Source organism: Rutilus rutilus, assembly GCF_951802725.1.
Source record: "Rutilus rutilus genome assembly, chromosome: 3".
In the NCBI taxonomy this organism is placed as follows: Eukaryota; Metazoa; Chordata; class Actinopteri; order Cypriniformes; family Leuciscidae; genus Rutilus; species Rutilus rutilus.
The window spans coordinates 38,596,151-39,172,866 of record NC_140211.1 but is presented as its reverse complement, the minus strand read 5'-3'; the positions used below and the strand labels follow the sequence as shown (position 1 = coordinate 39,172,866).

Here is a 576,716-nt window from a genome sequence, read left to right as displayed (position 1 = left end):
TCCCATTAAATATCATTTTAAAGCAGCTTTACAGAAGAATGCATGTTTCTTCATTACAATTTAGAGTAATCTGTTACTGTGTCAAAGTAATGTCTATATGTCAAATGTACAGTTCTAAGATAATACAAATCATGCAGTTAGCCAATATCTGAAACAATGATCTCATTAAAGCAATTATCACAAGTTGTGATTATGATTACAATATATATAGCATTTGGCAGTGGTTCATGTTGATTCAAAGTTGGTGTCATCTGAAGTCCTCGCTGGGGTTATCTCTTTATAGGCGTTGGGGAATCTGAAATCTTCGTAAGAGGCTGGATCCAAACTAGTGCTGGCGTACTCTCTATGTGTAGTTTCATCCCGAGGTAAAAACAGAAAAGGAAATGGAAAATAATTAGTGTAGCTGCGGTTCATAACATTTCAAGAAAAAACAACCATGTGCATTTGGTCTGATATAACTGGAGATCAAGGTTATGAGATGTATTATGTGAATGCTTGGCTAAAGAGATGCGTCTTTAATCTAGATTTAAACTGGGAGAGTGTCTGAACATTATCAGGAAGGCTATTCCAGAGTTTAGGAGCAAAATGTGAAAACACTCTCCCTACTTTAGTGGACTTAGATATCCTAGGTACTACCAAAAGTCCAGAATTTTGTTACCTTAAATAGCATGATGGATTGTAGGGCCATAAAAGATTGGTTAAATACACAGGAACTTAACCATTTAGGGCCTTATAGTAGCAATACTTTTAATCGAAACAGAACTTAATAGGTAACCAGAGATGATAACATTGGGGTTATATGATCATATTTTCTTGACCTAGTAAGACCTCTAGCAGTTGAATTTTGGACTAACTATAGTTTATTGAGGATGAAGGACAACCAGCTATAATGCATTACAGTAATCCATTTTAGATGTCATAAATGCATGAACTAGCTTTTCTGCATTAGAAACAGATAACATGTTCCATAGCTTAGTGATGTTTCTGAGGTGGAAGAAGGCTGTTTTTGTAACATTTGGACTATGATTTTCAAAAGACAAGTTGCTGTCTAAAATAACAGCCAGGGGTCTCATTTATAAAACTGTGCGTAGGAACCTTACTAAAAGTGTACGTGCGCCCGAAAGCCAAAAATGGCGTACGCAAAGAAATATTCAGATTTATAAAACCGTTCGTACGCCAGAACCTGCGCAGAATTCACTTTATAAATCCCAGTCAGCGGAAGATTGTGCGCACATGCGTCTCCTCCCCGAAATAACCATATATGGAGCTTACAACGCCTCGTTTTACTATGCAGATCCTCATCTGCATATCATTTGCATATGATTATTCATCCACGTGATAACGTTTAACGGTACAAGACACATTACATTAATAAAAATCATGTAGTTGCCTATCCTTGTCTTGTTTTTGAATACATAAATCAAATAGTGTAAAATACATTTCAGAGAAAGTTTTTCTCAATCTTTTCCACTGGCCGAATTGTATTTTTAATTGATTTATATTTTTAATGGAAACAGATAGGCCTTGGGCATTATTTGCACGAAACTATTTTCTCAGACAATCTGGTATTATCATGATAAGCAATTATCTCTGTGGTTAAACATTAAAGCACAGCACGCCACAGGAAAAGTGTTCAAAAACATCGCATCCACAACAAATATTTCTATTGACTGAATTTGAATATAAAAATGTTGTAACTTCTCAGTATTTCATGTTTAAGTGTTTAACTCCATTAATTTGAATGGCATATTTAATCTAAATGTTTATATCAGAAGTAAAACAGTTTAAATCATTATTTTATTTATTTAAACTGTTATTTGCGTCAGTTTCACTAAACGGCCCAATGCGCTCGCTGGCGCGGACATTTAAGAAGGGATGGATATTTGCTTCAAGTGACAGGCTTGGTGAGTGAAATAATATTTGTATTATCTTTCTGTATATGTTTAATTTTCTTTAGATTTTCTGTCTAAAAGTGACCAAAAAGACACTTAACTCCAGCTCACCATCGGTGTCGCCAATTCCCTTTGTCTCCAGAATGTGCGTACGCACGGCTCAAAGTTTGCTTAAAGGTGCGAACATTCTCCCGTCAAGTTTGTTTTTTATAGATCACAACCTTTGCGTGGGAACTGGCGTACGTACGTTTCCAGCCCCGTTTTGTGCGTACGCACGCTTTATAAATGAGACCCCAGGTCTTTAACTGTAGAGGATGAAGTAACAGTGCATCCTTCTAAATGAAAATTGTATTATAAGATATTCTGTGTACAGTAATAGCCTACCTCAGTCTTTTTTAAATTTAATAGAAGAAAATTACTGGTCATCCAATATTTTATATTTTTAACAATCTCTGTCAACTTGGATAATTTAGTCATTTCATCTGGTTGTGATGAAATATATAACTGAGTATCATCGGCATAACAGTGGAAACTATTTTCACGTTTTCTAATAATATTACCAGGAAGCAGAATGTATATTGATAGCAAAGGGTGTACAATTATCTGCCTATATGTTTCAGAAACCAACTCATAAGCACAAAGAATAACATACTTCATCAAATCATACATGAAACTCTACTCTAACGATAAAGTAGAGCAAACCTCCTGAGCTTTACCAATCGACTTGTGCTGCAATAGTAAAAAACAGACCTCTTTAGGCCAACGAAGGGAAGTAGAAATGCATTAAAAATACACAGAAATAAGAATCTACTTCTGATACTCTAAACTGAGGTACTTAAGCAATGTGCTTACTCACGTCAAAAGTACTCTGGGACGGATCAACCAGTGGAGACATGAGACCTGGCGTAAGAGACCTGACCCAGGTTTGACTGCGCAGCTGAGCCAGCACCAACCTTCACTGCCTCCAGCTCAAGCTGTCGCAGCTTCACCTGCTTGTCACCCTAAATTTCAAGCCAGCGTATTTCCAAATGCAGTTCTAGCTCAGCTGACGCGCTTTGGCTGTCTCTTGTGCCTCATATTGCAAATGGGCCAAGCTGATGCAAAAGCTGACTTTCAGTCGCGCCCCCTTTCCGGAATCAGGAGAGAATGGATCAAAGGGTGTTAAGTCGGCCTTAGCATCGGCGCCCCTCTCCCCCTCAACGTCATCAGCTCTACCGTCCTGCTTGTCCAACTAATTTACGGCAACGTCATAACATTATGGCCTATACACCAAGGCATACGTCTTTGCCATCCTCCATATCCAAAGGACTTGACATACTGTAGGAAAAACATTAAGCTCACTAAAAAGTTGTACAGGTATACTCTTTATCTCTCTCTTAATGCCAGGGACACACTTAACGACTAGCTAAAACATTCTAAGACTGAACTGAACACACTGAAAGACTGTTTCCAATGACTGGAGCAGATTTTAAACACTGACTGAATGCAGTTGTCTCTGACTCGGCACGTTTGGACACGATCAGTCTTAAGTATCAAATTACGTTCATAATCGGCCTTACAGTCATTAAATGTGTCCCCGGCGTAAGAGTTTGTCTACTCACAGCAATCGGATAGTGGTCAGCTATCAACAACAATTCCTGCTTCCTACACAAGTTGATCTGTTAATAGTGTTGGATTTAAAAATAAAGTTCTGCAAACTAAACATTGCCATAATGTTTAACCAGCAAATTAACGCTATGATACAACTCTGCATTAATACGATGCCAATACTCCATGCACACACACAAATTATCACAGATAATTACAGGGATATCTTATGATGATCCCGGACAAGCCCCCATTAAATATTACGAGCCCCGACTTCATCTAGGTTTGAAAGGGGTAACATTTAATTTGTGATAATTCTTTGTGGGATGGCAAGAGGCAAAACATAAACCGAAATAATGCCAAAAGAAGTTATTTTATTATACACACGAGAAAATAAATATACAACAGGTGAGAAGTAATAAAAATAATTGATAAGTACAAAAGAGAAAACATTATACATACAATATTAACAAATGACACAAATCAAAAATAAACCCAATGGGAAAGGGATGCGAGTAGCACCAACTTTATTTATATAGCACTTTTAAAGCTTCTTAGCACAAAGTGCTTCACAAAAGGCAAAAAGACAAGAAGTATACATATAAAACATTTTAATAAAAAATAAAAAATTTAATAAAAAACAAACAAAAAAAACCCACAAGAATCAAAATTCTTCACAAAGTAGTAAAAGCACATTTATACAAATACATTTTTAAAAGAGACATAAAAACAGACAAAGACTCCTTAGATGTTATCTCCATTGGCTACACTGTAAAAAATAATCCTGTAAAAAAACAGTAAACTATTGGCAGCTGTGGTTGCCAGCATCGTACCGTAAAAATACGGTGTGTTACTGTTAATGTTTAAACAGCTATATGCTGTTAAATTACAGTTTTATACTGTAGCTGACAAAACGGTATTTAGCTGTTAATTTCAAAAACAGTAACACACCGTATTTTTACGGTATGATGTTGGCAACCACAGCTGCCAGTAGTTTACAGTTTTTTAACAAGATTATTTTTTACAGTGTAGCTATTCCATAACATTGTGCCTTTACCGCAAAAGCTTTAACAACATTTGTTTTATATCTAGATCTTGGAACAGCCAACATTCCATGATTTGAAGATCTGAGACACCTGACTGTTTCATGAGGTCTTAAAAGTTCTGCTAAATACTTATGCGCCAAATCATTAAGCGCTTTTTATGTCAATAATATTATCTTAAAAACAATTCTAAAATGAATTGTTAGCCAATGTAGTGAAGCTAAAACTGGAGTAATATGATTGAAAGATCTAGTTTGAGTCAGTCATCTAGCAGCAGCATTTTGTACCAATTGAAGCCGTGATAAAATACTTTTATTTAAAGAAGAAAACAGGGCATTAATCCAGGCGAGATGAAATAAAAGCATGAATAAGCATCTCTGTGTCTTTAAAATTTTAAATCTGTCTCAACTTGGGAATATTTCTTAACTGATAAAAACAAGATTGAACAGTCTTCCTAATATGATATTCAAAATTCAAATTAAACACCCAAAGTAAACACCCAGATTTTTTACTACCTGTTGAATATTGGGAAAGATGTAATTAAGAGCTGACTCAATCTTACTTTTATTAGAGCCCTGACCAAATATCACTACTTTTATTAGTATTTAACTGCAAACATTATTTTTATTTTTTTTACTTTTATGTCTCCTACACATGCCTTGAGGACATCTAAGCTTGACAGATCATTAGATCGCAGTGATAAATATAACTGAAAATCATCTGCATAGCAGTAAAAATTTATGATGTTTCCGAATTACAGATCCAAGAGGTAACATATACATAAAAACATTTTTTTAAAGAAATTGGCCCCAACAGGGAGCCCTGAGGAACACCACAGTTAATTGAAGAAGGAGAGGATAAATCATCTCCAACTGATACCACAAATGTTCTATTTGACAAATAAGAACAAAACCAATCCAATGCCCTCTCTTCGACACCCATCCATCTATGCAATTTATAAATTAAAATGGAATGATCAACTGTATCAAAGGCTGCAGTTATATCTAAAACAGAGCATTTTTCAGCATTAACATGCAGAACTCAACTACACTTGACTTACTATCCAAAATACCAAAAATACAGGGAGTGGCGCTCACTTCTAACTTCTAACACTTCAAAGTCTCTAAGTGTTGCACAATGTATGTCACCTGTCTGCTTTCCCCCAGTATATTGAGAAACAATCACCATCAAAATAACAGTAGAAAAGTAGCAAAGTACTGATATGCAAGAAAATAATGACAATAGAAAGGCAACAAAGTCCTGATGAGATGCAAGATAAGACAAAATGGTACTTTATATTTTGAATAATAATAATAAAAAATAAAATAAAAACACTTGCAAAAGGTTAGATTAAACAAGAGCAACAGTGAAAGCAAACAAAGTAAGAGTCAAAACATGCTCACACTGGTGTGCTATTTAAATTTTGGTGGAAGACTTGATTGCTTTGTCACGGGAGCAGTTACATTACACAGGTTAACAATGATTGATGGCTGCGCAGGCCAATAACAGGGAGTGAAGGAGAAAAAAAAAAGAGCAAAATATTAAGGCACACCCACAGGGATGTAACAATCACAACATCACCATGTCTGTCACTTTCTCGACAGAAAGTACCCGGATGACCTACTACTTCCGGTGAGATTCTGAAGTGTGCATTTGATGGACACTTGACTATCCCATGAGGCCACGGGAGAGAATTTGTGAAGGGCAGGGAAGCGACATAATTTTAGCTGGTAGGTCACATGTTAATGACAGCATGGTGGATATAGTATGTCCAGATTACAGCCATACACACATTCATACTATAATAGAACACACTTTTTTAGCAGTCGTGACGTAATTACTTCATCAAAATAAGTACCTACACAGGAGTGTGTGGTTTCAGATGCAGCAAAAGTGTATTTTTTTGTGATCATGTTTAAGTGAGAACAGTCTAAACGGAATGGAGATCAGTTACATTTCTCATATTTAATACTGATTCCGGAAAATTAATAATTGCCTGATAAAGCAGTAATCAGAGAGCAGGAGATAAAGCACAGGATAGCATCAAATCCCAGGTCAGGTGATTAAGCTGTCAACTACAACTCAATGTATAATCAATGTCAGCATTATCAGGAGGGTGCTTCTTATTTCATTAATTGTCTATTCTCATCTGCCTTCACTCCTACTTAAGTAAAGAATGCAAGGTGCTATGCAAGCATTAAGCAATGGATGCAATACATGGGCTATGTATAAAGTGTGACATTCTTGCTCATGTTCATGTCACTTGCACTGTATGAAATATGCATAATGTTGTTTAAACTTTAATCTGGAAATTCAACATTACAGTACACTTTATTTTCAATTCAATTCAATTCAATTCAAATTTATTTGTATAGCGCTTTTCACAATACATATTGTTTCAAAGCAGCTTTACAGAAAGTGCATTTCAGAAATGTACATAGAGAAATACAGTTAGTTAATCATGTATTGATTTAGGGCATAAACATATCGCCAGCGTCGAGTCGTCTCTTCACGGGCGTCGAGTCGTCTCTTCACGGGCGTCGAGTCGACCATTTTGATGGTCATCTTTAGACCTTCTGTTGAGTAATGCTGCATTTACTGTACATGTCAAATAACTCAGAGTATTAGAGTATCAGTAAGACAACTACCCTAACCTCTCAAACATCATTAATTCAAATTTTAATTTTTTTTGTTACAAAAAGTACAAAATAGTAATGAAATGTTGACTGGTAGTGTATATATATATATATACAGTATCTCACAAAAGTGAGTACACCCCTCACATTTCAGCAACCATTTTAGTATATCTTCTCAATGGACAATATTATGGAAATGAAACTCGGATATATTTTAGATCGTCATCAATGTGCTGCTTGTATAGCGGTATAGATTTACTGTCCTCGGAAAATTACTCAACATACAGCCATTATTGTCAAAATAGCTGCAACAAAAGTCAGTACACCATTTGTGTGAGCACCATTGTTATCTAGCACTACCTTGATCCTCCTAGGCATGGAATTCACCAGAGCTGCACAGGTTGTTGCTGGGATCCTCTTCCACTCCTCCATAGTGACATCACGGAGCTGCTGGATGTTAGACACATGGCGCTTTTCTACATTCCGCTTGAGGTAGGTGAAACACAACTGTCTTGGTACTCCTCACCAGTGCGCCGCCACACATGCTGGACACCATCTGAGCCAAACAAGTGTATCTTAGTCTCATCAGACCACAGGACATGGTTCCAGTAATTCATCCTCTTGGACAGGTTGTCTTTCTTGTGTGCCAGCTTCAGAAGAAGCTTCCTTCTGGGACAACGGCAATGCATACCGACTTGGTCTGTATGGTCTGAGCACTAACAAGCTGACCTTCCGCTTCTGCAACCTCTAAAGCAATGCTGGCAGCACTCATGTGTCTGTTTTTTTAAGCCAGCTTCTGCACCTGACGCACAGCACGAGGACTCAACTTCTTTGACTGACCCTTGTGAGGCCTGTTCCAAGTGGAACCCGTCTTGGAAAACCTCTGTATGACCCTGGCCTGTACTGTAACTCAGTTTCAGGGAGTTACCGATCATCTTATAGCCTAGGTCAACTTTGTGGAGAGCACCAATTCTAATTCTCAAATCCTTAGAGAGTTGTTTGCCACGAGGTGCCATGTTGAACATCCAGTGGTCAATATGAGAGAATTGTACTCAAAGCACCAAATTTTAACTGCTATAATATGTTACGACCCTATGGTTTGTATTTGTTATATCTCTGTTGTTTTGTGAGTCTCTCTGTATGTCTGTCTAGGAACGTCATCTGATTGGTTCCTGCAGGAGGTTTGGAACGCCATCTGATTGGTTCCTGCACGGTGATTGATGCACTATCCTGATTGGTGCAGAGTGTTTTAAAAGACACGTCATCATTTCCTCTAGAGTCAGAGTGGGTTTTGTGTTTGAGCAGAGAGAGGTTTTGTGATTATAATGTGCTGAGTTTGTGAGTGTTAAGAGTTTTGAGACTGTGAGTATTGTTTGTTTGTTTGATTTGTGAACTGTTTGTATCTGAATATCTCCCCCTTGCCTGTTTACTGACACTGATTTGGACCGCCCTTTTCAGTTTGTTTGTTTGATTGTGTATATATATTGTAAATATTGGTTTTCTTTCTTTCTTTCTTATTGGCAAATCTCTGACTCTTTCATGTTGCCCCTTTTCCCCTAGACGGGGTGTAACATAATACAAGATACACAAATTTGTATGGTCCTGTCAAGCAGTCAAAAACATGAACATGATGAATAGGACATGTGTCATTTAAACAGCATACTACTATCACTTGGGGTGTACTCACTTTTGTTGCAGCTATTTTGACAATAATGGCTGTATGTTGAGTTATTTTCAGAGGAAAGTAAATCTATAGTGCTATACAAGCAGCACATTGACTACTCTAAAATATATCCAAGTTTCATTTCTATAGTATTGTCCCTTGAGAAGATATACTAAAATGGTTGCTGAAATGTGAGGGGTGTACTCACTTTTGTGATATATATATATATATATATATATATATATATATATATATATATATATATATATATATATATATATGGTGAATAATATAACAAAAATAACCTAATTAAATGTACTAAATGTCTAAAGTTACTGGATGATGTGCTCCTGTAATATCACTCTAAATCCACATGAGGTCAGCAGAACCAAATAAAAAAATATATTATCAATGAGCAGTATAAACAATGTCAATGTCTGTAATACATTTTTCATCTGGATTTTGTGAAGATATATCTTATATAGCTTTTTACATCACAAATTTTACATCTTAAAATTAATTGTTTTGATTTTGTTGGGCATTATCTGGAGATGCCTTTATGTTATGTTTTTCTAATTATGAATTAATTTTTGAAAGATAGCAACCCATAAATAGTTAATGAATAGATACCCTCACAAATGCTTAGAGATTTTTAAGGAGTCAAGTTCTCGAAAAGTATAATTCTGGTGCACATTCTTCACCAGTAACTAGATGGGGCTGTTAATAACTGTAGTTAAATTATGAATCAAGACTGGGACAGAATAGAGTGAAATATGGTCTACGAGAGAGAAGTTTCCTTCAACTCATCAACAGTTCTCTCCCTCTGTGCTGTTTCTTTATTCATCAGTCCTTCTCTCTCTCTCTCTCTCTCTCTCTCTCTCTCTCTCTGTCTCTCTCTCTCTCTCTCTCTCTCTCTCTCTCTCTCTCTCTCTCTCTCTCTCTCTCTCTTTCTTCTGTCAAACAGAAGATTGTGCATAATTGAATTCGCCCATTCTTCTTTGTTCCAATCTTTTTCCCTGTAGCACTGGCATTAATGAGGAGCTCAGGTGTCAGGGGAAAAGATGTGTGTCAGGCATTGGGAGATACCACAGTGGAGACACAGGAGGGGGGCTCAGAGAAGTGTGGGTGAGGTGAGAAGTGCAGATAATTTAGTATTAAACACAGAATTTTTATTTTTAAAGGTTTTCAACATCAGACACAATCAAACATAAGGACAGAACAAATGACCTGTGTGCACCCACATACACACACTACCACACACACCTTTTCCCATTTAACAGGTGTTTGTTGCATATCCTGAGCACTTGTGGCCGTGGGGGGTGTCATTATAGCCACTTGTTGCAGTGGTGGGTGGCCAGGGCATGTGTGGAGATCCGGATGCCTATAAATGTCACAGAAGAAAGTCCTACTGTGCACAGAACTCATTTCCTGTTAACATCCAGCTCTCTCAAGCTCTGCATTATTGATAAAGGCCACACGTATGCTTGCAAACACACACACACACACACACACACACACACACACACACACACACACACACACACACACACACACACACACACACACACACACACACACACACACACACACACACACACACACACACACACACACACACACACACACACACACACACACACACACACACACACACACACACACACACACACACACACACACACACACACACACACACACATTTATGCAAAAGATACCAAACTCTCTTGACAAGTAATTCACAAAGAAAATCAACAACAACTCTGATGAACTGCCAGATCAGGAAACGTCTTAATATTTTAGAACCTGCAAAAAAAAAAAAGGTTCTGGTAAATAAGCTAAAACTGATTGTCAAGTTGAGTCACTTCTTTTGAATGTGGACTTGTTCAGTTTAAGAAATACAACATCATGAAGTTGTTATACCAATCAATCATCTTATAGGCTTAAAGATACACATGGCAGTATGGACAATTAGTCATCAGCAGGCAGTGGATGGTGAGTTGGACAGTTGCTTGATACAGCAGCAGAGATCAAAGATCTTCCTTCATAGTGCGAGTGAATGAGGCAGTCAAGTTTACACTGTTTGAGACAGGAAATTTTCAAATCCATATGACTTTATTTTCGTCTGATGAGATCAAAAGGAAGTTTTAGGAAAAATGTCTGCAAGCTGCTCTTTTCCAAACATTGATATTGGATCGTTGCCATTTTCTTGTGCATTATATGCACTGCAGAACATATATTGTAAACGGAATTTATCATTTGACAAATAAAAACATTTTAACAGATATACTTTAAGGAGCTATTCACACAGAACATGAACACGTTTGATTGTTGTGTTCACTTTTCACATCTTTTGCAGTGTCTCACATTTGGAAAAGAGATTAGAAGGCTGTTAATGCATCTGTTCATATGTCATCAATGCAATGTTTTACCACCTTTACAGTTAATCAATTTATATTGACCCATACACACAGGAGGTGAAAGAGAAGCACATTAGATCATAGCCCATGGTCATTCATTCATTTGTTCATTCAATCTTTCTTTAAAAAATTTGGGAATACTTAAGAATACTGTTCCGTCATTAATGAACAACCACACAAGAACAAGTGAGTAATGCAATATTAACATAACTACTATATTAACTATATTAACAAGAAACTCTTATTTATTAATTAGCAAGTAATAGCACTCAGTCAAATGTGGTAGTTCACTATTATTCAGGTTCATAATTAATGAGAGTAATACACAATGTATAATTAATTCTAAAGTAAAGATCATGATAACCTACTAGTTATGACTCAAGTATTATCAAATCCTTCAGAAGGAATTATTACAGAAGGTCTAATTATTTGGAACAGTATTCTAAAGTGAAAACCATGATAACTCTCTTATGACTGAAGTCATTGAAGCTTTTGAGGTTTTTGTAGGTTTTACTTTATACAACTGATTACTTACTAATTAATAATCAGAGTTCCTTGTTGGTAAATAGTGGTTAGTAAATTGAATGTTAATGCTGCGTTACTCGTTTCTTCTTGTGTAGTAATTCTTTAATGACGAAACATTATTCTAAAGAGTTTCCAAATATTCTTTAAACCGATCTACCCATTCAAATCACCAACTGCCGCTTTAAGGGGCCATTGCATTGCATGTCTCAATTTCTTTCTAGTGAGGAAAAAATAATCCATATTGATTTGATACTATCTTATCTGTTTAGACAAAGCGGCGAGTCTGTTGTAGCCTATGGAGCTTTTAGACATTCTGAGCTGTGAGGAAAAGAAAAACAGCAGGGTGGGAGAATCGTGTTGGAAATGTCTATGGAATTCACACCTCGACTGCCCAGACATACTGTTATTTCCCAGAGTGGTGCTAGGGGCTAACACCCTTCTCAACAGCCAGAGATACAACACACACACACACACACACACACACACACACACACACACACACACACACACACACACACACACACACACACACACACACACACACACACACACACAGGACACAGAAGAGTTTAGGACACAGACCCATCCATTTTCTCAGTTTTTGTCACAAGGGATGTCTTCTCACATTTGCCTTTGTCGCACTGTTCAGAAAATGTTTAGCACGCATGCCTGTGTGTACATGTGTGCTGTTTTATATCAAAATGCTAAGGCCCAGGTGTATGCCTTTTCCCCAGAACATGCTAGTGCCTGTCTTCCCAGACTAATTAAATCGATGATGGACTATTTCACAAGGCCTAACTTGTTTACTTCTCAACATTTATAGCAGAAGTACATTACTTCTAATTCAATACAAGCAGTGAAGTGTGCAGCAAAGCCATTATTTGTTTATGTGTCTGTATATGATGCAATGGACAAAATTATTTGTATCTGTATCTGCATTTTGACATAACTAAGGGGGAAGGGTCTTAAACCATAAGTGTCAAATGAAAAGCGAAAAGCCCAAAGAAGTCAGTGAAAAGTCCATCTTTAGACTCTATTCCATTTATAACTTCCATATAGCAAGTATGTATTGTTAATCGTACATAAAACTTAATTTATAAAATGGTAAAAAAAAAAAAAAAAGTATCCCTGTGAGACACAGGAGCATGTTATCAATAACATTTCTGAGACACTACAATAAACAGGGCACAATCCAATCTTTTAAATAGGAATTCACATGATTGGGAATTTGGTTGAAAGAAAATTAGCAAAATTAGCACAAAGTTGCTCGATTTGAAAGTGACTTCACTGTGAGCTGTGCATCATGCATTGCTACAAAATTAAAATATAGGGTAAGAATTTAGTTTAGGTTTCAATTCTCACTGCATATTACTTGGATATTGGCTGTTTATTAGTACTTGTATAGCACATATTAAATGCCTTATTCTGCATGACTAGATATTCTACATCCCTTAATCCTACCCAATTCCAACCCAATACTTAACTTAATAATACCTTACTAACTATAAATAAGCAGTAATTAGGAGTTTATTGAGGAAAAAGTCATAGTTAATAGTAAGTTAATAGTGAGATTTGGACCCTAATTTAAAGTGTGACCAAAATAGGTATGAACCTTTGAGCCTGTGGTATTATCATGGCAATCCAATTTGAATTTAAAATCACACGGTGCACATTTTCTTTCATAAAGTTAATTCTTTAGTCACATTGGCTTCAAAGACTCACCACTCGCTGTAATTTCAGATATGATTATTAAAAATACAATCTGTAAAATAAAAGTCATAGTCGGATCTAATAGCCCTGTGGGCAGCGCTCCTCAGTCGCCTTGCTCCATGAATGAAGCGGGCGATCAAAGGGTGTTTCTCCACTGAAACCTCGTCAATCAGAGCGCGCAAGCCGAAATGGCGGCCACAGATACTCTGAGAGTAGCAGGACATGTTGTTTTTCCTGCAGAAACTCTAGCACTGAAACAATCTGGCTGTGGACTGGGTCTGCATGATCTATAGTAAACCACCTTTCAAAGACGCGCCACTTAAGGGCGTACATTCTTCTAGAGGAGAGAGCCTAGCCCTCAGAATGGTCTCTATTACATACATTGAAAGTCCAGCATCTCTCAGCCGGTCCCACTCAGGGGCCAGACATGAAGATTCCATAACTCGGGCCGGGGATGGAATGTATAGTCCCCTGCGCCTGAGACAGGAGATCTCTTGTGTTCGGTATCGCCCACGGCAAGCCGTCAAGGGGAGATATTATTTCTGAGAACCAGGCTCTGGTCAGCCAACGAGGCGCTGTTAGCAATAGGCATGACCCTTGTTGATGAACCTTCTGCAGTACTCCCGGGAGCAGAGTGATCGGTGGAAACGAGTAAAGATGCTTCCTGGGCCATGCGTGGGCCATGATGTCCAGACCCAAGGGGGCTGGAGGAGTCAGCGAGAAGTACAGAGGACATTGTGCTTTTTTCATTGCCGTGGCACCTGGGGGCATGGACAGACGAGGCGAGAGAAAAGGAGACAGAAGCATGAGGAGCTACAGAGACGAGAGGAAATATATATATATATATATATATATATATATATATATATAATCTTGGTCCGGTTCCCGGACACACTGCTGCTCGATCCTCAGCCAGCTGAGAGACTCACTCACGGTGCCATGCGATGGTACTGGACATCCGTTGAGGGGTGGCTCAATGCTCCTCCACCTCCTGGCGGACAGCAATGGCTCCTCCAGGCGAAGGCAGCTGGCAGCGAGTCCCCCGTTCCCTGCTCCGCCCCCATCCTGGTTGACGGACGACAGCTCGCCACAGTGACAAACTAATCTTTGTATTGACTTTGAAACACAATAATTTTGACTGTCAAAATTCTGAACTTTGAGAGAACGGTTTAAACCGCGAAGGTCTAAAATTGGACGCAACCTGAAAATAGCGGCTGTAATAACCTGACTGTCAGTCTGGGAGGGGAACATCTTGTATGGCCCCTTTGTCCAGCAGAGTTTGCAGTTCTTGTATCAGCAAGTGCACCTGTTCCGGTTTCCAATAGTGGAGACCATGCCACTGAAACGCGGAGGACGGTGTGCAAACTGTATTCTGTAGCCTTTTCCATTTTGACGCAATGACTTGATGGGTGAATTAAATATCCAGTGTCCTGGGACACGGCAGGAAGCAACCGAATATTGACCATTTCTCTGGAAATCGCTACCCCCAAAATACCAGAGGTGGCGGGGATGAAACAGCGGTGTAGTGAGGGTGTCGGAAGGACCTACTTAATATATTTTTTTACATGCCTTCTGTCAGGGGGCTACAGGGGCTTTCTGTCCTTTTTTTTTTCCAGCAGTTCAGCTTGCTGCGCCTGCCATATTGTGCAGAGCAGCACCAGCATGACCCGAATGCCTTCCCTACCAGCGTGAATGTTGTTCTGCACAGCTTGTTGGGGAGTGCTGACTTTTTAAGTGACAATGAGCTCCCAGGAGAGATAGTCCATGAACGTCTCTTCTCAGTACGCTATGGGGAATGGCTGCAAAACGCTGTGCTACCAGCACAGAACGGAAGCCGTCTTGCAAAGCCGTAGCCCAGGGACACTCAGTGAGGAGGGCCCCAGGCAGGCTACCACAGTCAAGGACTTAGAATGTCCAGAAATGGTTCGGTGACCAGAGTCTGAAGGTATGGCTATCTTAGAAACCCCCAGAGGGGGGAGCCCAGTCTAGGGCGACAGAACCCATGTCTGAAGGGCTGGGACATCCAGGTTGTAAAACCTGATAAAGGTGGACAGTGAGGACCAGCCAGCCGCCTCACACAAGTCAGCCACAGATATTCTTCTAGACCACGCCCAAGAGGAGGCCATTCCTCTGGTGGAGTGGGCTCTCACTCCAATAGGGCACTGCAAGGCCAGGGACTTGTAAGCTAGCACTATCACATCTACTATACATTGGCACAGTGTCTGCTTTGTAACTGGCAGCCCTGTAGAGGGGCCTCGGTAGCACACACAAATAGCTGCTCTGATTTCCTAAATTGGCTGGATCGCTCAATGTACACCATAAGGACCCGTACCAGGCAGAGTGGGTATGGTGTCTGTTCACCCTCAGCAGAGGGGAGAGCATAGAGCGATATAACCTGTGCTCTAAAGGGCGTGAAGAGCCCTTTAGTCACATAGCCTCATCTGGGTTTAAGGACCCAGTCTTTAGCGAGAGAAGCCGAAGGGTGGCTGTCATGAGCGGCTCAAATGGAGGGCCCCTGAGTGCCCTCAGGACAGTGGTCAGGTCCCAGGAAGGGTTTAACCTCCGAGGCGGGTTTAACCTCCTGGCCCCTCTGAGAAATCTGGCCATCAGGTCATGATTCCCAATCGACTGGCCAGATATAGGGGTGTTGTACGTCCCTATAGCTACTGTGTATTCTTTGAGCATGGAAGGAGTGCGTCTGCAGTCCAACAGCTCCTGAAGAAAAGAGGGAATGGAAGCGATCTCACAAGATATGGGGTCTATAATCCAGGCTGCGCACCAGCCGGAAAAGATAGCCCACTTCTTGCCTATAAAAGTGCCTGGTAGAAGGTGCCCTAGACTCAGAGATCGTGTTCAAGACCCTCTGGGGGAATCTTGAATGCTCTCGTCGAGAGGCCATAGGTGGAGGCTCCAAAGCTTGGGTTGAGAATGCCAGATTTATCCTTTCGCTTGGGAAAGGAGGTCCCTTCTCAGAGGGATTGGGCCAGGCCAAAAATGCTCTAAACCAGACTCCATTCCCCTGGGGGCGGTCCGTTCAGGATATCTGCTCCTGTGTTCATGGAGCCCGGCACATGTAAAGCTCGTACTGAGCGGAGATTGGAGGCGCCGTGCCAGTCTGTTCAATAGACAAGACCTGAGACCTACCTGGTAAAAGATATAGGCAACCACTGTCATGTTGTCCGACCGGACCAGGACATGATGCCTCATGAGCTCCTGCTGAAATTCCTTGAAGGCAAGGAGCACTGCCATCTTTTTCAGGCAGTTGATGTGGCAGCTCGACATTGGCGTGAGCTAACTTAGTCCCGTTAGTTCACTCCATTGTTTCTCCATTTCATGCTTCTGAGAGGGAGAGAACGGTGGAGAACGAGGGGAGGAGCCGCTTTCTTCTTTAGCCACTTTCTTGACAGAGAAATGTACTGTGTTTGTGTGTGTGTGAGAGAAAAATAAAAAGACCAATAACAGAAATAGTCGCCTGGGTCTTATAGTGTTGAGACTTCACTCATTCATGAGCACAAACACACACACACACACACACACACACACACACACACACACACACACACACACACACACACACACCCACACACACACATACGTGAGTTAACTCCCTTCTGCACATCTTGTATTCTCTGCTCATGGCTCTCGAGATCTGTGCGTGACCCTGTAGCCATCTCTCCTGCCTGAGCCGCATAAAGGTCAGTGTGTCTGCTGAGGGAAGAAAGAAATATATAAATAAATCATACAGCACACACAGGCATAAAGGCAATAAAGAAACCATCACTTGTAAGACCACTCTCGCTGCTTAAACCTTAAAAAAATAGCCACTTCCTTTCAATCTTAATGAAATATCTCATTGTGGGAATAACAAGATCTCTGAATGTGTCCTGAAAGGAGGTTCACGAGACATTGATTTGGGATCCGTTTTCATGGTGTGTGTGCTCTCTGTGCTCTCACAAGCAAGGTGGTTCTGGGTCAGATTATTTAAGTATAGATTGTTTTTATGGTTTATGGTTCAGTTCAGTTAATGTGATGCAGTTTCTCAGACCATTCTCAAGGGTGAGTCAGCGATGAGAAAAAAATAAACAAGACAAAGGTCTTCTCTCATACACATACAAACACATTTCAAATAGTGCGTATCATCCTGCTGTAGTGTTTTAATTGTGTGTGTTCATGCTTTAGTTTGATATGCTGTGTTATTGGTTGTATACTGTATGTTTGTGTGTGTGCGCTCATCTGTTGACTTAATAAATGTGATTTTCTGTGGGAGTCTGGGGTCGCTCCAGTAATGAGACTCAGTCTTGCGAGCTCATGGACTCATGTCTCTCGTCCTCCCCACAACCCCCTCAAGCCTCTCTCTCTCTCTCTCTCTCTCTCTCTCTATACTTAAATGTTCCTTTACATCCATCTGTATTTTTACATGTCTAACCTTTATATATATAAATGACCACATTTTATCTTATATGCACTGGCATGTGAGAGTGATTTTCCTATTTACCACATTAATAATGATTAACTGTGGATGTTATTAGGGGTACTTGGTAAGGCAAAAACTGAACTCAAATCATGCGATTTGTTGAGGAGAGTCATGCTATTATTGCTGTTATGATCAGACTAAACAAGCATTGTCTTTCTTCATTCTGTGGACTGAAGATATTTTGAAGAATTTTGGTTACCAAATAGCTTTGGTGGCCATTGACTTCCATAGTAAAATCCCACTGAGATATCTTCTTTTATGTTCCACAGAAGAAATCAGTCAAACAGTTTTGGAATAACATCAGGGTGAGTAAATAATGACAGAAAGACTATCACTTTAAGGTACATTTATTCACTCTTGTTAGATTGTGCTGACATCCTGCTGACTACGCACATATTTTTAGATCGAATCTCCATGTCAGGAATATTGGATCCAGTCTCTGTTCTCTCTTCTTGTCAGAAAATATCAGTTTTGTCTGGTATCCAAAACCAGCAGAGTTCAGCCCCTCATCTCGTTCCAAACCTGTAAGACTGGTGTGGAAATCTTTTTAATGAAACCTGAGAGCTTTCTTTCCCTCCATTGACAGCCTACGCAACTACCACTTTCAAGCCCCAGAAAGATTGTAAAAACATAATTAAAGTAATCCACGTGACTCCTGTGGTTTAACCTCAATTTTATGAAGCAACACAAGTGCTTTGTTTACGCAAAAAAACAAACTGTAACGCAATTCGTTGTTATGGGAAGTGTATGCGTGTTGTGTTGATGCCACAGACTGTAAAAAAAGATGGACGATGCACCTTCACTCTCTACCAATGTAGAAAAGTGAAGCCGCAAATGTCCAAATATGGCGCTGACATCTAGGAGCCCGAGTCTGTGCAGTGAAGTGGAGTCGCGGTATCAAGACCCTGCCTACACTCCCACAGAAAATGTTGATAATGAAATAAACAGTTATGGAAATGTAGAAATTTGTAAATGTAGAAAGTTGAATCTCTGAAATCCTGAAAAAAGTCTGTTGGTGCCTCAGTGACTACTTTGCTCAGAGAAGCTGTCAATCTCAGGTGTCAATCATGATGCCAAACTGCCGTTTTTATAGCATCAAATAAATAATTGAACCCAAACTTCTTTAAAACCCTTGTACGGTCTTCGTTTTGGGGTGTACACTCAGTGTCCTGGGCAACAAAATGTAATATTATAACAATATAATAGTTTTAACTTTCTGTTAAAAAAACGTTCTGTTTATTAATGTTTTTACTCCACATATGTGCAGTTTTGTGAGGATTTATGATATCTTTTAAATTTATATAAATAAATTAAAAATGTTTTTTTATTATTATTTTTTTTTTATAGGTTTTTATACAAAAACAGCTTTTTACATAAAATTCACTTTATAAAAGACCCACATTTCTAACTTTCATTCATGGGGTTAACATGGATAATTTGACATGGTTTAGTGTAAGATTTTTGCCCATCTTTTGGAAAATGCAGTTTTAAAAGTAAAGAAATTATCACTGAAGCCAGTAGATGCATGTAGAGCTCCATTATTTGCTATTTGCTATTTGACTAACTGAAAGATATCTTTTCACAAGTTTTTCCATTATGAAATCGCAATTATTGCAAAAAAAATACTGAAATGTTTCAATAATGTTACATTATGATCACACCTGAACAATATGTTACAAAGAGAAAAGTTGGATTCTTTAGAGTTTATCATTTATTTCAATCATCTGTTTTTCATATAATTCTACAAATTGAATCTGCACTTCAGTTACTAACTGTAACAGAACAAAAATAAACAGAAATGAAGGGTTATATTACATATTGAGTACAAATATATTACATAACAATATAACATTATATAAACTGAACAGCAATAACAAATGAGCAAATAAAGCAGTAACTTTTGTCTCTCTCTCTTTCTCTCTCTCTCTGTGTGTATGTGTGTGTACACTGTCAATGTTTCAGTGTCACCAATTTATTTTTGTGGTGGTTCTGCATTTTGGATTATTTTAGTTGACAAATTATAAGAGAGCAGTTTTTATAGTCTCTATTTTATAGTGTGTGTGTGTGTTTGTGCACGCGCATATGGGCATGATTATTTTGCATTGTGGATGTTTTTTGCATTGTTGGAAGTGTGCCACTTCATTTCTGTCTATGTGTGTTCTGCGTTATTTCTGATTTTGAGGATGAATTTTGTCCATTTTCTAAGTGGACCTGAGTGTGACTTTTTTTTTCACACTAACATAAAAACAGATATCATTCCAAAAAATGTATATATATATATATTTAGATCTAGTGTTGAGAACCGTACAAAGTTTCATGCCATTTGTACAAAGAGGATTTTTTTATTTAAGCAAAAGTCAAAAAGACCCCGAAAGCCGGAAAAGGGTTTTAAAAAACAAACCCTTGAATTTACATCAGTGTGATAAAAACTAGATACAATGACAGAAACCATCTTCGGATGTGTGTCAAGTCAAGTCAAGTCACCTTTATTTATATAACGCTTTTTACAATACAGATTGCATCAAAGCAGCTTCACAGTGATAACATGAAAATAATACAACAAAGCTTATTTCTAGAAGAAAATTGCGTCATCGTCCATCTTAAGTAAGGCAGATCAATAATATTGTTGAATATTAAATGTCCCCAACTAAGCAAGCCAAAAGCCAAGGCAACAATGGCAAGGAATCAAAACTCCATCAGGTGACAGAATGGAGAAAAAAACCTTGGGAGAACCCAAGCTCAGTCGGGTGCCAGTTCTCCTCTGGCCAACGAGCGAACAGTGTATGATTATGATCCAGGCAGCATTACAGGTCAGAAGTCAGATTGGATCAGAATATTCAGAATATTTATCCAGTTCCATCTGGTTGGAGTCATCACGCCGGTATGGAGATGAGTTTGTCGAGGATCAGTGCCGACGGCTGTCGTGTCGATGAGGCCTTCACAGGGCTGATGAGGCTGGCACTTCAGGGATGTGTCATGGATGGGTCCAGGTGCAGGTCCACCATTTGATCTGAATATGGCCGGGATCCGGCTGACTTCAGTAAACAGGGGAGGGACTGGTTGACACTTCAGGACTGCGTTGTCATCGTGTCCAGGCGCAGGTCCTTCATCAGATCTGGATACGGCCTGTGTAATTTGATTGTTTAGTTTGTCTCACATCCCATTCGATTACATGAAGAGGGCAAGGTTTATGAGATATACTGCATCCAGTCACCTGGGGGCGATCGAAAGGTTTTGACTTCACTATTCAGGACTTGTGAGGCACACAAGGTTGACGTGTTGTTGTGTGAATGCACCTTTGGAGATAAAAATGTTGTAAATAAAGTGGTAAACATAGCATTCACGTAGCTTCATAAAACTGAGGTTAAACTACTGGAGTCACATGGATTCATTTATTGATGTTTTTGCTACCTTTCTGGGGCTTGAAAGTGGTAGTTGCGTAGGCTGTCAATGGATGGACAAAAAGCTCTAATATTTCAATAAAAAGATCTTAATTTGTGTTCCGAATATGAACAAAACTCTTACGGGTTTGGAACGACAGGTGAGTAATAAATCATTTTGTGAATGAAAAAAGTAATTTTTGGGTGAACTAACCATTTAACTAAAAGTTTTCTATCAGCCTGGCCATGAAATAGACAAAAAAGAAGACGACAAAGTGATGATAAAATGAGCATGGTTTACTGAATAATCTTAGTTGCGTATTTATCAATTCTCAAACTTAATTTGGAGTTCATCCCTACTTTGTTTAGATATAAGCCCTATTCGCACTGGATTAGTGTTATCTGGGGACCTCGTATGATTTAGAAATTACCCACCCACATCTGAATTTCGTGTGGCGCATTCGCACAGGATACGCGAAGCCTGTGATTTTACTCGAATTTACTGATTTATCTCCCGGATATGATGTCAATAGGCTATTGCTTGGAAATGTCTTGTCGTTATAGGTCTAGCTGTATGATATATCATAAACAGAAGAATGTTCCTTACCGCATGCTGCTATACATGTCATCCATCTCCATCTAATCATTCTTTTTGTTTTTGCTCTTCTGATGATTTTCAGCTTTCTCTTTCTGCAAATTGTATAGTTGTATGGTGTATAGCGATATGACCCAGCACCCAAAATACTATCAAAACACTCCAACTCCATTCTTCACGGAAGATGGATAAAAGGCGCACAGGTAATAACAGGTAATACTTAATACGCGAATAGGGCTTTTGTCACTCTTATTCCTTACTTGTGAAGACCAGTTACCCATGAAATCCCACAAAGACTAAACTATAGCAAATAGTGTAGGGCAAGGAAAATAACAAAAAATAAAAAGTAAATTAAAAAAAGATAATTAAACACCACAGATGTATAATCTCGCTCTTCAAGTAAGGCTGCTATTAAGAATCCTTAGATCCTCGATTCTGTTTGTTCCTTCAAAACTTCAAAATGAAATCACTCAGACATCAATTATACTTCTCAAACAGGAATAAAATACAGAATAGGCCTATATTTGAAAAAAGACACCAAATCATTCATGATGTCAAATAAGCACGATTCTGTGAGCATATTGAACACTCGAATGACTGAACCGTCTGCTAAGCCTAATGGTTTTTCAATATCAAATTCATTAAAAGGAATGTTTGCCATACGTGAAAATAAAGGAAATAGACTCTGGTCACAGTTAATCATAGTGGAGCCAGGCTCTTCTGCAGATTTGAGGTGATCATTAAAAAGAGGCTGAAGAAGTGACCCGTTAATAAAAGCAGTCAGCACAGTATTTATTTAAGAATGGCCAAGTGGAGTGAACACAGGTCTACATGACTGGGGAGAGAGGACACGTGTACATACATACATTTTGTGTATTGAGGGGAAAAAAAGAGAGTTTTTGAAGATTATTTTGAAAATCATTGACGTTCAAAACAACCTTGGACCAGTTGCATGGACAAAAAACACTGATCCATTTTTCAAAATATCTTTTTGTGTGTATGTATTCCACAAAAAAGAAAAAACAAAAACAAAAACAAAAAAAAACAATGTTAATGAACATGTCTCCGGGATGTTTGTGCCACTGTATGCTGCTAACCATTTCTTACTAGCCCTCTTTCTTTCCCTTTCCCTGCCAAACCCTGACCTTTCAGCATCCCCCGAAGGACAGCCGAACCATTACAGTAATTAACTGAAGAGAGAGAGGGGGGAATGGAGGGGAAAAGAGAGGGAGGGGGCTGTTTTCTGCAGAGACAGCAACTCTTGCATGTGTCTAGCCATAGAGATGCCTGCAGTTAATGCCTAACTCGCTTTCATTACCAATGAGTGCATGGGGGCAGGCCCAATATTAATCTAACAAAGAGCTAAGGAACAGTTTCACACATCTGACAGTCAGCTGCTTATGGTCTGGAGATGGAGATGGAGACAGCAAAAAAGGAAAGTAAAAAAAAAGAAAAAAAGAAAAGAAAAAAGATGTTCAGCATGTTTACAATTGAATAAGAAATATGCTAAAATATGCTATTATATCTAACCAAGTGGTTGATTTTTATGAAACTAACACTTAAATTGTAATATGTAGGTCACATTATTTAATTTGACATAATCTGTAGATGTCAGTACACTGAAGATGGTACAGTACACTATGTACATCTGTACACAGATCCAGTATTTTGATCATAAAAATATTAATTGCATTTTAAGTGTCATGAACTGCAATTATTATTTTATGTTTCCTGAGGTGCATGTTAAAGTAGGAGTTTTACACCATAATTTCTAAATTATGCTGCTACGCGGAAGCGATAAAAATTCTGTATTATAAATTTTAAGGCTAGACAAGTAGTTTGTTGAGGGTTGATTTGTAGGGGAGGACTACACGCCTGCGCATATATATATTCAAACACACATACCTATAGACTGAACTCGTAATGTGCATGAGCACGCCATCGCCGTTCTCACTGGTTTGCGTTTTTGAAGTTTGCGCAGAGAGAACTTAAGAGTTTTCTGTTAAAATGGTGTCGTGTTAGCGGCCCCTAAGTTAATAACTAATGATCGTTGCGACGGAAGTGAATCAATCAAAACTAACTTTAGCTGGACAATAACTTTATTCTAGAGCTGCTATAAAGCCAAAACAATCTATGTTACTTTAATTTCCTATTATCAATGTAAAGCCACTTTGGAACAACACTGTTAGACATTTTATCGTATTTTTGCGGTAACTTACTGGCAGCACCATTGCCAGTAAGTTACTGTAAGTTCCCCTTTACAGTAGCTTACCTGTAAATGTGCAACCCCGATGCGCATCTGCAAAGGGACGGATGGCCTGTCGAAACGTTGTGTCGTCGTAGGAGAGGAATGTGGACAAACGTTGACACAACATATCAAAGGTTGGCTTGCTCGCTCATCCTAAAATTTCGGAATCGATCCAGTCCGCACCCCACAGAACCTCGAGTTTAATTACACATCAAACTCACTACTTCATCCCAGACAGAGGTCATCAGCATGGTTTCATCTATCAATTTCCCCAATTAAGTAATTTATGTTTGTCTCTTACCCAATTCGCAGTGCCATTTGAGTTCAGTTTAGAATCAAAAGGAGGATGCAAAAAGAGAACTGAATTCATAACAAATCAAAGCAGGGATCATGACAATACGCAAAAAAAGCATGAAGCATGAAAAAGCATCCCAGTTGGTCTTGACTGGCCTCCATACCGGTAAACCACTGATGGCTGATCTAAAAAAAAAAAAAAAAAAACTGAGAAAATGTGTGAGAAATGGTCATGAGTTTATTTAATCTAAATTTGTTCATGGACAGATGAGGAATCACCTTGTGCAACAGCAGTTATTACCAGTCGAGTTAGTTTAAATAGTATAGCTTTATTGCACATCCCTTGTTAGGGAACTCTATTAATTGCCTGAATGTACAATTACGTTAAAGGTACACTGAGTAACTTTATGGCCCTTCAAACTTAAATCTGAAATAGAAAGCTTTTGTAACATGTAACATTACAAATGTTTTTACTGTCATTTTAGGTCAATTTAATGCATCCTTGCCGAATTAAAATATTAATTTCATTCAACAACCAAAAAAATGTATAAATACTGACTGAACAGTAGTGCTTTCTATTTCAGATAAATGCTGTTCTTTTGAACTTTCTATTCAAAGAATCCTGAAAAAAAAAGTGTACAACTGAAAATAATCAGAAATGTTTCTTGATTTACACAAGTGCTCCTAAAAAAAAATTAAGTGTAGAGCCCTGCAAGTTATGCATTACAATATGTTAATCACATAATGCATCTGATAGTTAGTCAAAACATACTTACAAAGCCAAAGATGCTCAGTGCTGAGGCTCTTAAAAGAGCCTTTGGGCTGTAGTTAGCTCCTGTTGACACAGGGAAAAGAGAGAAATAGAAGAAACATTATTTTTCAGCAATGATTATTGGCAAATGACTAGCCTATATTAGCCTGACGTCGTCATACTCAATTCTAGTCAGAATGTGAGTCTGATACTTTTCCATAGAGATTTGATTATGGGGCGTGTCTCAACCAAACCAGGAAAAAAAAAACTCTGCACTCAATTGGATAGACCTACAACCAATCAGAGCAACGGAGTAAATGACGCATGTTCTTCATTCATATTTTCAACCAACAAAATGTCGCGGCTCTCTGTTCCTCTTTTAAAATGAATGCGCTGTCGATATAACAGACGCGATGGCGGAATCTACACATGATGTTTCATAAACAAAGTTCGGGAGGAGCACGTACAAATAATCAATCCAATATAAACTTGTCATCAAACAATACCATGTCTAACGTTACCCTATCTATCAGCATGAGGAAGCATATTCACTCTGTAAACTTACCTAACACTCCTTGACAGTTTTTCAGCATCCCTCCACCACCCCGAATCCTCACTCTTGTCTTGTTCTCTCACAACCAGGAATACGGGGGAGCATGGCTACCGAGCCCACAGCCCTCTCCTCGGACAGCACGTCATATACGCATTTATTCTATCGACTTATTTGTGTGAAATCTTATAAACGCATTTATTCTATCTGACTTATTTGTAAATGTGAACTCGTGAAATCTCAATTCTCCAGCAGCAGTCGTCTTTGTTGTAAACTAATTCAAATCAAGCGCTCTTTGGTGACGTACGGTGGACGATTACGTTGCATTGCTCATCTGTCCATCATCGTATAAAGCCCGCCCTGACAATTTGATTGGTCCGAACAATTTTTGTTCGGGCATAATAGCTCCTCAACGGAGCGAGTCCAGACCGAACTTCCCGACCAAAAAATATTGTGGGCGGGGTTCGGGCTGGCACCCAGGCTAAGCCTATATGTTATGAACTTGATAAATGACAGATCTAGGATGACTGCTAGATTGATCAATTACACAATCAGATGACAGTTTTACCAATAATTGGCATAGAATTAAAAAAAATATTTTGCAATGAATATTTTTCAATTAGTCTGCCTTTACATTGCTTTAAATGCCTTACTATTTTAACATGTCATATTTCGGTCCTGTGCAGAGTGAATCCAGCATTTATACGTAGCTGTCACATCTCTTACATCGTACACTTTGTTATTGAGAGTTTTCGCGAGCCTGCATAATTCGGCACTGAATAAAAACTCCTGCGTTCTCCAGAGCGCGAAAACAAGTAAGCACAAATATATGGAACGCCAAAAGGTTCAAGTTTCGCCACTAACGAAACGCCTTTCATTATCATTTTCATTCATTCAAGCAAATGGAAAGACATATGTAGTAGATTGGCGATCTGAATGGCGATCTGCCTTAAGGGTTCTGTTTTTATAACGTGGTTAGGACTAGTGTCTGGACTTGATCGTGTCATATTTTTTATTTCTTCATTGGGCACGTGTATCCCCCTTTTTCCTTTATCATATGGGTATATAGAATGATTTTAGTCTCTGTTTACATTCATGTTTGTGAAATACATTAGATTTCCCAGCAAACTTACTGGCATTGGTCTGCGTCCATGGGCAACAGTGTCGTTTTGCTCTTATAGAACAGGGGTTCGACTCCAAGGTCCGACCGTATTATTTCCTCTCCGTTTCGTTTCTTTTGTATTGGTCTGTTGCTGTATGTCTTTTAAATTTTGGAAGACTACCCGGTAGCTGACAACTGATTGAATAGCAGGCGGTAGATGCTACTTTTTACGGAAATGACAGCTGGTATAATAAGACTTTAATGCGTGTAGCAACTGTTTTAAGCCTGCTTACAGTGGCTATTGTGGGTCCGTTTCTATTGCTGATTATAATGATTTAGATAGGCCTAGATGCTTATACGATGGACGATATAGTCCATCTCGCTTTTTAAGATCATAAAACTCTGGACTTTTAGCAGTTCCGTACGTTGAACTATTGCCTTCCTGATAGTGGCCTACTGTTCATGTCTCAGACACACTCCCTCATTTTAAATTAATTTACAACAGTCAGGAAACTTGAAATACTATAAACAACCGCTGCGCTCATTATTTTCCATCTGCTTTTATGTTTCTGCATCGGGATGCCCGTCGAGATCCAGCCTCTAAGACTCTTAGATGAACCATCACCAGAGGAGACTGAGATGACGCCAACCCAAGCGATGACTACCGCTGCTCTTGACCATCATACAAGACTGTAACATATTTCACATTATAAATTATTTATTATCACGCTGCCATTTGCCTTAAAATGGACATAGATATTGCTTACAGTGAATATTATATTTTGTACTACCTTATTAGCCTACTGTTCATTCTGATGTCATATAATATAACGATTATAAGACGTTTTGTAAAACTAAATTATTCATTTTCTGTAGAATCAGAATTGCTGGCGCTATAGGGGACAATTTTGGAAAAAGGGGCTAAAGTCAAGATGGAAAATGTAATGGTCATTTTTTGCCAAGACATTCAGTAATTTTCCCTTTACCTTAAAACACACCACAATGCAATGCCTTCTCATAGAAGAAATATATTCTCATATTATAGCCTAATACATGCCCTAGTTTTATGGACTGTAAATAATAAACAGTTGTGAGATGCCTGTATTTCCATAATGGCTAATGTACATATTTTATTAGGTTTTTCTTTTAAATGTGAATTTTTAAAAAGAACTGTATTGTAGCCTATTTTTTAAAATAAAATCTTGATTTGAATTGTTTCAGTCAAACTTGGACTCAGCATTTGGAATAGCCTATTTACTGGAGTAATCTTTAAAAAAAAAAAAAAATTTATTTAAATATCTTGAAGCAGCGGGAACTGCAGACTGTTCAAGCCATAAAAAAAAAAAAAATTCAAATAAAAAAAAACATTGGTAAAAAAAAGCGTCTGGTCTGATCATAAAGTGATGGATGTTTATACCAGCTCTGCAGTTCAGCACTCTATATAGACAAGTCGCACCACGTTTATTTATACCACTTTATTCAATACAGCATATTGCTTTAAAGCCACAAATATCATAACTTCCTAGGTTTACAGTAATTGAGACATGCAAGAAATTCATTAAAATCAGAAAGACAAATGCTATTGTTTCGGCCTCAAAGGCCCCGGAAACATGGTTCGTTTAAGCCTACTTTAATCCAAACCCGATCTTCTTGGTTTGCTTCTTATTTATTAAATCCAGTCCATTGGTTGATGAAACATTGAATAAAATTAAGATAGCCTACAAACTATACAGAATGAAATTCACTTTAAAGAAAGTCTTTCTACAAAATAAACTCCTACTAATGCTGTACACTATTCATAATCAACATAAATGAAATAAAATAACAATAGCCTATAATAATATTTAAACATAAATATGAAACTAAATAAGAGTGGAGCGATCGCTTGGGCTGTGAGCGATTGAGTGTATAGTGCGCTGGCAAAGAGCGGATATTGAGCGGAGAGTCACGGTGAAAAGTAACTTGAAACTTGTTTTTTAAAGCGTGCCTTGGTTCACCCTCCGCATATCAGAAAATTCATATCTAATGCTTTATTACACAAAACGAAACTTGAAACATTATTATATTTATATGATTATCACTTGGAGAATAGCCGATAAAAAAAAAAAAAAAAAAAAATACACATCAATATGCTGTAGGATGCATATTTTATTGCTATTTGGTATGTATTGTTTTTATCATTGTGTTGTTGGAGGAATTGAAAGTTTTTGTTCCTCGTTTTTACAAAGTAGGCTAGGCAATATGTAGCAGGCGAATACAATATTAGCAATGTTAGCAATATTAATGTCCATTTTAAGGCAATGGCAGCGTAATAATAAATCATTTATATGTGAAATATGTTACAGTCTTGTATGATGGTCAAGAGCAGCGGTAGTCCTTGGTTGGGTTGGCGTCATCTCAGTCTCCACTGGTAATGGTTCATCTAAGAGTCTTCATAAGAGGCTGGATCTCGATGGGCATCCCGATACAGAAACATAAAGGCCAGGTCTACTGGATATTTCCCCCACTATCCTAGCTCTGGCCGGGCTGGGCCCTTGATCAAGAATTGTAGCAAAATGCAACACATCATGTGTCATGCGCAGCATCTCCTCCACTCGCACGCATCATCATACTAGGCTTTAAAAATATTTATTTTGTTTAAAAAATATTCTATTCTAATACTTGTTGAATTATATTAGAGTAGCCTAGTAGGCCTACTCCGGCCATTCAAAGTTCATTCTGTGTTCATTATTGTTCACGTTTGTAATATATTTGTACTTGTAGTGATTCGTCAATTTAGCTCAAAGGAATTATTAATTAATTTATAGGGAATTAGAAAGAATCATTTACAACCGAGCAAATGACTCGTTCGCGGTTCATTTGAACTGGCTGTAACTATCAACTCTGCAACGGATATAAATATCCGAACTATAGTGAAACACTATAGTTAGCAAGGTAACTTAGATCAGAAGTTTAAGACATTAAATTCGTAAGCACATAACACAAGTAATACTTCTCTTTAAAATACAAACAAGACTTTATTGATTATTCTAACACATAAAACTAATATCTAACACAAACACGCACACACACATTCATACGAGTTGCAGAAAGAAAGAGAGTGAGGAAAGAATGAGTTTTAAGAGTGAGATGATGCAATCCCAAGTTTCTATATGCACTTATAAGACATGACCTGGAACGAACCATCAATCATTAATTTAACCCTTCTATCGTTTCTTAGACAGGTTATTAAATTTATATCAATACACCAGTTCAGCTTAAGAGTCTGGAGGCTACTTGCGTATGCTTTCCCTTTTGGGGTTCCCTTTTTGGTCGGCGTAAAATGGGTTTCCCGAGTTCGTTCGTTGTCTGGTCTCCTCGTGCCTGATGTCTGGGGCGGCCAGTCATGTGGTGTGCTGGCGGATGAATGAAAGTCTTTGTTGAAGCTGGCTTTGCAGAAGAAACGTGGACTGAAATCTTGCCGCAAAACTTAACTTAGAACCGAGACTCACAACGGAAAAGAAAGGAAACTAAGAAAAGAAAGGAAATCTTGATTTGGGTTCTTTCGTCTGCGCGTTTACTGGTCTGTCTGGTCTCTTCTCCCTTCGCGCACTTTTCTAACCTTGTTGAGAACTCTTCTAAAACTTTGTTCGGGTCTAAGATTTTAAACTCACATGTTTGTCCAACCTCCTGGATCAATTCTGACCAATTAGACACTGGCTTATTTAGGAGGTGGCGTTCTCTTCACTTCTTATCATAAATCAAGCTTATCTGTGCTCTCCTTACTCTCTAAGCTCTAGCAGAGAGGACAGAGGCCACAGTTTAGACATTATTACTATTATAAGAATACGAAACATTTTACACAGATTTCAATCTTTTGAATTAAGAACATACGATCATGCTGACAGGAAGCACGACACACTTTCGTTCACACACCTAATAGTTATAACAATTATATGAATTATATGGCATCTAAGCATATTAGATACACACATATATTGTAGAAACAACATAGAATTATGTAGTTGCATGATGTTTGATTATAAGTCCATCGAAAATTGTTCTGGGATGATTTTATGTATTGTTATAGGTAAAATCTCAGTTCTCTTGTGGCTTGAAGAGATTTTACACCCTGAGTCATTCAGAGGTCCTTCAGAAAAAGGGGGTCTGTTAAGTATCTCTGTTGTGGGCTCGAGCAGCTTCTGCTGTTATCTTGATCGAGCACTGAGCTGTGCCATCTCTTTGCCAATCATTCTTTTCCAAGCTATCTCACATTGACAAGTTCTTCCTTTAGTTTGGCTCATCTCTTTGAAGCCTGCATGGCCATACAGTTCTTAGCTGGGGGTTTTCGTTGGTTAGGTAGACTGGCTGGAGCCTTCTTTTATGGCCCTAGACTGGTGATTTGGGGTCTGGAATGTTAAGTTCTGTGTGGAATTATGTTTGAACAAATCACCTGGAAGATTCATTTTGTGTTTGATTTGCCCTCAGATCCTACACGTTTTTTTATTTCTTTTTTACGTTTCTTTTTTCGGATCCATTTGCAATACATTCCAGAATAAACAAAGCAGTTTACATGCTTCGTCCTTGTTGCATTATTCATTAAGATAATAATTAATAAATGCACGCACATTTATCCGTGAACTTGATAAATGTTGCAGATATGTTTTACTATGCACAAACAAATGCCTTTCAACTTATGTGAGCAAAATTCTGTATTAAATTAATTGGCAGCAATTTGTACAAATAGGCCTACTAGGTGGTGTAGCCATTCAATTAGCGCATTTAGTTTCATATTTGTTAAAAGAGATGGCGATCGTCAACTTCATCTTTGCAGCCGACACTGACAGAAAATACTATTTATTATTGAAAATCAATGCATGCGTGTCAACGGATTTACAAATGCACATCTTGCTTGTTTCACGTAGGGATGCGCCAATCCGATACTCAGTATCGGTATCGGCTCCGATACTGCCATTTTTGCTGGATTTGCTTTGTTCTTCATGTGCACAGTAACTGAAATTTAAAACTGTTAAAAGAAAATGCTGAATAGACAATTGCATAGATAGATACTGTATAATACACTACGCATCAATATGTATTTTCTTTGTGCTTTAAACTTTTCAATGCGGACTGGACGCGCTGCGCGCTGTGTCTCATGTTGCTTCAAGTGCATCATTCTGCGCTCGGGATGTGCATAAGCGCTCTGTGCCGCACTGTATTGGAGCCTTTCATATCATAATACAGGGACGCAATGAAAGATTATTAATAGCCTTTCTTGTTCTGTCCTATCTATCATATGTTGCTACCTCATTAAACAGCTGTGCTATACATTTAAAAAAATGTCTCAATTTTATAGTAGGCTATATATAAAATAATTGATATTTTTTATTTTTGTTATCTTGTTTTTCATGAATGTATTTTACAATGATACAAAGAGCAATGTGTAAAGTTTTACCAGATTTAGTGTTACACTTATTGTCTCTAATTTGTTCCCCACTAAACATTTTTTTCACAAAATCTTCAGATTTTATACAATTATTGTGCACTCGTGATTTTTCTAGACTAAATTTTACTGCTGAATTATCCACTAATCTACTTTATAATAGCATTTATATCAGATTATGATCATATATTTTTTGTTGTTGTTGTTTTTCTTTATAATGAAGTTGTCTGTATTTAGTAGATTGTGTTTAACACACAAAATAGTGATTATCACAGAGAGTTTATCACATTTTTTATCACAACACAGAGTTATAGAAATTCTACTTGATAAAAAAAAAAAAAAAAGCCCTGGTATCGGTATCGGATCGGTATCGGTCGATACTCAGAATTTTTGGTATCGGATCAGATCGATTCTGGAAAAAATTTTATCGGTGCATCCCTAGTTTCACGCACACATATTAAGTTGAAATAACGAGATATTATGTTTAAATAACATTATTAATAATAATAAATCTTTAAGAATATTTGATTGAATGCTGAATGTTGTGCTTGTTCAATGTAATAATTGTGATCATTAAAATAATTGAATTTTAAATATTAAGTGGCCAATGTTTGCTCATTTATTAATAGTATTTATATAGCCTAATATATCTAGCACCCCCTCAGCACCGGTGCGTTAAAAATTATACGGCGCCGTCCCTGGTTATAACGGCCCATGCACATATTAAAAAATGGTCGGGTTTAAATCGATCTCGGGCTCATAATTACAGTTTTGTGTTGGGCCGGGCAGGGCTTGGACACAACGTGCACGGGCTCGGGTGGGGTCGGGCACTCGGGCTTGATTTTTTGGGCCCGATCTAAGCTCTACGATGGACTATATCGTGAAGCATCTACCTATCCAAATCATTATAATCAGCAATAGAAACGGACCCACAACGGCCACTGTAAGCAGGCTTAAAAAAGTTTCTACACGCATTAAAGCCTTATTATACCAGCTGTCATTAACGTAAAAAGTAGCATATACCGCCTGCTATTCAATCAGTTGTCAGCTACCGGTTAGTTTTCCAAAATTTAAAAAAAAAAAAGAGCAACAGACCAATACAAAAAAAGAAATGGAGAAAATATAATAAGGGTCGGACCCGTCACTATAAGAGCAAAACGACACTGTTGCCTGTGCACGCAGACCAATGCCCTACTGAAGTAAGTTTGCTGGGAAATCTAATGTATTTCACAGACATGAATGTAAACAGAGGCTAAAATATTTCTATATACCCATATGATAAAGGAAAAAGGGGGATACACGTGCCCAATGAAGAAATAAAAAATATGACACGATCAAGTCCAGACACTAGTCCTAACCACGTTACAAAAACAGAACCCTTAAGGCAGATCGCCATCCAGATCGACAATCTACTACATATGTCTTTCCATTTGCTTCATTAGATGGGCTGAACTTTGAAGAAAAGGGAGGGGCTGATTATAATATTATACAAAACGCCGCTTTTTACGCCGTCTTTGTCAGACTGAAGCGCCGCAAATTACGGCGCATTATGGATGGCCTGCGGCATCAGAAACGGCGTTGTTGACTGGATAAAAAAAAAAGGCGATAATGACGCCGATTTTGCTTTGAAAACGCCGTAAATTACTTTTCGTACTTTGCGGCGTCTTTTCGTCTTAAACGCCGTAAACACCGGCGTTTTGAGAATGAAACGCGTTTGGTTAGTGGTGAAATGTGACCCTTTTGGCGTTCCATACAAATATGCACTGGAGCGTTTGGTTTGGCAAATCTGTTTCGCCAATATATTATAACAGTATCAATCGAGGCTTCTCTTGCTTGCGTTTGAGGGTGCATAGCACCCCCATAGAACCGGGCCTGGGGCAGCGAGCGCGAAAGAGTGCCTTTGAGAAAACGGTGCTAGGCCTAACTTACTTCAAAACGCCACACATTTAACTGACGAGTAAAATATGCCATAACTGGTCGTAAAAAAAGACAGAAACCCTTTGTGTAAATATTTGATTGGGTCCATCTACTGGAAAAGGCAGTCAGTCAATTCTATGGCATTTAATGGGATATTAAAGCGGCAGTTTCGAGGAAAATTAGACTGTCCTGTGAGCTGTTATTAAAAGCCTATTAGATTTTATTATTTATTTTCTTCATAAATTTAGCTATATTTAATTTATATTGGTAATGGTTTACTTTGTAAAAGTAACTTATAAAATAAATTTGCTCAGTTGTTCTGTTCAAGTTTATATTAATTTAAAATAAAACCAGTTGTGAATTTTTGTATATATATTATTTATTTATTTATTTATTTTTGTTATTGGAGAAAATGCTAATATAAAAATTACTCTGGTCTTCTCACTAAGAACTAATTTTAAATCCTTCCATCCACGTGTTTTTTTATTTTATTTTATTTATTTATTTTATTTAACTTTTAAACATCCAGTGTTTGCACAGCTTAAAAATGAGAATGCAGATTCATGATTTTCATCTGCAGAACAAGATGGGGAAAAAAAATATAAAACATTATCATATGATATTTTAATATGCCTAAAACATAAATACAATATGCATATACAAACTTAAAAAAATCTGTCTCTTCATTTACAGTAGCACTACTGCTTTTGTGTAAACGGTAAAGTACTGTAAATTCCATATACAGTAAGTTATTGTAAATTTCATAAAAAATACCCATAATGCAGTGCATATTACAGTAGTTAACCGTAAATAATATAAGTGGTATTTTACTGGGCTTTTTTTGCGGTAAGTAACTGTAAAATTACGGCAAAGTCTAACAGTGAATCTACATTGTTAATCAATCTACAATCTACAATCTACGCTATATAAATGAAGATGACTTGACTTGACTAAATAAATTACCATTTTCTACCCTGATTTTTGCCCTCTGATTTAAAAACTCTGTTTAAAGGGGCATGTCTCTTTTAAGACTTCTCCATAAACAAAAATGATTGGGTATTATTTTTTAATATGACATAAGTATTACATGTAGAACTCTTTTGAAAGCTTTTACTTTTTTTTTTTTTTTATTACTATTACAGCTGCAGAGATTAACTAATTGTGTAAAGCGATTACATCATTTTATTTAGATCTACTCCCATAAAAGGTTGCATCACTGAGCATTATGTATGATGAGTGCACAAACACAATGATGTAATTCAATTTCTGCACTCTTGCGAATGCTTTGATCATAACAGTGCAAACACAATGCAAATACAAAATTATTATTAAAATAAATTAATATATTTATTGTGTGAAGTTTATATAAAAACTGACAATTTTGGACTTTTTTCAAGTTAGTGTACTTAGTGTACAGTTTCAGTGAAGTGATATCAAATGTGAGATGTGATGTTTAAAGAAAAATCAAGGTAAATATCACAAAGTAAATAACGTATTACTTAACTGAATTTGTTTCTTATTGTGCATTATTACTAGCCAAGCAGTAATTTGATCAAATTGTGAAAATGTTTTTATTTTTATTATTTTTTTTTATTTTTTTTGGCATACATAAAAGGTCTTAACTATGAAATAAGCCCAAGCCCATTTTGCTTTCAAAAATGTTTAAAATATCATTTTAACCACTGTCATGCCCTCCACAAAATGTTGTACAACAGTACATAACATGAGATGCGGTGAAAATGACACTCTAGTGAAATTTATTTTCAAAATCCGATAATTTTTCACTGCTGGACATTGATAGTAGATTGTTAGATTTAAAAAGTGAGGGTCTACAAACACCAACAGCAACACTGAAACATTTCTCAAAAATATTTATTTTACCTTCCACAGAAGAAAGAACATCATACAGCTTTGGAATAATATATGGAATAACATGAGCAAATAAGGACAGAATTTCCATTTTTGAGTGACCTATTTGGGTACACTACCCCAAAGTTCACAGGGCCAAAAGTGCCCATCTACAACCAAATAAGGCTCTATGTAAGTCTGTCCTGTGATATATCCAGTGTTTTTTTATTGCATTGACTGACAGAATGAGTTAATCAGTAGTAATCATCTATTACATCCTCCCCCATCTGCTCTGTTTGGAGTATCATGGCAGACATCATGCACTGAGTCAGCGGCCCTCTGATAACATTAGTGCTTGGCTTCAGGGCCGGGCAGGGACAGCCCCTCCTTCAGAGACAGAAATGTCAAGGCAATTCATCCATCCACACATACATATATCCAGCAATCTTTTTGTCTCATATGTCTGTCCTTTCAGCCTTGTATTCATCTGCGTGTTCATCCATCTGTCCATCCATGCATTCCTGCATCAATCTTCTATAAATGTGTTTTTCTCCAATGATCTTGTCTCTCTCATTTCATTTAGGTTAGGAGCCTATTTTTGTTTTGCTGTTGATTGGCTTTGGCATTGCTGACTCCTTGTAAAAAATATTTGTGTGTGTGTGTTTGAGAGAGAGATTTGTGATAGCTATGTCAGCTTACTCTCTCAAGTGGAAAGAAAAATACAGACAGCATACAGCACATAGAACCACATCAATGACAAAATTATAAATTTACAGCTACCAATACAGATGGAACACCACACTGAAATACTCTGACCAAGTTTCCGTGTGTAGCCCTTATAACCCCCTCATGCAACGACCTGGGCACTGCCTCTTGCCACCTCTCTTCCCCAGTGGCACAGTCTTTGCATTATCGCTCTAACACCCCGTCTCACAGGTGCAAGTCCCTAAACTTGCTCATAAGCTTTTTATGGGAAGTGAGAGGATGGCCCCCTACTCTTAAGAAAGTCGCTGTTGTGTTTAAACCCAATACATTTCCTGTAGCACCTCCACTCTGCTATGCCCAAATGGGTCTTATTTATCAATCTAACGTAGAAACAAGTGCAGATCAGAGCGCAGAAATCATCTTACGACGGTTCACGTGTGATTTATGAACCATTCATTTGCTGCTGTAATGAGGTTAAAGCTCAGGGAAGAAGGAGGTGAGAACCGGCGACTATTTAACACAATACTTTAATTTTAAAATAAACAAACAACAAAACGGACGACTGTCACATAAACTCCGGATCAGGTTTTATTTTGGGTTAGAGATTTCAAACACAAACTGGACCAATCAGCTGTGAGCAAAGTGACTCCTGTCTCTCTCACTCCAAATTAAAGTAGTTTATAGTGACAAAACTTTAGAGAATTTTGCTGCTAATTATTTATTATATTTAGATTATATAAATTATAATTACTTTTAATTCATATTATATATTAATATAATTACTATAGCCTATTAATTGACAAGTAATATTAAACTTTTCTTTTGAATTAATATAAATACAAAACATGTATTCATATAAAATGCTTTTAAACACACTCTCAGAAAAAAAGGTAAAAGCAGTCACTGGGACAGTACCCTTCAAAAGGGTTCTAATATGTACCATTTAGGTACTAATATGTACACGTTTGGTACCAATATGTACCTTTGAGGGACTTAAATGCACTCTTTAGGTACAAAGGTGTACCTTTTGAAAAGGTACCGCCACAGTGACAGCTTTTGTACCTTTTTTTCTGAGAGTGCAACGTGTATTCATTTGAGCTCTTTGTGAACCTATAATTATTAGGCCTATTTCTTTGATTCACATCATGCATTGATATTGTCAGATATTTTCTTTCAGCTGCCTTCTCAAACCTTCGCTGCTGCAGCAGTGTTTATTCCTGCCTTGTATACTTTTAATTTCATGATCATTTTCAAAATGATCTCTTAATCTTCAGAAGACAAGTGAACGATCCAGAGCTCCTCTGTGAGACACTCATGAGACACTCCGTGAGACCTCGCTAAGCTCCCACAACTCTCGGCCCCGCACTGCTTGCTACAGCTGCCATTACCATCTTATGAATGATCGTCCATGGAAATGCTCCCTGGTTTTTCATTCCAAATTTATTATTTAACCGCTGTGGTGGTTTAAAGTTTTTGCTAAGCTGTAATTTTAAATGTAATACGTTACCTATCCATTTATCAGATTTTCACAGGCAAGCACTGGATTCTTGAAAACTGGCATTTAAACACAATTTTTCACCTCACAAATGCATTGTATGGAATAATCAATATATCCTATATAAAAACAGGACGATATTTAATAAAGAATGTGTAGAAAAGAATATAATATGTATTTCAAAATTTATAAACACGGATAGGACTCTGATTAGTTATGAAAAATTTAGTAAGGAAAACAGTATTAATATTACTCAAAGAGAATTTTTGAGAATAATCAATGGTATTTCGCCTAAACTTCTACACCTTATCAAATCATCCTTACAATACTCTCCTTTAAAGGAAGACATTCCTCGATTAATGATAGATGGTATTGATTTGTTAGATAAAAAATGCAATAATATTCATATAAGAAGAACATTACTCTCTATAAGTAGTGTTTCTCCTAAAGCAGTGTCTTCATGGAAACGGATATATCCTTCTTTATCTTTGTCTAACATATGGTCTGTTCACAATAAGTTTGTGATACCAAACAAAGTCAAAGAAATTCACCTTAAAATCCTTCATAATTTTTACCCCTGCAAGTTATTTTTATCTAAATTTATGGATATTCACCCAGAATGCTCTTTTTGTGGATCTGAAAATAAATCAGTGATTCATTTGTTTTTTAAATGTCCCTTTAGAGTACCATTTTGGAATGAGATTTCAATGTTGATCTGTACATCCTTTAATAACCTTATTGAAAATGGTCCTGTTTTTGTCATGTAACACTGGTTCTGTTCCTTTAAATAATGCTATTAAAATCCTGTGCTTGCTTGGAAAAGGTCATATTCATAAGTGTAACGTTACAGCTTCAAACCCAAATTTTATTGCATTTTGCTCTGAATTAAAAAGTTTAGCTGAATCCCTCTGTAAATTAAATCAAAACAAAAAAGCAGTTAAAACATACCAGATTTTAAATAAGGTTTTGAATCACCTGTAAATTGAGATTAGATGAGCTTTCCTACCCCCTACTTGAGTCAAAAAGTATTTTTTTTTCTTAGTTTTTTTCTATGTATTATTATTATTTATTCTTTGTTTTAATTGCTATTGTATTTTATTATTATTTTATTTGTTGTTTTATCTGGATTTTTTTCTTTTTTCTTTCTTTTTTATTCTGTTATTCTAAATCCCTCGTAACAGATTGTTTGTTCTTATTCATTGCTAAAGGCTAACTTTCGTTGGAATATAATACTATGTTTTCAAATGTCAAATGTTACTGGCAAAATGTTAATAAAAAAATAAATAAAATAAAATAAAATGAATGATCGTCCGTTGATAAATGTTATGGCTGAAAACAATTGTCATTTGAATATCGAGCCCCTAAAAATGAATGGTTTAGAAGCCTTTCCCGTAGCATTTACGACATTGACAATTACATTATATTATATGCATACTAAATACGGTAAATAAAAAGGAACATTTACAAACATTATAAACACTATAGCCTATTTTAGTTTCCCTCACTCCACAACAAATCCCAGCAAGCAATAGCTGTCATTTCACCGTCTAGGTTAACTATAGACCCGATGTAGTCCGGCTATGAGTAACCCACTTCTAGCCAAAATAACCTTGAATTTGGTTACATGTTGTTTTTGCCAAAATAACTTATAACGATATGTATGATATTCCATAAGCAAAGTCAACAGTGATTACAAGGTGTTTGGTTTCATTTTCTATGTGGAGCCTTTGCATCTATTCTTGGGCTATGGTTAGACCCCTATTACATTTTCACTGACAGCCCAAATTATGCCTTGTTTTAGCCCAGACGTCAGGGCTATGTTTGGACGGCTATTAGACATCTCTTAAATGCAAAATTGCTTGCTGGGATCCTTTAAATTGAACAGTATTCAAAACAGAGCAAGAATTCAAAATAAATTATTTTTGTCATGACAACTCTCGGAGAGAGTGAAGAAAACAAGCTGCTGCATCAGCAGACACGCATTCATCTGCACAATGATAAACATACAGGACAGGACAGGGCAAAACACCCACTCAACAAGCAGATCTACCGTCAAGACATATGCACTGCTGCTGCTCCAAAGAGCCATGAGACCGCATGTTTTAATATCTATGTGTGCCTGGGCCTGCTTTGCCAAATGGCTTAACTCTAGTGGCCTACGACTATGTGTGCCTGGGCCTGCTTTGCCGAATGGCTTAACTCTAGAAACGAGCACTGTGTGTTCTCATTAACAATAGATATCATGTTGCAAGCTGATAGAGATAAAAAAAAAAAAAAAAACAGTAACCACCTTAACAAGTATCAAAAAAGTAAAACCCGTTGGGAGCGATAATGAATGACAGAAGCATGACTCTGACACTGCATGCAGCACACATTAGTGAAAACATTGCCCTTGGAATTAAATGAATGTGTCATTAGAGTTATACAACTAAATATAGCGGACTCGTTGAAAGTGCAAATTCTTACTTCACTTCAGCCTTTTCTCATATTCGTAGCTTATATGGCATATCCTCACAGCAATGCTGCTGCATAACATATTACGAAAAAAAAAAAAAAAAAAAAAAAAAAAAAAAACTACCTGAGGAAATAGTATGATGATTTAGTATCATTTGATATTGTCATTTCAAACCCTCTATTCTCCTATTTGTATATGTGTTACAGAACAATAGATAAATAACGGAGCAGACTCTAAAACGTGCAGCTGAAATCAGTCCGAACGCACACGCGTAAAAATCAAAGCATCACCCCTGGAAATAATGGTGTCGTTGCTGTTGAAATATTAGCTAACATTGCAATCTGATTTTTTTATACATGCGGCTGCTGCTTTACAAAAGTACTAAGAATTGCCGCGCTACCAAGCGGAATTGAAACACTCCGCGCTACCAAGTCTGCTGCACAAGCCATGGTAGGATGTATGGCTTCCGCCACTGTTGCTGAGAGACATCTATGGCTTACGCTCACGGAGATGGCTGATTCTGAGCGCACCGCGTTTCTCGACGCCCCGCTGTCTTCCGCTGGCCTTTTCGGTTCTTCTCTCTCCGAGTTCGTGGAGAGATTTACCGAAGCCCAGAAAGCGTCTCAAGCCTTCAAGCACTTCCTCCCGAAGCGCTCCGGTTCTGCAGCGAGTCGTGAAAAACAGACTCCGCGGAGCTCTCAGCCTCAGCCCCCGCCTTCGGCCACATCTTCACAGCAGCGACAGCAGCGACAGCAGCACAGCTCTAGGTCCCGCTCTCGCTCTACCAGCCGGCGCCCCGCTCAGCGCGGGCCGCGGCCGAGGATTGTGGTAAAGCCGGAAGCCCCGAAGAAGTCCTAGCACTCCTAGGAAAGCGCAGGTGTGTGAGTCCCGTTGCGGCCGGTCTCTCACCCAAGCACGCCGCTGTTTCAGTCCCAAGACTTGCGACTGTACCAGCGTTTTCTGCAAGACGCAAGCCCGCACAGTTGCCCGCTTGCCTGCACACAAAAGCCGTTTTCACGGCTACCCAGATATATCCCGAAAAGAGTGTATTTTCTGGTGTCCCGGCCACGGCCGATGGTGCTATAAATGTAGTGTCGATGCCCACTCCTCAGTGCCCATCCCTACACACAAGCACAGCCCTACACTTAGGGCTCGCGCACATAAAATCGACTCAGGTCGATTGCGCTTCCAATATAGTGAAAGTGCCCACTTCCCAGTGCCCACATACACTATGTCTCACAGACCACAGGCTCTCTGTAAAAACGAGACCTGTGCGCGCTCGCTCTGCTCAGGCAGGCAGCGCGTCCAAAGCAGTGGATGTGCCCGCTTCCCGCCCACATTTACTCGCAGACATGAGTCCCGCGAGACTCGCTCAGCCCTCCCTCACTCAGTTAAGCACTGTAGTAAGGTCGAGGACGAGCGCTCTGCCCGCTGTAATAAGCGCGCCCCCCGCCTCGAATGCCACAGGCATAACGCCTATGTTATTGCGCCCCGAAGCACCTCTGTCGCACGGCGAACAGAGCACGCTTCGCATCCAGCCCTTAGCCAGCCATGCAGAAGCATGGGCAGCGCTTCCAGGGGTTTCGGACTGGGTGCTAGGCATTATAAAGAGAGGCTTCTCGCTACAGTTTTGTCGACGCCCTCCCCGCTTCACAGCGCGCGTCGAAACTACGTGATTTTAGAAGTAGCACACCTACTTCGCGCCGAAATATCAAAACTGATAAGCAAAGGGGCGATAGAGCATGTACCCCTAGCTCAAAGCGAAGGGGGGCTATACAGCAGATACTTTCTAGTCCCCAAAAAGGACGGTGGTATCAGACCCAAAAATGCTCAAAATGCTCACGACCAGGAAAATCCTTGCGCATGTTTGCCGAGGAGACTGGTTTATGTCAATAGATCTGAAGGATGCGTATTTTCAAATACAGATAGCGTCACATCACAGGCGATACTTGAGATTCGCCTTTGAGGGTCAGACATACCAGTATACAGTCCTGCCGTTCGGCTTGTCCCTGGCACCTCGTACATTTACGGAATGCATGGACGCAGAGCTCGCCCCTCTCAGACTCAGAGGCATGCGAGTGCTGAACTATTTGGACGACTGGCTGATCCTAGCTCAATCACGATCACAGCTCGTGGAGCACAGAACCATTTTACTCGATCACCTCGAGAATCTTGGTATCACGGTCAATTGGACAAAGAGTTCACTGAACCCCAGTCAAACGATTTCGTTTCTGGGTACCATTCTGGACTCACAGTCTATGACAGCACGGCTGTCGCCACAGCGCGTGCTGCACATTCAGCGCGCAGCGAGATCTTTCCGCTGCGGCGCGACTACCCCGCTCAGGACGTTTCAAAGGATGCTAGGTCTCATGGCCTCAGCATCACCAGTTCTTCAGCTGGGCTCGCTCCGCATGCGCCCTCTGCAGTTCTGGTTGAAAGCGCGAGTACCGCGCGGAGCGTGGGTGTCCGGCCGGTTACGTCTCAAGGTCGATCAGAGCTGTGTGACAGCCCTGATACCTTGGTTGGCGGGCGACTGGTACCGATCAGGTGTAAGCCTGGGGACTTCCTCGGGAGTCAGGATGGTGTCGACAGATGCATCCACCTCGGGATGGGGAGCGCTGCTCGAGGGCAGACCGTTCTTCGGCCTGTGGTCGAAACGAGAAAAGCTCCAACACATCAACTGCCTGGAAATGCTGGCAGTGCACAATGCGCTGACGCGTTTTTGTCCCCAAATCAAGGACCAACACGTCGTAGTCCGTTCGGACAACACGGCCGTGGTGTCCTATATAAATCGCCAGGGCGGTCTGAGATCCACATCCCTGTACAGGCTGGCGAAACGCCTCCTAATATGGGCTCAGCACAATTTGCGCTCGCTGAGAGCAGTACATGTGCCTGGGCTCCAGAATGTGGGCCCAGACAGACTGTCCAGGAACAACATTCCCCTGGGCGAATGGTCTCTACACCCACAAACAGTCCGGCTGTTGTGGGAGAGATTCGGCAGAGCGGAGGTGGACCTATTCGCGTCCCGCGAAAACGCTCATTGCCCCGTGTTCTTTTCCAAGAACAACAGCGCGCTGTCCCAGATGTGGCCGCGCTGTCCGCTTTATGCCTTTCCCCCCGTCTCCCTCCTGCCACAGGTGTTAGAGCGGGTCAGGGAAACAAAATGCTCAGTGCTGCTTGTAGCACCGTTCTGGAAGAACCAAGCATGGTTCCCAGTCCTGATGCAGCTAGCAGACATCGCTCCATGGCCAGTGCCATTGAGGAGAGATCTCCTCTCGCAGGCCGGGGGCTCGATTTGGCACCCACACCCGGAGCTGTGGTCCCTTCACGTGTGGGCGCTCAACGGTTATCCGTTGACCTCGCAGAGGGAGTGATAAATACCATCACTCAGGCCAGAGCGCCGTCGACTCGGCGGCTTTATGCCTCAAAGTGGTCGGTTTTCTCCGGCTGGTGTACAGCTCGGAGCCTATCACCTCTCGATTGTGAGGTGACGGAGGTTCTCTCCTTCCTACAGGAGCTGTTGGATAAGGGCAGATCCCCTTCCACGCTCAAAGTTTATGTGGCGGCTATTACAGCGTTCTCTGGAACAACGCTGGGTCAGTCTCTAGGAAGGAACGATTTAGTCATCCGCTTCCTCAGGGGAGCTAGGAGGCTAAATCCACCCAGACCTCCTTCAGTCCCTATGTGGGACCTTTCTATGGTTTTGGCGGCCATGAAAGGTGCCCCTTTCGAGCCTATCCAATCTATTAGCCTCAAACATTTGTCTTTCAAAACAGTGTTCTTGATGGCTCTCGCTTTGGTGAAGCGCATAGGCGACCTGCACGCGCTCTCTGTGAGCCCAGCGTGCTTAGAGTTTGGACCTAATGACTCTAAGTCATACTCAAACCTAAGCATGGCTATGTGCCAAAGTCCCTCAACACACCGTTTCGGGCTCAGGTTATCTCCCTGTCTGCCCTGCCGGGATCAAGTGAGGAAGGGGACTCAAGTTTTCTTTGCCCCATTAGGGCTTTAAGAGCTTACGTGTCCCGCTCTGCTGTCTTCAGACAGACTGAGCAGCTCTTTGTCTCGTTCAGTGGACGTTCCAAAGGAATGGCTGTTTCGAAACAGAGCTTATCCAGATGGATAGTTGACGCCATAGCGCTGGCTTATACTGTCAAGGGCGTTGACTCCTCGTGGGCTTGGTCCAGCGGGATTTCCTTACAGGATATATGTACGGCGGCGGGCTGGGCCTCGCCGTCTACATTTATTAGGTTTTACAACCTAGAGGTTCCCGCCTTGCAGGCTAAGCTATCGGTGTAGCCGATTCAGCTGTCTAACTAGAACACTGAAATCGCATGCGCAACGCGCTGCCGACTGTCTTATGGGCAGAATTGTGTAAGACCCACATTTCCCACATTTAGTTCAGGTTCCCCCACCCTGTCTATGTGATGTCATATTCGCGTCTGCTGACGCAACCATATAAGGACAGAGGGAATCCCCTCTTGTCTCTAGACTCTCTCTGTGAGGTCATGTTTTACGTCTGCGGACGCTACAGTATAGGGAATTAAGGTTCCCCTCCCTTAATCCCAGACTCTTTGTGAGTCTATCTGGTGGTTATGCACTGTACACCTGGTTAGCTTCCAGTGATCGGTGTCTTTATCCCACCACGCACGGCGTTTTACAAGGGGTTCCCGTAGCGTTTTTACAAAAACGCAGTACTCGTTCCCTCTTCTAGAGAGAACCAAGGTTACGTTAGTAACCGAGTACGTTTTCACTGAAGTTCGCGTTTCTTGTTAACGCGTGCGCAGTTTGAGACGTCAGCTACTTGAATGGTGGTTTCCAAGGGTTGCTGCTGGTGAAAAGAATCCGGTAGTGGTGTGCTGCCTTCAATTCAGCGTTTCTGCAGAATCACTGGTGGTATGTATTAATCATTTTTTTATAATCGACTGTATGTTATTTGTCATGTATTATATATTGTGCTTTTCCCAAACTGATGGCCTGATCTACCAGTGTTGCCGACACTTTTAGGTGCTTTCCAATGCTGGTGTTAATGAGCGGTGTCTTGTCTATTCAATCCAGAGTGTCTGCAGAGTCACTGGTATGTATTAAAGACACACTGACGGGAATGTTGTTATTTGTACTGTAACGCTTGTTTATACACGGGGTTTGTTACCGCCGGCGCTCACTGGAAGACTACGTTTCCCATCACTGCTTGAGAACTAAAGCAAACCACGGCAACTCAAATAGCTCAAAATACACAGCACGTTTTTTTTTTCTCACTCGTGGTCACTCTACCTGCATTCCAAATGGTATAATGTTATATAGTTTAAGTAATAGTTTTTATTGTGAATGAAAATTAAATTAATAATTTAAATAAGTTGTGTGCTATATTAGATATTTTTGAAGTAGAAATCAGTTGCATGGAGTTTTTGCACAGTTGCAACCTCCTGGGGAAGTTCAACATGTCCCTTGAAAAGTACACAACACATCTCCTAAAACTCTACTGGAAAGATAATGAATGCATTTGGAGAAGAAATGAAGACTCTTTTGGACAAGCTGGATGAACAGGTAGGCTACTCTTTAAGATCCTTTAATGTATTCAAAATTCTGCAGTATTGACAGCTTTCTGAATAAGGCCATTGATGCAAGTTTGCATTTATATATACATATTGGATTTAACATATAACAGTATTGAACTTGCTACTTTTAGTAATAATTATAATGTGAAATTATAGACTTAAACAAATTAATTTTACAATTTAATGTTATTGTGTTGTAAAATTAAATCACATGGAACATAGCACTTTTAGACGACCCATTACTAAGCCAATTGTTGAAGGTTTAGTTCACCCTGAAATTATTCTGTAATCTTTTTCTTACCCATGTGTTCTAACCCATAATGACTTCCTTTCTCCTGCACAACACAAAATGAGAAATTTGGAAGATAGAACACATTTCAGTAATTTACATACAGTGACATTTGACATGTTTTCAAGGCATTTTTGCATTCATTCAAAATGGTGTCTGGTGTACAGTGGTGTTTTGCAGTATGTCAGGTTAAGCAATAACCAGTTGTTTTTTCAACCAGCATTGATAATTTACTTTGAATGAACACATACAGAGAGGAAAATAGTCAGTAAATTACTTCATAATCAGTTATCAATTTCATAAACTTCATTATAATATCAGTCTGTTTTTCACTCAAAGCAGTTGTCAAATGGGAAACAGTACATGTTTTGTTGACAAATTTCTTTTTTGATGCCAGTGTATGGAAAATAGCAATCTGTACATTCTTTATCATTCTGTACATTCTGTACCTTTACCTCCCAAATCAGTTGAGATCCATTTTATAAACAATATATATATATATATATATATATATATATATATATATATTTTTTTTTTTTTTTTTTTTTTTTTAGGTGAGTGACATTACCACTTGTCGAAAAAGAACAGCCACTTTTCATGCATGAAGACGCTACAAGTTTATTCAAGATGTGTCTGGTAAATTACCATTTTTTATTTCTTAGTCGTTTTTGAAACTATGGCTGCGTCCGAAATCGCGTACTATGTGAGTAGGTACTACATTTAAATTAGAACGTACTTCGCGACCGTTAAAAAAAGTACGTTCTATATAGCAGGGGTTCTCAACCTTTTGCAACTCATGGCCCACCAATGAGTGTTTACAAACATTCCGAGGACCACCTTTCAACATATGATAGTATGCACACAGAATAACAGAAAATTCTAAAAGTACAATGATATACTCTGCTGTTAATCTGTTATGCCACTGTAGCAGAGTCATCTATATAGATGAAAACTGTCCTTGTATCAAAAAAAGACTTTGCAGGTTTACTCAGTAACCATTCCTGTAACAATAACAGGCTAACATACCTGTAACAACAGGTCAGACACACAAGAGGGGATTCTCTCTATTCGCTGCAACACGATCTCTGTAACACAAATGTTATTTCTCGTGCCATTTATACGCCAAAAATGTTTTTTGCGTGCATATGCGTAGGATTAGGGGTGGGGAGTGGGTGCGTATTACACGCCATACAGTGCGTATCATATGCACGCGAAAACTGCGTATCATATGCACGCCAAAAAATGTTTGCCGTATGAATGGCACGAGAAAATGTTCAACAAAATTAAATTCACCCCAATTTACATAGCTATACTGTAAGTGTAATTTATCAAATACAGTTAGTGATATGACCTTGACTGTTTAAAACAATATTAAACAGCCCAGTTTTGTTCAAATGTCTCTGCAGCTTTGATGGTTTAATTAGTGCCTCATATGACAACATTTCTCCACATTCAACACCTGAATCCACATTCAACAACATTCCTCCACATGCGCCTTCGGCTTAAGGGGGTCGCACACCGGACGAGAAGCGCAGCGGCACGTCTTTAAAATTCGAACACATTATTTTCTATGAGTGTACACACACCGGCGGCGTCTCTCCGCAGCGCCAGATATGGCTCAAGATTCTGTTCAAAAACCTGTCGCGCCACAGAGCGCCATTTACATAGTTTTATATTTACTACATTATATTTGTATCAAAGCATCATTAATGTAGCCACTGACTTCACCCTGTGCTGCAAGATACATTTAGTTTATATTCAAATTTACAGAAATCAGCTGCGTGGATGAAAATGACCGGATTTTCAGGTGAGATTCTCAATTAATTCAGTTACTGTACGTCCTGAGGTAAAGTGTTCAGACTGCAGACTCAGCAACGATTGTATTTAATTGTAATTGAAAATTGAATTGCAATCATAACATAGTACAGACATTATCTTAATTTCGTAATGTCCTTAAACATAACAATATTGCTGGCCATAAACTGAGAAAGTGCGCGTGTTCGATACCTCGAGTTGTAGACGCAGCGCTGCGCTTCTCGTCCGTGTGCGACTCCCTCAGTACCTGCCCTTATAAAACCAAATTTAATGTATTCAGCGTTGTACTTTCTCACCACACACTTCGAAGCTTTTCCCTGCACAGGTCTGTCTCCCACATCTGCTTTTCTTTTCAGAAAACGATTAACGATATTACAGTAACGTAATGTTACTGCGTCTGATCGAACAAACGTTCAATCTGACATGATTGGTGTTGTGATATTTAAACCTAAATTTGCTTTTAGATAATGCATTTTGACTTGACTTGAGTGTTTTTGATCATATAAATTAATAAGAACAATTAGATAATTAGAAAATAACAAGATTTGTACATTAAAAAATAAATAAAAATAAATTTGGTGGTAGTCTACCACTGCCTACACGGCCCACCAGATGACGCTCCGAGGCCCACCAGAGGGCCGCGGCCCACCGGTTGAGAATCACTGCTATATAGTATGAATACGGGTAGTATGAATGGAATCCGGACGTACTACATGCGCTATGTTGGAAATGTCACGTGACATACGCTGTCAACAGAGCATGTCACGTGACATACGCTGTCATAACAGCGCGAAAATTTAAAGAGCCCATTCCACTGACTGCACCAACTGCGAGCGATGTTTTTAGTTCTGCTTTCATCTGTGTTCATCGCCTTCGTCGAGAGCTTTTACGGAATTTCTCAAATAACGTAAGTAGCATCATTTATTTAGCTAATAAATTTTACTTCAGAAAAACATACAAACCTGTGAACGATGACAGATGTTGATTTTTGGCAAGGAAAAAGTAATTTATTTGCTTGTGCTATTACCATCGATGAATAAACATGAATGAATCAATAGAGATAACGTTATACATATGTGACCCTGGATCACAAAACCAGTCTTATGTTGCACGGGTATATTTGTGGCAATAGCCAACAAAACATTGTATGGGTCAAAATTATAGATTTTTCTTTTATGTCAAAAATCATTAGGATATTAAGTAAAGATCATGTTCCATGAAGATATTTTGTAAATTTCCCACCTTAAATATATAAAACATTTATTTTTGTGAATGGATGCAGCACTATCGCCAATAGAAATGGACAACTTTAAAGGCGATTTTCTCAATATTCCGATTTTTTTGCACCCTCAGATTCCAGATTTTCAAATAGTTGTTTCTCGGACAAATATTGTCCTATCCTAATAAACCATACATCAATGGAAAGATTGTGTATTCAGCTTTCAGATGATGTATAAATCTCAATTTTAGAAAAAATACACATAAGACTGGTTTTGTGGTCCAGGGTCACATATGTATGTGTGTGTGTGTATGTGTGTGTGTGTGTGTGTGTGTGTATCTCTATTGATTAATTCATTGATGGTAATAGCACAAGCAGTGTGCCTGTATGCGTGTGTATGTGTGTGTGTATATATATATATATATGTATATAACGTACAGCTTGTGAAATTACCATCAATGAATGAATCAATAGAGATACATTTTTATTTAATTTTAATGGCAATTTTATGTTTAATTTTAATGGCAATAGCTCCTTTTCATTACCATTAGTGAAATAACTGAACATAAATATACAAGCTATAATTCTAGGAGAAAATTTCAATTGGGGCTTTTACATCTGATATCTTCACTATATTTATAATATATATAATATATACACACATACATATATTCAAATACATCATGCATAAGAAATGGATCGTATACATATAAATACAGACAAACTATATTTATAAATAAGCTAACACAAGAAACAAGTATCTTGTTAATTCAAATTGTATTCTAAAATAAAACTATATACACGTTTACAGATTGTGAGCCCTACAACCTACTGCCACCTGAATGCTGCTGTGCCAATTCTTCGGCTGTATTTTGAAGATGGAGCTGACCTCCGCCCCAACCTCCGACTTTCACGACAGTCCATCCAGTCCTTGATTGCTGCAGTGAAACCTGATTCCGACCATGGGTGGGAAAAAGACGTTGAGGTGCTGGTTTTCCTTTACTGGCTGGCCCATGCAGCATCATACCGGGTAGTGTCACTCGCTTTTGACATCCCGAAGTCTACTGTGCACGACATTGTGCACAGAATAAGCAAGGTGCAGAATGCTTTCCCCAGTGCAGATGACCTGGAGGCGGTGGGAGCAGGTTTTGCTCAGCTGGCAGGGTCTCCAGTTTTCAGGTTAGTAGCTGGGGCATGGCTGTCACATCCGCATCAAACCACCAGCAAGTGACATGCAGTGCTACTTTAACCGGAAGCTGTTTAATTCTTTACAGCTGCAGGCCATCACTGACCACTAGGGGAAGTTCCTCAACATTTTTGTTGGGTATCCTGGGTCGGTGCACGATGCCAGGGTGCTGAAGAACAGCCCTGTGTACACTGGCCGCCTGTTTCCACCTGCAGGAAAGTGCATCCTTGTAGATGGTGGGTATCCTTGCCTGAGTGCGCCCATCTGCCTCATGACACCATACAGAGAGCTTGTACAGAATGCTGTACAGGCTCGCTACAACAGGAAGCATTCTCGTGCACGGAACATCGTTGAGAGGGCCTTCGGGACGCTGAAAACGCGCTGGCGTTCCATTTTTTTCAAGGCACTGGAAGTCAGCCCTGCTTTTGTGCCAGATGTCGTTGCATGCTGCACGGTGCTCCACAACCTCTGTCTTCTCAATGGGGACATAGTTGATCCAGAAGTTGCAGAGGATGACGATGGCCCACCTGAACCCCGCAACACAGAAGCCAGCGCAGGAGAGCACGTGCGGGACAATTTAGCTGCAGCGGTGTCTGCACCAGGCAACTGTGTGCCTGCTCTTCATGAGCACGATTACCTGTAGGACACTTAACACAGGTTAAAATCAGTTCTTGTTCTTAGATTGACAATGTTCCAGCTTGTCTATGTTAGTTATTATGTAAATAGTTAGGTGTGTGTGTGTGTGGGCACAGCCCACAGGGTGCTGTGATGCGTACAGTGCAGTAGTTGTAGTTAGAGAGGTGCATGGCTATCTGTGTGCATCCCTCTGTCTTACAGCTCACTGCCGCTGGACAAAGCCTCTCCATCACCAAGACTCCTGTCGGGCCTCCTCGCGGCTGCACATGGTAACTGGGGATATTGCAGACCCAGGCTAATCGACAGGGGATCTCGGAGCTACAGTTGTCCCTAGAGGTGACACCCACCAACCACTGGCACACTGCCTTAGGCTGTGTGAATTTGTATACCAAATCTTTAAAATTCTAGCTACATATCACATTTTTGAGCTCAATGTTTTACAAATTATTTACTTCCATGTGGAAATCCAAAAATTACCCAAGGTTTAAAGTCCTCATCTTGTACACATGCTTTGAAAGAAACATATATTGAATTATTTTAAAGTGATGCCCTACAAATGATATTGCTAGTATCAAAGTCCCTTTAGATCTTTTAGAAACCTGTGAAAATTACCTTAATGAAGCTGCTGAAATTCATTTTCTTTCCTCATCATGACACTATAATAAAAATGTTTTAATACTTTTCCTTTTGGTGGTGCTTTAAGCTCTATTATACTACTTTATGCCAAAGTTACGTGATTTTGTTTTAAGCTTTGTATTCTGTATCCATTTAAAAGTTATATACACAAAAATAAAACAAATACATTTTACCAGTGTCTGGAGTGTGTGGGTATTTCTCTACAGTGCGGCACTTGTTTGTTTAAGCACTTTACAACTGACAGTCCAGCTACTGTAAATCCCTGGGAATTAAGTGTTTTGTAATAAAACTTGCAAAAACAGCATGACACAGTGAACTTACTAACAAATAAATGAAAAGAGAGTGTGTACCATTTGATTCCTTTATTATTTTTTTGCAATTATTTCTAAAAGCTGAAGAAATCTTTCCTCTCTCTCTTTTGTCTCCCTTTCTCTCTCTCTCACTTCTCGGTCTCTTCTTTCTTCTCTTTCTCTGGCCTCCTGTTCTAGTCTCTTCTCATGCTCTCGTCGCTCTCTTTCTTTTCTTTCCTCCTTTTCCTCCATCTCTCTCCATCGCCTCTCCTCCCTTTCAATTGCATTTCTTTCTCTTTCAGCTTCCCTCTCCTCCATCTCTCGGATCAGCTCCTCAAAATCTTTTCTTTTCCTCCCTACTCTTTCACGTTCTGACCTCACTGAGGATGGAGAGGTAACAGCAACATCCGGGCCAGATGAGGCAATAAGGGTGGGTGGTGTGATGGAGTATCTGCCCCCTATTGCAGAATACCATTTCCAGGATGCTATGTAACCAACAAATATTTCATGATATCAACACTGGTAAAGGAGAAATAAAATCGTTTTAATTTACTGTAGTTTTGTAACCATCTCATTAAACTGCTAAACAACGAACGTCTTTGTTTAAAGAAAACAGTGTTAGCTAGCTGATTTACATTAGCTCGGACTATTCCGTAATAATAATGATAAAACTATATTTTTTCTGAATTGGCTGGAAAAGGACACCCTCAATTTACATTATTTAAACTTTTAACAAGTCAATCGTTTACTTAAATGATGTTAAACAAATACAATTTAACCACAAAGAAACAAAAAAATTTTATAAAGCACTTACACTTCAATACAGCCGTGTCTCCGCTTTCCACCATTTTCAAATATAACGACGACAACTCCTCCCCCGTGGCATCATGGGATAGTAAAGTGTCCATCGTATGCGCACTTCGGAATCTCGCCGGAAGTAGTAGGTCATCCGGGTACTTTTCGCCTACTGTTTTTCGAATTCTATGATTTCGGACATACTACTCTGCTCGCGTACTGTTTTTCGCATACTATATAGTAGGGAAGTATTCGATTTCGGACGCAGCTTATGTATGTTTTACATGTACTTAGTTTATTTAAATAACAATAATGTTGTTGTTATTTAAATTTACACTTCCATTAATACCCCCCCTCCCATGAATTACTATTCTCCCAGGATACTGATCCTGTAGATCACAGCACCCAAAGGTGTAAAGATTGGAATCCTTACTGTGGTCGAAGATGATGTTGCCGCTTTTACATCACTACCAACCATAACACGGTATTAGACTATTTATATAATGAATCTAGGTCTATAGATAATATGTCGGGCTGATAATACTGACGCTGCTGTATTATCTTGTCTTTGTTTGGGGGCGCGGTTTCGAGCATGCTCGAACCGTGCGCTCTCGTCTGTGTGCCTTGTTTCATGTGCGGGGCATGTGCGGGGCATGTGCGGGGCAGTACTCCCATCACCCCATAATTGGCTAACAATGTTTTTTGGAAACACACCCCGGAAAGCTTTAATCTGCTGTATCTCCTCCGTAAATCTTATTAACGTTCTTGGGAAAGTTTAAAAACTCCAAGTCTGCTCTGAAAAACTTAATTTAGAAGTGCATTGAAGAATGTGATTTATTTATATGTCCTGATCTGAGTCCATTTAGCCTACTGTCAAATATAAGAGTTTGGTTTATTTGGTTGGTGTGAAAGAGGTTTGCTAAACTGTTGTTGATGTGACGTATGTAACTAAAAAAAACATTCACTAAAGTAACATAACCATGATCTAATCTTTTCCACACACTGGTGGCAAAACTAAAGGGAGCCGTGAAAAAAAACCTCTTTTCATGTCAAGTGCAGAATTTGGTGCTTTCGATCTTCCTTCTCATCATTATAAGAAAATGAAACAATTTTAATTTACAATCACTGAATTCTAAAAGAGACATTTAAAGTGCTTATTAGGTAATGTCTGTGTTTAGCTTCCTCTCTTCATAGCGCTTTCTAAATATTAATACTGTTGAGCACTGAGAGAGCACAGGAAGCCAGTGCTGCTGGATATTGTGGTAATTAATCCTGTGTCAAACGGGCAACGCTAATACTACGCATTCTCTCTGAACCCATAGATTAAATATGCAACAAGGAGTTTGCTTTGCAAAAGAAATCGGCACAAAGTAAAATAGTTTGCATGTGCAATTTAAATTATTTTATCAGTGTTACTTTGCTTTTGGTTGCCTTGAAGAAGCTAATGCTAATTAATTCTAACTAGGGCTGCAAAATAAGGCGTTTTCCTTTCAAGTGCTTTCAATCCTTTTTTTTTTCAACTGTATGAAATTGTGGCTTGAAGTGCTGAAATACAGTTTTGCTGCCCTGAGAAAATCTTGCAAGTGCCCAAAACAGCCTGTTGGGAAAGACAAAAGAATAAGAGTTAAAGGATTGGAACACAATGACCGTATTTTAAATACTACTTTAACTCGCTTCAAAGCTAAAAATCAAAACAAAAAAATCATTACGTTGTCTTCTATGCCACAGTATGTACAACTATCAGAAAATTGCCTCTGTCAATGTTATAATTTTGTGTGTTACTCAGTAAAAGTGGATTTTTATGCTTCTAATGTCCTCCTACGCCAAATCACACCAGTTCACAAATGCACAATGCTGCTCATTAGTATTACAACAAAATGATGGGTAATTTATGCAGGTCTCAGCTCACTGCTGTAAAGTCTCACTTGTAATAATCTGGAAGCTCAGAGGACAGATTTCAGAGATAACCAAAAAAACAACAACACTGCATTTATTCATTTAACAGCTTCCTATAAAGTCCTGCCAAGGGACTCTCATATCAAAGGTTTCCTGAGCTGCGCATGTGAGGATACTTGTAAAAGAACTTGGCAAGAACAGATTAATAGCACATTTCTCCAGTCACAATAGATATTGCACAAGACATGAATGAGTAATGCTGTCATCAACTGGATTATTGTAATGCACTGCGCTGCATTTCATTAGTGAGGTGCAATACTTGCTCATATATGAGTTTGCGATAAATATAATATCCTGCAGTAAACATATTCTGATCCAGGGTTGTACAGCATTCAGAATTAAATTGAGAATAAACATGAACTGAATTTATTTTTTATATACTAAATATTAATATGTAAGACCATAAGTCACTACAAATTATATTTGAGCATTAGCATTAAGCTGAATTAAGTATCACCTAAAAAATGTGCTTTATTGATTTCAAAAGTAATTCAGTATCAATATATTGTTGATTTTATGATTCATTGATTATTGAAATTTTATGATTTCAACTGAAATTGTTAGCGCTTTTCCATCACACTAAATGAAACATGCCATTCCATAACCAATCTGTAATCGGTTAAATTGTCTTGGGTTACTTGACTGTAACCCTGTTCCCTGAAAAAGTGGGAAGACTGCATTTGATTTAGCACTCTGGGAACACTTTTTGTGTGAATATGTGTGTAATGTGTTGACTTTGAATTTTTCTAGCCTTGGACAATGACGTCACTCATGATGCGTGCTCGTCAGATGCTATAATTAGATGTGCCACAGGTGCATCGGCAGGTATCATTTTGTCTGAAGAGCAGTCCTGGGACAACCTCAGTGCGGCATTAAAGCGCAGCATCTCGTTCCCGCTTTTTCAGGGAACAGGGTTACAGTCAAGTAACTCGAGACATTCACTTTCAAAAGCTACACTTAATGCTGCGCTTGATTCAGTGGTCTGGGAACGAGAATACCCACTGCGCTGCACCGTGTGTTCAATGTTCTGTATCCCGGGCTACAGAACATCCAACATTTCACTGGAAACTGCAAAATATGCCTTTATCCACATAAAATAGCCTATCATGCCTTTATCATACTTCTACATTCGAAAAGCTGAAGCAAAATAGCAGCCCCCAATACAGGACATTCTAGCGCTTAACGTGGCTTAATGTACTAAGACAGTCATGTTAAAAGATCAAATTCTGTACACACCTTATTAATAAAGCATATGTAGCCTACAGAATAGCACATGAGCCCAGAATACGAACGCATTGCGTTTAATTACACGTTAAGCGTTTTCCTCCCAAAGAAAATTCTTGACGTAACTTACATTTTTTTCCAATTGCTAACGCAATTCACAAAACCACACTACCAAACTGCAAAATAACTATTATATCCTGCAAAATGAAGCACTGGAACCAAAACTACATATAGCATTATCAAAATCAAACTTTTGCACGAAATGGCACACACTTCATTCATATTACCAGATTTTTGTTTAACCAACTACACACTGTTGAGCATAATGAAAAGCACTCTCATTTTTAGTATGCTTTGCCATAATACTTTTTAATACTTTTTTTCAATTGCTTAAGCACAATTTTGAAAACAGGGCCCGGTTTTTCAAACCCCTTCACACAATTAGCACAACAGTACACCAAAGTAGCACAACACCTCAGATCATTTGCAAAATGGAACACTTTCGTCAAAACTATACAATGTCTTATAAAACCTTATTTTGTTGTCATAACATAAACACAAACATCATATGGTCTAATTCTGTTTGAATCAGTTAAACGCTCCTGTGCTCAACCTAAAACACTTTTAGCATTTACACAGAGAGAGTGTAAACACCACATGACACCAATTGTGCAGACTAATGAAAATATTTATTTATTGTACTCAAGTCAGCCAATACTGAACATTTCAACAAAACATTCATAACAAAACATTTTCCAGTTTTCATACAGTATTACCGAACATACCCTTGTACTGTAAGCTTACAGTAATACTGTTACATAAAAATACAAATCCAGTTCAGTACCAAAAAAAAAAAAAAAACTAAACGTCTCTCCGCCTAGCTTAGTGTGTAAGCAATTGAAAAAAAATGTTAATTGTTCAAATTGTAGAAAATTCTTCAGATTGTTCACATGCACAGAAATATTTGCAGATACACACACATGCTGTTGAAACATTTATTTATTCAGTGATTTATTCAGTCAGTGCAACATATGCACAGCAGATATATGTTGAAAAACAGTAAGCTGAAAAAGATTGAACTGTTAACAATTAACCATTGAGGTGTTTGGCCAGGTGGCACATGTATTGGCCAATTAGCTCATGTAGTGTCATTTTGAATAGCAGTGTTTTGAAATGGCAAACATGTGACTTTATGTCAGATTGTTGTGTCTTACACAGATAACCATGTTCAGTGCATTTAAAAAGTGCCATTTTGAATTGCAACATGTGTGTAAAGAAGAAAATGTGTTTAGACTTGGAGACTTGAGAAGAGGTTTTGCTCTCTGTGTGTCAGTTTAAATAATTGTGCTGTGCATGCCATTTTAGTGTGTTAGCAAATGGAAAAAACTGTAATAGGCTACTAAGACAGTGATATTAAAATATTAAGTTCTGTACACACCTTATTAATAAACCATACTATGTACAGAAAAGCAGATGAGCCCAGAATATGAACGCAACGCATTTAATTGCGTTAAGCGTTTTCCTCCCATAGAAAACCGTTATTATAAAGAAAATGCTTAACGTGGCTTTCTATTGTATAAAAATATAAATATAAAAATGCACAGTTATAATAATAATAATAATAATAATAATATAAAGAAATACAACACTTAGCCTATTACAGATAAACGTATGATAAAGGCATGATAGACTATACATTTTATGTGAATAAAGGCATATTTTATACATGACTACACATGTCCTAAGAAAATATGCCGTTTTAACGAAATAACATCTCGTTATTACGAGAAAATATGTTATTAAAACGACATCTCGTTATTATGAGAAAAGATGTTGTTAAAACGACATCTCGTTATTACGAGAAAAGTTGTAGTTAAAACGACATCTCGTTATTGCAAGAAAAGATCGTTAAAATGACATAACATCTCGTTATTACGACATAATTGAGTGGGAAAATATGGATGTGGCAGCAATGTGCCACCATATATTACGTATTTTCGTGAATTGTTATTGGCCAAAACCAAATTCACAATAGCCGTCTCTTGCTCTTCAGTGAACATGGGACCTAGTCCACCATGAAACCTTCGCCTTTCCACTCTGTAGAAGATTCAAGAACAGTGTGAGTGTGTGCCATAAACTGTAACATAATATATACTATTTTATACAATATAGTCAGAATGTCTTCTTACAGTCAGCTAGTACAGTTTGGAAGTACAACAGTACGTTGTACAGTATGATAACCCACCAGACTGTGACCAATCATGCAGTGCACTGCAGTAAGTGGATGCATGGGTGCTAAAATATATGTATTATAGTATACTGTATGTTCTGCTGAAATAGCTATTATGTGTACATTAGAACATGTGTACATTACAGTAGATTGTTACATACCTGTTCTCATTTCTAGTTTAAATCATACCCGCCTCTGTAAATCGACTCAAATTAGGCTGGACTCTCTGTCCAGCCTCTCTCGTTGTTAATGTGGTTGATCACATGATCAGTGACATTAGCCCTATCTCATCAGAGACCACTCTCCTTGTCCCTGGTCTTTGTCCTCCTCCTCTTATCCATCCGACTTGTCCTCTTCCTCCCCTTCCAACTCCTCCTCTTGCTCCTCTTTGAACTCCTCCTCCTCTAATTCAAACCCTGCCTCGTCCTCTGGCTCTCCCTCCAACTCCCCTTACTCTGTCTGCATTGTTTGCATCCATTGTTCAAAACCTATAACTTGGACCTTTGGCCAATTTATAGGCCTATTCTAAAGCCATGACTGGTTGGTGTTAAGTAAAGCAATGAGTGTTTGCACATGTGAGGAGTTAGTGTGAGGCACTGCAGTATTAGTGTGGCATTTTGATATTGTTTGAAAAAGGAAATCAAGATACTTCCTGTTAGATTTTTGTGTGTTACATTGAGAATTGTGTGTTGTGATTTGAAATTGAAAACTGAGTCAAAGGCCAAGATTTAGTGTATGGTTTTGCAGATTTGGTGTTTGGTTCTGGTTTTTGAGTGTCAGGTTTCAGAAATTGTGTGACAAGTAAGGATTTTGTGTGTAAGCAGTTGAAAAAAAAGGGGGCTGCTGAGAGCGATGAGGACACACGAAGAATAAGGTTTTTGCCATGAACCCGTTAAAGTCACAGAGATCCTCAAGAGGGGGCAGTCTAGTCACAACCTCGAGTTAGGGATGTAACAATTCACTCAACTCACGATGCGATACACGATACTGATTTCACAATATGATTTTCTCACAATTTTTTTTTAGCAAAATTAGATTTAAGAACAATTATAAATGAAAAAAGTGTCCTTTTATTATTTCCCAGGCAAAATGTTGCACATTTCTTTGTAAAAATTAAAATATATTTTGTCAAATAATAAAACTACTCCAAGGAGATCTTCCCATGCTGTTTTCTTGGAAGGAGGTTGTTTTCAGTCTTTCTGTCTGTCTGGTCAAGAAGCTGCTCTGCGTCAGGGGGATGGACACTGGTACATTCTTCACCCTCATCCGTTAGCCTGAGTCACACATATACACACAGTATGGTCTGAAGACAAAAAGACCCGCCGATGCACCTGTGGCACATCTAATTCTAGCCTCCGACGAGCACGCATTCCAATGATGTCACTGTCCGATGCTATGAAAGTTAAACATCAATTCCATTAACGTGTTACACACATATATTCATAGCTGGTCACACAAAAAGTGTTTTCAGAGCGCTGAATCAAGCGCAGCATTGTAGCTTTTGAAAGGGAACAGGTGGAGTGGTTTGTAACTGGACCATAACAAATGCTACTGGTACTATTACCCACTATTCTTAGAACCATTCAGTCCAATGAGGGAAGAAGTCTTTTGCAAACACATAAAAAAAATTGCCATTTAGTTACACCATGAGAATTGGTGCAAGTATTTAGTCTTAAAAACTGCAGCTGTGGATGAAATCCCTGACTGCACTTCCAAACTGATAATTTCACTCTCCAGTTAACACTCATTTAGCTTCTCGTTGAGTGAGTGCTGGACACAAGACACACCACCACATTTTGTTTCACTGTCTCTCTTTCCCTCCATCTAATTAATGTAGGCTTGTTGAATTAAAAGACTATTGCCACGTTTCTTTATCTTCATCCTTTTAAAGGCATCTGAATTTAGAAGAATCAAGCTGGCAGATGTCGTCTCTTGAGAGCCATTAGTTTGTCTAACTTAGTGAGAACATGATCAAAGGCTCTTTCAATGGCCACATGAAAAGCCATATGCTGCTGGCCAGATGACAGTCAAGAGTTGTGTTCTCCCATCTCCCTCTTATTAATGTCATTGTGCCACTGCGCCGCCCCTCACCCCGACACAAATAGAGCTAATAGTGCAGACCATTTACATATGCATGTATTTTCAGGCACATCAGAAGATGATTCTTTCTCTCTCTCTCTCTCTCTTCTCTTTCTGTGTCCTGGTGTCTATATAGACCCTAATCTGAAAAGGTCACTCACATAAGATGTAGCCTCCAGTCATATTGTGGCAGAAATAAGGAACTACATTGACCAAAACGGTGAGACGGAAGGATGTATCGGGATTATTTAAGCAACAGGTGTGTGGGGTTAAAGCGGGGAAGATTGAAAGACACAAAGAGTCAACGTGAACTGGACGAGTTTGAAATGCTGGAGTTTTAAACAAGACTGAGTTATCTGGTGATTCTAAGTATTTCGCTGGCTGCACTGTGGAAGAGTGTTGGGATTATCGCTGTCTCAATTCCTGAAGGACACTCGTTCATCGGCTGTGTTTGGGCTGTGCGTGAGCTGAATAGTAGACATTTTTTTGAGTTTCCAATACAACCCATATGACTTTTAAAGGTGACTGAGGCGATCATGAAACCAACATTTTTGGGGGGGCTGGATGGAAATTTAGGAGGGTTAAAGCCCTCCTAAAATCTTTAACGAACACCATCATTGGCTGATATTTTATCTGAACTCTGACTGCTAGGGAATGCCAACGGCCATACTCTGCCATACGCAAACGCCGCCCCTGGCCATAAGCCGTTTCGTTGTGACGTCAAGACGAAACATTAGAATATTGCCCGCCCACTTATTGCACGCGCAGACACCAGGGAAAACTTGAAACTTATGGTAGATCGTATTTACGAGTTGAACGCACTTGAACGCCACCACAATGTCGTAAATACCAGTGGAGAGCTCGGGATTTTCTCTAAGCCTCTATCTTTACGAGTTGTGGGCGTGTCACTGAGAAACATAGCGGAATACCACAATACTTAAAGGTATTTAGTGATATTGTCAGGCTTTTCTATTTACAGCGCAGTAAGCTAATTGCCGGCACAGAATATGATGGCATTATAATATAACAATGCAACATGTAACGATAAAGTCGGCAGTGGCTTCATAAATTAATTAAAAACATAAAAAAACAAAGTACACCTGATGCATATTTCTTTGTTATTTATTTTCTAGAACAAGAGTTTAATAACCTTACTGTATTTTTGTGTAATTAATTAAGAGAAAGTACTCTGCCATCTTACTCCGACGAAAGTGACTTGAACGCACATGCTGTCGTAAACACGACTTCCCACCTGGTACATACGAACTTCCCAGGAGGACTTGAACGCACCATCAAACCAACAGCTGATTCCTGTGGATACTGGATAGCATCATGTCGAGAAGACGCTGTGCTCTACAATGTGAAGGTAAAGCCAGATTTTTTTACTGCCCAAGGATGAGCACGTGAAGAATCAGTGGTTAAAATTCATCTTTACCACGATATCACAGCAGTATAATCCTAAACTTTTGCTGTGTTCCCTTTATTTTACTGACGACTGCTTCTCAAATATCAAAGTTCAATACAGGATTCACAAACTGCTTGCTCTTGAAAGATGGTGTTCAAAATAGTTGTTATTCGATCTACGTCATCAATGTTCGCGGCGGCCATGTTGTTGACATAGAAACCACGGCAACTGTCAGTCTGTCAACTGACAAGCGAGGCAGCGTCGTTATCCATGGTATTATCGCTGTATTTTTTTTTTTAAACAGCGCGATGGTGTGTTGTGTAATACACGGCTGTTCTAACAACAGCAATAAGAACCCCGGAGTTAGTTTTTATGCGATACCGACTGTCAGAAAACGTGAAGGGAAGGAGACAGAGGAGTTGAGCCAGCGCAGGAGAGACTTGTGGCTAGCTAGGATAAATAGGCTAAACTTTCAGCCAAAGTCCCCACAGCAAAGTCTGTTCCCATCATTTTACCACAGGTAACGTTAGGGATATATGCCTAACAGCAAAGTCTGTTCCCAAATATTTGTTTTACCGACATTTATGTTACATCAGATCATTCACTCTAGAGCTTGGCTAATGTTATTGTATACATGCACTGTTATTGATACAGTTTCCACGTGTTCACCGCAATATATTAGGAAAATACTCTGTAAATAAATTAGTACAAGTAAAATTATTGGTTTGTTGATGGACATGCACTTGTTAATGCTGATGGTGAGGAATTATAGTTGCAACATCTCATAAAATGTACCTCAAACTGAGTAACGTTAGTGTATCACTGAGAAACACTGAGTCCTGCTCTGCTCGAGTCGTCCTTGTGATGGAGGTTCGGGTTGAATAACTACTTCTTCCAATGTTTCATCATCGGACTCGTGCTCGCATTGATATGGTCAAATCAACGTCATTGTTCGTTACTGTGTTTAGTTTACGATGTAGGAAGCCTCAGGACAAGCAGAGCTGACGTTGTTACGGCAATGGGTGGTTTTGTTTTCGATGCGCTGTACACGGTAGGCCAATCACAACAGACTGAGCTGTCTAGCCAATCAGAGCAGAGTATATCGCAGAAAGGCGGGATTTAGAGAGATTGATTCTTTTGACGAGTCGTTTGAGAGTCATTGAAAATGTGATGATGTGCAAATGTATATTATGAGGAAATTAAACCGTTTTTTTTTTTACCTTTGATGCATGTAAACATGTTGTAGGAGACTCTACAACAACATTAGGAAACTTTAAAATAGCATAATAGGGGCCCTTTAAAAGGGCTTATACTGCAAAATCAAGGCCCCCATTAGTGAGTTCAGACCACAATACAGTGAATCTAATTCCAACGTACAGGACAGTTTTAAAAAGTTCAAATCCAGTTACTAAAGAGGTTCTTGTGTGGTCTGAAAATAAGATTGAATCCCTGAAGGGCTGTTTTTTATGCACTGATTGGGATGTTTTTAATAGTGCAAACCTAGATTAAACAACTGAAGTAATAACTGATTAAATTTCTGTAAATTTCTGTACGGACAATGTGGTCACTAAAAAGCAAGTCATTGTATATCCCAACAACAAAGTTTATATTACTAGAGAGATAAAGCATTGTATTAATAGGAAAAAAGCTGCCTTTGGAAATTGCGATCGTGTAGAAATAAAATCTGTGCAGAAAGAACTGAACCAGTTATTAAAAGCTGCAAGGAAAAAACTAAAATATTTTAGAAGAAAATTATCAATCTAACACTCAAAATATGTGGAATTCGATGAAGCACATAACTAATTTGCAACCGGCTAGAAAGACTCACCTTACAAGTGACGACACACAAAAAGCTGATGATTTGAACTGTTTCTTCCTAAGGTTTGATAATCCAAATTTCGATCAAGAATGTAGTAAGGAACTGAATTCTATATCTACTACTGATCGAAGGGACAATAGGGTGTTGATTCACGATGGTTATGTTTAATCATTATTAAAAAAAAATGTGTCCAAAGAAATCCGCTGCTCCTGATGGTATTTCGTCTTTTTTACTAAAAGTCTGTGCAGAGGATTTGTGGACCGGTGTGGTCTTCTATATTTCAAAGGTATATTGATTCCAAAGTAGTTCCAGCAATTTGGAAAAAGTCTATTATAATTCCTGTGCCAAAAACGGCCCGTCCTACCGAGAACAATGAGTTTAGACCAATTGCCCTTACATCAGTGGTGATGAAGTGTTTTGAGAAGTGTATGGTGTCAATGTTAAGAGAAAATGTTAATAGTCACTAGATCCACTCCGATTTGCTTATAGGAAAGGAAAAGGAACAGGTGATGCTATCAATAGTTTGATGCACTTGGTTTTAAACCACCTTGAGGATTCCGATGCTTATGCACGAGTGCTTTTTACTGATTTTAGTTCAGCCTTCAATACTGTTCAACCACATGTCTTAATTAAAAAATGAAAGCAGTTAAATGTAAATCCTACAATTATACAGTGGTATCACTCCTTTTTAACAAATACAACTCATAGAGTCAAAGTAAATAATAGTTTATCTCAAGTAAAATACTGTAGCACTGGCGTTCCTCAGGGCTGTGTTAGTTCACCAGTTCTTTTTACGCTGTACACTAATGAGTGCTCAAGTAGGCACTCACAAAACTACATTCTGAAGTACTCAGATGATACAGTCATTTTAAGTCTGCTGAAAAAACGAGACTCCTCTTCTATTTTTTATTCTGAGATTAATTCATTTGTAGGTTGGTGTGATGCAAATGGTCTAACAGTAAATACTAAGAAAATGGAGGAAATCATTTTTGATCCCAAGTTGTTTGATCCCATAGTTGTTCATAATCAAGAAATAACACAGGTGCAATCATACAAAGTACTTAGGAGTACATATAGACAAATCTCTTATGTGGGACAAGCATGTTAATTGAGTGTGTGAAAGACTTCACCAGAGACTGTACTTTTTATGAAGATTGTGGTTTTATGGAGTTGATAGAAAAATGATGTTCCTTTTTTATCAGTATGTACTAGAAAGTGTGATTAGATATGGTCTGTCCACTTGGTACAGTGATCTTTCTGTAAAATCTACAGAAAAGATACTACATATTGTTTGAGCTTCAATGAAAATGATTGGACTGAAAGACTATCCTAGTATTCAGACACTGTGTGAACAATGTACATTAAATGAGGCAAAAAGGATTTTAAGCGACCCATCTCATGTACTCTACCGCTCTTATGAACTCTTACCATCTGGAAGAAGGTACAGAACTCTCTATTATAAATGGAACAGGTTCAAAAACTCTTTTGTACCGGTATCAATTAGACTGCTGAACATGAATTAGTAAAGTTTATTTATTTTTATGTGTATGATGTGTATATTTTGTAATGTAGGCTATTAGGTTTTGGCGAAATGCTGGCTCTGGAGTCCATTACAAAATTCCCTATCAGGGACAATAACGTATATTTAATTTCTGTGAGCCTCCTTGGCAACTGTGAGCGTTGTTACTCTCGCTAGAGAGTTATCTTACTGAAGCCTCCGCTCCCTTGAGCTCCGCTAGGGTAGCATTTGCGAGTCGTAGGCTCTCTCTGAGCCTCCTTGCAAGATGTCCTGAGTGTGGGGCGTAGTTCAGTCTCCTCTTGATTTAGAGAATCGTCATGTTGAGGCCTCCGCTCCTAGAGCTCGGCTAGGCAGTTGTTAGGCTCTTTGTGAGCCTCCTTGGCTATTGGAAGCGTCGCTAGGCCTGCTCTCACCAGAGAGAGCTATCTTATTGAGGCCTCCCTGAAAAAAAAAAAAAAAAAGCCAAGTATACTTGCAGCCAGACTAATTTAGTATACTTCAAGTGTGTTAATGACTTGTTAACTTTAAGTGTGCTATTTTGAAACAACTAATTTTGTACTAAGTATATTTTAGTTGTAATTAAATTGTAGTAAAGCATAACTTTAAGTGTATTTCATGTACCTTTTATGTTAAATTGGAACAACTTCAAGTATACTTAGTATACTTTAAGTATATATGCCTGTGTAGGGATTAATTACATGCTTGATTTAGTGATATTAAAGTATACTTTGTGTTACAAGTACATTACAAATTTATTACGAGTGTCTTCGAAACAAGCAATGTATGTATGTGTTTATTTTTTAAATATTTATTTTTGGCGTTTTTGGACAGTTGCAAGACAGAAAGTGAGGTGGGAGAGGATCCGGAAAGGTCCACAAGCCAGGACTCGAACTCGAGTCTCCAGAAGCACAATTGCGCTACATATTGGCGCACTTGCCCACAAGGCTATCGACGCAGTCGCAGACCATAAGTGTATGCTACAAATTGCACACTTTGTCTTCAATAACAAATGCACATTAATAGACAAATAATACTTAGCTATACTTTGTACAAAATGTAATGTATTTTATAAACTGAATTTTCATTTTAAGTATATTTTTCTAAAATATATTTTTAGAAAATATACTAAAGTACAATTATTTTAAAGTGTGTTAAAAGTTGTATTGTGAAAATAGGTAAAAGCATGATTCTAATATACTTTTATTATATTTAAAGATTTTTGTTAGTATATTTGCAATGTACCATTGAAAAAGGGAATATATTTCAAATACAATAAAGTATACTTTTTTTTTCACTAGGGCTCCGCTCCCCAGAGCTCCACTAGGATAGCGATTGCGAGTTGTAGGCTCTGTGAGCCTCCTTGCAAGATGTCCTGAGCATGAGCCTTTGTTAGGTCTCTTCTCGATTTAGGGAGTCGTCATATTGAGGCCTCCACTCCTAGAGCTCGGCTAAAAAACATACAAAAAACAACCGTAGGGTAGTATGCTAAGTTGTTAGGCTCTCTGAGAGCCTCCTAGAATACTGACCTTAGTGTGGAGTGTTGCTAGGCCTCAAATTAATTAATTAATGGATGGATGAATAAAGTAACATAAGCACTGTTGCCTCTTAGCAAGAAGGTCCCTGGTTCAAGATTCAGCTAAGCCAGGAAACCTTTCTGTCCGGAGTTTACATGTTCTCTATGTGTTGCCGTGGTTTTCCTCCACAACCCAAAGAAATGCATGATAGATGAATTAGAAACACTAAATTGCCTGTAGGAGCTGTAAGAGTACGAGTGTGAATGAATGTCTGTGTGTTTTTGCCCTGTGATGGACTGGCCATCCACCCAGGATGTTTCCCTGCTTTTTTTGATGTACACTCAAACAGCCACAATCTTACTGGAAGCCATGGCACAAACTGATCACATTTATGCGAACAAGCTGGCAGCAGAGAAGACACTGCATCAGATATGAGGTGAGTCATTCACCCAGGGTGACAAAAACCACACAGAAATACTTGAAAACTGAGAATGGCTCACATATGCTAAAACAACAGAAAAAAATAATGAAAGCAGAGCTAATAGCATTCTAAAGTAACTGTCTTAAAACTATTTAGTACAACAAGTATATATCTTGGTTACATCAGTCTAAATTTGTTATTTTATTTTCTGCTAGAGCTTATTAAAAAAGAATTATTTAGCAAAATAAGTTGATTTTATCATGTCATTAGACAACTTTTTTTGTGCTGCTTGTGATTTTATGAAGGGTTTTGCAGCTGAATGCTGTGCTGAAAGAAGTAATGTTGTTGTCATGTACAAAGCCTGCTTCAAAACCTGCTGCCAACTGCCTACATAGACAGTATCCTAACAGAAATGGAACCTCATAATTGACTTATTCGGAACGTTGTACATAGGTTGACACTCAGATAATGCTCCTAATGCCAAGCAGTTCCTATATAGTTTGATGCTAGCATGTAACTAAGCTAACAGTCAGCCATGTGACCTTTTTTCTCCAAATCAGTTCGGTGCAAACTCTGCCCCACCACCATTTCTAAAGATTTAATTGGTAATTTGGTTATTATAGTGCTGATTACTTACATAATGCGGTGATCGTGAGCTACGGAAGCTCTCAACTGCTGTTTTAACAGCATTTCTTTTAAGAGTGTTTTGTTGACGGCCGGTTGAGGGTGGAAGTAGTGAGTGCTTCACTGCAAAGTGTTGCTGCGGTTGTTCCCCTGTGTGCTCCGGCACTGGTGACGGGTCCCATTTCCTGAAAGAGCAACATGGATGTGTTTGCGTCTTTTTCAAGATGCCATTCCATCCGTGCGTTTCTGGGTGCGGTACCTCTGTAGTGGCCAGATCTCAGCTTGGGCCTGGTTGCAGAGGACCCGGGACCTAGCGTGGACCCGGGGCGCCCCGCACGCTCCAGGCGCTGCCAAGCCAGATGGTAAGCGCAAGCGCTCCTGAAGCGGGCCGCACAGGGATGGAGCAGAGAGTTCTTGGAGGTGGTCACCGATCCACTCCCTCCCCCCCAGTGGAGGACCGGGAGGAGTCTTTGTTTGTGTATGTCTGCTCCGCCGCTGGCTCCCATAAAAGCGGAGCCAGCGGTACCTACATTTTCAAAGAAAGAGCAATTTCCTCTGTTCCTGAGTCCTTAGAGGTTTAGACTGTTGGTGTGCGACCCTGTACAGCCTTGCAACCTTCAGCTACCTCTTGCTTCGCCAGCCGACAGTTGTGTGCGGTTCGAGGACCCAGTTTCGCCTTCTCCCGCACTCCCTGAGGTAATCTAGAAGACAGGTAAGAGTCGCACTACACACTCAGACCCTGTCTCGGGCCGCCTTCGGGTCTTTCGAGCTGGGTCCCTGTTTGTTGCCTGAAGTCTGTGGTATCCGTGGTTCCTCTGCATCGCTCAGTTGGGTCTTCAGGTCAACTGGAGAAGAGTAACTCATCCACGGACTGAGGAGCTTTTTTCCAGTTCGGAGGTCTAGAACAAGTGTCTACTAAACACTAGCTCAGGGGCCACGTATAACGGGCATGCAGTAAGGAGGGCTTGGGCATACCTCACACTGCACTGGCATTTAATTGCCTCGAGTTGGTAGCAGTTTCCTTGCTTGATGCTGCTGCTCAGCAAGATGCACTGCCCAGCACAGCAACCATTGCTCATACGCTTCCCTCGCATGTCACAACTCGCCTGCCACTTCCTCCTATGGAGTCAGAAGCTTCTGAGGTCGCTTCTTCTACCTTAAATTCCGGCCTGCTCAATCGTGCCGCCCAGGTAGCCTCACAACAGCCTGTTGCCGAAGAGAGTGGAGACTCCATCCCCAGGCGGTCCAGCTGTCTGGGATATCTTTGGGGCTGCACAGTTACATCTGTTGCTGCTCTGATCTTGTCCCCTTGCCAGTTGAGACACTGGCTTAAAGCTGACGCTGGGGCCTACGCAGAATGCGTTAATTCCCTAGTGAGCCCTCTTGCACATCACTGTGTTAAGTCAGGTAAGAAGGAGCAGGTCCTTTTAGTTGCCCCATAATGGCCCAACTAGGACCTCGTTCCCCAGACAGCCTTCCTGACTCATTCCTCTGAGACTTCTCAGGGATGGGGCACCGTTGGCACCCGTACTGAACCTGAGAAATCCAGGTTCCATTGCGGTGGTTCAGCTATCTACCTCAAAAAGAATGTAAATACTATCACTCCTGCGAGAGCTCCCTCTAGAAAAATTAGGCTTGCTTACGATCTGAAGTAGAACCTGTTCGTTGTTGGTGTTCTTCTCAAACCCCCAAGAGTGTTCGATCACTTCTGTGCTTCCTTCCTGCAGAAGATGGGTCGGAGCGTGACTGTTCCGCTCCACCCTCAAAATTATGTTGCCCTTATATTAACGCACATCATGATGCAGTAGAGATATAGGAAGTACGACTTGATCCTTGCGCCCCCTCTATACCTTCTTGGGACCTATCGCCAGTGGTCCTGCACTTTGAGACCTCCCTGGAGCACTGCATGCAGTTGAGTTAAAAATTCTGTTTTTAAAGAAACAGTTCTCCTGCTTGCTTGCTCTATCAAGAAGGTAGGGGACCTGCACACATTTCCGGTCAATGAATCGTGCCTGGATTCGAGCCGGCTAACTCTCACTAATATGAGACCACGACCTTGATATGTGCCCAAGGTTCCTACCTCTCCCTTAAGACGGGACAAGGTGGTGAGCCTGCAAGCGCTGCCCCAGAGGAGGCAGACCCAGCCCTGTCTCAAAAGTCTCAGGACCTTTCCAGCTCTCATCTGTTTCGGAAACCTGCAAAAGGGAAGGCGGTTTCCATGCAGAGGTTGATCCACTAAAAAATCTGTGCTTTCCATCATCTTAGTGAGTTTTTCCCAAGATGCACCGTGCCCACCTGGGTAGTGAGCTCCTCCAAAAAGAGAGTGTAGCTCCTTCCTGGGCCTTGACACGAGTGCCTCACTGAGAGATTAAGAGCTATGGGCTGGGCGACACCAGCACATTCGCTAGGAAATTAGCCTATGTGTCGAGCCGGTTGCTTTCCGTGGGCTCCCTTCACACGAAGCCAGCTTCACCTTAGCCCGGTTTGTAGTGTCGGCTTGCTGCACCATTCCCCTCCTATGGACTGGATAAGTGTGCCTTTTTTGCTCCAGTTGAGTTCCCTCTTCTGAACCCTGTTGTCCTCACCCCTTCGGTGTTGGACATGGCAGAGCGTTCAATGCTAGACCTAACTTGTGTTAGGTGGGGTCCATATGTTGTGATCCCTACGGCGATCCCATATGTGTATTATTCCATGGTTTGACTGACTCCCTGCGGCGAGCCTGTGTCATCACTGATCGGTTGCGTCTCCTACCTGTTATCGGCTGGAGCCACCTCAGTGACATGCCATATGTTGTACTGCCCGCTAAGTTCGCTCAGTCCATATGTGTATTCTCCACATGTTACCTCCTTCGGGCAGGATGTGGCTTCCGCGACGTATGCCTTCCAACGAAAGGTACGCTTTCCCAGTGGTCCTGTGGAACAGCAGTGACTTTCCTGGCCTAAGCCCTGTCCTATATCCGCCTCAATATGCGGGAGGATCAGGAGGCTTTTGTCTAGGCACTGGAAGGTGGCAGCACTAGTGGCGTTTTAACCCTCTGGGGTCTGAGGGGGTTTCTGGCCCTGGAGGTGTTCTGACATGCTCTGACATTTGTGCTTATTTCTGTTACTTGTGACATTGTCATGGCTAAAGTCTTATTACACTGTATTCAGCACAAATTCTGCTACAATAATATATCAGCAGCATGTATGTAAAAGTTTGTAGTTTTGAGATAATGACATTTATGCTTGGTTTGTGAAAATACAAAAAAAAAATTGTCACTGAAATAAGGTCATGAAACTCATACTTATTATTTCTTCACAAGACTTTTGAAAATTGTATCACGTAGCCTAGAATATTTGCTCCAAAACTATGTGAAAATCACCCTGACTGCTCATTCAGATAAGACAATATATTGATTTAAAATTTGTACGACGTGTTTTGTGTGAGAAAGCTTTATGCGGGAGGTGTGATCACATCATTAATATGGTTTTCACACCTGAGAAAGACAAAGACCCTCCCCTAACGGCCCTATTAGGAGCTATCAGGCCCTGTCATTCTGAGCAACCTTGCACAAAGAATGAGGAGATTTAAAAAAGAATGGCTGTTTGATTGTTTGGATTTATTTACAACACAACATAATCCAAAGATACACAACAAATGACAAAAGAGCACATTGAAAACAATGATCCAAAGACAGAGAGCTTTGTGCCATTCCTAAAAACATTGTACATACCTTTCATTTCCAAGGTGTTTGATTTTCACTTTACCATGTTCATATACAGAGACTCATGTGAATGTTGAAGTCAGCAGGACTCAGTTGCATCTGGTCCCTGAAAAAAAAAAAAAAAAAAGGTGAACATACTGGTATCAAGAGAAACTATAGGCCACGATTTTGGGAATACATTTTAGATTTTTCTGGTTAAAATTGCTTTTTAAAATTCACAGAATACACACACACAAACACACACATTTTTCCAACAATATATAATATAATGAACACCAGGTTTGTTGTGCCTTGTAGGCATAGGCTATGCGCAGTGCTGCATAAAATAATAATAACCTATAGCAGCCTATAAATCTTCCAACAGATTTCAGTAACAACTACGCTAGAGAAAAATATATTGATTATCATATGTTAATTCAAATGTTTCCATTCGTTATGATGATATGAAATGAGATAATAGTAAAAACATAAAGCCTAATGTTTGGTGCGTTTTGCTTTTCAAACGCGATCGCGCTCCAAAATATGATACATTCAAACGCACAGCATGCTCCAAAATATGAAACATTATGGTTACCATATTATACATATCTACGTTTGAGCAGATATCCACAAACACAGTATTTAACAGTAAACACGGAAGTTTATGCAACAATAACATAAACTAATAAGTAAGAATTTCTTACCTTAGGCCTACATCTTTCTTGTCTTCAAATCGCGTTCTTCTTCTTCTGAAGTAAATCCAATGTAAGCTCATGGCGCGTCTTTCAAACTCGACGAAAAGCAGAGACTTGTGAAGTGTTTTGGTGTTTTGTTTTTGAGGTAATGAGCGCGTTCGCGTTCCATGTGGAGATTTGCATGTGAATCTCTTTTGCACGCGTGGGCGTGGTCAAATTAAAAATAATGAGCAAGCGTTTGAGATACTGGACATCTTGTTGGTTTTATACAAATTACTTAAACAGAGAATATTTGTTTTCAGATTGAATCCGATCATTTAAAAGTACACACTTAAATGTTTATAAAGGTATATGGCTCATAAATGTGTGACAAGTATTCGCTGAGTTTTGTTTCAGTTTATAGACGTACGTGCTCAAGAAAAAAAAGTTCACCGCGACGGAGAGGCAGAACGCACACCCTGTTTATTTTCTTTATTTTACAAAAGCACAATGTTTTGATTTGATTGTAAGTGGACACATACAAAAGTAGAAATATCACAGATTATTTTTTCTGTATGACCATAAATGACGGAGTAATTTAAGTTTATTGTGCTACAATGTGAAGAAAATCCAGCAAAATGCGGGGGCGCGTTTGTCGACCCCAGAGGGTTAATAGGATCCCAATCTGTCGACACGTCGACTTCGTCGAACGTGAGCGACTGAAAGGGAACGTCTCGGTTACATATGTAACCCTTGTTCCCTGAAGGAGGGAACGGAGACGTAGTCCCCTAGCCACTTTTGCTGTACCACCGCTGACCGGGTTCCACTCGGCTCCTCAGCGAAAAACAACTGGTGCGTGCATCCACATCCGTATTTATACCCGCACTGCGGGGAGGGGTGGGTGATGCGATTCACGCACGCCAGTGTCCATTGGCTCGTTTTTACAGTACTCGAAGATGATAGGCTCCCTAGCGTGATCCCAATCAGTCGACATGTCAACTACGTCTCCGTTCCCTCCTTCAGGGAACGAGGGTTACATACGTAACCAAGACGTTCCTCTCTGCTGTCTCCTAGGTTTTGAAACAGAGCTATAAAGTGTTTGTTGAATGCTATAAGCTTTGACATTCCCTCGATGCTAGACTGACAGAAGTAGATATATTAGGTCCTGATTGATTTCATTACCATTCTAAACTCAGTGGCAACGTTGTTTTATTTCAACGCTGAGAGAAATAAATCTGCTTCAGACATCTGAAAGAGAAGGATTACCAGCCTACACATATACGTCAGTGTGCAGTAGTGTGCTATAAACAGTGACAATAGTGTGCTGACGTTTTGCCTTGGAGCAATGAACAAAAGGAAAGAGTGTGTAAGTGTGTGTGTCCCTGCAAATCCCTGTAACTCTGCTGAGTAATGAGAGAGGTTTAAAATAGTGAGTCAGTAGCTTTACTTCTCTCTCCCTTCTCTGCTCTAGCTCCTGCCGTGCTATCAAACAAACCCTGACAGTAGTGACCAATAAACTACATCACAACCATGACTTATGGCTAAGCTTCTGATTCATGCACACACATACACATTTGCATCCTTACACAGCATCTGCAGCTGTTTTCATCTCTGGGGAGATTTGACACAACAGGAAAGATGAGCGTTTAAAAAGTGTTGTGGTCGAAGTGTTGCAGCAGTGAGAAAGGGATACCAAACAAAGAAGGGAATGTGCAAAGCAGTGAAATCACAGGAAGTGGAGCACTCTGTGGGGTAACAGCTGCGGGACAAAGAGGGAAATGCTAATAACAGCATGCTAATAGTCTGCAAGTACTGAAGCAGATGGGCTGCTGATGTTTAACTCTTAATAGGAAGTGCTGTTAAACAGATATTGAGTCCCACTGCACTGTGAGATGGGACACAATATCAATATTTGCCTCTGTATGTAGACACCGTATGTAGTTAGCTGCACTAATCAGGAGAAGATTTATCTTTACTTTGCCAAGCAGCACCATCCTACATTATTAATATCTCCATTATTAATATCTCAGTTTGGTTGTCACTGAGTTATAACTGAGTTCGTTGTTGCTAATCTTGAACATGTTTGGCATGGCATTCATTTGAGAGAGAGCTATTTTTGGAGTCTGCTTCTAAATTTGTTGCAGTTTTATAAGAGAAAGTCAAGAAACTTCTCTTATAAAAATTAATTTCTTGCCTGGCTAGCTTTAACATTTAGCCTCTGCTGGTATACATATTACATTTAATAATTTATCAGATGCTTTTATCCAAAGCACCTTACAAATGAGGAACATCACAAGCAATGTATCATGTATTAGTCAACATTCTCAAAGTTTAATAGTGCAGAGATACAATAGTAAGCTTGCATACAAATAATAAAAGAGAGAACAAGTAGAGAAGTATATTTATGGAAAGTCCCTTTTTAGGGTAACTAGACCATTATGCCAGCAAAAAAAAAAAGAAAAGTGTGTAAATGGATTGATGGACTCTTAGTCATAGTCTGACAAAATACATTTGTTTGCAAACAAAACAATCTTAAAAATTACATTAAATTAATGTTTTTCTTTGAAGGAATTATAGCAGCATGAAATATATTTATATTTTCCCCTGTCAGTTGCATGGAGTGATATTCACATGACATCTATAGCTCAGGTAATTGGCTCAGTTAATAAATAAAAACCCACGAAACGAAGCTGGCTGCATGCTTCAGCTGAGCAACTATCATGTGTGAATATATTCTAATGCATAAATACTTTTAGTATTTTTCTAATGGGTTACGCTATGTATGACGTTACCATTCCAATCATTAACTCTATAAGAAAATATCTGTTCATGTCACTGCTGAGGGAAAGTGGATTATCCTTATGACTTATATTTCTGTCAGGAAGGAGAGCCCCTCATTCATCTTTTCAAATGTAGTGTATTTTTTTATTCTATCTCCAGAGAAAACAAGTATTTTACGGGGTGGCAATTTCAAATGAATTCATACGATGTGAATTGTTCAGAAATGTAATTTTTTTTTTTCGAAAAAACCTAAGCATGTTGGTCCACCCTTAAATTCACTTAAACGTAAGATGACAAATTGCCATGAGAGTATGTTGGTATTTACAGGTTCAGGCGTTGAATTCTGGAAAATGTTTCTTCTTTTTTCATTTTAGTAGGACTAATACATATTTTTTTATATTTTCTGGACTGTTTTCTTGAGTTGGTCATTGTCTCTGAATAATATCTTTTTATTGATTTTTTTTTTATTTTGGAACTACAGGGGCAACTAACTACTGGGGACAGTGAAATATTGAGATATTGGGTCTCTGTTAAGTGTATTTTGGGATCTCAATATTGGAATATACTCAATACTCAGAAAGACTACTTGCACTAATCAACAGAAAAAGATTCTTCTTCATTTCAAGCAGCACGAGCACCATTATTAATATCTCAAATCAAGCCCCAAGTCCCTGTCAGCTTGTTACCATGGATGCCAACTTGTGCTTGTATGCAAATTAATCTAGAGGTCAGCTTGCATCCTGGGGCATTATGGGTATTCTTGGCTTATATTTTCCAAATGGCCCTGAATTTCTCATTCTGCTTTAGCTTTAATAATTCCCTCTCACTTGTTTTCTGGTTGCATGGAAATTCCACCAGACATCCAATTAAGAAGGTATTTCTCACAGTTCATGACACCTTAGTGCTTGTGGGAGATGTTGGGCTCTCTGTTCCTGACTTCAGCTCTGTCAGAACATAATACAAGCATGCTGCTTTTGAATATCTATTCGGATAATAGAATCCCTAAATTTCCAACAAGGCACATTGTAACCAAGTTTTGAATACATTGTCTAAAAACAAAACAATACTCTAAGCTTTGACACCAATGCTTCCAATTCCCACAGTTCCAAACTTTCCACATATTCAAAGCTATCAGATATTTAAAATGAGTTTCATAAAATGTGTCAGTGACAGATACAGATGTAAAGAAAACAAAGGTCAGTCCACACATCAGTTCTCCTCTTGTTGCAATTTTGCCAGTAGACGGTTTGTTACTGTTGTTGTGAGCAGTACAATATCACTCACCGTTTTAACAAGCTAACTCTCACCCAGTCACAACAGGAGTGGCTTTTTTGCACACAGTAGTCATAGTTCAGGTGTGAAATTGGTGCAGAATTGGTGTGGAGATGTGTGAAGTTTGTGTCTTTGTTTCAAGGTGTGGCAGATTGCATCTCACAGCTTTCAATGGGCCCTCAAACCAAGGATACATACCACACACTGAGTGTAAGTGCTAAATAAAGTGGGAGGAGAAAAGTGATTTCAAGAAATGATCCAAAAAGCAGGATTTGGACAATGCAAAAGACAGAAGTTTATGACCATTATTTTCAGGCCCAAAGGCATTTCACACAATTCATACACTGTTCAATGTAAGCCTCATGTGATACATCAAATGCCACATGAAACAAAACATTGGATGACAGTAAAAAAAAAAAAAAAAAAAAACATAATTGTAAAGGACACTGCACAATAATCATGTGTTAAAAGCATGAATTAAGACAAATCAAAATATGTGCAACATGATAACGTTTTAATCTAAAAGGTCTTGCCAAAAATATGATTATAAATATGAAAAGAAATATGCAATTTACAATGCAATAATGCTTTTGAAGAAGATACATTTATAAAGAATATAATTATTTAAAATAATCCTATCAAAATCAATAATGTCTGATTGGCCTGCGTGAGCTAATAATATATCATTTTATTGAGTATTTTTTTGTAACAATAGTTCTTGGTCAAATATTAGTATACAGTAATATGATTATTATATATAATATGATGATTATATGATTTATTTATTTTATTTATTTATTTATTTATTACAGTAGGTGCACCTGTTCAACTGCTCGTTAACTAAGATATCTAATTAGCCAATCACATGGCAGTAAACCAATGCATTTAGGCATGTAGATATGGTCAGGACGATCTGCTGAAGTTCAAACTGAGCATCGTGGGTTGTTGGTGTCAGACGGGCTGGGCTGGGAATTTCAGAAACTGCTGATCTACTGGGATTTTCACGTTCAACCATCTCTAGGGTTTACAGAGAATGATCTGAAAAAGAGAAAATATCCAAAGAGCAGCAGTTCTGTGTGCAAAAATGCCTTTTTGACGCCAGAGTTCAGAGGAGAATGGCCAGACTGGTCTGAGCTGACTGAAAGGCAACAATAAATCAAATATTCACTTGTTACAACTAAGGTATGCAGAAGAGCATATTTTAATGCACAACATTTTGAACCTTGAAGTAGATGGGCTACAGCAGCAGAAGAACACACCGGGTGCCATACTGTCAGCTAAAAACAGGAAACTGAGGCTACAATTTGCACAAGCTCACCAAATTGGAAAATAGAAGATTGGAAAACATTGTCAGGTCTGATGAGTCTCAATTTCTGCTGCGACATTTAAATGGTAGGGTCAGAATTTGGCGTAAACAACATACAAAAGTTCCAGCAGGATAACGTGCCATGTCACAAAGCTCAAATAATCTCAAACTGGTTTCTTGAATATAGCAATGAGTTTACTAAACTCAAATGGCCTCAATAGTCACCAGATCACAATCCAATAGAGCACAATTGATTTGCATCATGGATGTGCAGCCTACAAATCTGCAGCAACTGCGTGATGCTATCATATCAATATGGACCAAAATCTCTGAGGAATAATTCCAGCACCTTTTTGAATCTATGTCTATTATATATACAGTACTTGTTATCTCCAGTATTTTTTTTTTTAAACAATTGACTCTTGTAAAGATCTATAAACAATGGAATAAAATACCCTTCTCTTGTTTACATTTATAACATACACTGATGAGCCATGACATTATGACCAGTCACAGGTATAGTGAATATCGTTGATCAATTCCTAACAAGGCCACATATTAAGGTCTGGTTAGATTAGATGGTAAGCAAACAATCAGTTAATGTTGCATGCAGGAGAAATGTGCAGGAATAAAGATCTGATCGACTTTGACAAAGGCCGAATTGTTATGGCAAGTTTACTGGTTCAGAGTATTTTTGAAATGGCAATGCTTGTGGGTTTCTCCTTGTCAGCAGTGATGAGAATATACCAACAGTGGTCTGAGGAGGGACAAACTACAAACCGGAAACAAGGTGTTGGGAGCCCAAGGCTCATTGATGCACAAGGGCAATGAAGGCTATGCCATCTGGTCTGAGCCAACAGAAGGTCTACTATGGCACAAGTCACACAAAATGTTAATGATGCAAGAAGAATGTGTCACAACACAAAGTGCTGTGTAGCCGCAGACCAATCAGAGTGCCCATGATAACTCCTGTCCACCATCAAAAGCACCTACAATGGGCACACGTTGAAACTGGACCTTGGATCAGTGGAAGAAGGTTGCCTGGTCCGATGAGTTCTGTCTTCTTTTATATAACGTGGAAGGCAGTGCAAAGTCGCCGTTTACCTGGGAAAGTGATGCCACCAGGAAGCACTGTGGGATGATGACAAGCCGGTGGAGGGAGTGTGACGCTCTGGGCAATGTTCTTCTGGGAAACCCTGGGTTGGACCATTCATGTGGACATAAATTTGACATGTGCCACCTAAACATTGTTGCAGACCAGGTACACCCCTTCATGACAATGGTGTTTCCTGGTGGAAGTGGCCTCTTTCAGCAGGATAATGCACTCTGCCACACTGCACTTATTGTTCAAGAATGGTTTGAAGAACATGATAAAGAGTTGAAGGTGTTGTCCTGGCCTCCAAAATTCCCCAGATTTCAATCCAATTGAGCATCTATGGGATGTGCTGGACCAACAACTTTGATCCACGGTGGCTACACCTTGCAACCTACAGGACTGCTGCAAATGTCTTGGAGCCGTATACCACAGTACACCTTTAGGGGTCTTGTAGATTCCATGCCTCGGCGGGTCGGTGCTGTTTTGGCAATATGCGGAGGACCAACAACCTATTAGGCAGGTGGTAATAATTTTTTGACTCATCGGTACATTAAGCATATTGGGATTAAATTTATGTCATTTGACTGCAGTGATATATTGTCTGCTTAACCATTTATACTGAATTTGGGCTTTTAAACATACAATGTCTGCCACAAAATTATTCTTTTTGTGTTTGGGGGTCAAAGATGGTTGGGCTTAAAGATGGTTGGGCTTTGATTTTACCTTCATGTTTTCATATCTTTTATTTTGTATAATTCTCATAGGCTGAATCCGAAATCGCTCCCTAAACCCTCATTCACTATTCCCTACGTAAGTCCACTAATATTGTTCACTTGAAGGAGTGAGCGAATTCGGACAGCCGTTGAGCGTACATCGGTTGTACACTCGTTATTGCAGTGCAATGTGGGATTGAATGAGTGCACTCAATAACGTCCACTATGGTTTCACCACTACAAATGGCTGTTCATTTAGAGGGCAATTTCGGATTCAGTCTGCGTCATGGTTCTTCTTTGTCATGTGAATCCTTGCCCTCATGTGATCATGTCATGTGCTTCCCTAGTATCATGTGTCATGTTCTTCTGATTGGTTCCCTTGTTTCTTGTGTCATGGTCTCATTGGTTCATTGTTCATTGCTTTCAGGTGTCTTGTTAAGTCATTATTAGTCTTTGTGTATATATAGCCCTCATGTTACCATTGTCTTTTGTCTAGCTTTGTTTTGTGTCATCCTACTGTTGGTAAATCTCATGTAGATAAGTCAAGTTATGTCAAGTCATTGTTTTGTTGGATTATTTTCAATAAACTGCTTAAGGGTTCATTTCAAATTGCCTTCAGTGGATGTTTGTGACAGATGGGTTCATAGTTTAATTTTTTCAGCACACTCATGGATATTTGTAACTATTTAACGTTTGTGGAAATTGATGGATAATTCTCAGGAACTACAGAAAAACATGTTATCGTATGATTCACTTTGAACAAATCAATACAAAATTGCCACCTCGTAAAATGGTTGTTTTCTCATGAGGTCAGGTTGAATTGTTTGAACTTTGAAAGCTACAGTGGTGGTTCATTTTGTAGAAAAAACAAAACAGAATCGACTAACTTTCAGAATCAACTTTCAAACTTTATCATAATCAGTTTATCTAATCAGGGTCTAGGCACATGATCTCTGTAAAGCTGACATATTGTAATATTAGAAATAAGTTCCCTGCTACTTTCAACCAGAAAGGTTAATTGTATGTTGTGTGTCCACTGAACACGAATTGGTGAGTTTAGAACTAATCAGCTCCTGCTGTGTGCCATAAACGTCTACTGATGGTTTAGTGCCCTCAGGTTAGAGAGGAAACGCTGACCATCTTCTGAGTAATTGTAATAAGGAGTAAATCCTTATAAAACAGCACTGCCAGCAGCATAGACCTCAGCACACCATCCCCACTGATTTCACCTTTTTTGCTTTCATCTCGCTGTCTGATTGACAAGATTCCTTTTATTGCGGAAACTACTGACTGTGAACTTGGAATAGATAATGGATGAAGAATGGCTGAATTAAATACTTTACATGTACACTTGTGCTTATAGTTAAAACCAAGATATTATTTAAAAAAAAGAATGCCATGATAGATCAGATACACAATTATTCATTATTTTTAATGAATAATCCAGCAAACCCCCTCACCCAATCACAAAACAAGGTCCCAAGGTGTCTGTAACAACCACTCAAAAGGATAGAACAAGGTTAAAAGACCCGTAAATAGTACGCCACCTTGCAATTATATTCTACTGTATCTGCATTCTGAGCAGTTTTGAGATAGAGCTTCAAAGTTTTTGCATTCCATACTCCTTTGTGGATAGACCCTTTTTGTCTTCTAAAAAACATCACAGTATATAAATAATTTACCACAGAATATGTGAATAACTACATTTTGACAAAAATGCCAGATAGAACCTTATAATTCCAAGGTGACGAGGCTGCTACTTAATTGAATTCATAAAAACAACCATTTAAAAGAATGTAACTAATTTGTTTGTTTGAAATGACAAACAAATTTTGTTTGAGATTGAAATATTTGTTTTCCACAAATTCTGTGTTGTGTATCTTCTGGTAACCAAATTAAGTCATTGTAATGATTTTTACTTAATTCACCTATGACGTAGTGATTTTGGATCACATGTCACTTTAAGTCTTGTTATGAGTGTATCAGATGGCCCCTCCCCCTTTGCAATATGGGGCACCAGTCAAGAATACTATACTACAATTTAAGAACACTGAAAAGAGCTGTTCAATAATTTATAATTAATGTAAACTAGAGGGAGTTGGTCAGCTGATTTATCTGAAGGATTTGTGAGAATCTGGACTACTAGTAGAGTATTTGATCATCAACACAATGAAGACACAGTTGTTATAAAATTAATTAAATGAATTAACAATAGATATGCAATAGTAAAACGGTATAAACTAATGCCAAGGTCTCTAGAAAGAGGTTTGGTAAGTTTATATTTACGTTCCACACAGTCGGGTTCTCCGTCCGGCAGTAGAGACGTCTTCCACTGGTGATGCGTGCAGTGGGAAGGGCGCAGAGTTGCAATCCAGTAGTCATTGCCACGCTGGGCTGGAGGATGCTGAACTTCGGTTGTGCCAAGAAGGTCATTAAAGAGCTGGGTCAGATGAGGGTCCTTTGCAGACTGGCTGCGTCACTGAGGAGCCGTGTGGGAGTGTCTGCTGAAGCAGAGGTCCTTTGTGGACTGGGCTGCACTGCTGGAGGAGCCGTCAGGGTCAGATGAGGTCCCTCAGTGCTGGGGCCCTTTGCAGCTATAATGCAGCCGAAAGCATTAGGTTTTGCTCGCAAAAGCTTAACCTAAACTATCTTGTAGTCTCTTTCCTCGTCAGATCAGAAACTCAGGACGTGGTGTGTCTGTTAGTGTCTCCTTCCCAGTCGAGGTGGAAACACAGAACAAGTCTTTTGCAGCGATTTTTGTGTGAGCATATCAGTGAACACCCCTGACCACTCGGTGAGTTTCACGTCTTTGTAAACGAAAGTTTAATGCGTTTTAGGAAGGATTGTTCCAGTGCACCTATGCAGCCATTGTGGACGTGGGTGGGGGGTGCTACCACAGAAACCGAAAATTCTTGGGCCAGCAGCATGTGTCCAAATTTCAATCTTAACCGTTCTATTTCATCAGAAACGATCTGAAAACAGGGCTTTAAGTGTAAAATACCGAACTTGTCCTTTAATGGCGCTTTTCCACTACACAGTACCAGCTCGCCTCGGCTCGGCTCGGCTCTGTTTGGTTTTCCACTGTGTAAAAGTTGTACCTGTACCTGCTTCCAGGTACTTTTTTTCGTACCACCTCCGGCGCGGTGAGCTGAGGCGATACTAAAATGTGACGTGAAATCATGGCAGACTGCTGATTGGTCAGAGAGAATCGTCACTATTCACTGCGTCATCATTGCACGCGCCAGACGCAGTATCCTGAATAAAAAACAGCAAAAACAAAAACATCCAAAAACAGCATACACTCGATTTCCTCCATTGTCCTGTGTGTGTAGGTAGCGGGTGTGTCTCGCGCGTCTCGCGTAAAAGATTAAGTCACGGCAGTTTCCTGCGGCGTCGCTATGACGACCAGGTACTATTGTGGAGGTACTATCTGCAATGGAAAACGGAGCGAAAAGCGAGCTGAGCCGAGCTGAGTCGAGGCGAGGCGAGTCGAGTCGAGCTGGTACTGGTAATGGAAAAGCGCCATAAGTGTCACAGCAGACACTTAGCCCCTTCCAATAGCCCCTTCAAACAGAGCATTCAAATCAGAGGCTAAAATCAGGCTAGGAAAAATGCCTTTAATTTCTAAATAAAGTAAAAATCATATTAACATTATAAGTGCACCCCAGGAAACATTTTGAAACAATAAAACTATGCAGTTCATGACCCCTTTAAATATTTTATGGGCAAACAAACTCGTTAACTGTGCTTTGCATAAATATGAAGTGTATGTTTTGCAGTTTGCATTAGTTTATGGCCTTCAAATACAGTATGTATGAATGGATTTAGATAGGTCTCTCTGGCCTCTCTGTTTGGTAACACTTTACAATAATAGTACATGAATAATCATGTACTAATACCTGAATTAATAATTACTTTACTATGAACTAATGATGAGTTAAGACATGTACTAATGAGGAACTAACCTTAACTACGACATGAGTCATATGAATTCCTGCATGAATATACCATCTTAACTACACGTTAGTACATGCTTGTTAATTAATGTATTAATTAAACTTTCGGGGTAAACTAAATCAAACTTGCTCTAGAAAATGGACACATTTTGTGTCCCAAAAGAAGAGCAAGAAACCTAACTGACTAACATCCGACTGCATTATGATATAAAGACAGTAAACCAATCCATAAAATTACCACATAAATAACCATCATCTGTGCTAACACTGATTTTAATTTTGAAAATGGCATCTGCTTAATGAATATGTTAGTGTAGGTATTTCCCTCTTGATGGCAGCAGTGGAATCACTTAAAACAGAATGAGATTAAATAGTTTTTAATGATGAATGCATCATTGTGTGTTCAATGAGTAAGGTTAAATGTAAACATTGCAAGACATCTAGTGTCATTCACTGATATTTGTGACAGTTGCTGGTGTTAAATTTATGAACAATTTTGCATTGTGCCCTTTTAGTACATCTTTCTTCTGATCTGGAACATGTTTGATTTAGTTTAAACCCGAAATGTTAATTAATACATTAATTAACAAGCATGTACTAACGTGTAGTTAAGATGGTATATTCATGCAGGAATTCATATGACTCATGTCGTAGTTAAGGTTAGTTCCTCATTAGTACATGTCTTAACTCATCATTAGTTCATAGTAAAGTAATTATTAATTCAGGTATTAGTACAGGAGGTCCTTAAGGAATTTTTATGGCAGTTCTTGCCTAAACCTTAGGAACGATTTTGGCGGTTGAGAGTCAACCTGTAGACCAATGAAAAGTCCTCTCCTTGGTGGTGGTGGGTGCAGAAGGTCCCCCTTCCTGCCCTGTAAGATGTGTCTGGCAGTTGTCTTAGCATATTATCTGATGTTGCTGAACATTTGTTTATGTTCATTCACCAAGGGTCCAGTCACAGTGTGGCACATCTTCCACACCGGCAGTTAGAGAGGGGCCTTACCATTACGAACTACCTTGTGCTTTTGTGTATTTTGTATATTGTTAATTCATTTGAATTTAATTGTTTTGATTTGTGTCTGTGTACACATTTGTTTCTGTTTTGTTTTTAGTAAAAGAATACTGAATTTGGTTGTTATTATTTTTTCTTTATTGGATTGGGCCTACTAAGGTTTTATATCTCAAGGCCTGTTGGTGGATGAACATATGCCATCCACCTGTCAGCTTATTTAATAATTTACACATTTTTCGGTAAAACTTTATAATACTGTTCCTTCATTAATGAATAACTACACAGGAACAAACGAGTAACGCACTATTAACATTCTAGAAACTACTATTAACTAACAAGAAACTCTGATTAACAAATTAATAAGTAACAGCGCTCAGTTGAATATGGTAGTTCACTGTTAGCTAATCAATAACTACTATTTTTTTTCATACCTCCCAGAAAACTACTATATACAGATTAATAATTAACATGAATAATGCATAATTTATAATAAAAGGTAATGTTAACCCACTAGTAATGACTCCAGTGTTACTACATCCTTCTAAAGGAACTACTAATCATTTGGATCAGTATTCTAAAGTGAAAAACATGATAACTACCTAATATTGATTGAAGTCATTGTAAGCTTTTGAGATTTTTGTAAGAATTTTTGGGGTGAGTGTGTGGTGTGGAGAGTGTTTTCTTTGTAGGAGCTGTGGCCTCTTTGGCATAGGAAATGGACTGTTCCCCTCCCTTCTTTGGTGGTGGTGTTTACACCGTGTGCCGTGACTGATCACTTCACTGGGGCCCTTGTGCTGTGAGTGTGAGCATGTAGTGTGTGTGAGAGGGGAACGTATATATCTTTTGCGAGGGTATGGCGAGCGGATAATGCCTTTTCTAAGTCTACCCTGAAGAAGGCGAAGGAGCAGTCTACCCTTCCGTCGCCGTCAGTCCGTGTCTATTTTTGAATGGGATTGATAGAGACGTCAGACGACAGACCGGCGGCGACGTCACGGCGGCGTCACAGTAGTAACGTATACCTTACGGCGACGTGGCGACGGCGTACGTGAGATATGTATATAAAATCATAACGTCTGAACCAGGCACGTCGCCTAATAAGACGCCTGATACACACGTCGTCCCTCAGTACGTCGCCTAATAAGACGCCTGATACACACGTCGTCCCTCAGTACGTCGCCTAATAAGACGCCTGATACACACGTCATCCCAATCTAATGTTATTTTTCCGATGTTGATAACGAAAAGTGAATAGCATGAGTAAGATTGGATTTGCAATAGGCTATATCGGGAGACATGATTTTTGTTTTGTTTAGTAGGAAGCTTTTCTTTAAAGTGAATTTTTGTTTAATATTAAAGCCTCTTAATTTTAAATTTGTCATCACCCAATTGCTTGGATTTAATAAAAAAAAAGAAGTGAATATTCTATAAACAGGCTCTAACTTGTTGGTCTTTCTACAGCCGTGTTTCAATAAATGGTCTATCTTTTCTAGACAGAAAAGTTAACAACAAAGTAATAAAAATCTTTTATTTGCAAAATCTATCCCTGCCTCCAGATACAAATGGTCCCCCTTGTATGAAAATATTAATTGGAATAGAGCATGGAGTAACCCACATACATTTTTAATTACAAACAAATTAAAAGAAATATAATTTATTACCCCTGTAACAAGATTATCTCTAAATTTATAGCCTACCGTAGACGAAAAATGCAGCTTTTGCTTTATGGAAACGGAAACGTTAGACCATTTATTCTATAATTGCTCACATAGCTCTTCTCTGTGGAATGATAGGCTGTAGCCTACAATGTTTCATTAATGGCAACAACAATGTTTCAACAACTTGGCTCAAACATAGCCTATACATTTATCTAATTTTGATATCTTCTTTTACTTTTCTGACTCAAATTTCTCTGTACAATATAATCGACTTAATCATTTTGCTTGGAAAATTATTTATTCTTAAATCGAAGTTAATGAAAAACTACGGTGACGCATTGCTGCCACATACATATAATTTTTTCCACTCAATTATGTCGTAATAACGAGATCTTATGTCGTTTTAACGACATATTTTTCTCGTAATAACGAGATCTTATTTCATTAAAACGACACATTTTCTTGGCCTTATAAGGACGTGTGTAGTCATGTACAAAATATGCCTTTATCCACATAAAATTGATAGCCAATCATGTCTTTATCATACGTTCAAAAAGCTGAAGAAATAGCAGCCCCCAACGGACATTCATGTTAAAAGATCAAATTCTGTACACACCTTATTAATAGCAGATGAGCCCAGAATACGAACATTGTGTTTAATTCATAGACTGTAAAAAATAGGTTTAATTGCATATTAGGCTAAGCATAAAGAAAAAGCTTAATGTGGCTTAATAGGCTACTTCAGTGATAAAGATCAAATGCTGTACACACCTTATTAATAAACCATACTATCCTACAGAAAAGCAGATGAGCCCAGAATATGAACGCAATGCATTTAATTACACGTTAAGCGTTTTCCGATAGAAACCCTTTATTACAAAGAAAATAAAGGTGGCTCTTAACGTTTCTTTCTATGGGAGGATGGCATTGGGGTGCACAGCAAATCCTTTAAATGGTATTCAATGCAAAACAAAAATGAAAAATAAAAGTAGCCAATAAAATAAACAAATTATTGTGGCATTAATTAGCCCACAAACAATATTTATTTTAAAGACTAAACGAATTTGTTTAAAGAAAAAAAAAAAACAGCATTGGGCGTTTATCTGTAGAGTGTTTCAGCCGCCCTTTTCAAACTGGCGCAATAAAATGCAACAGAATTTGATTTGTTAAACATGAAGGACTTATCAGTCTGGCATGGCCGCTCGCTCTAACGTTAACCTAGATAAATGTTCGCTATTATTAAGCGCATATCGAGTGTTTGTGCGGAGTGTGGAGCGCGCACTGCATGGCACACATGGACGCGCCGGTGCCATCACTCGCATTTTCCTATCAACAGTGGAAACAACTTAAATACTCCATTTCTGGTCATACAGAAAAGAATAATACATCAGTCGCAACTTTATTTGTGTAAACTCTCAACAACAAGAAAACGTTGTGCTTTTGTAAAATAAAAGAAAACGAACGCGCTTTCTTGATCTCTGTGAATTGGAGCGCATCTAAAAAATGAACCGAAAAACAGTTAGCCTCACAGACATTATCACAGACACTATCTATATAAAGTTTATAAATAAAATAAAAATGTCCACCAACGAAAAAAAATCCAATCGAAAGCAAATACGGTAGGCTACCATCTGATTATGTGATCCTGTCCGTATGAAAGGCGCATTTATTAGCCTACTTTTGCCGGTGCTTTGCAGCAAGTTTTATGCGCTTGAGCGCGGAATAGCCATACACCCAGGATTGAATATAAACGTCTGATTAGTCCTAATTGCTTAAATAAATTACTACTAGTCTAGAAAAATCCTTTAGTCTATGGCAACTCTAATCAATAGCCTACATTTAATATTTGACATTATTTAATTAGTAATTTTATCAAGCTCTTTACATTAAATAGTTGAGTTAGCATAATAAGTTCATGAACAAATAAAATAATAAAATAAAGTTTAAATTATACCGGTAACATTTCTATATAGCATTGCTTATTCCACCACACAAAGGACTGTTTATAAGGTGACAATCCGTTATACATGTGAAGATTGTATATGGCTGTATCTTGAAGATTTTTGTATTGTATCTTCTGTTATAAAGATGAAGATTGACATTTCGTTAATTTAACAAAATAAGAACACAATGTTGTTAAAAATAAACAACTTAGGCTATGTTCTGTTAGATGTGTTTTGACTACTTTTTGTTTAATTATCTATAGGTAATGAAGATATAGCCTATTAACAAAAATAAATCTTAGGCTATATATAATTAATATATTATATAAAAAAAACTTATAGGCCTATATAAAATATATTTTTAAAAAGGGCCTCATTGATTCATTTTGCCTGATTGGGGGCTGTTACTATTTTCATAAGCTTTTTGAACGTAGAAGTGTGAAAAAGGATAGGCTGTCAATTTTATGTGGATTATAAAGGCAAAAAAAAAAAAGATGTCGTGACATCTCGTTATTACGAGAAAAATATGTCGTTTTAACGACATAAGATCACGTTATTACGAGAAAAGATGACTTTAAAACGACATAAGATCTCGTTATTACAACATAATTGAGGGGAAACAATAATATGTACAGTGCCCTCCACAATTATTGAACCCCCTGGTAAATATGATCAAAATTGGCTGTAAAAAATAAATCTGCATCGATTATCCTTGTGATCTTTCATTCAAAAAATGTGCAAAATTCTAACCTTTCATTGAAGTAAAAGAATTGAAAGTGGGGGGAAATCACATTATGAAATAAATGTTTTTCTCCAAAACATGTTGGCCACAATTATTGAAACCCCTAGAATTTTTTACGAGTAAAATATCTCTGAAGTATATTCCCATTAATATTTACCTTTTTTAGTACACCAGGGTGACTAGGAACATGAAATTGTCCAGCTATGACTTCGTGTTTCACAGAAGTTTAAATATGAGGAAACACAAAGGCCAAATCCCCTTAATCATCCATCACAATGAGTAAAACCACAGAATATAGTTCTGATGCGTAGCAAAAGATTGTTGAGCATCACAAACTAGAAAGTGGCTGTAAGACAATAGCTAAAGAATTGAAAATCCCCATTTTGACCATCAGGGCAATAATTAAGAAGTTATAACCAACTAAAGATGTTATGAATCTGCCAGGAAAAGGACGTGTGTCTATACTGTCTTAATGCACGGCGAGTATGAAAGTTTGAGTGGCCAAAGACTCTCCAAGGATCACAGATGGAGAATTGCAGAGATTAGTTGAGTCTTAGGGTCAGAAAGCCTAAAAAATTTTTTTATCAAACAACCCCTACATCCCCACATGTTGTTTGGGAGGGTTTAAAAAAAAACCTCCTCGCTCATCCAAAAACAAATTCCAGCAAATTTAATTGTCAGACACGACTGGATCTTCAAACGGCACAGGGTTCTGTGGTCAGATGAGACTAAAACAGAGCTTTTTGGCAGCAAACACACTAGATGGGTTTGGTGAACACAAGGATAAAAAGTACCCCATGTGTACAATTTAATATACCATTGGATCTTTAATGTTGTGGGCATATTTTTCTGCTGGAGGTCCTGGACTTCTTGTTCAGATACATGGCATTGTGGATTCTATCAAATATCAACAGATAAAAAATCAAAACCTGACGCCTTCTGCTAGAAATCTTATAATATGCCGTGGTTGGATCTTCCATCAGGACAACGATCCAAAACAAACATCAAAATCAAAACAAAAAAATGTTGTGGAGCACAAAATGAAGCTTCTGCCATGACCGTCCCAGTCCCCTGACCTGATGAGTGGGCTGAACTGAAGAGGAGAAGCACCAACATGGATCTGGGAATCTGAAGGATCTGGAGAGATTCTGTATGGAGGAATGGTCTCTGATCTCTTGTCAGTTATTCTCCAAACTCATCAGGCATTATAGAAGAAGACTCAGAGCTGTTATCTTGGCAAAAGGAGATTGCAAAAAGTATTTAATAAAAGGGTTTCAATAATTGTGGCCAACGTGTTTTGGAGAAAAACATTTATTTCATAATGTGATTTCCCCCCACTTTCAATTCTTTTACTTCAATGAAAGGTTAGAATTTTTCACATTTTTTGAATGAAAGATCACAAGGATAATCGATGCAGATTTATTTTTTACAGCCAATTTTGATCATATTTACCAGGGGGTTCAATAATTGTGGAGGGCACTGTATGTGGCAGCAGCTATGCGTCACCGTAGTACTGCTCTTGATGTAAAGTGTAACAATTATCGTCAGTTATCCTCTTGCGCCCTCTGTTGGCATTTGTACATAATATACATATGTTCATTGTTTATATATTTCTTCATGTATTTTAATAGTGTTGTTAAATAAAATAAAATAATTAATTACTTTTAATACCCTACTTTATTTTAACCAATTATATTGCCTCATTTGTAATTATGTATTTAAGTCATACTAAAGGCTATTGTTCACTTCAGATCTATCTTTATGACCAAAAAATATATAGCCTAAATAAATAGTCGACACTGACAGCCCTAGTCTTGAACATTTGACCATGAACCTACATTGTTTAGCATTTTGTGACTAAACGACTATTTCCCTGTCTTATTTTTTCATTGTTGATTTCTTGAAAATAATAGGCTATTAAAATACTTTCTTGTCACCTTCTCCTGTAAACAATATCGTGAATAGTTTCATTTTGTGTATTCGCCCATTATGGTCAACTGTGTAAATTAAAATTATTACCACCTTCAAAAGTAAAAACTCAGACTGACACATTCCAGAATACTATGTTTATAGATTACAATTAATGAATTTATCTGTTCAACTTTAAAGTTGTTGTTAATAATTGTGCAAAAAATTGTGACTTTGATGGTGTATAATTTGCATAGCCCTCATATCCAGTAGAAAGTGAGTGAATTATAAAAAAAAACAAAACAACTATGTTCGTAAACCATTCAGAGATGACATTAATGACATACACAACTTTGTATACAATACAAAATTTGTATCAATGATATTTTCAATGTCATCAGAATACAAGAAAAGAATGATTGATTAGAAAGATAACAAAGGAAAGATAAGAAAAGCTAGGGGGGAAAATAGATATTATTTTATTGTGATGCGACGTTGGAGTCATGCTGTGGTGAGACGTTGGTGTCACGCGTCTGTGATGCGACGTGCTGTGGTGAGACGTTGGAGTCACGCGTCAGTGGTGCGACGTGCTGTGATGCGACGTTGGAGTCACGCGTTGGTTTCACCCGTCTGTGGTGCGGCGTACCCCCTTCTGTCACGTAAAAGTACACGACTGTAGACTTCGGTAAGTTATCCGTGGCATTATCCACTCGCCATACGAGGGTACCTCTTAATAGAGGCAGCCGCTTCCTTTCTTCTTACATTGTATTTGAATGTTTTTGGGGATTGTCCCCTTTTTGTGCCTTAGGTTTTTTATAAATGATAATAAACTTTCTGTAATTTTGCATAAATACCTGTGTCTCCATGTCTTCCTGTCTTAAGTGGGGAACTTGTGTGCAGATAATATTCTCTGGGGGAAGTTCCCAAGGTGGCGTAGTAAAAGATCAAAACATATGTAGTGTTCTTTGTCCCTTCAGAGTACAATCTATTTCGTTATTGAACTCTATTTCCCTTTGTCTTGTGGACACATATTTATTATGTGTTTTGTTGCCTTATTTCAGTGTTTTTTTTTAATAACCACGCATAAACGTTATTCTCTGAAAAATACAAACATGTACAGACATGTTGCTCACATATTATGGTAGCCCAGTTTGTGCTGAATACACTTTTGCTATTAATATGTTTATAAGCAAATGAAAAAAGCAAAAATGTCAAGGCATGTCAACTTTTCCAGGGCCCCAAAAAACCTGTGGACCCCAGAGAGTTAAACAGGATGAATATTTTGAAAGTGAAATCTGAAAGGTGAATATGGATTATTGAATTTGTAATAATGAAAAAAATATAACCATGTTGAATTCCAGCCCATAAAAATGCAAGCCCTTAAAATACAATGCATTAAAACGCAAGCACGGTTAATGCTATGCATGCTATTCAATTAGTGCAATTCAACAAGCTTGTTTTGTTTCAAAAACATGTGGCATTATTTTACTTGCATAGAGAAGTTAGCTGTGTTCAGACTGCCACAAAAAATAAATAAAAAATGCATATATAAATTTTATAATCCAGATTTTATCCAACAGCAAAAAAACACATAATTTTTTTTTTCAAATCTGATTCAAACCACATTTAGAGGGTGTTTGAAATGCGATTCCAATTAGATTTTTTTTACAGATGAGTCTCAATCTGGCTGCTCTAGCTGCTCAAATCAGATTTCAAATTGTCTTTTGTGTGACTCTTTACGCGACACACAACGATAACGTCAAAAACAGTGACGGAAATGTTGGAAGTATTCAAAATGCATGTCCAAAGATTTCGGCCATGACTATAGCATGGAACATCACAATATATACCAGTTTCCTCCATCGAAACTCAAGTGTTGGAGGGGGAGTTCTGCACCACAACTCGACAGGGTGCTTATTTGCAGAGCGAAATGATGCACCTCCATTTTCCTGCATCCATTTTGAAAGTCTCGTCACATATGTGGGTACGCCTATGTCATTAACAAATCAACCCATGCAGATAGGTTGGTTATGTCTGGACTCACAAATCATTCATCATCATTCAAATCACGAATCATTCAAATTCATAATGTGGACAGTCTGCCTGAAAAGAAAAAAAATCAGATTTGCCTGCAGTCAAAACATGGCCTTAGTGCACCGTATGTGCTGTTTGTTGAAGGGGTGATGAGGAGCTGGGTAAGTACACGCCAGTATTTCTCATTTCCTAATTGAGCTGACGAGGAAATTTACTTTTGGGTCTTGCTTTGTAGGAGGATTAGCTTCCCTTTAAAATCAATGGTACTTAAAGTGCCTCATTTGCTTGTTCTCTGAGCATTTTTCCCATGAGAGTGAATCAGCATCTTTCACAGATGAGATCTAAAGCCTTTGATTGTCTGCACACATGTGTTGATGTGCTATTGGAGATGAACCTATTCTCCCAGGGGCCTCACTTTCGTCTTCATGATTCACTGTTTTCACTGCTATTTAAAGACAGAACAATCCCAGGTCTTGCTTTTAAACTCTCTGGTGTGATTCAGTAGAACCTGTATACAGTACAATATTGTATCACCTACAGTATAATACAATACAATGACATTAATCAATTAGACATTCAGTAGATTGTTTAATGAAGAATGAGCAAAATTGCAATCTTGGTTACTCTCAAGCTCCCCTTTATCACACAGATCCTAATCCATTAGATTACACACCACAGGACAAATTAGAGATTTAATTTCTCAATTGTTAATGTATCAGTTGTTTCTCAATCAAATAGGGACTTTTTAAGTCTCCTGCTTTCCAGATTTTTCTCCTGGGAAACTAAAAACCCTGGTCATCTTTCATGCATCTGTTATTTGTTATCTGTGCTTGTTACTGGACTTTTGTTCTGTTTCTATCGTGTCTGCCACATTTTGTAGTCCTTTGTAGTTTTGTTCTTTGTGGATTTACTCAGTTTTGTTCCTCTGCTTTTTGTGTTTTTGTTATTTGATCTTAACAGTCTCAAACTGTGCTCAGATTTGTCAAGATTACAAATTCTGCTATCAAAAACCTGACATTTCGATTTAAATTTGAACATTTTTCATACAATGTTCCTGTCTACATTCATTTTTTAAATTCTCATATTGAATTTCAACCACTGTGTTATTTGTGTCTACTTTAGGGTTTTTTTCTTAAGGAATATTAGGAGAAATATCTCAAATAAAGTTAACATTTCCATGAAACCCGAGAACCTGAAATCTCAGTTAAAACACTTTTTCATTATAACATCTCTCCATTCACCTGAGCTGAGAAAAAAAAATTTTTTAATCAAACTGTATACTTAAAATAAATAACATAACATTTATTTTGTACATAAAATAAGTAAGATTTTTTTCTTTTTTTTCCCCTAAACCTTGTAATGGCCTTCAACATTTTACAAAGTAATGTAATGATCAGTTTAACTAAGTGACATCTGTTGATCAGTCTGTTGAGTGACTTCCAGTAAGCTCTTCCTCTTAGAATATAGCCTTCGTCTTATCATTGCAGACACTGTCCCATAATTCTGCCACTTTCTAAGGGCTGCTAACTCCTTAGAAAGTGTTTGAATGAAAGCAGCAAAATCCTCCATGGAGGAAACCGAGGGAAGTGGCTTTGGCGATCATTTAATAATGCTAAAGCTTATCAGTCAAGAACAAGCCTAAACTTAATGGTGTGGCCAGTAGCAGACAAGAGATCATTTCATACATGAGGGAATTAGATGAATGTGCCTACAAAGTGCAAAGCAGGAGGTAATTGGAATGGAGGGAAGCTGAAATTACTGTGTGTATTAATAGAAGATTGAAGGACTAATGCATGTGTGACAGTGACTTAGACAGAGAGGGGAACAGGGCGGAAGGAAGGGGTGATTTGGGTTGCAAGAGGTCGCAGCTATGAGATTTATATTATTTAACATGGAATTTAAAAAAGGCAAACAAAAGATTATTGGTGATTTGATGAAATTGGTGACATTTCCCCACTCACTCTCTCTCAAATGGTACTTGTGGGCTTGCAATATTTTGAACCAAAAAACAGAACATATGAACATATGTGTGTCACGTGTATGTTCTGTGTTTTCATTAGACTTGTTCGACCTCACACAGCCTTGCGCAGACCAATCGGTGGCTGACTTGAAGCAGTGTGTAACCTGGATGCTGATGGTCTTTCAAGGCGTCCCCATGATGGCCTGACGAATGAATGTATCTTTGAAGGAGCAGGAATGTATTCGCCAATTTTCTTTGCACCACCTGCCCGAAGTTGAGAACTCTGATTTTGTTTCCAAAGAAGTAATTCAAGCCATTTGTGACAAACATCTGCTATGTGAAACTTTGGGTGGTGGACAGTGTTCCTCTGGTTGAGTCCCTGTCCTTGTTTCCAGAAGCTGGACCAGAGAGTTTTTAATATTTTGATGGGCTTCCTGTTGTTCCTAGTATGTCTGAAGATGAAAAAACGGGAAAGGAAAAACAGAGAGCAGACCCTGCAATATGAGAAGTTATACATCAGTTACAATCTGGAGACACTTCTCCACCAACAGTGAGAAAAGAGTTACCAGAGTTTCCATTTCTGTTGAGTGTAGGTTTAGTAGTTGGAGCTGAAGAATGGGATTATTTATAGAAAGAGAACCATTGGAAGAAATTCAGTATCAGTTGGTTCTTCCAGATGAGTTCAGAAATGTGGTTCTGAAAAGTCTACACGATGATATGGGTCATCTAGGACTAAAACGAACCCTGGATCTTGCCAGAACTTGTTTCTATTGGCCCAGAATGGCAAACAATATTGGACATAAGAAAAAGACTTGCAATGATGTGTGTCGAAAAGCCTTACCAGAAAGAGCTGCTCCATTGGTTAACATCAAAGTCTCCAGACCTCTCGAATTAGTCTGTATGGACTTCCTTTCAATGGATCCAGATTCCAGCAACACAAAGGACATCCTGGTGATTACGTTTTTTTTTTTTTTTTTTTTACAAAATATGCGGTAGCCATTCCTACTCAAAACCAGAAAGCCATGACTGTAGCAAAGTGTTTCTGGGAAAATGTCATTGTTCATTATGGCATTCCTGAAACACACACAGTGATCAAGGCCCGGATTTTGAATCCAAAACTATTAAAGAGCTGTGTGAAATTTCTGGGATTCATAACGTTTGAACTACACCATATCACCCAAGAGGAAACCTAGTTGAACGGTTTAACCATACACTCTTAAGCATGTTTGGTCTTGCGTTTGGTAAGTTGGCTTTGAAGTTTGGCAACCCAGCTTTTTCAAATCAGATACTCCATCTTCTGTGGTCAGGTCGGGATCATTGTCAGTAGGGCAGAGAGATACAACCTGAGAGTCAATTTTTTGCTTATGTGCTCCAAGATGTTTCCTCATTCTACTCTCTTTTGCCGTGTTCTTGCTTTCCTCACTACGTAACTGTAGAAGCAATTCAGGTAACATATTTGGATGGTCTCAACACATTGTCCCAGCACCCTCGACAAAACTGTTTAAGCAGCTTCTCTTCTTTAGAAGAAACACCCCCTCACTTTATTGACTTGGTAAGAATTGTCTGCAACTGCTGTAAGTATAATGATGGCTTCTCACCAGAATCTTGTAGCGTGTTTAAGAAATACCTGTAGTAAGTCCAGTAAGTCTTGGTAAGCTGAAGGAAGGGCTCGTCAACCTAAGTGTTTGACTACATCTGCTGCTGGTGGCAGAAGGCTATCTAGAATCTTTCTCGATCGATGTAGGTCAGGAAAGGAAGGATCTTGCAGAATGAGCTCCACATTGTTTCTCCAAGTTTCATAGTCAACTTCAGTACTTGGCCGGGGGATTTTTCCACAGAACATTCTGAGCCTGAAAGATGTGTGTGCCTGTGAGGATGCTGTGTCGCTCTTTACAATATGTTCCACCACCATACGTTGAACTTCTGGTGGGTTTATATCAGTTACCCTGATAGTAGGTGATTACTTCTCTGTTATCATTGTTCTGGCTGTAACTGGGCTCTGAAATTGTTTGGTCAGTGCTCCTAACAGGGGAGAGGTGGTAAGGTCCATGTGGCTTAGGCTACTAGTAAAAGGTTGTGTATTTATGTTTCTGTCAAAGTTGAAATTTTAACCTGGGTTACAAGTGCATGCCGGTTAGAAATGTTGTCTGACTTGCAGCACCGAAGCAGGTGACTGTGAGGTATGCCATCAAAGTACCGCGAGAGCGATTCGAGAGCAGCTGGAGGACTCAGCCAGGGCAGTTTCTCAAGAGCAGCTGCAAGAGCTCTGATGATAACACGGCTGTTTCACGATTGGCCGGATTCACCGCATGACAACAATTACGTGTGTTTCGTGTTTATTCTCACAACTTTAGTTCCACTAATGCTTACAAAATTGTTTTTTATAACAGTAAAATCTCTTTTCATGTAGTCGCAATGTTATATTGTGTCATGTTTATCAAAATAAAACTGATTTAAAAAAACGTAGACCCCACTACATTGGTATTTAAATAGAATAGGGTAATGTTGAACTTTATTCTTGAACAAACATACACTGTATTTAGCAATACATAAAGTATTAAATGGAAACGTATCTAAAACGTCTATTGTTAGAAAAATATTACTTTTATTTAACTTCAGCTGTGGTAAAGTATGCAAACACCACGTGAGCAGTCACTACGGGAAGCAGAAATTCTCCTTCCCGCCTGCACGCGGCAACTCTCGCCAATCGGTTACATCCAGCCGCAGCCGATGTCAAACACACCTAAAATGTTCTGTTTCAGTTTGCTAATTAGTTTTGTCATCCTAGTCCCCTGCCTGTTTGTTTATATGGTTACATATTGATTTAAGTATTCTGTCCAGGTGTGTCTTGTTAATTATTTTGTTAGCCCCCTTGTTTGCCTGTGCACTTCAGCCTTCACCTTCAGTCTCTCCCTTGTCTTGTATTGATGTTGGTGTTGTTAATTTGTACATCAGGTTGTATGTGGTTGTTACTTTCTCCTGTATATCCCTGTGAGTTTCTAAATTAAATACTGTTCTTACTGTTAGGGATCTAAGGATCCCTTGTCTTCATGAGCTATCTACTACTGCAACCCGTGACAGAATGCAAGACCTAAACAAGGACTCAAGGACCCAAAAAGAGGGAAATGGCTGAAGAAAATCCCCTGGACAGTCCCGTTCTCACGGCTCTCTGCCCCGATGATGAATATCTGTATTCTCTTGGGAGTGTTTGTTTCGGTCTTCAGGACCGGCTGGCTCGGCTCCGCTCGCTCTCCCGCGCATACGCATTTGAATTCTCCATACCAATGGTTTTCCTCGGGCACATTTTGCTTATGCATACAGATTTTGTTTTAATTTTTTTTTTTTATGTAAGACTTGTTCAGCCAAGTCTTTTTCACTTCGACTTGATAGATTCACTGAGCACAATTAAATATGTTCAGTCAATATAAATTTGTAATATTAAGTGAGGGCCTTAAGATGAGTACAATGTATCTTTTTGTATGTGGGTAATTATGTGGAAGTAATTTATTGAGCCAATATGTAATTGTCAGTTTCCACAATTTAGAAAAAAAAAAAAAAAAAAAAAAATTTTTATAGTGCTCCTGTCTCCTGTGTCGCTCTTTACAATATGTAGGGGGGATATGGATATAGGACTTGGGGTTAATTAGTCGCCATAACTAAATCTACCCTTTGCGGGAGAAATATTCACTAATTGCTATTTATTTATTTATTTATTTTATTTTTTACCGGACGAGCCCGAGTCTGGTAGTGAGAATTGTGAAAAGACAACGCCTTCCCCCCAGACCGCCACCCCGGGCTGCCCAGTTTGGTTTAGGGAAGCCGCAGGAATGCAATGGCCGGCGCATGTTTTTGATGAGACTGATCCACCCCTTCCGCTATTTCTTATTCATACCACCTTCTCTTCCACACACCATCCCTGTGGTATTCCTGTTTTGGCCAACCCCATCTCTCCATTACCCTACAAAGCCCCAAGAAATCCCATCCCCCTACAATGGAGCCAAGAAGACTCGGGCTTGTCCGGTAAAAAATAAAATAAATAAATAAATAGCAATTAGTGAATATTTCTCCCGCAAGTGAGACACTGTAGTATGACAGATGTATCACTTTTATTAAGTTTTCTTTTTTTAATTCAAAATATTCACAAAACTTGTTAGCTATGTCATCAACTAACCGATATTGCGATTCTTAAATACATGTATGTGAATGTTTTGTTGTAAAAAAAAAACTTTATAATGATCACGTTAGTTAATCTATAATGCTCGATTGGCACCCCATGTTAGTTTGCGCCGCAATTCAGAGAATCATATCTGTCTGATTTACCACACGTAAATTCATCCACTTCTCCCCAAAAACGTGAAAGTAAGTGGCAGGTGAAGTGGGAGAAGAATAGAGCAAACTTTATAGTTACCTACACAATCTGTATCTGATATGAATAAAACTTGTTGTCAATTACATAATTAAAAGGATTTTTTTTTATTGCCATCAGTGTGTATTTTACAAATTATAAATGTATTGTTTTACTAGTACTTATGTGATTTTAAATGTATGAAACCTAAAATAAACATTATGTGGTTGAAAACAATAGTTGTGATATGACAAGCACTGAGCCAGCCAAGCCAAGACTGATTACACCGGTGTGATCATATGAGTCAAAGGGTTAAACTGTTACGCTGCCTCAGAAGTCTGTCCGAAATCAGTTTTGTGAGGTACCTTCGTGCGCAAGCGCTGCATGTTTATTGCCTATAAGGCAGTGAGGCAACAAGTCAGGTGCTTAAGTTTTCAGATGCAGCCCTTGTTTTGGGTTGGTGCATAGATCGTCTCTTCTTCTGCTCTTTTTCCTGTTGTGGAGGTTAGCAAACAGTGTTGCATTACCGTGCGCGTCCCCTTCTGGATTGGAGTGTGGATCACCTGTGACTGACGGTATTCGTCGTCTGACTGTATGCACTGAACCATCCGTGATGTCGTGAAGTCCGTACCGTGATGTTTCGAGAAGGGCGCATGTACTGTTATACCCCAAGTGTACATATAAAGCAAAATATCCATTAAATGTGCTATTGTAGTTTAGTGTTAGTTAGCAAAAGTTAGCGTTCCTGTTTTGACTTGGATTTGAAAAGATGCTCCACTAAAACCCAGATATCCATTTCTTTAACCCCTCACAGACTTTTTGTCAAAAAAAATTGTTAAATATTATAGAAAAATATGTTAAAATCTGAGTAATGGCAAGTTGGAATAATATGTCTATACAATAAAACTAAAGCTTTGGATAAAATCATCTGCTAAATGATTAAATGCATGCAGGACATTCATTTGCACATCCTATCATGGTAAATATGCTGTGATTTTGACAACCATGCATCGGTGACAAAGGTAACCTTCACTATTGGCTTTAAATGTCCTGCCATTTGTCCCCTTCAGAATAAGCTAACAAAAGCATTGTGAGTCACCAGCACATTTTTTTCTTTGGGGTTTTTCTGAAGGTCGCACTGTTTTTCCCCCTCTCTAACACCATTCCACCTCAGACAGGCGATAATCTGATAATCAGATCCACAGTGCACCATCAGGACAGCACTAATAATCAGCTGTATGTATGAGTGAAAATCAACCTGACAAGCAGCACTTATGTGTGAGGGGGATAAACATTCTGTGACAAGCGTGTGTGTGAGGCTTGGTGGGTGTATGTGGGGTTGGACAAGCACATTTGTTCTTTATCTTATGTGATTTACCCTTCAGTTGAGACACATTAAAAAAAAAAATTAAGGCCGGCATCATATCACGCATTATGTAAAATCAGAATCAGAAAGAGCTTTATTGCCAAAGTTTGCACATACAAGGAATTTGTTTTGGTGACAGAAAAAGCTTCCAGTACACAATACACAGTAGTACAATAGTACACAGATAGTAAAATAAAAAATAAAGGTACATGGGCCTTTACAGTTTGGGTGGATGGGACAGCATGATTTTGGATTATTGGACAGTGTTTAAAGCTTAGCTAATTAAGAAAATGATTACCCTTGCAATATAGAACCATTGCATTTGCACTGTATGCTCTAAATTGGTGTTTCCCAACCTTTTCATTTGTGCAACCCCCAATCAACCAAAAACATAATAATTTCATGAACTACAGTAGTTGGATTATGCTAAAATAAAACAACCTAATTCTGAAAATAGAAACATCATAGTTAGATTTTTATTTTTATTTTTACTGATTTTGTTGCAGTAATAATATACTAAAAAAGATATTGATACCAAACAACAATTATGATCTATCTCAGTCGCTACAATGGTGACAAAGAGTAATGATTTATGAAAACAATTAAAAATGAAATATAGAAATATATAAGGTTTCTGCCCAATAGCAACAATTTGTAAAAACAAAAGCTTATAATAAATAATCTGAGAAGAGAAGAGTGGATACATGCAGGTTTTTTTTTTAACAAATATTTCTTCTCTTTTAAAATCCACTTTAGTGCAACTAAATTCAACTATGTTTTCAACTTCTGGTACCTGGAATATTTTGTTGTGTTGTGCAAACCTGGGACACTGTAGTAAGACAATTATTTAATCACTGCATCGGCCATTTTCGAGTTACAACTCCTACTTAGACTAGCACAGACTCTAACACTGTGTTAATAATAATAAGCCATAGATTATTTTTCTCATGGGTAACTTTAACTTGAGTTACTTTGCATAAAGGTATCTTTACTTTTACTTAAAGGAGAAGTTCACTTTCAAAAAAACTTTTGCTGATAATTTACTCACCCCCATGTCATCCAAGATGTCCATGTCTTTCTTTCTTCAGTCGCAAAGAAATTAAGGTTTTTGATGAAAACATTCCAGGATTTCCCCCCATGTAATGGATTCTATTGGGACCCAAACGGTAGAAGGTCCAAATGACAGTTTAAGTGCAGCTTCAAAGGGCTTTAAACGATACCAGATGATGAATAAGGGTCTTATCTAGCGAAACGATCGGTCATTTCCAAAATAAATAAAAAAGTTTAAGTTTTATAAGCACAAATGTTCGCCTTGCTCTGTTCTGTGATGCGCGTTCGTGACGTCACGTAATACGCAATTACGTTGAAAAGGTCACGCTTGAAAAATTTCTGTCCTGAAGAAAATGTTCTTTTTGGCTTTTTAATATTAAAACACCCAGGATACGCACACGAAATGGGCATTTTAAACGATAAACTGACACAAATACATTTGAAAATGTGTATATGGTCCTCCTCCTGCACATTTGTAAACACGTCAAGCGTGACCTTTTCAACGTAATTGCGTATTACGTGACGTCACGAACGCGCATCACAGAACAGAGCAAGGCGAGCGTTTGTGCTTATAAAACTTAAACTTTTTTATTTATTTTGGAAATGACCGATCGTTTCGCTAGATAAGACCCTTATTCATCGTCTGGTATCGTTTAAAGCCCTTTGAAGCTGCACTTAAACTGTCATTTGGACCTTCTACCGTTTGGGTCCCAATAGAATCCATTACATGGGGGGAAATCCTGGAATGTTTTCATCAAAAACCTTAATTTCTTTGCGACTGAAGAAAGAAAGACATGGACATCTTGGATGACATGGGGGTGAGTAAATTATCAGCAAAAGTTTTTTTGAAAGTGAACTTCTCCTTTAACTTTGACTATTAGATTCAACATGGTCTACTTTTATGGTTCTTTTTTGGAGCTTGATAACATCATAGTTCTCTTACGAGAGGTCTCTCGTACTGCGTAAGATATCTTACGCTAGGGGAAAATCCTTTTTCCGCGAGATATTGAAGCCAAAAATTATCCTTAATTTTGTAATAATGCAAAACGCGTTGCGGCAGCATGCAGACATAGGCGAGACAGCTCGCGCGCCTATTGGCTGCTCTGCGGCAACTGCAGCAGCCTATCGAGCGAGGCCTGGCGTGACGCCAGACCCAATCAGGCCGAAATGGGCGTGGTCTAGGCCTATAAATACCGCTCGCAGGCAGCTATTATCTGATTTTTCATCCTTCAAGCGAAGCACACGCATCGCTGGAGCCGGAGAAGAAGCCGCGCCGTCTGAGAGAGAGCACCTTCAGCGGGACGAGTCACTGAAGTCGCTGGCCGCGCCGCCTTCCTGCCTTCCGGCTGCGCTTTCCGGCGCTTATATCCTTTCTATTACTCTGTACTTTTGTGTGTGTGTGTCGCCGCCGCGACACACATTCTAAAAGAGCTAGCGTCTTTTTTAAGATGCCTTCCTGCGGCTCGTGCAGAGCCACACTCAGCGACGGGGACCGCCACGTGATTTGTGTTTCCTGCCTGGGTGAGGAACATGCAGCTCTCGCGCTCGCTGACGGCGGCTGCCCTCACTGCAAGCTGATGGCAATGGCGACTCTGAGGACTCGCCTAGCCTTTCTTCACCGAGACTGCTCCCCCGGCCGCCGCGGCGTCGCGCCGTAAAAAGCGCCGTGCCCAGCGGGCCCCGGAACCCTCCCTCAGCCGCCAAAGCTCGCCGGTTCGCCCGCTTGCTTCCCCGGCTTCGTCACCCTCGCTTCCTGACGGACAGCGGCCGCCGTCTGCCGCCGCTTCCGTTGACATCGTGGATGAGGAAGCCCTGCTGGGAGAGGATGATTCCTGCTCTATCCTGGCGTCAGGCAGTGAGGATTGGGCGGGCTCTGAGGACCCCGCGCCCCCTGCCCGCATGTCTTCAGGCAAGAGAGCGTCCATCGAGACGGAGCTCATGCGAGTACTCGCACAGGCCGCGGCGAGCCTCGGCCTCGAGTGGTCTTCGCCTGAGCAGCCCGCTCACAACCGGCTGGATGGATTTTTCCTGCCTGGGGAGCGCGCTTCGCCTGCGTCCAGACCGGCGCCTTTTCTTCCTGAGTTACACGAAGAAGTCGCCAAGTCCTGGAACGCCCCCTATTCGGCTAGAGTACGTCCTGCTGTTTCTTCGGCATTCTCCGCTGTTGACGATGCCAAGAACAAAGGATACCTTTCGCTGCCGCCGGTCGAAGAGGCGATAGCGGCCCACTTATGCCCGCCCTCTGCTGGACGGCGTGCTAAGTCGGCCCTACCCTCTAAAGCTTGCCGCACGACGTCAAGCCTGCTCCGCCGCGCTTTCTCCGCCGCCGGGCAAGCTGCGTCAGCGCTGCACACCATGGCAACGCTTCAGATCTTCCAGGCCGATCTCCTCCGTAAGCTGGATGAGGAAGGGCCTGAAGCGATCTGCGTGCCGGACTTAAGGAGTGCCACGGACCTCGCTCTCCGTGCTACTAAGTCTGCAGCGCAAGCCATTGGACGGAATATGGCCTCTCTCACCGTGACTGAGAGACATCTTTGGCTGACGCTCTCGGAAATGGCCGAGTCTGAGCGCACCGCGTTCCTCGACGCCCCGCTTTCCGCCACAGGCCTCTTTGGATCCTCCGTCAAGGATTTCGCGGAGAGATTCGCAGAGGTACAGAAAGCGTCACAGGCTATGAAGCACTTCCTCCCGAAGCGCTCCAGCTCTGCAGCAGGCCGTGCGAAACCGTCTGCTCAGAGCTCACAGCCACAGTCCACTGCCTCCACTTCACAGCGCCGCCAGGCCCGAAGCGCGAGACCGCGCTCCCGCTCATCCGGTCGCCGCCCCGCTGCACGTGGCCCGCGACCTAGGATTACGGTGAAGCCCGAGGCCCCGAAGTCGTCCTAGCACAGCTAGGAAAACGACGGTGTTTGAGTCCCGCTGCGGCCAGACTCACACCAAAGTTATTCGCTCGTCCAGTTCCAGCAAATGTGACTGTTCCAGTGTTTTTTGCAGCCAACAAGTCGGTTCTGTCACCCGCTTGCCTGCACACAAATGCCGTTTTCACGGCTACCCAGATAAATCCCCAAAAGAGTGTATTTTCTGGTGTCCCGGCTACGGCCGATGGTGTTTCATGTGTAGTAAGAATGCCCACTGCCCAGTGCCCATCCCTACACACAAGCACAGCCTGTCACACAGGGCTCGCGCACATAAAACCGACTCAGATCGGTTGCGCTTCAAACATGGTGAAAGTGCCCACTACCCAGTGCCCACTAACACCGCGTTGTGCATGTCTCACGGTTTCTGTAAAAACGAAACCAACGTGCACTCGCTTCACGCAAGCGAACGATGTTTTCGGTGTGATAAATGTGCCCGCTGTCCCGCGCCCACATCCACACACAGACATGACAGTTCCCACGGGAACCGCCCAGCCCTCCCCCTCGCGGCTGACCACCGCAGAGGAGTCGAGCGCGGGCAATCTGCCCGCTGTTATCAGCGCGCCCCATGCCTCAAATGTCACGAGCGCGATGCTTGTGTTGCAGCACGCCGAAGCCTCTCCATCGCTGAGCGAGCGGAGCGCGCTTCGTATTCAACCCCTAGCTATCCATGCAGACGCATGGGCAAAGCTGCCCGGGGTTTCGAAGTGGGTGCTGAACATTATAAAAAGAGGCTATTCGCTGCAGTTTCGCCGACGCCCTCGCCGCTATGTGGCGCGCGTCGAGACCACGGTAAAAACAGAAGTAGCACATTTACTTCGAGCCGAAGTGACGAAACTATTGAGCAAAGGGGCCATAGAGCCTCTCTCTCAAGTTCAGAGCGAAGGAGGGCTATACAGCAGATACTTCCTGGTACCGAAAAAAGACGGGGGTCTCAGACCCATACTAGATCTAAGGCAACTGAACAAAGTGCTTGTGAAGCGACAGTTCAGGATGCTCACGACCAGACAAATCCTTGTGCAGATTCGCCAAGGAGATATGTTTGTGTCAATAGATCTGAAAGACGCGTATTTTCAAATACAGATAGCGTCACGTCACAGGCGATATTTGAGATTCGCCTTCGAGGGCCAGGCATATCAGTACACAGTCCTGCCATTCGGTTTGTCCCTGGCACCCCGTACATTTACGAAGTGCATGGACGCGGCGCTCGCACCCCTCAGAATGAGAGGCATACGAGTGCTGAACTATTTGGACGATTGGCTGATTCTAGCGCAATCTCGCGCAGTGCTCATGGAACACACGACCATTTTACTCGATCACCTCGAGGATTTGGGTCTCAGTGTCAATTGGGCGAAGAGCTCTCTGTTACCCAGTCAGAAGATATCTTTCCTGGGCACAGAATTGGACTCGCTGTCCATGATAGCGCGACTATCACCACAGCGCGCGGTAGACATTCAGCGCACAGCGAACGCGTTTCGCTGCGGCGCGTCTGTCCCGCTCAAGAAATTTCAGAAGATGCTAGGTCTCATGGCCTCAGCATCGTCAGTGCTCCAGCTGGGCCTGCTCCGCATGCGCCCGCTGCAGTTTTGGCTGAAAGCGCGAGTCCCACGCAGAGCGTGGGCATCCGGTTCGCTTCGCCTCAGGGTCAATCAGAAGTGCGTCACAGCTCTGAAACCTTGGAGAGCGAACGACTGGTACCAATTAGGTGTAAGCCTGGGGACTTCCTCGAGGGTGAAAGTGGTGTCCACGGACGCGTCCACCTCGGGATGGGGAGCGCTGCTCGAGGGCAGACCGTTCTTCGGCCAGTGGTCGGAACGGGAGAAGCTCCTGCACATAAACTGCCTCGAAATGCTGGCAGTAGACAACGCGCTGACGCGTTTTTGTCCCCAGATAAAAGGACGCCACGTCTTGGTCCGTTCGGACAACATGTCTGTGGTGTCCTACATAAATCGCCAGGGCGGCCTCAGGTCCAAGAACCTGTACAGGCTGGCAGAACGCCTCCTGGTATGGGCTCAGTGCAACCTGCGCTCGCTCAGAGCAGCGCACGTGCCAGGGGTCCTGAACATAGGACCGGACAGACTGTCCAGGAACAATGTTCCGGCAGGCGAGTGGTCCCTACACCCACAGACAGTCCAACTGCTGTGGAAGAAATTCGGCAGAGCGGAAGTAGACCTGTTTGCGTCTCAAGAAAACGCTCACTGTCAGGAATTTTTCTCAAAGAGCAGGAGCGCGCTGGCCCATGTGTGGCCCCGCCACCCGCTCTATGCTTTTCCCCCCGTCTCTCTCCTGCCTCAGGTGATAGAACGGATCAGGGAAGAAGGATGCTCAGTACTGCTGGTGGCACCGTTCTGGAAAAACCAACCTTGGTTCCCAGTCGTGATGCAGTTAGCAAGTACTGCCCCGTGGCCAGTACCAGTGAGGAGAGACCTCCTCTCACAGGCCCACGGTTCGATCTGGCATCCTCACCCGGAACTGTGGTCCCTTCATGTCTGGGCCATCAACGGGTACATGTTGGACTCCCTGAAGGAGTATTAAACACGATCACGCAGGCTAGAGCTCCGTCTACGAGACGACTCTATTCCTCGAAATGGTCAGTGTTTTCGGGCTGGTGCACAGCCCGTGGTGTGTCACCCACAGACTGTGGTGTGGCGGAGGTGCTTTCCTTCCTACAAGAGCTGTTGGATGGGGGCAGGGCCCCCTCCACGCTCAAAGTTTATGTGGCGGCTATAGCAGCGTTCTCAGAAACAACGCTTGGTCAGTCAATAGGAAGGAACGATTTAGTCATCCGCTTCCTTAGAGGGGCTAAGAGACTGAATCCTCCCAGACCTCCCTCAGTCCCCGTATGGGACCTTTCTACGGTTCTGGAAGCCATGAAAGGTGCGCCATTTGAGCCTTTACAGTCAATCGATTTGAAACACCTGTCTTTCAAGACGGTGTTTTTGCTGACTCTCGCTTCGGTGAAGCGCATAGGGGATCTGCACGCGCTCTCTGTGAGCGCGGCGTGCATGGAGTTTGGGCCTAATGACTCAAAAGTTATACTCAAACCTAAGCACGGTTATGTTCCGAAATCCCTCAACACACCGTTTAGGGCGCAGGTTATTTCCCTGTCAGCCCTACCGGTCCCTGATGAGGAAAGAGACGCGAGCCTCCTCTGCCCAGTCAGGGCATTACGAGCTTATGTGTCTCGCTCGTCTGGTTTCAGACAGACGGAGCAGCTCTTTGTTTCGTTTAGCGGACGTTCTAAGGGACTAGCCGCGTCGAAACAGAGCCTATCCAGATGGATAGTTGATGCTATAGCGCTGGCATACGCCTCCAAGGGCATGCAGTGCCCGTTGGGTGTCAGAGCGCACTCCACGAGAGGCATGGCCTCTTCGTGGGCCTGGTCAAGTGGGATTGCCTTGCAAGATATTTGTATGGCGGCAGGCTGGGCCTCCCCGTCTACATTTATAAGGTTTTATAACCTAGAGGTTCCCGCCCTGCAGGTCAGGCTGCTGTCGGTCTAAGTTTACCAGTATTATCTGACCTGATGCGTCAGCTCAGAATGCTGCGTCTACTGAGCACAGCTCAATGTTCGACAGTAAAAAAGTAGCAGCACGAGATGTGCCTGGGCAAACTGTGTAAGACCCACATTCCCCCATCAGTTCAGGCCGTACCCCGCCCTGTCTGTATGATGAAATTCGCGTCTCAGCGACGCTACCATATGTGGAAGAGTGCGGCTTCGCCCCTCCCTCTTCCTGGACTCCCTGTGAGTTCCCTGAGTGATTGTGCACTATATGTACCCCGGGCTTTCGCCCTTGGGTCTTTGGTGTCAGATCTCAGCATGCACGGCGTTTTGCATTGGGTCCCCTAGCGTAAGATATCTTACGCAGTACGAGAGACCTCTCGTAAGAGAACGTACTCGGTTACTAACGTAACCTCGGTTCTCTCTAGAAGAGGGAACGAGTACTGCGTATCTTGCCGTGCATGCACACGCTCTGGTTGCTTCGATGATGAAAAACCAGATAATAGCTGCCTGCGAGCGGTATTTATAGGCCTAGACCACGCCAGGCCTCGCTCGATAGGCTGCTGCAGTTGCCGCAGAGCAGCCAATAGGCGCGCGAGCTGTCTCGCCTATGTCTGCATGCTGCCGCAACGCGTTTTGCATTATTACAAAATTAAGGATAATTTTTGGCTTCAATATCTCGCGGAAAAAGGATTTTCCCCTAGCGTAAGATATCTTACGCAGTACTCGTTCCCTCTTCTAGAGAGAACCGAGGTTACGTTAGTAACCGAGTACGTTTTCATCATAGCTCCCCATGGGGCTTTTCTCACTGCGCTTAACCCCAGGTTATCGTAGTTCTAAAACACCACTTTTAACAGTCACAGAAACATTGCACATTGTATAATAAACAGTAAATTCAGCGTTTGAGAGGAAAAATGTCAAATGCTAATAGAAAACATGACAATTTGAGTGAAGAGACCGTTTCATTCTTACCTTTATCGTCCGGACTATCCATTCAGTTTAAACTCCATTGTACAGTAGGCCATACGAGGATGTGCAATAGAGCTTTTATTTAAACAGGTTGCGTGCTGCATTCATCCAATCAATGACACTGACCTTGCAAAAATGCATATAAGAACGTTAACCCAGGTTTAGGAATTTACAATCTGAAATGTCAATTTATGAATACCCAGGATTAATTGTTAACCCCAAAACAGTTATAAGCAGTGTGTAGCCTGAAGCAAGATAACCCAGGATTCAGTTTACCCTGGGTTTCGAATGACGCAGGGTTAACTATTTCAAGTGTGAACTATTTCTATTGTGTTAAAATTATCTATGTACATGTACATTCATGTACATGAAGTAAAGTTTCATTTAAAAAAATAAAAATAAACTTGTACTCTGAGAACATAAAATTCCAACTGTGCTGATAATAGAGGCTCATTTGTCAGTGTCCAATGAATCTGTTTTACATCCAGTCCAGTCTTTCACAAGTTAGAAAATAGTTGCAGAAAATAGTATGAAACAAATTTAACTTTACAAATATCTTTAGCCTCAAGACTGAATCTCACTGGTCTAGTTGCATTAACTGCTGTCAGACACATTGAAAGACATTTCTAATATATACTCTGTTGCTAAGATTTTTTATATTGACTATACTTAAACATTTGTATTATTTCTGACATTAGTATTTTTGTTATTTTTGTTTCGTATTATAAAGAATACTGAAACACAACACTGATTTGATGTGACAACCAGCTCGTGACCATTGTTTTACATGTCAGTGTAGTGGTTATGTTATGTCACATGTATTTTTTTTTCTAACAGTGGCCTACTCAATATCTGGTATCAGTATACAGTATGCATCAGTTGCTAGCAATGCAACTGTGGATGTAAGCCGCAGCGATACCAATAGACTTCCTTATACTACAACGGTGAGTAGCAGTCAGAATGGAAAGACAAGACGGAAAACTGGAAATGTCTATCATGACAACTTGCCGTAGTGTTGAACTCACAAGATGCATGAGAGAACATGAGTGACAGAGGCATTTTACACGTCACTGTTTGACACAGTACATGTCATATACTATAGATCCTTTACGAGGAAAGAGTGGGCATATATGTGTGTTTAGAAACATTTCGCACACTTTGATGAAAAATCTATTTGAAATCTGAATCTGAAACAAAATAACTAATAACTTCAAATCACTGGCTTTTTTTTAAATTCAAACTACAAAAGCAGATTTGAATTGCATTCACCAAAACACAAAAGTTGTCCAAATTTCTACAGAGAAACAGTTATGCTGAAGCAAATGTAAAATAAAGTTTGACAATGTGCCATAGTTTAAAGGAACAGTACAGACATTGTTAATTGGGGTTTTCAAGCCACACTCCAGCAGCAGTCTGTCTTAGTCTCAAGTCATTTCTAAGAATGGAGAGAGAGAGCATTATTTACATTAAAATGTCAGCTTATTTAATTTGAATAAGTTGAAATTAAATAAATTAAACCTCATTAAATTAATTAAACTGAGCCCGGAAAGGGAATGGGAAAGAAGGAAAGGAGCTATCCCTAATTTAACAGGGCATCCAACTGTCATAACAATGTATGTGTGATCTGTTGTGCAGTCTTAAAATAACCAGACCGGATAACCCTGACAGGCATCAGAGGGAGGGAAATAAAGAAAGAGAGGGAGAGAGCTGTAAAGACACTACCTGTGGCCATACACATCCAACCGCACCACTCATTATCTCTGTGTGTGCTCTCTTTCCCATTCTTACCCGTTCATTTTTCTTCAGCCATTTGTTTTTACCATGATGTTGGATGGTTACCATAATCATGCTCTCTGTCTCTCTGGCTTGCTCACCCTTTTTCTTGCTATCTCTCTACATTGAGTTAAACCATTGTGACGGCCTGGGTTTTGGCAATGGTGAGTCTGATGCCTTAGGTCTGAGCTAACACACTCACAAATATGCACACAAACATACATCAGCAGGCCATTTATTGATGTAAACTGATGGAAAAGTGCTCTTACTTGTTTGGCTTTATGCAGTGCCTTTTATTTGTTAATCATATTGCAACATGGTATTTCTGTTCACAATTGATGTATAGTTATTATAATGACAGGCCTGCTGCTGGCAATCATCCCTTTCCCTCTCTGTGATAATAGAGAACGCATGTTATGTCAAGAGACCATTCCAAAAGAGCAATATTTCTCAAACTGTCAGCTATTTAAAATATTAAAAAACATCACAATTCCCATTTATGCTTTTACATCTATATAGGTGTCTGTGTAAAAAAAAAAGAGAGTGTGATGAAGCTGGAAGGTGGAAAAGACAGAGAGAAAGTAATTAGGCAAGCGCATTGTCATTGTCAGTTGTCACATGCAAATCCAGCTCAAAGAAACATCACTATCAAAGTTCTGCCAAGTATGCAAACACAGCTGTTTTTACTTAGGCTATTGAGAGAACTGAATGATCAGCATTTTGTTAGCGTAGCATTTTAGCCTTTTTTCTTATGTCTGATTCACAAAATTTATCATTATCCTCAAAAGATGGAAGCTGATAAAAAGAAGTTTGACTGCAGAGGGAAAAAAAAATATCTTCAAATGAACACCTTGCATTTACCTTTGTGTGTACGGTTCAGTGCTTTTTAATATGCTAATGTTGGGCTGTCAGCTAATCAGGCTAATTGAGTATTTCCTCAATGTTCGGTTATCTGTGTTTGGCCATGCTGTTAGAGAGTTATTCACTTTGTTTTACACTGTTTAGAAATTAATAAAACATAGATTCAACTAGATTGATTTTCATTGAGGAAACCAAAGAATATTTCATTAAGATAAAATGGCTGAAGACACAATGAGTGACTGAAATGCTAGTAATTAAAAAAATTCCCCAAATCACCTCACTATCATTTAAATTAATCTCAATAGACACATAAAAAGATGGCAATAGACACAATGATAATTCACAATAATGTCTAACTGAAACGATTAATTTAGTATCTTTGTATAAGCATGCCTTTGGCAAAGCCCGAGGTGAAGCTGTCAGGCAGTAATTTTCAGTGAGGATGGCTTTTGGTACATGTGTCAGATGAATACAAAACAAATATAATGCCTAGTCAGACTACACAACTTTAAACGTCAGAAGCTCGCTGTGCTGTTAAGACTACATGACTTGCTGTCTGTAATCTGGAGTTTTGAAGTCGCTGTGGTGTTCACACTACGTGACACTACGTAAATGATCCGCAACAGGGGGTCACACACTACATGAGCTGACAACAACTCTGTCACCCAACGACTCTATCTGGTCCCCAAACCACATTTTGTCACGAAAACACACGCGAGGATTGGAACGGATAGTGACGCGAAACAGTTGTTAATGTTTATTTGAAAATGGACGTTGGCGTCGACGAGCCTCTTTGATGCGTCGTTGAGTACTTCCCACATAAAGATTGGTGAGCGCTGATCACCCACTATTTGCCCAACGATCACAGCACGACCTGACGGCGAGTTCTTTGACTTGCAAATCGAGCTTAAATCGGGCTTAAAAATCCTGTAGTGTGAACTTGGCATAACAGATATTTAGGAAACACAACAGACCAAGTAAGAGGAAAGAGAAAGTGTGTGTCCATTTGATATAGGTACCTATAGTCTTAGTCAGTTTATGTGACTTAAACTTGTTTGGTTCTCAGAGAATATGTGTGTGTGTGTGTGTGTTTGTGCATGCATGAATGGACTCATGAGGCCTTATTTATGTATTGAACCATGACTGACTCCCAGACTGCACTGTGCAGCCACAGCCCCATTAATATAATTAGAGCTGACCACTGTCTAGTCTGGGATATTTAAAATGTAATGAAAATTCAACTCTGAGACCCTATAGGAAGGATACCCAAATAAATTGTAAATAATGTTAATAAAGGCAATCAAATCCAATCCAAAACCAGAGCAACAGCGTGCTGTGTTTGAAAATAACTATTGAATTAAACTCCTCTGCTGCTCAAGTGCATGTTTGTCTTCAAGTTGACCACAATAGAGTACAAGGCAAAGAATGGCAGGAACATTTTATCCATGATTTGCGGTACGCTTGTTACAGCCACTGTCCCCCTGGAACAACCTAAGGTTACAGGTCTTTCTCAAAAATGGTCAAACTTTATGGATTGTTTTTCTGCTAGGCAAAACCACCAGGCTACATTGTGCAAATTGATGAATATTGTCATCTCTCGTAAGCTCATGGATGCAAACTACACTAATGGACGTTTTTCTGAAATAAAATATTTTGCGGGTTGGCAGCTGGGTCAGAAATGAACCAGGGCTCAAGGCACTAAATGTGACAAAAAAATAATATATATTTTTTTAGATATTTCCAATATGCAGGCAAAAATGCCCCTGTAGTTTTTATCTGTCATCTAACATTTGATAGATTTCATTTTATTTTGGGCCTGTCTAGAATTATCAGACACCTCTGCAGACAGCCCAGTGCCCTGTAACTGTCAACTATCAGTCTCTGAGGAGAGTGTTGTATCGCTAATGTGATTTTCCATGAATAAACTACCACAAATAGAAAACACTTCCAACAACTCTAAAAACTGAAGCAACATTACATAAAAATGTACCTACCTAATCTAACATAATGTAACAATTGTGTTCTGTTTTATTGCCATGGTGTTTTGGTTTCCCTGTCTTCCTGCATGTGTTCAGAGTTAGTTTATTCTTGCCTATTAATTGGGAAAATCTTATTAAAGACAAAATGATATTTAGTGTCCCATTCATTGACAACCACATAAACATTCACCAAGCTATCAATAGTAAGCTAGCTGACGATTCTGGAATTTCGGTCAAATATAGGCTATGTTCGTTGTGTATAATACATACAATATGCTTCAAATGATTATTCATATATGTAAATATGCACTATACTTTAACGACAAGACAAATCAATTGTGGACATTTTTTATAAAGAACACCAGTCAAAGCAACAATTGTTCTCCCCTCCGCCATGTTTAAAGTTTGTGGCCTGCCCATCTCAGGAACTTGGGATTCAAAATTATCCCCAAACTTCCCAGTGGTAAATACAAGTTGAGAGGGCATTCATGTCCAATTTTTAACTAGGAATCTCATATTTCATGAAACTCGTTAAGGCATCATAAGCCATGAGTTTACTATGTTCATTTGTCTGGTAACGTCAATGTTAATGTGGTTAAGTTACGTTCTTCTCCTGCGATTTCCTGACTGTTAGGTTTTTGGATTTATTCAAGATTCCTTGTCTTGTTGTGCTTTACTTTAGCCATAAGTGACACATAAGAGATGGACAGTTATTTCAAACATATCCTAGAAGATTGTTTATTATCTTAGTGCATTATTTACAGATACTTTTGTATTTGATGGTGGTAACAACCTAGTTACATTGTTAAGACTGAGTATTTATTTCGATGAAATGATTCAACTAAAGTATTCAACATACTTTAAAAGGACTGGTTAGAAAGATGCACTCAGAAGTATAAAACAAACAAATTAATGTCCCTTAATGTAAAATTTAATTTCTGACACTGGATATAAATTTAACATTTAATCCATCGATACAGATTTGGTGAGCACATTGATCAAGTGCCTCAATTACTGCTTCTAAACAAACATCCATAGAGTCTGAGAAAATATCCACACACGCTGAACTACACCTGCCGCTGCCTCCACTGATTTTTTAATTCTGTCACTTTAACTACACGATCATAAAGCATTTACAGACAATGAAATACAAATATAATAAAACTTATTTATTTGTTATATTTGTTACGTAACTGCTCTGAAACATACAGGTTGAGGATCCAAACACAGCTTTTATAGGGGCAATCCAGAATCATAATCCATAAAACAGGCAATAAATCAAAACCACAGAGCAAACCATCCAGATAATCATAAAAGTCTACAGCACAGGCAAATCTAGGGAGACAGGCAGAAGATCAAGACCATGAAAAAGAAACCAGAAGTAGCATTCAGAAAGTCTTCACAATGAGTAAATAAACACACTGGGTTTAAATAGGCAAACATAAACGAGGTAATGATAAACAGGTGGTAGTAATCAGAACATGATGAGTCCAGGCAATGGATTATGGGAAATGTATTTCATGAAGTGGTGGGAATGGACTAGAAAGGATCAAGGGCACTGCATCTGGGAGACATTTTATGAAAGCATTTATTAGAGAGAGAACAAGCAGAAATAAATAAATATTAAATTAATAATGTGAATAAGATAAAAGTTTAGGAAGACAATCTCTCCATTTCCCTCGTTTCCTCAAATCTCAAGTGGCGTGCGTAATTGCACCAAAGCTAATTGAAATGCAAGCCATGCCTTTGATTAAAACGTTTTTAATTGTAATATTTTTCATGCTTGGTACCCTAAGTCCTCATTATGAGCTTTGCATTAGCATTCCCTCTTCACGATTATAGCATTTCCTATTTTAAGAAAAACAAAGTAAAAAATATATGTGCATGTACAGAATCAAACAAATACTTACAGTACGCACAAAATAAGAATGTTTTGCGTGATTTCCTCTATGAATTCCTTTATGTTGATTATATACTGCTCGACCTTGAAGTGGCTGAAACACAAACACACTTTTCAAAGGCCTCAATGTTAATATTAAGGATAAGCTTGTCCATGAACTTCTTAGCTCTCCTGCTGTCTCCATAGCAACGTGACTACAGAGGATATACTTGTTTCTTCATATAAGAACATTTAGGATATGCAATAAATATCACACATTCACATATGTGTGTCTGCATACCACTAATCCTCTGCATATTTACAGCTTTTCTCAAGGTAACAAAAAAGGATGAGGATTAATTATCCAAATAGATTGAATAAATTCACCACATGAAATGCCCCCATATATGCATTCTTAAATTTGTGCTCTTTTTTGTGTGATTATTTTTGTTTATGTATATTGTAAATATTTTGTGCAGTCGATCATTCAAGACATTTATTCCTATATAGAACCCAATTGAACTGATATCTACCAGTACACTATAGCTACACCATCTGAAAAAAACAAAACAAAAAACAGCTATTCAATAATGCTGTTTATTCTAACCAAAAAATGACTTTCCATAATCTCTAATTACATTACAGTAAGTAGATGTTTCTTTAGTGTCCACTTTTCTTTTTGGAAGGTTCTTAAAAGTGTAAATTTAACTATACTATTTAAGAGTTTGGGGTCAGTATTTTTTTTTTTAAAGTGAAAGTAAAGATATGTATAATTTTTTTAAAGATTTCAAATAAATCCTGTTCTTTTGAACTTTCTATTCATCAAATAATACTTAAAAATGTAACATGGTTTACTCAAAAATATTAAACAGTTTTCAACATTAGTAATAATAAAGGATTTTTTCTTGAACATAAGATTTCTGAAGGATCGTGTGACAGACTGGAGAGTGGCGTAATGGCTGATGAAAATTCAAGTAAAAAAAAAAAAACCTTTTTAAAATATTAAAATAGAATAGTTATTTTAAATTGTAAAACAATATTTCACCGTATTGCTGATTTTAATGCATTTTTGAAGCCGAAGAACTGCCGAAGAACAATGTTCAAGAACATGAAATGAATGTGATTGCTGATGGCTAGCTCTCTTCAGGTATAATAGAGCTCTTTGGTAGCATATGTTTGTGTTTATGTGCTTGTCTGTTTGTGTACATTTCAACAATTCTTTTGAGGCTCTTTGTCTGCATTGGCTGTTTGTCTAACCGATGACAAATGTGCCATACTATTTTATTGACTCATCTCTTCTCCTCTAGGAACCCATTTAAAACCTGTGTGTGTGTGTGTGTGTGTGTCTGTGTGTCAGTCTACAATTAATCTTGATGAAGAAGATCATATTCGATATCTCACACTACAGATTAAAAAAACTTCAAGGTTTTAGTCCAGTTGGAGGCTGAATGGTCAACTTGGTCAACTTCACTATCACTATGCTAAAAATGGACATGATTTATATACTGGATGTGCGTGTATGTGTTAGTGTTGGTTATGCCGAGTTTGGCAGATATATTTGAGTGTTGCTGTCAGAAGAGATTTCATGTATTTTAGCATGCACATCAGTCATGATTAATTGGTTGACAGTGTGGATTTTAATAAGAAAGCACAGAGATGTTTGTGTTTGGAAGTGTGTAAGAACCATAAGCCTAATCTCAGCTCCACTGAAAATTCCTTTGAGACAGGCAAACACACAGTTGTGAAGTTGTAAAGTCGAAAGTGCATGATAAATAAAGTTATTGTCTCCCAAAAGAAAGAATCGACTCTGAACCGCTTAAACGAGTCATCTGTAATTCGAATACCACTGCGTAACGGTTCCACATCACTAGATAAGGCATTTGCATAATGCCCGCCTACTTTGTCTGCCCGTGAACAACTTGACCAGCCCTCAAACGTCATATACTGACAACTGCTTCTCAAAACTCTTCTCAAAGAGTTCAACGCGGGATTTACAAAATGCTTGCTTTTGAAAGATGGGTCAGTACCAGTCAGTACCCAGTTTATTTGGACCAGCTTGGTCCTCAGAATCACATGTAAGTATGAATAATTTTTTATGTATATTTTCCACCGGGTGTTCAAAATACGTAGTTTTGTGTTTTATATTGTGTACATTTCCGGCTAACCGGCTAACTCAGGTCATTAATGTCTTTCTGTTTTACTGAAATAGTTCTGCAAATCAGCTGTGGGCCACTATTACCTAAAATTGTGTCTATTAATGCAGATTGTCTGTCGTTCTTACTACTTTGAGTAAAGATAAAGGATGGAGCAAGATTTGTTTTGCAAACTTTAATGTTCATCAGTCATTCACGTTAGTGCTCGGCAAAGGTATGCACCATTATTGAAATAGTTATTACAGTTCCTGCATGTGCAATGCAATAAATTAGAAATATACACATCAATTTGATGATGGACATACACTTGTAAATGCTGATGGTGAGGAATTACAGTTGCAACATTCCATAATGTACATCAAACTGAGTGACACATCACTGAGAAACATCCTTCTCAAGTCGTCATTGCGATGGAGGTTCGGGTTGAATAACTTGTTCTTCCAATGTTTCATCATCGGACTCGCGCTCGTATTGATATGGTCAAATTGACGTCAACGTTACTGTCTTTACAGTGTATACAATCTCTGAGTTTTAGGAAGCCTCCGGAGCTGATGTTCAGTTATGGTAATGAGCGTTTCATCCGACATGCTCTGTAAGTGGTAGACCTATCACAACAGACTGGGCCGTCTGGCCAATCAGAGCAGAGTAGGCTTTCGGAAAGGAGGGATTTAGAGAGACTGATTAATCCAACAAGTCGTTTGAGAATCATTGAAAAATGTGGTGATGTTCAATGTATTTTATGAGAAAATTAAAGTGTTTTTTGACCTTTGATGCATGTAAACCTGTTGTAAACCTCTAAAACAAAAGTATGAACCTTTAAAATAGCATAATAGGGCGACTTTAAGTCATGACATATCAAATACTGTTTTCGGGTTCACTACACCCCCTGACAAAAGTCTTGTCGCCTGTCCAAGTTGTAGGAACAACAAATAATAAGATTCTAGTTGATCATTTGGAATCAGAAGTGGCTTATATTAAAGGCAAAGGCCTCTAGATTACGCTTATTTTACCAAAATAAAATCTTATCATGCCTTGATTTTTAATTATTTAATTAGGACAGAAAGGTCAGACTTTGCTTAGACAAAAGTCTCGTCACTTAACAGAAATAATGTACAGTACAGAACATACTGGACATAAGACTCAAATAACTTATTAATAAAGTCATCTGGAATGGCAAAGAAAGCATTCTTGCAGGACTCCCAGAGTTCATCAAGATTTTTTGGTTTCATCTTCAATGCCTCCTCCTTCATCTTACCCCAGACATGCTCAATAATGTTTATGTCTGGTGACTAGGCCGGCCAATCCTGGAGCACCTTGACCTTCTTTGCTTTCAGGAACTTTGACGTAGAGGCTGAAGTATGAGAAGGAGCGCCATCCTGCTGAAGAATTTGCCCTCTCCTGTGGTTTGGAATGTAATGGGCAGCAAGAATGTCTTGATATCTCAGGCTGTTGATGTTGCCATCCACTCTGCAGATCTCTCGCACGCCCCCCATACTGAATGTAACCCCAAACCATGATTTTTCCTCCACCAAACTTGACTGTTTTCTGTGTGAATCTTGGGTCCATGCGGGTTCCAATAGGTCTTCTGCAGTATTTGCAACGATTGGGATGCAGTTCAATAGATGATTCATCGGAAAAATCAACCTTCTGCCACTTTTCCACAGTCCATCCTTCCTGCAAGCTGTGGGCCTTGACAAATGCAACACGATTTTTTAGTTGTCTTCTGTTTAATGCTGGTTTCTGAGCACTAATTCGGCCATTGAGACCACTGCGTGAGAGAATTCGACAAACTGTTCTTGTCGATACAGGGGTTTCTGGTGACCAGTTGTTATGTAGCTCTGCTGCAGTCGAAAAAGGGCTGGCCCTGGACTGTTGAACCAACACACGGTCCTCTCGAACAGTTGTCTTACTGTTGTCTTGCCTGACCTGGGCCTGTCATGAACTTCACCAGTTTCTTCAAATCTTTTTCTTATCCTCTCCACTTGACGTTTAGATACATTAAAGATGTCTGCCACCTCAGCAGGAGACTTGATCTTCAGGCTCTTGATGATCAGCACTTTGGTCTGTGGTAGAATCTTTGGCATGCTGTCAGAGGTCAGGATGCATTTCAAATGAAGGTTGGGTGTGCTGGGGTTCTTCTTCTACACACCTGGGAATGTGTTAATTACAGTATTTGTCACAGATGACACTCTAATCTGTGATTAGTTGAATCCTTTAACGATGTGACAAGACTTTTGTCTAAGCAAAGTCTGACCTTTCTGTCCTAATTAAATAATTAAAAATCAAGCCATGTTAAGATTTTAGTTTGGTAAAATAAGCGTAATCTAGAGGCCTTTGCCTTTCGTATAAGCCACTTCTGATTCCAAATGATCAACTAAAAGTCAAGTTATTATTTGTTGTTCCTACAACTTGGACAGGCGACAAGACTTTTGTCAGGGGGTGTACTGTCTTACTACTGTGGATTTTTTTTCGATATAGTTGGTCATGAAGATGGCTGTTGCTAAAGTTCCTTTTTTTCCTAATATATATTTTTTTTCCTGCCTTCCCCTGGGGAGTCTGCTATGCCTTTCAGCACATGGCTGTGGATATTTGAAAATGAACTACGAGTTATTGATGCCACAGGGGATGCCTGGCTTGACGAAAAACAGACAGTTGTACTGCTTCACTGCCTCGGTACAGAGGGACAATGGATTTTCTACACATTGCCTAAAACCGGTACAACGTACTGTATAAGGATGCAGAGAATACATTGAAAGCTAACATACAGTAACTGTGAATGCCACGCCGTCTGTAAACACTGTCAGGTGCCTTACAAGACAGCTATACAGTACGTTGCTGCTTTGCGAGAGCTTGTTGTTTCATGTTCGGTGCCAGTACTGATTAAATGATTCAAAGTCACGATGAATAACAATGTGACACATGCACCTCTTGATTGTGCTTATGTGGGGAAGAGAAAGTCATGCTTTCGTTGTGGATCGGAGGGACACATACTGTAGCTAATACTGCAAACTGCCCAGCTGCAACAGCAACATGCAGGAAGTGTAAAAAGACTGGACATTACGCCAAACTGTGCCGATCAGCACAATCAAACACATGCAAGGTCCGTGAAATTAAATGACCAGAAATGACTGTACTGTACACAGAACATTCAGCTTAACTCCCAGCATTTCAAACAAAGTAACTACTGTATATCTACAGTACTTCTGACTCAAAGACTTTTGTGATGTGGTTTTTTGTGGTAGACCTCCATTTCTATCCTGCCCTACTGCACTTTTGCATGCCATTTTAGTGACGATGTGCTGTCAGAACCTACAGCCAGGCTTGTAATATTTACAAAAGCCCAAATTCCAGTGGTTGGATGCTTGTCAGCCAACGTTTCCCTACATAACCACTAAGTTCCTGCTACGTTCTTCATTATGGACAAAGGGACACCACTCATGGGGAGAGACCTAATGTCTGCATGTTAGGATTGAAAACAATCAAGTCCTGCCTCCTAATGCCCTTCCTGTGCCAGTCTTTCAGTGTACTGTTGCTGAGGCAACTGTGTTCAGATGTGCTAAAAACTTTATACACAGCATCAAGCTGAACGAAACCATCATATCTGTGTGCAAAAATCTTTATTGTCTACCACTCTCTGTTCGTAGGGCTTTGTCAGAGGAATTAATTCGCTTGCAAGCAGCTGGGGTGATAGAGTGCATTGACGCTTCTGCATGGATGTCAGGTAAGGTAAAAACGTCAGGTAAAATAAGGTTGTACGTTGACCTCAGAGAGCCAAATAAAGCAGTGATTATGGACTCTTTTCCATTGCCACACATGGATAAACTACTCTCTGCTCTAAAAGGTTCTACTGTTTTCTCTACCATTGACCTGACTAAGTCCTGATCTCACAGCCTTAATTACTCATGACGGACTGTTCCAATTTGCCGCGTTCCTTACGGACTGGCTTCAGCGCCTGTGACTTTCAGAAGATGATATCCATCCTCATGACTGGCTTGTCAGGGGTTGAAAATTACCTGGACGACATTATCATCCATGGATGTGACATTTTTATGCATGACAAAGCAATCATTCAAGGGGTCTTACAATGACTAGAAGCTGCTGATTTTCAGCTCAATAAAGACATCAGCCTGCTGTTCTTAGGTCATACTGTTTCAGCGGAGGGTCATCTTCCTGATGAATCACGTGTACAGGCGATTCTCAATGCCCCTACTCTGATGCCGCTAATGTATCTACTTTGCGCACTTTACTTGGACTTGTTGTGGTACAGTAAGTTTATTTCTGATCCACTCAACATGTTCCAACTGGTACTTCACCCTTTCAGCTCCTCTATGGCAAGCAAATGCGCACAAGTCTGTCTATTTTGTCATCTGCTCCTGTGGACCCACCATCTGACATGACTGTTCACCAAAGGGTTGTGTAGCTGCAACACAAAAAGTTGGACAAACTCCTTGTTTCCAGGAGGGTGATAAAGTGAGGGTACGGAATCCCTTGCATGTTCCTAAGGGACACAAGAAAGTTTACTGTTCTGGTCATGGTTGCCAAAAGACTGGGGGGGGGGGGGTAGTTCTTAGTGATGGAAAGACATGGAATTCTTCTCATCTCACTGCATTTCCATGCACACCAGCAACTCTGTCAGAGAACACTGCACACTACACACATGCCAGATCTAAATTTGATGTTTGAAATCATAGTTGGTTGAAGGACTATGTTACTTACAGGGGTGGACAATGAAACTGAAACATTGGACAATATGGTGTTGAGGGTTTCCTGCCTATATATGAGTTGCCAATCTTCACTGATTTTACATTCCATCAGTAGTGGCAGAGTATTAAGGTTGAATTAGCAGAGCAATAGCACAGCTGTACGTGAAATATTGCAATCCACACAACATAATGGGATTCATATCAGAGTTCAAAAGAGGATAAATTGTTGGTGGACATCTCACTGGCTCATCTGTGACCAGGAAAGCATTTTTTTGTGGTGTATCGAGAGCTATGGTATCCAGGGTTATGTCGGCATATCACAATGTAGGATGAACCACATCCAACAGGAGTAACTGTCGAAGCAAGCTGTCTGAAAGGGATTTCCAGGTACTAACCCGGAGTGTATCCAAAAGAACATAAAACCACAGTTGCCCAACTCACTGCAGAATTAAATGTGCACCTTGACACTCCTGTTTACACCGAAGTCAATATTCATGGTCGGGCTGTTATAGCCAAACCTTTGGTCACTCGTGCCAGTGCAAAATGGCAGTTTAATTGGTGCCAACAGTGCAAATCTTGGGCTGTGGATAATGTGAAACATGTATTGTTCTCTGATGACTCCAGGCTTCTGGTGCTATTTCTTCAAACGACACTCAGTAAGACAACTCACAAGACTGTTGTACATACTCCTTGATCGATAGGTTCTCCTGACAAAGACAATATTGATCCGTGATGATTTGGATTTCACTCGACTGTTGGATCTGTAAAGGGTGAAGTCTTCTGTTACATACTCTTCCGAGACTTGGGTTGAAGATCCAAATGCAGCTTTATTGACTGAAATCTATAATTGTAATCCATAAAACAGGTATAAAGTCAAAACCACAACGCAAACCATCCAAATAAAAACAAAAGTCCAAGGCACATGTAAATCCAGGGAGACAGGCAGAAGATCAAGACCATGATAGAGAAACAAGAAGTAGCACTTAGGAAAAAAATGTGTAACACCAACAAGACTTCACACTGAGTGAATGAACACACAGGGTATAAATAGGCAAACATAAACGAGATAATGACAAAAAGGTGGCAGAATTCAAGACATGATGAGTTCAGGCAAAGACTTACGGGAAATGCAGTTCATGAAGCGGATAAAAGAAACAAGAGGAGCAGGGCTCCTAACCGGTTCAAGAAAACAAAAACCAGAAATGAACAAAATTTTAACAGGAACATAAAAATTTAAATGATATTAAGTTTAAACGTTCTGAACAGAAATGCTTATTTGAAATTACCATTAACTGGTTAATAAAGTTATTTTATAGTTATGTTTAAGATTTTAATTTGGCAGTCAACCAATCATGAATTGAAATAGTATGGCCTATGCAAATGTGACGTTGACGCATCCAACGCGAGTGAAATGAGTTGTCAAGTCATCCTATGTAGGTCGCAATGCAATGTGCTAGCATTAGCTGTTGGATCGCAAGAGTTTATCCAAGGATGTTATCATGGCAGGTTATATCCAGCGTGGTATTTTAAAACCAGCAAAAATTGCAGGTTAGTGTAGAACCTCTACTATTCAAGAAATAAAAAAAAAAATTAAAAAAAAAATATATATATATATTAAACACCTTGGGCCCTATCTTGCACCCAGCGCAATTGACTTTGTACACCGACGCATGTATCATTCCTATTTTGCACAGCGGACTTTTCCCTCCACAGACGCACGTCGGTTAACTAAAAAATACACTTGCGCTCCCGGGGGCGGTTCAGCGCAAAGAGGAGGCATGTTCTGGCGCAAACGTTCCCTCATGCTATTTTGCAGGTTTAGAAAACAATTCCGCCACTGACCGAAAAAAACTAGTTTAAAGTCAGTGGCGCGTTGCGCATGTTATTCATATGCTATTTTAAGGGCGCATGCTTGGCCATAATCAATGTAGCATGTGCATACACGCAATGTAGCATACACTTTGATTCTCTCATCTACACAGAAGCAGCAGTTTTCATTTTTGCAAATCATACATTATTACGATAGATAGATAGATAGATAGATAGATAGATAGATAGATAGATAGATAGATAGATAGATAGATAGATAGATAGACAGTAAAAGCATACATCTAGCTTACACATTTACCCAAATTATCATACGCCTGTTTAACCGAAGTTAATTTGGGTGTGTTTCTCCATCCCCAACGTCACTTCTCTGTGTTTTACGGCCCTGACGAGAACGTCGGTCTCCTCGGCTGTGAACGCTCCTGGCGTGCGCCTGGCAAATCCGCCGTTATAATAGGAATCCGCCATAGAACAAGCGCGCCTGCTCTTAAAGGGAATGTGAGATGACACTCTGATTGGTTTATTTCACGTTACGCCCAAACCACACTTATGAATAATGAAGCTACTTCAGACCAATCCATTTTAGATTTGCGTCAGGCGCAAGAGTCATTTATCCCGCCGGTATAATAGCAACAGCTCCCAAGACCCGCCCACAAACTTACTTGCGTTTCGCGCTTGATACTTGCGTTTCAGATCGTTAAAATAGGGCCCATAGTTGTTAAAGTTAGTATTGTTGCTATTTGTTTGGTCGGACACTTTTGCATGGGTCGTTTTATTATCAACATTTTCCCAAAATGAAGCTCAAATGGTTTTTCACCAGCAAATATCGCAGATTTGTGTTTTGTCCGCAATTAAAAGGGTCGCATCTGAGGCAGTAAGTGCATTGCATACATTTTTTATTAACTTAGTTATAAAAGACGAAGTGTAACGCATGACTAGATGGCAAATACCAGACACTCTTCTCCGCTCCAGAAATACATAAAAAGATAATATTACAGAAGAAACGCATGAACATAAATGTTAAAATACTGATTTTGCTCTGCTCAAAATGAAAATTCTGACATCATACAGTGAGGAAAATAAGTATTTGAACACCCTGCTATTTTGCAAGTTCTCCCACTTGGAAATCATGGAGGGGTCTGAAATTGTCATCGTAGGTGCATGTCCACTGTGAGAGACATAATAAAAATAAAAAAATCCAGAAATCACAATATATGATTTTTTAACTATTTATTTGTATGATACAGCTGCAAATACGTATTTGAACACCTGTTTATCAGCTAGAATTCTGACCCTCAAAGACCTGTTAGTCTGCCTTTAAAATGTCCACCTCCACTCCATTTATTATCCTAAATTAGATGCACCTGTTTGAGGTCGTTAGCTGCATAAAGACACCTGTCCACCCCATACAATCAGTAAGAATCCAACTACTAACATGGCCAAGACCAAAGAGCTGTCCAAAGACATTAGAGACAAAATTGTACACCTCCACAAGGCTGGAAAGGGCTACAGGGAAATTGCCAAGCAGCTTGGTGAAAAAAGGTCCACTGTTGGAGCAATCATTAGAAAATGGAAGAAGCTAAACATGACTGTCAATCTCCCTCGGACTGGGGCTCCATGCAAGATCTCACCTCGTGGGGTCTCAATGATCCTAAGAAAGGTGAGAAATCAGCCCAGAACTACACGGGAGGAGCTGGTCAATGACCTGAAAAGAGCTGGGACCACCGTTTCCAAGGTTACTGTTGGTAATACACTAAGACGTCATGGTTTGAAATCATGCATGGCACGGAAGGTTCCCCTGCTTAAACCAGCACATGTCAAGGCCCGTCTTAAGTTTGCCAATGACCATTTGGATGATCCAGAGGAGTCATGGGAGAAAGTCATGTGGTCAGATGAGATCAAAATAGAACTTTTTGGTCATAATTCCACTAAACTTGTTTGGAGGAAGAAGAATGATGAGTACCATCCCAAGAACACCATCCCTACTGTGAAGCATGGGGGTGGTAGCATCAAGCTTTGGGGGTGTTTTTCAGCACATGGGACAGGGCGACTGCACTGTATTAAGGAGAGGATGACCGGGGCCATGTATTGCGAGATTTTGGGGAACAACCTCCTTCCCTCAGTTAGAGCATTGAAGATGGGTCGAGGCTGGGACTTCCAACATGACAATGACCCGAAGCACACAGCCAGGATAACCAAGGAGTGGCTCTGTAAGAAGCATATCAAGGTTCTGGCGTGGCCTAGCCAGTCTCCAGACCTAAACCCAATAGAGAATCTTTGGAGGGAGCTCAAACTCCGTGTTTCTCAGCGACAGCCCAGAAACCTGACTGATCTAGAGAAGATCTGTGTGGAGGAGTGGGCCAAAATCCCTCCTGCAGTGTGTGCAAACCTGGTGAAAAACTACAGGAAACGTTTGACCTCTGTAATTGAAAACAAAGTCTACTGTACCAAATATTAACATTGATTTTCTCAGGTGTTCAAATACTTATTTGCAGCTGTATCATACAAATAAATAGTTAACAAATCATACATTGTGAGTTCTGGATTTTTTTATTTTTATTATGTCTCTCACAGTGGACATGCACCTACGATGACAATTTCAGACCCCTCTATGATTTCTAAGTGGGAGAACTTGCAAAATAGCAGGGTGTTCAAATACTTATTTTCCTCACTGTATACATGAGTTGTTTCAAACCTGTATGAATTTATTTTTTCTGCTGAACACAAAAGAAGATATTTTGAAGAATGTCGGTAACCAAACAGGTAATGGGCCCCATTGACTTCCATAGTATATATATATTTTTAATATACTATGTAAGTCAATGGGGGTCATCAACTGTTTGGTTACCCATATGCTTCACAATATCTTCTATTGTGTTCAGCTGAATGAAGAAATTCATACAGGTTTTAAACAACTCGAGGATGAGTAAGTGATAACAAAATATACATTTTTGGTGAGGGGATATTAGAATAATCAAATGTCTAAATTAACAGTGAAACTAAAATGAGTAATAATCTCAGTATAAACATTATAGTGACTTAAAACTGGAGTCAGATTAAGTACAGAGTTAAAGTAAAATTGAAACTAAATTCTCATTAATCAAGTGAACTCTACAGAAGCGCAAGTAAAATATCTACATGCATTATACCTTCGCCCACACCATTGGATTCCGTCGTTGGGCCAATGGGTGGTCCTTACACAATAACATAAATATTTTTCTTCAGCTTGTTTGCACTTGTGCACTGATCATCTTCTGTTAACAAGGAAACTGATTAAAATAGCAAGCTTCGTTAAACAGCTGTCTGCAGTGGGTTGTTTATGAGTGTATGTCTGCGTGTGAGTTTGTATAATAATGCCCTTGCCAGTCAATAGCACTTAATAAATATCAGTAATTATGAGAAACACTGGGTTTAATCCCAGTTGGCTTGTTGTAGCCTTGCTGCTCATTGCGCTCATGTAGTGTGTGTTAATGTTCAAAATGAAAACGATTGGGTCGCATGACAAAAAAGCCAACCGAATTATGTTTTCCTCTGTTGTGTTGCATGACCTTGTATACAGTCTTTTCTCTCTACCTCTCTCATTAATAAATGTCATTTCTCATAATGTCTCGGAGGGTTTTCTGCTCAATTGTTTCTTGAATGTTGATGGGCATCAGAAGTGTGCAGGGAACTGCTTGTCTTGAGTATGAGTGCCTACATAGCCCTATTGTACAGTATATGGATGTGCTCACATGTTTCATGTGTGTATTTGTGTGTGTGCATGTGTATACCACCATGCTCATGTGCATGGGACCACACATGTACAGCTGTGAAAATAACGTCTATTTTTGGTGCCAGTGGCCCCTCAGGATATTGAGCGCTTCAGAATGGTGCTCCTTTGAAGCAGCTTTTCCTTAGCCAAAGGACACTTTCTCTCCAGGCAAAATATGGTTCAAAATACATCTAGTGATAGCCAGATCAATAAAGAATGCTGTAAAACACATGGCTCTATGTACTTGTTGTCTGTCTTATGACACTATAGCATCCTGCTTCATTTGATATCTCTAATAACAAATAAAGAAATAAAGAAATAAAAATCAGTGGTTTCTCAGAACTGATCACATTCACACAATTGGTCTCATTGGACTGTGGGAGCTTGGTGTGGATAAGCTTGCTGTGTTTGTACATAACTATAAGTATTGTTAATCAATTAAACAATTAAACAGAATTACATTAGCTTACTGATTCAGCAAATTAATTTTAATTAATTAAAATTAACTAATATAACTATTAGTGATATTAGTTCAAACATATTTTTTTCCAAACAACATTTTTTTCCAAATAACTCTACAGGTTACATGCCCTTATCCTTTATACACTGTCATTACATTTACCTTCATCCATTAATCCATTTTCTTACTGCTTTGCATTGGCTGGTGACCTGTGGCATCAGATGTTCTGTTATTGATTGGGCTATGTTTGGCTCACTGCAATCACTTTAGGTTTTGAGAACCCTGTGCCCTTTTTAAATGACACAAGATAACTTTGATGTTTGCTAATATTCTCTTCTATAATGGCAAAGATAGAAAGTCCGATGTCAGGTCAGTTCTTGAAAGGGCAGAGTGGCTAGGTGTTTGAAAAGCTTAGATTACCACAATAAAAACATGTTTGACCTTCTGAAATTCTGAAACTGCTAGCATAGGTAAGTTAATGCTTAACCCGTTGAGAAAGAAAACATACTTTCAAATAATATATTAATAATGAAATAAAAGACCACTTTGTTTCTTAACACACATAAGTACACTTTTAAGTACATTTTAAATCATTATGCTTTAACAATCGTTTGTCATGGTTTAACCCTTAAAGGGGAACTATGCAGTTTTTTTTTTTAGCTTAATTTACATTAACTGAACAGCTTCGGAGTCATTGGAATGGTTATATGACTTTTTTTGTGTTGAATGGTGGCCATTTCGCTTCCCCTAGTGCCTGTGAGCGGAAAAAACACCCTTGCAACTTTAGGCTGGCGGGCTGTCGGCCTTAGCATCAGGAAGTATCGCGTGATATCAGGTCTCGCGATGTAACGAATTTCTTTACGGCACTGCACACATACATTAATATGCAAGCCTTCTGTGTATCATACATACCTCAGTGGACATTCATCTTCTTTGAAAACAAATGCACATGACCAGAGGGAGAAGAAGGGAGGGGGGAGAGTCACCAACTAGTTTTTACGACAGAGTTGTCAAATATCTATTCCGAAGCTGTAGGGGGAGCTCTATAGAGAAACCCGCAAGCAAAAAGCATTATTACATATTTGGGTCTTTAGCGACCCGAATCTATATCAACACAAATGGGTCTCTACCTATCACGAGTTAATATAAAACTCTCCTGATATTAGAGTAACAATTACAGAAGAATAAAATAAAGCATACTTACCTTTTGAAGCTTGGAAGGGTCTGTTTGAGCAGATGTTTATACCATCATCATCACTGTCTTCGTCAGAGCTCATTTGCCAGTACATTCAGCATCTGGCTCATATTCGCGATCTCAAACATATTTTCAACATCTTCAAAATCAATATTTGATCGCTGACCACTTCTTCACCAGATCCACCATCAAGTGACAGTGACACTACTATTGCATTGTAAATCGCAGAGCCATTTCAAGTTTTGCTGATTATGTTTTGCTATTCTTTTGTTTTCTGCCTGCGGTTACTTTGAATGAAACATCACTTCATTATTGTGTACAAATATACTCAGACAGTTAGAGTTAGACACCTCGGGTCGTTAGCGACCCAATATAATTTTTTTTTTTTTTTTTTTTTTAAATGAATGGAAAAACAGGAGGAGGGTAGTGAATGACGTCCCAGGTCACTAAAGACCAGAGCTATGCGTTTAAGGGTTAAACACTTAAACAAGTCCTAATATATCATTTATGTGCACTTTTGGTACCAATATGTACCTTTGAGGTACTAAAATGCATTCTTTAGGTACAAAGTTTTACCTCTTGAAAGGGTACTGCCCCAGTGACAGCTTTTACCTTTGGAGGCTTTAACCAAATAAAACCTTCCTGGAGAAACCTGTTAGCACTCACAGATGTTGTGTAGTTAGCATTAATCAGCAGATGCTAACTAGGCCGTTCTAACCAGCCAAATCTTGATCCCTGGACTTTACCTGTCACAATGCCTAAAATAGACCACATTTATGGAGTCATCATTGAACTGTTTGTATTTTATAATGATTGCTGAATTTAGCGGTTTAAAAACAGCACAACAAAGCCGAGGTAAAAAATTCCATAAAAAACAACAACAACACACATCACTCAACCCACTCGGTGGGAACTAAAATGATCTGAATTACGGTTGTCTTGTATACTAAAGGACAGAGAGGTCAGGCCAAACATCTATTTCCTGAAACCCAAATTAAACCCTCACACACTCACACGACAGCTCATATGAACACAAGCTCCAAAATTAAACCTTTTCCACTTCCTACTGTGTTCAAATGACTGAAATTCTCCCTGCCTAGCCTCCCCCACTCTATCTTGTCTATCTTTATTTTTCACTTTTCTGGTACTTTTTCTCTAGCAAACACACATGCACAATCGTTGCTGTGGCCTTGGTCCAGTATCGCTACCTCTCAGCAAATTACCTCTGATTACTGAAAGAGCCAGTGCGCAATCAATACACTCAGCCAAGGGGAAAATCTCTCTCTCTTTCTTTTCTTTCATTTGTCTCTATGGTCACCCTTTTTCCCTCTTATTACTCATGTACATTTCAATATTTCATAAGCAGGACCAGATTAACCCTGCAGACCACATTTTCAATATTGGTTGTGGAAAAAAATAAGTAAAATTCTGTAAAATAATTTCAACATATTTATAGCAGAGCAATAACCAATATAGACATTGGAGGACTTGCCCCCCAATGTTCAGATTAGTGGTTGATCTTCCTTCATTCATCCCTTCTTCCTTCCTTTCTTCCTTCCTTCCTTCTTTCCTTCCTTTCTTTCTTTCTTTCTTTCTTATTATTTATTTTATTATTGCATGTTACTGGTCTTATTGGGAATTGCTTATTCATGTATTTTTTTACCTCCATCCATCCATCCATCTTCTTCCGCTTATCCGGGGCCGGGTCGCGGGGGCAGCAGTCTAAGCAGGGATGCCCAGACTTCCCTCTCCCTAGACACTTCCTCCAGCTCTTCATGGAGTCATAGTCCCTCCAGCGTGTCCTAGGTCTTCCCCAGGGTCTCCTCCCGGTGGGACATGCCCGGAACACCTTCCCGGGAAGGCGTCCAGGAGGCATCCGGAAAAGATGCCCGAGGCACCTCAGCTGGCCCCTCTCGATGTGGAGGAGCAGCGGCTCTACTCTGAGCTCCTCCTGAGTGACCGAGCTTCTCACCCTATCTCTAAGGGATCGCCCAGCCACCCTGCGGAGAAAGCTCATTTCGGCCGCCTGTATCCGGGATCTTGTCCTTTCGGTCATGACCCACAGCTCATGACCATAGGTGAGAGTAGGAACGTAGATTGACCGGTAAATCGAGAGCTTCGCCTTGCGGCTCAGCTCCTTCTTCACCACGACAGACCGGTACAGCGACCGCATTACTGCAGAAGCTGCACTGATCCGTCTGTCAATCTCCTGTTCCATCCTTCCCTCACTCGTGAACAAGACCCCAAGATACTTGAACTCCTCCACTTGAGGCAGGAACTCTCCACCAACCTGAAGCGGGCAAACCACCCTTTTCCAACTGAGAACCATGGCCTCGGATTTGGAGGTGCTGATTCTCATCCCAGCCGCTTCACACTCGGCTGCAAACTGTCCCAGTGCATGCTGAAGGTCCTGGTCTGATGGGGCCAGCACGACAACATCATCCGCAAAGAGCAGAGATGAAATCGTGTGGTCCCCAAACCTGACACCCTCCGGCCCCTGGCTGCGCCTAGAAATTCTGTCCATAAAAATTATGAACAGAACCGGCGACAAAGGGCAGCCCTGCCGGAGTCCAACATGCACCGGGAACAAGTCTGACTTACTGCCGGCAATGCGAACCAAGCTCCTGCTCCGGTCGTACAGGGACCGGATAGCCCTTAGCAAAGGGCCCCGAACCCCATACTCCCAGAGCACCCTCCACAAGATGCCGCGAGGGACACAGTCGAATGCCTTCTCCAAATCCACAAAGCACATGTGGATTGGTTGGGCAAACTCCCATGAACCCTCCAGCACCCTGGAGAGGGTATAGAGCTGGTCCAGTGTTCCACGACCGGGACGAAAACCACACTGTTCCTCCTGAATCTGAGGTTCTACTATCGGCCGGATTCTCCTCTCCAGTACCCTGGCATAGACTTTCCCGGGGAGGCTGAGAAGTGTGATCCCCCGATAGTTGGAGCACACCCTCCAGTCCCCCTTCTTAAAAAGAGGGACCACCACCCGGTCTGCCAGTCCAAAGGTACTGTCCCCGACCGCCACGTGATGCTTGGCCGCGTCAGCCAAGACAGCCCCACAACATCCAGAGACTTGAGGTACTCAGGGCGGATCTCATCCACCCCCGGTGCCTTGCCACCGAGGAGTTTCTTGACTACCTCGGTGACTTCAGCTTGGGTGATGGACGAGTCTGCCTCCGAGCCCTCAGCCTCTGCTTCCTCAATGGAAGACGTGACGGCGGGATTGAGGATATCCTCGAAGTATTCCTTCCACCATCCGATGATATCCCCAGTGGAGGTCAACAGCTGCCCACCTCCACTGTAAACAGCATTGGTAGGGCACTGCTTCCCCCTCCTGAGGCGCCGGACGGTTTGCCAGAATCTCTTTGAGGCCGACCGATAGTCCTTCTCCATGGCCTCACCGAACTCCTCCCAGGCCCGAGTTTTTGCCTCCACAACCACCCGGGCTGCAGTCCGCTTGGCCTGTCGGTACCCGTCAGCTGCCTCAGGAGTCCCACAAGCCAGCCAGGCCCGATAGGACTCCTTCTTCAGCTTGACGGCATCCCTTACTTCCGGTGTCCACCACCGGGTTCGGGGATTGCCGCCTCGACAGGCACCGGAGACCTTACGGCCACAGCTCCGAGTGGACGCGTTGACAATGGAGGTGGAGAACATGGTCCACTCGGACTCAATATCTCCAGACTCCCTCGGGATCCGGTCGAAGCTCTGCCGGAGGTGGAAGTTGAAGATCTCTCTGACAGGGGATTCGGCCAAACGTTTCCAACAGACCCTCACAGTACGTTTGGGTCTGCCGAGTCTGTCCAGCTTCCTCCCCCGCCATCGGATCCAACTCACCACCAGGTGGTGATCAGTTGACAGCTCCGCCCCTCTCTTCACCTGAGTGTCCAAGACATACTGCAGTCTCGGCAGACCCAAACTTACTGTGAGGGTCTGTTGGGAACGTTTGGCCGAATCCCCTGTCAGAGAGATCTTCAACTTCCACCTCCGGCAGAGCTTCGACCGGATCCTGAGGGAGTTAGAGACCTGCACTCCCGCGGTCCGAGTGCTGCGCGGGACAATATTTGATGGGTGAATGCGGGTGCGGGCGGCAAGATATTATTGTGTGCGGGTTGCGGGAAATATCTAACAAAATAAGGCGCGGAACAGCCCTACCACACAGAGGCAAAATGTCTGCTCTGCACCGCATTACTCAGGTGGATCGTTAAGTGCTACAGATATTAGTTCGTTATTAAAGAAAGGAACATGCAAAACTACAAAACCAAACAAAGGAAAATCTGATATTTGGAAATGTTTTCAGTAGTATGAAATTGTGTTTTCACTTTTTATTTAATAAATATCATATTTTCTGCATATACAGTTTAAAGAAATACAAGGGATACTTCATAAAGTCAAGTTGGCCATTCCTATTCTGCAGAGTCCAGTAAGTTCAAATTTTTTGTGGCCTCACTAACAGTCAAGAAAGACAAAATATGACCAGAATATGATCCATTTAATGCATTTCTTTGCATCTCAACATCTTTTGCAGTTTAGGCCTGTACTCCAAATGATACTACAAAAACCCTAGAAATTCTGATCATGTGTGGCTCCTTCACAGCCATATAATCTCCGACATCAGCATATGGTGGAAATCCATATATTTACTGTAGAATTCCCTGTGCAGTCAAACCATCCCCCTGCCTTTATGATTGCATTGACTGATTTGGATCACCTGTCAGTTGAACAGATAAGCTGAGCGAGTCAGGTAGCTCTGATGAGAAAAGGTATTTCCCATGATTCATCGCAAAGCAACTAATTTGATTATGCAGTCTAGGCCTCACCACACGCACGCACACACACACACACACACACACACACACACACACACACACACACACACACACAACATCAATCAAGATGCCAAGTCTTTTAATCCAGAGAAATCCCAAGTTATTCTCGCTCCTCAAGTGGCAGTTCACCCAGAAATTAAAATTCTGTTATTATTTTCTAACCCTAAAATATTTTCTTTTGTGTTCCACAGAGAAATAAAAGTTTGGAAGGTTGAGTAAATGAAGACAGAATTTAGATTTTTGGATGAACTATCCATTAAAATTAGTTTCATGTTTAGTTGTATCATGGTTATTAAACATTAAATTCTTTATACCACATATTGCTAAAAATAAAATATTTCTAAAACAGTTAGATGTATCTAGGGTACGTTTCCCGTACAAAGTCAAAACTATCTTTAGAACCTCTTTAGATTATTTATAGTACAATGCATTGCTGGAGAAATAAACTAGTTGCGACTGTTTCCCTGCACCCCCATCATTAGTACTGTTTGTTAATGACGTCGCATGCAGGTGATGGATCAACAACGCAACACAATTGATTTTATATTATTATATTTCATTTATGCAAAACAACAGAAAAACATCAAGTTTACATGCAGTATGTAAGTGCTGCACTCCTGTAGACTATATACAGTATGTGGTTTATTTACGCATTTACACACATGCACACTCTTCAAAAACAGTGATGATTGTTAACATGCAAAAAATGTATAGATTGAAATTTACATATTTAATTGTAATGAAAGATGCATGTTAGCTTGCTATTGAGCAGGTCAAGAGCTATAGTTCCAACCACACTAATTTGAGATGCTGTTTGCAAATTTTTGTTGGAACTATGGTTTCTGGAAATGGCCAATCATTGAACGACATAACTTACCAGAGTTGGCTAGCGAATGCCTTTGGAAAAACCCACCCCTGACTGAAAAGCTTTCCAAGAGTGTTCATGGATGTCCAGACCGGAGACATTGATATGATATTCAACCATATATCGCTCTCACAAACAACTAATTTTAATGAAAATTCTGGATTTTAGATGCCCAGGTAATTATATACATACATATTTTACATTTCACTCAACTGAACTTATTTATCATTTTTCAAATTACAGTGCATTTTCTCAAAAGTTCCTCACAGAAGGTGTGCGGTGATGGGGAATGCACAGAGGGAAGTCTCCAGCCATTCATTTTGGTTTGGGGAATTGAGATGGGAACATGGTTTTGAATTGCTGATAGTCAGAGAGAGCGGAGAGCTCAGCAAATGCAAAATAAACTGCTATCGAAATTGAATGCTCCAGTAGTTATTTTATTAAAAGTTTTGATTAATTTTATACAAGCAGACAATGCTGTTTAAGCATGCAGTACACAAGCAGGAGAGCTGACAGAAATTAAAAAATACATTAAGAAAGAAAGATGACAAAATGCCCAGTGTTTACAGCAATACAGTGATTGTGTGTCTTCATTGTTTGTGTATGGTTGTGGACTCTGACATGACGAGAGAACCTTAAGAGCTGGACATCATTTGAAACTGTTATCATGGCAACCATATGAAACCCTTCAATCAATATGGAAGGACACCTGGAGTGCAGTGATAAGCGAAGTCTAATTATCTGCAAATATTTCAAAAATTACTTTTAGAAGTAATTTCCTGAAATGAAACATTACATAATAAAGAATTAGCTCTCAAAATATCTTACTGTGAATAAACAGACAAGTACAAACAGCCAAGCACTGTGTGCATGTTGTTTTCACAGAGCATCCATCTTCATTTGCACACTACCACTAACCACTAGAGGACTAACCACTACCCAAAGGACACACCCTGTAACCTATTTTTATGGCAACACACCAAGGCAGGAGCAGAAGTCAGAAATGCCTGATGGAAAGATGGAAGGTTTGAGGAACCTAAATGGTGCAATAAATTATGCCAAAAAGATATACCACCCTTGCAAAAGGGTCACTGCTGTTCCGCAAGACCCACACCCACACAGACTTGTTAACACTGGGAAGCGTGCCCTTTTGTTGGAAAGGAATATGCTGCGGATGCCACATCCTGCCCGTAGGGAGGTAACATGTGGAGGATACACATATGGACTGGGCATTAACGGGCAGTACAACATATGGAATGTCGCCCAGCCTGCAGCTCTAAAAACATCTGTCAGCGAGGCACCCTGTGTCAACGCCCAGGAAGGAGCTACACTCTCTCTTTGGTGAGGCTCACTACCCAGGTGTGCACGGTACACCAAGATGATGGCAACTACTATCCAGTGGGCCAACCTCTGCTTGGAAACAGCCTTCTCTTCTGCTGGTCTCCGTAACAGACAAGAGCTGGTCTGAGGTCCTGAGGCTTTGCATTATGTCCTGTTATAACCGACAGGAGCGGAAGGCACAGAGCTGGGGCTGGGTCTGCCTCTGCCTCTGCCTCTGCCTCCTCCGGGGCAGCGCTTGCAGGCTCGCCACCTGGTCCCGTTTTAAGGGAGAGGTAGGAACCTTGGGCACATATCCAGGCCAGGGTCTCAGGATATCGTGAGAGTTGGCCGGCCCGAATTCCAGGCACGATTCGTCGATCGAAAATGAGTGCAGGTCCCCTACCTTCTTGATAGAGGCAAGCAAGCAGGAGAACTGTTTCTTTAAAAACAGGATTTTTAACTCAGCTGTCTGCAGACTCAAGGGAAGGTCTCTGAGTGCAGTAGCACCAGAGATAAGTCCCAAGAAGGTATAGAGGGGGCGGAAGGTGGATTCAGTCTCCTTGCTCCCCTCAGGAACCTGACAATCAAGTCGTGCTTTCTCACGGATTTGGATCCACTGCATCATGATGTGCAATAATATAAAGGCAACATACATTTTGAGGGCGGAGGAAAACAGCCCTCGCTCCAACCCTTTTTGCAGGAAAGAAAGCACGGAAGTGATTAAACACCCTCGGAGGTCTTCTCGGTGAGAATAACACCCTCAATGAACAGGTTCCACTTCAGGTCATAAGCAAGCCTCATTTTTTTTAGAGGGTGCTCTCGCAAAAGTGATGGTATCTACGATCATTTTGAGGTAGATCACCTAGAACCTCCGCATCGAGACATGGAGTTTCGAGACTCCTTCCTGACTTAACAGAGTGTTGTGCAAGAAGGCTTACTGGGGAAACGCATCTTTGCGTAGGCCCTGGGGACAGCTGTGTGCCAGTGTCTCTGAGGGTCTTCCGCTCAGTCGGGGAGTAAACAACTGGCAATGAGACGAGTTCGGAGAGGCAAACAGATGTAACTGAGCGGCCCCGAAGTGATCCCAGAACAGCTGGACCGCCTGGGGATGGAGTCTTCACTCTCCCTCGGCCACAGGCTGTCGTGAGGCCTCGTCGGCGGCACAATTGAGTAGGCCGGAACTTAAAGTGCAAGAAGTGACCTCAGAAGCTTCTGACTCCATAGGAGGAGGTGGCGGGCGAGTTGCGACATGCGAGGGAAGCGTAGCGCAACGGTCACTGTACTGAGCAGTACAAGCTTGCTGAGCAGCGGCATCAAGCAAGGTGTACTGCTAGCAACTCGAGGCAATGGATGCCAAAGCAGTTGGAGGCTCGCCCAGACCTAGTTTGGCGGCAGGCCAGGGTGTTTGTCACACGGAGCGTGCCGCTAGGCCACGGCCACCTCGGGACTTGGCCATGAAGCCAGTGCTGAAGTGGTCTTCATATGGAGGAAGCCAATCTATTTGTGGATGCGTCTGCCATATTCCCCAGGAGCCTTTCTCACTTCTGTATGGCACCGACTGGACATGTTCCTCTTGAGGGACATGTTGGACCGAGTCCAACTCCTTACCGGAAAAAGAGATCCTCAGTCCGTGGAAGAGTTTACTCTTTTCCCAGTTGACCTGAGGACCCAACTGGCTATGTAGCACTCGAAGGGTGGGACTTTGTACTGAGACTTCGAACCCTTGAACGCAAGAACACAGGCATGGCCTGCGTTGCGGAAGGGTAGAGATCTGAAGTACGCGTCCTTCAGGTCGAACGCTGCAGTCCAATCTCGGGGACGGAGCTTGAAAAGGGCCCGACTCAAGAGACACAGGTCCAAGATTGGCCGTAACTCACCACCTTTCTTGAGTACAATGAAGAACGGGCTCGGGAGCCAGTCTTCATATCGGCTGGAGGGACCGGCTAAATCGCATCCTTCGCCAGTAGGAGTGCGATGACCACGCACATGACAGACGCACCTTCGCTGAACACCGAAGTGTAACGAATAGCGCTGAGCATGGGCGGACGCCGGCCGAACTGAAACGTATAGCCGAGTCTGCTGGTACGGAAGAGCCAGCTGGATCCGTTGGGAGCACTTTCTAGGCTACCACAGACGTACCCAGGGTGAGGCAGCGAGGTAGAGGACATGGACCTGGCTCAGAAGGCCCGAAGGCGACCCGAAGCGGGGTCTTTGTGTGTGGTGCAACACTTACTTGTCTCTACATAACGGCAGAGAGTACGCGAGAAGGCGTGACCGGGTCATCGAACTGAACCAACTGCCGGCTGGCGACACAATACAGATTGCATTAAAGGGGCATTCCACCCATTTGAACATTGTTTTTTTATTTAAAGTGGGTCATATATGTAGTCGAAATGTAAAATAAATTTTGAATTTGGTGCCTTCGTGACCGAGGAAAGACAAAAAATAACTTCAGGACGCATTTGTATGAAAGACAACAACTCCCACAATGCACCACATTGCACAGCTCGGCAAGCCACTCCCACTAATCCAGAAAGCGCATATCTGCCTATAAGAGAAATCACTCTTCCGTCTACAAGGCTAGCTACCACCAGAGCTTGAAATTCATTTCACATTCACACAAAATGTCTAGTTAGTTGGCGAACTCATTAGTGCATTACTCCTCGTTTGTATTTCTTTCGAAAAGGTGAATTATTGCATGGTACCTGGATGTTCAGTCAGAACATACAGTATGCGGTGCGAAACTAGGATAGTTCTCAACACAAACGTCCGTGTCCTCGTCTGATTCAGAGATTTCGTCCAGGAGAAATTGTCATCGTTGAAATTCTTTGCCGCAGATGGTCAATATCTCTGTGTTCGTAGTTGCATCTTACAGTCTATGAGTTGCATAGTGAGATCACCGGTGCCACCAGTTCACCCTAACTCGAGCCAGTCCGGGCTCCTCGTCCGCGGCAGGCAGGTCTTCTGCCTCGGCTACTCTTCGCTATAATGCGGCTTGTAAAGGTAGCCACAAACACCTGATTCAAGCATCAGACTTCCGAAATCCTCTTCTTCTATATCATATTGAGCACTCTCCTCCGCTATTGTCATTACTTTACATCTGTCTCCACAGCGCCTATTAGCTTAGCTTCAAACAAGATGGACGATATTGCTTTCAGTTTCAGAGAGTAAAGTCCCACCCACTGATCTGTAATAGGTCTGTAGCGTGAGCGGGTCCCGCCCCCTGGGAAAGATGAGGAACTTGTGCTTGTAGTCTTTACAGAAATCCACCCTTTTTACACTTCCTCCAACAATGACGTCAAATGACGATTTTTGCGTCATTGTTGGAGGAAGTGAAAAAGGTAAATAGTGGATTTCTCTCGTCTCAGGGGCCGTACCCCGGAGGGCGAGGTTGGTTGTGGTGCGTAGCTCACCTATGAGAGCACGGTCTGGGCTACCCTCGTGCATGTCCATGAGTGCCTTAGAGGGGAGACGAGGATCCCTCATCAAAGAGGCTAATCTATTATCTTATCTCCCCGCATTATTGAGGCGGAGATAGGACAAGGCTTAGGCCAGGGAAGTCACTGCTGTTCCGCAAGACCCACACCCACACAGACTTGTTAACACTGGGAAGCATACCCTTTTGTTGGAAAGGAATATGCTGCGGATGCCACATCCTGCCCGTAGGGAGGTAACATGTGGAGGATACACATATGGACTGGGCATTAGCGGGCAGTACAACATATGGAATGTCGCCCAGCCCGCAGCTCTAAAAACATCTGTCAGCGAGGCACCCTGTGTCAACGCCCAGTATTGGAGGGATAGCCTTAATTGTAACCCTTCACCTCTCCTCCGTCAAGGGTAGTGAGGGTGAAGGAGCTACTCAGGCAGTCTCTGGCAGAGAAAGGTGCTGATGATGAACATGAAGATGACAGCCTTAGGGAGCCTAAGCGTGATCCCGATCAGTCGACAACGTCGAACGTGAGCGACTGAAAGGGAACTGTAATATTTTGTTTTGTTTTGTTAATTTATTTAGAAATCCTTTTGACATATTAGCACCTATTACCCTTGTACTGTAAATGTATAACTTACTGTAATCAAGTCAGATATAATTAACCCTCTGGGGACCAAAAACGCGCCCGAGCGTTTTGCTCGTTTTTTTTTTTTAGCAATGAAAAATAAACACAAAATGCTCTGTTAATTTTGATCTTTCATTTTCGTGTAATACATCAATCGATCCTGTTCAGTTTCTATTTTTTTTCTGTATACTCACAATAAAAATAAAGTGTTTTGCTTTTTGACAAATAAAGAAAAACTAACATGATGCTATTTCTGCCTTCTCTCTGTCAGTAAACTCCCATTTGAAACGCGTTCGAAAATGATCTATAACTCCGCGAAAATTCAGTCAAACAGGGAAACAGACCCACGGGCATAAAGCTTGAGATCGCAGCTTTTAAATGAAGTAATTTATATAAAAAACAAATATTATCAGCTTCTGTAATCTGTATAAAAAGAGAGCGACTCCAGTCGAGCTCATTACGAGATGATTCACAGTAATTTGACCACGCCCCGGAGAGCGCGTGCTATTCAAACGCAAATTCTGAGAACCATTTCAGTCTGTGAAACGCCCACATCAGCTGTAAACAAAGAGGCATAATATAGCCTACCTTATGGAGAAAATTTTCCGTGCTGATATGAGGAGCAGATCCCGCTGAGGAGTGAGGTAGGCTAAGTTATCCTTTCTCAAGTGTTAATGTGGAATAATGTTATGGAATAATGTTAGTGTAGGCCTATGTAAACAAAAAGATGAATCGCGTTTCTATAATATGAATCGCGTTTCTGTGAGATGAATGAAGGGTACATATTTGTAAAGACTGTTTAGCCTAAATATGAATCGCGTTTCTGTGAGATGAATGAAGGGTACATATTTGTAAAGACTGTTTAGCCTAAATATGAATCGCGTTTCTGTGAGATGAATGAAGGGTACATATTTGTAAAGACTGTTTAGCCTAAATATGAATCGCGCGTCTGTGTGTGAATAAACTGCTTTGCTAGAGCCTACTGAGATGAGTAAAAATCGACTGAAATATGTTGAAATAAAATGTATTTGTATAAGCAACGTATTAAACTGCAAATTAACATTTATAGGCTATGCCCTAATATTTCATAAAAACAACGTTACAGTCAGGCGAAGTATGAAAGACAATATTTTGTTGACTAGATTTGGGTACAGTTTTTACTGTAGAATATACTGTCACATCAAATAAGCTTTTCTGCTCATATATATAAAATACTATTTTGTCAAAAATAAAGTCATAGACTAAGATGTTCCAATGTTGGCTATATTCAAACTAATGAATACATATGATAAAATGTAGGCCTATAATCTTTTTTTTTTTTTTTACAAAGAAAGAGTACTTTTTTTGCAGAAATATTGCTGAAATTGTAATTATTGTTGTAATTGTAACCTTTTTAATAAAATAGCAAAACATATTTACAAGATAGATGTAAGCAAAATCTTAAATGGTCAATATAAGTCTTCTTCTAAATATATAGGCTATTTTGTCCTTGCATTGTGGCTCAGTCAGTGTCACACCTGAATGAATGGCTAATTATGCAGAGTCATTATGCAGAGTGGGTGGGACTGGGTAATCTAAGGTGTAAACTACTCCTCCCCCTCGCATATTGGCTTTCCAAGCAAAACCTGTTTTACACCATTTAAATCAATGTATTTTTTTTTTGTGAACGATAAAGCAAGACTATTTTCACATAATTTTGAAGCTAGAACTCGAAGAGAAAACATCCATTAGTCAAAAGTCTTGTGGGCACATATTTTGTATGAGTTTTGTGGTCTTATTTCAGCAACTTTCATTTTAATTTTTTTAAATAACCACGCATAAACATTATTCTCTTAAAAATACAAACATCTACATACATGTTGCTCGCATATTATGGTAGGCCTGTTTGTGCTATATAGAGTGAATTTACACCTTTGCCATTAACATGTTTATAAATAACTGAAAAAAGCACAAATGTCAGAGCATGTCAGAACATCTCAAGGGCCCCAAAAACAGCTTGGTCCCCAGAGGGTTAACCTAGACATACACAAAGAGCAAAGTTACATTCATAACACCCTTGCTGTAAAATTCTGTTATTTTGGGAGGTTTTAGATGATTATCACTGCTTTTCCCTACATTCAGGGCCGGCGAGTGCACTTCTGCCGCTCTAGGCGAAAAACAATTGTGCCGCCCCTAGGGCTAGTCCAATACCATTTTTTGAGCTTCGAAGCTTCGGTAGTAATGAACATCGAATATTCGAAGCTTCAGAGAGAGGGTGCTGAACATATTCTTCTGGCAGGAATCTTTATGTGTCTGTCTGTCTGTTTGCATTTTGATTATTTCGAGAACCGTTCATTCAATCGACTTCACAAGGGAGTGCAGTGTCGCATTTGGTGCAATATAGATAGACACGCGAGACGCGACACATTCAGAATTAATAAACTTTTAGTAAACTACAGAACAGCGCGAGCGGGAAGTGGCACACCTCACGCGGACAGGGCTTATATGCTCCGAGAACGGACACTGCACTAGTGATATAAAACGCACACACACAGGTCTGTTAACTTAAGCAATACTTTTAAGGTAGTCTAATATTTTTCTGACTAACAAATTACGGTACTATACGGTTATCCGGACCACACCTGACCACACGTGACCACAACCGCTCTTGGTTGGTCGTAACCCCAGTGACGGGTAGGTTTAGGGGCGGGGTTGGGGTAGGTCATGTGGTCCGGATAACCGTATAGTACCCAAATTACTGACACAGTAAAGGGTAGATTTAAATAAAGAAAAACAAAATTTAAATAAAGAAAAACAAAATTTAAATAAAGAAAAACGAAATTAAGTTAAATTAAAAACGAGATTAATTTAGATTGATAATATCGGATAAAAAGGCTAATACATTTTGTTTCTATTATTCTATTTTCCACAATGTCAAAGCAACGCAACTTAACCCAAAACACAAGCTCAGGCATGCACTTCTGTCCATACAAACTCCGCTGTTCTGCGCTCTAGCCAGAGAATACTCCCGTTACAGGAACACTTTAGTAGGCCAAGACAGAGGAAGCAAATATATTAGGTTGGGTTCCAACTGTCCATCCTATTAAAATGGCTATATAGGCTATATAAGATAATTGTAAAAAAAATATATACATTTTTTTTTTTTAAAAAGATTATTGTATTTCACCAGATTTTATAGTGTTGAACATATTCAAGCGCGAATGAGAACCGTTTCGAGGGGGATGCCAGGTGTGCACTTTTTTTTTTTTAAATTGAAATTACGGTAATGTTAGCTGTGCTAGCGGTCTCTTGGTTCTGTGGTGGACTTGAAGGCGTCATCCTTGCAAATACTCCCTGGATCAATATATTTTAACAACGGACCCCTCTGTTGTTGGTGTGCTTTCTCCTTCAAAAGTCTCCTCTTTTTATATTCGCAACCAGATCATTTTGGTCGTTTAGACATCCTGCGTAGTCCCTGGGTGATTCATGAACGGGTTCATTGCGTTTGTCACGTGACAAATGAACGAAAGACTCAGAAGGTAAAGTAATTATTTATGTTCCCTGTAAATTATTTTTGACTGCATTATAATGATTTCTTAATTCAGAATATGATCAACATTGCGTAGGTGGATGTGATCGGGGAATTTGGCTGTTAAAAGTATAACATTTAAAGCCACTTAAATTAACGAAATGACTCAAATAAAGATTCATTCATTTTGATGTACGAGATCAAACAAGAGAGTCAGTAAAATGACCGAACTTCCCATCACTCAGTCATGACTCATGAGAGCAGGGGGCGGGGCGGGGCAGCGGTAGCTCAGCAAATCATATAGCCTATTTTGTGAATTGTTCATTCCCGGTTGGCACACATTTTGCCGCCCTTACAAAAGTGCCGCTCTAGGCAATTGCCTAGTTTGCCTATGGACGCGCCGGCCCTCCCTACATTTCAACTCACTTTGGAGAAAAATACATTGTAAATAGCATCAGCAAAACCAAATGTTCCCACAAGCATAGTAATAGCAGTAAATTTTTACCTTGTGGGGGAAAAGCTTATAAATCAATTAGAATTATCTTCTTTTTTTTTTTTCTTTTTTTTTATCTAAAATAGCAGAAATGTTTCTGTGATGGTTAGGTTTAGGGGTAGGGTTAGTGTAGGGGGATAGAATATACAGTTTGTACAGAATAAAAATCATTACATCTATGAAATGTCCCCATAAAACACAGAAACCTAAGAAATAAGTTGTGCATGCTTTAACTCCACAGTTGTGTATGTTGTATGTATGTTGATATGTGTGTGTGTGTGTGTGTGTGTGTGTGTGTGTGTGTGTGTGTGTGTGTGTGTGTGTGTGTGTGTGTGTGTGTGTGTGTGTGTGTGTGTGTGTTTCTGTATTGTCAAACTACCAGGTTTGTCCAGTGGAAACTCATTAGCAAAGCGCAGTCTGTTGTTCCACTGATTAGCTGTATGTGCATGTGTTTTCATGCTTGTATGTCTCATTATGTCGCTCATATATTGTCCCCTTTTGTGATTAACTGAATTGAGAAGGGAAACGTGAGAGTCTGCAAGGTCAGCCAAAAATCGCCCCTGTTTTCAGAGACAGAGAGGAAAGAGCAAACAGATGAATTCAATAAACAACTGCCCCATTTTTAACATGAAAACAACAGCATAAACATAGGAAATAATAGCTTGGATTCTTTTTCTTTTTAAACCCAGTGATGTTTTGTGGTCTACGTTGCTTTGTTTTTTTAAACTTTAAATAAAAAGAGAGATAAAATTAACTTCAATTTTACACCCTCATGTAAGCTAACTGTCAAACTCCTCAATGGCTAACTCTAGCTTTTTATTTCCATCATGTCAGGTTCCATTCTCTTACTTTTAAATATTCTAATAAATATTCAAATTCCTGAGCTAATCTTTTATAGAAATACTTCCTTAAACCACAATCACGTTCATTTTTTTATAGTTTCAAATGGTCTTGTATTTATACAAGAATGAGCCGCATCATTCATATAGCGAATATCAATTGAAAATTCATTTCAGTGACAAAAAAGCTACAATCGTCATAGCACAACATATTAAAAAGTTATACCTAGCCCACAAGCACAACTGATGATTTAATGGAAAAACAGCAGGAGGCACATGAGAAGTGTGAATGAAAAGCTGACAGAAAGGAAGGAGGCAAAGCGGAGGAGTCAGAGAATATATTTACACAGGATTTTGAGAAAGTCTGGCATTAACCTGAACAACTGCAAGGCCTTTTCTGGGCAGTGATATGTAATAGAGGTCCAGCTCAATGCCTAGAAAAGTGTTGACTGGGCCAAATGTGAAGAGTAAAAAAAAAAAGAAAAAAAAAAGGGTTTACCAGTGCAAATTTGTTTACAAGTGATGATGCATTGTCTTTTGTTATTGTCATGTAATTTACACAAAAAAAGTATCACCCTTTAGCTCTGTCTCTCAGACTCCTTGCCTTTCTCATTTGTTCAACACCAGCCAATACATGATGTTCTGTTAAGTGACTATTAGTAATTAAATGCTAGAGCAGGGCTGCAATAACAGCGAGCCTGAGGCATAACAGCATTACAACTATTAAAATAACATCTGTAGGGTAATTCTGATGGTTATACAAGCTTTCATTTCCCTCCCTCTGACTAGAGCTCTATAGCTCAGAAATGAAGCGTGCCAGTGTTTGTATAACAGGAAGTGGCCATTTTTGTTGATTTTCACATAGCCTATAGTGCACACTATAAGGCTTTTACCACATTTTTGCTGTCTAAACCCCTATTCGGATTGGAATAGTTTTACATGGAGAAGTGGGGTAAAATAATTATTACCATAGCTTTTCAGTGATTTTAGTCCCGTCCAAATGTGCCATTTCAGAAATTACGGCGACTTTTACCTTCTGGAAAAAGGTTTGGAAAAATTACCTCAGGTAATGCTAATCCCGTCAGATTGCGAATGTGTATCCTAACGCTTCTCCTTGTGTGTTTTTTGACCAACCCGAGCTACTTTTCCGACAAAAAAACCCAAAACATTTAACAATTAAAGGGCACCTATTATGCAAAATTCACTTTTACATGGTGTTTGCACATAATGTGTGTTGGCAGTGTGTGAGCAAAACCACCCTAGAATGATAAAAATCCACCCAGTGGTTTTTTTTACAATCTCAATAAATCATAAGCACTGTCTCAGAATGAGCTGTTCTCAGATTCGGTGCAATGTGACGTAGAATTGCGCAAGCCCCTCCCACGACTCCTTGATTGACACTGCTGTTTGAGCATAGACCCGCCCTGAGTGAGCTGGACACAGAGTCCGCCATTGTTCGAAGCTGGAGCAGCTGTAGACAAGAATGTCTCCTAAGCGATTGAGGTGTGCTGTTGTTGGATGTAAGAATGAACATAGCAGTCTTCATTTACTCTCGTTGTTACTCGAGGATGGATCTGTACTGTTTGTGATCCAGCTTACAGTCTCCAGAGCGACAGGACTAACATTACTGACCACGGCAGAAATGAAAGTGAGAGCGCGCACTTTATGACAGCTCATCGAGTCATTTTACAGATATAAGGTTTACCAGTTTATTTAGCACGCACTGAAAAGGTGTGTATATATTTGTTTACTGTTAGTTGTAACGAGTGTTTTGTGTACTTCGCTGTGTATGTTGTTGATAATGAAAGGGAGAGAGAGCGAGAGTTTATGGATAAGACTTTAAAGCTACAATATGCAAGAATATTTGGCCTCTAGAGGGCGCTACATTCCAAACAACAACAACGGCGTAGCTTGATGACGATGTGAAGGAGCGTGGAATGATGGGAACTGACGTTTTAAACTCCACCGTGGATGTAAATCAGTCAGACGGGAATCGAAAAATCATGTTCATGGATGAGGCTAAGTTCTTTTTTTATAATGACATGCTTTTTGTGGCGAGGGGGGCGTGGTTCAGCGCGGTCTGTAATGGGAGAGAGAAGAGACGAGCAAGTAGGTCAAGTGCAAATGACGAACACCTGTGTCTTATTGCTCTGATCCGCGTGGAGAGACCGCTTATAAGCCGCGCTGGAATGAGAGAGAGACTGAAGAGAAAATTGGACGCAGAGAAAGAAAACCGGTGGATCCGAGCTCTCATTTTTGAACTGTTTTGTGCCGTCGCGGTTGCCACGGTGAATGTGCGTTGTGCACGACTTTTGTTTGTTTTGCTTTATTTTAATAAAGTACGAGTCCCAGTCACGTCGACCCCTGTCTTCTTCCTTCCTGACTCTTGAACCTCATCACACTTTTATTTCATTAAAATGAATTAACCGCAAGAAAAGTAAGGTTTAATACTAAATTGGTTATCATAGATGTTACTGTATGTCGAATTCATTGTTGTGATAACGCGGCGCAGTTTTACGTGTTCTAAACAATTGTTGTAAAAGTACATTCGAACATACCCACATCATTTGCCAAAATACTGATTAATCTTTATGTACAACACATGCTATATTTGTTTACATGGCCATCTAAAGCAATAATACTTCCCTTACATAAACATACATAACTATTACCGAATGCTACATTAGGAAAATATCAAATTTAGCATACTTTGTCGTCAGAACCAGCTGCAATCGGTAAAGAATAATTGTGTTCCATAACGACTGCAAGAAACAAGCTAACGTCTGTTGCTTGATAGACGCTACAACTACAACTTCCGCATTTGTCAAGGACTCCACGCAGTACGAGCGGAAACCGAGGGTAACGCGGATATGACGCAATTGACTGGCGACTCCCAGCTCCCCCCTGCTCTAACGCCCCGTTTCCTTGGTTAAAATCGCAATTTTCTCACGATTTAAAAATAGTTGGAAACATTTGGGATATTGTAAGTAATAAACTTAACAAAATATATAACACTGGCCTTGAGATTATGGGATATTTTAATGCAAAATTCTTGCATATTGTACCTTTAATACGCACTTCTTATACTGTGTTTATTCAGGTCTTACAGTGATTCTCTGGAGTAAAACTAACGCTCATCTTTTGTGTGATGTACAATAAACTTCACTGAACTCATCAGTATATTTTTGGTCATCATTCGGACGGGGTTTGCTACAGCAGGCTTGTATTAATAGTGGATAAAAGCAGATGACAATTAAGTTATAACCATAATTAAACTACACTATACCTGTTCTATCTCATACAGCATATATTCTCTGGCTCTGTGGGCATTATTGTCTGACGCCGAGTCGAAATGAACACCATTACTGAGAGTTTCTGTTGAGATTGTCCTTCTGGTTCTTCTGAGCGCGAGCTCGTGAGGCTCCGCCCCCTGTGCTGTGCAGCAGCAGTTAATTTGCATTTAAAGGGCACACACTAAAACAGCGCGTTTTTCTGAGCCCCCAAAAAATGACAATTTAAACATGCTGTAAAAAATGATCTGTTGGGTATTTTGAGCTAAAACTTCACATACATACTCAGGACATCAGAGATTTATTTTACATCTTGTGAAAAGAGTCATAATAGGTGCCCTTTAAATAATAAATAGAGCCAGATCACAAAAAGACTGCACATTTTAAAGGGACACTTCACCCATTTGCATTAAGCTTTGCATTGTTAGAAACCCAGTCATACTATTGAATGGTTGTGCAACACTCTCTCATTTTCCCCTGAGACGGGAGAAATCCGTTATTTACCTCTTACACTTCCTCCTACAATGACGCAAAAATCGTCATTTTGCGTCATTGTAGGAGGAAGTGTAAGAGGGGGGGATTTCTGTTGAGACTACAAGCACTCGTTCCTCATCTTTCCCAGGGGGCGGGACCCGCTCACGCTACAGACCTATTACAGATCAGTGGGTGGGACTTTACTCTCTGAAACTGAAAGCAATATCCTCCATCTTGTTTGAAGCTAAGCTAACAGGCGCTGTGGAGACAGATGTAAAGTTATGACAATAGCGGAGGAGAGTACTCAATATGATATAGACTAGAGGAAGAGGATTTCGGAAGTCTGATGCTTGAATCAGGTGTTTGTGGCTACCTTTATAAGCCGCATTAAAGCGAAGAGCAGCTGAGGCAGAAGACCTGCCTGCCGCGGACGAGGAGCCCAGACTGGCTCGGGTTAGGGCGGACTGGTGGCGCCGGTGATCTCACTATGCAACTACGAACCGCTACGAACACAGAGATAGAGTCCGTCTGTGGCAAAGATTTTCAACAATGACAATTTCTCCTGGACGAAATCTCTGAATCAGACGAGGACACGGACGTTTGTGAACTAGTTTCCTAGTTTCGCACCGCATATGTTCTGACTGAACATCCAGGTACCATGCAATAATTCACCTTTTCGAAAGAAATACAAACGAGGAGTAATGCACTAATGAGTTCGCCAACTAACTAGACATTTTGTGTGAATGTGAAATTAATTTCAAGCTCTGGTGGTAGCTAGACTTGTAGACGGAAGAGTGATTTCTCTTATAGGCAGATATGCGCTTTCTGGATTAGTGGGAGTGGCTTGCGGAGCTGTGCAATGTGGTGCATTGTGGGAGTTGTTGTCTTTCATACAAATGCGTCCTGAAGTTATTTTTTGTCTTTTCTCGGTCACAAAGGCACCAAATTCAAAATTTCTTTTACATTTCGACTACATATATGACCCACTTTAAATAAAAAACAATGTTCAAATGGGTGAAATGCCCCTTTAATATCAGTGTCAGGTAAGAGTAAGATGCTTGTCTAGCTTTCGCTGCTCACTTATGTGGGTTTATTATAAACAGCCACTTCTATAAATTCATGAACTTTACTTAAATTGGGTTAATAAATTAAAAGGAAATCAATAAATAATATATACATCATACGTGATGCACGCAAGCACAGCACATGACCTTCTGTAACGCCCACGTCTAGAAAACTAGTTAGTCCCGTCCGAATCGGTGTATGAAATCAGACGTCGAGTGATAAAAATTGTAACTCAAATGTCATTTGGAAAACTAGTCTCATTCGAAATAGGGCTTAAGACAAATTTCAGGAATCTTATTTTATTTTCATTTTTTTATTGTAGGGAAAAATCCTCTGTCTTAAATCTTAGAGGTATTTTAGTGTGACATGCTCACTGCTGCCCAATTAATTGTCTTTCCTAAGAATCTTAACCTCCAAAGAAGTTTGAAATTTTATGTCGCATTAACCAATATGAGCACAAAAAATGTGTGTTAAAAGAGAGAGATCGGATCGAATCGACTAAAATGAATAAATAACCAAAAATGCTGTGTCATGGATGCCAGGCCAGTAGTTATCGATGTTACTTTGTAAAGAAACACTATGCGCCATACTGAACATTTGATACTGTATGTATGCGCCGTTTCACACCGTTGCACTTTAAAACATGTTTTCAAAAGTCTTTTCAGGCCCCCAAAACGCTGTTGCATGCATGCATGCAACAATACAACAGACTGTAAATACTGCAATACAACATGTAAATGAACAGCCAAAATGCTGTTTGTTGTTGAAAACCGTGTTATGCTCCCTTAGCTTACAAATACTGTATGTGCTGTAAAAAAAAAAAGTCTTAAGATGTGTATCGTGCTATGACGTATACAATGATATTGACTATTATGTTAATGTAGTAAATATAATTAAAATATAAATTATTTATAAATTAATATAAACTGTTCGTTCATTAAAATATAATTAAGAATATAATGAAATAATTATTTATATTAAATTACATATAGGCCTATATAAAATTAAACAAACAAAAAAATCTATTATTTAAATTGTATAATGATGTGCATCTAAATTGCATAATGTTATGAAATTAATATACGGTACACTTAAAATTCAGCTTATGCCAGTGAAATATTGTTTTTAATTAGACATGTTTCCATCCACTTTTTGTGCTGATCTGTTATCGACAAAGCAACAAAACGGTGTATGTAATAACGTCATCCTTAAGTTTTAATGTAGCACAAAAGAAATAGCCTTGAGTGTGTGCCATAATATTGTGTATATCACAAATTCGGTGTCTTCTGCAATTGTTTCTTTTGAAAATGTAGCTGCCAGCCTGTTTCTACACTAAGGAAACTTCTCTGTCAGACAGCAGATGGATCTTTCTGAATCATCAGTTTCACACACACACACACACACACACACACACACACACACACACACACACATTAATGTAAGATTAGTTGTCTTCATTATTGTGTCAGTCATTCATAAAACCATATGCTCTGTAAGATAAATCTTAAGTGAGTCAAATAAGTCATATTGTTATGAGGCATATTGATATTGTCATATGATATTGCGTGTGGTTATGAGGCATATGGTTAACCTTTCCTCAAAGGCAAGCGTGGCAGCTATCAGCATAGTGATACACACCAGTTTCAGTGCAGTGAACACATCTACCTGCATCAAGTACCATGACACCTTTTCAGGACCAGTGCCAGGTGCTTCACATCTCATCTGAAGCTCTCTCATCAGCTGGGATTGATCTGCAATCAAGCACCTAAAAGGCACTTCTGTCTCATTCTCTGCTCTGACCTCCAGCTGGGAAAAAATACCTCAACACTTTTCTAAAATGACATGACTAGTCCTTATCTGGGCAGTTTGTCACTACTAAGGGGCCATTTGTACAACGTTTTAAATGAGAACTTAAAAAAAAAAGAAACTGCATTTTGGCCTTTCGTTTACCTACATGACAACACCGTTTTAGCGGCCTGCAATCCCAAGCTTTTGAAATCGGCTTTCAAAGTGCGCGTTTTTGTCCATGTGAACAACAAACCTGTGAATTTGTGAAACCGGTGACGTCGTGTGCGTATTACATGTTCAGTCTATAGGTGCGTAATGTTTCTTTTACAAAGTGTCGTTTTCACAGATCCTTGTGAACGGGGATCGTTTTGTCAATGTTGTCATCTGTATGCGAAAAACGCGTAAACGTTTCAGGTTTTAGTACATCTTGGTAGTGCAAACATACCCTAAATTCTCATTTGGCCACAAAATCCCAATTCAAAAGTTTTAAATATATTATTATAATTATTTTGCAAACCACATATCCCATTTTGTCCATTGCAGACGAAGACCCTGGGAAGGTGTTGGAACCAATGACACCTTGATGTTATCTTTGTGAACAACGCATAGAAAGTACAATGTGAAAGTGTTTTCCCTCTTTTACTTGAGTTGGAGTGTTTTGTAGATGAAAGAAAGATTAAAGTCTTTGCATAAAATAATATGAAAGAGGACACATGAATGCAAAGGTGTAACAGAGCAGAAAGATAATTAGAAGTACAGTATAGGCTGCCCCACATTTTTATTCTAAAGTCAGCTATACAGCACTTTTGTAAGACTTTTGTATCTTCTGCCTGCTCTGTTTATACGAGTTCTTCTCTGGTCTACCTAATTTATTGGGCTTTGGACTTGAATGTCTAGTCTGATGTCTGATTTAGTTTTAGTTAGACACTTTTCTCTCTAATGCTTATTCTGACAAAAAAAAAAAAAAAAAAAAAAAAGAAAGAAGAACAAAGGGAGAAAACACTAAAGAGCTAAGCACTCACTCAAGAATAAGTTTGGTTGTTTTGTGAAACAAATTCACAGAGGAATCACATTCCAGTCTTACTAATTAAATTGAAGAATGTAAAAAAGGTTTTATTGATTTGTGGACAATTTATACTCAATGTTTTGTCATACTATAGCAGCAAAGGCTTGTATTAACAATTCCCACAGAAGTCAAAAAGTAATACGCAGGTCTTCAACCTGTCAGTTACAGGTTTCATCAAAGGAACACAGGGTCTATGCTATTTTCACTCAGATTAGCCTGCAACCCACAGGTGCCCCATTGCCATGGGAACAGCTTAGGCATCAAGAGGAGGTTACCCACGATTGGCTCACCCGCCCTAAACAAGCCAACAGTGTTTCTATAGAACAATACCTGATTAAAAGTGAAGATCTCAAAGATGGAATGATGTTGTTGTTGTTGTTGTTTTTTTCCAGATGTGTAAAAGTTATTCAAAGGTCATCCACATGTCAATGAGCTGATGGGATCAACATCAAAAGGCATCGTATTTGACATGATTAATTGAAGTAGGTGCACTCATTCACAAAGCACTTCAGCTCCAATCATTGTGATTGTCATCAGATCAAGAGGTGGGATGGAGAAAGGAGAACAATCTCATCAGCCTGTTCGCCTTCATTTGGTCATCCTGTGCAATTTATGACAGGGAAGGTCAAAAGAGATTTCATCCTGCCTTGTCAAACACACATGTACTGTTCTATTTTTGGACTATATCAACAAAAAAAAAAAAAAAAAAAAAAAAAAAACTCATGTCAGTCACAAATTTAGTTGTTACAGGAATTGTATAAAAACAATATGTAAAACCAGCGTTTAAAGAAAAAGTACAGTAATGCATGTGCAAAGAAAATTATTGTTTAAGAATGTAATTTCTGCAGTACTAGTGTCACCAAACAAATGAAAAAAAAAAAAGGAAATACTATTTTTAAAACAGATTTCTCAAACACTCCCGTCATCTTTCAGGTTGGGTGGGAAATAACATAATCAGATAAACTCAAGCAATTGGTTAAACTGACTATGTGTGCTCGAAAAAACAACAGAAATATTTTTATAGTGCCTACACTTTACAACTTTAAGGGAAATCAATCTACAAATGATTGGAATAATAATTGAAAGGAATAGTTGACACGTGTATGTTCTGTTTTTTGTTTGTTTGTTTTTTTAGTTCCTGTCTCCTTTGTTCTCATTTTCCCCGCCACTGGTTTGTTTCTATGGTTGTTAATTAGTTTCCCATACCTGTTCTGTTTCTACCTTAATTACCCAGTGTCATGTTCAGTTTAGTTTTGTTCATGGACTTTCCATGATGGTTTTCATCTGTCACATGTTTCTTTGTTTAGTTTCCCACCACTCATCTGTCTCCTTGGTTACCTTCATTATTAGTTCATGTGCGTCAGCTGTGTTTAGTAATTATCCTTGTTCACTACTTCTCCTTCTCCTGCACTCCTTGTACTGTAATACCCACATTGTGTTAACGTGAGTTTCCCTGCCTGTTTCTTGAGTGTTACTATTAAAGTGTTGTTTGGATTTCATCTTCTGAGTCTTCAGCCTGTTCCTGAGTACACCACAGCGTTACACCCAGTTTGTATATAGCCTATGCCCTGAGTTCTCCTTAGTTTTTTGACCTGCATCGTCAGTGTTTTATGTGGTAGTTTTCTCCAACATTCTCCTGTTTGCGTTATGGATTACAATAAAGACTGTTTTGTTTCCAACTCTGCTCATTGTGCACGTTGTCCAGCCAACGTGTGACAATAGTTCACCCAAAAATGAAAATTCTGTCATCAATTATTTACCCTCATGTCATTCCAAACCTATAAAAATTGATATTTGAAACACGAATGAAAATATTTTTAGTGAATCAGAGTTTTTTTTTTTTTTCCTCCACTGAAAGTCAGAAGTTTGACTCATCAAATATGGTCAGCGGCAGCTCAGCCATGCTTGCATGACGTGCTAAAACAAACCTCATTAGTTCTTGTCCATCAAGCAAGCATGTTTGAGCTTCCATTTACCATATTTGATGTGCTCTGTGTATGTGTGTTGATCAATGTTTATAAAAGCCTAAATTAAATCTGTTGATCAAAAAACAAAAAAAACAATTGTCTCTCTTCTGAAGACTGGGATTAAACCGCTCAGTTTATATGGATTACTTTTAGTTTGGTAGAATGAACTTTCAATGGAGGGACAGAAATCTACTTCATGTGTGTTTTGAGAACACGTCTTAAGGGTTTGGAATGATGTAAGGATGAGTAAAAGATGAAATTTGGGTTAACTAACACTTTAACGCTGAAAAATATAGCGCTCTACTATGTACTACTGTACACCCAAAGTGCTTTACAATCAGGGGGTCTCTCCTCAACCGCAGCGACGGAAGCCACGGTACAACGGCTCACCACACACTAGCTATAGGTAGAGAGGAGAGAGAGATTGATAGAGCAATTGAGTGGATGGGGATTATTTGTAAGCCATGACTGATAAGGGCCAATGAGGGAATTTGGCCAGGACACCAGGGTTACACCCCAACTCTTTTATGAGAAGTACCATGGGATTTTTAATGACCACATACTGCAGAGAGTAAGGACCGTCTCGTCCGAAAGACAGTATGGATAATTCAGATGCAAATACTGTCTTTACAGAATTTATAACAGGTTTACTTTCAACTACAATTGAGGAAAGAGAGAAAGAAACAGAGAGAGCAAGATAGATTATCCCATGAGTCCATGTAGATTCAACCTGATCTGATTAAAAGGATGACAAAAATAGCACATCGCTCAGGCCTGCTGCTATAAGCTCAATCACGTATGTCATTAGCTTCTCTCTGCAATTTATTTTCATGCCAACAGATAATTGTCAAGAATTTCACTTAATTATTTAACCAAAATTCATAAAAAAGTGGAAGCAAATGAATGTGAGCTTGCGGGGGCGGAGTTGATGCAGCCTAAAATGATTGGAGAAGTCCAGCCTACATCACCAGAGACAAGTCTGCCACTTTCCCCCGAAGGTCCAGTAATGACATTCTGATTAAACATTACAACGTCAGAACATTGTTTAAAAAAATAAATAAACATATGCAGCATGTATTTAAAAAAAAGATACATTTTTTATGAAGAATTTAATTATTTAATTAATGTAAATGTAGTTAATTTTTGTATCGAATGACAGCACTAACGTCATACATGTACTAAACTTAATTCACGAGTTCACACTTACGTTTTGAGGGGGTAAAGTTTTATGCATATTTGGCGTGCTGTCCGGGGGGAGGGCTCTGAGCTCGGAGTTCGGCCTGGACCCAGAGTACTTCCCCCCGTATGTGTTTAGGACTAGAAGCGTGGAGAAGGGTTGGTGGGAGGATGCTGCAAAACTGTCAATGGACTGAGGTGAGACTGCTGAGTGTATATATACCTCTTACCATTGATTGCTGAGTGCTATCCACTTGTGTTAATTATCTGAACGTGCACCTCCCGAACTTTGTTAATAAAACATCATTAGTTTAAAAAGATAGTTCACTCAACATTTTTTACTTCTCTCATCATTTACTCACCCTCATTTTGTTCCAACCCTGTATGATGTTTTTTGTGTAAAATAAAGTAAAATAAAAATCATACAATGGAAGTCAATGGCATGGATGGATCAAAATATAATATTTTGTGTTCTGCAGAAGAAAGAAAGCTATACAGGTTTAAAATGACGTGTGTAAATGCTTACATCATTTTCATTTTTGGGATAAATTATTCCTTTATCATAGAGACATAAATTCAGGCTCAAGCTAAAAGTCTTAAAACAACAACTAAACCCTGATAACCCTTTATAACCTAAATCAAATGCAGATTGGACGGAAGAGCGCAATGACTCACAAACTAGCTAAATTATTTTCATTGGCCAGGTTATCTGCCTCTAAACCTGGACGAAACTTAGTTTGAACTGTGAAATCTCACTGTTATCTCCAGTTCACTCTTTACAGCCTGTGGTAGTGAGTCAGTAATGACTTCCATAGACTGAGCTGAGGGCGTCCAATTTAAATGTCACAATGGTAAGCCAAAACAACCCACTTCTTCTGCCCCATAGTCATATTTTACTCACTTGCCAATTGAGTATAATGCGTATGTGTGTGAGAGAAAGAGAAAGACAGAGGGAGAAGAGTGAGAAAGAGAAACGGAAAACAGTAACAGAGAAAAAAAAACGGTAAATAGCTGAACTCCAGAAAATAAATATTACATTTGCATCATGCCCAAAAGATATCCCATTCCAAAACTCAAATGTAAGGCCTTTGTCAGCCACACACATGCTCATTTTGATAAACATAAATCGCTAACAAGCTTCTTTTATAAGTTCACATAAATGTTATAGCAATAAATGTTTTTAGAACTATACATTGTTTCTGTCACACACACACACACACACACAAACAAACCTAAAATAATAAAAGAAAAGCCCATCATTCAATATCTGTGGTTCTCTCTTGGGAAATCATTTTCTGTAGCTCATTAAGCAATGTACAATTGTAATGTAAAATTAATTTGCATATGTGGTTTTCTGAAACAAGACAGGTTAACTCACAATCATTATTCCATGAGAGAGATTCAATAAAACACTGCTTATAACGCTGTAATGATTTTTTTTATATAAAGATCATTTGTTTGACTTTTTTATCATCTGTTGATTTTTTTGGAGCATGTACTTTAGTGACACGATTGAGGAGACTAAACAACCACTGTCTTCCTTTAATTAGTTTAAATAGATATTTCAAAAGGATCCCACAATCAAAGTGAGCAATGCTGTGACAGAAAGAGGGTTTAATGTCTGTAAGAAGTGCAGTGGAAATTGTTTGATATCAAGGTAGCACAAAAATGTTTTGTTGTGAACTTATTTTTTTTACAATTGAACAGATAAAAACTGCTGTTGTTCCAGCATCATAATCTGAAAGTTACATATACTTATTTTAATGGGTAGAGAGTATCCACCATGAATGATTTTGCCAGTTGCCATGCAGCTGAAAGTTTGCAACACGTCAACTAACTCTCATTAGAGTATTAGTAGACTAGATAGACTGTTAGGTTAGAGTTATGGTATGTTAGGGTTCAGGTTTGTAGAATAAGTTGACATGTAGTTGTAAAGTTATTTATAGTCAGTAAAATGTCTGGTGGGGGGGGGGGAGCATCAAAATAAAATGTTAGCAGATATTAGCACTAGCAGACAGTCTACTAAATATTCAAATGAGAGTTAAGCCGGGTGTACACATACGATTTACAATAGTCCTTTACGACTGTTGCTTGTCAGAATGTAGAACATGATCCCCGTGTTAAGCCATGCCATACTTTATGATCTCAGTTTTCATGGTAACACTTTATTTTACGGTGCCCTTGATACAGAGTAATTACTTAATTAATTACTTAGTAATAGACTTTGTAATAACATGTAACAAAATGTACTTAACATGTAACTAAGTTATGGAACAGCCTATACTTACAGATTGTAATTACGCACATGTAATAGGCAGCTACTGTTACACATGTGTAACAAGCCGAGTCTGTTACATATTACATACACATTACTTGTATGTAACATAAAGTAAAGTGTATCAAGATTGTACTAAAGTGCACTTCCTGTGTATCTACAAATGGTATCCATCTGAATTAACCCACTAGTTCATAGCTTAAATACATGCATTAGCTTCCTAATTACATTGCAATTACAAAATATTACACAGGTATAAGCTACGTAAAATAAAGTGTATCAAGAATGTACTTAAGTGTACTTTGTGTATACATACCTTATCCATCTCTGCCTTAGTTTGATTTAACTCACTAGTTCACAGCATAAATGCATGCAGTAGTTTCCTAATTACATTGTAATTACATAATATTACACAGGTATAAGCTACGTAAAATAAAGTGTATCAAGAATGTACTTAAGTGTACTTTGTGTATACATACCTTATCCATCTCTGCCTTACTTTGATTTAACTCACTAGTTCACAGCTTAAATGCATGCAGTAGTTTCCTAATTACATTGTAATTACATAATATTACACAGGGATAAGCTACGTAAAATAAAGTGTATCAAGAATGTACTTAAGTGTACTTTGTGTATACATACCCTATCTTTATCTGCCTTAGTTTGATTTAACTCACTAGTTCACAGCTTAAATGCATGCAGTAGTTTCCTAATTACATTGTAATTACATAATATTACACAGGGATGAGCTACGTAAAATAAAGTGTATCAAGAATGTACTTAAGTGTACTTTGTGTATACATACCTTATCCATCTCTGCCTTACTTTGATTTAACTCACTAGTTCACAGCTTAAATGCATGCAGTCGTTTCCTAATTACATTGTAATTACATAATGTTACACAGGGATGAGCTACGTAAAATAAAGTGTATCAAGAATGTACTTAAGTGTACTTTGTGTATACATACCTTATCTTTCTCTGCCTTAGTTTGATTTAACTCACTAGTTCACAGCTTAAATGCATGCAGTAGTTTCCTTATTACATTGTAATTACATAATATTACACAGGTATAAGCTACGTAAAATAAAGTGTATCAAGAATGTACTTAAGTGTACTTCATGTGTATCTATAAACCTCATCCAACTCGGCTTGTTACACATGTGTAACAGTAGCTGCCTATTACATGTGTGTAATTACAATCTGTAAGTACAGGCTGTTCCATAACTTAGTTACATGTTAAGTACATTTTGTTACATGTTATTACAACGTCTATTACTAAGTACCTAATTAAGTAATTACTCTGTATCAAGGGCACCGTAAAATAAAGTGTTACCGTTTTCATTTATGTGAAACTGTACGGTAAGACGAACGCAAGAAGACTCTTTACATCATGAATCGGGGACACTTTCGGTGAATGAGCTGCATTTGGGTGCATACTTTGGTTGTGCACAAGTGGTGGTTTGTTATTGTCTCACTAATTGCGTCATCAGGTTCTGCACTCCTATTGGTTTTTGATTTGAAGGTTGTCGAAGGATATGGACTGTTCATCAAATCTTCTGACACTGCCATAATTTCGTCTGATGTAACATTTGGTTGATACGGTCATTAATCAGCTGTCAACATGTCAAACTAGCGATCAAAGACTTCAGATTTTGGCCTAGGATCAGAGGAATTTTTTAGGATTCTCAACATTTGTCTCAGATGGCCAAAACCGTGGCCAAAATCGTACGGTGTGAACCTGGCTTTTGTTGAAATGTAGTTGCAAAGTTACTTAAAGTTAGTAGAATCTCTAAAGTGGACCGTCGAAATAAAGTTTTACCTAATGTTTATATGTATGTTTATGTGGGATGACCTGCCAAGTGAAACCTCAAAGGCCTGTGAGTTCTGAGTATAAGAACATCCACAATTACTACAATATAAAAGGTTGCTGAATGCACACACACATGCTCCTTCTCTCTCTCCACACTCAATTTTCTGGAGCTGAAATCTTTCTCGCTGCACTATATGCCTGGCCATTACAATTATTGTCATGACAACACATCAGGGTGAGACTTCTCTGCTATCAGAATGTCTATTTACTTATCAGATGGCTTTTCTCAGGAGGGAAAATAAGTGTAAAGCATGTAAACAACATCTGTCCAGTCAACCTGTTGGAATGCCTCAATTTTATCATTATAACTCAATTGCTGCAGAAGGTGATGCAAGCGCCTTGATTGGCGTCTCTTAATCCCAGCCGAGGACTCTTACACACTCTTTGTCCTGTCATTGCTAATAGCTAGATTAGGCCGGCACTTCCCCCTGGCGTGTAAAGGGGATCTCATTCATCATTCAGGCTTTTATCGGCATGTGAGGCACATAAAAAACGCTCAACAAAAACATTCACGATTGCAGAGTCATTGACAGGATTAGAAGGCATGCTTAGCAGGAGTACTGGGAAATTCTGGCACGCAAAACCATTTCATTGTATGGATGGGCTATTCGGCTCTCACATGTTGGCAATGTGCTCGATGTTTCAGTACGTTTGAGATTTGTAATCCATATTTAGTGCGACCAGAACCAATTGTTTCTCCATTTCAAAGTAGAATGGATGAGCATGTTTGCAGTCAATGAATTAACAGAATTGGCTGAATAGTGTTTCTGGGGAGGTTTGATTCTAACGTCACAAGTCTGTGTTTTTTTGGCTAGGCATGACTATTGTCTTGTTTTACAGAGGCAGAAAATTACTCTTTTTCCATCAAAATGGTATTGGTTCTCCTGCCAGAGTCAGTGCTTGGCTAGGGAATCGACAAACCTCTTAAGAACCGGGGAGCGTTTCCACTGACTTTGTTCCAGAGCCAAAGGATGAGTACGTTAGCCTACTGCATAACCTGCCTACAAATAAATGTGATGCATATCGGTCTTATGAGTTTTGAGAACATATTTTAACATCCAAAGACATTTGATTGAGCATTTTTTGCCATTACGAGCTGCTTTTTTGAAATTCTGGATTTTTCTACACAGAATAACAAATGCACAGATAAATACAACACAAATTGAAATTCTGCAGTATTATAAGCACAACTAACAAAACCCCAACCAATTAAAAAACAATAAAGCAATAAAATACTCTGCAATTAAAATTAGAAGAGAATAATACATTAAAACACAGATAAATAATTTCAAAATAATAATACAAAATTTAAAAAAAAGAATAAAAGTGGTGTTCAGCTTATAAAGTCAATAAATTGTCCAAAAACAGACGCAATACTAATTCAAGCTTTTTTTTACACCTCTTTAATACGTCAAAGGTAGTGGGTACAAGCTGCTTTTGATGAAATGGTCACCGATTAATAACCATAATGAAACTCATATCCCTCAATTCATACATTCAGTAAGGAATTAGAAATGTTTCTGTAACTCCATTAGTACATGGCACTAGCTGAGTTTAAATGACTTTTTCAGCAAAATGTATAAATTAATGCACAATATTTTGTTATAATTTCATTACCAGTTGATATTAAAGAGTTCTTAATTTATCTGTATATTATTGGTTAATTAATTGTGTGCATGCTCATTTCCTCAATACGTTTACATAATTTAACGCTCACTTTAAAGGGTTAGTTTACCCAAAAATGAAAATGCTGTCAGTAATTACTCACCCTCTTTTTTTTTTTTTTTTTGCACAAAAAGTATTCTCGGCGCTTGATAAACTTATGGTTGAGCCACTGTAGTCACTTGGATTATTTTAAACATCGTCTTTCCAAACTTTTCTGGGACAGCAAGTTTCAATAACATAGAAGCCTATGAAGGAGTGAGACAGCTCTCAGATTTCATAAAAAAATATCTTAATGTGTGTTCCGAAGAAGAACGAAAGTCGAACAACACGAGGGTGAGTAATAACTGACATAATCTTCATTTTTGGATGAACTAACCCTTTAAGTTAACCCTTAAAAACACTAAGAGTTAAATGTAATTTTTTAGCAAATTTCAACATGAGTATGCATTTTTCATAGTGTACGTTATAATGTTGCGATGGATAAACTCATTTGTAGCATTTAAAATATATATTTTAGTTTTTAGTATTTTAATTGTAATCTAATTAGACAAAATATAGAATATAAAGCAGCTTTAACATGAAAAAAAGATCAGAATTAGTAAAAAGTAAATGAAATAAACTTATGTGGATTAACGAGATGTCTGTCTGTTGAACATGCACCACACATTTCCAGTTGTAGACAGCTTTGTGATTAAAGTGTTTTTTCTTTGTTTTTGTTTTGCATTTGTTGAGTTGTTGTTATAAAAACGTATTCTGGTTTCTCTTTGGAGACCAGCAGGTTATAAGCTTCTGCTCTAGCTTCAAGGTGCTGTCCGTGGTTCTGAACAGACTCTCCATACTGCTGAATAGGACAGATTGAAGACAACACCATTAATTCTGCATAGTTATGTGTTAAAAATAGTTCCACTTGAATCTCTCCATGTTGTGTGTCTTTCAAAATGTTTCTGTGTTTTTGCATTTTTTTCCCGAAGTCCACAACAAACAAAATTACACTAATGCCTTTATACAACAGGAGATAAAGTGGCTCAATACTCCAGCATAACAAGAAAACTGCATTATGAAACACCCCCAATACCTCACAAACATGACCAGAAATTACATCAGTCTGACTCTGAATACTTTTGTCCACACATATTAGCTTTCTCAAGTCGGCCGGCAAATGTATTTCATGCCCAAATCTATTCCACTCTGTTAAACTCTGTCCTAAATTGCTAAAGTGTCAATGGGTCATCCATCAATGAAAGTCTTTTCAGCACAAATCCTCGGACACTTTCTCTTTGGTCACACACTTTCACCTTGACTCTCTTACAATCTCAGACTGGGGCAAAATGTTCTCACACTCAATGGATTCAGAGAGGGAGACAAAGCCTCTTTCTGGCCTGCTATGGAAGCTGTGCATGCATTTGTCTGGGGATTGAGGGTATCGATCTGTAGAGGGGTTATCTTAAGGCGAGGATGTGCTGGTGGTATAGCAGCTGTATAGGGTGCTTTTGAGCAGACAAAGGACGGCATGGGAAAAAGAAAGGAAGTTGGGCTTTGATTTATGGGTCTCATTGGCTAGTGGGTGTCTCTGGTGACAATGTCGGTATATGAGGATGAATGCACAAACATGCATGTGTGCGCACACACATATAGACATAGACATAACCCTACTTATGCTATCTCATGCTTGTCTCTCGCTCTGTAAAGCTCATTGCACATGTTTTATGTACAAATTATATCTCCATTCACAAGAAATGTGCATTTCTGCAAACAAACAAACATAATCACTCTCAAAAGCTGTAATGCGCATTCTCAAAAAAGCATTGGGTCTGATTAGATAACCATAATTCAAAAGGACCGCATTGTCCCTATAGAGTTGTTCTCTTTGCATGGCTGCTTCTGTAATGATGCATAATGATACATCCACATTATTGCAGATGTAGATTATATGGTCAGAATGAAGGCTGTTTGTGTGTGCTTTTGCTCAACTTGTGCTGTTACTACAGTGTTTTCAGTGTTTTCAGCATGTTTTGCAATCATTCAGTGGGATCCATATAAAAATGTTGTGTGTGTCAACACTTTACTTTCCCTAATTGCCCATGGCATGCTGGGACTGTTTAAACAAAACCCCACCACATTAGCTTCACACTGCTCGATATGTGAGAGGTTAGGATCTTTCGCACTGCTCTGTGATCAGCACTAACCACCCAAACATGGCCAACACCACTACGAGAGTGGCTGCAAAACCGAACTGGAATCAGAAGAGGGCAGTTCCTTCCGCCTTGGAGGGATTACAGCTTTACCGGAAGAGGGAAGGAAAGAAAGGTTAAGCCACTGCTGGTTGCCAGATTCAGCACCTTTCTTTTCGCAGTGTTCATGTGCGCCTCACGCAGAGGGTCTAGCCCTTTATATTAGAGCACAGTGATAACAGGACACAGAGAGGAAACAGCACAGCAATCGTTGAGAACAGTAAGTTACTTATTTTAACTAACAATATATATGAACTAAACTAATGTTTGATTTAATAACCATGTGTTTGATGAAACCCGCTTGTTCTATTTTATAGGTTTGAAGCCATATGAAATGCCTTTTTACAAATTTTGCAGAGATAGATAGATAGATAGATAGATAGATAGATAGATAGATAGATAGATAGATAGATAGATAGATAGATAGATAGATAGATAGATAGATAGTTTGAATACTTTGAATGTCATGACTAACCAAGGCATTCATACAATTTTAAGCTTTTTCTCTGGAAGTTGATAACATCTGCTAGCAGTCAGCAGCGGACTTGTCCAGGTTAACCTCAAGATAAATCTCTGTTCTGAGTGATATTTGAAATGTGCCAAAGAACAGAGCGCATTATAGGCTACTGCCTAAACTGCTTGTCTTGTCTGGTTTAAGCTGGTCTTCCAGTCTGACCAGCTGAAAAGTGGTCAGAAACCCTCAAAAACCAGCCAGCAGACCTGACAAGGATGGGAGACGAGAAATGTTGCTGTCTTTTTTAATGCTATTTTCTGTCTGTAATCTACGAGAACGTGTTTGTTTTATAAAAAAAAAAAAAATGTAGCACTTGTTATTTCTGCGCAATAGCCGAAACAATTGCATTCTTTGGTCCATCTTTGCGAAGAAAATAGGCGAGGTTTGAGCATTTCCCCGAGCGCGAGCAGCAATGCAGTCCAATCAATTACGTTTAATTCAATTCACTTAAACTTCCAGCGCGCTGCGAAAGAGAAGCATTTATTGATAATGAATTCAGAGCGCTCCTCCTCCTCCTCTCGTACTCCTGCTCGCCGCTGCGCATTAAGAGACAGCTGGCGATGAGAGGAATATCCCTCTACTCTCATCTCTGTCACCTCACTTGTGTTTTCCTCAAGCACTGCGGACAGAAAACGCTGTGCGCGGAGCTTTATAAGACACGGCACGAGGAGGATGCGGACCGCCGGGGTTTGGCCAGCGACCGTCACTCTCCTGGTCCCCTGGGACTGATTTTCGGTCAAAAATATTGAATGGGCGTTTGTATCGCCGTCTCCGCTGATTTCCGTGGATACCTGCTCGGATATTGTGTGATACGGCTTCAGGATGAAGAGGATGAACGTAAGCACTTCAAGTGTGTTACTGTGCAAGCATGCTGACTGCATTCGGTGTGTGTTGAAGCGCGGCTGAGTTTATTTTGTTTGGCATTGGCTTTACTGTACGATCAACGCGCAACTTTATCGTCTTCGGATGCGTTTCAGGTGTAATGTTAAGGCATGAAACGCGACTAAGACAAATCTATCTTCAACTCTTAGAAACAAGGATTAAGATTCGTTGTTTGCTGAGACAGACATTTATCGATTGTTCGTTCCATTTGTGCGGAGATGCAGTTCGTGACCGGGTGCGTTTACGCGTTTTTTTTTTCCTCTGGCTACATCATTAACACTGAAAATAACACACTGAAATTAACACTTTATAATGATAAAGTGAGAAAGTATAGGCTACATGCTCTAGTGTGCCTTCTTACAAAGGCAATTGCAGGCATTGCTCAAACATAAGTCATTTACAATTAATTAGAAATGGGAATCGATTCTGGATGCGATTCTGATTCCTTTTAACGATTCAGTTTCCTTGACGGCTCTTCCTCTTAGTAGGCTAATAAAGAAAAATCCGATTTGTAATTGCATTAATCGGTATGTTGCATTTCTATAATAAATATACGTAATATAGGAATTACAAAGAACGTTTGACACTGACTTTTAATTTGCCTATACTTTTAGCAAATAATTGGCCCTAACTACATTAAAGTAAAATACAATTAACTAAGTAAAATACGAATGCCATTTCATTCATTCATGCATTCATTCATTCAAATGCATACAGCTAACAAAACTCATAATGTGTATCTTTAAATAAATTAAGTAGCCTACAACATTTGGGGGAATTTCTTTCAACTTGACAGCGTTCTAAAAACGAGCTGGAAAAAGACGAGCACATTGGAACGCAATCAAGCGTTTTGACGCTTTGACCATACCCTATACCGTATAACGCCTACTACGGTCACAGAATGTCGATGGGTCACAGCTAGAATAAGGTGTAACACCGGCTTATTTGTTCGGGAATCACATTACACTGACCGCTGTGTTTTGTCCACGTTCACACAGATACAGATAAGGTTGTAAATCGTTAAGAGAATGCTAAATACGCTTACTTTTACACATCCGTTCAGTGATTTACCACAGTGACAACCTCATTTTAATACCAAACTGACTCCCCTTAATTTGAACAACTGACAATCAAGTAAACTTGTGCGGAACCGTGAACTTCATTCACTAGGCTACAATTTACGGGTATTTACTCATTTATTCAATAAGGTTGTTTAATAGTGTTAAACTATTTACGTGTTATGGACGAGGACGCCACCATTTTTTCTTTAGTCAAATAGCATTCTAACAGACGATTCTTACAATTTCTGCGATATAGCCTTTAGTAGCCTATGCTTGCACAACATGGATTATTTAAAAGATTAAAACATCTAGAAAATCTTACGAGCCATAGAAAATCTTACTCAACATTTAATAAACGAATCCAATCTAGATGCTAGTTCATCTGTCAAATCTAGTATGCTGTTCCGAATTCAGCCACTGTCACTATGGTTACGAAAATAGAGATTTGAAAAGACACTTGACATCAGTAATTTGTTTATACAGTCACACCCATTAATACATATGTTTGTTAATCCCAAACACTTGACTGTGTGAATGTAATTTTTTATTAATTAAAACAAAGCAGCTCACAAGACTACTGTTTTGGGAGTCTGGCCATGCTTTATATTTTTGATAAACTTAAAAGAACTGTATCGAGAGTAATTGTTACAGGAATCAGACTACACTGGTCGCTGTAAGTTTTGCGGTGTAAATTCAAATGGAACTGCTTCTGAATAGAAACTAGTGCTTGATTGTCAAGGTGTGGTCATGTTTACCACTGTTCAGCAGATTTCCACAGGCGAAACCCAGTCATTTTAATAGGAATCCACACAAAATGTAATGTGAGGCTCAAAGATTTCTCCACAGAAATTTGCCTGGGTTGAAAGTGCCAACTGTGCTTTATAATTCATTACACTATTGACAATAGTGAATTTTTTTTGCAAATGTGACTACATTCTCAGTCTTAAAGAGATTCCACCAAATTTTGTGTCCATACGCAACCATCCATCCGTTCCAGTCCTGGATTTCTAAAGTTGTTAAATTCTGTTTGCAGCCTCGCTGGAAGTCGCCACCCATGTGGCCGTCCGTAGTGGGCAGCAGGCAGCCCTGTCCCCGTGAATCTGCTCTGCGTAAGGCAGCCATTAGTGGGAACGTCCTTGCACTCCCACCGTTCCATGTCCCCACGGGCAGGAGCGTCCGGGTCTTCATCTGTGCCAACCCTGATGGTAAGTAGCTTTTTCCCTCACTGTAAATGTGAAAAAAAAAAAAAATACTTTGGGTTCTTCATAGTGCCACACTCAAAGAAGTCATTTAAAGGTGCACCAAATATCCTTTCCTAATAATAAGCTTACTGGAGGAACCGTTTATGGTCTTTAGAGTTCTCAATTTTGCAAATTCGCCAACTTACCTTTAAAATTGGGCCTAGAGGTTCTCCAGAAGGTTGTGATGTGATGACTAGGCACCATTTTGGAGTTCCTAAGATCAAATATCTTTCATTTCTAAATAGTTTAGACTATTCATGACAGGTGCATGAATATGTGTGTATGAGAACTTGAGAATCACCTGGACCCAAGGACCATACTGACGGCAGTGCACAAACACACTGTTCTGTCAACCAGACTGACACCTGTTAATGCGCGAGCGATGTGCTAGACGTGCTTTATCATCCAATGTGTTAATGAAAAAATTTTCAGTAATGAATTCAGATGGCAATGAGAGTTCCACATCATGCCGTTTCATAACACATGCTGCCATCCTCAGAGATATGGCCATTGCTAATGTCTGCAGGACCGCTGTCCCGTGTGCTTTGACAAGAGCAGCAGTGACAGCAGTTAGTGGAGCCGTCTGTCTCAGCACTGAACATGGGTTTCAACAGTCCACAAAAACACTGGCCAAGCAACCGTGACACAAAATACTGTGCTGCTTTACAGTCATACAGTCTCTAATATTAATATAGGGGAGCTCTTAGTCTTCAGTTTGCTCGTGGCTGTGCTTAACAGAGTGGGAATTTCTTGCTCCTATCCTGAGAAATCGGTCATCATTTCCACCATCGATTGCTCATTTTTACATCTTAAGGCTTAAACCCAGGGCTGCTTAGAATTGACCTCAGATTTAATGAGTGCCAGGGGAACTAGGCGGCACATACAGTATGCAGTCATAGATTTAAATATGGGCTGCAGGGAGACCTTAAAATAGTCTTCTAATCTAGGAGTAAACAAGCCAAGGGAAAGTATAAAATGGGTTAGGAGGGAGATAGAGAAAGAGGAATGGAGAAATGAGTGCAGAGAGGTGAGAATGAAGTGAAAGGAGGGAAGATACCGGTGAATAAATTAGATCGGCGCAAGGACGTCTTAAAATGATGACCTTTCAAGCTGAAGGATTCACGATAAAGACTCCTCTAAAACGCAGCTATAACATAGGCGACCTCGTCATATTCCACCTGTAGATGCACTCGTTCCTAATGCACATGGATGTGGTTACATGCATTATTCCTAAATAATAATAATAAATAAAAAAACAGGCCATTATTTACTGGTAAATAATAGTATCCATTATATATATATACATATATTATAATATTAATATTATAACTACTATGTACTTGCCATTTGTTACAATATACTTAACCCCAACCATAACTCTAAACATACCTCAAACTCATTAGCAGTAAATGTGGGAATTTTCCAGAATATAGCTAGACAGTAAATCCATTTTGTAGATATTTAATGTTAGAACATATATAAAGTGTGAACAAACTTATTATATGTTACTTATTTTATAATTATTTTAAATTATAAGTTGGAATGTGTCATGTTAAATACTTTCTCATATACCCTAATTTAATATGAAGAGACAATAAATAAGTCATCCATGCAATAGATTGATTTTCCTGAAAAGTGTAAACACTGTGGCTCTGTAGTGCTGTCAAACACTGTTCAGTTTGTTTGAGTATCCTGACCAGCCGATACAGCAACATTGGCTCAACCAATGTGTGAGCTTGGGGCAGGACTACTTGTTTGTTTGGCCAGTAGCAGCCATATGGCGTTTTATTGGAAAACCCGCTTGAAATGGTTGTTATTTTTTGCAGTTTTATTTTTCATTTAATGAAGCTAATTTCAGCTAAGTTAAATAGTAAAATAGTTTCCACATCCAAATACCATTCTGTATAATCACATTCAACCTTCAATGAATGTATGCAGTGCAACTTGGTCTTATACTGGAATATTGTAAATAGAGTGAGTCTGAAGCCAATTTTCTGCTGAAATAGGATATTAGAGAGATTTTGTTCTGGTCAAAAGCCCTGGAAAGTCCACTACTTGAAGATGGTTTAGAGAGAGGCAGAGGTGACGGTGTGTGTGCTGACTGAGAGAGTGTGAGGTGGAGTGTGGAATCTAATGTACTGAACCTGTAGATGCACAACTTAGAGGTGATGTCAAGGTAGAGAGTTAATGACACTTTCAGTGGCTGAACAAGCCAGCTGGGCTTTGGTGCAATGCTCTTCCCCCTTAAGCACTAGAGGGAGCAATTTATACATCACAGATTTACAAAAAGGGAGTTGGCCTTGCACACAGAGACTCATAACTACTGTTATGTCTTACTATTCTCACTCTTATACATCCCCCGACATGAGAGGAATGATTTCAATTGGTTTAGAGCTATTGGAGAAGTCAGCTCTGTGATTTAGGGGGTCTACTAGGGGCAGTTAGGAGAGCAGTTGCTGGAGTCTTGCTGAGGTTGAGATTGAGGCTTTGAGGAAATGAATGTGATAACATTTATATGTTCGTTTTTATTGTTGTTTGTGTCTTTGTAGGGTAACCAAGGGCAACTAGAGTTTTATGTGCAGGAGTTTTATTCTGCTTTAGGGACCTTGAATTTAACGCCACCGTGTTATAACAGCATGCGTGGTGTTAGCCATCGTGATTTATTATGGTGTATTCAGATTGTTTTCAATGCTGGGTTAAATGGGTTAAATCAACACATCCAATGGCCCTTACCAATCATGGCCTCCTAATAATCCCCTTCCATTGAATTGTCTCTATCACTCTCTCTCCTCTCCACCTATAGCTGGTGTGTGGTGAGCGCACTGGCGCCGCTGTACTGTGGCTGCCGTCGCATCATCCAAGTGGATCCTGACTGGATTGTAAAGCGCTTTGGGTGTACAGTAGTACATATGAAAGTGTTATATAAATGCCTCATTCATTCATTCATTCAACACAGGCTCATTGGAAAATCGTACCTGAGGCAACATTTTAGCGAAATGCAAAATATGTACCAATACAACTATAGTGCTGCGCAAAACGAAAAATACGTACCTGGACAAATACATACCGCTGCAGTTTCCAAAAGAAATGAACACTGGAGGCAGTAAAACTGCAAGCTCATTTTATCCTTTTCAAACAAAATTATGATTTTATTCATTATAATGTATATTATGATAGACTTATTTTCACGCAGCTACTTGCAAAATATTATATTATGACCTCAAAACACTTTTTACCATAGTGCACGATTTGTCAACGAATACTCTGGAGTTGGCATCACTTGACCAGCTCCATATGTTTGGCTTTTCTGACATATTAAGCTTGCTCGGTTGCTCAGCTGGTACAGAATTGTTCTTGTGATGTGAAGAACTCAGGTGCGAATCCCGTGAAACATGAGTTACGACAAAAGAGCTCAGAGACGACTAGAAGCAAGCTAAAAGGGCATGGTTGCTTCAGCAATTGCGTTTTTATGTCACATTTGCTTTTGTTAACTCTTATCAGGCAGGTTTAGGGTTTAATGTAGGTGTACAGTTTTTAAAAACGCGATGGACCAATAACCTTGGCACATTTTCTCAATGAGCCTAGGTTGAAAAAGTCACTATGTAAAATAATATTTTACTATTTCAATTTTAGGTTCAATTGAGGCTGTTGGTGGATGTCATAATGACACGCTCTGTGGCTGAAAAGCATCTCTCTTTATTTATGACAGTTTAAAAAAATTACATTGTAGATTTTTTGAGTGCTTTTAAAGGTGCATTCAGTAGTGCAGTGCAAATTTAAAAAGTTTTACGCATAAAGAAATAATCCTCTGAATGGTGTACAGTCACATTAGATGAAGACTGTTCTAGTTTTCTATAAAATGGGTTTCAAACATGTAAAGTGTGGGTCACCCCCTCAATGCTTGTCAAATGTCAACTTGGTCACGCAATGTTTCACGCTCATTTGCTGCAGCCTCTGTAGATACGCTAATAGTGTAGAGTTGTTTGCTGATGCGAAGAGCTAAAATTAGACAATGGAACACACGTATTATCGTCCTTTACCAGTCAAGACAATGGGAAAATCAGTACTTGTATGGCCTAAGCAGAAAAGGTCTCTAGACAAAACACAAGCATAAACATTGGTACGGCATACACAAGATAGAAAGATTTGAGTAGTGTTGCCCAAGTTTCCATTTTTTGATGGTTCGGTAAGGTAATTATTGTGTAAACCACTCTCTAAAATGTACTAGTATCAGTTTAATTTACATAAAACTCAGAGACAATCGTACTGCTCCACATCAGTAGATGGCAGTACAGTATCTTACACTATTGTGTTATCGCTACTTGAAGTACACATAGAACAGCAATGTTAGCGCTAGCAAAATAACTACTGAATGCACTTTTAAAACTGTAAGAAGGGTTCTTGGAGACATCAGCCAGTTAGCATTGTCATGACTTCATTTTCAAAGGCTCCAAAGTGATTAATCACATGGCATTAAATTACAGCTCAAGTGATTGGCTCAAAAACAACTCCCATGAGCAGAGATAGCAGACCAACGTCAGCTGAGCAATTGCCATTGAGATATCGTTCTTAAGCTATGATAGACATACTTGGTTGAGTCAGTATTGCTGTTTTGGGATAGTCGGACAGTTTGAACAAACCCAGCTTATATAGCACTTTTCGGGAGTATCAAACTGCTTATTTATAGTCGTATCGGCATGTTAAACGTTGATAGTATTTTAACACAGAAAAGATTAACACTCTTCACCTTTAATGCAGCATTATTTCATAAGCATTGCATTCAAAAAACACTCAAATGGCTTATAATGATGGATAATTATGTGCTTTGAATATTCAGATAATTTTTTTGCCTTTGAGCTTTTGGTAATTAGTTTACTAATGCCATGTAGCTAATGGATTGCCAACAGGAACGTGTTTTAGTCACAGATGGGATTTCACTCAGTCGTTAAGCACACTTGGTCAGGCGCCTTTGATGGGGAGCAATTCTCGTTCCATCGTCCTCCATCTTGCGACCTCACCTAATCCCTCAGAGTCTTGTGCTTCAGCATCAGACAGCTGTATCAATACTGAGCTCATCTATATGCGACCATCCGTTCAGAGCCCGTGCTGCTGGAGACACATGTGAGAGCCCCATGGGAGGGACTGAACAAAGGCTTTAACCCAGATTATAGACAGGAACAGACACAGCATTGAGAGTGAGATGCACGCTTGCTGCTTGAGATTCTAAATGACACCAATATTCATAAACTATTAAGGCGTTTAAAACGTTAAGTGACTATAAAGAAATGTCATTGATGGTAATGTGGCATCTATTTTTGCTAGACCATACATACCATTCAGTTCTAAAATGTAGGTATGTAAATATAACTTGTGGGAACAAATTCTTAATTTGTAGCCACAATTTCTTGGCTGTGTAGGGCTCTGTACATTCGAGAATATTCAACAAGAAATATGCTGCAGGACCTGATTTTATTAACTGAGAAATGATTGGCACATGAAACATTAGAATACATGCCAAAATGGAGCCAGGTGGTTGGAGGGTAGGGATTGTGACATTAGTTATTCCTTTTTGACAAAAGATTGCTAACCCAAACATTTTTGTTTAAATTCACACAGAATGCGTTATTGCGTTTAAAAAAATCTAGACATTTTTTGACCTGTTAACTGAAACACACAGAAAAGGCACAAAAAAAACCCGTGCATGATATTTCTGTTCTCTGTTGCAATATTAACTATCAGTGGAGAGCCTGATACAGACAAGTAGAAGAGAAAACTATGCTTCAGAAGGGTTGAAATAATGCATATAAAATGGCAAAGAAGCTCAGATATCCAATGATAATTAAAGCTTAGCAGACCAAGAAAGGCATAGAGCGAGTGAAAAGGGAAAAAAAAGATCCTAAAAAGTAAACCATGTGATATGTTATAATGGTCAAAAATCTAGCATCTAGCATATGTTTAGACAGAAAAACAATTGAAAATCAACAGATGATTGCAAAAATGAATTCTGTGTGTGAACAGACTTTAAATCCTGCAATGTGCGCTTAAAGTAAATTTAAAGTTCACTTTAAATGCATGGGAGCTAAAAAAAAAAAATCAAATTCTTCTATACATCTGAGATGTTTAAAGTCAGCCTTTCAGGCTTTGATTGGGGCTACAAGGCTTTATTATAGAAATTATAAGTCTTGTTCAAGTCTTTTATTTCTTACAGCCTTTCACAATGCCCTCCTTCATCTTTCCTCGCTTTCCTTCCTTTATCCATTCAATGCAATCTGGTTAAATAAAAGCTTTACTGGCACCACCCACCCCCATAGTGATTGAGCTCACTAGTTTTCTCTCCTCTTTTTTATATCTTTCTTTATCATTCTCAATCATATCAGACACTTCAAACATGCAACATGTAAGTGAAGGCCAGTGCAGCGGCTCAAATAGCCGATGGTTCTATCATTTCTCTCTGTCTCTCTATTTTTCATTGTTTCTTTTTCTTTCTCTCTATGCACATTTCAAATATCTTTGACACAATTTCCTGACTTTGAAAGCTTCAATCTGTTATGGAAATGCACTGTATAAAGTGCTCCCCAGTGCGTGGCACGTTAATTCATTTATGACTATATGAAAGTATCTACTTACGAGGTGCTTTTCCCTGGTGCTTTGCCAGTCTATACGTGTCTTGTCTACTAACTGGACAATAAAGTGGTCTAAAGATTTTCTTTTGTTCTGGGGATGGTTTGTTGCATGTGGGGAGATTATTTCAACGTTTCATTATAAGACCATAACCTTTTTAAAAGAAGCTTCCCAGTGATGTTACAGGTTTAAGCTGTTTCATTTGTGTTTATATAAAAGGTCCAAAGGTGTGGTCACTTTTACTGTTGTTTGACCAGTATTGTAAGCGAAATCCAGTCATTTCAATCATGAATTTCACGTGAGGATGAAAGATTTCCCCTTGCTTATTTTACACCGGGTTCAAGTTGGTCACGTAAATTCACCGTGTTGAACAGAAAGCTGCTTGGTTTTGAAAGTGAACGAGATAATTCACCTTGTATCTACCTTTTTGTGACCACATGTTTTTAAGTTCTTTGCTTGCTTGGATAGTCAGTTTATCGTTTTTGTTAGGGTGAAAAGAAGATGAAAGTATAGAAAGATAAAAAGCATTTATCACTGGAAAAGAACAAAACATTGCACAGGAAAACATAGTGCAAGAGAAAAGTAATAGGCTGAGACTAGATACTTTATAGGACAGCCCAAAAAAGAACTAAATGGAAAGTTATAAAAGATTTAAAACATGAAAGCCGCCAAAAATCTTTGACTGACACAGATAGAGTTGCTGTAGTGAGCTGTGACACGCTGTGTTTGCTGCCTGTACCCAGAGGGTTCAGAGCACATGATTGGCCTCATCTTCCACAGAGAGCTCCCCAGTCTGATTTTCCCGTTCTCTGTCGAAATATCAACTATCAGCAGAGAGCCTGACCAATAGCAAACTGATACTGACAAGTAGAAGAGAAAACCATGCTTCAGAATCAAGTTCAGTTACCCTTCGTTCTCATTCCAAGGTAAATCAAAGCTTAGCAGACCAAGAAAGGCATAGAGGATGTGGAAAGGGAAAGAAAGAAAGAGATGTTTGACTAAGTAAGCATCATCTACTATGCGACCTTGAAATCAGACTGTCGTCTTAGCAAAGCAAATTTCATATTCGTATAAGAGACTATTTTACGTGTCAAAGGTTTGTAATTGCAGCTTTAATTGGTTTGTGAATAGGGTACTGGGGGTGTTTGAGAGTGTTTGTTTATTTTTGCCTTGGTACTAGCAGCTGTGTACAGTAGTAAATACAGTAAGGCTGAGTATCCTCAATGTGTCAACTCTCATATTGTCTCATATTGCCCTGACTTTCTGTGACAAAGGGCATCATGTAATATTCAACGGCATCCACTGCTGCTGTGTGCAAGATTCTGAAGGCATTAGTGGAAATGCTGCTATTTTGCATTTGTATTATGTAACACTTTTGTTCACTACAAATTCATTAATAATTGAATAATTGAATGACTTTTGCTTTAATGACAGCCAGGCGGCATGAACTGCACAAGTTTGTTTGTCATACCTGATCATCAGGTTCTCCAGCATGATTTGAGATGATCTTCAACGGAAGAAGAACATTGACCATCTGAACCAAGACAAGTCACATCAATGTCTTTACTTTATCAAATTTACTTGTTTGATTTGAATACTTCTTAGTTTTATGTCATCTCGTGAACAGAAAGATTGTGTGATCACAGACGTCGTGCTTGTTTTTGCTCTGCTACTAGCAGCAGAGAACAGTAGTGACTACAGTGTAAGCCGGGGAATCTCTGTTTTCAAGCCTTGCTGGCTGCTATCCCCTGAGAAAAGAACAGTGTTGAAGTGACAGCAAAAGACAGGGACTAAAAGAGAGATGTTTGGAAGTGTTTGTATGTGATTTGCTCATAAGCATTCATGCATATGGAAAGTATCTGAGAGGGAAAGAACTACAGTGGTGTTTTGGACAGAAACACCATAGAATTGTTTGAAGTACTATGTAAATACCACGGTACATGACTACAGTATTCATTCATTGACAGTGTTGTTATTGTTAACTAAAAATTATGCTATAACTATTAAAAATGTATTAAAAAAAGGCTGAAATAAAATATAAATATTAGATGAAAAGTAAAAAAAAAAATGTTGCTTTGGCAACTAATGAAAATACAGTGTTTCTCGATTGCTTAAACACATTTCTTGAAACTATGCCTCGTATTCTCAAACCAGTAAACGCAAATCCATAACGTCTCATCCAATTCCCCAAACATCCTATTTTCAGGTCAAAATGAAGCTCTACACTCCATTCACTCTTGCTGAAAAACCAAACTTTGCCCTCAGGCGTCACACACAAGCCCTCACAAACACACACACTACAACATAGTCTACACACTGGTGCAATATATTTAAAACAACATTTCCAAAACTAGTATGTTGCTAGTGGTCCCCCCCCCCCCCCCCCACAAACCTTTCACATGATGAACACCAAAGACACAACCAATGGATACATTGGCACATTTTTATTCATTCATGTACTACACAGTACAACCAACGTTATCTCACGACCAATTCGTACGAATTCGTACGATTTGTCTAAACCCACGTGATGGGTAGGTGTAGGGGCGGGGTCAGGGGTAGGTCATTCGTATGAATTCATACGAATTGGGCAATTCGTAAAATATGTACGATTTAGCAAAAATCTAATTCGTACTAATTCGTACGAGTGAGGTCGTATGAATTCATACGAATTAGCCACCTCGTAGAATTCGTACGAATTGCCGTGAGATCAGGCTGGTACAACACACACACACACACACGCACACACAAATATATATATTATTCCGCCTCAGCATCCCGTCTTTGGTCTGGGTCAGGCCAGAGAATCTCGTCCACATCACTGGCCCTAGCCAGGCAGAGGGGTAAAATCCTCTTGCATGCCTGTTCCCCGCTGGCACACATCAACTGAAATATTTGACAGGCTTCTTCCATTTCATCGTCTCTGTGTCCTGGAACAATAGAAGTACTGATTACTGTAACTGTAACACATCCTTTTTACAAAATGGAAGCATTCAGAAAACTCTCTCTGTATGTGAGGCAATTTGATGCGTTTCTTTTGACAGTTTTTTCCAATTGCTAACACACAATTTTGAAAACTAGGCTGGTTTTATCAAAATACTTAACACAATTCACAAAACCACACACTTTCAAACTGCAAAATACCGAATATATCCTGCAAAATGAAGCACTGCAACCAAAACTACATATAGCATTATCAAAATCAAACTTTTGCACGAAATGGCACACACATCATTCATATTACCAGATTTTGTCTAACCAACTACACACTGTTGAGCATAATGAAAAGCACTCTCATCTTTAGTATGCTTTGCCATAATACTAAAATAGGTCAAATTGTAGAAAATTCTTCAGATTGGTCACATGCACAGAAAGATGTGCAGACACACACATGCTGTTGGAACAAAATTTTTTTTTTTTTTTTTTTTTTTTAACCAAACAAGTCAGTGCAACATATGCACAGCAGATATATTTACATTGGACTGAACAAAAATATGCTCATAAAAAACAGTAAACTGAAAAAGACTGAAGTGTTAACAATTAACCATTGAGGTGTTTGGCCAGGTGGCACATGTATTGGCCAATCAGCTCATGTAGTGTCATTTTGAATGGCAATGTTTTGAAATGGCAAACATGTGACTTTATGTCTTATGCAGAGAACCGTGTTCAGTGCATTTAAAAAGTGCCATTTTGAATTGCAAAATGTGTGTAAAGCAGAAAATGTGTTTAGACTTTTGGAGACTTGAGAAGAGGTTTTGCTCTCTGTGTGTCAGTTTAAATAATTGTGCTGTTTAGTCATTTTAGTGTGTTAGCAATTGGATTTTTTTTTTTTTTTACAGTAGTATAGTGCAACAGCTACAGTACATGTATGTATTGTAACAGCACATAGTACAGCTCTCAAAAGTTACAGAGCAGTCTGAAGTAGATCTACTGTACCTGTTTTTCTCCCGGAAGGTTCTTATGATTGAGGCGACGGTGAAGAGACTCAAATTTGGCCTTTCTCGTAGCTCAGCCTCCCTCATAGTCATACCATGGACAAAGACATGGGCAACTAGAGTGTCTTGTCTCCTTGCCCTTGCCCTTGCCCTTGCCCTTCACCTTCCTCCTCCTCCTACACTCCAGTGTCCTCAACCTCTTCCTTCATGTCTTTCTGGATCCATTGTTCCAAAACTGAATGAACTCTGACCCTTTTTTCTATCTATTGAAGGTTCTGATTGGTGTGTGATCAATTTTGACTCTTAAGGCCATTGCACACTGAGTCCGAAATTCGCATCCGAAATTTTCGCACGTTAAAAAAAAAATTCGACCTCATGTTATGTCAATCATGCTTGCACACTGTCTACGAAACTTTCGTCCGTAAAAAAAAAATTCGGATTGGGTTCGATTTTCTGCGTTTTTCGCATCCACAGCCAGTGTTTTGTGAGGTTTTTTTAAAATTCAGAGCCACCGTACAAGCGAACGACAAAATCCAGAATGACGTCTGACAAGTTGATACACTTCGTCTCGCAGCACAAGTACTGTATGAAAAACAAAATGCGGATTACAAAGACACTGAATAAAATATAACCTGTATAGGCCTACAGCTGTTCTGTCTGCCCAGCGCTTCTGCCGGCCGCGTGTGTGTGTGTGTGTGTGTCCGTCCATAGACATACTGCCAGTTTCTGTTCAGGATCGATTGGTTCACGGAAATTGGTGGTCTTTTTAATATGTGGCTCCAGTATCGCTAGCAAAGCATCAAACTGTTCCACTGACATTCTGAGGTAAATTTTGAATCGTTTGGGATAATTTCGCAACTCCTTGATAAGGAGGTGAAACTCTCCTTCCTCTCGGCGCAATCTCAGGATTGGATGGACCCAATATTTCCTCTTTCTTTTTCTCTTTTTAAGAAGAAAGAGGGCAACAAATTCATCCTCACTTCTTGACGAATCCATTTAGTATTTTTTGCGTTTTTTTCCGCAAAGGTTTAATAAATACGCATCGGACTCAGTGTGCAAGGTTTCTGTGCGTGACGAATTTTACTGCTGACGAACACGAAAAAACGCATACGAAAATTTCGGACTCAAGGCCATTGCACACTGAGTCCGAAATTTTCGTATGCGTTTTTTCGTGTTCGTCAGCAGTAAAATTCGTCACGCACATAAACCTTGCACACTGAGTCCGATGCGTATTTATTAAACCTTTGCGGAAAAAAACGCAAAAAATACTAAATGGATTCGTCAAGCAGTGAGGATGAATTTGTTGCCCTCTTTCTTCTTAAAAAGAGAAAAAGAAAGAGGAAATATTGGGTCCATCCAATCCTGAGATTGCGCCGAGAGGAAGGAGAGTTTCACCTCATCAAGGAGTTGCGAATTATCCCAAACGATTCAAAATTTACCTCAGAATGTCAGTGGAACAGTTTGATGCTTTGCTAGCGATACTGGAGCCACATATTAAAAATAAGACCACCAATTTCCGTGAACCAATCGATCCTGAACAGAAACTGGCAGTATGTCTATGGACGGACACACACACACACACGCGGCCGGCAGAAGCGCTGGGCAGACAGAACAGCTGTATACAGGTTTCAGTGTCTTTGTAATCCGCATTTTGTTTTTCATACAGTACTTGTGCTGCGAGACGAAGTGTATCAACTTGTCAGACGTCATTCTGGATTTTGTCGTTCGCTTGTACGGTGGCTCTGAATTTTCAAAAAACCTCACAAAACACTGGCTGTGGATGCGAAAAACGCAGAAAATCGAACCCAATCCGAATTTTTTTTTTACGGACGAAAGTTTCGTAGACAGTGTGCAAGCATGATTGACATAACGTGAGGTCGAATTTTTTTTTTAACGTGCGAAAATTTCGGATGCGAATTTCGGACTCAGTGTGCAATGGCCTTCAGTGTGCAATGGCCTTTAGTGGGTAATTGTATGCTAATTTAGCTGAAGCTGTACTGACTTGAGTGAACAATATTGGATGCTATTGCTTTCTAAATGACAACATGGTCTAGGCAATGAGAAATTAAGGGATTTGTGTGTAGAGTTTTGCAGTGACAGTTCAACAAATCTGACTCATGTGTCAAAACAGGGGAATAGTGTTTAAAGTTTAGGGAAATGGGTGTGCTTTTTGATAAATGGCGTTATGGTTTTGAAATTTTAGTTCAAAAGCCTGGTTATAGTATTTAAGCAATCAAGAAAAACTGTAAGTTGAAGTACTAAAATAACAAACTAAAATTGAAATCTTTTTTTTTTTAAAGCATTTTTTTTTTATGTAATAAAAAACAGAAGCTAAAAAATTACAAAAGTATAACAAAATTACTAAAAGAATGAAACCAAATATAAATATATATATATATATATATATATATATATATATATATATATATTAAATATATTAAATAAATCTAAAATATATATTCAAATATAAAAATAAAAGCTAATTCAAAATATTAAAACTATAGCCTACTATAAAGTATGTAAATAATAAAAAAAAATTATATGAAATGAAACTATGATATAATATCAAAGACCATCACTGTACCTTGTTATTATTTTTTAAAGCATTTTTTTTTATGTAATAAAAAAACAGAAGCTAAAAAATTACAAAAGTATAACAAAATTACTAAAAGAATGAAACCAAATATATATATATATATATATATATATATATTAAATAATATATTAAATATATTAAATAAATCTAAAATATATATTCAAATGTAAAAATAAAAGCTAATTCAAAATATTAAAACTATACTATAAAGTATGTAAATAATACAAAAAAAATATATGAAATGAAACTATGATATAATATCAAAGACCATCACTGCACCTTGTTATTGACACACTTTTTTTGTAATTGCACCTTTTTTAGAAGTCTGAATAAATCCATATACAGATTAAGGGGCAGATTTACTAAACAGGGCAAATTAGTGTGAGAGCGCAATTCCAAACCAGCGCAGATGGGAGTGGAAAGTTCTGCACGTGATCTACTGACGACACGCAAATTAAAGGACACAGACGCAGTCAGATCATTTCCATAATGACCAACGCAATCTACCAGGTAGCGTCTTGTTTAAGACGTGCTTTTTGGGGGCGCTAAATAATGGCGCAAACACCAGTACATTGATGAGCGCAAACCTTAGTAAATCACCTTGCGTGATTAATTTAAATACTCTCCTCCCATAAATTTTGTGTCTGAAAAGGAAACTCCTACAAATGCACATGCAATAAGGTCAGCTGCAAAAATAACCCTGTCCACGTCTTTTCAGTGCTAATTATTCACTGCGTGTCTTTAGTAAATCCTGGCAGTAGTTTTTTAACACCAAAAGAGGGTTTGCGCTGGCGCAAGCTATTAGTAAATCTGGCAACTAAGACTTACAAACAAAGATGTATGAATATTTACAGACGATTGTTTTCCCTTTCTGAATATTCATGTTTGTTTGTGTTTTGTTTGTTGTCACAGATACAGAAGCAGAGAGAAATGCTCTGAAAGAACATGTCTATCCCAAACTACGAGACTTCTGCAGGGAGAACTATGGCATTGAATTTCAGGTAATACAGCCGTAAATACTCTACAGCAACCATTAAGCTCAAGACAAACAGATTTCTTTCTCTTTTTTCTTTCCAAACCTTCTATCTTTTTTTATTTTACTCTGTGGGCTGGAAAGATAAAGTTTCTCAGGGACTATTATGTGATCTCAGCACTGATATGCTCATGTAAGGCGAAAGCATGTCTCTCTTATATTCGCCCTCGGGAGCATGGCCCGGAATCCATCTCTCTCTTCCCCTCCTCTCCTCTGGAGTTATATTTACAATGCAAATGTTTGTTGTCATAGAGAATGGAGCAGTGGGGAGGTTTCCATCATGCAATTTGATAATTAAATGCTTAGAAGAGGCACCGTGGCCATTGGCGCAGACAGCGTGCTGAGATTTAACTGAGGCTATATTGGTGTGGGGCTTGACCTGATTTCAAGACCACCCCCTCAAGTAACAGATCTTCATGTATAAGTCTATGCCTTGTTAAATTCAAACCTATTCTGTGCTTTTTTTTTTAGATGTAGCTGACATTGATGCTTAGTGACATTTAGATGTAGTAACATTGAAAATTGTGATAATCCTTCATTTTCTTTCAAATTGTAAGAAAAACTCTTTGCATTTTTGTAGTTTGTTTCGTTTCTGTAATATTTTGTCTGAATTTAAATAGCTTTAATGATAAAATGTGTATTGTCACAATACTTTCTCTTGTCCCAACTTAATTTGCAGAAAGTACAAGGAACCCTATAGTGAACAATCATGCTGAACAGTATGAAAAATGGATATTATTTTTGAAATTGGCCTAAGATTACATTTAACAGTGTCATTAAATTATTGGTGATGAAATGGAAGTAGCAATAGATCTTTTCTTTCGTATGACATACGTCTGAATGAAACGGATTATCGAAAAAATAAATCAAATGTGTTGTCGATTTGAAGGAGACAGAATGTGAGCTTGCAGTCAATTGCAATTAAGGGCAAGTTCAAGTCACAAGAGAGAAGTCTGACGTTTCACCAGAAGAGTTTAGACATTTTGATAAAAAATAATGAGGTAAATAAAATAAATAAACGCACCAATTAATTGTTCACAATAAGATCAATAACATGCATCCTTAAGCCCCATTCATGCTGCAAGCAGCACATCAAAATGACGTGATCCCATTCACCCATTTCAACAGAGAGCACGTGATCTCTTGCTTTTTTGAGATCTTTTTAGTCACAGTACCAAAAAAGTCTCTATTCCAATTTCGGTACCACAACCACCAGAAGTTATTGAACACATGTGAGTACAGATGTTACCAGATGTTACCAAATGGAACATTAAACCTTCCAAAAGTCCAGTAAACATAGTTATTCAAGACAACAGGTATTCAAGTTATTCAAGACAATCAGTAATAAAATAAAGAACAAAGAAACAAATTACAAGCAATATTACAAAGACACAAATGAGGTAAACAATGCTTGTTTTTTCCGAAGTAGCCTACCTAACAGCAGCATTTAACAATAGCAAGTTTTCATACAGAAATGGAAAAGAAAGTAATCAGAAGTACAATAAAACTAATTCAATTATTAACATTGTCTTAACAGCATGATTTTTCAAAATAATACATTATTACCGATTCAGAAATTATATTATATATATATTGTTATATATATATATATATTATATATATATATATATTATATATATATTATATTGTATTGCCAGTAAAATAGCTTTATTGTGAATTTCTTTAGTCTAACATGCTCAGTTCTAAATGGCTTATTAAATCTAAAGTTATCCGTCAAGTGCAGTGAGGGTTTTCTCTTTTTCTTGTCAATATGGTTTAGTTAATGCTAATATCTAGTTATTAACTAGTTATTAATTAGTTCATGTAATTATTATAGACAGCAGCAGTTATTTTAGGCTGCATTTTCACTGCACATATTTGACGCATCCGTTTTTTCCCATCTGTTTACATAGACTTAAGACATAAATGGCTGTGTTTACATTAATACTTAATCTGTTTCATCCCGCTCCTTTTCGGACATATTGTAATTATTGTTTATAATACTTTATAGATATTGTTTTTTTCTTCGGTATGTTGCAACATACTTATTGTATTTTTATCTTTTATTTTTTATCTTTTCTTGTTTAAAATAACATAAAGAAAGAAAGAATACTTCAAAAGGACAGGTGTTTTTTATAATGTGCGTACTATCCGCTTAGCTCAAGATTTGTGCTATACCACCATATGCATTCAAGTTACACATATTTTTACTTCTTGCTTTCCCAGGGAATTGAACCCATGACATTGGCATTGTAAGCGCCATGCTCTAATGTTTTAGCTACAGGAATACAAGTATTACATATCTGGAAATACTGGTGACATTAACAAACCATCTGTAGCATTAAGTGACCTGGTTTTATCATTTTCTCATCCTTCAACGTATATGAGCCGTTCTATCACTGCTAATCCTTTCATGATAGCTTAGTCACATCAGGTGTGACTGATTTGAAAGTGAGATGAGACATCAAGGTCAGTCATCTACCCCAAATTATTCATTGATCCATTGTGTTATACATGTTTGGGGTGTTGAATGAATCCATCAGATATCTACAGTAGCCATAGTAACTGGTCAAATTAAAATTTCTTTAACTGTCATGTTCTATTGCTGAGACTCAGATCTCAGTGTTTATAAGTTGGATTAAATGATTATATATCCAATGGGCTTATAACAGAACATTATAGTTTTTGGCCTAATGTTTTGATAATCTGATATGAGACATTTAGGGCCCTATTTTAACGATCTGAAATGCAAGTATCAAGCGCGAAACGCAAGTAACTTTGTGGGCGGGTCTTGGGCGCTGTTGCTATTATACCGGCGGGATTAATGACTCTTGCGCCCGACGCAAATCTAAAATGGGTTGGTCTGAAGTAGCTTCATTATTCATAGGTGTGGTTTGGGCGTAACGTGAAATAAACCAATCAGAGCGTCATCTCACATTACCTTTAAGAGCAGGCGCGCTTGTTCCATGGCGGATTGCTATTATAACGGCGGATTTGCCAGGCGCACGCCAGGAGCGGTTCAAAGCCGAGGAGACCGACGTTCTCGTCAGGGCCGTAAAAGACAGAGAAGTGACATTGTATGGGGATGGGAGAAACCCACCCAAATTATTGTCTATTTTTTCACATCTTCATGGACACAACAATGATTTCCCTCGTGTGTTAATATTTTTCCTTATAATAATGTGTGGTTTAGGGTTAGGGAGTGCAAATGCATTTCCTAGTTTACCGACGTGTGTCTGTGGAGGGAAAAGTCAGCTGTGCGTGGGTGCAAAATAGGAATGAAACATGCGTTGGTGTACAAAGTCAATTGCGCTGGGTGCAAGATAGGGCCCTTAATGTTGTTGATTACTTCTGCACTACAGAACTTTCGTTTTGTGGCCTGATCATAAGGTCTAATTTATATTTCAAAATTAATTCAAGAGTTTTTTTTTTTTTTTTTATCTTGCACAATGTTGCATCACAAGTATGTGTCTTGTTTTAAGGAGGTTTTTATTATTTTACTGGATATGTTGGTCAATAAATTGGCCAAATAATTGTTGGCTAATAAATTACTCTTTTGCATTTAATTTATCACATTTTTATTTAATATAAACTGACAGGAAAGCAAAGTTATTGTCAGAGAGGAGAGGAAAACAGTGAAACGACTGGGGTGAGAGAGAGAGAGAAGGTGAGAGAGATAAATGAGAGACAGACATAAAAAGAAGAGAGTTCTCTCAACCAGAAAATATGATGTGGCAAATTGCGATTCTTTCTGGTCACCGTTGTTTGATTCTATTTCCTGTGACGTCCCTGAGAGGGATGGATGCTGGATTGAGTGTGGCTGTATTCATGTGTGAGCTTTGTGTGTGTGTGTGTTCATCTATGGAAGGCTCTATCCGAGTCCAGTCACAGCACACATGCACACAGTAAATCCCTTTAGCAGTGGTGGGATATCAGGCCTGAAAGCGCTGTAACATGACAGTGTGGGACCTTCTCAGATGTGGGGAACGAATTACAGCATAAACCTTCTTTATATGACAACTTATAATGATAAGACTTTATTTTTTTGTTAATTTTTTTTTTTTACACAAAGCATGCATATCGTGTTTACTCTTGGTTTTCCGTTTCTATGTATTTTAATCAATAATTTATGGTTTATTACAGTTGGTTATATGTTATGAGATTTTACCCTCACCTTAACTGATATCATGATATCTAGATATCTGATTGCAAAATATATTTCTTTATATTAAAGGTTAACCGAAAGTTGTTTTTGCCTATTTTAATAACTAAAACTGGAACATATGGCAGATTGTTTTTGATCACAGATTGTTTTTAAAATCAATAATATCAATTCAAACTTTCTACTTAATGAGAAAATTAACAATAATGACTTATTAAAATAAATAAAATACATAAACATTTTGATAGTCCACTTTAGACATTCTGCTAACTATTAAAATGACAAATTCCAGTCATTAGAGTATAAGTAGACTGTCTACTAATATCTGCTAACACTTTATTTTGATAGTCCACTTTAGACATTCTGCTAACTATTAAAATGACAAATTCCAGTCATTAGAGTATAAGTAGACTGTCTACTAATATCTGCTAACACTTTATTTTGATGCGTATGTTGGATGATCATATAGTTATGTCTCAAAAAGACTCAGTGATTTTAATTAATCTAAACAGGGCTAACTGATAGTTCAACAAAGTGACAATCAGTGCCATTAATCTGTAAAAGGGACCCCCTCGAAAACGAGATGATACATCTCAAGGGGTTTATCGTAATAATAAACAAATTTGACACAAAAACGGTTATCAGTCGACCTCTAATGTAATAATGGAACCCAAACTATTTTAAAATCTTTAATTGTTTATTTTCCTGCAAACACAACAAAGCTTAAAGAGATAAAAAATATAAGATCTCTTTCCCCCATTTGACCGTCTCGCTGGCCACAGAGGTTCTCACTGTCTTACTCAAATCTCAACTGACCATTTGAACAACTGTGTAATCTGTTCACTAACTCCTGATTAGCTTCCAGTCAACTTGATCACATCAACACAGGCCCAGTCTTCACACATCACACACACACACACACACACACAAGCACAAAGTCCTGTTTTCATTCTAACAACACTTCTTAATGATGGGCTCAATAATCCAATGAGAGCGCAAAAGAGCTGTAGGCACTTGCACATTGCTGGTAATACTGTTTGGCTGCCATGACGACGGCGAGGTTTGATTACAGGGTTGGAGTCAAGTCTAAATGTGTCAGGTAGCTTACTGAACCAACTGATATACATACAAACACATGTATAAATAGTTGGATTCGCAGAAGATGCTGAAAAGCATATGAAAAGCATTTGTATGTTCATACAGTTTTTGAGAGTGATAATGGTAATTAGGTTTATCTTGCTGAACACAAGACTGATGCTTTAAGTTGTGGGGCATGGTGTCACACTACATTGGGTAGCATAGAGGGTCACAATGGAACCTGCAATTAAAGGCACACTATGCAAGATTTGTACCTTAATATAACAGCTTCAAAATCATTTAGATGGTAAACGAACTCGTAGTAGGGTGAATCATCCCGGTAGCATGTGTCGGCCGACAAATCTCGCGAGAATCACGACTTGTTTTACGGCACGACGTCACATACATCAACAACAAATGAAGCAGCCTCTATGGAAGACACTAGCACGCATTTCAGACGTGAATCATGGCAGAGTCGACGAAGAAAACGAAGAAAGCGCGGTCGGAAGAGTGCAGAGACGGCACTGCGTGAGTGGTATTTACGACAGTAACGTTAAATACAAATACTTCACCGCGACTCTAGGGGTCGCTGTTTGAGAAAAACGGAAACTGCATAGTGTGCCTTTAAACGCTTGAGTGACCAAGAACATCGCAATATATTTGTATATTGGGATGTTCTTGGTCACTCAAGCGTCACTAATTCCATCGATTCCTCCGTTCTCATTTTCTTTCCTTGCATCCTAAATGGGTGGAGCTAAAACACAAGGAAAGGAAGCAAGGACAGGATGCAAAAATTAACAATGAGAGGCACCCAGTTTTTTTTTTTACCCTGTCCATTTTGTAATTGCATGTTATAGATCTTATTGTGAACTATGTATATGTAAAAAAAAAAAAAAAAAACTATTTGACCTCTAATGTCAGATCTGCTTCTGTGTCTTGTGCTCTGTATGACTTTTATGTTGAAGTTTCTCTGTGCCTCGTTTCTGTGTTCTTTCCTGTGTCCTGTTTCATGTGGCCAGGTTATAGTGTTGTAGTTTTTTCCATATTCATTAGTCTGCTCCAGGTGTGTTATTTTACCTTGTTAAGCTCGTTTACCCCTCTGTTTATTAGCACTTGTATTCTCTGGTTCTCTGTCGGTCGTTGTTTTATGTCATGCTGGTTTTCTGTGGTTCCCCGTGTTTTCTTTGTTTTTCCTCAGAGTGATTTTGTTCCTGAATTATGTTATGATTGTTTATTTTCATTAAAAGCTCCCTGCATTTGGATCCCTCATCTCTGCCTGCCGTCTTTGATTCCTCAGTTTCCCGTGACACGTAATGTTTAAAGCTACTATGTAATGTTTGACCATCTAGCAGTTAATGCATAAAACTAAACGTTAAGGAGGAACATTGTTTTGGTAATTACGTGAGTTGTGCTTTGGCTTCGCTATTCTGCACGAATTAATCTGATGGCTTGAAGTGCAGCGCTGTGCCCATGGTTACAGGCTGTCGCCGGCCAATGTCATTGTTCCCATTCGAAAGGGAAACACTATTTGGGAGATGGTTTTATGTTGTACTCGCTCATTATTAAAATTTTGTTCATTTAAAAAAAAGTTACAGTGTAGGCTAGCTTTCATTAAAATGCCATAACTCATAATCTCCAAGTGAAATGACAGACTTCTCTGATGACGTATGGCAGAATTCTTCAATCATTTAGTACCCTTGAACCCTGCCCCTCCATAATCAACTTCATGCTTGCATTTATTTTTAAGTGCAACAGCCAAATCTCCAAATCCAATCAACAACCAATGAATAAAACCAAGACCCTGCCCTATATATATATATATATTTATTTATTTTTTTTGCAATAATTTGTTACATCTGGATGTATGCCAAAATATGAAAAGAATATCTGTCGCTATTTCCGTTTAATCACGAACTAGACACAAACTACTGCTGGAGAAAATGCCCAATTGGACTTTTGACGCCAAACCTTATAGTTAGAGATTATATATAATCTTTGAATGTATAGAGATTGTGACAACTGGTCCTACTCTCTCCTATATCTTTTGTTATGTTATTGTGATCAAATGAATATCCTTTAGAACTTTCCTGTGGAACTATTGGACTTTATGACATCCTGAATACGTGAGTTAACCCAGGAAAGTGTACTGGGGAAAAAAGCATAGAAGCAGTTTGTGCCAGACTTAATTGCCTTGCTTGAGGTTATAAAGGTGGTAGAGTTCCAGTCCAAAATTGTCATGCCCTTCACTCGCTAACTTCCCTCCGCCTCGTTCACTCGGATGTGATTGCTTACGTGACATGATTGCCCACTACTGGCGGAACCTTTGCAATAGGCTGAATTGAAACGTGCTAAGCCCTTGATCACTTAGAATCCACTATGGGGTTGATTTATTATAAAAAAATGTACCTTACGAAATTGTTTAATGCAGCATTCTATATGTATATAGGTGTGTTTGAGTTGTTTAGTTAAAATATATATATATAATTAAGATATCATAGAGTTTTTGGTGGGGTAAATTAAACGCAATATGCGTTGACGTCACAATCCTGTTGCATTGTGGTATCAAAATCGAGGGCGCGAGGGTCTGTCCATATAAACTTCCCTCGTCCACTTCACGAAGTGAAACGCTCTTCAAAATGGTGGCTGGGATTCCCCCGAGGGGAAGTGCTTGTGTTTAAAAGTGGACTGGAACACAGCCCTATGCAACCATCATTTGGTGGCTCATTCGCACTCCTCAGCAGGCTATGAATCCAACCCCAACCCCTCTGGTCACCCTGGGAATTCATGCCCTGTTGTGTAAGTGCTCCATGCTGGTGAGAGCACATTGGATATGTCAGCACTCATTGGTGCTTCAGCAGATGAGAAGGTGAGAAAAAGGGATGGAAAATAACCGAAGGGTAAACAGAAAGAGACAGAGAGAGACAGAGATGAAAAGCTAGAAGGACCGAAATACAAACGCTCATTCATCTCAGGGTTTGGAGGTCTTGCTGTTGGCTTGTTGATCTTTGGATTTGCATGGAATTGAGGTGGGCTTCTACATTTTCAGATGGAATGCATCGATTAGCCATTTGCAGAAAAAAAAAAGAAGAAATCGGCCATTTAATTCCAGGCATAACTCTCTCTCTCTCTCTCTCTCTCTCTCTCTCAATCTAAATTGAAAAGGCAAGCAGGCTAGGCAGCTGGTTGCCATAGCAGTAGTCTAATTGCAGAGGCACTCAAGGGCAGTGCATTGTGGGTAGTATGTGAGATGAAATGAAGGCATGGAGATTGGTGACTGCTCCAAGGGGTTGAGGAACATGGTTCTCTCTCCGGGGTGGGGGAGCTAACAGCCTCTTAAATCAGGGGACTTCTGACATGCCTTTTTATTCCTTGCTTTCTGCCTTTCTCTATCTTACTCTTCTCATTTCCCGGCGTGCCTGTTTCCCTCCAACTTTTGCTCTCATAGATGGTTGTGCTCCTTCTTATCTTCTTGTTTTAAGCGTAAGATATAGTGTTCGACTACCATACACGTTGGAGTATCATATTTCTCTTTTAATTGGCCCTTAATGGGGGCCATCAGAGGACTCATTTGTCTTCTCCTAAAGTGATACGTTCATGTAGAGACAGAAGCCAGAAGGATGATAAATCATAACTCTTCTCAGGAGAATCTGTGGGCCTTTTCATCAGGCTGAAACTGACAACTGCATTGTAAAGATGTTTGTATCCTCCTCTCAGTCGTTTTGAATCTCATCATGAAATCTGCTCATAACTTCAGGATATCAAACTATTTGACTCTTGTGGTGTTTACCAATTAGATGAACATTTTCTATTTTGCAGAAGTTGTGATCGCCGCAGGAGGCCATGCCAAACCGAATCTTAGATTACAATTTTTGCTTACTGATACAGTATATCCGTTTGTAGTCTGTGTAATTATATATGAGTCAGTGTGCTAGTTCAGAATAAATGAAAAAAGAGCAAAAACTATTTTCTCTCTCAAAGTATATCATACCCCAGTTCAAGGTGATTAATTTAATTAGTAATGTGTTACAATGTAATACTAATGTATAACATTCTGGACCTTATTGGAGATTTGGTTTTTGTTTCATTTTTCATAAAAAATTGTGTTCAGAACCTTATCCATATATATTACTACTATTGTAAGCCTAAAATAATGATTTAGCTGGACGGTTGACTTAATAATTAACGCCTAAGTAACACTATGTTAAAAAAAGACATACATATAAATAGACATAAAAAATAAATTACATTTCAAAACATTAAAACAGTAAACCATTTTTTTTTATTCTAATACAATTTCACAGTATGTTTTACTGTATTATTGTTTAAATAAAAGCAGATTTGGTGAACATAAGAGAATTCTTTCAACAACAAAAAGAAAATCTTACAGACCCCAAACCGGCTGTCTATAAATAAACAATAACTAACCAATATGGCCCTGATATACAGTATTGTTTTCCCCTACATTTTTGTAACAGTAAATTCATGTCACCATTAAGTAATCGATAGCATGTCACCAGATGCCTAGCCATTTTAGTTCAACCAGATTGTTCATAACAGCAGATTTTTTTTACGTTTATTTCTCCAGTCACATGCAAAGACGTGCCTGTTCTTTAATTCAAGGCTGTTCTGTGGGTTGTTTTCTCTGATAGTTTTCTGCATGCTTTCATTCCCTTTCATTCCATCTCCAAGGTATCATCAGAAAGTTCTCTGTATAATCGTGAAAACCGAGCAGAAAAGAGAAGAAGAAGCGCGAGACGTGGTTCTTTGAAGACAGATTATAGATGCAGTGAAGCCTGAAAGTATTAAAACCTGTCAACAACAGTGCTTGAGTTGTTTTGTCTGTGAATTGTCCTATGGTTCGGTTTGAGAGACTAGTTTATGGTTACCTAGTCTGATGTCGCTTCAAATGTCTTACCAGGGCAAGTTTCGAATTTAAATCTAGAACTTTTGCAGCATTGACATTGATACTCTTTTACCCTTTATCACCAGCCATTTGGGATTTATGGAGCATTATGTTTGCAAATCCTCAGTTTGAGCTGTGCAATTATGTAAATACAGTCATATTTGCCTCATGTTATGAAATTTTATGGCCAGAGCCCTCAGTAGCTGAGTAAACCTCATCATCATTTCTATGGATGCACTATTAGTGGAAAATGACAGCTTTTCAGTCTATTTTACTCCACGCCGGGTTGTAATATACTGTGTTTAATGATACTCATTATGCATGTGTTTTCTTTAAAAAAACATGATTGTGTAGTCCTATGTGGTTTAGATGTGGGCTTTAATGCATTAAGGAAAGCAATAAAACAGAAGTCAGTATCTGAATTAGTTCTTTGCTCATGATACCATTTAAAATTGAGCTGTTTTCATAGTTCATAACAATATGATTAGGTTGTCATTTACATATATGGGCATCATTAAAGTAGATGACAGCTGTCGTAATTTAAAGAATCAGTGGCAGACGCTGTGTTCATAAAATATTTCTCATGTTAGCATACAGGGAATACGCTAATACGCTATGGTGGATTTTGTTAACTCATCCACTCATTACAAAACTTATGCTTTAGGTCCCAAAAATATCATTGTTTTGCTGAACATCACAGCTTTTTTAGTGTCTGTCAGCTCCTTGATTCATTTTCTCAGGTTTGTTTTTTGAAAAGCATCAGATGCAAGCTAATTATCTCCCTGTGTCCCTCTTTCAGTCATTCAGTGAAACCTGAGCAGGATGTGTTTGTCGTCTGTGTTGTCATGTCCAGATGTTTGGGCTTCTAAACCTTCTATATACCTTGTTATCAGTCTTTCCCGGGGGCTGTGCTGTCACACTCTAATTGCTTGGTTAGTTAATAGTTAAGATCCATCAAGCTCAATGTGTGTAAGTGTTTGTGCACGAGTGTCAGCGCGCGTGCATGTGTGCGTGTGCGTGCGTGTTTGTTTGTGTATGTGTGTGTGAAAGCATGACTGATTGCATTCACTCTGTTCTCCCACCACTTACTCCACAGCCAGCAGCCAAAACACAATCCAGCAAAGTAGAAAACTTCTGGCTAGTCTTTACTGTGATCTGCCAATTACAAAGCATGATCAAACCTGACCATGTCACTTGAAGCCTATAAGTTCCCTTATGAAAAAGTTTATTCAAGTGAGCTATAAGTTTACTTCTTTAAAACTAAAAATACGTAGGGATATTTTCAGTCTACTTTTTATGTATTTCTCAGAAATATAATTTATGTGCTTCTCATAAATATACTTAAAATTGCACTTAAGTATACTTAACTTTAAGGGCCCTATTTTAACGATCTGAAACGCAAGTATCAAGGGCGAAACGCAAGTAACTTTGTGGGCGGGTCTTGGGCGCTGTTGCTATTATACCGGCGGGATAAATGACTCTTGCGTCTGACGCAAATCTAAAATGGGTTGGTCTGAAGTAGCTTCATTATTCATAGGTGTGGTTTGGGCGTAACGTGAAATAAACCAATCAGAGCGACATCTCACATTCCCTTTAAGAGCCAGGAGCGGTTCACAGCCGAGGAGACCGACGTTCTCATCAGGGCCGTAAAACACAGAGAAGTGACATTGGGGATGGGAGAAACCCACCCAAATTAGCTTCGGTTCAACAGGCGTATAATAATTTGGGTAAATGTGTAAGCTAGATTTATGCCTATTTTTTCACATCTTCATGGACACAACAATGATTTCCCTTCGTGTGTTAATATTTTTCCTTGTAATAATGTAGGATTTGCAAAAATGAAAACTGCTGCTTCTGTGTAGATGAGAGAATCAAAGTGTATGCACGTTGTGCACACGCTACATTGATTATGGCCAAGCATGCGCCCTTAAAATAGCATATGAATAACATGCACAACGCGCCACTGACTTTAGACTAGGTTTTTCCTGGTCAGTGGCGGAATTGTTTTCTAAACCTGCAAAATAGCATCAGGGAACGTTTGCGCCGAAACATGCCTCCTCTTTTCGCTGCACCGCCCCCGGGAGTGCAAGTTCACTCCTTAGTTTACCGGCGTGCGTCTGTGGTGGGAAAAGTCCGCTGTGTGCGGGTGCAAAATAGGAATGATACATGCGTCGGTGTTCAAAGTCAATTGCGCTGGGTGCAAGATAGGGCCCTAAAAGTTTAAGTATATTTGGAATATACTTGTACTCAATCTTGATATACATAAAAGTATAATTAAGTATTCTAATTATACTTGGCTTGTAGAAGTGTTTAATCTTTTGATTGAGTAGCCTATTAAATACTTTTTTTCACATAGTTTTACATACTGTCTTATAAATTTGCATCATTTGAAAATATTGATTTATAAAGAAAGCAGATATGTTCCTAATTCTGAGTATCTGGATTTTTGTGTTGGCGAGTCCACTAGTAATGTACATAGGAATTAACTTCAAATAAGCTTTACTCTTTCATTGACTGAATTTCAGTCAATTTCAATCCATTGACTGAATTTTCCGGCTATCCATGTTTTCACTGTTATATGGTAGGGGGCACTATTTCGCATATCCTAGTACATTATCTCTGGATCAAAACACAGATGAAGAAGAAGCAGAAATAAGTGATAGAAGATTGCTTACACAAATGTAAAATATCACGATCATCAAACATTAAACAGCATATAAGTTCAAAACTGCCTAACGTTAGCGAATGAAATATCGAACCCATGAAGAGGAAAAGACTGTGAAGCTATGTTGCTATCCTGTTGATGGATGCAACTACTCCCTCTATTTTTTTTTTATCATTGTTCTGAATCCGATCCGGACATTGTATTTGACAAGAATGCGAAAAAATTTCTCAGCGTTTGTTTAAAATGTTGCTTTTTTAAAGAAACGTACCTACATTCAAGTGTTGATAAAAAAGAATGCAGGAAGCTAGAATGAAATGTTTTTAAAATGAAAAGAGTTATACAGTTGAAGTTATATTTCAAGTATAAAAAAGTAATACCTAAATAAAAACTTAGTAGTATATTTTAAGTGCAAAAATAATATATAAATAGTAAACTATAAGTATGATGCTGTTCACTTAAAGAAATCGTTTCGGGTTACGACTGTAACCCTCGTTCCCTGAGAAGGGAACATTGGGGAACACCTTCAGCATGACGCATCTAAAGCCTGTATGGAACTAGTCCAATCTTGATTGGTGTTGCGTCATTACGTCACTCGTGACGTTGCATGTGACGGTGATGCAGAAGCTATAAAGGGACGCCGGATCACAACAGCGTCAGCTTCTGATTGGTCGAAGCAAGTCGTTCTCAGGAGCGCAGGAAGTGTGGCCGAGGGACACAGCGTCTCGTTCCCTTCTCAGGGAACAAGGGTTATAGTCGTAACCCGAGACATTCCTTTTCGAGGGAACTCGCGCTGTGTCGAAAGTCGACACATTGGGGAACGAAATGCCCACTGCGCCACACTGAGAGATACACGCCCTGGTGTGAAGCAATCTGGCACACTCAAGACGAGAGAACTTGTGAACCCAGTGTAGAGGGAAGATCCAGACTGTAATGTCTTATGAAGGTGTGTGGGGAGGCTCAGCCAATGGCATCACAGACCTCTTGAAGGGAAACCCCTGCTAGCAGGGCTTTAGAGGAAGCCACTCCTCTAGTTGAGTGGGCTTTTATCAGAAGAGGCGAAGGCAAGTTGCGCGCCTCGTAAGCTGAGGAAATAGCCTCTACTATCCACCTGCTGACAGTTTGCTTAGAAGCAGGGGAACCCTTTCTAGGTGACCCAAAACACACGAGCAGCTGGTCCGACTTCCTCCAGCCCGAGGACCTGTGTACATAGGCCTCCAGAGCTCGGACCAAGCATAGCAGATGTAATCTAGCTTGATCATCCGACACATGCGGTGGAGGATGAAATGCCTGTAGAATTATAGACTGTGCCACATTTGTCAGCACCTTAGGCACATAGCCGGGTCTAGGGTGGAGAATAGCTCTCACTCTGCCAGGAGCGAACTCGAGGCAAGAGGGCGAGACGGATAGCGCCTGCAGGTCCCTGACTCTTTTTAGGGACGTAATAGCCAGCAGGAAAGCTACTTTTAAAGATACAAATTTCTCAGACACCTCGTCCAAAGGTTCGAAGGGTGCCAGGGATAACCCTTCAAGAACCACTGTCAGGTCCCAAGTGGGGACCCCCCACGACAGGCCTCATCCTCCTAGCTCCACGAAGGAAACGTACTATAAGTGGGTGTCTCCCCAAGGTGCCCACCCTTAGAGGCATGTGGAAGGCAGCTACAGCTGCCACATAGACCTTAAGCGTGGACTGGGAGAGCCCGTCAGAGAAGCGACTCAGGAGGAACTCCAGCACTGAAGCCACTGGGCAGTTAACTGGGTCCAACTGATGTTCTCTGCACCATAAGTTGAATACATTCCATTTTAATGCATACAGTTTCCTCGTGGAGGGGGCTCTAGAGTTTAGGATAGTCTCAACAACCTCAGTTGAGAGACCAGCATTTACAAGTTGGTCCCCCTAAGGGGCCAGACCCACAGCTTCCACAGCTCTGGCCGAGGGTGAAGTATTGTGCCCCCGGTCTGAGAAAGAAGGTCCCTCCTGATCGGGATTTGCCACGGAGGGCCTGCTAGAGGAGCTATAATGTCTGAAAACCATACTCAGGCCGGCCAGTACGGGGCTACTAGGAGCATGCTGATCCTGTGCCGCCGGACCCTCTCTAGATCCCCTGGGAGCAGAGCGATCGGGGAAAATGCGTACAGACGTTGCCTCGGCCATGCCTGCACCATGGCATCCAGTCCCAAGGGAGCTGGATGCGTGAAGTAAAACCAGAGTGCGAGTGAGTGTTCTCGTGAGAAGCGAACAGATCCACTTCCGCCTGACCGAACTCCCTCCATATCAGCTCCACTGTCTCGGGGTGGTGTCTCCATTCCCCGGGCCTCAGCCCCTGCCTCGACAGGATGTCTGCTCCCACATTTTTGTCTCGGGAATAAACATTGCTCTGATTGAGAGTAGTTTGCCCTGGGACCACAGAAGAACCTGATGTGCCAGTCTGCATAGAGGGCGCGATCTCAGGCCCCCCTGTCGATTTATATATGAGACCACCGACGTATTGTCTGTTCGCACTAGAACATGATGGCCTCTGAGGTCCAGAAGGAAATGTCTGAGAGCCAGAAATACTGCCAACATCTCCAGGCAATTGATGTGCCACGAAAGATGGTGGTCCTTCCAAAGACCCCTGGTATAGCGGCCTTCCATGACCGCTCCCCAGCCTGTGAGGGACGCATCCGTGGTCCCTATTTTTCTCTGACACGGTGCTCCCAGCACAGGGCCCTGGGACAGGAACCATGGTTTCTTCCACATGACCAAAGAACGAAGGCATCTGCACGTTACTTTGATCGTGCGAAATGGGTTCCCCCTCGGGGAAAACCCTCTGGTCCTGAGCCACCACTGCAGGGCCCTCATATACAGCAGGCCAAAAGGAATCATGTTGGACGCTGCTGCCAGAAGACCCAGAACCCTTTGAAAATGTTTGACAGTGATGGCCTGGCCTAACTTGATACTCGTTACTGTGGTCAAGATGGTGTTTATATGAGCAGGAGACAACTGTGCCCGCATCGTAACTGAAGCATTTATTAATCTAGATTCATGTTAACATTTACAAGTACTAATTAGGGCTGCACGATTAATCGCAATTTCCATGTAATCGCACTTAAATCGAGATCGCTTATCGCGATTTTAAAATCGCAAAGGCTGCGATTATTTTTTATGCGCAGTTTGTCATTGATGTACGGCTCTGTAAACGCTGCTCCATCTGAAAGCACTGTGAGTTTGAGTCACTTATAACGTGCATTTGAAAAAAACAACACGAGTCAAATATATTTCCAAACACGAGAATCATTTATGAACCTCGTTTTAATAACATGCAACATTTAATAACATGCATTTACTCCAAACTCACTTCATAAGGACAGTTGAGCTCCTCCTTCTGTGAGATGATGAGCTTCTGACACAGAATAAGGCAGTCGTGCATTTATAAGTCATGTTTAATCAAAGCGTTTCAATATTCTGACTATTCAGCTACAGCGACAGAGATTTCCTGGAATGATGCGCCGTTATTGTACTTCTGCGGCGGGGCATATTTAGCGTGTTTGCGTGAGAGCGCCCTCTGGTGTTCAAATGGGGCAGTGTTTACTACCGATCAGCCGCACTCCACTGACAAGCTGCGCTTAAAATAATCGCAGCCTTTGCCAAATCGCGTGCGGTTTTATTGCGATTAATCGTGCAGCCCTAGTACTAATGCATTATTATTAATTATTATGAATGAACAAGAGGCATTAAAGGGGTCATATAATGCCGTTTTTGTACAAGCTAATATGATTCTTTAGGGTCTAAATTAAAAGTTTGTAATATACTTTAATTAAAAATTCTCATTAGTATTGTAAGAAAACACTAATTTTACCTGGTCAAAAACAGCTCTGTTTTCAGCACACCGTTTAAGTGCATGTGTCTTTAAATGATAATGAGCTTTGCTCACCCCGCCCCTCTGTTCTGTGGGCGTTTTGCTACAACAACACACGTGGAGTGTTGCCTTGACAACAGTTGAGGGTATATTTTGAAGAATGGCAGCGGGAGTCTCTGAGGACACTGTGCAACCGTATCAATTTGAACCGGAGTCGGAAAACAGGACGTTTCTGAATGGTTGGTTAACGTAATGTCACTTTGATCTATCTTTGTATGTACTGGCAGGGTAGTGAGATACGAACGCTATGTGTTTACTGATGTATACTTTAGTTCATTGACAGACTGATGTTACAGCTAACGTTAATGGTCATGAAAAACTTTTTTTCGGTAAATGTAGGCTTGTCCGTTTAAAAAATAACCAGTCTGTGAGACTATGACAGTTATTAGGCACATAAACAACACATACTCAGACAGGAGCTAATACCTTTTTCAATGTTCTCGTTTATAAAGCAGTCTGGTGAAATGATTCGCGCAAACATGAAAGCATTGACGTTGATCGTGGGGAATATTCCCTTCGAAAACAAAACTCAGTCACTGCGTCTTCAGCGGTTCGGATTTAGGAACATCAAAATGACTGCTGTGTCCCTTATTGCACCCAAGAACAGAACACCACAATCGCTTAGACGCCATTCTGCTCATAGACAGTGCTCCAGCGTATCAACAATGCGGACTATGATGACAGCTCGCTCACGAGCGAGGGCGGGTCTGTGTTGAAGCGCAGCTGTCAATCAACAATCGTGGGAGGGGCGTCCGACCGTGTGACGTCACAAGGTCGAACAGCTTGATTTGAGACAGGGGAAAACATATAAGAAGAACACTGGATGGATTTTTATCATTTTATGATGGTTGTGTACAGGCACTGCCAACACACATTTCAGTACAACCAACTTGTAAAAGTGCATGTACCATTATATGACCCCTTTAACAATAAACACTAGCATATTTATTAAATGACCTATAAATTAACATGTAATTAACACTGAGTTACACACTGTAAAAAAAAGAAGCTACATATTTTCTAGTTTATGGGACCTTTTGATTCACAAATACTAAGAAATGTGAATTCCTCGTGTAATGTGAAACAAATACTGTACATAAAAACAGATGTTAGACCAACAGAATCCTCCCAAATGTTGTCCCAAATAGTGAAACAGTTGTCTGAACAAATAATGTTATATTGAACAAATATAGCTGAAATTTTAAGGGGTTGTGAGTTCCCAGCATGCACTGAAGCATGAATAAATTATGTGTTTACTGTTGTAGGATACAGTTACTGTCTGATATAGCCTACTTGCTCATTCAGAAACAAAGATGTCATAGCTTACTTCACATGTGAAATGTCCTATGAAACTATAATATATATTATACATCAGTTTGTTACTAGTTTAAAAATAAGAAATTTGTAGTTGCCTTCACAAATTTATTGGTCAACCAGGCATTTTACATTTAGTGAATAAACAAATTAAAATTGACAAAACAAAGTAGTGTTACTTACAGTAGGAGTTAATAAAGTCAGTCATTGAAATACGGTAACTTACAAATTTGAATCTACATTTTTGCAAATCTACTTTTTTTTTTTTACTGTAGTAAATGCTGCAAAAACTACATTTCCATTAGTTAATCATTTAGGTCATGAACTAATAAAAAAAAAAAAACTTTATTGTAAAGTGTTATCATTTTTCATGACAGTGAGGGAAAATTTGGATGGATTGAGGGGGAAAAATTGCCATGGATTTTCCCCTTGACATTATAATGTATACTTACAGAAGCAAGACATTTTTCATATGAAGTATTTCTCTCTTCTTAGAAGTTTGATTAGCATAGAGAGCTTGAGTGTAGAGTTCACATTATGTAGGGAGTCTCTTGTGCTTTATGTGCTCTTGGATGGAAGCCATGATTGAATTCGTTAAATGAAGTCTGGAAGGAAGGCAAGGCTCACAGTGGCTTGGTTTTTGCCAGCCGAGCAAAAGAAATGTGTTTGGGGTCCTAAAGAGCTATGTGAATGACACCAGAATTTTATTGGACTTGCTTTAGATTGTGAGAAAGAGAAAGAAAAAAACGTAACCAGCATAGACACATTAAAACAACATCAAATTAAACAAATCACACTCATACTCACACATTGAACAGACGTGATCAGCACACACAGAAACACATACTTGATTACCGAGTCCTTCAGCGAGACGCGCTCGCATGCGTGCAGCAGGGAGAGATTCCCCCTGAAGCGTGTTTGCCATTTGAATTATCTGCGCCAGTGACATTGATTCTGACAAATGTGTCCAGGGATATTCCTGTGTCCTGTCATACTGGTGCTGAGGAAATGTCCTGTCTCTCTTCATTAAGTCCAGTACCACATACACACACAAAGACAGGAGCCATTTTTCTATCTCAATTTCTTGTTCCTCTATTATTTTGCCATCAGTTCAGGTACAGCTTTTTTGGTGTGTGGATGTAAAAGTGTGTGTACGTGTAAAGTATCTGTGTTTGTGTTTGTGTGTTTTAAGCAGCTAATTTGTGCTTCTGCATGTACACTTGGGCAAAAACAGCTGAATATATGAAAAGTCAAGGCCAGAATTTCTTAAATGTTTAAATTTCTTTTTACATGACATGCTAAAAAACACACAAAAAAAAACATTTATATCATGGCCACGGATTAACAATTAATTCCCACGAATAGGCTACTAATACGTCAGCACATTTTACTAATTTGTTCCCTCGTTTTACTAAATCGTTGTCACTTAATAATTTGTTCACTTGTTTTAGTTAAATCAAAATGAAGGAACGAATGAACTCATGGGAACTATTTCTTAGTTCGTGGCCACGGTTTACTAACAAGTTCTTAATTCGTGGGAATGAATTCCTAATTCGTGGCCACAATATATTGTTTTTCCCCGCATGCCATGTGTGGGGCTCCATACTTCTCTGTCCAAACACCACTGCAAATTAATCACAGTCATGCTCCCAAATATAATGAATCATACAAACTTTTGGTTTCTATGAAATTGGCCTATAAATAACAACCACTTTTACAGTACAAATACAATAAATAAACTACCGTTCAAAAGTTTGGGGTTGGTAAGATTTTTTTAATCTTATGCTCACCAAGGCTGCATTTATTTGATCAGAAATACTGAATACAGAATACAGGAAAAAAATATATAAAACAATAAAATATTGTTACAATTTAATATAATTATAATTATTTTATTTTTTTATGTGTAATTTATTCCTGTGATGGCAAAGCGGAATTTTCAGCAGCCTTCAGTGTCACATGATTCAGAAATCTTTCTAGTATGCTGTTTGGTGCTCAGAAACATTTCTTGTTCTTAACAATGACAGTTGTGCTACATCCTTGCTGAATAAAACAAAAATAATTTCTTTCACTAAAATATCTTCCTTAATCAAAATTTTGGAGAGGAAGTGTACCATAAATATGTTAAAGAAAATTCCGTCTGGATATTATCTGTCATAATTTTTAAATCACTTAATAAAATTCAAAACAAAACAAAATGACTTATTAACATAAAAGAAACAACAAAATAAATGCCACAGGTCTGTGGTTCCCTCTCTCTCCCTTCCACTTTGTCATTCTTTCTTAAGTCCTTCCGTAGCTCCTCCATGGAACTCGAGACCAGCATGCTGTGCAGCGCTCATTTCTCCAGCTCTCAGCCTTGCCCTGCTTGCCAAAAACATGAATAATGAGCTAGATGTGAAATCCCCTTTAAGATGTCTTTCTATCCTGGTTTGTAGGGTGGGTGGGTACAGTATACACTGATTACATTATAAGCAGTCACAGGTGAAGCAAATATCGTTGATCATCTCCTAACAAGGCCACATTTTACGGTCTGGGTAAATTAGATGGTAAGCAAACAATCAGTTCTTGTAATCAACATGTTAGATTCAGGAGAAATGGGCGGGAATAAAGATCTGAGTGACTTTGACAAGGGCCAAATTGTAATGGCAAGGAAACTGGGTCAGAGTGTCTCTGAAATGGAAAGGCTTGTGGGTTGCAGTTACACCTCTTCATGACAATGGTGTTCCCTGGCAGAAGTGGCATCTTTCAGCTGGATAATGCACCCTGCCACTCTGAGTGCCAAGAGTTAAAGGTGTTGTCCTGGCTTCCAAATTTTCCAGATCTCAATCCAATTGAGCATCTGTGGGATGTGCTGAACCAACAAGTTCCACCTTGCAACCTACAGGACTTGTAGGATCTGCTGCTAATGTCTTGGTGCCATATACCACAGAATGTCTTCTTGTAGAGTCCATGCCTCATCGGGTCGGCGTTGTTTTGGCAGCAACAGCATATTAGGCAGGTAGTCAGAATGTTTTGGCTCATCGGTGTATGTGGAGAAATGAGTTCAACTAATTGAATGAAAATGATATGGCAGCTCAGCATATTGTTCTTCATAATAATCAGTATAAAGGATAACCCTTTTGAATGGCTTTGTGTGAGGTTCTTCAAAGACAAACACTCAGAATTATTAGCGGCTCTTAATTGTGAGCAGTAAGCAGGAAAATGTGTCTCAGCATGAGTGTAGTGTTTAACTGACTGCAGGAACACATTCTCAGCATTGCTCTTCTTGTTACGTTCCCCTCTTCCTTTCTTTCTTTCTTTCTTTCTTTCTTTCTCTCTGTCTCTCTCTATCTCTTCCCTCATTCCTCTCCCTGTGGTTCCTTTTAACGTGCTAATGTGTGCTGAAAGAGTGTGGAAATTCATACTCTCCCAGGCATTCATTACTCCCCAGATCTTTCTTACTTGGTAATAAAAAAGAATTAGGCATTAGTTAAGAGTGTTGATATACAGTAGGTCTACGGAAATGTTCTCTCTCTAAATCCTATGCCCTTTTTTTTCTCATTGAAAAGAAAAAGAGTAGCCAGAACATTTTGCTAAACTTTTCTTTTTGAGTTCAATCATTTTTAGAATGAATTTAATGAAAGTATTTTATATCTTGCAAGTTGCAACTGGAAATTGTGTGTGTAATGTTTAGGTAAAAGTTTGTAATGTTTCAGTGGCTAAATCTTGATGTTTTAAATATCTGTGTATGTGTGTTTCCCAGGTGGTGGACCTGTACTGGGGCATTGATCCAGAGGAGTGGGATAGTCCGGAGCTGCAGAGACTACGGATGAAACTACTGGAAGAATGTCTGAAGACTGCAGCCGGTCCATGCTTTGTTGTGGGTATATATGACATTTCATCAAACCCTAAACCAGCAACGTTATGAGGGAACATGTTTTAAATCCCTAATACATCATCAAAAATATAGAATTGGTGGTATTTTTGGTTACGGTTACGGAAACTACAGTTACCATGGTGAATACACAATAATAACATGGGCTGTTAATAAGACATAAGACATATGGACACTCATCCTGATGAATGAACATCATACCTACATGCAAATCCTTCCCAGCTTAGACACAACGTACCACTTATTTAATTTATTGGTGCTTTTCGTACTTTTCGTAATTGACAATGTAACTACAATGTTGCATGCCTGTAATTTTAACCGCATAATGCTTTCTGCGTGAACCGGCCATAACAATTTAGGAAAATAACATTTGTATTATCACACTGACATATAGCCTGACATCATCTCATCTGACAGCAGATACTGAATCAGTCAAACACATCAATGTAGTTCATTTACATTGAAAAATAATGGAAAAGTAGCGCAGTGGAATGGTAAAACGTGTTTTGTCTCAGAAGAGCAAAGTCTTTGCAGAAGAGTCAACAGCTTTCGTGCACATCTTTCAAACTCTTTCAAAAGTCTTGCATCAGAAAAACATTTGTTGCATTTGTTGTTGTTGTTTCTTTGACTACACACTCCGTGACCCACTCGGAACGGTCTTGCAGCCCACTTTTTCAAGAAACACTGCTGTATGTAAAATGAGCATTTCCTTGTATTTATTTGAGAAAATATGATCCCCAAGTGCTCACAGACTTACTGAATAATTGAGTGCACTGTTGGTTACTGTCATTACTTCATTTGTATTCATGTTTTTAACAAAATCTTTATTCATCAACATTGTATAATACTACAGAATCAAGAAGAAGAAGCTCTCCAAAGTAAAAATTCACGGACTTGTTCTTTATCATGTTCAGACAATTTCTTTTTATTATTATTATTTTTTTGAATCATTTTCAAATGAATAATGTTTGGTTATTTTAGATATATACAAATGTTATTGTAGCGATGGTTATGCATGTGATATTTATATTATAGACTTTATATCAGCCGTCGGCCACCCTGCTCTATAAGATGTCAGCAACAACTATTGCCCACTAATAGTAATATGCAGTATATATGGATACATGAATAAATAGATACAGGCAGCTTCTGTGTCCAGTGTGCCACCTTTGCAGTGTGAAGACGGCTTAAGAAAGAGGAAAAACCCATAATTGATTATGCAAATATTCCAGTGGCATCCTTACTGTCATATTTTCAACATCAAACTTTCTAGTCGAATATAGGGATAGTAAACCTACGTGTAAGGCAACTCCCTTATAACTGTACAACCTCACACCTCTAAAACTGCAGCACAGCACATACAATACAGTGTGCTTTGAAATCTTAGAGCGGCAGTAAAGCGGAGTTTGGGTGTGGGTATGATGTCTCTCTAGTCAGTGATAGAGAGGGGCTGACAGATAGACCTCGTGTAACACCCATATGGGAGCGAAGCACTTGAGTTCACTCGCTGGATGGAGCTCATTGTGCTTCGGTAACTCTCTCTCTCTCTCTCTCTCTCACACACACACACACACACACACACACATAGCGAAATGACTTTCAAATCTCTCAGCATGGCATGAGGAAGGATCTGGTTTAATGGCTGATGTTGCGGGAGATATGAGATCATGCAGAAGAAGTGAAGCACGCACACACACACACACACACACACACACACACAGTTCCAGAGCACCAGGTGGGTTACTAACAGATGAGTGGATTTATAAGGAATATATACATTCACACATGACCACACACACGTGTGTGTGTGTGTGTGTGTGTGTGTGTGTGTACAGTATGGGTGTGTTTGTGTGTGTGCTGGGGGTTCAGAATCAGTTCTCAGGTGTGGAGAGAGATTGATTTTAAATTATTAAAATGTAAATGAGCAATCTGGGCAAGAGGATTGGGATCTAATTGGAGTCAGAGAGCAATGTTTGAGGTGAGGCAGAATATGTGTGTGTGGTAAAGTTAAGTGTGAGGTGAAGTGGTGTGTAGGAGCCGCTGAGCAGGGAACACTTCTAATCAGTGGTGTAGTCTAGTTTTTTGTAGTGAGTATACTATAACACCCCCCCCCCCATTACTTTTAGAAATGGTGTTTTTGAAAAAAAAAAATTTTTTAAATACATTTTACTGTGCAATTTCTTTCTAATTAATTTGAGTTCGACCGAACTTTATTTTGGTGGGTTGTAGACATTTGAGTTTCTGTGTGTTTTAATAAACTAGTATTATTATTATTATTATTATTATTATTATTATTAGGCCTGAAGTATACTCCGTGCAATAGTACTATATTTCTGTTATAATTTCTTCAAGTTATACAGAACTTTTATTTTGACAGGTTGTCGTAAAGACATAACAGTTTCTGTGTGTATATGAAACGAATGAATGACGATAGTTTTATTAAATGAAATGGTGAAATTCTCATCAAGTGACTCTCATAGCAGCTCTGCGATGAAATGCACATGTGTAGCTTACATCATGTCTCAATACAGTGAAACGCTGAAAACACCACGAGCGTGAGTCACGCGTGCTTCTGTGTGTGTGTGTGTGTGTGTGTGTGTGTGTGTGTGTAGTGGAGGAGCACACACTGAGCGCTCATTCCCAGAGACGCGTAGAACAATTGCAGTCTCTTTTAGCTTTAATATTCATAGACACTAGTCCATATCGAGATTTGATTGATTGTACAGCAGCTACTTTTGATTTATTCATTCAAAAATAGCAAATTCTGTGACGTTCTGCTTTATATAGCAAGTTCCATTTGTGACTGGATTCCGCGATTCGATCCGTCGCTTCGCAAACACAGACGGGGTGAATTTATGAATGAAAGTGTGAAAGTTCTGACACAAAACGAAGTTGATACGTATCCTCACGCTTTTTTTAAGTGGGTATACGCAAATCCTTGGCCTTTTCTAGTGGGTATACGGCGTATACCTGCGTATCACGTAGACTACACCACTGCTTCTAATTGTATCCTTGCTTTCTCTCTCTCTTTGTCTCTCTTATGCATGCACACGCATGCTGTCTTACACTTTACATTAGTGATGCTCACCATGGCCTTGTTTCCACCTGGTTTTAACATGCATTTAAAATGCATGGCGGCTCGCCTCAGGGTGAGCTTAATTTCTCATTTGTGGTTCGCGATGAGGATGAGCTGTCGATTGCAGCATTGGATGGTGGGCTTGCGCCAGGGCTCGAAATTAAAACATTTAATTGGTAACACTGGTGCTCCCATCTTCAAAAAGTTAGGAGTTCCAGAAAAAAGTTAGGAGTACCTCTACTAAAATGTTTATATAGATATAGAGTGCCAAGCATTTCTTGTGCTTGGCGCTCTCCCCATGTTTAATCTAGCTTTCACACTTAAAATGTGTGAATTAGTGATGCGGTTATATCCGCGGATAATACGTGGCTCAGGCGGGCCATTTGTGGGTGGGTCACGGGTGGATGAGAGATAAATAAACGTTATGTTGGAAATATATCTTTTTTTTTTCGTCAGGCACTAATTTGCAGACTCTCATTAAGCTACGCAGTTGCGGGGTCCACTTGTTTAAGCAGCAATGGAGGCAAAACAGATCCAAGAGAAATTTCAAAAAGGAGAATTAAAAACAAAACAAAACAAAAGAAAGGAAGGAAACAAAAACAATATGATTAGATGATCTGGCTGTATATGTACTAACATTTTGGTGCAGCAACTCTTGAAGATATTTGGGTAACAAACCTAATGCCGGGCACACACATAACGAATAGCTGAAACATGAACTGAACACACTTACAGACTGTTTCCAATGACTGGAGCAGTTTTTAAACACCGACTGAATGCAACTCTCTCTGACTCAGCACGTCTGGGCATGATCAGTCGTAAGTATCAAATTACGTTCATAATTGGCCTTACAGTCGTTAAGTGTCTCCCCGGCTTAACATGACTTTATAAATAAAAATGTAATGATGTCCAATTTAAAAGGAAATACAATTCACAATGATGCAAGGTGCATTAGTAAAATAGTGCATTCTTCCTGGAGCTGCATGATGAGATTACTAGATTGTGGATGACACCTTTTTCTGCCCGAAACCGATCTGTTACCTCATCCATCCTCACTGCCCTTGATGGCGGAGCAGCCAAAGGATTTCTGTGCAGCGGAGAACTGTTGGGCAACGTTCTTCACCGCGTCGCCGAAGAGGCCAGCCTGGGAGTTAGGGGAGTCCAAGAACCGATATTTATCGGCCTCACACATATCAGCCAGATTCAGCCAAAGATGGTGCTCCTGGACCACAAGTGTGGACATCGTCTGACCCAGAGCATGCGCAGTGACTTTCGTCGCTCGTAGGGTGAGGTCAGTCGCAGTGCGCCTCCCCTGCAGTAGCTCTGGGTCAGTACTACCCTTGTGCAACTGCTTTAGTGCCTTGGCTTGCTGGACCTGCAGGAGAGCCATGGCGTGCAGGGAGGAGGTAGCTTGTCCAGCGGCTTTGTAAGCCTTGCACAGAAACAGATGGAGGCGATCAAGCACATCCTGCCCCGACGGCCAGCTGTTGCCTCCACCATGTCGACGGCTACAGCGCTTCTGGCTGTTCATCACCGAGGGCATCCCCTTGCGTCCGCCTCTGCCTCCACTCAGCCTAAGCAGCAGCCTCCACCCAGGCCACAGCGTGGAGCCGGCCGCAGGCAGACCACCCAGCCTGTCCAGGTCTCCAAGCAACCCTGAGACAGGCGACCCAGAGATGGAGGAGATAGCTCTTCAGGAGATGGTGACCACACCACTCCCTCCCCCGGAGGAGGGCCGGGTGGAGAATGTTACATTTTCTTTATTTTCCACCGCTGGCCCCACAGTCAGCAGTACCCAAAATTTCAATAAAAGAGCAATTTCCTCTGTTCTCTTCTTGCTGGTCTTACAGGTGGAGATCGTGGTCCCTCCAGCCGACATGAAGACAGGGTTTTACAGCCCCTTCTTAATTGTACCCAAGAAAGGCGGTGGGTTACAGCCAATCTTGGACCTACAAGTCTTGAATCGGGCCCTTCACAAGCTTCCGTTCACAAAATGCTAACACAGAAGCACATCTTTGGATGCGGCCGTCCCCGAGATTGGTTTGTAGCGGTCGACTTGAAGGACGCGTATTTTCATGCCTCGATTCTCACTCGACACAGACCGTTCCTACGCTTTGCGTTAGAGGGACGGGCATATCAGTACAAAGTCCTACCCTTCGGGATGGCCTTGTCACCCCGCGTCTTCACGAAGGTAGCGGAGACAGTCCTTGTTCCTCTGAGAGAATGTGCAATTCGCATCGCAATCACAAGATTAGTTGTGCGAACAAAGGGACATGGTGCCCAGTCACCTCAGCCAGTTTGGGCTTCGGGTCAACTGGGAAAAGAGCAAACTTGCCCCCGTGCAGAGAATCTCTTTTCTCTGTATGGAACTGGACTCGGTCCGCCAAACAGCACGACTCACAGAGGAACATGCTCGGTCAGTGTTGAACTGTTTGAAATCGTTCAAAGGCAGGTCAGCGGCCCCGCTGAAACTTTTTCAGAGGCTCCTGGGGCATATGGCATCCGCAGCAGCAGTAACGCCGCTTGTATAGCTTCATATGAGGCCGCTTCAGCACTGGCTTCATGGCCGAGTCCCGAGATGAGCTTGGCAATGCGGCACGCTCCGTGTGACAATCACCCCGGCCTGCCGCCAAACCTTCAGCCCGAGGTCGAAGCCTTCATTTCTACGGGCAGGAGTTCCCCTAGAACAAGTGTCCAGGCATGCTGTTGTCTCCACGGATACCTCTGCCACCAGCTGGGGGGTCACGTACAACGGGCATGCAGTTGCAGGGATCTGAACATCTTAAAAACTCCTGAACACCTTAGCAGAACACCTTTCACCTTCACGCAAACTTCGAGATAGCGTGGAATCGAACAACAGTATTGAAATGAACAACAGTAAATGTGACTGCACCTCTGTTTCGTCACAGTCTACATCATTTTTCATGGAAGTACTACTGAATGAACCAACCCTTGTTTCTCCTTCAGAAAGGAATCAAATGAAAAGGATAAGGAGAGCAGCTACTGTACAATTTACGCCCAGAATACTCTAGCAACCATACAGCTTAAATACCAACCATACCTTCTAAAAACTTTTGAACACCTTAGCAGAACACCTTAGCAACTGCACTTCAGTGCTCTTCCATCTACCCACACCCTTCTTGCATTGTGGCAGCAAGTTTTACATGAGTGGCAAATAAGTCACATTTTTAATCTAGTGTGCTTGCGTTCTTTGGATATTTTTCAATCTGCTTTATTTCCCAAATCAAACTTTCTCATTGAATTCCTGTCACGCTTTCACCTTTAACCACTCTTTAATTGTCTTCTCAACCATGTCTTTTCTCTCGCTCTCGTACTTCGAGAGGTTTCTATCTCTGTTTCTGTTCCACTTCACATCTCCATCTGTCTCCCACCTTCACCTACATTCAGTGCTCTAGTGTCCATTTCACCTCTCCTTTTATTCTGATTTTATGTGTCTACTGTTTCACTTAATCCTCCTCTCTGTCCTCTTCCTCTCACCCTCACCCCTCTCTCTCTTGGTCCCTCGCTCTTTCAATCTCTTTCACTCTTAGGAAATTATTTGAAGTGTATGACCTCCATCCATGTCGGGCAGAGACTACTCTCACCTTATTAGCCTTTCTCTTTTCTGCTTGAGCATTAACTGCCAGGTTCTGCTGCAGTATTCAAATCACTCCTTTTTGTCACATAAAATAGTGATGCACTAATAAAAGTACTTTTGCTGCAGTTTAGTTTGTTAAAACCTTTTTCAATTAATTATTATTTTTATTTTTTTTATATGTGATATTTCATTATACACCATTCAAAAGTTTGAGGTCAGTAAGATTCATATTAATATTTTTTTGCAAAAAGTCTCTTATGCTTACCCAGGCATTATGTGATCAATAATACAGTAAAATTGTAACAGTGAAATTATTATAATTTAAAGTAAATTTTAAAATCAATACATTTAAATTCTCTATTTGAATATATTTTCTTTTTGAGACTTTGGGCTCTAAATGCAAATGTACAATGAAATTAATTACAATGAAAAGACATGGGAGGTTCCATGTAAGTTCCCAAAAGTTGCTAAAATATTTAACGTTCACTATCGTTCCAAAGTTTGGGATATACAAGGATCTCACGAAAGTGAGTACACCCAAATGCAAACATTTTTGCAAACATAAGGGACAATACTATAGAAATTAAACTTGGATATATTTTAGAGTAGTCAATGTGCTGCTTGTATAGCAGTATGGATTCACTGTCCTCTGAAAATAACTCAACATACAGCCATTATTGTCAAAATAGCTGGCAACAAAAGTGAGTACACCCTAAGTGATAATAGCTGTACGTCGTTTAACCATGCAAAGCCCCATGTCCTATTCATCATTTTCATATTTTTGTCTGCTTGACAGGACCATACCAATTTGTGTATCTTGTATTAGAGCAGGTCAAATTTGAGCTTTGAGTACAATTCTCTCATACTGACCACTGGATGTTCAACATGGCTCCTCATGGCAAAGAACTCTCTAAGGATTTGAGAATTAGAATTGGTGCTCTCCACAAAGTTGACCTAGGCTATAAGAAGATTGGTAACTCCCTGAAACTGAGTTACAGTACAGGCCAGGGTCATACAGAGGTTTTCCAAGACGGGTTCCACTTGGAACAGGCCTCACAAGGGTCAGTCAAAGAAGTCGAGTCCTCGTGCTGTGCGTCAGGTGCAGAAGCTGGTTTAAAAAAACAGACACATGAGTGCTGCCAGCATTGCTTTAGAGGTTGCAGAAGCAGAAGGTCAGCTTGTCAGTGCTCAGACCATACGCCGCACACTGCAACAAGTCGGTTTGCATGGCCGTCGTCCCAGAAGAAAGCCTCTTCTGAAGCTGGCTCACAAGAAAGCCCGCAAACAGTTTGCTGAAAGCAGCCTGTCCAAGAGCATGAATTACTGGAACCATGTCCTGTGGTCTGATGAGACTAAGATAAACTTGTTTGGCTCAGATGGTGTCCAGCATGTGTGGCGACGCCCTGGTGAGGAGTACCAAGAATATTGTGTCTTGCCTACAGTCGAGCATGGTGGTGGTAGCATCATGGTCTGGGGCTGCATGAGTACTGGGGAGCTGTGCTTCATTGAGGGAAACATGGATTCCAACATGTACTGCAACATTCTGAAGTCCTCCCTTCAGAAACTGGGCCGAACGGCATGATAACGACCCCAAACACACCGCCAAGATGACAACTGCCTTGCTGAGGAAGCTGAAGGTGAAGGTGATGGAGTGGCCAAGTATGTCTCCAGACCTGAACCCTATTGAGCACCTGTAGGGCATCCTCAAACGGAAGGTGGATAAGCACCATGTGTCTAACAGCCAGCAGCTCCGTGATGTCATTATGGAGGAGTGGAAGAGGATCCCAGCAACAACCTGTGCAAATCTGGTGAACTCCATGGCCAGGAGGATTAAGGCAGTGCTAGATAACAATGATGCTCACACAAAATATTGACACTTTGGACACAGTTTTGACATGGTCACTTAGGGTGTACTCACTTTTGTGTACTCACTTTTCAAACTCATGAAAACGAAGGAGAAACAGGATAAATGTCTTTAATGACAAACTCAGGAGATCAGAGGGGTAAATCCAACATACATGACAAAACATCAATGAGAACGGACAGAGAATGAAGGAGAACACGGTATAAATACACAGGGAGTTCAAGAGTGTCTAATTTAGAGTGCAATTCAATTCTATTTCAGTTGATTACGTCTATTTCATGTAAAAAAAAAAAAAATGCAAGTCTCCATCTCTGCTGAATGCGCTACAAAGCCACAATGTTTTCACTTTTTGCCAAAATCAGCCTACAATGGCTTATTTTAGCTGTATGTACTACATATTAAGTTGAAAGTATGTTAGATTGAAAAATCACACACTTCACCTTTAAAGGGTAACTAAACCCCTGGTCAGAGCCTGACTCCACCCACTGGCAATATTTGAAAAATGCTAGAAAAGTGGGCAGACCCCAGCGGAGATAGAGGGGACGAACCGTGAGCGGGGTGGGGGGGGGGGGGTGCACCTGAGAGTCCTGCTGTCAGACTGTCTAAAATGGATAGTTTGCTCACAGGGTCGCAAGACGACGTAAATATGCATCTGATGAGTTTTATCGAGTTGATGTCAATAGCGCGCGCTCTCTGTAGGCATTTTCATATTTTGCCGCTATGTGAAAAAATCCAGCAAAATGCGCCGACGCGTTTGTCGACCCCAGAGGATTAACTTTAGCCTAACCATAAATTGTGATTAAAATATATATGATCACTCACATCAAGACGCCGCTGCGGTGGTAGAGTCCATGCAGGATCGAGGAGCAGCGTTTGGCACTGCGTCGCTGTTCAGCGCGAGCTGTGTGGAGAAGCCAATTTCCACCTCTATTGCGTTGGAAAAGCAATTCCGCGTAAAATGCAGGTTTTACACTCACGGTCTTCCAGGCCAAGTGCATGCAAACACTGGCGCCTAATTTCCAAGTCTGCTGGAAAGCTATGCAGTCCAGCAGTGCTGTTGCACCCAGCAACAGTACACCTACCACTGTACTAAATACAGATAAATCTACGCTAGCTCATCCAAGGGCGTGGTGAGCTCGTACCAAGGGAGGGCGTGGTGAGCTGGAACCTGCCTACGTCACGCAGTACCGCTTACGTCACGCAGTACCGCAACATCCAATAGGAAAATTCAACTGCAGTAGCCACCGTTCAACCTGAAGAGGGCAGCACTCAGACGTTTTTACACTATATATTGTAGAATTAAAACACTTTATACCCAAATGTCAAAAAAGTTACTCGAATCAATGAACAGCACTAATAAAGCCCCATTCTTACAGATCATTAACTAAAAAAAGTTGGTTTAGGGTTTAGTTACCCTTTAACTAGACCGGGCAAGATCCAGGCCACTTTTCTCAGTGGTCTAATTAAAATTAGATAAACTCGTCTCCTTTGCCAAAGAGACATATGGGTAGTCATTCTGACTTGTGCACTTTTAGTAGTTATTGAGAAGTTTCCTAGAAACTCTGCTGGCTTTTCCCAAAGAGCACTTCATTATCTCATAAGAGAAAGAATAGAGGTCAGTTTGCAAAGAAAAAGTCTTGTCCCTTAAACCCCTTTGGATGGCCCAAAGCAGACTTGGGTTCAAAGCCCGTTCCCTTTAGACCTCATGGTTTGGAGTGCAAGTACAAGAAAACCCTGACACACTTGGAGCTCTGTAAGCGTTTGATCTATATGTGGGATTTCCTCCATGAAGTTCAGTGATGTTGTCTAGTGCCATTGCATGGAAATACATGTATTTGGGTCTATTTTAGAGTCAAAATGAGGCTTTGATCAGACAGATCAGATGTGAGCGGGTTTGCGGCTGACAGTTCTAGGTTGCATGTGCTGGTGTGTCTCCAGAGAAGGTCTCTAGGCAGATTGAAATTGTTTAATTTAAATGTGACAGGCAGAGATGGGTAGAAATGAGAGAGAGGAGATTGAGAGAAACACTCAGATTAATATGGAAACAGACTACAGGACTGCTAAAACTTGTAACATTTAAACAGAAATTAGATTTTAAAGAACAGTCTGACTACAAACATCTACACACATTCATTTTGAGTTTGTAAGTTATTTTTAGCCTTATTATTTCAAATGTATTCACTACTGGTCAATGTTAAAATTGAACAGTATTATGTTAAAATATTATGTTAAAAGATTTCTATTTAAAATAAATGATGTTCTTTTGAACTTTTTATTCATCAAAGAATCCTGCATGGGGGGGAAATGATCACGGTTTCCACAAAAATAATAAACAGAACAACTGTTTCATTGATTTTTCATTCAATTCTGTGATTGCAGAATCACAAAATCCAGGAAGGACTGATGATGAGAAATGTTTCTTGAGCACCAAATCAAATATTAGATTGGTTTTTGAGGATAATGTGACACTGAAGACCAGAGTAATGACTGCTGAAAATTCAGCTGTGCCACCAAAGGAATAAATTACATTTTATAATATATTCAAAAAGAAAACATTTATTTTAAATTATAATAATATTTACCAATATTACTGATTTTATTGTATTTTTGATCACCTTAGGACCTTGGACCTCCTATGTCTTTTCATTGTGATTTATTTCATTGTACATTTGCATTTATAGCCCCGAGTCTTAAAAGGAAAAACATTTTCTTTTTGAAACTGTTCATAATCTTAAACAATGAACTTGACATTCCTCAAAGATGAGTTAATCCTGAACAACACTCCCCACACTCTCCACTTCCCACAATGCTCTGAGGTTATGGTTTCTTAGAACAGTAGCAATAAGACAGACATCAAAGCTCTTGCAAGAGGAGACAGCAGATGAAACTCACTGTCACACAGCCTGGAGCAGAGACAGAGCGAGAGAGATGGGCAGAAAGAGCCAGAAGGAATGAAAGAAGCATAAAGAGATAACTCTAATAGAGCCGCAAAATAACATAAGAAGTAGATGATAAAAAGAAAGCGCTTATACTCCTAATACAACTTCAAAGTATCTGTTTATACTAGTACCTGTTCATGTGCCATCAAAGTGTGGCACAGTATCAAGGGATTGTGTCTCACTGCACACGGTCCAGAGCACTCACTTCCACTGGCACTCAATGTTGAGGGGCTGCACAAAGCATATAATATCCTCTTGTTTTGGCCATGCTAAAGGAAAAACACTGGCTTATCTGGAAGTAGACCGAGCAAACAATTTCAGAGGCACTAAGCAACACAGATAGCACTATAGGGTCATTTTACTGTCTCTCTCTCTCTCTCTCTCTCTCTCTCTCTCTCTCTCTCTCTCACTCACACACACACACACACACACACACACACACACAAACACATACACCTTGTTCTTCATGCCCAAGGATGCAGATAACAGTGTGTATCCTCAGTGTGTATAATGCTTTTTCGTGTGAGTGTGTGCGTCTCAAGTGCCAACAGAACGTATCTCCACATGACACCCTAACGCCCGTTTGACCAGTTTCTCAGTCTCTCTGTTCCTGTTATCCATTGTCTGAGGCTGTGACAAAGACAGCAGCTGGAATGTCCTTCAGTTTTTGTATTTGAGCATAATAATATTAATAATAATGTTATAAGAAAGTCACAAGAAAGCATCACCTTCTTCCCTTCAACCCATGTTCTTTTTTATATTTTATATACTGCTGTTTTCACAACCACAGATTAAAGATTGGTGGAAGAGAATCCTCACAAAAAATGGATGTCCAAAATAATAAAATAACAATAATAATAAAGTTTATTACAGGTCAAAAGAATCAGAGTTAGACTTGGTCATAATGCATTGCTCATTTTCCACATTCAATGTGATGAGATTTCATGAAATTGTGAAGCCTGAAATTGAAACCAAATGATTTTCTGACATGTTTAGAATTGCTGGAGGCTGAACAGTGCACACGTCTGAGTGGGATGATACCATGCACGGTTTCATTCTGATATTCAGGATGTGTGTGATTACATGATATTTGCACTGATGAAATCAATAATGCCTTCACAAAGTTGTTTTTAATATTTATAGTTCCCCATCTTTTAGTCACTACAACGCTATGTCGACTGACAAATGGGGTCTCACTTGGGAGCCCCAATCATTAGTTTTAGTTTTAGAAAAAAAACGGGCAATGGAATTGGCGAGTGGAATTTGAATGCCGAGTCACTCCCCCGTACATACAGGTATTTAAGATGGCGGCATGCATCCACTCATTCAGATTTTTGCTGCGGAGCTGAGTGGTTGCACAGCGGTCACTCTTCCAGTCACCAAGCAATGAGTGTGCTACGGAGATCGTTTTACGTCGCATTCTGCGGGTTTCGCCATTCTAAAAGAGCAGTGCATAGATTCCCCTGGGCGCTTCAGTGCGAAGAGCAGATTTCCCTAAAAGAGCAAGCATGGTCGGCACTCTGTAGGTACGTCGGTTGTCACCTGACTAGCGCATCTGAGCCTGTCTCACTGGCTCTTGCGGACAATCAGACTCGGCTATGCGATTCAGTCTGCATTTGAGCGGCTAGAGTCATTTGAGCTGAGCTCCTGACCCCGCTAAATTCCATCAAGACTGTGCGGGAACTGCAGGCATTTTCAGTCAGTGAATCGTGCCTTTATTCGGGCCGGCTTCTTTTCACGTCATCCTGAGACCCCGGCCACATGCCCAAAGTTCCCACCACTCCCTTCTGTGACCAGGTGGTGAACTTGCAAGCACTGCCCCCGGAAGAGGCAGACCCAGCCCTGGCATTGCTGTGTCCAGTTTGCGCCCTGTGTGTTTACGTGGAGCGCATGCAGAGCTTCAGAAGCTTTGAACAGCTGTTTGTCTGCTTTGGAGGTCAGCAGAAGGGAAGAGCTGTCTCCAAGCAGAGGTTGGCCCACTGGATGCCATCGCCTTGGCGTACCAATCCCAAGGTGAGCTGTGCCCCCTCGTAGTGAGCATCCATCCGTTACCTCCTCCTGGGCATTGGTACGTGGTGTCTCTTTGGCAGATATCTGCAGAGCTGCAGGCTGGGCGACACCTAATACCTTTGCGAGATTCTGCAATCTCTGAGTAGAGCCGGTTTCTTCCTGTGTGTTGGGTACAAACAGGTAATGTGTGTAAAGGCTGGTGTCTCCCTTGCAGTGCCAATCCCCTCTAATCATTTGAAATGATTAACCCTGGTCTCACACCGTTCATACTTAATTAATCCTGGGTATTCAGATTTCATGATTTCATACTGTTCACTTTTAAACCCTGGGTTACCATTCTAATTTGCATATTTATGAGGCCAGTTTACAATGTCCAGTCAATGTTATTGACCTCATAATATGCAAATAAGAATGCAGCATGCATTGGCATTCAACTGCAAAAGCTTTAAGGTATTTAAAACCCAGTGTTAAAAGAGGTGAAATTCTTCAAAATTATAAGTTTGAACTCTTGATTTACCCACAGTTAAAAATGGCCTTAGTCCTGAAAAAAAAAAAAAAAGCCAGGGCTGTGCACAGTGAGTCTTTTTTTACTCCTGCTTTAACACGTTGCTTTGATATGTTTTGATTGAGGTGTAAATACTTTTCCCCCCCTCTCTTTCCCAGGGGCTCATTGGAGAGAAGTACGGCAGCATTCGGGTCCCAGGAGAGGTGGAGTCAGCCGAGTTTGAGATGATCTTGGATGCGGCGGTGGAGGCGGGACTAGACACACGGATCTTGGAGGAGTGGTACTGTCGAGATGAGAACTCGGTCCCGCCTGCCTACTACTTGAAACCGAAAGCTGAGATGCTGAAGAACTACCAGAACTCTGTAAGTAGGAAGAGCAGGAAGGTATAAATAAAAGATAATATATTGGAAGAATTAGGACTTCGGCTTTTAGAAAAAATGTAACTCTTTCATTATAATTAAAGTATAGCTGATCCCTGTTGGTGCTAAGAAAGGAACAAAGACAAATCAACCTTTTGAAAGAGTTTAGCACAATACAAATGGAGAGGAAATTTTTTTTATTGATAATTTTTTCGTACAATATCTTGGTTAACAGAGTTAAATGATGGAAAAATGATTGAATGATTCCTCTGTACACCATCGTTAAAAATGTTGGGGTCTGTAAGCTTTTTAAAGTTTTTTTTAAACAAGTATCTTATGCTCACCAAGGCTGCATTTATTTTATTTAATCAAAAATACAGTCAATTTTATAATATTCTGAAATAGTATTACAATTTAAATTACTGTTTTCTATTCTAATATATTTTAAAATTTGATTTATTCCTGTAATGGCAAAGCTGAATTTCCAACAGCCATTACTCCACTCTTCAGTCACATGACCCTTCAGAAATCGTTCTAATATTTATTCTTATCGTTACAGTTGAAAAAGTTTAGAGGAGGTCAAGACCTCTGAGGTGAGAAAGGTTAAAGTATTATTTGCTTTTTGGTTGTCCCAAGTGTAAGGTAAACTGTACAAGGGGATAAACTGCAATTGTTACATTAAATAGCTATTTCTACCTGATCTTACCCTTAAATTTTGTTTTGTTGGTGTAACATAATATATATTTGGTTGATTCAGTAATGTTAAATAACATTTTATTTTTTATTATCTGAATAAAATCTATTAATTTACTTACTATGTAAGGGAAACAACCAGTCAATTTAGTTCAAAGGGGAATTGTTAATTAATTTATAGGGAGTTTTGAAAGAATCACCTATTTTACGGCCGAGCAAATGACTCGTCCAGCGGTCATTTGAATAGGCCGTAACTATCAACTCTGCAGCCGATATAAATATCCCAACTATAGTGAAACCACCATTTATTGGCATGGTAACATGGTAATCATTAATTTAATCCTTCTATCGTTTCTTAGGCAGGGTTATTAAATTGTATATCAATGCACTAGTTCAGTTATAGTCTGGAGGCTACTTGCATTTGTCTTTGCGTTCCTTGGGGATTCTCTTTGTCTGCGTCTTTTGCTTGAAAAGGGGGTTTCCCGGGTTCGTTCATTGGCTGGCGGTCTCGTCGTGTCTGGATTGATGTCTTGGGTGGCCAGTAACGTGTGTTGTGTTGGCAAAGAAAGTCTTTGAAGTTGGAAGCGGGCTTTGCTGTTGAATCATTGACCGAAACTTTGCAGCAAAACTTAACTTAGAACTGAGACTCTCAACGGAAAAGAAAAGAAACTAAGTAAGAAAAAAAAAAAGTGAGACAAGAGTAGATAGATGTCTTGAATGAAAACTGTTAACCCATGTTCTTCTGATCTTGATCTGCCTCTTTTCTACAAGGCTACTCTAAATCGTCTTATTGTCTTTGTTTTGTGTTCTAAGATTTTAAACTCAAATGGCTGTCCAGCCTCTCAGATGAGTTCTGACCAATTAGACACTGGCTACGTTTACATGCAACCAAATAATCCCTTAGTAATCGTATTGACGGCTCAATTGAACTGAAAAGCCCTTAGTCACCTTAATCGATCCGATTTAGCTCGATCTGAATGAAATTTAGATCGGATTGAAAGAGGTGGTTTATTCCTTTTCTAATCCAATCGAGAGGACATGTAAACTCTTGATGGGATTGAAAACCAAAACCGAAAGGACTGCGCATGTGCAATGATGTAGAAATAGCGTAATGATGTATGAAGCACTGAACGAGCAGGACAACGTCCCACCAGTCCTTGTTCTTTCGGATTCTCATCCACAGACAACTGTTTTTTGGCGTGGGGAGGGGTATTTTTACTTTGTGATAAATATAAGCAGCATGGCAAAACAGTTCATAAACTCATTGTCTCCAAATTATGAGCAGAGACCGATATTAAAGGTATAGCGGAGGATTTTCCCGAATTTTAGAAAAGAACCGCCCTCTCCACTTTTTGAAAAAATGCACATGCGCAACACTCTACCTGCTCCCGAGAGGGAACGCCTATTAAACGTGTGCACGAGAGAGCATGCACGAGCTAATCATAGCTTACATTAACTTTTACTAGCAGTGATTTTAAATTTTAAACTATTTCTCCAAATAGTATGCCAAACTTTACCTGTCAAGTAGAAACTTCGCGACTGAGGCATCAGTGGGAAGCCCAACCTGTGTTTTGAGCGCACGCCATCGTGTGAATCGTGTGCACGTGTGCTTATCAGTTACCTAACGGCTCTGTGTAGTAAATGCCGCTCCATCTGAAAGCAGGTGATGGCGATTTACTACTAATCAAGGAACCGGCTTTACTGACGAGATGCGCCTAACAATGTCATGCGATATATCGCCCAGCCCTAGGTTGTAGACATGATATAGAATTATTCAATTGAACAATGTTTGATCATAAGTACATCTAGTATTTTGGAGTGATCTGATGCATTCTGATCATGTAAAAGCTTTTCTGTGGGTTTCTCTGTGGATTTCAATCCTGTGGTAAGAGAGGTCATTTAAAGGTATAGCAACCCCTTGGATCCCGAGAGCCTCAACTGATGCGTGAAGCGTCCTTTAATTCACCATGCACGACAACGCGTGAATGCGATGTATTCAAACAGCATCTTTATTCCGTACGCCGACTCACAGCACCTTACAGCACCGTGAAAACTATATTAACACATAAAAACAACAAAGATCCGCAATTCAAACATAGACTCATAACATGATGAATTGCATAAACATCACAAACATTACATTGTGCAACAAACATTCATTCATAAATTAATTTCTTTAATTACGATCAACATACCTCGCTACGCTCCCCAAGGAGTGCAAATCAAATATAATCCTTTCGTCAACATCAGACGTGCGTCAAGTTCACTTCAAATGATGCAAAGCATAAAATCCAAATTAAAACGACATAGGCTCAACGATCAGCGTCAAACATTCATGTCCGCCCATCATTCTATTATGCCACCTGATCACTACGGTATTCGAGAAAGGACAATTTTAGCACAAGTGTGAATAACTCGGGAATTATCGCGAATTTCCAATTACAATTTATATACACACACACACAAGGTACATCGAAGACATTCAAAAACAAAAGTCTATCAAATTGTTTCATAACCCAATCCATACCCTTTATTTTTTTCTTTTCTTTTTTTTAGGAACGTAAATACAGCATTTTAAATGGTCGCTTACAAAAGGTTTTAAGAAGAAGGTCTGTTTTGGATCTTTTGTCTTGGGATCAAACAACCTCTAGGGTTTTCTTTGTGGTTTTCCTTGTGCTGGTCACGATGTCTTGTACTTTTGACCATTAGTCTTGGGTTAACTGCCTAATGTTGGCACGTTCTTCCTTTAGCTAGTGTAAACTCGCACTCGATCGGCCCAAAGCCGGCATCCGACCAGCGCGGAAGGTCTCTGCGTGTAACTGTATTTTCTCGTGGCAAAGTATTTTTGGTTAAATGCAATACATTTTCTCATATGTATTTTCTCGTTATTTCATCTGGCTCAATAAATGAAAAGGTTTTAATGATATCCGTGCATCATTAAATGTGAGCGAATGTTTGACTATTCTTTTTAACTCTTTAATGAAAATAATGTCAAAGTCAGTTAGAATCATGTATCATGCCAATTACATAATCAATTCAAAGATAATCGATACAAAACATCAAATGCTCTGGAATAAAGAGAAGAGATGCGAACCCAACATTAAGAAATACATGAAGCTGAGAGTCTCGCGACATTTCAAATGATACTAAACATGTATAATACTCGATGATAATTATTCACATTAAAAACATATAGATTCTTGTGTGAGTTTTGGTTATCTCAGCTTGAGGGAGAAGGAGTGGGGGATGTGGGAAAGAAATGTAGATTAGGATGACTCCTAAACTAGACACACTAGTTTAGGAGAGTGCCACACCCTGTAAGTTTTTGTTATATTGTAGTTACTGTAGTTTTGTTAGGGCGTCTTGATGCCGAAGACTTTTCTTTTCTACATTTTTCGTTTGGTAGTTAGTTTAGTTGCATTCATCTTCTAGCTAGTTTGTTCTGTTTTATTTATTTATTTCATTTGGCATCTCTCGAGGTTTGTTTTTGTTTAGTGTTGTTAATTGTCGTTTTTCTCATTGTTTGTAAATATTGTAAATATTATTTTCTCTTCATTCTTTCACTTTTGGGTTCTGTAAAATAAATACTTTTGAGCGGAGTTTTTTTGAGTTGATCTTTTTCCTTTTATTGCCCGGTCCTTCATATTAAGTTATACGCACATCTTTATTTAAATGTTATACTCCCTTACCCCTAGCAAAAATCAAAAAGGGACGTAACAGGAGGTGAGACTTTTCATCTCGATAGTGCACATGGGTGAGTTCAAATGTTAATTTCCAGCAAGGTGCTTTGTCTTGTAGAGGAGCGGTCATTCCTCAACCAGTTCTTCCAGTTTTTCCAGTCTTACACTAGGCTCATCTTTACAAGCTTGTATGGCCATAAAGGTCTTTGCTGGGGGGGTTGTTAGTTTGCTCAGACTGAATGGAGTCTCGAATGGCATATTGTCTGATTTAGGTTCCTGCATGTTGATCTGGAGTTTCTATGAAATTCTACTTCTTGATTAGTCTGAAAGATTAATTTGGGTCTGGTTCATTCTCAAGTCCTACAACTACATGAGGCATATTTTTAGGTTACCATTTTTTTCTTCAGTGTGGTGTTTCATTAACAATTGTGTAAACAGAAAATGGCAACTGGAACATGAATTTAAACACCCAAAGCAAGATAGGGGACTTTACCGCCTCATTTCAGAAGTTTAGCAAACTCCAATGCTTTTGAGGCACATGAGAGGGCAGTCGCTATACATCCAGGATTACGTTCAGCTTTCAGCAGGCCTGACCTGTTCCACACACACAGAAACAACCTGTAAATGTCAGTGGCTGACTGGTGCTGTTTTTGTTTTATATGGAGAGCTGTAGAAATGGTAGGCCTGAGAGAGAACACTGTTCACCGCTTATAGAGTTTATTAGCTTCATAAATTTAGTTTGCCTTTCATTAAACCTTACCAAGGCCTGTCTCCTCCTTTCTTATACACACACAAACTCTGTTTCGGTCACGTTGGTTGCAGCAAGGAGAGTTGAGAGGCAGAATATTCGAAAATATATTCAGAACTCCGCAGCTAGGGTCCTCACATACACAAAGAAATCTTCTCACATTACTCAGATTTTACACAGACTTCATTGGCTACCGGTACGCTTTCGTATTCAATACAAGATACTCCTTATCACATTCAAAGCACTCCATGGTCTTCTAATTCAGCAGTCCCTTTATTTAACAATATAAACAAAAATACCAGAAAAGCAGCAGCACTGGATAAACGCCGGAGAGGAAGATACAGTCCAGCAACTTAACACTGAAGTGAGAACGAACAGGTATAAACAAAAAAATTAGGGCTACATATATACAGAGTTAGTTAATTAACTGGAACAGAAACAAGTGTGCAACTAATCAGAAACCATGGAAACAAACAAGAAAAGGTAACACAGACAAATGGGAACAGAACAGAACCAAACCAGAACACAATGGATGTATCTGAAATCTAATACTTCCCTATAGTAGGTGATAACAGACGTATGTCCGAATTCACAGTACTCATAAAAGAGTGGGCAAAAAGTACCCGGATGACCTACTACTTCCATTCGAGATTCTGAAGTGTGCATACGATGGACACTTGAATATCCCATGAGGCCATGGGAGAGGATTGAAGCATGAAGTGACACAACTGATGCCTGTAGGTGACGTTATAATTACAGCATGGCGAATGTAGTATATCCGACATTCATACTACACACATTCATGCTATATAGAATGTACTTTTTTAAATTACTTTTACTAAAATAAGTACCTACTTAAGAGTGTGCGATTTCGGACGCAGTCAATGAACCAAACATACTCCTGACAGTTTAACTTTCTATCACGCACACACACACACACACAGAGAGAGAGAGAGAGAGAGAGAGAGAGAGAGAGGAGATCATGTAGTGTGTGTATAAATCAGGTTGCAACGCAGAGTGGCTGCAAATTGAGAAAGCGTCTGTGAGGCTGAGGGTCTCTGTTGGACTAAAATGAGAAAAACAGCAGGGACTGAGGATCTACCTGCACTCAGCAAAAACACCCACTGACCCACTCTCTCTCTCTCTCTCTCTCTCTCTCTCTCTCTCTCTCTCTCTCTCTCTCTCTCTCTCTCTCTCTCTCTCTCTCTCTCTCTCTCTCTCTCTCTCTCTCTCTCTCTCTCTCTCTCTCTCTGTTCTATGTCTGTTTCTGTCCTCTGTCTCTCTGGTAGGTGACTGGGTTCATGACAAACACTTCCTAAAATATTACTTAAATAACACAGTGTGTCTGCTTTCAATTTCTCTGTTCAGGCAGACAGAGCAATTTGTATTTTTGGTAACACTTTTTGACATCCTGCTACATTACATTTCAACGTTCAAAATTTTGATTTCTTAACAAAAAATATATGATTTTTTTTTATACTATACTATAAAATGCTTAATCATATAGCCATAGTTTTTGCAACTGCTTTATAAAATAATAAAATAAAATAAAAACTAATTAACTAATTCAACTCCATCTTACAATATGAAAGTAAGCTATTTCCTATGAATGTGCAAGACTTTAAATTAAATAGCTGCTATAGGTAAATAACTAGAAGAATAACAATGTGCACTAAACTGTCAAATTATTTGTGCTACAAACCAATGTGTTTATGAATATGAACTGGTATATGACAACAAATACCAGTTTGCAGTATTAACCAGCATGCAGGCATGGTTTTGTGCTTCTAAAATAGCTGGAAATGACTTATACCAGAAGCCAGAATTCAATTAGACGAGTCATGTTTTAGTAAATTTATTCATAAAGTACAAAACTAAAATAATGTGTGGCACAGCAGTTTCAGGTTTGATTTCAGGCCTGTGTCATATCCTGATGCCACTGCCCCTTCTCTCTCCCTCTATTTGGCTGTCGATTATAACAAGCATATAAATAGCCAATAAATAAATCATTAATTAAAAATAGAAAAATAGCTTAAATTTACAGTCATGTTCTTGGCACATTCTGTTTAAACGTACAATATGTAATATTTTTCGCCGCTAGGGGTCGCTAACCTCTTACAATAACAAAGGCGTAATTTGATGACGCAACATTTGCTAGGAATTATGGATCTTGTCGTCAACGTCAAGCCGACCGATCTAATAATGTTTATGGATGAGTAAATACATCGATGTTTTTATCATGACTGTGATATGAAGCAGGTCGGGATTGCTAAGAGACAGCTATGCTCCACACGCGACGCGAGTCCCGCGGATATAAAAGGAATATGGACATTTCATTCTACCGAACTACACGCAAGTGCAGAATTACTACTCACAGGTCAGTTTATTAGACAAATTAAAGTTGTGAGGTAACGCAGCGCTGTTTCACTTGGTCTAACATTACACTAGCACACTAAACTGCATTTGAATGTGTTGAAATTTATGTGTTAGTTTGTCTGTATGAGACTAGCAGTAAGCTAGATCAACATTAGAATAACATACTGATCGTATTCTAACATTTTATCATTGTTGAACTATATAACATTGATTAGTTTTATGTAAATGTGCTCACCTGTTTTAATAAAGTACATGTAGGAGCGGTCGAAGTCTCGGCATCTCGAAAACACAGCGCTGATATTAATTCTCCTTTTAGTTCTCCTTTTTATCCAAAGTCTGCTTGCCATGGTCCATAATGTTTGAACGAAACAACAACAGCGTGAGACATTACGAACTACACAGTTGTCCACGTCTGTCGCTTTGGTTACTATCATTGGGCTCTGGTTACTATGGCAGTACGAGCGGAAACCAGGGAGTACGCGGATATGACGCCATTGACGGCGACAAAGCGGAAATAAAGAAACGGTCTGTGTCTTCGAATTAAATTACAAATTTCTCCTGGTTTGAAAGTTGTTGGAAACAGTCGGGATAATGTAAGTACACAACAAAAAAAATAAAAATAACATATAGTGATTTTTGCTATTTTTAAAGCAAAAAAACTACATATTGTACAAAGGTAATCTGATCTGACTTGGTATAGAACAGTGCAAATATTATATTAGTGACTATGTGCGGTGACAGTGAAATTTCGGTGAAAATTTGCAGTCAATAAAGATCCATTGTATGTCGCCAATAGTGTAGCGATGTATGAAGCACAAAATGGTTTGTACTAGCTATTCTAGCATTACAGTTAAAGCAAAAATTAAAAACAGTACTAATGCATTTGTTATTGCTTTTTAGTGGAATGAGAGAAGTGTTGATTAATATAACTGGTACAGGATATGGTGTGGGTTTTCTTTTTTATTGGTTCAAAAGGACAATATCCAAACAATGGAACCTTAAATAATTTGATGACTCCGTATGTGCTTTTACCCCATAGATGGAGTCAAGCAGCATATCAAAATCAAAGAATGACAAGGCATGGAGGGCAGTCTCAGAGGAAATCAAGAGGATCTTAAGAACTTCTGTTTTACAGCTGCAGGAGAAGGGGACCATGACGAGCGATCAAGCCAAGAAATTCCTCTGCTCAGGTAAACTCTATTGTTACAGTTATGATTGAGCTCACAGCTAATAAATGTCTAGTGCTATTGTACATGGCGTTAAATGCCTGAGTTGGTTTGGAATGTGTTTTGCAGTACATTGAAACTTCTATAAGTGTGGACATTGACAGTATATACAGTAGTCAACATTTGAAGGTGTCAAAAAACCTTTCATCAAAGTTATACATGAATTTTGAACAATACCCATTTTTGTCTTAGGACAACTTTGATTAACTTTTTTGATCCACTTCAAATGTTGAGTACTGTGTAACAGGGGTATTCAAATTTAAATCACTTTTTTTTCACTGAGCTGAAGGTCCACAGACTCATCATGGCTATAATACAACTTGATATTTTTTTATATAAATTTTTGCTCAAAATGTGTTTTGATTCATTGTGGCGTTTAATGTTCCCACTCTTAAAGGCGTCCTATTATGCTTTTCCACTTTTTCAACTTTAGTTAGTGTGTAATGTTGCTGTCTGAGCATAAAAAAGATCTGTAAGGTTACAAAGATCACAATCCACTCCACAGGAGGATATTTTATTTAGAATCCCCTCTTCAAGAACAAAAACAAACGGCTCGTTTCGACAAAACGCGATTTTTCCGGATCTTATGAAGTCACAATGGTACTCATTTAAATAATCTGTGCCTACAGAATATGCAAAAAGAGGACATGGCCTGGTTAAGCTGCATTAGAGAAGACAGTGTTGCCGCTACGTCGAAGAGACATACTTTTCTCGACCCCTTTTCCAAAACTCATTAGTTTGACCTTCCTAAGGCTGACTACCTTAAAGTGGTTAAAATTTATTTTAAACACTGTTCCTGAATATCATAACTACAACGTTTATCTGTGCGCTGCACATTTTAAGGAGAACAGCTTGTTTTCTGTTGCTTTTGTTAGCTCTCGCTTTTGTAAGACGGTTCACTCCTTAGGAAAATTAAGCAGGATTTTGTGATCGATTACTGTTTGTTTTACCTTAATTTTCTGACAAATACTGTCTAATGATTAAATGGTGGATACATCATATCTATAATGTATAAGAAAATTGCAAAAATGACCACTCTGAAACGTCCTGTGAAATTAGTGCTTGCAAAGTCCGTGCATGAAATCCGTTCTGTATGATCCTCTTGTTCGTTAACATCGTCAGGGTCTGAATCGGGCTCGAATTGGTTTGAAATTGACGCCATGCTTATTCATATTTACACTAGAGTGGAACTTGCAGTTATGGAGGGGCGGGACATTTCCCGGGACGTTTTGGCTAAGTGCTGCCAATCACAACACATTAGGCCAGCTAACCAATCACAGCACATTTTGTATTTCTGAAGGAGGGGCTTCATCGAAATTGGCGTGTTCAAGCCAGACTGGGGAGAGAGGTGCTGTAAGAATGTGAAGTATGTGAAAAAGAATCAAGCATGAAAACATATTCTAGTATACCCCAAAACAAAATCAAGACTTTGTAAAACGGCATAATAGGACCCCTTTAAAAATCATTACCCTCTTGCTGATTTAGTGCTTCTGTTGTGGAGAACAAAGGCATACTTGTTTACCATCTTTACGGTCACTGTAAACACTGACAATTTGGAACAGGCCATTTTCGTAGCTCTTCCGACATTTACTGTTTTGCTAACGGCACTCTGAAAAACAGTTAGCTACCTGAGATATGTCAATGTCACTTCGTTAGGACTGAGAGTGTTACGATACGTTGCTCTGAATGGGCATAGCCATTCACACAACGCTTTTATACACACATGCTTATACAATCACATAAGGCCTGTTAAATTTTTATCATCTTTTATGTCAAATCCTTACATTTAACATTTTTTACAATCGCTAGGACACATTTCTCAATACTTAGGTCACTTTTTCAAAACTCTTCACTCAGTGAGCACAACACAATTCTATGTGAGCTAAACTGTGGATCATTTATCATTGCTTTGGCACAAAATTCATTCAATGACTACATCTTTCAAATGACATCAGTTCTTTTCATCTTCTTTTATGCTTTCTGAATGAGAATTATTGCCAGTGTTTTGGTGGAACGAGCTTACTTTGAGACATATATGAAGTGTTTTGTTGGGCTGAGTGAGTTTTGTGTGAGCTTTCTGTCCCTCCATTGACAGTCTACGCAACTACCAGTTGACGTTTCAAAATGTTCACAAAGAGATCATAAAACTAATCCATATGAATTGAGCGGTTTAGTCCAAATTTTCTGAAGAGACACGATCACTTTATATGATCACCAGATTGAATTTAGGCTTTTATTCACATATAAACATTCATCAACTCACACATCAGTTGTGGTAAACGGAGGCTCAAGTATGTTTGCTTAACTTGCGAGAACCAATGAGGTTCATTCTTGTTACGCAGCAGGTTTGACCTTCCGCATGAACCAATGAGGCTTGTTCTCGCTCGTTAATCAGGTTCGGTTGAGCTTCTGTTTATGTTCGCTGATGAATGTTTATATGTGAATAAAAGCCTAAATTCAATCCGTTCATCATATAAAGCGATTGTGTCTCTTCATAAAATTACCAGTCTCGAACTTTGAAGCGTCAAAGTGGTCGTTGCATAGACTGTCAACAGAGGGACAGAAAGCTCATGGGAAACCCTCCGAAATGGGGACCAAATATCCCCACAAGGACAGCAATGCCAGAAATGTTTGACCTTGTGGGAACTTGTTTTTGTCCCCACTAGGAAAACAGCTTATAAATCATACTAAATTATGTTTAAGGTTAGTGGATAGAATATACAGTTTGTACAGTATAAAAATCATTACGTCTATGGAAAGTCCCCATAAAACATGAAAACCCAACTCGTTTGTGTGTGTGTGTGTGTGTGTGTGTGTGTGTGTGTGCGCGATTTGTGTACTACACAATGTGTGAAGCAATTTCCACGCACCAGCCAGCCACATCAAGTAAATCTGAGAGTCTTAAAAGGCACAATTTTGCTCTGAATGCTTCAATGGTGCTTGATGCTTAACATTTAGGTTGTTTGTCTGTAGAATTACATGTATAATTAAAAAGGATGAATCATGCAACAAAGTCGTAGTTTAAAGCTTTGTGGTTTCAGGGAGAGGTCGCATTCAAAGCTCACAATGAATGTAAATGTTATTTTTATCCCACTCTTGAAAGTCATTGTGACTAAATTAAAATTCGCCTGCATTAGCCAGCATAAGAGGAGATCTAATCAGGCTAACTTGATTCATCCAGGTTAATCCAATATTCAGTGATACAGTTAAGTCTCATCACCATACCCCACATTAGAGACATTGGGTCGGCACCGGAGAAAGAACAGATTTACTGCTCGCTCTTTTATGTCATCCTGGGAGCATGGGCTTATAATTCAATCACTGATACAGTTAAGTCTTCATCTCAACATGCAGTAGATATGAAACAACTACATTCAGAGGCTCCCCTATGCGAGGCATTTTTTCTTACGCGAAGAATAATTAGCTCTTAGTCGCAGTCTCGCAGAGGTTCCTTTCATTAAAACTGAGGTGTTCTGTCTGACTTCAGAGCATCTGTGAGTCTTTCCCTGAACCGCTTGTGTTCCCTCTCTGATGTCTGACGAATGTGGCATCTTGTAGGTCTTGCAGGTTTGCAAAACTCTTCGACTGTTTTCACCATTAAAAAAAAAAAAGGTGTTCTCTGAGGACAAACATAAAAGACAGTAATGTTGGTCTGAGATCAGATTTCCACTGTCTCCTCTTGATCAGTTTATTTTGTAACACTAGACATCACATGTAATGATAAAATATCAAATTTGAGGTAATTCGACATCACATGTAATGACAAAATATAAAGTTTGAGGTAATTTGATCAATAAATGTATAAATAATAACATATTTTTGACAGAAGTTTTTAACTAACTGTTGAATAAGTGCACTGCTTAGCATTGGAGGAAAATTCAGAATGTCTGTCTGAACTGTAACAACACTATTTTCCATAAATGAGGGGAATGAACTTGAGTGGATTCACATTGACTGCTCCATTTACTCTGGAGATTCAAAAGTGAAGTATGCATGCACTAACATTATAAATACACCACATTCTGCAGAATGATATTTTTATAAAATACTTAGAGGTTATGGAATGCCAGAAGTGATACAATTGGTGCACTTTGCTTTAGTACTTATTTTGAATAAATACTGTATGTACTTGAATGGAACTAATATACATTTAAATCAAAAGTATTTGCATATGGTGACCAGATTTTTTCTAGAAGCACGTTTATAAAATAATGATATTGACTTGCCATATCAGTATTGCCCTTATATGTACAGGTATATACAGTACTACATTGCTGTAGTAGGCCTTTTACACACACTTACCATGATTTTAATCATTTTTAATTATTTAATTATTATTTTGATTACTAATATCAGAGTTTGAGGAACTCTTTCCTGGGGGATTTGCAGTCGTTTACTTGCCGACTTAGCATCCCCCTCTGTTCTCGTTTACAAAACAAGCTGCAAGTATGCGATACTAAGCTTACGAGGTTGGCAGGCTATCACTGGAATGCTGCCTTTGGAGGTCTTTGATAAAACCAGGCAAGGCTGGATTAAGAGATCATATCACTGTTTTTGAGACGGATCTAATCATTTGCTAAAGACTAGCAAATGTGGGGGAAGTGCTCACATCATGACATCAAATTAAGTGTGTTTTCTGAAAGTGCCATGGAAGTGATTTGGGAGTAAATAGTGGCAGAGATGAAAACCATGAATGAAACTAAAACATTCTGTCATGCAGAACTAGGTAATTATTATGCTCTCTCTGTTTTCTCCTGTCTTTTAGCATTAGAGGATGAACTGGACTTCGCATTAGGCAAGCAGACCCCTGCCTTCCTCAAGAAATGTGTATGTTACATCCGGAAGATATCCAACTTTGACCGTTTCGCTAAACTCCCTGAGATGGCACGCTACATGGACATCGTTGTGAGCGACGACCGTGTCATGAGAAACCAGGAAGCCTACGAGCGTCTTCTGAAGGTCAGAGACGAGTTCGTTCCGATGGTGGTGGCAGCATCCAATCTTCGAGTCTACTCATCGGTCACTCACTGTGACATGAAACTTGGCTACTCGCAGGAAGTAGAGAGCCACTACGTCGAAGGTCTGTGTAAACAGTTTTATGAAGACATGGTGGATATCATCCAGGCCACGGTCCAACAGAACTTTGACACAGAGACAGATACACTCTATGACGAAACCATACAACACCTGTCGCTGTGCAAGACATTTTCATCTTTTTATGTGTACAAGAGTGAAGCCTTGGACATAATCCAGGAGTACCTGTACCCCTCTAAAGGTGGTCGAATAACTCCCCTAGTGGTGTATGGAGGACCCTGCACTGGAAAGACCTTGTTACTTGCTGAAGTGGCAAAACAGGTGAAAAGCATGTATAGTATGCGTGCGTGTGTGTGTGTGGTGCTGGGGGGGGGGGGTAGAGGTAGAGGTAGAAAGCAAGTGTGAACATACTGACCTGCTTTTTAAGGCCATCTGGATGCCGGCACATGTTAGATTAATGCTGCGGGATGCCTGTATTTTGCCTAAAGCTGTACTTTGCTTCTTCTGACTTAATATCTGATGTCATGGCATGAGATTCAAATTAACATTAAGGCATTTTGGGCTACTGTTACATGTATTTGCCAACCGTCAAGAATTGTTTTGCATCACACAGTAATCCAAATACAGATCATTGCATTTACAAGCTTAAAAAATCGCTGACATAATTTAATTGATTATAATAATTCGATATAATTATTCCTATCTGTCAGCTTCAGCCAATATTTAGCACTTACGGAGATCAGTAGTGTATGTGTATGTCATGTGTTAATGGTCAGAGTCGACTGTGTTGATAAGTTTGGGGGCGAGGAACAAAGGAGGAAGGGTAGTGTTGACATTTCCCATCACCCATGGCAACCCGTCATAGACCTCAGCCTCTAATGTTAGTTCACAGATGATGAGCCTGGGGACCTTGACTAACTCCCTCGTCCTTGCTGATGTTCTCTCTCTCTTACTGTCCTTCTATGTAACATACACACTACAGAGACACAAACACTCTAAAATATTTATATATGAAATACATTTTACATGGCCACACATTGCATGCACTTTTTATAATCAATTACTTACTCCTAGCATGATCTGATGTTTGGTACAGCTAGCACGTTTTACACTTCCCATGTCAGTGCAGTACTGTACTAAGAATCATGCAGCCAATATGAGCACAGTGATGCAGTCAAGCAGCAATCTGAGCACACACACACACACACACACCCCTTGGCTAATCACACAAATGCACAGTCCTCTTGAAAATGAGGGCTTTGGAAAAGCGTATTATCATTAATTGTCAGCCTCTCCAGACAGAGATAAATAATATTTCATGTTTCCCAGAATCACAGCTGAGGGCACCCTTTAACCACATCCAAGAAAGAGGTATTGTGCTAAGGATGAGGGAACAATTCAAACTGATTTAGAAAATCCTTGGCACAAGAAATCCAGTGCTGACTGTATTGCTGTTGAGCACATTCGATTATTTGCTATACAGTCATTCATCTTGGTTTTCCTTCCTCACAATCTGAGTTGTTAAGGTTAGTGTACAGTGGATCTACTAAATAATGGATGGACTAGTGTCACTCGAGTTTTGTTTGCTAAAGTCATACTTATAGGTCACAGCAGTTCCTGGATTTTTACCAGCAGTTCCTGGATTTTTTTTTTTTTTTATAAGAACAGGACATAGGATCCTGTTAAACATTAAATAATAATGTAAACAGTAGTTGTATTTGTATCTAATTTCAAATGGCCAAGCTAATATAATCAGATTACAAAATTATCAGTTTTGCACAAAATAACATCTTGAGCTTTTCCTAATTGTATCCTACAGGTAATTGTAAATATTATATGACTTAACATACTGGAGAATATTCAGTGAACTGTACATGTATGCTGTATTTCTGAGCTTCTGTTTCATTTTCATTTGTTTAGGCCTATTCTTGGCTACAGAAAGAGATGGGACCAGAAACAGACCCAGTGGTCATTGTCAGATTCATCGGCTCCACTGACTTCTCTGCTGATCTCCGCACCCTGCTACAAAGCATCTGTGAGCAGATTGCCATCAACTATCGGTGCCTGATCCATTTCTTGCCAAACAAGATCCAGGAGATGAGGGAACTGCTGGTGAATTTGCTCGGGGAGTCATCATTCCACCGACCTCTTGTCATCATTCTGGATGCCTTGGAGCAGTTGTCAGATGTTGACGAGGCCCGAAAGCTGTGGTGGCTGCCTGTCCACCTACCACGTACAGTCCGAATTGTAGTGTCCACCCTGCCCAACAAGCATGGGATACTGCAGAAACTACGTTGCCTGATACATAACGAGGATGGTTATGTTGAACTGATGCAAAGAGATCGCAAAGCTTGCAGTCAGACACTTAAACAGCAGCTTCTGAGTGTCAAAAGGAAGGTGACCTCTGGCCAACAGATATATGTGAATGAGGCAATGGCTAAATGTACACTGCCCATGTTTGTCAATCTCATCTACCGAGAGGTAGTTCACTGGCGGTCGCACAAGGATGTGGATGACAAATCGTTGTGTTCCACAGTGCACGAAAGCATTGAGCAGCTTTTCTACTCTATCGAAAACAAGCTTGGCTCACGCTTTGTCTTTCGGGCACTGGGCTACATCACGATGGCACGGGCAGGCCTGACAGAGCTGGAGCTAGAGGATATTTTATCTTTGGACAACAGTGTCCTTGGGGACATCATGGTGAGCTCTAATCTTAAAAGCCCGCTGCGTATTTCTTACGATTTCATAGCCCGGCTAAAAGAAGAACTTGAAGGTTATTTAGTGGAGCGTCAAGTCCGTAATGTAACACTAATGGTGTGGGCAAATCGCCATCTGCATCTCATAGCACAGAAGCTATACCTTAGTAATGAAGAAGATGTGCATCAAATGCATAGCCTTTTGGCTGAATACTTCCTTGGGGCTTGGGCAGGTGGTAGAAAGAAGATTTTCCACTGCGACAATAATCATTTAGCTTCACTGAATATCTCCCAGCATCGAAACCCTCATCAACAGCAGAGCCTTCATGGCCATGACAAAGCTTCTGCTGACAAGCACTCTTATGACAGACAGACACCCGAACAACCCTGGGTGTTCCAGTGTAACTTGCTGGAGCCGGATATCTTCTTTGTCAACCATCGAAAGATGACAGAGCTCACATACCACCTGACAAGGAGCGGCCGAACAGATGACCTCATGTATGGTGTCATCATGAACTTTAGCTGGCTCTACACTATGATAAAGATAGGGCAGTTTGACAAGGCCCTGTCAGACATCGACCTAGCTTACAGCTACACACAAGAAAAGGAGCTAAAGTTTCTTGCAACTACTCTCCGCAGTATAAAGCTCAAAGTGACAAAGAATCCTGCGTCACTGTCTGCTGAGCTACAGCAAAGGCTCCTTCCGGTTGTCACATCCCTTCCCAAGCTCAGACACCTACTTCTTGAGTGTGACAAGGACGGTCCTAAATACTGCTCCATTGTGCCACTGCATTCTTCCATGGATGTCACCTACAGTCCTGAGAGATTACCACTCTCTTCTAGCTACATGCAAATTGTGGAGATTCTACCTACATTAGCTCCAAACATAGTCATTGTGGCCCTCGAGGATGGATCCGTCAGCACATGGGATGTTGAGAGTAGACAGCTGCTAAGACAGATAGACACAGCAAGGTCAGTTGTTCTTGGCATCAGGTTAACCACAGATGAGAAGTATCTGGTAGTGGCCACTACAAAAAATACACTGCTCATTTACGACAACCACAAGTCCTGTTTGTTGTCTGAGGTCGAGGTAAAAGGATCCAAGCACTGTGGCATCACTGGCGGGGTGGCGTTCATCAATGGATTCACCTTGTCCAGCCACCATGCCTTAGCTTGGTTGGAGGCAAGCAAAGACGTCAATGTGATTGATTTGCTCTATGGCTGGCCTTTGTATCAGTTTCATTGCTGGTATGAGGTAACCTGTGTCCAGTGTTCCCCAGATGGAATGTATGCTTTCTGCGGACAGTATCTCAACACGACCACCGTATTCCACCTTGGTAGTGGGGACAAGCTTGCCACAGTAACTTCTGAATTCTCTGGTGGTTTTGTTAAGTCAATCCTGATTCTTGACACAATCAATCAAATGGTGATGATTGACAATGAGGGCAGTCTCTCCGTGTGGAACACCAAAGATATCATAAATCCCAAGCTAATGGAGGATTATGACTGCAGAGGAGATGAGAGTGAGGTGGTGGGCATAGAGCTCTCAGAGGATCAGCGATCCATCCTCATCTGCAAAGCAAGTAGCATTGAGGTGCTAGACACCAAGATTTGGAAAATGGCAGAGAAGTTCAAGGCCAAGCGAAGTGAAAAGTTTGTGGCGGCTGTTCTCTCTAAGAATAACCAAAGTATAATAGCCTCCATGGAGAACACATCATCAATATTTGTGTGGAGGAGAGACAGTGGGCAGTGCATGGCCAGCTTAATAGAGATATCCGGAGCCATTGTAAAGCTGATCAAATCAACACACCATAACTTGCTGCTGTCTGTGGCCAGCAGTGGCGTGCTTTCTGTGTGGGACATCGACATTATAACAGCCATGTCGAACATTGATAAAACTGGAAAACCCATCCAAAACCTGCAGCTCTCTGGCCGAGAGGATTTTGTATACACCACGGATGGGTCAGAGGTCATTCACAAGTGGAACTACAGCACAGGTTTCATTGAGATGGTGTTCAAGCATGAAGGACTCGTTGAGAACTGCGTCCTGACGACATCAGGTGACCTAATGGTGACATCTGATGATAAAAGTAGTCAGTACATCTGGCATACGACCACAGGCGAGAATATATTCCGCATCAATGGCCAGAAGATCTCACAGCTTCTCATCACGCACAATGATCAGTTTGTTGTGTCCCTCTGCGAGCAGAACGCCTCTCGTGTTTGGAGGCTCGCCACTGGTCACAAGGTATGCAACATTCTGGTAACACTTCAGCAAGCCCTCATTACCACAGCAAACACATTCCTTGTGGGCGCCAACAAGAATAAGATGTTGGCTGTTAGCTTGTGGTCAGGTAGTGTTTCCAAAAAATTTATCTGTGACGATGGGATCACAATTGTTAACTTTAAATTAATCCCTGACAGTCCAGATTTTGTTGTCTTTATCACCTCCAATGAAACTGTTTTCATCTGGAGTGTAGCCGATGAGTCTGTGTGTAGGCGGGTGCAGCTGCCCAGCAACTTCTTAAAGAACCTGGAAGATTTCCAAATATCACCGAATGGAAAGTTGGGCATTGTGTCGAAAGGTGATGAGAACATCAATGTTCTAGACCTGCACAGTGGTAAACTGCGTCTGGTCCATGCCGCTGGCATAATATGGCGGCAAAAGCTCTCACGGGACGGACGCTACTTAGTGTACATCTGTTTCCGGAGTTGCGATGAAGATGATGATGCAGGTGTGGTTTCAAGTCTGATTGTCATGAGACTGGCAGACGGTAAGAGCATCGGGACCTGTTCCCTTTACAAAACACCAACCTATCTGTGCCTATCACAGCGAGCTCTTAACATCATTGTGGGATTTGAGGATGGCAGCATTGGCACCTACACAGTTGTAGACCGTGTTGATGCCGCTCTAAAAATCAAAATCGCCACCTCAAACAGCCGGCAAATCGTTAACAATGCCTCACAGAAAGTACGACCCAAGTGTAGCACCAATGCCTTCAAGACCATTGCTGACTGTGTGTGGAGAGAATCCACTGAGGTTTTCTCTCGGGACAGTCCTATCAATGTGTCTGACAGTGGGGAGCCAGAGACCACAACGCCCACAAAGAAAACTGAACTGCTGCAATGAGAGCGACCTCTGTAGGACATTATGGGCATAAAGGAACAAGGCCAGGTTTGGATACAGGGGATTATTGTTTACAGCCACTTTGATTCAGCTGCACAGATCAGTATCTGGGTAACACACAGCAGCTAGCCAATTGCTATTAAGCTGCACTTAAGCTGCAATCAGTCACCTTGATTTCTCATATTTAACATCAACTTACTGTCACGCAGAATTAAATATCATTTCAGTATCAATATCAACAAATTAATTTGAAACAGATGCCATTCATTGCAAAAGCCAGTCCAATCGGCTTTATGATACGTTCTTACTTCTCATGTGTATGCCAGTGTGGCCATATAGTTCAGATTTTGTATGAGTTTAGTCAAATCAAGCCATAATGTCACTTTATACAGAAGCATAGAGAAATGTAATACATTTGTAGCCATATAAGTGTTGCTGCCTTTTTGTTCCTTCTTTTTTTGAAAATGTTCATTATGTCTGTTTATTAATGTCCTCTGGTACTGTACTAAAATGGAGACTTATGTACATATGTGTACATATGTATTTTGGCTGCTGCAGTTTGTGCAACTACTTTAAAATGCTACGTTGTGCTAAATGCAATCAAAGTGAGTGCCTGGATTTTAACTTTTTCTTTGTTACATAAATTGATAAAGAGAAAATTGCAGGGAATTTCTAAACAAAAATACCTTGATACAAATATTCATCATTACGATAAACATTCAGCATACAACAAATACGAATTTGAAATTACAGCATCCAAATGAGGATCATTGGAAAGTATATTTCAGTATTCAGAGTACATGTATGGTCTGGAGTCATTATGAGCTTCTTAGTAAATTCAGAATGCATTCTAGACTTCCTCTGACCAGAGTGGCATGAAAGTCCATGTGTGGCAATTGCTCTAAATGACAGACAGTATTACATCTATCCTCATTTAATTATTTATCAATGCCAATAATTACTGTCACTCTAGCTTTCTGATCAATCATATATATATATATATGTGTGTGTGTGTGTGTGTGTGTGTGTATATATATATATATATACACTATACAGTGTGTGTGTGTGTGTGTGTGTGTGTGTGTGTGTGTGTGTGTGTGTGTGTGTGTGTGTATATATATAGATAGATATATATATACAGTGTATATACAGTGTATATACAGTATATATATATATATATATACACACACACACACACACACACAATACATATATATATATATATATATATATTTGACCACAGCAAGACTGACAAAGTCTAATATTAAAGGGGAAAAGGATATTTATATTTCATTTGAACCGGCAAACTGATACTGAGAAGGTCATCACCTGACTCGACTAAATCCAAGATAATAACACTTTTAATGCTATTACTTTTAAAGAAAGTGTAACTTATTGCATCAAAACACAGTACTACTGTACCAAGCTACAAATGGCGTGTTTTGATTTGAGGACTAAACCACTATTGAAGAGTCATGTGTAGCATCTCACCAAGGGTATCTACGCCTTAACAGTTGGTTTCATCTTATACAAAGGTGTATTTGTTAGTGTTAGCTTATGTTCTTTGTGAGGTAAAGGTTGAATGTGTGCTTGAAAAAAATAATACTTTGTACTTTCATGTTATAGGTGACTTAGAGATACTTATGAATCTATTTATAAATGGTGTTTGCCAAGACAGTGTTTGGTGGTTGCACTTTATTTTAAACGGGTTGTTCATAGAGGTTGACTTTCAATAGGCGTCACGAATGCTAACTATACTATTTTTGCCTTCAGTTCTCTGGCATGTCGCAAAAGAAAGTAATTTCAACAAAACGATCAGCCATGCCCCATTCAAACTCTTCTCTCCATAACTCAAGGGCTATTCCGTCAAATTGTATGTTTACCTCTGGAAATACTGACGCATATACAATACTGGCCCATTCACAACCCACAAACTGTAGCAGTATTCAGGTGTGATTAGCCTCTCCCGCTTAAGTGTTTATAATCCATAGATATCATACAATATTTGCCAAAGTTTTATTTATTTTTTTATTTAATAATTATTATTTGTTTTCAGAATGTTAAATGGTGTTGTGACCTACTCGTTACTTTTATGGACTTCTCTGGCTTTGTTGTGTTTGCTAGCATAACTATGAAAAAGAACATGCATTATCTTTGCTATTGACGAAGTCCATCTCTATTATATTGGAATGCCAGTTTTAGAGTAAATTTGAATGTGTCGATATGAGAGCAGTTGAACAGTATATTATATGTTATGTAACTTGAATGACTTTTAACTACATGTTTGCAAAACATAGTTCACATACTGATATTGAATGTGTTTATTGTATTATTTGTATTGTCAAGATTGAAGATCCCTGTTTAGAGATATATATTTTCATAAATGTTGTACTTACATTTTGTTACAAAGTTGTTTAAGTATTCTGGGAAGAAAATAGAAAAAATTGTGTCTGAAAGCAATATGACTTAGTGTGTATGCATTGTTTGTATGGAACATTTTAATGTAATAAAATGGTTTTCTTTCTGCCTATAAAATCTCGTTACTTTTATATGGGTATATTGGTCTTATTTTGGAAAGAAAATATGAAACATTTGTTTCTTTGAGAGGACTGAGTGGCTTACAGATATGTAAAAGTAGCCTATAATTTTTTTTAAACTTGCATTATACCTATTATATTATACCTATTGTAATCCAGCTAATACTAATCTTTCTTTATTGAACTTTTTATCACACTGATTCCTCATTAGGCATATTGTATATATGAGGAATGCTTTGTTAAAAAGATTCCCTACATGGCACGATCAGAAGCTGAGACGTTGAATGATTTGGCTGATAATAGTTTTACTCCCATGTGCAACGTGCAAACAAATGTGCTAAACATTTTCCAAACAGTGGGCAGGTGCTTTACCATATCAATATTTCAATTACTGCTTGCAACACCTGGATTCTCTCACACACGTGTGAAGCAGTGCAGGCTCCAACACACAAACACCACCATAAACAAATTCTAGCTCAGGGCAGGAATGCTGGTGTGTGGTCTCTATGGAAACTGAACCCTCAGCGGCATCTGCCCCCTGTCGTGATGACTATGGAACTGTGTATGAGGGAAAAACAAATGCATTCCCTTTTTTTTACATAAACTCATCACAGCATAGACGCTCTTAGTCATCTCTCCCCAGGAAGTGACTGTGCTGTAACTGAACAATTGTCACCAAATAGTCAATATTTGTACTACTAAATATAGCCTACCAAGTTTATTCTGATCATCCTCCTGTTTCTGCTTTTATTTCCTGGTCTGACTACTTTTGTACTATGATGCAATCTTACAGCAATTAGGCCCTCATTTTGTACCATATATGTGCAAATTTACTCTTAAAGTAGTTGTAAATAAAGCATACTTTTGATATACACACTACCATAAGCAAATAGATAAAAAAAATAGATTGTAGCAATATGATTAATATACAGTTGTCAGAAAAATCCAGCAAAGCCTTTGAAGGTATCTTGGATTCTTTATGAATGACTGCTAAAATATGATCTGATGGTTATGTAAATCTTGACCATTTCATAATTTAGGGGGGAAAAAAATCAGAAACAACAATACTTAATTTACCATGGCCATAAAAAGATCTGAACTCTTTTATTAATCAGGATGTCTATATCACTTTTCCATAAGATTAGGGTTACATTGACATTTTACATTTACAGAATTTTTATTCATTCCAAAGGATTGAAAAACATTTTTCTTAATTATAAATATTGACTTGACTGAATTGAAATATGATTCAAAACTCATTACAAAATCTATTATCACGATAAGAACATTTGAACAGAGAGGTTGGAAAAGGTGTGGAGCATTTGCTTATGGTGTACAGTACACCCAAGCACTTTCATGTTGTATTACTATAAAATTACTACGTACAGCTCTTTGGGTCTCATTGTATCCTGCAGCTGTTGATCTACTGCAGAATTACATATGAAAGATAATGACATTATGAAACAAACAAGCAATAAAAACAAGTGCATCATGTAACTCGATCTCCTAAGTAAAGATGGAAAAACTGACAGACCATGGAGACAGAAAGAATAAACACACCCATGTAAGAGAGTGAGAATATGTGTCCTGTTGTCATTCTCACTAAGCGCTATGGTCACATGAATGTTACTTTGAATAAAATTCAAACTTGTGTTTTGATGTATTATTTACTATAGAAACAGTAGCCTAGTGTTATATTCAAATGTCAAAAAAAAACATATGATCTCTAACAGCATTGGCAAATGGACACATGAACACATCTTTTTAAGAAATACCTTCTAGCTTATACAGACACTTCTAGCCCAAGAAAATTACAGTAACATTAACTTAAAAAAAAAGAGCACCAAGAATGTGCAATTGTGCATATGTTTGTTTTTCTACCATAGTGAGGACTTTCTGCTGACTATTTTGTTTTATATTCAGATGAAAAGTATGATTTAGCTGATTTATGGGCAACTCAAACAGTCAGGGCCATTTGAAATATCCTCACAAGTCAGTTTTTGCCATGTATCACTATATTTGTGAAGACATTTTCAAATGTTTGGCCCTCAGAAGTTTAGTCAAACCTGTATCTCTCTCAGGTTTTGTCAGATTTAGCTCACTTAGCCTATACAAATTTGTCCCCAAAATATGGTCACACACACACACACACACACACACACACACATGTCTGGTTCACTATCTTTGTGGGGACTCTCCATAGACGTAATGGTTTTTATACCGTACAAACTGTATATTCTGTCCCCTTACACTAACCCTACCCCTAAACCTACCCATCACAGGAAACATTCTGCATTTTTACTTTCTCAAAATAACTCATCCTGTGTGATTTATAAGCCTTTTGAAAAGTGGGGACCGCTGGCTGGTCCCCACAATGTAGGTGATCTCAGGTTTTACTATTCTTATGGGGACATTTGGTCCCCACAATGTAATATAAACAAGGGCACACATACACACACACACACACACACACACACACACACACACACACACAACACATGTAGAGAAAGAAACAGCAAGGATGTTTTGACTTGATATTAATACTCAGAAATGAACTTGTGACTCATTTACAGTATCCTACATGAAGCTTAACAGTTACACAAAGATATCCCTATGTCACCTTCAGCTGCCATTCAAAGGTAAAAAAGATCATTTATCACAAACATTCAGACTAGTCGATCAGATTATTGCTTAACCCATGGCATCACACTCTCTTCTCCTGACTACTGATTAATTTTGAGCAAACACTCTGACCAATAACAGAGGGATTACAGAGATAAAGCCAGTGGGCATTTGCTCCAGCATGTAAACGGTCACACTATGACTTAAGTCTATAAGGCCTAAGTTCTAAAGTTCATAATATATATCATATATTTTACTGTAATAAACTATTATACTCAAAATAATGTTGCTTTAATTGCTTTATTTAGTTCAAATCCACTTGTAGCCTACTGTACGCACCTGCCCAGCAAGCAATTTAGCGTTTAAAAGACGTCTAATAGCCGTCCAAACACAGCCCAGACGTCTAAAACAAGGCAAAATTTGGGCTGTCAGTGAAAATTTAATAGGTTTAAACGTCAAATTGCTTGCTGGGATGTTTGCTGGGTGTCTAACACATGCATTGCCTACACTGCATGACGGTCATTTGTGCTGCTGCTGAAATGATTTCCCAGCGTGCCAGTGGTTTAAACGGTGTTTCCCAGTTCGCTGCGTTTTCATGATCCCTCGTCACATGGTTTGTCATTAACGTGCCGAGCACAGGCCTTTCCTTGGACTCAGACTGCCATCTGAAATTCAAATGGACGTGTGCAGGAGGCACGGCAGAGCGGAGTCACGGGGGACCTTCATCATCTTGGAGTCGGAAGCAGTAACACAAGGGGAAAATAAACATAAGGAAGGAGGAGGAAGCGGCTGCGATGTGTGCGCGACGTCTTCAGGTCATGGAAGAAGTTTTTTTTTTGGGACACTTCGCTTTTTGAGGTCGCTTCTGTTTTAGTATATTAGGAGATAGGAATTGGGAAAATAAATGAACGCCGGAGTTATTCGTAAAATTGTGGCCCCTCTGGCAAACAACTACCACACCTTTATCATCAGTGTAACAGGTAGCCTAAAGGTTTTCGCTTAACGCGCTTTTTCATGCAAGAGCTCAAGTTTTTCCTCTCACCTGTTGCGCGGATCTCAATACAGACGGATTGAACGTTTGGACAATATGAAGACACATCTTTAAAAGATAAACAGTAAGTCTACTTACTTTATTAGAACAAAAAATAAATCAATTGTTTGCCCGTATCATCGCCTTTTTTGGGAATATGAGGAAGTTAAACAACATAAAAAGTCGATTAACTGGTGTTTGGTAAGACTTATTTTAAATGTTGATAAAGCCTGTGCTCGCACTGTGCATGTATTTACGCTAGAAGAAACACGGTTTTACCTTGTCGTATGGAGGTGTAGTTTAGTTTTTTCACTGTTAAAAAGATAAATAAAATAAATATTTTATCTAGTTACTCACTCTCATGTCAAACCTATATGACTTTTCCTTCTGTGGAACACAAATGGAGAAGTTTGAGAGTCTGTGCTGAGCAACATTTCCCCTGCAGTTACAATGAACAATGACTGAAGAAGATATAAAGCCTCAAAAAGCAAATATGATAAAATGTCCACCTGACTTGTCTGCTGTATTTACAGCCTTCTGGAGCCATATGAGAGCTTTGTGTGAAGAACAGACTGAAATGTATGTTGTTATTCACATACAATTTCCCTATCCATTGAGCTTATAACAGCTGTGACAATCATTGCTTCCCTATTGAGTCGCCATATATTGTCAGTGACATTGCTTTTACTGTGAACCGATGGCAGTAGAAAAAGGCTTTTACCTTAATAGGTGAAGGTGTGCAGACTGTAAAAGGTGTAGATTTCTGAAGGATAATGTGACACTGAGGACTGAAGTAATGACGGCTGAAATGTCAACTTTGTCATCATAGGAATGAATTCCATTTTAAAATAGAAAATTAAGTAGTTTAGTTTGTTTACACTGTTTTTTTTTTTTTTTATCAAATAAATGCAGCTTTGGTTATCATAAGACTTTACCAACCCCAAACTTTTGAACAGTAGTGAATTAAATGACATCTTATTAAACCCTTTTGACACTTTTAAAGTTAAACCCAAAATTCTAAGCTTGTTTCGTGATTTTGATGTACTTTTTATATTGTATAATCTAGCCTTTATCAGGTTGTCGTCTCCATATATGCTCGATAGGCTTGTGTTAATGTTTACAGTAGCCGTGAGGGGGGGGGAGTGAGCAGGTTTATGCAGTTTGTGTTTACAGTCAGACTCAGTGTTTACTTTTGAGCAAGGTCTGCTGTGCTGTGAAGGTGTGGTCTGAGGTGACCAACAAAGGGACACTGGGCCTCGTGCTCCATCAAGCTCCGGCATTTTACCTTGACATTTACACTGCTAGTGTGTACACAGACTAGCCTACATTGTACATCTGAGCATGACGTTGTGTAACACAAAGCAGCACCTTTTTCCATGGTTCACTCTTCACAGTTGTAATCTCTCAATCTCTTTCCCTTTAGCCATTTCCCACTTTGTAAGCAGGGCTCTGTTTGAATGGTAGCACGTTTAACGTTGATAAGGATTTTTTTTTAGTAGTCTGCAAAAAAAACTAAAAAAGAACATGTTGTGATGCACAAACCACCCAGGGCCTGTGTGTCTTCCATCTTGTGTGATCCCATGACTGTGGATCTCTGATCATGAGCGCCAGTGTTGCGTAGATTTCATGTAATAACGCAGTATTCATAGATGTACTGGAGAAGGTTTTGCTGCTCCGGATCAAATGAGTGAGTTCTGTTTCTGAGTGTCATGGGATGACTCTTAGAGAAATAAAGCTGTTCCTTTTTTTTTTTTTTTTTGGCCCTGCAGGCAAGATGTAAATGTTTAGAATTGGAAAATGTTCATTTGATTATCTCTTATGATTTGGCAGAATGCTGTAGCTACTATAATTGTAATCAAGTGGCACTGTATAATGTTTGTATGTAAGAACACAAACAATATAACTTAATATATATTAAGAGACTTCTTTCAAAAACAACAAAAATCTTGCTGAGCCAAACTTTTGAACGGTAGTGCATATATGCGTAACGTTTAATATAATATCAAATGTATCACACTATAGACTATTTTAATTGAAGCTGGACATACAATTAGCCTATTAGTTATCAATGATAACTATTTCTAGAATTAGCACTCTTGTAGCTCAAACAGTATGGACCATGGCGTTTACATGAAGGTTATACGTCTGATTCTCAGGCATTCACCATTTACTGTTTTTAAGCTTTCTGAATTTCAGCCTGTTCTCATGTTTTCGTTACTACTTACGAAAAAGTGCACTTTTTTAAAGGCTGTGTTGTTCTCTCGCTGTAGAAGACGCTTCATGTGGTAACTGGTTTTATTCAAGTTAAAATATTTATGATGCATCAACCTGACTACATTTGGTTACAACAACAACAACATTTCCCAGGGTCAGATGAGGTAGAAATGACATCTTAAGGTAACGACCTCACAATTTCACTTAATTTATGTACATGATTAGGATATTCAGATTTTTTAAATCAGATATAAGACAATAGAGTATGTGTGTACAAGGAAGCGGCATTTGGGGATTAGATGTTAAATTTTAGCCCTGCAAGCAACTAAATGCAAAAAAAAAAAGACTCTTTTATCAGTATGACACAGTTTTTATGCCTCAGGATGTAAGGTGGATCCTTGTTTTTTATATTTAGCGTATATTAAGTGATGATGCAGTCTCAAGAGGGCTGATTGTGTAAGCGCTGGTCTTCTGGTAATGAGGTCATGGCAACAGTGTCCAGGGCAGCACACCCACATTTGGCAGTATTTCAAGACATATTAAAAAGGAGCTTTAAATGCGGTTATATTTTACACGGAAGTGATATTTAGCTGGTCCAAACATATGGAGAAATATGTGAGATGTTCGTCATTGGATAGTCACTTTTAATCATGTATAGTCACAGAAATTACACTTTTAAATGTTTCCAGCTTTGTGATGGATTCTTCATGTTTCTTCCATTGTTAATGACCCTTGTCAATTTCATGCCATCTGTCTGAGTCCATATGGCGTAAATACTGCAGTAGAAATGAACGGGAGCATAACACATGCTGAGGGAAAGAGAAATGCTAAACCAGTTTTCCCACTTGTCTAAACCACACCTTCGTGAATCTGATCCCTCTATGTATTAACCCTCCACCTGTACAAGACAGACACATCATCCAATACTCAGTTACACACACACACACACACACACACACACGTACGCACGTACGTATTGGTGGATAACCTAATATCCTTACTATCCCTCTCTCTCTCTGTTTTCTCTATTTGTGTATTAGTCAATGAACTTTGTGAAAGATTGGCCCTGTCGTTAAGGTAAAAAATATTGTTTAAAAGTAAGCCATTACCCCAGAGGCGTATATCTAAATGTAAGTCCTTGTAAATGACCCAGAACTGTGTGCGCCTTCGATTTGTGGAAATGTAAATTTGCTTCTTTCCTGTATTCGGTTGGACAGGGTTGTGTAATGTTTTGACTGATAACATAAACCAGCATTTTAGCATAATAGACTAAACTGAGATGCTGCCACAACAGAGATCAGCTTCCTGTTCACTCGTACATTAAATAGATGCATTGCACACAACAAATAGCTTGGATGTAATGTAAAGAAGCTGGGTGTTTCTTGAGCTATAGACACAGTTGCAGTGCAAGTATAATGTATATAGAATTTCTGCTCACTTTCAGCAGACTCCCGCGCTCTTTAGAACATTTGCAGTACATTCACAGCAGATGGTTCAAAATCCAAAAATATAAAAGTGAGGTGAGCAATGCTATGCATTTTTCAGCCGCCTTCTGCGTCATTTTTACCAAGCAACAGGGGTAAACAGCTGCTGCATTGATGCAAATGCACAAACGCGGTTCAGACCCAAATTACATAATGTTAACACAATCCAGCTGGGGCAATCGATCTCTGGTTCGGAATAGGCAATCAAACTAAGTGTGAAAGCACCCTAAAAGGTTTTGGAAACTTCTTGCAATGCTTTATTCATACTTTTCAAATGCTTTATTATATATAGATTTTATTATTTTACCCTTGTGCCAGACATTCATACATTCTTAAACAATACACATAAATATTCTTCAGAATTATAATGATTCTAAACAAATAGTGAAATAATCATAAACCATTAAAAAACTTATTGTATAAAAATGATTTACATAATTTTTTCCCCCCAATGTCCCCATATCATTTCCATCTTATTACAGTTTTTGTAAATAGTTAATGTACTTTGTTACCAAGAAGTCAGTGTCAGTAAAATGAGACATGATGTGTTTAAAAACAAGATAAATATCACTTGTAAACTTTTTTTTTATTGTGAATTATTTCCAAGCTGTAATTTTATCCAAAAAAAAAAAATAATAATATATATATATATATATATATATATATATATATATATATAATTTTTATGTTGTATTCATAAAAATGCTAGCTATGAAATTAGCCATAGCAAGACAAAAGAGTTGGTCATTTTATTCCAAAAATGTTATTCCACAGAATGCCATTAACTCCTTCCCCCGCCATTGACGGAATTTTCCGGCAATCCATGGTTTCACAGTTATATGTTAGCCGGAACTATTACACATAGGGCCTATACTGAAAGAGTACTGAATCTCCGGATCAAAACACAGACGGAGAAGAAGCAGAAACGAGCGATAGCATAATGTAAGCAGATGCACATGTAAAATAACCCGATCATCAACATTCAACAGCATATAAATCAAAACTGCCTAACATTACTTACTGGGTGCTGGTGGACGCGATCTATTCGATCTATGTTTCGATCATTGTTCGGAATCTGATCTGGATCTGAACGTGATTTTCTCAGCTTTTTGCTCCAAAATTTAGCTTTTTTATCAAACTTACCCACATTCAAGTGTTGATAAAAAAGAATGCACGAAGCTAGTTTGTTTTTGTTTTAAAGCAGAGGCTCTGTTCTTTTTTATATATATATATATTGCATGTTCACATATTAATAAAACAATTAATACAATATTCTGGGGGCCATGAAACTGATGAAATGATCAAATGCTGGCGCTGACTGTTTTTCAAAAACGCTGCAAAAAAAAAAAAAAAAAGTTAAATGCAAACTACAACTTGTGTGGTGGAAATGTTAATGACTTTTACAAAGAAATGACAGAATTTTTAGTAAGACATGCATGTACAATATTGAAAATTGTTAGTAGACAAATTAAACAAACTAGTGAGAATGTGAAAAAACACCCTATTATAAGCTGCTTTCTATGAAGCAATAATAAAAAAGAAAACAGGACGGCGGCAGCGTCTTACAGGTGTCTGTGAGAGGATTTCAATGTGTCAGAGCTGTATAAGTGAAATCAGCTGGTCATTAATAGCTCTGATTATCTCTTGATACTGGTTTATCTGGCATTTTGCTTCACATTGTTCTCAACAAATTGAAAGGAAATGAACCATTAGTGGCTTGTGTGTTTGTTTATCTTGGCTGTGGAAGGCCAGTGCATGTGTGTAGGTTTGTGTTGGCACACACCGCAGTTGAAGGGATTTGAACGTTTGAGTAATGCTCAGAGCAGAGCATCTTCTAAAAAGTGTTTGAGTGTGTGCGTCGATCAGTCATACTGTGTGTTTGCCTTTGAGCCTAAATGCGTAGAGTCTGTGATTTAATGCTATCACTGTGTGTGTGGATGCCTACCTGTTTGTAGGTGTGTGTGTGTGTCTTATAGGTTAAGGGCTAAGGAATGGAAAAAACCCTCATTTTGTTGCAGGAGATTAAGCATTTGTCACTTTCAAGGCACAGGCCAGAAAGCTGAACTGGAGGGCACACATTCTACAGTGATGAGAAATTCCCTTCTCCAATTTATTCCAATGGAGAAATGTCTGCCAGTGGCATATAGCTCAGTTTTCAATCTGCCTCAGTTTCAGCCCGCAATCTCCAGTAATCTCTCCTGGAATCACCTTTCTCAATGGAACATTTCAATTCTGGATATAGAGTCCTGGATATGCCATTCATCATAACTTCATATCAAATTCTCATGAATCTGTTAATCTTCTGGCCATCTGTGATGAGAGTTAAAATCCTGTAATTATTTCTTAACCCCTTACCAGTCACCCCCAATTTTGGCAAGTGCTGCATACATGAAATGCCCAAAATAAAAAGGTTACTGCTCATAAGTAATTCTGAATAGAAACATAACACACATACATTTAGAAAGCCAACACTTGAGAGTTTATAGTTCAAGACTCAAAATTAACCAGACTGTTATTAATATTGAGATATATAAGCTCAAACATATTTTGAACTAAAATAATCTGGGATCACCAGTGATCCCTGACTGGTGCAATGAGCAATGGTTAGTGATGAAATTTGCTGATTTGCAACCATCTTTGTGTTGTTTCAATAAATTAACAATGTCTTTCTCCTTTACCTGCACACAGATTTCCCTGTTTATTTGTCTGCTAATTTTGTCAGCTTTTTAAAAACTACTGATCAAACTTCCGCATTTGGCTCAAAATCAGAAGTGCATTATGGGTGTTGAAATTTTTGGCAAAAGGCAACGCCACAGCCCTTTATCTCTGTTTTCTCTACTCATTTCACAAGTTCAGAGTCAGACTTACAAATAATCAGATAATCAGTAAAAGAGTATGCATATTTGGCGTGCTGTCTGAGGGGAGGGCTCTGAGCTTGGGATTTGGCCCGAACCCAGAGCACTCCTCCCGTATCCCTGGCTGGGATAGGAACCAGCCAATAGTGAGGAGTCGTGGTGGCGGAGGGATGGAGAAAACTGTTGAGGAACAAATGCTATGTACTGTATATAGCTATATATACATGTAAGCATCCTCTCGCGCTGATTGGATAGATCATTTGAACGTGTTCCTCCCGAACTTTAATAAAACATCATGTAGTACAAACTTAATTTATTCTCATGTTTCTATAGCCAGGTGTTATTAAAAGCCCATCTTGCCAGTGGTGAATTACCCTTTTAATTATTTTTTTGAACTAAAACTATTAAAAACATTTTCCTTGAAATAAAAAAGATACTTACAGGTCCCATTCAATGGATTATTTTATTATTTTAGAATGTTTCCTGGGGTGCCCTTATTGTTAGTATGTTTTTTAGATAAAAAGTAGGGCTGTCGCGATAACCGCAATATTGCAGTAGGCTACCGCGCTACTGACAAGACAACCGCAGAGAGTAACCGCAGCAACCGCGATATTCGCGTTTTCGCACTACCCTTCTTGTTTTGAACTTTGTGCACGTGTATTGAATGTTAAATAAGTTAATAATGATAATAAGACGTGGTGATCATGGTTTTATCATGGTGATTTGTACAGGGGCTTCGTGGATTTGCACTTAAGCCTAAACAGACAGTGAATGAGAGAGATCGACTGAGCGCGTGCGATTACCTGCGTCTGTCTTTGAGGTCAAGTCATATACGTGAAAAGGTTGTTGTGTCCAAGGAAAGTTAAATATTTGTCCTGTCATCCTTTTAACGTTTAAAATAAAGGGTATTTACCCTGAATGGCATCAGCGACAGCGCTGGTCAGCATCCACAGCGCGAGGAACTTTTGGTCGCGGGAAACAAAACTCAGTAAGTCACGCATTGAATCAATGCCATTTGTCTCTATGAAGCTTCAGCATTACCCATGCGACGCATTGCTGGTCAGCTGAGCCTTGAAAAGTGGAGCTCAAAGTGAAAAATAATTAATCTTTTAATGAATCAATCAGCGTTTTTGAACGTGTTGTTGAATGAATGGTTTAATGACTCACTCAAAGACAGTCCGTTGCCGTAACAACTGCGCGCTGAGTGACAGCCTTTCAATGCGCAGAGATGCTGTTTAGTTTCGGTTTATTGGTTGCTGAAAATGTACTCGTTTTTGTGCATGCTGACCACATGGTGACACATATTTATATAGCCGCGATAGCCCTAATCAAAAGTTGTTATAATTTAGAAATAAAAGGCATATTTCCTAGCCTGATTTTAGCCTCTGATTTGAATGCTCTGTTTGAGTGTAAACGCCCACTGCTGTGATTGGCTGACATGCTTGCATATGAAATATCTCGCATTACATGTGGAACTCTCTCGAAAACTTTTACTATTACACCTAGGCTATTATACGTTTTTACTATTACAGCTATCGGGATTAACGATTTGTGAGAAGTTTAAGTATTTAGATCGATTCCCATCACATAAAAGGTTGCAGTTATGAGCATTGAGCAGATGACAGCCTGTTGATCGCGTGAATGAAGATCTTATCATTGTAACAGTTTCTGCACTCTCACTAATGATTTCACCAATGCAAACATGAGGTAAGTACAGTAAGAGCTTTGTTGTGCCGCGTAACAGCGTCATTGATTTCATAACGAGTTTTGGCAAGTGTCCAGATAAACTCGCGCTGTGTGATTGACAGCTTGGCCGATTGGAAAGGGATTGTTCTTTGATCGCTTTCTGTATATATTAATCACAGTTTAAGTAAGATTATTTTCATCCTACTAAGAGAAACGACGTGAAGTTGATCGTGAAAGTGGTTTTGACGTTGCTGTCTATGACTATGGGGTGTCAGAAAGCTCTCGGATTTCATCAAAAATATTTTAATTTGTGTTACGAAGGTCTTACAAGTTTGAAATGACATGAGTGTGAGTAATTAATGACAGACATTTCATTTTTGGATGAACTAACCCTTTAAGTTGAACTAAAACTGAACTAAAATTAGATTAAAACTAAATAAATAAAAAAATGACTAAAACTTAAACTAAATTTAAAACCAAAAATATTTATAAATACTATAATTTTTTGCCTCGTTAGTTTACCCAAAATCTTCCAATGAAAATGGCAGATTTCTTGCTGATGATATATGCCCCTCCACAATTGACTGCAAGCTCACATTCAGATCTGCTGCCATTCACAACCGATGGATAGAAGCAAGTCCCCGTCCTACTTTTTTTTCTTTTTTTTTTGATAATCCAAGTTTCATTGCGACTTTAATCTTTCATTCTAATAATAAGTGTGTTAACCATACATGAAACTTTTGTCAGTGTAGTGATGGAAAGGTAGACGGTGTTCTATGCTGACTGCTGTAAAATGCAATAATCCCTAGCAGCTGACAAAGAGGTTCCCAGGTGCCGGTGTCGTACTCCTGCTGTCAAACAGCTGTGCCACATCTGCCTGCTAATCACCTAGCAAAGCTCTAGCCAGTTTCTTGTGTCCATGGCAATCAAGTTATGTTTCAGGATAATTTGTCTATAAATGTCTTCCAAATAAAGTAGCTTAATAATACAGTAAGTATAGAATTACAGTATAGGCTACTTAATATTGTATGCATGTCATATATACATCTAACCAACTTGTTAGTTAGTGGTAGAAGGCTTCAGTTCTTAATCATATATTTTAAAATGGTCATTACTAAAATTCAAGACAATAAATCTTTCAGAAATTTCTTTCACATACAGACATCATATTGACTCGCAGTAAAGACTCTTCTAGTCTAATTGCAGTGTGTTTTGAATTTTTCCACTTGCTAAACCATTTGCCTTTCTGTCACAGCGACTGGCTCGTCAGTACACCTTCACAACAAATATTACTTAACTTGATATACCTGTTAAATTTAGCCTTATTTGTCTTAGTTTCAATCACATGTGATGCAACAAGTGAATTAATTTAAGTCATTTTTGCTTCCTTAATTCTTAACTATCAACATTACATTTAATTCAGTGTTCAAATGAATGTTTTTACACTTGATTGGGGCATAATTAAATGAAAATGTAATGTAAATCTGTGCAACTAAAATGAAACCGTTACAGTTAAAGTTTCACTTAAAATGTTTAGTGAAATACAATATGAGTACTGGCTACAAAAAGAATAAAAGAAATACACAAGTGAAATGAAATAAGTTGAAGTTGAAGTAGGCTACTAAAATTATTAAAACTAAGTGAACTAAAAATTAATTAAAACAATAAAATTAATAATAATAAAAAAGAAACTAATAAAAATGACAAAAACAGACTAAAACTAAATAATATTAAACCAACACTGATGTAAACGGTCTTCACATTGTGATTATATTGGTCTGTTTGTCTCTAACATATAGAACACGTGAGGTGACTTTTCCATGCCTCTCTCTGGAGAAAGGGAGGGAGTCTGGGAGTTAGGGCTGCACGATATACCGTTTTAGCACCGTTCTTGCGACGTGCGCATCTGCGATAGTCAAATCAAAGGAAATCTGAACTTTAACCATCATATAGAGAAAGTTTATCATGTTCTGTCTTTTTCATTAATCTTAATTAAACAACAAAACGCACAGAAAACATATTTGTAGCTTTAAAAAAGATTATATTTAACTATATAAAGATGATGATTATGCAGTGTTATTTTACATTTGATTATTGAATTTCTGTATCTGAATACTGTTAGACTTACCTGAAACACATACAAACTGTTTTTTTTTTCTTTTCTTTATTATTATTTGTATCTTTGTTCTATTGTATTTACCTATGATTATATTTTGTTTATTATTTTCTATGCAGATGCACTCCCCTACAAAATCACCACAATCATTCTAGAATGATTAATTCTTTCCAAATAGAGCTATTCAAGTCATCTGCTGAAATTGTTTGTTTTCATATCGCAACATCTACCACAGAAAAACAAAATATTGTCAGGTATATGTCCGTTTTTTCCAATATCGTGCAGCTCTACTGGGAGTGTCTTTGTTCTATTAGATGGATTTTTTCCCCAGACAGAACCATCAATTATTTACAAGGCAACTTGCTCATAAAGAGCACAAGAAAGGCCAAAGCATGAAATGGCCCGACAGGCCGTGGAAAGGTCAAAGCATCTGTGTTGCTTTTCACAAAATGAGGATATATTAATAACATTTTATTTTACTGGCCACTGTTAGGAGTAATCTAGAATGTCACAAACACATGTGACTGTCCGTCCTTGTGTCCTGAAGGCACGTACCTGACAATATCATGCCAAGTTGACTCCATATGTCATGTCACTATTAAACAAAATGAAATGTCCCTCCCTATACGGCCTGGCAGATATCACTGAAAGAGTTGTTCTGAGAGATCACACCTGTCTCTGTGGAAATGGCACAATATAATCTGAACACATCAGCCAATCAGAGTGGTTTATCCCTGTCATTAGCACTGCTTCCCACTTTGCCTACTTATACTACGCCCTGAAAGTATGTACTCTTTTTGTGAACATACCTTTGAGTGTGTAGCAGAAGAGTAGACAAGCTTTGGTACATGCAGTCATAAACAAGTCACGTCATAAAATTGCATCTTTAACAGACACTCTGTCACATAGTTACATGCATCCTGTTACAATAAACTGGCCTGTCAATCATCTTCTCACAGTTCACATCAATTTCCGACCATATTGGAGAGAAAAGTGGCAAACACTTGATGCATTTAAAAGTTAATGGCCAAACGGATCTTTATAAAAGTTCACATTGTTGTTGCAGATGAAATATAACACAGATAACATTAGATGCATATTTTTATTATGTTAAATGTTTATTATTATTCACTTAAACCCCTTTATCGAAACCTCATACTTAACTGTTGGTCATGCACATCCACCAAATTTGTAGTTTTTAACACATTTTATTGGTGTTTGTAGTTCTGAACCAAACCCCCTCCAGTGGGTTGTGGGCAATATTAGCCATTAGAGTGTGCACGGATCCACATTTCGAAAATTTACCGGAAATAGTAGACAATCCAGGGACTTTTCACATACTCTTTTCAACATACTATGCTTTGGGACAAACTTGTTCTAATCTCACATACTATTTAGGATAGATAGTAAGTATGCACATTAGAAATCCTAAAAAAGGAATGGTACATTTGGTGCAGACCCATGTTTTGGTTCAGTTGGTTAGTGCGCACAAGCAAAATGTACCCAAGTCCGCTTGTGAAGATGGTCTGCCGTGGTTCACAGTTGTTCGCTAACAGAGTTTGGCGACTTTAAGTTTATCCTTGAGTAGTTCCGATTTCTTTCCCGTGTCAGCAGGTCTCTTTACACTGCTATAACCGTGATCACGTCCACATGTTCCAGCAGCTGAGGTGAAGAATTAGCACACTTACTGAATAGCCCTTTGTTGAAATCATGTTCACTCTCCTAAGCACTGATTCAGTAGCCTAGCTCTGGCACAACACTTCATTCTTCAAATACCTTTTTAACAAATGTAACATGCTTATTGCAGTCAACACATTAGTCTACAAGTACACTGTTTAAAAAAAAAAAACCTCTGGTAACACTGTTTTAGATATTATGGGATGGTATATTGGTGTCTGTATATTTTACAATTTATATTTCATTGTGATATATTGTTAATATACCAATACCAGACTCTGCTTTGTGCGTTAATACGTACTCAGAGATCATCATAAGTGGCCTGTCCATAAACCATGGCCAATATGTAGACTGCGCACTGGGTCATATACACAAGACACTAAACTAATGCAATAAACATGAATAACAACATACAACACAAAACACCCTAATTATTGAGGAAACAATTAAAATGATATTTAATTATAAAATATACCGTTAATCACTTCTGGGAATCACTTGTTTTACTATTGTAAAATTGACTGCAATTCATAGTTTTTTAGTTGCAGAAACACTACATTTGACAGTATTTTACAATAAAAGCATATATGGTAAGGTAAGTAAAGTTAATGTACAGAATGTTAAACAAAAAGTGACCCCTTTTGTGTCTCCACAGGTTCTCTACACAACTGTCCAGATGGGTTGCAGTTGCTGTAGGATGATAAAAGGGTAAGACGGAAAGTATAAATAGTAGAGATTTTTTTTATTCTCAAGTATTCTGTCTTGAAGATCCTGATATTTCTCACATAGCTGCTGTTGTTTAACAGCAATGTCAGATTGCAGTCTCTCAAAACCTGACCTGAGAATTGATTATTTTTTTTAACTGTGATTCAGCAATGCTCTGTTCTCTGTCAGTGAACGTATTCCTTTGGTTTATACCTTACACTTCAAAATATATGTGGGTTGTTTTGATGCAAAAAGTTTAATTCACAGTAAATACACACAGATTCACACTCTCAAACTGCCCTTTAATTGCTTAATGTCACATTTCTGGGCTTAGCTTGAGCTGCGAGAATTGCCTCATGCAAATACTACAAATACATTTCTTATGGCATTTAACATTAGCGTGTACTGTAGTCTGATTGGCTTAGTGTCAAATCTGCGAAACAACACCCACACATTTGAACTTGATTTAATATGATGTGAAAGTATACAATTCTAAGAGTTTAGCAAGATAGTATCAGGATGTTCTACTACATAAAATTGTATTTTAATACCACAGGCCCACTTTTAACATACATATTTAAGGGATCTAATCCTGCTCCTATGAGGCCACCTTAATGAAAACCCTAATTAAACACACCTGAACCATGCAATCAAGAAATATCCAGGCAGTTTTTTTGGAGCAGGTAGAGTTAATATCTGCAGGAAAGCGGCCCTTCTAGGAGCAGAATTGGAACCCCCTGACGTACTGTTTGCATCTGCATATGAGTGTTAGACACTTGCTAAATTTCCTCAAAATGTATTATTACGGTCAGAGCTGTGGCACAGTGCACAGTGCACGTTTAAGACATTTAAGTGCTGTTGGCTTATAGGGAGCCAGATACGAGCCAGCTCTCTTGTGCCTACCTGTCTGCACTCTTCTGTCCTATAAAATAACATGCAAAAAGTAAAAAAAAAAAAAAGATTTCTTCATACTTTGTTCGTGTATTAAATATTGCAGTGACCACTTTTCTTCATCTTAAAGTAAAATATTTAAACATCACAAAATTACCCTTTTACAAGGGGTTGTGTGCAATGTTAGGTGAAAAGATGCACATATTTGAAAATTCACTGGGAAAAGTATGCAGTCTGGGAACTGTTTGGGGTGGATAGAATGTGAAAAGTTCCCAGGCTTTTCTTGCATTATGTCAAGTGCTGCTGCTGATAAACATTAGCATTCTACTCTGGTGCAACTTTTACCAGGCAAAATGGCTTTCATTACTAGTAGGCAGTGTGTGTGTTTATGGGGGTAATGTTTACTTAAGTTAAAATATCTTATCCTGTCAGGTAGAGTGGAAAATTCCATTTTATCCACCCTGAAACTGTTAATCTAAAATGGATTTAAGCAGAGATGGGTGCTCAAACATGTGGAGAATTTATAATGAATCTGTGTAGTGAAAATGGTCTCATGTAATACATAGTCATATTCTATACATTTAGTGTATTTGATACAGTGGAGACGCACAAAGACAGGCAGATAAATACATGAAAATCTTTTGAGTTTGACTTTGGCTGAATAACCTGCCTCTATTTTTCCATGTGGATTTTCGGCTGGCAAAGGGCGTGAAAAACAGAAGGATCTCAGCAGGAAGTGTCTGACAAAAATACACCAGGCACACTTTGCCACACACACGCGCACATACAATAGTTTTTGATACATGTCTCTCATTCTCTTGTTGTTTTCACAATTCTTGTTCTCTCTCTGTTTACTGATCATTTACAGTGTAATTTGGTGCAAAGATAGAAATGGAAATATTGTTATGTCATAAGGTGGAAAAACAAATCCCTAAAAGAGGAAATAGGACACAATACAATGTTATCACTCATAGGAAACCTGTTTTTATAAATGTCGTTTCGCTACAGTGACACTGCTTTCGTCAGTATGGCCGTTTGCCTGTGCTATGCAAATTATTTCAGGTTATCAAGTTACAGGTTTTATTACAGCATTTTAAAAGAAGTTGTGTATTCGGTGTCTTTTGAAATTTCACAACAAATCCTGTTATAGTTCACAAAATATCTTTTGTCATTCTGGTCGCTTATATATTCAGTATCGGAATGATCTTGGAGGGAGAGAGAACGCAACATTTCAACAACAACAAAAAAAAAAGCACTTTGCTTCAAGGCCAACCATCGGTCAACCACTAGTTTTGAAACAGTATTATTTGACTATATCTTATATGACTGGTTATTGAATAGGGGTGTCACAATATATCGCAATACAAAAATGCATGTATCGTGGATATAGTGACAGTGGCCCTCATTTATCAAAAGTGCGTACACCAAATTTCTAGCGTACACCCAAAACCACGGTGACTTTGAGATTTATCAATATGGACGTTGGCGTACGGCACGCTCAAATCCTACGCCAGCTCAGGAGGTGGTGTACGCACGTTTTGAGTTAGTGTGGAAATGCGCAGAAAAACAATTCCTAACACCACAAAACACACTGACAAACTAAAAGATATGATATATTATGACCCACTGTAAAAAAACAACAACATAGTAATTATAAACTTCAGTGTTTATTTTTGTGCAACATGGACTTCAATGTTTAATTTGTGTGACTTTACCAAAGCATTTGAATTGTAGGCATATGTATTCCTTCAGTTGCGAGCCTGTGCGCTTTACCTGACGCGTTTCAAGCCTTGTTAAATACTTTCGCCTGGCTCAGCAGCGCGAGTCTCCGCAGACTGCGCGCGCACCTCCCCAAACGGACGAGGCGTTTATACTCGACGCGCTCGCCGTTGTATATTCTTTAAAACGATGGTTAGGCCAGGGTTAGGCCCGGCAGGTGTGCACGGACTGGGTTCAGTAATGAAAGGCTTTCAATGACCAAAAAATAATTCAGACTGACAAAATAATAAAAATTACATTCTTCTTCTTTTAAATAATATAATAATACAAATAATAATAATAAAGACATTCTTCTTCTAAATAACAATAAGCGTCATTAATAATAAAAATCTAGAAATCAATTTTGTTTCTTTCCACTTCCCTGGTTTCTCTTTCTTTCTCAAAGAAGTTTCTCTTCTTTGCCGTCTTCCGTGTGTCCATGGCGTAAAATGAGGGTGTGGGGGAAGCGGAGACTTGAATATATAGGGGCGTGTTATTCTAATGACGCTCGTTTTCAGCCGCAGCATTTATCAAGGGCAGGTATTGCGTACACCTGGATTTCAAAGGTACGCACAGCTTCATAAATCAGGCGGTGAGAGGAGTGTAAGCATAATCTTACACCAACATATACGCCCGTTTCTACGCAAGAATGATAAATGAGGGCCAATATGTATTGTGTATAGCTCACCCAAAATAAAAATTATTGTGAGAAAATATTCAAGTTTACAGAGATTTAGTGTCAGTACTACATTAAACTACTATATAATGTATAATAACGCAATGGGGGAATATTTGTGTAAAAAGTGGCCTACATTATTTTAGATATATCTAGTCAGTGACAGAGTGCAAGCATATTCATCTAAAATAATTCTGTATTTTCAGCTTCAGAATCATGAATATCTTTATTCTGGTGTCACCATTGTTCTGTGCATTGGTTTACCAGCACCAAGTCCAAGCCTATTCATTTCCACACCCAATGTAACACCAAATTTAGCATTTTAATCAACAGGACATTTGTTGTTAACCTTTTACCATATGTCTTGGAGTATCGCAATAATATCGTATTGTGAGTTCAGTATTGTGACATGAGGGTATCGTAACACCTCTATTATTGAATCCAAAGCAGGTTATAATGTTTATTTGTTGCCACTAAAAAGTAATTTCATTAAACCCTTTTCTCAACCCCCTCTCTGTTTCAGTTACATCTATGACCCCTCAGTCCCAGTAGATGTTCCTGGTCGGAAGCGGGACCCCACCGGCAGCTCTCTGTATCAGTCTCACACATTCCCCGAGGAGGCGGACCACATCCACAAGAAGCAGGGCTTCCACAACCTGGGATACAGCACCCAGCCCAGCCCAACCAAACTCGACATAGACAACAACCACATCAACCGGCTCCATGCTAACATTCCAGGCGAGCAGATCCGATCGAGCCCAGCGGAGGCTGACCCGAGCCTTTACATCCTCCAGCCCGAGGGCGAGGGGACGCCCATAAAAGCTGCTCCAAACTTACACGCCAACCAACCCTTAGAGAACGAACTGATGTTGGGAACGGAACCGGGTAAGCGAGAGGAGAGATTCCGAGACTCTGGCCTGGGCAGCGGGGGGATAACAGACGGGACAGAGGGATCGGATGGTTATCCCTATGGACAAGAGGAAGAAGACGAGGACAGGAAGAGCAGGCTGGCCGGTACTCCGGACACAGCCGATGAGGAAAGCGTGCTGTCTGTGGACATGCACACCAGCAGTACAAGCCTCTCCTCAGCAGACACAAAGCTCATGGTAGAGGACAGAGAAGAGAAAGAGCCCTCGATTGTGATAGGAGAGCAAGAGAGAGAGAAAGAGATGGATTGTGTGAGCGTCACTGAATCAATGGTGGCCGAGGCTTTGGCCGCCCTGGACGCAGCGACTGCGGGAGAAGATTCTGAGTGACGGTCAGGTGACGCACTACTGAATGGGAGATTTCCATACTCGCTCTCTCGCTCGCTCTCCACCTTTGAATACAGCCAAATTATTGCGCTCATAAAATGGAGCTTTCCTACAGTCTGTTTGTAGGTACTTTTATTTCGAATGGAAAAAAATCAAATGAAGACTTGATAACAGGAACTGCTGCTTGTTTACACAACAAAAATTGACTATTTATGAGATGTACTGAGCAAATGACGGTCATCTGTGCAATCTGATTCGGAGGCATGGACAAACTCCATTCTCAGACCAAACAGAACAGATTTTTGGGTGATTATTATTTTTTTTTCCCGTGCTGTTTGCATATACAGCATAATAATCAAATAAGCTGTTTCTTATCGTCAAATATTATTTCAACGTGATGAAAGCCCTCTCCTTCTGTAGCTTCCGTGTGGAGGTCGGGCTAAATCAAAGCACTTCATAATTATTTTCATACATTTTCTATACAAAGAAGTGGTGAAAAGCAAATAAGCCAGTGTCCTGGGGTGGGGTTACTTCTGTGCTTATTGTACTTTTAGAGATGTTATATAATTATCAAACTGCTTATACAGTGAAATCAAGCTCAGTCAACTTAGTCTCAACAGATCAATATGCTATTTCTTGCTTGTTACACTGTGAATATATAATATACCCTCATAGAGCTGTAGGACGACACGTGCTTTATTTGTACACATAAATGTACAGCAAGAAATGGAAGGAGATTGTGGGTGAATCTCATGAAAACAGATTTCAACCTGAAATTAAAAATAGGGAAATTTTATTTTGCATAAAAATGCATATTTATTGTTTTAAATGAAATATTTTATTAAAATACAACAATACTATCATAACGTAAACTATGTACAATATAAGTCATATATTTAGAGAACTTTGACAGTGCAGTAAAGAAAATCTGATTAGAAAATACGTCATGAAAATAATGTGACAATCTTAGTGGTAAAAAAAAAAGAAGCTTATTTTATGCAAAATATCATTTCTTTTTTCCTTATTTTTTCATATCCATTCATTTATAGATTCTGTGGGATTCACCCTTGTATATTTATGTTCATTTTGCACTGTGGACTATTGGGGTTTGAAACCGGTAGCGTGTAGAGCAGATTCAGGCCAGTGATGGTAGTTGATGCTCTACACTCAGGGGTTAAGCGCTTAACTAGTCCTGGTTAACTATCAGAGGCCTGATGAAAAGAACCCTTCTATGATCACTAGAACTCTTTATCTCATGCAAACATTCCTATACATTAGATTTTCCCCCAAAAAAACTAATGTAGCCCCCATATACAATAAATATATTAATTTTTTTTTTTATTTGCACGGTACTTTATGAAGGTCATTGAGTATTTCCAAATGTTTTACCAAGTATGCATTGGTTGAACTTTATGTATTGGTCAAAATCATTTCTTTTAAACCTGTTAATGAGTAAATGTTATCGACAGGAAGTGATTTTCTAATGACTTGGCATTGAATGATTTGAATCTATTGCACATTCACAGTGAATACACTGAGTTAATATTCCATTCTTTCTGCCTTTACCAGAGGACTAAATTGTCACATGAAACTGGGGAAAAATAAAAACAATGTGCTTGATCATAAGACTTGCGATGCAATCTGTTGACATTTCTGTCTTGTGGCTAATGATGCCATTGGGCCTTTTATATAATCGAATCATATCTCCCTTCCAGCCCTCACTGGACAGTGGAAGACATGTCCTGAAGTACGTGTATGACTGCTATATTGTGCTGAAATCCAAAGAGATCACATATTGAGAATTGTGAGGTTTGTAAAGGTCTGCAAAAAGCCTGACGATAAATTATTAAAACATGCTTAAGATACAGATGTTATAAACTATTTTATTTTCTGATGAGCGTAAGGGTGAAAATAAGCCATGCTTGACTCTGTATACTATTAAATGGCTTGTATTGTGAACTTTGTTTCAAAAGATTTTAATCCTGCAGTTCCGTTTTCTGGTAACTGCGAGAAGTCATTTATTATTTCTAAAAATCCATCAGTTTGTTTTTTGTTTCATTGTCGATGATTTTGTTCAGCAAAACCCCTTTTTTAATGTCTTTTTTAAGGATTCTTTGATGAATAGAACATTCAAAAGAACAGCAATTATTTGAAATCGAACATGTCATGTCACTTTTGATCAATTTAAAACAATAACATTTAGAAGTTAAATACACCATTTGTGCAATGACTAAACCAAAATTCAGTCTCCTTTAAAGCCAAACACAAATGATCAACACCAAAGGTCCAGCTGTTTGTACATGCAGCACAGACAACATAAAAGTACCAGAATACATCTGCTGCTGAGTGTACACGTCTCTTTAAAGTCTGTGTGGGCTTGAGTTAATGATTCACGAATCCAAAAACATATCCAGACTAATAATACTCTACAGCAGGTTAACCATTTATATTCTCCAGACTCACACGGTTACTGCACATTCGTGTTGCTTAATGTTACTTTGTTCTTAGAAATACCCTGATGCATAAAGTACACAAATAAAACAGTGTATATGATGCTCAGTCACATACTTTCCAATAGGTCATGGGTAAGTAGGCAGCGGTCACGGGGAGATGGGAAAGAAAAGCCTTCAGCGTCTGAGTTTTGGGTCATTGAAGGTCATTAGTGCTGCACCAGTCACCTATTAACAGACCCTCACTGATCTTTAAACCCCAGTCCAGCTCTAGAAAACGTACTACACGTCCAAGGACTTCTCAGGTCTCACTGTGGATGTAGGCTTTGAGAGTTTGTCGTGCTGAGAAAGTCTGAAGGACATACAGAAGTTAAAGTTTCAAAGAATCCTCAAAAAGCCATTACCTTTGAGCAACACCAACCAGTGTAGCAAAATAGCAAGTGCATTCTGTGTGGGAAACCGTTGTCTCGTGCTCAGCATGGAGATGACGTGGTTTTCGGGGTGAAAGCAGCAGCAAAACAACCAGTCCGATGTTAGTTTAATCTTTTTAATGTATAAATTCTGGGTACAAAACTTTCAATAAAATTTAACAGTACATTCTCACTCATTTTATTTTTTGTTGAACAACTCATAAATGTTTCTGTTTACACATTTTCTAAAATGTCTTCAATAAGTTACGGTACTTGGAAGTGACCATTTTAATACACATTGAGATTTAAGTTGAATATAATTTGATCAGGAAGGATATGGGCATCTTATTTAAACGAATCATTCCAGCACTTCAACAAGCTCATTTGAATTGAGCAAGAAAACCTCCAACATCCAGAGGTTCACCTGTATAGTGCTTGAACAAGAACAAGGCAAAACATAATCACTGGCACTATATCAACATAATGAAAATACTAATGAAAGAAAAACTACATTAAAAAAAAAGTTGTTTATTGGAAACTAGTTGTGATTAAAATGCTCAGAACTATTAAAAGTCCTTTATTTTTGCCTATGGTTGGCACTAAAGCAAGGACACTTCTCTCTTTTTTTGAGGTACCACTGTTTTTTTTGTTAGTTTGTTTTTTCCAAAGGTAACAATAATGTTAAGTATAGTGAAGGATACAGTCTTATCTATTGTATACGCTGGACATTATATTAATTTATGTGCTGTAGACTTGAGAGAGCGTGGGATTGCTGTTGATGTTGGACGCATGCAAAAGCTATACTGAATCATGAAACTAAGAATGTTTAACATTTCTAAACCGTCGAGTGTTCGGCAGACTAGTGAAACGATCGCAGTCCTCTAAACCCAGACTAGTCCATACACCAACAAGCAAACTTCCAGTCAGTTAAGGTGCGCTAGGTTGATCAATCTATTAGATGTGAAATTTCACTGATTTACAGAAAAATTCTCTCAAAACAATTTAAGTCGTTAAAAAAACAAAAGGTGAAAAGTTGTATTTAGTGAAGAGATGGAAGCCCAGTCCATTTAAGACGATGGCAGGTTAAGAAAAAAAAGTTTGTTCTGGATTGTAACCAGTGAGATGTTTCATGGCTCCGTTTTTCCGTGTTTATCACAGCTTTCAATAAAAAGAAAAAAGAAAAATTTCGAACAAAACTTTCCACTTCCTGGAAGTAGCCCAGAGAGGAACATACCGAAGATCTCACCATGGCGCCAGGTTGGATTAACCATTGACACGCTCATAGCCATTAACAAGCACGAATGATGCCATCCACCACTGATAATGACGTGAGGATGTTTGAGAAAGGTGGGTTGGCATAGCGACAGGTTAATGTATATAAAACCGCTTCTGCTGTCTTTCCACGATCGACGCGCCACATGACGGATAGGAGGGTTTGCGTTCATCGTCCTCTTTTCCTCCTCGATTACCACATCTATCATCACAGTTTGAGGCGTTTTCACTCTCTAAATTCCTCTTTGGAAGTGTGGCTTCCCGATTAAAATCTTTTTAAAATGTCACCTGAGAAGCAGAAGAACTATACAGATGTCACTTTGCACTCTCTCCTTTCTCCTAAAGACAAACGACACACAAAACAAGGGTGAAATTATCACTTGGTAAACTGTAGAGTTTGCTTAACGTGCATTAAGGTGATTAGAGAAATTTCTGCAAAAATGTTTATTGTCAATAGTTAGGGCCCTATGATTTCCGTTAGGGCTGCACAATATATCGAAATATCGCAAATGTATTTATCGCAATATGCATATCGCAACGGCTTGCAATAACTGGGGTCATGAACAAAAGACAGAGAAAATCACTCACTGCTCTTGGCTGAATAACTTTTAGAACTTAAGGCGAGACACTACAGGTGAATAGGGTAACATTTTTAACTAGCAGATATCACCATGAAACTTTCCCAGTTGATTACCTACATTAAGATGAGAAAAGAATGTATGACAAGTTTTCTGTAATTTAATGTTTAAATACGCAAATTAGGCAATATCTAATTAAATATGCACTATTTTGCATATATTTTAAAAAACGAAATCTGAGTATTGGATAAAGCCAGGTTAAAAATAATTTTTTCATTGTGTTCACATATTAGATGGGAAAAAAATTACAGAGGGATTTATGGATATCTACTTTTGCTATATCCTATAAATCAGAATATACTGTCAATAGCCTTAATTTTTTTTATTTTCGCCATGTTTTTTGGAATAAAATGTTATATAAATCAAGCTAAGAATAATATATTTACAAATTCAATGTAACAAATTACATTGTTACTTGTGGTTACAAATTTCACCACAAGTCTGAAAGAAGACATGTTATTGAAGACAAATATCCAAAAATCTCAAAATTGACCAGTACAAAAAAAAACATGTTTTTGCCTGCCGTGTCTCGCCTTAAATAAGATTCAGTATATATATTTAATTCATACAGTGAAAACTAAGCAGCGTTTTTATTTTTACATTTGATTGTTCAGTTTCTGTTGTTGACTAACCTGAACCCTAAACCCTGTGGTAACACTGATGTTAAAATAACACTTCTTATGCTGTAAAACGCTGATCACTTTCAGAAGTTGAAGGGATGTTTTCTTGTCACAAAAAGAATGTGAAACACGAAGGTTATATCATTTAAGTTCATCTTATACACTTTAAGCATTATCGTATCGCATTATTTAATGAGTTATCGCATATCGCATTTTTCTTCAATATCGTGCAGCCCTAATTTCCGTGATGCCGAAAAGGTGGACGGAATCGCGGAATCCAGTCATGAAAAAAAAAAGGAAAAAGTCACAGAATTTCATGTAATTTACAGTATAACGCAGAACTTCATGGAATTTGTCAATTTTTTGATGACTAAATAAAAAGCAGGTCAGTACACTTAAATCGCAATAAAGACCAGTGTCTGTGAATATTAAACAGCAAAAAGACTATTTAATTATTTAACCATTTAATTATGAATCCTGCATGTTCTGCGTGTGGGATCCAGTAAACTTAAACAGTAAAAATAAAACGTATTTCATAGAGCCCTAAACATGTCATTTTTGTTAAACTTTTAATACATTTTTGTTAACTTTAATACATACGTTTCATGATTTCAATTAACCCTAAAAGGGGAGACATATCCTGGGGGATAAAAACATTTGAGAGGCTGTGGGGAGAGGCAGGGATCATTTCTTGGTTTTATGTTGAAAGTGTTGTGAATTTTTTTGCGAATATTTAGATCTGGGGGATCTTAAAAAAATAAATGTTCCCCAAAAGCCTGTTGTGTCATATTTGACATTTACATTAACATAAAAAAAAAGAAAAAAAGAAAAGATACATTTTTTACATAAAAAATTGTTGTATGAATAATCATGTAAACCCAAGCTGCTTCAGTCCAGTAAATGTTTTTTATATTTACTTTATAAAAATCATTAAAGCTTTATGAGCAAAAAAGACTATTTAATAAAGTATGAACTACCAATCAGAGGACAGAAGGCATAAAGTAGATTGTGTACAAGTTTTTCAGAAAAGTTTTGGTCCTATTGATAATTTATAGGCCCTAGACATTTGCGTATTAAATATTATACAGTAGTCTATAAAAATATTTATAAATGGGCATCATACTCATTGGTCAACAGAATTTTACAAAGAATGTGTAGTTTAAGTTATGAGAGAATAAATGTAATAAAAATGTGGCTACAATGTTGTAACAAGCATTGCCAAACAAGCACTCTTTTTTATGAATTTATGGGGGATACAAACATAAAAAAAAAAAAAAATTCATTAAATTGTATTTGTGTCCTAAGAAGATGGAAAATAGCAATACATTTATTTTCTGATTTCTCTTTATGGTCTTGCCATTTTTAGGGTTAATTAGACATGCCTTTTGATTACTTATTGAACCAAAATAATTGTAATAAAAAAAATAAAAATAAAAAAACCAGAATCCAGAAAAATGAACACAGGAATAACGGATTTTGGGAGAAAATAAAACTGATTTCATAGGGCCCTAAATAGTGTAATGATGTATTAAGCATAGTTCACACAGAAGTCACTTTCAAACCGAGCAGCTTTCTGTTCATAAATGCAGCAAATACGCATGACCGATTTGAACCATGCTTTTTGGAGGACACACGGCCTTAGGAATGACATACCATCCGCGGGCAAAGTATGTTTTCTTGTACACTAAAGCCACTCACCTGTGACTGTGGTCCTGTGCTGTGTTCGGGGGGGTCAGTGGTAGAAGGTGAAGAGGGGACACTACCATTGGGCTCAGTGATCAGCAACGTCCGTCTTTCACGGGCCGATTTGGGGTCGCACTTTGTCACCCGGAATCTAGAGAAAGAAAGGAAGATGTAATGAAAGCAATGTCCGCACAAAGCCCAGACTTGAATCCCATTTAGCACATTTGGAACAAAAGCAGAAAGCCAGGGCCAGTCCAGTTCTTCCCACATCAGGCTCAGTAAAGCATTTCTATATGGACCTGCTTTGTGCACAGTGATGTAGACATATAGACCAAAATGTAAAAAAAAAATTAAAAAAGGAGCAGACTAAAATCGAAGAATGTTTTCGTTCCCCCCTAAAAGCCAAAACTTAACATCCAAATCAGTTAGATCAGTGATTGTTGTAAAATGCAGTCTATGTTGGTAAACTGCAGGATGTGCTCGATAATAAAAGAGTTATTGAATCTGAATTAAGTCGCTGTTCTCCAAGTGCCTTTTGTGCGCTCACTCTGAGATAGAGGGGAACACGGAGAGGCGAAGTATACTTTAAGCTTCGGGTTCATGTCCAAATAGTCCAAATACATACAGAAATATGTCAAAGTTTCTTAGCTCTAGTTTCTTGGTGAGTATTCGCTAAAACACAGTCAGTTATGTCTTAAATGAACATAAACAGTTGGGAAATAAGGCACATGTGTAGCAGTATAATAGATACGTGCATTAGGTCTTAAAGTGACAGAAGCCCAATAAACCTGCTGCCGTCTGTTTCAATGTTAATAAAAAAAAAATATATATATATATAATTATTATTCACTGTTCTTTAGTAGATTTAGAGCCAGATATACAAAACAGGGTAAACTGGCATGAGCGCAACTCTAAAAAAAGCACAGATGGGAATGGAAAGTTCTGCACGTGACCTACTGACGACACGCAAATTAAAGGACACAGACGCAGTCAGATCATTTCCATAATGACCAACACAATCTACCAAGAACAGCATCTGGTATAAGACATGCATTTTTTGGGGTGGTAAATAATAGCACAAATCCCAGTAACCAGCATCGACTAACGCAGACCTTAGTAAATCACCTTGCATGATTCATTTAAATACTCTCCTCCCATACATTTTGTGTCCGAAATGGAAACTTCTACAAATGCATATGTAAATCCTGACAGTGGTTTAACGCCAAAAGAGGGCAGCTGGTGCATGCTGTTAGTAAATCTGGCCCTTAGTAGGATTAATCTATATTCAATGAATACAGTGAAGACTATTTGATTACTTTCTGTTGATAAAGACCGTTCTGTTTTTTTTTCATATTTCACAGAAAAGCTATATTTGTTAAGCACTAAGTTGTTCCTAATCGAATGGAATATGTTGCTTGCTAATAAAAGAGTTGTCAATTCATGATACTTTCTCATCACTTACTTTTTTTATACTTAAAATACATTGTTGTTGTTGTTATGAATAGCTAAATAACCCCAGTAAGCCTTCTATTTATCACCCTTTTCGGTATAGGCCAATACTGTTTCCAGTGATCGGTAATTTACCCCAAAAACCCTTATGGGAGCACCCTCAGTGTTTCTGTATATAAAACACACCTGCCCACAGACAGCACAGTGACCTCTCCTAGGTGACTGCGTCTCTCCAGTTTCTTGCTGGACGAGCGTCTCATCAGAGGCCATTTTTTCTGGTTGCAGCGGTTGCAGATATTCTTGTGTCCTCCCATTCCTCCGATGGTGTGCAGGTGGTTGCAGGTGTGTTTGGCTGTGCTGGGCGGCAACCCTGGCAGAGCAGGGCTCTCTGGGCTGCTGGGTGTGTTTGGAGAAGTTGGCGTCACAGGGCCACTGTAGAAAATTAAACAGAAAAATATCAGCTTAACTGCATGAAATACCCAAGATGACCTAGTTACAGTTGCCAAAATGTGTGATGTACAAAAGAAAACACTGCACTGGTTAATGTGGCCCACAATGTGCTTAACTTGACATTTGAAATATTGAAACACTAATATTTGAAATGTGTATCAGCATAATGCACACTTTCACACACCATTTAAACAAAATAACTATTTATGCTAATAACTATTTATACTAGCTATTAGCTTAGTCCTTGAATCATGACTCATGAGTATTATCATTAAATATTTGTATAGCATCTGTTTACAATCTCAAAAGCTGCATCACAGTTGGTATGTTTTGATTCATTAATGCATTTTAAAATTACATTTATTTCTGTGATGGCAAATCTAGATTTACTTAATTTTTGATCCTTCAGAAATCATTCTAATATGCTTTCATTCTAATAGGAATAATGTTCAAAAGAAAAGCATTTATTTGAAATAGAAATCTTTTTAAACTAAAAATGTATTTACTGTCACTTTTGGTGGGTTTAAGGCATCCTGCTGAATAAAAGTATTAATTTCTTTAAAAAAATAATTTAAAAAAACCTTACTGACCCTTACTGAATTTTGAATGGTAGTGTAGTTGAGACTTCAGTGAACATTTTTGAGTGATTATGCTGATGAATGCGTTTTGAATCAATTCACCTAAATAGACACTCTGAACTACATTTTTTCATCAAATAAATGAAGCCTTGTTAGGAGACTTTCAAAAACATTTTTAAAAATCTGTAGTGTAAAAGTTTAAATAACACCATATTTAGATACATGTTGTCTTTACTGAATCTACAGTGGCTGTTTGATGGAAATGATGGTTCTTCTAACATGTAATGTTATATCATTAATTTCAGATATATACGAACTGTTCTGAATATAATATTACCCTGAATATAAGATGACACCCACTTTATAAAGATGTATCTTTAGGAAGAAGGCTTTTTTTCTTTATAAAAGACAAAATCTTGTCTTTTATAAAGAAAATGTAATTTATTTGCAAATAAAATCATTGCATATTTTTCATATATAAATTTTAAATGAAATGCCATAAACATACATACCATAAACATAACATGTAGTTCTAATTTCCAGTAGATTTCTCACCATTTTTATGTACAGCGACAGATGCAGGCATATCAAAAAACACAGGTGTTTGATCCACATTACCTATCTGACCCAGGGGATGTGAATGTTTTTTCCTTAGGCCGATCACACAGCAGTGAAAAGACAGCTGTTTCTCCCTGATTTCTTTCATTCATCTGAATGAAGTCAGAGGGCAAGCGCCAGGCAAGACTTGCTCTGCGGCGTAATGCTAATCTATTACGCTGCATCATTCTTACGCCGCATCAAAGCGGCTGCTTCGAAGAAATTGACAGGCAAGTGTGTCAGTACGCAGCCGAAATAAGAAATAAGGGGCATCGCTGGTGGGTATGTTCAGCTCTTTGGCGATTTCCAGTGCCTTCAGCTGGATGACGGCTCTGGTTATGGGTAACACCTCATTGCTTTTTTCAGCTACATACAGACACACTTGCCTGCCTTTAAGATTTCTTTGAAGCGGCCACTTTTAGGACCGCAGTAAGCTTTTCTTTGACTGTTAGCATTTTTAAGACTGTTTGGGCTCGCCGTCTTCTAACACTACTGTATATACGCATGTGTATATGTATGTATGTATGTATGTATGTATGTATGTATGTATATATATATATATATATATATATATATATATATGTATGTATGCATGTATGTGTATATATATATATATATATGTGTGTGTGTGTGTGTGTGTGTGTGTGTGTGTGTGTGTGTGTGTATGTATGTATGTATGTATGTATGTATGTATGTATGTATGTATGTATGTATGCATGCATGCACACATCCATACATGTATGCATATATATTATAAAAATAAGTCAAGTCAAGTTTATTTATATAGCGCTTTTCACAATACAGATTGTATCAAAGCAGCTTCACAGTATTAAATTAAAATAATACATCAATGTTTGTTTCTAGTGGAAAACGTCCACGTTTGGTAATGCTGATCAATAGTATTGTTGATTGATTAAATTAAATATCCCCAAATATCCCCAACTGAGCAAGCCAAAGGTAACACTCAATAACAATATTTAAGATATAATATTTAAAATATTTGAGATAACTACAATATTTTTGATATCTAGTATACAGTATTTGCTGAGCTCTATACCACAAAATAAAGCAGGATAGAAGAATGCATTTAAGCAACCCTGAAAAAAGCTTCACCTTTCAGTTATTCTATTATATTCTAGCAAATGCAGCATAACTGTTACTTTAGACAGGCAGACTCTCCCCCGCTGCTTTATCTGTCTTTTCCTCTCTCCTTTCTCCCTCTATTTATTTTGTCCTTCCACTCAGCCAACTAAAAGAGGGAAATGTAGTGGTCTTCTCTTATCTGTCTTCATTACACTGCGGGATGTTGTTCTGCTCTGTGTGCATACGCGCGCGTGCCTCACTCGAGAGGCAGGGGAAGAGCAGCACAAAGATACTTCAATAGTCACCTGCAAGAGGGACTATGAGGAACATAAAAGAGGAAGAGACACACACGCAAACGCACAATACACTCTGTATTTTCGGTTTGTTTAGCAATGGAGAGCCACAACTAATCAGTTTGATCATTTATAAACACAAATGGTCCTGTCCCCTTAATGCAGTCATTAGGGAGTCACGGTTCTGCTGGTTGCCATGGTCCCGTTAGCCCCTGCTGGTAAATGTTGAAACTACACCATCTTGCTGCCAGTGCTGGGGAGTAGTTGCGCGTAGCAACGTTAATAGCTTAACTAAAATTTTCAGTAGCTTGACAGGAGTGACGTTACTTTTAAAGTAGTTTAGCGTTTTCAGTAGCGAGCTATTCTTTTCAATCAAGTAGCCTGTAGTGAAATGAAACGCTACATCACTATATTAAGATGCCTGCAAAAGATTCACTCTTTTAAGTCCGTTCTTTTCAATGTATGCGACAAATAGTAAGCAGAACAATCCAAATCAGTTCGAGAATAAGTCAGCTTGTTTATTCGAGCACTGAAATGCTGGGTGTGGTAAAACAGCATAGAGATATACAATGATATGGTAAAGAAAAAGAGCGCTTAATTTTAATATTAAAACAAAGCAATTTAGCATCATCGAGAACTTAATTTAACAATGGATAAGAAAAATGTGATCTATCCTTTTTGTTTTTCTCCCCTTTATAGTTTTTAAAAATAAAATAAAAATAATTCTGCGCATATGGAGGGATTTTTGTTTCTATTCTTCCGAGTATGTGGGATATTGCCTTCCTCAGCATCTCCATGTGGATCAGAGAGAAATATCCTGAACAGTGCACAATGATCCAATAACGCTCTTTTCATACGAATTTCATAAATGCAAAATACATTACTTTATCTAATATCTATACATTGTTATTTGTAATTTGATAACCATAATCAAATAACTATGCACATAAAATATTGTCTCTTTAAGTAGCTTCAGAGTAGTTAGCTACTTTTTCTAGTAATGTAGCGAACTACTTTTTCAGAAGGGTATTGTCTGTTGTTGAACTACTCTAAATTAGGAATTGTAGCTTGGAAGCGGCAAAACTATCTTTCCCATGATAGCTGTGAATCCTAACAAAAAAATTTGCAAGTAACATCTACTGTAAATTGCAAACTCCACCCCTCCATTCATAAGCCACACCCCCAGACTCCTCCCCCATTGAAGCCCTGGATCATTTGGAGCACCTCTCCTTTTTCCCCCCCTTTTCCATTGCTCTATCTATACCTATCACCTTCCGTATGCTCTGCTCTTCTTTATATCAGTCAATTCACTCTGCTGCTTATACAGCGTGTGAGACTCAAGCAGAGTGACCTCATTGTTCACCCAAATCTGGTATTCACATGAATGCTCAGACCAAAAAAAAAAAAAAAAAAAATTATATATATATATATATATATATATACACACCACACACACAAAATTAGAGGACATTTGGCGGAAATAATGTATTAAAGGAATTCCCAAAAATGAGAATTCTGTCATCATTTACTCCCATTCCTGTTGTTCCCAAACCCATATGACTGTCTTTCTTCCATGGAACACAAAAGGAGACATTTTGAAGAATACGCTGGTTGAGCTTTTCAGTGTAATGGATGTAAATATAAAACGAATGGATATCCAAGCCTCAAGAAGGATAAAAAAGGACCATAAAGGTATCAAGTAATTTATTTTTTATATTTTTAGTATTGTAGTATTTTTATATCCAAAGTAAATTATATTTTTTGAAAAATCTGTAAAAAAAACCAAAAATAATGAATTGGTTGAACCTATCGAAATGATTCATTCAGGTGCTCTCACTCATCAGACTACAGCAGTTTTCTTGTGTTAAAAGCTCACTGGAGGGGAAGACTGTCAGTGAACAAGGACTATCATATAAAATCAGAAGCCTTAAAGAACACATTTACAGTAGGACCATTTTTAAAATACTTTCATGGTGCTTTTGAACTCTAGTTGAGGTGCTTCAACATCAGTGTTATTCACCTATCATTTCCCTCTGATTTTAGGGAAAAAATTATGGGTAGGGTTAGGTTTAGGGGTAGGGATAGGGTAAGGACTACATTTTGGGACAGTAATGTTATTCCAGGATCAACAAAATGTGTTGATCCAGGAAGATGTCTTACTTAGCCAAATCACGGTGACCGACAGAACATTAATTTTTTATGAGTGTACGATCCCTTTAATCTAGCGACTGATGTGCAAGACTTTGAATTACATAAGATAAAATATAACACCTCAGGATGAATAAACATTCACTCATGTATTTCGAAACGTTTCAGGAATATGGCGTAGTATAGCTGAGGTAAGGGAATAAAAAAGTGAAATGTCACAATTTTTTTATCTTTAATCTCATCCAGTGATCAGATTAAAGATGATCTTGATGAAATAAGTCATAGTACCGGGTATTGAACTGTCACAATCTATAAACTGATGTCATGATGCTGGTAAAATAGAGCATGATAAAACTGATTTCTTTTATGTATCAGGGTGGAGACTGCTCCACCCAGACTCATATTTCATGACTCCTCTGTATATGTGGTTTTGAAAGATCATTCCTGGATCTTATTCTGGCTTGCAGCACTGTCAGTGATTGATGCTTCTTTGCTTCATGGTGATTTTCCCCACAATGTGTCATATGAGACAGGCAGAACCACCTCGATCCCTCAACACGAATCTGTCCTGTTTTGCTGCTGCCGTTATTTGAGAAGTGACAGCGCCATCTTTTGGAGGGATGGGGTACTGCTTTACAAAACACCTTTCGAGTTTTGTAAGCTGTGGTTCACTTGTAAAACAAGCATCAATGTTTTGCTAGTGAATCATGTGATCAAGTATGCTACTGTGCTTTTAAAAAATACTCTGAATACATAATGAATTCATTTACCAGCATAATAAACTGAGTGATAAGTTTAATTCAATAATTAAAATGTATTTTATTTGTCCCTTTTTAAACTTAATTTTGTCATTTACGTAAAAACAAAAAAGGTTTAAATCAGGGTTAATATCATTAGCTAAGACTAAAACTATTAAAACATTTCTGTTAATTTAAATAAAGCTAAAACAAAAAATGTATATCATAAGTTGATATTTAGAATATTAGAAATGTTGCCTTGGCAATAAACTGAAATAAGTTAAAATAATTAACTGGAAATAAATAAAAATAAATAAATAAATAAAACAAAAGCACATTTTGAAATTACTATAAATTATACTACAATTAACATGAAAACTAAAAATATAAAAGCCAATTCAAAATATGAATAAAACTAAAGTAAAAACTAAAATAGCACTTTTTTAAATACACTTTTGAATCCTTGACGCCACTGTAGTGTGTATGTGTGTGTGTGTGTGTGTGTGTGTACGCGTGTGTGTACGCGTGTGTGTACTTTACGAGGGCCAAATGTCCCATTATTGTCATATTATGACAACCGACTAGTGAGGACATTTTACTGGTCCTCACTAGTTAGAAAGGCTTATAAATCAGCCAGAACATATTTTTATTTAAATCTAGTGTTTTGCACGTTTCTGTGTGTAGGTTTAGTGGTTGGGATAGGCAATGATATCCTTTATACCATTAACTTTATGTAAAATCAAAGGAAGTCTAATACAGTGAAACAGTGATGTGTGTGGCAATGAGTATGTAAGCATATGATTTGATTTTGCAACAAATTCAAAACACCATCTGTGCAAATTATGAACAACTAAATTAAAACTGCAGATGTACATGCGATTATCAAAACTACTAGTTCAGAACGCCATTACAGAAGACACAAATAACAAGTATAAGAAAGACATAAAGGAGGACTCACCCCTCTGAGTCTATACTCTCCTGAACCATGGCTTGGAGTGCATCGGAGTTGGCTGGTGAAAGAGAATGAGAGAAGAGATTATTAAATGACTTCTTAAATTCGCACAGGGAAGAGTCTGCAGCCTCAGATGCAGAACCATTTGCTTGACTGGATTCTTCAGGCTAATGAAAGCAGCAGACTGCCTTCTGATGCACATAATCGCACTGGACACAGGGCAGCTTCAGGCCATCAATACACACATTACAAATACTAGTGTAAATCACATTTCACAGCTGTACAGGTCTCTTATTAACGCAACAGAGGAAGACAACATGGAGATGCCACAGTAAATGTCATTTTCATAGAGTGGCACTTGAATTGTGCAACCACTGGCATTTCACAAAACTTTCAGTTCCTTCCATTTACACAGAAGAGCATCTTATCCATTTTAAGAAGTTGGCAGCTACATGAATTGTGTTCTTCCACTAGATCCTAGTTCCTGAAAAGATGTTTCTGTGCTGCTATCATGCATTGTGACAAAGCTGTGGAGATGGTGGAAATATGAAAGATAAACACACAAACATGAGTAATGTTCATACGTCACACTGAGGGAAACGAAACGTTTTGAAATGCTGGTGATCAGGAGGAGTAACCATGGATGGACTACTGATGTTTTTCTAAACAAGTCTAAATAGACTACAGTTCTGCTATTTTCCGTTTATCTTCAGAACACAAATGTGATCCTTTGTCACATGAAAAAAAAAAACAGACAGTTGATGGACACCACTGACTTCCACAGCAGGAAAAAAACACTATGGAAGTCAATGGTGTCCATCAACTCTCTGGTTACCAACATTTGTCAAAATATCTTCTTTTGTGTTCAGCAGAAGAAAGAAATTCATACAGGGTTGAAACAACTTGAGCGTGAGTAAATGATGACGGAATTTACATTTTTAAGTGAACTATTAAAATATTATATTTATTTCCAGGTTTAAGTAGATTGTGTGAAGTCAGTTGAAACTGCCGAAGGTATTTGAATCAGCCTGGAGACACACTCACTCGGAGCTGATTGGAGAACATGTCGATTCACTGTTCTGAGGTCAGCTGAGGATTGTTAATGCTCCGTCACAATCAATGCTGCATCACGATCAATGTGACTGACTGGTTACCACATCTCATATTTCCCTCAGTGTATACAAACCCACAAAGACATGCTATCAGTTCTGAGAAGCCTTGTGTCCTTGAGTTTAGACCTCACATTACTTGCTAATGACACATCTTTATCCTCACATTCATTCACCTTACCTTCATTTTTCATGATGTAGTTAACAATTTGGCCCACCGTGTCAGCGTTGGTATCACTGAAGGTGTCATTCAGATCTGAGAGAGAGAGAGAGAGAGAGAGAGAGAGAGAGAGAGAGAGAGAGAGAGAGAGAGAGAGAGAGAGAGAGAGAGAGAGAGAGAGAGAGAGAGAGAGAGAGAGAGAGAGAGAGAGAGAGAGAGAGAGAGAGAGAGAGAGAGAGAGAGAGAGAGAGAGGTTGTGTTAAAAATAGAAGAACAACAGTTTGTTCAACTGAATATAAGTCACCTTGCTTTTGTTAGAAAAATTAATAAAGTGAAGATTAAAGTATAAGTGATGTTTATTTTTCAACAAAAGCTTGTTTAGTGTTGAGCAGAACCAAAGCAGAAATGCAACAACAGAGGTGACAAAACATACGGAGAAAGTGTGCTGGTTTAACAGCATTTGTCTCCAACTGTCATCACAAACCAACTGTTATTAGTGTTTGTTATTTGTAATAATATGAAACATTATGGTGGTATGAAACAGTACTACAGTATGCAGTAGTACTACAAAGGACTTGCTTATGATAGCAGAAAACACTAACATTTACAAAACTAACTATAAATACGGTCTGTTGACTTCAGTGAAAGGATTCATAAAGGCATCTGGATATGGATGGGAATTTCTGCAAAACTACTGCTCAGAGGGGGCCGCTTACAGAAACACACACACACCACCCATGTCCTTCCTGAAGCCGTGGACCCCTGCTTGAAAGGACACACTTCCTGTGTTGGATCATTTCACAGCTGGGAATCAGACAGAGAAATATGCAGTTCTGGAGTCATATAAAGTTGATGACGACTAATCTGCATTTGATAGTTTTTGATTTGCATGCATTAATCTACAGCTAAATAACTTGATTTTCGTACACAAAGCCAAAATACCTGTAGGGTCATTCCAAGTTTACGAACAACAAAAAAGCCAAAATTACACCCACAATGATCACCCCCAAAGCAGTGTTTCAGTTTCGCTCTAATCAGAGCCACAATTACTGTAAATCCATCCACAAATTAAATCAAATCACTGGGCCCAAAGATCCTGATGAGAGCAGAGGCTCATGGGAAATTGGTGAGTGGCTCTAATTACTCTCAATATCTTTTAACAAATATATTCTGAAAAATAAAAAAACACTTTCAAGAGGAAATGTATTGTAGGCAAAATCAAAAATAAAACGATTCTAGACAAAGCAGAGATTATATTTACAGCACTTGACTCAGCATTGTTATCATTAACAAAAACGGTAACACTTTACAATAAGGACTAAATGCTATAGATCTATAAATGCTAATATACTGTATATGCCATTATATAAATGTTGCCTTGGCAAGCTGAAGATACTGAAACTAAAATGAAAATAAAAGCTAATTTCACATATTAATAAATGTCACTGTCCAGGCAGATTATAAAGGGAAAAAGATAAATTTCTAGTGCTCAATAACATGCAATTGGATATGGGTGGACCCAAAGATTTGAAGACAGAGAGACAGAGAGAGAGAGAGAGAGAGAGAGAGACAGAGAGAGAGAGCGAGCTGTTGTGTCAGGTTGAACAAGTCCACACACTTTTAAGTTTCCTAGAATTCAGACAATGACACGTGACTTTTAAAAATAAATAAAATTTAAAAACCATATAAAAAAGAAATAAAAAAACCTTTTTGATCCTTTAGCTTAAATGTGGATAAGTTGATAAGAAGAGAATGTGGGCCAGTTTCCTGGAGCTAAAACTTACTTCAGTTTTAAACAACACAAAAACTGGTTACGAACAATAAACGTAAGAAAGGTGAACACAGAGAACAATACAATACAATTTGAATTACTGTGGCCAGCCCTGTTCTTTACATAAGGTGTGTCAAATTCTCTTCCTAGTTTGTTCTTTAGCATGTTCTCTAGCATGTGTGGCGTATCTTTGGCCGGACGACATGTAATATATAGTACTAGTTTCTAGTGTACTTAGGTGCACACCTCACACTGTACTTGCCTGCGCTATGAACATAAATGGTTGAGCATTTGACCTCACCTCACCCTCAACCTCAACCTCACATTGAGCATCTTGTTGTTGAATATATGTGTGGTTACTTTTTGAAGCGTTCAAAATCTGGACCTATCCAAAAAAAAAAAAAAATATATATATATATATATATATATATATATATATATATATATATATATATATATATATATATATATATATATATATATATATATATATATATATATATATATATATAAATTATTATATATTATATTATATTATATTATATTATATTATATTATATTATATTATATTATATATATAAAAGCTCGGTAGAAGAGGTAAAATCTCTTCTATTTGGTAAGTTTTTACCTTGGCTCACTCCCTAAGACAAAGACAGAGAGCGGGCAAGAGTTGCCGAAAATGTGTCTGCGCCTGCGGTATCTGGCGTTTACAGTATATGTTCTGTGATGACTCATAATGGCTACCATAATGTTGCTCGCAGTTTGTGTTCTAACTATAATATTGCATGTCGTGGGAGTAATTATTTACAAGTATTTTGTCATCAAAGCGCAGCACATTATCTGGATCTTCCAAAGGTCTCTCCACCATCAAACATCACTGCTCTTCACCTTATACAATTAATAAATGTAACGTCATTCTCGAACAAAGCTATTGTAGTGTGATTTTTACTATTGGCTGTCAAAACGTTTTGAAGTTAGGAGGGGTTATCCTAAAGTTAAGACAGTTTTCAGGATTTTTTTTGTCGAGTTAGGATGCTTATGTAATACCCTTTTCCTATCTGTAGTTAAAATAAGATAATGCACTTAGGAAATGTTATTCTGTAATAGCTTTTGTCCTAAATGTGGTCCTAACTGAAATTGCCAGACAGATAAGGTTACCAGACAGATAAGATAGGATTCTAAAGTTAGGATCTTTCTGTATTAATACACCCCCAGTATATTATAGAGACATGGGATGGATTATTTTGACCTAAGCCAGTAAGTAACAAACGTACAAGTCGCAATCACACAGAACGGTTTATGTTATGCTGCATAAACTAGGTCAGTCGGACCGGGGAACACTTCCTATAACACCCGATGTACTTGTTAAATCATAAAAAGAACGGCATCTACGCAAATTTTAGTCTCTCTGTTTATCCCAAGGTTTACTGTAATCAGCCGGATCCGGGCTGTATCCAGATCAGATGGTGGACCTGCGTCTAGACACAACCACAACACATGATGTAGTCAGCCGGATCTGGGCCAAATCCAGATCAGATGGTGGACCTGCGCCTAGACATGACCACAACGCATCCCTGAAGTGTCAGCAGAGGCTGTGTCAACTAGACTCTCCCTTGTGAAGGCGTCAGCGACATGACAGCCATCAGCACTGATCCTCAACAAACCCGTCTCCATACTGGCGTGACTCCAATCTTCAACCAGATGGAACTGGATAAATATTCCGAATGTTCTGATCTTACTTCTGACCTGTAATGCTGCCTGAATCATAATCATACACTGTTTGTTCGATAGCCAGAGGAGAACTGGCCCCCGCCTGAGCCTGGTTTCTCCCAAGGTTTTTTTTCTCCATTCTGTCACCTGATGGAGTTTTGATTCCTTGCCACTGTCGCCTTTGCTGCCTTTTAGCTAGCTTAGTTGGGGACACTTAATATTCAACAATATTATTGATCTGCCTGCATTGACACCAATTATATGAGAACTGAACTGAGCTGGACGATGACATCACAGTTTTCTCCAGAGCGGCTGTATAGATAAATTAACTAAATTAATAACTTTTTCACAACAAAAATGAACCATCACTGAACTTACTTAAGCAGGACTATGACACTATTTTCTTCTAGTTCTGCTGTACAGCCGAAACAAACTTTGTTGCAGTATTTTCCTGTTATCACTGTAAAGTTGCTTTGAAACAATCTGTATTGTAAAAAGCGCTATATAAATAAAGGTGACTTGACAAGACCTTAACCATAAAGCAATCCCATTGGCTGTTACTCACATTTTCCTCAGAAAATGAAAGTAAATCTAGTTTGTGCAGCACTTTTCACAATACATATTGTTTCAAAGCAGCTTTAGAAAATAAAGGCTAAATGCCATCAGTAATGCCTGGTTCAGATTACACGATTTTAGCCCGATTTTGGCACGATCCGTTTGACGTAGGGTGTCGTGGGGATTCGCAAACGACAACGTTTGCGTCGGGACGCAAGATTCGATCGTTTCATCTCGTATAGCTGCTAGTGTGTCATAGTGGGCGACAACCTCCGTCGCGTCTGCGATGCTTCACGACATCACGACAGAAATGCTGCCTTCACGTGCTATGGAAAAGATGAAATTTTCCACTTGTGAACTGGTATTTACCAGTGTGTTGTGTTCAAGTGCTTTTGTTGTCGTAATGTAGTACCTGCAAGGTCTGTGTCAGTAGAGTATCTTTTTTATCTTTACAAAAAAAAAAAAAAAAAAAAAAAACCTTAAGTGTGGTGCTTTCTGATGATTAAACCATAATTAATAATTAAAAATAAATAAAACATGACATAAAATGATTAAATATGAACCAAGGAAATTGCGGCGAAGTTGAAAATTGAGTGTTAACGCATTATATTACAATTAATGACACAACATTGTATAGGCTACAAAAACTATCCGCTAACAGTATTCACGACTCTTGCGTTGCTCTCCGCCATTTTGAAAAGGTCAAAGGTTATCTCATCTCGGCAACTCGTGCATCAAAATATTCTACGAGTTGCCCAGTTGAAAATACCACATGAGGGGGTGTTCATGTGCATTTTCCATGTCGGCTTTTGGTATTTACCATAATTACCATAGCACGTGAAGGCACCTTAAGACTAGCATGTTTAATTTTTAACGGTCCTCCACGACGACGGCGCGCGAGTGAGTGAGTGAGGGAGAGTGACTGAGAGTGTGTGTTCGCGAGTGAGTGAGTGAGTGTGTGTGACTCTGAGTGTGTGAGTGAGAGAGCGTGTGTGTGTGTGTGTGTGTGTGTGTGTGTGTGTGTGTGTGTGTGTGTGTGTGAGAGAGAGAGAGAGAGAGCGTGTATGTGCGAGTGAGTGAGTGAGTGAGTGAGTGAGTGAGTGTGTGTGTGTGTGTGTGTGTGAGAGAGAAAGTGAGTGCGTGTAGGCTATGTGAGTGAGCGTGTGTATATGTGCGAGTGAATGAGTGCGTGAGACGGCTCGCGATGACTGGTCGGAAAACAACGTGTAGTCTGACATGTTTCTTGTCCACGACATGACAAGATTTTTAGGAGTCAAAATAGTGTAATCTGACACAGTGACTATCGTAACAGACAAAAAAATCGTGTAATCTGAACCAGGCATAAGACGACTGTGGCTTGTGGCAAGGAAAAACTCCCTAAGAAAGAAACACGATGGAGTGGAGTGTTAAGTATTGGCTGTTCTCCAATCTAAAATTGACGGTACTAAAACTGATTACTGTGAATACTTAATCAAAGACATGTCAAAACAATGAGAAGATGAATATTTCTTTATGAGATAAAATAAGACGAGAGTGAGTGTGTTAAAAGAGGCTTAACAGAAGGGGCTACAGTTTTTCTTTTCCATGAAATTTCTTCACCTCTCTTCCAAAGCAAAGAATGTCTGAAAACAAGAAAAAACTAAATTTGCTTTCAAGTGGGCTGAATATAAACCTTAGCTTAAGTCCGCCATCCCACAAGAACTTGAAACACCATGGAATGAGGTCACGTATCCACTTAAAACGGTCCTTCAACTGATTGCTAAGAGGAAAGTAGTTTAAAAATATTTACTTCTTCAGTTTTCATTTTCATTTCAATCTACTGCTTATTCACCATACAGCTTTCGAATCATTTTAATAAACAAACCATCTGCCTTCAGCAAGCAACGAGGAGCCAATTAATAGAAAAAATAAATAGCTGCTGCTCGAATGTTCATTTTAAGATCCCTGATTTCACAAACTCCTTCCTGCAATTCATTGCCCATAACAAAAAAAAAAAAAAAAAAAAAAAAAACCACAGGAACTGAATGATGAGGTGCCATTTATTTTGGAGGAAGTTTGACCATCTTTAGCCATTTTAAGAAACATGGTCAATTTATGCACAATATTAACCAAATTTCAACAAAACACTCACCTCCTTTTTCTGGATCTTTATCCTCTTCAACCTCCTCTTTCTGAAGCTCTTCATCTTCTGATTCGGTTGTACAGCGGTAGCCCTTCCTCTTCAGGATGTGGCAGATGAGGACTCCCAGAAGCCCCATCAGAAAGAAGAAAGGCACCAGAAAAAAGGCAATATACTCTGGGTTACCTGAGCTCCCATCACTCTTGCCAGCTGAAGAAAGGAGACAATCAATTAATAAAACAAGTTTGGTAATGCTTTACTTAGAGCTATATATATATATATATATATATATATATATATATATATATATATATATATATATATAAATGCCTTATACTGCATATAACTATTATGGCTGTTGATTTAACGTGTTAATTTAATTCATTAGTTATGGCGAAAAATAATGCATTAAAATTATTAATACATTAAAAACACCCACCCCAGACCTATGCAATTTCAATATTATATTAAAAAAAAAAAAAAAAAAACAACATTAAAGGTGGTTCACCCAAAAAAAATCTAATGCATTATACAAAAACCAAAAGTTATATATGGTACAAACTGACAGAGATTAGTAAGATTAGATGGATTTTATAGTTACAGAGATCAAAGACAGTTTGAGGCATTACAACACCCCACTAAAACAGTTTTTGGGGCTTTGTGTACATAGGCTATCTGTTAATTTTTATATACTAATGTGCCCCTTAAAGTTGACCAAATTTACACTCTTTCTGTTTTCTGGGAAAATGAACCAAAAATAATGATTACTCATCTTGCACTCAAGGGTGTATACAAATTTTTGTCCAATAACATGTTGGCAAGAATGAGAATGTCCCTCCCCCTTATAGCATCTAGGTGTCTCCGACTGGATTTGACGAGAGAGGAGTGGAAAACTGCCCACCCACTTTTTCCACAGCCTCGCTTCCAGAAGTATTTTTCGCATAGGTTTATATATACACAAAATGACTCTTTCGCACAAAATCGACAATTTAGTTGATACATTTCTAGATTAAATCATAACTTCATTCAGTTACTATACTCTGAAACTTTTGCCATAGAGGAGAGCTAACAGCAGAGTTAGCTCAGCTTATTCAATAAGTGCTGAGAGCTAGTGTCTGCACAGACAGAAAAACACATTACACAGCTCTAAATGAGACAGGCCAAGTGTTTGGTCAGTCAAATACATAGAGAATGACAGAAAGGGCAAGAATGAGTGAAAGCAAAGGCTGCAGAGGGAAAGAATGACCTCGGAGAACAGCACAGAGGACAGACACTGGCATGGTACCCTGCAGCGAGTGACTCAGGGGATCAGTAATCCCTGTAAATTTCCACTGTACAGTTACACTCATTTCATCACTCTCTACATCTTTTACTCATAACCCTTTACGTATTGCCGAAGAATTATCATGGTACTCTGATATAATAATTTCCATGTACCGAGGAATTTACATTTTACTCCAGGGGATAAAAAAAAAAAAAAATACCACAAATTTACCAAGGAACCATGTGATAAAACCAATCGGAACACCTTTGCAACCATGGTTCGATTTACGTGAGAGCCAGTGGGAGCTGAGCTCCCATAGAGAGAGGATGAGCTCCCATGAAAGCAGTAAAATCATACACCTGTGGGGGTCTCTAAAAATCATCAGCAGCATTATTTTAAATTACAAATAAAGCACTTTTTCAATTTAAAAAAAATCCCTGGCGCCACCCCTGGTTATAACGGCCCATGTATTAAAAAATAGTCGGGTTTAAATCGGGCTGGGGCTCATAATTACAGTTAATGTGTCGGGCCGGGCGGGCTCGGACACAACGTGCACGGGCTTGATTTTGTGGGCGCGATCTAAGCTCTAACTCCAAGTAGCCTACCGGTAGGTTCAAAGTTTTTGTGCGTGTGTATGTGCGTGCGTGCGTGTGTGTGTGTCTCAATGCATATCCCATGTTGACTGCTTTAAAATGCAATGTTTGAGAGATGTAGGTGTAGGGCTATAGGCTACCTGGTCATATTGCTGTTGGTTATGTTTAACGTGATGATTACGTGCTGCGTGAATAGAGTATACGATTATTATAAATACTGTAGGCCAGTGGTTCCCAAACCTGTCCTGGAGGACCACCAACACTGCACGTTTTCTTTTTCTCCCTAGTCAAACACACCTGATTCAACTCATCAGCTCATTATCACATGGATTAATGAGCTGATGAGTTGAATCAGGTGTGTTTGACTAGGGAGAAAAAGAAAACGTGCAGTGTTGGTGGTCCTCCAGGACAGGTTTGGGAACCACTGCTGTAGGCTAATAATAATTGTGCCCTCCCATGCATTTCATATGCCCCCCTTAAGACTGAGGTCTGGCGACAGCACTGCACACACCGCGCCTGCTCATAGGCCACTTTTTTTCTTTTTTTAAAGAGACCCCCACAAAGATGAAATCATAATTCGAACCCTGTTTGCAACCATAAAGTATATAAACACTCTGGCAATCTCCAACATCGCACTAGCACCATATCATTCATTTTCTTCCATCGCAAAATAATAAATAAATATAACAGCTTCCGAAACAGGCAGTAATGTAAATTTTAATCACAAATGCATGGGAAAAGGTGTTTGTTCCTAGAGTCTGTCAATAGTTCTTGAGAAGAATATCGGTTGTTGACTTCAGATATAATGTCTCCAATTGATCCCATACAAAATTAATTTCCCTTCTCAAAACAACTCCCACAGTTTCCGAGGATCCGCAAACAGGTTTCTCTCTCAGGCTCTTCCCTTCATAAATTCATAAAATCAGAAAAAAATAAATCAATACGCACACCAACACCTGACTTTCACCCAACACTCTTATCTGTAAAATCGAACTCTACACAAATACCTCTTTATTCAAGCATGTCTTGAACACCAGAGGTCAAAGGGTTATATAAACTGTATTTTGGGCATTCCTGTTCATCCCTGCTCAGTCTCTGGGACTGAACTCTGACCCCCAACAAGCTATGCGCCAAGCACACATGCAGACAAAGAGCCAATTGTAATGTCTGTTACTGCATGTCTGCATATCACATGCACTGATGCTTGGACTTGCTACATTTACAGACCGCAGAGGCCTACAATACAATATACTAAGGAAGGAACGTACACAAGTAATCGACTACTTGACTTATGCCTTTGTCTGCTGGTAAGAGGTGATATGTTTACAAGTGTTTGGCAACAGTTCTTCTAACCCAATCAATGGAGTGTGTAGCTTTTCATTTATTTAACAACCATGTAGGAAGAAACAACATGGCCATATTCCAGGATGACAATGTCTAGATTCATCAGGCTCAAATTGTGAATGAATGCACTCTGTTAAGTCTAATCGAGCACCAAAGACTTTCAATGAATTTAAGGTCTGGACTCAGAGGTGCCAATTCATGTGTGAAAATAATTCTTCATGCTCCCTCCCAACCATTCTTTCACAGATTGAGCCTGATGAATCTTTACATTGTCATCCTGGAATATGGCCATGATGTGTCTTCCTAGTTCCTACATGGCATATATACACACACATAGATGCCTCATTAGTGGTTGTTTCTATGGTCTGCCGTCCGCCATATTGGAAGGGTCAAATCCGGTGTAACATTCAAGAGCAAGTTGACTGAGCGTCTGCAACTGTAGTTTGACGCATGTATGAATATCTATATCTGCAATAGACTTCAGCAGATGATTTTGCTAAACTAACATAATACAAGATGAAGGCGACAGCTAACACGACATTAAAAAGTTACCATAAAAACCTGTAATAGTGTAGCCTGGCTAACGTCAGACCTCTTTCTCATTGAGACATGGTCTGGGAACCACGTTCATTTTCTCGTATTTGAGGCGTGGTTTACGAATGCCCAGAGCCATTTATTGGGCACTACGAATGTCTATCAAATGCGCCTGTACGTAGCTCATAGTCAATCGTTTCAATTATACCAGATGACGTATGTAGAGTGACAGAAATTCGACGAGGAAGAAGACGAAATAAACTTGCGTTCTAAACTACTTAGAACACTATCTAAGGCTGCATCGAAAGGTAACTTCGCGTCTGCTGCCATGTTGGATCCATAGATATAAACAAACTGCTTCGGTGTGTCGCATAGACGTCGTCATCGTCTTGCTGCTCCCTCCCCGTTCTGTGATTGGTCCCCTCGCTGAGGCGAAAATCTGGTCCATGGAATCCAGGCTGCCTAGCAGCGTGAATAAAATCGCGCTGCGCACAAGGCAGCACGGGGAAACCCAGGCTAGTAATAGTGAGTTATTACAAAAACACACCTGTGAACTGTTATCCCATTTCTCCGGAAATTGAAATCTCATGATCCTTACTGTGAGTGACGACACACTGACCGTTCCAAGATGGAGGGAGTGCAAAGACGTGTATGTAGTGGTCGAATGTGGCATCTACGTATACATATCTATTGATAAAAGGTTATCTATAACTGTAAAATTGTAATAATCATTCTAATTCTTTGAGAATAGAGATGCCCACACCATAACTAAAACGATAACGACAGAGAGGAACAATATTGTTGGAATCACTTTCAGAACTATTTTTCCAGCTGATGAATGACAAAAACATTGACAGCCAATCAGAAACCACCTGGCAGCAGCATATGCTTATAAAAAACAGAACGCTATCGTGCGTTGGTGTAGGCGCTAATATAGTTGTCAAGTGTGTCAAGCAAGCGTTTTTGAGCTTTTGTTGGCCCTAGTCAATATGCACTGTGTGTACTGATTATCCTGATTGGACTATCCCTTTAACTTACAATTTTATTTTCAAGTAATTTATAACCCCCTTTGTAACATTATAGATTATAGTACTCAACTACAAAATTGAGATGGCCATCCCTATAATAAGGTCTAGTAAGCCTACACAGATGATAATACAGCAAGTTTGGGTGAGTAGGACGTGACCATCCATCTTGTTAAACTGGCTCAATGCCAGAGCAGTTCTGAACAGACAGAATGACTAGCAATACAGGGATCTGACGTGACTCACATACGCATGAACAAACATCTCAAGCTACGCATTACAGTTACCGCCCACTTCTGCATCCAGGCTTAACAATGCAATGGAAGAGAATCTCAGTAATCTAAGGTCAAAAGTGCAGTCATAAAAAATACACTCGAATCACTAAAGTAAGTCGTGGGAAGGCATTCCAACTAAACAATCCTCCTTTTTCATTCCGCTTGCTTAATGGAGCACTTAAAACAGGAAGATAAGACATGACGTCAAAATCGCAATCTCATTTCAGTATCTGCGCAAACTACACAATGACATTCAGGCAGAGTGCAGTTTAAATTAAAGACAGATTTCAGACTGGTAGTTTCCAATTAGCAATCCAAACATGTGACTGCTGTTCATCAAATTGAGTAATAATCCAGGGACGCTGTCCGTTTAGACAACAGCTGCTTGTGACGCTCCAGTCAGAAATAGGTGTGGTGGGGAATTGATAGGCCTATTCTATTGTATTCAATCCACACTCCAAACAGATCTTTGCTACAAAACTGAAAAGAAAAGAACTCTCACTCCTAGATCTGATCTAGTATTATGTAATTTAGATTAGCAATCAGAACTGCAAGTTAGAACAATGCTGACAACACATACTTTAGGATACTGTGTGGGTTAATACAGACCGAAGTTTTATCATCTTCAATATCTCAAATTTGTTTCCCACCAGATAGAGAAAATGGAGACTTTCACTTAAGTCCCGCTTCTTCGATTTTTCTCCTGGAAAATTGTAATGTAAAACTGCAATCTCTCATTTATCTCATACTAAGCACTCAATAGTTTCAGAAAAGATCTCATTGTCTTTTCAAGAGTGTCTGTGTTTTTACATCATGTGCACTGCAAAGTATACTGGACAAGCGAAGTACACTTTGGGTTTTAGATGGGGGTTTCTTTCTCTCTATAAATGCAAGAGCCGGGTTCTGGAAGTAAGAGAGACATTCATTTTCTCCACAGGGAATTTGGCTGATTTGTAACAATAACTTGCAAACCTTTACAGACAGACTTTGAGCTAAGGTTAAAGGCATATGCGTTTGTTAACGCCATGCATTTTTTCAACTTTTATTTATCTATCGTGTTTTAATTGGATTTAACAGCAAAACTACATCAATCAACATCAGTTTCCCCAGGATTCTACAAAAAAAAAAGATCTACCAATGAGAGAATCAAAAAGAGCTAACCACAAAAGAACTCTTTGTAAATAACTGCAAATGACGAGACAGTCAGTTTCCCTTCGCTCTCAAACTACGTGTAACACAATCAACAGTTTTATATTTATCTGTCATTTTTTATTTGGTTGTCATTTGCAGTGCTTCATGAGATTGTTGTTCTTTCCTTCGTTAAAGCCAAAAGTACACAGATGTGTAGCCTTACTCTGCTGAGTTTGAGTTTCAAATACTTTTTTGTTTCAAATCAAAGTTATCAATGTTGTGATTCGCCTCAAAGCTGGTTGGTTAATTCACAAATTTAAAAATGACTTTTTAAAGACTTTTTAATATTTTCTATAGAAAAATGTAATAAATGGAATAATACTTCCGGAACCAAGGTCGCTGAAGAAGTTGATGGGCAGTATTGCGCTGCGTCCAAAATCGAATAGTATTAATCTAATAGTATGCAAAAAAACAGTAGGCAAAAAGTCCCTGGATGATACTTATGGAGAGATTCTGGAGCGATCATTCGATGGACACTTTACTATCCCATGAGGCCATGGGAGAGGATTTATGAATGGCAGTGAAGCGACGCAACTGATGCTGGAAGATCAGGTGACACTGACAACATGGCGGATGTAACGTTAGTACCGAATATCATTCTACCAACAATCATAATATAGGGCTAAGTAATATATTTCGCGATAACGATCGCGAAGTAAATGAGCATTAAGCCATATCGCAATTACCGTTTTACAAGATTTCAACTTTCATAAAAAGCTTTAATTAATGTCCTCATAGAGCTCGTAATTACAATTTGTAAGCCGGGAATTTCCTGAGAGCTGCTAACGTTACCACGACAAATTAATTTCGGCATTGACAGTGTTGATATAATTATTTTTTGCCGAAACAAACTTCCATAAGATTACCGAACGCTTTGAGTCGGTCGCTCCGCTCCAGTCATATTCTGTTCCAATCCAGCTTTCAGTTTACGTTGCTTGGTGACACAAAAAGTTAGATTTTTTTTTGGCTTCTTTTGGAAATATTTTCATTAGCGAATTAGTTTATAGAACTAGGCTACTGTTTGAAAGCAATAACAACACTCTTTCGCATGTGATACACCGCTCAATGCTGTTTCATATATCTGACTTCAACGGGTTAATTTTAGTTCCTTTAAACACATTTTAGGAGTTGATAGTAAAATGAAACATAATTGATGACTCAATTAAATCCCCTGAGATATGAAAGAGCAGCCTGAGCAGTGCAATTTCAAATGTCAACAAATCTGTTCGCACGACAATGAACTAAAAAAATCCCAAATATCGATCCTCGGACATGCGGCAGAATCAGCGCGTGCTGGGTCGCAAGCAATGCCAGGTCATCATAACTTTATGATAGACAGACGCACCTTGCGCAAAGGACCCCCAGCATTCACCCAAGTGCGCCACAAACATACTGATACAATACAGGCGTGTGTGGATGTGTGATTATCAATTGCCGGAGAAGAAATGAATCGATCAACCCAGCATGTCTTACGCGGGGTGGGTACTTACTTGGCGTGGGAACGGGCGGGGAGGAATCTGCCATCGGCCCACCGGTGTGACCGACGTTCTGTCGTCCAGAGATGGACTGGAGTGTCCAAAGACTCGTGAGCTTTGCGCTGTGCTTACATTCACGGCTACTGGTGTTTCCTCATTCTTATCACTGCTATGATAAGGGACATCCCACTCTTAAAGTTGCAACCCCGTACAGCAATGCTCGTCTCAAAGCCGTGACCCACACGGTCCGGTGGACTTAAGTTACTCGGATTCGAAAGTAGAAAAATCCCCAGGATAAAAGGCGCTGGTAAAAAATACTTGGACGTACAAAATCGTCCTGTCTGCGCATGGTGTTAGTTTGCATGCATGCAGATGGTGCGTTTCCAGTCCTGCAGAGGGCAGCATGATTGTACATGTGTACAATCGCAACACAGAGGAAGAGGAAACCAAGAAAAGTCAGAGTCGCTTTAAAGGAATAGTTCACTTAAAAATGAAAATTCTGTCATCATTTACTCACGCTCAAGTTTTTTTCAACCCTGTATGAATTTCTTTCTTCTGCTGAACACAAAAGAAGATATTTTGAAGAATGCCATTAACCATACAGTTGATGGGCCCCATTGACTTCCATAGTATTTTATTATTTTTTTCTACTATGGAAGTCAATGGGGTCAAACAACTGTCTGGTTACCGACATTCTTCAATCTTCTTTTGTGTTCAGCAGAAGAAAGAAATGAATATAGGTTTGGAACAATTTGAGGGTGAGTAAATTATGTCAGAATCTTCATTTTTAAGTGAACAATTCCTTTAAGTGTTATGAATTTCTATATTCTGCATGGCAAATACAAAGCGTCTTCCAAAATAATCGCTGCAAAAATCCTTAATTCTTATTATGAACAAGAAAATTAAACCCTACTAAATGTTATAGACAATAGAATGCCCCATAATACAATCCTAAAAATTATGGATCTTGAATTTGTTTTGGGGGAAAAATCATGTTAATTTTATATAATTTAATTTGTTAATATTGTATTTTCTAAATAACCTAAACTTGTCGATTAACTGTCTGTTTGTAATTTTCATCAGATTCAAATGGGTGAAACAACACAATATGTTGTTATATTTATAATTAACTATTGATGTTTTTTTTTAAATAAATGTAGTTGATGATGGTAATCCTCGCTATCTCTTTCAAGCATTCTCAATGTAGAGAGAATACTTGAAAAGGCTGTGGCTTTTAAGTCACTTTGACTGTGATACTCGACTTTGAAAAGCAAATATGCTGAATTCGGAACCGCATGCATACTACTCGTACTATTTTTGCCATAGAAAGTTATGGTAAACGTAGTAAGAGTACTACGCTAGTATGTGGTTCCAAATTCAGCAATAGACCCTTCCACTATGCTGACATATTATGCTTAAAACAAAAATGTTTTCACATTTAACAAGAGTGGCACTGTTTTATCTACAAAGATTGTGCTTTAAAACACTTTATTTCTTAAAAAAAAAAAAAAAAAAAAAAAAACTTATATACCCCCCATAAAATATCTTCCACAATTTTCCTTTTCCTTTTTTTTTTTTTGACAGAGGGAGGCTTACAGAGAGCTGCCATTTTGAGATCACATGACCAGCTAAATAATTCTTGGCTGCACCCAAAATCACATACTTCCCTACTGTAAAGAATGAAAACCAGTACGTGACAAAATAAGCGTGTCTGAATTCACAGTACTCATAAAAGAGTAGGCAAAAAGCACCCTGATGACCTACTACTTCCGGCGAGATTCTGAAGTGGGCACTTGACTATCTCGTGATGCCACGGTAGAAGATTTATGAATGGCAGTGAAGCGACGTAACTGACGCTGGTAAGTCACATGATAACGACAGCATGTTGAATGTAGTACGTCCAGATTACATACATACTACACACATTTATAGTATACTATATAGAACATACTTTTTAGATGTCGTAAAGTAATGACTTATTTCAAAATAAGTACCTACTCAAGAGAGTATGTGATTTCGGACGCAGACCTTGTTTTATTTTAGTAACCCCTGTCAGACTGAATCACACCTTTAAACTACCCATGATGCATTTTAAAGGACATTACACAAGATTAATTAAATTGCACATCACACTGATGTTATCTTTATTAAGTGACGCCCAACTGTTCTACCAGTTCCAAAATACAAGCATTTCAACCTGTGTTAGTATACTTAACACACGCCCCATGATGTTCATGTGTGGCTCGGCTAATTTAGCACACACTTCTGTGGCTGTGAGGACACGTGTCTTTGTGACGGCAGAGCTCCTTCCACTCAGTGTCAAATCGGCTCTGTGGCAGCTTCAGGTGAATTGAAATCATGGCCGGAGAGAATTCAGGTCAGCTTTCATAAAAAACAAACAAAAAAACAAGTGCACAGAGACACAATTCATCCATACATTCACCCGGCACTACATCAATCCATCGTTCCTTCTCAAGTATCTCTAATCTTCATCTTTTCCTCCAGTTTTGCTCAGCTATAAAAAAAAAAGAAAGAAGACAAGAAATATGTAAAAGTATTATAAGCGTGGACTACCGTTTAAAGATTTGGGATTGGGAAGATTTTTTAATGTTTTTGAAAGGAGTCTCTTATGCTCACAAAGGCTGCATTTATTTGAACAAATGTGGTAAAAACTGTAATATTGTGAAATATATATAAAAAAAGAAATAATGCCATTTCATTTCTTTTTTCAATATTCTTTGATGAATAGAAAGTTCAAAATACAATTTATTTGAAATATAAAATAGAAATATATTTAACATTATTAATTTCTTTACTGTCACTTCAATTTAATGTGTCCTTTCTGAATAAAAGTATTACTTAAAAAAATAAAAAAATCTTACTGACCCCAACCTTTTGAACAGTAGTGTATGAATCACATAATTCATTTGAGAGTTGTAGTATTCCAAGTAGTCCAAGTTTTAGTATTTCATAATGTCATTTGTTATTTAAAAGCTATAAACATTGTTTCATTATGCCATTCACTAATATGATTACCTGAATATTTAATTCAAAATACAGAGGCCCAAAAATATTTGAATACTTCAGCCATACATAATCTGTTTGCATCAGATAATAAAATATCAAACCAAATGGCATTATAGAAATATATGATGCCAATACATCTGCTCCCAAGGTGATCTGTAGTGGATGTATGAAGTCAGTTCACACAGGTGTCCTATACTAGAACATATTATGAACTAGGCCCAAACACTTTTGTCTTATTTAAAGCCTCAATTTCCCATTTCTGTGAAACGCTTGCATCGTTTTTCTTTAAAATAAACACTGTTTGGTTTGATATTTGTTATCTAATGTCACAACATTTTGTCTTAAGTATGACCTTAGAGTCCAAACACTTCTTGGGCCACTGTATATTATATCTTATATAATATAAATTGCTTACATGCTGTTTGGTGAACAGAAAACGTGGCAACGTATGGTCGGGATCCCCATACAAAAAGAGAAAAAAGACAGACATTATAAAACAAGTCTCTGAATGTTTAAAGGCCCCGAAAATACTTCAAGCGAAATCGGCGAAAGAACTGGTGTGACGTCATTTCGAACAAAATCAGGCCAAAAAGAAGTTTGTTTGGTGTTCAAAAGTTCCGGAAAAGTTCACTCTGGCCGGTAAACAAGTCAAGTCAAAACCTTTATTTTATATAGCGCTTTATACAATACTGATAGTTTCAAAGCAGCTTTACAGTGATAACAGGAAAATTCTACATTTAGGCTGTTGTTCAGCTGAAGTCAGTTCAGTGGTGATTCAGTTCTGTTGTAAAGATCATCAATTATTAGTTCATTTCATCTATAAAGCAGTTCTGCAGAAAACAGTGATGTCATCGTCCAGCTCAGTTCACATCTCATGAAACAGCGTCAGTGCAGTCAGATCAATAATATTGTTGAATATTACGAATGTTAAGTAAACATGTTCGAGCTACCATTGGTCCGTGGCGATTACGTAATAGGTAGGTGTGGCTCTGAGGCTCCGCCTTCTTTGACGTAGAAATCTTCTCCAGTTAATTTCCTCTAGGGTTGTGATGGTACCAACATTTCAGTAGTCAGTACCAGTACCAGTACTAGTAAAATCTTGCGGCTCACTGTACCAATTTCAGAACCAGAGCAAAAACTGTTGAAATAAGTGCTCTAAAAAATATGGACCCGTTTTGTCTCATTCGTTGGTTATCACTGTCAATAATAATAATCATTAATCTGGGTCCTCAAAGCGCTTCACATATGGAAGGGGGGAATCTCCTCAACCGCCACCAATGTGCAGCATCCACTGATGATGCGACGGCAGCCATATTGCGCCAGAACGCCCGCCACACACCAGCTTCAATCATCGCAGTTTCCGATTCAATCATGCATTTAAATGCGGTTGTCAATCCAGAAACTTTGCGGTGTACTTATCAGCATGAAAAACTAAACTTGATTGTGAATGGGTAATAAACAGAAAGCAAGAGAAGAGCCCTCCCTTTATAATCACTACAGCTGTCAATCTCTAAAGCGCAAACTCACTGAATCTCTCGCAAAAAAACTCAACTTATAATAAAAATGTACAATCAGTCTCTTATTTGCATTGCGTTTACACTTTGTTGGTTGTAATGAAAGGATTCACGAGCGTGCATCTCATGTTACAAAAAACTTGCATTTATAGCTGTGTTCTGACTAACTTACTGACTAGTCCCTCTGATTGGCCATTGTGTTCACATGCTTGACAGATATGTTTGTGATTGGCTACAATGCTCAACACTGTTGAGCATAAAAACACACTGTTAAAGGATTAGTTCACCCAAAAATGTAACTTCCTTATGTTGTTCCAAAACTGTGAGTTTCTTTCTTCTGTTGAACTAAAAAGAAGATATTTTGAAGAATGTCTGCAACCAATCAGTTGACAGTAGCCATTGACACTGAAAAAATAAAGGAAGTCAATGGCTACCGTTGACTGTCCGGTTACCAACATTCTTTACAATATCTTCTTTTGTGTTCAACAGGTTCGGAACAACATAAGGAAGAGTAAATGATAGAATTAAAAATTTTGGGTGAACTATCCCTTTAAACTTTGAGGCTCAGAGCGTGCTCAACCAAACACGAACGAAAACATTTGGAAGCATCGTCTATAAGCGGAAATGCTGGTACAGTCAACTTTTCTTTTTTCTTTTTAGTATTACTGGTACTTTTTTACTGGTACAACCCTAATTTCTAATTACTGGTAATTTCTAATTACTCTAATTCTTTTTTCTTTTTAGTATTATTGGTACTTTTTTACTGGTACAACCCTAATTACTGGTACAACCCCAGAGCATGTGAGCGGAGTGGAGCGGGAGCGAGCGGGGAGCGTGAGCGGGCGGATCTTGGACAGAGCGCAGAGCGGCAATTTCAAAAGGAAATTTTCCAATTTCGCTCCGCTCCGCTCACACCACGAGTCTGAAGCATGCTCAGTCAAGCCTGACCCTGAATCCATTTGTCTTGCACAGTCATCAACAGTAGACTATTTTCAGGCAAAACTCGGCTCAATAATGGAGGTCAAAAAGTAAAATGAGAATTCAGACAGGTGTAGCCTATCAATATAAGTCGCTCCGGAGTAGCCCATAAGGCGCATCAGTCAAAAAATGCGCCATGAAGAAGAAAAAACATAGGCCTAGCCTCGCACTGGACTATAAGTCACATTTATTTAGAAATTTATACAAAAAAAAAAAAAAAAAAATTGTTATGGACGGGACAGTTCTCTGTTACCGACGTGAGCGCTCTGAAAGCGGCACTAAGACTGCTTTAAAACTTTCACTCAGACCTCAAACAGAAAGCACAAAGCCTGTCTTTAAATTTAATTTCGTTTTGTATTAATTGTATCTTAATTTTAATCAAGGTTTCATCAACCAATTGTCTGGATTTAATAAGAAGTAAATATATTAGAAAATAGATAACCACGATACGAAGGCGCCGGCGTGAACCTGGAGTTTGTCTCATGAATGAACCGAAACTCAGCATATAGCCTACTTGCCTCACACACCTGAGACATATATATATAAAGCTTGAAATGTCTACTTTTAAACAGAACAATTCAAAACGAAAGAAAACAGACTGCTCTTCCGTATGAAATGTGCATTTCTCTCAGGCGCGTTCACTACTGCGAAGATCACGAGTCAGCATCTTTCCAGCCGACAGACATAAAAAAAAATTAAAATGTCTTCTGCTATATTTTACATATTCATAATCATTTTGCCGGTTCGTTGTGACAGCTTTTAGGTGCCCTTACATGTTACGTGAACGCATCAGCACTGAAAACATAGAGATTTTTTTTCTTTTGGGGGCATTTTGTTTGTTTTCAGACTTTCTCATTTGCCTGCGCGATGTTAGAGGACGCTGTTAATAAAGTTGCGAGTAGGCCTACACATTGGATTCACGTTTATTATTATAGGCTATTTAAAAAAATACCCCAGTTTTTATGCCAGTCGTATCATTTTAATCATTTTTGTTGTATTTATCCGCCACACACCTTGAAGGCCGGTCCGTGTCTGATATTGTCTGATTTTATACCGGTCCGTGGCGCAAAAAAGGTTGGGGACCGCTACAAGTGATATACATGTAGATTTTTTTCCTTTTTTGGAGCGAGCGGGGGGTGATTTGAGTGGAGCGCGAAGCAAACTGCGTTGAGCGCTGAGCGAAAATGAGCGGAGCGGCCTGATGTAGCTTTGAGCGGGGGAGCGGAGGGGTGAACAGTTCAGTGAGCGATGAGCGGAGATTCTCACCGCTCCACTCCGCTCACATGCTCTGTACAACCCTAATTTCTTCTGTTCAGTCCGTCGAGGTTAGACGTGAGTAAAAGCATGAACACACTTAGAGCCGCTTTATAATAGAAATTAAAGTTGTAATTCTAAGCCACTGACACTGTTTTTTCTTGTTTAATACTGTAAAGCTGCTTGCTTTTAACCAATCTACTTTATAAAATGCTATATAAATAAACGCGATGTGTTTATTTATAAAACGGTTTGGTAACACTTTACAATAAGGTTCATTAGTTAACATTAGTTAACTACCTTAGTTAACATGAACTAAGAATGAACAATACTTCTACAGCATTAATTAATCTTAGTTAATATTCATTTTAACATTTACTAATACGTTATTAAAATCAAAGGTTGTATTTGTTAACATTTGTTAATGCACTGTGAACTAACATGAACAAACAATGAACAGCTGGATTTTTATCAACTCACATTAACAAAGATTAATAAATACTGTAACAAATGTATTGCTCATTGTTAGTTCATGTTAGTTAAGACATTAATGTTAACTAATGAAACCTTATTGTAAAGTGTTACCAACGGTTTTAACTGTTGTTTTTTCACTGCTGTCTTTTTGTAGTGTGTTTATTTGGTTATTGAGAAAGTGTGCAGCACATATTAACATATTCATCTAAACGCGCTCTCAGCAGCGTGGACGGCGTCGGGATGTTCGCTAACAGTATATACCGCTGCTTATTTCAAACTAATTTTTATCCCTAAGCGAGGAACGAAAAAGAACATCGCCATCAGTACATCAGGGGCCTTAAGAATGTGCATTTATATTTTAAGCATCAAATGGCATTTGTAGAAAATCATTCTATTTGAACTTACCTTAATAACATCTATCCAGTTCCAACCTCTTGGTAGTTCACCCTTATTATCTGTTTATTGCAAAGGGCAGATTCACATCAGTGTGCATTCAAACAACAAAGCCAAACTTCTTTTTGTTTTTTAGCCAATGATACTAACCTGTTCTTCCAATCAGTTTCCTCTTCTGTGATTTGGTTAGTTGCTCTTTCTTGTCCTTCTTCTTCTTACTGACAGAGGTGGAATTATTCATGACATCGCTGCTGGATATCAAGGTCTGAGAAACAATACCAGTCGTTCAATTTTTTTTTTTACAGGAGCTGTGATAAAGTCATTCTGAACAAGCAGTTTCCATAGCTACAGTACAAGAGACCTTCACTCTGCTCTTTTGAGGTGATTTAATTGTTTAAAGATATAATGTGAAATATATCAGAAAGAGAGCCCAGGCAGCCGGACAAGAATACAGACCACAGCGGTTGTCACGGGCTGGTGGTTTTCCATGAGTGTTTCCTGGTTCTCTTTGGCCCACTCAAAAAGTGTGTACATCATGGCAGTGCCGAGGTTGGCCTCCACCTGTTCGCTCATCTTCGAGAGAATGTACTGCTTTGTCTCCAGCGATCTAAAATTAGAAGGTTCATTTAATCCTGTTAAATCCAATAACCTACTTGCACTATGAAATATGATATTCAATATAAATCTAATAGAATGTCAAGTACCATTCAAAAGCTTGCGGTCAGTAAGTAAAATAAACAAACAAAAATGTTTTATATATATATACAGTACAGGCCAAAAGTTTGGACACATTACTATTTTTTATGTTTTGGAAAGAAGTTTCTTCTGCTCATCAAGCCTGCATTTATTTGATCAAAAATACAGATTTTTTTTTTAATATTGTGATATATTATTACAATTTAAAATAATTGGTTTTCAATTTATTATACTTTAAATTATCATTTATTTCTGTGATGCAAAGTTGAATTTTCAGCATCATTACTCCAGTCTATCACATGATCCTTTAGAAATCATTCTAATATGATGATTCATTATCAAAGTTGGAAACAGTTCTGCTGCTTAATATTTTTTCATAACCTGTGATACTTTTTTAGGATACTTTGATGAATAAAAAAAATAAAAAAAGCAGCAAATGTTTTAAAAATAGAAATCTTTTGTAACAACAATATACACTACTGGTCAGTAATTTGGGGTCAGTAATTTTTTTTTTTTTTTTTTTATAAATCAATACTTTTATTCAGCAAGGATGTGTTAAATTGATGAAAAGTGATAGTAAAGAAGATTTATATTATTAGAAAATATATATATATATATTTTTTGAATAAATGCAGTTCTTTTTAACCTTTTATTCATCAAATACATTAGGCAGCAGAACTGTTTCCAACACTCATAATAAATCAGAATATTAGAATGATTTCTAAAGGATCATGTGATAGACTGGATGTCACATAAGACACTGAAGACTGGAGTAATGATGCTGAAAATTCAGCTTTGCATCACAGAAATAAATGATAATTTAAAGTATAATAAATTGAAAACCAATTATTTTAAATTGTAATAATATATCACAATATTACTTTCTTTTTTTTTTTGTTGTATTTTTCATCAAATAAATGCAGCCTTGATGAGCAGAAGAAACTTCTTTCAAAAACATTAAAAATAGTAATGTGTCCAAACATTTGGCCTGTACTGTGTGTATATATATATATATATATATATAATTGTATATACAAACAAACAAATTACATTGTTACAAAAATGTCACTTTTTTTACTTTTGAACTTTCTATTTATTAACGAATACAAAAAAAAAAAAAAAAAAAAAAAAGTATCACGGTTTCCGCAAAAATATTAAGCAGCACAACTGTTTTCAACACTGATTGAAAATAAGAAATGTTTCCTGAGCACTAAATCAGCATTTTAAAATGATTTCTGAAAGATCATGTGACACTGAAGACTGGAGTAATTATTCTGAAAATTCAGCTTTGCCAGCACAGGAATAAACTACATTTTAAAATATATTAAAAAAGCAAGCTATTTTAAATTGTAATCACAATGACACAATTTTCATTTCAAAATTCCATACTTCTCCAGCCTCAAATTTTCAAACCTCTCTGTAGATTTTTTCAGGCCATAGTTAACATAAAGGGTTTATATACAGCATTATTTTCAGCATTGTATTTGGTATATAGTTCAGTCACCTGTAAATATTATTTTCATTGGTTTACTTAAATGGTGTGAAGAAACCTAAAATGCTTTATAACCTGCATATATTCAACTCTGACACATCAGTTCGATACTGTAAACGTGGTCTGATGTTGCATGGTCCCCAAACAGCAAAGTACAGTCTGATTTAGATTATTGTTTGCTCCTTTAGCCTATGTGTTTCTGGTTTAAGTGGCCCTGGCAATTGAGTAAACAATTTTTCAGTGAAGTTATGATAACAGTTTTGCATAATTAAAAGTTACAACATGAATTCATTAATTCGTGTTTGACAATCACTAAAGAATCACTAAACTTTTGCCATGGAAACACTGCTAAAACGATACATTTATTTTTTTAAATTCGTAATTTTATACTTTAGAAAACTGAATAGGGCCAATAGTCTGGAAACACAAATATTTTTCCAATCTCTTCTTTTTTTCCCCATCCTTATCCAGACCAGACTTGGATATTACTCAAATTCCATACTTTTCCAAACTGCGTAGGAACCTTGTGTAATAATATTTCACAATACAGCCTTGGTTAGCATGAGAGACTTATGTCAAAAACATCTTACTGAACGTAAACTTTTGAACACTTGTATATTAAAAATATAAACACATCCAGTGCAAATAATCTGACATGTCTTGGTCAAGTACAATCTATGAACATAGGTTAGAACATTTTAGCCACAATGAAAGGCTAAAAGAACTTACATTCTGTTGTTGAAAAAAGTATCTAATGATATGTGCGGTGCAGTTTCAGGATAGTTCTCTGGCCAAGACACTTCTAGCAGGAAGGATTTAGTGTCATCAACATCTCCTATCTACAAATTTTTAAAAAAGAAGAAGAAAAAAACACAATTCATACACAAAAAGTACCATGACATTACCAAAAACCTTTGGACAAGGTACAATACTAGTGCGTACACTATATGTTTTTATGCAAACGTATTATTAATACAATATCATATAAACCAACAATATATGAATAGGGTAATCAGTTAAATATATTATATAATAATGTATAATCTCATACCATCACAAAAGTGTAAGAGTGTTATACCATTAAAGAATGTATAAACCGAGGCACTCCTATTTATTTCACATTTCACTTCTGCTCTAGCTTGTGACCAGCTCTAAACCAGATAGATAGATAGATAGGCCTAGATAAATAGATAGATAGATAGATAGATAGATAGATAGATAGATAGATAGATAGATAGATAGATAGATAGATAGGCCTGCCTAGATAGATAGATAGATAGATAGATAGATAGATAGATAGATAGATAGATAGATAGATAGATAGATAGTCGATTTTGGATAAAAGTGTCTGCTAAATAAATACATGTAAATAGTGTTCATTTTATCTGTAAATAAAACATCACTGTAAGTCAAAGTAAACAGTATTTGGTGTATTTAAGACTTTTTTCACACCACTGAACTGAAGTATTAGTGTCGAGAAGCAGTTCTTACCCTGAACTGGAAAGAAACAGAGCTGAGCTCTTTAAAGCAGTCATCTCCTTCATAGATTGAACGCAGAGCCTCCAACTCCATCTGGACAAGAACACATCAGTGTCAATAACCCTGCAATACCACGGTATCACCCTGTTTTGGACATTTACCGTTGTATTTTCCTAGTATGATACCATGGAACATAAAAATGGAAACACTATACAGTAATATCATCGCTGTACCATGGTACCACCACTTTCCTTTTTTGTATAACGTTAGTGTTATTCAATTTCAGAATGAAATGTGGGCATAAACAAGATGTTCGTTAAGTTTGTGGTTAGGTTAGTATACACAGCTTTCATAAAACTTCCACAATGCATTTAGTGAGCATCTTTTAGCTCGTGTTAGCTTTAGCTGTATCTGTCTCACCTCCTGGTCTTCATTGGCAGTCATGTTTTTCGCCAATCTAAAACTTTAAACCAGTCATAAACAGCGCCGGTGTATCAGCGGACTGTGGTCAAAATAAAGTTTAAACACTAATGAAGATCAACATGCTTTAAGAATCCTGTAACTGTAACTCAGATTATAGTCAGTCTCGCACAGTCAACTCAAAAGAGAAGAGTGTCATCTCTCAGATGATAGTCACGGATACTGTCCCCTGCAGGACTGGAGTGCAGAAATGCACTGGCACTACAACACCTCTTAATATACACTAGATGGCGACAAAACACTATGCCTTGAATGGAATTGAGATTTTTCAAGTATCAAAGCAAAAGAGATAGTGGGGTAATGGCGAATGAGTGGACTAGCCTACATATCAAAGGAAAGGAAATAAAACATTAAATCCTAAGAAAATATGCATATAACCTCTAAAAGTGTTATTATCCATTTAAAAAGCATTACACTATCAAAGCTACAGCCTACACATTTAGGGTTTTTTTTCGTTTTTTTTCCGTTTTAGAGTCACTAACTGGGGGTTTGAGAAATGAATTACACAAATGCTTGTTTTCTCTATCAGTCCTTTTCTATGTTGGTTTCAAACATCTTCTTCAAACCCTCTTAAATTAGAGTAATTTTCTGTGACTGATCCAAAAATAGGCCTATTTTTGGAACAGGTATTGGATAAATAAGATAATAAAATAACAAAATAACACTGAAAACGAAGACAACAGTCAATTTTATATTAAGATTTTAATTGTGTGCTCAAGAGTAGACCTATTTTTCATAAATGTCAGGTTGGGGCAAGTTGTCATAAATGTTTAAAATGTTATATTTATTAGGTACAATGTGTGTGTGTGTGTGTGTGTGTGTGTGTGTGTGTGTGTGTGTGTGTGTGTGTGTGTGTGTGTGTGTGTGTGTGTGTGTGTGTGTGTGTGTGTGTGTGTGTGTGTGTGTGTGTGTGTACTTGTACAACTATCTTTGTGAGGACCAGTTTGAGTTTTAGACCATTGGAGTGAGGACAAAGAGAGTAAAGTGAGGACATTTTGGCCGGTCCTCATTTTCTGAGACCCCTTTAAAGGCCTGTTTGAGGGTCAAGACTTGGTTTTAGGGATAAGGTTATAATTAGGTTAAGGGCAGGTTTAGGGTCAGGGTTCGGGTCAGGCACTTAGTTGTGATGGGTAAGGTTAGGGTAAGCGGCTAGAGATTGCATTGTGTCAGTGAATGTCCTCATAAAGATAGATGTACAAGAATGTGTGTGTGTGTGTGTGTGTGTGTGTGTGTGTGTGTGTGTGTGTGTGTGTGTGTGTGTGTGTGTGTGTGTGTGCGTGTGTGTGTGTGTAGATTATGTAGATTATGTCATCATTTACTCACTGTCATGTCATTGCAAGCCTGTATGACTCCCTTTTTTCTGTTGAATATCAAAGAAAAACACATCCCCGCACATCAGAAGTCATTGGTTAATGAAAACTGTTACATTCTTCAAAATATATTATTTTGTGTTCCACAGAAGAAAGAAAGTCATACATGTTTGGAAAGACAATGAAAGTGAGTAAATGATGAATGAATTGACATTTTCAGGTGAACTATCCCACTAATAGCAAGTATCATTGTGACAACTGAAAACTGAAGTAATCTGCTAAGTATTTAACTCATGTTTTATGCAAAAAGTTGTCATTATGCATCAATTCCTATCTTCATTCAAATTAAAAAGGCTTCACTTATGTAATCTAATCAGAACAAAACAATATAATTTTACACCTTTTGCTTAAGAGTTCACATCTACATAGTAATCAGGAAAAAGCACCTTCACAGCGACATGTTGATTATTAGCACTCATTTACACGTGGTTTACGGGTCATCAAGACGTCCTCGTTGAGTCATGATTAAAGCCCTCTCTGATTATTGAGCAAACCCTGCCTTTGAAGACCTAGCTGAGACTCACCAGAGAGTCGAGGGCAGAAGATTATATCCCAGCTCACAGACAGACCGATAGCCAAATTACCTGTTGGGAAGATTTACTGTTCTAATTTCAGATCTATTTCACCAGACCCCTTCCATTAAACAAGCCATCCAAAAATAAGTTTATAAAAGACACAACTCAGGGTCAAGAATAAATCATTTATCATCTCTCTGAAAATGCAATATTTATCATAGCTCCGTTGGGCTAAGGTGTCTTACAGTGGTATGAGCACAGGAGATGGGATGTTGCTCAAAGTTTACTGTTCTGAGTCAAACCCACACATACAGTACTTGTGATGTGGGAACGCAAGGAGACTTAATGACACACAACTCTCCACAAGCATTCTGTTATGTGCATTCATTTTTGAGCGTTCTGACCGTTTGATTCAGGTCTGCGACTTGTTTCTGTGCTCCCAAAAGCTTTCGTGGCAGAGCATATGGCACCGTGGAGCCAAAAGTATATATTTTACACCATTGTATGTTTCTTTAGGCAAGGAACTGCAGGCAGCTGGCCAAAGCTTTTACTCCCACAGTCTGAATTACATGACCGGTTGGCTCTACACAATCTCTTTTACGACAAAGTTGCAAGAGGACTATTGTGCGTGTGTGTTGTAAACCATTTGTATGCTTGCTTTGATGGTATTGCAGTGTTTAAAAACTGAATGGCATTAACATTTCCTGATGAGTGAGTAATGATAGTCACAGAAACCACATACTGAACATGATCCGTTTAGAGATCCATTGTTTCCAAGCCCACGGCCTCTCTTGCCAGCCTTTCATTTTGGATTGCAATGTTGTTATGTGCCCGCTGGAAGCAAAAAGCTTCAACTTAAACCAGCCTAAGCTCTAACTTATGCAGAACTGTACAAAAAAAACGATAATAAAGTAATTACAAATCATTTGCAATCTATTAGGTAATTCATTAATATATTAGTCTATACATTTTTTATATAATAATACACTAGTGAGTTCTTAATTTATAGTGAGTCACTGTAATTAATTTTTGTTTAATTAGCTCATTTGTTAAGAGTTAGATAATGTTTTTTTTTATACTTTGTTAACAACTTATTATTAGTACATAGTTCTCACTTTAGATTAGGTCACAGAAAATCTGAAAATGACATTAATTAAGTGCTTTAAACCAGCCTTTATTAGCATTAATTGCATTAGTGTTCACAAACTGAATTCTATCCTCTAACCCCAACTGATCTATTTTAACAGCGTGAACTCATGAGTATGTTTATGTATTTTTGATACCACATGTAGGCCTACATTTACTTACATTTGCAGACACAGAAATGCATGCATTGACCTACTGACATCATGTTTTTTTTAAAGTGGTTATGTTTAGCTTGCTGTATATCTATCACTCAATCTATCTATATATCTATCTTGATCTATGTGTGTGTGTGTGTGTGTGCGTGCGTGCTTAATGCGTTTGTAAACATTTAAGGAACACTGACAATGAATGCAATTAATTTCCAATAAAGGTTGGTTTAAAGCACTTAATTAATGATATTTTCATTTTCCATGACCTAATCTAAAGTGAGAACTATGTATTCCTAATAACCAATTCACAACTCATTTATTACTGGTTTAAACTACATGTTTACATGTTTTAATTAATGTAAAAGTAATAATTATCTCATAATGTATGGCATGATGTTTTTAAAAAGACAGTATAATCATTTCCAGAATTCCATGCAAGAAATTATGGAAGCCGGAAGCTCATTTCCACCACATGGTGGAATTACCAAGCTTTGGTAATTGCGAGATAAAAGGTTAAAATTATGACATTGAGATAAAAAGCTAAAATTTTGAGACAAAAAAGTCTTAATTATTAGCCTACCATAGACTGTAAAAAAATATGATTACATAAAAAGTCGAAATTTTGAGGTAAAAAGTCAACATTATGACATACTAACTCAAATAATGAGATAAAGAGTCAAAATTGTTTCCAATTATTTTGGAGCTATTATGCCTGATTATATCATAATTTCAACTTTTAGTCATCATTTAGACTTTTAACTCGTAATTATGACTTTTTATCTCACATTTTCTACTTATTATGTGATAATTTTGACTTTTATCTCATAATTTCGCTTGTATGTCATCATAATTAGCCTATGATTTACCAAAGAGCATTTGTTATAGGCCTTATTATGTGGCTAAAATGAGCTTCCATACATTAGTCATGTAAACCAACCAACTAAAACAAGCCTGACCATTTCAGACCAGCAAAGCAGCTGCTGTTTTTCTCAGCAGGGGTCTGTTGAATACAGTGATCAATGAGTCGTAAATCCACTATGCCCGGAGGAAAGCCCTGACAATGTGCGCTTGCTTTCAAGTGCCCAAGGGCTTCACGATTCTCGTCCTTCCTTCCTTCCTCGGTTGTGTTCTCTGCTCGTAGTAGGACAGTTTGCGAACATATAATGGTTCGTGTGGCTCACGCAGATCGAGAGGGCAGAGCTTAGCTGACTCAATTGCATCTATTTCTTCAGTTTCCTCTCACGCTGGCGAGTGGCGAGTGAATCCAGCGCGAGGCGAGACGGAGAACAGCACCGACCGCCACAGGGATGTATACCAAACACAGACAGAAAAACGGACACATTTCATCGACACGATATGTGCTTGTATTGCTATCGCTTTTTCTGTTTAACGGTTTACTGGAAATTGTAGGCGGAAATCCTCGGGAGGAAGGTAAGACAGCGCTTGGAAAGTTGTTCTCCTTTATCAACCAGTTGCGCGCATCCACGAATAAGTTTTTTTGCTGGGAAGACGCATTTAAGTCGCTTCGAAAAGTGTAGGTCTGGTGCATAAATACATTGTTTGCTTAGGTTACTGTGAAAAGAAAAGCTTTTTGAACAATAATTCATCAGTGATTTCCCTTCCATATAAGGATGTGGATGTTGCCCACGTTGACTGCAAGAAGACCTACTTTATTCTCAGCTGATTGTCAGTTGATTAAACGTCAGGACATAATCAAATGTGATTGCACCTAATATTGACCTCAACTAAACATGCAAAAGGAGAAAATGTGACATTGTAACATTCTATTTGTTTTGTTCAATCTAACCGTTAAATCGGAACGATTTGCATAGACATTTAAAAGTAGGCTACAGTAACCCTATAGGGTAGCATAGTGACCGAGAAGCAGCAGTAGCCTACTTTTTAACAGGATAATTTTTTAAGTTCACTGCAATAGCCTACTATTCAGCAATTTAGTAGCCTAACCGGAGTAGCGCACCGTTGATAGCCTACTAAATCTACAGCGTGAAACATCAGCACTATTCTGACTCTATGACTCTCAGAACTACTCTAATCAGTAGATTATTTTAAGTGAAAATTAAAAATAAAAATAAACATCCAGCTCCATCTGTGTAGTCAGATTCCCAAACGAGTGAGTCCTATGAGCCGGTTCTTTTTGTGAATCAAAAACATAGCCTACATCGCAACCGGAGTAATCCGAATTCCAAATGATTGACTCTTATAAGTCGGTTCATTTTTATTTAATCAAAAACATAGGCCTACATTGCGTTTACAAAAAGTTTTTTTTTTTTTTGTGAATCAAAAACAGGTTAATGCCCACTTCGCGAACGATCAAAATATCGCGTGACGATTGCCGAACGAATTTGTCTAGTGAATCTAAAACACTTACCGAATCATTTGGAGTGACTACTGAATTAATCTGTAATTTCTTGCAAGAATGACTAAATTATTTTATTGTATGGTATGTAGGCTATTAGGACAGGCTGTATATCTAAAAAATATTTTCAAGATGTATTATTAATATTGAAAACTCACTAAACTCACTGTTTTGAATCAAAAATAATGTCATTTATGTTATTCATACATCAAAGAGGTTTGTTTAAGACAGCTGGGGATTGGTCGTCATTGCGTTGCTATTGATTTAATTATCATTGTCATTTATTAACTATTTAAGTCTTGTGACAGGTATCGATTGTAGGAAAGCTGACCTTAGAAGACTTCAGGGTTACTTATATGATGAACACTCTAAACAATGCTGTGTTGTTTCAACCCATGTTTGGGTCAAATATGGACAAACCCACCCAACCATTGACCCAAACCCCATTGACCCAACCCATGTTTTTTAGAATGTAGCATTATGTTAGGCAACAGTACGACCCAATAAGCCACTGTGCCGGCAATTATAGGTTTAGCTACTAACATGCAAAAAAGTGATAAGTCAAACAAACACCCTTTTAGCTCTAACCTTAATCAAACATACCTGAACCAGCTAATCAAGGGCTGCATCCGAAATTGCATTTTTCTCTACTAGTATATATAATAGGCGAAAAACAGTATGTGACAAGAGTAGTATGTCAGAATTCACAGTACTCATTAAAGAGTGGGCAAAAAGTACCCGGATGACCTACTACTTCCGGCGAGATTCTGAAGTGTAGCCTACATATGATGGACATTTTACTATCCCATGATGCCACGGGAGAGGATTTATGAATGGCAGCGAAGCTATGTAATTGATGCTGGTTGGTCACGTGATAATGCCAACATGGCGAATGTAATGCGTCCGGATTATTTTCATACTACACACATTTTTAGCGGACAAAAAGTAATTACTTATTTAAAATATGTACCTACTCAAGAGAGTATTATGCAATTTCAGACGCAGCCAAGGTCTTTGTGATTGCTAGAAAGTTACAGCCAGGTACATTTTGATCAAGGTTGGAGTTAAATTGCAAGTAAATGGATCTCGAGGGCCAGATTGTTACTGAAAGATAGGCTGATAATCACTAGCGGCGCCAGGATTTTGATTGTAGGTGGGCCTCCAGAAAACTGGATGGGCCAGTTAAAATAAGCCCCCCCCCCCCCCCCCAAAAAAAAAAAAACGGGTTCCCCTTCATCTCCGTTTCAGCGCTTTTCTGCGGCACTGAGGACCGCGATTCACTAGCCTACCTGAATTTAATGCGTAATTAGCATAGGTAAAAAATAAATAAATAAAAAACGGATTTTTTTTGCTGCTTTTTTAAATACAATTACAATTTAATTTAATTTATTGTTTAATAAAATTATAGGCCTATTATTTTTTGTTTATTAACAGCAACAACAGCTGTAAAGATGAAGTTGACGATCGCCATCTCCATATAGTGAACGCGCCTATAGAGAGAAATGCACATCCAGGGGTGCGTTTCCCGAAAGCATCGTTGGCCAACTATGGTCGCAAGTTCCGTCGTTACCAATAGAGTTCAATGGACATTGCGATCATAGTTGGATAACGATGCTTTCGGGAAACGCACTCCTGGATTACATAATCAGAGAGTAGCCTTTTTCTTTTCGTTTTAAATTGTTAAAAAGACATTTCAAGCTTTCTTAAGATATATTTCATACGTTGAGTTTCGTTACGTTAGGATGAGATGCGCTCCTGTTCACGAGCAATGCAAGTGAGCGCGCGGGGGCCTCCATGATTTTATTGTCTGCTATATTTTCTTCTTATTTATCAAATCCAATTGGCAATTGGTTGATAAAAAAATTATTAAAATTAAGATACAATTTATACAAAACGAAAAGTGGTCAAAATCATGTCTGACCCACATCTCTCGATATATTGCGCATCCTATCTTACTCGTGCCGTGCGTTCACTTTTCATAATCAACATAGATGAAAAAACAACATTATAATATTTTAACAAATATTAAACTAAATGAGCTTATTTAATGGCTACAACACATATAGTAGGCCTACAGACTCTCTATTTGTACAAATTGCTGCACATTCATTTTATTCAGAATTTTGCACACTAAGTTGAAAGGCATTTGTTTGCATGCATAGTAAAACATATCTGCAACATTTATCAAGTTCACTGATAATTATGCGTTATTAATTATTATCTTAATGAATAATGTAACAAGGACGAAGCATGTAAACTGCGTTGTTTGTTTAGAATGGAATGGATCGCAAATAGATCCGAATGAAGAAACGTACAAAACCATAGTAGAAAATGGATGGGCCCGGACCTAAAATGGGTGGGCCCAGGCCCACCCGGGCCCAATGGTAGCGCCGCGGCTGCTGATAATCATTATGGAGCCTAATCATTTACAGAGCCACAAATCCCTATTATAAAGCGACGCATGTTAGCCAGACCACTTAACCGCACACAATGAATCGATTTGATCATTAGACATTGGTCAATCTTTCAGTTGTGTAAAATAATGATGTGATGTGAGTCGCGATGACAGTTCTCCATTAAAACCAGACTGTTATTGATGCTGCAAATTCTTTACTGTCAAAATTATAAGCCACAACAAGATCCAGGTTACTTTTAGAATTGAAAAAGTTCACATTATCAATGCCCCAGATTCTCTGATTCACTGAGCAACACATACAAAATATAAAGGAAAACTGCTGATCGTGTTTTTTTTAGTTTTTTTTCACTAGAATATTTAATCACAGGCATCACTTCTCTGTAATTTAAACACTGTGTGTTTTAAAGAAACTCGAACAGGCTGTTGGTCTCAGGATATCAAGTTAACAGTCCTGTTCCAACATACACTACACGAGCTCTCTGCGTGTTCTGCGTGTTTGGAGAAGTTCCTACATCTCTCTGAGATTTGACCAGGGACTCTGGGACCTGCGCTGAGATTCAGTATCCATATTGCGTGACAGACCTTTAATGCATTTATAACAAGCCTAGCGATATTATCTACGACAGGCAAGAGCTATTAGCAAGAGTAAATATTCTGCTGAGCTGAGAAGTTGATGTTAAAATATACTTATGGCTTGTTTGTACCTACATGTGGATAATCAACGATGCACATTTAGCCCATATATATATATATATATATATACACTCACCTAAAGGATTATTAGGAACACCATACTAATACTGTGTTTAACCCCCTTTCGCCTTCAGAACTGCCTTAATTCTACGTGGCATTGATTCAACAAGGTGCTGAAAGCATTCTTTAGAAATGTTGGCCCATATTGATAGGATAGCATCTTGCAGTTGATGGAGATTTGTGGGATGCACATCCAGGGCACGAAGCTCCCGTTCCACCACATCCCAAAGATGCTCTATTGGGTTGAGATCTGGTGACTGAGGGGGCCATTTTAGTACAGTGAACTCATTGTCATGTTCAAGAAACCAATTTGAAATGATTCGAGCTTTGTGACATGGTGCATTATCCTGCTGGAAGTAGCCATCAGAGGATGGGGTACATGGTGGTCATAAAGGGATGGACATGGTCAGAAACAATGCTCAGGTAGGCCGTGGCATTTAAACGATGCCCAATTAGCACTAAGGGGCCTAAAGTGTGAAAACATCCCCCACACCATTACACCACCACCACCAGCCTGCACAGTGGTAACAAGGCATGATGGATCCATGTTCTCATTTTGTTTACGCCAAATTCTGACTCTACCATCTGAATGTCTCAACAGAAATTGAGACTCATCAGACCAGGCAACATTTTTCCAGTCTTCAACTGTCCAATTTTGGTGAGCTCGTGCAAATTGTAGCCTCTTTTTCCTATTTGTAGTGGAGATGAGTGGTACCCGGTGGGGTCTTCTGCTGTTGTAGCCCATCCGCCTCAAGGTTGTGCGTGTTGTGGCTTCACAAATGCTTTGCTGCATACCTCGGTTGTAACGAGTGGTTATTTCAGTCAAAGTTGCTCTTCTATCAGCTTGAATCAGTCGGCCCATTCTCCTCTGACCTCTAGCATCAACAAGGCATTTTCGCCCACAGGACTGCCGCATACTGGATGTTTTTCCCTTTTCACACCATTCTTTGTAAACCCTAGAAATGGTTGTGCGTGAAAATCCCAGTAACTGAGCAGATTGTGAAATACTCAGACCGGCCCGTCTGGCACCAACAACCATGCCACGCTCAAAATTGCTTAAATCACCTTTCTTTCCCAATCTGACATTCAGTTTGGAGTTCAGGAGATTGTCTTGACCAGGACCACACCCCTAAATGCATTGAAGCAACTGCCATGTGATTGGTTGATTAGAGAATTGCATTAATGAGAAATTGAACAGGTGTTCCTAATAATCCTTTATATATATATATATATATATATATATGGGGTTTATAGAAGGCAGTCTGGTGACATACTGTAATAATAAAACTAGGAAGCTAGGAAGCAGCTTGGGTTCTGTGCTTCAGTTGCATATGTAATGAGGAAATGACCAATACAAATTTCAAATGCAATAAATTCAAGAAGTGAGATCCTAATTTAGAAAGCAAATATTAAAAAGACATAACATTCAGTTTTCAGTAGCAAATATTCTAATAACTGATTACTGAATACTGGGACAAAAAAAGTTGTATGTGGATTTTTTGTTGATTTTGACAGCTTTCTGAAATACTTTATGCTGGTCAAGTATTTTTGTGTAATGACTGTTGTCTGGTGCAACTGTATAACTGACTGCTCATATGGGCGATCTCTCTCTCTCTCTCTCTCTCTCTCTCTCTCTCTCTCTCTCTCTCTCTCTCTCTCTCTCTCTCTCTCTCTCTCTCTCTCTCTCTCTCTTTTCAATGCAAGTTGTTAATTAATGCCATCTTTCAACCCAAAACAGGTATTGATCGTAGGAAAGTTGACCTTAGAAGACTTCAGGGTTACTTATTATGATGAACATAAAACTTTATTGTCACACTCTAAAAAATGCTGTGTTGTTTCAACCCATGTTTGGGTCAAATATGGACAAACCCACCCTACCATTGACCCAAACTTTTAGAATGTATGTTTGGTTCAATCCCCTGCTCATTCAAGGCCCTGTTTATTCCCGGTATTTTTATTTTTATTTTACTCCTGTTGTTTTTGTCAATCCAAGAACAATAAGTTAACTACGCTTAATACAAATGTAAATAGGGTCTAAAACATTTTGAGCTTGTCCATTTTTGACCACTTCCGCCCGGATTGCTTTCGGAGTGCTTTTCCTCGCCTGTCACTCCGATACATATACAGTGTGTTAAATACTTATTATAAACATTTACCAATCTAGCATTCACTTAAATTAATAAATGTGTGGCAAAATAATCATATTCTGCACATCACACATGTATTAATCGGGGAAGGAATTTTTTTCTGATGGTTTACAATTAGGACCTACTATCATGGTTGTGACAGAAAATATACAGCAAATACAATTACTTACAATTATTTTTAAATAAAACTTGCCAGAGTCAGTTTGACCTTGTTCGATCTGTAGCAGGCGAAATACTCAAACATAGTTTGAAAGGGGTCTGCACTTTAAGCAGTTCATGCTGAATTAATTGCAAAAAAAATGTAGAGAAAAAGAATTAGAAGAGGAATTTCAATAGTGTTGCTTTGTGAGCACAGGGAAGTCTTACTATTCAGTGGCCTTATTCTGGGATTTTGATTGGGGACCAGCTTCCGTATTTTCTGTATACTGTGCTATTTTGTATTAATTTACATTGAATTGAAAGCTTAAAATACTGAGAATAAGTCAATTACTGGAAGAGAATAATGGTTGCTACAGTGCAAAATAGGAAATAACTCTTCTCTTCAAGGGTTCGTGCATTGTAGATTTATTTAGAATATGTACATAATAGCATAGGAGGTATAAATAAGGCAGACTTTTTGCAGTGGTCTACTCACAGTGCTTTGTGCTCTCCACAGCTGCATGGGTTAGTTATATCACCATTACTCATTTATACGCCTTATGTTTATGCGATGAGAAGAAAGATGGATGACTTTGGGTTTCATCAGTATGTCTAAAAAGCTTCTTGTTCCTGGAATTTTCCATTAGTCCCTGGACTACAGTTTCTCTATCAAGATAATGACTTTCATAAATTGGCTCACATAACAGATAATGGTTGTTTTTCCTTGTGAAAGCGATTTTTGTGGCATGGAATATTATTATAACACCATCTTCTTTTCTCAAACAGTAGGACTAGTGTATGTCATTATAAATCATATCTGTCTTCTTAAATACCACATATATTTTTTACATTTTGTGTGTTGTCAGGTTTTACCGCTTGCCGTCCTTGTGAGAAATAAGTGTACTTAAACTGTGCTTGCAGAAAATATAATATGAATTAAATAAAAAGCCACTTAAGTGTACTTAAAGAGAGTACACTTTCTTGAATATTTCTTAAAACATTTAAGAACACTTTTAAAAAGTGCACTTTGCAACAATGAAAAATGAAGCGTTACTCTAAAGGATATTTTAAATCATTATGTTTTTATTTTTTTCATGCTTTAAAGAAGTATACTTTGAAAGTACACTTTGATGCATTGACTAAAATACTAAAGTCCATGTAAAGTACTTGATTATGATTTTAACTTGTGCAGTGTAGTGTATTTGATGTTACATTTAAAGTTAATATGTTTTAAATGTACTTAATTGAAACTTTATCGTTACAAATGTGTAATTAAGAATATATTTAATGACATTCAAGTTTAGGTGGAAATTATATTAAAGCATATTTTAGTTTATCATAAATGCTTGTCAGAACATTCAACAATAACAATATTTCAAAGACGAATACAAGTAATTATGAAATTACTTAAAAAGATGTACTTGCGTCCTAAATGGGTCAAAAAAGTACTCTTAAGGTTAACCAATTGCTTTTAACGTCAATGTAAACTATAATAGATTTCCATTTTATTGTTAGTGTCTGCAAACATTACATTAGATTTGCACTGAGGTATCTTCTTTTAAAGTATATTATTTACGTAATAAGTACTATTTTTAAAAGTATGCTTAAGTGTACTTCTGTTTCACAAGGGTGAATGTTGTCAGCATTTCAAACAGTGGGGTATACTTTGTGTTTCATTTTGCATTGACAAGTCAAAAACATCCTTCTTTGAAAAAGACTTATAGGCTATCAGCATATCTTAGAACAGTTGGAAATGTGAGGGGACTTTAGTGCACTCCTACACAATCAGCGCTCATGGCATTTGAAAAAAAAAAAAGGATCAAAAAAAATTGGAAGGCTGTATGAGTCAGATAGCATTATAAATTGACATTCTTATGTGCTACAGTATATAATGAGCGAGAGAGAAAAAATGTGTGTGTGTCTGAGAGAGAAAGAAAAATAAGAAGAGAGACAAAGACACAAAGGTAATCAGAGAGTGAATCATAGAGACAAAAAGCTAAAGACAGAGATGGGGAGCGTGGCAGAGCTGTTAGTTGGAAGGTAAGGCTAGGGAGGAGTTTTTCTGTGTTGTTTAGAGCTGTCACTGAAGACTCCCGGTCCCTGCAGCGCTTTGTGATTGCATTTGGTGTAAAACGGCACCCTGGAAACAGTGATAGAAACAGTTCCATTCAAACCTCTCTCTTTCACACACGCATCAGGCACAATTCAGAGAAGAGATCCCCCACACAGAAGCAACATTCAATCTTGTGCCAGCTTATCTCTCACACACACATACACAATCATAGTCCGCCAACTGCACCATGCTGCATGTTTTAGAGTGTCACTAAATTGCAGATGCTTCCTGTCAATCTGATATTGACATATTTTTTTAGCCCTCGTCTCTCAGTGATGGTTCATAAATTGGTCAATCACACAGATGATGGCTGTGGTGTCTGTAGAAATCCTCACACAGTCACACAGCTGCTGTGATGGACTGATAAATTCCATTTTAACCCATTTAAGGCAAGAACATAATGTTTTATGTTCATAAGGCAAGTTTATAATTTACTACAATGTATGTATAAATGTATTATTTATTAAAATGTATTATAGATAGATAGATAGATAGATAGATAGATAGATAGATAGATAGATAGATAGATAGATAGATAGATAGATAGATAGATATACTGTATTATAAAATATTGATATAATTTATTTATAATTTAAATAAATCATTTCCAACATGTAGGGCCCTATTTTAACGATCTGAAACGCAAGTATCAAGCGCGAAACGCAAGTAACTTTGTGGGCGGGTCTTGGGCGCTGTTGCTATTATACCGGCGGGATAAATGACTCTTGCGCCCGATGCAAATGTAAAGTGGGTTGGTCTGAAGTAGCTTCATTATTCATAGGTGTGGTTTGGGCGTAACGTGAAATAAACCAATCAGAGCGACATCTCACATTCCCTTTAAGAGCAGGCGCGCTTGTTCCATGGCGGATTGCTATCATAACGGCGGATTTGCCAGGCACACGCCAGGAGCGGTTCACAGCCGAGGAGACCGACATTCTCGTCAGGGCCGTAAAACACAGAGAAGTGACATTGTATGGGGATGGGAGAAACCCACCCAAATTAGCTTCGGTTAAACAGGTGTATAAAAATTTGGGTAAATGTGTAAGCTAGATTTATGCCTATTTTTTCACATCTTCATGGACACAACAATGATTTCCCTCGTGTAATATTTTTCCTTGTAATAATGTATGGTTTTCTAAAAATGAGAACTGCTGCGTCTGTGTGTAGATGAGATAAGCAAAGTGCACACGCTACATTGATTATGGCTAAGCATGCGCCCTTAAATAGCATCTGAATAACATGCGCAACGTGCCACTGACTTTAGACTAGGTTTTTCCTGGTTAGTGGCGGAATTGTTTTTTAAACCTGCAAAATACGTTTGCGCCGGAACACGCCTCCTCTTTGCGCTGAACCACCCCCGGGAGCGCAAATGCATTTGCAAGTTTACCGACGTGCGTCTGTGGAGGGAAAAGTCCGCTGTGCGCGGGTGAAAAATAGGAATGATACATGCGTCGGTGTACAAACTCAATTGTGCTGGGTGCAAGATAGAGCCCATAGTCTCAAATAAAACATTTTCATGTTCTCCCCCTCAAAGTATTGCTTTTATTTTCCATTTTACAATTCGTTTATCCCAAGAAAACAAAATTTAGAGGAATAGTTCACTTAAAAATGTGAATTCTGTCATTATTTACTCACCCTCAAGTTGTTTCAAACCTGTATGAAGAATGTCGGTAACCAAACAGTTGATGGACCCCATTAACTTCCAAAGTATTTTTTTCACTTATTATGGAAGTCAATGGTGTCCATCAACTGGTTACCGACATTCTTCAAAATATCTTCCTTTGTGATCAGCAGAAGAAAGAAATTCATACAGGTTTGAAACAACTTGAGGGTGAGCTATTTCTGTAAGTGAACTATTCCTTTAACATGACAGTGGTCTTCTTACAAAACACTGCTATTTTAATGTTACTTTGAGTTATTTGAGTTTATTTTAAAATGTATTTTACTTTTTTTTTTAAATGTATTTATTTTTACACTTCGTTTTAAGCAAAAATAAATTTTAAATACCCCTTTTATCTGTTTCTTTCTTTCTATCTCTCTCAGTTGTGACAGGAAATCATAATCATCTTATCGGTTTTTCTCTGTATTTGTATTCTGTCCTCTCCTAGGGATCGATACATAATCCTATAACAGCAATGCTGCTTTATGGATCTTATTTGCCTTCTTACATATGTGTTGGATGTCTGGATTACACTCATTAGGCCTCTTGTAACATGCTTTTGCAACATCTGGTGCAGTATTTCAGTTGTGACATTTAAAAGCTGACATCCAGTCAAATCTGTCAGTTGCACTCAACCTATCCCATCCTCAGGGCCGACCACAATATTGTTCATCGCCGTTCACTCAACAAAATTAAAGGTATAGTGGAGGATTTTCTTTTTCCGGGTGGATCATCAAGACTATTGGTCCTCCTAATTGTCAATCATTCTGGTGATATGTTTACGTCCGGCCGTCGTACGTGCTTGCAAGTAAGCATGTATGAGCGATGCCGACAGAAAATTGTAAACAGAGCATGCATGAGGAGCTCGTGCATGCTCTCTCGCACACGTTTAATAGGCGTTCCCTCTCGGGAGCAGGTAGAGTGTTGCGCATGTGCAAGTGGAGAGGGCGGTTCTTTTCTAAAATTCGGAAAAATCCTCCACTATACCTTTAAGTGTAGCTTCAGTTCTGGCAGGTCACGTTAGTCAAGCTCGCATCAGCTGACTCTCAGCTGATACACGAAGACCTATAGGAATATGACGCCTATCACTGTATACATATATAAGCTCCTTCAGTGTTATCAACAGCTATTGCGACTCTCAGGAGCTAATTACCCTCCTCCCTCCCCAGCTCCTCCTCTCGTCCAGTCGGTATGGCATTCTGATTCCCCTTGAATCAGAATAAATTCTCGAATTATGTTGTACTTTAAAATCTTGAATTAATGATATCTGCAATACATTCATGTTGGTTCTGTTCTGTTTACCCTAAGGGGGGTTATTGCTGCTCTCCCTTCTCTTACAAGGAGTTCTCGCCCAGAACAGAACCATACCGCCAATCCTAACTGACGTCCTAACTGACGATAGTGGTCCTGACAGTAATATGAGGAAATCAGTTTTTTAATAGTTCTTTTATTTAGCTTTACATAAATTGAGCAAAACTGTAAATTCATATTTGTATTAACTATAAATATATTATTGATTTAATGAGACTCCAAGGAAAAGCAAGAGAGGAAAGTGAACAGAAGCAAAAAGAGGAAGAATACTAATCCTCTTCTCCTTCAGACCTTCACTTTTCTCCTGAGGTCTGTTCCTAAAAAGCCTGGTAAGAGAGGAAGGGAAAAGCAAGGCTCTCTGGGACCCCCATGGCAGTTGAATGACTTGACGGGCAGATAATTGTCAACCAGAGGAAGGTCAATTTCACTGTGTTTGAAGAGCAAGTGCCCTCAAGCCAGCTCTGGCCTTCTTAGATCATTCTTCGGGAACAATGTCTTAGGCTGGCTTCCAGCTAATGCTTTCTCTAAACCTATTAGTTTTGGAAAATGGTTTTCTCTAGAGGGCCTTAGTCTGCGTTGATGGATTCTCTGGATTTATGCCGTGCAGGCGACAGGCTGATTATTTTACGTCCCAGAACTCAAACTTGGCCTTTGATGATGTTTATTGTGGAAAAGAACTGCGGTTACAACCAGAATAGACTTTGCGATACATTCTGATTGACAACGAGCCGCAGTGATTTAGATCACGCCGACTTTAGACGAGTCTGATATTTTAGCATTAGCGGAGATGAGACCATTTCAATTTGGAAATAGAAAAGAAAATTGGAAAAAGGATGGTCTTGTGAAGACCATACCGACACACTCCCCTCCCGATCAATTCTGTTGCTTCCTTTTACCTCCTGTCATATTTTATAAACTCCAGCCATAAATGGATATGGCAAGGTCAGTAATGATCTTATTTTTCCACATTTGTGTGCATGACAGATCTGAGTGAGACCTCTGAGATTCAGCTTAGAGGAGATGCTTATTTGTTTCTTTTCGCAAAGAAAAGTACAATCATTGAGGAATGTAAGAGAAAAATACTCACACCTTTCATTACCTCTCCTCTCTTGTTACTTTATAGGGGAGAATGAATAGCCAGTTTCGCTGCGCTGATAATCAACTTGTAAAAGCTTGTAATTTTAGTGTCTAATTTTGAATCCCACAAGAGGTTTAAATCAAGTGCATGAAAGCTGTACAAAATGATTTATGAGGATGATTATTCCTCTTAATCATGAGTGATTGAGGGAGATTAATAGCCTGACCTACTGCCCACTTTCAGCTGCCTCAAGAGTTGATTAACTTAATACCAGGCTTGGATTGCCAAGCTATATTGTACTGTCTTAAGTGTTACGTCCATGTTCAACCTTTATAAGGTTTCAGGCTTGATAACAGCAGCGCAAACATGGTTAGTAGTCTGGGACGCCTGCAGGATTTAATTTCAGGGTACGCACAGAAACCTGACCATACCCAAAATGCAATAAATCTCAGAGAATATCAGATCCTTTGGCTTTTTTGTGACACGACAAGGTCTGAAAAAATGTCATATAGCACAACCACTCAAAAACTTCATTTAAATAAATTATAGATGAAATAATAATAAACAAATAATACAAGAAATACACTTCCATTGAAAAGGTTTGGGTCTGCTTTTTTTTGTGGAAAATGTTCACCAAGACTGCATTTATTTGACCCCCAAAAAATATTTAGACATTTATTATTACATTTGAAATATCTGTTCTCTATTTAAAATGTATTTTATTCCTGTGATGGCAAAGCTGAATTTTCAGCATCATTACTCCAGTCTTCAGTGTCACATGATCCTTCAGAAATCATTCTAATATGATGATTTGCTGCTCAAGAAACATTTATTTTTATTATCAATGTTGAAAACAGTTGTGATGCTTAACAGGAACTTTTTTCTTTTTGAATTCTTTGATTCAAAGTCAAACGAACAGCATTTATTTGAAACTGAAATCTAACATTATAAATGTCGTATCAATTGAATTCATCCAAAAAAATTTATTCATTTGTACTTTTCTTCATCATGGACACTCTTATATGCCATTGATCCTAAAAGTGAGGTTGAAATGTCAGTATCCATTGTTTTTTTTCCTTCTCGTGATCTGAGCATCTCTTTCTTTTCAGTGGAAGACAGGGGACAGAGAGTGACGGCACACTGGATCTCTCACGGTACAGCACAGCAGGAGACTGAAACTGCATTTAAGGTAAGGCACTAGGTAACGATAATAAAAAAATATATGTTTAAATATTCACCACAAACATATTCTTATATTTATAACAAAAAATATTTATCAGTTTTATGCAAACTGCCAGGAGACTCCTCACTAGGGTGACATTTAGTTAGATAGTGTACTAAAGACACATTGTACACGGTTGTCTTGGTCTTAGCACTGAGTTGTTACATTTCCATACATATACGAAGAGTTGAGCAGGAGTGGATGCAGCTTGGCCAATGTGTTTGTGGATTTCAGCACGGTGGCAAACGTTTTTAGTGGTGCGTTGCCCCAGAAATGTAACATGATGGACAACATAATGAGTTTTCTCTACATGAAAATGGTCAAGCCAGCGTCTTACAAGCCAGTGCAATGGGTCCTTAGAAGGAGTTGTTCCCTCTTGCAGCTTTCTTCAATTATGAGGAAAGGCCTGGAATCCAGACAGAGCTTTGCTTTTGGCCACTGCAGGTGTTCTAACGTTTAGAGTTTCTAACAAGCAACTAAAAAGGTTTCCCTTCATGTTCTCTTGGAAGAGCTTGATAATTCTGTGCAGACGAGGAGACTGCCTGCCTTCTGAATGATCTAAAAGAGCCCCCTTTTGTTCAAATCAATGACAACAATGTTGTGGGGTTTCAGGCACCTGCTCTCATCATGTTTATTGATTATGTGTTGTCACATGAAGAGTCTACTTACCCATCTATCCACCCGCTAGATTGTTTTTAAAAGCAATATGAATATTATATACCATATATATCGACCACCCACTCTCCAGTTGTCTGTATTGGCCATTGAAAACCCCATGTCAATTTGATATATCTTATAAATAATCCATAAAGTTCACTAGTGAAATAGTTTGACCTGCCCAGAGAGAGGAATCCATTCCCATTGGCTGATTTAAATTCCCATCTTTCTCTACTAAAGTTTTCCACTCTAATGGATCTTTCCTATCCTTGAATAGTGTTGCTGCATTTCATGTGCTGTAGCCTAATACACGGCCGGCCACACACATGTGAATGTGCACACACATCCTCGTGCACTCCTCTGGAACATCCACTCAGTCTGATTTCTCTGCCCTCTTCTCTGTTGTATTGACATCTGTGCTCGGTCTCAAGCTCAATGCCCTTCGGATGCAACTAACCTGTTTGGCTTATTGTGAAACCCTGAGACAGCCTGCAAATGTCAAGATAAATGGCTCAAACAAACCCAGTCCAGTTGAACCTACATTAGAACAGTGATGAACATACAATAATAAGCACTAACATATTTTATATTTATATGCACAGAGATCCTGTAAGTTTGTTGTTTGAGATATTTTTTGCCACTTATAATTTGTTGCATGGTCAATCTATGGACATCTGGTCCAATTTGTGTGGTTCTTAGTGGGAATTTTGCCATTCTTCAGTTTTTATATTTGGTTCAGTGTCTGTCTTTATTATGGGCCTTACTATCATGCCGTGGCATAACTCAGCAGAGGCATCATAAATCTTTTTTCTTTTCTTTTTTAAGGGGCACTAGTGCCAATCCTGGCTCACTTTGTGCCTTAGGCGAGATAAGACATAACATATGTATATTTTTTAATTAGCTATTTAGTAGTTCTTTATAAATGTAAGATTATTATTATTAACAAACCAAGTAAAATTGCAACTTTACTAGTGATTACCATATATTTTTAATGCATAAAAAAGCTTTGACACTGATCCATGGGGGAAGAGTCATACAAGTTGTCAGCAGTAGATTTCAGTTTTAAGCAACTGATCTGTGCAAAATTCAACTTAATTGGACAAACCAAATTTAGATATGTGAATGGGTGATTAAATGTATTTATTTGTTTGTTTGTTTATTTAAAATTTGCTTTTTAAAATCCACAGAATTGGGAAGCATGTGCTGTATAAAGTGTCTGGAGCCAAACAGATTCTGTCAGCTGTTGTTTTGCTAGTGGTGCTGACTATTGATGTGATGGCAACTTCTTGACATTTAGGCCCAGCCTGTGAATATGTCACCATCTGTAGAGGAATAACCAATCACATTGCCTGATTTCATGGAAATTGTAAGATTAGTCAATTTACTGGAACATGAATTACTTTATACGGCTCAACAAAATGATCGGATATCATTCATTTTCTAAGAGTTGACAATTTCCTGCAACGCAGCGACTGTTGTCAAATGCAGCAAGAGCAGAGCTCAACTTTCTGCAGATGAGGACCAAAGCGACAACCAGTGGGAGTGAGGAGATTCCTACTAGAAACCAACAGCTCACAAGCTCTACAATCTCAAGCGATTGAATAGCTGTCACTGTGAACGCAGCTTTGTTGGGGTCTCTCACAGGCTCACATGTTCACTTAATAGTTGACTTCACAAATAGACATTATATGTGTGTTCGTGAGAATCTGGACGTTTGATTGAACTTCTGGCTCTTCTGGTGATGATGTAACGAGTCACTGTGCTGTTTGGAGCTTGGCTGAATGCATGTCAGGCGGATGTAATTTTATACGCTGAAACAAAGACACACACACAGACACTCTTCCCTAAGGATGGGGGCAGGGGAACAGGACGCCTGCCAGAACACTGAGCGTATGAAGGAAAAATGTTAGCTACTTATAGCAAAAGAAAACCACTCTCTGGCTCCTTTTATGTGCGTCTCACCAAGCATTGAGCATATGGTCTAGTTTTTCCATTTTTCCTGGTCTGAAACACTTAGAGCCATATTTACTAACAGCTTGCGCCAGCGCAAACCCTCTTTTGGCGCTAAAAAAACGACTGTCAGGATTTACTAAAGACACGCAGTGAAAAATTAGCGCTGAAAAGGCATGGACAGGGTTATTTTTGCGGCTGACCTTATTGCATGTGCATTTGTAGGAGATTCCCTTTCAGACACAAAATTTATGGGAGGAGAGTATTTAAATGAATCACGCAAGGTGATTTACTAAAGATTGCGCTCACCGCTCGTCAATGTACTGGCGTTTGCGCCATTATTTACCGCCCAAAAAAGCACGTCTTAAACAAGACGCTACCTGGTATATTGTGTTGGTCATCATGGAAATGATCTTACTGCGTCTGTGTCCATTAATGTACGCATTGTCAGCAGATCGCGCAGAGCTAATTTGCCCTGTTTATTAAATCTGCCCCTTATTTGTTAAATTTGCATGGTTCACAAAAAGTATGTGTAGGTCTATGTATACATTAAAGACACAAAATGTAAATGTCTTTGCAAAATATCAAAACAAGTGACATTTATTTGAAAGAAATTTAGCACAAACATATTTTTGGTGTGTAGTGTTGAAAATCACAAAACAACAGACACATTGTATTGGTAAACTTACAGATTGTCAATCATGTTCATTGTTAATGTGTGAAAGATAATAGCTCAAAAGTGAAGTTAGTTAGAACATTTTCGGGCAGATAAGACTTGGTTTGATATTTTGTATTGTCTCAGAGAAGACATAAATCAGATTTTTTCACTAAGATTTTTTCAGGCACTACGCCGAGCTATTTATAATGAGCACACCAACATGAGCCAAGGCTAATGAGTTGTGTTTGATATCTGAGATAATTGTCAGGTTTGTTTAGGCTAATACTTAACATCTACCGCAATCACAATGGAATGCTCTATAACTGTTTTGGTCTTTTGTCTAGAGTTACACACAAATAATTTCAGTTTATTTGTCAAGTTTATGTTTTTGCTTCGTGTCACTTTACTGCTGGAAAATAGTCTCATGGACCTGTCAGTTTTGCTTCAGCCATACTGCCCTTGATGACAAATTTCCCAGTTCCTCCTGCTGAAAAACCCAGAGCAGGATGAAGCCATCAGTATACATGACAGTAGGAATTATTCCTGAGTGTTAAGGAAAAGAGGCTGAAAATGTGAGACTGATCTGATTTGCCACTTTTATTAAGACTGCTTAAAGTCAATGATATTTATTGTGGAATTAAGAAATTGAACAGCTGAAATTTTAGTGTTAATTTTTTTCCAGAATTTATAGCAAGTATACATTTACAGATTATGCTATAATCAATATGTACAGTATACAGTATATGTGAATTTTGCATTTCTTGAATAAAAATAAACGTCATCCCTTGGAAAATGAGAAGATGAATGTACAGAGGAACGAATGATAGGCTGAAGGATTACTATGAAGAGGTTGAGCTTCATAAACAGTTGCGCCTTGCAAACTACTTAGATAATATATTTTGTTTCTGTGTTTGTGCTTTTATGTTATTTGCATAATTCCTAATTTTATTTAATTTTAATTCCACCTGATAGTATGTGATGATCGGTACTCAGATCAAGTTACAATTGTTACACCAAATTATTGGTGCTTGACATTCTATATAAAATACAATTTAGTAGAAGTACAACATTAAGAGAGAAAATACCTTCAGTTCATCCAGAGAACAAGAACCGAAAGAATGAAAGTGAGAAGTTACTCGGGAGGATTCCATGAAACAAAAATAAGCACGTTCGACACCAGCAACCCTGCAAGGAATTAAATTTGTTTTCCCCCTCGTTCCTCTTTCTTCTCTTCACTATCTCTCTCTCTGGCTTTCACCCTCAATCATTCTCTCCTCCCTTTCATTCACCGCTCCATCACAGTCACTCTCCGTATGGCTCTATCTTTTTTATTTTATCCCTAACTCCATCTCCCCCTGTCCTTTCTCTACCACCAAGGCATTTTCTGTCCTCCTCTTGTTTCTATTTTTGCACTGAAAGCATTACACTTTTTTGACCTCCAGAAGTAGAGCAAACACTTAAATGGAATTGAATTGAATTGAGTATGAAGTCCTACTTTAAGAAGTGAAGTAGTTGAAGTTTCTGCTGAATTTGCAGCTATGACGGAATAGGCTCATTTGTCTCAGGCCGTAGGTCCCCGAGATGAACCCGCATGGCATTTGGGTCACACTCACAAGTAGGTGAATACATGTTCCTTGTATAAAGAATACATAATACAGTTTTTTATGAACTAGTTTAATAGGGTTTTTAATGTGAGTGTGTGTGTGTGTGTGTGTGTTTGTGTGCTAGTCTGTAGGTGTGTTAAAGAATTGATAAGCCAAATAATAAGACAGTCTGGCACAATCCACATGCTCCAACTGAATGTCGCTTTTTGTACGGTTCAGCAAATCTTATATAAAATGATGTGGGGAGTTTAGAAAAGCAGCACTGAATGCTCAGACACACACACACACACACACACACACACACACACACACACACACACACACACACACACACACACACACACACACACACACACATCGGCACACAATGCAGCATACAAAACTAGCTGAGAGTGAGACATGGCCAGTTTTATTATTTAATAATGTTTCTTCATTCAGTGTTGTTTTGTTGGACAGATGACTCACTTTTGTTGAGATGTGGATGTGCATGAGAACGGCTAACCAAAAATAAATTCATTTTAATGGTTCTATTGGAGGACATCAAGGTTTCTTTTTTTCTTCTTTTTTCTTTCTCAAGTATGTTGTGAGTCATATTTTCATTCCAAAACTGTCTGGACATATGTTGAAAAAGGTAGGCATTCAAAGATTTTGCAGGTCTTTGTGAGGGGAATGTGAAGAATGTGCGTAATTAAGCAGTATGCATCTGGCTTTGTGTGCCAAGGTTAGATTTAAGTATGTGTGTGTGTGTGTGTGTGTGTGTGTGTGTGTGTGTGTGTGTGTGTGTGTGTGTGTGTGTGTGTGTGTGTGTGTGAATATGTGCACTACTGTACACTGAACACCCTCAATCTGAATTACTGAATACTATCACGACTTTTTGATCAATATTGTGATATCCTGCATCTCTCCTTTATCCAAAATAAAGCACAGATGTTGATTTTTTTTTTTCGGCCAAGATCTTATCCTGCCCTGAATTCACCTTCCCTGTTTCTGTGCTCTCTCCTGTCATAACGATAAACTCGTTCTGTTCTGTTCTTGCACTTGCACACTGAGGGGGACTGGCGGGAAAATCATGAGGTTTAGAAATTGTGGATGCTCACATTGCAATTTTATTACGATTTCGATTAATCGCACAGCCATGGTATGAATGTATTTTCAGGTGTTCCATGTATTCAGATATATACTTCAGTACCATTATTCTAAATGACATTGAAATACTTTTATTTAAAAAAGTAAAAAAAAAAACAGCTGTGTCAGGTGTTGTTGTGAAGATGTTTTTATCATATGTTCAAGCACTGAACACTATAAAGCCAATGAAGATTTGAAGGCCAAATGTAAATTGTACTGTTATGCTGTCCTGTGATCTAGAGCCAGATTCACTAAACATTCATTCTTCTTGACTGCTATTTTTTTTATTTAATTTTCTAACTTAAGAATAAAGTTGCACGTTTTGTATTGATCTTCTATCTTCATTGGCTGTCCGCGAACAATGTGTACTTTGACCCCCCCTCAAACACTTAAAGGAGAACTCCGGTAAATTTTAACATTGAGCTCATTTTTTTTGTATATTTGGAGTGCTGTCAGTACAGAGAACAACGACAAAAATTGCGTTGTTCTCTGTACTGACAGCACTCCAAATGTACAAAAAAATTAGCTCAATGTTAAAATTGACCGGAGTTCTCCTTTAATTTGTAGCTAAGGCATTGCATCGTTATCGAGAGACTGCTTTTTCTCTGCGTTGCGAAAGCAAATTCACTTTCCATAAACACTTCCAAAGGATGAGGACTAGCGTTCAAATTAATACTGTAAAACTGATGCTATCGTTACTGTTTGTATGTGTACAATTGCTGAGGAAGCTTCTGGAGCTGAAATGCAGATATGGTCATGGCATGGGCGTTTAGTTTTGCCACACGCGCTGTAAGCGGTACACCATTCATAACAGCCATCTGACCAATCAGAGCAGAGCAGGCTCTCGATTTTGGATTTCAATGTTCCAACATTTTCGAACATTCTTTTTATACACTTTTTACTATTTATCCTAAGAAATCTTTGTGAATCTGTCCCCAGCTTCCTCTCCCCAAAAAAGGAAGAAAGCATGAAAGCATTTTCTTAATCTGGCAAACTCTTATCTTATTGACAAAATCTACACAAGATATTTCCAATAAACCTGTATGGCTTGTATGGCAAGCCGTTTTAGCTTAAATTGTACCCAGCATTACTCGTCGTAATTGCATTTTTACTAGTAACAATTCCAATTAGAAAGCTCTACAAATGAATTGTTACTAGTCATGTGTCTCCATTGACTTCCATTCATTTTTAATTACGGAGCTCTACAATTGAATTGTTACTAGTAATAATTGAATTGTAGAGCTCCGTAATTAAAAATGAATGGAAGTCAATGGAGACATATGACTAGTAAAAATTCATTTGTAGAGCTCTCTAATTGTAATTGCTACTAGAATTGAATTGTAGAGCTCTCTAATTGAATTCTTACTAGTAAAAATGCAATTATGACGAGTAACGCTTGGTACAATTTAAGCTAAAACTGCTTGCCATATTACGCATCAGCATGTACAAATTGTGAGTTGTTGACATGCCAGTCATTCTCTTCCTGTCTGAGCTTGTTCTTGGCCAGAATAAACTGAACAAGATGGTCAGAAGTCTGAGACTGAGGTCTTAGATAAATATAGAAGAGTTCTATCAAAATCCTATATTTGATGGCCAGGAGCCGTTGGTTTGGCTAGCTGACTTTAGCCCCAGTTAATTTCCCACAAATCATCTCTTGTGTGACTCCTCTTTGACATAGTCACACACAAAGAATGAGCGATGATGAGCCCTTCAGGATAGAATGTCATGAGGAGACTGTGGTAAATTTGATCTGGTGCACACAGCTCCCTTAATGGCAGACAGGTTATATTAAAAAGATTGTCCTCATAGCTGATTCCACATCTCTCAAAGCCGTCTGTCTACGAAAGCTGATAACTGTTACTGCACTATAAAAGGTCTCATATGTGTAGCGCCGGGAAGCTCAATAATTTCTTACCTCCATTAGTCAAAATGTGTCCAGCAAGTTCAAAGGAAAATGTATGCACAAAAAAACTGAGAATTAGCTTCCTTACCAAGTGAAGATGAAACTGGGACAATTTGTCACACTGAAAAGCAAAAAGATTTAACATGAAATCACATTTCCTTTGATTTTCCTCAGCTGATGTAAACACACTCTTATGAGGTTCTTCTGTGGTCCTAGCTTGCTATTATGTGCTATCATGCTCTCTGATAAAGGATGTCATGTTCCTAAACTTATCAGAATATTAACCAAAGCAAAGCCCAAGTTGGCGCTCTGTGAAGCAGGCTGAGTAAAAAACAGAGTGTGAAAATTCCAATGTTTTCAAAACACTTCACACGGACATGGCAATACATTATTTTCGACCCCTACAGCTCTCATAGCTAGAATTTCATTATTTCAGTGTGGGAGTGCCTAACCTAAAATGCATTGATACAGAGATCGTTACATCATTTGGAAGAGTAATCGCAAACATAAGGAGGGTGCTTTTAAAAGTCTACAATTTTTAAAGGGATATAGTTCACCCGTTTGACTTTCTTTCTTTCTTCAATAAAACACAAAAAGAGAAGTTTAGAAAATGTTCCTGGTGCTCTTTTTCAATCAATGAAAGTGTATCGCAAAACATCAGATTTGTATCTGATTTAGGAAACAGACATGAGTTCTATACAGTACCTGTCATAAGTTTGGAAACATGTTTTAATGTTTTTGAAACAAGTCTCACCAAGGCTGCCTTTGTTTAATAAAAAAATAAAACTATATATATATATTTGTTAGTTTTGAAATATTATTACAAATTAAAAGAGCTGTTTTCTATTTGAATATATTTTAAAATATATGAATTTCAGCATCATTACTCCAGTCTTCAGTGTCACATGATCCTTAAGATTCTGATTTGCTGCTCTTATTATTATTATTATTATCATTATCAACGTTGAAAATAGTTGTGCTGCTTAACATTTTTGTGGAAATGGTAATACATTTTTCAGGAATCTTCAATGAATAGAAAGTTCAATGAACAAAATTTATTCGCATTTATTACATTTATGTATTACATTTATTAAAGCATTTATTAAATACAAATCTTTTGTAACATTATACATTTCTTCACTGTCACTTTTGTTCAATTTAATGCATCCTTGATTAATAAAAGTAATCCTTTCTCTGTTTTTTAATCTTACCACAATTGTTTGAAGGGTATCATTGTTTCCACAAAAATGTAGCAAAAGTAGATACAAAATTGATAACAACAATAATACATGTTTCTTGAGCAGCAAATCAGTATATTAAAATGATTTCTGAAGGACCATGTGACTAAAGATTGGAGTAATGATTCTGAAAATTCAGCTTTCAGCAGAAATAAATTACACTTTTTAATTCATAAAAATAGAAAACAATTATTTAAAATTGTAAAAATATTTAACAATATTACTGTTTTTACTGTAATTTTGATTAAATAAATGCAGCCTTGCTGAGCGTAAGAGACTACTTTCAAAAACATTTAAACACTTTGACAGGTACTGTATAAGCAAAAGAATTATGGCTCGTTTCCACCGAGCGGTACGGTACAGTTCAATACAGTACAGTACAATTCGGGATGATAAACCATGATCCGGCTTGCGTTTCCACCGCCAACAGTACCCTTACTTGATAGGCGTGGTGTAGCGATCGACGTCATTCTTGTGCAAAGAAGAAGAAAGCGACACAGTAAACAACAACACAGGACATACAGCAGATCTTGTTCTTTCTTCTCGTCATGTGGCTTTTTGTCACAAGAAGAAGACAAGCTTTGTTTGAGCAAAGGCTGCAGGCTGCAAGGAAAAACACAGCTGAAATGCACGCGCAAGTGACGATTCTCTGTCAACCAATCAACTTTCTGCAGTGAGTCTAGCTCCACCCTTTAATAGCGGACTACTGTGCTAGGGAAAAGTGTATGTTTGGACTTTCAGTTTGTGTTTTGATTTGTTCCTGTTTTCCTCTGGCCACTCCTTCGTTTCCATGGTGACTGTCATTATCAGTTCAGTTGTATCACCTGTTTAGTCATCATCATCATCTGTATCACCTGTGTTCTGTTAATCAGTGTAATCTGTGTTTGTATTTAAGTTCTGTCTGTTCAGTCTTTGTCTGATCTCTGTTATATTTAGTGTGAGTTACTACCTCTTCTGCTGTCCTGTATTTAATTACATTAAACCTTCGTTCTTGGAAATGTATCTTTGTCTCCGTCTGCCTTCCTGTGACAGTGGAACGGTACGGTTTGGAATTAGGGTACCATTCACAACTTCTGACAATGGAAACAGCAAATTGTGTACCGTACTGAACTGTGCTGTGCCATACTGCTCGATGGAAATGAGGTGTTCGATTTGGACCACTTTTGCCTACAGTCTGAACGTAGCCAAAGTTATTAAACTTAAGATTTGGAAATGTCTCCTTTTGTGAAAATCTAAAATATTAAAGGTTTGGAAATGTGAAGAGTAGCTTTTTCTTTTTAATGTTCTATTATGTATGAAAATGTTCAGCTGATATGCATGCCTTGGCACAAATGTAAAGCCCTAGTATGGTGCAGTCTTTCAAAAGACTACAAGCTTGCAGCCCAGCATGAGCTCTGGGACTGCAGATACCACGCACCTCAATGCCCACCTCCCTGGCTTTGTGTTGCTCTTTCATTTATCATTCAGATGTAATCATGTCAACAGTGGAACAACCGATTCCCCTCATATAAATATTTAAACTTGAGGTGATGAAGAGTCTAGAGAGGTATCTGAAAGGGTATTCTTAATCTGTTTTTTTTAAGATATCAGCAATAGAGGAATGTGTCTGGGGCTATTTTTTTATTTATTTTTGTACCAAAGTGACCTAGACTAAATTGGCTGTGCCTGTGACAGAGTGCAAACAGAACTAACACAAATCAAGCATTTGACAGGAATGAAATGTTAAACGATAACAGATTTAGGGTGTGCCGACATGTTTTGACTTCTAAGTCTGGGGATCTGAATTCCAACAGCATTACTGAAGGGACTTAACAAAGAACATTACGACAATTTCTACACTTCTGTACAATCACTTCCAAGCAGTTTTGTTTTTGTGTCTTCATCTTTCTATCACCCTTTTTCTAATATCAATTTATCCAGCTGTCCTCTGACATCTTCTTTTGTCCCTTCACCTGTCTCTTTGACAGCGGCATGCAGGGCTGGATTTACCTCAGATTGTGACTTGAGCAAAATTAATTTTCATTTCATGTTAAAAAAAGATGAAGAGCTTATGTGCAGGCTATTTAAGACAGTATTGGCAGTAGAGTGCAACAATGCCCTCACACTTTTTCAGCGTTGCTGGTTTTCTTTTTTTCTCTCCAATATTTCAGTTATAAGTCATGAACCAAGCAAATTGGCTGTGAGGAGAATCACAACACTACAAATTTTCATTTAAAGCAAAAAGTTGTTGAAAATTGGACAGAATGACAAATGTACAAGACTGTGTGTACTTAACGGTTTTAGTGAGGGAAAGAACTACAAGCCTATGAAGCACTGCAAACAGCATAATGGATAAATATAAGACTACTCATTTACAAATGTATAAAAAAAACGATGTATTTTAAGTTTATTGCAAAATATGCAACATTTCAGTATTTTGAGAGTGATGACTCGATTACATCATTCACAGTGCTCCATGGGAGTGGGCGGAGCTATTTTGGACCGTGTTGCTTTTCCGACTCTCTGATTGGTTTCATTTTCTGTACAGCATCATGCAGTTTTTCACCAGGAATTCCACTGTTAAACACGGTTATTTAAAAAAAAAAATTTTTTTTAAATCCGGGTTAATGGCTTCAGCGGAAGCAAATACCATGGATTAACAACCTCATCTTTAAGGGTTTATAAGTTATTGTTCAAAATCAAAATCAAGTTTTTACTTCTGGAAACCAAACTGTTGCACTCTATGATGATTCGACGGTAAAGAGACAGATTTCTTGAATAAAGAAAATGCTGTTCTTATTCAAACAAGCAGTTCTTTATTTACCTTGGCATTGCAAGCAAGCAGAGATGGTCAAAACTGTGTGTGGCACTTCTTTCAAGATTCAAGAAGGTAGTGGAGTTATGAGGTTTTACCTGACAGTTTGAGGAGCCAAAGGAGTTACGAGGTTTAGTAATAATAAGATTTACTAATTATTTTTATTGCGAGCATAGGCACCTGCCTAGAATGCCTATGCATAAATCCGGCCTTGGCGGCATGAAGCTCTTGCATGTTCAGGAAAAGTGACGCCCTCCGCAACTCCTCATTTCTTCCATCTCAACCTTTTAATTTGTGAGATGTGATTGTTTTAAACCTCCTCATCTCGTCTGCCTTTATCCCATGGAACGAAACTCCCCTCAACCTAGAACAATCTAACAGATGTATATATGTGTAGTCCTGTGGTTTCTAATGCACTTCCTCTCTTCACATAGAAAATATGTCTTTATGTTCCAATGATTCCTCCACAGTTGCATTAGAAACTAGATTTGTACTTTTTCTGACATTTTATACATTTGTTTGAGGAAAATGTAAGTGCCGCTAGCCAAAGTAAAAGTCACTGAGGTGATGTGGGCGGTTGTCAGGGCATTACTATGCAGTTTCTAAGGGTGTTGCTACATTTTCGTTGCTACGTTTTGGATGATATGGTTTTTGGAGAGAGCTCTTTACTTATGATTTGACTTCCATATTATTGGAAGCTTTAAAATCTTCACTGAAAATATCTCTAAATCTTAACGCTTAGAGGGTTTTATATCAGCATTCGTTCAAAATGTAGTATATTTATTTAAATATGCACTAACATTCAGTTCCCGCTGCATTAATTTACTCAAAATAAAAAATTACAGCAAAATATTATTACAAACATGTAATTACACAGTTAATATTATTGCATTTTTAGCAGCCATTACTGCTGTCTTTCATAATGGCAAAATTATATATTAGGGTGTTGCTACATTTTCTAAAGAAAATATGAGTGTAAATGTTGTCTGTGGTAGCCAGGACATTGCTATGTGGATTAATTTTTTTTTTTTAATGAAAATGTGAGTGAGTCTTTCCCATGCAAAAGTTTCTAAGATGTTATAGGGGTTGCCAGGGAGTTTCTTTGTGGTTGCTATGTGGCTCCCACTTTTGTTGAGGAGTGGCACTTGCCTGTGCAAAAGTTTATAGGGAGTTGGGGTGATGGCAGGGTGTTGCTATGTGGTTGCTAATGGTGTCGCTATGTGACTGCTACATTTTACAAAGATATTAGTGGTTCTTGCCCATGCAAAAGTTGTGGGTGGATCCCAGGTTGTTGCTATGCAACAAATTAAAAATATTAGTGGTGGGTTGGCTGTGCAAAAGTTTCTAGGGTGTTGTGCTTAGTTTCCACGGTCATGTTTATGTGGTTTCTTGGGTGTTCTGATCTCTCCTGTCCCTAGATATATCTTACCTCCTTTGTTGTAGATCTAATAGCTTTTTCTTTTTTTTCTTTTTTTTGCTGGTTTTATCATCTTCCATCTTCCTATATGAGCAATAGCAAGCAGGATAGTAATAATTCACAAACACTGCCACCATCAAATTACTTTCTCAGAATGTGCTAGCAGCAAGATGTTTCACATTTGGAATCATCACTATTCTCTGCTACTCCAGTCATTTCATGTGTGGTCCCATAGGGGTACTGTTTATACAACACTCTCCCCAAGGTCTATTGAACATCTTACTGACTTGGGTTGCCGCTGGACTAAGACATTTTCCATTTGTATCTCAGGACTTTTGATGGCTGGAGGGAGGAGTTCATGTCTACTGATGTCTGACTTTTTGGAAAGGGTTTACATGGAGGATCAAAGTCTTGAGACTCCTACCCGTTTTATCTGCTAGCACAGCTAACCACAAGGAGGGCATGCAGAGTAAACACATGCTAAACACTAGCTCTGGCCCGTTGGCTTCAACACAATGTCTATCCTTTATGGCAGGCTTTAAGTGTGCAGCTGACTCAAAAGAAAGAGCTAATAAAAAAACAAAACAAAAAAACAATACAGTTGTTTGGGATGATATGGTTTTTGGAGAGAGCTCTTTACTTATGATTTGACTTCCATATTATTGAAGCTTTAAAATCTTCACTGAAAATATCTCTAAATCTTAACGCTTAGAGGGTTTTATATCAGCATTCGTTCAAAATGTAGTATATTTATTTAAATATGCACTAACATTCAGTTCCCGCTGCATTAATTTACTCAAAATAAAAAATGACAGCAAAACAGTATTATTGAGAAATATTATTACAAACATGTAATTACACAGTTAATATTATTGCATTTTTAGCAGCCATTACTGCTGTCTTTCATAATGGCAAAATTATAACCCAATAAATAATTTCATCATGACGATAACATTCCCATGTCCAAGGTTTTTTATTTAAATCAATGGAATTCCCTGTTTGTCGATACCGTGATGCCTAGGGGAACCTTTAACGTCTTAATTGTGACATGGAAGGCACTTGACCATGCTTCAGTTTTTGACACCTTGAGAGTGATAATTTGTGTATTATATAATATAAAACACAGAATATAACAGGCAGATACTGTTACATGTATAATGTACATATACCGTCCGCTGGAAGAACACACTCTGGACTTTATCCAGCTTGCCTGCCAGACACACTACCCGGACCGCTCCAAGGCACGCATTACAGGGGACGGTCCAAGGGAAGACTTCGCCGCATTCGTGGAGTGGGTGCTGGTGAACAACAACTCCCTGTTCACCATCAGCCCGGCTGAGGACGACACCAGCCCCACTTTACATCCAGAGACTAGCCATCCGCCACCGCCGACCGGCACAATGAAGATACGAGAGCCCACCGTAGACCACAGACTTCAGTCTGCAGTGTCGTGTGGGCTCTTAGGTGTGTCATCTGCATCTGGGTCTCCATCTCCAGGGGTGTCTCCATCGGCCTCATCATGGTTGGTCGCTGGACCAACATCTGGCTCCTCCTGCTCCGGGCTCCCCTTTGACTATTTGTTGGACTCTTCATTAAAAAATAACAAATATTCCAAGTCTTCCGAGTCCAAACGATGATTTGTGTGAAGATCACCATCTCCATCCGCGTACATGCTGTGCACACATTTAAAAATTGCCGCCTGAGGAAGTGTTACGTCAGCTTTAATTGTGAAACAGCATTGGCTTCCGTGTGTCTCATGACCAATTGCATCATTACGTCAGCTTTGATTGTGAAATATTCTCTGATGAATAGGACATTCAGAAGAACAGCATTTATTTGATATACAAAACTTTCGTAACTATGTAAATGTCTTCACTGCCACTTTTGGTCAATTTCATGCCTTCTTGCTGCATAAAAGTACTAATTTCTTATATAATAAAAAAAGTAAGATTTACTGATCTGAATCTGTAAAAAAGTAAGATTTACTGACCTGAGTCTGTACTTTTCTGCTCATCAGGACCAGTTCCCAGAGAGGGGAGAGATTCTGGTCTCAGCCCAGGACTTGAAATTGGTTCTACAAGTTGAAAAGAATCAGTAAGTAACCTCTTAACATGACTAACTCGTACACATAATTGAAGAAAAAATGATCTAATTGCAGATCTGATTAATGCACTGCTGAAAGATTTTCGAATTGCTTTGTTGAATACATATCCAATAAAATATAATATCTAGATCTAGCTAATAAGGTGAAGATGTGGGAGCGGTGCTGAATTTATCTGTAAATGGTAAAATGGCTCCAGGATGTGTGCTGGAGTTTAGACAGTTGAATAATTACTTGAGCTACAGATCTTCTGGAAAAGGGAACATGTATCTCTATCACCCTCTGATTGTTCTGCCAGATGAACCAATGCCATGGAGTCATAGTCTGAGTCTGACTGTACTGGAATCCTTTGGGGATGGATTGCCTTTTCCTCCTCAGAAATTGCAGGACCAGATTATTGTTACTTGGCAGAGTTAATGTTTATTTTAACCACATATGAACCTTGCATTCCCAGTCTGGTTTTCCAAATGTAGGTCAGAAGAAAGGACACCCACACTGACACACATAAACACAGAGCAGCCTGACTTCCTGAGTATTTTCGAGGCCCGAAGGAACCCTCAAAGCGGTCCCACAGTCTTTTTTGGAGTTTTTACAACACAAAGTACTCTCCAAGCAGGTCGAAGTGAAGAAAATTAGGAAAGTCAGGGCATAGAGGACTGGCATAGAATCTAGATCACAGCCGCATTGTAATGGATCTAGGAAATGGAGGATAGCTTGAGGACTTTTTAATGAAGTCACTCAATCTATAGACTAAAGTTTTCTCGAAATGGATAAAGGAAGGTGCATTACTTGAGTGTATATGCCATTTGTCTAATTGCTTCTTTGCATTGCATCTCTTGCAGTGGAGTGCTTTCAACACACAACAGGAAGCAGAGCATACAGAAACTAAAAGGTTATTCTCAAAGGGAAGGGCAAGGGGTGTCTGCTTTGTGAAAAGGGACATTATATTATAAAATACTTATTTTGCGTATGGCAACTGAATGTCTTAGCAAGCAGAGATCTGTGTCCCTGAATTGCGTTTTTGCTGATTATGCTTCAGTAAATTAAGCTCACAATGACCTTGTTAGTAGTAACAACGCTGTTGTATCTTGCAAAAGTTGCCATTATAATCAACAACGCTGTTGACAGTGCGTTGAATTGTTATTAACAATGTGTCTATGCCTTTTAGTGTTCAGGAGAAATTCTGGTAAAATTTCATGGGCAAAAAACATACATTTTCTATTGTCAGTAGTGTAGGGATGTATGAAGCACGGCTCACAGAGAAATCACCTTCAAACTAAGCAGCTTTCTGTCAATGTGACAATGCACACGACCAGCTTGAATTTGTTGCGAAATCTATGGGGGAAATCTTTCGCCCTCTTTCCAGATTCCAATTTCATATTGCAGTTTCCTAAACTGGAGCTGGTGTAACATCATCCCGAGATGACCAAATGGAAAAAATAATTAATGTATATTGTTCATTTCAAGCAATTGATAGATCATGCGCATTTGATCTGATGTAACTGGATTGATGACTATCTTGTTAGACTAGTCTTAGCGGTTTATGCAACCGGCTTCTGGTAAGAACTCTAGCAGCTTTTCAGTCCATTTTATTTTCCAGGAGAATAGTAGTTTTAAATGTGAATTGTTTTATTTGAAAGTAGATATTTCAAGCTTTCTTCAGAAGTATGTTGTTATTTTGTATTTTAAGTTGTTTACGCTATCATGAGGAAAATATCCAGCATAACCGGCGCGTTCTTCGGGCTCAGAGGGTTAAAGGTGATCTTTAAAAAAACAACTGGAAAGTGAATTATTCAATGTGGAATAATAATGTAAATTAGTATAATAATGAAAGATAATAATAATGAAATTGTGTATAAAATGTTTCATTTGAAATATTCACAGCTTAAACATACAATCATGCTGAAAATATAAGCCCTGAAAATAGAATGCATTAAAATGCCAGCACTCTACAATTAGTGCATTAGTGCAATTCAAGTGCAATTTTTTTTTAAAGACATCTGTAGTTATTTTACTTCCATAAACCACATTCCACAGTCTCGAGAGTGCAGTCTAAATAGCAAACCAGAAAATAAATTCAAATTACTATCACTGCTTTCTGTTTTGAAGCTTTTTTTGGCGTCAGGTAGTGTTTCTAAAGCACTCATTTTTGTGTACCACAGCAAACCGTTTAAACCAGGATGAAACTGTTTTAGGATTGGTTGTAGTTACTGGTAGTTTTAAATGCTTGCATTTATTAACACAACAGAAATGTCTGTGATTGCTTTAAATTCTCAACCTCTGCAAAAAAAAAAAAAAAAAAAAACACAAGAAAATAGAACATAATGCAATGCAGTTAGTTATTATCCATAATCATGGATGTGATTATTCATTATGCAGCTCTAATACACCAACCACTTGAAAAAGAAGTTGAAAAAACAGAAGGAAATAATTGGCATAGGGGTACTACCTTGTTGTTATGAACTAATTTTAAAACATAAGTAAAGATCATCGTTTAACTTTAGTCTGGCATTCTGACCTCTGACAACTGGGGTTAAGGGTCACTTTTCTTATGGCTGTGTTGCATCATGTATGATCCATAACATGACCATAAAAACCTTTAGAAAACATCCAGGCATATTTGTTTCCTTTTATGGAAGTACTTAGAAACAGTTTTCTAAATGAAAATGTAGGCATAATTGAAATGGTTCTTGAATAGCTCCATTGTGTATTCCATACAGTGAGCCTGTTTATCCCACATCTTTTCTTTCCATAAGAATAACAATGTAAGAGGCTCTCATTCTGCAAACAACAATAAGAAATAGGTACAGTGTTGTGTGTGTGTGTGTGTGTGTGTGTGTGTGTGTGTGTGTGTGTGTGTGTGTGTGTGTGTGTGTGTGTGTGTGTGTGTGTGTTTTTTCCTCACAATTCCTAATACGTGCATGGTTTTGGCATTTTATTCATAGCCAAGTTATTTGTGATGTAAATGAGCATGTTTGTGTGTGTTTGCATCTGAGCTGGCATTTAATTGAAAAGGCTGATATACAGTTTAAAGAGAGTGAATGAGCAGATACGGGCAGATGACGGGCATGCTTTAGGCAGTGTTTATAACCTGGAGTAATGAGTTTTAATCTCTTTTGGGGAGGATTTTACCACATATCTTAATTCAATTTTAAACGGAATAATGCAGAAGTTTGTCTTTTAACATTTGGTATTTTAAGGTACTACAGTGATTGTTAGCCATCTCATTTCTAGCGATGGCATTGTGGAGTAGTCTGTGGGTTTCTTTTAAGGTCAAGTGGTTTGTGAAAAGATTGCGTTTTAGAGAGAGAGGGGAGGAGATCGTGGTGTATCGAGGGTGAAAGAGATTAATAGAGTTTATATTGCTTAATATGAGAGAGAGAGAGAGAAACTAAAGGAACGAATGTGATTGGAGGGCGTGTGAGAGAGCAGGAACGTTTTTGAGAAGTACTGTATAAACTGATGGTGTGAAAGAGAAGGGATAAAGAAGCATGGAGGGCGAGAGGGTTTTAGGGCATGGCGAGTGGTGATAAGGAGACAGAGGATAGGGGGATGAAAAGAAAACGAAAGGGGATGAAATGAAGAGTCCTAACAGGTGGTTGTGGTTTAGCTCCATTGGCAGTTGAACTCCAAAGATCCAAACCTCATTTCCCATTAGAGCTGAAGTTACTGACCTACATATTTTATTATGAATATTTTAATGTATTCATCCCTGAGGATATGATATTTTAAATATTTTTTTTATGGAATTGCAGCACATGTTCAGGATTAAGCCAACAGCTGTCTGTATAATTCAACACAGTCATAAATCATGAATTTTTCAAACCTTGCCAGAGGTGTCATGGTATCACTAATGGTTAGGGCTGTCAATCGAATGATTTTTTTTTCATCTAATTCGTAATATCATACTGCATGCTTATTAATTAATCAAATGAATCACATATATTATTAGTTGTGAAAAGCCCCCAAATGAATATAATTTAAGTCAATATATTGATTGTTTTATTTTCATATCATTAAACCACAGTCCACAGCAATCTATTCAGTTTGTCAGTCTGTCAGAGGCAGATTATTGCCCATTAACGCAGGACACTTTCTTGCATTCAGTCTGCTCTTTTTTTTTTTTTCTAACATATGACACTGTTTTCACAGCCTCGCACCATAAGTGCAAAAAAAAAAAAAAAAACACTTAAAAGGTACACTATGTAACTTTTGGCCTTCTAGTAAAAAAATGCATACATTTTGCAGAAGAACATTGTTTTGGTTGTGCTTCGGCTCTGCATGACTGTGCAAATGAATATTATCCTACAGCTCATAAAACATTCATCACTAGGCTTAAGAGATCTAACCAGTTAAGATAGAAAGGATCTCACGCTGACGAGCTGAAGACGTTACTGTAGCTATACCCATTAATAAACATGGTACTTCCTTGAGAATAAATTCCAGCACAGTGCTAAAATAACCCATAGTGAAAGGACTCTTCTCAATAGATAATGCTTTTCAATAAACTCTCTTAGAGAGCTTCATATGGCAATTTATCTGTTCACACCTGATTCACCTGCTGAGTTTAACGGTTATGTTATGTTTAGTTCTGCTTTATTAACAAACTTTTGGTTCTCGCCATCTCCAAAAAGCCAAACCAATTTTGATTGTCGTTTTATAACGAGTTCTGCCACGTTCTCTTTTTGCCAGCAGACTATCCTCTGTTCTCCTCTGTTTTTAAAGACGGCTGATTTCCCAGAGGTTTGAGATTTAGCGTGCTTCATGAGAAACTTTTCTGTATTTACTGGTATGACGGGACACACACGGGCGATTGACGTATGTACGTAATTTCCTGGGAAAACCATACCGCTAGGTCTAAAATATAAACACTGGTAACACTTTATTTTAAGGTGACATAGTTATACGTTACTACATGTGCTTACTATAGTAATAACAGTTAAGCATGCATAATTACATGTAACTAACCTTAAACCAAACCCTAACCCTAAGCATAACTCTATAGTAAGTACATAGTTAATTAATACTACCCAGTACTAATTTGAGTAAGTGCAATGTAGCTGTCACCTTAAAATAAAGCGTAACTTAAACACTTATTATAGGCTTACCATAGTGAATCAGGGTAAGACAAAAACTCGTTTTGGTTGATGATATATTGACTCGTTTTTGAAATTGTGTAAATTTTGAACAAAGAAAAAAATGATTAAAATATATATATATACAGTTCTATTCTTTTTTGTGAATTACTGCAGATGCTTTGCTTTAGGTGGTATTTCAAGCTTGAATTAGTCCAAGAATACATTTATATAAAGACTATTGTATTATACAATTATTAACACAATTAGTGTGTTAAATGAACAGCTTTACTATGACTACTACTAATAATAATAATAAAACAGAAGAACGCTGTATGCTCAATGAACGCTCAATGCTTGAAATGCAGCAGAAGAATAAGTCTTCAAGTTTTAGCCTTTGGTTCTGTGCAAATGAAATGCTGTATCAGAAGCACTTCACTGTTGTCATGACACTCAGCATGTATGAGAAGCAACAAACAACACATCAGTCTTTGCAGTGTAAAAGTGTGAATCACAATTCAGCATGCAAATAATAAAGAAAACCTGCCACAGTTTAGTATGCAGATCTTACAATGAGAGTGTTTACATTTTTTAATACGTTTATATTTATTTCATATTCCTTTTTAAAACAAAGTTTACAAAAATTCAAACATAGAATCAATGTCAAGCAATTTATGAAATAATACTTAAATAATCAATTTATGCTTTATTGTCATCCTGCTTCATACACTCATCATTTGAAAGGATAAATAATATATATATATATATATATATATATATATATATATATATATATAGTAATATTGTAATATTTCAGATAAATACTGTTCTTTTGAACTTTCTATTCATCAAAGAATCCTGAAATAAAAATATAAAAAACTGTTTTCAACATTGATAATAATCATAAATGTTTCTTGAGCATCAAATCATCATATTAGAATGATTTCTGAAGGATCATGTGACACTGAAGACTGGAGTAATGATGCTGAAAATTCAGCTTTGATCACGGTAATAAATTACACAACTATATATTCACATAGAAAACAGCTGTTTTAAATTGTAATAATATTTCACAATATGACTGTTTTTGTTTGTATTTTTAATCAAATAAATGCAGCCTTGGTGAGCAGAAGATACTTCTTTTAAAAAACATTAAAAATCTTACCGATCTAAAACCGATTTGACCTGTAGTATGTACTGATTTTTGGTTAAGTACAGGCCCCAAGGGTAAGGTTTTAAGTTATAAGTCTCTATAAAACATTTATGGCCGGTGTCACAGACAAGCTTTGAGCTGTTTTAACTGAAAACAACTTGGACGACTGACATATCTTCAAATGTGTCTGTGCCATTGTTTTGTCTCAAGATGCACACCAGTAATGTTTTATTCTACGGCACGTTTAAAAAAGCTACTTAAATGTCCTAATTTAACTAAGGCCTAATCATGGCTTAATCTAAGCCCTCTCTGTGAAACCAGGCCTTTAAAAAAAGGATACTGCAGCTTCTGCTTGCATTTATGTGCTAACCAGAACTGCATTTAGCAGTGCAATTCTTAGAAAAACAACTTCTCGTAAGAGCCTAACATTCTTTTGCCATTAGACACAGAGCTAAATTGTGCATGATGTGATTATGCATTTATGAATGCCATCTGCAGCGGCGAGAACGGTCGCATGCTTCCTAACACAACTCTGATTCACCCTGATGCATTTCTCAGACTCTCTGCCCTGCAGTCCCATCTGCAGAAGGCTTGTTTTGTTCTCTTCCTGACAAGCAGCCAGTGTTTGTGTAATCTGCTCTCTCGTGCATCCTCAAGATTAAGTAAGCCTTCCCTCTTCAGTCTTCGCTGAAAATATCACTGAGAGTGATGATTCCATATTTGCGTTTAGATGAGCACTCGTAATGCTCACTGATTATAGTGGAAATATTGCTGTTATTGCCATATTTAATGTGACTGTGACATGTAGCAGGAACAAGCTGGTGGAAATAACAGTTTGATATTGAGAGCGACTCAGATTTTGAAACGGAATGAGATGCAGGGCTGTCAACTCTACACAGCTGTGTTGGAGTAAAGATTTATTTTTTCCTGACAATATTTAGTCCCACGATATAGTGTCAGAATGTATAGTGATTCCAACCAGTGTTGAACTGTCCAGTCAAATTAGTGCTTTTGTCGATGTGTGAGATAAAGACCACTATTTAAGTAGTGGTGATTTAACTGATGACTGAATTTTCATTTTAAGGGTGAACTGTCCCTTTAAGTATGTACAGCAGAGCAATGCGTTGGCTAAGCATTCCTATTTGCATTTCCGCACTTGTGTATGAGTTTCTGACTTAAATGCCATCAGTAGGCCTACAACAGTTACCAAAGATTCTGTTCCTCAAACTTAGTTCATCTTTGGCAGATCTTGTGTGAGAGGTGTCAGCAGTGCTTTGTTGAGGTACGGCCCTTATAAGGGAACAGCAAGTACGTTTGTATTAGCATGACATGCAGTTGAGGCTGTCATTTATTGTCAGCATTGAAATATTAGCCTCCAACTTCCCCCAAAATATATAATGCCACGTCTTGAGTCACTAAACTCCAGACAAATGTACACAATGGAGGATATACATTTTTTTCTCTTCCCTCACTCTTTCTCAGTCTTCACTCTTTCTCGCTTGCACATTCTCAGATGATCTTTGTTGCCTCCTCTCTGCACCCATCCCCCATTTCCTTTGTTTTCCCTCTCTCTGTCTTTCTCACTCGTTCTCTCTCTCTCTCTCTCTCTCTCTGTCTAATGTACATTACTGCTGGTTTGAGGTGATTGGTAACAGATGGTGCTGCTTTAAAAGGGCAAGGATTTTTTTTGCCCTCAGTAGGTCAATGGGCCACGGTCTCTCTCTCTGGCTCTTGTCCACACACACAGCTGACTTATTTTGTGTACTTTGTCCCCAAAAAACCTTCAAATGAGAGTAAAGTTTTAACGTAAGGATCAAATGTAAGGATCGTCACAGGCTAGGTATCAGTGTGCATGTTAGCAATACTTAAAGGGTTAGTTCACCCAAAATGAAAATTCTGTCATTAATTACTCGCCCTTGTGTCGTTTCAAATCCGTAAGACTTTCAATCATCTTCGGAACACAGATGAAGATCTTTCTGACGAAATCTGAACGCTTTCTGTCCCTCCGTTGACAGCTACGCAACTAACATTTTGACGCTTCAAAATGTTCATAAAGAGATTGTAAAACGAATCCATATGAATTGAGCGGTTTAGTCCAAATTTTCTGAAGAGACACGATCGCTTTATATGATGAACAGATTGAATTTAGGCTTTTATTCACATTTAAATATTTATCAACTCACTCATCAGAACCAATGAGGTTCATTCTCGCGTTACGCAGCACGCTTGAGCTTCGGCAAGAACCAATGAGGTTTGTTCTTCCGCGTCAAGCATGTTCGGTTGAGCTTCTGTTTGTGTTCGCTGATCAATGTTAATATGTGAATAAAAGACTAAATTAAATCTGTTCATATAAAGCGATTGAGTCTCTTCAGAATTTTTTTACTAAACCGCTCAATTCATATGGATCTCTTTATGAACTTTTTGAAGTGGTAGTTGCGTAGACTGTCAACGGAGGGACAGAAAGCTCTCAGATTTCATCATTCAAGATGAACGAAAGTCTTGCGAGTTTGGAACGACATAGGGGTGAGTAATTAAATGTAAATTTTTTGGGTGAACTAACCCTTTAATGTAAATTTTCAAGTTGGCTACAATAGTACTTTTCAAGAAAAACTAAGCCATCTTAGACAAAATACACTGTAAAAAACATATTATAATTGTTACATTAAGAAGTTATTTTGGTAACACTAATGTCTCATTAGTTAAATCTGTTACAGAATTTATTAATCTTTGTAACCTGTTGTTGTAAAATACAACTTTTCATTGTTGGTTCATGTTTGCTAATGTTAATTATTGGGACCATTAAATGATATTAACAGATACAACTTTTGATTTTTGATATACACATTAGTATTGCTTGCATATAGACAGAAACAAAATATGATGCAAAAAATGATGATTATAAAATAAAAGACATTTAAAAAAATAATAATATATTTTTAATACGAGTAAAACATTTGACATTTTTACTCAAGTCAGACAGAGGAAAATGAAGTGGCTTAGCAGGCAACTCCATTGATTATAATTGGAGTGATTTAGTTTTGTTGAGTTGCAACATGCTGCTTACTTCAGTCTAGACATGGTGCCAGAGGTGGCTGTCCATTGTCATGACAATCAGTTAGTCTCTTGTTTTCTGTCTGCAGTAAAATGTTTACTTTTAATTATATGAATTGATGTGAAATTATTTGGTATACTTATTTTTACCTCTTGCTCTTGACTGTTCACTACCTGATTGGCTTTACATTGTTTGTAAAAGTCTCATTCCTCTCATTTGAACAATAAAACAAGATTGTCGTCAGTCGACTCTCCAGTGCTGTGAGCTCAGCTCTTCTCTCTGCCACACTTTGAGTTCAGCGTTTTTAAAACTGTAAACACCTTCAGTTTTCCAGACAGGAAGGACATAATAGCGGTTGCAGACTGCAGAATGCATACCGTTGAGACCTGATATGTCGCACCATACTGACCTTGAGCAAAACTATGGCATGCTTTGATAGTCTGGTGCTATCAGATGGTAGTTGTGAATCTCTTTGACAATTTACAGTGTTTTGGATCATAAGGACCAGAAGGAAATGTCATTTTGTGATACAGCAGAACAGCTGTTATGAGAGATGCTGGTGGCCAATCTTCTGTGCTCAGAATTGGGGGGAAATGCTATTCATGATGAGCTCTTTGGGTGTTTAAAATATTAAGCAGAAGCTTGTCACACGTTCCTGTCTTAAAATTGTACTGTAAAAAAGAAGTCTGCCTCTTCTTGTTTTAAAAGTAAAATAAGCTGAGCTAGAGCTGCTTTGTCAGTCAGTCACAATCTGAATAACCTTGAAAACTCTGAACTTTACTGAAACTAGACTGAAACCTGCTTACCTGCTGCCATTGGTTGCCAGGCCATTGCGCTGTGGTTCCAAAGATTCAAACTGTTTTTATTTGTTGCTGTTGTGGGATGTTAGGGTGTTGTCAGGGGGGTTATAGGGTGTTCTGGCCAAATGAGCCCAACCTAGTTCTTTATAATATTCTGCTTTCTAATATGACTCACGTCCCACCTTCTGTGTAAGTCTATGAATGTTTTTTTAATAGCATTAAACACCTCTAATCAACAAGACACACATTTTAAGGTGTCATTCATGTCTGTATAGGAGGGTTTTGTTGTACACTAAATACTCTACGTTTGAGTGATAATAATAGTGATGCTGCCTGGAAATGTTACACTTTATCGCCTATTAGCATCACACTTTAATCTGCTTAAACCGCTGAGAGTCGGTTACACATCCTGGGTTGTGGTGAATCTTTAGTGGCAGATAAGGTTTCATTTTTGCTAACCGAGTTTCACACTTATTCACATTCATCAAACAAACATCCTGCACTCACCTGTTTTTACTCTTAACCAAGCAAAAAAATAAGGTGTGCTTTGAAAAAGGCAGGAAATGAGTAAATGCCTGTTATAGATAGTTTACACTTTTACACAAATTACAGTACTTTACTTTTAAACTGTTACAAAATATTTCTATTTTAAATCAAATGCTGTTCTATTTTACTTTCTATTCATCAAAAAGAGTCTCAGTGTTTTATACGATAGAGAATTTATTCATTTATGTGAACCGAATAAGATGTGAGTGGTGTGTTTCTTCATTATGTGTTTTGGAAAGATGTGTGGTCATAAGATAGCTTTTGCTCCTGAGATAGTCTCATTTTTCTTTTTCTTTTTTTATTCAAGATTATTCAAGCAAGCCTTTCAACTAAGAGCTATGAGTAATTTCTTTCTACTGCTGATTGCTGAATTGCACCTGTTTTCCCTCGGAGAACACACACACACACACACACACACACACACACACACACACACACACACACACACACACACACACACACACACACACACACACACACACACTCAGACAAGTCCAATTCCTTTTGTTCCTCCAACCCAGCTGTGCATAAAACAAGCACATTAATCTAAGGCGAAGTCCACTGGACAGTTATCCCAGACTCTGGTGGCTGAAAATAGAAGTGTAATAAGACACACACTCACACACTTATCTCTGCCTGTGCTCAGTGCCTCCTTCACCGCAAACCCTCACAGTTGTTTCTTTATAAGTTGCTGTAGTGAGCATTTCCTCTCTGTCTCATGTCCAGAAGGAGAATTGGACCAGCACAGCTTCCTTTGATTTTTTTTCTCTTTAATTTGTCTGCTATATGATTAAACTATCAACATCAACATCCTTAAAAAGGACAAGATAACACACGGACTACAATACTGACGCTCATCACGCTTGGATGTTTTAAGCCCTGGATTGTAGTCACAGTCACCAATGCTCTTTTATAATGAAAACAAAAACAAAACATGAAACATTAAATTGGCCATAACAATCCTGCATCCCTGAACAACACACAGTAACAGTGTCTGGTTTTCAGATTTGGTTGAGTGAATGATTTAATGAATGATTTAGACGGTCGTCAAACTTGGAAGAAGATTGTGAGGGCTCAGGGTTCCATTTGGGACAGGGCACTTTTTGTGTTCCTGATTGAATCAGTGTTTTGAATGAATCAATAATGTATTCAGTAATTCACTCATAAGATATGTCTTTTAATTTGAAGGCTGTGCCCTCCGGAGGTCATATTTGTCGGCCGTGTACGCCATCGAGCCTGTCATTACACCGTTTTTAAAATGGTTGTTTTTCTGCCACCGACAGATGTGACCTCTGAAGGTTACAGCCTTTAAAATGAGACACAGCCATATAGACCAGTCACTTGTTATGTTCCTAAATGAATCAGTGTTTTTGAACTAACCGCTTGAGTGAATGATTCAATGACTCTTAAAGACAAGGCTGAATTCGGAACTGCAGACTAGCATACTGCTGTTACTATTTTTACCATATCTTCCTATGGAAGAATAAGTGTGCTAGTATGTGGAATGTGGCTGATTTGAGTGAATGATTCACTGACTTATTCCTAAAGACAGTCACTTGTTTCTTTTTTCCTGTCTGAATTGAAGAACAGTTTCCTTCCCGTTTGTCCAAAAAAACAAAATCGCCGCTTTCTGGGAAATTGCCACAAAATATCTTTAATAAAAATGGAGGTCGCTACAATGGGGGAAGCCACTGTGGCTCTTTTTTCATACGTCATAAATTACTTGCGTCTCAGAGTGTGTTGAATAAATGCAATAAACACTGTCAGGTTATCTTGCGTTTGGAGGTGGATACCTAGTGTGTGGGAACTCAGTCGTGTAATACAGTTCTGGGAGGGAATGACCAAAACAATATTTTAGAAGCTATGTAAATTGGTCCGTTGGTTATTACAGTTATCTAATCAAGTCTTGTTAGTTTTACGTTGCTCATCAAGGGTTTTATTTGGTAAATGTGTTTTTATCATATTTTATGCACATGCCTTCTTATCAGATAAAAAAAAAATATCCACCTCAATTCAGCACATTTTTTTAATTTATGTACATTTTAGTTTCCATTCAGTGTTTATTTATGCTATATCCCCAAATTTGCATAACAATATGTGGATAGAAACATCTGACTATACTGACATACTGTCTGGAACATGCAGACACAGACAAACGGAGTGATACAGTGCTGTATATCAGTACTTTTAGAATGCCACTTCCAGTTATTCTCCAGTCTACCCCTATTGCTTAAAGCTAGAAGTTGATACAGTGTTTACACTCTTCAGGAAGTCAACCTACAAATGGCTGTTGTCTTATGGCTTAGGAATTACAGCGATGCTTGATTCCTAAACAGTCTTACATTGTCTCATGCCAGCTATTCATTCAGTCAGATAACTGTTAGAGGGTGTTACATCAGTTGGAGCAAAAGGATGGATGTGCTACATTAGTTGGAGGACGCAGATGGATGTGCACTTGCTTACATTTGGCAGCCAGCCTTTGCACAATACGATGTAGAAGCTAGTACTCAGATTGCATGTGCAGAAACATGAATATGTAGTCAATTGAAATGCTTAAATTTAGAATCAGAGCACATTTTAGCGATTTCATTGAATCTGAGCGTGTCAGTTAAAGCAGATGTTTGCATTGCGCACTGTGAGTTTTTTTTCTTTATTATAAAAATGGGAACTAATGTTGCATAGCTTTTTGCTGCAATGCTGTAACTAGCCTGTGCACCTCTTATAACCAACATAACTCCTGCCGGGAAGCCGTCTGTCTCAAATCATGCACCCGTCCTCTCCCCTATCTTTTGCCCACTGGGACTCCACCTTTGAATAAATCGCCTTTCAGTTTTCACTTGATTGAGCTGCACAGACCACTGTGCGGCTGCCTGAGTTTACCTGCTCAAAACTACTAACGGGTGATTTGGCTTCCATTCTGAGAAAAGAATGAATGGTTTTAGTTCATTGGTTCTGTGACCACAGGGACCTTGTGAAATTAATTAAAAGAAAGCTCATAATTTTTATATTATTGTGCTCAATTGTAAAGGTGTTTCCTCAGGATAAAATGATTTAATTTCCCCTTTCCCCCCATTTTAAATATTCTGTCTTGGTTAAACAAGTAACTTTGGTCCTCTTTGGTTGCCACCAAATGTGTTATGCCTATTTGCTGAAGCCATTTCAAAGTTTTAAGTTACTCTCTTTGATGTCCATATTAATCCTACAAATCAAACATCAACAGAATTCAAACCTTCATTCCCAGCTCACAAAGATTGTTTATTGAAACTAAACTGCAAAAATGTCTCAGGTTATGACTGTAATCATGGTTCCCTAAAAAAAGAGAATGAGACATCTGAGATAGCAACACTATGGGAACAATAATACCTACTCCACCGGACAAGTTCCTTTCTAGTATGAATCATGGTGAGCACAACTAAGACATGAGCATCTGGGACCCCAGTGTTGGATCCAAGTCTAGTTTGTAGAACCTCATAAATGTGTGCGGAGAGGACCAGCCTGCCTTATCACACACGTCTTGTATGGATACCTCTGACAAAAATGCTTTTGAAGCCGTCATACTCCTAATCGAATGAGATCTGACAGCCATAGGTGAAGGCTGTCCAGAAGCCTCATATGCTAGAAAGATACAGTAGCCTCGACTATCGACTTGCTCTTTCTGTTTGGATTTAGGGGCCCCCTTTCACAAACAATTTATCAGTCTTACACCACAGGGCAGCTCTATGAACTTAAGTATTCTATGCCCTAACTGGGCATAGCAGATGTAGCTTTTTACTGGTCCAATGTCTTTGCAAAACAATAGATCACGCCACATTAGTGGGGACCTTAGGAACATACCTAGGGTGTAGAAAGGCTTTCACCATACTAGTTGCAAACTGATGGGGCAACCTACAGGGCCTAAAGGTCTCCTACTCTCTTTAGAGATGATATCGGCAAATAAACACAGTTTTTTATGTTAGAAATTTCTCTGGAAAGTTTTCATAGGCACGAACAGGGCCGTTGAGCGGCCTTCCAAAAGGATCATGGAAGCCGCATGATTTCCGCATCATGAAGTGAAGACTCTCCACTTTAAGGCATATAGTTTCCTCATGGAGGGAGCTCTGAAGTGAATTATGAGGTCCAAGAACAATACTCGGGCCGGCCAGAACGGGCTACTAACAATAGATGGACCCTGTCCCAGTGTACTCTCTCCAGAACTCCCGGAAGCAGAGCAATCGGGGAAAAGGTGTACAGATGCAGCCTTGGCCACGTCTACACCATGGCATCCAGCTGAGGGAGAATGAAAGCGGACAGTGTGTCGTTTCTTGAGATGCGAATCCGCCTGGCTGTACTCCCTCCAGAACGACTCCTCCACCATGCGGTGGAGTCTCCATTCCCCGGGCCTCAGCACTTGCCTCGACAGGATGTCTGCTTTTGGTGCGGATATACACTTCTCTCAGGGAGAGCAACTTTCCCTGAGTCCACAGGAGGATCTGGTTTGCCAGTTTGTGAAGTGGACGCGACCGCAAACCCCCCAGACGAAAATGGTTTCCTCCACAACCTCGACACCTCTGTGTGGAGATCGGGAAAAAACAGCAGGCCCCGATGTGGAGGTTGTATTAAGAAGACAGAAAACACTTGAAAACAGAAAAGAGCTTGCTTTTTGGACCTCTCAGCCAGCCAGTCAATTTTCAGTTTGGCCACGGCATAAGTTACAGCTCCTCATAAGCAGGAGAATTAGGTGGCGTGTCCTCAATATCTCCTGCCTCAATGCTCAGCACATTCACCTCCTCGAAGCTGGATAGCCTCAGTCTGGGCAGATAAAAACAGCAGAGCGTGCTTCGGATCCCTGAGAGTGGGTGCTGGATCTAGTTGGTGAGAGCAGAGACATGGCAGAGCCTATCTCCAACCCCTCCATTAGATCCATTTGCGATCCCCACAATTTCAGCCGCCACTCTGCCTCGTCAGCAGCAGGGCCTAAACCGCGGGGGAGCGCCCGGCAGGAGCGAAGTGTCCTTAGCAGTAGCTGCTCACAATGAGCAGTCAGCCCCCTTTAGAGCTGATCGTGTAGGCTCCTCTTCCAGACAAACAAACCATAAATTGTGTGATATAGCGAGGGCAGGAAGGGACACACTATTTAAAACCCTGTTTGCTCACCATTTCTTTAATATATTTATATATATAATCAGCGTTATAATATAAGTGTTCCCATGGCGTCAATATCTCGAGCGCAGCATGAGTTGAAAGGGAACAGCTTTTTCTAAATTTGTTCAGCAACTTGTTTAATTCTAAGGGTCAGGGGGAAGGTCATAACTTTTTGCTGAAAAATACTTCACTATCATTAAGTGGACCTCAGGGGAGAAAAAAACTTAATGGTTACAAAATATGACCCTTTAAGTTCCTCTCACTGAATAAATGTATTGAATCCCATTAGCATTGTCCCTTTCTCAGCCATTACTGAGCATTTTAGCAACAGTTTGGCCACTCAGATGTCTGCTCGCTTTGTTTTTTGTGCAACATCATTTTAGGCAAGTAACCAGAGTACACATTTTCAAGAGATTTCTGAGAGCTATGGATACATATTGCCCACAGTGCTGCTTTATTAAGATCAGGAATGTACAAAACTGAAGTTGACTTGTATGCAAGTTGTGTGAAGGTCATAAAGGTCTACTTTAGAATCCACAGCCACACTGATTCAATTTGTTTCTTAAGGAAATATGGATGCTAAGTGCAGCACTTTAGTTAGGTCATAGTTATCACAAGTAAAACATTGATTATGAATAATCATGGGAGCAGATGATTTGAAGACTGTTACAATCACATTAGTCTGGAGTCATTGTTTACACAAACAAAGCAATTCAAATCTCATTGCTTATCTCTACTTTTCAGAACAAATGGTAACACTTTATTGAAAGGTGATGTAGTTACACGTTACTAGTACTATAGTAATAACAGTACATTATGCATAATTACAAGTAACTAACCCTAAACCAAACCCTTACCATAACTGTACTGTAACTCTATAGTAAGTACATGTAGTTCATTAATATTCCTCAGTATTTATTTGAGTAAGTACAATGTAACTGTCACCTTTAAATAAAGTGTAACCGAATAAATACATTTCTGTCATGACAACTCTCGGAAAGATTGGCATGGTAATGGATATGGCAAGGTTAATGTATGGTATTGGCGGAATAGATCCGCTACGCTGCTGCTGCTGCAGTGCAAGTGCCAAGACTTGCTACTGCCAATACATTTAAAGACATTGCTGTGAGCATGTAAGACGTCCTGCTGCTGCTGCTGCATATGTAACATACATGAATTAACCCCTGTAGCAGATATATACAGGTGGAGCTGGGGAAGGTGGAGGGTTTCTGAAGCACGCTGCAGGCTGCTAACAGAAACACTATTGGTATTTGTTTGAATGTTGAGCCGCAGCTCATTGGCCACTGATGGAACAGCAATCAATCGGCTGCGCTATGTAGATGACGATGTGATCGTTACCAAATTAAGTTAAGGACCTATCAGCCTGCCAAACAACTAGGGTGTCATGCCAGAACTTGGTATAAATAAATATATAATATAATATTATATTATAATATAATATAATATAATATAATATAATATAATATAATATAATATAATATAATATAATATAATATAAAGACCAATACATTATTATGCACATCATTCCTCAACATTAACCGTATATATAACTTGCAGCATCATCATGCACATTGCTTGACTGCAAGCTATTCCTTTGAAATAGGCAACTATTGTTTGAGCTATCAAAAACGATTGCTTATAATGCTCTTTAGAAATGTTTTGGGTTCAGTGCCAGACAAGCTGGACAGCATCTGTAGTATAATGTTGATCACACACACACACACACACACACACAAAACTTTCTCTGTTGTTTTTTAAAGCTTTAGCACAGAATATGGGGTTACTACATAAAATGGACCCTGTTTAAAACCCACAAAACATATTTTTATCAGACAAGACTTACAAACATTTGCTTAATGGCTTTGTATGAAATTATGTCCAATAGTTTAGCTTTGTCGTCATGACGACTTGACGTACTGTAACTGCACTGAAAAGCACTGTTTACACAAAGTAAAGAATTATGTTGTAAATTCATCCACAAAGTTCATCCACCTATAAGTATTCTCACTTAATGAAATCATCAAACAACATGAAGTTTTATTAACTAAGTTCGGGAGGAGCACGTTCAGATAATTAACACGAGTGGATAGCACTCAGCAATCAATGATAAGAGGGTATTCACCTTATTTTCGAACGCGGAAGTAAATATGGGTCCAGTTTCCGGTTTTTGTGCGGCACTTCCGTTTCCTCGCTTCTCTGGGCTAACTAACGATATCGATTGCGAAGGATTATGCAGAGTTGACAGAAAAATGTTACACATGCCGTAGCAGATGAATACAACAAAGAACTAAAGCCCCGCCTCACCCAGGTCGGGTTCTGGACCTGGTTGAAAACACTCATGCATCTAGCTGGCAGATTGCCAAAACTTCGCCGGCGCCTTCAGCACCGCCCTAAACACGGTCGAGCCAACGCTGGACTAAGTTAATATATCTATGGAGGTAGGCTATTTTGTCATGTCAAATGTATTAATAATGTCATCAGAATGCAACCAAAGCACATGATAGCAATAAGTAGATCATAGATGGCTATAAATAATTATAAATCATACAAAATAAATGCCACGATGATCATGCCATGATGACTAGATTTTATACAGGGGTTACTATGATGATTTTGTTTCTCCTTGGAGTTTTTATTCAGACTTCGTAGCCCAGCCACTTTTCTGGTATCGGGTGGTCTTCTGTAGGTCTTGTGTTCACGAAATGAAAAGAACAAACATACGGTCGTTTCTTCAAATGGGCTGCGTGGCGTGTCCGTTATTTCGGCTCCCATGTTAACCGGTTATTTAGAGCTTGCACACTGCCTGCGTGACACGCGCGTCTCAGGGAAAACGCGTGCATGCTAGAAATAGAATCGATGCCTATTTTTCACGCGACACGCAAGCGTTTCGGAAGCGTTTCCAGGCAAAATAGAATAGGAAAATATGTTTGCATGTCATTTTGATATGAATACATATTAATGACATTTTGATGTTTGAATTTAGGTTTTGACATAAATGCAGATATAGCCTAAATGTAAAAAAAAAAAAAAAAAAAAAATATATACATATATATATATATATATATATATATATATATATATATATATTATCGATTTTCAAATATTGCACCTGTCAATACAGAACGAAATATTCTGTAGCCTATTTTGCCGTCAATACTGCCGACGTTGTCTTTGCTGTTATATATTTATGTTTAACATTAAGTGCCTTCCACAACTCTCTCCCCATATGTCGAATATATCACCAATGAGGCTTATCGTGTCACCTAGCAGCAGCAACGTACGCCTCGTCAGAGACGTTTCTGGTGTGCAAAGACATAGAAAACACCACGCAACAGAAACGCCACGCAGCCAGTGTGTCGCCGGTCGTATTTATTAAAATGTCAATAATTCGATGATTAAAACACTCCTGCTCCAAGTAAATCTTTCTTTTGTGCCAGTTATTATGACAACCTCTAACTGCACAAACAATCCCGGTCTTCCTCGAAGCCATAACGATGAGTTTGTTGTTACGAACAACGCTCGCCAGTGACCGGAAGTGCCTTACCGGAAGTCTCGCACAAAATACCGTCAACTGGCTGCGTCCGTATTTCCGTTAAAAATAAGGTGAATATATAGACTCAGCAGTCTTACCTCGATCCATTGACAGTTTGCAGCATCCCCCCACCACCCCTTCTCCACACTTCTAGTTCTAAACACTTACATGTACTCTGGGTTCGGGCTGAATTCCGAGCTCGGGGCCCTCCCTCCGGACAGCACGCCAAATACGCATTAAATCTTACTCCCTCAAAATGATATGTAAGTGTGAACTCGTGAATTTATATTTCAAGAAATAAACAGGTTTTTACTTCATTTGTGTAAGTGGAAAAGCACAGGATTCATATTTAAACTGAGGGGCAAATTATATTCATTGGTACCCAATATTATGCCTACAGTGCTGTTGATAGAGCTTAAATTGTTTTGAACCCGGAACATTCCTTTAACTCAGATATACAGGTAAAAACATTACTCACTATTGCCTCTCATGCTAAACTGATTACACCTCTAGCAAACACAGCTATTGCTGTTTATTGCCCATAATGCTCTGAGTAACAAAAGCTTACCTGTCTAAGAACAACTATATAATTTCATTCTGGGGATTTTAAACATCAAAGTAAGTGAAAGTTTGGTAAGTATTGGTGTGCAAAGTGAGCTGTTTATGTCACAGAGCTTTAGCCTGAAGGTTCTATTAATAGTTACCTGCATTTGGACAGTTAAAATAGGTGTTAGATCAACACGTACGCTGTAGTTCCCAACATATACTAAAACAATGTGACTCATGCCTTGTTGATCACATTAACTTTGTGTCCCCCCCACCCTCCGAACCCTCAAATGTTTGCCACTGTGTCAGCATGGCTAAGCGTGGAAGAGGTAATGAGTGTGTAGCTCAGAGCAGTGATTTTGAGTGGTTAGTGTTTATGTGTGGATGTGAGCTTTGCTAATAGGCAGGTTTGTTTTGTCTGTTGACTGTAATACAGAAAGAGAGTGCATTTCTCACTATGCTGTAAAAAGTGTTTGCCTTTTAAATGGTGGTAATTCAAAGTACAGGGTGATTGACCAAAGGAAAAGTTCAGTACACTGAGGGTTTTTGGCATTTATGAAGCGCTTTTCAATCGCTATAGAGTTATTATGGCTGGAGTTTGGGGAATTGGGGACTCATAAAGTCTGAAAATCATAGAGGTAATTTATGAAAGCGCAGATAATGGTGCTCTCTCAGTAATAATACACAAATCAAACTGCCAGCTGTGTTCTCTCATTGAAATGTTATGGACACACACACACACACATAACAATCTCCTCCATCTCAGCAGCGGTCTCCCCACCAACTCTAGATTGAAAATGTGCCATCATTTCATTCTTGTTGGATGCGAAAGGTCATCACTCTGATTCGCTGCATGTTTCAAGATTTTTTTCATTTCCTAGCCCATTCCTCGCTCCTCAGCAGCTCTTTCCAAAATGGTTGTCCTTATGACTCACCTCTACTGTTTTGGTGGTATTGCCATGTTATAGTTTCACCTCTTTTAAAAGCACAAAAACCAAGAAGCAATATAACTTGAAAAGCGATACTGAAGTCAGATCTGCTGAGAATAAAGAATGTCTCGCACAGACGTTTCTCAAGGTTAGTCTGTCCACTTTACTACGGCTTCTATAGGTTGCCTGTCATGTAAGTTGCCTGAAAAGTATTGCCTGTCATAATGTCAGAACTATAGTTAAAAAACATTAATTGTACTTGAAGTGGGTTCTCAGTGTATTTTCACTTCAGTATTCAGATACTTTTTTCTAATCTCAGTTTATGCAGAGATAATTTACTGTAAACTATTCATCCCATTCAACCCATTCAAGTGTAAATGCATTGCACTGGTGCTTTTAAAATGTTGTTCAGTTTCAGCAGCTTGAAGTCTACTTATGGCTCAATAATAATGTGGGTTGGGACGTTGGGCTGTTTGTCCGAACAAATGGGGCCTAGAACATTGGTGGTAGGAGGTATTTTGGGGGGGCTACTAGTGGCATTCGCAAAAAGATCTGAAGTTGAGAAAACTCAAACACTTGAGGCAACCAGCTTCAGGACTTTTTGAGTATACTCAACTTTGCATCAACAAAAAAAGTTGCATCAACTTAACAATTAAAGTTGGACTGTGCTTTAACTCATGAATCCAAGTTCACTAAGCTTGCATTTTTAAGTTATGGTGAGCATTAGCATTACATAATAGTGGCTCTGAAATTACACACTTCACCTTCACCAAGCATCATATCTCATTGTTTGAATGGGAATATGCTGCATGTGCTGTGGATCGCAATCATTCTCCATCTCCATCTCCAATTGAACAACTTGACTTTACGGTTATAAATGTTGTAGTGTCCCTCTGCTTGTATGTGTGTGAGCGTGTTTTTATGTGTGCATGGCCTGATGGATAGACTAGATTACAGAGTCAGTCCTCGCATCCTGCACACTCCCAGCTCTAATCACAGCCACCCTCTCTGACGGGATCACGGCTCTGACCACCCGCCCTTTTCAAAGCCACACAATAACACTCCAGCTGAAGCCTGGCCTCTTATCAGCCAGATATTTTACGAGAGGATGGTGTGATGAAGAAAGATTCACTTCTGGAAGGAATGATGGGATAGAGTAGGATTGATAGCTGAGATAATATATATATATATATATATATATATATATATATTTCTCTCTCTCATTCAGCCAGTGCTTTGAAGCATGTGAGGCCTTTACGGAAAAAAGACATCTGCAGTCTGAGTGGAATCATATTAACAGGTTTTTAGTGATTCAGAGGGACTGTGATTAAAATGATGTTCACATGAACACACATATTATGGGAACGTACTGGTCACTGGAGAATATTTGGTATCAGTCTATACATACATAGCCTACTAGGGGTGTAACTGTTCTCGGTAAAAAAAACCTAACCGTATACCGTTCTCCACCCACGGTTCGGAACGCACTTGAACGCGGTTCATCTGAGGGTACGTTTATATGGCAACAATATGCTTAAAATGGTCAAGTTTTTCCTTTGAGTTTCCTTACAGGTGACACCATTGTCAAAACGATCCCTATTCACACGGATCCGCGAAAACGACTAAAAACGCTGTATTTTCTTGCCAGGCCATTACATGGCGATGAAACACAGATTTGTTTTATTTTATTTTATTTAGTTTTTTTATTGAAACAAATGAATCAAATCACTGATTTCAGCATACAACAAGAATGATGCATAGGACAGATATCACATATCCTCAAGCAAATTAACAAGTCAAACTAAAAAAAGAAACAACAACAACAAGAAAGAGGAAAAAAAAATCTGGAATGATAAAGAAAAAAACACAAGCTAAATATTTTCTTCCTTTTTCCTATTGACACATTCAAGATTCATAGAATTTGGTAAACATAGTGGGGACATTACAATATAAAGAATTCCTCCATAAAGTTGAACAAAATTTCATTTTTCATAAAATTTCAATAATACATTAATTATTTTTAATGAACTTTAATTACTTCTTCAGCGATTCCATCTCTATTAAAGAGGTCATATAATGCCATTTTTGTACAAGCTAATATGATTATTTAGGGTCTAAATAAAAAATTAGTAATATACTTTAATTAAAAATTATCATTAGTATTGTAAGAAAACACTCATTTTACCTGGTCAAAAACAGCTCTGTTTTCAGCACGCCGTTTAAAGCTAGGGTAGGTAATATTTTTCTAAAAAAAAAACATTCCAAATTTGTTTAAACTGTCTTTATATACCAATACATAATTAAAATGTAAGTACTCTGAAAAAGAGAATATAAAAAATCGAGTGACTGTAGACCTTTTAATCTGCAATAAACACAGCTCATTATTTCCATTCACTCCCACCCCCTCCCTTCTGAGCTCCTTCCAAAGCCACGCCCCCAAAACACATGAACGCGCGACACGCTCAGGCTGGAACAAGACGCATTTATTACCTGAGACGAGTGGAGAGGAAGGAGCGCAGTACATACAGTGACATCATGTCAGAATCACATGTAATAAAATACCTAACTTTATCACTATGAATATAAACAAATAAGATTTATTTTAGTCCTCACTATCAAGCTAGCATATCGATACTGGTAAAGTTTGATTCGGTAACGGGCTATATTTATAAGGCAAAACTAAAAACAGGTTGCATTGATACACGTTTTTCCATTACCATCAGTTGCACTGTGATGAAGGTGAATTTCGTGTAAGATTCATAACATATAACTTACGGTGTTTTGCATGTAAGAGTTTCCATGATGAAAACATTGTTGACTCTAATGAAGACTAACGTACACTCCGAGTCCGGAGACAAGTACCGCATCGTCGGTTCGAGGACAGGTCCGGGGTTGAGGGCGAAGCAGAGGAGGTCGTTCAAGAGTGCGGGCAGGGTCCGAGGAAGTAGTTTTTGCCTTGTTTGCCTTCGCTGACTGCATGCAGGTGCTTTGAGCTGAATATTTCCGGGAACGGTGACATGTGATGAGCGCACGCAGTGGGGCGCGGGCACGAGACATGAAGGCATCTGATTGGTTCTTTACACTCGGACCGAGTGGCAGTGATTGGTCAGAGTTTTTACATTCCTGCAGCTGCTACAGAGGTCTGAGGTCTGATCGCGCAAACATGAAAGCATTGACGTTGATCGTGGGGAATATTCCCTTCGAAAACAAACTCAGCCACTGCGTCTTCAGCGGTTCGGATTTAGGAACGTCAAAAATGACTGCTGTGTTCGTTATTACACCCAAGACCTGAACACCACAAGAACACCACAGAACCGCCATTCTGCTCATAGACAGTGCTCCAGGTTTCAACAATGACCGCGCCGGTCCGCGCGGACTATGATTGACAGCTCGCTCGTGAGCGAGGGCGGATCTGTGTTGAAACGCTGCTGTCAATCAACAATCGTGGGAGGGGCGTCGATTTTGTGACGTCACATAATCGAACGGCTTGATTTGAGAGAGGGGAAACCATATAAGAAGATTAAAAAAAAAAACACTGGATGGATTTTTATCATTTTATGATGGTTGTGTACAGGCACTGCCAACACACATTTCAGTACAATCAACTTGTAAAAGTGCATGTACCATTATATGACCCCTTTAAGAATAAATTTAATTTAGGTATACATTTTGCAAATTTTTGTTTATGGATAGACATTCACCACATATTCAAACATTTTGCTTCTGTGTGTGAAAGAACATACAGTATAAAATTTTTTAGAGATAATTTATAATTCACCTTTCTTGGGGCAAAAAGAAAAGAACTAACATCAGACCAACATTTTAAAGGAGTCATGACCTCGTGTTACCTTGGATACCCAACGCTCTATTATAGTCTTTCAGGCACTTCTAAAAAAAAAAAGTGGAAAAAAAATAAACACAGAGCTCCTCAGACACTTATTTCTAAAGGCATTATTGTCTCGCGAGATCTGATGCGATGTTTTGGCTGTCGTGGACGGTCATTATAATAATGCAAATGAGGGGCGCGTTGATTGGTTGCAGGAAGGAGGGTGGTTGACAGCGTTGCATGCTCGTAGTTTCTTTTGCCCTTGATCAGTGAGGCGATACACAGCGCGGGCGCCTCCGCATTTACGCGTGTATTGAGTGTGCGCTCCGAGCACAGGATAACGGCTGACAGGACAAGAAAGTCAGTTTTTCTGAAGTGAAAGACTTTATTTCAGCGTACACTAATGTCACTGTCTGGTAGTTCCTATTGTGCTGGGGTTTCTGAAGTAGTCATAATTCATCTCTCATAACATAACATGCTCTAAACATGCACGCAGAGTGGAAAAGGAAGAGCGGAGGCGCGGGGAGCAGAGCGCAAATTTGAACTATATCGATATATGCGATATGGTCTAGCAAACAGTTTTAGCCACTGACCATGGACTCCTGTACCATCACTACTGTTGTGTAAAACAAAGTGGAAAGATGTGGATAGCATTCGTAGAGTCCATTCACCGTGTTTATCTCGAAGCTAACGTTACATACAATAGCCGCATTAGAGCAATAAAAACACAGTCTTACCGTTTCAATTTCAGGCAGGTCTCTGATGGTGGGGATGGCACCTTTTCCCAAACGGAGCTTCGAGGCCAACTTCGCCTGATATTGTCCCAAATTACTAAATGAATCCTGTGTAAAATGTTTAGCGCAGACACCAAACGTTAGGCCAGTTGAAAGGGTTGTTGGGACAGCGTCATTAAAAATGAATTTCATCCACTGATCCCTGATAGTTTCGTCCGTTTTGGGTAGAGAAAACACATTAGAATGCTGTTTATGGCAGTCAACCACAGAGCAACGCAGGTGTGCACTTGGTCTCTCCATCTTTCTTTGCCGAATGAATATGAGGGGGAGAGGGATATGGCGTGGCTTCCTGCTGCGCTGTCCATATATGGCATATCCTCCACCGTCGTGACGTCAAGCCAGGGTAGAAATCAAAATCTCGTATTTGAGTGCGCGTGCACGTGGGATATTTTACAAACCCTGAGGTAAACAAACGCTTCACTTTTAAATATCGGCTTCCCGGCCAGTGTATAATTGTTAGGCAATCATAACATACATTGATTCTCGTGGAAAAATGCAAAATGTGGGTCATGACACCTTTAAAGATAAATCACAGTTGTAAAACAAATGAGCCAAGTCTTCCTCGTGTACAGTACAAAAAGAACATTGTCAATGTCCATGAATTTTGATAACGAAGCTTTACATGGGCAGATTTTGTGAAGTATTTTAAAATGTACCTCTAACTTTATTCAGCATGCATACAAAATTGATATGAATTTAACCATGCCTCTTTCCAATGAATATCAGCAATTTGTGCATTCCAAAAACAATTCCCTCTAGGAGAGATTTTATGATTGGATTGAAAAATGAATCTGATATGTTTATTATTACAGGGATGAGAAAATAGTTTGATACCATCAACTATTAAAGGTGCTATATGTAGTTTTTCTACTAAAATGAATCCTTTTTTTATTGCCTGTGTGTGAAGGGGTTGTAATCTCACATTAAAATGATCCACTTTGCGGGTTTTGCTATTACCTCGGAAAGCAAGTATTCTTATTTTTATGTGTCGGATTTACCACGAAATCCAGTGACGTGACCTGCATGCGTGCTCCCGAGCCTCTCGCCTCGTCTACTGACTTTGCACTCAACAGCGACGACACTGCAACTTATGACTTATGCAACTTATGACATGTCTGATAACACTAAGAAACGACCTGCTTCCAGCAACAACACAGACTCCAACACAAACTCCACATTTTGATAAAAAACAATTCAAACTGCTGAAGCTCGTAAGTCCAGACGTGAATTGGATCAACTTCGGACGAAAACACGGATCAACATCGGCAGGGCATTTGAATCATGGAGAAACCTTATCTACAAACCTAGAATGTACATTTCCTGAAGAAAATGTGAAGTGGTGCTTGCAGTGCCAAAATCCGGCACGGTTGCTTGGATTCCATACTTATCATGGTACGAGCATGGAGCATTAGTTCAAAAGCTGATAAAAGTAGCCTATTATTGTAACGTTGCAGTGGGAGTTTACCTGAGTTTCCAGCATGTTGTGCGATGCTTTCTCCGGTGTGTTGCCTCTCAGTCTGGCCGGTACCCAGAGTGCTCGCGAGTCGCTCATGAGTTCGAGAACTCGCTTGTAAACTTATTGGTTGCAATCTGAAACATCACCGCTAGAGGCCGCTGAAAACTACATATAGCCCCTTTAACTCAGGAAGTTTCCTTTCGTAACTTCCAAAAGTAAGGTGACTTTTCATTTAATGTTTCAACCCATTTGAAATAGCTTTTACAACTTGCTGAAACTCTTGAAACACTATAGATTGAACACGTAATACGCATGTGCATGACGTTATCCTTTTTTTCAGATTTGTGTTTTTGTTGTTTACTCGGAAACCGTTTTCAAAAACGTGCACTTTGAAACCCGTTTTCAAAAGTTTGCATTTTCAGGCACTAGTCAGGTCCGAATCTTCAAGATTGTGTAACCCTGTAGGCATTTTTGAGGAAAAGTTGATATACCACATTTTTAGAAAGTTTAATGTCTCCTGAATAAGGATCCACCGTATAACATTGAAATAAGGGTCCCATTTTCTTGTAATTGTTATTGAAACAATAGGTGCATTATTCACAGCCGAAACACTACAGGTGGATAGGGTAACATTTTTAAGTTATAGATATCACCATAAAACCTTTCCAGTTTTTCATTTACATAGAGACAGACATTTTTTGTATTACAAGTTTTCTGAAATGTCATGTTTACATATGCAGATGAGGCATACCAGTATATATATATATAATTCGAGGGGCAGGCATACCAGTACGCGGTTCTCCCTTTCGGGCTAGCCCTGTCTCCTCGCGTCTTCACGAAGGTTGTCGAGGCAGCCCTTGTTCCTCTCGACGACTGGCTGATCCTAGCTCACTCTCGAGACAAGGTTTGCGAACACAGGGACCTAGTGCTCCGGCACCTAGCTTGTCTGGGCCTTCGGGTCAACTGGGAGAAGAGCAAACTCTGCTCCGTGCAGAGGATCTCTTTTCTCGGTATGGAAATAAATCGACTCGGTCGCCATGTGCGCGCAGCTTACGAGCGAGCGCGCGCGCGCAGTCACTGCTAACTTGCCTTCATCAGTTCGAGGGCAAGAGTGCGGTTCCACTGAAACTATTTCAGAGGCTCCTGGGGCATATGGCATCCGCAGCCGCAGTAACGTCGCTCGGTTTGCTTCATATGAGACCGCTTCGCGATCAAGTCCCGAGGTGGGCATGGCAACACGGCACGCTCCGAGTCCCAGTGACTTCGACCTGCTGTCAGACCTTCACCCCGTGGACGAACCTCAGTTTTCTATGGGCTGGAGTGCCCATAGAATGAGTTTCCTGGCATGTTGTTATATCAACAGATGCCTCCACAATGGGCTGGGGCGCCATGTGCAATGGACATGCTGCCGCGGGCTCCTGGACAAGACCCCAGTGCCTTTGGCATGTCAATTGCCTCGAGTTGCAGGCTGTACGTCTCGCCCTGCACCGCTTCTGTGCGTTGCTCAGGGGTCAGCACGTATTAGTCCGATCAGACAATACCGCCACAGTAGCGTACATCAACCGACAAGGTGGTCTGCGCTCCCGTCGTATGTCGCAACTCGCCCGCCACCTCCTCATATGGAGTCAGAAGCATCTGAGGTCGCTTCGAGCCATTTATATCCCGGGAGACCTGAACCGTGCAGCCGATCTGTCTCGGTTTCGGCCTCTCGTTGGAGAATGGAGACTCCATCCCCAGTCGGTTCAGCTGATTTGGGATCAGTTCGGGGACGCACAGGTAGATCTGTTTGCCTCCCACAACTCGTCCCACTGCGACCTGTTTTATTCTCTGACCGAGGGCACGCTCGGCACGGATGCACTGGTGCACAGCTGGCCGCGGGGCCTCTGCAAGTATGCGTTTCCCCCAGTGAGCCTTCTTGCGCAGACTTTGCGCAAGATCAGGGAGGACGAGGAGCAGGTAATTTTGGTTGCCCCGTATTGGCACAACCGCACCTGGTTCCAAGAACTAGTACTCCTCGCGACAGCACCTCCCTGGCCAATTCCTCTGAGAAAGAACCTGCTTTCTCAGGGACGGGGCACCCTATGGCACCCTCGATCTTTGAAATCTCCATGTGTGGTTCCTGGACGGGACGAGGCAGGTTTGAGTACCCTACCACCAGCGGTGGTGGCTACCATCACTTCCGCTAGAGCATCGTCCACGAGACATGCCTATGCGTTGAAGTGGAACCTCTTCGTCAACTGGTGTTCTTCTAAACTTCAAGAACCCACGAAATGCCCGATCAGTGTCGTGCTTTCCTTCCTGCAAGAAGGGTTGGAGCGAAGGCTGTCTCCCTCCACCCTGAAAGTGCATTGCCACACATCATGATGCAGTTGATGGTAAGTCCATTGGAAAGCACGACCTGATCATCAGTTTCCTGAGAGGAGCGAGGAGACTGAATCCTCCTCGCCCTCCTCTCGTTCCCTCTTGGGACCTCTCAGTGGTTTTAACTGCTCTGCAGAGTGCTCCCTTTGAGCCTCTGCAATCAGTGGAGCTTAAGTTCCTGTCAATGAAGACAGTGCTCCTGGTTGCATTGGCCTCCATCAAGAGGGTAGGGGACCTGCAGGCATTTTCGGTTGACAAAGCGTGCCTGGAATTTGGACCGGCTAACTCTTACGTGATCCTGAGACCCCGGCCTGGATATGTGCCCAAGGTTACCACCACACCCTTTCGAGACCAGGTGGTGAACCTGCAAGCGCTGCCCTCGGAGGAGGCAGACCCAGCCTTGGCACTGCTCTGTCCAGTCCATGACCCTCCATGCTTACGTAGACAGAACGCAGTGTTTCAGGACTTCAGACCAGCTCTTTGTCTGTCATGGTGGGAAGCTGAAGGGAAAGGCTCTCTCCAAGCAAAGGTTGTCTCACTGGATAGTGGACGCCATTGCTTTGGCTTACCAGCAGCAAGGTCGACCATGCCCCCTTGGTGTGACGGCCCACTCCACCCGGAGTGTGGCATCCTCTTGGGCTCTAGCGCATGGCGCCTCGCTAACAGACATCTGTAGAGCTGCAGGCTGGGCGACACCTAACACGGTCTCTGGGCGACCCCCACGTGTGTAGTCCACTGTAAGCCTCTCTGAGCATGTGTCTTTCCCTCAGCAAGCCACCTTGCCACCCCTGGGTTTGAAATATTCCACCTGCGGCTGGACACCCCAGTGATTCTCAATATGCAGCCCCCTGGGGTCATGTGTATTCCAAGTTCCCCCCTTCGGGCTGGGCATAATTGCATATTTCCACTGATATATGCTTCCCAGTGTACCTTGGTACCTTGGCATAATTCCAGCAGCCATTAAAAACTGTCCCTTTCATGGTAATGTTGTTTTTTCATTGTTTACATGTTTAAATATTCTGAGAATGCATAGTTTAGTTATAATGTTTAATGTTTAAACTGCAATAAATGCATTAAAACGTTTTTTTTTTTTTTGGGCAGCCATTTTGTTTTTATTGTTTATGCCAAAACAGTGATGTTTACAACTTGTTATACGGCAGAAATGGATTCAGCACCTAAAAATCATATAGAAACAACACTTGAAGTACTTTTCCTCAAAAATGCCTACTGCATCTTATTCAGGGCTATTTATCTATTTTGGGACTCGACTACACCCAAAAAGCTGTTTTCGGGTAAATGAACGGCCAAAGCGCATAAAAAGACTTCTGTTTTCAGTTGAAAACAGTGTTGTGTAAACAGCCCCTTAATCTGACCACACATCTATTATATGGTTAATTGAAAATATTGCGTAAAAGTGAAAACAGACAGACAAAATTCTGCTAATACATGTTTCAGGTTTTTTTGAAAAAAAAAAGAAAAAAAAACTGGTCAAAACAGTCGCTTTTTGTAAACTTTATTCAATGTGAGTGCCGTATGCTTGAATACGACCAGTCATTTACGCCGTCATCACCTGTATATTGATGCGCAGATAAGACCTGAACAGCAAATGTTGCTATCTGTTTAAACTAAACTCATTTACGCCTTGTCAATTTAAACATTTAAGAGTCAGAAGACGTGAATGAGAACTTGTGAGAAGAGCGCAAATATTGAGTCCTCTTTCAAGTCAACATGGCCGTCTTGGTCAGTATCCTAGCAGACATAGTCGGTTACGTCTTAAGTGAATGAAACAGTCGTGGCATGAGTTATCATTATCAGTGTACTGGGTCATTGTGTCTTAAAGTGACAGCAAGCTAATATTCCTGCTGTCTGTGTTTTTAATTTTTATCAAACAATAAAAGACAAGGAAAACATTAAATGCTCTAGACTGAATAGCTTTTGCAATTTTAATAAGGATTAATCTTAAAAAAATGTATATGCAATGTTATTTTACAATTTCTGTACCTAAAAAGTAATATTAGATCTTTACCTGAAAAACTTGAAAAGCATGTTTATTTTATTTGTATCTTTGCTCTATTGTATTTATTTGTGCTGTTGCTTGTAGTTATTGTCATGATTATGTTCAATTAGTGTCACCTTCATGGACTTTTATTTTGTTTGTCTTCAGTCACGTTTCCTTTGTTCTATTTTCCCACCACTCATCAATCACCATGGACACTAATCCTCCCCCACAGCTGCTCATCATTTAGTTTGTTATCTCTGTGTATTTAGTTCCTCTGTTTACAGTATTTAGTGTTGGTTGTTGTTTGTTAGCAGTACACACTGTTACACCAGTTTGTCTTTAGTTGTATTAACTACGTTGATAATTTGATCCTATCTTCATCTTCATCCTCATCTTTCTCTTGTGACAGTAACAGTATATTATTTGTTCATATTTTCTTTATTTTTATTTGATAGTAGTCCTTTTTTTCCTGAACATAGCACATACCGAATCGTACAGAAACCGTGACCCTAAAACCGTGATGCAAACTGAACCATGAGCAATTTGAACTGTTGCTCCCTTAATACATACAAACAATATATATAAGCATTGATTATTGTCATGGTTATGGACTCTTATTCTGATATTCTGTTTTGTTTTCCTGGCTTTCTGATTATGTAATGTTTGATTCTATGATTATCCGCTGTGTCTCGTCTAGTTCCCAGTGTATATATACTCCCTGTTTGGTTATGTCCTTTGTCGGTTATCATCATAATTTAGTGTGTAAGATGATTGCGTATTCTCCTGGTTAATTAAACTCCTTGAATGTTGCATCTGCATCAATTGTACTGAATTGCGACAACACCACACATTACATTGATTCATTCCTGTTGATTAATTTCCCAAACTTTTGAATGTGATGTATTGAATATTAAATTTGCCTAAATTTTACATTTTGATTACCTGTTGTCTCATAATGGTAATTTACAGTAAACATAAATAATTTCAAACTGTTAAATATATCCTTAAGCAAATTTCAAAATGAATATCCATTTTTATACTGCACATTATAATTTTGCGATTCCTAATTGCACTTTTAGCATTGGAAATAATTAAAATGTTTAGTGACCTAGAGCAAGGTTTCCCAAACTTTCCCAAAGACAAGTATAATCTATCTCAAGACCCACCAAAATATTTAAGATTAGAAAACAATTGACATTACTGTAAACTTAATCTTTTGATATGACGAGTATTTCATAATAATAATATATCTTTTAATAGTACAAAAAATAATAATTCAATAGCCTACTAATATTTACATTTTAATTTCTTCACTTACAGACATTAAAGGTTATATTAAATATGTCCATAAAACTTGAAACGCACTTACTCCGGTCCGGATGTGAACTGTAATCCGCGCTGCGGGTGTTGTTAATCGCGGTGTTCAGCACAGAAAACACTCTCATGCTCGAAGACAAAATATTGCTGTGGAAATGGCAAAAAAACCTCCACCAAATGTGTGTATGTGTGTGTGTAGTGATATCACAGTGACAGCTTGTTTATTCATTTTGTCTCTCTTAGGGAGCTCCTGGGTCACGACTTCACTGAAACTCACTATGAGAATGGCCTCCCCATCACCAAAACCAGCAAGCACACTGTAAGCAGGACTGAGACCTCTGTATGTGTTTATGTGTGTGTGTCTCTTTATCTCTGCATCTCTGTTCCTCTCTCTCTGTCTCTGCTTCTCTCAGTTCCCAGACTTCCCAGTTTCAGTGTGTATTATTTTTGACATATAAAGCTTCATTTATTTTGTTAAAACAGTGCAGTATTTCCCCTAAATGTTGTATTAGCGCTATCAATTAAACAGATTCATTTATTGTGATTAACTATTATAAAAAAAGCACAAAAAATTTCATCAGGCAAAAAAGAGATGATTGTTGCATATTGGCCAGTGGTGAGTTTATATTCAAATTGATTACTGATGATTAATCAATGATCAACTAAAATTGTATTTACTTCTAAAAACACTTTTTGTAATTCATTCGATCCTTTCTCTATTCATTGTTTTAATCTGCCGCAATAATTGAATTTCTTAGAATTATCTTCACTTGGCACTCAAATATTTCCGTTTGATTATTTTCATTAATATTAGCTCTAATTTGTAAATAATTTGTTTAGAAGTGTATCTCACAAAAACAAATCTCAGTCATATTTTATCCCGAAATAAAAAAAGATGAAATTTTACGTGAAGCTTTTTTTTTTTCGCATTGGGACATCATTGTCATGACAATTAAACACATTGTCCTTCAATATTTTCATTACTTTAATGCATTTTACTTTTGATGTGATGTAAAAACTATTTTATTGTTGTTGTGTTCGGTGTTGGGGGCAATGCACCCACTTTTTCAAACATGTAACTCAAGTTGCTTTGTTTTCCCATTTATTGACTGACACCTCTTCTGTCCCCATGTTGTGAACATGCATTTACTCATCTCACTTGCACAAAAACAGATTTAGTATTCCTCAGAATGAATTAAAACAGTGAAACAAACTCAGAATACTACACAAATCTGCAATAATTAAATGTTAAATTACACATATATACTTTATGTATTTAATCTCACTTTATAAGCCAATGTCTTTGCTGCTGACCCTCAATGTTCCAGTTCAACCGTACCAATAAGCAAAAATGACTTTAGATGAACATCACATTTGTGTTGAATTTTTTGGTTTTATTGCACCCTTCGAAGGCCGCATTCGAAAGCCATTGCGTCAAATGCGCTCTTCGTTTCTCTGGGCAATGAAGAATACAACTGATGGACCTATCGCGTCCTACCCTACCCCAGAATTCATTGCGCGCCAATGATGAAAGGATTTTTATTCTAAGAAAATGGTGGGTGGTAGTTCTGTGGCGGTTGAGGATTTCACATATAAATGTAATTATTGTGTTTTAATTTACACAAATAGCTAGTGAAACAAGTGTTAAAAGCCAGAGGTCGTTCTTAAAAAACGTGAATGTTACCACTGCGCAGCTTCATTTGTTAGGTGGTCTGAGGCTAAACTTGTTGTAATATTTCGTTTTGTTTTTGGGAGCAAAGAGCAGAACTCTAAATGTATTAAAATGAGGGCTGACAACGACAATTTATTTACCGGGCCAAAAACTCGGGCGTTGAAGCATGTCAAAATCCAATAAAAACTCATAAGAGCAAATAAAAAAATCTCTCTCACAAACGTCCGCTGTCAGCTGTTACAAATCTGCTAGGCCATTTAACAACGGTTTAGTGTTGCTAAGTCTGGAATTGAACTGTGATTCCGCTACTTTTGATTAGCAATTGGGTGGGTTTTGTTGTGCAGACCTGGCAACCCTGGTCCTCGGTTCGACCTTCATGCAGCCGCCGAATTGGGACACAGCTAGGGTGCTTCTCAAACGGAAGGCTGCATCCTACTGAGGCTGTGTCCTTCCTAGTCCAGTCCTTCGGTGGCTTGTAGGCTATAGTCCTCCTCAGCATTAAACGCTAGAATGAGACGGTATAGGAGGTGTGCATGGCTACGTCATAAATGTTCCGCCCTGCTGTCACCACACAAAAATACTATTTAAAATTGATATTACAAATCTTTACATTAACTGGCTTCCTACAGTGAATGACAACCGTGTGGTCTCCCAGCGGCTTACATTATTGCCAGTTTAGTGTTAAGTGATACATTTACAGCAAAACAAAAGATAACATCTATACTTTCATGTCCGAAAGCATTATTTCTGTCTTACATTTCATAATAAACTCAGACGAGATCAGTTTTCCAACTCGTTTTCTGTCAGTTTATTCCCGTGAATTTGAATATGTGCAAAGGATTGTGGGTGATTTAAGGCCGTGAATGATACATCCGATGCGTCCTTCAAAACAGGCTGAATGAAGGATGCGAAACGAAGGCTGCCTTCCAATGATCCTTCGAACTGAGATGGCCTTCAGCGACGTTTCGTGGCAGCCGAGATTTGCAACCTTCATAGGATGCAGTCTTCCGATTGAGAAACACCCCTATAGAGTGTTAAACGTCCTATTCTTCTGCAATCCAGAATGTCAGCACAGCTGAAAGGTTTGCTTGAGCTGCGCCCTCTACTGTACAGGTGTGAATGTGCATTTCCCTCAGCCTGAGGATTTGTCATTTCACTTTTCGTTATTAAAAAACATACACGCAAGTCCAGATAAGAAAAAGTAACGCAAAAGTAACATAAAACATTACTTTCCATAAAAAGTAACTAAGCTGGTTGTGCTCACTGATTTTATTATATTTGTACTGCATACAATTCTGTAATATAGTAATTTTATTTCAGATCAACCATCATTGGTGTGCCATAGTAAATCTTATTAGCAAAACTCTAATGTGATACTACATGATCAGGCCTGTGAAAACATACCTGAACACTCAAATCACAAATAAAACAGCCTTATACAATGTAGCCAGTAAATAGTCTAAAGTTGCCAGTAGGGATATTTTTTTGTTATGAATAATTCTTTCCTTATTTTTGATTCCTGCAAAACATTCAGTTAACGGGCAAAAAAGACTCTGAAGATTCCATCACGGTATATTTTAGCTGCAGAAGGCAGATTTCATACGGATAATTTATTGCTAACTCTTGCAGAAAGTTGTGAAAACTTGTCACTTATGTTCTTCCGTTGAATGTGGTTGAGGTGTGAAGTGCCGGGTTCAATCAAGGCCGAGAGCGACTTGATATCAAAAAAGTGTGACTCGAAATATAGGACAAAATTGCTCGATTTTTCACGCTGTCTGTTCGTTGCAAAACAGTCTTGTTTTGCTGCACGCATCTCTAAAATCCGACTTATTGATCAGCCAGAAAAGGATACAAAACCACAAGCGGATTTCTTCAGCCGTAAACTGCCTTCCCAGACTGTTATGAAGGATCCCAGATCAACTTGCTGTCCCTGCACAAGCTCTGAGATTTGTAATTGGGTTTTCATCACTTGACAAGGGTTGATGGGAGTGAAGTCACACCCCTGATTATTTTTGAGCCCTTTTAACAGCTTCCAGATGCCCCCTCGAGTGAGCAGCACAGGATCGGCGTACAGCTCACCACTGGGCGCTAACACACAAAGAGCTTTTCAAGGGAATGAGCAGATCGCTTTAGGTAGCGCGGAGATCACAGCATCCTACTCTGTTGTGATAGATGTGGTAATTCAATCTATTGAAAATCACAGAGGATTTATTTTTCTTTTTGTCTTTCTTTTGACTATCAGTGTCTGAAAAGCAAAATATGACACAGGGGACTGATGCCTAAGCCTGCTGGTTAACTGTGCATTGCAATCAGGTTGAAATTTTTCCCCTTTAGTAAGCACACACACACACACACACACACTCACTCACATACTCACAAACAGAGGTTTAATTAGCGTTGTATTTATAACTTCATAAAAAAAGTAATTAAGCAAACCTTAGTCCTATCAAATCAAAGAAAATCAAATATTCATGAGTCCTGCAGCGGAAGATTAAACTGTCAGTGCGCAGGCTTCACATTATAGCAAATCAGTTTTATGTCTTAGTTCCAGTTATTGGAAATGAAAATATTCCCTATGATGGCATGACATTATGATATGGAATGGATCTGTGAATAAATGGTGCGCAATTTTGATCTACTGACAACAGAGACAAAGAGGAAACTGACAGGAAGAGGAAGTTCTGCTGTCGATTTCACAACACGCGCACACACACACACGCAAATAAAAGACACAGTTTGTGTGTGTGTGTGCGCGTGTTGTGTGTATGCATGTATGTACATTCAATTATATATACAGTGCTATGCATAAGTGAATACACCCATGCTAAAGTTGACTAAAAAGAGGAATAAAAAATCATATTTTGGAAATTGAACTTAATGCCTTAATTTAAAAAATGAGGAAAAATCCAACCTTTAAGGACACCAATTTTCTTTGTGAATGAATAATGTATCGTAAATAAATAAATGTTCTTCCTTAAAATACATGGTGCATAAGTGTGTACACCCCTATGTTAAATTCCCATAGAGGCAGGCAGATTTTTATTTTTAAGTATTTTTTTTAAACAAAATTAAGGATACTATGCATCCTGATAAAGTTCCCTTGGCCTTTGGAATTAAAATAGCCCCACATCATCACATAGCCTTCACCATACCTAGAGATTGGCATGGGGTACTTTCCATAAGATCATCTCTCAATGCAAATCAAACTAGCTATTAGGCTAACTGAAATAAAACCATGCCAATCTCTAGGTATGGTGAAGGCTATGTGATGATGTGGGGCTATTTTAATTCCAAAGGCCAAGGGAACTTTATCAGGATGCATAGTATCCTAAAAAAAAAAAAAAAAAAAAAAAAAATTCTGCCTGCCTCTATGGGAATTTAACATAGGGGTGTACACACTTATGCACCATGTATTTTAAGGAAGAACATTTATTTATTTACGATACATTATTCATTCACAAAGAAAATTGGTGTCCTTAAAGGTTGGATTTTTCCTCATTTTTTAAATTAAGGCATTAAGTTCAATTTCCAAAATATGATTTTTTATTCCTCTTTTTAGTCAACTTTAGCATGAGTGTATTCACTTATGCATAGCACTGTATATATATATATATATATATATATATATATTAGGGCTGTCAAAAGATTAATCGCGATTAATCGCATCCAAAATAAAAGTTTGTGTTTACATAATATATGTGTGTGTACTGTGTATAATTATTTTGTATATATCAATACACACACATGCATGTACAGTGCTATGCATAAGTTTAGACACCCATACTAAAGTTGACTAAAAAGAGGAATAAAAAATCATCTTTTGGAAACTGAACTTAATGCCTTAATTTAAAAAAATAGGAAAAATCCAACCTTTAAGGACACCAATTTTCTTTGTGAATGAATAATGTATCGTAAATAAATAAATGTTCTTCCTTAAAATACAGGGTGCATAAGTCTGGACACCCCTATGTTAAATTCCCATAGAGGCAGGCAGATTTTTATTTTTAAAGGCCAGTTACTTCATGGATCCAGGATACTATGCATCCTGATAAAGTTCCCTTGGCCTTTGGAATTAAAATAGCCGCACATCATCACATAGCCTTCACCATACCTAGAGATTGGCATGGTTTTATTTCAGTTAGCCTAATAGCTGGTTTGATTTGCATTGAGAGATGATCTTATGGAAAGTACCCCATGCCAATCTCTAGGTATGGTGAAGGCTATGTGATGATGTGGGGCTATTTTAATTCCAAAGGCCAAGGGAACTTTATCAGGATGCATAGTATCCTAAACAAAAAATAAAAAAAAATACTTAAAAATAAAAATCTGCCTGCCTCTCTGGGAATTTAACATAGGGGTGTCCAAACTTATGCACCCTGTATTTTAAGGAAGAACATTTATTTATTTACGATACATTATTCATTCACAAAGAAAATTGGTGTCCTTAAAGGTTGGATTTTTCCTAATTTTTTAAATTAAGGCATTAAGTTCAGTTTCCAAAAGATGATTTTTTATTCCTCTTTTTAGTCAACTTTAGCATGGGTGTCTAAACTTATGCATAGCACTGTATATATTTAAGAAATATTTGCATACATACACTGTATATATTTATATATAATTTATATTATATATAAATATAATTTTTTTATATATAAATTACACATTTTTCTTAAATATATACAAGCATGTGTGTGTATTGATATATACAAAATAATTATACACAGTACACACACATATATTATGTAAACACAAACTTTTATTTTGGATGCGATTAATCGCGATTAATCTTTTGACAGCCCTAATATATATAAAATTCTCCTTCACTGAAATATTAGCATTTTTACTATGAAATCAATAACAGCTAGAACATAGTCTATTATTTTTTAATTCCCATACTGCACTGTGGTCAATCTGTGAAGTCAATAATCATTTTAGATAATACTAATTTAATAAAATGTATAAAAGAAAACAAAAAAGCATTAAAAGGACAAATAAACGGTAAAAACTGCATAATTAATTGTATAAAAATATTCTGTAAAATTAAAATAAAATTGCAGTGAATGTGATGCAGGACAGGTGAGATTTGATGAGGAACAAACTTTGCGCTGTTAAAAAAAAGTATGTTCTATATAGTATGAATGTGTGTAGCGTGACTGAAATTCAGCATCTGCCATATTGTCGTATGACTTACTGCAGTCAGTTGCATCACTTCACTGCCTTTCACAAATCCTGCAGTGCACTTCGGATCTTCAGTAGAGGTACTAGGTCATCTTTTTGCCTACTGCTCTTTTCAGACATACTACTTTTTGACATACTATATAGTAAGGAAGTAGGTATTTTCGGACAGATTGTCAAGCGTCGTCTTCAGAGACCGTTGATTTGTGTGCCTGTCATGCTTAACCATCCCTCTTTTGCTTCCTGTCTTCAAATAAATGAACTCATTTCACGGTCTGACCATTCATATAAGCCTTTTGAATAGCTGAAAGAATATCACTTATACATAGTTTGGATCAGTTTCAGCACAGTTTAATGGAGCGATTCTTTTCCAAATGTTAGCAGCGAACTCCTGAGGGAAGTTTTCCAGTGCTGCAATCAAAAAGAGGCAGACTAATTAAGTCCAATAAACCTGAAAGCCAAAAATGTAACAAATGTAATTGTGATTTACAGATGTAGTCTCTTTTTACTACTAATTAGATAGATGTTCCATTAACTCGGTTTTGCCCATTTTATGAACAACATTAACTCCGCAGCCTGTCTGTTGAGCGAACTGCTGCCTTTCGTTTTTCCCTGTCCTCCCTCCAGTAATCTCTTTCTTTCCTTCCATCTCCAGGATCATTGCTTCTATCACGGGAGGGTCAGGGGTCATGCCGACTCTTGGGTCGCTCTGAGCACATGTTTGGGAATGAGGTATGTCTGGCATAATTGGATACTCTTGGTTCACCACAAACACAATACATTCAATTCATTCGGTCACATGTCTCCGGAAGGCTAAACGCCACACGGCTTAGTGCGATCTTGAGCATTCTGCGAGCATTGTATTGTATGACTGTTTTGTTGTTGTTGTTGCTTTTCAGTTAGTAGTGTGAATGAGACTTTGTGAGCAAGCATTTTGCATGGGAGTGTGAAAGTTCTAAATGCTCTATAGAGAGCGAGCAAATCTTGTTGTTACCCTTCATTTGTGCTTGCAAAAAGTCGGTAATTTTTTATTTAGCATATGCAGCACAATTTTGTGTGCTTCATTTGTGAAGAGAGGTAATGTTTTGGCCAGGTTATTGAATAAAAGCACTGATGACTAATGCTGTGGGCCTACCAGAATGTTAATAGTTTGTTGTGCTCGGTCCTCATTCAGCACTGAAAGCTTCCTCTCTATGTATAAACAATATTCACAAACAGCCTTGAAACTACATCTGCCTCTGTCTGTTCCAGTTCATTTTAAACCTAATGCCTAGATATATAAACCAAACCTATCTGTCTTTGAAAGATGCAAAAGCAAAGCACTAACCAGGTGCTAAGGTTTTGTTGTGGTACTAAATGAAGGGTTATTTAGATTTTACTATACACATATGTATTGTACTGGTGGGCTTTGACAAAGAGAGCATGAAGGTCATGTGTAACATGTAGATTTTACAAACAATTTAAATACTTTTAGATATTTTGGGCTACATACTTGTGGCTAGATGGGAAATTAAGCTGCAGTTTACTGTGTGAGATCAGAGAGCAGCAGCCAAGATAGTTGGGGGATGAATCAACATTCCCTTAAGTGTGTTTGCTTGACTCTATGAGAGCAGTCGCTCCTTCGACACACAGAGTTTGTTGTATACGTTTAGTCGACGAGCCAGTTTAATGAAGAAGAAAAACCAGTGTTATTAAGGGCAAAGCCCTGGAGAGTCTATCTCTAGATATTGCCAAAGGTCTTGAATTTCTTATGAAGACAGATCAAGTCATTGAACAGCTGTTGCAAGATTTTGCAAGAGCAAACGCAATTAGCACTGCATGTTTTGTCAAGGCGACTCTTGGGTTTCTTTACCTTTAGCTCATTGGAGGTTTTGTGCTGATGTGCGCCATAGTCTGCAGTTAATAGAGACAACAGTCCATTTGAAAATTTGACAGCGATGCAGCTGATTGTTTTTTTTTTTTGTATTAAATATTTATTTTATTATTTATTGTTTCATGAATATCATTACGTTTATGCCAAGGCAAATCAAATCACTGCCAAATTTGCCTACAGTTTTGGTGTCAGGAACCATTATAACGCCACACCCGGAGTCATTTCTGCTTGCCTTTTGTCAGCTTGGGGAAAATGACAATCCTCATTTTGAAGATAATAGTTGGATGCCCTGGGGCGTAAACAAATGGTTTTGCGACTAAATGGATTTTGGACCAGTTGTGAACAATTTGAAGGCAAAACACATTTCCAATAACCATAAATCTGTTTTGTGAACAAGAATGAAACAAATTAATAATAAAGCAAATGAAAACAAATTCAACACTGGAACTACTAGGGAACAGTAGATTATTTTTTATCTCTTTACAGTGAGTACAACTTTTGAAACATCCTGCTTATATTAGCATACATTAGTTGCTGGTGATGAAAGCTGTTGGTAAATTTTGGAGGTGATGCAATTTTTTATGTTTTTGAAAGAAGTCTCTTTTGCTCACCGAGGCAGCATTTATTTGACCATAGTAAGGAATAGTTCACTTAAAAATGAAAATTCTGTCATCATTTACTCACCCTCAGGTTGTTTCAAACCTGTATGAATTTCTTTAATCTACTGAACACAAACATCAGCTGTTTGGTTACCAACATTCTTCAAAATATCTTCCTTTGTGTTCAGCAGAATAAAGAAATTCATACAGGTTTGAAACAACTTGAGGGTGAGTAAATGATGACAGAATTTTCCTTTTTTAAGTGAATTATACCTTTGATGCAATCATATTAATGCAATATTAAAGCAAATAATAATAATATATAATTTACCCTGCAGTGGCAAAGTAGAATTTTCAGATTTTGTCATTTTCTACTGATTTAGAGCGCAAATAAATTTTTTTTTTATTATTATTATCAAAGTTGAAAAATGTTGTGCTAAAATGAAATATTTTCTAACATTATATATGTCTTTACTGTCACGTTTGATCACTTTAATGCATCCTTGCTGAATAAAAGTATTAATTTCACTGACAGCTTCTTCACCAGATCCATCATTATGTGACAGTGATACTAATATTTGATTGCATACACACAGTACTTGCTCTGTAGTAAATCACTGAGCCAGTTCTATTTGCTGATTATACTTATGTATTCTATCATCACTTCATAATTGTGTATTAGACATTGCCACCTTGAAGAATAAAGGTTATTTGCACTCATTGAGTCATCAGAGATTCAATTATTGTTGCACAGAAAAATATATACTTGCACTATTACATACCTCGGGTGACTAGCGACCTTATACACTTTTTACAAAAATTACAAAGCAGGCATTCTTTTATATATTTTTTCTTTTTATATGGTTTATAATTAATAGGTTGAGGAATACTAAAAAGGGTGGTGTCTAACTTTAAAAGATGTATGAGAGGCAGGGTAGTGAATGATGTCTGGGGTCGATAAAGACCTGAGGTATGTATTTAAGGGTTTAAAAAAAAAACCTTGTTCCGAATTCAGCCCCAAGTCCTGCAGAGACTTTTGAATAGGGGTCCACTGTGGAGCCCACATCAGTGCAGACTTGCGAAAACAGGCATATTGAGGACACATACAGTAGTAGGCCCTCAAGAACACTGAAACTTGAAATGACAAATGGGACACCCTCAGAGCTTTATTTTAAAGATATTTTTCAAACGTACCGATCATTTCTTTAGAGGTCAAACTTTTTTACTGAAATTACATTTCGAGTGGTGCTGTAGATGTGCTCTGGGAGACCTCAATTCCAGTGGCCCCCTGATCCCTATGATTAGTTACTGAGGCCAGAAGAAGGATCAAGAGGAATTCAAATTCCTCTCTGTGTTTCTATGTGTGCTTGTGAGAAAGAGAGAGAGATCAAATGGAAATTAACTCATAGATTCGTTCATTTTTACTGGCATTCTTAAATGGTATTGATAAGGGCAAAACCTTGAAAAAACTTGCAGGGATAGTTCACCCAAAAATGAAAATGATGTCATCATTTACTCTCCTTCATCTTAATCCAAACCTGTATGACTTTGTGTTTTCTGTGGAACATAAAAGAAGATCCATATAATGAAAGTCATTAGTTTCCAGTGTTTTTTGGTGTCCAAGATATCTTCTTTTATGTTCCACAAAAGAAAAAAGTCAAACACAGGTTTGTAAATGGGTGAGTAAATGATGACAGGATTTTCGTTTTGGGGTGAAGTATCCATTTGAAAGCTGTTGTGATACAGAGATCCCTTCCCTTCATCTCTAATTGTTTTTGACACAACCTCAACAATGGAACTGACATTGCTCTGATTTCCTTTTTTCAGAGGTCTGATTGTCTTGAACTCAAATGATACATACTACCTGGAGCCAATCAGAGGCCAGGAGGTTCTCCACCACACCTTCCATCGCACTGAAGACCTGCCTATCAAAAGCGGCACATGTGGACACAGCCATCAAACTGGACACCTGAGCCTGTTCAGTGGTCATCTTAAACCTTTGCATCAAAGGGTCAGTCAGAAATGAAATCATTTGTCTTCATATTATATCTGTAAATGTTGATTTAAACAGATGGCATGCAAAAAAAGTCTATTAATCAATCCTTTGCCCAGGTGACAAAAATCACATTTTGTAAAGCAGCTCTCACTAGTTTGTAAGCATTATGGTAATTATGGAAATAATAACATAATAATAAGTTATTACCGTCATTATTCAACGTGTAAAGTCTCTATTTCTGATCTCATGAGTGGATTGTGAGTGTCAGAGACAATTTCTCTTTCACAAAAGGAAAGATGTTCTGTTCCCTCCATTCTATAATGACTAGATATCGGTTAAATGAAGGCCACTCACAGGAGAGAACATTGTTGTCTGACACAAAGCTGTTGTGTTGCATTGTGAGTCTGCAATTCAACCAATTTTCATGCATTTTCTTTCCCCCATAATGCACTGCGGAAATAAAAATGTGTTTTGGCTCATTACAGTACAGAAATAAGGCCATCTTAAGCCCAGGTTAAGTGTTCAGACTGATGAAGTGCATAATGTAGGCTTATTATAAAACTCTTGAGGATCATTAGCAGGAGTTGGGAGCCCTCCTACTGCTTTTATTCTGCCTGCACTTGCTTTCTCATTAAGCAGTGAAGTCATCTAACTGGCCAGCTGTTTACAAATGAGAATTAGAGGGTCCATAAATTAATAAACAGTGTGGACTAATGTGCTCGCTCCTCAATGATGATGTATTCCTGGTGCTACTGTTTTACAAAGTTCCTGAACTTTGAGGTTCATGTATACTATAGTAGTATGTACTGCAGTGTGTCCCTGTTTGGTTTTTAGCCTTTAAATGTCACAGATCCTTCGTGTACAGTCATATTGACATTGTTTTGCCTTGGAATCTGATTTCTAGAACAAATGACAGTGGATCACTTGGTTTCTCCTTGGCTTTTTGTAGTTTGCAATGTGTCCTCAAAACTAAAAGCAATGTAATATCCATGACATTCTTTACATAGTAAAAACATTCAAAGGTACATCTACATACTGCATTTGTACTTAAGCAGGACCCTGCCAAAATATGTGCAGACAGTCACTGTGTATTATTAAATAGTTATTTTCTGTAAGATTTTTATATTCTGAAATATAATTAGGGGGAGCTAAACATTACTAAAGGAATCGTTGGAATTTAAACTGGAATTAAATTCCGTGCGATTCCCATTAATAGTCATACAAATGAGTTCCTGACAAGACTCGTTTTGGCGTGCAGTGCTTTGATTTTTATTGCTTATGAACATTTATTAACTTGCACTTTTATTTCCCTTTGGTTTGGTTGACAATGAAGATGATTTATATGCACATCCTGTTTTTCCCCTCATTTTATTGTTTCATTCTCATTTTATTTACTGCTTGGTTGCTGTAAATGCTAGCTGTCACTTTGAGACGACTGAACACTTTTGTGATTACTATGCCAAAGCAGTCTTTTGAGTGAATTAGACCCATCAATTAAAATGCTAATAAAAATGAACGTGAAGAACAGCAGTGATGGCAAGCAGTAAAAAATAAGCAATATTGCTACAATATTATTACATACAGTCTTTGAGCTTTTGTAGTCAGTTTGTAAAAAAAAAAAAATATATATATATATATATATATGTGGGCATGGATGACAATTACCATTTAAATTAATCCTTATTTTATACTAAATTCAATATGTGTGATTTAATACAATTGTCACTTCCTCGCTTGTCAAATTGTTGCAGACATGTATTGTATGCATGAAGAAACAAGCCGCAAGAGACTAGAGAAACAAATCCATAAATCCTGCCCTCCAGCAATTAACGTTTCTTTCTGCTTGTCGTTTGTTTTCTTTCTGTATTTATCCCCACCCCTAGGTTAGACGAAATGCCTGGGGTACTACAAAGTACATGGAACTGTATATAGTAGCTGACAACACACTGGTAAGCTGATGATGCCTGTGTCACGCTCACTACTGCTAATTAGAAACTTCCACCCAGAAAAGTTCACCACTGGAATTAAGGCTTTAGAGCTTCAAATACAGGCCGAGTTATATAAACTTTGCTTTAGAACTGGTGCTTTAAGCCTAGTGTTACTTTCTCATTCAAATGTGGTCACTGAGCAATTGTTACTTAAATATAGAGCTTCGGAAGAGCCATTTCGCTCTCTCGCACTCACTCTTTTTTCTGTCAATACCATTTGATGATATCTTACGTCTATAAGAAGTTTTTCAAGAAGTTATCAGTGAATTAAATTTTTAGTTCTTATTTTCATGAGGGTCATGCAGACAATCTTTCAGTGTTACATTCTGTTGAGTTTTCTGATTGAGTTCTTTCATACATTTACATTGAATCTGTATAATATTCACCAAAAGCCAAAAGAGGCTGGAGGTTATGTAAGATTTCATTACAGCTGGATTTAGTTAATCAAATTTCTCTGTAGCAGGTTTTTGCATTTTCTCATGCATTTGTATGTTTGTCTCGATCAATTTTCCTCCTGCCGTGTCTCTACAGTACAGAAAGCAAAACAAGGACCTTGACAAAACTAAACAGAGGATAATGGAAATTGCTAATTATGTAGATAAGGTATGTCAAGCCTGGTGCATTTCTTTGGTTCAAAGGTTTTGTTGACTGTTTAGAGTGCATATTTGTTTTCTGAATGCAAAATGTATTGATGTCTGTACCATGTCCCTGATTTTTTGGTTTGGTTTGATCAGTTCTACAGAGTCTTGAACATTCGTGTGCCTCTGATTGGTCTAGAGGTTTGGACAGAACATGACCAGTGCATTATCAACGAGGAACCAAATTCAACTCTTTGGTCCTTTCTTCAGTGGAGACAGAAACTCAAATCCCGCAAGAAACATGACAATGCCCAACTACTCACGTTAGTCACAATACACACCAACCCTGTGCACATGTTTAAAACAAGACTTATTCTTAATGAAGTATATTTAAAAAAATGTATTTAAGTTTGCTTGATATTATTGTACGTTATACATTATTAAAGGGATAGTTCACACAAAAATGGGTAGAAAAATTGACTGTTGTCATTTACATTTACCCTGTAGTCGGTCCAAACCTGTATGACTGTCTTTCTTCTGTGGAACAAATTTTATTTTTAATGGTCAATGGTAAACTAAATTGTTTGGTTTTTCCAGCATTCTTCAAAAAATCTACTTTTGTGTTCTGCTGAAGAAAGAAAGAAAATCATACAGTTTTTTTTTTTTCTTTAGTGTGTGTGTGTGTGTGTGTTCAAAGAATGGCTCATGCATTTTTATTGATATCAAAGCTGAAATTATGTATTGTTTTCCCTGCAGTGGTGTGGTTTTCAAGGGCACCACCATTGGCATGGCTCCGCTGGAGGGCATGTGCAGTCACGAGAACTCGGGCGGCATCAACGTGGTAAGAAAGCGTGCATGCTTGCATCTGGAACAGGCTGTAAACAGTGTGTGTATAGATTGTGTGTTTGTGTATGGCTCATGAGGGGATTTGATAAAATGATCAATAGCTCCAACACACCTGATTAGCCTCTTATTGGCTCTATTGCTTTGTGTGGCTGGAGAGGAGCACTTTGCGGAATACCAATGAGGGGTGAAGCGTTTCTTCTGGATATTACACATGGATGGGCTCATTCTACATTACATCAATATAGCCTGCTTAGTCCTACTGAGATCAATGAGGTACACGAAAAAACTTCTTTTTTTTTGATACGTCAACAATGGTTGCATATTACATTTTAATAATTTGGATCATTAAGGGCTGACCTACTATGTTCACACAATAGCATATTTTCTATAATTATGAGTAACTATGTGATGATTTTTGACCACATGTAGTATCTGAGAGGATAAAAGCAGTGCAAATGCCAAACAGTAAAAATGAAATGTCACATTGTCAAAAAGACACACTACAAAGTATTGATAGTATCTTTATCTGTCACTGTGGTTACAGGCATTACTAGTGAGTTAGAGAAGTGGATTGGCTTTGTTTACCCCTTCACCTGTACTCGAACCGCTTCTGTCTGCTATTTTTTTTAAATATCCAGTTAAAAATTAGGATAAAAACTGTAGCTTTGGATGCCAGAAATTCACTGTAAAAAACATGGTCACTATGTTTCAGGTATTACGTGATGAGATATTGGTGCTTGAAATTTAACTTATCCACCTTATTTAGCAATTTCTGTGAATGTGCAAGACAATTCATTGGCCTCCTATAGGTAGGCTATTGTGTTCATGAGGAACATTGTATTTTGAAGTGTTGGTTAATGACGTAATGTGTGGGAGAGAAAGAGTAAAGAAGATGGATGAAGTTCTCTACTTCTGTCTCGTGTGTTTCTTTGCTTATTAACTCCTGACAGACCCCACAAATTGGTGACGAGGACTAGGCATTTTTGGTCTGTTTCTAAAGTGCCTTTTCCTGAGTTTTTTTCCTGACTTGCCCTGGTGAGCCTGCTATGCTGTTCAGCACATGGCTGCTGAATTTTGAAAATTACCTTCTGGTTATTGATGCAACAAGGGATACTTGGTTGGATGAAAGACGGAGAGCTGTACTGCTTCACTGTCTCGGTACAGAGGTACAACGGATTTTCTACTCATTGCCTAAAACAGGTACAACGTATAATGATGCAGAGGATGCATTGAAAGCACGTGCTAAAAGTTGGCATAGTTTCTCAAAGCCACACCTTCAAGCGGTCTTACAATGACTAGAAGCTGCAGGCTTACAGCTCAGTGAAGACAAGTGTCACTTCCAGCAAACCAGTGTCCTGATGTGTACAGGCGATTCAAAATGCTCCTGCTGATTATCGGTCACATTTGCCCTTGTCTACTTCTGCAGATAATGCTGCAGAAGTGCTGCAGCATTATCTGCAGTTTCTCCAGCTCCTGTTGATGATATTGAAGAGGAGTTTGATTCTTTTCTAGTATCTGCTGCCTGTAATTCTCTGTCTGCAGCTGATGTTGATGCAGCATGCGGTTCTTGTCCTGCACTAACCTGCACCTGCACTAACTTCTTACACATTTCAAATGGTTGGTTGGCCTCCTTCACCCAAGGGACTAGATGTTAAGTTGTTGCCATACAATGAACTGTGAATGGAGCTGTCTGTTAAGGATAACTTCGTCTTCCATAGCTCACGGCTGATTGCACCTGCTTCTCTTCTTTCTATGCTGGTCTCCATAGCGCACAAAGGACATCAGGGAGAGGTGAGAACCAAACAACGTCTCCGTGATCTCTATTGGTGGCCAGGGATGGATGCTTAGGTTCATGATGCTGTATGTTCCTGCCATGTGTGTCAGCTCAATGACTAAACTGTCAAGTCACATCCTACTCCTCTCCAGTCGGTGTCGCTGCCAGATGGACCATGGCTGTCTGATATAGTCGGGCCTAGGGTCACGATGCCAAAATTCCAGTAGTCGGTACCAATACCATTAAAATTTTAGGGTTCTCGGTACCAGTTTCGGTACCACAGCAAAATTTGTTGGAACTATTTAACTATTTTATTTAACTATTTGAAGAAAAAAAATTCAATTAAATTCAATGAATTTATTATTTATGATGGTAATCATTATAAGTAAATAATACATATAAACATTTGAAGGCCACATTTAATAGTAAAGCTAAATCTACTGTACAACAGTAGCCCAATATATTTCTGTCAATTTCTTCAAGTTAAACCAAACTTTTATCTTGACGGGTTGCCGTGAAGAACTTTCTGTGGGTGTATGATGTGATGATAGTTTTTTTCTCAAATGAAAAGGTAAAATGCTCATGAAGTGAATCAGACCCAGAGCGGCTCTGGAGATGAAGTTAGTTTGTGCATTCATGTCCTCATATAGTGAGGTGATAGAGGCTGATAACACAGCGAACGTCACGCGTGCTTCAGTGTGTGTCTGTGTGTGTGGTAATTGAAACCGTGTGTCTGCGCCATTCACACAGAGATGCGCAGAACATCCAGGATTCATATTTAAATAGTCTTTTTGTGGTCAGTTAGTCTGGAGCCCTGCACTTAGATAAACACGGAAACGACTGAAAGCAGCCGCCTGTCCGCGGGTACCGAATATATCCAGTACAGTATATACTACCTGTAGCTGCTTCACTGTAAAGTAAACTGCTTTGAAACAATCTGTATTGTAAAAAGCGCTATATAAATGAAGGTGACTTGACTTGGCTACCGGTACTACAGGAATGCTGGTATTGTCATATTTTCAAAATTTCAGTACCGACTTGGTACCAAAGAACCGGTACTTTTGACAACCATAGTCGGGCCATTTGACACTGCTACATCTGACTAGAAGTTTGCTATAACATTAAGTGACTATTACAGCAAATGGTGTGAGGTCTCCTTTACCCACACTGTCACTTATGGATTCTGTGGTTTCGTTTCTGTCATCAGTCTTCAGCCGCCATGGAAATCCATTGAGTATAGAAATGGAAATCCATTGAGTATATCTGCTGCTTTTTCTGCTTTTCTGGAAGGAAGAATTATTCGTTAACATCTTTCGTCTCTCTACTACTTGGCAGCTAATGGTGCTGCAGAGAGGTTCAACCGTGTACTCAAACACACTGTCCAAATGGCCATCCAGCATCATAAGTCATGGAAACCTGTGGTAACTGACTTCTTGCAGGTGTAACATGCTCCTCTATGGCAGGCAAATTCACTCAAGGCTGTCTATTTTGCCATCTTTTGTTGTGCACCCACCAACTGACATGACTGTTCACCAAAGGGTTAAATGGTTGCAACACAAAATAAATAAAAATACACTTATGCTAAGCGGGGTACTTGCACTCCTTGTTTTCAGGAGGGGGATAATATGCGGGTATGAAATTCCTTGCATGTTCCTAAGGAACACAGAAAGTTTACTGATTTGGTCACGGTTGCCAAATAACTTAAGCTGGGTACATACCTTCTTAGACATGGAATGCTTACCCATCTTTCAATGCACACCAACAAAAGAAAAATTTCCCAAAAAGAATATTCTCAAACAATATTTTCTGTGTATTTCTGGATGTGGTCGACACCAGACAGCTTCATCAGATGGCCACGATCACTGCTGCAGTTTAGGCCATGCCCATGCTAAGCTGGTTTTGTGGATAGACATGCTCTCATTGCAAGAACGTTCCCATGGGAACATTGCGGTCACTTTCCCTACTAAGCAGAATGTCACCTCGGTTACTGAAAGTCTTGGTCCTTCTGCTACTATGCACAAGGCCTCGGCTGCAAGCGCTAAGGGCGATCTGAGGGTACCAGTGGAAGCATTTCAACCGGGTGAGTCTCCACAAACCTTCCATTCTTCAGCACAATTGTCTCTCCCGGTTGAGTTCATGGATGAGTTAAGCAGTTTCCCTGCAGGAAAACCTAATTTCTCAAGATGAGGATGAGTTGTCAATCGCAGAATTAAAGGGTGAGTATTTCACAGGCATTTGGTCCAGCGATGTCCACTTTTCTTTGGAGATGAAGGAGATGAAGGATGCTGAGAAAGAACACTTTTGCAACACCTCATCTTGCAAGGAGATTTTGTGGAGGATTTTTACCCAGCAGCAGCGGTAAAAAACAAACAAACAAATAACAGACAGAGGTGATCAAATATTGCGGTGAGACCCGGCCGCCAGCCTAAAGAGCAGGCCGCCCAGGTCCCACACCCCGTCTGTCCGCCGCCAAAATCTTTCCTCATTGGAGCCACCTGCTCGCCAAACAGCGCTGAGAACCCCAAATAGGATTCAATGGCTTAAAATCCTTAAGAAAGCATGATTATCAGGTTCCTCAAGAGGTGCCAGGAGGTTAAGTCCTCCAAGGAAAAGGAGGGTCTGCCTTAGTGTCCTGTAACCAGAGACTGGCTCCACACTGATGATAAGCAGCCTTAGGCCCCATCCACACTACTGCGTTTTCGTTTAGAAACGGAGACCTTTTGCTACGTTTGCACCTCCCGTCCAGACTAAAACGGCTAAAACGGAGAAGTTTAGAAACGCTGCCGACCCCGTTTTGCGTTTTGAATCTCCGGAGGGCGTTTTAGTGAAGACGGGTCAAAACGGAGGACTTTAGAAACGATGACGCAGAGGCTCACGCTCAGCTCTATGATTGGGTGTAATCAGTCATGGAGTATACACAGGTAATATTCAGTACCAGTAAACTCCACCCGCTGGAACAGTTTCTTACAGTAAGAAACTGCTGCGTCTCAGGCGCGGCTCGCGCTGTAAATGCGTGCATGCTAGAAATAGAACCGACGCCTATTTTTTATGCGACACGCGGAGGGACTGCCTTAGTGCCTTAAAAGGAGGGACTGCCTTAGTGTCCTGTAACCAGAGACTGGCTCCACACTGATGATAAGCAGCCTTAGGCCCCATCCACACTACTGCGTTTTCGTTTAGAAACGGAGACCTTTTGCTACGTTTGCACCTCCCGTCCAGAATAAAACGGCAAAAACGAAGACCTAAAACGGAGAAGTTTAGAAACGCTGCCGACCCCGTTTTGCGTTTTGAATCTCCGGAGGGCATTTCAGTGAAGACGGGTCAAAACGGAGGAATTTAGAAACAATGACACAGAAGCTCACTCTCGGCTCTATGATTGGGTGTCATCAGTCATGGAGTATACACAGGTAATATTCAGTACCAGTAAACTCCACCCGCTGGAACAGTTTCTTACAGTAAGAAACTGCCGTGTCTAAATGCGTGCATGCTAGAAATAGAACCGACGCCTATTTTTTATGCGACACGCAAACGTGTTGGAAGCGTTTCCAGGCAAAATAGAATAGGAAAAGATGTTTATATGTCATTTTGACACAAATACATATTAATAAATGACATTTTGATGTTTGAAATTTTTTTTTTACAGTCTATGTTTGAAAGTCTCTAGGTTTACACCGGCACGCACATGCCCAGTGTTGGTGAATAGTCACGTGATCCGCGTTTTCAGTCGTTTTAATGTGGACGGAGATCAATTCTAATACGCAGCTAAAACGCTGGTGTGGACTGAGATCGTATTCGTTTTAATTCTCCGTTTCTAAACTAAACCGCAGTAGTGTGGATGGGGCCTTAAGGGGAGACACGGCAGGCAAAAACATTGTTTTGTTTTTTTCACTGGTCAATTTTGAGATTTTAGACTATTTGTCTTCAATAACATGTCTTCTTTCAGACTTGTGGTGAAGAAAAGTCCAATATACACATTTAGGTCTTTATTTTATTACACTTTGTCTATTTTCGTCTGTAGATTTCTCCTAAATTCAACAAAAGTTGGCGTTCTAAATCAACATGCTGCTCCGCGATCGCTGTCTGCACCCTGTCATCAAATATACCGTTGGAAAGCTCTCTCTCTCTCTCCTGTACAATGTTGTCGGATCCAAATATGGTCATTTCCTTTTTATCAGCAACCAATCGTGAAAGTCCAATGGGGCATTTAACTCTAAAAGCGAAATCTCATTGGCTGGTGTCAATTTCTGACAACGTGATTCGTTCAGATGCTTCACGTGACGTGCTCTGACATTTCCAGAGAGTGAAATATATGTAAATTAGCGAATGTTTAATGAGATCATACCTAATTTGCATATTTAAACATAAATATTCAAAAAACTTTGATTTTTCTTAATGTCAGTAATCAACTGGGGAAGTTTCATGCTGATATCTATTAGTTTTTGTTTTTTTCCAATTCACCTGGGGTGTCTCCCCTTAAGCCTGGTCATTGCATGGGTCATAGACCTTTGTAAAAATCCAGGTTTCCACACCTTATTCCCCCCTGGGACCTTTCTGTAGACTCCCTGTTGAGCCCCTAGAGTCAGTTGGGTTAAATACCCTCTCATTAAAGACAGCCCTCCTGACCATGCTCACTTCCATCAACAGGGTTGAGAACCTGCAGGCGTTCTCTGTCAGCGAAACGTGCCTAGACTTCGCTCTGGTATATTCTGATGTAATCCTGAGACCCCAGCTGGGCTCTGTGCCCAAAGATCCCACTGCCTCTTTTAGGGATCAAGTGATGAACTTGCAAGCGCTTTCTTGGGATAAGGCATACCCATACCAAACCCACTCCCGCTCTGTCGCCAGTCCCCAACGCTAACTTAATGCCGGTCTCTGCAGCTGTACTTTTTTTTAAGAGAAAAGGTCAAGAAACCGCTGAAGCGACATATTCCCACTGAATGTACAGTCCTTACCGCCCCATCGTGGTACGGGGGTCGAAGTGTCTTGCGTGGGGTGTTGGGAAGGTTACAACTTTGCGAGAACACTTGTTACCTGGCATGTAGTAGCTTGCTAGCTCCATAGGGACTTCTAGTGTCAGTACATCAACTCAATGTTAAAGTGACTGACAGATAGGGAACATCTTGGCTACTATTTTTACCTCCGTTTCCTGATGGAGAGAATGAGACGTTGTGTCCCTCCTGCCACAACACCGAACAACCTGCTGAAATGGCCGGGACAGTCTCGGCTCCTCAGCACAAACCTGAATGAGTACCTTATTTTATACCTGTATGTCCTAGATTTGTCAGAGGTGTTTGGGGCTCCCAAGTGCAACCCCTAGGGTCAGTACTTAGACACAATAGCTCGTTCCCTCCATCAGGAAACGGAGGTTACAATAGTAACTAAGACATTGTAAACAAATTAACAGATTTTTTTTTACAGTGTGGGAGTATAGACTCACTGTTGGAATTCATGTGTGGTCTTGTCCATGACTAGGGTTTGAGAAAGCATCCCTTATCTTAAATGGGCTCCTGCATGTTCCTCAAAACAAATTTAACCAGTATGACAAGGACAGTGTGGTTCCTGGGAAAAAAATTGGATATAGAAAATCATTTGTAATACAACTGTAATGGCATATTTCACCGTTTTTGTTATGATGGAGATATTATCAGTGGCGTCTGTAAAAATCAACACTGCATACCCTTTGCAGAGACATCTCTTTGTCCCTGCTTTTTCTAGAAATATGTGTGACTGTGTGTGCATTTCTGTTTGTGTCACGGTATGAAGATAAAAGAAAGGCTATTCTGTTTGCCCTTAGCCAAGGTACTTAAATGACCACCTGCAGGTCAAAAAAACAACATTCTTTACAATTTATGGCATAATTGTAACATAACAAAGATGCCTTTTGAGATCAGTGATGTCCTCTGGGCTTCTACTGCCATTTACCTACTGTGGCACAGCAACGATGGAAGCCTGCGGGCTACAAATAGCCTTTATGTCCAATTTAAAGCATAAAATACAATTAATCTATTGCATGGCAGTGAGAATGGCAAATACTCTAATCCTGTATATGAATTCATCATTTTAGATAGACTCTTAAACCAGTGCTTGAACTGCTACTTCATTTATTGTGATGTTTGTTACAGCTGATATCTTTTCTTCCAGGACCATTCTGAATTACCCATTGGGGCGGCTGCCACCATGGCACATGAGATCGGCCATAACTTTGGCATGAGTCACGACCATGAGGGCTGTTGCGTGGAAGCCACTGCTGATCAGGGCGGATGTGTTATGGCGGCAGCTACAGGGTAAAGACTGAAACTCTTATACATTTGCATTACATTGATGCCTTTAGCAGATGCTTCCTTTTATAAATAACCTATAATGCAGATCACAAATCATGGTACTGTAATTACAGAAAACATGCTAATTACACAAAGATCCCTGGAGGATAATTTTAACTTCTAATTGTGTCACTACTGAACTAATACATAGACAAGATGCTACTGTACAAGTACATACTTAGTTGCTAATGATGAGTCTCTAAGGATGAGTCAAGCGATATTAGTCTCCACTTCAGATTTCACACCTTTACGCCTCACTGACCGCCTGATGTTTACTACCATCGAAAAGTTTGGAGACATTAATATTTTTTATTCTCTATTTAAATTTTTTTTTTTTTTTTATCCTGAAAAAAAGTATATAAACTTAAAAACTAAAACTATAACATTTTAAAGTGTAAACATTTTTTAAATATTACTTTTTACTGTATTTTCTCAAATAAATGTACAGTAGTGTAAAGTATATTGCACAAAAAAAACTGTGCTGGCTGAAATCACAGTTGCAATGTTGTTTGGCTCGTTTGGCTTGCTAACTAGCTTATAACTTCAGCTACACAGGCTTTTAGAAAATCTGCTAGGAAACCTTTTTGTTGTGTGTGTGATACCGACAAAATTAGCAAGTAAACAAGAAACCATGTGCATCAAGTTTGATATGGCATTGCAGGATAGCAATTTTCACCCTTTCTGTGATAAAGACTAAAAAATTATTTAGATGATAGATGCATATCACAGAGGCTTGCTGAGATCCTTTCTAAGAACTCTGATTTACAGTGCCTTGAAAACTACTTTAAATTACTTCAATCTACACTCCATACACCATAATAAAAAAATTAAATAAATAAAAAACCTTCTGTGACAAATTTGCTAATTTAACACAACAGGAAAACTGAAATAAGTGCATTGTATACGTTTTCAAACCGTAAACTCAGTATTTAGTCAAAGAACTTTTACAGCCTGTCTTTTTGGGTATGATGTGACAACAGGCTTAGCACATTTGCATTTGGCGATTTTCTGCCATCCTGCTCTGTCAGGTTGGATGGGGACTGTCGGTGGACAGACATTTTCAGGTTTCTCCAGAGATGTTCTATTGGGTTCAAGCCCAGGCTCTGGCAGGGCCACTCAAGGACATTCACAGAGTTGTCCAAAAGCCACTCTTGCATTGTCTTAGCTGTGTGCTTATAGGGTCATTGTCCTGTTGAAAGGTGAACATTCTGCCCAGTCAGAGGTTCTGAATACTCTTTTAGGCTAACTCTATATTTTGCTGCCACCATACTGTTTGTCCTTTTGTAAATTTCTCCCATTTCCATATATGATCATGGAGCTCAACCAGAGAGACCATCAGCTTCTTGATCACCACTCTAACCAAGGCCCTTCTCCATCCATTGCTCAGTTTGACCTGGAGGCCAGCTCTAGGAATTACAGAATAACTGGTTGTTCCAAACTTCTTCCATTAACCCTCTGGGGTCTGAGGTGTTTTTGGGGTCCTTGAGATGTTCTGACATGCCCTGACATTTGTGCTTTTTTCAGTTGCTTATAAACATATTAATGGCAAAAAAAAATTACACACTATTTAGCACAAACAGGGCTACCATAATATGTGAGCAACAAGAATGTACATGTCTGCATTTTTGAGAGAATAATGTTTATGCGTGGTTATTGAAAAAACTAAAAACTAAAGTTTCTGAAATAAGGCCATAAAACACATACTAAATATGTGCCAATAAGACTTTTGTCTAATAGATGTCATTGCCTAGTGTTTTTTCTTCAAAATGATGTGAAAATCACCCTGCCTAATCATTCACATAACACAATACATTGATTTGAATTTTGCAAAGCACTTTCTGTTTGGAAAGGTCATATGCGGAGTGGGCGTCACAGATAATGCATATGCAGTGGTTCACACCTCAGGAGACAATGGGGCCCGCATACTTAATTAGCCATTCATTCAGGTGAGTCACTGAGCCACAAGAATGCAAGAGCAACAGTTGGAAGCATCTCAATTCTTTTTTATTTTTCCACATATTGTGCTTGCAATTTGGCCTATAATAGCCAAGGAAAACATGGCTAGTAATTGTGCAGTTAATTCTCATACTGTATTTTCAGTTTTGGAATATTTATCCTCTCCCCAAATTTGTCACTAATAAAACACAATAAAAATTATTTAAAGAAAAGGCTTATATTTACCTTTTAATAGTTTGTTTACATCTACCTTGTAAATATATTTTTTTATTAAAAAGGTTACAATTACAACAACAATTCAAGTGTAATCTTTCTTTGTAAAAACTAAAGTATACATTTTATCATACATATTTCAAAGTTAAAAAGGTTACAACAACAATAATTACAATTTCAACAATATTTCAAGTGTACTCTTTCTTTGTAAAAAAAAAAAAGATTATAGGCCTACATTTTATCTATGTATTCATTACTTTGAATATAGCCAACATTGGAACAGCTAACATCTTAGTTGATGACTTTATTTTTGACAAAAATAGTAGGCTATTTTATATATAGAAATTGCTAAACAAAAGCTTATTTGATGTGGCAGTATATTCTACAGTAAAAACTGTACCCAAATCTAAACAAAATGTTGTCTTTCATATTTCGCCTGACTGTAACGTTGTTTTCATGAAATATTAGTGCATATTGTTAATTTGCCGTTTAATATGTTGCTTATACAAATAGCCTACATTTTATTTAAACATATTTCAGTTGATTTTTACTCATCTCAGTATAGCAATACAGTTTGCTAAAACAACATCATTCATTCACACACGCGATTTAAATTTAACTTCTGGCAAAGATGAAGTTGATGATTGACTCGCGATCTTCGCAGTAGGCTAGTGAACGCACCGGAGAAATGCACATTTATTAGGCTACATAGTTTTTTTTTTGTGTGTGTGTGTTGTTGTGATTGCTAGCCTATATTTACTTTAAATCCAGTAAATTTGTTAATGAAAAAATTATTAAAATTAAGATACAATTGATACAAAACGAAATTCGTTTTAAAGAAAGGATTTGTACTTTCTGTTTTGAGGTCTCTGTGAATGTTTGAAAGTCTTTTAGTGCTTAGAGCGCTCGCGTCCATAATGGAGAACTGTCACGTAATATTGTTTTTTTCCTCATAAATGCGAACACGAAAAATAAAAGACAAAAGACTTTAAAGTAAAACTTACTCCGAAATTGTGTCCTCGGCGGAATTCGCTCTTCAATATGCTGCCGTTCGTCGTCTGTTACAATCTTCCTCTGAGGAAACAACCCGGCGCTGTCCAGAATCATCTGAAGGGCGTCTTTATTACCGGAGAAGCGTGCCATACTCAAAACGCGATGAACTATCAGTGAGTCTGATGAAGAAACGGTGTTTTTATGGCATTGATCGGGGGGCGTATGCGATGCATACTAGATCACCTAAACTATTTACATGTGAATCGCGCCGGGGGCGGGGCGGCCGCAGCTCATTTAGAGATAATGAAGGGAGAAGGAAAAACGGTACCTCTCCTTGCTTTCAAGCAGATTACATGAGTTGAAAACATTTGTGTTTTATATAAATTACTTCATTTAAAAGAAGAGATTTCAAGCTTCATAAAGACATAACTCACATGCCTGTGTGAGAAGTATTCGCTGAGTTATGATTCATTTTCGGACGCGTTTCAGAATGGACTACACGGACAGAGAGAAGGCAGAACCTAGCTTCGTGTTTATTTTTCTTTATTTGGCAAAAAGCACCACACTTTGTTTTTATTGTGAGTATACACAAAAATAATACACATTTAACAGAATCGATTGATGTATGAAACTCCTATGGAAAATCAAAGTCAACAGAGTATTTCTGAGTTTCTTTTACACTGATAAAAAAAAGCGAGCTGGTATCGCCGGCGATACCGCCGACCTCAGGGGGTTAAGGATTATGAAGGCTACATGCTTCTGGGAACCTTCAATACTGCAGAATTTATGGTAGTCTTCCTCAGATCTGTGCCTTGATACAATTCTGACTCTGAGCTCTACAGGCAGTTCCTTTGACCTCATGGCTTGTTTCTTTTTTTTCTTTTTTTTTGCTCTGATATTCATTTTCAGCTGTTGTGCTTTTATTGAAAGGTGTGTGCATTTCCAAATAATACCCATTCAATTGAATTTGCCACAGGTTAACTCCTGTGTGTAACTCCCAAGTGTAGTAACATCTACAAGCGAAATTGGAATTCTCCGGAGCTAGATTTCAACTGTCCTCGAAAAGACTAGGAATACTTATGCAATGTAATTATTTCAGCTTTTTATTTATAAGAAATTTACAAAGTTATCGCAAATCTGTTTTTTTGCTTTGTCATTATGGTGTATGGAGTGCAGATTAATGTGAATTAGTTTTTATTTAAAGCAGTTTAACATAAGGCAGTAACATAAAAAAGATGTGAAAAAAAAATGAAGGGGTTTGAAAACTTTCGCAAGCCACTGTAGAGACAGGAGGGAACAAGATATTGTCAGCACATCAGTGGTGCAATGTAATTGGAGAAATGTTCTGAGAGATCTAGTATAAATAGAGAACAGCAAGGGGCCCAACCACTGAGCCCTGTGGAATCCCACTGTTGAAGGTACAGCAGTTTCCAGCTCACTGGGTAAGAGCTAAGTAAGACATAAACCAGACAAAAAGCCTAAAATAACTTTTTTCTGGATAAAAAAAAAAAAAAGATAATGCTAGTATGAGATTAAAACTGGCTGACATAAGCACATCACTCGTGGCAAGGATAGTAGTTTCAGTAGAGTAAATTGTTTGCCCACTGGTTCTCATGCCCCTGCAGTAGGAAAGGTAAGAAAAAAAGATCAGCGGAGATTACTTAGAGGAGGAAAGGGTTTTTGACTTGTCCAAGGCATAAAGTTGAAAAAGATTTCGGAAAACCTCACTATTTATCTCTCCACTTTAAATCAAAACCTTTCATTATAATCCTGTTACTTGATCCATTACCAATATTGGTGAACTGCACTGACCTCAATGTCTATGGCTGACTGTTGTTTATGTACATCGGAAGTTTCCCTGCTTATTTTCATTAGTGCACCGTTTGTTTTCAAACATTTGTATGCTCAAAAATGATATATATCCCTTTCTAAAATGGTCTGCAGGCACCCGTTTCCAAAAGTTTTCAGCCGCTGTAGCAAAAAAGACTTGGACAACTATTTCCAGAAGGGTGGAGGAATGTGCCTGTTCAACATGCCCAACATGAAGGATCTGGTCGGGGGCAAGAAGTGTGGAAACGGCTTTGTAGAGGAAGGGGAGGAGTGTGACTGTGGAGAACCAGAGGTGATTTGTGCCTAAATTAATTATTGAATGGAATAACTTATTGATTTAGAGAATATTGAAGGATGAGGGTATGAAATACATGTAAAACATAAAAATTGAAGGAAGAGGGTATGAAATACATGTAATAAATAAAATGTTGATAGTTAATATGGATTAACTTTAATTATGTCTATTTTTTATGCATGTATTATTTATTCATGGAATGCTTAGTATATATACAATGTATTCTTTTATAATGACAAGCTTTGCCTAACCAGAAAAAGTTTTATTTTACCACATGGTAGGTAGACACTTAGATGTTAGCAAAACTACAGAGGAAAAATTGTGCCGTAACAAAGAGTAACAGATGAAAGCGTATAACGTTTTTATGTTTGCTCGCATGTCATGTGTAGAGAGGGTCACCTTGATTTTGACAAACTGTAAACTTGGCCCTCAAAATCTGATTGGTGGATTGGAAACAACAAAGATGATGATCCAGGAACATGTTGTATGTGGTGAAATAATGTTCACCGTGTAGAGAGAAAAAGAGGAGCATTCCACCTTGTTACAAAGCCATGTTTGACAGGCTGTCATTGCGCAGGTAGACTGAGGTAGCGTCTGTAACTCCTAGTCAATACATAAACACCTGGACTACTGTTCTGAATTTTACCTGCCGCCAATACCACATTCAGTGAAACAATACTTTCACCCCACAGAAAAAGCTAGTTTGAGGCACTAAACTGAGAGCTGTTATCATCATACACCTTTGTTCTAACCGTTTAAATCCAAACCATAATCTGCTGGCCCTCTCTACTTCCATGAATACATAAAATAGATTTGACAGTGCAGGCCTGTCATGTATGTCTTTTTTTTCATTATAGTCACCAAATCACACCATTTATTTATTTATAGTGTGATAATCATAGCTGTCAGTCGCACTTGATGCTCTGAAACCTTATCAAGCAGAATAGAGGTTGATGTGTGTGCTTTTATGTGACTGAGAAATGATATGCATACAATTTTTTAACAAAACAGTGAAAGGGTCTAAAAACTTGGTAAAGGCACTGCATAAGTGTGTGTGTGTGTGTGTGTGACAGAGCTTATATGTGTTGTGACCGTTTCCTCTTCATTGAACACCCTAAAAACACCACACACACTTCCTCCCCTTCCTCTATTCATTTTCAGCTGTACGGTATAATTATTGTCCGTCAGACGCCTCCACGCTGTATATATCAGTGTCATACATGTCAAACATTTTAATATGCATCTGACATCCTGTGCAGTTTTTCTTCTCCATTTATTACTTTAATCATAGCATACAAGCAGGCACCGTGTGTGTGTGTGCGTATATACACATATATATGTATATACATGTGTATATATATATATATATATATATATATATATATATATATATATATATATATATATATATATATATATATATATATATATATATATATATATATAGTACCGGCATTTCTGAATGGGCTGAGGCTGGGATTTAGTGAGTTTGAAGTGAACGTATTTGATGAACGTATACTATGTGCGGAGAGCATTCACTCAATATTAGAGGCTTTTAGAGGCCTCTAAAAGAGGTATTTTATGCTTTTAGAGGCCTTTTGCATCAGAGGTCTTCATTTATATATATATTTATATATATTCAGTGTGTGTTTTCACAACTTTCTCCAAGTGGTTGACCATGTAAGTTGAGAGCCATATGTTGATTTGCTTGGGTAGCCTTTTCTATCTGTTTTCTATCTCCCACAGGAGTGCACCAATGATTGCTGCAACCCCAGCAATTGCACTTTGAAGGTAGATGCACAGTGTGCCCACGGGGTCTGCTGTGAGGACTGCAAGGTGCCCAACTATTTATCTGTCTATTTATCTATTTATTTATTTATCTGTTTCTCTCCCACTGCTTCCTTCTCTCACTCTATCTCTCTGGTCTGACTTTCACTTAATGCGTTTCATACAAGTGTTCAAGGTTTAGCGGGTTAGCCTGGCCCTATTAATCCCTGCTGGTAGAGGTCAGAACCACCATCTAGCAACAAAAAGCATATTTCTCAATTGACGCCATAGCAAATTAGCTGTATGTTCTGAAGAAATTACATTTTGGCAAGCAATACACGTACAGGTATTTATTGAAACGTGCCAGGATGAAAAGCTGCGGTAAAAGTGCAGTAAGTGCAACAGCTTTTGATTTAGACAAATTCACTCTATAACCTGAAAACTTAGAGAAAACATGAATTGTTCGTAGGAGGCAAGGTATAGATTGGCCAGGGTCAGATTTATTTATTTATTACTTTTTGCTCAGAATAGTTTCTAGTGAAGGATTTAGGCCTTGACTGTGTTTCCTCATTCCTGAGATGTACCAGCTGCCACAGTTTCATATCCACTTTTTTTCTGTAGTTTGGACACCACCTGCTCTCTTTTACTTTCATCAAAGTCCTCAGTCTCCTTATCATGCACTCTGCCCACAGTTGAAGCAGGCCGGCACCATGTGCCGCGGACCAGCTGGAGCCTGTGATCTGCCGGAATATTGCACGGGAGGTTCGCCCTACTGCCCCTCTAACGTTTACATCCTGGATGGGTCATCATGTCAGCATGGTCATGCCTACTGCTATAATGGCATGTGTCTGACCCATGAACAGCAATGCCTGCAGCTGTGGGGTTACGGTAAGATTCATGCTGGCTGAGAGTGCCTTTAGTTTGCAAGGAAATTTTATTTGTAGCATCCAGTTCAAGAGTTATTATGTTTTCAAGGGATGAATCAGTTCAAATTAAGGCCCTGTTTACACTAGTGTATTTTCGTTGTAAAACGGCGTTTTAGAATGAAAACGATCCTCGTCTATACTGGCGTTTCCACTGCGTTTCAGGAACAATCGCATGTCAAATGACGTAACTGTCCCATATTAGCTGGGACGTCCCTTAAATTGGGGCTAATTGATTTGTCCCATACATGACCTCCCGTGTCCTGTTTATTGACTGCTCTAACCAATGACTGATACAACAGCAACAGCAGCGGTGCTGATCACGACACTTGAGAATGATCACAGACACCTGTCGTCATTCAATCACAGCCCCCTCTCACACGCATCAGTATACGTTAAGTAAATGCACCAATTCCTCTACAAAAAAAAAAAATAGGGCAATGTGTGACACTTCGATTTGGCATGTGGAAATACGGATTAAACTGCAAATATGGATAAACCTGCTGCAAAGAAAAGACTGTTCAGCTACAAAACATAATGTGAAGTAAAAAAGACATGGGTTAAGACCGTCAGCGGTGACTCAACGAAAGCCTTCTGTACTTTATGTTGCAGGGAATTTTCAGTTGGGCATGGAGGTGAGAATGACTTGACTCAACATGCTTCCACAGAAATGCACAGGAAGACCACACTAGCTAGAGGGGCAAGCAATATCGGTGCATTCTTTGGGGCAGCTACTGTGGAAACTGACTAAATGAAGTGAAGCCTCGTACGTGTATCACACTGTCAACCATGGACTCCCTTATTTTCCTATAAAGAACCATGATTGTCCCTATTTTCCTTTCCAGAAGTTGGCAACCCAGATGGCTCTAGGCTGTGTTTCCCAAAAGCATTGTGCGCATAAATGATCATAGAACAATAGCCACCAATGGTCTCTACGATCAACTAAGGCTTACAATGCTTTTTGGAAACGCAGCCCTGGTCTGTTATTGTCGTGTTCCGGTAGCGTAATGTGGGCAGCCATGCCTTCGTTTTCAAAAGTCTCTGTTTTGGTCCGTTTACACTGAAACGCAACCCTGGAGTTTTCAATCTAAAGCGGGGTCTGCAGCGTTTTCAGAACTCTCCGTTTTCGAGGGTCGAAAACACTGTAGTGTAGACGACAGGCGTAACCGTAGCAAAAGTTATGCGTTTTAAAATGAAAACCTACTAGTGTAAACATACAGGGCATAAGATTATTGTTAGATTTTGGTATAAAAACATGGAAATATGTTAACAACAATGTTAAAATAAGAACAAGTTTTTGAATCCCAACTGGCCTTTTCAGTCTTTAGTTAGCATCAGTGATCGAATACTGCTTGATGTTGATTATTTAGTGAGAGCTCATGGCATTTGGCTATACACCTCCAGTGTGTTCTGGGCTCATGTACAGTCAGGCTCTTTGGCTGTCAAACTAACACACATCACAGCAGATGTACTTTGTCATTTGTGGGACGAGGGGTTGTTGACATGTTTGATGTTCACTGCTTCTAACAGATATTATCATATTCACAATTTTTAATTGAGCAGTTATTGTTTTATTGGATTATTTGTACACGGTGCATTGATTTATTTATCATAAAAACTTTTGGTCACTTGAAACCTAAAGCTTAATCTTGAATCTAACAATATTATCACTAATCAAATATTAGCTAGTGGCATGAAGCCAGCCAACCCATGTTCTCACTATGGGTCTGAGTCCCTGAATGTAATTGAAATTTCTCCAAGGTAACGTAAGTTTAACTAAATTTGTCCAGGTGCACAGCCGGCGCATGACGCCTGTTTTCAGGATGTGAACGCTGCGGGCAATGCCTTTGGAAACTGCGGCAAGGACAGTCATGGCAACTACATGAAGTGCGAGAAAAGGTGAAGTGCTATTTCAGTTTTTCGACCAGCCATATAAGCAATATATGGTTTCTTTCAAAGAACTTACTGACCTGAAGTGAAGTGGAATATGCTTTTTTTTTTAAATAGCAATTTGGGCTACACTACAGCACTGCAGACTCAGCAGTTATGAACTTTTAAAAACTTTTTCAAACAAGACTTTTTTTCAGATTATTCATCATTCTCATAACATAACAATGTGATTTTAAGATTAGTTTTTTTTTTTTAACATACTAATATCTAATTTCCCATGGCTGAATTTATGCTGAAATGGCTGTGAGCAAAGATACCTACAGTAGTGATCTCTCATGATATCTCGCATATAAAATCTCCCAACAGTGATGCCAAATGCGGTAAGATACAGTGCCACAGTGCTGCCAAGAAACCAAAGGGCACGAATGCTGTGTCCATAGACACCACCATCCGTACAGACGGCATTGAGGTAAAGTGCCGGGGCACCTATGTGTACAGCACCCAAGATGGACAGGGCGATCTTACTGACCCGGGACTGGTCATGACAGGCACCAAGTGTGAAAAGGGCAAGGCAAGTTTTTTTTTTAAAACAAATTTTAAGCTGTATATTTAATATTTAACTGAGCAATTTATTAAACAAAATCTATACTATTAAGTGGCCATTTGTGTCTCCACTTAATGTGTTAACAAAAGCATGTATTTTAAGTTTTGCATTGAAGGGTCGATGTATTCTATTTTCACTTGCCTTCAGGTGTGCAAAGATCGCAGATGTCAAAATGCCTCTTTCACTGAGTTAGAAACCTGCATCGCCCGTTGCCATGGGCATGGGGTAAGTGATCATATATAGTTATTTCCACCGAATTCTGTGTGAGCCTGATGATGACACTAAATCATCAATGTACATCTCGGGTTCAGCGTAGATAATGTAAATGGACACGGTTTTTCAAAAGCAGAGAGCATGTACTACGTTGAAATTGCACAAGACTTGATTCAGATAATATAGTTTTTATGTTTAGATATTTTTACATCTTTTTCTTGTTTTAAGCATACATAAAAAAATCTAGTAAATCTTCAGTTTATGTCTAAAATAATAAAATGTTGCAAACGGAATAAGAAAATTAAAGATACTGTATATTAGAAATATACAATATACTCCGGGGTACATAGAAAAACAGTACTTTTTGTCAATTTTGCTTCATTTGCTTATCTTGTTTTGAGCATGTTTAGATATTTGTACTGGAAAGTTTGTACTAAAAATATTTTTTTGCAGTGTAACAATATTTATTATTTAACATTTGATGCTAGCATTTTTTTTTTTTTATGAATCATACAAATATTTGTCCTAAATTATGGCTAAATAAAAGCTGTCTTAGTATTCCTTCTCACTCTGAGTTCCTCTTTAACCCAGACTGACTCATTGTGGATTTCACACTTCTAAATCCTTTAAACCGCCCTCTGGGTCGCTCATATCCTGACACATACTGCCTCTAATAAAAAAAACAACGCTTTTCTTATATTAGCTGAGCTATAGCATTTGATTTGTGTATTTTCTGGTCAAATAGTCTTAAACAGCCTTCAAGCCGTATAAACTCAAATTCTGTCTGTCTTAATCCATTTGCCCTCCCTCTGTCTCTCTCTTTTGTCAGCTTTTCTTTTATTTCTTGCTTATTTACCCAGTCGCTTTTCAAAAGGGCAGCCAAATACAACAGGTCTTTGAGGGGAGATTAGAGATTCAGAAAGTGCTTTTTTATTATTCATTTGCATTATCGTTTGATTCATATTGATTGTATGGTTTAGGGAAGTGTGGATGGAGAATAAAGTGAGTGATCTTGGTATTTGCACACAGCACATTTTCTTTCCTTTCCACTGTTCCTGTCTTGCCTCTGGGTTAGATTGAAGCGTGTAAAATATTCTATGTTAAAAGAAATTCCATTAAGATGAAAGGCGGTATATTCTCTATTTGCCCTATACGCTTAAAAGACGTGACAAAAAAACGATCCCTGCAATTGCAGCAATGAAAGTGAGGATAGGTAAATGGCAGCATATGATTAAAAAATCTAAAACTTACTGAAGTTTATTACAAACTTACAAATATATATTAAGACCAAACTATTGTGAACAGTTGTTAGTGGTGTATAGCTCACTCAAAATTGATTCGCCGTTTCGCATGGAGGATGTCTGTAATCTCATTCCAGAGAGTCTTGTAGATGCCAATTTAGAAACATCTGGCTATCATCGAGCCTGCTACCAAAAGTTTACAAAGAACCAGGGACGCTTACAGGAAAGACCTACTGTGACATCTCAGCAAGCTTCAACATCACGCTCACCACGTAAATGTGGGTCCTCCTCAGCTAAGCAGCTGTTCCCCCCAGAGTGTGTGGAAAGCTGGAAGTGAAAGTATTGGGAAAGACCGAACGATGCATCAAGTTCCCAGTACGGAGCATTGAAGGAGCCTATATAGAAACAGATTACGCCTCAAGCCTTTGAACTTGGACTTCACCGTCTACATCGCATGGTGCAAGGTGAGGACCTTTTTGCGAGGGAAGCAAATTACCATCAGTCATGTCGCAAGTCATTCAACCTGAAATATGCAAAGCATATCACATCCCGAGGTAAAGCCCTTGCTACCAACCCTGTCAGTGAAACAGAGCAGACTACCATGGCTGCTGCACATCAGATGTCATTTAATACTGTACTTGATGTCATTCAAGATCAAGTGATAAGACAGAACAAGATTGTGCGGCTTGCATCTACACCCAAGAGTTGGAGAGAAATGGCTTCCCCAATCCCGAGTACAGAAGTGAGAAACTGAAGAGAAAACTTGAGAAGCATGAGGGGATTGGCATTTCTATGGTCACAGCAGATTTGAAGGGTTGTATCACCCATAGCTTGATATTCAGTGCTAGCTTATCCATCTCAGATGCAGTGAGAAATGCATATAAGATGGGGAGCACAGCCAAGTATGAAGATGTGGCCCTTCTTCTTCGTGGTACAATCAAGAAGACATACAGAGAGTCAAATTCTCTTCCTTGGCCTCCCACAGCTGATGATCTGGTCATGTCCTTGGATGACCTCCTCCCATCTAATCTCATGAGGTTCCTGACCCTCATGATTTCTGGTGATGCTGACTTGGAGAAGAGTGAGAAGACAAGACGCCTTGTGCTGTCTATAAGTCAGGTATGACTTATTTTTTGCCTTTAAATATCGCATATGTTTTATTTTGTGTATACTATAGTTGCTTGAACACTTCAATGCTAATTGCTTTCTTTATTATTTCAAGACATCTGCCGTGCTGTGACAAAGGGAGAGTGGAAGTTGCCTAAGCATATCCTTCTCTGTATCACTATACATCACCTTTATCGCAGTAAACTACTGACTACTATTCTCAGTAGGCTAGGTCACTGTGAAACTTATGACTTTGGCTTGGAACTTGAGACCGCTCTAACCAAGGCCCTCAATGAGGTTTCCATCTCTCTCGGTCCACAAATTATTACTGGTGAGGGAAACTATGTGTTTCATCTCAAGTGGGACAATCTGAACAAAATAACGACAAACATTCATGGCTCAAATGTGGTGAACTGGACCGGTGGGATCATGATACAGGAGGTGAAACCTGGATTTGATGCCCCCAACTCTCTGGAAATTCAACGAATGTTCCCACTCTAAGAGCGGAACAAGACACGCTCTCTTAAGGTAGACGTACCTGAGACCCTAAACACCGTCCATATCTATAGCCGAGTCGGCCCCAAATTTCCTGAGGGAGCAGTTTTTACTCCACCCACAGCAAACAACAAAGTCTACTCAAACTGCATCCAAGAGTATCGTGTCTGGCTACTTGTCCGAGTGGTGGGAAGCAGTGGATCAAAGCAACTTGTAGAGTGTACCCTGGAACAAGTGTGGTCTTGTGGACCTATCCTCCTCACTTCACTCACTGACTTGCTGGAAGAAACAGTCGAGGAGATGGATGGAGATGGTGAAGAAGACGAGGAGCAAGAGATCGATTTTGAAGACCTGCTGTATGATGAATAGACATCATTGCCCTTGACCTTTTGACCTTTGATTAGAATCACTTTTTTCTATTTCAGTTTATTCTAATGGGGATTTGTTATACCCTATATATACACATATTTGACTATATGAGTGGTTTTCTGTTTTGTTTCAATAAATATAATACCAATGTAACGGTTTGAATAGTAACTCCTTATTATGGGAGATGTTCATTTGGACCACCATGTGACAATATTTCAAGTAGGGCTCATCAACATTTGCTTATTAGACATCTTAAAGACTGTAAAAATACAAAAGTTAGAAAACATATATCAATAGGGTCCATAGGGGAGGAGTTCCAGTGATCCAGTGTCACTGATTTGTTTTTTGTTTTTTTGAGTTTATTTGAGTTTTAATGCACCATACATCATCTAATCATGACAATCCTCATATCTATCAATTCCTCATGCAAAGACGAAGAGAAAATGGGGTGGATTGTGTCTGTAGGATGTATTGTTCAGATTCTCTGTTTCATTTTTCACAGCCGAAAATCAAGCACGGACACAAAAGATGATACAAAAAATCACATATGGGACAATAATTTGTGTGGGGAACATCAAAATTCCTTTTCTAGACACCTTAAGGATTACAAAAAACTAGGTTAAAAAAAATATACCTTTAGGGTGCAGGTGACCCCCCCCCCCCCCCCCCCCCCCCTCCTCCTACCAGACTAATTAGTGTTCGCTCTAGACAGTCTATATTAATATTCCTAATACGTCTGACGTCTACTTCTTTAGAAGTAGCCTAACTTTACCCGTTGAGACATACTTCACTTCACCCGTGAGAGCTGTTTGAGATTTTTTAGTTGCGGGAGGCACGACGTACGAAATGGGTGTTTGCAAGGTATTTTTTTTATTCAGCAAGGTGCCACTAGTGTCGCAGAAACGACACACTTTACCTTCAAAAAAGGCATGGCAAAGTTACACCCAAACCTCCCAGATAGAAATTCCCATTTGCCCTAATTCCTGTGTCATTTTGTTTTGCATGCAGTTGTGTAACAGCAATGGGAACTGCCACTGTAACCGTGGATGGGCTCCCCCCTTCTGTGAGAAACCAGGACTCGGGGGAAGTGTGGACAGTGGACCTGTGCAGTATGACAGTGAGTTCACCTTCAGCTTTCAGTGCACATGTGCCTCTCCTTATTTCTCTTCTATTCTTTAATCCATCTCATAGATAGATTTATCTGAGATTGTATCACTCGGGTGCTTTCTCCTTCTTTCTCACTTTCCCTTTCTTCCTCACACCTCTTATCAGATGTCACCATGACCATTAATCTCTACCGTTCAGCTTTTCTTCCCAGAACTTAGGACAATGACATCTTTGCTGTGTTGAAACATTTCAAGAGCTTTTAAGAATTTCTGAATGCATTACTCAATTCATTTAATATATGACTGTATCTGCTACACTTCCTGCTCTGAAACAGTATGAAATATGCTAAATATTTCAATCAGTAGTAATGCTGTCACATAACCCGCTACCGTTCAAAAGTTTGGGGCATTTAAAACTTAAAAAAAAAGAAATTAATACTTTTATTAAGCAAAGATATTAGGGATGCACGGATACCAGTATCGGTATCGGGCCCGATACTGCACTCGTGTACTCGTACTCATTCAAATGCTCCAATACCAACAACCGATACCCCGCAGCATGTGTATAGTGTTTGTGTTTAGACAAAGAGAGTATTGTGGGGATAAAAGAGAAGACTGTCTATAAAGTAAATGTATCTTATTAGTGGAATAATAAACAAAATATAGTAACGCCTATATAGCTGTGGTGCGCGAGCTGATAAGCGTAAAACACGCAGTGGATTGAGCGCACAGCGGCACACACGGTCGAATATGGCAATGGCAAAGAAAGTAAAACGAGGCATGTATTATTAAAGTTAACTGAAGGTAAAGAAAGAAAGAGAGAAAGAGGGAGAGAGTGCACTTCTGTTGCATGTGCTTGGTTGCATCTTCGCTGATCGTTCACTCATCACACAGGCGTCATTTGGATTAAAACTAAATCTTATATGCAAGTAAAACTTGAACTGTTACGTGATTTATGTATAACGAGCGGTTCCCAACATTATAATAGGATGTTTGCTGGTCAACAAGTTTTATGAACACAAACATCCAAAGCGCGCGCCCAGAAAACCTTGTCGAATTTGAATGCTGAATTGAATTCTTTCACGTCTTGCACTTGAATAAACAAATTCACACAAAATTATGTAAAATCGCCTGTCTTGGCAAGTATCCTAGTAAACATAGTTGGTTAAATCTTAAATGAACATAGACAGTTGAGTAATATGTGTAACAGTACATTGATCCAATCATTCGGTCTTAAAGGGACAGCCGCCTATTGAACCTGCTGCTGTGTTTTAATGTTAACTAAACAACAAAGGACAAAGAAGCAACTCACTGCCTTTGACTGAATAACTTTTGTAACTTTATAAAGATCCATCTATATTTAATTTATAACTCTACTAGACCCTTGCCTCATTTAGTATATGCAGTTCTATGAATATGCAAATTAGTCCCGCCTCCACTCACTCACACCAGTTCAGAGATCCACTCGTTGATGATCACACGTTGACCTGATTGGTTACAAGGTAGTTTGTGACATCAGAAACACCAGTGATTTCAAACCTTTTTTTTTTTTCTTTGGTTTTCTTTGGTCTCTTTGGTCTTTGGTTCGCTGCAGTTTTAAGGAGAAAATACTGAGCAATGGTGTGTTGACTGATGAATTTGCACATGGTTTCTCTTAAAGCATATTAAAAACCCTACATAGACAAATAAACAACATTAAAAGCTTGATTTTCACCACAGGGGGACTTTAAGATACTGTATATTTAAATAGAAAACAGCTATTTTAAATTGTAATAATAGTTAACAAAAATTATTTTTGATCAAATAAATGCAGCCTTGGACAGCATGAGAGACTTCTTTCAAGAATCTTACAATCTTTTTGTTTTTTTGCATTTAAATATGTGTATAAATGGCTTATTTTTTGGCAATCTGGTAACATAATAATAAAGTTCAAAGTTAAAATCACAGCTAATAATCCTTCATGTTCATGAGTCACACTGAAAATGGAACGTCAAATTGCATTGCATTGCGGAAGAGAGAATTTATTGGTTGTGTGCTGCACATTTTAGAAATGCAGTAAGCCAGTTGGTTATTCTATTCATATGCTAGATGCTGCTTTAAAGTAGTATAGTAGAGGTGGCTATTCTGGACATAGCCTTAGAAATGATTATAGTAGAGTGAATGCAGTGCACACCAGATCTATTATTCAGAGTGGCAGATATTTGGCAAGCACTTCTCATTGTGTTTGCTGTTGACCATTGTCTAACAGTCGTTGTATGTTCTATATCTGTCCTCAGGTCAGATGGGATTGGTTGTTGGGCTGCTCTTTGCTTTTCTAGTGCTTCTTCCTGCTGTACTTATTGCCTTCTACTGCATCAGGATAAAAAGCTCCTACTACCACAAGTGGAGAACACAGAGAGAGAAGAGCAAAGCCAGCAGGTATTACTGTTGAAACACACACACACACACACACTTATACAGTGTAATTACAAAATGGGTTCATAGAAGTTCAAATGGATTAATAGCAGAAAGCTAAAAAAATAATATTTTTATACAGTAAGTACTCAGACCCTGTATCAAGCTCAATCTGTACTATTTCTTTTGATCATCTTTAGAACTGAGTCCCATTATACAAATTCATTTGATTGGACATGATTTTAGGAAGATAAACCTGTTTGTGTTTGTACCGCACAGCAGAGAAAAACCTCCAAAAATGTCTTTGAAGTTTTAAAAGAACTTAGTTCTTTGAAATTGCATCCATAAAAAACATGCCTGGTCATTCAAGGTTGCTAGAGGTGGCCTTCGGTGTCATCAGATGGAAGAAGTTTTGTGCCATTCATCCTGCAACTGGCTGTTTAGGTGAATTGGGTATTTGGTTCCAGGAGGGACCCATTGAATTCACGCTGTGAGTGAGAGAATAACTGAACCGAAGTGAGCAATTTCGATGGCATTGACTAGTACCACCTGTGGCATGCTGAGTGATTCTTCATGCAGATTTGTGGAGTGACTGATTCCTAGAGTTTTTATTTATTCAATTCCTAGAAATAAAAGCGATAACAGCATATTCTAAAATTCTCTCTTCAAGCTCATTCATCTTATTCAAGGATATTTCTCTCAGATAAAAAAAACTGCCTCCACTTGTGGAGCCCTGTGATTGTGTGGCTGTTCCAATATCTAATATCAAAATGTCTTTTTTCCAGATGAATAACTCACTTCAGGTGAATAGGCACATTCCTCGGGAGACATTCCTTTAAATCATGTTTCGCTTTGATTGAAGCAAGACTTGAATTGCTTTTTTTTAGATCAGCTATTGATGTTATGCCCAAATAAGTGAAGAAAAAACAATCATACGCTACTCTATTTGGATGACAGAAATAAACATTTAAAAGGATATTTAGAATGAACACACTGATTTTAAAATCAGAACATAGTAGAAAATAAAAACAAATTCTATGGAATGTACTTAGCCTTTACTTTGGGGTCAGTATAAATGGGCTCTCAAGCTAAGGTTGATGGGAAATGGGATCAAAACACTTCCCGTCCTCTCTGATAGAAATCATTCTTTTGGGAATCTTCTTTTTAAGCAATATAGATGTCATGGCTTTTGTGATTGGAAGTTCTTTTCTGAAACTGAAGGTCAAAATTCAGTTGGAAAACCATCCATTCCCGAGGCTTTGCCACTCTTCAGCTGATTAATGCCATTATAATAGAAGCCATATTTCTTCAGCAGATATTGTTTTTTCAAGAATGTCCTCATCATTCCTATATCCAATATCTAAATTCCTCTGTTCAAGAAGCTGCTCATACCACTGACTTGTTAGATTATACATTTGGGAAAAAAAGGTGAATTGGTCAATCTTTCTTTGATCCGTAACGCATTTATTCTCTCAAACCAAGATGCCAAATCCACTTTGAAGAGAATTTCTTGCTTTATGTATATATATATATTTTTTTTTTCTGAATACGGTGGTCATGTATTTCTGCTCTATTGAAGACAAGAACCCCTTCTACTCATTCACACAATTAAGAATAATATCTGGCCCCTTATATAATATTTCCTCAATGGTTCTCCCTGCCCTTATCTATAGCCAAGTTTTTTTTTTTTTTTTTATCGATTTCAAACACTACCAGTCTATGTTTCAATGCTTTCAAACGATTGTTTTGTGACCTGCTTATAACTGTAGCTGCTTTACAGAGGCAGTGCTAGAGAACCCTGTCTTTCATCTCAGCCAGCTAAAAATCTGTGATTAGTTCAGCTGTCAGCATCCTTTGAAATCTAATTATGTGATCTCTCTTCACATTTGCTGTAGTGAGATAACTGAGGATACTTCACTCTGAATTTTCCCCTTACCAGTCGTTAAAAACAGAGTTATTCACATTAGGTGCAGTATTATGCTTTCTTCTAGTCAGTGGTTTTGCTTGGCACGGAGCAGTTCCCAGCACTTTCTGCTCATCTGAACTGTCTCAGCTCCAGTAAATTCACTCTGGACTCTCTCATTGCCAGTAAAAAAAAAGAAAAAAAAAGAAACACTTGTCAGTTAAGCAAGATTTTGCACATAAAGGGTTAGTTTAGAAAATTCTGTCATCATTTACTCACCCTCATGTTGTTCCAAACCTGCATGTCAGTGGTCACCAAAATATCTTCTTTAATGTTCCACAGAATGAAGAAAGATTTGAAGTCATGATTTGAAACGATATGAGGATGAATAAATGATGGCAGAATTTTCATTTTTGGGTGAACTCTCCCTTTAAAGTTAATTCATGTAAGACTTGAAATTCCATCTCTCCTGCTGCTCTAAATGGACATGGTTAAATCTGTTTCACATCTGTGTCAGTTAAGAAAAAACAAAAACACTGAGGTCTAACACTTCCGAACTTTTACTAAGCTTCTAATATGGCATACTGAATGTTAGCTGATGATGGAACGGACACGATTGCAGTTCATTATGTATTTTGGGAACTAATCTAAATTCAGAAAGAATAATTGTTTGTGCATACTCAATGTTGGAAAGCATTTTTTTCTTATATTCTAATTTTCTTGTGTAATTTTTGATTAAGTCATCATTCTTACTTTAAGAACTGATCATTTCACCTGATAAAGAACTGCTTGTAAGAATGAAATAATGCGTAACAGCACAAAGCTCCATAAGCATATTTGACTACTACCATGAGCCACAGTAAGTGCAGCTGCAGTGAAACGTAATGCTGAGGGAGTTATTCTCAGCAACAGGCTTTAGGATTGGCAGGCAACACGACAGAGGTTGAATAGAGCCAAAAATAGAGTGATCCTTGAAGAAAACCTGCACACAACCTCTATCAAGAGAAAAGATTCTTCATTCAGTCTCAGAATGGCCTGGAGCGCAAAGCCAAGATGATACTGGAATGGCTTTAGGACAAATAATGTCCTTGAGAATCCCAGCTAAAATGACGCCATAGAAATACTGTGGACAAAGTCAAACCTTTCACAACCAAGCTGACAAGTTTGAGGGGATCTGCAAGGACAAATATGAGAAAGCATCCAGGTGTGCAAAGCTGAGAGAATCACACCTAAGAACACCTCCTGCTGTCATCACTGCCACACGGCCCTGAATACTAATGCCAATATTAGATTTCAGATTTTTTTCATACATGCATAATAATTCACATGTTCACTTTGTCCTTTTGGTATATTGTGTCAAATGCAATAAATAATTCATGCGTATAAAATTATGGTACATTGAAAAAATATTTTGTGAAGAAAACACATTTTTGTTATACATACTGTTCTGAATCAATTTCCTTTAAATCTTCCATAAACTATTTGTATGGTTTTTTTTATATATATATATTTTTTTTTATATGTGATCTCAGACATGAGGACTCCATCGAAAATGAGAAGAATGGACACTTAAACCATGCTTTCCATTTGAAGGTGGTGGGACCATCCAGAAATGCTAACCTTAAGGTATGGACACTTTAATTTCATGGTATAGATGAGGTCACATTCATTTATAATCTTTAATTACAATTATTACATTAATATGTACTGTATACTACCATTCAAAAGTTTGGGGCTAGTAAGATTTTTTAATGTTTTTAAAATAAGTCTTTTATGCTCACTGAGGCTACAGTAAAAATAGTAATATTGTGAAATATCAATTTTAATGAACTGTTTTCTATTTCAATATAAAATGTCATTTATTCCTTTGATGGCAAATCGACGAATGTTCAGCATCATTACTCCAGTCTTCAGTGTGATGTGATCCTTCAGAAATCATTCTAATATGATGATTTGGTGCTCAAGTAACTTATTATTATCAATGTTGAAAACAAAGTACATTTTGTTTTCAGGATTCTTTGATGAATAGCATTTATGTAAAAAATATATATAGTCTAGATGGGATGTACCCAAAAAGTGAAAGTGAGGAGCATTTATGGGTACAAGTCGGGAACCGGCCTACTTTACATATTTCAAGGGTGCTGAATCCCAAAAAACTGGTACCCAATCGAAATTGTGAGTTTTTGACCTTCTAATTTGCATATCAAAATGGCCGCCAAATTGCCTATCTTGCTCAGTCGTTGGACCATTTTCCCCTAGTTTTTTTTGTAAGTAGACAATCAAGATGAGGAAATTAAGTTTCTAGATCGATAGTCAAGGGTCAGAGTAAAGATATAATGGAGGCTCACTGCCTTTTTTATGTATATATATATGCAAAATACCAACTTTTAAGGTGAAATTAAGCATTATTTGTGTCATTTTTTAAGGCCGACATACATATTTAATCAATATCACTATTAAATGTTCCCAGTGTATATATGATATGTGATGTATTCCATATTACATAATAACTAAGAAAAACATCATTGCAAGTTGTCTGAGATTTCTTTTTTTTTATGCAAATTAAGCATTTGTTCTCTAAATTCTAAGACAGGAAAAACCCAGGTGAATAGGGAAAAAAACACCATGAAACTTCCCTTGAACAGATCTACAGATCACATCTTGTTTCTGTATATTTTCTTTCATGTTTGTAGCTTAATTGCTTTGCTTTTTTCTGTTAGATTTTTAGTTCTGTAGTTCACTCCCTCTGTAAATTGTTTTTGGTAAATTGTTTTTATACCTTTCTAGTTTGCTTGTGTGCCATTTGTCTTTGGAATTTCATTTTGATTAGTATTTCTTTCTGCAGTCCTTTTCCAAGTTCTTTGGTTACACCTTGCCTTGGTATACTTGAGGACTACAACTCCACATTTAAACAAGGACATTGGTCATCACTCTGACATGCACACATTGCAGTGCATAACAGCCCTGATTTTCGGCATTTGCACTGGCGTGTTGTGCATTGTTTTTTACAGGTACACAGGATCATTTCCAGGCAACTTTCAGGTATTGGATTCTGTGACATAAGAATGGGCTGTAGTCCTGAACCGCCATGTTTCCATCCCATGTCCAAGGGTGAAGGAAGCTCAGGTGTGGCATAGTGAGCATTTCTCCAAACCATTGCCTGGTAGTGTACTCTCACTCAGAGCTCATAGAGCACAGGACCATTTTACTCGAACACCTCGAGAATCTGGGTCTGAGAGTCAGTTGGTCTCCCAGTCAGAAAATATATTTTCTGGGCACAGAGCTGGACTCGCTGTCTATAACAGCGCAGCTATCGCCACAGCGCGCACTGAATATTCAGCGCATGACGGAATCCTTCCGCTGTGGCGCTATTGTCCCGCTCAGGAAATTTCAGAGAACGCTGGGTCTCATGGCCTCAGCATCGTCAGTACTTCAGCTGGGTCTGCTTCGCATGCGCCCACTGCAGTTCTGGCTGAAAGCGCGAGTACTGCGCCGAGCGCGGACCTCCGGTCTGCTTCGTCTCAAGGTCGGTCAGAAATGCATCTCAGCTCTGAATCCTTGGAAAGCAACCGACTGGTACCTGTCAGGTGTAAGCCTGGGGACTTCCTCGAGTGTGAAGGTGGTGTCTACGGACGCCTCCACCTCGGGATGGGGAGCGCTCGAGGGCAGACTGTTCTTAGGCCAGTGGTCAGAATGGGAGAAGCTTCTGCATGTAAACTGCCTGGAAATGCTGGCGGTAGACAATGCACTGACGCGTTTTTGGTCCCCAGATAAGAGGACACCACGTCTTGGTCCGTTCAGACAACATGTCAGTGGTGGCTTATATAAATCGCCAGGGAGGTATCAGGTCCCGAAACCTTTACAGGCTGACGGAATGCCTCCTGGTATGGGCTCAGCACGACCTGCGCTCGCTGAGAGCGGCGCACGTGCCAGGCCTTCTAAATATAGGACCAGACAGACTGTCCAGGAACAATGTTCCAGTAGGAGAATGGTCTCTACACCCGCAGACAGTCCAGCTGCTGTGGAAGACATTCGGCAGAGTGGAGGTAGACCTGTTTGCGTCTCAAGAAAACGCTCACTGTCCGGAGTTTTTCTACAAGAGCAGGGACGCGCTGGCCCACGTCTGGCCCCGCCGTCCGCTCTATGCTTTTCCCCCCGTCACGCTCATGCCTCAGGTGCTAGAGCAAATCAGGGAAAATGGATACTCAGTGCTGCTTGTGGCTCCGCTCTGGAAAAACCAGACCTGGTTCCCAGATTTGATGCAGTTGGCAGACACTGCCCCGTGGCCAATACCAGTGAGGAGGGACCTCCTCTCTCAGGCCAGGGGCTCGATCTGGCATCCTCGCCTGGAGCTCTGGTCCCTGCATGCATGGACAATCAACAGGTACCTGCTAACCTCCCGGTGGGAGTATTAAACACAATCACGCAGGCTAGAGCCCCCTCTACGAGACAGCTCTATTCCTCGAAATGGTCTGTGTTCTCTAGTTGGTGCACAGCCCGTGGCATATCACCCCCGGACTGTGGGGTGGCGGAGGTTCTCTCCTTCCTGCAAGAGCTGCTGGATAGGGGCAGAACCCCATCCACGCTCAAGGTCTACGTGGCAGCCATAGCAGCGTTTACTAAACCAACGCTTGGCCAGTCACTTGGAAGGAATGATTTGGTCATCCGCCTCCTTAGGGAGCTAAGAGGTTAAATCCTCCCAGACCTCCATCAGTTCCCATGTGGGACCTTTCTACGGTTCTGGAGGCCATGAAAGGTGCCCCATTTGAGCCAATACAATCTATAGACATCTAACATTTGTCTCTCAAGACAGTGTTTCTTCTGGCTCTCGCTTCAGTAAAGCGTATAGGGGACTTGCAAGCGCTCTCAGTGAGCACGTCGTGTATGGAATTCGGGCCAAATGACTCGAAAGTCATACTCAAGCCAAGACACGGGTACGTTCCTAAATCCCTCAACACACCGTTTAGGGCTCAGGTGATTTCCCTGTCGCCCCTGCCGGTCTCTAATGAGGAGAAGGACGCAAGCTTCCTTTGCCCGGTCAGGGCGTCAAGGGCTTATGTGTCTTGCTCGGCTGTCTTCAGACAGACAGAGCAGCTCTTTGTCTCGTTCTACGGACATTCTAAGGGACTAGCCGTGTCGAAACAGAGCCTATCCAGATGGATAGTTGATGCTATAGCGCTGGCTTACGCTTCTAAGGGCTTGCAGTGCCCGTTAGGTGTTAGAGCGCACTCCACGAGAGGCATGGCCTCGTCGTGGGCTTGGTCTAGTGGGATTGCCTTGCAAGAAATCTGTATGGTGGCAGGCTGGGCCTCCCCGTCTACATTTATTAGGTTTTATAACCTAGAGGTTCCTGCCTTGCAGGCTAGGCTGCTTTCGATCTAATAGATCAGTATTGTCTGCCCCGATGCTTTCGGCCCAGATTACTGAAACTGCCTGAGTAACGCTCGCTGTTAGATCATGCAACCCTTTGGGCAGTGTGTAAGACCCACAATATTCATCAGACTAGGCCGAGTTTTCGCTCTGGCTGTATGGTACACTATCATTATCAAAGCGCCCTCATTGGATCTGACGTCATGAGGGCCTCTCTCGATAGGCTGGTGCAAATACCGCAGAGCAGCCAATAGGCACGCGAGCGTCTCGCCTATGTCTGCATGCTGCTGCAACGCGTTTTACATTAATACAAAATTAAGGATCATTTTTTGGCTTCAATATCTTGCGGAGAAGAGATTTATTTGATAAATCTGGTCGTGAGATTTACATCTCACAAATACGCTGCGTGTTTTAAATAGCGTTAAAAAAATTAAAGACATTGACAAAGACGAAAACTAAGGACATTTACTCTATAATTTTATTTTATTTTATTTTATTTAGTTTTGCCAACCACATATACTATTTTCTTTTGGCGGAAGCAATACAATAGTTTTTAAATCAATAAACTCCTTTTTAAATCAATAATTTGTGTCAAATTAATTATTTAATTATTTATTTTGTAGCCATGTAATAAGCGGGATAATGTATAGATAGGCGGTCGTACATTACATACGACCGTACATTACGTACGGACCAAATGTACCTCCGCTTCGCGTCGGGGTCCCGTTCAGCCTGTCGGGCTTGTTATTCGCTATAACGACCGCCTATCTATACATTATCCCTTACTTAGTTAGTTATCGTTTTTTTGTAATGCCTCGTTTTTATTTTTATTTCAGTTAACGACAATGTTTTTTCCCACCTAGTTTCCGTTTTTTTGTTAGTTTTTGTTAACGATTATAACCCTGGTGTGTGTGTGCGTGTGTGTGTGTGTGTGTGTGTGTGTGTGTGTGTGTGTGTGTGTGTGTGTGTGTGTGTGTGTGTGTGTGTGTGTGTGTGTGTGTGTGTGTGTGTGTGTGTGTGTGTGTGTGTGGTAAATGAAACAGGCCGCCATATGCGCCATTCAAAGACACAGAAGCAAAAATATACAGAAACAAGATGTGATCTGTAGATCTGTTCAAGGGAAGTTTCATGGTGTTTTTTTCCCTATTCACCTGGGTTTTTCCACAAATGCTTAATTTGCATAAAAAAAATGAAATCTCAGACAACTTGCAATGGTGTTTTTCTTAGTTATTATGTAATATGGAATACATCACATATCATATATACACTGGGAACATTTAAGAGTGATATTGATTGAATATGTATGTCGGCCTTAAAAAATGACACAAATAATGCTTAATTTCACCTTAAAAGTTGGTATTTTGCATATATATATATACATAAAAAAGGCAGTGAGCCTCCATTATATCTTTGCTCTGACCCTTGACTATCATTTTAGAAACTTAATTTCCTCATCTTGATTGCCTACTTACAAAAAAACTAGGGGAAAATGGTCCAACAACTGGCAATTTGGCGGCCATTTTGATATGCAAATTAGAAGGTAAAAAACTCAAAATTTCGCTTGGGTACCATTTTTTTTTGGACTCAGCACCCTTGAAATATGTAAGGTAGGCCAGTTCCCGACTTGTACCCATAAATGCTCCTCACTTCTTATAGAAGGCCATTTTTCTGAAATCCGTCTAGTCTAATATACTGTAACATTATAAGGCCTGGTTTCACAGACAGGGCTTAGATTAAGCCAGGATTAGGTCATAGTTCAATTAGGCGTTTAAGTAATTTTTATAAACATGCCTTAGAAAAAGGCATTACTGGTGTGCATCTTAAGACAAAACAAATGCACTGACATGTTTTAAGATCAGTCAGTGCAAGTTTCTTTCAGTTGAAATAGCTCAGATTTACATTTTAGTCTAGGACTAGACTTAAGCCTTGTCTGTGAAACCGGGGGAATATGTTTTTACTGTCACTTGATCAATGTAATGCATCCTTGCTGAATAAAAGTATTCATTTCTAAAAATGCATTTCCTTTTTTCCTCTGAAGCTACCTCACACTAGTAAGGAGGTGCTTCCTCTGAGGCCAAACCCAGCCTCCAACGGTACTCAGCCAGTCAATATTGTCCGTCCTCTCCGACCGGCTCCGTCGCCATCCCTGAGCAGCGTCAAAGGACCTCGACCTCCTCCGCCTATCAGCAAGCCGCCCAACTCACCCAGCACACCAAAATCTGTAGCCTCACCTCAGAAACTCAGTCCTCCCAAGAAGCCTCTCCCCCTCAACCCTACACGTACACAACTGGTGAGAGTTCTGGGTCCTCAAATTCTTTGGTTTGATCAAAATCACTGTGGGAGCCAAAGTGGGTCACGATCTCATCTTATAAATTTTGCTTATCTGTATTGAAACCCTGTCAGAAATCCTAAACGAAGCACACCTCAATTTCTTATTGATTTCTCTTTCCTTTCTCATACAGATGGTATCAGTAAAACAGTCTAAACCTCCGTCCACACCCCCGCATAGGCCTCTTCCGCTCAGCCCTGCTCGTGGAGCACAGCCCAAACCCTCCGGTGGGGGGCTCATGGTGATGATGCCCCCTGCAATCAGCCCCAAGCCTGTGGGAAAGGTCACTGCCGTTCCCCCTTTGAAAGCATTCCGGTAAGTAAACACATCAAAAGTTCTTCAAGTGAGGACGAAAACATTTGAAGGGCTTAAATTGGCATGAAATGGAAGTTGCGATAGACTTTTCCTCCCTGTTGTGACGTATAACCGAGTGAAATGGCTTTTCGAAAACATGAGAAGCATTTATGAACCCCTTGTCCGACAACAGACAACATTTAATAACATGCATTTACTTCAAACTCACTTCATAACGACAGTTGAGCTCATCCTTCTGTGAGATGATGTGCCTTCTTATACAGAATAAGGCAGTCGTGTATTTATAAGTCATGTTTAATCAAAGCGTTTCAATCTTCTGTTTATTCAGCTACAGCGATAGGGATTTCCTGGAATGATGTGCATTATTGTACTTCTGCGGCGGGGCATATTTATCGTGTTTGCATGAGAGCGCCCTCTGGCGTTCAAATGGGGCAGTATTTTCTACCAATCAGCCGCACTCCACAGACAAGCTGCGCATAAAATAATCGCAGCCTTTGCCAAATCGCGTGCGGTTTTATTGCGATTAATCGTTCAGCCCTAAAATAATGATGTGCAAAGATAATTCATTTACACTAAATACTGCAATATTTGGTCATACTTTAGTTTTTAGTTTTAGTTTAAGGTCCAACTAGTTAATAGTGAGAATTGGACCCTAAAGTGTTTCCCTATATTAAAAAAAAAATGTATGGTGACTTTATCATTAAAATATAGCTGCATACAGAGATTGCGGGCCACTCCTACTGGTGGCTTTAAAAAAAAAAACTCACGGCGGCCACATATATTTAAGCGGGTCAATTTCAAAGTCTGTTGTATGTGTCTCTCTTTATGCTGACTGCTGGTGGCATAAGTTCGGACACAAGTTTTATCAGGGTTGGAGCAAAACTCTGCAGGATAGTTACCCTCCAGGACAGGGTTTGCCCATCCCTACCCTAAGAGGAGTACACTGCATTTCCTTTTCACAAAATTCCAAAATGACCACATTCCTGTTGGGCGGAGCTAATGAATGTCAGTGCAGAACTTGTTCTGGTCAATGAAAACAATATACTGATACATACATGTATGTACGGTACATGAACCAAGTTTATAGACTACATTAAGGATTCACTACCTGCGTCATATCTTTTCCACTCGCCATTTGTGACTCATTTTCTAAGCAAAATATGTAAATTGTGACACCATTAGCAGTTGATTGAACAGTTACTGTCCAGTAAGAAAGGCTGTCCTAATTAGTGAGAGTCTTGTCTATCCTAATTATGTGATGCTTTGTTTTTCTTTGCCAAACCAGACGGATCAGAGGCATTGTTAGATTCAAATAAGCATGCTGAACAGTCGTGCGGTTTGGATATTTTATGGGATTCTTTTCACCTCCCTACCTACTCGAGCGCAGTAAATATAGGACTGAATTTTTTACTACACATCAAACGTTCGGATGGGTTTTTACTCATTTATATACAGTAGTAGCTTTTATGGGGAATTACACATGCCCCATTGGAATCTCCTAAGCAGCGACATTTTCAAGTTTAAATCATCTTTTCTCTCCTCGAGTCTCCACACCAGTGCTAGCGCACTATTAGTTCTCAAAAGCAGCCGTCTAGCACTTATTTTCAGAAATGACTGCACCTACATACATCCAGGCCTCAGTTCTGCTTGTCTCCAGCACTACATGCTCCTCCAATCTAAGAACAACCGGATCTCACAGAGTTTCAGCTTGTGAAGATAAATCTTTTCGCAGCTTCCCAGTGGCTGCGGAAGCTTAGCACTATGTTGTGATAAAAAGACACATTCATTTTCAACACATAACGGTGAGACTGAGGAATCTAATGTGTATACTGAAAACTGCATTTCATTTTGACAGGCTCAACAGGGTATCATATTTAAATCATGTTTTTTTTTTGCACAAAAAGAAAGGCATAGTTGGTTTGAAATGATGGTCAACCTGGGAAAGGCCTTCAGTTAACAGTGCAAAGTCTTTACATTGAAGGATCTTGTGAGAAATACGAGATAAACTGAGATAAGCACTGAACAGCATTCCCGCTTTTACAGAAATTTTAATCCTGTATATGAAATAATAGTCAGAATAGTCCGTTTAACGAACCTTTAAACACAATTATTTTATAAGGCTTTTATGGCCCATATAGTACAAAATAGGTGAGTATGGCGCACATACTTAAGGAGGAAAAAAAATTAAATTGTATTCAATGGAACTGAGCGATTTGGTGCAAATTCTGTTATTTATATTGCCAAAAAGATTAAATTCTGATAGCTTGCTATATAAATCAGAGAGTGTGTGAGTGAGTGCCTGCATGCGTGCGTGCGTGTATACAGTATATATATATATATATACAAAAGACGCATGTACCACGGCTGGAAGTTGGATGTTAGAATTATAATAAAAGTATGACCTATTAATCAGAGGGCACGTTGTGTATAACAGGTATAACTTGTTGCCTTAGAAATTCATGTATCATATATGATTCAGTATGCTTTTTAAGGTTAAATAAAGGCCACAGAATCTGACAGTTTCGCTTTCAAAGTTCATTGCATCTATTGACAGTGAACCTTAGAGATCTAGATATAACTAGTGTTTTGTTTTCCTCTTTCAGGCCTGTTTCAGGACCCAAACCACTCATAGTTCCGTCCCTTTTCCGAAAATGACTCGTGCAGGATTCATTTTGAAAGACTGCAGCCAGCCTATTTGCACTAAATAAGGACCCTTGACGACTGGTACTATATGGAGCTGTCTCACAAGGGATGGAAGAGCATGGCGAGCCGTGGATGAGGCCTCGCAAACCACCGTTCAAATACAGTCGGGCACAGCAGAGATGACGCGGTTTTGCATGAAAACATGCAGACTGAGAAAGGTTTGGATAGACCATTACATTGCCAAAAACTCGGATTTTATCACCTTGCAATTTTTTTGTACTTATTTGTTGTTGCGTTTTAATGTAATGCCTCTGTCTTGTTTACATTTTTTTTTTCTTTTTTTGGACTATCATCTATTTGTCAAGTGCCAAAGATGTTGTTTTGTTTAATGCCTTGATTGTTTAATTTGTTGTACTGTTCTGTATGAGATTTTTTGTTTGAAACATAAAATATGTTATACCTTTTTAGTAAAGATACCATGTTGTTGTGGTTGTCCTCACTCTATTGCAGACTTTACATCAGGTCTCATTCTTTATATTATCAGGTCAATAAAAAAGAAATTTGCAGTGAATGGGTTCGTGGATAATGGAAATTGAATAATGGAAAAAATGTTAAATAAAAAAATTTTTTTTACCAAAGGTTAAGTGTGTAATTTTGGTGCAAAATTGATAACGAAAAAATTAAGTATATCTAAATGGGGTAACACTTTATTTCGATGGTCCACTTAAGACATTCTACTAACTATAGTATGTTTGCAACTACATGTCTACTAACTCAGAGTATTAGTAGGCTGTCTGCTTAATCTGCGATAACACTTTATTGTGATGCTCCCCCAACAGACATTCTACTGACTATAAGTGACTTTGCAACTTATTTTACTAACCTGAAATCTAAAAACCTAACAGTCTACTAATACTCTAATGATAGTTAGTTGACATGTGGTTGCAAACTTACTTTTGCAAAGTGTTACCCCATTTAGATATACTTAAGAATGTTTGGAAATTATTTTTGCACTATAATGCATAAATGAGGAGTAAAGGTTTATTAAAATAAGCTAAAACCGGTTTCCTGAACAAAGACTAAGATTACACTTGGAATAGACAGCTATTAAAACGGAAACCCGTCACTGATGACTAATTTAGGAGAAGACATTAGTCCATAAATGTGCTTCCGCATAGCCTTTGGGAGCGCTTCGAAAAATTTCGAAACAGGCTTTATAAGGAAAGATTCATGTGCTGTTTCTGTGAAAGGACTGATAATGTATCTGAGAAATGAACTGCTGGCGTATCTTAACAATCAATGCATTCTCCTAAACTCAGCATAACTTTTACTAAATCATTGTCAGAATGTAATTTTTTTTGTGAATCGTCCAAGTCTATTTTGCAGACATTGCAATTTGATGATTTTGTATGCATATTTCACTTATTTATAATAGAAAAAAGAATGTATAACGTATGAGTTTGTTGATATAAGATACCATTTCAAATGTTTATCGACTGACCGACCTTAAGCAGAGAGTTTGGCCTTGAAAACCATATTTAAATTTCTTTCTATCACTCTTAAAAAAATGGTTCTAAACAGTACCAAATTCTTCGACTTGTAACAATAGCAGAACCCTTTTTATAAGGTTCCATAAAGAACCATGCTTTGAAAGGGCAATATAGGACCTTAATGGTGTTATTAATAACCTTTTCAACAATATTTATTTTCATTAATATAAGTTTATTAGTATCTTTCATAATATTAATATTAATATTATTAATATTATTTGTGTATATTATTTATTAATATTGTTTTTTAGTCCTCTATCTGCTTGGTCTTATTATATCTTGTTGCCTCTATTTGGGTTTTACTTTTTTTTTTTTTGGGCACGTTGTATCAATAAGGTATTTATTTTTTATTGACATGGCAGATTTAGCAAAAATGATTAATAACAGTTGTTAGCTGAATACATTAATAAATAACAATTGACATTGAACACGATATAGATGTAATGAAGACCACGTTCTAGTGAAATATCTTCACAATCCTCATATGATGTCTTTACGTCATTCATTATGTGTGTATTCTGAGTGGCAGTTTCTCTCTGCAGATGATACGTTATGATACGTGACAGCATCTGAAATACACAATTGAGTTTAGAGTTACAATTGATTATGTAAAAACAATTATGTCAATGAAGGCCAAAACAAGCAATGGACAGTATGAGCCCTTTACCGTGTTAAAAGGAAAAAGTGATATAAAGTCATGGGTGATTATAAAAGTGATTATAAATTCCATATCTCTGTTACCTTGTGAAGAAGAGAAGATGAGTATCCTTAACTGAACAGAGCAGCTCACACTCACATGTTCTGTTAACCTAAAAATAGAAAAAGACATGATTGGTAGGAAATCAGTTAAAAAAAAAATTTAAAGTTATAATTTATAGACATTTTAAGAAACAAATAATTTACCTGCTGGGAGTATGTTGACAGTCTGTGCATAGTTGTATAATTCAGTAATGAGGTGGCTTTGACAGTTACAGATTTGAAAAACAAAAAGGTGGGAATAAAGAACCCTAAACTCTAACACAGAGAACCATTTCAGCATTTAAAAGGTTCTTCAGGAAGATACAGTTCTAAATAGAACTGTTACTACGTGTAAAGAACCTTTAAAGAACCATCTTTTTTTAGAGATTTTGGTTTCACTTTATTTTAATGGTCCCTTTAACACATTATGTTGTTGACTACAAGTAACGTTGCACCTACATGTCTACTAACTTAGAGTGTCAGTAGAGTATTAGTAGACTGGTAGGGTTAGGGTTAGAATAAGTTGACATGTAGTTGCAAAGTTACTGATAGTCAGTAGAATGTCTGTTGGGGAACCATCACAATAAAGAGTTAGCAGATATTAAGCAGACAGTTTACTAATACTCTAATGAGAGTTAGTTGACATGTAGTTGAAAAGTTACTTATAGGCACAGAATGTTAAAAAAGGACAATCAAAATAAAGTGATCCCAAGATTTCATCTGCATGACATCCGTAAAAGTTGGGCTTCGCCAGCCTTTGTAGTCAGTGACTCTTATTGAGCTCTGCTATTAAGATGTACAAGTGAAGTGCTGCTGGATTGTAGTACCACATGACCCCACCTGGATGAAACTGTGGCTCACTGCAACTGAAATGCAAATCCTAGAGATGTTTCTGTTTGATTTGCAGCTCATTACACACAGTCAGACCTGCCTCACCCCCTCATATGGACCAATAAAGCTCCACTGACAGCTGTGGCTGGTGCAATTTAGGGAAGGGAGGAACTGAATCCATGCTGTCAGCAGAAACCCTCATCGCTCTAAATTGACGAGCAGCCTTTCCGCCTCAATTTTTGTTTTTCTTGAAATGAATCCTGCACTGTGTCGTGGCCATATTCAGTCTGCTGAGCAGACACTTATCACACTGTGCTCTTACATTGCATTGCATTGTATTGGTTTTAATTAAATTTAGTTTCTCACTCTCCTACATGCCCCGAGTCCATCCTTCTCATGTCTATAGGAGATGGTGTGTGATTAATTATGTAGGAATAGGTAAAGGAGCTGTTAAGTCAGGGGAGGAAATTGAGCAGTGTTGTAGAAAATAGGACTGAATCACCCACTCTCAATATCAGTGCATATTCCCTCTTTAATAAAACAGGACACTAAAATGTGTGATTTAAACTGTTGCAAATATAAAAATATGGGGGGAAATTGAGAAATTTTTACTTGTGGCACTTTCAATGAATTATTCTCACACATTTTTCTTTATTTTTTGGCACGTTTAAATTATTTTTTTGTTTCTTATGTGTCAGGGTAATGTGTTTTTGTTCATTTTCCCATGTTTCCTCTCAGTTCAGTTCAGTTCTCATTTCTATAGTTACTAAGTTCTCCTTGTTTGTCACTTAGGTTACTAATTAATCCCACATGTATCAAGTTAAGTTCCCTTTCTTTTAGTCACTACGAGTTGCGTCAGTGAATGACGAAATGGGGGTTTCGCTAGAGAGTCCTATCACCTTCGAGTTATTAGAAAACACTGACTACGTTTACATGCAGCCAATATCCGGGTTATGGTCGGGTTAGGGTCACTATTTGGGTTTCTGAAACATTCGGAATAACCCGTTTACATGCGTGAGCAGAGAGAGTTACTCCTGTATACATGGAATTTGTAATCAGTTGGGAATATCCCGATGTAAACGGCGACGCACGGTTAGCGTCAGGACGTACGGACAACCTTAAGACGCAATATGCGTCATTTCCAATTCTTCTTCCTGTATCCAAAGACAACAACAACCGCAGCAGCACGCGGATAATGAATAGTTCGGGGCAGATAGCGATCGCCTTTGTTTGCGCTTTCCTTCTCGCTCCAAAAGTGTGTTGCTGTGCTGCGTCTCGCCATGTTAACCTCTACTTCTTGTTTACTTCCGGTATACTGCACGCGGGTTTTTGCATGCGCCGTCTTTACTCAAAAGACCAAGATTCCTTGCGAATAGAACATGCGCAGAACACAAATCAATGTTCCTTTTGATGGGGATATGCCGATACGCGTTTACATGACCAAATATTTGGGTTAGAAAAGGGGTACCCCAGGGGTAATATCCGGGTTTTTAAAAACCGGGATATGAGCATATCCGGGTTTTTGCCGGTGTTTACATGGCCGTGCGCGACCGGGTTATTGCTAATATCCTGGTTTTGAACGGGTTATTGGCTGCATGTAAACGTAGTCAATGATATGAATGGTATGGTCTGCGGAATTTGCCTTTGCGAATTCCGGCCCACCGCGTGGGTATAAAAGGAGCTGCGATTGCAATCTCGCATTATGTTTCTGCTTCGGAGCCGAAGTGTTGATGTGTTTCTCTTCACCTTCATTAAAGCAACGAGCATCTCTCTTCAGTCGGTGTTGGTGTGACGGCGCGTTTCGGCGGATTCACGATCCTGCTGCTGGTCTGTGCGGTGGCTTGCACGCGGCTCGTGTTTCTCCCCTGGGCACCTCTAAAAGAGCTGCACGGACACGTCTTTTTAAAGATGTGTTGCCCGTGTGTTTTTGGATGTGGACGCATGATCCATCCGCCTGACGGTTATGAGCAATGTCTAGCGTGTTTGGGCTTTAATCACGCTTAGACAGCGCTCGTGGATGAGTCATGTACTCATTGCGGGAACATGACCATCGCAGTGTAAAGATCGAGACTCAATGACCTCCGTAGAGGTACAGTCCCCTCTGCCACACCCAAATTTATCTCCTCCTCGAGAGGGGATACTTTGGCTGGTGGCCAGGGTGATCTGAGGGTTACAGTGTGGAACAACCCGACAAATCTTCCTCGGGCCACACCCACCTGCACATCGCAAGCCGTGGTTGCTTCCTGATGAGCCTGGTTCCTCTCGGGGACCCAGTGTTTAATTCGGGGCTCCGGTGGATGATGCCATGTCGCTCACAGCATCACAAGGTGGGCTGGAGTCTTCTGGCGATGAGGATTCTGCTGCGTTGCCTCCCTCGGGAGTGCCAGCATTGCCCGAGTCAGATCTCGTCGGATTGCTCGGATCTCGGACTCTCGTGGCCAAAGCCTATAGAGCTGTGGGGCAGGCCGTCTCTGCTCTGCATGCCATGGCCATCCTTCAAGTCCATCAGGCGAAGGTACTCAGGGACATGCACGAGGGAAGAGCTGACTACTACCGGTCAGGTGATGTCCACCTGTGTGGTCCAGGAACAACATCTTTGGCTCAACCTGGCGGATATGCGAGAAGCTGAGAGAACTCGTTTTCTCAACTCCCCCATATCCCAGGCTGGGCTCTTCGGCGGTGCGGTCGAGGACTTCGCCCAACAGTTCTTGGCCGCCCAGAAGCAGACTGAGGAGTCTGGTAGCAGGACCACTTCTTCCCCCAGCTGAGTGAGAATCTTTTGTTCTCCTTCCCCTGCCGCTGGCCTCATGCTTGGCAGCACCCTAAAACCTTTAAAGAAAGAACTGACTCCTCTTCTTCCGAGCCCCAAGAGGCCGTGGATGGCAGTGTGTGACGCTATGCCTCACCACTCTCGTCCCCCTCTGTCGCCAGACCCCTGTCAGAGCAGGTCGCCGTGGAACGCTCGTCCTTCCCTGGCCTCCTCTGTCAGGACGCGGAACTTGACCACGCCCCCACACCGGGATGTTACGCCTCCCATGTCTGGCCCAGTCCTTCCGTATCGCTGCCCCATTGTCGGTACGCCTGTAGTTCCAATGACCCCGCTGGTACAGTTTTTGGGAGCCTGGCTAGAGCTTCCCAATCTGACCCGCTGGCTCGCGAGAACCATAGGGCTCGGCTATGAGATTCAGTTCGCACAGTCTCCTCCCAGCTTCCGAGGAGTCCGCTATACCATGGTGGGTGGCAATGCCCCTGTCATGCGTGCGGAGGCGATCGAGACCGTCCCTCCAGCCGAAATGAAGTCCGGCTTCTACAGCCCCTACTTCATTGTACCCAAGAAGAGCGGTGGGTTACGGCCAATCCTGGACCTGCACATCTTGAACTGAACCCTTCACAAGCTTCCATTCAAGATGTTGACAGCCAAACGCATTTTTGAATGTGTTCGTTCGTTGGATTGGTTTGCAGCGATCGACCTGAAGGCATTCCAGGCATGTTGTTGTATCAACAGATGCCTCTGCCACGGGCTGGGGTGCCATGTGCAATCGACATGCTGCCTTTGGCATGTCAATTGCCTCAAGTTGCTGGCAGTACGTTTGGCTCTGCACCGTTTTCGTACGTTGCTCAAGGACCAACACGTACTAGTCCGTTCAGACAGCACAGCGACAGTAGCGTACATCAACCGACAAGGTGGTCTGCGCTCCCGCCGTATGTCGTAACTCACCCGCCATCTCCTCTTATGGAGTCAGAAGCATCTGAGGTCGCTTCGAGCCATTTACATTCCAGGAGAGCTGAATCATGCAGCCGACGAGCTCTCACGATTTTGGCCACATCCCGGGGAATGGAAACTCCATCCCCAGACGGTTCAGCTGATTTTGGAACAGTTCGGCGACGCACAGGTAGATCTGTTTTCCTCCCCAGACCCTTCCCACACTCGGCTCGGATGCACTAGCGCACAGCTGGCCGCGGGGCCTCCGCAAGTATTGCAGGCTACAAGTTTCCCCCAGTGAGCCTTCTTGCACAGGTCCTGTGAAAGATCAGGGAGGACGAAGAGCAGGTCCTTGAGGTTTTGGTTGCGCCTCATTGGCTCACCTGGACTTGGCTCTCCGAACTGGTGCTCCTCGCAACAGCCCCTCCCTGGACAATCCCTCTGAGGAAGGACCTCAAAAATGTGGCAAAAATAAATATATAAATAAATACTCCAACCTGATTAGTTGTGTGGCTCCCTGTTTTCATTTCATTATCGTTGTACACTTGGCGGTTTAGTTTAGTAACACTGTGTTACAACTAACCCAGCTGTGTAAAAAATATTTTAAGCCTACCTAACAGTTGCTAGGAGTTGCTGATATGTTTCAAAATGGTGCTATGTTTTAGCCAACAAGACAGTGATTAAGGTAATATAAAGTTAGATTTGGTGACGTACACACCCAACTCAGAAACCGAAAAAAACCTATGATGAAAAAATGTACTTGCATGGTGTCAAAACACTCTTTGTCCAGTATCTTCATGAAATCTTATCAAAACTTTCCACAAATCTGCGGGAGACTGTCTTCTGGCAGCGAGAGAAATAAACGGAAACACAACCTGCTTGACCCTGACTAACTATGTAAAAGGTCTGTGTTACATTTAACCCTGCGTTAGGTTGTTCCCCGTGCTCCCCTACAGCATTCACATAAAGTGGACTGTTTTTGCTGGTTGTTATTGTTAGGATCCTACAAAACTTTGATGACTGAACAGATGCAGCTGTCCAGCACAGATAAGCAATATTGCCCAAAGAAACTAACTAGCACTAAACTTGATTCTTCTCCACTTTATAGCATATCCCACAAAGCTACACGCACAAAAGGATGAACAAGAAGAGAAAGACCATGTCTGTTAAAGCTACTTGGAGGGTATACAGCATCTTACTGTACATAGAGCCATATGCTCTGAGACATATCAATGTTAATGTAAATAAATCATTGGTGAGTCTAATGCGCTGGAGGCCACAGTCTGTTCTTTAGCTTCAAGACAAGTGCAGAATGAAACAGATCTGAGTAAGAGGTAATTCAATAGAACGCAATCCAATTGAGTTAACCACAGAACAATGGGACAAAGAGTAATTGAAACAATGTAAAGCAGTAGCATTCAATTTAACAGAACAGAACATGATACAAGAATGCAGAATAAATTACAACCTCAAACAAGTAGAAATGTCACTGCATAGTGCATACTGGGTCGCACATGAGAGTAGAACGTGTCACGGCTTATAAACTGAAGCAAAGTGATATTCGCACAAGCCAGTCACACTAAGATTTCACAGCAGTAATTCCTCAGCGGCCCGCAAACAGGGCACTTAAGTCTGATTTTAATTACATTTGTTGGGGGAAAACGATCAACAGTATTGAGGCATCAAAGCTGTGCTACAATTTATGTTTGCATATTGATCCGGCCTGACTGCTGATCTCGAATTCTGCCGATTGCATGCAAGAACAAAACCTCCCATTACAACATCATCAAGGTTATGTCTGGCAATATGCCTGTGAAAGTGAGTTTATTTCTCAGTTGGTCAGGTGAGTCTGGAAGTAGTGCGCTCGATATTACAGATGCACTTTGAAGAAAGTGCTCACATTAATAATTGATGCAGGGCGCCTGTAATCAATTTGGTATGTCTATCACAGTAAAGCTCAGCTTTCGGACTCAGCAGAGCTCCATTTGAGGATGAATGTAAAATAGCGCCTGTCAGCCTTTCACTCACTGCTGCATTATATCAAATGGCATAGATTGTGGAATTTCCAACTGTTTTTCATTGTTGTTACTGCTATTTTTTTTTCTTTTCTTTTTTTGGTGCCAAATGTGAATTCATGTCTTTTTGAAAGCCGAAGCGGAACATAAGTGACAGTTTGCTATTTTAGAAATGTGAAAATTTCAAGAGTGGCAGAACTGAATTGATCTCAATTGCTGCCATTCTCTCACCCAACCTCTGAACCAGACCTTTAATCCTTCGGATAGAAGCTCAAAAATGTCACTTCTCAGATTCATCTTTTTCCCCTGAGTGTCACGGAAAAGGCACTTACTAGGGATTCTTCTTCCAGTCTGCCAGGGGACTGTTTCTTACCCTGTTTTCAAGATAGTAAGGAGCATGCTAGCGACTTCTGAGGCTTCAACTGGTGTGCTGAAAGTATAGGTTCAGATAGGGTGCAATGGGGCAAAAAGCCATCCTTTTGCTAAATAAAAAATACTGAATATTAATGGAATAGTTCACTTAAAATGTTTAATTATATCATCATTTACTCACCCTCAAGTTGTTTCAAACCTGTATGAATTTCTTTCTTCTGCTGAACACAAAGGAAGAATGTCAGTAACCAAACAGTTGATGGACCAATTGACTTTGGTTGTTTGGTTTGGTAGTTACAGTAGGCCTACCCATATTAACCACAAAATAAAGTCAAGATATGTTTTTGTTGTTGCTATGGACTACATTGATGAGAGTTATGTAGAAGTATGAAGCTAACACTGGCGATGTACCTAATGTGTCCAGGATAAAAATACTCTTGTTACTGCAGACACCAAATGACAAATCACAGTGGTTGTTAAATGTTATTTGATTTGTTACAGTAGGCCTACCCATTGGCCTAAACAAGGGTTTTATGTTTTTGATAACTTGTCTGCTATTTAAATTTTGCTGAAAGCCATTGAAGGGCATAGTCGGCCAGCAGCCATGTCACCCTGTAGCCCAAGACTGGTTGCCCACTGAAGCTAAGCAGGGCTGAGCCTGGTTAGTACCTGGATGGGCGACCTCCTGAGAAAACCAGGTTGCTGCTGGAAGAGGTGTTAGTGAGGCCAGCAGGGGGTGCTCACCCTGTGGTCTGTGTGGGTCCTAATGCCCCAGTATAGTGACGGGGACACTATACTGTCAAAGAGCACCGTCCTTCGGAAGAGACGTTAAACCAAGGTCCTGACTCTCTGTGGTCATTAAAAATCCCAGGATGTCTTTCGAAAGAGAAGGGGTGTAACCCCGGCATCCTGGCCAAATTTGCCCAGTGGCCTCTGTCCATCATGGCCTCCTAATCATCCCCATATACTGATTGGCTTCATCACTATCTCCTCTCTCCACCAGTAAGCTGGTGTGTGGTGGGCGTTCTGGCGCAATATGGCTGCCGTCGCATCATCCAAGTGGATGCTGCACATTGGTGGTGGTTGAGGAGATTCCCCCCTTCCATGTAAAGCGCTTTGAGTGCCGAGAAAAGCGCTATATAAATGTAATGAATTATTATTATTATTATAGTATTTAAAGTGCTTACATAGCATTTCAAATTTCAGGAAAGAAAAGCTATTCTGCTTAATCCAATCAATAAGTATATCAATACACAGCAGGTTTATGTTTTCATTGAACCACATTTGAAAATAATAGAAATGTTCAGTAGCTTTTTATAGGTATGTCCGTAAAGAAGTTAACCTTGAAAAAAAAAATCTACCAAATAATAATAACTAGCCCCAGTATCCCCCATACTGCAGGTTCAGTGAAACAAAAATATAAAAAAAATTCATAGTACGTCTATAAATATAGCAAAGGAAATAAAGGCTCTGTGTTAATGCTCTTATTCAGCTTCTGTTAATGCTTCTCAACTAGTGGGTTGCAGGTTTGATAGGGTTGAGAATAGCAGGAGAAACAATGCGCAATAATTATTAATATCAGGGTAACAAGATCAACTTTTAAAAGGGACATGTTTGTTGTTGATCTATACAACCTCTACAGCATTTTGGAGCAAATTCATCTGTTACATATAAGCATCTAAATTAGTCAGATTCTAGCCTTTTTGATCGATGTAAACAGTATCTTTGTGGTAAACCGAACACTGTGTTCTGAAACCTAAACCTCATCCTAGCTGTGAATCAATGCTAATGGAGAAGTATTATGCTGCAGGTTGTTTTGCTGTTTCGGGGTCTGAACGGTGTGCAGTAACTGAGAAACCAATCAATTACAAACTATACCAAGAAATTCAACATTAGGGTATCAGATCATCTGACAGTGATCCAGCACCAGACAGACTGAGTTATGAAACATGGTAATTATACAAAACACAATGACTCAAACACAAGAAATTCAATACTTTAGAGTCATGTCAGAGTCCAGATCGCATCCCACTGAAGTCCTGTGGCTTGAGCTGCTGAATCACACTAATTAAACGTTTTAGTCTTTGTTCAATTTAATATGCTAGCTAATCAACTCACTTTATTCCCAACTGGCGGTAAATGACTCATTTTCTCAAGTTTTAGTTCTAGTCATTGCTTTAGAAATATAAACAAAGAGGTTAAAAGGTTGTTTCTGCTTTTTAGCTACACTCCCAAACAATTCATAGCAAATTAAACAGATCATTTCACATAGTTATTGCTAAATAAGGGTGGCTATACGGAGCCACATCGTTTGTCCAACACTCCAAATTTGCACACAATGTCAAAATCGGAGCCCGAGAGCTGTTGTTAGCTTATCTCAGGATTACTGCCACCTTTGCCTCTCCGCAAGAGTAATTACCTGTGAAAAACCAATTAAACTTGCATTGTAATAAAGCCGAGATTACAAACGTAATTAATTTTCAATTATGAGGAAGCACCAACAAAATGATTACACAAGAACGGCCGACTACCTCAGTAACGAGGCTCATTTAGGCAACGTCTTGCATCAATTTTTTAATATAATCTGCGTAAATATGCACAAAAAAAAACAAGCAGTTTTAAGTTATATTTGCTTTATTGTGCATCATTTTGTCTGTTTCAATAGCCACAATGAGTTTTTCTTGTAATTTACATAAAAACTCTCTGTACATGCATTGCAACAGGAGAAAATACTAATCATTTAAGATATAGATAATATTACACGATGGCTTCTAATCATCATTTCTAGCAAAATGTGCATTTGACATGTGCTGGAAAAATCACTCGATGACCCTAGGAGGCGCCATCTTGATTTGGAGGGGTGGATTGAAGGGGAAGCCCCGATGGGTCCTGGCGGGATGAGCGACGGGCACCTGATGTTGGCACCTCCAGAAGAGCCTGAACAGTCTGAGCGACGCGCGTGAGCCCCTCTTCCTCCAGAATCAATTGCGATGGACACAGTGTGTCCTGGTGGGATTTGATCAAGAAGAAAAAATACTAATATAAGTTTGTTTACACAAATGGTTCATAATATAAGCAATAAAACATCCTGGCATAAACAGACGGCTCAAGGAATATTGGTTCTTGTATTGCAAGCCCCTAAAAATCTGCAAATACAGGCTTCTAAGAGGAGATGCTGAAGCGTGAAGTGCACTCGGGGTAAACAAGCAAGATCCTTGGCTCATTATGAAAAGCTTTCCATGCACCTATAAGGATGGTTGAGAAATGGAACACCCATCTGTTAACTCAAGAACCCACAACATGCGAGATACAGGATCACACACACAAGAGGCACTTGTGACACACAGATACAGGAAGGACAGGCAATGCATGCAAAACACTTGATCGGCCAATCATTTCTTTGAATTTCCGACTATATGGCACAGCAGCAAGACCCCGTCTTTCAGAGATGCAGCCATGCAGTTATAGCACTTCACAGAGAAGATGCTATTTCATTCCAGGCTATAGTATGCATTACAAGCCAGCACTTCACCATCTTGAAAATCCATCATGCATTCCAATGATTAAGTTCAGTCAACCCTAACGGTATACATTAAATATAGATTATGGATGAGTTGCATAGGCTCTTATTGCCATATTCAGGCTGTATATCACTCGTGCAGTATATATCAGATTATGCGTTAAGCTCATTGCTTTAACACAATAAGAACGCATTATGTTTTATCCCTCTATTGTGCCGTTTGGCCATACGGTAGGTTAATTCACTTTCTTGGCTTTCAGAAAAAAAACGATGACATATGCCATTGTTGAATTGAAATCACTGTCTTTAAAGAATCCAATAATATTGTTTTTATGACACCTAAATTAGATTTCTCTCTCCAGGGTTGTTTTTCCTGGGGGTCAACACATGCTCCTCATATTGCCCTATTAAAAAACATTTCTGTACATTTTTTGCTGCCATATGGTAAGTTAAATCGACATTTTTGCTCTCAGATTCTCACGGTTTTCTAATAGAGTTAACAGTAAACTGAGAAAATATGAACGCATATGGCAAATGGCAGTGATGTATTTCTTAATTGTTAGGGGCATCAATTACTGCAATGAATTATTTATTTGGAAGTGTTTATTGTAATTATAATTATGCTGATCTCAATTATGATTTATGTTCAGGAACATTTTTTAAATAAATCACGGAGGAATATTCTAGAAATGTCACGAAGAACAGAATAAAAAATGAGTTTATAGAAGTTCCAAATGCACAAACCATCAATTCATAAAAGAAACTCAATTATAGGGAAACTTGAGAATCCTGAAATTAAAATAGATTTTCCTTAATGGTAAAGAGTTGCCAAAAGAAATATATTATTTGGAAGAATCTCTTAACAATTTGGCAATTTTATGTGGGGAAAAAACGTTCCGTCATTAGAAGACAATGCAACACCATAGAGGGTTAACTGAACTGTTCTCACCCGTAAACACACAGTACTTCACAACGTCAAAGTGAAAAATGAGCTGGCCGGTTAATTAATGAATAATTTAAAATAATAAACAGAAAGCAAATGAGCGCATAAGTATTCACCCTCCTGCTTTGACACACTTTAATGAGTTCAGAAGTAAGCAAAATAATTGCTTGATTAAAGTACACCTGTACACAGATGAGGTGTTTCACATGATTTCAGTGTAACTGCACCTGCGTCTATTAGTGCATTTACACCGAAACACTGGTAAGACCCTGGCCTGAGCAAACAGCGTTTTTAAATCATCAATGACCTTCATCCAGTGTTGATTAAAAGTCTGAATGCTTTGGAGCAGCTGTATGTGAGAGACCCTAAAGATTTTAAGTCTACAGTTCGATGAATCCGAAACTGAACTGTTGGGTCTAAATGCCAAGCACTGTTAAAAGAAGAATGAGCAAAAATGCCATTGTCACTGTGTGAAAAAGCTTAAAAAGAACTTATGTAATGGATGGTAAAGGGTGAACACTTGCGCTCAGCTATTTTCTTTGTTTAATTGGTTTGTTCTGGGTGTTGTAAAGTTGTTTGTGCTGATGGGTGGCAGAATATTTTCATCAAAATAATGCAATACATCAAAATCTCTTACAGTACAAACATATACATACTGTACACTACCATTGAAAAGTTTGGGGTCAGTACGTTTTTCTTGGATGAAATTGATTAAAAGTGACAGTGAAGACATTTATAATGTTACAAAAGATTTAATTACAAATAGCCTAAATCGTTCTTTTAAAAATTCTATTTATCAAATAATGAAAAGAAAACCGCATTACGGTTTCCACAAAAATATTAAACAGCACAATTGTTTTTCACATTGATAACAAGAAATGTTTTTATGAGCACCAAATCACATGAAAGATCATGTGACTGATGCTGTTAACACTGTGTAAATAGCAACAAAAAGTATTTTCTTTGCACTAAGTGTAATATTATTTAGTAGAGTTGTTACTGTATGTTTTTTATCAAATAAATGCAGCCTTGACTTTCAAAAACATTTAAAAAAAAATCTTACCAACCCCAAACTTATGAACTAGTGTTACTTAGAATATTAAAAAGACACACAGTGGGGTCCAAGAATCTGAAAAGGCATTTTTAATAATAAGTTATAATATCAGCAAATATAACTTTTTAGCAATGAGTACCCCACTGTGTAGTATAGTGTATACTTTTACTGTGTGTAGCTATACTTACTTTTTCTCTACTTTCTACTACCCACACAATGGATCAACACTTACCTTTTGGCAAAGGGCACAGAATACCTGGACTCATAAGCTACAGAGACGAGCTGACGTGAGGATTTCATCCTCAGCAGAGACAAAGAACTAAAGCAGAATTAATCATGAGCGAGAGTCATGAACATTTGACAAAAGCACACGTAAAGCAGCAGACGACACGTAAAAATCAGTTTCCTTTTTTTAATAATTTCTTTACAGACAAAAAAAAAAAAAAAATTCTTTATATCAATATAAACTTAACTTCTTAAATACACAGTATTTTATAAATATAACAAAATACATTTCGTGTGTTGTAACAGTTTTAACTAGGTAACATTTGGACGGAAACATTCGTGTAGATCGAGTGCCCTCTAAACTGTCTGAGTCTAACGTATGTATAAGAAGGACGGTAGAATTATCAGTCATCTTCTGTAAAAGCCTTCAACATGGACAGTAGCATTTCACAATCCTTATTTCATTTGGCTAAAGCCTCTAGAGCAAATGTGATGAAGTCCATCTATGCGAAATGTGTCTGAGTTCATTTTCAAAGTGGATTCATTTTAAATGAAATGTCTATTATGATTAGCTTTCGCATTGATAACAATGTATAATGTTATAAAACCCTATCAACATCCCTTAAAATATGTTTAAGACATCGTAGGATGAGAAATGCATGTTGGTAACTAGTTCCACAGCACATATCCCTTCACCTACCCTTGTTTCTCAGTCTCTCTCTCTCTCTCTTCTTATCGTTCACAGCAGATGAGAGGCTGCTCGTTAGTAAACTGTCGGCAAAGCTTCTAAATCACATTAAGTAGGCACGGAATACAAAAGCAACATCAGCATACAGCACCGCGGAAGATAGGTGCTCATGGCACATTACAGGACTACAAAAACACTATGGCCACATTTAGAATCAGGAAACGGCAGCTGAAGAGGCTTGTGGAGAAGCAGGACTCACAACCATTTCATCATCAATAAAAAAAATAATAAAAAAAATGGTGTAATTTGTACTTTGGTAATGTCTGCTTATCCACATTGTGCATTCACGAGCAGTATCTAATATACACATTTAAAAGATGCTATTAATGTCCCCAAAGTCTTACTGTTCCCCCCCCCCCAGCTCAAAATGATCATGAAAGCAATCATAAGCATATTACTCAATTAATCTGTTCAATTTAATTAGTCAAATTTAATGTGCTCAGCGATGGCTTTCCACCAAACGCAGCTTCACCAGAACAGAGAAAAACATAAATAAACCGAAACAATAACTTAATTGTGAACAGTTTGCATACAGGAATTATATTAAGATGCTCTCAAGAAAACTCAAAATGAACATTAAAAAAAGACAAGAAAGAAAAACTGTAACAAGTTAACACAGCTTTGAATCATATTAGTACCGTCAAAAAGTGTTAAAGGAACAGTTTAGAAACACCACTGCTCTCTGGTGGTCACAGTCAACAAGATATGAGAGAGAGAAAAGGCAAGTGAAATGGTTCACGCAATCCCGACCCTAACAGATATCCACAATGTGTGAATTAAACCAAATTCAGCTGAGAAGTACCATAGCCACACTGTTAACATATTTACCCGATGCTACAAACTAATTTGCACTGCTGTGTGAGCAGAAAGAACCTACAAGCTTCTGAGGCACTTTAAAGCCCTTCAATAGAAAAAAAAAAAAATTGGGGAATGGGGAGTTAGTGCCAGTGCTTTAAAACTCTTAGGATAACAAGATCCATTACAAAGATATCCTGGGATCAACAGCAATGCTAAGGCAATCAGGTGGAAAAGCCCTTCACGAGTGGAAACCATGTCTATGTACAGATAAAGTCTACGTCCTCAACAGAAAATGCAGTATGTGACCATTGAGGAGTTGATTATAACTTTTTTGATGTGGAAAAATGTGGATATTCGATCTAGACCTCTGATAATTTGCGATATATTTCAGTATTTCACCATTTGTAGAGTTTCTAAAGGTTCTTAAATATGTTTCCAAACCTGAATATCTGTGAGGAGCTTTAATGCGTAAGCTGAAAGGCATTATGTGTAGGGAGTTATATATGTGCAGTTCTTGTCAACAATGTGTGTACACAGTACAGAAATGATGTATCCGTTACATTTACACATTGACACTCGCTCGCACTATGCTATAAGCTGGCAGTATAACAGGTAGAGCAAAGCCATGAGGAGAGAGTAGAAGAGCAGGAAGCCGCTGGAAAAAGGGGAGGAAGGAGAGATGGAGGGAGAGGTGGCGTTCTTGTCCTCGTTCACCTCCTCCTCCTCTATTGCCAGGAGCGCCGTCGCGCAGCGGTGCACTGCAGGTATCTTACTGCACAGGACATCAGACGCTAAACACAACTCCATCTGAGAAACAGAGAGACAGACAAAGGAAAGGAAGAACAATGCAAAGAGGACAAACAAAGATGAATGGACACAGCGTTGAACAAAGACACACATGAAAGCAGGGTCATTTAAAGGGATAGTTCACTCAAAACTGAAAACTCTTGTCATCATTTACTCACCTTGTGTGTGTTTTTTTTTTTTTTTTAACCTACATGACTTTCTTTCTTCCGTGGAACACTAAATGAGATGTTTATAGAACTACTGTACGTACGATATCGGAAAAAATTGACATTGCGATATTTTGTTTTTCTGCGTTAAATTGTATGAAAAATGCAGGAAGTTTCACTAGATTCATTTAAATAGCTATGTTTGGAAAGGATCAATCTTTCTAGGATGATTGTTGGAAAGTGCAGCTGTATAGAATACAGAAATAATAAAACAACCATCCTTTTAGGGCTTGAAAGATTTGGGTGTTGACACATGGGTATAATCTTTACAGGAACAAACTTGAACCTCTTTCAGTAAACAAAAAATTTACTTTCTACTTTAATAATTATTATTACATAATAAAAACCATTGTAACAATACTACAGTAGTGTAAAATAAAAAAATACTAATAATATTTAATAAAAATCATTACAAAGTAATTGCAATACAAATATTTGTCTTAATTTCTTCATTTTCGAATGTTAAAGTCATCATAATATCTAAATTGACCCTATTTACCTTGTTAGCGCATATTACTAGTCTTGTGGTGAACAATTCATCCGTGCAAGTTAATACACAGAATTTTTTTTAGTTGCTAGCTAAACATCTAATATTTGACAAGTATGTTACGATAGAAATGCTCAACAACAGACATTAATATCCCAGCGATGCAAAGTACTTTAATTTTTTCCGAACTGAAAATATGCTATAATTTACATGATTCATGTAATTCAAAACTGAATGTGAAGAGACAAGAAACGGTTTGCATTTTCGACATATTAGACGTGAATAAGATGAATAAAATGGGTGCATATTTTAAAATAAAATATTACGTGCAAATAGTTTTAATTTATTGCTTCATAACAACAATTAGACCTAGAACTCCTTTTACCATTCTTTTTCCATTGCCTTAAATCCCTTTTAATCCTTTAATTATTTGATTCATTTAAAGCTGCAGTCCGTAACTTTTGTCGCTCTAGCGGTTAATAAACAGAACTGTATGCGTCTTGCAGAAGAACATTGTAGCCGGCGCTAGTTCTCTCTGTTTATGTCTATGATGAGTCACGCAGGTACTGGGATACGACCCACACCGGTCTAAAATTGTCCGAACATAAACACTTATTATAGGTGTACTGTAGTGATTCAGGATAAGACAAAAACAATGTTTGGAAAATGGATTTAGGATGTACTCGCTCATTTGAACACAAAAACCAGTTACAGTTGCAGCTTGAAATAATAAGGCAAAAAAAAAAAAAAAAAACTTTGGTCCCCCAATGTTCAAGACATGGTTACGGACTACTTCTATGCTGATTTTTATGGCTTTATGGTGCTTTTATTTTCCTTTTTGTAGCTTGACAGCCCAATCCCTATTCACTTTCACTGCATTACAAGACAGCGGCTCAGACATTCTGCTAAACATCTCCTTTGGGGTTCCATGGAAGAAAGTCATTGGCTTTGGAACATCATGAACTACCCCTTTAAGATTAAAAAAACTAAAATAAAAAAGCCATAGAGAGCACAAAAAAGTTGCAAATCGAGCTTGAAGCACTTGAAAAACAACATAAAAGAGCATTAACAGTCACATGTCAGTGGGCGAACTGTTTGTCTTGTTTACAAACAGCTCACACACGTCTCAGGAAGACAAATAATATGGAGGATGATAAAAGAAGCAACCAATAAAAGATGAAATTTATGTTTACCTCAGGGACTCCAAGCCTACGACATGCAGCAATGAAGTTTTCGACATTGAGGCGGCACTTGGCAGCACTCAGCTTTGGCTGAACAGACAGAAAGATTGCACTGATATTCATTAGAAAGCAAATTAAGAACAGCCTGCTAGTAAACTAGCAGATCTGGGATCAGCTTCCTCCAAATAAGGATCACGCATTTGTTTTTTTGAGATACTAGATCATGTTTTGGCCATAATGAGAATAAGATCCGAGCATTAGCTCACCACTGCCGGTGAGGGGATGTGGATGATTGACACGGAACGAGGTCGCACGTGATTGGCCAACTGGCAGAGAACTGTGCCATTGGACAACGCCTCTCCCAGATCGTCAGGCAGAGAGATCTTCAGACGCGACTCCAGACACTGGAAGAAAAACATGGAAAGAGTGATACTACTGGGAAATACTTCTTAAACTACGCAATCAGATAAAATAAAAATAAAGGCTAAGACCAATAATAAGATAATCGTAACAAAAATGGGGTAAGGTGTGTCAGAAGAGCTAGAGATGGAGAGATGAATAATACTCTTTACTTTGCGCAGTTGCAAGACGTCTGTTCTGTCTTCTCGTGGGGATCTGAGTGTGGAGCGTGATTCGCTGCGGCCAGACTCCGCCAAACTGTTTCCTGATCCTGAGAAGAGAGCAATAGGGTACAGCATATATTACTGACCAAATAAAGATCATAGGTCCTACAATCCTATTTTAACTTCTGTATGTGTGTGTGTGTGTACCAGTCTTGACATTGCAGCGTGAAGATGTGCGGAATAAGAAGCTGTTGGGTTTGGGAGCAGAACCTGTTGGAGAACAGGGCTTCACGGAGGGCGCATCTGTAATATGTCACAAACAAGATTCATTAAATACTTAAATTGCGTTCATTAAGACTGGGTTCCCACCAATACAGCTTCAGCAGAACAAGCTACATGAATTAAACAATACATTGTTTCTATATACACAACTATATGACATTGCTCTCAAGGAAACCAAAGCAAACATTCAACAGCAATGATAAAAACCCCTGTCAAAAAGTGTTGAAGCACTTTTGTAACAGCACTGCCCTCTGGTGGTCACACTGCTTTCATGGGGGTTCATTTCTAAAGAATTTCTATAGGTAATTGAAAGAAACTCTTTCGTCTGTCACAGACCATGTTTGCTTGGCAGTCAATTGGGCCAAGTGTTGCATTCACTGTTGTTTGGCAATTTTTTGCAGGAGAAATTCAGACATTTCAATAGCAATCCACATGATTGGGAACTTCACATTGGGGTAAAGGATTTCACCATGCAGATCCTGCAACGGGTTTAAGTTGGTCATGTGGATTGGCAGCGTTGAGCAACCGAATGCTGCTTAGTTTGAAAGTTACTTCTGTTTGAGCAATGCTTTGCGCATCACTACACTATTGGCAATACTTTTCCCCAGCTAATGTGACCGCCGCTAATATACATCTACATTTTTAATAGTTTGTGATAAAGTGAGTAGTACAGTATATGTTTTGCCAATATACTGTAGTTAGTTCAGATACAGTTCCTAACAGAAAATGCTCAAGCGAGTTCATCGGTCACTGCGCAAGTAATAATGTGTTACTTTTTCCTGAAGGGTTGTTTGAAAAATGCTATTAATCCGATGAGATAACCAAAACTCAACAAAGTGCCCTATTAAATACAATTAATTTGTATTTTTTAAGGTTCTTTATTCTGTTTTGGAGGTCTCCTACAATAGTTTACATACAAAGGTCAAAAAACGCTTTAAAGGGATAGTTCACTTTGAAATAAAATTTTGGTATGTTTTAGCTTACCTCAAGGGCATCCAAGATGTAGGTGTCTTTTTTTCCGCAGTAGTTTCAATTTTGATATTTTTAGGTCAAACCGTTCTTGTCTGTCAGTCATATAATGCAGGTCGATGGTCACTGTCTCAAAACACAAGCACAGAGTCCAAATTAAAACAATTCCCCATCGTCCAAATGAAACAATTCCCCATCATAAGTACACATTGATGGCCTAAGACACGAAACGAGCGGTTTGTGTGAGAAAACGAACAGTATTTATATCGTTGTTATTACTTGAACACAGCACACGTCCAAATGATCTGACGGCGCGGGCGGGTATAGATATATACATAGATGTCGCCTTGGCTACTGCAGTTCATTGGAACGAAACCGTAGCCAAGCGACATCTAGTGTATATAGATGTATACACTAGATGTCGCCTTGGCTACTGCAGTTCATTGGAACGAAACCGTAGCCAAGGCGACATCTATGTATATATCTATACCCGCCGGCGCCGTCAGATCATTTGGACGTGTGCTGTGTTCAAGTAATAACAACGATATAAATACTGTTCGTTTTCTCACACAAACCGCTCGTTTCGTGTCTTAGGCCATCAATGTGTACTTATGATGGGGAATTGTTTCATTTGGACGATGGGGAATTGTTTTAATTTGGACTCTGTGCTTGTGTTTTGAGACAGTGACCATCGACCTGCATTATATGACTGACAGACAAGAACGGTTTGACCTAAAAATATCAAAATTGAAACTACTGTGGAAACAAAGACACCTACATCTTGGATGCCCTTGAGGTAAGCTAAAACATATCATAAAATTAATTTCAAAGTGAACTATCCCTTTAAGTTTCTCATAATATAGACTGCAGCATCACCTCTTTTCTAGGGTTGGGTATCCCAATTCTACTTATCGATTCTTTATTTCGATTCCAATAAGGTAAAAAAAAAAAACTTGGATATCATTCACTTTTATTTTAAGGAACTTTTGCCTATGGTTTAAAATTACCATAGCAAAAACAACTAGCCTAACTAATATAAATGTCAAGCATTGTTACATTATCAATCGCAGCACATAAATACAACTGAACAAAGATATGTGTGAAATTAGGGCTGTCACGATGTTAGATTTTTCACACCACGGTTATTGTGGCCAAAAGAATTCACGATATCGATATATCGCGATATCTATAGAATCTATGGCAAATTTTTGTGAAGGAAGACAAGCATGTGAAGTTTATCTGGTTTCAAACTGAAGCCAAACACTGTCTGAAGGTTTCCAGAAGAACTGAAAATAAAGCGCCAATAAAGTCATGCAGATAGCAGATTTGAATAAAAAAATCAAGTGCAAATACAAATACAAAAATAAGATGAGTAAAGAAAATGGGATTCTTAATTTTAATAATCACCCTTTATTAAATATATGAACACAGAAACCCCCTGTTAACAGTTAATGTCACGTTTCCCATTCCATGATGACTAGTAAAATATGACAACTCGAGGTATTGCACACCGGACACGCACTTTCTCAGTTTATGGCCAGCAATATCATTATGTTTAAGGACATTATGGAATTGAGATAATGTCTGTACTATGTTATGATTATACTGTACAATTAAATACAATAGTTGCTGAGTCTGTGATCTGAACACTTTTTTCTGCGCTCTGTGTTGCGGCAGGATTTTGAACAAGGTCCTGAGCCGTTGCTGGGCGACGCGGACAGACGCCGAATAGAACCGCGCTGTGCTTCTCGTCCGGTGTGTGTACACTCATACAGAATGTGTTCGAATTTTAAAGACGTGGCGCTGCGCTTCTCATCCGGTGTGCGACCACCTCTAAGGTGCTGTTTTCTTTGAAGCCGAAGAACTCTGTTGTTAATACTGGCGAGCTCAGCTTACTTTTTTCGGGTGTGGACAGAGTGTTTCACTCTAGCTGCGCGGGCGCGGACGAGCGCTGCGTCTAGAAAACGCCAATATCGCCAATACCGGTATATTGTATTGCTCTAAATTAACACGATGTCGATATTTCATGCTTTGAATATCACGATTATCGTCAATACCGGTATATTGCGACACCCCTATGTGAAATAAACAGTGTTTTAAGATATTCAGGTATTCAGGAACACAAACTAATCATGGGGTCTTCAAACAATGAGGATAGATCTTTAAATGTCATTTTCCATTAAAAGCAGCTGAAACATCTAGCATGAAAGGTACCTGTGCGACTGATGGAGCGCTGCAAAGAAACCGTATGTGAGGACTGAGAAATCTGATCTGCACTCTGAGAGAAAGAGAGAGAGAAAAGTCTTAAACACCCAATTAAGAATAGTATTATGCATTTATGACAGAATGAGGTGGAGTGAGAGTGTAAATGTGAAGGACTCACTGCACATCTCTGTTTCGGGCCGTTGGGTGGAGAGTTGCTATCTGAATCACCACTAGAGGGACACAGAGATCAAATCACAAAACTTTGTGAACTTCACTAACTAGCCAACTTCAGAGTGAACTAGCAACACAACAACCACATCATGAATGTGTTATGAATTTACATTACTCTTAAATAAGGTGTGTCTATTTGATCTGACTGTTAATTACGCCGCCACAGCTAGAAATCTGGTCTCAAATTCAGATTTGTGCCTTCTCTTTGTTAAAGAGATACAGAATTCCACAACAAAACATAAACACCAGCACGCATGCAAACACAGAACACATAAACGCATATGCGGGCCATTCGCTCCACTCTTACCCTGAAATGCTTCCTGTTCCTCCGTGCTTTGTCGTCGTTGCCAAGTTACTTCCTGTTTTTACAATAATCTTCTGCAAACTGTAAGACATAAAACGCTTATTAGTCAATTGCCTCCTAATACAAAAGCACACAGGACCTGTTCACACTGTGTTTTTCTTCTGACTGTGTTTTACTCATAGACAGTATAAGAAGGTTTTACTATAATTCATTCTTTAAGACAAATTATGTAAAGACACACGACAGCAGGTAACACTGGTTTCCTTTACAACCACAATGGCTTTGATGACGAAGCATCAGCAAAGAAATAATAGAGGCCATTTTAAATCCGTCAAGTGCTTTTGAAGACTTGCTTGCTGTGCATTAGCAAACAGGATTGTTCGTTCTATCGGCTCTTAGGCCGAACAGTCTTTTTGACGCCATATCACCCATTCACTCATGTTTCACTTCCACATTTCCTTGATTCATTCAATCCCATCAGTCACTCACGTGTTGGCTTTGTCTCTCTGTTGCTGGGCTCTTTCTCTTTCCTGCCAGATGAGCAGGTTTCCAGGCCTCCTCCTCTCCTCTAGAGTGGGACTGGATGGTGAGCCGGAGTCTGAACCATCTCCAATCACAAATATCCTGAAAGGAAGTAAAAGTGAGATTTATGTTTTTTTAAGCCCTCACCAAAAAGTTACAACTGAATATAACTTTTTCTGAAGAAATTGTGGTGTCACCACCACTGTACAAGGGTGTTGTAGGTGATTGCTAAAGTTTTTGTGTGGTTTTTAGTCAATGCTACGCAGTTTCGAGGGTGATTACTTACTGGCTCAAGTCAAAAGAGTATTATTTTCTGGTCACTAAATATGGCAATTTAAGTCTAAGGGATTTTTTGTCCAATTTAATCACCCACCAGCTGAAAATCATACGTCTGGATTGCTTAGAAACTTAACACATATTTCCACAACAAACCGCATAATTGTAGGTATCGCTTATGGTTAGGAGTTGAGCAATAGTAAGTGATGTTTGCTGTAAGGCTGCGATACTCTACACAACTTTGGAACGGATTTAAAAACACTAGGAATCATAAACTTGCTGACTCTGTGAATGGTTAAAGAGAAAAACTGGGCATCATTCACTAAACGATAGAGAATCTCACTATCAGACTGTTATGTCTTTCCAAACACAACGAACTAACGTAGAAACATGCGTATTGTTACTTGGAGATGAAAACAGATATGTGTTCTAAAATTTATATCCTCCGACTTAATGGAATCATAGTCGGAATATATATATATGTATATACCATCGCACACTGCGATTTTTTTCCGTGAAATCTGTCAACTCCGACTGCCCAAAATCTTCAGACTGGCTCTGACTTTCGGCAACTAGCATCGACTCCTCCACATGGCAGATCTGGGCAAAAGACATGGAGTGTATTCCAGCCTTTAGCAAACTGCACTAATTATATCTACAAACTCACAGAACAGTAGGAAGAACGTAGGGCTGCATGATACTGGAAAAAAAAACGGACACTGCGATATTTCGTTTTTTTTCTGCATTATATATATATATATATATATATATATATATATATATATATATATATATATATATATATATATATATATATTGCAATACTCTTTTTTGTTTTGTTTTAACAGAATACTTGAATAGCTCTATTTGGGAAGAATTAAATATTCGAGAATGATCGGGATGATTTTGTAGGGGATGATTTTTGCATAGACATTACAAAATACTTTTTTTTTTTTCTCTGAAGATTTTTTTTTTTTTTTTTTTTGAGCAAATCATCCTTTTAGGGCTGAACAATTTGAGGAAAAACTTGATTTTTTTTTTTTTTTTTTGATTTTCACACTTTGGTAAAATCTTTACACGAACAGACTCAAACATCTTCCAGTAACCATAAAGTGATAAAAATAATAAAAACCAACAACTCTTCACTTGAGTTCATAGGCCACATTTAAAGGGTTAGTTCACCCAAAAATGAAAATTCTGTCAGTGATTACTCACCCTCATGTTGTTCCAACCATGTAAGTCTTTCGTTCATCTTCGGATCACAAATTAAGATATTTTTGATGAAATCTGACAGCTGTCTCACTCCTCCATAGGCTTTCAGAGGGACCGAAACTCGTCGGCCCAGAATAGTTATTAAAAACATCGTTAAAATAGTCCAAGTGACTACAGTGGCTATACATTAAGTTTATAATGCGACGACAATACTTTTTGTGCAGAAAAACAACAAAAATAACGACTTTATCCAACTATTAGTGTTCTTCAATGTGGGCCTCTGACGAGAGTTCACGGGAGCACCAGGACGCATGCGCGAGAACTGAGATTACGGCGTTCTTCTTTTACTACTAACTTACTTGTTACTGGCTGCTCACTCCTTGGGAGTATTACCGCCATCTACTGTACAAGATGACGTCCCGACATCATCGAGACCTAAATCACAATAAGTGTCGAATTCAATAGCTTACATACAGCGCGCGTCTTCCTCTGCTTATAAACAGACCGTTTTGCGCTTCCGGCAATGTCGGGACGTCATCGTGTACAGTAGATTGCGGTAATACTCCCAAGGAGTGAGCAGCCAGTAACAAGTAGTAGTAGAAGAAGAACGGCGTAATCTCAGTTCTCGCGCATGCGTCCTGGTGCTCCCGTGAACTCTCGTCAGAGGCCCACATTGAAGAACACTAATAGTTGGATAAAGTTGTTATTTTTGTTGTTTTTCTGCACAAAAAGTATTGTCGTCGCATGATAAACTTAATGTATAGCCACTGTAGTCACTTGGACTATTTTAACGATGTTTTTAATAACTATTCTGGGCCGGCGAGTTTCGGTCCCTCTGAAAGCCTATGAAGGAGTGAGACAGCTGTCAGATTTCATCAAAAATATCTTAATTTGTGATCCGAAGATGAACGAAAGACTTACATGGTTGGAACAACATGAGGGTGAGTAATTACTGACAGAATTTTCATTTTTGGGTGAACTAACCCTTTAAATATGATCATAAAGTAATAATCTTCATCATTTTTATTATGATTATTTAATAAAAGTATTAAACAATTCATATATTGTAATAATGATAATACTACACTGTATACAATCAAATATTTAATATTCATATTGTTTTGTAGTACAATTGTAAATTTAGTCATTTTCAAATGTTAAAACCTCAAGCTTTTACTATGGCGAACAACAGCAGGGAGATTTTAAAGCTTTTCCTTTGTTGACAACAGGTTTGCAAACACTTCTCATTAGAAATGTAGTGAAATGGATGGCACTGCTAGCACACATAACATTCCCAAAATGCACGTTACAAGAAACTCAAACTCGCAGCACAGTTGGAGTTTGAGTGAAGCAGCATTTACTGTGAATCAAGCCGATCCAAGACTCTGAAACACCGGATATATCGCACATGGATGGAATAATGGATGGAATTAGATTTTATGATTACTTTGTACTCTTTGTACTATCTTTAATTTGTCTGCTGTTATAACGTTGAATAAAGCAGACCAGTTTACTGAGTAACTATGACAGCAAGATACTCAGTTACACTGAAACTGTGGGAGGAAAATCACTGTTGATTTTTCCCAGCACTCCCTCACGGATTGACCTTGCGTAATCATAGTGGAGGAGGGATCCAGCACACTTTAATTAAGAGACTGTGTTTCACAGCAACTATTTGAGCATGTATTATAATCAATTTAAGGACGTCACTGTGGCCTTCAAATCACACTGAAACAGTCAGTAATTCTGACTCTCAGCTTCTTTATTCTACCTTTGCACAATGAGCAACTCACAATGTTTTGGAGCACCTTGGAGAACCACACTCTAAGAGGAGCGACTGGAAATTTTCCGGCCTGCTGCCATGAGACAGTCCAATGTCTCCCTTTCCTCCATTTATCATGCCCATCTGCACGTTACACAGCACGAGTACAGATCCTTACCAGCTGTATTCAAATGCATTCAAATTTGTGCACTCTTTGTGACTTCCTGGCACTCTGAGTTTATTTTGCATTGTCTATATTGAATGCAGTGTGTCTACATGACTGACGTTTCTCCATAGCCAACACTGAGGGCAGATCTATGACAAAAAATATTTGAGACAAAAATTTCACTCTGTTCCTGGAATGAAAATACTCCATCTGCCTGACAGATTGTTCAAATATCTGATCCAGATCAAGCCGAGATGTTTGAAAAATAACCGTGTCTAACAAGAAACTGCGTAAGATAACCTGATACCACACTTGAGCACAGATCAGTATCTTGTGACTGTAGGTCTAAAAGTTCCAATATCAGTCACCTAATAGGCTGGTCAGATAAGCCAGCGAGCGTTTACATCGAATTACACTAGCTGGGGATATTCTGACATGGCTAAAATGCAAACAAATTCCTATTTCTGACAGTTCTGTGGGGCCCTTCTTTATGTGAGGACCTTTCAGAGACATTTTCCATTTTAATAATAACAGGTTTCGTGCGCAATGTATGTATTTTTCATATGCAAACAGCATAAGCCCTTACCTGCTGCCTGTAGATTCAGGGCTCTGGGAGGAAGTGCTGCTGGAACTTTCACTATTTTCCTGTCATGGAGAAAGGGGACATTATATTAACATCATTTTACCTTATGACTTCTACTTTAAAGTTCAAAAGGGTCAGAAAGATTTTTTAATTAATACTTTTATTCAGCAAGGATGCATTCCATTGATCAAATGTGACAGTTAAGACAATTACAATGTTATAAATCATTTCTATTTCAAGGAATCTGAAAAAAAAAGTATTGTTATCAACATTGATAAGAAGAAATGTTGCTTGAGAACCATATTTAAATTCATTTTAAATGAGTCATATTTAAAATTACTGTTTCATATTTCAGAAATCATTCTGATTTGAATGATTTCTGAAATATAAAACAGTAATTTGAAATATTACTGTTTTTACTGTATTTTTGATCATATAAATGCAGCCTTGGTAAGCATAAGAGACTTCTTCCAAAAACATGTAAAAAATCTTGCTGACCCCAAACCTTCAAACGGTAGTGCATATGTCTGAAAATATATTGAAAATGTAGGAAGTGTTAGTTAACTTAAAGGTGCACCAAGTTATTTTTCCCCATGTGAAAAGTTTTAACCCTAAAGAAAAGAATAGTGTAGTAGACAGCACAATGGCAGCCATGTTGAAATCACATGACTAGCTGAATATTTCTCACTTCATCAGTTACTAATCACAGATAACAAATATGCTTGCAAATGTGGTAATGTGGTAAATGTCTACAAGAGCTACAGTATGTTTGCAGATTTGCATCAATTCAAATATAACTTGACTTTAATTTTTATATGTACCCTAAAATAAAATAAAAAGTAATCTAAAAATATCTCTTCAGTTTTTTGTATGTAAATTAGTGTCAACATTACCATAGCAACAAGAACCTATTAGCACTGCTGTCAGATTCAAAGACTCCTGCATCTTTCATTTCCTCAAAAACTAATTTGAATAAGTCATTGCTTCTTTCTTTTTGTCCATCCAGTCTCTCAACAACCTTTTTATCCTTTCAAATGATAAGACACCCTGTTTTTCACACCCACACCATTGTTATTGGTGCGAATTAAGTGTTATATGTTATAAGTCGAAATATTAAGTCAAACAGATTACTAGGCTGCATGCAAATCTAGCTTTTGACATCAGTAATAGACTACTAACAAACTATTGTTTGTTGCCAATAGTTGTCAATATAGATCTTCAACTTCCAAGACCACTGGAGTTTCAGCCAGCACATCATAGGGTCCCATATGGTCCAAAAACAAAAGTACCGAGTGCACCTTTAATGTTCAGTGTACTGCAGTAAGTCCTCCTGACCTGAGGGGACTCTGTAAGTGGAAGGTGACACCTCTCCTCCTCTTCCTCCATTACGCTGTTGTCTATGAAATCCACTTGCTCCAGCACTCCATTCACTACAGAGAGGACCAAGAGTTATATAAGCATTTAAATCACAGGCAACCGAGACCTAGAGCAGATTCTCATCCTTTTTGACTCCAAGGCCCCCCATAGTCCACAACAATATTTGCAGGACCCATTTTTAAATTTATGCCTCATACTGTATATCCAGGTATAGACCTTATTCAGAGCAGCGTCATGACGGGTATAAAAGCGAGGCTGTGAGGGATAGATTTACCATGTTTTCAATGGCATCCATTGTAAAAAGCTGTATAAAGCTCCTAGGTCACTTATAATTGTCCACAGCTCATGCCGTCTAGAGTTTTTTGTCTACTAAAAATTATTGGAAAGATATTTTTGCACTGTTTCGTCAGCAGAACAGTCCAAAAACACAACTATTACTATTAAACAATAGTACAGCTCTCTAAAGAGATGTATGGCTATCCCTCACAGCTTCGCTTTCATTCCTATTAAAAATCAAAGATGGCGCTGGTATTTTAAAGCTTATTTTGTCTTTTTTTGGTAGTTTTTATTTTAGGTCCCCTGGTTGGGAACTACTGATCTTAAGATTCCATTAACATTACCTTTGGGTGTCTCTAGCGACGTATCTCTCTCCTCTTCCTCTTGAAAATTTGTGTGTTCGCGGGAAACGTCAGTCAATCGCAATGACCGTTCCGAGAAATCGTCAGCAGACTAGAGTGAAACAACACAGACGCACATACACAGCCGCTTGCATCATCCAATAAAATTACTCTCGATAAGCCTTTAGCAACCATAGTCCAAATGGTGCATTAGTGCTTAAATTCGCAGCTCTCTTTATACCTCATTTCCTGACCATCTTTTGCTGCCGCTGTCCACGCTGTTAAAGCCAGAATCCAGGCCACCATACTGACCGGGGAACAGGTCCTGATCCAGACTGCAGAGACCACACACACACACACACACACACACATTAGCATTTTCACTGAAACAGGCGATTAAAGCTTTTCAACACCCTAAGACCTCTCGTCCTTGACGATCTCTCACCAGCTGTTGAAGGCGGTGGGCCGAAGAGCTTTCTCAAACTGGTCCTGAGTCCTTTTGCAGGCCTCCATGTTCAGATATTTAAAGATGTGGAACTTTCCTTTGGAGCAGATCTGGGCAGGGGGCATCTGGAGGGGGTTGTTGTCAAGGATGATGCTTTGGAGGTGCCGCAGATGACGGTAGCACACAGGCACGTTGGATATGCGGTTGCACGACACATCCAAACGGACGAGAGGCAACTCTGACAACTCTGAGTTGAGAGAAGAGTCAACTAGATGAGTCAATCTAATACATATATATATATATATATATATATTAGTGCTGTCAATTGATTAAAAACTTTAACTAGATTAATCACACATTTTTTCTGTGATTAATCGCAATTAATCGCAATAAAAAAAGAAATGTTTTTGTACGTTTTTAATATATTTTATAATGTAATAATTTCACAGTTAATCAAATTAATGTAGAAACAACATAAAGACAGTATATTTTAAATAATTTTTTAATGGCATCTTTTTATGAATGAAGGCCAGTATTACTGATATTAATACAGCTACTGATTTTTTTTTTTTTTTCACATTTATTAGGCTTCAAAAATATAACACTTTTTAATTTAAGTGAACTTAAAACAATGCTAACATAAACCCATAATAAATGTCATATTTATTCGTGCCCTTCCTGTCTTAACAGTTAGGAAATATACTGTAATAAAGTTATCAAAGTTATATGCAGTCTGCACTGCATAAACTATAAATTAAATAGTTAATCCTTATTAAAGCTACAAAAGTTATTTAGTCAACAGCAGTGAGTCATTTTCTCTGTTCCCTTTGTTCTTTAACTTTACTGACAGGAAGCTTTATTGGCTGCTGTCCCTTTAAGAGCAGACAGACACGCGGATCTCACCGTTTATATACCGTACTGTCTATGGATCTCACACGCGCGCCTCATTCTCTCGCAACTCTTCGTTCATTTTAGACTTTATATAAATCATTTAAGACTGCTCTTATGAGGATAATCGACAAAACTGACATTTTGGGATTGTTATTGTTAGTTCAAGCGCGAAAGAGAACTGGATTCTGGCGCCCTGTCTAAGCATTGTGTGTGTGTGTGTGTGTGTGTGTGTGTGTGTGTCACATAAAGACATTCACAGACAGCGCTTTCTCTTTTGTCTTGCCGCGCTTGAAATGTTTAAAAGCATTTAAATGAATAAGAGCGTGATCATATAATGTAAAGCTAGCCAACGGATGGCAGAAAAGACGGATGCTGCGTTAATTGCGTTAAATATTTTAACACGTTAAACCAGACAAAAATTAATCGCATGCGTTAACGCGTTAACGTTGACAGCACTAATATATATATATATATATATATATATTAGGGCTGTCAATCGATTAAAATTTTTAATCGCGATTAATCGCATGATTGTCATGAGTTAACTCGCGATTAATCGCATTTAATCGCACATTTTTTATTTGTTCTAAATATACCTTAAATTAATACTTTTCAAGTTTGTAATACTCTAATCAATGTGGGCATGGATAAATATAGACGCTTTATGCAAATGTATGTTTATTATTGAAACCATAGTCAATATAGCATGAAGACGAAACATGTTTCAAAGGCCATAGATGTTTTTCAAAGAACTTGTTCATGTCTATTAGACACATGTAGAAAGAACAAAGAAATACCAGGTTCCCATTACTTCTCTTTCTTTGCACTGAGCAATTAACATAAACATGTTTAGATTTTTGCATGACAGGGCAGCTCTTCTGAAAATGCTAAATGTACATTTAGCATTTATTATTACATTGTAGTTTGTCTCTCTCTGTGCCCATTTTGATAAAGCTAAATTCTCAATAAATTCTCAATAAAACGTATATTTTACTGTTTCTGTTGTCAAACAACGGAATGAATTTGAAATGGTGACTGAAACGCGACCAAATAAACATAACCAGCTCTCCCTTCCAAGACGTTAATCTGCACAAAAATTCTGATAATCGAGCCGTCGTCTGGTGAAATCAAATACACATAAGCTAAAGACAATATCCGTGCTCTGATTTCGGCTATTTGTAAAATTAGAGAAGCAACATAATATCTGTGTTTAACTGAATTAAAGCGCTGCTCCTCCGCGTGAGACGCAGAGAGAGAGAGAGAGAGAGAGAGAGAGAGAGGCGCGCGCTGAGAGAGCAGTACCGGCGATTCTCAGAAACTAAATAAGGTTTGGGCGCTTTGTTGAAGGGAAAAAAAATCGCTAAAGGGGTCTGCAATGTCGCTAAGTTGCCAACACTGTGTATGTCCATTTCTCCAACTAGGGGTTGGGTCACGGGTCAAACAGAAAATACGCGCTGCGTTAATCGTCCGTTAAAAAAATTAGTGCCGTTAATATGATTTTGCGTTAACGCTAACTTTGACAGCCCTAATATATATATATATATATATATATATATATATATATATATATATATATATATATATATATATATATATATATATATATACATACACAGTGGATCCAAAACATATTTGGACACTTAGTGCATGAATGACACAAATCTACATCACAACTCAAAACTAACATCACTCTTCTGAGGAATTTTTGGAGTAAAGCAATGTTTAGTGGTTGTATGAAGTCAGTTCTCCTCAAGTTCACACAGGTGTCCTATCACAGGTGGAGTTCATCACACTTGCTATGAAAATGTTTCAATTATGTTTGACAACCAAAACTCTAAAATAAACGTTATCTTTCTTTAAAACAAATGCCGCTTTTGGCTGATCATTTATCTAATTCAATGACATTCGCATACTTTCAGAGTGGTTTAAATGTCCAAATATTTTTGTGTCCATTGTATTAATCTGAAACAAGAGATGTTAGCTTGTTATAAAAGCCTTCTCCACATAAAACACTGGTTCTATCTTGATTTCTGTAATCTTACAAGGTAATACACTATTGCTTTATGCAATATTTCCAAACGTTAACTGAAGTAATAGTAATAGAAACGTGTTTATAAGTTTGGGATACTGACCTTCTGGTAAAGTTGCAAGCTGGTTTCTTCTCAGATTTAAATCCCTTAAACATTCCAACTGGCCGAGCTCAACAGGAAGTGACTGTAGCTCATTACAGCTCACATCCTGGTGGAGAAACACAGTAAGAGGAAGAGACAGAGAGAAAGAAATGAAGAAACGGAGGAAATTATAAACTAGATGTACTAAAGATTGTGTGTACATTGCAGTTTAATAACTGGTGGGGCAATAAGGTTAAGTAAGCAATAAATACTTCAGCGAAGATGCACCAAATTGTTAAAAAGTGTTTCTATTTCAAAAGTTTATGTTCAGAGAATTCAAAGATTCCGAAAAAAAAAAAAAAGTATAATAATTTACACAAAAATATTAAGCAGCACAGTTGTTTTCAACACTGATTATAATAATAAAGGTTCTTAAACAGCAGATTTCTGAAGGATCATGTGACTCTGAAGATTGGAGCAATAATGCTGAAAATGCAGCCGTGTCATCACAGCAATAAATTACATTTTAAAATGTATTCAAATAGAAAACCGTTATTTTAAAAATGTTGATTTTGATGTTACAATGATAAATAGTGATAATATTTCGCAATATTACTGTTTTTACTGTATTTTTGATCAAATGCAGTGTCTGAGCATTAGAGACTTCTTTCAAAAACAATAAAATATCTTACTCAAATAAAATAAAATAAAATAAAAAACATTCCAATCAAATAAATTAATGTATAGGAAACACTGCTAGTGCTAATCTTCACACCACAGACAACTGCCACATATGTAGAGACTAGGGCTGAGACGGTACATCTATCTCCTGATTCAATACTATCACAATACTTTGGTACCGATACAACATGAATTGTCATTTTTAAGAATTGCGATTCTACAATAGCAATTTGATATTGCTATGTATTGTGATTTGTTTGCTTTTTTTAACTCTAGAGCATGGGGAAAAGTTAAACGATACACGTGTACATGAATGTGCAGGTCGTATATCCGTAGATGTCCAGCCATCCGCCATTTTTCACTTTTTTGTGTCCACTAGTAAGAGATATGACGTCATACTCACTGATACAACACATACTGCCCTCACAGGGCTCAACGCTAAGGATTTTTTCTACTGCTAGAATTTTCTAAAAAGTAATAAATAAATAAAAAAGGCCTATTTATTGTATTTTATCACAGGTTGTGACACCAAAAACTACTGGCCTAACTCAAATAAATTTCAAATATTGTTAAAAACAAGTAAACTGTCAGTAATAAAATAAGAACAAATAATCAAATTACAAGCAATAGCACAAATACAATAGAACAAACATACAAATAAAATAAACACTGCTTTTTTATGTTTTTCAGGTAATTCTAGCAGTAATTTTCAGGTAGAGAAAATTAATAATAAAATGTAAAATAGCACTGCATAGTTTACACTATATAAATTAAATATAGATTAATCCTTATTAAAGTTACAAAAGTTATTCAGTCAAGACAAGTACTTTTTTTTTGTCCTTTGTTGTTTGATTAACATAAAAACAAAGACAGCAGCAGGTTTATTAGGCTACTGTCACTTTAAGAGCTACACGGATCCAATATACTGATACACAATGCGTTTTATTTCTCAACTGTTTATGTTCACTTAAGATATAACAGACTATGTTTATCAGGATGCTCGCTGAGACTGAATTTTGCGTGAATATGTCCGTTCAAGCGCAAGACGATGTGAAAGATAGCTTTTAATCGCTGTCTAATACGCGGCTTTCTGGGCGCGAGCTTCGGATGTGCGCGCATACAAAACTTCTTACACTATTGAATTGAGTTCTCTGTCATGTCTTCTTGCGCTTTAGTATTTTAATTGGCAAGACATGTGCAAATGCTAAACATTTTCGTGATGCAGCATTGGACCGATCGGGCAAGTGACAGTTGCATCAACTGTCCTGAGCGACGTTTACGCTAGCCCCGGGCCATCGGGCAGTCCTTATTGTCGAGCCCTGCCCTCTGCTGAAATAAAAGAGCTACCTTTCCTCTGCCTCATCTATAAGAAAGGACTAAAATAAAGCAATTTAATATGAATTAATATAGATTATGGAATAAAACATTTTTACTTTAAAATCGTGAAAAAATTATAATAATGATAGTTAGGGGAATCGTTTTTTTCCCTGGATTTCCCTGGATTCCCCGGATTTGGATGGATTTGGATGGATTTTCCAGACTGCCAACTGGATTTGTGTGATTGCTTTTGTCAAGGTTTAACTATACTAGTAAGTGACACATTTTGGAAAATATCCTTACAAAAATAGTGATACACGTTGAAAACCCATGTTCCTCACTATTTGAAAGGTTCATAAGATCAAATGATATCAACCAGTTTGTGTAAAAACCAGAGTGTCCATGAGATGCCTTCACTAATATAATTTTAAAAAAAACGTGACCCTGTGTGTGTGTGTGTGTGTGTGTGTGTGTGTGTGTGTGTGTGTGTGTGTGTGTGAGAGAGAGAGTGTCCTACTTACCAGTTGTCGCAGGTGTGTGAGTGTGTGTATAGAGGCCGGCAGGACTGATAACTTGTTGTTGCTGACGATGAGCACACGCAGGAGAGGGAGCTGACATACTGAGGGCGGTAGACTGGACAGCTGGTTACGACTGCACCACACAGACAGAGAGAGAGAGAGAGAGAATTAAATGAATGCAATCTAACACCAGTACAAAACACTCACTAACAGACTTACTGTATACACAATCCTTCCAATATCTTTAGCCACAAAGAGGCTGAAATTTCACTCAGGGAGACCTGATGTTTACCAAGGCTGCATTTTTTATTATAAAAAAATACAGTAAAAACAGTAATATTGTGAAATATTATTGCTATTTAAAATAACTGCTTTCTATTTCAATATTTTTAAAAGGTAATATATGTGTGATGGCAAAGCTGTATTTTCAGCATCATTACTCCAGTCTTCAGTGTCAATTGATCCTTCAGAAATCATTCTAATATTCTGATTTGGTACTGCTAAATATTTTTGTGGTTTTTAACAAAAAAAAAGTTTGTAATGTCATTTATAAGTTCAAAAGAACAGCATTTATTTCAAATATAAATATTTTGTAACATTTTAAATGTCTTTACTGTCAATTTTGATCAAATGAATGCATCCTTGCTGATAAAAGGTATTAGGCTAAACTCTTTCCAAGAAAAAAGAATCTCACTAACCCCAACCTTTTGAGCAGTGCATTACTTGGCTTATACTGAGATGAGTGCCTGAAGTATTTTGCCCTGGTTCAGGTAAGCTGCACACTGGAGATGGTGTAGTTACACCTGACACTGAGCATGCGGGCCTGTCCAAATACCAACATTTGCAGTCTCTATGCACTTGACCACTTGTTTTATTCAATTTGGCCCAAGTGTTCAAATAGGCGTGAAGACTGCAAGTGTGTGTAGAACATTTGATTACTTGACACACGTATAGTGTTGCAAAAATGCAAGTGTTCACAGAGCTTTAATTTGATTTTCAGTACTTTGCATATTAAAGTCCGCGTGAACCGGAAGTTGCAAACGACTTTTCTCCAGTGTTGTGACGTATTTCCCAGTGAAAAGGAATATTGAACAGAGGGCAGGGTTTTACTCTAGCGCTCCTCCTCTCCATCTCTCGCTCATTACAGACTAACGATTTGAGGGGAGTGGTTAAGCGTTTCCCAAACCAAGCCGTCAAACCTACGTCATCAGAGAAGAAACGCCATTCCAGACCGGAAGTAATGATTAAAGATTACGACGGCAAACAATTTTTTTCTGTGTATTAACTTGCACGGATTAATTGTTCACCACAAGACTAGTAATATGCGCTAACAAAGGAAATAGGGTCAATTTTGATTTCAGTTGGACTTTAAAATAAACTTCTAAACTATCTGTTCAGTAGTCCCTATGTAACAGAAGACACTATTTAAAAATTGTGGTGCTTCTAATTAAGAGATAAAAAGCAGTTGCAATTGTACAAAATACACATAGCCTATCTTTGCACCAATAAAATGTGCAACACTTTGTTTTCCTACCAAATTATATTTAATATTGAATGAATTTAACTTACAGTGGAATATTTTCCTAGACATCTCACAATTTCGGAGCACACAAGTTCCCGGGCATTATTCATGATGGGATACGCTTAGCCTAGAATACCGCTCCGAAGCGGTATAAGTTCAAGGGCATTTGGCATTTTTAAGACATGGTACAGTCTTGCACACTTACTTCCTGTCGAGTGTATGCACTCTCAAGTGGCCAAGACCGCAAGTGTGGGTATTTGGACAGGCCCTGTATCTGGAGTGGGTGTGTGTGTGTGTGTGTGTGTGTGTGTGTGTGTGTGTGTGTGTGTGTACCTGAGGTTGAGGTAGGTGAGGGCTTGCAGCTGGCACAGGCTGGGCGTGAGGGATCGCACACAGTTGTGATACAAGCTGAGCGTCTCCAGGGAGACAAACTGGCACACCTCCTCTGGAACCTCACAGAGCCGGTTCTTTGAAAGGTCTGGGATAAAGAAACACCAGTCACAGTTAGTACAGAATAAATTAATGACCAACCACAGACACCTTTACATGAAAACAACGAAGAGGACAGCCATAGAGGACATTATATATTACCAGTAAAATTTAATTAAATTAAATGAAAAAAAAAATAAATAAATAAATAAATAAATAAATAAATTAAATATTTTTTTATTATATAATAAAAACATTTATTTGAACAAAAAAATTTAATTAAATTAAATTAAATTAAATAATATATATTTTTATAATTTTTTTATTTATTTATTGTGCCATTCTTTTTTATGATAATTTAGCACATGTCCCCTCTAAATTCTTAATTACCAAAATCTGTGAACATCTCAAGAGTTTTTTTTTTAATCCTTTTAAATATTTTAAAATAATTCTCAATATTCTCAAAGATGATTCTATTTACTATATTACAGTAAACTTATGATTTCACTTGAGTGTATACTTAAATTAAAATCAGCAAAAATCCATGACCATAAATACTTTTAACAAAATAACATATTACTTCTTCCATGTTACAGTAATGAGAATGAGTGTTTATTTGCATTGTGGTAATGAGATTTGTCATGAAATTAATGAAAACAATGGTCCTTAAATAAAGCAAATACATACATTTCATTTATTTCGTATTTATTTATTTTCATCTTGCATTGAAATATAACCCAGACAAGTACTTGACAGGTTTTGTGAGTCCAAACCAATAGGGGAAAAACTACAGTAGAGGAGATCTTGCCGATTATGGAACTTCCTTTGTGTTTACTCTCTGTTTGAGTCGCAATCAATGGCAATGGTCAGACTATAGATGCGTCCTAAGCAACAGACAAGCATCTTTTGTCTAGATATAGCAAGTGCATTCAAACACTTTGTTTATGCATCCATGGGACAGGAGCCAGGGACAGGAAACGCGTAAACAGTCATGATGTTTCCCAAAGTGAACAAAGACTTTTTTATGGGAATTCAAATTTTGTCCCAAGTTTTTGACAGCAATTGAGGCTGTGAGCGTTTTGTCTGAATTTAGCTCAAACTATTCCAATTCCCTTCAATATTTTCATTCCAGACAGAAGTTGCTCTCGCCAGATAAACGTGAAACACACACTCCCTCAGTGGCGCTGGTCATAGGGTCAGGATGTATTTCTGGAGAGGGGAGGATTTTAATTACAGGGCCAAGGAAGCTTAGAACAGGGTGTGTGAATGTGAGTGTACGTCGTCCATATCACTAGAGAGACAAACCAGACAGAAGAAAAAAAAACGAAAAAAAAAACAGAGTTTAAGGCTAAATGAACGTTAGGGTGCAGTTTTCACCTTACATTAGCGTTATATGCATACAGGTACAGTGTAATTTCAGGCCTTTGAGATTCAAGTCTCCTTAAAGTCCTCCTCGTGATCTTATACAAAACCAAAGTTACTTTCACACTATGAGAACAATAGCGTGTGGAAGTGTGTGTGTGTGTGTGTGTGTGTGAGTGCGTGCATTTTTTTTCTCTTCTTCCCTGCACTGTCCAATTGTCCAATCTGCTCTCCTTCTCCAGATCTTTTGTTCAGCTGTTTTATTTGGCAAGGAAGCATTTCCCGCCTCTCCGTTCCCAGTGGGAAGAACTAAAGATTCCCAGGGGCAGCCCACATTTCCCACAATCCCCTGCACTGCTTTGCACTCACACCAGCCTAACATGGTAGAGCATGGGAGAAATACCAGTGTGCCCACATCATGGAGAAAGATGATATGTATGAGTCTGAACATGAAACTTTGATCAATAACACTTCCATAACCACTCTATGAGGTGATTATGGTAATATCTCTCATTAATAATAATTAAGCATTTAATTAAATATTTAAATGGTGTATAAAAGTTCATAAGGATTGTCAGGTTTATTTATACTTGTGGGCACAATTTTTGTAAACATTTGTAAATAGGCTCCACCAATGGCAATTTCATCTAGTGGCACAGAAATCACACACTTAAGATTTGAGTAGCAATGCTTTTATTTCTGTTCTGGCCATGTTTACTTTGTGTTCCTAGAAATAGTTGCCTAGACGTATCACATTCTCCACAGGGGCTCACAAACACCTCCTGCGTGAGGTCTCCAGCTGTGCCCAGCCTTAATGACACGTTCAAATCATTATTATGGCATGACAGAAGTCCCTAGCTAATAAGCAGAAGTGTATTTCAATTATGTCCTGAAGGTCTCACTCTAAATATCTCCTCTCTCTCTCTGTGTGTGTGTGTGTGTGTGTGTGTGTGTGTGTGTGTGTGTGTGTGTGTGTGTGTGTGTGAGAGACTTCTTAAGAGTAGCAGTTGGTCTACTGACCCCCTCCTCTCTCTGGCTCTCTGAGGAATCTGAGCGTTCTTCTGCCTGCTAGCGTTTCTTTGGTGTAACTGAAGCTGCCTTTGCATCTGGTGTGTGTGAGAGAGTGTTAATCAACACACACACACACACACACACACACACACACACACACACACACACACCCCCAATCCTCCTCTAGCCCTAGAAGGAGATTACACCGATTAGCCTGTGGGATAACAAAAGACTCCCTTACAGTTCATTTTAGACACACATTCACACAAAAGCAACACAAACAAGACCTAATTATACTGTGAGCTCCATGTTAGTTCTATATAACATTTGATAGCCAAATGACTACTTCTACAACAGTTGAGGTGTGTTGTTGTTGTTTGAAGGTCTCTGTGAAGGTGCCATGCTAAGATTTTTCCTCTTCGTTCGTACCTGCTGCCAGGAGCTAGTCATCCCTGGGATTAACTGAAACATGACGCTGTGTTTGTTTCAACACACTGACTAGACCTAATGCGTCAGGCTCTGACTCACTTTTATCTGAACAAAACATGCATTTATGCTCCATTTACATTTATTATTAAAGGAGTGGTTGAATATGATTTGACTTTTCTAACTTTAGTTAGTGAGTAATGTTGCTGTTTGAGCATAAACAACATCTGCAAAGTTACAACGTTCAAAGTTCAAAGCAAAGGGAGATCTTTTCTTTTAAAGAAATTGCTTTTTAAGGACTACAACAAACGGCTGGTAGGGACTACACAACATTCCTTCCGGGTTAGAGACATCACCAACCCTAAAATGTACATAAACCCCGCCCCCGGACACAATTTATAGATTATCAAGACAGAATATGCTAACCAATGACTAGAAGATAACTACACATAAGCTACATAAATTCACCAACTAACCAATCAGAAATGTTGTCTACATGTTGTCACTTCATCTTTCTGACTTCGGTTTGAACATAAAAAGGCTAAAAGTTTTTGAAATCTCCAGTGCATGTCTGTGTGAGGTAAAAGGACACAAGCTGTTGTAGCTCCGCCCTCTGTGCCGGGAGCAGCAGCTCATTTGCATTTAAAGGAACAGACACAAAAACGGTGCGTTTTTGCATACCCTCAAAAAGTGACAACTTTAACATGCTATATAAAAATATCTGCGGGGTATTTTGAGCTAAAACTTCCCATACACACTCTGGGGACATCAGAGACTTATTTTACATCTTGTGAAAAGGGTATTATACCACCCCTTTAATGTCTGTCCTGCCATTTCAGCACCATTTCCCAAACAGGTTTCCAGAACACTCTATTCCATTGTTCGGACAAACAAGTGGTCCCATACCAAACTCACAAAATTGAATTAGTATCATATGTCAAATATTTTTAAATCGCTACAGTGTTTACACACAGTGGAAGGTCAACCTACTCTTAAGATGCATTCACATTTGTGACCCGTCACGGAAACCAGGGACACAAGTCGGCAGCACAACTTGAGCAAAATGAGAAAGAAGCGTTTTTTTGCAGAATCTGTTAGTTGAGATCACGAAGAAGCCTCTCCATGTTTGAGATAGCAGTATTGGTATATTTAAAAGCGTACATTTTGATGTTGAAATCGGCTTGTTTTTCGGAGATTCTAGCACGCAGTAGGGGCGTGTCATTGTCAGTGTGTATTTCCATACTGAATAAGCCGGCGTGGCTACTTATTATGCAGCGCTCTGGCCGGCTCTATCTGATTTCAAAATTCAATGAAGATGGACGCCAATAACATTACGATGTCCAGCAATCGATTTAAATAGTAGGTTACATGGGGTTTAATTTGTCGTTTAATGAGATGTAGCCTAATACATGTTGTCAGTGCCAGTACATAGATCCGCCTATATAATTGACGTGTATATGAATGGTACAGTGGTAGAGCTTTCGCCAGCCGTGTCAGAGGTTGAGAGTTCGAATCCGCCCTTGTATAGGTTTTCTTTTTTATTCTCGTATAGTTTTTTTTCTCTCATCAAAACGATTATGTTCATCAGTGGTTGTATATCAAGCAGGGACACGCAAACGTTTGAATTATTTTGTTATTTCAACAGAACGAATAGAGAGTATCCGCAACGCAACGGATTGAAGCGCGCGTCGAGTGAAGACAATGAACACGAGTAAACACTGTATCTGCGCCGCGGCAACGAGCACTTTGATCACTTGATTAAAAAAAAACACATTTCAGCGCTAGTATCTTATTTAAAAAACGAACGAAATGAATGCTCTGCCAGTTAACTGGAGATGTTTTATTTAGAGAATTTGTAGAATTGGTACATTCAGGGGGGAGGGGGAGGGGGAGGGGGGAGCTTTACAGGGGGTATGACTTATCTAAATGAGATGTAAATGAGCCCTATTGTCATTCCCAGAAGAGTGAGAACTTGCCAATCTTTAGAAGCAGATTTCTACTATTTCAGTTTTTTTGAGTGCCTACCTTCAAATGGCCACAACTTCTCCAAATATTATCAGATTTCCATGTGTTACACATCATTGGAAAGCTTGAATACTACACTTTCAGAATATGTGAATAACTCAAAATGCCCCAGAACCGACTTGTGTCCCTACTTTCCGTGACTGGTCACAGTTATCATTGTTAGGAATGCCAGGAATTTCAATAGGAATGTGGGCAATTGTGAATTTCGCATAAGATTTTACTAAGATAAGTAAGATTTTACTTCTTTTCCATACAACAAAAGTGATTGGTTACTGTCAAGCTCCAAAATAGAACCCTAATGTCCCAAATGGCACCCTAAGCCCTCGCGTTTTTCCTCAGAGTCCACACTTTCGTGACCGAATGCCGCTTTGACTGTTGGGTAGGAGTCTTTCGTGGAGCTTGGGCTACTTCAGTGCGGCTCTGTAAAAATGCCTATTGAGGGCACATATTAGCCTGAAATCTGAAATGACAAAAGGCCTGAAATCTAAAATGGCACCCTTAAAATTAAAGAATAAAAATATGAAAGTATAAATACACAGTACAGTAAACACACATACACGATTATGAACATATTTACAGTATTATGGATAATATGAATAAATAGAAGTGAATTTAAGGTATTGCACTTAACAGTGGCTTTGGGAGGTATACGGTAGCTTTATGCGAGCCAAAGATTGAAATTTAAGTTTAAAATCTTCCCCTCCACTGTAGCAATACAAACTTTAAATTCACACTTCAAACACATCATAACAGACAGATGACATCAAAAATCTGTTTTCAGAGTGACATATGGAGATGGGGTATACTTTTATTAAATTTAGACTTAAATGTTAGCCGTTTCCTCACCTTAACTAGCCTAATTGAAAGGATTCAGAAGACATGGAAAATAGAGCCAAAGTTGGATGTACTGTCTACCTTTTAAGATTTATTTTAGTTTTGTTTTGCTCTTATTTATACAACACAGAGAACAGACAGAAAGTGAAGTGAGAAAGAGAGAAGGAGAACGGGATCAGGAAGGACAAGGACTGAAACTCAGGTCACCTGAATCAGCTCTGACTGGATATACTACTTTTGGAGTAAGAGAAGTCCCTTTAATTTCCTTTGTATGGACAAAAATAGCTTGGACATTCTACTTTAAGTCATAGGTTTAGAAAAACATGAGGGTGAGAAAATAATCACAATTTTCATTTATGAGTGAATTATGGATGATAACATAACGAGAAAAAGTGCACATTTCACCTTCAAAGGTTTGCACCAGAGCCACTAGACAGCATTTCATTCCTTCTCTTCCTCTAAAGCAGGAACAACAATAAACTGTGCCATGACTTGACTTGAGATGGGGGCAGAGAAAAAAATGAGAGAGAGAGAAAGGGAGGGGAGAGACCGAGAGGGGAGAGGAGGGCAAATCTTGAAAGGGGAGAGTGAATGAGTAACAGCAGCATGACAATAGCAGTGAAAGCATGAATACCGGCCTGAACCGAGGGGGTGACGGAACAAAAACACACAGGCCAGAATGACTCGACACATTCAACAGAGCACCACTGGAGGCAACACATAGGCTAAGTGTGTGTGTGTGTTCGGCACACGAGCACTACTCCAGCACATCAGTGAATTTACGGCCAGAAAAAAAAGCTGATTATTTGACCTCACAAGCACTTTAGAGAGCTAAGTGCACTGACCGAATCGATCAAAACACCAATGTGTGCCACGTCCTTTTCATTATTTCTTGCTGCGCCATAAAACTGAGGTTTATTTTCAGACCTCAGTCTCCAAAGGCTCTAACATATCAGTGATGGAATCATATACAGTTAAAACTCCATAATCCAACAGGACAGGCCTGATTTGTACAAGCTTTTAGCAAATGTCAAGGTCCAACAGTATTCATTTCAAAACAACAGCATAAATGGCAGTCAGGAGTTTCTTCAGAGAGCTAGAGCATTAGCAAGTTTCTGTTGATTTTCTCTGAGAGACTCATTTTTAAAGACTTGTAGTTTTCTAAGGAAAATGTAAGTGGCGTGAGTGCGGTTTTGATTCCACTTCCATTTTAATGGCTCAATAAACAAGTCTTATAAACAAGTCTCTAAGCACTTTTAGGGAAATGCCAAATAATGAATTCTAACAATATAACATCATAGCCTAAGCCTACCATGTTTTGTTTAAATGATCATACATAATACTAACAATAATGGTTCTTGGTTTTAAAGTTATATAAAATAAACATGATTATAATAATTATTTTATTATATATATATATATATATATATATATATATATATATAGTACCAGTCAAAAGTTTGGAAACACTACTATTTTTAATGCTTTTGAAAGAAGTCTCTTATGCTCATCAAGCCTGCAGTAAAAAAAAAAAAAAAAAAAAACAGTAATATTATGAAATATTATTACAATTTAAAATAATGGTTCTCTTTTTTAATATACTTTAAAATGTAATTTATTTTTGTGATGCAAAGCTGAATTTTCATCAGCAAGTACTCCAGTCTTTGGTGTCTTATGATCCTTCAGAAATCATTCTAATATGATAATTTATGATCAATGTTGGAAACAGTTGTGCTGCTTAATATTTTTTTATAACCTGAGATACTTTTTTCAGGATTATTTGATGAATAAAAAGTTTAAAAGAACTGTATTTATTTAGAATAGAAATCTTTTGTAACAATATACACTACCGTTCAAAAGTTTGGGAACAATAACTATTTTTTTTTAAAGAAATTAGTACTTTAATTCAACAAGAATGCGTTAAATTGATAAAAGGTGATGGTAACGATTTATATCGTTAGAAATTTTTTTATTTTGAATAAATGCTGTTTTTATGAATAAATGCTGTTAACGTTTTACTCATCAATGAATCCTGAAAAAAGTATTCCAAAAAAATATATTAAACAGCACAACTGTTTCCATCATTGATAATAACTGAGTATCAAATTATCATATTAGAATGATTTCTGAAGGATCATAAGACACCAAAGACTGGAGTACTTGCTGATGAAAATTCAGCTTTGCATCACAAAAATAAATTACATTTTAAAGTATATTAAAAAAGAGAACCATTATTTTAAATTGTAATAATATTTCATAATATTACCGTTTTTTTAGTTTTTTTGTTTGTTTTTAACTGCAGGCTTGATGAGCATAAGAGACTTCTTGCAAAAGCATTAAAAATAGTAGTGTTTCCAAACTTTTGACTGGTACTGTAATAACTGTATATATATATATATATATATATATATATATATATATATATATATATAAAAAAAAGTTTCATTTGTTTGATTTTGTTCCGTTTTTTTTAACTGATTCTGAAACCGGTTGATTCCCAACCCTACACTGTAAAAAAATATGATCAATAAGTTATGACAACATATGTTTTTACATAGCTTTAACTCATTCATATAAATTAAGCAATTTTCAACTTTTTTTAATAAGTTATACAAGATTCAACAATTTTGTTAAAAGTGAGTTTAATGTAATTTAAGTTGAAATGACTTAAACATTCAAGTTGATTGTACTTAATTTAAAGATAGTTCAAATAAAAATTACCCTATATGATTTACTCACCCTCAAGCCGTCCTAGGTGTATATGACTTTCTAATTTCAGACGAACACAATCGAGTTATATAAAAAAAATGTCCTGGCTCTTCCCAGCTTTATAATGGCAGTGAATGGAGGATGAGATTTTGAAGCCTAAAAAAGTGCATCAATCTATCATAAAAGTGCTCCACACAGCTCTGGGGGGTTAATACAGGCCTTCTGAAGCAAAGCGATGTGTTTGTGTAAGAAAAATATACATATTTAAAACTTTAAAACCTAAAATAACTAGCTTCCAGCAGACGGCCTACGCAAGTCGACTTACACCAAAAGAGTAACACTTGACTATGTAGGAGTTAGTGTAAGCTTAGACGCCTCTCACGGTTCAAACAAATAGGCCTGGACAACAAACTCAAGCTCCTCTTGTCTTATATTGAAATCCTCCGACATTTCTCATTAAAAATTCTTAATTCATGCCCGTTGTTTTGCTCTATCCTCTGCTCTTCCACGTTCGTCAATGCGCCAGGTCAAGGTTTACTCTTTCGCCGTAAATCGATGCGTACGGCCGTCTCCTGGAAGCTAGTTATTTTAGTTTATAACGTTTTAAAAATAGATATTTTTCTTACACAAAAGCATCGCTTCTCTTCAGAAGGCCTTTATTAACCCCCCAGAGCCGTGTAGAGCACTTTTATGGTGGATGGATGCACTGTTTTGGGCTTCAAAATCTCATTCTCCATTCATCCTAAATATAATCAACAGTATTAGTGATGCTTTAGAAAACTCATGGTTAGGGAGTGTCCAATTTCTTCTGTGTGAAGTATTGCCAATTACAACAGTAAAACCCCCACCGACATTATCACTTCACTTATGGAGTCTATGGGACGTTGTCTTCAAACGGTCTGAATGAACAGAGAGTTCTGTGTGCATCCTGTTTAATCGACGGTCAACGGCCCAGCACTTTGACTACAGTGTTATCTTTGTCTTTGAACGTCGATGAAGGCCACAAAAGGTCAAGCCAATGGATTTAACCGTCCAAACATTTAGGGGGCCTCCCAAGTTATCCCACACAACTCTACCAGTGCGGTGAGAGCCTTTCGTGTTCAAATACAAACACACCTCCATCACCTTCAAACCTAATGATTTTTCTACCTCTCTCAATAACAGTATTATGAAAATCCTAATTAAACATCCACATGTTTACTTGCTATTTAACAGACACCTTCTAAACTGACAAGCAGTTAAATGACCAGAATGCAGTTCATCTGTAGCCACACGGAGTTAAGTGTCTTACTTTAGAGCTAAATGAGTAAATCAGGTTCTCTGTAATAGAAACAACCAAATGCTTGAGTTACCAGTGCGAAGGATCCCATTTAAATTCGTATGATCTGTTATGTCTAGTGGCATTAAGGGAGCAGCAGCACTGATATTACTTCTGAATTATTACATTTTAAATCTAAACAAATCATTTGAATTTTTATTGCGCAAAAACGAATTTTCAAAACGGATAACTGTCCCACTGTTGTGGTGTCAGTTTTCATCAACTCAGCCCATAATTTATATTCTAATATTGGTGTACTCGTTATCATTAACTAAAAAAAAAAAACTGAAATAAAGCTGAAATTAAAAACAACAACAACAACAAATGAAATAAAATACTTACATTAAACACTATCAATACTTAGAAATTATACTAAATGTTGCATTGGCAACTAAGTGAAATAAAACAAATTAAAGTTTAAGTAAGTGTACTGAAACTACAACTGAAATAACAAATTAAAGCTAAATATTACAAATTAATTAAACTAAGCAAGCACATAAATCATTTTACATTTTAAATTAAAATGAGAAATGAAAATACAAAAGTTATTAATTTAAAATATTCATATATTAATATAATAGTATAAATAATACTAAAACAACAGATTATGAGACGTGATGTGTGAAGAAAACAAGGTAAATATCACTTATCACAAAGTACATCATTTTTGGTCAAGCTGTAATTTTGTCAAATTATGCAAGAAGTGTGAAAATATTTTGTAATTGTGTGTTTTGGGGTGCATAAAAAGTTGTGAAATTAGTCTTAGCAAGACAAAGGAGTTGACCATTTTAATGTAACAAATTTGAGAGGTGTAAAATGCTCAGAACTTCGTCACTTAAAGAATACAATAATGAAAACTATTATGCCATTTTTGCTGTGTGTGTATACCAGCATCTATGCAAACTTTCCAAGCTGGCAGGTAAAGTTGTACTGGAAGCAAACTTTGTATCAACACCAGCAAACTCAAGGATCTGTTGCTAAACCATAAACGCAACTAACATACAACAAAGAGGTTTAATGGGCAGGTTTGTGAAGGTGGAAGCATGTCTCATGGTGTAATCAGATTATGTTGTGTTTTTTTCTGAGCCCTTGATCTCATTGCTGTGGAGGTGTTTCAACGGTGACTCGAGACGCTTGAAGTCTCAGCTCTGTACGCCAGGAGCTCGTATCTGTTACACAAGACCGAAGAAGCGACAGTGCGGTGAAATCCACCTCACACAACCAAGAGGATGTGTTCCGTTACCATAACAACCAAATCATCAGGTGTCAAAACAAAGGCAATGCAAACATGGTAATTTAGTGGTATTTGCTAAGGCAAGTATCACATTGCTATAGCCTAGCTCAAATTTTACATTCGATTTGAACAAACCCATAATCCTAAATGTGCCATCACGTTAACAAAATAATTTTCATTAACATTTTCATGCGAAATTTCTGATCGCGTGGATTTACATTGAAATGACTAGATTTGCTGTAAAAAAAAGCAGAACAATGGTAAATGTGATGGCACCTTAAGAGTTAAACTGATCAAAACGAGAGCCATCATGGTTGACCATCACAACCGTAAACATTAAAAAAAAAAATTTATCCAGACACATTGAAAGCGAAACTCGAGTCCAGAGAATCTACTGTATTAAAGATGTCAAAATTTCTGACCTTTTAATAATCATTTGTCATTTAAATTGACAATCAACTAATTGATTAATCCTTGGTGTTAATACCACAGCATGCATGTGAAGTACTTAAAAACCATAGGCTTTCATTTTCATTTAAACAAATATACCTGAACTATGCCGGCCATGTTTACTATAAATATGTATACCATTCAGTTGAAAATTGTAAAATAAAAAAATGCCTATTTGTGCTGAAATTACATCAATAAATCATGAATGTCTCTCCTAGCAACCACCCAAAACACTGTAGCAACCGCACAACAGGACAGTAAAATCCACTCCGAACACCTCAGCAACCACAAGGCAAGTCCCTGCCAAACAAACACTCGCATTGTGGAGTTTTGCATGGACAAGTACAACTCACACTTTACTGCAGAGCAGCTTTGGCCAAACTCACTAAAAACAATCAACCAACACTGTCAGTGTGATAATCCTCAATGTTCTCCCTCTAGATCAGGGTTCCTCAAACTCGGTCCTGGAGGGCCACTGTCCTGCACAGTTTAGCTCCAACCCTGATCAAACACACCTAGCTGTGAGTTTCTAGTGATCCTGAAGACATTGATTAGCTTGCTCAGGTGTGTTTGATCAGTGTTGGAGCTAAACTCTGCAGTACAGTGGCCCGAGTTTGAGGAACCCTGCTCTAGATAATCTACACTAGAGGTCTGGTGTGGTTGAGCGCAAATTCACCATGCTCTCAAGCACACACACACACACACACACACACTAATCACCCCCGGAGCCTCTCTAAAGCCTAAAGGGAGATGGTGATTCTGCCATCTGGACACGCTTTACGTTACATAACTTATCAAGGGCTGGTGTTCATCAAACGGTTGAATCTCAATCAGTTTTGAATTTTCATATCCTATCGAGCATGATTATGTGGAAAGGGGAGGGGCAGAATTCAGATAATCAGATACTGAGACACGTAACGAACTTTGTGTTCATTAAATACGTCTATGTGTGCAGTGAGATATCTCCCCATGTGCACTTGTGGTTGATGTTAGCTCAGATTGTGTGCTGAATGTGTTTGAATGGAGCACGGCATGGTTCAGAGAACGTTCAACAAACATTTACACCTGGACATGTTTTCTCATTTTTCCCACCAGTAGTGTTTTCAGCAACACACAAACGCACAAAGCAGCATTGATTCAGCTCATTTATGCTACAAGCTTTAAAATTATTCTACGTAAATACACCTCTTGATGGATTTTTAGGTCAAGATCTCGAGCACTCTGTAAAGTCTACTCCAGCACATCCCAAAGACTTTCAATGAATTTAAGGTCTGGACTCAGAGGTGCCAATTCATGTGTGAAAATAATTCTTCACGCTCCCTCCCAACCATTCTTTCACAGATTGAGCCTGATGAATCTTTACATTGTCGTCCTGGCATATGGCCATGATGTGTCTTCCAACATGGTTGTTTAAGAAATAAAAAGCTACACACTCCATAGGGTTAGAACTGTTACCAAACATACATGCTAGAAACATAATAATCACAGCAATACTGATCCAGTCATAGACTTAAGTATTTGCCTATTTACATCCAAATCCAAGTCCATTTGAGACATACAAAACTTCAATATTGCAAAAAAATGCATTAATTTCACAACACACTCAAACCTTATTACAGCTGCGTAAACAAAGCATACAATAACAGCAGAAAGTGCCAGCCATCCCAACACAACTAATCCAGAAAAGTGTGGACAAGTTCATTAAAAATAGCTCTACAACTCTACAAGGAATAAATCTGGAATTGAGAAGACTTCCTATGAATCTGTAACTGTTTCTGCTGCAGAAAGAGTGAGCATGATAATACAGCATCTGTGTGATTTCAGTTTTAATGAGTGACAGCGAAACATCCTTCCGTCTTGTTTTACATTAGAACTGATACTATCCGTTAAAAGAAGCCATAGCCTAGTAATTATAAGCCAAGGGTTTCTAGCTGTGCTCCTCTCTCGAGACTCGAGGCCTTCTGACCATCTGTTGTGCTTTAATAGTGTGAGTGAAAGGAGAGGAAGAGGAAGAGAGCGACAGAGAGGGAGGGAGTTGAGCTGAGAGTTTGTCGCCGAGGAGAAGCAGAAGTTGAAGTCGGGGAGCCCACATCCGCTGGCTGTGTGTGGTGGAAATGCAACTGCAAGGGGAAACAGAACAACAGTGTGCAACAGGGTTCGTGTTGACTCTCTCACACAGCTGGTGATGCAGAGTAGACACACTCCTGTTCTCACTTATGGAGAATTATGTGCATTTTTCACATAATGCAATGCAAATGTAAATGACCACGCACGTATACTCGTGCAAACAGAGTCTCCAAAAGCTGGCACATAAAGGAAGCACACACTCTTTCAAAACACAGCTGGCAAACACTCAAAAGATAATGACATAAAACCAACACACACACAAACTTGAGCTTGTGCCTAGCAGGGCTGAATTCATAATAAATCCTCTCCAACCCTGAATCTGAGAGGCTTGTTTGCTTAGGCAAAATATGACCTCATGTTCAATATTTATCAGTAAAGGTTGACCACATCCGAACACAGCAGGAAACGATTTCAGTTTCAAGCGCCAGGGTCTGAATGACCTATAAAAAAAAAACATAATAGATTTTTTTAAACATCTTATGACCAAAAAGATGTAGCCTTATAGGCAGCTCACTAGTTTTTTTTTTAAGATGTTTTGCTAACAACAAATGTGAAAAGATTTTGTTGTATCTATATTGTGCTGATTTTTTGCATAAGCCGCATGAATAAGTTGCAGACGTCAACTTTCCTATTGAATGGTCATTGTGTCACTGTGTATGTAAGGCAGTCAGTGTCATTTTTACTTCCTGGTTGTCAGTTTATGACCTGAATGTGTGGGTGTGGACTGGACGCTTCAAACTGTTTTAGTACTAAAAAGTAAGTACATAACCAAAAGAAAAAAAAGGAAGATACAACGCCACTTAACACTTTATCTGGAAAAATGACCGCCCATGCAGACTCATCGGGAAAGTGCCCTTTCATATTTCTAAGTAAAATGGATTTTTAATGCAACTTTCAAAAATCTAGTTTTATCTTTTATAATCAAGCTGCATGACTGTTATAGGTTAAAAAAAAAAAGGTGTTTGTCTAAAAGACTAAAGGAAAAATCATAAATTCCTGTCTAAATTTGTTTAGTCAAATCAACTCTCATTTTCCGCAGATAATTTGCTCCAATTCTATCATCTAACCACCCTCATGTCTCTCTAAACTCATATCACCCACAGAGCACAGAAGATGTTTTTAAATAATAAGAAGGTCAGTGTTCACTGAACCCAGTGTGATTAGGCTATCTAGACCAGGGTTCACCAATCTCTGTCCTGGAGGGCCGGTGTCCTGCAGAGTTTAGCTCCAACCCCAATTAAACACACCTGAACCAGCTAATCAAGGTCTCACTAGGCATACTAGAAACTTTCAAACAGGTGTGTTGGAGCTGGTTGGAGCTAAACTCTGCAGGGACAGCGGCCCTCCAGGACCGAGATTGGTGAACCCTGATCTAGACTAATGAGTCTTAAAGGGATAGTTCACCCAAAAATGAAAATCCCATGATTTACTCTCCCTCAAGCCATCCTAGGTATGACTTTCTTCTTTCAGTCAAACACAATCGGAGTTATATCCTAGCTCTTCCAAGCTTTATAATGGGAGTGAGAATATTTTGAAGCACAAAAAAAAGTCACCTCAATCCATTATAAAAGTGCTCCATACAGCTCCGGGGGGTTAATAAAGGCCATCTGAAGCGAAGCTATGCATTTTTCTAAGAAAGATATCCATATTTATAACTTTATAAACTATAATCACTGGCTTATGTACGTGAGTCTAGTTCTGGTGGAAGAGTGACCTCTGACCCGAAGCGTGACGTAATGACGAACGCGGAAGCGCAGAGGATAGAGCAAAACAAAACACCGGTCACGAATTAGAAGTCTGAAATGACAATTTTTAAAGAGAAATGTCAGAGGAGCTTCAGTTTGTTACAGCCCTGTTTGTTTGAACCGCGAGAGGCGTCTACTCTAACCTAAGTTTACTATGCAATACATGACATCCTACGTCATGTGTCGGGTCAGAGGTCACTCTAAACTATGAGGTCAAAACTATGGCCGTCACCGAAAGCCTTTTATTAATTATATCAATCAAACTTTTATTTCAGACTCAGGGTTACATTTTTAAAGGGTTAGTTCACCCAAAAATGAAAATTCTGTCAGTAATTACTCACCCTCATGTTCTTCCAACCCCGTAAGACCTTCGTTCATCTTCGGAACACAAATTAAGATATTTGTGATTAAATCTGAGAGCTGGATCACTCCTCCATAGGCTTCTAAGGGACTGAAACTTGCTGGCCCAGAAAAGTTATTAAAGAGATCGCTAATTTAGTCCAAGTGACTACAGTGACTCAATCTTAAGTTTATCAAGCGACGAGAATACTTTTTGTGCGCAAAAAAACAAACAAAAATAACGACTTTATTCCACTATTCATTTCCTTCTCTCTGGGCCTCGAGTGAGTTCACGTAGTGTTTTTGCGCAGCGCGTCTGTGTTGTACGTCACACGCATCACACACATGACCAGCGTCGGCCAATAGTGAGCCTACGTGGTGACGTGTAACACAGGCGGTCTTACGGGGTTGGAACAACATGAGGGTGAGTAAACTAATTGCTGACCGAATTTTCATTTTTGGGTGAACTAACCCTTTAAAACACACTCAACATATAACACACCAACAATAAAAAAAATAAAAAAAATCATTTTTTTTTTAAAACATTATATTATATAATTATAGTTTATAAAGTTATAAATATGGATATTTTTCTAACAAAAATTCATCGCTTCGCTTTAGAAGGCCTTTATTAACCCCCCGAGCAGTATGGATAACTGTTAAGATGAATGGATGTGCTTTTTTGGGCTTCAAAAACCAAGGTACCATTCACTGCCATTATAAAGCTTGGAAGAGCCAGGATATTTTTTAATATAACTCCAATTGTGTTTAGCTGAAGAGAAGAATGTCATATAGCCTACACCCAGGATGGTTTGATGGAGAATATGGGATCATTTTCATTTTTGGGTGAACTAATGGTCTAAAACCCCTCAATTCATATGGATTACTTTTACAATGTCTTGATGAAACTGCTTTTTTTCCCAATACTATTGAAGTCAATGGGGCCCATCAACTGTTTGGTACCTATATTTTTCAAAATGTCTTTTGTGTTCCGCAGAAGAAATAAATTCATACAGGTTTGGAGTGAATTGATGGTGAGTAAATGATGATAGAATTAAAAAATTTGGGTGAACTATCCCTTTAAGAGTAGAGCTGTATGATTAATCGATAAAACATTTTTTCTCGATTCAAACAGCCACACAATTTCCTTCCTAAATGACAACGATTTGGCTATATTTCTTAAACCTTTGACAGAATCATACCGGAACATTTAAATCTGCATTGGTGCTGTCGCTGACCTAGAGAAGAAGGCTATCTAGGTATGAAACAGCTTCACAAACAGTCTTTTCAAACACACAGTGTGATTATTTCCATGTTACAAATATTCAAATTATCACACAAGTACTGGAATAAAACTTTATATGTTCGGATATGAACACTAATGTCTACAGAGCTGATGTCAAAATAGAGCAAATCACCTTTTGAAAGCAGCCTAACTTGGCGCTCTTGAAACAAACAAAAAATTGTTTCAAAAAATTCAATTTATCCAGAATTGTGCAGCTAATGCCATCAAAACATTTCTGATTACAGTCAGCTTCCTTCAGAACAATCATATAAACCCCCACCCCAAATTCAATATTTATATTTTTTCCCAATATTTTGAGCATCGCGGACAGTCAGCTTGCTGTGCCTAGTACAGTATTTGCTCTGCTGGTGAGTCTGTGCTCTTTGCATCCGTATTCTGTCTCTGGCCTGTGTTAACGTCCTGTTTACAGACTTAGTAATATTTCCACACATATGACATTTTGAAATTATTGTAATGCAGTTTGTGTGCAAGTCCAAAACAGAGATCAGTCAAAATAAAACAAACCAGAGTCAACCGGTGCATCTATAAAGGTGAGTGAATGATGACAGAAAATACATTTTTTGGGTGAACTATGCCTTTAAATTTGGACAGATTCTGACTGGCTGTCAATGTTTTTATTATTCTTCAGCTGGGAAAAAAAATATTATGAAAGCGAAACCAATGATATCATTCCTCTGTGTTGTTATTGTTTATAGCTGTGACGTGGACTTTGCTACTCTTTTAGAATTACAATGATTATTACAACTTTATAGTCATTATGTTTAGAACTATTATAGTTCTTCGCTTCTTCGTAACTTCAAAGAGTGTTCATTTATATGGTCATGTCTTATCTCGCGTAGTGAGCCATGAGGCCTATGAACACGAATCATTTTACCGTAAAATTTTTACAAAAGAATGTCTAGAAGTTTCTAATGAATGCTGGCCACTATTAGGGAGTTTGTTTGATTGTTTGTTACACTTACTGAACAAACAGGCCACTGAATCAAAAGGCAAAACTGCAACACAGAGGACCATATCATACAGTTGTCGCAATGTGGCGCCATGCGCGACAAGTGTTTTTTGCTAGTTTCAGCCCGACGCAATTTTCATTTTCACATCCTGAGCCACGTTGTTTAAATAGCAAATGCATTTGCGCCCATGGGCGTGATGGTCTGAAAACGAAGTGTGTTCTGGCGCATTGTTGGCGTGTTGCTATTTTGAGGCAACAGAAATAGACTGCGCCATTGACCAACTGAAACCTGGTCTAAAGTCAATGGCGCAATCTTTTTTTGTTATTTAAAGAGCGTGTTAGTATTATGCACCTATAGGCGGGTGCACAACGCGCATACACTCTGCTTATTACATACACAGGGACATGCAACAGCATAAAAATAGCAAATATAAAAAAATAAAAGGATTACAATGTAAAAGATTATTATTGTGTACATAGGCTAAAGATATGGTGGAATCTGGCTTGTCCCGTAGATGGTCTGCTTGCAAGCTTTAACCTCGCACACGAGCAGATCCGTTTGCTCTCTGGAGAAGCGTTCAGTCTTTCCGCTCGCAAATTCCGTCATGTAGGCTAAATAGCGAATCCGCCATGGCGTGAGCGCAACTGGGAATGGGAGATGAAGGGAATGGGAGATGAGACTCTGATTGGTTTATTGCATGTTACACCCAAAACACACCCATTACTCATTAAGAGAATAGGGTAGGGCTGGGAGATATGGACAAAAAATCATATCTCTGTATTTTTTGGCTAAATGGCGATATACAATATAGGCTATATCTCGTTACTTTCTACGAATTTTCCATTTGGATAAAGAAAATCTGTATTTATTAAAAAAAAAATAATAATTCACATCCTGCCCAATGATATCCAACAAACAATGTTGATATTGAAGGATATGGAAACAAATATAGTGTATGTAATGTGCAAAAAGGTGGTTAAAAATCACATTACATTCTAACATTGTAACATTCAATCTAAAAACAAAAATAATGCTTTTGTTTTTAAATTGACTAAAGCCTAAACTAAAAATAAGCACAAACTAATTATATTAGCCTGCATTTGAATACCCCATTATAATGGTCACTTTCAGAAAAATATACTTGTAGGTTAAAAATTCCACATTATGGCACATTTATTGTCTCCAACAACATATATGGCCATATTGATCATATTTTAGCAATATGTATATTTTAGTCAGAATTATTGCGCTACTATGAAATGGACATATTTGTTTGACTTTCTAACATTTACAGATGGAGAATATACCTGTGAAATGTTAAGCACTGAGGAAAGCACCATATCTCAAACAGTATTGCCTCATTCAATATCGTTTAAAAAAAAAAATATCGATGTATCATACAAACTCGATATACCGCCCAGCCCTAGAATAGGGACAACCCTTTCAGACCATGCGACGGGCGCGCCGACCATTTTTCCCGTCATTAAACTACCAAAAGTGGATCCGGACACGCCCTAAGTGCACTTGCGCCGTGCACTTTAGACCATGCGCTTGGATCGTTAAAATAGGGACCAGAGGGTTAAATGCAACTCTGAATGTATGCCAAAAAACTAAACCATTATTAGGCCAATATCCAGACAGTCTAGACTTTCACTACCACAGACACAGCCATGCCTACAGGCTAATATTGGACAGGAAACATTACTGATGGGGGATAACAGATCAATAGAAATAAGCCATGAGGAATTGTAGAAAATAATATTGGTCATCTCTAAAAAATCTTCTGAAAATCATCCAAACGACCCCAAATTCAAGACCTTCTAAGATGACCTGGATAAAAGGAAATCTTCACCCGACCAAGAAAAGAAAGAGATGGGGAAATGGGGAGAGCAAGTGGGAGAGAGAAGCCTGCCTCAGACAAGGAGGAGGGGTGTTGCCGAATGGGACTCCAGTTGGGGGGAAAGAGGAGGGACCCTATTTCGGGAATATCACGACAATGGAAGCAGCCCACGAGCCTGTTTTATCAAGAAAAGGCCTCGCTCCCTCCCTCTTTCTCTCAGCTGCTGTGAGGCTTAGTTGTGGTATGGAGTGAGTGTGCCTCTGAATGAGACACTGTGTTGCGGGCTACACAACATTCATGCCCGAGGCATGCTCACAAGTGTGGGAGCCGGATGGAAACAAATATTTTCATCTACGCACACACAAAAACACATTGACTGTGATTTCATTTTGAGGTTCCTCTTGGTGCCCATGTCCACAGAGCATTTTCCTCCCAAAGCTGCTTCTACGGTGGTCCTTTTGTTTTCATGAACTCTTATCTTAAGCGTTCTCTACATCCATCTTTCAACACCTCTTTTAAATAACTGAATTTATTTCATTTCTCTGGGACGGTGAAAAGAAACACAGTCTGGGACGTCATTTCACCCTAAAGTGCTGAGACACAGTCTAGCTTGTGTTATTGTTGTGGAGATACAGTAAGTCAACAGTGGCTGTATTATTACCCAGGTTATGAGTCCCGGAGTAATTTTAGATTGTGCCAGCTCCAGTTTGCATACTTTGCAATGTCTTCAGGCAACGCCGACATTTGTGAAGATTTCAGATGACGCAACTTTGGATTGGCACACAAAACTTTCAAATATGAACCTAATATTTTAATCATATCATCACTATTGTCTACACAAATAAACTTGAATTGAATGAGCGTAGAATGAGTTTAAGGGGTCTCGGTGGATTGATGAGACTGGGATTTACCGAACTGGACCTCCGGCAAGACTGAACCCTTGACCTTCCTGAGGGGAAGTTACTCTATGTTGCAGAGCGATCTTCAGGAGAGAAAGTGTGTGTAGACTAAGAACAAACCAAGGCACATCAATCTTTGCTTCAATAGGTCTCTTAGCAAAACAGACACTATCATCTTCCTCCTACATTCAAGCACACTTAAAATACACATTGCATCTGCAACCAGTAATATATGAGCAACACCTAGTAATCATTCTCCACCTTTACAGTAGGTGTGTCTACGGAACATGATTATTATGGCATGATTTTTTTTAAACACTGGGACTATGCTTGGATTTCTAGCATTTATACAACATGGCAGTATCAGGCCTAGTTCTCTTAAACTGTTCCACATCCTCGGACTGATCCCAAACTTTCTGAGAGTCAGATGTACAGTACGGTTTCCAAGGCAACATACTTATCCATGCAGAAAATTGATGTGAAAAACCCTCCACAGAAAAATGAGAGATTAGACCATCTAAACCCAAAAGAGGGTTTTGACATACTGAACTATTGTCAGCGCCTGAGATTTACATCAGTGGTATCAATATAGCCTAAGTCAATATTCTGAAAAAGATTCCTAATAATTAATACTTTTTCTCTATGATGTCACCAAATATTCAAGATTATGAGGTGGGACCATGGGAACAATAGGCCAACGTAAATGAATTGACTACTAATCTGAATGTGTTCCTCTCAATTACCATTTTGCACATCATTTTCAGATTAAAGTATTTTTTTGGTTAAGGCCTTGTTATCTGCATATTCAAAATTAACATACATGTGCCTTCATTTGCTACTGCAGAGGCTTGTTCTTGTCATTTATTATGCTGAATTTAATTTAATGACCTCTGAAGAACAATTCTCATTCATGTCCTTAACAATGGCATTCCACAGCACAATGAATTACAAATAAACGCAGGCCTCCTCATCGCTCAAAAAATGTGTTTCTTCAGTAGCTCAGCTTTTTACAAGTCTTTTTCTAATATGAAACAGAATGACCTTGGTTTGCACATGTGCACATAAAAAAGGGATGTTCAGTTACAGTGAATACTCTACACAAAAATCTGAACAATACAATAAACTGGAATACTTTACTGGGTTGTGATAATAGGGCTGTACGATTTTGAAGAAAAATGTGATTTAAAGGTATAGCGGAGGATTTTCCCGAATTTTAGAAAAGAACCGCCCTCTCCACTTTTTGAAGAAATGCACATGCGCAACACTCTACCTGCTCCCGAGAGGGAACGCCTATTAAACGTGTGCACGAGAGAGCATGCACGAGCCTAGTTCTCCTCGTGCACGCTCTGTTTACAAGTTGCTGTTGGCGTGGCTCATACAAGCCTACTTTCCTTTACCTGTCGAGTAGAAACTTCGCGACTGAGGCATCAGTGGGAAGCCCAACCTGTGCTTTTAGCGCACGCCAGCGTGTGAAATATTCTCCCAAAAACACTCTAACTCAAAAACATTCATGCAAGACAAAATGTCAAATGCCCTTCCGTGTTTTATTTACTACTTATACTGATCGATTGAGTGAGGACTCAAGACATGATCTGCAATGGAGAAGTAGCTTGTTGCATTTGTGTAATAAATACTATGTGAACACATTGGAATTATCAAAAATGAACACACAAGGTTTTAGAACATTTCAGCGTGATACCTTTTACCATTTGGTCATAATTACTTTAGACAAATTGAGATGTTTACCGTGTCTGCGCGGTGCGTGACTTGTGCCAGGGCTAGCATCGCTAATCATAGCTTACATTAACTTTTACTAGCAGTGATTTTAAATGGATTTCTCCAAATAACATGCCAAACTTTACCTGTCAAGTAGAAACTTCGCGACTGAGGCATCAGTGGGAAGCCCAACCGGTGCTTTTAGCGCACGCCAGCATGTGAAATATTCTCCCCAAAACACTCTGGTCTTGTTTCTTTCTTCAGAGGCCTTTCTCTTCTTGTCATACAATTCGTAGACACTTTTTCTCTTGCGACCCTCAGACATTTTGAAAAAACCCGGTGAGAACGGGCGAGCTTCAATGAATGGCTGAAACCGTAGCTCACCACACACATACACACCCGAAAGTGCGCATGCGCAGAAAGCGAAAACTACCTAGGGACGAGCACGTACGACGGCCTTACGTAAACATATCACCAGAATGATTGACAACTAGGAGGACCAATAGTCTTGATGATCCACCCGGAAAAAGAAAATCCTCCGCAATACCTTTAAGATAACTAGTTAACGCGATATTGGATATGCAATACGATAATGCTTTAAGTGAGTAAAATAATTTGAGATTATGAAAATGATATAACCAACACGTTTCACTTTCTTTTTGTGAGAAGAAAGCATCCCTACAACTTCTGAAAGTGAACAGCAGTGTTTTACTGTAGCATTACATAAAAAGCAAGTGTAATTTTAACATCAGTGTAAACCAAGGGGTTTAGGGTTTCAGGTATGCCTACATTAGGTTTATTTAACAACAGAAATCGAATAATCAAATGTTTAGTCTAGTCTTCTCTGTATTAATTAAATTCTGATTATTATTATAGCTTCAAAAATTATTCATTTAAGAGCAGTGAGTGATTTTCTCTTAGTCTTTTGTTGTTTGATTAACATTAAGCGCACAAGCAGGTTTATTAGGCTGCGGTCACTTTAAGAGCTGCACAGATCCAATATATTGTTACATGCACGCTTTCTTTCTCAACTGTTTAGTCCACTTAAGACATAATTGACTGTGTTTATGAATACTCACTAAGACAGGCATTTTTTACATAATTTTGTGTGTATTTGGCCATATAGCCTAAGCTGTGGAAGAGAACTGAAGCCTGGAGCACAAGCCGTCCAAGAGGAGGCTTTATGTGTGCGTGGATACTTCGCTTATTGCATTTAATGTTATTAAACATGTCACACGTATGTAAACTCATGTGTCCAGTCTACTCTCTGCTGTCTGAGTCGACCTAAAACTTGGACTTTTTGTTATCTTTTGGAGTCATGCAGTTATTGTGATGTACATTGCAATTTTTAGATAATTTTGATATATTGTGCGACCCTAATGGAAGGTCTTGTAGTTTTAGTACTGTTTATCAAAACTAAAAAGCTGTAAATGCATTTGAGTGAATTTTACAGCAGAATCTGTTTTCTAGCTTGTCAATGACACCAGATGTGGGTCAAAAAGTTACAAAAAGGTTCAAGAACTGAAATGACAGTAAAAGGAAAATGAAATGCCACATGCAGCAGATTTTGTCTGTGCTTAGTCCCAACTAAATAGTAAATGCACTGCAACAACTCTACTTCAGAACATGTGCGTGTGGGGGTTTGTAGGCTCAAATACTGCTTTATTCACACTTTGTGTATGTATGAGAGAGGAGCAGATGGTCATATTAGTGCTGCTGGCAAGATGGATCTCAACAAGCTCCCTACCAATGAGAGTGCACTCAAATGAGCTGACTACAACAATAACATTTTGGATCACTATCCCCCTTGGTTTTCACTGCACTGCGATCAAATGTGAAGTTTTAAAGTGTGTCAGTGGTAAGATGGCTCAGCCCGAGTGTAGTTTCCACCTCAACAACAGGAAGAGAAGCACAGCGCAGATGTCTTTAATTTCTAAAGCAAACACACCAGTCTCAAACACAACAACCTGACTTAAAAACCAAAACACAATAAACCGCTGCATGGGCAGTGGTCAAGTTCTTTGGAAGCGAAAGCGAGTACTGAAACGAATTTATCAGATGATCGGCTTCCTATTCAGATCATAAAAAGTGAAAGATCCGCTTTTTCTGGGTCGGGCGTGATGATGGTGGTGCTCGTGCACCCCTGCAGAAGGGGCGCAGGTGAAGAAGACACTCAAACAAAGGACATTAAATGTACTGATACATTCCCTCCCCCCCTTCACTGATCCCCCCCCCCCTGACCGCTTTATTAAAGTCTTACCTGCGTGTGTAATGTCGGACAGGTCATAGTTCTTGGAGGTGCGGGGGAACTCTTTTAGTTTGCGGTTGGAGAGGATGAGCGCTCCGCTGGACGCAGCTTCTTCCAGCGCCTTCTCCACGCTCCTGCTGGCCGCTACGGTCGCCGGCAGCTGGGCTCCATCCCCAGCAGCCATCAAACACGAAATATGGCCCAAATCTTACTCGTTACAACGACAATCACCCCTCCTAAACCTCCATGTCCTCCGAAGCAGGTCCAATAACGTTTCGCACCGGGAAAGTGAGTTTTTGTACTCCAAAAGTGATGTAAAATCCAGTGATCGAGTAAAGTTGAGCGGGTGAGTTGACAGTGCGTGTGCTGGAGCTGAGAGCAAGAGGGGGCGGGGCTTGCGGATTGAGTAAGTCTTGATTGACAGAGCGGACACACCCAATACGATCTCGGGAAATCAACACAAAAGCGCTGCTCTCATCGGAAGGGGGAAATGATAAAGTTTTTTTTTTTTTTTTTTTGTCATTTGGAGGTTTTGTAATACAAATTGTTTAAGCTTCACTGCTTCGAAGTTTTTGCATTGTTTGCATACAGATAAAGTTAGCAAGACTGAAAAGATTTACAATAGTAGCAGGAAGCTTCTAATGGATATCACAATGCATTTCCCTGTTCCAGATCCATTGAAATGACGTGCACTTAGAGAGGAAATGAAAGACATAAATATTGCATTAACATTATAGAATTAGTTCACCTTTACTTGGTCTTATGGATGTGACATAGGTTGTCTGGAATAAGCTAACAATACAAATTGGATCATAATCCTACTTCTAAAAGTAGGGTGTTAAAATTATTAAAACATAATATATATATATATATATATTTATTTATTTATTTATTTGTTTATTTATTTTTTAATAATTGTAATACCCTACTTTTAGAAGTAGGATTATGATGAGCCCAATCCAATTATGATGAGCCCAATCCATATATATATATATGAAGAGTTCAGATGCAAAAGCCTCTAAGTGCCATCTGAAATTTTCTTCTAGAATGATAATTTTTATCAAGCTCGTATATTTAAGTTTAATAATTTCACTTAAATGGCAATGCAAATTAGCCTACCTATTAATTGTCATTTAAGTGAAATTACTTAACTTAAATATACAAGCTTTATAAAAATTTCAGATGGCACTTAGAGGCTTTTGCATCTGAACTCTTCATATATATATATATATATATATATATATATTATTATTATTATTTAAACACTGAGATGAAATTATCATAGCAAAACAAATTTCTGTGTGTGCATTTTTCAACTTTGAAGTATTTTAAAATGCACTTTTCAAACTCCAAAAAAGTAGTATATAGCCTACAAAAGTTTGATTTCTCTATTAACTTTTACAAATCATTAAAATCTACACACTTAAAGGCATTTTGAAAATAGTCAGCAAAAATTAGTTTTAATGTAACCTTCAAAAAGCAGAAAATCTAAAATCACCTGAGACATAAAAGTTGTCTAAGAATGTGCACTCCTAAACTGTAATCGCCATGTTTTTTTTCTTGACATTTTGTATAAATGTATATGCCTACATACAGACCACTGTTTGTTTCAGCTGTGTTGTATTAGGTTATGTTGTAGGGGCACGTTTGCTAATATAATATGCACAAAGCTTTCACCGAGTTATTGCTTACCCATGCATGCTTAATGTCTATCTGTTTTAGGCCTGACAGGACACAAAGTGGGTCACAAAATTATCCACTAGTGTGTGTCATTACTCTCCATGGAACAAAACAGAGAGGAAGAGAGGGATTGAGTGAGTCCAGAGGAAGAGAAGGGATGAGAGGTCGTGAGAAAAAGTGAGGTCATCATTTGTGTGAAGCTGATACCAGGATCTGTGTTGAAACATGACTTAGGAATAACTAAATTAAGAATTAAGAATTTATTCTTAACATTGACTAGGTATTGAATGTATGTAATTATCGTAGGATTCTTGCATTGTTGGTGCCACTGAATATGAGGCTCACAACTTTAGTGAGACTTTATTTATTTATTTGTTTGTTTGTTTGTTTATTACCTTCCTCTGTGTAGTGTAGTGAAGTGAAGTGATTATTACTTTATGCATGCATGCTGTAAGACCAGGGAAGGGTTTTCATGGAACACTGCAGCCTTGGCCAGCAAATCAATACCCGAACCAGACTTCTTCAGATTATGTGTGAAGCCAAAAACAAGCTGTAACTTAAGTCAACTCAACTTTTATTTATAAACCACTTTCAAAACCATTAGAATGGCCTAAAGTGCTGTCCATAAATAGTAAATAACTCTAAACTACATAGAAACATAAAATAACATCACATGGCACCAAGGAAATCAACTTATTCAAAATATATATATATTTTTTTTCCCCAGTGCCGATACACCTCTGGGCAAAACTTTGTGAAGGTGCATTCTTAAAAAACACAACATTTTCATAAACTAATACAATGGTTTTCAGTATGCAAGCTGCACAGACAGTTTTCTATAGAGGTGAATTCAGGTTGAATAGGACATTTTTTCCCCCAATTATCTCAATGGCAAAAGGTGTCCCAACATGAATTCACTCTTGTAGAATTAAAACATCAAGGAAACAAACTGCAAGTTATGAAAAAACGTATATATGAAAAGGGAAACCCGTTAAAACCCGTTAAATTGGCAGTAAGTAAAATGAATACCAAATTTTCATTGACAGCTAAATAAATGCTTTTTTTATTGTAATGCTCTGGCACCATCTAGCTGTCAGAAAAACTATAACACACATCCGAATTGCCTTTCTAAATGCTCGATTTACTAACGAAATTACAGCATGATAAATATATAAAAAGGCATGGTTGTTTCATCTCAAATTTGGGTCAAATAACCGTTGGGTTACATTTTTCTAAATTAAATTAACCCAACTGTTGGGTTTGTCTATTTTGACAAAAATCTGTGTTGAAACAACCATGCCCTTTTTTTTTTTTTTTTTTTGAGTGAACAAGGTTTATGTAAACATACGAAAATACACCAATAATTCTTTAAATGAGCTAATTTTAGACTAATGGACATTGTTTTTAAAGTAGGATTACCTGAGTCACACGACAGCTTTTACTGAACATGAATGTTTAATATAGGCTACAATAGGGAGGATTGGCTCTGATTTTTTTTTCATTTCTCAGCAAAATAAAATAATTTGATAGCATCAAATTATGCTTTACTAATAGCTATAAATAATTCAGACTAAAGAGATTCTTTGAAATTATTGTTTGCCATGCATCTTGATGTAAATCTTACATTTATTTCCAGAGTTCCCTTCCTTGTGTTTACAGTAATCATAACATGATATCAGGCTGGAGGCTCAGAACCCAAAAGAAGTTGAGTAAATGCAGTGCTGCATAACAGCGTCCCCTGGCGTTGTCACATGCTAACAACACAAAACAAAGACTTTTGTGTGTGTCAGAAAAAATACTTTATTTCTGAATATTTTAGTTAATATAAGTGAAATATTATAATAGCTTTATTTATTTGTTTGTTTGTTTTTTCATTATTATTACCAGACCTAAACACTGTGTAGCTGTGTATTTATTGAATGAGCACTGTGATTCGGCCTGTGTTCTCTTATTATATATTCTTCTCTTTACTTCTAAAAGTGCAGAATACATTTGTAATATTTTTTATTTCTTACTTTTAATTATTTTCATTTCTTTCAAAACTGTTATTTATCTGTTTATGATTTTGATGTAAAGTAGCCTACTTTGAATTGCCATTGTGTGTTAAATGTGCTATATAAATAAATATGAATTGTCTTGCCTTGCCTTACAGTACTGTCTCTGTCTGGCAACATATCCTGTTGTTTACCACTGAAAATCCCAAAAGTATCCCACTCCTCCAGGTACACACTTTTAAAAACCTCTTACCTTGGCTTTCACATGCACCGAGCACGCAGTTGGTAGGGGTTCATTCAGTGCAGTGCGCCTTTAAGCAGCAGCGCTTCTCTGATTGGTTGGATGTGGTCACATGAGCACTTCCTCCTCCAAAGGGGCAGTGCTCTGCTTGTTGAGTTTAGTAGCTCTTGCCTGTGGAGGTTACGGGACAAGACTGTAAGACATTAATGTTATTTCATTTCAGTACTATTCAAACTAATGATATGAAGATAAATCGTCATGCACTTTTAAAACCTTTTCTTTACTGTTTTTGAGTGGTTAATTGACATTGACGTTAAATAGCGTGCAAGCTCAGTAATAAATGGTCGGTTGTGCTTATGTTTGTTTTGATATTGAGCTCAGATATCTATATCTATCCATATGTTTTTTGCAACAATCTCTACTTATATTTTCCATGTTACTCTTTTAACCCAGCGCAAACAGTGTTTAAATATCCCAAAAAACGTGTTGGTGTTGTGTTTGATCTTGTGAGAGTGTTGTAACAGACATTGAACTTTGTATTGAGTTGACCTGATATAACTAGATCACAAATGCTGCACATGATAAATAGAGTTAGTTTGTGAAATAAAGTATTGTAAATGAATGCAATGAAATAATTTCCAGTTCCGGGTATCCAGAAGGTGTAGCATAAGAAGAAAATGCTGACATATTGATTGTATTAGTTAACTGGAAAACCCTGAATGACTTTATGAGGGAATAGTTGATTCAGACAATTACTAAACATACTACTGCAATAGCAAAGGCAAACGTTTTCTTTCCTTAAATCATCATCTTTGAAAAATGTTGTGGACATTGTTGATTTGATTATGTTTGTCTTTTTGAGTTTCAGGACATGAGTGTGCCAGCCATCACAGACGCTAAAAGCGTTTTGGAAGAGAAAATGGATGAGGGCATCCCAGACCTTCCCAGTGGTCCACTCGACATCTACAGGAAGAGAGCATCCTTCAGCTGGAAGGACATGATGCTGTTTCTGGAGGGTGATGAAATCATTGCATTCAAGGTACAGTAAGATGATTATGTTTTGCTAATCCATTTATTACATTTTTTTTTTGTCCAAGAAAAGTACACATTTAGTGACTAAGATTGCTGTTATAACATTGTTACCATATATATGTTACATACCAAGTCCTGATTTTCAGAACGTTCCAAAGATCCTCTTTTAAACAGCAATTATACACAATATAAAGTGGGAAGCTGTCAACTTTATAAATAAAAAGTAGAAGTGCATCACATATCTGTCCTAACAACCCTATGGATTTAGTGCGCTTAGTCCAAATCATTAATTATTTATTTTTTTGGATTGAGCTGAATTTCAGATGAATGATTCCTCCTTTTGACCAGTCTGAGAATGTCCACAGTAGTGATGGGCGCTTTCGAAACACTGCTTCATGTAGCTTTGAAACATTTGCAAATATTTTGTTTAGAATCAGTGCTTTGGAGACCATTTCAAACTCACCACAAGTCATTATTTCAGCAAATAAATCTTCGTTACGTCATATTGTTTCGAACCTTTCGAGCATTTCAAAATTCGAACAGTTCGCTGCTAGATGTCAGTGATTGAGTGAACCCATAAACAAATGTCTAATAGTTTTAACTGATATCATGTCAGTTTTATAATGTGGGTTAATTTTTAATTAATGTAATGTAATGAATTTACATTCTTGAATTTACAATATTGAATTGCTTAAAGGGGTCATATAATGGTACATGCACTTTTACAAGTTGATTTTACCGAAATGTGTGTTGGCAGTGCCTGTACACAATCATCACATAATGATAAAAATCCATCCAGTGGTTTTTTTAAAATCTCCTTATATGTTTTCCCCCATCTCAAATCGAGCCGTCTGACCGTGTGACGTCACACGGTCGGACGCCCCTCCCACGATTGTTGATTGACAGCAGCGTTTCAACACAGACCCGCCCAGAGCGCCCTGTCATCATAGTCCGCCATTGTTGATACGCTGGAGCAGAATGGCGTCTAAGCGATTGTGGTGATCTGTTCTTGGGTGCAATAAGGGACACAGCAGTCATTTTGATGTTCCTAAATCCGAACCGCTGAAGACGCAGTGACTGAGTTTGTTTTCGAAGGGAATATTCCCCACGATCAACATCAATGCTTTCATGTTTGCGCGAATCATTTCTCACCAGACTGCTTTACAAACGAGAACATTGAAAAAGGTATTAGCTCCTGTCTGAGTATGTGTTATTTATGTGCCTAATAACTGTCATAGTCTCACAGACTGGTTATTTTTTAAACAGATCAGTAAAAAATTTGTGCTTCAGCCCTGACAGTTGTACCTAACACTGCATAGATAACATTACGCATCACTGACAAGCCTACATTTACAGAAAAAAAGGTTTTCATGACCATTAGCTGTAACATCAATATGTCAATGAACTAACGTATACATCAGTAAACACATAGCCTAGCATTCGTATCTCACTACTCTACCCTGCCAGTACATACAAAGATAGATCAAAGTGACATTACGTTAACCAACCATTCAGAAACGTCCTGTTCGAGCCTTAATTGTCGAACTTCTTCGGGGGCCGTCATCTTGTTCCGGGTCCAACTCCGGTTCAAATTGATACGGTTGCACAAATGTGTCCTCAGAGACTCCCGCTGCCATTCTTTCTCCAAAATATACCCTTAACTGTTGTCAAGGCAACACTTCACGTGTGTTGTGGTCAAAACGCCCCACAGAACAGAGGGGCGGGCTCATTATCATTTAAAGACACGTGCACTTAAACGGCGTGCTGAAAACAGAGCTGTTTTTGACCAGGTAAAATGAGTGTTTTCTTACAATACTAATGAGAATTTTTTATTAAAGTATATTACAAACTTTTTATTTAGACCCTAAAGAATCATATTAACTTTATATGACCCCTTTAAATAGGCCTGCCTAATGACACACAAAATAAGCACTACACATTAATAAAAGAACAGTTATATTTGTAGATTACATTTAATTGATTACACTTTCATGAAAACATTTGGTTTGTAAAAGCTGTAATTCTGATTGTTTGGGCAGAGTTTTCTTTGCGTTTGTAGTGTTTTGACCAGGAGGCGCTGCCAACCTGTGGCGTTTTGAGCTCTTAATTTTGCTAAACAGTTGGTTCAGTTGAAGCATTGTTTCGAAAAGCTTTATTTCTCCCATCACCAGTCCATAGTCATTGATATAGATTTCTTTCTGTTTCTCTCTCTCTGAGCAGCAGCATGTGTTCAGAACACTGGAGAGTGACCCGCTCTTTGCCCGGCAGCCTGGTGAGGACGTCCCGGTGGAGCAGAAGCGAGAGCTCACCTTCCGCCGCTGTAAACAGCTGTTTAAGTATGACTTTTTAACACGTGATGATGCCATGCAGAATCCCTGGAAGATGACCATCCTCAATGACTGCCTGGGAATGTATGACTGGTCTTTGGGAGCCAAGTACTTCCTTAACAAAGGGGTGAGCCCATTTCACTAAATGCCCTCCAAAAATCCCCAAAGCTTAAAGTCGGCTTGAAACGGAAGTTGCAAGTGTCTTTTCTTCCCTATTGTGATTTATATCTAAGTGAAATGGCTTCTGGAATGAGAAAAAATGTATGGTAACACTGCCCTCCCCAGAATAGTTTGTAATCCTTACAAAATAAGAATGACCCCATATAAAGCTTTCACAGAAGTGATTGCTTGATACTCATATTTTGCATTTTTGTGGATAATTGCGCATTATCATGCATTATTGTTTATTATTATTTGTGATGATTATTTCTTAAAAAAAACCTTTTAAACATAAACCCTTTGTTTTCAAACATATTAGATGTTTGGAGCCACAGTGGCAAACACAGGATCTCAGAGGCACCTGAAGTTTGTGAAGGACATTGAGCAAATGATGGTAAATGATTATTATTATTTTATTTTTAATGCAGCACATATAAAACCATATCAGCCATAAAATATTTGTTGACTGAAAGCTTCAGTGTACTGAGTAAATGTGCACTATATCTTGATTGCATCCATAGCGAATATGGATGGCTTGGCATAATGATGGTCACTACTTTACAATTCACTATTTAAGGGAAAGTGCTGTTTTAATATTTGCTTTTAAAGATCAACGTAAGATTATTATTTGCTTTTATAGATTATCATATTTTGGCTGCTCAAAGTATTATAGTATGATTTTATGATGGCTATGACTGTCTCACATGTAATTAATTATTCACCTTCCATTCAACTAGAGCATTTTGAAACACAAGCTCAGTTGGCCATAAACAGAAAGTTCCAAGGTGCTGCGTATTTCTGTGTGTGTGTGTGTGTGCGCGTGTAAAAACTAGCGAGTTACCTTTGACATTTTTCATGGAAATCTACATGAGCCACTGACAGCAAATTAACATTGTCTCTCTCTGTTTAGACATTTGGATGCTTTTCATTGACAGAGCTGAGCCATGGCAGCAACACAAGAGCCATGAGGACAACAGCCAAATATGACCCCAGCACTCAGGTACTCTACTACCAGATGCGATGGTGTGAACAGTCAACCATATAGATATAACAGAAGTCTCAACACATTGCATTAATTTAACTTATCACTGAAAAGCACATTGCTTATAACTTTTTTTTTGAATGAGATTAAACAAATATGCCCATACAAATCATAACGGGACATCGACTGTTGATTTATTAATCCTGGTAAATGTTGATTTAATAATAAGTAATAAATATTAAAGTAATAAATATAATAAAAACAAAATATTCTTAAATAGAATTGGATGGACAATAAATGCTATTGTTCATTGTTGATTCATGATAGCTGAAGTATTAGTGACCATACTAAATATTGAATTCACATTATCTGAATAATTCAGATAATGAATTTAAAATATATCTGACTACTATGACTCTCTTAATTCACGCTGCAATCTTTAGTGCTCAATTCTGATTTATTGCTCGGCTCCGATTTTTTTATAGCTGTTCACATTGTTGTTTTAAATGTGGCCAATATCAGATTCCAGTGTGAACAGATGACCCGTATGTGCAAAAGAACGATAAAAAGACGTCACGCTGCACACTGTAATGCAGAAGTAAACACAGAGGACATTAAAGCAAGTGATTACTCATTTATTTATAGTGTGATCTGACACCGAAGCCAGTTAATTTATGCGCAGGCAATATAAAAAAAAAAAGAAGAGAGTTTTAAAACATATGAGCCCTCATGTTTTGCTTGTATATAGAGCTGTCACTGTAATACGTGTGAGTTCTGGCACATCACTGTCCTTCCACTGACTACCCTTCGCAACTGTCTTGATAACTTTGTGTATGTAAAATCTTTGACTTCCACCATGAGTTGTGACGAATGTTGCCCTAGAGTGACTTTGACGTAAAAGTCGCATGAATTCTGATATGACTGTTCAGACTGAGGTCACATTGCAAAACATCTGACCTGTATCGGATTTAGTACCACATATGGAAGTGGCACAATTCACAACACGTATTCGTGCCACAATTATCAGCAATCTTACCGTAGCCTTATAGCTCAATCCTCCTTTCTTTCATGATTCTTTGACCTGGTTTTTACAATTGTTTTCCTTCTGTTTATTATGCCTGATGGTCCTACAGCAGCCAATGTATGTTGTTTTAAAATCCGCAGGAGTTTGTGATAAACTCTCCAGACTTTGAAGCAGCAAAGTTCTGGGTTGGGAACTTGGGAAAGACAGCCACTCATTCAGTCGTATTTGCACAGCTTTACACCCCTGATGGACAATGTCACGGCCTTCACTCTTTTGTAGTCCAAGTATGTGTGAAAGTACATTTTCAGTTCATTTTCTTGTCTTGTTAGAGCAGCTGTGACTAAAGCAGTTTTAATGTCATTTAATTTAATAGGTCAGGGACCCAAAGACCTTGCTGGCAATGCCAGGAGTGATGGTTGGGGATATGGGAAAGAAACTGGGTCAGAACGGTCTGGATAATGGGTGAGTTAAATGCTGGACTGTGGACTGATGAGATGTTGTGATTACAGTATTTGGTCATTAGAGGGCGGTAAAAGAAAATCATAAATGGATATTTCCATCTGACTCGGAGTCTCACTTCATCTCTGTAATATATCCCTCTGCCCATATAATGGAAAAGTTATTCTTCACTATACTTTTCAGTGTAATCATTTTAAAAAAACACTTATTTTGATGTGCATAGTAAATAAGTGATTTTGTTTTTGTCAGTTTTGCAGTGTTTCACAATCTGAGGATACCTCGGGAAAACTTGCTTAACAAAACAGGAGATGTTACGCCTGATGGACGCTACGTTTCACCTTTTAAAGTAAGCAATATTATATCATTGCCTAATAATAGTTACATAAAGCTCAATGTTTTATTGCAGTTACACTGTAGACATTATTATCTGTATTATCTCTTTGCAAATAAGACTATATACATAAACATTAGTAATAGCAAAAGAACTGCATTTATTAATTGTTTATTGATTTTCAGTAAAAAGAACACTAATCATGAACAATAGTATATTTTAATTTCTCACTAGCCTAGATTAATAAATGCTGTAAAAATGAAGGTAACACTTTACAATAAGGTTTCATTTGTTAACATTAGTTAACTACATTTGTTAACATGAACTAACAATACATCATTTTTTATCTTTATTAATGGTAATCTCAACATTTACTAATACATTTTTAGGATCAAAAGTTGTATCTATTAACATTAGTTAATGCACTGTGAACTAAAATGAACATTAACAAAAGTTAATAAATGCTGTAAAAGTACATTGCTCCTTGTTAGATCATGTTAGTTAATGCATGAACTAATATTAACAAATGAGACCTTATTGTGAAGTGTTACCAAAATTATTGTTTATTGTTAGCCCATGATATCTAATGCATTGGCTAATGTTAATGGATTGAACCTTATTGTAAATTGTTACCAATTATTCTTTAACACACCTTTAAAAAAAATGATTACATAGGTTATGTGCAATGCAACAGTGTTTTATTGATGTACATGGGAAATAATAGAGCCATTTTAGTGCATATCCGTGTAGACATCTTGCGGGCTATAAACCCTTTGGTCGCTCTGCAGTGAGAGAACGCAGTGGTGCAGTGTCTGTTATTCCAGCTGCTGTGCTGTGCTATGCAAGATGTGCAAGAAGGAATCCCTATGCTTTCATTTCAAACAAACAGGGAGTTTTTAATCACAGGAAAAGTCAGGCCGTCAGCCAATGGTACTGACAGAAAGACATAAAGGGTTTTTTTCTGAAAACAAACAGAGGCGAGAGGTTGAGGATGAATGAATGAGATTTCGTTTGCCCTTCTTTTTCCTCACATTCTTTTTCCTCACATTCTTTTATTCTGTGGTTTGGTTTGTGTCTTTCCATCCTGTCTTTTTCCTTACCGTACACGTTCACAGGACCCCAATAAGCGGTTTGGGGCGTCTTTAGGGGCTCTGTCAGGAGGCAGGGTGGGCATTACTAGGATGGCACTGGTCAATCTGAAGCTGGCGGTGACTGTGGCTGTGCGATTCTCCGCCACACGCAGACAGTTCGGGCCCAAAGAGGATGAGGAGATTCCGGTGCTGGAATATCAGCTACAGGTACAGACACACTCCAGTGGAAACATTTCAACAGTTCTTCACTACATCATAAGGACTGTGGATAAGTCATTTGTTGTATCTGCCTTTGTTTAGTCATGATCTGCCTTTAATTTATCATTAATTAACAAAAATTAAATGCTTTTAAATGAGAGCTTTTAATTAAAATTATTTCAAATGTAACTGAATTTTTTTTAGAATAAACAAAATTCCAATGTGAGCATATTTATTAGTTTTAGTATTTCTCATCTACAAAAATGATGGTAACACTTTGTTTAAAAGTACTGTTGTATACTTGTATAACTCACTACTTTCTCGTATTTCACTGTAACTGCATGTACTGTAAATAAAGTGACTGTAAATAAATGAACTTTAAAATAAATTGATATATATATATTGAGAGAGAGAGATACATATAGATACAGTGCAATGCATAAGTTAATACACCCATGCTAAAGTTGACTAAAAAGAGGAATAAAAAATCATATTTTGGAAATTGAACTTTTAGAAAAAAATTTTAGGAAAAATCCAACCTTTAAGGACACCAATTTTCTTTGTGAATGAATAATGTTTGAGAGCAATGCAAATCAAACTAGCTTTTAGGCTAACTGAAATAAAACCATGCCAATCTCTAGGTATGGTGAATGCTATGTGATGATGTGGGGCTATTTTAATTCCAAAGGCCAAGGGAACTTTATCAGGATGCATAGTATCCTGGATCCATGAAGTAACTGGCCTTTAAAAATAAAAATCTGCCTGCCTCTATGGGAATTTAACATAGGGGTGTACTAACTTATGCACCATGTATTTTAAGGAAGAACATTTTTTTATTTACGATACATTATTCATTCACAAAGAAAATTGGTGTCCTTAAAGGTTGGATTTTTCCTAATTTTTTAAATTAAGGCATTAAGTTCAATTTCCAAAATATGATTTTTTTATTCCTCTTTTTAGTCAACTTTAGCATGGGTGTATTAACTTATGCATTGCACTGTATATACATAGATACACACACACACACACACATTATATATTTATCAAAATTCATACTTATTAAATTCAATAAATGGCCAAAAGTGAAACTGGCATATTGGAAACATTTAAAAATGCGCTAAACATTTAATAGGCCATTTGTAGGGATATGACCAGCGGTAATCTTTTTGGAGAGTGTTTTCTTACACTTCTCAGTGTTCTTTTTCTGGGTATCACTGAAGCTAGCATTCATTTGTAGTTCTTAGATCAAACTCACTGCTTTTAAGCTATTTGTCTTGTGACCCATCCTGTTCATGTGCTCCATCCTCTGTTTCAGCAATGGCGTCTTATGCCATTTCTGGCTGCCGTGTACGCGCTGGAGCACTTCACCAGATCCTTCTTAATGAACTTTGTCGAATTTCAAATTGGACTCCTAATGAAGGACAAAAGCGACAGACAGGTATAGATCATATGCTTTAAATATGCTGAAAATATGAGCATACAAAACATCTGAAATTCAGAAAGTCGTAATCTTCTAGTATTTGATCACATATAGATTGTGTGTGTCACTCCTCAGGCTGAACTGGGCAGAGAGATCCATGCCATGTCATGCGCTAGTAAACCTCTGGGATCGTGGACAGCCCAGCGAGGCATTCAGGAATGTCGGGAGGCTTGTGGAGGACACGGCTACCTTGCCAGTAAGGAATCTTTAAAATCTTCATAAACTAAACGTTTAATGGAAGCATAAACTACGGTGGCCCAGTAGTGCAGGACACAATGAAAATTTTTAAAAACAGCACTACAGAATCAAGACATAACTCAATGGTAACAAGTCACAACACAACGAGTTCGCCACAACACAACAGAACACAAAAGAAATGCTCCTGCTCTTTTCTCAGCGTGCGTTAATGCTAAGGACTTCATATTATAGGTAATGGTCTAATATAATCCATATTTTGGACATTTGTTTTTACTGTATACAATTTTTTTTTCATAACCCCTTCAACTACACTAATTACTTTTTTAAATTTGCCAAGTTATTTATAACTATGTGAATTTAAAGTGTAATTTAAAAGGCCCGGTGCAGTAAAAGTATATATAGTCCCCATTTGTGTGTGTGCACATAGGACCATTTCCATTTCAGATTCCTTTGGGTTGTGGCTTGTTTCTGTTGTGTTGTGGCTTGTTTCCATTGTGTTGTGGCTTGTTTCCATTGTGTTGTGTTTCTGTTGTGTTGTGGCTTGTTTCTGTTGTGTTGTGGCTTGTTTCCATTGTGTTGTGGCTTGTTTCCATTGTGTTGTGGCTTGTTTCCGTTGTGTTGTGTTTCTGTTGTGTTGTGGCTTGTTTCCGTTGTGTTGTGGCTTGTTTCCATTGTGTTGTGGCTTGTTTCTGTCGTGTTGTGGCTTGTTTCCATTGTGTTGTGTTTCTGTTGTGTTGTGGCTTGTTTCCGTTGTGTTGTGTTTCTGTTGTGTTGTGGCTTGTTTCCATTGTGTTGTGGCTTGTTTCTGTCGTGTTGTGGCTTGTTTCCATTGTGTTGTGTTTCTGTTGTGTTGTGGCTTGTTTCCGTTGTGTTGTGGCTTGTTTCCATTGTGTTGTGTTTCTGTTGTGTTGTGGCTTGTTTCTGTTGTGTTGTGGCTTGTTTCCATTGTGTTGTGGCTTGTTTCCATTGTGTTGTGTTTCTGTTGTGTTGTGGCTTGTTTCTGTTGTGTTGTGGCTTGTTTCCATTGTGTTGTGGCTTGTTTCCATTGTGTTGTGGCTTGTTTCCGTTGTGTTGTGTTTCTGTTGTGTTGTGGCTTGTTTCCGTTGTGTTGTGGCTTGTTTCCATTGTGTTGTGGCTTGTTTCTGTCGTGTTGTGGCTTGTTTCCATTGTGTTGTGTTTCTGTTGTGTTGTGGCTTGTTTCCGTTGTGTTGTGTTTCTGTTGTGTTGTGGCTTGTTTCCATTGTGTTGTGGCTTGTTTCTGTCGTGTTGTGGCTTGTTTCCATTGTGTTGTGTTTCTGTTGTGTTGTGGCTTGTTTCCGTTGTGTTGTGGCTTGTTTCTGTTGTGTTGTGTTTCTGTTGTGTTGTGTTTCAGTTGTGTTGTGGCTTGTTTCTGTTGTGTTGTGGCTTGTTTCTGTTGTGTTGTGGCTTGTTTCCGTTGTGTTGTGGCTTGTTTCTGTTGTGTTGTGTTGTGTTTCTGTTGTGTTGTGGCTTGTTTCTGTTGTGTTGTGGCTTGTTTCTGTTGTGTTGTGTTTCTGTTGTGTTGTGGCTTGTTTCTGTTGTGTTGTGTTTCTGTTGTGTTGTGTTTCTGTTGTGTTGTGGCTTGTTTCCGTTGTGTTGTGACTTGTGTTGTGACTTGTTTCCGTTGTGTTGTGACTTGTTTCTGTTGTGTTGTGGCTTGTTTCCGTTGTGTTGTGACTTGTATCTGTTGTGTTGTGACTTGTTTCCGTTGTGTTGTGACTTGTATCTGTTGTGTTGTGGCTTGTTTCCGTTGTGTTGTGGCTTGTTTCTGTTGTGTTGTGGCTTGTTTCCGTTGTGTTGTGGCTTGTTTCTGTTGTGTTGTGGCTTGTTTCTGTTGTGTTGTGTTTCTGTTGTGTTGTGTTTCTGTTGTGTTGTGGCTTGTTTCCGTTGTGTTGTGACTTGTTTCCGTTGTGTTGTGACTTGTATCTGTTGTGTTGTGGCTTGTTTCCGTTGTGTTGTGGCTTGTTTCTGTTGTGTTGTGGCTTGTTTCTGTTGTGTTGTGTTTCTGTTGTGTTGTGTTTCTGTTGTGTTGTGGCTTGTTTCCGTTGTGTTGTGACTTGTTTTGTGACTTGTTTCCGTTGTGTTGTGACTTGTTTCTGTTGTGTTGTGGCTTGTTTCCGTTGTGTTGTGACTTGTATCTGTTGTGTTGTGACTTGTATCTGTTGTGTTGTGACTTGTATCTGTTGTGTTGTGGCTTGTATCTGTTGTGTTGTGACTTGTATCTGTTGTGTTGTGACTTGTATCTGTTGTGTTGTGGCTTGTTTCCGTTGTGTTGTGGTTTGTTTCCATTGTGTTGTGTCTTGTTTATGTTGTGTTGTGTTTCTGTTGTGTTGTGGCTTGTTTCCATTGTGTTGTGACTTGTTTCCGTTGTGTTGTGACTTGTATCTGTTGTGTTGTGGCTTGTTTCCGTTGTGTTGTGGCTTGTTTCCGTTGTGTTGTGGCTTGTTTATGTTGTGTTGTGTTTCTGTTGTGTTGTGGCTTGTTTCCATTGTGTTGTGGCTTGTTTCCGTTGTGTTGTGGCTTGTTTCTGTTGTGTTGTGGCTTGTTTCTGTTGTGTTGTGGCTTGTTTCTGTTGTGTTGTGTTTCTGTTGTGTTGTGTTTCTGTTGTGTTGTGGCTTGTTTCCGTTGTGTTGTGGCTTGTTTCCATTGTGTTGTGGCTTGTTTCCATTGTGTTGTGGCTTGTTTCCGTTGTGTTGTGTTTCTGTTGTGTTGTGGCTTGTTTCCGTTGTGTTGTGGCTTGTTTCCATTGTGTTGTGGCTTGTTTCTGTCGTGTTGTGGCTTGTTTCCATTGTGTTGTGTTTCTGTTGTGTTGTGGCTTGTTTCCGTTGTGTTGTGGCTTGTTTCCGTTGTGTTGTGTTTCTGTTGTGTTGTGGCTTGTTTCCATTGTGTTGTGGCTTGTTTCTGTCGTGTTGTGGCTTGTTTCCATTGTGTTGTGTTTCTGTTGTGTTGTGGCTTGTTTCCGTTGTGTTGTGGCTTGTTTCTGTTGTGTTGTGTTTCTGTTGTGTTGTGTTTCAGTTGTGTTGTGGCTTGTTTCTGTTGTGTTGTGGCTTGTTTCTGTTGTGTTGTGGCTTGTTTCCGTTGTGTTGTGGCTTGTTTCTGTTGTGTTGTGGCTTGTTTCTGTTGTGTTGTGTTTCTGTTGTGTTGTGGCTTGTTTCTGTTGTGTTGTGTTTCTGTTGTGTTGTGTTTCTGTTGTGTTGTGGCTTGTTTCCGTTGTGTTGTGACTTGTGTTGTGACTTGTTTCCGTTGTGTTGTGACTTGTTTCTGTTGTGTTGTGGCTTGTTTCCGTTGTGTTGTGACTTGTATCTGTTGTGTTGTGACTTGTTTCCGTTGTGTTGTGACTTGTATCTGTTGTGTTGTGGCTTGTTTCCGTTGTGTTGTGGCTTGTTTCTGTTGTGTTGTGGCTTGTTTCTGTTGTGTTGTGTTTCTGTTGTGTTGTGTTTCTGTTGTGTTGTGGCTTGTTTCCGTTGTGTTGTGACTTGTTTCCGTTGTGTTGTGACTTGTATCTGTTGTGTTGTGGCTTGTTTCCGTTGTGTTGTGGCTTGTTTCTGTTGTGTTGTGGCTTGTTTCTGTTGTGTTGTGTTTCTGTTGTGTTGTGTTTCTGTTGTGTTGTGGCTTGTTTCCGTTGTGTTGTGACTTGTTTCCGTTGTGTTGTGACTTGTGTTGTGACTTGTTTCCGTTGTGTTGTGACTTGTTTCTGTTGTGTTGTGGCTTGTTTCCGTTGTGTTGTGACTTGTTTCTGTTGTGTTGTGGCTTGTTTCCGTTGTGTTGTGACTTGTATCTGTTGTGTTGTGACTTGTATCTGTTGTGTTGTGACTTGTATCTGTTGTGTTGTGGCTTGTATCTGTTGTGTTGTGACTTGTATCTGTTGTGTTGTGACTTGTATCTGTTGTGTTGTGGCTTGTTTCCGTTGTGTTGTGGTTTGTTTCCATTGTGTTGTGTCTTGTTTATGTTGTGTTGTGTTTCTGTTGTGTTGTGGCTTGTTTCCATTGTGTTGTGACTTGTTTCCGTTGTGTTGTGACTTGTATCTGTTGTGTTGTGGCTTGTTTCTGTTGTGTTGTGGCTTGTTTCTGTTGTGTTGTGTTTCTGTTGTGTTGTGGCTTGTTTCTGTTGTGTTGTGTTTCTGTTGTGTTGTGGCTTGTTTCCGTTGTGTTGTGACTTGTGTTGTGACTTGTTTCCGTTGTGTTGTGACTTGTTTCTGTTGTGTTGTGGCTTGTTTCCGTTGTGTTGTGACTTGTATCTGTTGTGTTGTGACTTGTTTCCGTTGTGTTGTGACTTGTATCTGTTGTGTTGTGACTTGTATCTGTTGTGTTGTGACTTGTTTCCGTTGTGTTGTGACTTGTATCTGTTGTGTTGTGACTTGTATCTGTTGTGTTGTGGCTTGTTTCCGTTGTGTTGTGGTTTGTTTCCATTGTGTTGTGTCTTGTTTATGTTGTGTTGTGTTTCTGTTGTGTTGTGGCTTGTTTCCATTGTGTTGTGACTTGTTTCCGTTGTGTTGTGTTGTGTTTCTGTTGTGTTGTGGCTTGTTTCTGTTGTGTTGTGGCTTGTTTCTGTTGTGTTGTGTTTCTGTTGTGTTGTGGCTTGTTTCTGTTGTGTTGTGTTTCTGTTGTGTTGTGTTTCTGTTGTGTTGTGGCTTGTTTCCGTTGTGTTGTGACTTGTGTTGTGACTTGTTTCCGTTGTGTTGTGACTTGTTTCTGTTGTGTTGTGGCTTGTTTCCGTTGTGTTGTGACTTGTATCTGTTGTGTTGTGACTTGTTTCCGTTGTGTTGTGACTTGTATCTGTTGTGTTGTGGCTTGTTTCCGTTGTGTTGTGGCTTGTTTCTGTTGTGTTGTGGCTTGTTTCTGTTGTGTTGTGTTTCTGTTGTGTTGTGTTTCTGTTGTGTTGTGGCTTGTTTCCGTTGTGTTGTGACTTGTTTCCGTTGTGTTGTGACTTGTATCTGTTGTGTTGTGGCTTGTTTCCGTTGTGTTGTGGCTTGTTTCTGTTGTGTTGTGGCTTGTTTCTGTTGTGTTGTGTTTCTGTTGTGTTGTGTTTCTGTTGTGTTGTGGCTTGTTTCCGTTGTGTTGTGACTTGTTTCCGTTGTGTTGTGACTTGTGTTGTGACTTGTTTCCGTTGTGTTGTGACTTGTTTCTGTTGTGTTGTGGCTTGTTTCCGTTGTGTTGTGACTTGTTTCTGTTGTGTTGTGGCTTGTTTCCGTTGTGTTGTGACTTGTATCTGTTGTGTTGTGACTTGTATCTGTTGTGTTGTGACTTGTATCTGTTGTGTTGTGGCTTGTATCTGTTGTGTTGTGACTTGTATCTGTTGTGTTGTGACTTGTATCTGTTGTGTTGTGGCTTGTTTCCGTTGTGTTGTGGTTTGTTTCCATTGTGTTGTGTCTTGTTTATGTTGTGTTGTGTTTCTGTTGTGTTGTGGCTTGTTTCCATTGTGTTGTGACTTGTTTCCGTTGTGTTGTGACTTGTATCTGTTGTGTTGTGGCTTGTTTCCGTTGTGTTGTGGCTTGTTTCCGTTGTGTTGTGGCTTGTTTATGTTGTGTTGTGTTTCTGTTGTGTTGTGGCTTGTTTCCATTGTGTTGTGGCTTGTTTCCGTTGTGTTGTGGCTTGTTTCTGTTGTGTTGTGGCTTGTTTCTGTTGTGTTGTGGCTTGTTTCTGTTGTGTTGTGTTTCTGTTGTGTTGTGGCTTGTTTCCGTTGTGTTGTGACTTGTTTCCGTTGTGTTGTGACTTGTGTTGTGACTTGTTTCTGTTGTGTTGTGGCTTGTTTCTGTTGTGTTGTGACTTGTTTCCGTTGTGTTGTGACTTGTATCTGTTGTGTTGTGACTTGTATCTGTTGTGTTGTGGCTTGTTTCCGTTGTGTTGTGGTTTGTTTCCATTGTGTTGTGTCTTGTTTCTGTTGTGTTGTGGCTTGATTCCGCTATGTTGTTAACTTGTGTTTGCTGTTAAACTTGTTGTGTCGTTATGTTGTGCACTACTGGGCCACTGTAATAAACACCACGTCAAATATCAAAAGAAGAACTTTTAGTTCAGCTTGTGTTTATCTGTTAATCTGATTATCTATTGGTGTGAAGTGAACCGGCTGGGAGACATGCGCGACGACAATGACCCAAACTGCACCTATGAGGGAGACAACAACGTTCTCCTGCAGCAGACCAGCAACTATCTGCTCAGCTGGCTCCAGCACAAACAGGAAGGTCTCTACACACTACAGCTCTTTCTTTCTAGGCCATCATGGTTTCTTAACAATTTCTCAATAGAAAGAAGTAATGACAGTTGTATAATGTTTGTTAACCATGACATCCAGATCATTCTTTGCATGCTGTTTTTTTAGAGTTATGCAGAATATGAAAAATTCTTTTTGTGTCTGACGTAGATTTGAAATGTCTTGCTTTTTCTGTTTCTTTTCCTCAATCAAGGTAAAGGAAGGATTGAATCCCCTCTTGAGACTGTGAACTTTTTAGAGGACATGAGCAGCATTCTGCAGAGCAAGTTCACAGTTGGCTCAGTGGAAGAGTGCATGAACTCAGCCGGTACGCAACATTAACACTACATTCTCCTTAACAGGGACATATAAATGCACAACCACACGCACAAACCACATTACTCTTCTAGCATTCACTTCACCTCAGGTACCTCTGTTCCTCTGGTGCTCTTTTTAGTTTTTAGTTTTGTTTTTTCAGCTTAAACCGTATAACTTACATTTACACATAATGTAACTTTTACCATTGAAACTTTGATTTGTGGATAATTTCAGCCTTGGGATTTTAAGTAGGACTGTTGGTCAATAAAAAATTTTTTATTAATCGCACAGATTTCTGTCATTTAATCCTGATTAATAGCACGTAACTTTAAAATTTGTAATTATAAATATATTTCGCACTGAATCTCCAAATTAATGTAAAAACAACAAAGACAGTCATTTTAAATTATTGATATTTTAAATGTTTTTTTAATGACTTTTTTTAATGGCCTTATCACTGATAGCAATACTGATACTGATTAAATAAGTAATTATTTAGTATAATTTATTATTTTTAAATGTTTTAACAGCTTTTGATGCTAGCCTAAAGATGTGTGGAAAAGACTTTAGCATAGCTACTTCAGGAATCGTATTGTGTTCGTTATTTTCCACAGATAATAGTAATTCCAGAAATGAACACATTATTTTTCTCAGACTTATTTTAAGGAAATTTAAGTATTAAATTGAATTAAAATGTAAAGACTAGGGCCGGGACTCGATTAAAAAAATTAATCTAATTAATTAGAGGCTTTGTAATTAATTAATCGAAATTAATCGCGTTTTAATTGCATATAAATTAGGGCTGTCAATCAATTAAAAATAATTGTGTTGAACATGTTATTGAAATAATGTTCAAATGGTGAGCATTGAAATAATTGTGCCTAGCAAATAATCAATACAATAGAATTGAACATTATTAAATTATTGAACATTATTAAATTATACATTTGATATTAAACATTAAATTATAAACATTATTTACACTTGCTTTACAGGTTTTTAACATTACTTCGAAAATGCTGAAATTTAAAGTTTGAGATGTTTTTCATCTGTTTTAGAAAGTATTTTTAGACTTTTGTTTTTTTCAGAATAAAACTTGTTTTACAATCTTGAGCATGTGTTATATTTGTATTAAATGTGTTTAATTAAGCCATTGCTGCAAGTAATTTGACAGTTAACAATATTTTAGTGTACAGTTAATCACAAATTCAGTCAGCATTGTCATGACTCATGACACATTATCCCATGATGAAAGGTAAGACGGTGAAACAACGTCACGATATCAACGTTGATTCAATTTGCAAAACCGAAGCATAATTCAACATTGGTTCAACAACGTCGACACACAATCTTTATTCACCCATATTGAAAGAAGAGACGGTGAAACAACGTCACGAAATCAACAATGAAACAACGTCACGATTTCAACGTTGATTCGTTTTGCACAATCGAAACATAATCCAACATTGATTCGACCTTGGTCCCTTACGTTCACCGGTGAATCAACGTTGAAATGCCGGCTGTTGTTTACAAGTAAATGTTCCAATTAATGATCCAGGCAGCTCCAGCGCGTTCTCGTCTCCCTCCTTCATTTTACAGTCGAATTGTGGCTAGAACGGCTCCAGGTTCAAAGGTCAATACGGAATGGATTAATCTGCGTATTTTTTTTAACGCGTTATTTTTTCTCAGATTAATTAATCGAAATTAACGCGTTAATGTCACGGCCCTAGTAAAGACGGATTAAGGTCAAAGTAAGATTATGTCATTGTAATATTTCCATACTATATTAAGATCTCTCCATATCGGTATTGATCTTTCCTCTTATCTCTTGAACCAAACACTGTGTTGTTATGGTGTTCAAAACATTTTTGTGTTGATTCTATAAAATGTATAGCTCCAGTGCAGAATTGACTTTACACAACCTAAAATTGTAATACTTTTCTTTTGAAGCACTGGTATTTTCTTCAGGAACTGCAAATCTAGTTCAGGTCTGTTATTCAGCTAGAGAAGCATTAGTTTTGTTTAATAGCGTCATTTTTCATTCACTCTCAGAGGAAGCCAAATAAACAAGCTGAGCCTCATGTGTCGTTTTCATGTCCCACTTTCATGGGGATGGTTTTGTGTAATACAAGATGTTTGTGTGTACAATGTTTTTTTCGAGAGCACATTATCTAATACATAAATCGTCACACCTCCACCGCACACAGAGAGAATGTGAGAATCTGCGTCACGCTGTGTTTTTGTGTGGTTTACTGTTAAAAGTGCTCCTTGATGCTGCAGACGGCTCTAGTGGGAGAGTTTTACATCAACTGAGCTACACATCTGTTAAACATCTGCTCTCTTTATTGACCTCATTCCTCAGCTGGTGACTCAAATCATTGTTGCCTGGTTACAAGGGTCAGAGGATCATCGTTTTAATTGGACGAGGACAGGGAGTGGACTGCTTGGGCTTTAACTGACTTTTGTCACCTATCGCATCATGTGACAAGCACCCAGGGAGTTTTTAAATGCTAGACCAGTTTTAATATTGTTACTCACCCCAGCTGTTTCACATCAAAACTTTGAATACCCTCTTCTGTACCTATAACAGTCCATGTCTTCAATTAGTCCACTTCAGGCAAACTAAGTATAATTCACACAAGAAATAGTTCAACTTAACATTCTGTCATCATTTACACACTCTTATGTCCGTTCCAAACCTGTGTGAGTACTTGAATCCATATAATGCATTACAAAAGTATTATGCCTTGTAATGCACCTTTTAATGCATTGTAAGATCTCATGATTAATTGTAACCACAGTTATAATACTTACAGTGAGGAAAATAAGTATTTGAACACCCTGCTATTTTGCAAGTTCTCCCACTTAGAAATCATGGAGGGGTCTGAAATTGTCATCGTAGGTGCATGTCCACTGTGAGAGACATAATCTAAAAAAAAAAATCCAGAAATCACAATGTATGATTTTTTAACTATTTATTTGTATGATACAGCTGCAAATAAGTATTTGAACACCTGAGAAAATCAATGTTAATATTTGGTACAGTAGCCTTTGTTTGCAATTACAGAGGTCAAACGTTTCCTGTAGTTTTTCACCAGGTTTGCACACACTGCAGGAGGGATTTTGGCCCACTCCTCCACACAGATCTTCTCTAGATCAGTCAGGTTTCTGGGCTGTCGCTGAGAAACACGGAGTTTGAGCTCCCTCCAAAGATTCTCTATTGGGTTTAGGTCTGGAGACTGACTAGGCCACGCCAGAACCTTGATATGCTTCTTACAGAGCCACTCCTTGGTTATCCAAGCTGTGTGCTTCGGGTCATTGTCATGTTGGAAGACCCAGCCTCGACCCATCTTCAATGCTCTAACTGAGGGAAGGAGGTTGTTCCCCAAAATCTCAAAATACATGGCCCCGGTCATCCTCTCCTTAATACAGTGCAGTCGCCCTGTCCCATATGCAGAAAAACACCCCCAAAGCATGATGCTACCACCCCCATGCTTCACAGTAGGGATGGTGTTTTTGGGATGGTACTCATCATTCTTCTTCCTCCAAACACGTTTAGTGGAATTATGACCAAAAAGTTCTATTTTGGTCTCATCTGACCACATGACTTTCTCCCATGACTCCTCTGGATCATCCAAATGGTCATTGGCAAACTTAAGACGGGCCTTGACATGTGCTGGTTTAAGCAGGGGAACCTTCCGTGCCATGCATGATTTCAAACCATGACGTCTTAGTGTATTACCAACAGTAACCTTGGAAACGGTGGTCCCAGCTCTTTTCAGGTCATTGACCAGCTCCTCCCGTGTAGTTCTGGGCTGATTTCTCACCTTTCTTAGGATCATTGAGACCCCACGAGGTGAGATCTTGCATGGAGCCCCAGTCCGAGGGAGATTGACAGTCATGTTTAGCTTCTTCCATTTTCTAATGATTGCTCCAACAGTGGACCTTTTTCACCAAGCTGCTTGGCAATTTCCCGGTAGCCCTTTCCAGCCTTGTGGAGGTGTACAATTTTGTCTCTAGTGTCTTTGGACAGCTCTTTGGTCTTGGCCATGTTAGTAGTTGGATTCTTACTGATTGTATGGGGTGGACAGGTGTCTTTATGCAGCTAACGACCTCAAACAGGTGCATCTAATTTAGGATAATAAATGGAGTGGAGGTGGACATTTTTAAAGGCAGACTAACAGGTCTTTGAGGGTCAGAATTCTAGCTGATAGACAGGTGTTCAAATACTTATTTGCAGCTGTATCATACAAATAAATAGTTAAAAAATCATATATTGTGATTTCTGGATTTTTCTTTTTAGATTATGTCTCTCACAGTGGACATGCACCTACGATGACAATTTCAGACCCCTTCATGATTTCCAAGTGGGAGAACTTGCAAAATAGCAGGGTGTTCAAATACTTATTTTCCTCACTGTATATGTAAAATATACACTGATGTTAAAACATTATGACCAGCCACTGGTGATATCATTGATCTTCTCCTATCAAGGCGTAATGATATCACGCAGCACCTGATAATAGTCCCCAGCTCAGTAGCCTATTATCAGGCGGCATGCGCTGCGTCATATCATTACGCCTGCTTCACATCATTACGCCTGCTTCACCCATGGTACGGCAGCAAAGTTTCTTGATTATTACGCAGGAATGAGAGTGTAGTTCCTAGCCATATCAGCCTAGAAAATCGCAACTTTTCATTTTCCGTCGGTCTTAGTACACAATGGCCCTCATTTATCATTCTTGCGTAGAAACGGGCGTATATATTGGCGTAAGATTATGCTTACACTCCTCTCATCGCCTGATTTATGAAGCTGTGCGTACCTTTGAAATCCAGGTGTACGCAATACCTGCCCTTAATAAATGCCGCGGCTGAAAACGAGCGTCATTAGAATAACACACCCTTATATATTCAAGTCTCCGCTTCCCCCACGCCCTCATTTTACGCCATGGACACACGGAAGACGGCAAAGAGGAGAAACTTCTCCGACGTTGGCTGAGCAAATGACCTATCACAATGCATTATTTTACAGCACGTGTTTTGAAACAATTAGCATTTAATTTCGTATCACGTCACATGTATTGGGGTGTACAATAATGATGATGATGTGATGTGGAGTACCATTCATTCACATTAATAATTGCATGACAATTTGTAATCCTTCTTCTTATAATTATGATTTTTATTATTAATGACGCTTATTGTTATTTAGAAGAAGAATGTCCTTATTATTATTATTTGTATTATTATTATTAGCCTATTATTTAAAAGAAGAAGAATGTCATTTTTATTATTTTGTCAGTCTGAATTATTTTTTGGTCATTGAAAGCCTTTCATTACTGAACAAAAAAAAGAGGTAGGCTATACTTTGCCTGGAGTGTTATAAAGTTGTGGATGGTTGTCTTTTTTAAAAAGTATTTTGTCTTTTATTTTTCGTGTTCACATTTATGAGGAAAAAACAATGTTACGTGACAGTTACGGATGCGACCGCTCTGAAAGCGGCATGCTTTAAAACTTTCACAGAGACCTCAAACAGAAAGCACAAAACCTTTCTTTAAAGCGAATTTCGTTTTGTATTAATTGTATCTTAATTTTAATCAGTGTTTCATTATCCAATTTTCTCGATTTAATAAATATAAAAAGTAAATAGCAGAGATAATCACGACACGGAGGCGCCAGCGCCTGAACTGGATAACGTTAAGCTATCATCCATGAACCGAAACTCAACGTGTAAGGTAGACTACTAGACTCACACACCTAAAAAAAATAGAAATATATCTATTATCTACAGAAATCTTTACTTTTAAACAGAACCATTCAAAACAAAATAAAAGGATGTAATCCGTATAAAATGTGTATTTCTCTCCGGCGCGTTCACTACTGCGAAAATCGCGAGTCAGACTTCATCTTTGCAGCCAACACAGAAAACCAAATGTTTTTATTGGTTTATTAAGTACAAACAGGCGAGTTATGAAAAATTGAGTGTGAGGGATTTGTTCACTTCACACAAAAAGATCTTGGAATGAGATGGCTAACTGTAGTAGCGTTTAGTCCACTGTCTAATTTAGAGATAAAAAAAAAATTTAACCGACCGACAACTTTAATCGGTTAATGTTGATACGGTCAACCATCGGTCAAACGGTCATCGGTTAACATCCCTATGTTGTTGTTTTTTTACAGTGGGTCATAATATATCATATCTTTTAGTTTGTCAGTGCGTTTTGTGGTGTTAGGAATTGTTTTTCTGCACATTTCCACACTAACTCAAAACGTGCGTACATGTACACCACCTCCTGAGCTGCCGTAGGATTTGAGCGTGCCTTACGCCAACGTCCATATTGATAAATCTCAAAGTCACCGTGGTTTTGGGTGTACGCTGGGAATTTGGTGTACGCACTTTTGATAAATGAGGGCCAATGTAACTACAGAAGAGTCAAGTTTTAAATAGGAAAAATATCGAAACTCTTTGTTAATTTTTTTGAGAGAGATGCTAATGGTCTTGTCCGGTTCAATTCATTATGCTAAGCTATGCTAAAAGTGGGACCGCCAGACCCGGAGATCGGCTGAATGGATTCGAAAACGGTAAAACTCAACTGTTTAACTCTGGGGGAGTTGTAAAATGAGCCTATTTCCAAAAAAAGTGGAGTATCCCTTTAAGGTCTGGGTAGTTTAGATGGTAAGCAAAAAAACAGTTATTGCAATCAGCGTGTTAGATGCAGGAGAAATGTGCAGGAATAAAGATCTGAGTGATTTTGACAAGGGCCAAATTGTTATGGTAAGGCAACTGGATCAGAGTATCTCTGAAATGGAAAGGCTTGTGTGTTTCTCTCTGTCAGAAGTGGTGAGAATTTACCAACAGTGGTCTGAGGAGGGACAAATCACAAACCAGTGACAGAGTGTTGGGCGCCCAAGGCTCATCGATGCACGAGGGCAACAAAGGTTATCTCATCTTGTCCGAGCCAACAGAAGGTCTACTGTTGCTCAAGTCACTCAAAATTGTACTGATGGTTATGGGTGGAATGTGTCACAGACCAATCAGAGTGCCTATAATAACCCCTGTCCATCGTAGAAAGTGCCAACAATGGGAATGCAAACGTCAGATCTGGACCTTGGAGCAGTGGAAGAAGGTCGCCTGTTTTGTTTTATGTCGTCACACGTGCGCAGTTTACCTGGGGAAACAATGTTTCTAGGAAGCACTGTGGGATGATGACAGGCCTATGGAGAGAGTATGATGCTCTGGGTAATGTTTGCCTCGGAAGCCCTGGGTCCGGCCATTCATGTGGACATAAATTTGACTTGTGCCACCTAAACATTGTTGCAGACCAGGTACACCCCTTCATGACAATGGTGTTCGCTGTTGGAAGTGACCTCTTTCAGCAGAATAATGCACCTTGCCACACTGCAGTTGTTCAGGAATGTTTTGAGGAACATGATGAAGAGTTGAGGGTTTTGTCCTGGCCTCCAAATTTGCCAGATCTCAATCCAATTGAGCATCTGTGGGATGTGATGGACCAACAAGTTCAATCTATGGCGGCTCCACCTCGCAACCTACAAGACTTGAAGGATCTGCTGCTAATGTCACCTTCAGGGGTCTTGTAGAGTCCATGTCTCAGCGGGTCAGCTCTGTTTTGGCCGCACGCGGAGGACCAACAGCGTATTAGGCCGGTGGTCATAATGTTTTGGCTCATAAGTGTTTTCTATTCATTGTTATACAGTGGTGGTCAAAATTGATGGCACCCCTGATAAATATGATAAAAAATGGCTGTAAAAAATAAATCTGCATTGTTTATCCTTTTGATCTTTCCTTCAAAAAATTCGCAAAAATCGAACCTTTCATTGAAGTAAAATAATTGAAATTGGGGGGGTAAATCACATTATGAAATAAATGTTTTTCTCCAAAACACGTCGGCCACAATTGTTGGCACCCCTAGAATTTTTTATGAGAAAAATATCTCTGAAGTATATTCCCATTAATATTTACCTTTTTTAGCACACCAGGGTGACTAGGAACATGAAATTGTCCAGCTATGACTTCTTGTTTCACAGGAGTTTAAATATGAGGAAACACAAAGGCCGAATTCCCTTAATCATCCATCACAATGAGTAAAACCAAAGAATATAGTTCTGATGTGCAGCAAAAGATTGTTGAGCTTCACAAAATAGAAAGTGGCTGTAAGAAAATATCTAAAGAATTGAAAATCCCCATTTTGACCATCAGGGCAATAATTAAGAAGTTATAATCAACTAAAGATGTTACGAATCTGCCTGGAAGAGGACGTGTGTCTATATTGTCTTAATGGACGGTGAGGAGGAAAGTTTGAGTGGCCAAAGACTCTTCAAGGATCACAGATGGAGAATTGCAGAGATTAGTTGAGTCTTGGGGGTCAGAAAGCCTAAAAGTTTTTTATCAAACAACCCCTACATCCCCACATGTTGTTTGGGAGGGTTTCAAGAAAAATCCTCCTCGCTCCTCCAAAATTAAACTCCAGCATATTCAGTGGTCAGACACGACTGGATCTTCAAAAGGGACCGGATTCTGTGGTCAGATGAAACAAAAAAAAAGGCCTTTTTGGCAGCAAACCCAGCAGATGTGTTTGGTGCAAACAGGGATGAAGAGTACCCCATGCCTACGGTTAAATACACTGCTGGATCTTATATGTTGTGGGCCTATTTATTTGCTGGAGGTCCTGGACATCTTGTTCAGATACATGGTATTATGGATTCTAGCAAATACAAACAGATAAAAAATCAAAACCTGACGGCCTCTGCTAGAAATCTTATAATGGGCCGTGCAACAGTCCAAAACAAACATCAAAATCAACACAAAAATGGGTAACTGAGCACAAAATGAAGCTTCTGCCATGACCATCACAGTTCTCTGACCTGATGAGTGGAGTGAACTGAAGAGAAGAAGCACAAACATGGATCTGGGAATCTGAAGGATCTGGAGAGATTCTGTATGCAGGAATGATCTCTGATCTCTCGTCAGTTATTCTCCAAACTCATCAGGCATTATAGGAGAAGACTCAGAGCTGTTATCTTGGCAAAAGTAGGTTGCAAAAAGTATTTAATAACAGGGTGCCACTGCCAACAATTATGGCCAGTGTGTTTTGGAGAAAAACATTTATTTTATAATGTGATTTCCCCCCCACTTTCAATTATTTTACTTCAATTAAAGGTTTGATTTTTGTGAATTTTTTGAATGAAAGATCAAAAGGATAAACAATGCAGATTTATTTTTTACAGCCATTTTTTATCATATTTATCAGGGGTGCCATCAATTTTGACCACCACTGTATACTTTATATAATCTATTCATTGTTACACCTTTATAAAGTATAATGAATTAAAACACATGAAGACAAACAATTTCAGACAAAGAATATTATAATGCATAACTTGGGTTACAATTATTTCTTAAAAGATATAATGAATTACAATGTTCATTATGAATACATTTATAATGCATTATACATAAAGGCTTCAAGTAAAATGTTATTGACTTCATTTGTTCTGTGGAACACAAAATATGTTTAGATTAATGTCCTAAATGAGCTTTTTTATAGGGTTATTTTGACGGATTATTTTGGCTAAACCAATAACTAAATGGGCTTAGAAAAGAATCAAAGATCTTGATTTCATAAATTATGAATATATATCTTTGCCCCCAATTTTTAAACGTTTTAGGCAATTTTATCTCTCTTTTTGTTGTTTTTTGCCATAAAAAAAAGTATCATTAACACTAGTAGAGACTATTTAAATCCATCTAAACCAGGAACCAGTGTCGCTATATGCATAAATATTTGCCTTTAAAGATTTATCATACTCACTAATTTCTTCAGAACTTATTTGCTGGATCGGGTGTTGAAGATATTTGCTTAGAGTTTCATTCTCTGTGTGGTCTTGTTTCCCAACATTCTTTTCACAAACTTGTTCTCTTATTTAGAGAGGTTTGTTGGTTGTTTCCTGATTTATTAGTTCCTTTAGAAGATGGGAAAGCAGTTTTCTGGTCTTGTTTTGTTGTTTATAAATCCAAAAGGATGTCGTGGATGTCTGAGTTTGAACTGATTAGGTTAATGCAGTCTTGGTCAGTAGATCTGGATTTTTGCGTAGTTCATCAGTTCATGCTGTAACTATAGCATCAATGCACTTAAGTTCATCTCTCTATGGACCTAGAGGTCGGGTTACTTCTGCGTCATGTGTTTGAGAATTACGTCCAAACCTCAGCCATCCAAAACACGAGACTCTTTGTTCTTTAGTCACAGTCCCCACCCAGATACCTTATCCATGATTACATCTGTGCGTGACCCAAACCTCTCCAAAACAGACCCCTTCCAACAATAGCTCCAATATCTGTTTAATATAAGTGAAGTTATCTTGTTTAGTGAACCTTTTTAGGACCCTTTCCACATAATTGTATTTCCCAGCTGCAGTCCATTACACTATTCAGTTTGTTTTAACTGTCATCATTAAACAATAAATCCACTGTCATATCAGTGATTCTGTCATATTTTTTTAAATCTCTTACTCAATGTTTCACATTATCTTCCCATCTTTTTAATTTATCTTTGGTATTCTGTCCTCAGTGCCTCTGGCAGCGTACAAGTGGCTGGTGTGTTTCTTACTGGGTGAGAGCCAGAGGAAGCTGTTTCATGAGAAATCCTCTGGACTGGGAGACTTTGAGGCACGAAACAACAGCCAAGTATGTTTTAATCCTGACTTTAATAGCATAAGACTTTAAAATGACAAGTATGTTTACTGGCAGCCAGCTCAGAGGGAGGTGAGGTATGCTGTAGGTTTATAAAATGTACAATTACCCAGCTGCCTTATACTGTACCTCACTCTAAGTGTGTTAAGATGTTACATCTTATACCAGATATGGTTAGTTATATTTTATACAGTGCAGGTCACTTGTACAGGTCTCTCTCTCTCTCATATTCTAATCTATATAATGAGCCAAAACACTATGAGCAGTCACAGGTGAAGTGAATATCATTGATCATCTCCTAACAAGACCACATATTTAGGTCTGGTTAGATTAGATGGTAAGCAAACAATCAGTTCCCGTAAGCAAGATGTTGGATGCAGGAGAAATGGACAGGAATAAAAATCTGAGCGACTTTGACAAAGGCCAAATTGTTATGGCTGGGTCAGAGTTTTTTTTAAAACAGCAAGGCAGTTTTCTTGTTTTTTCAGGTTTAAAAAACAACTATGTATGCTGAGTTCATCTACTGTATGTAGGCCAGTCACGTCATGTCAAAAACTGGGCCAATTTACCTGAACCATAGACACATGTGCTGTAAACACATGTGCTCAGTGTTTTCCTATTGTCTTAAAGTCCTTAGGCTTATTTGAAAGTAGACTTTTGACTGAAAGTTATAGTTATGCTATATAATATCCATTCAAGAATCATGTTTCACCATGTAGATTTAATGTTGTTATTCATGGGAGAATGATCTGTTGTTTTTGATGATATATTTTAGTGTCAGGCTTAATCATTGGGCAAGCGCACCCTGTGTTTCCCATTAATACCTTCTGTACAGTCCCGTCCCGTTTATGACTTATATCTAATATAAAACAGGCCTCTGGTTCTTCATACATGTCTTAAACACTGAACAGACACTTGGCTCAGACATATCCCTTACTTAATATCTGTTCCACTGAGCTACAAATCTACATCACACTGAGCATTTCAAAGGGCCGCTGTCTGACCTCTTGAAGGATTTAAACCCTTTCTGGCATATCAGATTCATTTAGATCCATATATGTGCTCCATGGGGTCAGAGTCACATGCAGGATGTGTGAAAGCTACTCGCATCACGTTTCTGATGATGTTAAAGTATCATGGTAGGACCGAATCAAGCATCAACACAGTAATGAAACACAGCTGTTACACATACAGTGGCCTAGATACTGACATTTACCATTTAAAAAATCTTTAGAATTTTTTATTCATGTAAAAATTAATGCAATTTTGGAGCAAGTACTGTCCAAAACCAGTCATAGATCCAGTTATTTCTGGTTTAAATTGAGATCACTTCTTTTTATTACTCGCTTATCCTCCGCCATTCTCAAGTCAAGGGTCCTATATGCTGACCAATAGCTTTTTCCAATCTTGAAAACTAGAGCCAATCAACAGTTTTAAGCATAATTTCCGTTCTCAGTGACCCATAATTTTATTATCAAATAAATGCAGCATAAGTGACTTCTTTCAAAAACAAAATAGATTATTATTTAATAATGATTATCACTACACTCTCAGAAAAAAGGTACAAAAGCTGTCACTTGGGCAGTACCTTTTCAAAAGGTACACCTAATATGTACCTTAAGTTACTGTACCAATATGCACCATTTAGGTACAAAAATGTACCTTTTGAAAATGTATTGCACCAGTGACAGCTTTTGTACCTTTTTTTTTTTTTTCTGAGAATGTACTTAATTATTCCAGTAGTCTATGTGCGTGTTATGAGGGTCTAGTCTAGCTAAAAACATGTAGGGCCCTATTTTAACGATCTGAAACGCAAGTATCAAGCGCGAAACGCAAGTAACTTTGTGGGCGGGTCTTGGGCGCTGTTGCTATTATACCGGCGTGATAAATGACTCTCGCGCCCGACGCAAATCTAAAATGGGTTGGTCTGAAGTAGCTTCATTATTCATAGGTGTGGTTTGGGTGTAACATGAAATAAACCAATCAGAGCGACATCTCACATTCCCTTTAAGAGCAGGCGCGCTTGTTCCATGGCGGATTGCTATTATAACGGCAGATTTGCCAGACGCACGACAGGAGCGGTTCAAAGCCGAGGAGACCGACGTTCTCGTCAGGGCCGTAAAACACAGAGAAGTGACATTGGGGATGGGAGAAACCCACCCAAATTAGCTTCGGTTAAACAAGCCTATAATAATTTGGGTAAATGTGTAAGCTAGATTTATGACTATTTTTTCACATCTTCATGGACACAACAATGATTTCCCTCTTGTGTTAATATTGTTCCTTGTAATAATGTATGGTTTTCTAAAAATGAGAACTGCTGCGTCTGTGTGTAGATGAGAGAAGCACAGTGTATGCGCGTTGTGCACACGCTACATTGATTATGGCCAAGCATGCGCCCTTAAAATAGCATATGAATAACATGTGCAACGCACCACTGACTTTAGACTAGGTTTTTCCTGGTCAGTGGCGGAATTGTTTTCTAAACCTGCAAAATAGCATCAGGGAACGTTTGCGCCGGAACACGCCTCCTCTTTGCCCTGCACCGCCCCCGGGAGCGCAAATTCATTTCCTAATTTACCGACGTGCATCTGTGGAGGGAAAAGTCCGCTGTGCGCGGGTGAAAAATAGGAATGATACATACGCATGTGTACAAAGTGTACAAAGTCAATTGCGCTGGGTGCAAGATAGTAGTCAGTTAAAGGCCATATGATATAATGAGTGGAGTTTGGACACTGTTCACCTTGACTTCATATGAGCTTTCTGACACATAAGAGAGTGAGTTTAACTTGAGCTTTTTGGAGGGACGAACAAGAATAGAAGGGAAACAGACAGAATGGGATCGAGCAGGTTACAGTAGGTGACCAATGATTAAATTGTCCTAAAACCTGAGAGCAAGAGGAAAATTAATAAAACAGACGTCGCTCACACACATTACTGACCCAGCAACCACCAAACACAGAGAATCACTCAGTCTCTAGCAACCAAACACAAGCACAAGCTTAGGTCGTGAATCTTTTTTTTTTCTTTTGAATTTGTTCCCTTCTATAAACATCTCAATTAGTGTCTCGTCTGTGTGTCATGACCTGGCTCGTGATTATGTGGGTCGAACATTCAACTTCATTTACCCCTTGACTCCATAAACACTCATCTCTCTTTTTCCCCCTCTCTCTCTCTCTGCAGGTGTATTACTGTCGCTCATTGGCTATTGCCTATATTGAGCACACGGTGCTGCAGCGTTTCCATGACCTGATAAAGGATGAACAGACTCCAGCTGCTCTCAGATCAGTGCTGGGGCGTCTCTGTGCTCTCTATGGCCTGTGGACTCTCACCAACCACATGGCCATCCTGTATCAAGGTAAACCGCATGTTAAAATGATTTCTGAAGGACCATGTCACACTGAAGACTGAAGAAATGGTTGCTGGATAATAATATTAATACTTGTAATAATATTACACAATATGACTGATTTTACTGTATTTTTGATCAAATAAATGCAGCCTTCTTTCAAAAACATTTACAAGTCTTACCGACCCCAACACTTTGGATGGTAGTGTAGCTCTTTTGAAGTTTTTTTTGGTTTGATTATGGTCTGTTTGTGTTTATAGGAGGTTATTTTTCTGGTCGTCAGCCGGTTGACTTCATCCAGACTGCCATTCTCACGCTGTGTGGGCAGGTTAGTGTTGTGTTAGCTGTAGTTCAGATACAGACACCCTCACTAATAAGTGCATGACGACGCAAACATCGGGAAGGCTTTTAATGCACTCTCTCTGTGTTAGCTGAAGGATGATGCTGTGGCGTTGGTTGATGTGATCGCTCCTCCTGACTTCATCCTGAACTCGCCCATTGGCAAGGCAGATGGTGAGGTAAGAGAACACATACACAGGCACACATGTGCACATGAAGAACACTACTCACCAGCCCTCCACTGTGACTGTGGAATCACTTATACAGATAAATGTCTCCAAGAGCTGCAGAAGTGATCATCTGGTTTACTGTGACTCCAAAAAGGATTTTTTCATCCATTTTTGCAGTGACTTTTAATCAACTGGTCACAAGGTGATTTTAAGTGGATGTACTGAATGAAGTCAGTTCCTTTAATTTCACACAGGTGTCCTAGCTGAGCAACTACAGGTGTTTTTATCGATTTTTTTTATGTTTTATATGAAAAGTGTTTTTATAGTATCTTTGTTGAATAAATAGCGCTTGCTATGTTGAATCTTAAGCAGTCTCTTTAATTTTTGTTTGGTGGTGTTGGTGCAGAATTAGCTGTAAAAGAGTAACTGTCATTGACTTGCTACTGCTACTAGATACACACATGCTGCTGTGAGCATGTAAGATATGCTGTAGCTGAATGAATAGACATACATAAATGCTATAGCAGATCTAGGCAGGTGGAGCTGGGGGAGGTAGAGGGTTTCAGAGGATGACCCTACAGCTGAACCAGACTATTTGAATGTTGAGCAAGCATTGGCAGCAAAGGACAATCAGCTTGCTCCATGCAGTAATGATGTGATTGCTTGCAGACTGCATGTAAAGACAGCATCGGCCTGCATCCTCTAGAGTTTCAGGACTAAACCAGATATATATAACCCCCCCCCCACACACACACACATTTCTTTACATTTCTTTAAATGTGAAAAAACATATACTTTAACATTTGGATCAAGTGTCATTTGTTCATTTATATGCATGCATGTATGTATGTATGTATGTATGTATGTATATATATATGTGTATATAATATGTGTGTGTGTGTGTGTGTATATATATATATATATATATATATATATATATGTGTGTATATATATATATACACACACACACACACACACACACACACATACATGCATATAAATGAACAAATGACACTTGATCCAAATGTTAAAGTATAAGTAGAAATTTAAAACATTTTAAGGCCACTGTTATGACTGGACATATTTTTTTTTATCTTATTTATCAGTACTGTTCATGTATTTACAAAAAAATGTATGGAAAAAATACATAATTATACCTTCAAACTTCAAAGTTGTTTACAGATTTGGAAATATAAAAAGGTGTTTTTTAAACAGAATAATTTCCCCTGCTAGTCTATTAAATAAGTTGAGACTGTGAGACTGACAGCTAGTGATGATGCAATATTTACTGGAAAATATTACAGCTTAATGTGTCACATAAGGGGGGTAAAGTTAACATCACCTAATAAAATCAACAATTAGAACTTTGGGTGGTGCATTTATTTCCACTTGTCACAAAAAGAAAAAAAAAACAGTCAAGTTAATTAAAACAAACTGGAAAAGTTGGAGGGTTTTTCCATTGTGCAAGACACTGCCCTCAAGGGGGTTTAATTCATTATCCCTCAGAAACAAGATTCTGACTAGACATTATGGTCACTGACTCATTCCTCCAGTCATATTCTCTCAGCACTTGTTTGGCAGGCCATTCATTTTGAAGTTTAAGAAACAACAGTGCCTTACTGAAACACTAGACAGAGCAGTCACATACACACCCCACTGACACACAGACCTTTATACCGATTCCCCTGCTCAGTGAGACACTTTTCATGTTTATAGTTCGGGACATGCTTACTGGAAATGAACTCTTCACTCTGGCATTGAGTTCTTTTTTTTTTCTGATCAAAGGGAAGTCTTTATTTGTGAAAGCTCTCCACATGCTTGTTTTCTGACTGGTATTGTCTTGTTACTGATAGTAAGTCGCATGGCTTGACCTTATTTTGGTCCAGCAATGCAAGTGTTTTTTGTAATCAATGATTTTGCGATTCAGTGTCTGTCTGTTTCTCGTGTTTCAGCTCTACAAAAACCTGTGGTCTACAGTCATGCAGGGTAAGAACGTCTTGGAACGGCCATCTTGGTGGGCTGAGTTTTGCTCTGACAAACCTGAAGTTGGATCTCTCCGAGCCAAACTGTAACTCAGCTGTTTGGAAAACGGGATCGTTGCAGACATTTGTCTGTTTGTCCTTAAAGCCAAACAGTTTTATGATGTTATAATACTGTCATACAGTTTTAATTGATAAATTCAGCCTTGATTAAGTTATGAGCTTATGGAAAAAGACAGGGAGGTTTAAAAAGTCCAAGAAGAATCTCAACCATGTTGATCACTGTAAAATGATGAACAGATACACTCAAATTTACTAAGATCAGCCTGAAGTAATATGTGTGGTGTACTGTAAACATTAATAAGAGCACTTATAACACTTTCTAATTCATTGTGCCAACTCATTGGTTTGGTTTGACTCTATAAATATTAAAGGTTTGAGTTATAGGCTGTCAGACCTATTGTTTGAATGCACAAACAACTAAACCATAACAAAACCCTCAATAACAGTGTTCAGAGGCTAAACTAATTTTACAACATTTTGTCATGTTGATAACTGCATTCATCTACATCTACTTAGGAGTGAATATGTATGATTGATTATTTTACATAATGCCATTATGGATGATGAATGATTGTTTAATACATTATATGTTATAATATGCACAAATGTAATTATAATAAATTGTTACTTTTTATCAAAATAAATACTTTAAATGCTTTGAACTGGAGTCTTTTTATTTAGACATGAATGTGGTGCATCTGTACGGTATATTATCATATATTACCCCATGTTGAAGCATGAGACAGTAAAATAACACTGTAGTTTGACATCTTGAAAGCCATATTAACCTCGAAACTGTTAATAATTGAGATGCCTGATTCAGATGGTTTTCCCCATTTAAAGATTATTGTGCAGGTCATTAGCACACTTAACACAAGTGTTATTGTCATCTCATGGATTTGGGTGAAGATGGACCATTATTGTGTGCAAGTGCAGGTGAGGATCTATACTGCATGCATTCAACCTAAAGAGAGAGAGATTATATCATTATAACAAAGCTGTATACTTTACAAAAGAGTGATACTGGGGTACTCTCTTAAAAATAAAGGTTACAAAAGTGGGTTTTTGCAGCAATGACATGGAAGAACCATTTTGGTTTCCCCTAAGAACCTTTCAGTGAACAGTTGTGAAATGTGTTTTCAATCCACAAATCCGACTTGTGAACATCCGACCATGTTTGTTCATTTGGCCAGATGAGAACTGGCGAATCCAGTTTTTCCCGAGGGTTTTTTCTTAATTTCTCTCACCTGATGGAGTTTGGGTTCCTTTCAACTATCGCTTTTGGCTTGCTCAGTTGGGGTTCAAAATACTTAATATTCAGTAATACTATCTATCACTATTAGTCACTGTCGGATGAGAACAAAGCTTTAACTGAATTGAGCTGGATGGTGACACTGTAAAGCTGCTTTATCGCTGAATCAAATTTGATCGACATTGAACTGGATCGAATCGACTGACTGGAGCTGAATAATGAAATTTCTGTCTTTTGCTGCTTAGCTGAATTGAACTATAGTTTCATAAATGATTAACTTTACACAGTTATTGAACTGAACTGAACCAACAATGAGCTGACTTGAACTGAATAATTACACTATTGTCTTCTGTAGAGATGCCTTACAGCGGAATTGGAATTTGTCTCATAATTGATGAAGTTTTCATCACTGGTTCTGTTATTTTCTTATTTATTACTGTGAAGTTGCTTTGAAAGAATTTGTATTGTATAAAGCGGTATATAAATAAAGGAAATTTGACCTTCATGGAACCATCATGGCAAAAAAAAAAATGAACCTTTTAAGAGTGTACGAACCTCAGTTTTGTCTGGGGAAAAAAGGACTTCCAGTGTTGTGTAAATGTTAGTTGTGTAAAAGCTACTCAGATCACAGCCAATCAATCTCTCTTTTGTGTATAGGCCTACATATATACACAACCTTATTTATTCTCAACCATGGGCCAGCACAGTACTGCTCCTCCTCCCCAGCACTACTTCAACCTTCACTTATGCCAGCAGCAGCAGCCTAGCAGATCTATAGTCTGGCCAGACCAATCACCTAAACTCTGTTCTTATCAATTAAATGCTGTTCATCTTGTAAGGCTGGAAGCTTACGCTGCTATTTTGAACCAATAATCGGAACAAAAGGCAGTTGAATGGTGAAGTGTATAATTCAAATATTTAATTGACTCCAATATAAATAATCTGACTCCATTAAAGTTGTTGTTATTCTTTAAACGTACAGTATGTAATTTGTTCACCTCTGTGAACGCACAGTTACAATAACAAAGGCGTAGTTTGATGATGCAACATTTGCTAGAATTATGGATCTTGTCGTCAATGTCAAGCCGACCGATCTAATAATGTTTATGGATGAGTAAATACATCGATGTTTTTATCATGACTGTGATATGAAGCAGGTCGGGATTGCTAAGAGACAGCTATCAGCTCCACACGCGACGCGAGTCCCGCGGATATAAAAGGAATATGGACATTTCATTCTACTGAACTACACGCAAGTGCAGAATTACAACTCACAGGTCAGTTTATTAGACAAATTAAACTTGTGAGGTAACGCAGCGCTGTTTCTCTTGGTCTAACATTACACTAGCACACTAAAATGCATTTGAATGTGTTGAAATGTTTGTTATTCTGTGTTAGTTTGTCTGTATGAGACTAGCAGTAAGCTAGATCAACATTAGAATAACATACAGATCATATTCTAACATTTTATCATTGTTGAACTATATAACCTTGATTAGTTTTATGTAAATGTGCTCACCTGTTTTAATAAAGTACATGTAGGAGCGGTCGAAGTCTCGGACGTGGAGCTCTCGGCATCTCGAAAACACCGCGCTGATATTGATTCTCGTTTTAGTTCTCCTTTTTTATCCAAAGTCTGCTTGCCATGGTCCATAATGTTTGAACGAAACAACAACAGCGTGCAAATAGACATTGCGAACTACACAGTTGTCCACGTCTGTCGCCTTGGTTACTATCAGAGGGCTCTGGTTACTATGGCAGTACGAGCGGAAACCAGGGAGAACGCGGATATGATGCCATTGACGGCGACAAAACGGAAATAAAGAAACGGGACTTGTCTTCGAATTAAATGACAAATTTCTCCTGGTTTGAAAGTTGTTGGAAACAGTCGGGATAATGTAAGTACACAACTAAAAAAAATATATAACATAGATAATACCGGTAGTGATTTTTGCTATTTTTAAAGCAAAAAGGTTACATATTGTACCTTTAAGCGACAGGAAACCTAAAGATGAGGCAAATGGGTATTGATCAAGAGAAGAACATTAACATATTCTCCTCAATGCATGTTTAACCAATAGTACCAACATTAGGATAATTTAATATCTCTATTAAGTTCACCACATGTATACCTTTAAAATGATTTTTTGAAGTAGGCTACTAGGGCAGTAAAGAGTTATGTCCATATTTGCTCAGCCCTATATCTCATGTAAAAGTATAACCTTAAATGCTATTTCAAAAGATGTCATGATTAGATGTAATGTGATATTGGAATGTGGCACTTCTAAACTCACAATCTTGCTATTTCCGAAGGTATTTCAACCTAAACTGATCTAGGGGTTTATCCTGAGGTTTGACCTCTGTTTCCATGCCTTATTTAGATACAGAACCAGGTTTAAAGCCAAAGACAACAATTCCAAACTATTATGTAATTCCTACATTGCCACAAATGTCTGCCTCTCTATGCAGAGAATTATTTAGCAGAATATCTCATTGTGTATTTGTCCTCTTTTTCATCTGTTCTCAGAACTTGTTGCTCTGTTGTCTTCCTTTGTGCACTCTTTGTGTCCCTATCTACACTATGTGTGTGACTGAGAGAATGTGTCTGCGTTCCACAAAGTAATGTGAGGTCTCTGGCGATGGCCTTGGACAAGTGTGCACTTCAGTGTCAAGTCTGTGTTTGTGTTTATGCAGGAGTGTGTCTCATTGAGTTAACATTCTTACACACATATACAAATCTGTTGCTCCTTTGGGAAGTGTCACTAGTTTGTTTTTACTGATGTGGTCGGGTTTAGAGACCAAAGCCTGCAAGACATTGTGACCCTAATTCACAGTAGATGAACTTGAATGAAACCATATGAAATGTGTATTGATGTCAAACAATGATGAGTTTATTTGTTTTATATTCTGCTATATACAGTATATCTCAGCTATTTCACTTAGTAAAAATTATTATGGGTTTTCCACATATACCATGGTAATGCTATGCTGTTCTTTGAAGTTATGGATATGATCATTCAGTACTGTGGGATATATACATGTAAATTACCTTCTGATGCATTACTGTACCACCACAGTACTTTGAGTAGTCCTAATGGCTGAAAGGCAATCTCCCTTATAAATAGAAAGATATAAAGATATAATTAGTTTTGGTCTCAGACCAACATGTTTAGACATGATTTTTGTGTGGAAACCAATGGCTGGCATGCACTTTAGGAGCTATAATTAGCAATTAGCTGCAACGATTATTATTATTACAGGACACACCCTGTGTAACACATCTTTGTTTAATTTATTTTTTCGTGCCATGTCTTTATTTACCCAGCCTGTAGACAGTAAGATCCGTTCCAAGTTGAACCACTTGGGTGTGTTGGCATAGCACTTTAGCCACAACACCATGCTAATATGCTAAACCCAAACAGAGCTAGTCATCTGGTGACCCAATGTCAAGTTTCTATTTATCCTAACTCTTGAAAGACTCAATTCTGATTTCCTCCATGGTCACATGTGGTTTGGCCTAAACGCTGGGCTTCAGCACAAATGACAATTTTAAATCAGCATGTTTGACAACTGCGCAGAGAGAAATCGGATAAGATGTTACATTTCTGAGGAAAACAATGTTAAAGGGCATCATGACATGTATTTTTTTAAATATTTAAAAATGTAAACATATCTTTTTTTTTTGCTGTCATGTTTGCAAAAATAATTTTCAACCCTCATTTTGGCCCTCTGTCTAAAATGATCAGTTTTAAAGTCCCTCTGTGGTGAAAATCAAGCATTTAATGTTGTTTAGGCTATATGTCTATGTGGTGTTTTTAATATGCTTTAAGACAAACCATGTGCAAATTCATAAGTCAACACCATTGCTGATTATTTTCTCATTAAAACTGCAGCGAACCAAAGACAGTCTCAAAAAATTGCTGGTGTTTCTGACATTACAAAATACTTTGTAGGCTAACCAATCACGTCAATGTGTGATCATCAACAAATGGATCTCAGAGCTGTTGTGAGTGAGTGGAGGCAGTGCTAATTTGCATATTCATAAATGAACCGCATATAATAAATGAGGCGAGGTTGTAGAGTTACATTCAAGCTATTTTAAGGCATGACAAATCTTTTTTTTCAAGGAATTTAAATATATATGTTAGTGTGAGTAATATGTGAGTTTTAAGGGATAAAATGATTGACTACAGGGGAAATTTAAGGGGCGGCTCCCTTCAGGCTTGTCACTCAGTAAATGGCCACTGTTATGATTGGCTGACATCATTGCATATGAAGTAGTCCAAACTATAGTCCACACTATTACATGTGAGTAAGTGCTTTGAAATGATTATCTATAAAACCCTCATTTACGAAGCATTATGAACCTGTTTACTTGCGCTTTGCGATGTTGGTGATGTCAGATCAAATGCAGTTGGCTGCCCAAAAGTTTCTTTGCAAACTCTCCATTACACTGTGCCTCTTTTACAAAACAATCTGCAGTCAAATGCTCTGAACAAACATACAATCCTCTGAACCGATTCAAAACACCATTAAAAAAAACAACCACCACTTGTTCCTGACACTGGTGTCCTTCTGAAGGCTGTACAGAGATGCAAACTCCATTTGTCCTGTTTTGTTAGGAGCAGCTCAAGCACATGGAGTATATGTCAGAAATGCTGTATACTGTGACGCTTGTGTCTGGTGTAGACAGGTGTCAGCTGTATGACTTGAGTGTCAGTGGGCGTGGCCAATGGTGTGAGGTTATACAATGATTCGTTGGTGTTTTGTTCTAGAGGCAGTCATATGCAAATGTATTTCCCCATATGACATCACAAATCCCAGAATATCCAAACGAGCCATTTTTTTAACTTTGTTCTGAGGAGAATGTTTTAAGCTATAAAACTTGCATAAAGTTTTAATGGGACAAAGACTTCGTATATGTCAAAAGGTCAAGAAAAAACTTCTTTTTTTTTAGACAGACTGCACATCTGCAACATGACAAGCTTTCTATTTAAAGAGCTATTTTCTAAAGCCCCTCATCTCAGAAAACAAAATTGTAGGTTGTTCTTGAAAAATTACAGCAGACAGTGGTGGCAGCCATTTTGCATCTTAGCTAAATCAATTTGCTTTTTTCTAAATACACTGTTAATGCAAATGTGCTTCTGGCTTTTGGGTTTCTACACAACTACTGATAATGAATTACTGTACAGTTAACTTTGTCTTCAAACTCTCTTTATGAATTTTGACTGCATAAGTATACACTCGAACTGATCGCTTTCTGAGTTGGTTGAGTGACGAGGCGAACAATTCAGAGACTTTTGCCAAGTATTTTCTATGCAAATCTTGTGAAGCTGAAGCTGAGAAGAGACTTTTATTCTAGAAGAAGATCAGCGCATATATCCTTTACATATTTTTATTTTTTAAAGAGTTCATACTGTTTTTGTGGACACTTCTATTTAATTGTTATTTTCTTACGTTAGGAGGAGTTTGGTGTTTTATAAAAAAAATTGTTTATTATTTTGTTCATTTTTTAGTATTTCTGAGGAGAGTTGTTTTTTTTGTATTGTTTTTATTGCAGATTGGAGGATGTCCATGGGTCACATGGGGGGAAGAGGAGGTGAGAGCTTTTACGTTTTTTATTCGTAAATGGTATGTTATGGTATGATATTGTTGTACAATTATTGAGTAAATTAATGTGAAGAAACTTGTGCAAGGTAAATTTGATCCCCCAATTTTCCCAGCTCTGTGATCACATGTATTTGATTCCTTGCATATGAAATCAACTTTTCAATTTGAGTAACTAAAGTTATGTATAACAATTTATAATTGACCACTGACATTGAGTATTGGTTATTATTAAACCATTGCAGGTGAGACTGAAATAAGGCTGGGTAGTGTAAAGTGTACAGATAGAGATTTTGCTATTTTATGTATAACTGCTTCAAGTTTTTAGCATGTTAATGTCCGGTCACATTTACTGTCACTCAGCTGAATTTTGCTGAAATTTTCTTTCTGATTTTTTATTTTTTTTATTTTTTATATATTTTAATTGGAACATTTTCAGAGCATTAAGAGAACATTCAAAAGTAACGTTCCCATAATGCAAAATTATAAAATATAATGTTCCTTTGACCAAGAAAAAACATTTTTGAAACATTGAAAAAACTGGACGTTATGAACATTCAGGGAACATTTAGAAATAACGATTGCTTAACTTTATCAAAAAACTTTATTTATACACACACCAGAAACACGCGCACAGAAAGACGATTCTCAGACAGCAGTCCCTCCCCAATAGAATTATATTTCTGACTTATTGCACTTGAATTGTCAAATACTCACAAAATTGTCAAAATGGCCGTCGTGCCGAGTCGCTTATGTGATAAATAAAAATTGTGAAATAAAAGGACTATTAATATTGTGAAATATGATTTTGGGACATTTATGCAGGCATTTAGCAGAAGTCAGGTGGGTAGCTTGGAAATATTTCCATTACTTTGGATTTGTAACATTTTTTTACTCAAAGAGTCCTTTGAGTCTCTCTATAAAGCGGGAGAGATGATTGGATGTGGAGCGTTTGGCAGTGTGTCCAGGGGAACACGCAAATTTGATGGCAAAAAGGTAAATCTTCCCGAACTGTACAAACATTTTGCTTTTGCATGCATCAAAACATATTCAAACCAATTTACAGATGGTTTAATACTTAGTGCAAGGTCAGGTGCTTGAATACTGTTACTGAAACTGTTTTGTAGGTTGGCCAAAACCTGAATATGTATTTAGTTGTTTACGTGCAGATTGCTGTAGTTAATACACCTAAATAGGAAGCACTAGGTGTAAATGTGATTGACAAATAAGCCTAAAGGCTCAAAAGAAAAAACGTTGAGCTCTTTGGAGGCTCTTTTGAACGTATCTAAAAAGATCAAAGAAAAGTATGTTTAAAAATGATATGTTTTTGTCATATTTTTACCAAGCTAACCTTCTGTCTACTGCTTTTCTCTAGCCTGGACATCCTGAACATCTCATTACAGAAGTGGCGCTGCTGCTAATGATGAGGCGAGAACCCATAAGCCCCTACGTCATACAACTATACGAGTGGTTTGAACACCCTTGCAAATTCAGTCTCATCATGGAGTTCCTCGAACCCTGCAAGAGCTTGCTGGACTTCATCACTCGTCGTAATCCTGAAGCGTGTGAAACAGTAGCACGGGTCTTCATGCGACAGGCTGTGCTGGCAGTACAACACTGCATCGAGCATGGCGTTTTTCATAATGACATTCAAGCGCAGAATTTCCTGTTGAAGAGAAATTCGTTAGACCTCAAGCTGATAGACTTTGGCTGCGGTCAGCTATTCAGTAGTGAGGGCTACGAGAGCGACGTATACGTTGGTGAGCATTTTGGGAGTGTGGAAACCTGAATGTAGTGACGCTTTAAGAAAAAAAGCTTCAACAGGCTGTCATCTGCTCAATGCTCATCACTGCAACCTTTTATGTGATGGGAATAGATCTAAATACTTAAAAAACTTCTCACGATTCGTTAATCCCGATAGCTATAATAGTAAAAACATATAATAGCTGTAATAGTAAAAGTTTTCGAGAGAGTTCCACATGTAATACTAGATATTTCATATGCAAGCATGTCAGCCAATCACAGCAGTGGGCGTTTACACTGAAGTCTCACACAGACACGCCCCTTCAAACAGAGCATTCAAATCAGAGGATAAAATCAGGCAAGGAAATATGCCTTTTATTTCTAAATTATAACAACTTTTGATCTAAAAAACATACTAACATTATAAGGGCACCCCAGGAAACATTCTAAAATAATAAAATAATCCATGCAATGGGACCTTTAAATATATACATTTATAACATACTTATGTTAACAACACGAACGTTGCAAGATATTATCATGAATAATAAATACTAATATTGTGTGTGAAAGCCTTCCATAATATAGAGGCTGTGTGGCTACAGGACCTTCCAAAACCAGCGATGCACGAACATCCTGTAGTCTGCACTGATCCCTGGTTACTAACTAGCACCCATGCAGAGTGGTTTGGACTGCTCGACTGGCTGGGGTGCACATTTGCTTTTAAAAAGACGAAATCACCTTCACTGTGTAAGAGTACACGACCCACTTTCCCACTATGTAGATATTGATAGGCATCAGTACTTTTATAATTTTTCATTGCTGCTCCATCAACTCCTTCTGACAGGCTGAGTATCGTTAGTTAAATATGTCCCCATAGGTTACCTCTGGCCACTTCTTCATATCATCTACCCACGTTAACAATGACGATGGATGGAACAATATGAGACCATCTGATCTTCGTACGAAGTTTTCTCCGTGCTCCCAATTTAAAACATTTACGGTATTAACGTTATTTGTCATTTCGCTAAAGTTTTGGCTAGCTATAAACAATCTTCTAACTACTGAATTAGCTACCGGATGTGCCGTGTCAGTTTAGCGGGAAGTCGGAGAACAAAATTTTATTTTACCTTTATTTTACCAGGAAAAGTCCCATTGAGTTACAGTAACTCTTCTCCCAGGGAGTCCTGGCCATGACAAAATGTGGAAGCGCGAAGTATTAAAAGTGGGCAGGGCGGAATAAGGTGAATAGTCAACAATAATAATCAGCTCACAAGTCTATAGTTGTGTTACTGCTTACTTAAGGAAAGCTGCGACTGTTGATTGCATGAAATGTCCAACATTCCACACTTGCTTTTTTTTTTCGGTTCAATTATTTTTCGGTTAAATAATCAGGGTATTTGAAGTGCACTTTTTCTTGTTGTGAACACACAACTACAAAATGTCATATAATAATGCATAAGTATGTAAGAATTGAGAAATTAGGAGATGCCGGACAGTCTGGTTGAAGAGCGACCAGACCCTGAGAGGACAAAGGACTTCTCTGGAAATTAACATTTGAACTCCCCCTCGTGCACTATTGAGACGAAAGTCTCACATCAGAGTCATCCTAATCTACATCTCTTTCCCTCATCCCCCCCTCCTTCTCCCCCATGCGAAGATCCTCCCCCATATGGTTTAATGTGAATGATTAACATAGAGTATTATACATATTTAGTATCATTTGAAATGTCTCATTGCGACTGGTACAAATGTCTCATTCCCAAATAAGTAAAACAAAAGGTAATAAGGTTTTTAAGAGTTTAGGGATAACTGACACACAAGGAGGGGTTGGTCTCTAGACAAATGTTCTCCCTACACCCAGAGGTGTCAACTCTGAATGCAAATTCAGATGTTTCCATGTGAAAGGTTCTGGCTATATAATGAAATGCAGCAGGGGATTCGGGCCTTCTGTTACTCAGATGAGCCCATGATGTTGAAGGACCTCAAGGAATTCAGCATCATGTATTTTAATGTTGGGTTCGCATCTCTTCTCTTTATTCCAGAGCATTTGATGTTTGATTTACTTGACATAATAAACTGTTACATTTGATTATTCTAACCGACTTTGGCATTATTTTCATTAAAGAGTTAAAAGGAATAGTCTAACATTCGCTCACATTTAATGATGCACAGATATCATTAAAACCTTTTCATTTATGGAGTCAGACGAAATAACGAGAGAATACATAATATTCAAATGTACTGCATTTAATCAAAAAATACTTTGCCTCGAGAAAAGGACAGTAACACGTAGAGACCTTCCGTGCTGGTCGGATGCCGGTTTTGGGCCGATCGAGCGCGAGGCTTACAAGTAGGCTACATGAATTGGGATGCACCTTATATCTTAATAGCATAAGATGTTGTTAAATGTGCAGATCTTAACGGTGTTCTTCAAAGAGACTGGCCTACGTTAGGGGTGTCGCAATATACCGGTATTGACGATAATCGTGATATTCAAAGCATGAAATATCGACATCGTGTTAATTTAGAGCAATACAATATACCGGTATTGGCGATATTGGCGTTTTCTAGACGCAGCGCTCGTCCGCGCCCGCGCAGCTAGAGTGAAACACTCTGTCCACACCCGAAAAAAGTAAGCTGAGCTCGCCAGTATTAACAACAGAGTTCTTCGGCTTCAAAGAAAACAGCACCTTAGAGGTGGTCGCACACCGGACGAGAAGCGCAGCGCCACGTCTTTAAAAACTCGAACACATTCTGTATGAGTGTACACACACCGGACGAGAAGCACAGCGCGGTTCTATTCGGCGTCTGTCCGCGGCGCCCAGCAACGGCTCAGGACCTTGTTCAAAATCCTGCCGCGACACAGAGCGCAGAAAAAAGTGTTCAGATCACAGACTCAGCAACTATTGTATTTAATTGTACAGTATAATCATAACATAGTACAGACATTATCTCAATTCCATAATGTCCTTAAACATAATGATATTGCTGGCCATAAACTGAGAAAGTGCGTGTCCGGTGTGCAATACCTGGAGTTGTCATAGAGGCGACGCGGATATTATTTTACTAGTCATCATGGAATGGGAAACGTGACATTAACTGTTAACAGGGGGTTTCTGTGTTCATATATTTAATAAAGGGTGATTATTAAAATTAAGAACCCCGTTTTCTTTACTCATCTTATTTTTGTATTTGTATTTGCACTTGATTTTTTTATTCAAATCTGCTATCTACATGACTTTATTGGCGCCAGTGCAACAACAGGTTTAAGAGCTTTTCAGTTCTTCAGGAAACCTTCAGACAGTGTTTGGCTTCAGTTTGAAACCAGATAAACTTCACATGCTTGTCTTCCTTCACAAAAATTTGCCATAGATTGAGTACCATCCATAGATTCTATAGATATCGCGATATATCGATATCGTGAATTATTTTGGCCACAATAACCGTGGTGTGAAAAATCTAACATCGTGACAGCCCTAGCCTACGTTAATGAATAAGGTAAAGCTGTAAACTCAACAGCTTGAAATATGCAGTCGTGTCATGTCTGGATTTTGTGATCCGCAGGTCCTGTCCTGACTGTGAGAACTGGAGAAAAAGCTTTGTGTACTGGAAAGTTCTGAAGGGTATTCTGGAATTTCCAACCCAAACATCAGGAATCAGTCAACCTGACAGACTTTCCCTTTTTTTATAGTATCTATCTCAAATAATATGATTTAGGGTCTTCTTTACATTACTTTCATATGACTGCTCTTTCGAAATCCAGCACATAGACTACTTTATCATCCACCAATTTGCCAAGTGATTATTTTCTGAGAAAGTTTTATTTCATAGGTCCAACGTTCATAGATCCAGCTGAAGAGAACCAAAAAATAAGAGCATATTTAAAAGCATGGTAATCAAGTCATATGACATGCTGTAGACATTTTAGACAAACATGGGACATGAATAGAGCATATACAGACTGTTAAACAGATTACATGAACAAATCTCACTGTGATCTCTAGCACACAACATTTGATTGGACAAGATGACCATATAAAAATGTAATTCTTCATGACAGTCATATAAGAAAAAAAAAAAAAAAAACTTGCACAGCAATTGATTCTCGCCACTGGTGCTACAATGAAGTTTCAGCAATGAATTACATTTTAAGAATTATTAAGATAAACCACATCTATAAGATTTAAAAATATAACACTAATATTTATAAGAAAACATTAATGTCATTTATTAGTATTTATGTTTATTTATTCATTATTATCATTTATTTATTATTAATTATGTATGATTATGTGGTTATTTATGTACATTTATATTGTTTATTAAATATTCTAATATTACATTTTTGGCTTTTGGCTGTTTCTGGTACAAAACTTCAAAAATATCACCAGCATTGTCTTCTTCTACAAAATACAGTACTGCAAGCTTTCAAATTTGAACTAAATCATTCTCCACTTCAAACCTGCTTCAAAGAGAGCGTGCTGTTATGAAATGCTTTTCATATAAAATCTCTTGGCAGACTTGACTGAGATTGCGAAAGCTCAGGGTTAGATTCCTCTCAGCTAAGAGGTCCTTGGTGTTTCGTAGAAGGATGGTTAGACATTCCTCTGGCCATGACAGCGCATGACTGACATGATGAAAGTTTGATGCTTCACATTCTGAGAACTGATGACATCACTGCATGATGATGTCAGGCTCAATGTTGAAGAGCAGGTCATCGTTGCCTCTGCGCACCTCCAGCAATAGAGTCGTGTCTTGATTGAGCGCTTCCTTCAGTTCGCTGGTGGTCATCAGTGGCTCTCCATTTAACTTAACGATGATGTCACCGTCTCTGATCCCCCCTCTGAAATACGTTTGGACAAATTATACAATTGTCAGTTATATCCTACGGTATCATACAGCAGTCGGTCATTATCACAAAATAAACAGTGGCAGTTGTGATCAGGTCAATATGAAAATATACGTAAATATGAAATATTGATTTTAGTTAAAATGATTTAAAGTCCCCCTGTGGTGAAAATAAAGCTTTTAATGTTGTTTATGTCTGTGTGGTGTTTTTAATATGCTTTAAGACAAACCATGTGCAAATTCATAAGTCAGTCTCAAAATCGCGGTTTGAAATCGCTGGTGTTTCTGACGTCACAAACTACCTTGTAAGTGTAACCAATCACATCAACCAGTCACATCAACGTGTGATCATCAACGAGTGGATCTCTGAGCTGGTGTGAGTGAGTGGAGGCGGGGATAATTTGCATATTCATAGAACTGCGTGTACTAAATGAGGCAAAGGTGTAGTTACAATCAAGCTATTTTAAGGCATGGAGAGAAAAAATCAAGGAAAAAAAACTTTTAAATATGTCATTTTGATGATAAAAGATGAGTTTTAAGGGATACAATTATTGACAACAGGGGGACTTTAATATATTGAATTGTATTTTATCTTAGAGCCAGAGTTTAAAGAAGTCCATTACTGTTACATCCGTCACACACTGTTACATTCTCCTGACTCCCTTGCTTTCCCATCATGGACTTCAATTCCCATAAACCATTGCCTGGACTCATTATGTTTGTTTACTTCCACCTGTGTCTCATTATATTGTTAATGCCTGCCTATTTCAGCTCTGTGTTTTTACTCATTCTTTGCGAAGTCTTGTATGTTGTTACACTGCATTTATGAGCATTATCCTGGTTTCCTGTGTCTTGGTTTTTTGATTCTCTGCCTGTGGATGACACTTTTTGCCTGTGTTTTCTGACACGTTGCTTACGTTTGCCTTGATTTTGAAACTTTGCTCGTTATATGGATTACGATTCTGGATTGTCCCAAAAAAGTTGCATTTGGATCTTCAACCCAAGTCTTGGATCGGTGTGTAATAATTATAATGTATAAAACAACTGGCCAAAGTTTCCTCTATCAATTGGCTTTCGTATAGAACTTTTAGATTGGTTGTAAAGCAGCTTATTCATATGTTAGAAAATCAAACAAATAATTAATATATATTCACACGCAACACAAAAGACTGCCCAATATGTTTAAAAAAAATGTATAGTGGGTTTTATAGGGCTAATCAATGTAAATAATTATGTAATAATTGTCAAATAATTCATTCAGGAATTTTACAAAATAGGGGTCACATTTTATTTAAGGTGTCTTTAACTACTATGCACTTACGTCCAAAAAATTTTTTATTGTTAAGTACTATGTACTTATTTGGCCCTATTTTAACGATCGAAGTGCATGGTCTAAAGCGCACGGTGCAAGTGCACTTAGGGCGTGTCTGAATCCACTTTTGCTAGTTTAATGATGGGAAAAATGGTCGACGCACCCGGCGCATGGTCTGAAAGGGTTGTCCCTATTCTCTTAATGAGTAAAGGGGGTGTTTTCGGCGTAACGTGCAATAAACCAATCAGAGTCTCTAACTCCCATTCCCTTTAAAAGCCAGTTGTGCTCACGCCATGGCGGATTCGCTATTTACATGGCGGAATCTGCAAGTGGAAAGACTGAACGCTTCTCCAGAGAGAAAACGGATCTGCTCGTGCGCAAGGTTAAAGTGCGCAAGCAGACCATCTACGGGACAAGCCGGATTCCACCATATCTTTATGTACACAATATTAATCTTTTACATTGTAATCCTTTTATTTTTAATATTTGGCTAGTTTGTGTGTTGCTGCGCGTCCCTGTGTGTGTAATAAGCAGAGTGTACGCACGTTGTGGACCCACCTTTAGGCGCATTACTAACGCACTCTTTAAATAAGAAAAAAATATTCCGCCATTGACTTTAGACCAGGTTTCAGTTGGTTCGCAGTTCAGTTGTCTCAAAATAGCAACACGCCAACAATACGCCAGAACACACCTCGTTTTCAGACCAGCACGCCCATGGGCGCACAAATAGGTGCAACTGCATTTGCTATTTAAACAACATGAAACAAGCAGGACGTGAAAATGAAAACTGCGTCGGGCTGAAACTAGCAAAAAACACTTGCGTCGCACCTGGTGCTGCATTGCGCCGTATGTATGATAGGGCCCATTGTGTTCAAACCCTTATCGTAACTCTGACCCATAGTAGGTACATGTTGTCAATTAACATTACTCAGTACTTAAATGTATAATTACACTGTAGCACAGACACCTTCAAATAAAGTGTAACCATCTTTTTCAAATATAAGCACAATATAAAAACATCTATCTAAATGTGATTACATAGCAGTGAAAGACACTAAATATAAACTGGGTCTGAATACATAACATTGGGTCGGGCCACTGCATACATTCTTGCCACAAAAGTTTAAATATTTTAAAGCACCAAAAAAATTCTTCATACACAAATGGTTGAAACTACACACAGCTCCCTTACAACTCTCCATTTGTCACTTGTTGGCAGCTTTAAATCATTTTCACTACAATCTTTAACTGAGCTGCAAGATGGAGCCAATTGCTTTTTTATGAAAGGAGAGCGAGGAAGTATGCAGTGTGATACGGTGTCTGAAATAGGCTACAGTGTCGCCATGGATGACGGCAGATATTAGGAAATATCTCAGAGGGTCGTGCAATAGATTGAATAACAGTGTCATGTTTGGAGGAATTTATTCAACATTCTTATGTCTTCTTCAAAGCTTATCATAATTTTAGAATATGTATAGAAATGATAATGATAATCGCTTCTGTGGATTTATTGCATAAACATGTATCTGACATTTCTTTTTGATTTTAGTCTTCAAAATGTTGTCATCCACAGAGCACAGGCAGAGATCAAACTTCTTGGCTGGGAGTTCTGAAGCACAACCACAAATGAAAGACCACAGATAATCTGGTTTGGCTGATACTTACTTCTGAGCAGGGGAGTGAGGAACCACCTCATGGACGTAGATCCCACTGCTGACATCAGGGAAATCTGGATTCTGCTGCTTCAGCTCTTCCACGAGACTGGAGGAGACAGACAGAATGCCTCACACACACACACACACACACACGACTAAACAGCAAAGCGGTGTTCATTTACATGCGTTCACTCACGCTTCTGTGATGGTGAGCATTCGGATTCCAATGAAACGCTTCTTCACTGATCTTGTCTCTGAAACAATATGTAAAAGTTTTAACACATTTAGTCCAGCAAGAATGGTTCTCAAAAATAAAACATGTTTTAATATCAGATCATTCATACTCTGACCTCCCCTTCCAATTCCCTTGTTCAAAAGCTGCCCCATGTACCTTTGTTTTGCTTTCCCAATGAATCATTTAAGAATTGAGTAATCCTGTCTGAGGGAATGGCAAATGAGATTCCTGCAGCTACCTTGAGGGTGTTGATTCCTATCACCTCTCCATCCTTAGAGAAGACAAATCAAGAAGAAAAAATAAATACTAGATCAGTGTGTTTGAGTATTAAAAGGAGACCTAAAAATGAAAATGCTACATCATATTTGACTCAAACTCCATGCCATGTCTTTGCTTCTGTGGGACACAAAAGGTGAATTATTGAGGTACAGACTGAAATATTACAATTGTATTGAAAAGAGTGGATATTCTTTTTAAAAAATCATCTTTTGTGCTCCACAAGATACCACAAGAAAACAGGGGGGAGATTAAACATTGACAGAATATCACAGTATGAAATAATTACCAAATTAACGAGTGGTCCACCTGAGTTCCCATACTGAAAACAGAAGAAAAAAAGTTAATTCTTGGTCTTCAAACAATTATACACATACCGTATCTATATGGGATTAGGTTTGTGCCAAAATCACTGATCATAAATGTTCAAGTATTGAACAAAAATATAAATCCGAAACATAAAATAAAGTAAAAATCTGACTTCCACTTTAAAATCACTCCAAAATTTGATGAGAACCTACTTTCAGAAGTTCAAATGAAATAATAATCTATGTTAATTATTGGTGCTCAAACTATTTTAAATACCTTATCTATGGGGTTAGATATATGCCAAAAGTACTGAATATATAAATATTCAGGCTTTGGACAAAAATATAAATCCAAAATGCAAACTAATGAAAAACGAACCCCATGACTTACTATGGAAGTCAATGGGGTCCATCAACTGTGTGGTTACCAACATTCTTCAAAATATCTTCCTTTGTGTTCAGCAGAATAAATAACAGTGTTATTGTGACAAGTGACTTTAATAGATTAAAGATGGTTTTCTGTTTTAAAGTTTGTTTTTTTCACAATTTATATTTTTGCTCCATACTTGAAGTTATGTTCAAAATATTTAACACAGCTCTAATCATCATTTCCATAATATGGACCAATTACTAATAACTAGTAAGCATTACTTGTATGCAAAGTGATTTTAGAAATTAATTTCAGAAGTTGTCTAGACTTCTTATGCAACACCCAGTAAGACTCTTAACATGCATCATTCTGGTTATTATGTGTCTTACGTTGATGATGGCATCAGTCTGGATGTAGTCCATGTCTGAGTCATGGAGACCCAGTTCTTTTCCATCTCTCTGTGCGGTGCTGACAATTCCTGTGGTCACTGTGTTCTGCAGGGCAAACGGGCTGCCGATAGCAACCACAAACTCACCCGGGCGCAGGTCTGCAGAGTGACCCAGCAATAAAACAGGCAACTTTTTCTGCCAAAGGGGTTGTAGGAAGTAGTGATTAAACACACTTTGACTTCTGTATGATAAAGATTGCTCATTGAGTGCAATAAAAACAGTCTGAAGTTTTGTCTTACCTGTGTGTTAATTTTGATAGTGGCAATGTCAGACTTCTTGTCGATGTCCTTGATAGTGGCCTCATGCACATCTCCATCACGCATCTGTACTTTGAGTCGCTGATGACCCGAAACAGCTGTGGTGCTGGACACCACATGAGCATTAGTCACGATCAACCCAGTCTCTGACATTACAAAACCAGAACCACTGGATAGAGGAACCGTCCGACCAAAGAGGGGGTGGCTAGGGGGCAGAAGTGAACATATAAAGGCATCGGACAAAAATTCACACTATTTAGTTCCAAACACTTTGCACTGGACATTCAGAGTGATTCAAAAATGTATGTAAAACTCCAATTAAGTTTTTTTTGGTCTTTGCTATTAAATTTGGTTTTGATTTGTTCCAAAAGAAGTACAGTTTCGCATACTTTTAACTACTCGTACTACTCATTAAAGAAATAATTTATGAATATACATTTTTAGAAACGTAAGTGCATGTTAATCGCAGTTAAATGAAAATGTATTATAAATTTAATTTATAATAAATGCAGTTAGCTGAACTTAAGAGTGCTTTTTCCAACCCACTTACTGACTTAAGTACATCTTTATATGTCATTTCATAATTACTTTTTGAAATATGGTTAAAGTGTACTGCAAAATGTACTGGACTGACAAGCATGTACTAAAATATGTCATTTCTGTTGTAACTTGTGTCATGTATTAACATATATTTGTAATTACACATTTGGAATGATGAAGTTGTATAACATTTGAAATATAATAACTTTAAATGTAATATTGAAATACACACTACATCATGTACATCACATTGGTAATCAAGTACTTTACATGTTGAGTAGATCGCGTCCATCAACACAAAGCTTGCACAGTCCTACCTCTTCCTCGGTCGATATTTCATTCAATAACTTAAGGCAGTTTTATATGCTGTTTAATGTTGATGATTGTGTTATTTAACATAATGCTTTTATCTGCAGTATCTACCGTATAACAGTGATAAACCTGGATCAATGTCATGGAAGCGTTGTGTCTTAAATGACAGAAATTTCTGTCAATGGCAGGGAAAGAGTTAATATTATATTATCTGAAAGTAAAAAAAAATGTAAATATGCTTTTAATCTTTGAAGTACACTACAAGTGCACATCCAATGCAATGAAATACACTTCTTTTCCACAAGGGTTTATTGCATTTTAAAACATTAATCACTACAAAAAAAAAAAAAATCTATAAATGAATAGGCAAGATAATATAAAAATATGGGTCTATATAAAACATTTGTTTACCCAATTTCTCCACGCCACACTCTTTGTCATCATTCACAAAAGAATAGCCTTAGTAGTGCATATGTTGAGCTTAAACTACAGACAGCAATGACTCTCACACAGCTGTGTTTGCCAAAAACCTTCCTCACTTCCCCACAGATTTAAAGCACTCTACAGATGGCTGCCACACCATGAAAGTGTTTGCAAGTGTTCGGGCTTACTTTAGGAACAGCTCAATGTGCACCACAGCAGGGGCGATCTTCTCCACCACGTCAGCAATGAAGTTGAATTTGTACCTCGGGCTGTTGGGGTGTGTGGGACCTATACTAGCAGAAAGAATTACTCATGTTAATAATCCCACTATGGTCAAAAACCAGCACCATAAGTTTTATTTTATAATGCAGCTACTGTCTTTTTATAGTCCCAAATAGCCTGTTCCGGCTCAAGAGGCCATGATTAGCAGGTAAGAGTGTTAAAATACTTTCCTGCAGATTAATATGGTATATGTTGATGATAGTTGTGTGATGATAGTTGGAGAAAGTCTTTTCAAACACAGGAAATGTTCCTCTATAATTAGGTCTAAAATCACTAGGTGGGTTTTATCCTCATGCATGCTTGAGTTGTGTTGGGTGTGCAGTGAAGTGTGTTCAGTGTGTAAAGATACAGTAATTAGGGCATGTTATTTTCTGCCAACATCAGGATGGTTTTTCGCTTGACTGCTGTTTCCTCTTGGCCGTGTTGGCACCACCATCATTCCTTTGCGTGCACACCCTTGTTGTCCTACTAACCTAAAATTTGAAGTCATTAATGACTCAAGACTATTTAAAACCTTGTTTAGTACTTCAGTACTTTAAATACCACACCTAATGGCTATCGCTGACATTGTACTTAGCTTTGATCACTGTCTCTGTTAATTAGTTAATGTTTAATTAAAGTTTTGTTTAGGCTGTAATTAAGAGTTGTTGGAAGCCCCAGAAATGTGTTTAATACATAAGCAATAACGAAAAATGACCCAAAATGCTCCAAGGCTGCATTTATTTGATAAAAAATACAGTAAAAAAAAAACAGTAATACATTTTTTTTTACTTAAATATTTTACTGTTTTATAATTTTTAAATGTCATTTTGGTTATCAAAAGTGAGTTTTAAGTGTATGTGTGTATGTGTGTGTATGTGTGTGTGTGTGTGTGTGTGGGGGGGGGGGGGGTTACTACAGGGCGACTTTAATATTCTGTTGAAATCTATGGAAGCTTGTTTCTGCCACTAAAAAAAAAAGAAAAAAAAAGGTAATTGCCACTTTTCCATCTCACAATAATTCACAAAAAAGTCAGAATTGCGAGATATAAACTCGCAATTGCTATAGAGCTGGTAAGTCCCGCTAACCCCGCTGGACCTCTAGGTTGAAAAATCGTCAATGCAAGTGAATGGGAGAAAATAATTATTTTCTGGTCCCGTTTGAATTGTGCCATGAATGTGAACATATGTTGTCTGTGAATTTTTTATATAATCTTTCGTGTGAAGAATGCTACAATTTAGCGGGTAGAAGTTTGATACGGTTAGACTTTGTGTGAGAGCACTTTGTGGACTACAACTCTTCGCTGCTTTCGACGCGTTTGAAACGTCACCACCATTCGCACACGGACACTAGCTCACGGATCCCGCTAAACATGACTGTGTCTTTGGTGCACTTCACCGCCTTCTTTCAGGGAGAGGACAAAATCTTTGAGGTTGGCGAAAACCAAGGGTAAGTCAACTTTATGGGGTGACGTCACATAGGCGACATGTAGTCTTTCTCGTTATATCTTTTCCACAACTGCTAGCCGAAGAATCATACCATATACTGTCAAACTCGTAACATGAAAAATTAAATAAAAAATTCACAGACAACATGTTCACATTCATGGCACAATTCAAACGGGACCAGAAAATAATTATTTTCTCCCATTCACTTGCATTGACGATTTTTCAACCTAGAGGTCCAGCGGGGTTTTACGGAAGGGGCGGGACTTACCAGCTCTATAGACCTTATGTAGCCCCGCCCCTTTTCAGCGCTGCGCTCGTTGTCTTTTGACTGATATTTTCACAGCGATTCTGCATGTTTATAAATGAACGTTTTAAAATCTTCCCGGTCGACTGACATCTGCTTTAAACATTACAGTCCTCATGATAACTTTCGTTAACTTTACATTAAGTAAATCCACTTCAAAAGCTATTACTCCTGGACAGCAATGCCATAGAAATATACAGAGGGACAGCAAAAACGGAAGTTCAAAGACAATATTCTAAAGATGGCGGCGCCCTCGTTTCTCTGGCGCATAAGGTCTATAGAAAAAAAGCTGTCTCTATAGGAAAGAAGGTCAGAATTGTGATATAAAAAGTCACAATTATCTTTTTTTATTATTTATTTATTTATTTATTTATTTATTTATTTATTTATTTATTTATTTATTTATCCCTTAACAGACATAAGCTTCCTCAGAAAAAGGTTGTACTACTTAATATTTAATTATTTTGTAGCATCATTTGTAAATCACTTCACTGTCATATTTGATTAATGTAATACATCCTTGCTGAATAAAATAATAATTTCTTTAAAAAAAAAGAATTCTTACAGACCCACAAACATTTTAATGGTAGTGGGTTAATATATGTGTAAAGCTATTTTGTCCAAATAACATATTTATAAAGCTTTATTACTGGCTTTCTGGATGAAAGTATTTAAGATTTATCATTTTGAAGCTGTGAGAAACCAAAAGAAGCATTCAATAAAATTACACTCAACTGCTAATCATTAATCAAACGCAACACCCCATATAAAAGCACATTCCAGTATGGCTGCATCACGGAGCCGTGACCTCTAAGATTTCACAACTGCCAAGTAAGTCAACTTCCACTGGCAACGTGTGCAAATTCATTTAGACGATTACATATAATATTGAAAAACGCCACTCAACCCAAAGTCAGCCAGGCACAAACCAAAGATGAATGTCTCAATGGTTTCCTCATTCATTTTTTCCAGTCTGAAATGGTGAAGAGACGAGACATCAGAAGAGCAGCTGATCACACAATCTGGGCAGCATCTGATTCTGAGCAACTGGGTTTCTTAATGCAATGATTGCAAGGGGAATAGTTTTATTCGGAGGATTTAGACTTAGTAGCCTAAATTGTATAGAATGACAGACTATAATTTATGTGACTTTTAATGCTGTAATGATTTGCTTCTCTTCAGATAGGCATTTCTGCGGGTTCTTTTGCTTACAGTTTTGCTGCTTGCCCCAAATACTATAGTGGCTAGTGGCATTGCAGGGGCCAACAGTAACTAACTGGTGAATGATTGTTTCCAGCTTGGCTCCTTTAAACCTGGTTTTGCTCAATTCTTGTTGTGTTTATGGAGTTAACAGACCTAAAAAGCTGACCAGGTCATCTGTCTTCATACACATAATTTCACCCTATCAGTAGCCTTTTAATTCAATGTGTCTCCAGAGAGGTGGCACCATTTCTAATAGGTGCCTCCTCCCTCTTCCTGTCAGCATAGAGATAACGTTTTGCTGCTGATCTGGAAGCAGTTTGATGTTTCCTTTTAATGATAAAGTAAAGGGGGTTGGTATTGAGGTCTTATCCAAAATCAGAGCAAAAGGGCAAACCTCCACTGAGAAGCTCAGAGGAAATCATGCCTGGTCTACAGAGCACTATTTCCGAACTTCTCTGCAGCCGCCATTTGCACGCCAAGTTTGAGGTCACAGTCCCACTGGTCAAAACACCCATGATGGCTCATCTGATTATCAGTGGAGTTGTGCTATGTGATGGTCGCTAGAGGAGCTCAATGGAGTATCTTCTGAATGCAGGAATTACGAGACTCGAAAACACAGTGGACTCAGTCATCATGGTGTTGATGAAGGAGATATTAGCTGCTCTTCTGTGAAATCCTTAAAGTGTGTGTGTGTGTGTGTGTGTGTGTGTGTGTGTGTGTGTGTGTGTGTGTGTGTGTGTGTGTGTGTGTGTGTGTGTACTTGTACAACTATCTTTGTGAGGACCAGTTTGAGTTTTAGACCATTGGAGTGAGGACAAAGAGAGTAAAGTGAGGACATTTTGGCCGGTCCTCACTTTCTGAGACCCCTTTAAAGGCCTGTTTGAGGGGCAAGACTTGGTTTTAGGGAAAAGGTTATAATTAGGTTAAGGGTAAGGGTTCGGGTTAGGCACTTAGTTGTGATGGGTAAGCGGCTAGAGATTGCATTGTGTCAATGAATGTGTGTGTGCGCGCGTGCGTGCGTGCGTGCGTGTGTGTGTGTGTGTGTGTGTGTGTGTGTGTGTGTGTGTGTGTGTGTGTGTTTGTGAGTGGGGTATAGGCTTGTATTTGCTACATGATGTAAGTGTTTGGCATTCTAAAAGCTGATGAAGAGGTAACTTAATGTCATCCCATATTTCTCTCACCAAAAAGTACCACAATACCGTTTTTACAATAACTGTACCTGGGTTAACTTTTGCTACCACTATCATTCGTTTATTACGATTTTGTAGAAAAAACGTATTTCATTGTGGTAGAGTTAAATCCCATTTAATTTAATGATTACATTTCAGCACAAATAAAGGCACAAATAAAGGCATACCTACATGTTTTGATTTATGTTAAATATCTTGCTATACACAAATCACTTACCTTGACTGTTTTCACAGGGTCCTTTGTGCGCATTGGTGACCGCGGGCAGACCCTGCTGCAGCGCTTTCCTGCTCACGGCCTTCAGCTGGCAGATGTTACCGTACGTGTTCCCGTCACTGCCACACACTTTACTGCTGTACCTACACTGACAGACCCCTTTGGACAGTCTCTTTCCGGACGGGTGCTTGCACTCCAGACCGTCCCCGCAGGGCAGATCGTCCTTGCGGCCGCACGGCTCGCCCTCTCCGTGCGCGCACACCAGACAGCAGTTACAGCGGTCCGGCACATACCCGCTCGGACAGCTCGGGCTCGGACACCTACTCACATCACAGCGCTCCGGACACTTGAGTTTAGTATCCGCAACAGCATTTAAAATATAAAGAAAAACTACCGAAACGAACGGAATGACCTGCATTTTAAATGAAAACGTATTAATTTTCAGACAGCCCTCTGGAGATCACCATTACGCATCAGATTTCCAGAGCAAAAAGCGACTTTCCGTTTAGATGTGTGCGTTCCTGTAGGCTCAGTTGAAAGACCAGAGTGAAGATGTTGTCCCAGAAAGAGGAATATTTCTTATCCAAGCCAATCTGATCAGTTGGTGGTATATCTGATATTCCACGTGCAAATGATTAAAGCAGTGTGTGAAGCCTCTTGATGTGTGGTGCTGCTGTTACTTCTGCATCTGCCGACCATCTCAACATCCTCGACCGGAGTCTGCTTTTCTCTTCTCCCTAGAGGAGGCGGGGAATTTCGTTTACCCCAAATCGCTGAGTATTCACATGTGGGAAGTCCGACTCATTTCTTTTCAGAGAACCGATTCATCTATTCTTTTTGCAGCTCAAAAACAAAGTTAACAATAAACAGTAGCCTACTAAAATTAATTTACTCTCGACTGAAAAGGGTTATGCGGTTTATTTAAAGTTAAACGTGTTTATGTGAAAAAAGTGTCAGACGATCGTAAACATATTTCCAGCTACGTTTAATTTACGTTTCATTTCTGCCATCTCGGTTCTATCAGACAGTGAGTTGTCCGAATCATCCCTTGTGAAAAATAACTCCACTTAAATGTATTGAATGTAGCCTACACTTGTTAAAAATGTAAAAGTAAATAAAAAATTTACTTGCAGGTTTTTAACGTTACTACTAAATTGCAACGAATTACAAATGTGCCAAAAATAGGAATACATCATGACATACACGTTTTAATAGAAATGACATATATTTTAGTTTACCATAAATACTTGGCAGAACATTCGGCAGTACAACTTAAACATACAGTAACATTGTAAATAATTATGAAATTACAAAGAAAAATTAACTTAAGTTGTTCAAAAAAGCACTCTAAGCACATTTAAAATAAATTTAAATTATAATACATTTTTATTTTATTCATTCATTAACAATTCATTTATTATTCATTCAGTGTCTGAAAACATTACATTACGTTCAGTTCACAGTTTTTCCTTAATAAGCTCTTTTTAAAAGTAAAGAGTAAGTATTTTCCCACAAAGGACTGTAAAGATCATATTTTAAAAACATCATCGTCTCAGCTTACTCTTGCCAAATCCAGTGTACTTAGTCCCCTGATTGTCATTCTTAATTGATCCGAAATGGGTTGCTATAAAAAGATGTATATTTAGGATAAAAAAACAAAAGGGCTCACTTGTACTCAAGGTTTGCCATTTAAAGAAAGCTTGCAACTTCATATTGTTAAGCAATTAAATTCAGTATTAAATCCAATTTTATTGATGATCAGTGCCAACATGGTCTCTTTTTGCAACCCAGTCACACTAAATGCGTCTCTGTAGCACGCATTGTGTTTATCGTGCAATTTATACACGAAAATGAGTTTTTACGTGCATATAGGCATGGGTAGGTTTAGTAGTGGTGTGGGGTACGTGTGTAGGCCTATTATAGGCTACGTTTGGTTAGGATTAGTGGTGTGGGGTGCGTGTGTATTACACGCAATAAAGTGCGTATCGTATGCACGCGTAAACTGCGTATCATGCACGTAAAAACTAATTTTCGAGTTTAAATTGCACGATAAGAGATCAGGCTGCTTTTTGGCACATACATTTGAATGCCGTCAAGGTCTGATTATCTGGTTCAGGTGTGTTTAATTGGGGTTGACTAAACTCTGTCCTGCAGAACTAAACTCTGCAGGACAGTGGCCCTCCAGGACTGAGTTTGGACACCCCTGCACTAGGCCCTAGAGTGCCCGTGCCCAGTGGGTTTGTTTTCACTGAACTGGGAGGGTTTGAACCAACTCATGTATTTCACCAGGTATGAACATGATTATTTAAAACTTCAACGCCTGTTCTTTTCTGCTCTAAGTACAAACAGAACTTTGTTGAGGTAAAAACGTGTTCACTGACATTATGTCCACCAAACATAATACCATTTTTAAAGAATTGAAAATCAGGCACAATAAAATATTCAGATTATCATCATTATAAATTGTAGAGAACAAGAAAAAAAAAAAAAAAAGGTTATCCAATGGGATTTCGTGCTAAGACCACGTAAAAGTCTTTTTAGTCCCAACCCATTTAAGAATTAATGCAAACCAAACAGTGCCTGAAGGTTACATTGCTTACACTCCAGTAAACACTTGCTGGACAAATCATGTTATATGAGTCAGACATTCCGTAAATAAATCAACTAATACACATAACATCCGGCCAATAAAAGTAAACAGAGAAAATTCACACACAAGTCAAATCAAAACATGCAGTGGAAGTGTCATATCCCATCAGAGTCCAGTTCTATCTTGTTGCCCCAGTTATTGTGTTTTTGTACTGAGCTGTGGTCCTGAAACTGTAGTCTGGAGCCAGGTTGATACGGCGAATGTGGAGGTCATTAGCGAAAGCACGAGCTCGCTGGTAGAAGAACAGCGAGAGTTCACGGTCCATGAGAAAGTTGTGGTAGATAGTGGCCAATCGAGTGCACAGCTCTAGCTGAGATCTCTTGTTGCCCAGATCCATAGCAGCAGCCAGGGCCAAGTGATAATAGCCAGCGGCGTCAAATGGGTCCTGGGATTCAGAGGGAGAGAAGGTTCTACAGTTTTTCTTAAGTATGTGAAGTACTGAAATATGAACCATGTGAATTGAGGAATTTTAAAAAAGCTGCATTTTCAAAAACATTTAAATTTCATGCATCTCGCAGCTGTGTCAAAAGCGTTGGCGAGTATATATATAGAAAGGTTCGGATTGAAGCGCAGCACTGTGTTCATTGACACGCGAGCAGCTCACGACCTGGTGTTTTCAGTGTCTCAGAGCAGCTCAGTCTGCAGTAAATGCTGCTCCATATGAGTTATTTTTGGGTGCTTATAACGTGCATTTGAAAACGCAACTTACGACAACCATCTCACCAAATTTGTAATCATTTCTAAATCTGTTGTCAACAAAAGCGAAACCTAAACGTCAAAAGGCTTTCCACCAAAATTGTGAAAACATTTGAAAGCAAAGAAATTAAAATATCCAGAAATATTAGTATTTAAGTAGTTTTTAATTTAGCTGTTGTTCTGTAAATATACTGTTCATTAATTACTTGTTTTTTTTTTTGTACATTTTATTGTACAGTACATATCATATTAATGCAAGGGTAATATATTTCTTTATTGATTTATTTAATTTTATTCAAATAATAATAGAATAAAAAACATTATTTTGAATAGTAATAATAAATATAATAATACTACTACTAATAATTATTATTTATTGTTCTTGTTTTTATTATTATTGTCATACTGAATGAGAATTTGTCCTTAGCTGATGAAATGCCTGGATATACAATGTGCTTTATGTATTTAAAAAATATATTTGCATTCTGAATATGAGTACACTTATATTTTCTACTTCCAGTGGATGTGGATGAGGTGTGAAAAAACAAAAAATTTTATTCAGTATGTACTTAGACTGCCATCTTCTGGTTTATTTCAGATTTACTGCAAATCTGGAATTAAAGTAATGTGTATTTTTTTTAAATACTATCTCCTGTTCCAACTTATTATGTAGAGACAACGAAGTAAGCTACTAAATAAGTAACTAAGTACACTGATTTCCCAGAAAAGTGTAAATACTGTTACTCTATTGTGGTTTCAAAATATTTCACTGCTTGTTTGATGATTTCCCAAAAGCATCATTAACCAACTATGATAGCAAGTTTGGTTGTTACAAACATAGTTCAACAATTCAGTGTTTCCCGAAACCATAGTTCCAACGGACATTGCAAAACAGCATCACAAACTTGTGTGGTTGGAACTACATCCCAGGACCTGTGGTTAGAAGCATAGCATAGTTTAGAAGCCAATTTCACTATACTTCTTTTCATTTGTGCAAAGAATAAGTGCCGTATGCTGGGGACGTAAGAGGGAACGTGATGTAACTCAACATCTGTAAATAAAGCAAACCAACAGAAAAGGTATTCCTCATATACTGCATTCATTATTTACAGCAACGATCTGACAATAATTTGATCTTGTACTGATGAATCAGCAGTAGTCAGCATTCACCACCTGCGTGACATCACTAACAACACTTCTAACCAACGTGGCTCAAGCGACGGCTGTGCGACAAAGTTCCCACGCTTTCAGGAAACAGTCGTGACTAGCTAGTTAGCTTCTCCAACGGTTCCTCGTACAATTGCAGTTAAGTAGCGAGTTACGTCTTTCTTCAGGAAATGGCGTGAGTTTTGGAGCGGGACTAACTTTATCAAACCAATGGCAGATGTCCATAGCTTACCTTTACATCATAGAAGATGATGTCTCCAAGTGTTTGGTAAACCCTGACATAGTACAGGGCTTCCTCGTCATACTGCAGGGGTGAGGGACACAGGGACAGGGCTTTCAGAAAGTGGTGCTCTGCCATTTCAAACTGACCCACACAATGGTACAACGTGGCGAGGCGATGGAATGCCACGCGTTCATTTAAATGGTCAGCTGTAAGAAAATACACAGACGAAAAAAGACTGTTATTTGTCTCTCATAAAGGTTTTCGGCTGTTAATTGTTGTGAACATGAGTTTCCCAGACGGCAACATGAGTCGGCCCAGATCCGGGCCACATCTGGTGCAGCCGCGTTTCCACTGTCGGGCCAGAGCTGGGCGTGCTAGTGCGTGCCAGGGCCAATCGCGTTTCCACTGTCACTTTAGGGGCTTGAACAGGGCTTACTCTGAGGATTTTCTGGCCCGTCGAATACCCTGGTCCAAAGCGGGCCAGCTCGGGCTAGAGGAGTGGTTACGAACAGAGGCGGGGTTTACCTGAGTCGGGAGACGGCAGCACCGGATGATTCTGTCAGCATTAAAGACTTTTAAAATAATTTACCTCAAAACTCACTTTCATGTTTGAATGCCTTCTGTTTGTGATCCGATGTGGATTCTGATCACCATATAAGATATAAATATTTATATATATGCACGCTAACCATTACCATAGTTCACGAGTTCACACTTACATACAATTAGAGGGAGTAAAGTTGAATGCGTATTTGGCGTGCTGTCCGGAGGGAGGGCTCCGAGCTCGGAGTTCGGCCTGAACCCAGAGTACTCCCCCCGTATGTAAGTGGTTAGGACTAGAAGTGTGGAGAAGGGGTGGTGGAGGGATGCTGCAAAACGGTCACCGAATTGAGGTGAGTATATAATATATATATATACACCTCTTATCGTTGATTGCTGAGTGCTCTCCACTCGTGTTAATTATCTGAACTTGCTCCTCCTGAACTTTGTTAATAAAAACATCATTAAATAGTAAATACGAACGCTTGAAGAAATCAGACAAATCATAAAGGCTAACACAATCCTGTTTTTATTTTATCTGTCAGTATCTGTATTTATCTGCTCATCTCTTTATACTGGACTATCATAAAATAAAGCAACTCTCTTTTCGGGAGCTTCCTCTGTTTCTCTGACTGAAAATATAACTGTTGTAAAGTAGTATATCAAATATAAAGCTCCTCAGGTCGTCTTTTTGGTGGCATATTTGTAGAAATTATTATTCTTTCTAAATATGATGCAAATATGTCCTGTAACTACTAAATAAACAGAAACAGCCTAGACTGAATAAGTACGGTAAACCACTTTATTTCTGTGCGACTAATGTGCAATTTTGACACAAATGAATTTATTATATTAGTATATCAGTGTATCACTTTTTATTGTAAATATGTGGTAAAACATCGATTCTTGGGTTTTAAATATTCAAGTAAACAACGAAAATGGCAGCAAACGGTCGCTTTTATCATGTTTGATTTGTGATCACGCTGTTTCCAGTTATTTCTTTCTGATAGTTTTCTGATAAAACTTCCATTTGTTGGTGAAATGATGGGTTATAGTGTGACGTTGTTCCAGAGAGGCGTGTTACGGGCATGTTTTAGTGAAGCGCTGTGGAGCTTCTGGCCGGACAGTGGAAACGCAGCAGATTTTGGGCCCGGTGCTACTGGATTAGCCCGGCACACAGGGCTTGACTGGGATAAAAAAAAAAACCTGGCCCTGACATTTTGGCCCAGACTGGACCACTACAAATGATCAAAAACACCACCCATCTTTGCACGTCCTTGAATATGTATACCACTTATGGCATGTAATGAGTGAGTAGGAACGAGTGAGAGTTAACAAATGAAGTAAGTACAGAATTGTCATTTATTAATACAATCGGACTAAACTCCACAGTGATGAATCCTAAAACAAGCTATGCACTGGCATAGCAATAACAGTGTTTCTCACATTGATTTTTGGTAAATCTGTGGTGTGTGGACCTTGGGCCTTCTAGGGGGATTCGAGGGCATAATGGGTAATGGGTTCCTACACTCATGACATAGCCTAAGTGTTTTGAAAGTAGTTCTGCTTACCGCAGGCTCTACAGTTTCTCATCTCTCTACTGATCCTCCTCACTATCCTCATCAGCCACTGAAGCTGGTGAAGGTCCTGCTGCTGCTGAAAACATATCTGTTACTTTGACACATTTCACAGCGTCTGCTTGAAGGGCCTGTATCTATTTTTCACGCTATTTCTCTGCACATTCCTTGCATTTCTTCTCCATCTCTCAGACTATTTTGACAGATACACACTGCACGCTCGGTCAGAGCCCAAAGGGGGAGTTGTATAAAGATGTGGATGGGCCCAGCCCAGTGTCAATCAAGAAAAGAACCAATGGGCCACTGATCTACGCGTTTCATGGGCCGGTCTGTGAGAAAAAAAAAAAAACGAATGCTGACTTTTTTTTTACCAATATGCATTACACTGGCACTAACCCAGCGCCGTCAATTAAGCAAAACAAAACAAAATGAATGGGCCGCCGATGTACGAGTTTTATGGGCCGTTAAGACAAAAAAAAAATAATGAAATGTATCGGCCTAAAAAGCACGTCGGTCCACCGGGAATCTCCCGGTAGTCCCGATGGCAAGTACATGCCTGCCGGCACGTCCCGTTTAAAGCCCTGGCTCGCACTGGCCCGACAGTGGAAATGCGGCTATGGATTCCACAAGGCCCAGATGTGGGCCAACACTATGTTGCTGTCTGGGTTACCATGTGGGCTGTATTCTCAAAAACAGACAGGCAGGAAGCCACTATCATTCTGAATAAAAGTATTGATCATTTAAAAAAAAGGTTGTGCAGAGCAGACGTGTTCACCTACCCAGACTCACGCTAATGTCTAATGCAGTTTGAGTGAACTCAATGGCCTCTGAACACTGTCCCAGCTGCAGAAGAAGCTCTGAAAGCTTGTTACACAGCCGAAGCTGAGAGCGCACACTGCTCGTCTTCATTGCGATGGGAAGGGCTCGGTCCTTAAAAACAGATACACATTCTTAGCATAAACACAGTGAAGGATTATGATTGTGATGAATGTTTTCTAATAAAAAAATACTGCAATAAAGTCAAAGGAAATTACAGGGACCAGACATTCACAGAGTGCAATAACAACACAGTGCGAAAGACCTCCCTCTTCCACAACAATGTGTGCATGACCTACCCTGTAAAAACAGATGGCTTTCTCTCTGTCCTGTGAACTGTTGAAGAAAACATCCCCTGCTGCCTCCAACATCTCCAGGGCGAAGAGTGTGTCTCCTGTGCTCAAGGCTATGTCCTGGGCTACCTGTTACATTGAGGAAGGTCAAGCAATTTTCCAGTTACCATTATCATAGGAAATGGAACTTTGAGATGGCATGAAGTCAAATTGCTCACACACACACACACACACACACACACACACACACACACACACACACACACACACACACACACACACACACACACACACACACACACACACACACACGTTTACTAAGACATTCCATAAACGTAATGGTTTTTATACTGTACAAACTGTATATTGTCTCCCCTTACACTAACCCTACCCCTAAACCTACCCATCTTTAACACATTTAAAAAAAAAAACTTTTATTACCAAATTTACAAATGAAGACGTCCCTAAAGGGAGTTTTTAAAAAATTTTGTCAGGTTTGGGTCACTTCTGGGTACAAATTTGTCCCCAAAATATAGTTAAGTAGGTACACACACACAGCCCATATTATTACTATTTTAAACATTTAAGTCATAAAAATTATGGAAACCCAAAAACAATAGAAGTATGGGAATTATTTAGAGACCAAAAATGCTAAACAAATCAAAATATTTTAGCTTCTTCAAGTAGCCAAAGCTCTGCAGCAGTGTTGTTATTGTTAACTTTACATAAAACGAAATAAAATAAATGTTGTTGAAACAAACTTGAAAACATTGTCTTATAAAATAATTCAGTTTGTTAAAGTATTAAAAAGACTAAATCTAAAACTGAAATAAAAGTAAATTCAAGCTAAACAGAAATATTCGACAAAAACTAATTTGACAAAATGGCAAAAAAAAAAAAAACTACAAAAAAAATGAATAATACTACAATCATAAATCATATTAAAATGACACTGTTCTGTCTGCACACTCTGACGTGTATTCTGGGCGCTTGCTAGTAATTTGTGTTGTCACCATTATATCTCTTAACCTTTTTGTAAGACTGTCAGACAATGCATACAGACAAATTAGATGTATACAAAGATGTAATGTTTGAGTTTATGTTCAATATGTGTTCACCCCCACTAACTACAGTAGTTCCAATCACAGTAACTCCAAAGAATGCAAGGAAGGAGCGCTGAATGAAGGCAGTTGTCAGTCACCTGCACGTAGAGGTCCACTAGCTCCGTCTGTTGGAGGATGTGGTAAATCTTCCCTGACTGTAGCCAGGCATGAGCCTCCTTACGTTTCCTGCCCAAGTCGATGAAGATGCCCAGGCTCTGCTTGGTGTAATCCAAAGCAGCTCTGTTGGATCTGTGAGACGACATGACCAAGAATTTTAGCAAGGCTGTCTGCAGTCTTTTTAATAATATGTGATGTCTTACTGCCGGCAACTCATTATTACTGAAAGAACTTAGGCCTAAACCACCACTTTACTATATTTGAAAAATGTAAACATTAAAATGAGAGTTTACCCAAAAATGAAAATAATTTCATCATACACACCCTCATGTCATTTCAAACCTGTATTCTTTCTTCTGCAGAACACAAAAAAAGATATTTTGAAGAATGTTGGTTACCAGTTTTGGTAACCATTGACTTTCATTGTGATGACATAAAAAAAAAGAAAAAAAAAGTATGTTCCACAGAAGAAAGAAAGCCAATGGATTGACATGAAGTTAAATGAATTATGACTGAATTTTCAATTTTACATTAACTATCCCTTTATCGTATTGCGATTACTGTCCATTTTTCTTAAATGTTGTTATGAGCAGGTCTCACTTCTCGGTGGCCAGGTTCAGGTACAGCTGGCTGATCTTCTCCAGTATCTCTCCCTCTAAGCTCTTGTCTCCTATCTGCCGGAGAAGGTCCAGCTGGTGCTTGTTGTAGATGATACACTGGGCTTCGTCTGGACACACCTCTTCGTATAGCTGACACAGGTGACGTGTGGCTTGCAGCTGGCCTGTTGTCAAGCAAATAAGAATATCATTTTGAGGCATGAGAGTATAAGTCTGGTGACCAGCAAACCTGATAATATACCATTCAAAAATTAGAGTATAAAATACTAAGGGTACGTTTACACTACAACAGTTTTTCCTTTGCTTTTTTCGTGAACAGATGACAACGTTGTCAAAACGATCCATGTTCACACGGATCTAAAATGCTGTATTCTGCATGCCAGGCCAGTAGGTGGCGATGTCACTTTGTAAAGAAAAACTACACGCCTATAGACAACACGTTATGCGCATGCGCATGATGTCACAGTTTTCACAAATTCGCATTTTCGTCGTTTACACGGAGACAATAATGGTATCATTTTCAAAAACTTGCACTTTGAAAATGGTTTCAAAAGCTTGGGTTTTCAGACACCCAAACCTGATAGTAAAATTTATGGGAATTTATATTATCCCAGTGGAACTGATTGGATCATGAAAATTGGGCATGTAATGTAGCCAGGTGGTTGGAGGGGAAGGGCTGAAAGAGTAGAAGTCATTTGTAACATCAGCAGAAAAGGAATGTCGTTTGATAATTACTGTGTTAGACTAAACTGGGAAGGGTCATAGCTCTTACATATTGTTGTCCTATTGTTAGTTTAACTGCTTCTATTGCTCTCCTCATTTGTAAGTCGCTTTGGATAAAAGCGTCTGCTAAATGATTAAATGTAAATGTAATGTAAATGAGAGCCGGAGCAAGTTTTATTCAGAATAATGTGCTCAGATGTATCATGCACAATAACAACGGAATGAGTATTAAAGGGTTAGTTTACCCAAAAATTACAATTCTGTCATCAATTACACACCTGGATTGTCCTTCCAATCCCATAAAGGGGCGGTAACACTACAGTTTTTGTTCCATTTGACTTCTATTCATACGCATGCGAATGCGTCAGACCGGAAACGCAAGCTCATGCGTAAAGTTGAATTCGAATCACATGAAGACGTGTGACCAGTGGAATATCGGTACGTCATGGCGGGACCTCTTGGCTGAATTAAAATAACTATATTTTTGCAGTAAAGTCAAGTAGATTGTATATTGTTACATTTTGAATGTATTACTATTTGTTATGTTGAATTCATGTTTATAAAAATTACGCTGCAGAGTATGACATAATTTCACGACCGTTGCAGTGTCCGAAGAAATTTTGCATGCTCAAAGTCTAGTGTGGCCATATCTTAAAACTTTCATTGTTCTTCGGGCAGTCATGGGCCTAATGGTTAGACAGTCAGACTGGTAACCCGAAGGTTGCGGGTTTGATTCTCAATTACGGCAGGAAATGAATGAGGTGCCACAGCAAAATGGCTGCCTATTGGTTCAGAGGTGTGCAGTGTGTGTGTGTGTGTGTTCACTACTCACTACTCCTAATGTGTGTGTACTAACTTGGATGGGTTAAAGACAAATTACAAATATTGGTTACCATACTCAGCCTTCACATGTCGCTTTAAAAAAAAACAAATGAAGATACTTTTAATTAAACCTGAGAGATTTCTGTCCCTCTATTGCAAGTCCATAACATCAAAACTCTGACTCTTCAAAAAGTTGGTCAAATAAATGTATGAAAAATATAATCCATATGAATCTAGCAGACATAATCCAAGACTTTAATCCAAGAGACGCAATAACTTTATATGATTAACTGATTTAATTTAGGTTTTTACTCACATACTGAATAAACACTGATCATCGGACATACTACATTAAGCACATCATATATGGCGAACAGCAGCTCAAACGTGCTTGCTTGACGTGCAAGAACCAATGAGCTGTGGGATGCAAGCATTTTGGAGCTACCGTAAGAACCAATAAGGTTTATTCTCGCACATCAAGCAAGTACAATTTAACTTCTGTTGACCATATTTGATGTGCTCTATGTATGTGCGTTGATCAATGTTTATATGTGACCCTGGATCACAAAACCAGTCACAAGTAGCACAGGTATATTTGTGGCAATAGCCAACAATACATTGTATGGGTCAAAATTATAGATTTTTCTTTTATACCAAAAATCATTAGGATATTAAGTAAAGATCATGTTCCATGAAGATATTTAGTACATTTCCTACCGTAAATATATAAAACATTTATTTTTGTGAGTGAATTTAGCACAATCGCCAACATAATGTCTTTAAAGGCGATTTTCTCAATGTTTCTATCTTTTTGCATCCTCAGATTCCAGATTTTGAAATAGCTGTATCTCGGCCAAATATTGTCCTATCCAAACAAACCATACATCAATGAAAAGCTTATTTATTCAGCTTATAGATTTCAGGTGATGTATAAATCTCAGGGTCCTCCAGGGTCACATATTACATCTGTTCATCATACAGTCATTGTGTTTTATCAGAAGACTTGGATTAATACATCTGAATCATATGGATTACATTTACAAAGTCTTTATGAACTTTTTTTGAAGCATCAAAGTTTAGATGGAATGGACTTTCTCTCTCAAGTCTTTTAGGTTTCATTAAAAACATCTTCATTTGTGCTTTGAAGATGAATGAATGCGTGTGATTTAGGTGTGTAAATGATTACAGAATTTTCTGGGTGATCTAGCCTATTGCTTTAAGAAAGTAAATTGAGTAGGTTGTGATTTCATGTTGACTTTAAATACTGTACAATCAGAAATAAAAATTCAACTCTAATATCTCACTATGGAGAAATTCTTACGTCGAGATGTTCTAGATGTCCTTAGGTTTCACTTACACTAATACAGCTATGATAAACACTTACTATCCATGTGATCGATGTACATGGCGGTCAGCAGGGCCCATTCGTAGTAGATCTTCCCATTCTCATGTTTTCCCTGGGAAATAAGGTGTGTCCCTAACTCAAGAAGCACTGAAATAAAACTGAGTTCATGCCCTTCATCCTCGAGCTCAGAGAACAGCTCCACTGATTGAGTGAGGTATTCTCCTGCCAATCTTTTTGCCTTGATTTGCAAACACATGAATCCACAGTTGGCCAAAGCTATGGCCCAGTTGTGTCTGTCCTCAAACTCCTCGCATATCTCGACTGCAGCCCGGTAACTCTCAGCTGCCTGTCGGATGTCCGCTGAATGTCTGTATGAAATGGCCCGCATGTTGTAAACCACACCTTCCAGTTGTGTTGTACAGTGCTCTGGGAGCGATGACAGGACAGCATCCAGCACTTCCAGAGCGGTGCCGGGTTGCCGGTTGCAGATGTACAGCCACGCCATCCAAATGAGAGCAGCAGTAGTGTCTGACTGGCCAACGCTGGACATGCTGCTGTGGTCGAGGACGGTTAGCATGTAGCGAACAGCTCTCTCGGGCATGCTGTGTCTATGGAAGAGCCAGGACAAACACAGAGCGTGGACATGACCCAGCGCAGGCTCCTGGCCGGGGGACACTAAAGCAGCGGCACGGGTCAGGTATGGAGCCACTTGTGTTGGGATGTCCACTCCATACAGCTCTGATGCGTTTTCCATCAACAGAGAGACACCACAAAGACAGTGTGAAGCGGTGGCTCCTACCTGTGAAAGAGAATGGATAAATGCACAAATCAATTTATTTAATTTGATTAATTGATAAAAGAATTGTATTCATTAATTTTTACTCCATTTATTTTAATGCACTTTTTGTTGTATTAATTAATTAACCATTTAATTAAATTTAATTAAAATGTATTACATTGTTTGTTTGTTTTTTTGTTATATTAAATTCTTTTTTATTCAATTTTAATTTACACTGTGAAACAGTGCCTTCTACCTGTGAGAGAGAATGGATTAATGCACAAATCAATGAATTTTATTATTAATTTATTATTTACTTTTTTTTAATTAATTTTCAAATTAAATGTTAATTTATTAAATAAACTTTAATAATTGTATTAATCAACATTTGTTTAATTATGTAATTTAATTTTATTTAATTTAATAATTTGTTCTTTTTTTTATTTAAATTCATTTTTATAAATTTTTACATTTAAATATTTTTTTCTCTGTGACACGATGGCTCCTACCTGTGATCGGATAAATGCACAAATGAATGTATTTAATTTAATTTGATTTATTTACTTATTTATTTTTATTTAAATTCATTTTTCAATTGAATAAACTTTTATTTAATTATTAATTAATTAGCTTTGGATTTAATTTAATTATATATATATATATATATATACAGTGCTATGCATAAGTTTAGACACCCATGCTAAAGTTGACTAAAAAGAGGAATAAAAAATCATCTTTTGGAAATTGAACTTAATGCCTTAATTTAAAAAATTAGGAAAAATCCAACCTTTAAGGACACCAATTTTCTTTGTGAATGAATAATGTATCGTAAATAAATAAATGTTCTTCCTTAAAATACAGGGTGCATAAGTTTGGACACCCCTATGTTAAATTCCCATAGAGGCAGGCAGATTTTTATTTTTAAGTATTTTTTTTAATTTTTTGTTTAGGATACTATGCATCCTGATAAAGTTCCCTTGGCCTTTGGAATTAAAATAGCCCCACATCATCACATAGCCTTCAGCATACTTAGAGATTGGCATGGAGTAATTTCCATAAGATCATCTCTCAATGCAAATCAAACTAGCTATTAGGCTAACTGAAATAAAACCATGCCAATCTCTAGGTATGGTGAAGGCTATGTGATGATGTGGGGCTATTTTAATTCCAAAGGCCAAGGGAACTTTATCAGGATGCATAGTATCCTGGATCCATGAAGTAACTGGCCTTTAAAAATAAAAATCTGCCTGCCTCTATGGGAATTTAACATAGGGGTGTCCAAACTTATGCACCCTGTATTTTAAGGAAGAACATTTATTTATTTACGATGCATTATTCATTCACAAAGAAAATTGGTGTCCTTAAAGGTTGGATTTTTCCTATTTTTTTTAATTAAGGCATTAAGGTCAGTTTCCAAAAGATGATTTTTTATTCCTCTTTTTAGTCAACTTTAGCATGGGTGTCTAAACTTATGCATAGCACTGTATATATATATAACATTTCCTTTAATTAATTTAAATATATATATATATTTAATAAATATATATATACACATTCAATAATATATATTTAGAGTCCTCTCTGAAAACACTATCAAGTAGCACTGACCTGAAGTGATGCTCGCCGTGCGCAGCTTTCAGCCAAACGTGGCAGACTCTGGTCGCTGTAGAGTCGTGCTAACACCAGGAAAACATGGCTCACTGTCTCATCACATGCTTCAGGAACGTCGTCAGCAAGGATCAGAAGCCTTTCAATGAACGGGATTGCACTCATGCTGTCATTAAGCTTCAGGTGGAGCTTTGCCAGGATGAAGCAGGCTCGGGCCTCGGCAGGCTGATTCTTGGCCAGGATGGCCTTTTTTAGTACATACTTCAATACCTCAGGGTCCTCACAGCCAAACAAACAATCAGGGACAGCCATCAATAAAGCAGACAAGCGCTCTGACAAAATGAAAAATTTGTCATGGTTCTTCTGTGTTAGGTAGATGAGAGCCAGGTTGGAGTAAATGGCGGAAAGCAGAAACATGTCTGTGAAACAATCCCTGGGTACATTCAAGGCCTCCTCATAATAAACCCGAGCTTGAGAGAACTTTGACCTCCCTGCGCAAAGCTGTCCGAGAAGAAAACAGATTCGGCTCTGCGCCCACCAGACGTGCTTCTTTCGTGCCAATTCTCTGGCTACGCCTAAATACGCCACTATATCCTCCTCATCAGAGTGACCCTCGAAATGTGAGATGAGGAATTCTGGGTAAGCGCTGTACAGGCGCATGAACACAGGCTGGTGGTCACGACTGCTCAAGAATGAGAGCAGAGCGTGATGTCCATCTGGACCGGTGCTGTCCTGCTCGGAGCAGACAGAAAAACGGGGGGTTTCCTGGGATTCCTCTGTATCATTAGTTTCTCTCTCTATCTGGTGCTTGATGCTGACTGATGAATCGTCCTTTCTTTGAGTCTCATCGACCTCACTCAAAATGTGGTTGACTTTCTGTTTTAGATTGTTCACTTCTTGAGTCTTGTCTGAAGACAAAGAATAAAATAATAAATATATTTTTAAATAAATTTAAACAAACAGATCATTATTTTGTTTAGCCCATATTTAAGGGATAGTCCACCCAAAACTGAAAATGTTGTCATTTACTCACCCTCAAGTTGTTTCAAACCTGTATGAGTTTCTTCTGTTGAACACAAAAGAAGATTTTTAAAGAAGTTTGGTACCCAGAGAGTTGACGGCATCCATTGACTTCCATAGTAGGGGAACAAATTCAATGGAAGTCAACTCTGGTTAAACACTCGTAAAAATAATTTCTTTTGTATTCAACAGAAGAAAGAAACTCAAATAGATTTGGAACAACATGAGGGTGAGTAAATGATGACAAAATTATGAACTATCCCTTTAATTAAAAAATAAAAAACGGATGGATGGATGGACTTACTTTGACCTGGTCCCGAAATGTCTTTCGCCAGATCTGTAGTATGTAAAGCAAACATTTATTTAAGGGGACAGATTAAGAGAGAAATGGACATTTAAATGGTATTTAAAGCCATATTTCCTGTCACGGTACTTCATTTCGTTACCCTTTAGCGCCTCAAGTGGCTGAATTAAACACTTCAGGACAGGTGCTTAGTTTCTAGAATTGATTGCACGGCTGAAGAAAACGACCCATCTTTGTAAGTTCAAATCTATTGTGAACCTGGCTGTATGGATTCTGTGTGTAATTTGTATGTGAATATGAACCACCAACAAGGTTTAAAAGAAAAATCTCAAGTATTATTTTCTCACTATGGGTACAAAAGTTTTGTTTCAATTAGCCCCGTGGGACGCGACATCATGTATGCGTCTGCTTTTAGTGATAATGACGTTTTGTTTTAGCATTGAAAACGGCTGGACAGTGTGGCAGAGATGTCGAAGGCACACAAGAAGAAGGCAGGCAGCGAGTCTGGGATGATTGTTTCAGCTCCACGATGGGAAGAACCTCAAGGTAAAACCGCAGAGCAGACACGACGACACGCGGCACATGACATGCGCACGAACACACAGTGACACATTGTTTGCATTTATTTACAATTGCCTTCATTTTTACCTGTTTCATAGATTTCTGTAACCCTGACAAACTGCTGTTGTGCCCCTATGACCCAAATCATCTGATCCGGGCCTGCCGGTTCCCCTACCACCTCATCAAATGCAGGAAGGCATGTGTGCAGAAACCTCCACAATCATTACAGTACAGCCAAACTCTTATTTATGCATCTCCACAATGTTCAGCAATAAGAATAATATATCATTAAACCATTTTAGCTGTAGGTTTGCTGTGTATTTTTGTAATCCGTATACTTTTAATTTTTAACATAGGTAAGAAATTTAAGTTAATTTAAGTAAAACATTTTTTTTTATAAAAAACGATTTAAAATCTAACAACGATGATTTCAATGTAGCCTAATAAACTAACCTGTTATTGTTTATTTCTTGCATCTGTCTAACACCGCTACCTCAGCTAGCAAATGTCCAAGGGGATCACAAGATGACATGACATAAAGGGATAGTTCACCCAAAAATGAAAATTACCACATGATTTATTCACCCTCAAGCCATCCTAGGTGTATATGACATTCTTCTTTCAAACGAATACAATTGGACTTGGTAAAATAGAAAAAATGTCCTGGCTCTTCCAAGCTTTATAATGGCAGTGAATGGCCGTTTCTGTTTTGAAATCCATCAAAGTGCATAGTCTATGATAAAAGTGCATAGCTCCGAGGGGTTAATAAAGGCCTTCTGAAGCGAAGCGATGTGTTCATGTGAGAAACATATCCATATTTTAAACTTTATCGACTAAAATAACTAGCTTCCGGCAGACGGCCTGCGCAAGTCGACCTACGCCAAAATCTCCTCCGACATTTCTCTTTAAAAATTGTCGTTTTAGACTTCTAATTCGTGACTGGTGTTTTGTTTTGCTCTATCCTCTGCGCTTCTGCGTTCGTCATTGCGTCATGCGTCAGGTCAAGGTTTACTCTTTCACCGTAAATCGATGCGTCCGACCGTCTGCCGGAAGCTAGTTATTTTAGTCAATAAAGTTTTAAATATGGATATTTTTCTTACACTAACTCATCGCTTCGCTTCAGAAGGCCTTTATTAACCCCCTGGAGCCGTGTGGAGCACTTTTATCATGGACAGATGCACTTTGATGGACTTCAAAACAGAAACGGCCATTCACTGCCATTATAAAGCTTGGAAGAGCCAGGACATTTTTTAAATATAACTCCATTTGTATTCGTCTGAAAGACGAATGTCATACACCTAGGATGGCTTGAGGGTGAGTAAATCATGGGGTCATTTGAATTTTTGGGTCAACTATCCCTTTGAATTTTTTTTTTTTTTTTTTTTTTTACTTAAAGTGCTAAAAAAAACAACATGATGTAGGCCCACAAAATGTAAATGGTCTACTTTTATGAAAGGTAATTAGAGAATCTGTAGCACTCAATGACATTAGACAGATGATGGATAAAAACCAAAAAGTTCTGAGCTTTAATATTGATGTATTTAACAGTATTCATGTGGTGCAGTGCAAACACTGATATGTAAATCTAGTTGCTGATAAAAAAATCAATAACTGATAATGTTTAAATTTGGCATGCAATCTATTTTATAAATTCAATTAAGTTAAATAAAAATGTCAAAACCCGCCCCTTTTTACAATCGACTGCAAGCTTGCATTCAGATCTGCCTCCATCTAATCTATAACTGATGGAAAGAACCAATATTCTGTCCTGTATTTCTTTTTCAATAATCTGTTTTAGTCAAATGCACATCACAATATGGAAGAGAAGATCTGTCACTACCTCTGTTTCATCATGATGTTAAAACTAAAAGTATTGAGTGCTGATGGATGTCTGTGATCTTAATATTATTTGTAGAATCACCCTGAATTGATCAGTGAATTATGGACATGCCCATTCAATGCACGCCACTTGATGAGAAAAGATGAGCTGTCCCATCACATCCTAACCTGTGTGGACCGATGCTCTGTTAGGGAGACCTACGGTAAGATCTGTTTTACCATTTCTTCTTCATAATATTGGACTCCTGCAGACACACCCCATGCATAATGAATCTGACATTCAGTTGTACACTGAACTGATCTCAGTCTCCTTTGCGATGTTAAAAGGGGCCAGTGAGAAGACTGATAGCAAGTTTCAAATCCCAGTGAGCACCTGGACTGCACCCGTGTGTGATGAAGACTGGGATGAAGGTAAGACTCTGACCCATATCCTGAGTTAAAGTCACCATGAAATCAAAATTGACACTACTACTTTTTTTTTTTCTTTTTTTTTTTTATGGAGTATTGCCGTATTTATTGTAATTGATTTATTCGTGCACATCTTTATTTTTTTATTCTTAATCTTTAATCAAAACAACTTTGCAAAGATTTTTGATGGTACAAAATGTGCAATGATTTGTTTGTATGATGTAATTACAAACTTTAACATCTGATCATGTCTGCGTCTTACAGAAGTGGACATACATGCAACCGCAGCGCCATCTTTTGTCAGGGATGTGTCCAAATCGCTTCCTCAGGACAGGTCAGTGAGCAGGGGTTCTCAAATCATTATCTGCAAAGTTTAGCTCCAACCTTGATCAAAGTCACCTGCCTATAACTGTATGTAAATATGCCTGTTTCTAGTAATCCTGAAGACCAGGGTTGTGCGAATACGCCCCCTATACCCTCACTCACTATTCCTTATATTAGTCCACTAATAATAGTTCACTTGAGGGAGTGAATGAAAATTCTGCAAATTCGGACGCTGTGTGCGCCAGAAGGGCTTGCATAGACACATATAACGATAATGAACATGTACAATAATGTTATTGTGTGCACTTCAAAATACCGTGAATAATTATTTATTATGAATTACTGCATTTTAAGAATACTTTTCCCATCAACTGGGTGAAATGCACCACACAGCTCTATGCTCCACCTAAGAGGCATGTGCACAAAAAAGCCCAACATGGATGAGAAGCAATGTTTCAAACAGCCATTCAAATTTTTGTATTCGCAATGGTGTTCATCGCAGCACCATATTAATACTTAAAGACTTAATAGGCTATTTATTTTCAAACTGAAATATTTTTACATTTTAATCTGGATTAGGCTACAACATGCCCTAGATATTGATCGAAAATGTTCTGATTCTTTTATTCTTCGGTAACACTTTACAATAAGGCTCCATTAGTTAATATCAGTTGATTAATTAGTTAACATAATCTTAATTTCAACATTTAATAAATTAACGTAAATTATATCTAATTATTAAAATCAAAGTAACTATTTTTTATCTGACATGAGCTACTGTAACATGTCTGAACTAACAATGTTTTTATTTTTTATCAACTAACGTTAACAAAGAATAATAACATCTGTAACAAATTTAGCTATTGCTCATTGTTAATGTTAGTTAATGCATTAACTAACTTGAGATTTTAATCTGTTCGAAACATTTGTTTGCTTTATAATTTTTTGTGTATTGCTTTATTGTATTTAAATGTTCAGAGTTCTTTTTGTTCTAAGAAAAATCTTCATCTTCTGGCGAGACATAAGAATTAATTTGGCGTGACGTCACAGTGCATTATGGGTATTCTCACAGTTGAGCATACATCGGTTGTACACTCGTTATTGCAGTGCATTGGGGGATTGAATTGCAGTTGATAACGTCCACTATGGTTTCGGACATCACTACAAATGGCTGTCCCCTCAAATAGTGCCCTATTTAAGGGTATAGGGGGCGATATCGATTTTTAGCTTTTTCAGGTGTGTTTCAGCAAAACTCTGCAGGAAAGTGTAACTCGAGGCCCAGAGATGAGAACCCCTGATGTAGAGCTAACAACGTTACTGAGGCAGTGTCTCATTTTGAAGGCTGCGTCTTCCGGAGGTCGCATTTGTCGTAGGACCGTTGTTCCTTGTGAAGCATAAATGGTTGTAATTTCTTAATGACTTTGCATGTAATGGTTTCTTTACTGAAATGAGGCAGCTTCAATGACATATGTGGCCGACAAATGCGACCTCCAGTGAGCAGCTTGAATCATATGCCAGTGGTTCCTAACCCTGGTCAGATAAGAGAGACATTAAAAATGTGCAGTGTTGGACCAGGACTCCAGGACCAGGGTTGGGAAACACTGTAATATACAATAGCATTTAGACTTTTGGTTAATGTAGTTGGATTAGTTGAATATTACAGCTAAACAACAGAATCATGAACTGCTCATCTCTCTTTATATTAGGGAGAACAACTGCATTTCCAGAAATGCGATTTCTGGTCTCAGGGCGCCACGAATTCTTCCCTGGACGAGCAGCTGTACTGATTTTTGAGCTTTTTAATACATCCACCATGTCAAGACTACTATTTTTCATTTACAATGAATACTGATAGTGTCGGTTGCTTGTTTTGGCTTTTTATTGTATAGGTCACTAGTTCTTACAGTGATATATTCGTTTCCTAATCTTTAGTTCAGTTTCCCAAAGGTGGAACAATAGAGGTGGTTTAGGTTCTGTTTACACCACACAAAAGAAAAGCTTACGAACAGGATATTTACAAGACTTTAGTTGACGTGTTTTGTGTTGTCATAGTTGCTTTTTTGTGCCTGTAATTCTGCCTCTGTGGTCTCTTTGGAATGCCATCCTTTTTTCCCTTGACAAATGCTTATCAGAGAGCAGATACTGTGGTAAAAGCAAATAAAACTTAATTTATAACTGTTAAGATTCAAAAACCTGTTAGCCTTACCAAGTTTGTAGTTTGTGCCAACATCACTCTGGCATATTTTCTTCAATAAAGAAATAGTCTCCTCTTTAATTTTGTCCTGATCCAAGGTAATAATTTGTCTGTCCTCGTCTTTCAAGAATATGTCAGATGATCTATGATATAAGCACAAGATGAAGTTATCATGAGTTAAACTGTTACATTTTAGACATTCTGCTATAAGTAACTGCAACTTTGTCAGCTAACTCTCAGAGTATAAGTAGACTGTAAAGTGTTAGGGTTTGGGTTAGTAGAATAAGTTGATGTAGTTGCAAAGTAGAATGTTTGTTGGGGGAGCATCACAACAAAGTGTTAGCATATATAATGTAGCTATAATGAGTGTTAGTTGACACTGTAGTTGCAAAATAAAGTGTTACCAATCTGCGAAGTCAGACAGAAAACAAACTTCTTAAAATATTCATAAAATCACACAAGCACTTACTCACAAAATGAACCGGTTGCTTTGACCAGGTTGGTTTTGACAAGTCCGATATCCCCAGTTTTCTCAGATTTTCCCATAAACCTTTCAAAACAGGCCACCAGCAGGCCCAGGATGATGATGCGTTCACCGGCCTGGAAACTCAGTTCATCTGGCACTTCGGCATCGTAGTCCTCTGTGGTCTCACAGACGCCTACTGCTGTGAGAGATATCGTTACAATTGGGGTAGAGTTAGTTAAGTGGACTGGGATGATGACAAAGCCGCATTATGAAAAAATGAAATTACTAAAAGAAAAGATCTACAGTTTTAAGTCTCAAAAATCCCATTGAGTTATAGATTGTAACATATCAACCTTCGGAGTAGGAGTAGAGCCTTCAGATATTTTTATCCTCTATCATTGTCTAATCATTATTATTTCTTGCTCTACTTTCTATTCTTATACAATTATGCTATTCTTAATCCTCAAGGATAGCAAGTGACAAATGTAATGTGCATATGTGTAAGAAATAAGGTTGCTGTTATAAATATCAAAGTCGCATTTTCATGTTCCATGCAATTTTGTGATATTGTAAATTTTATGTCCAACCTCAATACTTTCAGTTGCCAATCTTGTACATCATATGCAATTTAGTTTTTAGTTATCTTTAGTATCTTATATATTTAGTAGGATAGTTGTCGAAATGAAAAGAAATGAACACTATTATTCTGAAAAGATGCATTAAATTGATCAGAAGTGACAGTCAAGACGTTTACATTGAATGTCTCAAATGAAGGCTGTTCTTTTGAACTTTCTCTTTATTAAAGAATCTTGAAAAAAAAATCAGCACAACAGTTTTCAACATTGAAAATTCAGCTTTGCCATCACTGGAATAAAAAACAGTCCACATTATTTCACAATATAAGTGTTTTACTGTCTTTATGATCAAATAAATGCAGCTTTGGTGCGCATAAAAGACTTCTTTCAAAAGCACCCCAATATTTTGAACGGTAATGTATATACAAAATGAAGTAAAATAATTTAAACGTTTTCTCACCAATCTGTAATGGAAGTTCACAATTGTCCTTTCCACCACCCACTAATACAGTCTCTGGGCAGGACTTTAGAAACCACCTTGGGAAGTAAAGAAAATTCATTGTTCTTAGTTCTGGGTGCTCTGTTGATTTTATGACAATAAGTTCAGAAGGTGACACGTACTCATGAAAGGGTATGACTGGCTCCAGAGCTGGTTTTGGCTTGGTTCCTCTAGACCCATCTGCTAGTGAAAGCACTGACCACCCTGACCCTAGGAATGGAGGCTCAAACAGGGCGATATCCCCCTTCTCCAAATAAAGGTCGCTACCTGACGTAGAGCTATCAAACATCTGATTTGCTGTGCAGCATCCAAAGAAAGACCCTCAGAAGTAAACAATACATTTTTATTATAAATAACAGTGGAATTCACTCATACATCTATGTGCCAATCCATTTCTGTAATCAAATACTAAGGTAGCTTTAATCTCATTCATATTAAGCATAATATAGTGTTCATAAGCAATATTTATTACCTTCTTGCATTAGAAAGCCTTTATACATCAGATTTAGTGTCTCCTCTTTAATTGAGATCTCAATTCCTGAATGCTGATCAAGGGAGATTAACCAGAACTCCTGGTCCATGAGAAGGTTCTCCATACACTGACCCAAGAAGCCTGGTGGAAATTACAAATGTTGTACGTCATGAGATATTTCGCTTTAATATCCACTACTGGTCAATTGTTTGGAGTCATCAATATCTTTTTGAATGATTTCTAAAGTATCGTGTGACACTGAAGACTGGAGTAATGGAGTATCACAGGAATAAATCACATTTTGAAATAATATTTCAAAATATTATGTTTTCAATGTATTTTTGATCAAATAAATATAGCCTTGGTAAAGCATACTAGACTTCTTTCAAGAACATAAGACATTAAAAAATCTCAATTCCAAACTTTGAACGGACAACAACTGCCATTATTAATAAAAACAGTATGATACAACAGTATATCCGAGACACTGAAATAAGAACAGACCCATTCTGTGGTATGTGCTGAACTTCCATATTTCTTCAAGGGTTTTAAAAGTGATAAATATAGTCCTTTCCCCACTGTTGATGGATACAAAGTGAGCGGACAGTTCCTGCAAGATAGGGAAACCAGTATGTTAAATGTATCTATTTAAGGTTTTGAAAATTGTATGCATGCCAAATAGGGATGCCCATACAGAGATTAAGGTCTTGACCCCTGAGAGGTCAGCTTCCAGCACACGAAGTTTCCTGCAGAGCACTTCCTGTGTGCCCTCATCGGCAGGAAGTCCATCGGGCCCCTCCACCAAAGCCAGCTGCATAGCCAACACTGCAACAGGAAACATGCAACATTATATCTACCACTGCATCCAACACTAACAGATCAGCCTCCACATGGAAAACATTTCAGTCAGCTCTATGTGTATGGACAAATGATTTAGCTGGTGATGTAAGGAGGATAGTCAGTTAATATAAGGTGACATAAACCAATCTGGCCTTTATACTGCTGTAAATTCCAGGTGTAGTTCTACTATAGTCTGTTATAATAATAAAAACCATTCATTTCTAGAGCAATATTCATGGTTCAATCCACAGTTTAGAATTTGAATTTGACCATAGTCATGTGATGTTTCACTGCTGTGTTTAACAGAGAGGGTTAATAAGTGACAGTCAACGGGCTTTTTAAAGTCCAAGGTATGATCTCTAAAAGTTACTTTTTTTTGGAGTGTCACCAGAGCAGATCAGAGTTCATTTAAATGGATAGATCACCAAACAATTCAAATTCTCTCATCATTTATCCACCCTTTCTTCTGTGAAACAAAGTTATTTTGAGGAATGTCTCAGGCTGCATGCGAAATCGCCTATTCCCCTACTAGCTGGCGAATAACAGTGTGTGAAAGAGTTGAATGTCCGAATGAACAGTATTTCCAAAACAGAATAGGCGAAAAGATTGCGGATGACTTGCTACTTCTAACGAGACTCAAAAGTGTGCATCCGATGGACACATGAGGCCACAGGGAGATAATTTGGGAATGGCAGTGAAGCAACGCAACCGACTCTGATCACATGACAATGACAACATGGCAAATGTAGTACATCTGTATTACATTCACAAAACACACATTCATACTAAACATACTTTTTAGTGGTCGCAAAGTAATTATGAAAGTAATACCTTTTGTTTGAGCATCAGTAACTCATTGGTTGTTTGTGCTAGATCTCTCAAAATCTGATACATGGTAACCACATTTGTCAGCTACATATACACACTTGGACATGTACAACACAATCAAAGGTTATGTGAGTTCTCTTGTTACAACCTACCCCACACACTGAGGTTGTGACACTAGCTGGGGATAGATGTAACAATGAGAACTGATTTGCTGAAATAAGATCCACACAATCTAAATATATGCAAGAATGTTATTGAAGAACAACAAATAATCAGTTTTGAATAAAGTGAACAATTTAAAGTAACAAAAAACATTGTATTGTATTTCTTTAAGGACTTTAAATTTAGCACAAAAACAATTGCCGTTTATGTTTGTACTCTATTCCTGTCACATGTTGCCATCCACCAATTTTAGGTGAATCTTGGGATATCATATAAAAACGCTGGATAGAAACGCAGAGATTCATACAAATGCATTAATTCAACAAATGTGCACAAATAAAATCGTATGTGCTCAACTGGGGTGGACAATGTTTTTATCCTATAAGACGACGTGCATAAACTATGATGGAAACATATTTGCTTCATAAATCCCTCAGTGCGCAACAAAATAATGATTTTGTCTTACCAAGGGGATGTGATTTATAACTGGAATCATCATATTACATTTTTTAATTAACTGTTACAACTATCCCCACCCCTAACAGCCATAACGTAGCTAACTTTTTTAGCATGTGGGTTTGAAGTTAGCATGAATGTAAAGCAACAAATTAAACTAGAGAAACAGCTAGATCATGCAAGTCAAATAACTATCTACAATTCTATGACTGCTAGGCAATTTTTTGATACAAATTATTTTACTTCCTGAAAATAAATTTTTTGGTCATAAAATGTACAATGTAGCTCACAGTAACATGCCACTTCTGTGAGCTCAAAAAGGTGATGCGAGTGAATAATATTTATGACATCACCATAGCTCTTTTCTGACATGTCAAACTGACAGTGTTACAACTGACCCCGTGTTACAACACTCCCCGGTCTCCCCTATTCAAAAGTATACCACCTACTCGGGGAGTATAACTCAGTTGCTGCACCCCGCCTCTGGAATAACCTGCCTTTGGATATTATATGTTGTACTAAATTGAGTGTTGAGGACACCGCTGGCAAAACCAGCAATGCAAGTTTGAGAGGAGGCACCCCGCCAAATCTCGCGAAGCAGCCTCTATGGAAGACAACAGCACGCATTTTAGGCGTGAATCATAGCGGAGTTAACGAAGAAAACGAGGAAAGCGCAGTCGGAAGAGTGCAGAGACGGCTCTGCGTGAGTGGTATTTACGACAGTAACGTTAAATACAAGTACTCCACCGCGACTCTAGGGGTCGCTGTTTGAGAAAAAACGGAAACTGTATAGTGTGCCTTTAAAAAGGAACCCCATATTGTATATGGAGAGGTGGAGTTACCTGTTGGTATATTATCATCAGAAGCTCCTGAAGTTCCTTTGACACTTCCTCTTGATGTCTTATAATCTGAAAAGAAATTTGCACATTCCCTTAATCTTGGCCCTTACAATGATGTGGATCATTTCTGTTCCATATTCCATATATATGTTAAAGGGGTCATATAATGCCATTTTTGTACAAGTTAATATGATTCTTTAGGGTCTAAATGAAAAGTTTGTAATATACTTTAATTAAAAATTATCATTAGTATTGTAAAAAAAATTGTATCTGGTCAAAAACAGCTCTGTTTTCAGCACGCCATTTAAAGGGTTACTTCAGGATTTAGCATTAAGCTTTGTATTAGTAGAAAACCTGTAGTATTTTCGAATTACCATGCTTTCCACCCTCATATCCCCCTGAGAGGAGAGATTTATGTATTTTTTGTCTGGAAAAAATCCTCCGATGACGCAAAAATCGTCATTTTGCGTCATCGGAGGATTTTCTGGCCAGAGGCTAAAGACTACAGCCAGTAGATGGCGTTGTTCCGCATGTTTTCAGCCCGCCCATACAGGGTGGGATCTCACTCACAGAATGTACACACAGTCAGCCGTCTTTCTTTGGAAGCTAAGCTAGCAGGCTCTTGTTCTGTGGAGAAAGCTGAATAGTAGGAGAAAGCTGAGTAGTAGGAGAAAGCTGAGTAAGTATGGGTAACCATCCTCCTTTTTCCTGACTTGTCCGGCGGGCGAGATCGTTCAAAATGTCCGGGATTCGGCTTTTGCTTTCTGCGGTCGCCATTCATTGTTTACATGCACACCTCTTGTTTCAATCTAACTGAATTCATTCCGATCGGTGAATCTGAATGTTGTGTTTACATGAACGCTAAACAAGTGATCGGTTGATGTGCGTTTACTTTTAACATTGCTAAGAAAATTCCCGCACCTCCGTTGCGAGACCGGCGCGTCTCAGTAATGACGCCACCGGCCTCGCGCCGTTCTCCCGCGGCCGTCAGCCTCGTCCTGCTCACCACAGTAAACATAATGAATGGCGACTGTAGAACGCAAAAGCCGAATCCCGGACATTTTGGGCGATCCCGAAATCCCAGGCAGACTCGTCACGGAGACTCACTGGTAGCCTAACCTTGTTTTCAACTGCGCTGTCTTACCGGTAGGCGTGGCCTCCTAGGGCAGCGAAGCAAGTGCATTCTGGGAGTTGTTGTCTTTCATCCACATAAGCCAAAAATACATTTTCTGGCTTTTCTCAGTCTAGAAAGCTCCAAATTAAAAAATGTCTTCACATTTCTTCTACATAAATGACCTATTTTAAATACACATTCATCTTCCCAGAGGTGAAGTATCCCTTTAAGTGCATGTGTCTTTAAATGATAATGAGCTTTGCTCACCCCCCCCCCCCCCCCCCCCCCCCCCTCTGTACTGTGGGGCGTTTTGACCACAACACACGTGAAGTGTTGCCTTGACAACAGTTAAGGGTATATTTTGGAGAAAGAATGACAGCGGGAGTCTCTGAGGACACATCTGTGCAACCATCTCAAATTGAACCGGAGTCGGACCCGGAACAAGATGACGGCCCCGAAGAAGTTCGACAATTAAGGCTCGAACAGGACGTTTCTGAATGGTTGGTTAACGTAATGTCACTTTGATCTATCTTTGTATGTACTGGCAGGGTAGAGTAGTGAGATGCGAACGCTATGTGTTTACTGATGCATATGTTAGTTCATTGACAGATTGATGTTACAGCTAATGGTCATGAAAAACTTTTTACTTTAGCTTTATACTGACCCTCGTTTGTAAAGCAGTCTGGTGAGAAATGATTCGCGCAAACATGAAAGCATTGACGTTGATCGTGGGGAATATTCCCTACGAAAACAAAACTCCGTCTTCAGCGGTTCGGATTTAGGAACATCAAAATGACTGCTGTGTTCGTTATTACACCCAAGAACAGAACACCACAATCGCTTAGATGCCATTCTGCTCCAGCGTATCAACAATGGCGGACTATGATGACAGCTCGCTCAGGGCGGGTCTGTGTTGAAACGCTGCTGTCAATTAACAATCGTGGGAGGGGCGTCCGGCCGTGTGACGTCACACGGTCAGACGGCTCGATTTGAGACGGGAAAACATATAAGGAGATTAAAAGATTTTTATCATTATATGATGGTTGTGTACAGGCACTGCCAACACACATTTTAGTACAATCAACTTGTAAAAGTGCATGTACCATTATATGACCCCTTTAAGGATTTATTTTTATTTTTTATAGGCCTACATCTGGCTTTCAGAAATACTGTGGTGAAGTCTACATTTAAACTTTAACCTAATTATGTATACAGGAAACTATCAGGATGGAAATAAATAACTTATGTTAGCCATGGCTTTTTTAGGGATACGGAGGTAACATGCATGACAACTAATTATGATATTTGATGTTTTATTACCACAAAACATCACAGAATCTATAAAGTAATTTGGTAATTTTGTGTTTGTGCTGTTGCTTTCCCACCAAAAATGTTGATGTAATTTCCTGGATTACAGGTAGCCTATTTAAAAAAAGACTAGGATGGAACATGAAATGAAGGACACAGACAATATTAGTGAAATGATTATTACTAATTAAAACAATATTCATGAGATAACATGTTTTGTTTGAAGCATTTTAAGAGAGAGAGAGAGTCAAGAAACACCTTAGGAAACACCACAGTTAGAAGTCATTGAATAGCACTTTGAAAGCAGCATCTGCTTTAAACCAAACTAAAGCAGAAACAGTTTTTTAAAAAACATCCAGGGGATGTATGATACAATATAATAATGTAATAAAGTAATGTATTACAACTTTGTTAAGAATTTGTTTCGGTTTTCTCGTTTAATTCTCTATGGTCGTGCTGCTCAAGCCCCTACCTTTAAATGAAGACTCCATAATACTATCCCGTTCATTGTGTGTATACTCATTCGACAGCTCTCTACGTATCGTCCGAATTCTGTCCGGATCGGACCCCACGTCGTTCCCGGTTTTGGACGAGTTTCTACGAGCAGCGGCTGACATCCCGTCAGAGTTCCGAATGACTGCGCGCTCTGCTCTCGGTCACGCGCTCAACGCACTGGCACCATATAAAAGCGCACAGGTGGCAGAACTGATTTTAAGAGCGTGTTACATCACTACAAGGCTGCTGTGAGTGACTCCTGTTGTCCTTCTTAACGGTGAAGGTGTAGAGACAGCGAACGTCCCGAAAAACGTCTTGAAAACAGAGGCAACAAGTCCATCTCACGCCTGTCGGAGGTGTGTTATGTGATTTTGGCTTTAGTAAGTTTTTAAAAATAAATGTGACCTTGACACGCACACGTTTTAGCAAAAGTTAATAATCACATTCTGAGTAAACAATAAGTTGAAAGAAGCAAATTATCGCTGGGGGTCCGTATTATGAGTGTAAACTTGAAGGTGTGTCTCTGTGATGAACTCAAAAGCCTTCAGAGGAAGAGTGTCAGCATTTTCCTTTCCTCTCTGGGTGCCTGGAATGGGGAGTTTTAAAACCCTTTAATTGTAGGCTACTTTTTAATGGATTCAATACAATTCACCAAAAATTTTAGACAGCAGTGTTACTTTGACTTTGAATCAGCTCAAACCAGTTTGGCCATTCTCCTCTGGCATCAACAAGGCATTTTCATCACATGTTCATCAAACTGCTGCTCACTGGATATTTTCTCTTATCAGATTATATGTAAACCCTATAGATGGCTGTGCATGAAAATCCCAGTAGATCAGCAGTTTCTGAAATACTCACACCAGCCCATCTGACACCAACAACCATGCCACATTCAAAG

The 576,716-nt window shown here is 38.6% G+C and overlaps 10 protein-coding genes across 17 annotated transcripts; 5 read left to right on the top strand and 5 right to left on the bottom strand.

Annotated features, from left to right (window-relative positions):
* The first annotated feature begins 164,305 nt into the window (after positions 1-164,305).
* Positions 164,306-237,985, top strand: nwd2 (NACHT and WD repeat domain containing 2). 2 transcript variants are annotated; one of them, XM_084405133.1, is made up of 8 exons: positions 164,306-164,392; positions 167,663-167,834; positions 181,935-182,023; positions 203,818-203,934; positions 218,100-218,303; positions 226,837-226,987; positions 231,789-232,378; positions 233,978-237,985. In XM_084405133.1, the coding sequence occupies exons 2-8, from the start codon at positions 167,684-167,686 to the stop codon at positions 237,881-237,883; spliced, it is 5,208 nt and encodes a 1,735-aa protein (XP_084261259.1). In that variant the 5' UTR covers positions 164,306-164,392; positions 167,663-167,683; the 3' UTR covers positions 237,884-237,985. The 2 variants fall into 2 exon arrangements, with proteins under 2 accessions (XP_084261259.1, XP_084261258.1); XM_084405132.1 differs by lacking the exon at positions 164,306-164,392 and adding an exon at positions 165,443-165,523.
* A 5,662-nt stretch (positions 237,986-243,647) lies between these two features.
* Positions 243,648-263,008, top strand: LOC311287189 (uncharacterized protein). The gene is made up of 3 exons (XM_084403868.1): positions 243,648-244,154; positions 256,757-256,809; positions 260,655-263,008. Exons 2-3 carry the CDS (start codon positions 256,778-256,780, stop codon positions 261,385-261,387), a joined length of 765 nt encoding a protein of 254 aa, XP_084259994.1. The 5' UTR covers positions 243,648-244,154; positions 256,757-256,777; the 3' UTR covers positions 261,388-263,008.
* A 1,359-nt stretch (positions 263,009-264,367) lies between these two features.
* rell1 (RELT like 1) lies at positions 264,368-292,307 on the bottom strand. Its single transcript, XM_084403867.1, has 7 exons — positions 291,885-292,307; positions 284,181-284,378; positions 278,035-278,109; positions 276,751-276,802; positions 270,093-270,338; positions 268,473-268,608; positions 264,368-265,855 (listed from the first exon to the last, which is right to left on the bottom strand). Exons 1-7 carry the CDS (start codon positions 291,916-291,918, stop codon positions 265,832-265,834), a joined length of 765 nt encoding a protein of 254 aa, XP_084259993.1. The 5' UTR covers positions 291,919-292,307; the 3' UTR covers positions 264,368-265,831.
* A 1,677-nt stretch (positions 292,308-293,984) lies between these two features.
* rwdd (RWD domain containing 4) lies at positions 293,985-303,823 on the bottom strand. 2 transcript variants are annotated; one of them, XM_084404065.1, is made up of 7 exons: positions 303,597-303,823; positions 303,189-303,269; positions 302,427-302,536; positions 299,966-300,116; positions 299,660-299,774; positions 299,522-299,571; positions 293,985-294,384 (listed from the first exon to the last, which is right to left on the bottom strand). In XM_084404065.1, the coding sequence occupies exons 1-7, from the start codon at positions 303,618-303,620 to the stop codon at positions 294,352-294,354; spliced, it is 564 nt and encodes a 187-aa protein (XP_084260191.1). In that variant the 5' UTR covers positions 303,621-303,823; the 3' UTR covers positions 293,985-294,351. The 2 variants fall into 2 exon arrangements, with proteins under 2 accessions (XP_084260191.1, XP_084260190.1); XM_084404064.1 differs by lacking the exon at positions 293,985-294,384 and having other exon boundaries at positions 299,344-299,571; positions 303,597-303,793.
* Positions 303,824-307,892: 4,069 nt separating this feature from the next.
* On the top strand, positions 307,893-423,279 carry adam19a (ADAM metallopeptidase domain 19a). The gene is made up of 23 exons (XM_084404063.1): positions 307,893-308,267; positions 321,939-322,018; positions 337,415-337,491; positions 370,270-370,345; positions 377,529-377,605; positions 381,173-381,356; positions 383,225-383,290; positions 383,861-383,932; positions 384,064-384,230; positions 384,664-384,748; positions 392,669-392,811; positions 397,954-398,131; positions 399,881-399,970; positions 400,594-400,789; positions 402,615-402,723; positions 403,081-403,285; positions 403,466-403,543; positions 407,752-407,860; positions 410,126-410,267; positions 413,679-413,772; positions 419,555-419,806; positions 419,979-420,160; positions 422,764-423,279. The coding sequence occupies exons 1-23, from the start codon at positions 308,144-308,146 to the stop codon at positions 422,813-422,815; spliced, it is 2,838 nt and encodes a 945-aa protein (XP_084260189.1). The 5' UTR covers positions 307,893-308,143; the 3' UTR covers positions 422,816-423,279.
* An 11,349-nt stretch (positions 423,280-434,628) lies between these two features.
* Positions 434,629-485,886, bottom strand: lrch4 (leucine-rich repeats and calponin homology (CH) domain containing 4). 2 transcript variants are annotated; one of them, XM_084405135.1, is made up of 18 exons: positions 485,516-485,883; positions 460,869-461,013; positions 459,017-459,146; positions 456,519-456,624; positions 453,496-453,742; positions 453,292-453,385; positions 453,054-453,162; positions 452,392-452,486; positions 451,060-451,118; positions 447,025-447,159; positions 446,539-446,616; positions 446,179-446,230; positions 446,010-446,073; positions 442,752-442,847; positions 442,554-442,651; positions 442,248-442,385; positions 441,994-442,071; positions 434,629-435,018 (listed from the first exon to the last, which is right to left on the bottom strand). In XM_084405135.1, exons 1-18 carry the CDS (start codon positions 485,685-485,687, stop codon positions 434,845-434,847), a joined length of 2,070 nt encoding a protein of 689 aa, XP_084261261.1. In that variant the 5' UTR covers positions 485,688-485,883; the 3' UTR covers positions 434,629-434,844. The 2 variants fall into 2 exon arrangements, with proteins under 2 accessions (XP_084261261.1, XP_084261260.1); XM_084405134.1 differs by lacking the exon at positions 434,629-435,018 and adding an exon at positions 437,928-440,107 and having other exon boundaries at positions 485,516-485,886.
* Positions 485,887-489,550: 3,664 nt separating this feature from the next.
* On the top strand, positions 489,551-522,491 carry acox3 (acyl-CoA oxidase 3, pristanoyl). Of its 2 annotated transcripts, none has more exons than XM_084403547.1 (18): positions 489,551-489,613; positions 490,281-490,457; positions 492,671-492,904; positions 493,256-493,330; positions 493,847-493,936; positions 495,083-495,226; positions 495,316-495,404; positions 495,651-495,747; positions 496,848-497,030; positions 498,337-498,459; positions 498,577-498,697; positions 504,773-504,895; positions 505,118-505,231; positions 515,808-515,923; positions 519,113-519,287; positions 519,539-519,606; positions 519,710-519,796; positions 521,740-522,491. In XM_084403547.1, the coding sequence occupies exons 2-18, from the start codon at positions 490,290-490,292 to the stop codon at positions 521,857-521,859; spliced, it is 2,127 nt and encodes a 708-aa protein (XP_084259673.1). In that variant the 5' UTR covers positions 489,551-489,613; positions 490,281-490,289; the 3' UTR covers positions 521,860-522,491. The 2 variants fall into 2 exon arrangements, with proteins under 2 accessions (XP_084259673.1, XP_084259672.1); XM_084403546.1 differs by having other exon boundaries at positions 489,558-489,613; positions 490,287-490,457.
* An 11,752-nt stretch (positions 522,492-534,243) lies between these two features.
* On the bottom strand, positions 534,244-546,741 carry htra3b (HtrA serine peptidase 3b). The gene is made up of 9 exons (XM_084405136.1): positions 546,043-546,741; positions 541,608-541,707; positions 540,127-540,349; positions 539,828-540,022; positions 539,050-539,082; positions 538,641-538,755; positions 538,446-538,503; positions 538,260-538,355; positions 534,244-535,277 (listed from the first exon to the last, which is right to left on the bottom strand). The coding sequence occupies exons 1-9, from the start codon at positions 546,455-546,457 to the stop codon at positions 535,109-535,111; spliced, it is 1,404 nt and encodes a 467-aa protein (XP_084261262.1). The 5' UTR covers positions 546,458-546,741; the 3' UTR covers positions 534,244-535,108.
* Positions 546,742-547,292: 551 nt separating this feature from the next.
* sh3tc1 (SH3 domain and tetratricopeptide repeats 1) lies at positions 547,293-576,269 on the bottom strand. Of its 2 annotated transcripts, none has more exons than XM_084405816.1 (18): positions 575,796-576,269; positions 572,905-572,970; positions 570,471-570,601; positions 570,281-570,386; positions 569,777-569,917; positions 569,427-569,625; positions 569,266-569,342; positions 568,234-568,429; positions 567,777-567,907; positions 562,439-562,471; positions 561,115-562,022; positions 558,768-559,527; positions 555,822-556,002; positions 555,203-555,353; positions 554,008-554,130; positions 553,672-553,822; positions 550,785-550,981; positions 547,293-549,074 (listed from the first exon to the last, which is right to left on the bottom strand). In XM_084405816.1, exons 1-18 carry the CDS (start codon positions 575,938-575,940, stop codon positions 548,808-548,810), a joined length of 3,963 nt encoding a protein of 1,320 aa, XP_084261942.1. In that variant the 5' UTR covers positions 575,941-576,269; the 3' UTR covers positions 547,293-548,807. The 2 variants fall into 2 exon arrangements, with proteins under 2 accessions (XP_084261942.1, XP_084261943.1); XM_084405817.1 differs by having other exon boundaries at positions 568,234-568,426.
* Positions 562,503-567,864, top strand: LOC311288404 (gametocyte-specific factor 1). 3 transcript variants are annotated; one of them, XM_084405818.1, is made up of 7 exons: positions 562,503-562,673; positions 562,876-562,984; positions 563,098-563,195; positions 564,915-565,041; positions 565,166-565,249; positions 565,511-565,580; positions 567,277-567,864. In XM_084405818.1, exons 2-7 carry the CDS (start codon positions 562,906-562,908, stop codon positions 567,362-567,364), a joined length of 546 nt encoding a protein of 181 aa, XP_084261944.1. In that variant the 5' UTR covers positions 562,503-562,673; positions 562,876-562,905; the 3' UTR covers positions 567,365-567,864. The 3 variants fall into 3 exon arrangements, with proteins under 3 accessions (XP_084261944.1, XP_084261945.1, XP_084261946.1); XM_084405819.1 differs by lacking the exon at positions 562,503-562,673 and adding an exon at positions 562,688-562,770; XM_084405820.1 differs by lacking the exon at positions 562,503-562,673 and adding an exon at positions 562,714-562,790.
* Positions 576,270-576,716: the final 447 nt, after the last annotated feature.

Excerpts from the sequence above, each read along its gene's own strand:
- acox3 (XM_084403547.1), top strand. The coding sequence starts at position 490,290 with ATGAGTGTGCCAGCCATCACAGACGCTAAAAGCGTTTTGGAAGAGAAA. Across the intron at positions 519,607-519,709 it reads TTCTCACGCTGTGTGGGCAG|CTGAAGGATGATGCTGTGGC; the intron begins GTTAGTGTTGTG and ends TCTCTGTGTTAG. Across the intron at positions 519,797-521,739 it reads TTGGCAAGGCAGATGGTGAG|CTCTACAAAAACCTGTGGTC; the intron begins GTAAGAGAACAC and ends CTCGTGTTTCAG.
- lrch4 (XM_084405134.1), bottom strand. The coding sequence starts at position 485,687 with ATGGCTGCTGGGGATGGAGCCCAGCTGCCGGCGACCGTAGCGGCCAGC. Across the intron at positions 447,160-451,059 it reads CCTGAATCTACAGGCAGCAG|GATATTTGTGATTGGAGATG; the intron begins GTAAGGGCTTAT and ends ACTTCCTTTCAG. Across the intron at positions 442,652-442,751 it reads ACGCTGCAATGTCAAGACTG|GATCAGGAAACAGTTTGGCG; the intron begins GTACACACACAC and ends CTCTCTTCTCAG.
- sh3tc1 (XM_084405816.1), bottom strand. The coding sequence starts at position 575,940 with ATGTCAGCCGCTGCTCGTAGAAACTCGTCCAAAACCGGGAACGACGTG. Across the intron at positions 569,626-569,776 it reads AGGCTTTCTAATGCAAGAAG|GGTCTTTCTTTGGATGCTGC; the intron begins GTAATAAATATT and ends TTTACTTCTGAG. Across the intron at positions 555,354-555,821 it reads CTGAACCTGGCCACCGAGAA|ATCCAACAGAGCTGCTTTGG; the intron begins GTGAGACCTGCT and ends GTCGTCTCACAG.
- LOC311288404 (XM_084405818.1), top strand. The coding sequence starts at position 562,906 with ATGTCGAAGGCACACAAGAAGAAGGCAGGCAGCGAGTCTGGGATGATT. Across the intron at positions 562,985-563,097 it reads ACGATGGGAAGAACCTCAAG|ATTTCTGTAACCCTGACAAA; the intron begins GTAAAACCGCAG and ends CCTGTTTCATAG. Across the intron at positions 565,042-565,165 it reads CTCTGTTAGGGAGACCTACG|GGGCCAGTGAGAAGACTGAT; the intron begins GTAAGATCTGTT and ends CGATGTTAAAAG.
- adam19a (XM_084404063.1), top strand. The coding sequence starts at position 308,144 with ATGTATACCAAACACAGACAGAAAAACGGACACATTTCATCGACACGA. Across the intron at positions 322,019-337,414 it reads AGACTGAAACTGCATTTAAG|GACCAGTTCCCAGAGAGGGG; the intron begins GTAAGGCACTAG and ends TCTGCTCATCAG. Across the intron at positions 400,790-402,614 it reads CCTGCAGCTGTGGGGTTACG|GTGCACAGCCGGCGCATGAC; the intron begins GTAAGATTCATG and ends AAATTTGTCCAG.
- htra3b (XM_084405136.1), bottom strand. The coding sequence starts at position 546,457 with ATGCAGGTCATTCCGTTCGTTTCGGTAGTTTTTCTTTATATTTTAAAT. Across the intron at positions 538,504-538,640 it reads ATTGGGAAAGCAAAACAAAG|AGACAAGATCAGTGAAGAAG; the intron begins GTACATGGGGCA and ends ATATTGTTTCAG. Across the intron at positions 538,356-538,445 it reads ATGCTCACCATCACAGAAGC|TCTCGTGGAAGAGCTGAAGC; the intron begins GTGAGTGAACGC and ends TGTCTCCTCCAG.
- nwd2 (XM_084405132.1), top strand. Across the intron at positions 167,835-181,934 it reads CATCTGTGCCAACCCTGATG|ATACAGAAGCAGAGAGAAAT; the intron begins GTAAGTAGCTTT and ends TTGTTGTCACAG. Across the intron at positions 232,379-233,977 it reads TTGCTGAAGTGGCAAAACAG|GCCTATTCTTGGCTACAGAA; the intron begins GTGAAAAGCATG and ends TCATTTGTTTAG.
- LOC311287189 (XM_084403868.1), top strand. The coding sequence starts at position 256,778 with ATGGGTTGCAGTTGCTGTAGGATGATAAAAGG. Across the intron at positions 256,810-260,654 it reads TGCTGTAGGATGATAAAAGG|TTACATCTATGACCCCTCAG; the intron begins GTAAGACGGAAA and ends TCTCTGTTTCAG.
- rwdd (XM_084404064.1), bottom strand. The coding sequence starts at position 303,620 with ATGACTGCCAATGAAGACCAGGAG. Across the intron at positions 302,537-303,188 it reads CTGTTTCTTTCCAGTTCAGG|ATAGGAGATGTTGATGACAC; the intron begins GTAAGAACTGCT and ends AAAAATTTGTAG. Across the intron at positions 300,117-302,426 it reads ACTTTTTTCAACAACAGAAT|ATCGCTGGAGACAAAGCAGT; the intron begins GTAAGTTCTTTT and ends TTCTAATTTTAG.
- rell1 (XM_084403867.1), bottom strand. The coding sequence starts at position 291,918 with ATGGCAGATTCCTCCCCGCCCGTTCCCACGCCAA. Across the intron at positions 268,609-270,092 it reads ACTGTGCTGTCTGTGGGCAG|ATTCCGGGTGACAAAGTGCG; the intron begins GTGTGTTTTATA and ends TTCTTTCTCTAG. Across the intron at positions 265,856-268,472 it reads GCACAGGACCACAGTCACAG|GAGAAAGGAGAGAGTGCAAA; the intron begins GTGAGTGGCTTT and ends GTTTGTCTTTAG.